The sequence below is a fragment of the Vipera ursinii genome (genome assembly GCF_947247035.1).
Source record: "Vipera ursinii genome assembly, chromosome: 2".
Lineage (NCBI taxonomy): Eukaryota > Metazoa > Chordata > Lepidosauria > Squamata > Viperidae > Vipera > Vipera ursinii.
Genome location: NC_139513.1, coordinates 279,840,813 through 280,417,528, shown reverse-complemented (window position 1 = coordinate 280,417,528; position 576,716 = coordinate 279,840,813). Strand labels below are relative to the sequence as shown.

At 40.0% G+C, this 576,716-nt stretch overlaps 2 protein-coding genes across 3 annotated transcripts; one reads left to right on the top strand and one right to left on the bottom strand.

Annotated features, from left to right (window-relative positions):
• Window positions 1-106,381: 106,381 nt before the first annotated feature.
• TXNL1 (thioredoxin like 1) lies at window positions 106,382-138,508 on the bottom strand. The gene is made up of 8 exons (XM_083354808.1): window positions 138,217-138,508; window positions 127,175-127,271; window positions 125,307-125,480; window positions 121,880-122,002; window positions 121,586-121,655; window positions 120,727-120,899; window positions 119,650-119,754; window positions 106,382-106,641 (listed from the first exon to the last, which is right to left on the bottom strand). Exons 1-8 carry the CDS (start codon window positions 138,312-138,314, stop codon window positions 106,612-106,614), a joined length of 870 nt encoding a protein of 289 aa, XP_083210934.1. The 5' UTR covers window positions 138,315-138,508; the 3' UTR covers window positions 106,382-106,611.
• A 1,975-nt stretch (window positions 138,509-140,483) lies between these two features.
• On the top strand, window positions 140,484-379,351 carry WDR7 (WD repeat domain 7). 2 transcript variants are annotated; one of them, XM_083354766.1, is made up of 28 exons: window positions 140,484-140,623; window positions 154,385-154,556; window positions 155,930-156,036; window positions 156,764-156,842; window positions 158,316-158,490; window positions 160,616-160,692; window positions 161,347-161,466; window positions 162,414-162,559; window positions 163,868-163,982; window positions 165,209-165,350; window positions 167,469-167,711; window positions 169,271-169,491; window positions 172,518-172,713; window positions 174,825-175,039; window positions 183,003-183,772; window positions 185,577-185,665; window positions 191,553-191,642; window positions 196,938-197,056; window positions 199,673-199,796; window positions 219,638-219,751; window positions 278,948-279,169; window positions 307,220-307,406; window positions 320,539-320,656; window positions 323,012-323,161; window positions 325,627-325,709; window positions 337,151-337,250; window positions 369,145-369,249; window positions 375,394-379,351. In XM_083354766.1, exons 2-28 carry the CDS (start codon window positions 154,398-154,400, stop codon window positions 375,595-375,597), a joined length of 4,470 nt encoding a protein of 1,489 aa, XP_083210892.1. In that variant the 5' UTR covers window positions 140,484-140,623; window positions 154,385-154,397; the 3' UTR covers window positions 375,598-379,351. The 2 variants fall into 2 exon arrangements, with proteins under 2 accessions (XP_083210892.1, XP_083210891.1); XM_083354765.1 differs by lacking the exon at window positions 191,553-191,642.
• Window positions 379,352-576,716: the final 197,365 nt, after the last annotated feature.

The window sequence follows — 576,716 nt, the reverse complement described above, 5'->3', positions numbered from 1 at the left end:
TAAGTCAGTATTTGAACTTAGATAGTCACGTGGATTTTTATGTGGATTATTATTGCTATATTATTACTATTACTATTCTTAACCAATGTTTTGCTAATAGTTTCATTATGCAAGATCCAATCTGGGTTGGTCACTGGGACCCAAGGAAGAGTAAACCTCTTGGTCTTGCTGACCGACCCAGATTGGATTTTGCAACATTATCCTGGGACATGTATATTTGCCTCCCTTCGTGAGTTTCATTATGGATTATTATATATTTTTTCCTAATTGTATATTCACCGCTTTGAAATGTCTCTCGATATGGGAGACAATACAGAACTGGTGATATTAATGCAATCCTTATAATCATGATGATGAAATAAGCTTTTATATTTTCTTGATAAGTCAGAAGCAGTCATGGCAATAAAATCAGAGATTTTACACAACGTTATTATGGTCCTAGGTTTGCCAACTTGGTGTCTTTCTGAGTGAGTCCGTAAGATTTTAGCATACACTCAAGCCTGACAAATATGAAAAGACACGGATCATGCCAGTCTATTTGTCAGCTTGCTGAGGTTGGCTGGGTACCATGCATAATGAAAATGCAAAGCCCCTATTATAAAGACCCAGTCTCCTTTCAGTGTAAAAAACTATATATGGTTTAGACATTCTCCTGCTTCAGGAGAAACTGCAGCAGGCATATGTTTCCAATCTGACACTTTTTCAAGACTGACTAAACATGCAACAGAGCTATGCACAGATTGAGGAAAAGAAATGTTGGCAATTGTTTGGGTTTTTGAGCAGTCTCACAAACATGTTTGTGGGCAGAAACTGGTTAAAGCAGAAACAGATTATAGACCTTTGGAAGTCATTGATGAGAAACTGTCTGTGCTCAGAGCTTGGAAATGATTGCAAAACGGCAAATGTTCTTGCTAACATCTAAAAATGACCTTTAATGGATATCATCATCAAGACAGAATAAAATTGAATTCAGTATGTTGGGGGGGGGAAAGAACTCATTCTTCTTTCCTTAGAGATTGGGAAAAATTTGTATAAAAAGTGGTGGGGAATTTTGAAAACTGATTTTACTATTTTTGATTTTTCCTAAACCAGTGTTTCTCTACCTTGGAAACTTTAAGCTGTTGGGGACTTCAACTCCCAGAATTCCCGAGTCAGCAGAGAAACACTGTCCTAAACTGATTAGAATGCTGTTGAATTTAGGTGGTAGGGGGGGGGAAAGGAGATACCTGGAAAGGAGAATACTTGAAACATGATTGCCTATTATTTTAAAGAAAAGAATATCTGTTCAAGAAAAGGCCTTAAAAATTAAATATTGAAATAACTGGTTCGATCGGCCACTTTGTAAATAGAAGAATTATCTTTTTCTCACTTTTTATTCTTTTTTATAGAAGGCACTGTAAAAGCCTACTTGATAAAGAAGGTAGAAAACTTTTTTTACAATATTCCTTCCTACTGATAGCCTTCACTTCTTATGATCCTTCATAAGGATCTCTCCTTTCTTGTTTGCCAGGGTGTCAAACTCTCAATGATACGTAACGTGTCGTGATGTATTATGACTTTTTTCCCCATTGCCGGCAATGGGGTGGGCATGGTTTTGTCATGATGCATCTGACCTGTGGGCTGGCAGTTTGACACTCCTGTTCTAACCTGTTCCTCAGGAGGCCCAGGCATCTACTGAGAAAGGAGAAATTCCACAGTTCACTTTAAAGGTAAAGGTAAAGGTTCCCCCGTACATGCGTGCTAGTCGTTTCCGACTCTAGGGGCCGGTGCTCATCTCCGTTTCAAAGCCGAAGAACCAGCGCTTGTCTGAGGACGTCTCCGTGGTCATGTGGCCGGCATGACTAGACGCCAAAGGCGCATGGAATGCTGTTACCTTCCCACTGTAGTGGTCCCTATTTTTCTACTTGCATTTTTACGTGCTTTCGAACTGCTAGGTTGGCAGAAGCTGGGACGAGTAACGGGCGCTCACTCTGTTACGCGGCACTTGGGATTTGACCCGCCAAGCTGCCAACCTTCTGATTGACAAGCTCAGCATCTTAACCCACTGAGCCACTGCATCCCTTTTTTTTTACAGTTCACTTTACCACCTGCCTTTTAAGCAGACCTTTACTTAGTGCTAAAGTGTATCCTATGAATTCAGGGCAAAATTCCGTAGTGGCCACACAAGCAGAACCTTAATCTATACCAAAGAATCCAAGGCTATAGATTTTCTCTCTTGAAAGCTGCCTTCCCTCAAGGATCTTCATGATTGTATAAATAGAGGGCTGAGCTAAAAGTGATAACAGGATAACAGAATTGGAAGGGACATTGAAGGCTTTCTAGTCCAACCCCTTGCTCAACCAGGAGACCATATACCAGGGGTGTCAAACTCACAACGTCACCTGACATGTCACAACATATCATGACTTTTTTCCCCCATTGCCGGCAATGGGTGGGCGTAGTTTTGCCATGACTCATCCGGCCTGTGAGCTGGCAGTATGACACCCCTGCCCCATAGGATTTCAAACAAATAGTGTCCAATCTCTTCTTAGAAGCCTCCATTGATGGAGTAGCCACAGCCTCTGGAGGCAAGCCATTCCATGGATTAATTGTTCTTATTGCCAGAAAATTTATCCTTAGTTCTTGCTTGGTTCTCTGCTTAATTACTTTCCATCCATTGTTTCTTGTTCTGCCTTCAGGTGTTTTGGAAACCAGATTGACCTTTAGATATTGTAATACTGCTATCATATTACCTCTAGTCCTCTTTTCATTAAACTAGACATACCCAATGTTTAGCTTAATGCTTATTTGTAGAAAGAAGTACATATATAACAAAACAGTTAATAGGACACATTTTGTTTTGCCCATCAACTTTTCTTTGTCTCATTGCAAATCAATCCATTTCCCATGTTTTCTACATTTTTTTAAAAGAAATGAGGAAGGGGAATACAATGAGGATGCTTCAGATCCTTTGGAGACTAGCTTGCCCCCCCCCCTTTGTTGCAGCCCCTTAAGGATCTATGACAGTGTTTCTTAACCTCAGCAACTTTAACATGTGTGGACTTCAACTGTTTGGGAGTTGAAGTACATTCATCTGAAAGTGGCTTAGGTTGAGAAATACGGTACTTGTCTATGATAGCCATCTTCTTCTCTTTCTCTCAAACAGAAGGCTATAGGAAACGTGATACAAGTTTTGATTGTTCTCATTCATAGGGAGAGTGAAACTGGTCCAAGAGCCACAAGAAGGTAAGAGCCAAATTCAAACTAATTACTACAGATCAGAGTTTCTCAACATCAGGTACTTGAAGATGGGTGGACTTCAACTCCCAGAATTCCCCAGAACTGGGGAATTATCATATATGGATGTGGGGTAACTATATTGTAAAATTAGCAATGGTACTTTTCCCACACATTTTCTCCAACTCTACTTACATGATGGAGAGTTTTCTTTCGTAGACACAACATCAATGGAAGGTTACTTATGTGCATCTTGTTTGGAAATCCAGTGAACAGAGTACATATGAGCAGAGAAGGTCTCTACTTAATGGCCCTTTTCCAAGTATCAGTGTCCTTATTGGCTTCTCCTTCTCAGCATCATAAATTTGGCAAACATAGAAATGGCAGCCCGTGTACAAAGGATATTTCTTCAGAAATGGGCACCTCAGAGCAAATAATAGTTTTCTGTGATGGGCTACAGTGAAGCTACAGTTTCCCATGAAGGAAGAAGTTGAAGTCCACCCATCTTCTGAGGTTGAGAAACCCTGCTATAGATGGTCTGCCTCTGGATTAAAGGCACATTATTCAATAACCCTGTTGAATGAAATCTTCATCAAGGACAATACCTGGAGGGAATGCTATCTGAAATGAAGGATGGAACACATTTCAGAAAAAATGGTGAGAGGCAGCACCGTCCAGAGCTGGACAGAAGACAGAAGAGAGTAAGAATAATTACTTCATATATTTTCCCAGTCTTTATTCATTGAGGTGAGAGTAAAAAGGGTATAGCTTAGCAAGATTCTGTCTATTGTGTGTAAACAAATAAAGAACTGATTTCTGGCTGAATTGTTGTACATTGTTTTTGGGATGAGCCCAACATTTCAGTCTCTTAAGTTTGCATAATGTGTTAAACTATAAATCCAGATGAAGAAGATGAAATAGCATTGACATAGCATGATAAATCTGAGAAATAAACAGTGTGTTATTAATTAGTTAGTTAATTACTTACTTACTTAGTTACTTACTTACTCTACATGGTAAGTTTTGTGCTGCTTGTTCGTTCAACTTGCTGAACTATAAACTATAAACCACCCAGTCATAATTTAATCTAAACTTTAACAAAAACAAAAACAGAGACATTTATGTTCTAACAATATTCCCAACACAGTGCCGCTTAGAAGAGGCAGATTGCAATGGAGCCTTGTAGAGAACCAACATCAGGACACAATGGGTTCAGACTTGTGTGCTCTACCCTGGGTAAGCAGAAAATACTCTGAAATCCTCTGGATTATACCACTCTTCTTCTTGAATTGGCTTTACCTGGTTCTGGAACCAATTCGCAAAGAAAAGTTTTCCTTCCATATCTCCATACAGTATGTCTATGGACAGTGGTGGGATTCAAATATGTGAACAGCTAGTTCTCTGTGTGGATGCCACTTCTGGAAGCCCATTCTGGGCCTGGGCAACAAAAAATTAACTGCCGGTACTGCTGAACTGGTGTGAACTGGCTGAATCCCACCACTGTCTATGGAGATTCTCAATCATCCAAGTCATGTTTGTCTCACTGGTGCTTTTTCAAAAAACAATTGGACTTTCTTGGTTTTTTTCCTGGAAAATGTTTCACTTTTCATCCAAGAAATTTGAAAAAGAGCTGAAGAAGCTTCTTGGATGAAATGTTTTCAAGAAAAAAAAGGTCTAGTTGCCTTTTGATAAAAGCAACTTTGGAACTTTCCTTCCATACTTCTTCCATTATATCTGAAACAGGATGGGCTGGTATTTCTGCTGCAGCATGCTCTTTATCTAAGCCTTACTACTAATGTAAGAACACAGATTGGCTAACTATTAAAGGCTGATTTAATAATAACAAATAATTGATTTATCTTCTTCATAAAGCATGAAACCTTGCAGCACCCACTCAGCATATACCCTGTAGCCTACATTTGTGTGTTTCCTCCACCAAGTGCTCCAGTGTTTGGGTTAACAGTATGTTAATATTCATTTAAAGCACAACATTTTAAGTGTGCAGGCAGAAAGAGCCAAATGTTTTTCTCCCCTCAAAACCCTTACCTCAATCATGACATAAGTATTTCAAGATGTTTGTTCAAGTATTACAAACCACATTGCGGGCTATCAATCTGTCAATGAAACAGCAGAAGCGCTGGTATTTCTGAGTGATTTTTGAAATCCTAAGCCTGGGAGAAAATTAACTAGGGCAATAGCATCATGTTTTCCAATCAGGAAGCTGCAGTTTTCCTGAAGCAATGAGAATGTTGTGGTAATTGTATGCCTCATTCCAGAGCAAAAGCATGAAATGCCAAGGAGTTAAGGATTTCTCTGCTCTTCTGTTAGGCACAGCATACTGAACCCAAAGGAAATATTTTCATCATAACATCAAGTGAAGTGAAAGAATTTTAAAATTCCCAGACTTTTACACAACGTTGTATGGGAAAGGATAGGGGTGAGTGGACTGAACAATTGGCCAGTGATGGAAAGTACCTCAGGTTAGTTACCATGGACCTGAGATGACCTTTATGAGTTGTTGTTTTTGGCCATATTCATACAAGTCATATAATTCATACAACACAGTGAGAGGTATCAACATTCCACATGCACACTGTACTAAAACATGTTGGTATTAATCTAAAGCAGGCTAATTTTGTGGCTTAGGTTGTTATATACACTCATCCTGTATGGATGTTTTTTTTAATACAAGTTTTATTAATTTTAATATTTACATATAAGTGTATTTGTGAAACAATATGGTGGTTGGGTAATTAAAATAAGAAATAACCATTTGTAAATAGTTCAGGTTACATCAACAGAGATATCCTCTCTAATTCACTTAGTGATTACATAATCAAAATAAGCAAGTTAGTATATTTCTGGTTATAACCAAGTCAATCAACAGAATTCAATATATATATATATATATATATATATATATATATATATATATATATATATATATATATATATATATGTGTGTGTGTGTGTGTGTGTGTGTGTGTGTGTGTGTGTGTGTGTGTGTGTGTGTGTGTATCTTTGGTTATTCGGGTTTTTCCCCGCGTAGAACTAAAGGTGTAGGCGCAACGTTTCGACGGAATCCCATCCGTCATCATCAGGCTGGTGGCTTTAGCTTCCTTCTTCTGGGAGAAGCATGTGGCTGTTTGTTCCCTTTTTTAAACTGCCAGAGGGGGTGTGTTCTGTGGGTGGAGGTGTGCTCTGATTGGGTGGGGGACCAAGTGTGTTCTGATTGGGTGGGAGTGTGTTTTGAATGGTGGGTGTGTTCTGATTGGGTGGGGGTGTGTTCTGAGTGGATGGGCTGGTCTCAGCTGCCAGCCCCAGACCTGAGCTGGTGAGTTGTGCTGCTTTTGTTCGGCTTCGTGTTTGTGGTGGTGCCATGTTTTTATAGTGGGTATCAGTTTGCTTATTGTGTGGTTTGGAGGGGTTTAAAGTGGCTGATGTTGCAGCTGTAGTTAGGTTTCTGTTTTGTGGTTGTGCCTCGTTATCATTGTGGGTTCGGATTTGCTTTTTGAATGGTTGTGTGGTGGTGATGTCATGTGATGTTATCATATATATATATATATATATATATGAAGCAGTAGGCGTGAGCTTAAATGGACTCCAGAAGATGATAGAGGAGAGGAAGGCCTGGAGAAATATATAAAGCTTAATTTTGGGTGACCCACAATTCCCTATTTCAATAAAGAATAATTCTTTTGTCTACAAAACTTATATTGTTCATTACAAAACATTCTTATGTTTTACCATTAAAGTATAATTTTCATCTTAGCAAATCACCAGTTATTAGAAATGTATTTTTTGCCTTATCCATTCAACAATTATTAAAATGCTATCTTTTATATATAAAATTCTAAATTCTATACTATAGGTCAAAAATAGCCACTGAATATTCTATAAGGCATCTTAAACATACATCAATTATTAAAATATTATCTTTTAATATGTCATTCCAAATTCTATGATATAGTTCGGAGTTATATTTCCTTTACAAATCTAAGAGCTAAATGTAAAATCAGTGATATATTTTTAGAAATTCCCCTTAATCCATAGAAAGATATTTTTATAGTCTATCTTTAGGAATCCCAAAAGATAAACAAGTTCAGTCTTTTAAATCTAACTCTTGCCTTCCTTTTATGCCGATCATGCTTCGCTCTTGGTATCTTTAAATTCTCAAATATATCTTCCTTTCTTCCTATACCCCTTATTTGAATCCAGAGAGTGTATCCAAATGTCAGTTTTGTAAGGAAAATGCCCCCTTTGTAACCATTGTATTTTTGCTTTGGTAGTTCAGTTTTTGGTGGTTGATATAATATAATTAGGGACGTGGTGGCTAGGACGCTGAGCTTGTCGATCAGAAGGTCGGCAGTTTGGCGGGTTGAATCCCAAGTGCCATGTAACAGAGTGAGCGCCTGTTACTCGTCCCAGCTTCCGCCAACCTAGCAGTTCGAAAGCATGTAAAAACGCAAGTAGAAAAAAATAGGGACCACTATGGTGGGAAGGTAACAGCATTCTGTGCACCTTTGGCATCTAGTCATGCCGGCCACATGACCACAGAGACATCCTCGGACAAGCACTGGCTCTTCGGCTTTGAAACGGAGATGAGCACTGGCCCCTAGAGTTGGAAACGACTAGCACACATGTGCAGGGGAACCTTTACCTTTACCTTTACTTTATAATATAATTGTCATTAAATCAGTCAAATCTTTTTGTTCTTCCAATTCTATCTGGGTTAGGTAGAAAGTAGTAGCTGGTATTGTATCTATCATTTGATTAATTGAATTCTCAATATAGTGTATTTGAAGGCCTTTAGTGTCTTCACTCTTGGTGTTGCTTTCTTCAGGTGCTGTTACTTTTTGGCTTGTAAGTTTTGTAGTTGCTATTAAAATTTGGACTTTAAGGTTTTCTGTAGGTTGCTTTTGTTGTTCTTTGAAATCTCCTGTTTTAGTGTTAGTTTCCACTTCTTCTATTTGGTTTTGGGTTATCTTTTCCTCATTTAAGTTCAGAGTTTGATTTGGTGGCTTTAAATTGTCAGATTTTTCTTTCAGCTTAGCTTTAAATTCCTCTGTCATTGCCAAGATCGTGTCCAGTATCAGTTTATAATCAAGTGGTGGGATGTATTCATCTATTTTGTTGTTGTTTACAGCTCTCTACATGGGGCTGCCCTTGAGATCCACTCGGAAGCTTCAACTGGTGCAAAGTGCAGCGGCACGGACACTCTTGGGAGCCTCCCGATACTCCCATATCACACCTCTCCTCCGTGCGCTGCACTGGCTTCCGGTTGCCTTCCGTGTGAAGTTCAAGGTGCTAACAATGACATACAGAGCCCTACATGGCATGGGTCCGGACTACCTACGGGAGCACCTTCTGCCAATGTCAGCACCCCACCGTCCTGTGCGCTCCCACAGAGAGGGCCTCCTCAGGGTGCCACTGCTCAAGGAATGTTGGCTGGTGGCCCCCAGGGGGAGGGCATTCTCAATGGGTGCGCCAGCCCTCTGGAACTGCTTGCCAACCGAAATCCGGATGGCCCCCGACCTCCGCACCTTCCAGCGCGACTTAAAAACTTACCTGTTCCAGCAGTCCGGCCTGGCCTGATAGCTTTAATTGGGGTCCCAGTTTGTTTTTACTATTGTTTTTCACTATTGTTCAATCTGTATACCTACCTTACTCTGTACACCGCCCCGAGTCCCTCGGGAGAAGGGCGGTTTATAAAAACAAATAAATGGAGGCTGTTTTAATAATAGTCAAAAATCTTCCACCTCCTGAAGAGTTGTATTCAGTGCCAGGTGTTCCCACACTTATCTTCAAGGACAGCTCTGTTATTCAGAGAGCTTTCACAACAGAAAAAGGAAATGTACTTGCTGTACCAGGTTTCGCCACAAGATGTCATCAATAACATAAAATGCAATGTAAGAGGGTTTTTTTTTCTTTTTCTTTTTCCAAATTAATATAAAACTTTTGTAGAATTAGTCCAAATGTTTTTTTTTAATTCACAGTTTAAAGAAAGAATAGGATGATGAGTCCCCAGGAACAAATAGAAGCTTTTTAGTAAGTACAACTGAAATTGCTTAAATTCTTTGCTGCACTAATTGGATTTCTTTTGTAACTTTGAGGCTTTAAGCTTTGTTCCCAAAGTAGGTATTCACTGTTTTCTCAAAAATAGGGAAGGAGATTTTCAGGAAAGTCCCACAGGAAGACGATTAAGGGAATAAGAAAAGTAAAAGCTCACCCAGGCCCTCCAGATTGCTTCATAGTGCTAGGTAGTATTTTTGGCTTTTGGCAGGGAGCGGCTTAGTGATCGGCCATCTTTATGGCCGGTCTCTTCTTCTTCGGGACAAAGGAGATGAACCTGGATTCCAGCAGAGGGCTGCCACCCTTCTGCGATTGCAGGGAAGTCCTCCTCTCAGTAATCGCCCCTCCAGGGCGATTTTTGACCCTTTTCAGGGTCCTCCAAACAAGAAAGAAACAGACGGCAGGAGACAGACTGTCCTTGAACGTCCGGAAGTGCCGTGCACGAGAACCGGAAGCCCTGTATGAATGTTTTATGGCTAGATGTATTGAACAACTCAACAACCACATTAACTGTCAACTGCTTTATCCTATCTATACATATGAATTTCTTAATAAAATACAAGCTTACCATTGCTTTCTCCTGCACAGTGTGAAATAATGCTTTTGCCATAATCATTGAAGTGATATTCTGCCTCCAGCATCTTCCTATAACACCAGTGACTGCTTTTTTTCTTAGCAACTGGGATGAACTTCATATGGAATAAAGATGTGAGTGAGGACAAGAACAACAAAGATAATAAGGAATCTGGAAGCTAAACCATATGATAAACAATTGAGGGAGTTGGGTATGTCTAGTGTAACAAAGAGAAGAACTAAAATCAAATGTACAGATTAGGTGAAACCTGACTCAATAGTAGTAACTGTGAGAAGGATCTTGGAGTCCTACTGGACAATTATTTAAATATGAGCCAGCAGTGTATGGCAGCAGCTAAAAAAAAGCCAAAGCAATTCCAGGTTGCATTAACTGAGGGACCATACTTAGAATACTGCATCCAGTTTTGGTCACCTATTATAAAAAAAAGATGTACAGACTCTGGAAAGAATACAGAACAGAGCAACAAAGTTAATTAGGGTTCTGGAGGCTAAAACATATGAGGAATGGTTGCAGGAATTGGTTATGTCTTTTTCTTGTTGTTGTTGTTGTTGTTCTTGTTGTTGTTGGTTGTGAAGTCGTGTCCGACCCATTGCGACCCCATAGACAACATTTCTCCAGGCCTTCCTGTCCTCTACCATCTTCTGGAGTCCCTTTAAGCTCACGCCTACTGCTTCAGTGACTCCATCCAGCCACCTCATTCTCTGTCGTCCCATTCTTCTCTTGCCCTCAATCTTTCCCAGCATTAGGCTCTTCTCCAGTGAGTCCTTCCTTCTTATTTGGTAGTTATGTCTACTCTAGTGAAAAGAAAGACTAGGGGTGACATGATACATTGTTCCAATATCTAAGGAGCTGCCACAAAAAAGAGAGGGTCAAACCTATTCTCCAAAGCACATGAAAGCAGGATAAGAAGCAATGGATGGAAACTAATCAAGGAGAGGAAACAACCCAGACCTAGGAAGAAATTTCCCGACAGAACAATCAATCAGTGGAACAACTTGCCTCCAGAAGTTGTAGGTGCTCCGTCACTGCAGGCTTCTAAAAAGAGACTGGACAGCCACTTGTCTGGAATGGTATTGGGTCTCCTGCTTGAGTAAGGGGTTGGACTAGAAGATCTCCAAGTTCCCTTATTCTATTATTCTGTTATTTTGTTATTACTTATAACAAAATTATTACTATTACTTATAAGCTACACAGAGATTGGGGGAGATGGGCAGCCTTGGTGGAGCAGTGGGCTAATGCCTCCTTAAGTAACACCAGCTGCCTGCAATTAGTGCAGGTTCGCATCCTACCAGGCTCAAGGTTGACTCAGCCTTCCATCCTTCTGAGGTAGGTAAAATGAGGACCCAGATTGTTGGGGGCAATAAGCTGACTTTGTAAAATTCCGCCTGGGGGGGGGGGAAAGCCCTAATAAGCAGGCATATACATAGAATGAAGGCTACTGCTAAGCTTGTAAGCCGCCCTGAGTCTTCGGAGAAGGGCGGGATATAAATGGAATTAAAATAAATAAAATAAATAAAACTTTAATAAATAAATAAATGATTGAAATTTTAAATTATTTCCCAGATTCTGACATTTCAAAGTGGGAAAAGGCCATCTGTCATCCTAGTGACAGATTTTTCCAGGTAAAATGACAGCTACAAAAATGATCTCTCCCCCAAACACATCTATACACTCCAGTATTTCTGGTGTGCAACTGGACGCACGTGATCATGTTTTAGCGTTCTTAATTCTAAATTCAGCTTGCTGGGGCATAGCCTATGAAGGCATATCTTAGTTGATCCAGATGGTACATAAGAAAAAAATTGATTGATTTGTTGAACAGTTGCACTAAAGTATTTTGTCCTTTTTTTTTCCCCAGACCAAAAGGAGAGTTCAAAAGACGTAGAGTTGTTTTATAAAAAATAGCAAGTTATTGTTAATCCTGTTGGGGCATTGTTGTTTTGTTGTTGTTGTTGTTTTAAAAAAGCTTCTATAGCTGCTTTTCTTCCTTAGCACATCAAGATTTGTCACATGGCTGATTTTGGCAAATCACTCAATTTTGTTCAAGCTTGGTCTCGGTGATGGTCTCCAGGAGGAGGGCTCTAAGTTTGGAATCATTGCACTACAGGAAATTGTTCAGGCCTGACCTTCCCCGGAATTCTTGAGGACATGTTTTGCCATTCCCAAGAGAACGCAGTCAGTCCGGCAAGATTCTTATAACGTAGTTGACTAACGATAAAACTCCTGATGAAACTCTTCATGTATGATTCTGCTTGCTTTCGCCTAGCACTTTGTGTCCAATCTTCGGAATCTGAATAAATTGAGCATTGCAATTGTCTTCCAATCGATCCAATTACTAAGAAGTGAATAATAGGAGTCAGGGAGGAATAGAAGTCACACGAACAAAGGCACTTCCCTTGAATATTTAAATATTTGCAAAGAGGAAGTGTCTAGAAAAAATGGAATACAGCAATTTTTTTAAAAAAAAAATCAAATCTGTAGAATAACATTTGCAGGTGAGATATTTGTGGACTATTTTTAGCTCTAGCCTCCATTCACCTTTAATATTTGAATGTGAGGAGATTCCACATTCAAACTGAATTAACTTTAGCTCTTTTTCAGCTGTTCTTGAACAGAGATTATAGCAGCTGGCATCTGTGGCAAGCTACTCAATAACAATTTTCCTGGGTGAGAATCTGAGCACCAGTTTTGCCACAAGGTGGCAATATTTGAGGTGGTGGGTTGTTGTTTTTTTCAAAACTGCTTGCATGCTAAACTGGTACACAGCATCAAAAGTCACCCTACCAGAAGTAATTACTGCAGTCTGCTTCTTGACTTGATATTGTCTAAGTATAAAAATGTTTTGGGGAAAAAATATTCCACTCAGTTATTCCATCTGATTACCTTTACCAACAGGAAAAAATGTACTGAACTTTATAACTGTATTCAGAAATTGAACTCTTCATTTTAAGTGAAAGGAAAGATAGTAGGCCAAATGGGGAATTTGTTAGAGAATGCCTCACTTACTGTGTTATGATTATTATGATAAACAATTATGATTGTCTTATTTGCTTAGAGAGGGTTTAGACCATTCTCTTCTTGTGAAGTGCTAGCCATCCAGACTTATGTATGCAAACTGGGTGATTATGTACATTTGTTAAATAAATTAAATAAAAATAAAACATTTGTGAAAACAAACCGAACAGCTAAATAATGGACAGAGTCTCAGTTGTGAGATGTATGTATGTAAGGTAAAGGTAAAGGTAAAGGTTCCCCCGCACATGCGTGCTAGTCGTTTCCAACTCTAGGGGCCAGTGCTCATCTCCGTTTCAAAGCTGAAGAGCCAACGCTTGTCTGAGGACGTCTCCATGGTCATGTGGCTGGCATGACTAGATGCCAAAGGTGCATGGAACGCTGTTACCTTCCCACCGGAGTGGTCCCTATTTTTCTACTTGCATTTTTACGTGCTTTCAAACTGCTAGGTTGGCAGAAGCTGGGACGAGTAACAGGCGCTCACTCTGTTATGCGGCACCCGGGATTCGACCCGCCAAACTGCCGACCATCTGATCTACAAGCTCAGTGTCCTAACCCACTGAGCCACTGCGTCCCTTATGTATGTATGTATGACTTGGTATAACAAACAAGCTATTATATACCAACTAAGCTAGGCAGGGAGGCATGAGAAGAAAAGTTGTTATTATCAAAAGAGGGGGAGGGAAGGGGATGATGGGAGAGGGGAGGGGAAGGGAAAGAGGTGGAAGAGGGGGAGGGGAAGGGACAGGGGAAGGGAAGGGAACAGGATGTGAGGGAAGGGAAGGGGAAGGGAAAGGAAGGAACCCATAGACATACCATGCTCTCACAGCATGACCGACATGATGGGTGTTCATAGTAACAAATATTTGTTCTCTAATAGAAAAGGCTAAAAGGAAATTGCCTAAGAATGTCAGTTTAAAGGAAGGCTAAGCCTGAAATATTGTTCTGTACCAGCCTACTACCGGCCCTGCAGAAAAGGCAGGGACAACCCCTTTACAAAACGGCAAGAGGCTGAAACTAAGCCTGCCAAATTTATTAACATAAAACAGAGCAAACAGAGCAAACACGAACCATGAAATAGGAGCTATTCAAACGGTTGCTTTCAGCAAACCAGCCCTCCCACACATTCCCCTTTTAAACAGTTCAGGGCGTGGCTTCTCTCTGCCTCCTTCCGAGGTGCCCCATTGCCTTCCTCTGTTTACTCCTGATTGACTGCCTCCTGCGTCGGGCGTCCTTGAACAGGGCCAGCTGTGGGTCATCTTCATCCATGCTGTCAGGCTCACACAGCTGGGTCTGCGTCGTAACCAGATGGGAGGGGCCTGGCTGAGGGCTCTGCGGAGCCTCAAGGCTATCCTCAGCAAGCTCTCCAACACTCCCCCTCCTCCTCTGAATCGTCCGACCCAACTGCCGAACCCACAGGCTGACCCTGAATCACAACAAATATCTTGTCACATATTTTCATCTTCAGTTGAATCAACGAGTCATTTCACAGAAGGCAAATGGATGGCTCTTTATAAATGTACAGTATGTATGTGTATGTATTCTCTCTGTCTGATGAACACTGAAGAAGGGACCTATGAATAGATAGAAAAGAAACTTTATCCTAGCGGAGAGAAAGAAACAGACTATGTTAGCCCACAAAGTCAATTACAAAATCCCCAGCCTGATAATATTATAGTATCCATCCAACATGAGGCTATTGCCTGACTATGGGTTTTGGAATCTACCTTAGTAGGTCTCAATAAAATTGTGTTCTTTTGTGTGCACATACTACAAAAAGAGAAAATGGCCCCTGGAGAAGAGATTGAAGCATTATGACAGATGGTTTTTTTTAGAAAAGCAATTATCAGGAGAAAAAAATTTTTGGAACATCTCCTTCCACAACAACAAAGAAGTAGATTTTTTTTTAAAAAAAGTTTGGCTTTCCTAGCTGTAGAAATAATTTTTACAGCATCTAATAAGAGATTTCAGTTTTTCATTTCTTCCTCTTAGGAGCCAAGACATCAATTTCAAGCATGGTTGTAGCATGTCTTGTCCTTTGTTCTTTTGAAATAGATGGATTAATCAGAGACAAAGCATACTGCTCTCCTCTTCATGGAGATAAAGTCATTTGTGAGAATAATGGGTGAAGCTGGAATCAACAGGACAAGAATAAGCTACACTGTGCTCTCTGCTTGAATTTAGAAATCAATCCTAAATGGGCATGTAAGGCAGAAATTAATGGGTACAGGCTGTGAGGAAGGTCACTTTTAAGGACCAGGACCTTTGCGGAAGGATGGGAGTAATTTTATCCCAGTTTCCACATAAAATAGGAGCCGTTCTAAAACTGCTTCAGGGTTGACATGATGATCAAGAACAATATTTATATTTAAGGCACGCAGATGAATCAGTCAATATCTAATTCCAGAATTTTCTTTTTTTCACTTCTATCTACTATGCTTCTCTTGTCAAAGTACAGTGAAGAATTCAGCCCATTTTACATCTGGGTTGGAAAAAAATCAAAACAACCTCTAGATGGCAGAGAGGAATTAAAATTGTCTCTTTATTGCCACTTAGTGGTCATTCAGAAAATTACAGCCCATATATAGCATCCTTAATTTAAAAAGACAAAAATAAGGGGTGAATTACTTAGCTGACATCAACATCAGCCATAACAGGACAAATGCAGGAATTCTTTAGTGCTAATATAGACTACCCAAACCTGTTCCTATCTGGACATTCCTTTTTCATTATTTGATTTCTTTCTAAACTACTCCAAGCTGGGTAAAAGTAGTTTTTGACTTACGAACCCATTACCCGTAATGACACACAAACCCATTAACCATTACAATAGGGACATTTAAGTGGACTTCAAGATTGCCACATGTATTGAAACATATTTGAAAATTTCTCAAAGTGTTCCTATTAATATGAAAATCAGCAAAATTAGTAATGGTATTTTGTTGAAATGACATGAAGATCATTCCATGACACTGTTTTTATAATACAAGTAGTCCATGAGTTACAGCCATTCATTCAGCCATTGTTCAAAGTTACAATAGTGCTGGAGGAAAATACTTATGATCAGTCCAAGAAATTTTGTAAGACTTTTTTTCAGCTTTGGGTAATGGAGGAAAAGGTTTGGAAAGCACTGATTTATTTATTGCTGTTATGTTAATGAACCCCACTTACAATGCCCCAACATTACCTTGGAATCATGTCCCATTGGAACCATTTGGAGAATCCAAATAATTTGTTTATTCATGTCAAAAGCAACATAATTAAAATAAGGCATACCAGGGACTTCCGGTTTTGCGCAGTAGTGACCTGTCATGGGCTTGTGGATTCTCCGCACCCCCGTGGCTAATTTCGCCCTGCCAGGGGACCTTAAATGGATCTAAGTCACCTCAGAGAGGTGATGAAGAAAGAAGGGTGCTCAAGAGATTCTGGAACAGTGGAGGCCATTCCGTTCAACTTGGGGAAAGCCTTCTAACCTGACAGGAGAAAGGCTGGCCATATTGCATCGACCAGCCAAGCTACTAGCAACTGAAGTCCCAAAGCACTAACCAGCACAACTGTGAACAGCATGCTTGAAACTGGGTAAGGAATTTGATCTTCTCTTTTCTGTTTTACAATTAATTTCCTGGAAAAGATCCCCAAGAAGCAAAATACCTCCAAAAGGGAAGGAGGGGGATTTCCGTCCCACCCTTATAGTAACGGAAAAGGTGAAATAATCTTTTTATGGAGGATCAAAATATATGGAAGTGAAATAAATATATAACCTAAAACTTAAAACTTAAATCTGGATAAATCTAAAATTGTTTGACTGGTTAGGACTCTCATTCTAAAGATAATTGTTCATTTTGGAAATTGAAAAACAAATAGTTGCTGATACCTAGTGGCAGATGGACTATGAAAGCTATGACTTTAATATAAGACTTGGCAAAATATGGGAAAAACTAATCTGTGTGTGTGACATTCAAAGCTTTAACAACAAAAAACATCTGTGACAAAAAAGACAATAATCTGGGCTGTAGAAAAAGAGAGAATTATAAATTTCAGGAAAAAAACTTTTTTAAACTATTTGGATTACAAATATCTATCTAACTGAGACTCTAAAGCTATTTGCAGAGAAAAGAAAGGAAGAGAAAAACTCAAATTCTTGGCTATCACGGATCAGAGACTTGTAGAAAGAACATATCAAGAAAACATAAATACCTCACAGGAGGAGATATATAGTATAATGCAACTAATTCAAACAACAATGACTTTAAACCACAAAGAAATCCAAAACAACTTTGTAAATATAAATCAATCTATTTCCAAAAAAAAACAAAAAAATTCCCAAAAAACAACAATAGAGAAGGAGAAGATAAAACAGATAAATGGATATAGAATTGAGAATAGAGACTTAAAGATGGAACTTAACAAAACAAGGAAACATGATTTAATCCTAGTGGAAAAAAATTCACAAGAATTGGGAAAAAAACAACTTATCCCTTAAGACTACAAAATAAATCTGAGGACAAGAAAACAGATTGGATAAAATGGACTGTAAAGAAGTCAGGAACATCAGAGAGAAAGGAAATGTACTAGAGAAACCTAGCCTGCATATAGCCCTTTTTCTGTTCCATGTTGTTTAGGAGGCAATTCCTTTAGAGACTCTGTGCTGGAATTGTTTGAGTTTGGCAAAATACAAATCCAGTAAATCAGTAGAAAGGTAGAAGTTTGTATCTGATTTAGCTTGATATCTTGTATGCAGTTAAACTGTGCTCAAAATATCAGTCAGAATGTTCCCCCCCCCCCAAAAGGGAAGGAAAAATATGATTTCTTGATGGGTAAGTGAGGACAAAATACTTATCCTAGAAAAAAAAAGATGAGTTTGTCTAAAAGCAGCCATGGTTATTATTTGGTTATATGATTATTTTGCGGTTTCTTCCTTGGTTCTCTTTGAGCTCTAGTTTTCTGTCTCCCGCGTATCGTTGTCTCTTTGCTTAATCTTATTTGTTATCATTTCTCATTTCCCAACAATCTTTTCTGACCAAAAGGATGTAGGAAATGTATTGTGCTGTTTTCATGCTAGCAATGTAGACATGTGGGAAACAACAACAACAAAAAAAAACAAACTAACAAAAATATCCCCTAATGCAAAGGATGCATGGACCAGCTTTCAACAGGATGTCTGTTCATACTCAAAGATGTTCTAATCTTTCTTATTCTTTCTTTTAGTTTCCACACTGAAAGCAATTTCTTGGCTAGGAGTCTCATGAGTCTTCATGTAGTGATGGTACAATTAAAAACAGAGTTGTGTGTTTCTAGACAATTACATTAATAAACTCAATATATTTTAATCATATAAATTAGTCACAAAAATAAATGCAAGGATTTCATAGATCCATGCATGCATGTGGAAATACACTAAATTATGATTTACTGTAATTTCTCCATAGATAATGAAGGATGAGAAAAAAAATATTCTAGAGACACAAGATGTTCAATTAAAGTTATTGCACTTGTCTCTCCTTCCTTCCTTCCTTCCTTCCTTCCTTCCTTCCTTCCTTCCTTCCTTCCTTCCTTCCTTCCTTCCTTCCTTCCTTCCTCCTTTCCCATTAACACTTGATGACCTATTTGAGGAATAGATTATCCATATTTTCTCCAGAAGTATGGAAAACATTGTTGCATTAGCTAAATGTGAATCTTGGTCTTTTAATCAATAACTTTAATATTGAAGCATTTTCAAGGTCATTTAGGCAGAAAATGAAGGAAATATCTTTTATCAACTTTGTCAAAACTGGCTGTTTTGGTCAACTGATTTCATACCTACCCATATAATCTTCTTCTGCTCAATCTTCAGTTTTGCAATATGTTAGAAAAGGTTTAAAAGGACATTTTATTTAAAATATAAAGCCCTACAATGAGCAGGTGTTATACAGTCACTTCCTTCAAGCTGGCATCCTTCCAGCTGAAACTGCCAACTTACTCAAGAGGACGGCAATGGTTGGGCTGACTGCTGACAACTCAAAGTATTGGAGGCCAACACATCTGGAGCTCACCTGATTGCAAAACAAAACAAAACAAAACCACCAAACTTGCATGGTTCTGTTCCTGGATCTTGTTCTTCATGAGATTATCTCCATGTCAGCATGATGAACTGCTGAACGGTGAATGACCTCTCTTCAGCTTAGGAGCAGAATATTTTTAATTCCAAAAAGCAATTGTGCTACCCGAGTTGAAAATTCAAGAAATGACATCAGATTTGGGAAACAGCATCCAAATTCAAATCAAATGCTTCTCTTAGCTCTTTTGGAAGTGTAAATCAGAAACTAGCCTCCTAATTTTTATATGATGTTTGAAAAGGCATTCTTCTAAGAAGATATATTATTAGCATGAGCATTTGGACAAATTTTCCCCCAAGGGGAAAAGAATTGTTTTACATTTTTCGGTCTCTAACATTAGTTCTCAAATTCTCGTTGAATCAGTGCAACATGAGATAAGCATCACATAATTCCCCCAGATGGTTCAAGGCCTGTGTAGATGTGTAGGAGGAATGGCTAGTTCAAAGGTAACACCCTTCAGTGAGTGAGATAACTGCTCAAGTATCATCATTCTTTCAAGAACCAGCTTCTGATCCTCCTGAAATTCTTTTGTTTCTTCAGAACACAGGTAGTCCTTGACTTATGACCACAACTGAGCCCAAAATTTCTGTTGTGCTAAGCAAGATAGTTGTTAAGTGAGTTTTGCCCCATTTTATGACCTTTCTTACCACAGTTGATAAGTGAATTGCTGCAGTTGTTTAGTTAGTAACATGGTTGTGAAGTAAATCTGGCTTCCACATTGACTTTGCTTGTCTAAAGGTCACAAAAGGTGATCATGGCTTGGGAATTGTGGGAGTTGAAGTCCACACATCTTCAAATTGCCAAGGATGAAAAACACTGATGTAGATGGTAAACCATAAAAGCAAGAACTACAGATTCAAAAAAAGCATCCTTTATTCCTAATCTGAAATAAAAGCAAATTTGAAAACTATAAAATTAAAATCCTAGCTGGACTCATCATGTGTCAGTTAAGGCAGAGTCTCTTTGCAACACATCCTTCCCATTCCCCATATGTCTGAGTGTGTGGCCTGTTTCCCCCTAAACTGTACTTTTCCACCACCACCACAACTTCTCACAACTTTCAAAAAAGCCATAACAAGGGAATTTCTCCTGTTAGGATTTTTGAATACTGATACTCTTACTTAAGGGAGAGTCTTGCCCTTGAGAAGTAGTTGGAGAATTTACCATGGAGAAATATGGGCAAACCAGCTCCAAACTTTCTCTGTCTACAAATGTGGTAGAGAATTTTGAAAAAAAAACTATTTTGCTCTCCTTTCTCATAATAATAATAATAATAATAATAATAATAATAATAATAAGAAGAAGAAGAAGAAGAAGAAGAAGAAGAAGAAGAAAAGAAGAAAAGAAGAAGAAGAAGAAGAAGAAGAAGAAGAAGAAGAAGAAGAAGAAGAAGAAGAAGAAGAAGAAGAAGAAGTTGTTGGAAGGGACCTTGGAAGTCATCTAGTCCAGGCAGGAAACCCTATACCATTTCAGGCAAATGGCTGTCCAGTCTCTTCTTAAAAACTTCCAGTGTTGGAGCATTCACCGCTTCTGGAGGCCGGTTGTTCCACTGGTTAGTTGTTCTAACTGTCAGGAAGTTTCTCCTTAGTTCTAGGTTGCTTCTCTCCTTGATTAGTTTCCATCCGTTGCTTCATGTCCTGCTTTCAGGTGCTTTGGAGAATAGCTTGACTCCCTCTTCTTTGTGGCAGCCCCTGAGATATTGGAACACTGCTATCATGTCCCCCCTCACCCTTCTCTTCGTTAAACTACACATACCCAATTCCAGCAACCGTTCCCTATATGTTTTAGCCTCCAGTCCCCCAATCATCTTTGTTGCTCTTCTCTGTACTCTTTTGAATCTCAAGTTCAGTTTCTTTCTGACTGCTTTGCTTAGGCCAGGGATAGGCAACCTCGGCTCTTTTATGACTCATGGACTTCAACTCCCAGAATTCCTGAGTCAGCTATGGGAGTTGAAGTCTATGAGTCATAAAAGAGTCGAGGTTGCCTACCCCTGGCTTAAGCTAACCAAATATTCAGATCAAAGTTTCTCAACCTTGACGACTTGAAGATGGGTGGACTTCAATTCCAAGAATTCCCCGGCCAGCATCATAGCTGAGGAATTCTGGGAGTTGAAGTATATCCATTTTAAAGTACCCAAGGTACTTTAAATATAAAATATTGTCTGAAAAAGTCAGAAACCCCACACATGCATACAAGTATGTATGAACACACATGGGCACACTGAGAAAGCTATTTACAATTTTTTGCAGAAGTATTTTGAAGCTGCACGACAGTTTTTTAACATGCTGTAAAATGGACCTGATCCTCTAATTTAAGAGAGCAGCAGTCACTGTAGTGGTTTGAATATCCTCAATAGAAAAGAGAAGAATAATTTAATTCTGCTAGGGGCCTCAAAATTGCCAAGATCACTCCAGAATTTTCATTTTTGTTAGGACCAGACTCACCTTGATGGCTGTCTTCTGAATGTTCTCTCTGATTTACAAACATCATCTATGCCACTGTAAAATGAAACACTTCACAGAAAATTAACACTGGATCTCGCCCGTCTCCATGAGTCAGGATATGTGAATTTAAGGAGATGGAGCATATTTAATGCAATTACACATCCACTTCTTCTGATGTACGACCCTGTGAAGCCTTACTAATCCCCCAACAGATACCTGCAGGGAGAAGTATCAGGAACAGCTGTTTTGACTACAAGAAATGAACCATATGAACTCATAGTTCTAGCTGGATGGCTTAAAGGAATTAGATTTTTGCCTACCAAATTCAAGATCTATAAGAAATGAGAGTTTCAAAAGACAATAGATTAGTTTAATATTATTATTATTATTATTATTATTATTATTATTATTATTATTATTATTATTGTTATTGTTATTGTTATTGTTGTTGTTGTTGTTGTTGTTGTTGTTGATAATAATAATAATAATAATAATAATAATAATAATAATTTTTAATTTTAATTTATTAATATTTCTATACCGCCCTTCTCCCGAAGGACTCAGGGCGGTGTACAGGACATAATAATAATAATAATAGTTATGTATCTGGCTTAAGGGAACACCGTGAGTGCTGGCATAACAGATACCACCAGGTGGCGCTGAACCGAAACTGTTGTGGCCGGGATCAGTTTTCAGCGGGAAACAGAGGTTCACCCTGATTGGTTGGATGTGTACCTGGCCAGGTATATAAAGGGCGCAGGTAACGCCTATTCCCCAGCACAGTCCCTTCACCTAATAAAGAGCTGCTATGCTGTACTCATCGTCTCAGCATCCTTCCTGCTCTCCAGAACCCACTACACAACAGCAACAACAACAACAACAATAATAATAGAAGAGTTGGAAGGCAACTTTGAGATCTTCTAGTCCAACCCCCTGCTCAGGCAGGAAACCCTATACCATTTCAGATAAATGGATGTCCAGTCTCTTCTTAAAAACTTCCACTGTAGGAGCATTCACCGCTTCTGGAGGCAGGTTGTTCCACTTTATATCGATCAGATTCTTTGAACATTAGAACCTTCAGCTTCCTGTTACTGCACCGAAGTTCTTCTAAACTTAATCTGGCCATCAATTAACTCCTAAATGATCTGGGATCATCTTCATTTTGACCCCATTTTAAATGTCAAAGAACAAAACAAAAACCCCCAAAGCCTCCACCTTTCGTTGATCAGTCAGAACATTGCACATTTTATAATGATCTGCTTGGAAGTTCATAAATGAGGGAGTTAATAAGAGGAACAGCTTCCTCTTCTCCACACCCTTTTGAAACCATCTGTTTCCCAATGGCTGAAAATGCTTGTAAGTAGTAGAATTATTTACATGCAGTTCCTGCAATTATAAGCACCTATAAGCTCTTTACTATCACATTACAGTGCTTTAATAACCTATATTTTATTTATGCTTCATTGCTAAGTTTATTATGCTTATTAAAGGATGTGATCTTAATTTTATGTTTTACAAAACAATTTAAATAATTAAGAGTTACTTTTGTGAGCATTTTTTTCTCTCCAACCAGCAACAAGATGGGTAAATTATAAAAAGCTATTTCCTTCATGTTGTAACAGGTGCAGGAAAGATTGACGGAGGTGGGGGGAGCATTGGAGTAAAAAATGCATTCCAGAGAATTCCCAAGGATCTGGAAATAAGGGAGGGGGAGGGAATACAATCACTCACTTGCATGCACACCTGCTATTGAAATAACTCCTATTCTGTGCATCCTGTTCTGTGAGAAATGAAATAATTAAATAATGCAGAGTCCTTACAAGGTCCATATTATACATTTATAAAGGAGACTGTCTATTGCTAGTTGGCAGAACTGAACTGATCTTTCTGGTCTTGGCACTTTCAGTCAAGTTGCAACTAAGTGAAAAGAATCGAGCATGGTCAAACTCAGGGTTCTTTCCTGCATCATTAAGAGCATCCAGGACATAGATGAGGGGTGTCCAATCTGTCAAACCTGCCTCAGTTTGAGCATCTAAGTAAGTAAGAATGATCCTTGACACCATCAAGTTGTATCAGTCCAGCCAATGATTTTCCATGGTACTAAATCAGTCAGGTTTAATGTACAATGTAAAATTCAGAGAAGAGCAACTAGGATGATCAAAGGCCTGGAGCCTAAAACATATAAAGAACGGCTGCAGGACTTGGGTTTGGCTAGTTTAAAGAAAAGAAGAAATAGGGGAGACACGATAGCAGTGTTCCAGTATCTGAGGGGCTGCCACAAGGCAGAGGGGGCCAGGTTGTTCACCAGAGCACCAGAGGGAAGGAAAAGAAACAATGGTTTGAGGAGAAACTTCCTGACAGTGAGGACAATCAACCAGTGCAACAGCTTACCCCCAGAAATTGTGGCCACCCCATCACTGGAGATCTTTAAGAAGAGACTGGGCAATCACCTGTCTGAGATGGTGTAGGTTCTCCTGCTTAAGCTGGGGGGCTGGACTAGAAGACCTCCAAGGTCCCTTCCAGCTCTATTCTATTCTAAACAATGTGAGATTTTGAAATATTTTATTTAATTATTTACAGTATTTCTCTACTGCCACATTCTTCAAGGACTCCTGGAAGTTTTGCACAATGAATAATAGAAAAGAGTTGTTTAAAACCCCATTCATATGACCCTGAGTTACATGCCTTCTTCCTGCCCTTAATTGGCTTTGAAGATGCATATGGTTGAAACGGGCTTCCAGTCCTTGCTGTATTTCAGTGGGTATTTCAGCTCTTTAAGACTATACAGTTCTAATGCTCGGTATGTTCTTCTTCACTAGAGCTGGCATCGTATTTAATTTTTTATCATTGTTTTTGTAAAAAAAATGTATCCTACTTTTCCAACTTTTTTTTAAAAAAAGGTCTCAAGGTCATATGGTCCATCCCTGATTATCTCTTTGGCTTTTATACAACACCTAGAGTGCACAATGTAGAAAAGAAGATTGAATGATAATTATAATGGTTATCATTTGAAGTGCTTTTCCACACACCTGAATAAAAACGCTCTATAGCACACCTTGGACTAGCAGAAAATTTAAAAAGGTAAAGATTTCCCCTGCCTAATCATGTCCGACTTTAGGGGCAGTGCTCATCTCTGTTTCTTGCCGAGGGAACCAGCATTATCTGAAGACACTTCTGTGGTCATGTGGCCAGCATGACTATATGCCAAAGGTGCATGGTACTCTGTTACCTTCCCACCAAAGTGGTACCTATTTATCTACTTGCATTGCATGCTTTTGAACAGCTAGGTTGCCAATGCTTAATTTACCACAGTAATGTCCTCACATTTGCATTGTTTATGCTCAGGTTCTCAGACATAATATAATAAAAAACATCAACAATTATATGGCCATGACAGACCTTTGTTGGTAGAAGCAATGGAGAACTTGCATTGCATCCAATGATTACAGAAGTAACCAACCAGCTCATACCTGGTAGAATCTTACTGTCTGTCCTTATTTAAATTAACCTTCAATGTAGCACAAGAGTGTCACTCATTCAAAACAGTGTCAATCAATGTTTATAAGGAGATAATATATAACAAAATAATAGGGAGAATATCAGTTGGGCATTACAGAAATAGATCACTATTATTATTATTACCATATGGCATTTTTACATTTGCCAGGAGCCCACAATGCTATTGCAGAGTAGTAGTTTGGCTATCAAGGTACCAGCTTTGTTGTAGGAAACACTTGCACATTTCCCAAGGTGTGCCATAAGTGGGGTGAGTTAGTTTCACACAGAAAGAAAGAAAGATGAGCAGCTCTTCCTGCTGTGTCATCCAAAGCCCTCTTCCTCCCCAGACCCACCTTGCAAATGGGCATCGCAGCCAGGAGGCTTCAGAGCCAGCAGGAATGTGACTGCCTGCATGGAGCAGACTCCTTGTCTCCTCACCAAAGTGGTACCTATTTATCTACTCACACATAACATGCTTTCAAACTGTTAGGTGAACAGAAGCTGAGGCAAATGTCAGGAGCTCAATGCAACATGCAGTTCTAGGACTCAAACTGCTAGCACAGAGACCATGTACAACAGGGGTGTCAAGCTGGTGGCCCACAGGCCGGATGCATCACGTGCAGGCCATGCCCACCTTGGCTCCGCAAAGGCAAAAAATATCGCAATACGTCATGACACATCATGTGGCAGGATCGAGTTTGACACCTGTGATCTACAGCATCAATAAGCCACTGATCCACCACATCTCTCTACACAAACAGATGCTATTGTGAGAGCTATAAGTCTGGTGTCTCCCGCAACCCAAAACAAACTAGTCACACAGAACAGGTCCAGGTGACACAATGTTGTTACAGAACCCTGAAATAACCTGTAGGAACTAGACAAATTCCAATCCCCACCTGTATCAGCAACCTCACCATTGATGAAGCATGCTATATCTTGTCACATCAAAAATTACCTGGAATGAAGGAAAAGGATACTTTAAAACCAGAACAGCTAAAAATAAGAGCCTTGGTGGAGCAGTGGGCTAATGCCTCCTTAAGTAACACCAGCTGCCTGCAATTAGTGCAGGTTCGCATCCCACCAGGCTCAAGGTTGACTCAGCCTTCCATCCTTCCGAGGTAGGTAAAATGAGGACCCAGACTGTTGGGGGCAATAAGCTGACTTTGTAATAATGCCGCTTGGGGTGTGTGTGAAAGCCCTAATAAGCAGGCATATACATAGAATTAAGGCTACTGCTAAGCTTGTAAGCCGCCCTGAGTCTTCGGAGAAGGGCGGGATATAAATGGAATTAAAATAAAAAATAAAAAATAAAAATAAAAAATAACATCAAGCTGGTTCAGGTATGGGCTGAGATTAGACGCATCACAAGAAAATGGCAAAAAGTGTGGCTACTGGGGCAAGTGAGGAAATCTTCTTTTCAGGTTGCCCCAGAATTGCCCATCACAAAGTACAAAAGGGTATGTGAAATTCAAAGTCACGCAGCTATGCCAAGCTGCTTTGTAAACGGAAGGATGTCTTTCTTCCTTTTTTCCCCCCCTCCACATACCAATCACTCCAACTAGGGGCTGGAAAAGAAAAAAAATAAAAACTCACAATTGTAACTTTAACACTTTGGTGGCTTGCTGGGTTCTTTTATCAAGCCATGCGGCTTCTTCTGTGGATGGATTTCTGAGATTTGGTTCACCTGCTGAGATGCAGCCATAATGAGGAAGGGGTTTTAACCATTGTCTGCCTCTCCTCTAGCCTAGTTTAATCCACACACATCATTCATTCACCACAAAATATTTAATCGCAACCATCACTACCCTTTTAAAGAGACTAAATATCACACTATGCATACCGGGAGAGAGGAAACATTCAGTGCCACCCATCAAGCGTTTTAATCCTTTGCAGTCTCAAGAGTCAGATGTTTTCAGCATGGGCAGAAAAGCATTAGCCTTCCTAAAATAAAACATATTGACAACAACAAAAGCCAGTTGAATTCTCTTCATTCATTTTCTAGAGCAGGACATTTTCCTTGAGTTCTCAGACATTTGATGAAGCTGAGACCACCCATGTTAATTTGATTCAAATGTTATAAACTAATAGAGTCCTGGTGCTCCTCACGGTTCATGACCTCCGTTCTTTCCAGGATGTTGTACATTTTAAAAACAAAAACAAAAACAACATAAAATAAATCAGCTGTCAACACTTAAAAGAAATGGGGTGAAATGTATAACAACCAAACCACATCAAGAACACTCAAATATTCAAGGATTTTCCTCCTCCACCGCCACACAATGAAGTCCAGATTTCATTTCATCCAGCAATATCTCTCACAGACAAGGTTTTGCCAGTAAAAGGTAGGGTGAGCCTCTCTGTATTGTGGGAATGCACTTAAGGGAAACAAGAGTCTCTTTTCACCATCTCCAATCTGAAGGTCCCAATGGAAGAGAATATTGGTAGCTCAGGGTTGAACTGTGGAGTCCTTGCTGCTCTCTGAGCTTGATATTTTTCTTGCAGATGTTTCATTACCCAACTAGATAATATCATAATGTTACCAAGTTGAGCAATGAAACATCTGCAAGAAAAAAATACCAAGCTCAGAGATCATCAAAGACCCCACAATCTGAAGGCTTCTTGATGGGTGAAGATCACAACTCCCAGACAAATCAAAGAAGGAGGGGCTTCTCAGCTACAAATGATAGGCCAGAAGAGATTTTCTTCCTACCACAATGTGGAAGGATCCCTTGCTACATCTGTCCACTAACATCTTGACATGGCTAAGTGTTAGGAGAGTCATTAGCCAAAATGATTTTTGGAGGAAAACATCTTGCTGGCAGATTTCTCACATAGCAACAGTGGCACTCCAATTACCACTGAGGAGAATCCATTTGATTTGAAAACGTAACACATTTTAACACTTGACTAATGGGCAGGACCCCAGAAACGTCACTGTAGAATATAGACAGGACCTTGATAAAGAGGCAGGTGAAGCCAGAGCAGAGCCTGAATTTGATTTGATTTTCCTTTGATGCCATTAATGTGATTCCCAAATAGTTTATTTCTTATTAAAACTGGTAGTGTTGTAGTAGCTTTTGAAGGAAGCGAAATCTAAAGCTTGCAATGATGGAAGTGGTGGTGGTGTCAATGCAGTGGTGGGATTCAAATATGTGAACAAATGGTTCTCTGTGTAGATGCTGCTTCCAGAAGTCCATTTTGGGCCTGGGCAACAAAAAAAAAATAGCTACCGGTTCTGCTGAAGTGGTGCAAACTGGCTGAATCCCACCATTGTGTCAAAGTGATGAAAACAGCATCATGGCATTACAATGCGGCCCCTCTGCTCCTTTCCTCTGTGGATCACAAAATTCCTGGCTCAGGAATTCTGGGAGTTGAAGTCCACAAGTCATAAAAGAGCCAAGGTTGCCCACCCCTGCCCTAAAGGATTAGGGCCATTCTGGCAAAAATAGTAAAAGTGCTTAAGTGGCCATTGCATGAAGCCTCATGAACAGTAGTTAACTCATCTACATAGGCATGATAGGACATTTTGTGGCTAAGCACACCATGAGCATCCCTTGTCCTGGAACCATCTGTGTTGCTTATGGAACAGAGATAACAGCCTGATGGGGATGGCAGGAGACATAAACTCGATTGCTAAAACAAGGCTGATGGTGAAAGAGCAAGCGATTCAACACCAGTGTTGTTGCAAATACAGAACTGAGGCACCATCTACCAAATGGTGCAAATATGTGCATTTAAAGGCTGGTGACTCTGATGCAGACTTGGGACCTACTCCAGAATTCCTTTATAATTTATTACCATACCACATTGCTCATGTGATAGAAGAAGTTCAGCTTTTAAATGCATGGAGATATATAAATATATTTGTAGCTTTAGTTTTAATTGCATTTCAATGAAATGAAATGAAATTGTTATTCTCACCTGCCCATTTTCCCCAGAGGTCCTGAGAAATACATATGAGGGAGGGCTGAAGAGTTCAGAGAACCCATGGCCTGAATGGGGCCACCTTTGAGCAGATACTGTTTTGAGTTAGTGTCATCTAAAACAGTTGGATTCCTTCCTTCCTGCATCCATTTCATGGCACTGTTTGGATTTAAAATTTCTCAGCTGATATTACTTCTCACCTTACTAATCTGAACATCATAGAAATACAATATATTCATCATTTCCCAGTTTCTTGGCACAGTTTGAGAAAAATCCACATTCAGGGTTTGAATCTTGAAAAAAATGTGCAAAGTTTGATAATGTCCTGAAATTCTGTTCATTGATGCCTAAAACCCTGACCTTTTTGAAGAGCATTAATGGAATAGGCATTTGCATTTTCCCCTATTCTAAAGCACCGTAGAAATGCTATAGAATTACAATTCTACCTTTGTTTCTCTCACGATGGTTAATACTTAAGTAAAATTCCAAGATTCTGAATTCTAACACTTTCAGACAATGGAAAGAGAACTAAGGTTGTGCAGATACTGACGTTTTCATGGGTTTAAAAGGCATTAAAGGGTTATACTAAAATCTAGTTTAAATGTTTGGTTCCAATATGGTGCCACCAATCAGTTCTAGACTGTATTTTTTTAGGGAAAACTGGGAAAAAAATGATTGGCTATTTAATGTATTCTGAGGTTAAAGGTAAATGTAAAGGTTCCCCCGCACATGCATGCTAGTCGTTTCCGACTCTAGGGGCTGGTGCTCATTTCTGTTTCAAAGCCGAAGAGCCAGCGCTTGTCCAAGGACGTCTCCGTGGTCATGTGGCCGGCATGACTAGACGCCAAAGGCGCACGGAACGCTGTTACCTTCCCACCGGAGTGGTCCCTATTTTTCTACTTGCATTTTTACGTGCTTTCGAACTGCTAGGTTGGCAGAAGCTTGGACGAGTAACAGGCGCTCACTCTGTTATGCGGCACTCGGGATTCGACCCGCCAAGCTGCCGACCTTCTGATCGACAAGCTCAGCGTCCTAACCAACTGAGCCACCGTGTCCCTATTCTGAGGTTAGAGAGCTCTTATATTTTTATAGTTGTGAGTCACAGGTTGCCTTGTTTGACAGCCATCCACCCATGCCAGACAGCCTGCTGCACAGTTCAAATACTGAGTTGCTACTTTCTGAAGGGGTTCTTTAAGTAGATATGCAAGAAGTACCAAAATATGCAACTATTGCTTTTATAGCTTCATATTAAAGGAATGAAATCATAGTATCAAAAGTATGGATGCCCAAATTGTTCAATTTCATTCCATATCTCCCACTTATGGATTTTAAAAACCCTTCAAGTTCTTCTCCTTCCTTTTATGATGATTCCTGACTTGATTTGGAGACTTGACACAATTTCTCATAGACTATTCTTCTCAGAAGCCAATGCTTATTAACACATTAAAGATGTTAATTGACTCATCTATACGAAAATGTCAGTGACACATCTCCAAACTCTTCTGTTAATTACCTACAGATAATTTTCACATATGCACTTCCCATATTTCAGCTTGATCCAAACTTGCCTCACCACCGTTCCTATTCTTCCTCCTTAACAAATATTGAATATGTATAATCGCTCTGAGCATATGTTTTATGTATCAATAAGACAATGTTATTTTTTTCCTATTCAAATACAGTCAGGAGGGTTCAGTGGTCTGCTAAATACTTATTGAAGGTAACATGGGTGCATACAGACAGATTCAAAGAGGTAAGAGGTCAAACCCCTTTGCCTAGATCAAGTGATGGTGAACCTTTTGGGTCAGTGTGTCAAAAAATCAGAAAATGCCTACCTTGATTCTGCTGGTGTGTCTCTCTCTCACACACATACGTACATCGAACAAAAGAGAAAAATTCATAACAAAGAGTATTAAATTATTTAAATTGTTTACTTAATAAATAAATAAATAAATAAATAAATAAATATAATAAAAAATACAATCACATTTAAGCAGCATGGTGCCCTAGAGATAAAGACTCTCGCCTCCCACTCAGAAGGTTAAGAGTTCAATCCTAGGCAGCAACCGATGTTTCTCTCTCAGGGTGCAAAGAAAAAAATATCTTCTGCGAACTCCGTGTGGCATCAGGAAGGTTATCCAGCCAGTAAAGACTCAACTCCATTCATTCAGTCGCTAAGACTCTACACCAAATAAATGGATTATAAAGTTATAAAAAAAACGTAATTGTAAATATTTTTGAATGCGTATCTGAGGCAGCTCTGGATCACATGATGCCTGGAAACTTCAGAAAATGCATGGCCTTGCAGACTCCAAAATGGGGAGGGGGGCAAAGCATTCCATTCTTGAGTACTTTTCAGAGACTCCAGAGATTGTGCAAGAGTAGGTCCCTCTTCATGCAACTTCCAGAGGCCCTCTAGAAGTCATGTGAGAGTCCTGGAGCCTCCAGAAATCATGGACAATGGTCACAAAATTTATGGAGCTTCCAGAGGCCCCACAAGAGCCAAGCCCTTCTAAGGTGACTTCCAGGAGGTGTGGAGGCCTGGTCTCACTCCAAAAACAACATGGCATATCACTTGTGACATGCCCGTCAGGGGTTCACTATCACCGGCCTAGATGACGGAATCTGTTGGTTTTACTTTCTCTAATACTCAATTAGATGAAAACCTATTTTTCGCATTTTATTCAGGAAGGTATCAAAAGTAGGAATGTGCAAATTGGTTCAATTTCACTCTGTGCCCTCTATTTATGGCAAACAGGTACAGCGAATTTCAATCCATTCCTAACCATTGATTCATCTGATTTCAGTTGGGAATATAGGAACATTTTTAACACAGCATTGCTATCTCATAATTCTCCTTCACTTTCTCTGCTCAGGAAGAAAGGTTTAATGTGCTAAGCCTTGAGTGAGACTTTTGCTCTGTTCCTTTTTGATCTGGACTGGCACCACCATAAAACAATCCAGGCTGACAAATTACTTTAAAAGATACAGGAGAGAAGAAGAGGAAAAACCTCAGCAGCTGCCCTAGAGATATTTAAGCTAAAAACTAAAGTAGGAATCTAAAAGAAGAGATCAACTTTCCAATAAAGCATTGAATAGGGGCCACAAAGCTGCCATAAAATGGATCCATGATCAGATCTTCTTTGTATGAAAACTGAGGAGAGAAGGTCTCAGTTCTCCAATTACCGAGGATCCTGTTCAGAAACTCTTCAGCTTAAATGTCCTTTTAAGAAAGGTAGGACAGAATCGTGGTTTGTCTAAAACTGGGTAGAAAGAGAGAGTAGAATTTACACCGTTAATTTTCTCCTTGCACACATATGTCCAAACACACATACTTCCCCTCAAAATTCACTAAGTTGTAGCTGGGTTTGGTGGAGGTTGAATTATTTTTTATGAATGAGAAAGAATTCTATATTGCTACAGAAATGCATGAGGCCAAAGACGAAAACCTCCTAGAATGCATATGGGCCAATATAAAAGAAAAAAAAATGACATAGGTGCTATAGGTCACCCAACCAAGCAGAAAAAAATAGATGTACCTTTTGCTAACCATATGTAGGAAACACACTATAATAGCAATGGGAGCCCTCAATTACCCTGATATCAACTGGAAGACTAATTCTGCACCATGTGAGAAATCGAATAGATTCCTGACCAATCTAGCGGACAACTTTGTTGACCAAAAGGTAGAGGAAGGAACTAGAGGGACAACCATACTGGACTTAATTCTCAGAAACAAAGAAGTGGTAGAGGGAGTTGAAACTGCAGGAAACTTGGGCAAGAGTGATCATGTCATACTAGTATTCAATATTATGCAAACACAAGCAATAGAACACAATGATATCAGAGTCTTAGATTTTAAAAGAGCTGATTTCAACAAACTCCGAGAGAACTTGAAAAAGATTCCTTGGATGAAAATGCTAAAGGGAAAAACAACTCAAGAAGTTTGGGAAACTCTAAAAAAAATATGATCATAAAAGCCCAATACAGCACAATATCACTGAGAAAGAAAATCAAGAAGTCTAACAAGAAACCAGCATGGCTGCCCAAAAATCTCTCTGATAAACCCAAAGACAAAAATGACAAGTACAAAAAATGGAAAGAGGGACACATAACTAAGGCAGAATTTCAGCAGATAGCCAGAATCTGCAAAGAAGAAGTCAGGAAAGCAAAGGCTCAAAATGAACAAAGACTTTCAACAAAAATCAAAGATAATAATAATAAAAAAAAAGTTTCTTTCAATATATAAATAAAAAGAAAAAAATCAAGGAAACAGTCGGTCCACTAAAGAGAGAAGATGGCAAGGAAGTAATAGGCACCAGAGAGAAAGCAGAGCTGTTTAACTCATTCTTTGCATCGTTCTTTATGCAAAAAGAAATTATAGCCGAACCTACCCAAAACATAACTCAAAAAGACAGACTAGAAATAAAAGTTAAAATAAACCAAAAAAATGATAAGAGAACACCTGTTTGATCTTGACGAACATAAATCACCGGGACCTGACGGACTACACCCAGAGTTCTGAAGGACCTGACAAATGTCATCTCAAAACCACTGCACCGCATCTATCAAAAATCCTGGACAAACAGGGAACTTACCATAGGATTGGGAAAGAGCTGATGTGGTTCCCATCTTCAAAAAAGGAAGGGAAAAAAAAACAGACCCGGGAAACTACAGACCAACCAGCCTAACATCAATATCTGGGAAGATACTGGAAAAGATAATCAAAAAACAGATCTGCAAACATCTAGAAACAAAGTTATAACTAGAAGTCAGCATGGGTGTCAGGTTTGTTAAAAATAGATCATGCCTAACAAATCTTATTTCATTCTTTGACTCTGATTCTGTGCAGCATCAAAGGTGCACATGCAGGCAACTAATGAAAAGTCAGAGGAGGTGAAGCAGTGTGCCTGCCCTCATCCGAGAAACACCACTTTACTTCATGGAGCTGTTTTGATGATTCAGCTGAATCTCCTTCATAGCTCGCTTAAAAACACTCTGTGGCTTTGCACAGATCTAGAAATCAGTTTTAAAAATGCTAAATTCTTCATCCAGCACTTTCTTATGGAAGGTAGGATTTCCACGAGAAAAATAACACTGGAAGTGGTATGTCCCTGCTTCCACCACCACTGTAGCTATGGCCTAAACTTACTCAGTTTCATACCTGCTTTTAATCACAGAAGATTATTTGAATATTTCTCTGGTAGTTGTACCACATATAGGGAAGGTTGTAGTCATCTGGTCTACATAGATTCTTAATCATCCAGGTCATGGTTTTCCCAAAGATGCTTTTCCAAAAGGCAACTGGACTTCCTTGGTTTCTTTTTTCCTTTGAAAATGTTTTACTTCTCATCCAAGAAACTTCATATGGACTTCCTCTAACTGATTGGTGGGGAATTGAAGAATTTATATTCTTTGCTAATGACTAGATGACTGCAAAGAATATAAACCCTTCCCACCAATCAGTTAGAAGGAGTCCATATGGATTTTGCTCCACTAGTTTAGTTTAGTTTAGTTTAGTTTTATTTAATTTGTATACCGCCCTTCTCCCTAGGGACTCAGGGCGGTTCACAGGGCATATATAAATAACAATACAAAAGTTAAAAAAGATTAAATCAATGCCCAGTTAAAAACAATAATACAATTCTAAACAATTTAAAACCCATAATCCCCCGTCAGGCCAGACCAGCTAATTCAAATAAGTGGGTCTTCAGGCCACGACGGAAAGTTCGGAGGTCTGATGCCATCCGGAGCTCCACCGGCAGTTGGTTCCATAATGCCGGAGCTCCCACAGAGAAGGCTCTCCCCCTGGGGGCCGCCAGTTGGCATTCCCTGTCTGGAGGCACCCTGAGGAGGCCCTCTCTATGGGAACGCACAGGGCGGAGGGGAGTTGACGCCGGCAGCAGGTGGTCCCCGAGGTAACCCGGACCCATGCCATGTAAGGACTTAAAGATCATAACCAAGACCTTGACCAAGACCAAATTGCTGCTGACTAGAGGGGCCAGAGCTTATCTCTGTTTCAAGGCCATTGAGCCAGCACTGTCTGAAGTTATATGACTAGCATGACATCACAGAGTGCTGTTACCTTCCCATCAAAGTGGTATCTATTTATCTACTCGCATTTGCATGCTTCCAAACTGCTAGGTTGCCAGGATCTGGGGTGAGGACAAGAGCTCACCCCATTGTGTGGCACTTGGGTCTCCAACCTGGGCTGCCGGCTTTCCAGCCAACATGTCCAGTGTCTTAACGTCTGAGCTGCTGCACTGCCTGAACTGAAGAAGCCTCCTGTATAAGAGGCCAAATGTTCTTGAAGGAAAAAAGAAAAGAAAGGAAGTCCCGTTGCCTTTTGGAAAAGCAACTTTGGGATAGTCATCCGCATGTCAACTCTTACACTGATCTGAGTTTGATAGACTGTGTTGTGTTAGTTGCTTAAAGCATTAATTATCAACAAAGTGGAAAAGGGCATTTCAATTTAAGAGCTATCGTCCCCTTTTAGTGGTTCTTCCTGGATGAACATCTCATTTGCCACTTTTGGCAAAAATTTCCTTAACCTCTCCTGAGGCAGAACTTATGACAAGCAGATCCAATGACACTTAAGAGCTAAATGAAAAGATGAAGCTTGAGGAACCTCTTCCAGAGCAACTAGCATCTGCTCTGTGTTTTCAGAAGCAGCCTTTTGAAGGATGTTGCTGAGATATCTGGTTTAGATTGCAAAACGTAATGAAAAGTGAATCATGAATTGATGTCTGGTGTGAAGGCTGGATTCCAGGGAGGGAGAACATTCATGACCACAAATGTTTCCATTTCAGTCCATTCTTAATACCTTGGATAGGCCACCCTCTTCTTTCAAACCCCATTTAGGTTTCCAATCAAGTGCTATTGCTACCAAAGAAATATAAAGAATGGATGAAACCTCAACCCCATATGGGCTAAACCAGGTCTGTTGCATATTTGTCAATATGAAGGAGGGAGAAACTCTGAAAGTTTAAGAGCATCCATTGTAGCTGTTTCTTGAAGCATATGCCAATAAATCCTACTGACTAGTGACTTAAGGCAAAATGGACTTTAGCAGTAAAAATTTACGTTTTCCCTCCTGTCATTTTCTCTAACAGCAATGAATCTAATAGAAAATGTGACAATGATTTAAATTTTCATTGGCAGAGGAAAATTGCAATTAATATGGTGACACTTTAACTATTATTCAGGTCTTTCTATATTAGGATGCACAACATTTTCTGAACTGAGGACAGCAAGGAGTGGGGCAAGGGAAAAATGTGGTCAATCCAGAACATGGGCCAGTGCAACATTAAAACGTTTCTTCTCATAAATCTCACATGTTCTACACCCATGGTGGTGAACCTATGGCACGCGTGCCACAGGTGGCATGCAGAGCCCTCTCTGTGGGCACGTGTGCCATCACCCCAGTCCTAGGCCTTTAAATGGGTTTTATAAAGCCTTTTTGCTTTAGGCCTCCACTGCCGTGTGCAAAAAAAAAAAAAAAGGTTCAATCAATCAATTTCAACTTCTCACAGGGGAAAAAAAAAGGATCTCGCAAGGTTGGAATTGATTGATTGAACTTTTTAGTCCCACCCAGTCTGCCGTTACCACGGCAGCCACACCCACCCAATTGGACACACCCATCCAATTGGCCACATGTACCCAATGGGCCACGCCCACCCAGCACCCGACAATACATAAGTGGGTTTTGGGTTGCAGTTTGGGCACTCGGTCTCTAAAAGGTTCACAATCACTGTTCTATACCACCTCCTGATCTATTAAGACAGAAAGCATCAGCTAAAGAGGGGGGTTAAAAATGTACAACAATAATTTATGATTTTCCTTTTTCATAAGAAGCAGAGGAGAGACCACTTTGAACTTTCCTTGACCGCTCACATTTCCCGGTCTGAAAAAAGTCTAATGGACAGATGTCTCCTGATGTCTTGCCTTGGATGTTCACAGAAGTATAGAGAAGCCAAGGAGGCAGCTGACCGCTGGAGAGATTACTATACAGCTAGCTCTCGACTTACAGCCATTTGTTTAGTGACCATTCAGAGTTACAACAGCACTGGAAAAAGTGACTTATGACCCTTTTTCACACTTATGACTGTTGCAGTGTCCCCATGGTCAAAATTTGTATGCTTGGTACTGGCTCATATTTATGACGGTTGCTGTGCCCCGGGATCATGTGATCACCTTTTGCATCCTTCTGCACAAGCAGTGGCCATGGCGAAGCCAGATTCATTTAGCAACTGTGTTATTAACTGAACAACTGCAGTGATTCACTTAACAACTGCGGCAAGAAAGGTCATAAAATGGGGCAAAACCCACAGAACTGTCTCACTTAGCAATAGAAATTTGGGACTCAATTGTGGTTATATATTGAGGACTACCTGTATAATGAAAGACAGAACATTCAACAGACCCCCAAATCCACTTGGAAAGGACAAACCACCACACTTGGGTCTATGACAATTTGCCATGGCCAACTCACTACAGCCAAGTTGCCATGGCCAACTCACTGCACCCTATTCTCTGTGGCATAATGCGCCACAGCCAAATCACCATAGGACAGCTCACTGCAGGACAAGAGTTACACTAATATCCAAGAAATGGTGGAATAGAATCATTAAAGAAAGGATCCAAAAGGAGGGACAGGATGAAATGTGAATGGCAAAAATTAAAAGAATTTTTTATTTATTTTAAATAATTAAGTAGAATTGTTAAATTGTCCCACAGCGAGTTTTCTCCTGGCGAGCTGGCCATGGCAGTGTGTTGGCCATTGGAGTTGGCCACAGCAAGTTGGCTGTGGCAAGTTGTCCCATTCCACCACACTTGTTGTTGTTGTTAGCTGCGAAGTCGTGTCCGACCCATCGCGACCCTATGGACAACATTCCTCCAGGCCTTCCTGTCCTCTACCATCTTCTGGAGTCCATTTAAGCTCACGCCTACTGCTTCAGTGACTCCATCCAGCCACCTCATTCTCTGTCGTCCCCTTCTTCTATTGCCCTCGATCTTCCCCAGCATTAGGCTCTTCTCCAGGGAGTCCTTCCTTCTCATTAGGTGGCCAAAGTACTTGAGTTTTAGCTTCAGGATCTGGCCTTCTAAAGAGCAGTCAGGATTGATCTCCTCTAGGACTGACCGGTTTGATCGCCTTGCAGTCCAAGGGACTCGCAGGAGTCTTCTCCAGCACCACAGTTCAAAGGCTTCAATTCTTTGGCGCTCAGCCTTTCTTATGGTCCAACTTTCACTACCATACATTGCAACTGGAAAGACCATAGCCTTGACTATACACACTTTTGTTGACAGGGTGATGTCTCTGCTTTTTAGTGTGCTGTCTAGATTTGCCATGGCTTTCCTCCCCAGGAGCAAGCGTCTTTTAATTTCTTGGCTACAGTCCCCATCTGCAGTGATCTTGGAGCCCAGGAAAATAAAATCTGTCACTACCTCCATTTCTTCCCCATCTATTTGCCAGGAATTGAGAGGGCCAGATGCCATGATCTTGGTTTTCTTAATGTTAAGTTTCAACCCAAGTTTTGCACTCTCCTTCTTCACCTGCAACAAGAGGCTCTTTAGTTCTTCTTCACTTTCTGCCATTAGAGTGGTATCATCTGCGTATCTTAGGTTGTTGATATTTCTTCCGGCAATCTTAATTCCAACTTTTGATTCATCTAGCCCTGCCTTTCTCATGATGTGCTCTGCATATAAGTTAAATAGGCAGGGCGACAGTATACAGCCTTGCCGGACTCCTTTCCCAATTTTGAACCAATCAGTGGTTCCGTGTCCAGTTCTCACTGTTGCTTCTTGACCCGCATATAGGTTTCTCAAGAGCCCAATAAGATGGTCTGGTACTCCCATCTCTTTAAGAACTTGCCACAGTTTGTTATGATCCACACAATCAAAGGCTTTAGCATAGTCAATGAAGCAGAAGTAGATGTTTTTCTGGAACTCCCTAGCTTTCTCCATGATCCAGCGTATGTTGGCAATTTGATCTCTAGTTCCTCTGCCTCTTCGAAATCCTGCCTGCACTTCTGGTAGTTCTCGATCCACATACTGCTGAAGTCTAGCTTGTAGGATTTTAAGCATGACTTTACTAGCATGAGAAATGAGTGCAATGGTGCGATAGTTTGAACATTCTTTGGCACTGCCTTTCTTAGGAATTGGAATTGGAATTGGAATTGCCACCACACTTAGCACATGACAATTGCATTATTTTCTTTCCACCAAGCTTCAAACCCAAATTCTCTCCTGCTAAATTCGAGGGAAACTGATCTGAATTAAACAATAAACCCTCAGCAGAATTTTTCGACTTGGCCCCACCCTGAGAATTGCAGATTCAGGATTTGGTAGCTTGGAGGTGTAACCACAAGTAAAGATTTCCAATCTCCATCTTCTCGGGTTTATGAGAGTACTGTCCAAAAATGTGATTCTCGGGTGTTCTATTTTTCGCATCAACTGATGGCTTGCATATATAATCTTGCAGAGCTGATTCAGCAGAAAGATCAAAGGTTGGGGTTTTTTGTGTATGTTTATAACGGCAGAGGGAAAGTATGAGACAATTTGTGTGGGTTAGAATTAAACGGCAAAAAAAAGAGGAAACAACAGCTCTTCCAGCCTTATTCTCAGTCCCATTCTGTTATGCATATGCAGACAAACATCTCCATTAGGAGTAACATGCATGTTAATGATTACAGAGAAAGCTTTAGAAAGTGGGGGTTTTTTTTCTTATCTGAAATGCAAATTCTTTTTTGGCAGTAAGAAAGTAAAATAATTTAATAGATTTGCAAATGAGAAAAACTGTAGAAATGCAACACGATAATTTCACTGCTAGCATTGAAGTAAGCATAAAATAATAGCATAGAAAATTCCAAGAGGTTTTTTTTTACATCTGTTAGTCTTAGAAAACCTTCAGCCCAGAGATTTACATTCATTTTTTTTTCTTTTATTCATAATATAGAGTGTAAATGATCTTCACAAAGTGAGCCAATTTCATAACCTGGCAACCAATATCAACTGTTATAAACTATTTCTATGTGGCTAATGTTTTGGGGCATCTGGTGTAGAATATGAAAATGATATTTTAAGGATCTTCGTTTGTTTTCTTTCATTTTATCCACAGCAAGTTTCCAAGCTTTCTTGGATTCCACAGTAAGTATATAGTCTTACTGAAAGTAGAGCAAAAATTGAATGAGTCCTTATTTTGTAGCTCCCAGTGATGAATTTTGCTTAGCGGTTTCTAGAAAGGTAGCCATTTTTAATTCTTTGCACCAAAAATACAGGAATTTCTGGCATCTTAAATACCAATCCACACGTTATTGCACATAGTTTCCTGTGGCATAATAATAACTTAGAAATGTAGTTCTTGTAGTATAGATCAATACTAGCTGATGCAACTCAGGATACTGGGCAAACTAATAAGAGGAACTGTGGCATTGATAGTCTGGAATTTGAGGACAAAGCATCAGGAGTTATATAGTTGTTGTTTTTTTATTTTTTTATTTTTTTATATTTTATTTTTTTTATTCTTTACACACATATGTTAATTTTCTAAACAACAACTGAGTTCATGATTCATTAATACATATACAAATTTCACTCTCTGGTTCTTTTTCCCAACCATTTATAAAATAAATGCCAGCTTTCATAATATTCTGTTTCTTCTTTGTCTTTTAGTCTCATAGTTAATCTGTCCATCTCTGCGGACTCCAATATCTTCTTTATTAGCTCTTCTTCTGATGGTCCTTGTTCATGTTTCCAGCACTGTGCATAGCTTATTCTTGCTGCGGTTATGATATGCAGAACCAAGTATGTATATAGTTTTTGAAGCACAGAGCTAACTCCTCAGGAAAACAGAATCTGAAGGCCTATCTACATTGATCATGTAAGCTGGTCTTGTCCTACGCTTATGCTAAGTTGACTCTAGATTGGCTTAAGAAAATCTGGTTTTGTCACAGAGATGTTGGCGTCAGCTGCCAACAAGCTACCATACCCCCACCCACCCACTCATTGGACAAATCCCTGATGCTGGGCCCTCCCACTTTACTGTTCCAGGAAAATGATTGGCAATCATTTCCTTGCTTTGCTTTGAATCTTACTAGTCATGTCTCCTTCATGTGCTTGGTGCAATCATTACAGCCCCAGGCTAGAAGCCAGGAGATGGTGAGTTCTAGTCCTGTCTTAGGCATAAAAGCTGGCTGACCAATCCACCTCACAGGGTTATTGTTTTTATTGTATAAAAATAATAAAGGTGGGATAAAAATAAATAAAATAATAAAAATAAATATTTGGAATAGAATAGAATAGAATAGAATAGAATAGAATAGAATAGAATAGAATAGAATAGGATAGGATAGGATAGGATAGGATAGGATAGGATAGGATAGGATAGGATAGGATAGGATAGGATAGGATAGGATAGGATAGGATAGGATAGGATAAGATAGGATAGGATAGGATAGGATAGGATAGGATAGGATAGGATAGGATAGGATAGGATAGGATAGGACAGAATAGAGCAAGCTCTTCCACTGGTTAATTGTCTTCACTGTTAGAAAGTTTCTCCTTAATTCCAGGAACCCAAGGTTGATAATCCTTGGTAAGGCAACTCTAGGAATTTGGGCTTCCTTCCCTTTAATATTTTCTCCACCCTGATTAAGTACACACCAAAAGAAGAAACTACTCATCCCAACCCTGAATATCTAATAGGGTTTTTTTTTAATCATGGCAGAAAGCTATGCAGAGTCTCACCAAATAGATTTGTGGGTGCGCTTCTCTCTTTAATATTTTTTTGTGCTCTCCTCTGGCATCATCTGCCAGTAATCTCCTTTCCTCCTACTTCACACTTTCAGTGAGCCTTCTGGTCCCGCAGCAGATGCAATGTGAATCTTCTCCTTCTATGTATTCTGCATATGTTTCATTAAAAGTGTTTGTTTCTTTAATCAGCTTGAAGCTCTTACTGGGAGGAGGAGGAGGAGAAGGAGGAATGGGAGGGAGGGGGGGTTGTTGTTGTTTTGTTTAGGTTTTTTTTATATATTATTCTACTTTGCTTCACACTCCTGATTCGAAGAGCAGCGTTTCAGTACATGGAGTCACTCAGAGATTCTCAACTGTTTCCCGGCAGATTCACGGACTTCTCCTTTCGGTGATGTCTACCATTTGCACTGGCACCCAAAGATAGAAAAAACAGCCTTTTGATTTGTTCCCCGGTGGAACTGAACATGAAAGAACATGGTGGGAGGTGCCAAGTTGGGAGAAGAAGAGGAAAAAAAATCCCAGAAAGCGGAATGTATTTTCACGATGGGTTGCTTAGCAATGGGTGGTAGGTGAAGGCTGACATTTTGCAACAAAAGGGACACCATCCTTTCCACATTTGCACTGGCAAGTGAAATCAGGGCTTCTGACAAAAGAGAATCTAAATTGGCAACAGAAAGAGCAGAGAATGGTAACAGTTGGTTCCCGGCTATATTCTTCCTTTGGCCTCTAAGGCAGAAGGAGGTAGGGCAGTTTCATAAAATTCCTCAGTTTTATTTGTTTAAAGTCCTGCAAACTACCGCCTGGGAGAATTCTGTATAAATACATGTAAGGTAAAGGTAAAGGTTTTCCTATAAGTTGTATGTGACTCTAGGGCACAGTGCTAATCTCTGTTCTTTGGCCGAGGGAGTCAATGTTGTCCGAAGACAGTTTTTGTGGTCATGTGGCCAGCATGGCTATACACCAAAGGAACATGGAACTCTATTATCTTCTCACCAAAGTGGTACCTATTTATAGCAATAGCAACAGCACATAGACTTATATACCACTTCAGAATGCTTTACAGCCTTCTCTAAGCAGTTTACAGAGTCGGCGTATTGCCCCCAACTATCTTGGAAGGATGGAAGGATGACTCAACCTTGAGCCAGTCAGAATCAAACTCCTGGCAGTCAGCAGAATTAGCCTGCAATGCTGCATTCTAACCACTGCATCACCACAGCTCTATCGACTATCATTTGCATGCTTTCAAACTATGTTTATGTTTTATGTTTTATTTAATTTATATACCGCCCTTCTCCCTGGGGACTCAGGGCGGTTCACAGGGCATATAAATAAAAATACAATACTATACAAAAGTTAAAAGAAAGATTAAATCGGTGCCCAATTAAAAAACAATAATACAATCTAAAATGACAATTAAAACCCAACTCCCCCCTCAGGCCAGACCGGCCAATTCAAACAAATGGGTCTTCAGACCACGACGGAAAGTTCGGAGGTCCGATGCCGTCCGGAGCTCCACCGGCAGTTGGTTCCACAAAGCCGGGGCACCCACAGAGAAGGCTCTCCCCCTGGGGGCCGCCAGTCGGCATTCCCTGACCGGAGGCACCCTGAGGAGGCCCTCTCTGTGGGAACGCACAGGGCGGAGGGGAGTTGAAGCCGGCAGCAGGTGGTCCCCGAGGTACCCCGGACCCATGCCATGTAGGGACTTAAAGATCATAACTAAGACCTTGAACCTCACCCGGAAGACAACTGGTAACCAATGCAGCTCGCGGAGCAAAGGTGTAACATGGGAGTACCGGGAAACTCCCAAGACAACTCTCGCGGCCGCATTCTGTACCAGTTGGAGCCTCCGAGTGGTCTTCAAGGGAAGCCCCATGTAGAGAGCATTACAATAGTCTAGGCGAGAGGTCACGAGCGCATGAGTGACCGTGCACAGGGCATCCCGGTCCAGATAGGGCCGCAACTGGCGCACCAGGCGAACCTGGGCAAAAGCCCCCCTAGTCACGGCCACTACATGATCTTCTAGGGTAAGCCGTGAATCTAGGAGGACTCCCAAGTTGCGAGCCCTATCCACGGGGGGTAAGAGCTCACCCCCCATAGAAAGAGATGGAACATTTTGAATGTCCCGGGATGCCGGAATGCACAGCCACTCAGTCTTGTCAGGGTTGAGCTGAAGTCTGTTCCTCCCCATCCAGACCCGAACCGCCTCCTACGTGGGCAGGAGCTCTGGCAAGGAACAGGAGCTCACCCCATTGCACGGAGCTCAGGTCTCAAACCCAGGCTGTCAGCTCTTGAGCTGACAAGCAGTGTCTTTAACTGCTGAGCCATTGCACCCCTAAAAGTATAAGAGTAATAACCAAATCCCTGGGAAAATTAGATACTGTTATGTATATAGGGAATGTTTCCACAGTAATGAGCCACTGACACCACCAGGTGGCATGGTACCCTGTCCGGATTGGCAAGGTAGTCCTCGGCGGCAAAACCAGATAAGGGGATTGGTCCCAGGTATACCTGGCTAGGTATATAAGAGGGGCTAATAGCCCTTTGTCTCCAGTCTGTGCTAACATCAATAAAGAACTGATATGCTGAACCCTGTTGTCCGGAGTCATCCATGCGGTCCAGAACCCACAACACAATAGATACAGAATTGTAGGTGCTGTTAGCAACAGTCTATCCCCTCTACAGTGAAGACTCAATTTGAATTAACAATCTGTGCAACCTTCTACAGAAAGCTGGAGACATCCTCAAGTTAACCTCAGCTTCTAGAAACTTCATGGACACATAATGTTTTTGTTTCTTCTTCTAAGTGTAGAAAAATGGTCTGCTACTGTCTATTTCCAGAATGTTTTTTTGACTCTCCAGGTTAGCTTTCCACCCAAATATTCCCTTGGGGGGGGAAGTGTTTCTATTCTGCCACCTGGTCTCCTAGAGATATGCATTTGGGACTTTCCACCCTATAGTGGCTACTTGTGCAGCATTAAAGAAGAGAAAATATTTTGCTAAAAATAGAACAAAAGCTGACACAAGTTTTCATAATAATATGCACATGCTAACGTAGGCTCATAGTGCCATATTTTTAAACTAGCATAATCTCTTAAATAGAATTACAATATCACACTGTAGTCTAATGGAGTGACCTCTGTGCTTATTTTGACTGTTGTCCAAATCATAATTACAGCTGGGATGGCTGAAAAACAGCTAGACCTTGACTTCGAACCACAATCGAGCCTAAAATCTCCATTTCTAAGCAAGACAGTTGCACATAAGGGAGCTGCAAATTCCATGACTGTGACTTCCAGATCTAATAAACTTCATGCATATCAGACCATTATTAGACTTAATATCAGGAAGGTTTTGACTAGGAGTACTACACAGCTTCCATATTTCCTAATGAGATAGCTCTTCAGAGTTCCAGGCAACCACATGGTCCTTCTATCACAACAATGGAACATGGAATCATTCACTGAATATGAATGCAAGGTGATCCAGATTTAATCAAGGGAAATATTTCCTTGCACAACTCTTAATGAAGCAATGAATTTGTTGCCATCAGATGTAATCATCAGCCCCAGTGTAGATGGCTTTAAAAGGGGAGGAGAAGGCCATTAAGGGCTGCTTGTCCTGATGGCTATGTTGCTTCTTGAAACAAAGCCAGCATATCTTAAGTACCAGTGGCTTGGGAGGAACAGCTGGAAGAGGATTGTCCAACCTTCGGAGTGAGTTGAATACATCTAGTGTCTCCGTGCAAGTGTTGAACTAGACCAGCCTTTGGTTTAATTCAGCAGGGCTGTTCTCTTCTGATCTTGTCCAGCCATTTGTCCTTGCCCTCTTGAACTTTTCTTCATTGTTTTGGGTTTCATTATTTAGTTCTTTCTTATTTTTTTCTTACAATAGCTGCTTTTTCCCCCAAAAAAGCTTATTTAAATGTTGTTCTTGGGGCTCTTATTCTAGTGCTGATCAACACAGAAAACAGAGAAAAGAAGAAAAAAAAATGCAGTGACTTTGTAAATAATCCTCTCCAGAACGCCTCTAAAAAGGTGACTGGAGTGATTGGTGCAGTATTCATATAGTTGCCATTCATAAAACACCTCTGTTTCTATTCCATCTCTCCACATGACCTAACAATATTTTGTGAAACAATACACGTGAACAGATGGTTGGTTAATCCACTTTTAAAGCATATGTGTGCTTCAGCTTATGCATTCAACACACTCAGGTTTTTTCTTGTCATTTCAAAAAAGGGAACAAGAGATACATTTGTTCTCTCTGATGCTGCTTTTGAGTTGGGAAGGGAATGAAGGGCTGGTTATTTGCTTTTAATTGCTTTTTAAATAGAGGAACAACCAATCTCAGAAGGCACCCCACTCCAGCATCCTGGCAATCCTCTCTCTGCCCAAATGGCTAGAATGGTTCCCAATTAAATGCACAGCTCAGACCAAACTTTCTTATGCTGGAGCCCTCCAGATTGTTGATGCTAACAATTCATCAGACACCAAGGCCTATTGCTTTGGGGAAGTTTCAACTCAAGTAACACCAAATTTGGAAAAGTGGTCTTGAGTAGTAATCCCAACTTTCCTGCTCTGTGATGTGAATGAAAAATTCAAACTAATTTTTAATTTATGAATGAGTGATATGCAAGCACTTGTTCTAATCAAAACAGTTAATTTTCTAGCAGCTTTCATATATAACTAACCTATAGGAGATGAACCTGAGGGAGAGGTCAAGCGTGTCATCAGTTTAGAATCCCTTCACACCCAGAAGAAATCTAAGTTCAGCTTAACTTGAATTATCTACCACCAATTTGCTTTGACTGCTAGTAGTTTAGATTCTTGTAGGAATCTTGACACAACTTTCTATTCACTTCAAAGCCTACACTTAATTAAGTTTTGGTAAGAAGCTGTATTTTCTAAGGGAGAGGAGAATACAAAGATGATCTTTCATCTAGCGAAGGTTCTGCTTCTTCCTTTCTAGTTATTTTCTAGGGTGGTGCAAGGCTTCAAAGGAATGTTTTGCTTTCACAAAGGTTTGAAGTCCTTTCAAATTACTGGATGAAACAACATTGTTGGTAAATTGAAACACAGCAGTCAAGTTGCTTTTCCTTAGTTTCCTTTGGAGCCTGTCTCAGTTTCTTCCTGTAGAAATTAAACTATGGGAGAAGACTCAGAGGTACCTATTCAGTGACTGCTGCAGGAGAAAGCTGAGAAGACTTTTCCTCCCCCAATACTAGTCAAAGGTTCTCCAAGCAGGCAATCCTGCTTTGGTGAATACTCTAAACGTCATGCTGTTCACCTTCTAACTATACTCTGAAAGACATTGCCTGAGTTACTTTCACTATGTGCTGAGGGAGTTCCATATTCCAGCTTTGGAATTTTATGTCCTGAAATTGTCTAAACATGGATGTACTTTATCCAGCATTGGGGAGAAGTCTGGAAGGACCCTTCTCAAGCAGAATTTGCTTAAGAGGTTGAGATCACTTAGATTGTATCATTGAGGTGAATTAGATGATCTTAACTTTGGCAAAGTTCTTCAACCATCCTCGTGGCCAAAACTGCATGATGATGATGATGATGATGATGATGATTATGATGATGATGATGGTGATGATGATGATGATGATATCCATTCATGTATGTCCAACTCCTGGTGATTCTATGGGCCAGGTCTCCTCCATATCTTCCAATCTTGCACTATTTCTTTGAGTTGTTCTATGCTCTGGCTGGTTTCAGAACTGCTTGGTCAAACTGAATTTATGTTGCTTGGAAAAGAGTTGTTTTCCATCCCAATATCAATAATGAGGAGAAAAATAATGGAGGTTTGAAAGATTAAGCAGCCACTGGCCTCTCCCATAGTACTCTCAGTTCTAGACTTAAGGTGTCAGCCTTGTTTTCAGAATGTGGAAGAAATTATACCTGCCCTGGATCTTAGCCCTTGACATATCCATGGATATATACTTAAGGTACCTTATTATGCAGCAATGGTGATGTATTCATTTCACCAAAACAACACGAGGGACATGCAGCTGTCCAGTGCTGTGTATCTCATTCATTTAGGATCAGACCTATCTTTATGGGAAAGAAAGTGTACTTTCTATTTGAGCTATATGGCTTGAGCATCAACTCTCAGTCATAATTTCCGACTACAGGCATCTCTGAATAGAAACAGAAAATCGACTAACACGTGGAGAGCATCTAAAGATAAATGTGTCCTATATCTGTGTTTTGTCTTTCCTGATAAGAAGATCATTCTCTTTAAGGATTTGTCACAGGACAAAGACTATTATGATTTATTATCTGAAAACATGACCATTTGAATGGCTGCCCCAACAGAGGCTAAAATGGCTCATCAGAAGGGAAATCAAAATGCAGGTAGTCCTCGGCTTACATCCATTTGTTTAGTGATCATTCGAAATTACAACCATCCTAAGTATTTAGTACAGTACTAAATACTTGTGACAGTTTTTCACACTTATGGCCATTGCACCATCCCCATAATCACATGATAGAAATTTGGACACTTAGCACCTGGGTCATATTTATGACTGTTTCAATGTCCTGGGGTCATGTGATCACTTTCTTGCAATCTTCTGACAAGCAAAATCAATGGGAAAGCCAGATTCAGTTAACAACCGTGTTACTAACTTATCATCTGTAGTGATTCACTTGACAACTGTAAGTAAGAAAGTTTGTAAAATGAGGCAAAACTCCCTTATCAACTGTCTTGCTTAGCAATGGAGATGTTAGGCTCAATTGTGGTTTTAGGACTAGCTATATTTCAGCCATCCCAGCTGTAATTATGATTTGGACAACAGTCAAAATAAGCACAGAGGTCGCTCCATTAGTCTACAGTGTGACATTGTAATTCTATTAAAGAGATTATGCTAGTTTTAAAATATGGCACGATGAGCCTACATTAGCATGTGCATAATATTATGCAAACTTGTGTCTGCTTTTGTTCTGTTTTTAGCAAAATATTGTCTCTTCTTTAATGCTGCACAAGTAGCCACTCTATGCAGCCATGCATGACAGATCCTCAGGTCTCCAGCACTCATTAGTCATGTCTTCTATAGAGACCCTAGGAGTTCATTAAATACAGTTTGGGAGAAAGATCATGGGAGCAATGTATTCCTTCTTGCAGTAAATGGGAGCAAATTCAACTTCCAAACAGGCTTATCCCTTTGAATTTGGTAGTTTATAGCAGTATGAATGTCCATCTCAGCACCATGTTGCTCTCTGTCTTTGAAATCCATTCTTGCAATGCCAGAACTTGGGTACCACTTGGATGAGTTGGAAATTGATCAGACCAACCTGAGTCCTAAGGCATTGAAAAGTTATTGAAAGATTGCTCTGTCCTGGATAGTTCATCATGATGGCATCCCATCAAGAGAAAACAGATGCTCTGCAAGAATCATGCTGTCCTGGAAGTTGCTAAACAATTTGCATTTGATGGATGCAGTGCCACTCTGAAAGGGCTCATCAACTCAAGGCATGGGGTAAACCAGAAGAGTGGTGGTCTCCTGTCTATCCATTCCCTCCATTGTTAACTTCAAATAGACTCACATGGTTGTGTTTTAATTGATCTATAGTGGCGTGAGAGTTTGCCTCCACTTTTCAGCAGATCCAGCTGGATCATATCTTACTCAGTATATTGCATAATCAAGAGTTAATACTAGTGTGCGGTATCTAATTTCAAAGCCCTGCTACCATTATTTTTGCCAATGTTCTAAACCCATTTATTGTACAATCCTACACCCAGGATACAGGAGTGGATCCCATCATGTTCAGTGAAATGTATGCTCAGATAAGTGTGTGCCATTAATCCACAAGCATCATTCTTTAGCATTAAATAATCCTTGATGCACTTGAGCTGCTCATTAAGGAAAACATGACTTCCTTGCACATTAAAGTAGAGTTTTCTCCATAAATTTTGCAAGACAGATTTATAAAAAGAGGCCAAGCCCAGTATTTAATATTAGTGCAAAACAGCATTGTTCACATTATTCTTGGGAATGCTTAAGTTTTCATGGGGGAAGGAGGTTAACTCGGTTTCTGTAGATAGAAGATTACAAACTGCCAATCTATTTTTAAAATTATCTTGCTATAAATACCTTTGAAGTGTTTGTTATACCTATAAAGTATCTATTAAAATTAAAATAAAAGAGCAATTTATAATAGAAGTCTAACACAAAGGTAGCAGTGGAATAGTTTCCATTGAAGGTTCCTTCTTGGACAACCATTATTTGGGGATCATACACTTTTTAATTCCCTCCATTAAGAGACCTTTAAGACCATATGGTGTTCACAAACACTATCAACTCTAAGAACCCAGATTTTTTTTAAAAAAAAAACCTACCAAAACAGTTTGTTGAGTTCATATAGGCTATGCACATATGTTATGGATTAATACTGTTAACTGTTGTTTGTGAAACATCCAGAGTTATGTTGCATAAAATGGAACTTTTTATATATAAAACTTTTAAAGACATAAAGTGAATGGAATGGCCCACTTTGTACGACATGCTAAACAGAGGATAGGTTTGACACACTAGCCCTATTCTCATGACACAATAGAATCATGGGGAAAGAGGTAAAAGTGTGTTATGTGAACTTCAAAACCCATATAATAGATCCAGACAATCCAGATTATGGGACCAGATAAACTCTTATGGTCAATTAATTCTCTATGTTTGGAATGAATGAATGTCTACTGGTTAACTGTTCCTCCCAAGATCTTTAAAAGGGATGCGGTGGCTCAGTGGGTTAGGACGCTGAGCTTGTCGATCAGATGGTCGGCAGTTTGGCGGGTCGAATCCCGAGTGATGCGTAACAGAGTGAGTGCCTGTTACTTGTCCCAGCTTCTGCCAACCTAGCAGTTCAAAAGCACATAAAAATGCAAGTAGAAAAATAGGGACCACTACAGTGGGAAGGTAACAGCATTCCATGCGCCTTTGGTGTCTAGTCATGCCGGCCACATGACCACCGAAACGTCCTCGGACAAGCGCTGGCTCTTCAGCTTTGAAAAGGAGATGAGCACCGGCCCCTAGAGTTGGAAATGACTAGCATGCATGTGAGGGGGAACCTTTACCTTTACCAAAATCTTTGACTGAGATGAAGACCTGCAGGCATTTCAGTCTTTGTAAACACACTCAAGCCTACACACATGTATCTCTGCATGTGTGTATACAAAAAGAGAAGTAACACATGTCGCTGTGGTTCACCTATGGTCAATAGACCTGTGGGGAACTGAACTTGTGCTTCTAGCACATAAAGGAGAGGATCACCACACTGACTGCAGAATAGCAATCTATCGATCAAGGCCCTATTGGATCCCAATTTGGAGGAGGATGGAGGGTGTCTTCATCAGGAACAATTGTTTTGCTTTGGCACACACTTCCCTGGCCCTGGAAAAACTCTGCTTTGGATTGTGTTTCTGCCCTATGGACTGTGGACCTTGTCTTGTGGACCTTGAACCTTGTTTTGGGAGTATGGACCTTCTCCTTGCCTTGGAATTGGCTTTAGTGACTATTGGTTTTAGTTTGTGGGACTATGTTGTACTGACTGGATGGCTGCCTTTGGAAAGGTTTGGGGTGGAGCTTTACTAGCCTTTGTAGAGCCATTTGTCATGGAATAGCAAAGCAATAAAGGACTTTATTTAAGCCTGCATCTGCCTAGGTGATCTGGGTCATAACACTATCAGAACACATGCTGAGAATCCCACTGATGAAGGAATGGGATAAAAGCAGTTGTGGGGTTCAGCCAGTTTGCACCACTTTGGCAGAACCAGGAGCTAATTTTTTTGTTGCCTAGACCCAGAACGGACTTCTGGAAGTGGCATTCACACAGAGAACCGGTTGTTCACATATTTGAATCCCACCACTGGACAAAAGAAATCAGTCTTCTGCTCTAGATGTAGGAAAACATCCATCATAGTGTTATTTAATTGTTACTGATTTTTTTTTTACTTTAGATGGGAATTATCCCCTACTTATTCCCCAGGTTGGGGAAAGATACATTTGCACATAATACTGAGTGTGGTTAACTAATACGGACTTGGCATTTTGAGCATACCACATGTGTCTTTATGATTCAGTGCATCGTGTGAAAGTGAGTTTGATTCTGTTATTGTAGTTTGTGTTTGGTATGAATTCACCTATTCAGTTTTCTACAGGAAAAAAAAAGATTTGAACACACAACAAGAACAATGTTGTAGGAGAGACTTTAATGTACTGGTAGATCTCTGGTGAATTGCACCAGTTCCCTAGGGTTTTCTGATTCCCATCTGTTTAACAATAGCAACCGAAGAATGATTTTTAATGACAGCTTAAATGAAGAAGGCATGTGGGAAAAGCAGGAGTGATTTGGCAAATGCAAAGAGGGGGGGTTCATTTTCCATGCTGGAAACAAATTATTGGGGTGAACATGTGCTTTGAACTACTCTATTCCTTTAATTCTAAGTGTATGTCTCCCCACTTCTTTCTTTCTTCCTTCCTTTCTTTCTTTCACATCTGGTTCTGGCTGATCGATTTTGTTCTCAGTAAAGAATGAAAGTGGATTCTGCAAACTAACTGACCAAAAACAGCTAAGAAGCCTAAAAAAGGACTGAAGCACAACACCCTTTGCAACCCACAAATCGTTCATCTTCTTTTTTTACTGTTAGTTACTAATGTAATGTTATTTGTGTATTATTCCCTCTCCAAACAATAGGAAGATAATTAATTAGATCTTCAGCCAAAGGACTGTTCTAGATTTCCCTCTGAGATGGGGACGTGCCAAAAAATACACAGGGGTTCTCAGAAGTTGGATCTCTCTTGCATCATGCAATCAGCACAGATCTTTGCTTCCATCCTCAGACAGCAGCTTGCAGGATGGCAGGAGGTGGGGAATGTTTAATTTTTTCATCACTAATCTGCTGCTAAACTGATAAAATAAGATAAATACAAGTTAGAAGAAGAGTGGGCTTGGGCATAAACTGCAAAAGGCTTTACAGCAGAAAGTTTTGCAGTTACTGGTTCAAATTAAGACCGAAGTTGATTGTTTCTCTTTAGTGAAGGGAAATAAAAGATAAGGCAAGATGATAAGATAAGGTAAGGTAAGGTAAGGTAAGGTAAGGTAAGGTAAGGTAAGGTAAGGTAAGGTAAGGTAAGATAAGATAAGATAAGATAAGATAAGATAAGATAAGATAAGATAAGATAAGATAAGATAAGATAAGATAAGATAAGATAAGATAAGATAAGATAAGATAAGATAAGATAGCCTATATTGTCATTGTTTTTTACTATGGGCACATTGGCACACATTAAAAATTAAATTTTGTTGCTTGCTCTCAAAAGTGTACACATACATAACACACATTTAAACATGCTATATAAAACATATGTATAAACTTCACCCTTACATATAAATAACATACAAATATTAGTTACTGTCCATCTTGAATATATTACAGAAAGAGGAAGCTTTATTGTTCACAAGGTTAACAATGTATGGAATGAAACTATGACTGAATCTGGATGTTCTTCTTCGGATACCACAAAGCCTCCTTCCAGAAGGTAACAAGGAAAACAGGTTGTGAAGAGGATGTGTAGTGTCCCAGACAATCTTGCGGACCCTGCTCAAGCAACGCTAATACGCTATGTCCTGGATGGAAGGGAGGGAACTGCCAATGATTTTTTCTGCCATCCTCACCACTCTCTGCACTGCTTTCCTGTCTGAAGCAGTGATGCTTCCAAACCAGACTGTAATGCAATATGACAGGATGATTTTGATTATCCCTCTGTAAAAAGTGGTGAGGACAGGGAAAGGAAGATGTCCTTTTTTCATGCGATGCAGAAAATGCAGGCACAGCTGCGCCCGCTTCTCCAATGTCTCACTATTGAGTGAACAAGCCAGCCTACTTGTTAACTGCACAACCAGGAAATTGATGCTGGTAACCATCACCACAGGAGAATCATTAATACACAGAGAAGTGTGGCTATGCCTGCCTTTTCTGAAATCGACAATGATCTCTCTGGTTTTTTTAATGTTTAAAAACCTGTTTTTCTTACATCAGTTCACCAAACCCTCAACCTCCTTGTGATAAGCACCCTCATCTTGAATAAGGCCTACTATTGTTGTATCATCTGCATATTTCACAATATGTTTGGTAGCAAACCTAGCACAACAGTCATAGGTCAACAGGGTGACCAGTAGTGGACTTAGGACACAGCCCTGAGGAGAACCTGTGCTCAAGACAGTGGTGTTGTAACTATTTGTTCCAACTTGCACACACTGGGGCTTGTCAGTAAGAAAACCAAGAAACCATTTGCACAAAGGAGTGTTTGAGCCTAAAAAGCCCAGTTTGTCTACTAGATGCTGGGGAATGATTGTATTAAATACCAAACTGAAGTTGACAAACAGCATTCCCACATGAGTATTTTTTTTCCTCTAAGTGCTCCAAGCTCAGATGGAGAACATAAAAAAATAGCATCCTCTGTAAGCAGTAAGCAAACTGAAGCGGGTCAAATTCTGGCTGGAGGCTGGATACAATAATGTCCTTTATCAGCCTCTCAAAGCATTTCATAATGATGGATGTCAGTGCAGCCAGACGGTAATCATTGAGACCTGTAATTGTGGACTTTTTTTGTCACTGGCAAAATAATGGCCATCTTAAAACATGATGGGGTTAAATCTCAGGGTCTTTGGGTTTAATTTTTTTACAGAGTGGCTTTGTGGGAAAGGTGACATGAATATCTAGGGTATTGCTGATCTTAATTCAAGAAAGAAATGAAAACCTTGTTGTTGTCAAGTACTGTTGACCAAAAGAATGAAAATCAACTGAAGACCACATAATCCACTGAAGACTACATTAATTGGTTTTCAGTCAATGGCCAAGTGGAGAGCACTAGTAGCCACCTTCCTTAAGTCTCTCTTCTGTTCCTCATTCATACTCTTTGTCTAACATCCATACAACATGCTTCACTAGATCTGATAAGGACTAAACTAGTATACAAACCCCATAAACTAACCATGGAGGAGCTCTCGTGGTGCAGTGGTTAGAATGCGAAATTGCTGGCTAACTCTGCCCATAGCCTAGAGTTTGAATCCTGACAGGGGCTCAAGGTTGCCTCAGCTTTCCATCCTTTTAAGATTGGAAAATGAAGACCCAGATTGTTGGGGTCAATATGCTGACTCTGTAAACTGCTTAGAGGGGGCTATAAAGCACTACGAAGCAGTATATAAGTCTAAGTGCTATTGCTATTGCTATAGTCCCTTTACTTGGATAGTTAGTAAACCTTTAGAAGAGTTTGGAATAAATTATTATTTTTTTCATATTTGCACATTTATATCATCCATCCCCCCCCTTTCATTTAATTATAATAGGTATTGGGTTCCTTTTGTGTCTTCCTCAAGATAAACCACATAAATATTAGCCCATAAAGCAATTTTGCCAAGAAAAGACCTTTCCAATAACTGAACATTCCACATCTTCTATTAAATAAGCTATTTGTTACCATTTGCAGCTGTCTTCTCCTGATTTTTTCAAAGATTCCTTTGCTATTTACCTTTTCTTATGATGTCTTTAATGAAAAATGAGGTGGGTTTTTTCTCTCTCTCTCTCTCTCTCCCTCTCTCTTACTACCTTGGCAAATATTTTCCCCGGCAGGTATGCTGTCGAACATGTTGCATTGACAGCATGACACAGATTCTAAAAAGCACAGAGAGACTAATTACAGGTAGAAAATTACACCGAAAGACCAATTTTCTCATGATGAAAATGACAGCCTAGAATTCTGCCTCCTAGCCAAACTGGGCACATTGGTGGTAAAACATTTTGGTCTCACATTATATGATGAGCCATAAGATTTCTGATGGAGGCCCAGAGTTAGAGCAAGCTTGAGATACAAGGAGAATTGACAGCTAAGTAAGTCATATTAACAACACAACCCCATTCTACAGTTTGCGTTCCAGTAAAATGCAAGGAAGATTTTCTGGGAAAACAAGATTAGAGCTGAGAAAAGTCTTATCGTTTTCCATTTTCTCAACTTTATCCTACAGTTTGCACTCCAAAAGGATAAAAGCAAAATTCTAATGCTGGGGAAACAGGGTAAAGTTACGACTATAGATGGACAAATGCATTGCTTTTTATTTTTTCCATTACTTGCTTTAATGAATTCACTTATTTTTTTTACTTCTCTCAATTTCTTCTTTTTTATTGATAGGCATGGCTTGTCCCAATTTTTATGCTAGTTTGGAAGCAAAATCACATTTTTCTAATGTGCTATTTTTCCTCCTTTTGCAACCACAAATAATGGATGTATTGTTTTCATAAATAGAAGCCTTTTTTGCAGACTTTGCCCAAATACGAGTTGTTTTCCTTGATTGGCATATTCAAAGATGTGCAAATTTCAAACAGAGATTCAGATCATGTATTGTTCTGAATGTACAAAATCAAATAAGTTCTTATTCAAATGCAAACTAAATAAATTTCATCCCAAACTGGGAAAAGAACAAAAATCTCTTCCCTTCCCTTCCCTTCCCTTTTTTCCATACAGCTCCATAGCATATAAGACCGTCCAACCTGGCTTGAGATTGAACCACTGAGAATTGTCCAAACAAAAAAAAAATCAGGCCAATTTACATTTCCCCCCCTTTAAATATATCTCTGATGGGAAGGAAAGAAAGAAATTGTACTTTCGGTTATTTTGAATGCTGTTTGCATTTTCTCCTAGCCTTGCTCATATTTTCATTCAAAATTGCTTCCCTGTGTGAACAGGAACTTTGGTGCCAATAAACAGTCGTTAAAATTCCAAGCCACACTGATAGGTAATTTTGATCACAACCAAAATTATAATATTATAATTAAAATGCACGTGTGCACACAAACTCACAACAACATGTAATTCTGCCAGCACCCAAAGAAATCCTCCCCCAGAACATTCTAAAGCAGGGGTGTCAAACTCAATTTCATTGAGGGCCGCATCAGCATTGCGGTTGCCCTCAAGGGGCCAGGTGGGTGTGGCCTGAGTGGGCGTGGCCTACTGGGTGGGCGTGGCTAAAGTGCATATGGCCTACTGGGTGGGCGTGGCCAGCTCTACATCGTTCGCATCAAGGGTGCCTATGGGGGCCTGGGCAGGAGTGGGACAGATCTGAGGGTCTCTGGCAGGAGTAGGGTCTCTGGGCCAGGGCCATGGCAGTGGGGGCCATTCCTTCACTGTTTCCAGGATGGCTTCATGGGCCGCATGAAACCACTTCACAGGCCGGATCTGGCCCCCAGGCCTTGTGTTTGACATGTCTGTTCTAAAGTAATTCCTCACTGGAACTCTGGATCTAATCTCAACCCAACAGACCTCAGAGAATCTTTAATACACAGGGGTTTGAATTAGAGGAGAAACCCCCTATCTAAGTATACAACCTTGAGATTTCAAGAAGGACGGTGAAAGAACAAAGAAAAGCCTTAAGTCAACAGAGAATTAGCACGTAAGTGGGCTTTCAGTCTTTTCTTAAGAGTTGGCATCGCTAAGTACTCATCCCTTACTTTGGCATTCAAGAACAAAGGTAGCAACATTAAGAAGACTCATTCAAATCCTTTACAGAATTTTAGTGTGGCATTTCTCAACCTTGGCAACTTTAATGTGGATTTCAACTCCCAGAATTCCCCAACCAGCATGGTAATGGGCTGGGGAATTCTGGGAGATGAAGTCCACACATCTTGAAGTTGCCAAGGTTGAGAAGCACTCATCTAGTGGCTAGTTCACATCTTCATAGAGATCTGATCTTCACCCTACTTATTGGAAGGGGCTGCTGTTTGTTATGTAGTTCAACTGGCTGGCAAGAAATGGTTGCCCCACACAAGGTCTTTCACCATCATGATTTTCCATCTTTTAAGAGATGAGAAAAATGTATTCTATATATATATATATATATTGATGCCTCATCCTTTATATATATATATATGTATCAATGTCTCATGAACATACAAAAGTGTGTGGCTTCAAACTCATATCCACAACTGCCAGGCTGATTTTTGACAGTCATATGATGTTTCTGGGTAACCACAACATTGCAGATGAGATCAGACAAAAGCTGTTAGATGTAGCTGTCAGCTTTTCTATATAGTCTTTTAATTAAAACATTGCTGAACAAGGTTGTTTCAGAATTGAAATGGACTTAATTTCTTCATTACATAAGTTGATCCAGGAAGTGCTTTTGGGAAGATAATGTCTTTCTGAAGATCCTCCATTGTGTTATGATTATGTGAGCATTCTCATCTCAAAGTAAATATAACAGAAGATCCTTCCTCTAACAGATTCCCATGGATTTTTATAGAAGCTGTTGGACTTTGTTAGTAGCAAGCATTCAAGTCATCATGAGCAGAATACCAAAATGTATTTCCAGTGAGATCTATGACAGAATTTCATTAAATCCCCAACCCAATATTTGACATGAAATAAGAAAAACATTTCCCTTCTCACAAATTTCTAAACAGAGAACTGTACAGATGCTTACTTAACAAGTTTGTCCCATTGGCTGATTAACTAATTCCCCTGATTTTTTCCAATATTTATTTAATATATGCATTTGCAAAATATCCACCATTTGCAGAAACCCAGTAATCTTTCTCAGTCCCATTCTATATTCTCTAGTTCCTCCTTCAGCAAATCTTGAAGTCTTGCCTAGTTTAAGACAAAGTGATCATAGTTTCAATCCTGGCCAGCACATTCATTTCCTATTCCTCTTCTTCCCTTGTGATTTTCCATTGCAGGCCTCATTAGCCTGGAATTCCTCCAAAATGTTTTTGGAAGCTGCTACCATCTCCTCTAATCACTCTCTCCACTTATTCCAACTCACTCTGGTGCAGTGTAGAATCCAGGGCTCTGGGTTGGGACAGAGAAATCTGGATATTATTCCCCATTCAGCTATCAAGCAGTACCTGAAAGGATTTGAACAAATTATTGTTTACCAAAGTTATTGTGAGCCAGAAGCCCTGCTCAATGCCCTTCGACAATCTGTGAATGATTGTCAAGTCCATCTTGTTTATTAAATATTCACCTGCCTGATTGAGGTCTGTATTCAGTGGAGAGGAAAGTCATGGTGAGGAAAGTCTTCTAGTGTAGGAGATCTACATATACACCATAGAACAGAAATGTCAAACACAAGGCCCAGGGGCCGGATCCGGCCCGTGAAGTGGTTTCATGCGGCCCGCGAAGCCATCCTGGAACCAGTGAGGGAACGGCCCCCACTGCCTTGGCCCTGGCCCAGAGACCCTCCTTCTGCCAGAGACCCTCAGATCTGTCCCACTCCTGCCCAGGCCCCCATAGGCACCCTTAATGCAAACGATGTAGAGCTGGCCACGCCCACCCAGTAGGCCATATGCACTCTAGCCATGCCCACCCAGTAGGCCACACCCACCCAGGCCACACCCGCCCACCCCCCTGAGGGCAACCGCAATGCTGATGCGGCCCTCAATGAAATTGAGTTTGACACCCCTGCCATAGAAAGAATCCACAATTCTGGATGACTTCCAGGTTTGCACCATAGCGTACAGCTGAGGTATTGCAGAGCCCCACACCCCACAGCTGGTTTCGCCCCCATGGATCACAGAATGATGGTGGTTTTTCCCCCCTTGTATTAGTCGGAGGTCTCCAACTTTATGGCCTGGTTGCAATAGTGGAAGATGCTGAAGTCCTCTCATGAAATAGTTGGCCAAATTCATTCATAACATGGCTACCAACATGGTGGACATGGGCAATCCCAAAACTTTCACTTACTGGAAGCAAGCTGGAGAGGATGCCTCCCATTTCCAACTTAGGCCTCCATGAGAATTTTATTTGTTCCCCATTTAAAGAAAAGTAAGGATCTCACTGCATCAAACTCAGGTCCTGACGATTACATGAATATGCAATGGTTTCTTAGCAATTTTGATACACATATTATATGCTGTTTTTGTGAATTTTATGCATTCATGCTCTATTCTGTTATACCATACAAAATAAATAAATAAACAATACAGGTAGTCCTTGACTTACAACCATTCATTAGTGATCAGTCAACATTACCTAGAACAGAGAAGATAGAAACATGGCTAACAGCAAAGCACATCCACCAACCATAAAAGAGGCATCTTCAAACAACAAACTCATGGAACTGGTGACAGATACTATTGTGGTATCCAATACATGTTCCATGCATGTGCTTATGCCCAAAGAGCACCCAAATTATACATGCATTAAATGTAAACTATGTGAAATGCTAGAGGAAAAGATCTAGATAACCATTATTATCATTTTTTCCTGTGGGCACAACGGCACAAAGTAAGGGATCTAGAAGCAAGTCTAGCCAAACTCCAACCTACGCAAGAAAGCTACGTATACCCAAACCGAACCAAACAATGTACAAATAACTCCTAGAGCAGACATGTCAAACACAAGGCCTGGGGGCCAGATCCGGCCCGTGAAGTGGTTTCATGTGGCCCGCGAAGCCATCCTGGAAACAGTGAGGGAACGGCCCCCACTGCCTTGGCCCTGGCCCAGAGACCCTCCTCCCGCCAGAGACCCTCAGATGTGTCCCACTGCTGCCCAGGCCTCCATAGGCACCCTTGATGCGAACAATGTAGAGCTGGCCACGCCCACCCAGTAGGCCACGCCCACCCAGCCCCCTGAGGGCAACCACAATGCTGATGCGGCCCTCAATGAAATTGAGTTTGACACCCCTGTCCTAGAGGATTTGACCCTACTGATAAACCATTGGAGGAAGACAAATGGAGGCATATAACACATAGAAGGAAACACAACAATCCAAGGAAGCAGCAGCATACATCTAACAAACCCCTACCACCCAATCTAACTCAACCAGAAGCAGCATCATTAAAACTGAGCAATCGATTTCTCCCCCTAGATGGAATTACACAGACCCACAACTTATTAGTACCACTTTATAAAACCCTAGTGAGACTACACCTGGAATATTGCAACCTGTTTTGGTCACCATACCACAAAAAAGGTGTTGAGACCTTGGAAAAAGTTCAAAGAAGAGCAACTAAGATGATCAAAGGCCTTGAGACTAAAACATATGAAGAACGGCTGCAGGACTTGGGTTTGGCTAGTCTAAAGAAAAGAAGAAACAGGGGTCACATGATAGCAGTATTCCAGTATTTGGTGAAGAGATTTCTTCCAGATACACACAGTGTTAGACTTCCGGAGAAAAAAGGCGGAACCTGCCCCACTTTACATCGGGGAGGACTGTGTAGAGAGAGTTTACTCCTTTAAATTTCTGGGAGTCTACCTCTGTGAAGATCTGACCTGGAAAGTTAACACAACCCAGGTGGCTAGAAAGGCCCAACAGAGGCTTCACTTTCTTAGGGTCTTGCGGAAGAACAGGGTAGAACAACAGCTAATGACCCTCTTTTACCTGTCTACTATAGAGAGCGTCCTCTCGCATGGTATTGTGGTTTGGGATGCTGGTCTGACAGCCGCGGATAGGAAAGTATTACAGAGGGTAATGAGCACAGCACAAGACATTGTGGGCTGTTCCCTGACACCACTGGATGACATTGCCAGGGCTCGTTGCCTTCGAAGAGTGAGGAAGATTCTCAGGGATGACTCACACCCTGGATGGTATCTCTTTACTCTCCTACCATCCGGTAGGAGATATAGGAATATAGCCAGCCGTACCAACAGGCTGAAAAATAGCTTTTATCCGTGGGCTGTTAGGCTTTTAAATGGGACATAATCTTATGCAGAATTGACTTGGGAGGCCGGTGTGTGGTGTAGTTGGTTCACATGGTGTGGTGGGATGGAGGGTTTGTTGTCACTGTGTGTTGGGGGGAGAGAGCACGGGGGGGGGAGGCTCAGCTAATCTCAATGTACACATGTTGTACTTTGACAATAAAGGTTTATTATTATTATTAAATTCTAGGTAGTATTCTGCTTTGCAAACGCAGGGAGAAAAGTAGCTATCATTGCAATCACTCGTGGAACATGCCAAAACATGAATACTGCCAAATGTAATATGTGGCTTAAAAACTCAAGTTATTAGTTGAGGCAACTCTCATATGGTTTTAAAGCAATAGTGGAATGCTTTCTTCTCTCTTCCTTCCTGTTCAGTTTTTTTCCCCTTTCTTTCTTTTTTAAGTATGCAATTTTATGCTTAAAGAAATGGCTTGAAAATGACAGCCCTGTTTCCTTTCATTCTGGAGGATGCTTGACAACTTGAGCCCTTCCACCCTCTTGGATTTGGAGTTATTGGCTTTTGCCACACATAAAACCTCAAGCCAAGGGAACTGTAAGAGAGGGGAGAAGCAATAACATCTGAAGAATAGCCAAATGCAGTTGAAAAACTCTGACTGAATTTTGACCAGATTTATGTGGCATGATTTCACCTTAGCTGATGCAAACAATAAAGAATCTTTGGCGCGCACGCACACACGCACATACACACACACACACACACACACACACACACACACACAGTGTGTGTGTGTGTGTATGCAGGGTAGTGGCCTAATAATGAAGACTCTCACCTCCCACTTGTGAGGTTGAGAGTTCAATCCTACCTAACAACAGATGTTTCTCTATCAGAGGCACCAAGGGAGAATATCTGCTGCGAACTCCACATAGGTGCATATTACACATAGGTGTGTTATATATATATATATATATATATATATATATATATATATATATATATATATATATATATATATATATATATATATATATATTTCAAATGTTAACTATTTAGATTACCTTGCTAGGCCCCAAACATGGGGCAAATCTTTATTTCCTGTTTTCAGCCTATCTTGAAGGCTATCGAACAGGCAGTAGTCACACCGGACAATTCATATATTTGTGTAAATTACTAACAAAGAATTAAAGGGAAACTGAGATGCATTTCTGACTCCTTAGTCGTATAGCTGGCTGAGGACGACTAAGGAGTCAGAAATGCATCTCAGTTTCCCTTTAATTCTTTGTTAGTAATTTACACACACACACACACACACACACATATATATGTTTTCTGAGGTATATATGTGTGTGTGTGTGTGTGTGTGTGTGTGTGTGTGTGTGTGTGTATTGCTCAAAAAAATAAAGCTAACAGAAAATAAGACATCTTACTATTAAATACAGTACATTGTGTTGTTTATGTGTTCCCTTTATTTTTTTCAGCAGTATATGTTTATATATATATATATTAGTGGGAGAAAAAAATAACATGCATTAACATTAACATTCTGTCTATTGCCTTTTGGGGAAAGGGCAGTGATGTTACTCGAAAAGGTAAGGGTTTATTGAGTACAATATTGTCTTAAATTTCGTTAGTGGTTGCATTTTACAAGTAAAGATTAAGTCTTTACTGATTTAAATTAAGTCTTTACTGTCTTCAACTGATTGAATAATTGATGATGAACTGCCTTAAGAAAATACTACATTTTGAGAAGAAACCTTACCAATTTTTCAAATTAATGAAAAAAAAAGATTTGCAAAGTAGCCAGATAATCAGAGCCAAACCTTCTTACAATTAAGCCTGGCTCCATCTCTCATATTTCATCTGTGTTTTTGGCAATAGCAGCTATTTTGCATACAGGCTATTGAACAGTTGTATTTTCTGTTGCCCTGTTACTAATTAGGTAGAGATATATTTCTGTCCCATCTTCCTCCAAGAAGCTGCAAAAGGCTTACTTACGTTGGGCTTTTCTGTCCTCCCAATGACCCTGTGAAGTGGATTAGGCCAAGAAATACCAAACCTCCCAAATTCACTTGTTAAACATCATGCCTCGGTGGAGATTTGAAGCAAAATGGGCTCTCTCAATCTTCTAACTTAGCATTTCTTAACCTTGGCAACTTTAAGAGGTGTGGACTTCAGCTCCCAGAATTCCCCAGCAGGCATGACTGGCTGGCTGAGGAATTCTGGGAGTTGAAGCCCACACCTCTTAAAGTGGCCATGACTGAGAAATACTACTCTGACCCCTACACAACATTGTCTGTCAAGAAGCCTCAATGCATATAAAAAGATGTATTCTAGTCTCCTAACCCTTTCTGGCTTCTAGGAACCCCACATGCAAATAATTGGCTTCCAAAGGGGAAGTGAAGCAGGAAAAGGGGTGAACAAAGGAGGAAAAGAAAGAAATAGAGAAAGATTTGAAAGAGGATAGAAATTTGGGAAATGGGAGAAGAGAAAAGATTGAGGAAGAGTTATTTCAGAGCAAGGAAAGTCAACAATACTTAACTTTAGGGTTGCAATCAGTCACAGCTTAGTCTCAAGGATGCTTTTTTTTCCTCTTCAAAAAGCAACTGGACTGTTTTTTCCCCTTGGAGAAGAAGAAGAAAACATTTCACTTCTCATCCAAGCAGCTTCATCAGGTCTGAATGGTAGGGCAATGGAAGGATAGGTACTGACAGTTGAGACTGGATGGTGGGGAGATGGAAGGATGGGTTCTCATTGATTTGTAAGCTCCAAGCTCTCGATTTACTTTTGTCCAGAAAAATTAGCACTTTGTGTATATGAACAGAAATGGAAGATAAACATTAGCTGGTTCTGAATTTCTGTGGATTGAAGACTTTGCAACCAACACTGAAGAATCATTCCAGCAAGCATAATTGAAATTAGCCTGCATGGATATTCATATGACTCATCTTAACTAATAATTAAATTTTAGAGGAAAGCAGTTCCTGGGTGATGATGGTATATAAATGTTATTTGTTCTCATAATACACCTATTTTAGGCAGGAATTAAATGTTTCTATGATTTGGAGTACTGACCAAGATAATTATCCTGTGCTAGTCCTGGTCAAAAGCACTAGCATTATTTTATCTATGATGTTCTTCATTTAAATAATCTCTAAAATTGTTGCAGGCTATGTGGCTTTCCTTTGGTCTCTGACAAGATTCCTTTCATTTAATTTTAATGATAGTAAAAAAAAAAAGCAAAAGGCTTATTTGGGTTATACATGCAAGATTTTGCACACTATCGCAAGGAATTTTGATCTTCAGATCAGTGCAGAATTTGTAACACACACATGAAAGCGTAAAAACAGCCACAGGATTCCAGGATATGAAGTAGCTAGACTTTTTTTTAAAAAAAGAAAAAAGGTAAATAAATTAATATTCTGAAGAAGTTTCATTTAGCAAAGAAAAGTCATCTTTCTTGCAAATAGCAGAGTGATAATCTCCTTGTTTTGTTGTCTGGAGTGTAGAGAGGAGAAACAGTGGGCTTGGTGAGTAAAATACATGTTACAAAGGTTAGAAAAAGCCACTAAGCAATTTTTATTGTCTGTTTTTCATCAAGATACTGAAAGTTGAAAATTTCACCCAGTGTTAATAATACAGTATTAGTTACACATGACTACCTTATTGGAACTAAATCAACATGACTTCTGCTCATTCAGTCCTAAATTTCTCCAGTGGGCAGCTATTTAAGTATACAAAAGCTCTCCTAATTCATAATATAGGTCAGTACTTAGCTACGGGAATTTCAGCCACAGTCCAAGTCTTGTTCTGCACATTTGATAAAATTACCATAGGAATATTGTTGCAAATAATTAGATTAAAAACAACAAAAACCACGCCCTTCTCCGTGAAAGATATTAACGTTTAAAATGATGCAGTTCTAACATTTTAGTATTTTAGCAGTAAAATGTAGAGGCTAATTTCGTTGGACCAAATCCAGCATAATTCACTTTTAAGACAGAATGATTAAGACTGAAACTATAGGCAAACTGTTTTGGAGATCAGCCATATACAGTATGCATAGGTCCTCAACATATGGCCACAGTTGGGATCAGGATTTCCATTGTTAAGCATGGCAGTTGTTAACTGAGTTACACTCAATTTTATGTCCTTATTTTCCATACTTGTTAAGCAAATCATCTAGTCATTAAGCAGCAAATCTGGCTCTGCCCGCCCCGCCCCCATTGTCTTTCTTGTGGGAAGCCAGCTGGGAAGGTCGCAGATGAAGATCACATGACCCCAGGATGCTGCAGCCATTGTAAATACATGCCGGTTGCCAAGCACTTGAATTTGATCAGATGACCATGGGGAATGCTGTGACAGCTGAAAGTGGGGGATGAGTCCTAAGTCTCTTTTTTCAGTGCTGCTTTAACTTTGAACAGTCACTGAATGAATTGTTGTATGTGAAAGACTACTTCTGTAGGTGGTCCTTGACTTACAACCACAGCTGAGTCCCAAATTTTGGTTGCTAAGCATGACAGTTGCATTTTGCCCCAGTTTGCAACCTTCCTTGCCACAGTGAATCACGGCAGTTGTTAAGTGAGTAACACGGCTGTTAAGTGAATCCAGCTTCCCTGTTAACACTCCAGAAGACAGGCTTAAGATACAGAAGGATCTGGACAGACTCGAACACTGGGCGCTATCTAACAGAATGAAATTCAATGGTGAAAAAAGTAAGGTTCTACATTTAGGCAGGAAAAACCAAATGCATAGGTATAGTATAGGGGGTACCTTGCTCAATAGTAGTAACTGTGAGAGGCATCTTGGAGTTCTACTGGACAATCACTTAAATATGAGCCAGCAGTGTGCTGCTGCTGCCAAAAAAGCCAACACAGTGCTAGGCTGCATTAACAGAGGGATAGAATCAAGATCATGTGAAGTGTTAATACCACTTTACAATGCTTTGGTAAGGCCACACCTGGAATACTGCATCCAGTTTTGGTCACCACGATGTGAAAAAGATGTTGAAACTCTAGAAAGAGTACAGAGAAGAGCAACAAAGATGATTAGAGGACTGGAGGCTAAAACATATAAGGAACAGTTGCTGGAATTGGATATGTCTAGTTTAATGAAGAGAAGGATGAGGGGTGATATGATAGCAGTGTTCCAATATCTCAGGGCTGCCACAAAGAAGAGGGAGTCAAGCTATTCTCCAAAGCACCTGAAAGCAGGACAAGAAGCAACGGATGAAAACTAATCAAGGAGAGAAGCAACCTAGAACTAAGGAGAAACTTCCTGACAGTTAGAACAATTAGTAAGTGGAACAACCTGCCTCCAGAAGCTGTGAATGGAAGTTTTTAAGAAGAGACTGGACAACCATTTGTCTGAAATGGTATAGGGTTTCCTGCCTGAGCAGGGCTAGAAGACCTCAAAGGTCCCTTTCAACTTTACTATTATGATGATGATGATGATGATAATAATAATAATAATAATAATAATAATAATAATAATAATAATAATGATGATGATGATGATGATGATGATGAAGAAGAAGAAGAAGAAGAAGAAGAAGAAGAAGAAGAAGAAGAAGAAGAAGAAGAAGAAGAAGAAGAAGAAGAAGAAGAAGAAGAAGAAGTTGGAAGGGACCTTGGAGGTCATCTATTCCAACCCCCTACTCAGGCAGGAAACCCTGTACCATTTCAGGCAAATGGCTGATTATGAGGACTACCTGTACACATAAGCAGTGTTTGTAGATACAAAATGCAGTAATATTCTCTCCCCATTTCCTCAACAATAGGAACTCAGCCTTTGGTACTGGATATATTATGTCGCAACCAGCAATACTACAGTACACAAAGACAGACTTGCTTTTCACAACAGTAATGGGGAATTTAATTATCCTTTCTACTGAAATCAGTGGGACCTGGCATTGCCAGTGTGCCACTAATATGCCATTATGGTATCCCCTTTTAAGAAGTTGCAACCAAAAAGACTGGGCATAGTGGAATTTGGGGAAGAAACTATAAGAAAACCTGAAGACAAGTGTTCAAAGTCCAAAGACTTTTTTTCTACCTGCTGAGAATGTCCTCATCTTCTTTTCTGCCTAAACCTGCCTTCCAGATGGACCAACTGAATGCCTCTGGTCTTGGTGAGCAACCTGTTTCAAGCTTCAACCAATTCCTAAACCTCTATCGAGTCAGTTCAAATATGTTTTGCATTTGTTTTTTATAATGGTTTCATCTTGATTTATGATGCATACTATTTTGAAGTTCCCTAGGGGGCCAAGAAGAAACCTCATGAATTGAAGGATCTGATCCAAATTCCTGCTGTGCTTTCCCAACCTCCTCCCAGTATGTACTTGTGTAATGCTGAGGATGTGACACTTTTCTGAATAAATGAATATTTTTTGCTCTGCGCTCTTTATTCCTCTTCCACACAAATCTCATTTTGAGATTACTCATCTAAAGGAACTCTCCCCTCAAGCCTACAGTTCAATAGACCAAATTATTTTTATACATGTAGTCCTCAACTTACAAACATTCATTTAGTGACCATTCAAAGTTACAAGAGCACTGGAAAAAGTGACTTATGAACATTTTTCACACAACCATCACAGCATCCTCATGGCCACAGGACCAAAATTCAGATTTTTGACAACTGGTTCATACTTATAATGGTTCCAGAGTCCTGGGATCATATGAGCACCTTTTGCAACCTTCTGACAAGCAAAGTCAATGGGGAAGCCAGTTTCACTTAACAACCATGTTACTAACTTAACAACTGCAGTGATTCACTTAACAACTGTGGCAAGAAAGGTCAAAAACTGGGGCAAAACTCACGTAGCAACTGACTCGCTTAGCGGCAGAAATTTTGGGCTCATCTGTGGTGGTAAGTAGAGGACCACCTGTAACAAAGAGACGTGTTCACTGGTTGGGTAAGAGGTTACAGAATTTACAGGCCAGGTTGGATAGGCAAGAGAGTAAGTCTTATCCTCATTATCTCAATGCACATAGAAATGTGAAGCAAACAGTATGGAGCACATTATCAAAACCAGGAGATATGAAATAGTTTGTGTTCTGGGATGTGTTTGTTTTTGTTCTTTTCCATTTCTCAACTTTATAATTGCTGGGTGTCAAATGCCTGGCTATTAGAAACAGACTTCAGGGTTGTGACCCAAGGATGATGCCAGATGTATTTACTTAAAGGATATGCAAAATTAGACATTTGAAGTCAGAAGTGAAGAGGGGGGTGTTGATGTATTTGATAGCCCTAATCATGACTTTGGTTGGAAGACAGAACAAAGCTATTGACCTTAAACAAATCATCACAATTTCCATTATTTCTATAAACATCAAAGTAAAAAAACAACACCTGTGATTCAAATGTTAACTTCTGGTTAATTCAAATGGAGATATCAATGTGGTCTCTTTTCTGAGGTGGTTTTTTTTTTTAAAAAAAAATCTGTATTAATTTTATATTCCAAACATATTCAGTATACCAAAGTAACTATCTATGGGCCCTTTCAGCAAAAACTACTTTTTTTCTTAGAGAATTATTATGTTGAGCAGATGAAAAAGGTGTCTGAGGAATTCTGGGAGATTAAGCCCACTCAGGTTCAAGTTGCCAAGGCTGAGAAACATTGCTTTAGCGATTAAGCGCAGCTCTTGTTGTAAGCACTGGCATCTATCTACTGAGGGTCAAAAAAGGTCAGGATGTTGTTCATCTCTTTTTTTATGTGCATCGCATGGAAGCTATCTCAACTTGGCCACATGTATTAATTCATTAGTATGTAATTAATTTACAACCACCCCTTTTATTTTTTTAAATAAAAGGCTGGGGCTGTGCCACCCATAATTCATAGCAGAGAAAGGGATTTCAATTTACAGTAAAAAAAAAAGTATTGGCTTAAGATCGACAGTTTGGTGGGTCGAATCCCGAGTGCTGCGTAACAGAGTGAGTGCCTGTTACTTGTCCCAGCTTCTGAACAACCTAGCAGTTTGAAAGCACATAAAAATGCAAGTAGAAAAATAGGGACCACTAAGGTGGGAAGGTAACAGCGTTCCGTGCGCCTTTGGCATCTAGTCATGCCGGCCACATGACCACGGAGATGTCCTCGGACAAGCACTGGCTCCTTGGCTTTGAAATGAAGATGAGCACCAGCCCCTAGAGTCGGAAACGACTAGCACGCATGTGCGGGGCAACCTTTACCTTTATAGGAAAAGGTATGGCAGAAACTGGGGCAGAGTTAAAAGAGGGATCAGGCTAGAATCCCTATGTAGCCACAAGTGAACTAAGTTCAACCTTGCTTGAGTTCTGTCAACTCTTATCTAACTCCAAGCAGGTGCTAACCATTAGTTCAGATGATTCCTGTTTATAGACTTTTTAGCAATAAAACAGTTTAACTGGATCTTCCCAAGTGGGCCTGGTCTTTCATGACTGGCAATACTATCCTATCTCAAAGGCATCTCAAAGCAATTTAAAGGTAAAATATAACAAATGCAAAACTTAGTACAGTAATAGGAACATTATACTAGTCAAAATAGAAACATTTTATACCTATATAATAACATGGCTAGATTTTAGTGCTAATACGAAATGGTTTAATAATCATAATCATAATAGTAAAGTTGAAAGCGACCTTGGAGGTCATCTAGTCCAGCCCCCCCCCCCCGCTCAGGCAGGAAACCCTATACCATTTCAGGCTTGCTTTAAGTTTAGAAGGCTGTACAAATAAGGCTGTATTTTGCAAACCATGGTTTATGACTTGGCCTGATGTATGAATTTCAGCATTATAAATTATTCAATAAATCATAGGTAAAGCAAACCATGCATGAGAGACGGCCACATAGAAGCCTCAAATGTCTCTTTCTCTTAAGTAGTCTTCAGAATGATTTAAAATAAGAATTGCTTTACCAAGTTCAACTTATTGTATTTGTATTTATGATTTTTTTTAATTGAAGGAGCCTGGTGGCGCAGTGTTAGAATACAGTATTGCAGGGTAATTCTGCCCACAGTCTGTAGTGTGATCCTGGTGGAGCTCAAGGGTGATTCAGCCTTCCACCCTTCCAAGATGACTAAAATGAGGACCCAGATTGTTGGAGGCAATATGCTAGCATTGTAAAACACCCAGAGAGTGCTGTAGAGCACCATGGAGTGATATATAACTTTAAGTGCTATTGGTTTATCGTGAAGTTGTAGCATTGCTCTTATAAAATCTGGTAATGGATGAAGCAATGAAAAAACATATATAGAGAGAAGAGCAACAAAACAACATATGACATTTTACTGTACAGTAAGCCTAGTTTGTTTCTAATATAAAACAACAATATATAAATCATTTGCTTTTAACCAATGCTGTTAGTTAAGAAATTTTGGTTGCCACTAACATTGTCACAAATCCCCCAGGCTTCCTTCTAACATCTTACAGCAATAATATTCTTAATAATGCAGTTTTCATAATTTTAATTCTACTTTACCTAACAAAACCATTCTGGAGCCTTTTCTAAATCTGATTCTGATTATACAGCATTTAAATCTTATGTGCCTCCTAAAGAGCTCATTTCTCACAGCAATACAGGATGCAACACCCTGCTTCTTCTCCAAAGCTGAAATGAAAGCTACCCACCCAGAAGCCCGGCTTCCCGTTTATAATTATTCATTAAAATGCATTTCTTCCATCTGCCTGAAATTATTTATTTTTCCAAACATTCCTTTTTAAACAAAGAGCTCCACTCCACAACCCTGACATTACTAATTACTAATTTCCTTCTGAAACTGCAACACACACACACAGACAGACAGACACACACAAATGCATACAACCCGCATCCCGCTGAAATAGTTCTTCTTTCCAAGTTTCAAATGTGGAAGAATTTGTTTTCTGTACTAATTGGTAGTTGTGGGTAGGAGCTCCAGTTATGTGTATCTCCAGCCCTTGGAATAGCTCTGAAAGATGAGAAAAACCTTCTTGAAACCAGTTTAGACTTCTTAGCTGAAAGATTCCTCTTTGAAGAGTAGGATAAACCAGGAGTGTCCATACTTGGACTTCAACTCCCAGAATTCCCCAGCCAGCATGGAGTTGGCTAGGAGTTCCCCAGCCAACTCCCACACAACTCTAGGAGTTGGTCCACAAGTCTTAAAATTGCCACTGTTGGACACCCCCTGTATAGACAAGCTATGAACCTCAATGCCACAATTTTTGCAGCTTTGCAGTCTTTTCTTAAGCTGCTAAAAATCAGGGGTGTGATTTTCCTTCCATTTGTGAAGCTGCTCAGAGTTACCCTGTCGTCAGATAGGCAACCAATGCATTTTATAAATCATTCAATAAATAAATAAATAAAAATATAATATAATTTGGGGCAGGAAACACTTAAAAGTTGTAGTGTAAGGGCAGAAAGAGGCCTAACATAAATTGTATAGACCTCTTTTAGATACCAAAGTATCTAAAATGATTTTAGATACCTTTTAGATATGTAGCCATTGATATAATCATAGTAGTCCTTCAGCTTCACCCAAATACTATCAAAATGTTGTTCAAAATGTTGTCCATTATCAGGACTTGAGATGGTTGTGCTTTGTCATTATAATAAAAAAAAACCAGAGAGAAGGAATGGGAAACAAAAATGGTAGGGTGGGAAAAAAAACTTGTCGTCTGAACTTTATGCAAGGTTTGTTCAAGTGTAATTTGCTTTAAAGGAACTGTTACTGAAAACCAGAAAATTGGTCTGCATTTCCCCCCCCCCCACAGGTTTATTTTGATGTTCACAATAATTCTTAACCTTTTTCCTGCTGCTAAAAGACCTGCTTCCTAGCTTTTGTGAGCTGGAAAGTACCATCCCTCACCCTTGTAGGGTTCACCCATTAGATATGCTGCTTTTACATCTCTGTGTGTCACCTTGGAGACGTGAGCATCAGCAACAGGCATTCTGCTAAGGAAGGCTGGGTTACACCAACATGAACATATTCCAGCAGGAAGCAAACTGTAAAACCTCTTAAGGATCAACACGTCAACACCCAAGGGCTAGGTGTCTGCTGACTCAACACATCAGCATTAAGATTTGCAGTTTCCTACTGCTTGTTGCTTTTGTGTCAGTTTGTCACAATCTGTGTGATCAGAGAATGTCACTGATCCATGTGCTAAGGCATTTGCATGTAGTTCATAGGATTCAGGAATGTGCTGCAATGAGCGTGAACCTTCACTGCCCCACTTTCTTGTAAAGCATTCAATAATATGTCAGCATTTGCCTTTCTCCTGGATGGGTCATAAGGAATTAATGACACTTCCAGAAGAAGTGTCTTTTGATAACAGAAGAACAGAAGAACAGAATTGGAAGGGACTTTGGAGGTCCAATCAGGAAATTCTATACCTTTTAGACCACGGGTGTCAAACTCACCACGTCATGTAACATGTCGTGACGTATCGCGACTCCTTTTGCATTGCCGGCAATGGGGTGGGCGCGGCTTCGGTATGATGAAACCGGCCCACAGGCTGGCAGTTTAACACTCCGGTTTTAGACAAATGGATGTCCAATCTCTTCTTTAAGCACCCACAACCTCTGGAGGCAAATCTTTCCACTGATTAATTGTTCTCATTGTCAGGAAATTTCTCCTTAGTTCTAGGTTGCTTCTCTCCTTGATTAGTTTCCATCCGTTGCTTCTTGTCCTGCCTTCAGGTGCTTTGGAGAATAGATTGATTTTTCTTCTTTGTTGCAGCACTTTAGATATGAATCCTCTGATGATGAATCCACTTTGGAAAAGATGGCATATGGATATGGTTGCAGATATATTCTCTGCAAAGATAGCAGAGAAAAATATGGAGGTGGTTTGGGTTTTTATTGCTTCATTTAAACTTAGTGTTCTGGTTTAATGCAGATGCTGCAGACCGAGTATTCCATCTAATATCATTAACAATTAATAAAAAATTATTATTACATGATATATTATTATACATTACCTATATAATAATTACTCAGCTTTTATGTTATAATAATTGTATATTACAGAATATAGTATATATCATATAATCGTATATTAGTATATAATAATAATGGAAGGACCATCTCAGCTAAAAATTTCCCTTTTGAATTTTTTAAAAAATCGTTTTATGTCAATGTTTCCCAACTTTGGCAACTTCAACTTCATGTATGGACTTCAGTTCCCAGAATTCTCCAACCACCATGCTTGCTGGGGAATTGAAGTCTACATATCTATGAGATGCCAAGGCTGAGAAACTCTGCTTGTTTTTTTATCATGTCAGGAAGATACATGTGTGACTTCAGACTCATTTATTTTAATAAATATCCCGGTGCCTGGGATATCAGACTATATAATGATACATTTCTAGCCAACATGGTCTAGTTTAGGAAAAGAGTTTCTCACTTTAGGTTCAGCTATTCAAGATATCATACAGACAATATACAGGTAATCCTTGACCTGCAGCCATAAGTGAGGAGTCCAACATTTCTGCTGTTAAGTGAAACATTTGTTAAGTGAGTTTTGCCCCATTTTATGACTTTCCTTGCCACAGCTCTTAAGTGTATCACTGAAATTGTTAAATTAGTAACATGTTTCTTAAGTGAATCTGGCTTCCCCATTGACTTTGCTTGTCGGAAGGTCACAGAAGGCGAGCATGTGACCCTGGGACACTGCAACCGTCATAAATATGAAACACTTGCCAAGCATCCAAGTTTTGATCACATGACCACAGGGATGCTGCAATGGTCATAAGTGTGAAAAACGGTCATCAGTCACTTTTTTTCAATCCCATTGTAACTTCAATTGGTCACTAAATGAACCGTTGTAAATAGAGGACTTACCTGTAATGACATCTGTATTCAGAGCTGACATGAAATCATAAAGCCCATTCAGAGTTAGGTTAAAGCTTCTGGGCCTCACTTGGAATGGGGTGATCACACGATCACCTTTTTGGCTTGTATATACAGGAGTTTGCAGCATCCCACAGTCACATGACCACAACTTTCAGGGTTTTTGCTATTTGTCAATGCTGCTAACATGGGATGTTTTTGCATTGACAACAGATGGAGATGCAACCGTTTTCGTCTTTTGCTTTTGCTTAGAGTTAGAGCTAGATGATGCTGGGGGTAGGAATGTGCATGAGAGTTTAGCTAGACATAATATTACTGAACCCAGTGTGAGAACCAAGGTTATTGGAATAAGAGATGATAAAGAATTGGTGGGCTGGAGAGCTGGAGGAGGTTCCCACATTTCAAAGTAATTGGGGTATGTGATTTATGACTATTAATTGGGGGAGGGAATTGTGCTTTGATACTATGTGCTCAGGGGAGGGGAACTCAGTTTTTGGCTTCAGTTATGTTAGTGCCAATGCTATGCTACTCAAATATTATTTAAGGTAAACAATGCCTTGAAGTTCTTTGAAGAGTTTCATCTGTCGGAACCATGACACTATTATATTATTCTGTTTGTTGCTGGTCTCTGGCATTTGTTTCTGGCTTATGGCAAAAATGGCCATTGGGAAAAACAGTCATTGAATGACTGCTGGGTCCTCTTAATGACCACCACATAAAAGGTCCTAAAATTGGGCAGAAATGACTTATGACTAAAATCCTGGTCTCAATCATAACTAGAGGACTATCTATAAAAGAATAGATTTGGATGAGAGAAGAAAGATCATGGAATAATACTTATAGGACTTTTGTAGCTGATTCCCTTTGGAATCAGCTGCCTGTGGAACTCCGGATGGCCCCCGACCTCCGCTTGTTTCGCCAGGACCTAAAAACTTGGCTATTCGAGCTTGCCGGCCTGGACTGAGGGTTTTGGGTTAAGGTTTTAATTTTTAATTATTTTGGGGCTATTTAATTTTATTTTATTTTAACCTGTATATATTGTACTGTTTTAATTTGCCCTGTAAACTGCCCTGAGTCCCTCGGGAAAAGGGCGGTATATAAATCGAAATAAATAAATAAATTTGACATAATTTATCTTGGCCCGGGAACACATACCTAGGCACAATACCTTACTTTCCCAAAGAAGATAGGAACATCAGGACACTAAAATGATTCCCTCCCATGAAAAAAGTGTCTGATGGAGGACAAGAAATTTCATTTGTTGGAAAAAAACAACCAATCAAAATGGATTTGCACAGTTTCTCAGTACAGAAGACACAGGATCTGGCAACTTTCCTTTGCCTTAATGAGTTTGAACCTCAACCTGAAGATAAAAATTTACCAGTTTACAAACAAGTAAGGTGTCATAAGCTATTAATCAAAATAGGAAGCAAAGCTTAGAAACCAGTTATAGATATTCTCTCTAGACCAGACAGGTAGGGCTAGAAGATATATTTAAACACAGATAGTCCTCAGCTTATGACTGCAATTGAGCCCAGCATTTCTGTTGCTAAGCAAGATAGTCATTAAGTGAATCAGTGCAGTTGTTAAGTGAAGCATGCAGTTGTTAAAGGAATCTGGCTTCCCTCATTGACTTTGCTTGTCGGAAGCCATCTGGGAAAGTCATAGTCATATTACCCCAGGATGCTGCAACTGTCATAAATATATGCTAGTTGCCAAGGGCCCAAATTTTGATCGCTTGACCAGGATGGTGCTGCAATGATCATAACTGTGAAAAATGTTGTATCACTTTTTTCAGTGCCATTGAGCAGTCACTAAATGAAGGGTTGTAAATCAAGGACTATCTGCCTTGTCTTTGTGGGATCTATCTTGTAAGCTACCCAGAGTCACTGTGTGAGAAGGTTTTCTTTTGCCCTTCATGACTGAGGTCCATCCAGTTGTCAAGCTTCCGACAGATGAACTCTTCAAAGAACTCTGAGGCATTGTTTACCTTAAAAGTCTTTATTAGAGCAATATAACATCAGCAATACTTTGTTAAAGCCAAAATCTGGATTCCCCTCCCCTGAGCACAACAATATTAAAGCATAGTTCCCTCCTTTTGTTGCCATCATAAATCACATTCTCCAATTAGTTTGAAAGGTAAGTTTTCCCTCCTTAGCTTAACCTACCAGTTATTATCGCCTCTTATTACATACAGCCTTGAAAATGCTCTGCTGCTATGTTATGTCTAACTAATCCTCTATGCATATTCTTCCTTCCCACTCCCATCTTCATCTAACTTTAACTCTAAAAGTGATACACAAGCAGAAATATAAAATAGCTGCTTCTTCATCTTTTGTCAAACCAAGAACATCCGATGTTAACAGCGTTGATACCAGTTGTCTTGATACTTTTCTCAGTGCCACCACCCAGTAGCAAGGAGAGAAGCAACCTAGAACTAAGGAGAAATTTCCTGATAGTTAGAACAATCAATCAGTGGAACAACTTGCCTCCGGAATGCTCCAGCACTAGAAGTTTTTGGGAAGAATTGGACAGCCATTTGTCTGAAATAGTATAGGTTTCCTTCTTGAGTAGGGGGTTGTACTAGAAGACCCCCCAATATCCCTTCCAACTCTGTTAATCTGTTATTCTGAGCTGCATGGTGCTGAGGTAGTAGTGCACAATGCATGTTTTCCTTGTTCTATATGAGCCATAGCCATCTAAAAAGCAGCTGTGAGTTGAAAGGTACACATAAATTCTCTGATGTGCTAAAATCACAGCAAGGGGCTGTTTGGTTATTCTGAACATGCTCTCTGCCAGTTATCTCTTTCACAGCTGGACAAGCAATCCTACATGCAGATGTATGAGGCTCTGTCACGTGGAGGCCAATGTAGTGAGAAGGGTGATTAGCCAATTGCCCCTATGAAGGGAAAGGTCAAGGCAGCTTAATCCCCATATGTGTTTTTAATGCATCAGGAGCATTGTCCAAACCCTTGAGTATCTTTCTCCAACCAGGATATTCTTGAGAGCTGTTGGCTTCTATTCCAGCAACTGCCTTTTACTGGCTGCATATGTAGAAAATAGTTGATTCATCTGAAAGGCATCCAGGCTGCCATGGGATAAAGTGAATGTTCAAATCCACTTTTCAAACTCTTGGCATGCCCAACTTACTACACTTTTTATTCAGTCATATTTTCTTTCAGCAGAAATGTTCTGCTTTAAAAAGAAAAAGAAACTATCCTCTTAGGCAATACTTTCCAGGCAGAGGAACATCTCATATGCCATATGTGTGCTAGAGAGCCCCTTGTCCATTACAGAGCATTTTGGGGATATCATGTGTAAGATATACATTATTTCATAAGTCACGATCTGCACGAACCAATGGCAAAGAGGGTCAAGTGCATAGCTGTGCATACATTATCCCTTTATGTATATTGCATACACATGCATTGACCAATAATCCTAATTAGAGTACTCAAGAGTTCTGTCCCATGTCTACATGCATCAGCATAATGTTGCAGTAGTAATAACAATAGCATTTGGTTTAGGTTATATAAACTACGTGTGCGTGTGTGTGTGCGTGTGCGTGTGTGTGTGTGTGTATATATATATATATATATATATATATATATATATATATATATATATATATATATATATATATATATATATATGTTTTCTGAGGTTTTCGCGGGTGTTTATCTGTGGATCTTCGGTCATTTGGGTTTCCTCCCGCGTAGAACTAAAGGCGTAGGTGCGACGTTTCGACGGAATCCCATCCGTCATCATCAGGCTGGTGGCTTCTGCTTCCTTCTTCTGGGAGAATATATATATATATATATAGTAAAGGTAAAGGTTCCCCCGCACATGTGTGCTAGTCGTTTCCAACTCTAGGGGCCGGTGCTCATCTCCGTTTCAAAGCCGAAGAGCCAGCGCTTGTCCGAGGACGTTTCCGTGGTCATGTGGCTGGCATGACTAGATGCCAAAGGCGCACGGAACGCTGTTACCTTCTATTTTTCTACTTGCATTTTTACATGCTTTCGAACTGCTAGGTTGGCAGAAGCTGGGACAAGTAACAGGCGCTCACTCTGTTATGCGGCACTCGGGATTTGACCTGCCAAACTGCCGACCTTCTGATCGACAAGCTCAGCGTCCTAACCCACTGAACCACCGCGTCCCATATATATATATATATATATATATATATATATATATATATATATATATATATATATATATATATATATATATATATATAATTCCCAGAGAAAAATCATCCAGATGTCCTAAGCTCTATGGTCTGCCCAAGATACACAAAGAAGGAACCCCACTCAGACCCATAGTCAGCTCCATAGGCTCACCTCTACAAAATCTAGCCAAATTTCTTGCCAAACAACTACAGCCTTACGCAAATTCCATCACCTCACACGTACAAAACTCATTCCAATTCATAGAGATCATAAGTAAACTAAACTTACAGCCCTGTGACCTACTTGTGAGCTTCGATGTCGTATCCCTCTTCACCCAAGTGCCAATCAAAGAAGCCTTGACAGCTATCCTAAATAAATACAACCCCCCAAAACACATCCTAGATCTGACCAACCACTGCCTATCTAACACATACTTCATCTACAATGGACAAAGATACAAACAAATGGAAGGAGCACCCATGGGATCACCCCTTTCAACTGTCATCGCAAACCTCTACATGGAACACTTTGAAACCCTCGCTCTAGAAAAATCCAACCACAAACCCAAACTCTGGCTCAGATACGTAGATGACACCTTCGTAATCTGGCCACACGGCAAAGAAAAACTGGATGACTTCCTCACACACCTCAATAGCCTACACCCCAAAATACAATTCACCATGGAAACAGAAGCTAACAATCAACTTCCCTTCCTTGATGTCTTAGTCTACAAGAAATCCAACGGCTCCCTAGGACACACTATCTACCATAAAAAAACACACACAAACCACTACCTGAACGCACTCTCACACCATCACCCAGCACAGATCAACTCCGTAGCCAAGACACTCATCTTCAGAACAAAACACCTAGCTGATGAACAACACCTAAAAACCGAACTACACACTTTCACTAATGTACTAACAGCCAATGGATTCCAAAGAAACACGATTACCAACTTAATCCGAAGAGAGACACCCACAAAAACCCAAGACAGAGAACAAGAAAATGGCAAAGCCCTCCTCCCATACTTAAAAGGGACCACAGACAGAATCAGCAAGATCCTCCAAAAACACAACATCAAAACAGCATTCTACACAGACAGAAAAATATCCACCATCCTATGAAACCCCAAAGACATAATTGGGTTAGAAAACCAAGGAGTATACGAAATCCCATGCACCACCTGCCCCACCACATACATTGGACAGACCAACAGAAGAATAAGTGCACGCATTGAAGAGCACAAAAACTCACTCAGAAAGGGAGAACAAACTTCATCCCTGGTCCAACACTTTGAAGCCACGGGACATGAAATTGATTTTAAAAAAACCAAAACTATCGCCAAAATTGAACATTTTAACAACAGAATAATCAGAGAAGCCATTGAGATAGAAAAACGCCCCCACAGCATGAACAAACGAGCTGATACCTCTCGCCTACCAGCCATTTGGAAACCCGCCTTGATTGACAGACGAGTCCCAACCAAGAATGATACCAGACCCAAATTCATGATAACATCACATGACATCACCACCACACAACCATTCAAAAAGCAAATCCGAACCCACAATGATAACGAGGCACAACCACAAAACAAAAACCTAACTACAGCTGCAACATCAGCCACTTTAAACCCCTCCAAACCACACAATAAGCAAACTGAAACCCACTATAAAAACATGGCACCACCACAAACACGAAGCCGAACAAAAGCAGCACAACTCACCAGCTCAGGTCTTGAGCTGGCAGCTGAGACCAGCCCATCCACTCAGAACACACCCCCACCCAATCAGAACACACCCACCATTCAAAACACACTCCCACCCAATCAGAATACACTTGGTCCCCCACCCAATCAGAGCACACCTCCACCCACAGAACACACCCCCTCTGGCAGTTTAAAAAAGAGGAACAAACAGCCACATGCTGAAGCAGAAGCCACCAGCCTGATGATGACAGATGGGATTCCGTCGAAACATTGCGCCTACACCTTTAGTTCTACGCGGGAAAAAACCCGAATAACCAAAGATCCACATACGAACACCCGCGAAAACCTCAGAAAACATATATATATATATATATATATATATATATATATATATATATATATATATATATATATATATATATATATATATATATATATGTAGATCTAGAGTCTCGGGTTTCTTCCCGCGTTCCTTTCATCTTCAGAAAGTTGTGGCGACGTTTCGACGAAATCCCATCCGTCATCATCAGGCCGGAGTGTTCCTCCTGCTGCTTCCAGGAGCAATGCGTGGTCTGGCTGTTCCTTTCCTTCCAACTGCCGGTGGGGCTGTGTTCTGACTGGGTGGAGGGGTGGTTGCTTTCTGATTGGGTGGGGGTGTCCTCCGACTGGGTGGAGGCGTAGTTGTCTTCTGATAAAAATCAGTAAAGTACTACGCAAACATAACATCAAAACCGCATTTAACACTGACAGAAAGATATCAACCATCCTGAGAAATCCCAAAGACAAAATAGAACTGGAAAACCAGGGCATATACCAAATCCCATGCGCCTCCTGTCCAGCAACATACATCGGACAGACTAACAGAAGAATAGAGGTACGTGTAGAAGAACATAAGAACTCAGTACAGAAGAAAGATCACACATCTTCACTAGTACAACACATAAACACTACGGGACACAATATCAATTTTGAAGGTACAAAAACAATCGCCAAAATAGAACATCTCAATAGCAGAATAATCAGAGAAGCCATTGAAATAGAAAAACACCCAGACAGTATGAACAAGCGAGACGACACCTCCCGCCTACATGCCATTTGGAAACCAGCATTGATAGAGAAACGAATTTCAGCAAACAAGGATTTAAAAAACCAACAAACAACCCCAAATGCCACCAGCCCCAGCAAGACTCATCCACACCCAGAACAAAAACTCTCCCACACAGAAGACAGAACAAGTCAAGCAAAAGTGCCATCACCCAAGCAGAAGAACGCACACACGAACCTGACTGACCCATACCAGAGATACATAGCAGGTCCTCGAACTCGGAGCCGGGCCAAGGCTCTGGAGGCTACTACACAGCCCACTCCTCAGGACACCAAATCACAACACTCAGGATATTACAACACAACAAACCCCCCCCCCCATTCAGAACACACCCCACCCAATCAGAAGACAGCCACGCCTCCAACCAATCAGAAGACAACCACGCATCCACCCAATCAGAAGACAGCCACGCCTCCACTCAATCAGAAGACAACCACGCCTCCACCCAGTCGGAAGACACCCCCACCCAATCAGAAAGCAGCCACGCCTCCACCCAGTCAGAACACAGCCCCACCGGCAGTTGGAAGGAAAGGAACAGCCAGACCACGCATTGCTCCTGGAAGCAGCAGGAGGAACACTCCGGCCTGATGATGACGGATGGGATTTCGTCGAAACGTCGCCACAACTTTCTGAAGATGAAAGGAACGCGGGAAGAAACCCGAGACTCTAGATCTACACATACAGACACCCGCGAGAATCTACGAAAACATATATATATATATATATATATATATATATATATATATATATATATATATATATATATATATGTGTGTGTGTGTGTGTGTGTGTGTGTGTGTGTGTGTGTGTGTGTGTGTGTATTTTATATATATGTAATGCATATATGGGAAAAGATGAACACCTAATGCTGTCCTCCCCCTCCTCCTCCTCCCCACCTCCTCCTCCTCCTCCTCCTCCTCCTCCTCCTCCTCCTCCTCCTCCTCCTCCTCCTCCTCCTCCTCCTCCTCCTTCTTCTTCTTCTTCTTCTTCTTCTTCTTCTTCTTCTTCTTCTTCTTCTTCTTCTTCTCTTCATTAAGGGAGATACATTCAGTATACAGACCAAACATTTATGTGTCATTTGTAAGCAAAACATGCTCTTTCACCAAGTTAGGATCCATCCCCTCTTATGGGCAGCAGATCTGACATTATCAGTCTTCTTTGTATGGAAACTAATAATCTTCTGACAAACTCTAGCATTCCTTTGGATACAGTTTGAAAACTAATGCCAGGCTTTCCAGCTGGAGTCTTCCAGATGTTTTGGACCAATGTCATAATATCTATCTGGCACGTCTTTTCTACCTCGATTCAAAATGAGCATCATTCTAAAACAAAAAGTCTTTGTTTCATTTTTAAGAATGCAGAAAGTCCATTGCTATTTTTAAATGCCACAAGGGATATATAAGAGCATCTCAATTTTGCCTCTGAGATTTTTTTCCCCCTGACTTGGAGCCATGAAGTTCTGCATGGGACATTCCTATGAAAAGAACTTGTAACACTAGAACTAAAAGTTCTCTGGGACACACATATGATTAATGGGATAATCATACCAATAACAAAAGCAGGAGGCAGCAATTGCCATTTCTCTGTCTCTAAGGTCCACTTTTACTCACAGTCAGTACAAACAGCTGTAGAACCTTTCAACACAAATTCCTCTGTTCCCTTGATGTAGGACAATCTCCAGAATGCTAAAAATTCCTATTGTTTCATTCCTCTGTGATTTTTGTTTTATAAGATATCATTTCCTAGCATCAAGTCATTTCCTCTGTATCCTTCTTTTCCTCCTTGGGGCTCAGAGTAGCTTGCTTCTATAGTAGCTAAAAGATAGTTAAGTATCATCTTGCTTGCATGGAAGTTTCTGCAAAACATACCTTCTTTTAAAGGGTCATAGAGAGGACCTTGGAAAAGAGAGGGAGTGACTAGTGTACTACGAGGTATCAACACCACATGAATTTTGCCTGCAAATAGAGGAAAGCATGAGAAAGAAGCTTTAGGTTGCCCCATCTTGATCATATTTGGTGTAAGAGGGAAGGAATACTCTGTCAAAATACTGTTATTATAGCCTATTTCAAGAAGGTAGAAATATGGTGGGTTGTTGTTTTTTGTGGAGATTATTTCCTGATCTGGTCTACCTTGAAAGTCTGGCCTACAATGCTTTTGACATTCCTGCCTCAGCATTGTCCAGATTTCATGATACTGTACAGCAATACTGTGAAGATATTTAAAATTTAGTAGCTAGAGCAGTGAAGAATTGACAATGAGAAAGAATGCTGTTATAGCTGATTGATAGAAGAGAGCTGGCCACTGCATGAGGGAATCTGATTGGTTGCTCAGTGAAAAGGGGGAGTTTCCTTGTTTCCCGCCTTTTTCCTCAATGTGCTGTGGGTGCTCTGTGGTTTACCTCATGATGTTCCTGCTGTGTTGATTTTCCTGATGATGCTTCTGTTTGCCTATCTTATTTACTATAAATACATTTATTTATATAAGAATGCACATTCGTGTCTCTGGTTCCAGTTGGACACCAGCTGCACAATTCCCTGACAAATACTGACCCTCAAGCAGGACACATTACAAGCAATAACTACATGGCAATGACTTCAAATGTTCATGTGGCCTAGTTATGAGTTCCAGGAATGGGGTATTTTCTTTGGTGCCCCCCATCTTTGAAATATCCTGTTACAAGATGTGCATAGAATACCATCATTATTAAACCATTAAGTGAAATATAAAGACTTTTGTTTTTAATTTGCCAACTGGTAGCTTTAATGCCCCATTAGCTATGAGAGTTGGACCATAAGGAAAACTGAGTGCCAAAGAATTGATGCTTTCAAATTGTGCTCTTGGAGAAGACTTTTGAGAGTCCCTTGTGCTGCAAGGAGATCAAATAGCAATAGCGATACCACTTAGACTTATATACTGCTTGACAGTGTTTTACAGCACTCTCTGAGTGGTTTATAATGTCAACATATTGCTCCCAACAATCTGGGTCCTCATTTTACTGACCTCAAAAGGATGAAAGGCTGAGTCAACCTTGAACTGGTCAGGATCAAACTGTTGATAGTGAGCAGAGTTAGCCTGCAATACTGCATTCTAACCACTGTGTCACCAAGGCTCAAATCAATTAATCATTCCTAAAGGAGGTCAACCCTGAGTATTGTTTGGAAGGACAGTTGCTGAAGCTGAAGCTCAAATACTTTGGCCATCAAATCAGAAGAAAAGACCCTAATATTGGGGAAGATGGAAAGCAAAAGTAAAAGGGGTTGGCAAAGGATGAGATAGTTAGATAGCGTCATCAATGCAATGATCCTGAATATGAGCAAACATTGGGAGACAATGGAGGATAGGGGGCCTGGTGTGCTATGGTCCATGGGATCACAAAGAGTTGGACACAGTTTAGTGACTGAACAACAACATTAATGTGTTGTTTTACACTGCCGTTATTTAAGATGTTAAATTTTATCTTTTGTAAAAGGTAAAAGGTAAAGGTTCCCCCGCACATGCGTGCTAGTCATTTCCGACTCTAGGGGCCGGTGCTCATCTCCATTTCAAAGCCGAAAAGCCAGCAATTGTCCAAGGACGTCTCCGTGGTCATGTGGCCGGCATGACTAGATGCCAAAGGCGCACGGAACGCTGTTACCTTCCCACTGTAGTGGTCCCTATTTTTCTACTTGCATTTTTACGTGCTTTCGAACTGCTAGGTTGGCAGAAGCTGGGACAAGTAACAGGTGCTCACTCTGCTACGCAGCACTCAGGATTCGACCCGCCAAACTGCCAACCTTTTGATCGACAAGCTCAGCATCCTAACCCACTGAGCACCACGTCCCTCTTATCTTTTGTAGCATATACATATTACATTTTTAAACTCTAAATTTACTTAGAGTCACTGTTGTATTATATATGTAGTATAAATGCAGTTTATAGTAACAGTAAACATTGTGTTTATAGTAAAATAATACTTGAGGTTTGGTAGTTCTGACTTCATCAGTGCATAGAATGAGAAAAACCAGATATAAAACTGAATTCAGAAGAGGAAGAAGCACCAGGGATTATATTCCTAACATTTGATGAAAAATGGAAAAGGCAAGGAAATTCCAAAAAAGTATATTTTTGCTTTATTAATTATATCAAGGGATTTGATGGTACAGAACAGTGTTTCTCGACTTCAAGATATGTGGAATTCTGAGAAATCCCTAGCCAGCATCATAAAATCACTGAGGTTGAGAAATGCTGGTATAGAGCACAACATACACACACACACCTGGACAACTCTTTAAAAAAAATTATAAAGACATGAGGCAAAGATTGTCTGCTTGCTTACTTTATATGTGCATGTATAATGAGAAAATTTGGACTGGAAAATGGAATTAAAATTGCTGAGACACAAATAGTTTCAAGTATGTGGATGATACCTCTTTCGTGGCAAGAAATGAAGAAGGATATCCAGTGGAAGGTCAAAAATAATGCAGATATTTTTCTGCTGCTCAATACAGGTAATGCACCTGGAAGTTGGAGACAAAATTGTAGCACTAATAGACTTTTATCTTCCTAGCCTCAAAAAGTCATAGAAATGGTGATTATATTAATGAAACAAAGGGATGTCGGTTATCCGGGAGAAAGACCGATAGGCTCATTCACACACACTTCTTGCTTTGGCCCCCATCGAAGGCTCTTAGTATTTGTTGAGTATCTATCCTCATAATGAAGCCTCTATCTCAGGACCATATCAAGGTGACCAGGTAGAAAACTAGTTTAAACCAATGGAAAATAGATCAAACTTTCATGTATGCAAGCATTACAGGAGCCGCATTATAGGAGCCGTGATGATGCCATGGTTACAATGTAGTACTGCAGACAAACTCTGCCCACAATCTGAAGTTTATACCTGATGCAGATCAAATTTGACTCATCCTTCCATTCTTTCAAGTTGGCAAAATGAGGACCTAGATAGTTGGAGACAATATGCTGACACTGTGAATTGCCCAGAAAGTACTGTAAAGCATTATGGGATTTTTAAAGAAGAGTTTGGACAACCATTTGTCTGAAATGGTACAGGGTTTCCTGGCTGATCAGGGTGTTGGACTAGAAGATCTGCAAAGTCCCTTCCTAATGTGTTATCCTCTTCTAATATATAAATCTAAGTGCTACTGCTATTGCTATTTTGTATCTCATGGAGAAAGAACTCCAACTGGTCCTTTGCAGGACTTCCATGCTATCTCGCAGGGGTTCTTGTGCCTCCATGGTCTTTCTTCTTTGGCTGCAGAAGAGACCAGAACCTCAATGAAAACCAAGCAGTTCTCAACTTTGAAGAGGTTGCTATTTTCCCCATGATGATTTATCCACCAGAACCTCCCCTGTCATCCCTACCACATTTCCTTCTTTCTTATCTCCCATCCAAGCATGGATTCTTTGTTTCTCCTTCTGTACTTCCATGCTTGCTGGAGAGCACCCCTTACCATATCCAAGAGCATAGTTCACCACCACTCTTGGGAATATCCAGACATGACCTGGGAGTAGAAGTGACTTGAAGAGGACGTTGGGGAAAAGAGATGAGCAGGGAAGGGACTCTGGCAAATGAGATGGGCAGGGAAGGGACAGCAAAGACAAGCAGAAAAAGGAAGTTGGAAGCTCTGATGAGAAGAGCGAAGAGAGAGGCAAGTATAGGTAGTCCTCGACTTATGACCACAACTGACCCCCAAATTTCCATTGTAAAGCGAGGCAATTGTTAAGTGAGTTTTGCCCCATTTTACAGCCTTTCTTGCCACAGTTGTTAAGTGAATCGCGGCAGTTATGTTAGTAATATGGTTGTTAAGTGAATCTGGCTTCCCCATTGATTCTGTGTATCAGAAGGTCACAAAAGATGGCCACATGGCCCCAGGATGCTGCAACCATCATAAATATGAACCAGTTGCCAAGCATCCAAATTCTGATCACATGACCCTGGGGATGCTGCAATGGAAGTGTGAAAAATGGTCATAAGTCACTTTTTTGTTGTAACTTTGAATGGTCAACAAATGGTTGTAAGTGGAGGACTACTGTAGCTTAGAAGAAGATCTTCTTCTTTCTTTCCCTTCCCCTTCCGGAAGGGGCTCCTCTCTCTCCCACTACCCCTCTTTCCGCTTTGTTTGGAGACATGCTAGGAAAACAACCATTTTCCAAGCGATATATTTTCTTCCTACTCTAAATACATGAAGAAAGGTGGAAGACAAATGTTAAAGCACAGGGACATTACACTGGCAACAAAGCTGAATTTTTCCCAATTATAACATGTGGCTGTGAAAGCTGGATCATCAAAATAGCTGAACAAAGAAAAATCAAGGTCTTTGCATTGTGATGCTGAAGAAAATTGTTGACCACAAGAGAAAGAATGAATAATTCAATGCTAGATGAAGGAAAACCAGGCCATTTTCTGGAAATACTACTAATAAAATGTAAACTTATTGGACACATAATACAAAGGCAAGAGACACTGCAAAGACTCTGATGCTTCATCATAAAAGAGACCAACAGAAGACAAAACGGCTAGATACTACCACTAATGACGCAACCATAAGCTTACAAAAAATCAAAGAAGCAGTAACTGACAGTTAGTCCTGATGAATTAACATCAGTCATGAACAGTTGGAGATAATTTAAAAAATACGTATTACTGTTGGGTTGGTAACTGCAACTATCTCAGCATAGTGTGCAAATAAAGGTGCATGCTCATTCAACAGGGCTTTAAAAAATGGTGAAAATGCAGCAACTGTATTGAACTCTTGTTCCAGGACTGTTCATTTCTTGCCATCACTTTTTTATATAACTTTTTCATATCAAATTTCACAAAGATCTTGTTATGGATGTAGAGTTACAGCATTGAACCACTGACACCACCAGGTGGCGACGTACTCTATCCAGATTGGCTGGATAGTCCATGGCGGGAAATCCAGAGATGCAGATTGGTCCCAGGTTCACCTGGCTAGGTATATATGAGGGACCAACAGAGGCCTTTGTCTCAGTCCGGTGTGTCCATTCAATAAAGAGTGATCTGAGGCTGTAACCAGTTGTCCGAGTCATCCATGCGGTCCACACGGTCCAGTATAACAGATCTTTTCCCTATTTTGAAGAATAGAATAGAATAGAATAGAATAGAATAGAATAGAATAGAATAGAATAGAATAGAATAGAATAACAGAGTTGGAAGGGACCTTGGAGGTCTTCTAGTCCAACCCCCGGCTTAGGCAGGAGACCTCTTATACCATTTCAGACAAATAGTTGTCCAGTCTCTTCTTAAAAACCTCCAGTGTTGGAGCATTCACAGCTTCTGGAGGCAGGTTGTTCCACTGGTTAATTGTTCTAAAGTCAGGAAATCCCTCCTTAGTTCTAGGTGGCTTCTCTCCTTGGTTAGTTTCCATCCATTGCTTCTTGTCCTGCCTTCAGGTGCTTTGGAGAATAGCTTGATGCCCTCTTCTTTGTGGCAACCCCTGAGATAATTATTATTATTATTATTATTATTATTATTATTATTATTATTATTATTATTATTATTATTATTTATTATTATTATTATTATTATTATTATTATTATTATTATTATTATTATTATTATTATTATTATTATTTTATTTATATACCGCCCTTCTCCCGAAGGACTCAGGGCGGTGAACAGGGCAAATATATAAAAATACAAAAGTTAAAAAAGAATTAAATACAATGCCCAAACTAAAACAGTAAATACATATATTAAAAAACAACAATAAAATCCCAAACCCATCCCCCCATCAGGCCAGGCCGGCTTGTTCGAATAAGTGCGTCTTCAGATCGCGTCGGAAGGAGCGAAGGTCGGGCGCCATCCGGAGCTCGACCGGCAACCGATTCCATAAATCCGGGGCACCCACAGAGAAGGACCTCCCCCTGGGGGCCACCAGACGACATTCTCTGACCGGTGGCACCCTGAGGAGGCCCTCTCTGTGGGAACGCACAGGGCGGAGGGAAATTGATGCCGGCAGCAGGTGATCCCTGAGGTACTGAGATATTGGAACACAGCTATCATGTCCCGCCTCGTCCTTCTCTTCATTAAACTAGCCATACCCAATTCCAGCAACCATTCTTTATATGTTTTAGCCTCCAGTCCCCTGATAATTTTTGTTGCTCTTTTCTGCACTCTTTCTAGAGTCAAGATTTTTCTCAGTTGTTCTATAGCCTTTCTTGAATTGGAACCAAATTCACAAATAACCAGTGATCTGTGGAGCTGCTTTTGAGAATCTTCAATCTGGAAAGATATCTAGAATAAACAAATGGATTTGAACTTTTATGATTAATCACTCACTAAGATTTGTTTGTTATTTCATTACTAAAATGCAGCCCTATCTTTGCATCATTGTAGCTGTGAAGATTTCCCCATAATCTGTCTTAAAAATTGTAGCTATGGCAGAGTTCTGGAGGGTTCTGACAGAACTAGAAATCTCATTTGTTTAAGGGAGGCAATGAAATAAAGATAAATTCCTTCAAGTTGAGTTTAATACCTTTTGACTTCATACATTATGTGTTTTCCTTGGTAGCAATGTGGGTTTCCAGCTATCTTCTTCAGCTAAGCTATACGTCAGATGTGAACCTGTTTAGCTTTGCAAGGTTAGCTAATTTTGACAGTGTTGCTCCAAAGAAGAAGGACAGATAAATGATTAAACAATGCAGGATTTCATGAAAATTGTTCATCCAAGCACTAATTATATCTGATTCTGCTCAGTTTTTCAACAGAGTTAAGTGCTGCCTTTGGTAAAAATGTGAAGATTTACTCCAGCTGGTTTTATTTGCTGATGACTTCATGAACACAGCCATGAAGTTTTATTGGCAACAGGTCAAAAGGGATTTTCCATTGCTATCTTCTGAGATATTTGTCTACCTAGTTTAGCCTACATCCCTCAAATTTCCAGATGGTGTCCCTTCATATTCAGATTTGTTTGAGATAGATTTTCAAGATCAGCCACAGCCTATTGGTGCTATTAAGATAAACTTGAGAAGGATAGAAAGAAAGATGATATATATATGACAGACAGACAGATAGAGCAGTTTATAGCAGACACTTCAAACTGTGGTTCTTTAGCTGTTGTAGTAAGGTAGCACCCAACAGATTGCATTAACTGGCCCCCATGAAAAATGAAGTCTTATAACTTCTTTCTTTATATAAGTTTTATTTTTATTTTTAAAATTACAATCTTTAGAACTTAATAAACAACATGTTGTCTGGGTTTACATATTTAACATTAACTTCTTCAATATAAGTCTATTCAGTACTGCACAATCCAGTATTTTTTCCTTGATCCTCCTTTCTTCCCATTTTTTTTTCATTTTCCCCTCATTAAAAGGTTAAAGGTAAAGGTTCCCCCGCACATGTGTGCTAGTCGTTTCCGACTCTAGGGGCCGGTGCTCATCTCCGTTTCAAAGCCGAAGAGCCAGCGTTTGTCCGAGGACGTCTCCGTGGTCATGTGGCCGGCATGACTAGATGCCAAAGGCGCACGGAACACTGTTACCTTCCCACCGTAGTGGTCCCTATTTTTCTACTTGCATTTTTATGTGCTTTCGAACTGCTAGGTTGGCAGAAGCTGGGACGAGTAACAGACGCTCACTCTGTTACGCGGCACTCGGGATTTGACCCGCCAAACTGCCAACCTTCTGATTGACACGTTCAGCATCCTAACCCACTGAGCCACCGCGTCCCTCTTCCCCTCATTAGACAATTACAATTCTTGGTACTATTGATGTATACAAAATTAGATATAGACATCTTCATCATATTTTACTAATATTATACAAATAACAATAATATCAATTCATAAATCAATATCCTGTTTTTGTGCTCTTATTAAAGTTTGATTTCCCATCGATATTTAAACTATCTTTGTCATTTATGATTTTCTCAATATTATTTATATAGCTAAAAAATTTATTCATACCAATCCTCCTCTTATTTTCAAATTTCCTATATCAAAAGAAGAACAAAAAATGCTATTTTAATTCTAAATCATATCTTCCATTATAAAAATCTAGTTATATCTAAGGGTCATCCATTCTTTTAATCATATTCAAATAAGTATATTAAAAGATAGAGCCTCCTCTGATAGATCAAATCCTGGTTTTTAAATCTAACTCTCGCTTTCTTTCTTTGCCAAATACCTTTCCTGGCCAAGGCAATTAAATCGCCCCCAAATTTTCTATTTTTCCGCACTGAGTCCTTCGGGAGAAGGGCGGTATAGAAATTTAATAATAATTATTATTATTATTATTATTATTATTATTATTATTATTATTATTATTATTATTATTGTGAAAGCTGCCTGGCATAAGGAAGACAATTTAGGTAGAGTATTTTGGGGGGTGTGGGAGGTAACTCCGCCCATCCACATTCCCTAAACATTTTCCCTGCCTGCTCTATATTCCATTTTCTAGAATCTTCTTCCTTGTCATCAGGTGTATTTTGGAGAAAGGAGTAAGGGGTCTTTTGTATTTTCACTGTTATTGGTAGGTCTTGCAGTATTTTATTTGTATATGGCAGTCCATATTTCCCTTATCCTATCTCGTCCATCATTAGGTCCATTTCTTCTGCTTCATCCTCTGGTTTCTGGTTTATTTTTCATACTTTGTACTTGTTATCTGGGAACTTTCCAGTTGTAGCTTCAATTTGGAGATTTGGTCATTTATATCATCTAGGTTATTTTTAGTCTCATTATGATTTATTTTTATGTCCTCTTTGTGTGCAACAATTGTTTGATGAATTATCTGTAGCATGGAGAATATTTCCTTCTGAAAATTATTTGTTTTTTCTTGAGGCATCATTCCTAAAAATGCTGTAGTGTCACCAAACTCAGTAAGAGTGGAACAAAGTTTCCTCTAGTTTCTAGTCTTTCTTTGTAGCCTTTATAATCCAGTCCTAATGGCAGTATTTTATGGTAATCCTTTGTCTCAAGTATCCTGAAAATTATCAGTCAGGCAAGGTTGTAATCCACAATATTCCAAGTGTTCAAAATGTTCAACCTGCAGCCAGATGTATTCAAAAGTCATTTTTTTCTTTCTCTCCCACTAGCTCTTAAGATTAAAAGTCCAAGCTGAAGAAGGTCAGGATGATTAATATGCCAAAATCTTTTCTTTTATTGCCAGCTGTTCTCCCTTCAGTCACCAAGCAGCCAAGCGGCTAGTTATAATGCTATACTCAAATCCACCATTAGATGTCATTCAAAGTCCATTTTCCATTCTTAAAACAAAGGGTTGATTTCTTATATTTCTTATATTTTACCTCAATGACTTTTTTCCAAAAAGAAAATCTTAACAGTTATCTCAATTCTCAAATTTATCAAAACTGTAGCTTTGTATAACTTTTACTTCAGTATTGTGTATTTCTGTCCCACATAAAAAAATTAAAATGCTGCTTCTGTTCATATCCAGAAGTTTTTAGCTTCTTTGGAGCCTTTCCCAGGAAATTCAATTGTAAAATAGTAAAGAAAGGATCAATATTCTCACCAAGTTCCAAACATGCTGTTTACGACATGCTAATTGAAGTTTTTTTTCTTCTGTTGTCAGCAGTTAATGGCTGGCCGCAGAGGTGTGGCCGGTCTTTCCCCTGCCAGTTTAGAGGGCTTTCCTTGGATCAAAAGGAAAGACCACCATCTCTATGTGATAAACAAGGCACCTCTCCTTCTTCATCACCTCTTCGGGGTGACTTTTGGCCCTTTTCAGGGCCCTTAGCAGGGCAAAGTCGGGCGCAGAAGACAGAGCCCTGCTGTCCTGCATCTGTCTTACTGCGATGCAAAACCAGAAGTCACAAGTATTATAACTTCTAATGAACCATAACTTCCTCACTCTAAATCTATTAAATCTTTATGTCCCCAGGCTTCTAGAAAGGATTACTTGACTGTAATGCAAATTTCTTTAAATTTTACTTCTTAATTTCATAATACATCATGTGCCACATGTTCATTTATTCAAGAAATTGGCTACTTCTGTCCTGAATGTAACATCCTGCCACCATGCACCCTAGGGGTAGTTTGTATGATATCATTAGGCCAACCTAAACTTCTAATGACAGCAGTGATAAATGTTCTCCATCATGACCTGTCTCCAGAAATAACTCATATATCATCCATTGACAGTTCTGCAATCTTTTTGATCCGGGCTGACTTCAGGCTAAGGCTGAGTGAGCATTGGCCTAATATGCCAAAATATGTAGTCCCTCATTCCAAATCATTCCAAAAATGGGGGGGGGAGCACCATGAGTCAAGGTAGTTTAGGGGTGCTATATAGCCTTGAAAAGGGATGCAGTGGCTCAGTGGGTTAGGACGCTGAGCTTGTCTATCAGAAGTTCGGCAGTTTGGAGGGTTGAATCCCGAGTGCCGCGTAACAGAGTGAGCGCCTGTTACTTGTCCCAGCTTCTGCCAACCTAGCAGTTTGAAAGCACATAAAAATGCAAGTAGAAAAATAGGGACCACTACGGTGGGAAGGTAACAGTGTTCCATGCACCTTTGGCATCTAGTCATGCCGGCCACATGACCACGGAGACATCCTCGGACAAACGCTGGCTCTTCAGCTTTGAAACGGAGATGAGCACCGGCCCCTAGAGTCGGAAACGACTAGCACGCATGTGCGGGGAAACCTTTACCTTTACCTTTATATAGCCTTGAATTGTCTTTGAACCTATCCACTTTATCACTGTCTCTCATTTCTTCCCTTAATCTGGGAAGCAAGGTAGTTGACAATTCTTCCGCATAATATTCCTTAGGTTTCACATGGTTAGGTTTTCAATATTTAGATTCCCAGTGTATATGGTTTATATTTTAATGCCCAGCTCCATCCAGTTACCCTGACTTATCCGGAATTAAGGGATTGCAGGGTCTTAAAAAGGGAGGTTTTTTATGATTTATATTGTAATTTACATTATTTAGCTCCAATTATGCTACCAATATTTATCTTGCCTGTATTTAATTCAGACATTCTGCAAAATTCTGTTCTATGAATTTGGGGAATTGTATGCCACTCAAAGTTAGTTTGAGTAGACTGGCTTACAAGTCCTGAAAATAAAGAAATAAAGCTTGCTAGGCATGATCATTTTTCATTCACTCTTATCACATACCCAAAATACATGAGTTTCTGCTTGCTGATCATCACCATGAGCGACTAGCCAGTCTGTATTTGGCATAGGATTGATTGATTGGCTCTTCTTGTAATCTACAATGCTCTAAGTAACCACCTCCAGATCCATTATTCAAAATTTCATCTTTCCCTCGTCTTTCTCAAAGTCCATCAGTCACCTCCACCGTTGCTTTAATTATGCTGACTTTTATTATCATAGAATTATCTTTATCCTTCATGATCTTGTCTAAGTCATTGATTTATTTTCCCCAGCACACACTATCCATCTTTATTTATTTTTGAACTAAAAAACAAAATAAAAAAGAGCATCCACTTATGTACTATCTTCTATTCCTGGATAACTCAATAAAAATATTGATCCTCTGTGTAGTATCTGTGACAAAGTTAAATTCAATGCAGGGGAAATTATTAGGAAAGGGAAAATATAAGAATCAATGTCCTAAAATCTTTTTTTTTACAAATCCATGAGTCATCCATTTTTTGAATACTGCGTACAATTTTGAACATTATAGAGCTAAATAAGCAGAAAAAGAATGGCCATGAAAATTATCTCAGTTTGGTCCTAGCTACAACATTTGTGGCTTTTTGGTTTGTTTGTTCAGGAATAAAAGTCAGCCACAATCATCATATAAAACTATGCTCAGTGTGAATAAAGAGATTGAAAGAGATTTTTTTTCCGCCTCAGTGCCTTGCAACAGCAGATCTAGGTTCAACCACTCAAACTGAACAGAAGGAGAACAGAGTTCTTCACATTATCTATTTAAACCACATAATTTGCTACTATTACTCGTTGCACTAATGGCCACCAATTTACATATTTTGAAGAGGAAGAAGTTCAAACAATTGAGGACACTGCCTAAGGCTATCCATGGCTACTATTCCACATTAGAATTATAGAGTTTCTAGAGTGGCTCAGTGAGTTAGGACGCTGAGCTTGTCGATCAGATGGTCGGCAGTTTGGCAGGTCGAATCCCGAGTGCCGTGTAACAGAGTGAGTGCCTGTTACTAGTCCCAGCTTTTGCCAACCTAGCAGTTTGAAAGCACGTAAAAAATGCAAGTAGAAAAATAGGGACCACTACGGTGGGAAGGTAACAGTGTTCCGTGCGCCTTTGGCGTCTAGTCATGCCGGCCACATGACCACGGAGACGTCCTCGGACAAGTGTTGGCTCTTCGGCTTTGAAATGGAGATGAGCACCGGCCCCTAGAGTTGGAAATGACTAGCACGCATGTGCGGGGGAACCTTTACCTTTACCTTAGAGGTCATTAGACTACAGTGTCCAAATTGCAATGTAGGAGTCCAAATTAAAGCATCCAGGTTTGGACATTCAGAGAAGGAGAATTCATCATCTCCCTCAACAACTAGTTTTATTGTTGAGCTGCTCTTTCTTTCTTTCTTTCTTTCTTTCTTTCTTTCTTTCTTTCTTTCTTTCTTTCTTATTCTTTCTTTCTTTCTTTTTTTCCTTCCTTCCTTCCTTCCTTTTATTTTTGCAAATAACTCAAGATGATGATCATATCCATACACTTTCCTTCTCCTAGTCACCTCAACAACAACCCTGTGAGGTGACTAGGGCTGAGAGAGAGGAACTGGCCAAAGTCATACTTTCATGCTTAAGGCAGGACTAGAAATCACAGTCTCCTTATTTCTAGCCTGGTGCCTTAACCACCGGGCCAAACTGGCTCCTAACATTTAAACAGAATCTAAAAGTAACTTCTTCTTCAGGTCAAGTTCAGTCCTAGTGATTTAATGGATATGTTTATGTCCAATGAAAGTAACTTGCTATTGCCTTCTACCAGGATACTTTATTTTAAATTGGTACCTTAGCCCAGGGATCCCAAAATTTGGCTACTTGTGGATTTCAGCTCCCAAAATTCCTCAGCCAGCCACGTAAGGTGGAGAATTCTGGAAGCTGAAGTCCACAAGTCTTACAGTTGCCGAGATGGGAGAGGCCTGGTCTAGCAGCTAGCCTATAACCTACAGATTTTTTTTAATGGTCTCCCATCTGAATACCAACCAGATTGACTTAGTTTTTTGAGAGCAGCCAATGTCAGTAAGTTTTTTGCATTGTGCTGGAATGACTAAGAGGTCCTGGCATTCTTCTCTGGGTTATTGTTCCTGGTTTCTTAAAATATGCTCTTTAGAAATGGACACAATAATATCTCCATGTGTGTCCTACAGGATCAGAGTAGATGTTATCATTTTTTCCTATTCTGAAAAATACAGGCAGCCAGGAAAATTTCAGATGGCTGGGAAACATGAGACAGAAAAACAGTCTCGGTTGAAATTCTATCCACCAGCTCCATAATAACGTCTAAAATGCAAACAAGAGAAATTTTAAAGACATTCTCATGTTTTCTAATAATAAAGTTAAAAAAGCTATTTTGTGGGAGAAGAGAGAGACAGAGACAGAGAGATAGAAAGAGAGAGGAAATGGAGGAAGATTTCAGAAAAGGATTATTTTAACTTTGATTATAGATAAACAGTACTCTTATACCCCAGATTCTGATTCTGATCTTTGGAACTGAATGATGAACTAAGCTTTCTTTCTTTTTCTTTTTCTCTTCTTTCTTTCTTTCTTTCTTTCTTTCTTTCTTTCTTTCTTTTTTTCTTTTCTTCCTTCCTTCCTTCCTTCCTTCCTTCCTTCCTTCCTTCTTCTTTCTTTCTTTCTTTCTTTCTTTCTTTCTTTCTTTCTTTCTTTCTTTCTTTCTTTCGTTAACCCAATTTCTTACCACTTTTCCTATCTTCTTTTGTTCTCCTGCAAGGATGTTATTTTAAAAAAAATCAGGCTTGTTCAAAAGGAAATTCTTTGGACAGTCAATCAATTGGGGGGATGACAAATTGGGCAGAGGGACAGAAGTGGAAAGAAACATACATTTTTTTACATACAAATTTTCTTCTGGTTCAAAAGATTTGGCCAACAGAAATGTGGACAGGACTGAGCATACAAACTCATTCCTTCTAATATATATATATATATATATATATATATAATATATATATATATATATATATATATATATATATATATATATATATATATATATATATATATATATATATATATATATATATATATTACACCCTGTCATTTATATTGTTGCACTGGTTTGTTGCTTAAAGAAGGCTACTGTTTTCACTGTGCATAAAATTAGATGATTTATAAACTAGGTGGCAGAATCTGTTCTTCCTTTCTGTAGCCATTTGGAGTAATAAAGTTATAACCTGAGTTACACTTTGGGACTCGGACAGCTGCTTCTATGAAAGAAAGAAAAAACTCTTCAAAAGCTTCTGGATAGCATGGGGTTTAATTTTGGGACTCAAATTTCAGGAGAAAAAAAAGATACCACGATATCAAGAATAGAGGTATTGGAAGTTCATTTTTTCTGCTTCAAACCCAATGGCAACTCCCTGTTAAAGATACTATAGTCTCCAAATTCTTATTCCAATATAGAATTGGAATGTTCAATTATTTTATTTATTTTATTTTATTTTATTTTATTTTATTTTAGCTCTGGTAGTCAGGAAATGAACAACAAAAAAAGGTAATGCATGAAAGAGAGCAACTTCCCAAATGCTCTGTGCACTTAGTGACATCTAGTGGTGAAATAAAGAATCAATGATATTAAATAAATGAATAGAAATATAAAGATTAGGGTTAGGTTAGAGATAAACCTCTCAGATTTGGTTTAGTATTTAAAATGTAAAATTTGTCAGTTCATTCTGCTTTATTTTTGTTTTATCAAATTAATAAAGGATCAAAGCTGGAAAAATGAAATAAATTGGTTCATGATTTAATTATTGATCCTTCACTTTCAGAGGGTTTAGGGCAGACATGTCAAACACAAGGCCCGGGGGCCGGATCCGGCCCGCAAAGTGGTTTCATGCGGCCCATGAAGCCATCCTGGAAACAGTGAGGGAACGGCCCCCACTACCTTGGCCCTGACCCAGAGACCCTCCTGCTGCCAGAGACCCTCAGATCTGTCCCACTCCTGCCCAGGTCCCCATAGGCACCCTTGATGCGAATGATGTAGAGCTGGCCACGCCCACCCAGTAGGCCACACCCACCCGGCCCCTTGAGGGCAACCGCAATGCTGATGTGGCCCTCAATGAAATTGAGTTTGACACCCCTGGTTTAGGGTTTTTTAAAATGCAAACTTTATAAAAAAAATTCTACACATAAACTAAACACGAAAAACACAATACAGAAATATATACAGAAACATAAGCCCAAACGTATAATGTAAAACATCTAACCTTTTAAAAAAAAAGCTGAACAGAGGTTTTGAAGACAAAAAAAAATAACATTTTCCTTAATCAGAGTGGATTAAAGTGCTGTTTCTTTCTTATGGCCTGTTCATCTGTGTGTCTATTTTAACATCAGCAATAGTCTTGGGTCCTCTTAAACAAGGAGATTAGCAGATTGTGATCTGAGTGTTGGTAGACTGAATTCCAGCTCTTTGAAATAGCAAAGAAATTCTTTTTAGTAGGCAGCAAGATACTCAAGGGTACAGAAAGCCTAGGATTTTCAGTTTTGCATTGATTAGAAATTATGTAACAGCTTGCTTCTTAATTTAAAGGATGAGTATTCAGCCTTTCGTTATTAAAAATGGTATTGCAAGATGTTCCTAGAAATTCAGCAATGCAGAGTATGATTCTCTGGATACATTATACAAAGACCTGGCTCTCTTGGGAAGTCTATAATGCTGGGAAAGGTGGAAGGAAAGAGAACAATACAATGACCAGCATCATGGTGAAGGGACTCTGTTACAATGGTGATGGACACACTGTTGGAAGATGGTGATCTCTGAGAATCAACACTGGCTTGATGGCACATAATCAATCAATCAAGGTATGAGTTACAATAAGACTGTGGGTATTCCCCCCCCAAGTTCATCAGGTAAAAATGTTAATAATCCCAGCATGGTAAACCTAGACTCATTTCACCTGACCAAAAGTTGATCTAGTCTAGCATTCTATTTCCTAAAATGAGTCAGCTGGTTGCAGGAAATCCTTCAGCTGGACATGCTGGATCTTTACCTGCTGTTTGTCTGCAGCAATATTTGGACAGATTGTCTCAAAGCAACTGGCCTTTCTTGGTCTGTTTCTTTGAAAACATTTCACTTCTCATCCAAGAAGCTTCTTCGGTTCTGAAGAAACCAAGAAATTCCAGTTACCTTTTGGGAAAAAGCACCTTTGGTGCAATCATGACCTGGATGACTGAGAATCTCCACAGATATTTGGATAGTCAATGTACAACACAAGATGGGTGATATCGTCCCCTAATCACCATCTAGTCAATATCACATTTCATGGAGAAGAGATAACTTGGATAACTAATTTTTTTAAGGCTACCTTGAAATTCCAGCTGTTTGTGTAGAGCAGTATGGAGCTAATCCTGAACAAGGAAATGATTCAGTAAACAGCTACGCGGTGGCTTAGTAGGGACATGGTGGCTCAGTGGGTTAGGACGCTGAGCTTGTCGATCAGAAGATCGGCAGTTTGGCGTGTTGAATCCCGAGTGCCGTGTAGCAGAGTGAGCGCCTGTTACTAGTCCCAGCTTCTGCCAACCTAGCAGTACGAAAGCACGTAAAAATGCAAGTAGAAAAATAGGGACCACTACAGTGGGAAGGTAACAGCATTCCGTGCGCCTTTGGCGTCTAGTCATGCCGGCCACATGACCACGGAGACGTCCTTAGACAAGCGCTAGCTCTTCGGCTTTGAAACAGAGACAAGCACCGGCCCCTAGAGTCGGAAATGACTAGCACGCATGTGCGGGGGAATCTTTACCTTTACCTTACCAGTATATAGCCCTGTGAAATGAAAGGGAGGGTGAAAGGAACTCAAGATAACTTCACCTTGATTCACTTTGGTTTAAGAAAGGGAAAAAAGAAACTTTGTCAAGTTTTCAAGATTCTGTTATTACAACTTACAATAGAGTTCCTTACAGTGTGTATTTCCTAAGGTTGGGGAACAATAGAGGAAGTGATTTATCATTCTAGCCTTAATCCTTTCCATGTTGGTGAGCTTCTTAAAAATATGTGGATGGTGTGGCAGATGTGCGACACCAAAGGCTAGATGAGAAGAGTCATTGGCTTAATCAAACAAAATCTTTAAGACTGAACATTTTACAGTCTTGCCTGTGACAAAGTAGAAAAATGCATCCCTGTTATTTAAAGAGGGATACGATTCTTTGATACAGGACAGAGGAAGACAGAGTTTATGAACCCAGACAACTTTCATTAGCAACTCAATTCACATTTCATGTTGAAGCATGTCCTCAAGATTTACTATTGATAGAGGATCAGGAAAGGTCTTGCAGATCGCATTTGTGTAAAAAAAAACCCTGATAATTCTTAGAAGACTGAACAAAGTTTAACTGAAGATTTCATAGTCTATTTCATTCCCTTTATATCAAATAACAAATACTACTGAGAATTCATCGGGATCACCTCCTGATTCCTTAATATATCACTGGAGATATAGACTTATCCCAAATTATAAGAAATATATAGATATTAGATTCTGAGTGGCAAAAAATAGGGTTGTTGCTTATACAAGACCATACTGTCTGAATCAGTTCCCTGGGTATTGGTACAGATAGTCCTCAACTTACGACCACAATTGAGCCCAAAATTTCTGTTATTAAATGATACATTTGTTAAGTGAGTTTTGCCCCATTTTACAGTTTTCCTTGCCACAGATGTTAAGTGACTCACTTAACAATTGTTAAGCTAGTAATATGGTTGTAAAGCGAATCTGGATTTCTCATTGACTTTCCTTGTCAGGAGGTCGGAAAAAGTAACTCCATGACCTTGGGACACAGCACCAGTCTTAAGTATGAACCAGTTGCCAAGCATCTGACTTTTGATCACATGATCATGGGAATGCTGCAAAGGTCATAACTATGAAAAACAGTCTCAAGTCACTTTTTTCCAATGCCATTGTAACTTTGAACAGTCTCTAAATGAATTGTTTTAAGGCAAGGACTACCTGTAGTTTTCAGACCCCTGATATCTGTGTATGACTCCATATAATGGCCAGTGATAGGGTTGTCCAGTGGGTATGGCCAATGCTGCCCATAAAATGGGCAGTGCTTCAATGGCCCATTGTCTAATCATGTCTATAATTCTATATGTTCTGCAATATGTCAGAGAAAAGGGAGGTTAAAGGCTACACAAAACCATCAGTTTTAGAGTTCTGAAGAAATCTGAATTTAAAAAGCAAAATATGGTTCAGACAGCAGGGCCACAATATATGTGAGAAACACTGACGTCACCTACAGTAGATCTTTTCCTGGGGTTGTGCAGCTGCTCTCTGCAACTGGCACACAATCGCAAGCATTGACATGTAGACAGGGAAATCCCAAACTATCAACAACATTGAAATACTCATGGCAGGTAAGGATGAAAGATCCTATGGTGGCTTAGTTGTTCTAAACAGAATACTTTATTTGGTCAAGTGTGATGAGACACGCAAGGAATTTGTCTCTGCTTTATGGCACCAAGGCTTCTTTTCAGTGGTGGGATTCAGCCGGTTCGCAACACTTCGGCAGAACCGGTAGCTAATTTTTTGTGGCTCAGGCCCACAATGGACTTCCAAAAGCGGCATCCACACAGAGAACTGGTTGTTCACATATTTGAATCCTACCACTGGTTCATTTACAGACCTCTGCTGAGTTGCATCAGAGGGAGTTGCCAAGGACCTAGAGAAGATCTTCTGAGGATCTAAAAGAGATCCACCATGAATCAGCAGAATGGGTGAAAACATTTAAAACATTTATAACATTTATAACTAGTCCAAATGGGCTGGATACCCAGGAAAACAGGACATAGGCCTATGTTTCTCATCAATAGGTAGAAATAGGTTTTGGGGGTTTTTTTAAGAGCAGTTTTGGGGATTGAAAGAGCCACAATAGTGTCCAGTGTCGATGTGGACCATAGTGGAGGCATCAGGACCAGCTTTGCAATTTTATTTTGCCATTTTATTTGAGCGCTTGGACTTAAAAGACTTTTTATCAGCATTGAGTTTGAGTAGACCATTTCTTCGAGGTTAGTATTAAATTATCTCCCAAGAAATAGTGGGACCCAAAGTCTCCTCACTAGAAGTAGCAATAAAGTGAGTGAAGCATGAACTCTTGGTTATCCCTAGAAACCAAATTGCACAAGTGGAGTGTGAAGGCTTAGCAAGGCTTGATTTGAACACAGTGAAAAACAGGTCATTTGCAGAATTACCTGGGAAAAGATACCTAAATTTGCTATCTAATACTCTTAATACTAGTTCCTTTTCCCATCAAACAAAGCCTAGGGAGGAAAGGATTTGATTGGCATAAATGTTGATATGGATATAAATAATGGACTTTTGCATTAAGCAGGGACTTGGATCTGATATCCTTAAAATCCCTTTCCAATTCTAGAATTCTATCAGGGCTACACCCAAATATTCATTTCTTTTTTTGAAAACAATAACAACAACCCATGCCTGGCTTGAGTCCTAAACAGAAGCATTCTATGTTGCAATGTTTTTGACACATCATTTGTTGAAATGAACTGGAACTAATTAAAAATAGTTGTCCTCTTCCATCCATTTTTCAAGAAGGCTGATGCTGAAAACCATTCGGGTGGATTATGTCCAACCCTTTATGTACCACAATTGTTTAGTATTACTGCCTAAATCTGCCAAAGTGGGACAAAAATGCCTGCAGTATTTTACAAGAGGAGGGGGGAAAAAAACAAAGACAAAACAATACTAATTGAGCTAGGATTTAAATTCCAGGATTTATTATACTTAGAAACAGAACAAATTTAAGCCAGGAAACTAATTATTCCAATTAAAATCTCTTTTGTAAAAAAATGTTCAGTGATATAAAAGGCAACCTCATTTAGACATGGTGCTGGTTAACAGACAATTTATAAAAATTCTTTCTAGGGCATTATGCCAAGAAGATTTACAGAAGAGGCTTAAAAGACTAATGCTTAGGAAAGTCATCCTTTAGAAAGATACCTATCTATACTGTATAAAGAAACAAGACAAAGAAACGATTAATCCACCAAACCCTTAATGATAAAACAGGAGCAGAGTCAGAAGGACCATGGTGTTTATTTAGCTCAAATTGTCAGTGGTTCTTCAGCATCTCATTAGACAAGCGTCTGTGAAATGAGGGCAGTTCAACTACCTTAGCAACAGTCTGTTCTAAGGTTAAGGAAACAACTACTGATGTTTACTAAAGTCATGTGTATTCATTCATTCATTCATTGTCTCTTGATCTCCTCCAAATGAAATAAAACCTAGATCCTTTGAATTGTTCTTCACAGAAGCTTGCTATTCAGACCCTTCTCACATCCTAGTTCAGTTGACATATTGTCCTCATCAGAACTCCCATATGGCTTGACATACGTAACATGACTGTCCATAGCTGGATAATAGTCCTCTCTTCATTCCGATTTAGGTTGAATGAAGCAAAATGAAGATAACGTGCAGCAGTAAGCCTCTGGATCATACAATAATTTAGTTTAAGAGCCGTGGTGGCACAGTGGTTGGAATGCAGTACTGCAGGCTAATTCTGCTGACTTGTCAGCAGTTCGATTCTGACTGGCTCAAGGGATGACTCAGCCTTCCATCCTTTCGTGGTTGGTACTATGAGGAACCAGATTGTTGAGGGCAATAGGCTGACTCTGTAAACTGCATAAAGAGGGCTGTAAAGCACTGTGAAGCGGTATAAGGTCTAAGGGCTATTGCTATTACTTCTGCTTCAGGGATGCATAACTGGGTTGGGGTCCTGAACGTTGGGCAATATTATGAAGTAGACAGGGCTAGAAGAAAAGGTATTAATTTCAACATTTAAAATGGCATTAAGACACATAACATAAGATGTTGAAACTCTAGAAAGAGTACAGAGAAGAACAACCAAGATGATTAGGGGACTGGAGGATAAAGCATATAAGGAACGGTTGTTGGAAATGGGTATATCTAGTTTAATGAAGAGAAGGGCGAGGGGTGACGTGATAGGAGTGTTCCAATATCTCTGGGGCTGCCACAAAGAAGAGGGAGTCAAGCTGTTCTCCAAAGCACCTGAAGGCAGGACAAGAAGCAACGGATGGAAACTATCCAGAGAGAAGCAACCTAGAACTAAGGAGAAATTTTCTGACAGTTATAACAATTAATCAGTGGAACCTGTCTCTAGAAGCTTTGCATGTTCCAACATGAAAGTTTTAAGAAGAGACTGGCCAGCCATTTGTCTGAAATGGTAGGGTTTCCTGCCTGAGCAAGAAAGGTCCCTTCCAACTTTATTATATTATTAATTAGCCGTTTAAACATCTGAGGAAAGGGAATCAAACCCTTCCTACAATTCGATCTTCCTGTCATTGACCAGGGCAAAGATATTTTTTTTAATAAAATGAGGACAATAGGTGAGAAGAAGCAATGTGCTTAACACAAAGATTAAAATGTAGCAGGAAGCAGCCAGTCTATTCAGGTGAACGTTCCTAAAATGAAGCCAGAGATTCTGCTAATTATTATTTTTTTTAAAAAAGGCCCTTTCCTCCCAAAGATTGCCACCTCCATCTACAATGTTAGTAAGTGGAAGTCGTGAACTCAGCAAGGTGACTGACCAGTTTGCTTTTGGCAACCCAGCTAATTTAGGGGAATCCAGCTAATTGCATTTGCCTACTAGTTTAAACTCCAAACACAACCTACCTTGATTCCAATGGCTTGATTGACACATATACCTGGAACACAAATTCAGCTCTTGTATGTCTTGACTCTCCTCTGATTTCAAAGATTACTATACCAGATGTGACAAATCTTAAGTGATACTTCTGCATCTGTGTTAAGTAATAGTATGCACAAGCACTGTACAAGTACATGCACGAGTATCTGGGATAGTGACAAACCTACTGCTTGACCATTTATTTGCTCAGGACTTTGAAGAAGACTAATGGCCCTTTCTTCCTTTGTCCCTTCTGAGGTTTGTTTTCTTTGCCATCATTGTTTTGCAGTCTTCTGCTATGTGTGCACGTTTTTTTTTTAAATTATCAATTGTGAACCCTCCACAATCATTGGAAGTTGGACAGCATAGAAATTTAATAAATTATTAATACAGGTAGTCCTCGGCTTACAACCATTCATTTAGTGACCAAAGTTACAACGGCCACTGAAAAAAATGACTCAAGAGTTTTTCACACTTAGGAGCGTTACAGCATTCCCCGCGATCAAAATTCTGACACTTGGCAACTGGCATGTATTTATGACTGTTGCATTGTCCCGGGGTCATGTGATCACCTTTTGCAACCTTCTGACAAGCAAAGTCAATGGGGGAGCCAGATTCATTTAACAACTGTGTTAACTAACTTAACAACTGCAGTGATTCACTTAAAACTGTGGCAAGAATGGTTGTAAATTGGGATAAAACTGACTTTACAACTGCCCTGCTTAGCAATGGAGATTTGGAGCTCAGTTGTGGTGGTTAAGTAGAGGACTACCCGTACTCAAAAGGTTGCTAGAAGCTCAAGAAATAATATAAATGTACACATGGCTTAGTTAGAAACAAGCTGGTCAGAAAGTAGTGCCAGAAAACACATTTACATTAGCGAGAGTGATTTCATTCTTTCCACTATCACTCAGGTAATAGTCCCATTCTTTTGGAAAACTCACATTTTCTTGGTCTTTCAATGGGTGTGCTTTGTTCAATATGACCTCTTAAATAAAATGTGTCTAAAATGGGGAAGAGTCAGCAACTAACATCCCTTAATTCAAATCTACCCCAAAATAATGTTATCTGGCTCACTAATTACTTTCTCCAGATGGGGAAAAAAACAAAAGAAAACAAAAACAGATGCAAATGAGAAAATTTGTCAGCAAGCTTTTTCAGCAAACCAATTTAGAAACTGAGAGACAAGAGCCTTCCAGATAAATTAGCTCTCCAGTCAATCCAGTTCAACATTTCTGAAAGTGTCAATTTAGACAAGGCTTTGTTTGACTAGCAAGTTAAGCTGCTGGCCTTCAGGACTAAGCTGTGATTTCAGAAGAATCACCATTTATCACTTTTACTGGAAAAATCTGATCTCTTAAAACCAGAGACTGTGAAGATATATTTATACTGGCATTAATAAAATACAATTCTATTATCAAACATTCACACATACACAACGTATATGAATCAGGAGGTATGATTCCAGTTTTCATCACTGAAGGGACACAGCAATTCTTCCACTCTGCAATTCTGACAAAATTAATGATTTTTATTTACATTTTTTTTGTTCCAAGATTACAACAGAAAACACGTTTAGTGAAATCTCCTATTAACAAAATGCACTGATTTTATTTGTAATGGTAGTAAAATGAAACAGACTGATAGTCTCTGGTTATGGCTGAGTGACTTTCATGAGCTGAAGCTAATGTGAAATCCCACGCTGACTGTGACAAGGTCTTCCAGCATTTTGGTTGCATCTTAGTGGCTTTCTCCTTTCTTTCCTACCACCTATGAAAGAGAAAGAGAAAGTTACCACTTGGAGAAAAGGCAGATAAAATAGATCCTCCTCTCATTCTAAAGAAACTACCTAGAAGTAACTGCAATGTCTTTCCCAACAGGCATTTTAACAAGAAATGGGAGCAGAAGTGGCAGAGGATTAAATGGAAGATCTTTTTAATTTTCAGCCAAGAAAGCATGGCCCAGTTCAAATGATAACAGGGATGCCAATCAGATCAAAACACTGACCTCCAGAGCTCAGTCTCGAGTGCTTATAGTTCAATGTGCATCACCTATTTTATTATTACGAAATAGCACAGAAACCCAGCATTACTATTTTTCTCCAATGGCTCCACAACCTTTCACCTTATGGTTAAATTGTACAGTAGGGATCTGCAACTTCTACAATAAGTTCATGAGGAAGAGGCATCTAAACCTCTGATAGATCAGTGTGCATTCACCAAAACGTTTCGGGTGACACGCCAGCATTTACTTACTATTCTCGAAAGCACTGCTCATTCCTGATTTGTGGAGGCTGTGTTAAAATGGGGTGTGCTCTCACATGGCCCCCAGAGTCTCCAAAAATTGTGTGAGAACTGGGTATTTTTTTTCAATTTTCAGAGGGGTTCTTAGTGCTCTCTGAGCTTGGTTGTTTTCTTAGAGACGTTTCATCACCCAAACTAGGTAACATCATCAGTGGCACCAACATTACCTAAACTAGGGCGTATCAGCAGCATCGATGATGTCACCCAATTCAGATCATGAAACGTCTGCAAGAAAACAAACCAAGCACTCCTCAGATCAACCCTGAATTATAAATATTCTCCTTTATCAGTTTTCAGAAGCTGCTCAGATCACAAAAGAGCATTCCCTGAAGCTGTTTGAAGAATGGAGGCCTTGTGCAATCGGGAGCTGCATCAGGAAGGCCAGAGGCCTTCAACAGAAAGAGAACACCGCCCGCCTGAAGTGTATGGCAAATGCTGGGGAGTGCTGGGCCGTGGGGCCAATCGCCCCATTCCCCAAGACTTGCAGTCCAGTGTAAGCTCACCATTTTGAGTAGCAGCAATGATTCTAGACCAGGGGTAGGCAACCTCGGCTCTTTTATGACTCGTGGACTTCAACTCCCAGAATTCCTGAGCCAGCATGGCTCAGCTTGGAAACCTCTCCCTTTCCCCTCAGCATGGCTGGCTCAGGAATTCTGGGAGTTGAAGTCCACGAGTCATAAGAGACAAGGTCGCCTACCACAATTGAACTGAAAATCTGCATGGCTAAACAAGGCAGTCAAGTGAGTTTTGCCCCATTTTACGACTTTTCCAGTGTTATTAAGTGAACCATTGAGGTGAATAATGTGGTTGTTAAGTGAGTTTAGCTTCCCCATTGACTTGGCCTATCAGAAGCTGGCTGGGAAGGTGATCATGTGATCCCAGGACAGTGAAACTGCCATAAGTACATGCCAGTTGCCAAGTGCCTGAATTCTGATCCTGCGACCACAGGGATGCTACAATGTGTGAAAAACAGTAATAAGTCGCCTTTTTCAATCTTGTGGTAACTTTGAACAGGCTCTAAATGACAACCACACTAAATGGGGGTGGGGAAGGGAGAGAAAACTGCATCACTTTTATCCGAGATGCATGTGACACACTAGAAGAGTCAAGTTTGGCATTTCCCACATTTTTGAGACACCGAGCTAAAAGGTTCACTATCACTGATCTACACCAAACCTAGTCACTTGATTCCTTCAACACAAGGCACACTTGGAATTTACCAGGCTGGTGGGTAAAGTCAAAGGCAAAACGAGTAGAATAGAAGCAAACATCACTTGCTGTTATTCTCGGCCCAGAAACTCTTATACACTTTCATGGATGTGGGATGTAGAGGTGGGGAAGGTAACTGAATCCCATGCAGGCTACTCTTGTTCTGCCCTTCGTGCTTATGTGGTCACTGGAAATTGTCTTAGCAGATCACTCTGAGGAACTATACTGGTCTTCTCCTGGTCTACTAATTCTGTCTACCTTCCATCATGTTCAGTGGGAGAAGAGAAATTGATAGGGTGCCCCAAACATTAATATCATAATCTCCCTACACAAAACACTGAACATTTAATGAGCCAGTTTCAATCACCATAACTTTGTGTAACATAATACTGAAATCTCAAAATAAAAACTGGTGACTGCTGAAGTGATATATCTACTAACTGGAACCAGCTTAAATAAAAATAACCAATCATAATCAATCAATCAATCAATCATCATTCTCTATATAAGCCATTTAAAAAAAGAAAAGGCTAATCTTTAGAATAGATATAATGGCATGCAGACATTGGCACTCAAAAATATTCAGACTAACAGAGAATTAAAATGTCATGTAACAGTACAGAAGGAAAACAAAAACAAGTTAAGATTTAATTAAGCATGTTATATAAAAAGCCAAATTAAACTGGACAGAAATGTGAAACAAACATTTATTCCTTGGCTTTGATTAAAGCATGGTACTCTGGTTTAGATTAAACAGATACAATCACAAATTAGACAATTATGATGTTAGCAGAGGTGCATCAATCACCCCTCCCCCGCATAAAAATAATCTATACCATTCAGAAGGGGAAATGCTCAAGTGGCCCATGTGTATTATCTGAAAAATTAAACATTTCAGGATTGATGTTTATCAATGCAATTAGATCTATCTGAAGAATTCTTAACCACAATAACTCATACCTATAATGCCAAAGAAAAAAAAAATAACTGCATTATTTTTTTATTCCTAATGCCTCATTATTTGGGCACATTTCTGTTTATGAATTGTGCAAATCCCATATAACATGTATGAATTAATCATTCAATAATTTCCCACTTTTTTTAAAGCGCTAGGTGGGAAATTGGCTAATCTGATCATTTTTAGGAATTAAAATTTGCTTTCAACCCGTGGCCCAAGTTGCAGTTTTTTTTGGCAGACTCCATTCAGTGATGGTGCATTGTCATTAAGCACCACAGAGCAGGCTGGATTTCTAAATGAATAATGAAAATTGACATAAGTGGAGACATTCAAATGATAATCATTATGCTGGGGAAGAAAGAAAGGTTTCTTATTTAGGCAGCAATTGCTCAAGCAATTTTTTAAAAATTTTTTAATTATCTTGTTGGAATCCATCTACCATGACTGAAAGCCCTTCCAAATTTCCAGGCATTTTAGGACTACAATTCTCAGAATATCCAGATAAGACCATCAGTGGTTTCATAGGTATGGTCCCAAACATATCTGAAAACTGAAAACATCTGACTGCTGGATGGCAACTTCCTATTCAACTACCCTCTGAGAGAACCACCAGGCTATATTGTAAGTTAAAACATCATATGAAATATTTTCCCACAGAAAGTAACAACAGAGATAAAAGTAAATTGATTGTCAGAGAAAATTACGGTCGGGGTTACAGGGTCTCAATCCAGACAATGTCTTGAAGGGCCCATAACTCAAAGTCACAGCCTGAGACACTCTCAAGTTCAGTGTCCCGCTCTCCAAAATAGCTCAGAGAATTGGCCAGTCAGATCTAACAAAACTGGACATTCTAGCTCAAATTAAGGCAGCTTCATATATGTTCTGGACCAGCAAAAAAAATGCTGTTCTATGTTTAACCTTGAGAAAGTTGAAAAAACCTTGCCCTACGAGGATCTGAAAGAACTTGGAAATCCTGTTAGGAAAGGCTTAGCTAGAGAACATTGGTGCACCCTTCAACTTCCATTATTCTCTGTGAGGACTGGCTCAGAAAATGCCAATATGGTGCAATCAAGTGAAATGTTGAAGCATTTAAGAGAAGAGGAAGGCATTTCAAAACCAAAACAGTGCGTTAAGAGAAGAATTTAAAAACCGCATGGTCAAAACAAAGATAAGTCCAGGAGAAAAGAATGAGGAAGGAAAGCCGTCCCAGAAGATGGTGAGCAGGAAGTGATGATACCAAAAGCAGTGGAACTGTGCAAATGAGGAGGCAGAGGGAGCAGACAAAAAGGAAAGAAAGCTCATTTAAGGACAAAAAATCTTCTGCATTTTTATTTCTTTGGGCCAGGGAAATGCTGAAAAATAATAAAATAGAGTGTTAACAATGAAGCAGAGAAAATAAGTAGCCAATGAACAGGGGGAAATGGGAGTGCCATGCCAAAGAGAGCTACCTGAATTTCACATGCATTAGCTCCCCAAACACCTTTCACCCCAAAGAGAGAGGCAGGAGTTTTACAATCCTTCCTCGTATGGACATTATTTCAATAATTATTTTTCATTAATAAATTTCGATTAGATTTTAATTTAATACGTTTAATTCAGAATTCAAAAAGTTAAGCAATGTATTAAGATGCATTTAATTATTATTTTTTATTGTCATAATTAAGAATCATTAATTTTAAAAGCCAAAGCTAAGGAGAAAACAATAAAAAGGGAGGCAAGGCAGGTCATTTATGAGACAAACTCTTTGCCCTCCCCAAATTTAAACTTGCACACAATGAGTAAAAAAAAACATGCAGTGAACAATAATTCCTAAACTGCATTTAATACTCTGGATGCAAGAGACGAGGAGCGAGTTAAATCTCAAGATATTATTGATATCTGATCTGTCTGCCAAGTGTTTCCAGAGCCACTCTCTCTTTTCTGTTATATTCACGAAAAGCACTATGGATGGTAGTAACAGATCAGCCAATGCCCAAGTTAGAGAGAATGGAAGAAATCTTCCTTGGCTATGGACCCATTCACGCTACAAGTCTTTAAAATGAGGCACAATTTACTGGAGATATTTTGGATTAAGTTTTCATCAAGTTTTTTACCCCCCGTGGATAGGGCTCGCAACTTGGGAGTCCTCCTAGATTCACGGCTTACCCTAGAAGACCATATAGTAGCCGTGACTAGGGGGGCTTTCGGCCAGGTTCACCTGGTGTACCAGTTGCGGCCCTATCTGGACCGGGATACCCTGTGTACGGTCACTCATGCGCTCGTGACCTCTCGCCTGGACTACTGCAATGCTCTTTACATGGGGCTCCCCTTGAAGACCACTCGGAGGCTCCAACTGGTACAGAATGCGGCCGCGAGAGTTGTCTTGGGAGTTTCCCGGTACTCCCATGTTACACCTTTGCTCCGCAAGCTGTATTGGTTACCAGTTGTCTTCCGGGTGAGATTCAAGGTTTTGGTTATGGTCTAAGTCCTTACATGGCATGGGTCCGGAGTACCTCGGGGACCACCTGCTGCCGGCGTCAACTTCCCTCCGCCCTGTGCGTTCCCACAGAGAGGGCCTCCTCAGGGTGCCTCCGGTCAGAGAATGTCGGCTGGTGGCCCCCAGGGGGAGGGCCTTCTCTGTGGGCGCTCCGGCTTTATGGAACCAACTGCCGATTGAGCTCCGGATGGCACCGGACCTTCACTCCTTCCGGCGCGGTCTGAAGACCCATTTATTTGAACAAGCTGGCCTGGCCTGATGGGGGACGTTAGGGTTTCTAATGGGTTTTTTATACTGTTATTATTTTTATCTGGACAATTGTTTAATTATCTTTTAATTTTTGTATTTTCTATTTATATATGCCCTGTCCACCGCCCTGAGTCCTTCGGGAAAAGGGCGGTATACAAATTTAATAAAATAATAAATAATAATAATAAATAACTAGTAACCCAGCAAGGAGTAAGAGGAATCTTCGTATATTTGGATTCACAGGAAAATATGACTTGTGATACACAGACATTTTTTTTTCCTTTCAGCTTTGCAAGTCACATATTCCAGTAAGAAAAGAGGTATTTAAAAGTAGATCCAGAAACCGCAGAATTAATGCAATCACCTCAAAAAGCCACAGTTGTATTTTCCACGCAGAATTTTGTTATACGGTAGCTTGAGGTTTGGCTAGCATTTCAAATTATGAAAGCAGCTAGAAGCATAATAGGTATTACAGGTGGTAGCAATGTACAACTTTGCTGATCAGGGAATCAACTACGGTACTGTATTTCAAAATACTCCAGAATGTTCTATTTCCCTCTGGACCTTGCTAAACTCATCTCTGAAGTATGCAGTTCTGGAGGTGTAGTTTGAGATGTTATACGCATAATATGCTGGACAAAACAAACCTGTTTCAGGGTTAGAATACCTTCAGAACATTTCAGAAGATTTATTTCTAGAATCTCCCCCCCCCCCCCCCGAATTGTTCCTGAATAGTACATACAATCCAGAGGTATTTTGCCCTGGTCCAAAGAGCAATGGAAGATTCTCAAGTCCCCCCTTAGTGGGATTTTGCTCATTCTAAGAGTTTAGCAGGTGAAGTTCTTCTGTCAAGTTAATAGACCTGAAAAGGGGTAGATATAGAATTTGCTAAGAGGGACTGAAAGGGTAAAAGGAAAATGAAAGTTGGACACTTTTTCTCCTCATCTAAAAACATGAGAATCTCATTCCTACAGCCCAGAATTAATGATTCAGTGATAGGGTGTTTTCTAAGGACTCTCATACTGAGATTTATAGAAAACTGTGGAACTAACAGACCAAAATAAATGAATGGCAGGTTGCCACACAGCCAAGGTATCTTGAACTGCAACTATGAGTGCAATCCTCATCTTGCATTCATGTTAGCTCTACTTGATAATTCTGTTATCTTAGAATTAGAGAAGGACAAGGCTAAGCTGGGGATCCAGTTTAGCCCTAGGAATTTCTCAATTGCTCTTTGTTTCCAAGCATCTTTCCTGCTGTTTAGTATGTACCACAAATTAAGAGGCATTTTTAATTATACCCTCCATCACATCATTAAAAGGGCTTTGGTAGAATTCTCAGCTACTTCTTTTTCAAAGCATTAGCCCTAAAGCTTCAGCTCCAGAGCTGCCTCGGCTAAGGATAGGCCTACAGGCTATGTAATAATCACTCTTGGTAGCAGCATCAACTGCTGTTGCTGCTATTCACCAAGAGAAGCAATTATAAGCAAGGAACTTTCAACGAAGGAAGCATCCTATCACTTCCAGCCTCTCTATCTTTCTAATGTGGATCAAAGAGAGCTAGCTACCTGTTGTTGTTTTTTAAAAAAAGGACTAAAAGGTATTGACTGGAGAAAGAAACATTGAAAGGGAAAAATCAGTCACAACAATTCTGACATTTGTAGATAAACATGTACGATCAAACTTAACCTTTGGAATAAGAAACAATGTGTACGTAAGCCTCAAACATTTCAGAATAAAGTCATCACACACCATGCATGTTTGTAAGGTTTAACTGTACTCTTTAAGTCAGAATTCCCAAAAGAATGATCGACTACTCCTGTTTTCTGCTTTCACTTCAGAAAGCTTATTGTTTAAGGCACTTTAATTACATACCGTATATACTTGAGTATAAGCCAACTCGAATATAAGCCGAGACCCCTAATTTTACCCCCCCAAAATGGGAAAAGTTGGTGACTCGAGTATAAGCCGAGGCTGGGAAATGCAGCAGCTCACCTTATGCTCCTCTCCAGAGATCTTCCCTCAGCAGCGGCCGGCAAAGTAGCTCGCACGCGAAACAAGCCCGGCAGAGGAGCCGGAGCGGCGAGCAGAGGCGCCCGGCCCAGATCCTGCAAGGCCCGGCCGAGACACGCCCCCAGCAGCGGAGCTGCTCCGGCTCCTCTGCCGGGCTTGTTTTGCATGTGAGCTACTTTGCCTGACGCTGAGAAGACCCGCTTGGGCACTCGGGTTGGTGTCAGTCTCCGCAGGCCCTTCTCGTTTCCAGGAACGTCAAGCGCGCTTGGCTCCCCACCCCCACGGCAGGGCAGGGCAGGGCAGAGACTTGCTCGCCCTTCTGACGGCCCTGAAGAGAAACGAAGGGCTTGCAAACTCCCCGCGAGAAGCTGGGCGAAGCGCGCGGCTGGGCGAGTGTGTGCCTGCGCACGTATTTACGAAAGAAACGCTCCGAGAGTTCTTCTTTCTCCGCCCCCTTGGGGGGAACTCTAGCGACTGCTGTAGCCGCGCTTCTCTTCTCGGCTCCAAAAATAGGGATTTCTACTCTCTCTCTCTCTCCCCTCCCCACCCCGCATTCTCCTGCCTCTTCGATTGCGACAATAAAAGGGCGAAGGGTGCGCTGGTTTCTTCCTCCTTCCTCCCCCCCTCCCCTCCCCTCCCCGATTGTCAGGTGAGGCAGCTGGAGGTCTGGCCGGGAGATTGTAGCCGTTTTGAAACGCCGCGGCTTGAAACGCCCGATCAGCTGATTTTCGGGTGGAAGAGCCGCGGCTTGAATCTGTTTGCATCTGCCTGAATTAGACCAAAACGGCCTGAATTTGACCAGAGTTGCTTTGTAATGGCTGGAGGAACTGCAGAGGAGGTCTTGCTGGGAGATTGTGGCCGTTTTGAAACGCCGCGGCTTGAAACGCCCGATCAGCTGATTTTCGGGGCGGAAAGAGCCACGGCTTGAATCTGCTTGTATTTGTTTGAACTTAACCAGAAACGGCTCGTAATGGCTGGAGGAACTGCGGAGGGAGTGAATGCTCCAGCCTGGAATATTTGGAAAGGCTGGGGGAACCGGATGAACTGCAGCTTAAGCGACTGTTGCCGGAGGAGCCATGGCTTGAAACGCCCCAGTTTTGGGGCAGCGTTTGCTTGTTCCAGGTAGAAAAAACGCTGTCGACCCCGGCATCTTTTGCGGGGAGGGGTGAGGTGGGGTGGGGTGGGGTGGAGGAAGCAGTTTGCGAAGCAGCCGAAATGGGGGTGTCAAGCCCTACGGGGACCAGGGGAGCACTTCCAACAATGCCCGCGCAGCACCGAAGGCCCATTGGCGCCCGCACCCCCCAACTGTTCGGCGGGCGAACGCCAGACCCGCTGCCGCACTTACAGCTGATCGGCGGCCGGAGGAGATTGCGAGCGGCTGCGGAGGTTCCGCGGCCGCATCAACAGCTGATCGGCGGCCGGAGGAGATTGTGGACGGGCGCAGAGGGTCCGCGTCAGCACAGACAGCTGATCGGCGGCTGAAGGAGACTGCGAGCGGCTGCAGAGGTTCCGCGGCCGCATCAACAGCTGATCGGCAGCCGGAGGAGATTGTGGACGGGCGCAGAGGGTCCGCGTCAGCACAGACAGCTGATTGGCGGCTGAAGGAGACTGCGAGCGGCTGCGGAGGTTCCGCGCCGGCACAAACAGCTAAGGGGCAGCCGGGGACGTCTACCGGTGGTCACGCAGCGCGATCAACTGAGCGGCAGCTAGAAACAGCCGCCGACGGTCACACGGGCCTCACGGGACTTTTCGGGTCCGATGGCGGCTTGGAGAGTGTGGGTGGCTGCTTCGCAGACCTTGCGGTTATGCAAGGTCTGCGAAGCAGCCACCCACACTCTCCAAGCCGCCATCGGACCAGAAAAGTCCCGTGAGGCCCGTGCGACCGTCGGCGGCTGTTTCTAGCTGCCGCTCAGTTGATCGCGCTGCGTGACCACCGGTAGATGTCCCCGGCTGCCCCTTAGCTGTTTGTGCCGGCGCGGAACCTCCGCAGCCGCTCGCAGTCTCCTTCAGCCGCCGATCAGCTGTCTGTGCTGAAGCAGACCCTCTGCGCCCGTCCACAATCTCCTCCGGCCGCCGATCAGCTGTTGATGTGGCCGCGGAACCTCCGCAGCCGCTCGCAATCTCCTCCGGCCGCCGATCAGCTGTAAGTGCGGCAGCGGGTCTGGCGTTCGCCCGCCGAACAGTTGGGGGGTGCGGGTGCCAATGGGCCTTCGGTGCTGCGTGGGCATTGTTGGAAGTGCTCCCCTGGTCCCCGTAGGGCTTGACACCCCCATTTCGGCTGCTTCGCAAACTGCTTCCTCCACCCCACCCCACCCCACCTCACCCCTCCCCGCAAAAGATGCCGGGGTCGACAGCGTTTTTTCTACCCGGAACAAGCAAACATGCAGGCAACCCTGCACTATTCAGCTCAGTGAAGTCACGCTTGAAACGGCTTGAAATGCCCGATCAGCTGATTTTCGGGGCGGAAAGCATGCGGTGTTGTTGTGTTTTTTTTTCCTCCACCCGAAAGTGAACGGCAGCTTTCCGTACTAGTGTATTTGTACTGCTGCGAGTGACAACTGACAAAGCTTGCCGGTGTGATCTTGATTTTGGAACTGATGAAGTCTGTTAACTAATTGATTGGCACTCCGGTCGCTCATCGCCGTGAAACTAGACCTTGTCTTTGGGGTTTTTTTTTTTTACTTTGGGCTGATCAAATGGAATAAATGGAATAAATAAAAACACTGGCATGTCAAGACACCAGCACAAAGACCAAGGTACAAGCAGCTCTCCTTCAGTCATTATTGAAACATTTGATCAGCCCAACTTCTTCTTCTTCTTATTATTATTATTAAATCTGTTTTTTAACCAAGCGTGACTTCACTGAGCTGAATAGTGCAGGGTTGTCTGCGTGTTTGCTTGTTCCGGGTAGAAAAAACGCTGTCGACCCGGCATCTTTTGCGGGGAGGGGTGAGGTGGGGTGGGGTGGGGTGGAGGAAGCAGTTTGCGAAGCAGCCGAAATGGGGGTATATAGAGGATGGGAGGTTCCCACCGAGAGAGCCAGCAGAGTTGTTGTCGAAGCACGTCACACGCCTTTCCAACCACCAGAGAAGGGAGGAATAAGAAAGAAACACACACACACACACACACACACACACACACACCAGGAAATCGAGGGAGCTTGCGTAAGATCTGAAGGAGACACGATCGTGGGAAAGGCACCGAGCGTGCCATGGAAAAAAAAGAAAGGGTGGACTTGGGCTCGGCTGGTTTCGCAACAGGAAATGGGAAATCCCCGCAAAAGATGCCGGGGTTGACAGCTTTTTTTCTACCCGGAACAAGCAAACGCTGCCCCAAAACTGGGGCGTTTCAAGCCATGGCTCCTCCGGCAACAGTCGCTTAAGCTGCAGTTCATCCGGTTCCCCCAGCCTTTCCAAATATTCCAGGCTGGAGCATTCACTCCCTCCGCAGTTCCTCCAGCCATTACAAGCCGTTTCTGGTTAAGTTCAAACAAATACAAGCAGATTCAAGCCGTGGCTCTTTCCGCCCCGAAAATCAGCTGATCGGGCGTTTCAAGCCGCGGCGTTTCAAAACGGCCACAATCTCCCGGCCAGACCTCCAGCTGCCTCACCTGACAATCGGGGAGGGGAGGGGAGGGGGGGAGGAAGAAACCAGCGCACCCTTCGCCCTTTTATTGTCGCAATCGAAGAGGCAGGAGAATGCGGGGTGGGGAGGGGAGAGAGAGAGAGAGAGAGAGAGTAGAAATCCTTATTTTCGGAGCCGAGAAGAGAAGCGCGGCTACAGCAGTCGCTAGAGTTCCCCCCAAGGGGGCGGAGAAAGAAGAGCATTCACTCCCTCTGCAGTTCCTCCAGCCATTACGAGCCGTTTCTGGTTAAGTTCAAACAAATACAAGCAGATTCAAGCCGTGGCTCTTTCCGCCCCGAAAATCAGCTGATCGGGCGTTTCAAGCCGCGGCGTTTCAAAACGGCTACAATCTCCCGGCCAGACCTCCAGCTGCCTCACCTGACAATCGGGGAGGGGAGGGGAGGGGGGGAGGAAGGAGGAAGAAACCAGCGCACCCTTCGCCCTTTTATTGTCGCAATCGAAGAGGCAGGAGAATGCGGGGTGGGGAGGGGAGAGAGAGAGAGAGAGAGAGTAGAAATCCCTATTTTTGGAGCCGAGAAGAGAAGCGCGGCTACAGCAGTCGCTAGAGTTCCCCCCAAGGGGGCGGAGAAAGAAGAACTCTCGGAGCGTTTCTTTCGTAAATACGTGCGCAGGCACACACTCGCCCAGCCGCGCGCTTCGCCCAGCTTCTCGCGGGGAGTTTGCAAGCCCTTCGTTTCTCTTCAGGGCCGTCAGAAGGGCGAGCAAGTCTCTGCCCTGCCCTGCCCTGCCGTGGGGGTGGGGAGCCAAGTGCGCTTGACGTTCCTGGAAACGAGAAGGGCCTGCGGAGACTGACACCAACCCGAGTGCCCAAGCGGGTCTTCTCAGCGTCAGGCAAAGTAGCTCACATGCAAAACAAGCCCGGCAGAGGAGCCGGAGCAGCTCCGCTGCTGGGCGCGTGTCTCGGCCGGGCCTTGCAGGATCTGGGCCGGGCGCCTCTGCTCGCCGCTCCGGCTCCTCTGCCAGGCTTGTTTCCCATGTGATTCCGGGCCAGGTGCTGCTGAGGGCGAGCAGAGGCGCCCGGGCGACCCCAGCAGCGTCAGGCAAAGTAGCTCGGCCGCGCGCAAGTCCTCGGTAAGTTCTTTTTTTTTTTTGTTGACTGGAGTATAAGCCGAAGTGGATTTTTTCAGCCCAAAAAGTGGGCTGAAAAATTCGGCTTATACTCAAGTATATACGGTAGTCAACAAACACCCATTTACATTATTGTGTTAATCCAGAATTATTATTTATTTATTTTTTAAAAAGCAGGCTCTCTGCTAGATGATGATATTGCTGATTCCTTCTAGGGCCATGCGGTTAGGTGCGTTCTGCTGGTTAATATGCTTATATTATGAGTTGGATTGAGTTTAGGGACTTGGATATTTAGTTTTCTTAATTATTGTTTTGTGATTTTAACCTATTTGGTCCAATGTCACTTTTGGAAAATGGAAGGCCTTAACAAATTGTTTACATAAAACAAACGGTGGTTTCACTTTACAACTAAGAATCCAGTATCAAAGCCAGTTTTACTGTTCCAAAGAGGTCAGATTCATTTTATAGAAGTATTTTTTTTGTAATCGGATAAAAAAAAATCAAGAAACTATGCACTGAAGGCTGTGAGAGTGATTATGCAGAAGTAAAGAATCAGTGAGAATAAAGAATATGTTATTTTTTCAATGGGTTTCCTGGTTCCTTACATGCTTTCCTCACATTCATTTTGGCCTTTTAGGGGTAAATAACCAATCATGGAAATCTTTGGCTTAAGCAGTCATTATAAGCTTTGTAGAGCAACCATGCATTCTCTGGCTCTTTAAGAATAAAGACACCAAAGAAACAAATTCAACTTTTCTTTTTTGAAAACACTGCCAGTTATTTTTGAATATATGTATAAGATTCACACAATAGTCAAGAAATAATTGTTTTGTGTTTGGAAGCCAAATTTGAACTTACCCGCTTGAAATCGTTCATGTTTGTTGCTTGAACTGGTGTTCCAATAAACGTGAAATACGCAATTCTTGTTGTTTCTTCATCACCTTGATTAGACTGGACAAATAACTAAAAGGGAAGAGATGAGTCCTGAGTTACATATGTTACACCTCTCCTCCGTGCGCTGCACTGGCTTCCGGTTGCCTTCCGAGTGAAATTCAAGGTGCTAACAATGACATACAAAGCCCTACATGGCATGGGTCCGGACTACCTACGGGAGCACCTTCTGCCAATGTCAACACCCCACCGTCCTGTGCGCTCCCATAGAGAAGGCCTCCTCAGGGTGCCACCGCTCAAGGAATGTCGGCTGGTGGCCCCCAGGGGGAGGGCATTCTCGGTGGGTGCGCCAGCCCTCTGGAACTGCTTGCCAACTGAAATCCGGATGGCCCCCGACCTCCGCACCTTCCGGCGCGACTTAAAAACTTACCTGTTCCAGCAGTCCGGCCTGGCCTGATAGCTCTAATTGGGGTCCCAGTTTGTTTTGACTATTGTTTTTCAGTATTGTTTCAATCTGTATACCTACCTTACTCTGTACACCGCCCTGAGTCCCTCGGGAGAAGGGCGGTTTATAAAAACAAACAAACAAATAAATAAATAAATATGTAAAAGCGACATCCATCCATGAAAGATAGGTAAAATGAGGACCCAGATTGTTGGGGGCAATTAAGCTGACTTTGTAATAATGCCGCTTGGGGTGTGTGTGTGAAAGCCCTAATAAGCAGGCATATACATAGAATGAAGGCTACTGCTAAGCTTGTAAACCGCCCTGAGTCTTCGGAGAAGGGCGGGATATAAATGGAATAAAAATAAAAATAAATAAATAAATAAATAAAGAGCCAAGCTCAAAGGAAATGAGTTAAAACCACGGAATACTAAAATAACTCAATTTTAAGCCTGCAGAACATAATCGGTGGGACTCAAGCTTGCCGGCAGCTAATTTTGAATGTGAATTCTAGGATGCCAGTGCAGGCTTCAAACTACAGGATTGTTCAACTTGGCACAACTGTGTTACTGGGAAGGAAGTCAAGTCTTTGTACTCACAGTTACACTGTTAACATTCTGAAATTTTACATAGCGAAGTTGAATTATGCTGTCTTCTTTAATATCATCTGGTGTTAGTTCCAAAGCCTGAGTGGGTTCGCTTCTTTCTGCCTCTTCAAAATCCATTGATCGAGGAAGATTGATAAATATTTTTATATATTTTGGACCCTGACCTATAATAAAAACATAATCCTTTTCAGAAACCTAGATTAATTCAAATTATCTTGACAGAAAAACGTAACACCTCATGAGATCTCCTACACTGAACATGACGAGGTGGTTTTGAGCATTGTACGTGAGCCAGAGCTTATGTGAGTATTAAAATGGTTTCTAAGTTCAGACACTTTTGTGTTTGAAATAGGATATTTTGGGAAATTTTATTCCGAAAGGATTTTTTTTAAAAAAAATCAAACATCTTGTATAACTCTACTGACAAACCATTAAGCTCAACCTAAATGTGAAAGGTAAATACCACTATCAAGGTAAAATCTGGTTTCATTTACATGATTGCTCTTATGGTTTAATTATTTAATGAGAACTGCACATTATGTTGTGTACTCAAAGGCAAAGTGACACTAAAAATGATATGGTGCCATTACAAGACAAATTTATCTATGTGACTTTGGAACACAATTGCTTTAAGCAGGGCTGAATAGTTTGTTTTGCCAAGTTCTACCTGCATTGATTATATTTTCAATTAATTTGTTCTAACTCTTATCCTGCAATGTGGAGATCTAGACAGAACCAAAACAGAGAACAGAAAAACCTGTAGCTTATCTTTGTATTACTAAAATCAACATAGAATTAAAAACAGTACCAGTGGAACTTCTTCTTGAGGAATAACTTTTTTTTTACTTACCATTATCAGGCCCTTGACATTTCATAGAATAAAGCTTGACCGGTTGATTAAAAGCTACTGTTATAAGCAACTGTGGAGGAAAGGGGAAAAAAAGATTGATAACAGAAAGCCAAAATGTATGGTAGACAACACACTGCTGCACAAATTTTGAGTTACTTGTTCCCTTAGGTCTATTTCCAAATCAGAACCAAGAATAGGTGATCTGAATAAGCACACAAATGAAAACACTTGCTCTATTGAAAAATAAATGATTATTGTCCAGACATCCTAATTATTTTTTGAAAGTTGTAATACCTGCTCATCACAGTCTGATTCCAAGAAGGTAGAGTCTTTACGTAAACAATTATCAAATCCATGTTCATCACTTTCATTAAGACACTCACATCCAGCTTTATTAACAAATGGCATCAAGTCCATCTGGAAGGAAAGGATAGTAGCTTTCATTACTTGGCTGTTCTGCATAAGGTACTACCTAGAGCAGTGTTTCTCAACTTTAGCCCCTTGAAGATGTGTGGACTTCAACTTCCAGAATTCCCCAGCTATCATATGCTGGCTAGGGAATTCTGGGAGTTGAAGTCCACACATCTTCAAGGGGCCATGGCTGAAAAACACAGACCTAGATGTTCTTAAAACAATAATTGGTTAATAAAGTTGTAAATAAATTTGATTCCCCCCCCCAAATGCAATAAATAAGAGTCAACAGGGAGAAAAACCCTATTTATTTAGCTGAACACACAAACTTCCTGCTATTCTGGAGCTGTCCATTTGTGGCAGGCAATTTTAAAATCTTGTAACAGGTGGAAGTAGTTGCCTGTTGTCAAATCAAAACTGCTAAACAGCACATGTGGTAAACTATTAGCATGAGTTATTTACATTCACACTAGATGCAAGGAAGACGGTGGTAACAGGCAACATTTGCAAATTGAACTGGTGCAAATTCAAGTGGCCTATATTCATGGGAGTTATTTACATAAGAAAGATTCATTTGGAAAGGTAATCTGGGATATATTTACATTACAGAATTTGTCTCCATTTAGCTGTGAATTTCAAGTACTTAACATCTCAAAAGAGATGCAGGGTTCTGTTTTGGTTTTTTTTTGGTTTTGCATTTAATGTAATTCTAGGTTTCTTTGCAAATACCAACCTTCAGCAACATGCAATGGATTGCATTTGCTAATGCAGAAAAACAAACCCACAAGGCACTGCAGTTGCAAAGAGCCCACCTACTGACCTCCTGCCCAGTCAGCAAATCTATTAGTATTTGGGGCAAGAGGCAAAAAATGAAGCCCTTTTAAGGGGAATATAATATCAAACACTGCTTAGAAATTGTAATGAAACTGACAGCTCTAGTTGAGTGTTTTGTCACATTAAGGTTCTCATTTACACACATGTGTCATTCTTGCTGTCAAACAAGATCGTGATTTGCAACATTCAGGAGCCCAGAGGTAAGACTTGAATAAGGAAAACATGATAAGCATTTGCTGGGAGTGATTACCTCTCAGCCCTGGAGCAAATTCTAAAGATGGAATTTGACAAAAACAATATAAAAATCCTGTATAAATTCTCCCATTTCTGGATTCGTGGGATTGATGAGTAAGAATTACAATAGAGTAAGGATTTCTTCAACTTCGGTACAGATGATAGATACCCCTCTTCCCTGATCAGGATTATATCTGCACTAACATTTCTGCCAAGCTATGACGGCTCTTTCCTTTTACAGAAAAAACCCACAAAAGATTTGCATCTTTTAAAAATCAGAATGAGATGTTCCATTTAACTGCTATATGGCTCATAACAATAAGGCCTAATATGGTTTCCTTGGTCTGGGTTTGGTATAGGAACAAATGATAATTGATGCATGTATAATTATTGATGAGGTCTTTAGGCCGCTGAATATGTAAATTCACTATTATTGAATAATAGATTGTTAAGGTGGATTGATCTCGATCCTGTAGACTACTTGAGACATGTGGCAGAATTCAAATCAGCTCTCTTCCAGACAAGCCACACACCATGTCACCTGTACAGGTAGTCCTTGACCTGCAAACACAATTGAGTCCAATATTTTGTTGCTTAAGCAAGACAGTTGTTAAATGAGCTTTGTCTCATTTTATGACCTCTCTTGCCACAGTTGTGAAGTGAATCACTGCAGTTAAGTTAGTAATATGGTGGTTAAGAGAATCTAGCTTCTCTACTGACTTTGCTTGTCAGAAGGTTGCAAAAGGTGATCACGGGACCCTGGGACCACCGTAAGTACATGTCAGTTGCATGTACTGAATTTTAATCATGTGACCGTGGGGAATGCTGCAACGATTATAGGTGCGAAAAACTGTCATAAGTCACTTTTTTCAAGTTCCATTGGAACTTTGAACAGTCACTAAAAGAATGGCTGTAAGTCGAGGACTACGTGTACCAAAAATTGTTCTCCTCTTCTACTTTGTGAGGATAGCCAACCTTCTCCAGGGAATTTCCTTTCAGGAGATTTATACGGTAGTCATATTCCTTCCATTCCTTTATGAATAAGTGTTTAGCTAAGCCACCATCTGTTCAGTTTATAGTAATATATCCTGAATGGTCGGAAAGCTATTATAAAAATAAAGCATGCACTTCAGCATCCTTAAGCATTGCTCACTTGAGCATGGTTATGTTGGCAGTTGAATGAGGGAAAAACTTGTCCAACAATTGGCATTCGGAGGGAAAGAATGACACAGCTTTCAAATATTCCTTGTGTGTTTTAGAAAAAATGCAAAATAGATCAATTGAAGAATCCCAATGAGGATTCTAGCTCATGCTTTGCTTCTATATTATCCTATATAATAGCTTTGCTTCTATATTATTTTTAAAAAATTTGTTCAACAGTTTTCATGTCCAGGTGACTAATAATCATTTCCACTACTGTATTCTTCTGCCTGCTTCTCATTGTTGAGATGAGCAGCATATAAATTTGATAAATAAGTAACAATCCCATTCACTCTGAGTCAGTGTAAGCTTTAAGCACTTTTAACTTCATCCAGTGTCATCTGTAACTATTACAAACCATAACGATGGCAAAAGATATTGAGTTGGGCACTTCAAGGAGAACCACATTATCAGAGGACATACAGTCCACTGGAAATAAATTCCTCTCTGGACTTCCAACAGAATTATAAGGAGTATGCTAACTGCTTTCAGGATGCCAAGATACATCAAGGAGACAGTGCCCCAAATTTAACAAAAAAAATTTAATAAAAAATAAACAAATTGCCTCCTCCCCCTCAAAAAAAGAACAACTTAACCCTGTAAATATTTAAGGGTTAATGCTACCAAACAGATTTTTGGGTGAATTAGTCTTTCGCAAGAATTTCTATAGATCCAATTCTCAATAAAATGGGGTTATTATCCCATCAATCTTGCAGGCCATAAAAGCAAAAGCTGTATATTCAGAGAAAATCATTGAAAGAAATACCAGCAAAGAATGGTATATAGATCAGGCCATACATACATACATACATAACTTTCTGCATTTCTGATTGCAGTTGATGATGTTGTATTGGAGACTGTTTTGAAAATGTTCTAATTTTTCTGAAATTGCTTTTAGCAATGGAGAGAAAAATCCCAGGAACCTTTGAAGTTGGAAAAACAGCACCTGTTTGTATAACAAACATCGCACCACAGGCCAAACGTTGTTATGTAGAGTACCATATCAGTCGATTAAAATAAGGTTCAAATAAGATGCACATACGTATCCCTTTGGAATATCGGCATCCTCGTTGATTCCAGGATCGTTTTCTAGATGCTGTTTGATTTTCTCTTCCAATCCCACAGCATCTGCACCTTGATACTGATCAATTCGCACTTTGTTCCGGAAGAAAAGAAATGTCGGAGTTGCTGATATATTGTTAGTGGCAGCTGTCCCCTAACATTGAGAAAACCAGTAATTAGCACAGCACAGAAACATTTTAAAAGGCAGCTGGAGGCTAGGAGGGGGGGGGGAGCTTGGCCCAGCTGCAGCTGGTGTACCAATTGTGACCCTACCTGCAGCAGGAGGCCCTCGCCACAGTCATTTGCACACTTATTACTCTCTTGGATCAGTGCAGTGTGCTCTACGAGGACCGACTTTGAAGAGCACTTGGAAACGGTAATTGGTACAAAATAAACTGGCTGGCACATTAGCAATTCAAAGTGCATTTATTATTATTTTTTTCTAAGTTATCAAGATGGCAACAAAATCTAATACTCTTCTTTCCTCCTATTTTCCCCACAAAACAAGCTCTGAGAGAGAGAGACTGACCCAAGGTCACCCAGCCAACTTTCATGCCTATGTCGGGACTAGAACTCACGAGTCTCCCAGTTTCTAGCCTGGTGCTTAAGCACTAGACCAGGGGTAGGCAACCTCGGTTCTTTTATGACTCATGGACTTCAACTCCCAGAATTCTTGAGTCAGCTATGCTGACTCAAGAATTCTGGGAGTTGAAGTCCATGAGTCATAAAAGAGCCGAGGTTGCCTACCCCGGCACTAGACCAAAGTGACTTCTTATAGCACTTATCCCACAATTGCTGCACTGGTTACCAATTAGTTTCCATGTTTCCAGACACAGTTCGGAGTGCTGACTGTAACCTATAAAGCCCAATATGGTCTGACACTGAGGAACTTAGCAATAGCCCTTAAGACTTATATACCACTCATACTGCTTTACAACCCTCTCTGAGCAGTTTACAAATGTCAGCATATTGCCCCTATCAATTAGCAACCTCGGAAGGATGGAAGGCTGCGTCAACCTTGAGCCAGTCAGAGTCGAACATCTCGCCATGGGCAGAGTTAAGCCCGCAATATTGCATTCTAATTGCTATGCCACCAGGGTCTTAACAGGAACTTAAAAAGGATCACCTTCTCCACATAGACAGACTTGCCAAACTTGCCCTGTGCACCCCAGGAAGGTGGGTGGTTTAGGATCACTAGCAATATTTTGTGGTTCAGTTCCCACATTACAAAATTGTTTCATTTTGGAATATAATATAATCCCATTATTTGGACACAGTACTCTACTACAGAGGTTAAAAGACTAAATACATTCATTTCTGACTGCAAACTGTTGTGTTCTTAAATGTGATTAACTGTGATTACTCTTAACTAGGTTTTGTCAAGTTGGCCTGTTTAAATAAAACTAAGAGATTCCACACAACAGTTAACGGAATAGCTTGCAAGCTTATGGTGGCAGCAAGGATGAGTTAGACCAGGCATGTCAAACTGCCGGCCTGTGGGCCGGACACGTCATCCCAAAACCGCACCCACCCCATTGCCGGCAATGGGGAAAAAGTTGCGATATGTTGCGTAACGTTGCAAGTTTGATGTGCCTGAGTTAGACAATTTATTGTAGAAATTTTACCCAACAATACATGGACCGTTGGATAGTTAATATATTTTTAAAGAGTTTTATCAATAATAAGCCATGACTGACTTCCTGATATATATAAATCTATAGTCTTTCATTATGGTAATTATGCTTATTGAAGTCAGTGGATTTCTAAATGAAATTTATTTATTGTTTCTAAATCTGTGACAGTTGTTCATTCATAATCAGCCAAATACACATACATAGCACTACATACCTGGCACTGATGTACATCAACTTCCAAAAATGTTGCTTGGGGATATTTATTGCTCAGAGCATTGAAAACAGGAGCTACCCTCAAACAAGGACCACAGCTGCCAAGGGAAAAGAAAAAAGAAAAGAAAACACACAACTGAACAACACTATTTGTCATTTAAGTAGCTACAGTCACCCTAGAGATTCAGTTGAAAATACAAACTATAACAAAGAATAAATGGAAGAGGAAGACTGATACGGGAAAAAGCATTTCTTCACTGCCATGTCCTTCACAACATATATAAAGCTGAAAAAAAATCTAGAGGCATCACCAAGCTCAGTTGAAGGAAAATAGAATATACAAACTGTTTTCTCCCTTCTCTGACTACTATTTTATTACAGCTGAGGCTAAGGCAGGGGTGGGCAACTATGGTCCCTTTACGATCTGTGGACTTCAACTCTCGGAATTCCTTAGCCGGCCAACGCAATCCTGTGCTAAACACTTCATTTTTCCTAGATTCCCAAAAAGCAGTTTGCACCATAAAAAAAAAATACTCTGGGAACTAATAGGGAGGAGTCATCTTCATTCACTTTCTCCCACACAAACTATCTATACATAACTGTCTTTTATTCCTCTGGAATGACCTCCTCTTCACCTGAGAATCCAGGCTACACTCCACCACAATATTACTTGCCATCATTTTATAGTTGTGCTCCTGTGTCAAATGCCCCTAACCACTTTAAACACTTACAATCTTTATTTGCTAAGATTCAGCCTATGACTCTGAATTAAGTTTTGTTACACGGTCATCCCACAAATAATCACTCTCCATTTTCAGAAATATATCTCAGGCACTGTTTAAAGGACACTTCAACAAAGTACTACTGTAACAAATTGCAATAAAGGTAGTGCTTGACTTACAGCCATTCATTCTGTGACCATTCAGTTATAAAAGCACTGAAAAAAGTGACTTATGACCGTTTTTCACACTTACAACTGTTGCAGCATCCCCATGGTCACATGGTCAAAATTTGGGCGCTTGGCAACTGGCATGGATAGTTGCACTGTTCTGGGGTCATGTAATCACCGTTTGTAACCTCCCCAGCCGGCTTCCGATAAGCAAAGTTCAACGTGGGAAGCCGGCTGGGAAGCTTACAACACTTAACAACTGCATGATTCACTTAAACAACTGCAGTGATTTAACACTTAACAACTGTGACAAAAAAGGTCGCAAAATGGGGCAAAAGTCACTTGACAGCTGCTTTGCATAGCAACAGAAATTTTGGGTACAATTGTGGTAGTAAGTAGAGGACCACCTGTACATTTATAGCTATTTACTTACTTTTTTAAATCAGAATACAACTGGCAGTGAAAAATAAGATGGCAAATTTCAGTGAAGAACTGGTCATTTAAAAAGGAAGCGATGCTAAGTTGTATGCCTAGCTCAATAACAACATAGGTATTTGAACAAGTTCACTAAAGGAAAAAAAAATGAAGCTAGATTTTAAACTAAGAGAATCTGTACAATGCATATAGGCACTGAAACACAAAAACAAAGATTAGTTTTAAATACGGTTCTATTCTAGAACAGTTTCTAATTCCAAATAATGCAGAACAGCAAGTTTGACAAGTCTAGAGTTGACTCTTCAACAGACCACAAGATAAGTCAACCCTTCAGATGCACCAAATTATCTTCTCCTACTGCAATTGCTCAATTGTGTCTTGTCTGTAACACAATGGTTCAAAGACTATAAAAAATACCTAAATCAGGGGTCTTCAAACTTGGCCCTTTTATGACTTGTGGACTTCAACTCCCAAAATTCCTCAGCCAGCATGCCTGGCTGGGGAATTCTGGGAGTTGAAGTCCACAAGTAATAAAAAAGCCAGGTTTGAAGACCCCTGACCTAAATGAACAAAGAATACAGATAGTCCTCGATTTACAACTATTTGTTTAGTGACCAAACTTACAATGGCACTGAAAAAAGTGACTTATGTCTGGTCTTCATACTTATGACCGTCGCAGCATCTCTACTTAAGAGTGGTGGTCACTTTCCTCAATAAATAAACAAGTACAGTATAGTGTTTTTGGCTCACTTGTTTGATTCTCTTTATCTAGTTTTAGGATCTGTGTGGAGAACAGATCACGTTTTAGGGGATATTTACGCAAAAATATTGAAAACTCAAAAAGCTTTCACAAAATTTTAAGCACTGTTGTACCCCTAGTTGTACCTCTTAATTTTCTTTAACCTCATGGTTCAGTCTGCATAACCCTACAGGAATTTGTTTTTCTCAATAATTTATGAACTATGTTTTATCATTTGACACAAAAAAACTGGACCCATCACTTGGCTTTACTTTTCACATCCCAAGATTATTTCATACTGTGAACCTTTCCGCTAGTCAGTCTCTTGACACCCAGTATTCATATTTTCTTTCCTACATAGTTTGAAATGGGCATTCACCCGTTTCCTTTATTTATTGAATACAAAGTATCTGCCAAATATCTAATTCAGGGGTGTCAAACTCAATTTCATTGAGGGCCGCATCAGCATTGCGGTTGCCCTCAGGGGGCCGGGTGGGTATGGCCTGGGTGGGCGTGGCCTACTGGGTGGGCGTGGCTAGAGTGCGTGTGGCCTACTGGGTGGGCGTCACCAACTCTACATCGTTTGCATCAAGGGTGCCTATGGGGGCCTGGGCAGGAGTGGGACAGATCTGAGGGTCTCTGGCAGAAGGAGGGTCTCTGGGCCAGGGCCAAGGCAGTGGGGGCCGTTCCCTCACTGTTTCCAGGATGGCTTCGCAGGCCACATGAAATCACTTTGTGGGCTGGATCTGGCCCCCGGGCCTTGTGTTTGACATGTCTGATCTAATTAATTGTTCACTTTTCTAACTTCTTTGGCCCCTGGCCTTTTCTTTTTATTCATTACTCACCTTTGCTTAGCTTTTGTAAGGTTCTTTATGTCTTAGCTTCTCTATGACCCACAACATGTTTCTATGTAGGTATCCTCAAGTCTTTCTTCCCCTTACAGAAGCTGAATAGCAATTCAGTTCCTTGAGTAACTGCACATTCTAAGAGACTATTATGAAATTGAACACACAGGTGGTCCCTTATGATAGGGAGGTGAATACAGTTCAGAGTTATCACAGTGTTAGAAAGGATACTTTATGGCCCATAGTGCACTTCTGGCTGTCATAAAATGCTGTGCCCCCCTTCCTGACACATGACCCCATTTCAGACAACCGGCTCATTTTTACCACATGTGGTAGGATCCTGCAGCCCTGGGACCGTGATTTGCAACATTTAATAAATAAATCATTATTTTTCTGGAGGGAGAGGGAACCACCCATTTGGGAAAATGGCTTCACACTTACAACTGAGTAATTTGCTTAGGGACAGTGTGATTCACACTTACAACCACATGTTTTGCTTAATATCTGCTGTAAAAACGATCATAAAATTGGGTCTGGTCATGTATGTGCCTCGATTTATAACCAAAAACCCAGTCCCAATTTCGGTTGTAAATCAAGAACCATCTGTATATCACAACATCAAAAACATTACAGAAAGATAGACCTATCTGAACCTGTGACCATTAGTCACAAGTTATGACTGAGACCAGAAAAACAAACAAGCTTAGAAGATAGGCAAGATTTTTAAAAATCTTATGAAAAATTAAGGAGACTGCAAGGAATTATAGCTCACCTGTATACAAATCATGTTTTATATCATTGTTCTAAGCTCCACACCATCAAACGAAGGAATACAAGAATTCTGCTTGATTAGACTGAAGGAACAGGCAGGTGCCTTCCAGATGTTTTGGATAACTTCTCTAAAATCCAACCACACAGCCCATGTTTTAAAATTCTGGGCATTTCATCAAAAACACTCGTCAGAAACCAAATTATCAACCCCCTATTATTCTGTATCCAACAGCAGTCAATTGTATTTTAACTTGTGCTGTCCATATCTTGCCTTTCATCCAGGAAATTTAAAGGATCGACTGAGATTCTTAGGCAGGCCACAAAAAATGCAATAATGTTAATAGCCCCTACTTGCTGCTTATTTTCAGCAACTGGTTTTCAAAGAACCCACCATCTAAACAAAAATTTACTGAGATGCTATGGCCAAAATCCACCAGCACAACTTCCTCCAACACGAATGTATCTGAATCTCTTCCAAAATGCTTTCAGCCAGCAATCAACACTATACTTTTAAAAAACGACAGCAGAGATTGTTATTAATCAGTTATGCCTGAAGTACAAGATCTCTTAAGTTCAACTGAACTGCAGCCAAAATATTCATTGATGGTTCACCAAGTTTGTGAGAAAACCCTGGCAGTGCCCAATAACCTCAGAAAAAAGGCATGGCAAGATGTGTTCACTGATATCATTTAGGCCAATGATTGTAAATTGTAAAGTCGCTGATGATTCCCATTTTCTTTTATATTTTATATTCTTTTATATTTTATTTCATTTATTTCATTTCATTTATTTGATTTCTATACCGCCCTTCTCCCTAGGGACTCAGGGCGGTTCACAGGGCATATATAAATAGCTATACAAAAATTAAAAGAGAATTAAACCATGCCCAATTAAAATACAACAATAATAGAATAATAAAAACCAATTAAAAACCCATATTCCCCATCAGGCCAGACCAGCTAACTCAAACAAGTGGGTCTTCAACCCGCGACGGAAGGATCGGAGGTCCGATGCCATCCGGAGCTCAACCGGCAGTTGGTTCCATAATGCCAGAGCACCCACAGAGAAGGCCCTCCCCCTGGGGGCCACCAGTCGACATTCCCTGACCGGAGGCACCCTGAGGAGGCCCTCTCTGTGGGCACGCACAGGGCGGAGGGGAGTTGACGCCGGCAGCAGGTGGTCCTCGAGGTATCCCGGACCCATGCCATGTAAGGACTTAAAGATCATAACCAAGACCTTGAACCTCACCCGGAAGACAACTGGTAACCAATGCAGCTCACGGAGCAAAGGTGTAACATGGGAGTACCGTGAAACTCCCAAGACAACTCACGCGGCCGCATTCTGTACCAGTTGGAGCCTCCGAGTGGTCTTCAAGGGAAGCCCCATGTAGAGAGCATTACAATAGTCTAGGCGAGAGGTCACGAGCGCATGAGTGACCGTACACAGGGCATCCCGGCCCAGATAGGGCCGCAACTGGCGCACCAGGCGAACCTGGGCGAAAGCCCCCCTAGTCACGGCCACTATATGGTCTTCCAGGGTAAGTCGTGAATCTAGGAGGACTCCCAAGTTGCGAGCCCAAGGTACATATTAAGTTGTATATCCACTTCTCAGTGCCCATAAACTGCAGACTGAAATATGAAATCCTCTGGAAGTCTTCCACTCCGGGACGTTATTAAAACAAAATGGCAGCTGGTTATGAACAGTCATGTTGTTAAGAATAATATCTATATTCCAAGTAGAATAATGTAATCTTACTAATTGTGCTGTCTTTATGCTTCACTTTCCCATCAGAAAAACCAGTTAGGGAGAAGATTTATATTTCTAGTCACCAGAAGACGGATTTGATACTTAAATGCTCTTCCTGCAAGGTAGATCAATATAGAGCACTCTTTGTGATCCAGCATGGCTGAAATCTGAGGAAGAGAATTTACCCATTTAAAATATTATATAATGGTAGCTGGCTCTCTGCTGGAGCTATCCTATAAATCTGTGAATAATGTGGGAATGTCCAACAGAGCTATAAAGAAGGAAGGAGGCAATATTTTGCTAGTTGTGAATACCACAACCTCCCACTCCATTAATTGTGAAGCAGGAAACTGAATTCCCCATATTTCCTGTTTGTAGGAGACAAGATGTTCTTTGTCCAAGGTACATTTAAGTAAATCCTCTGAGCTTCACATTTGAGTCAAGTACATTCCTTGGAGTGGGTTGGGAATGGAAAGAAGTTAGGGAGAAATATTGTATCTGTTTGATGGAATTAGGAAAATGAATTTGTGTACGAGATAGCAAACTGGCTTTGAAATTCCTTGATCTAGTGCAGGGCTAGGCAACCTTGGCTCTTTCATGACATGTGGACTTCAACTGCCAGAAGCTGGCTCAGGAATTCTGGGAGTTGAAGTCCACAAGTCATAAAAGAGCCAAGGTTGCCTACCCCTAATCTAGTGGAATATACATAGCCCGAGACTGTCCTATTTCCCTATCCCCACAAGTAAAGATTAAGACTGTCAAAGACAAACTTCTAGGAGAGAATGTTTATGGTAAACTGACTGATGGTTTAATGATCCATCCTAAGCATTTAAATGAGATTTAGCTATAATGTAGTCTGAGCGTGCTTTTAGCATCAGTCAGTGTCCTCTATTCCAGTGGGTTGATTGGAAGTAATGATTGTGTTCCAACCTCTGGCTTGGTTTGGAAGTGGACTCCTCATTCAGTTTGTACAACATCCTTAACTGGTTCCATGTGTCAAGATTGCTGAAACTAGCCATCCAATGCAAAGATTAAATTGCCTTATTTGGCACTATTCTGTGCCTGTGGGTCTTCTGATCTGATTCTGAAATAGAAGAGGAAGCCCCTGTAGTAGCCTACACTGAAGAAAAGCACATGGAACTAAGCTCAGTGCTGCAATCATGCTTGACAGTTTTATAAGTTAGCCTTCCATATATTAGGATCTCTTTCCTATCTTATGAATTTATTTCTGAGGCAGGAACTACTTCATTTCTTCTGTGCTAATGGTGACCCCAGATATAAGACCTATATGATGATTGGGTAGATTCAAAAAAGAAGAAAAAGAAAGTTGGAGGTTTGTAAGTGCCAGTAGATATGACCATTTCTCTTGGGTTCTTAAATAAGCCTCAAGGATTGTTGTTAGCTCACTGGGTACTGATGCAGGACAAAAAGATAAGCTTTCAATTGAAACTGATTACTACTATATATAAAACAGAGGCCTGGATCCTGATTGGGATATGAGGAGGCCAATTGACTACGTACAGTCATCCAGCAGAATGAATTCAATTAATTAATATTTTCTTCTTAAAAGCTTTGCTATCTATTGGAACTATTCTGAGATCCAAGGTTCAAAATAGTTTTCTTTAAAAAAAAGATTTTATTAGTTTTTTCCTTACATAGCGTGCAGTCTGGCTTCAGAAGAGCTAATACATAGTCATAGTCAAAAATCAAATGCACAGGTATAGTATAGGTGGTACCTTGCTCAATAGTAGTAACTGTGAGAGGGATCTCGGAGTCCTAATAGACAATCACTTCAATATGAGCCAGCAGTGTGCTGCAGCTGCCAAAAAAGCCAACACAGTGCTAGGCTGCATTAACAGAGGGATAGAATCAAGATCAAGTGAACTACTAATACCACTTTACAATGCTTTGGTAAGGCCACACCTGGAATACTGCATCTAGTTTTGGTCACCACGAGTGTAAAAAAGATGTCGAGACTCTAGAAAGGGTACAGAGAAGAGCAACAAAGATGATTAGGGGGCTGGAGGCTAAAACATATAGGGACCAGTTGCTGGAATTGGGTATGTGTAGTTTAACGAAGAGAAGAGTGAGGGGTGACATGATAGCAATGTTCCAATATCTCAGGGGCTGCCACAAACAAGAGGGAGCCAAGCTATTCTCCAAAGCACCTGAAAGCAGGACAAGAAGCAACGGATGGAAACTAGTCAAGGAGAAAAGCAACCTACAACTAAGGAGAAACTACCTGACAGCTAGAACAATTAGCCAGTGGAACAACCTGCCTCAAGAAGTGGTAAATGCTCCAACACTGGAAGTTTTTAAGAAGAGACTGGACAGCCATTTGTCTGAAATGGTATAGGGTTTCCTGCCTGAGCAGGGGGTTGGACTAGATGATCTCCAAGGTCCCTTCCAACATTATTATTATTAATAACATCAAAAACAGAAAATATGGCATATATAGAACAATTAGCCAGTGGAACAATCTGCCTCCAGAAGCTGTGAATGCTCCAACACTGGAGGTTTTTAAGAAGAGACTGGACAGCCATTTGCCTGAAATGGTATAAGGTTTCCTGCCTGAGCAGGGGGTTGGACTAGATGACCTCCAAGGTCCCTTCCAACTACTACTACTACTTCTTCTTCTTCTTCTTCTTCTTCTTCTTGTTCTTCTTCTTATTATTATTATTATTTCCTAATCTTTGGTTCTTTCTTCTAGCCATTTGTAGAATGACTCCCAGCTTTGGTAGCATTCTGTTTCTTCTTTATCTTTCAGTCTCATAGTTAATCTGTCCATCTCTGCACATTCCAATATTTTTAAAATTACTTCTTCCTCTGGTGGTATTTCTTCATTTTTCCAGTATTGCGCGAAGGTTATTCTTGCTGCTGTTGTAATGTGTAGAACCAAATATAAACTTTGTTTATTAATCTTTTTCTGGTATTATACCTAATAGAAAAAGTTCTGGATTAAATACTACATGTTTTCCCAACATTTTTTCTAACCAAGCATGTATTTTTCCCCCCAATAAGCCTTATCAAAATAGTTCTATTATCTTTATTTAGGCACCACAAATAAGAACCACAATTGAGAAATCCTCTTTAAGTCTATGCATTCTACATTGCTCATGTCCTACAAATGCTTTATTTACCTTTCATTCTAAGATGAACTTGAGGAGATGGCATAAATCTGCCTCTTTTCTGAGTTCTACCTTCCTGCAGCGCCAACTCATCAGCAACCATCTGCTCTGGCAGGTGTATTTTCCACTATGGCAAAATGTCTACTGCTGCAGGTCTATCTGATAAATAAAGGTGTCATATTGAGGGAAATTTACTTTGGTTCTTGCCTCCTCTGCCTGGTTACTGGGTGGGTGTTTCAGATATTGAACTTGGGAGCCCCAGTGTATGCTTCCTACTTCTACTTCCTGTTTGGAAGAAGATAGGGGTTTTGATTTTATTAAAAGAGGAATCAGTGCTTTCCTTATGCCTTCTTTTTCTACATCCTGAGTGCTATAGTTAAAAACTTTTAGTCCAGTCTGATTATCTCCCTGAACAGCTTCTTAAAAAAATTTGTTCAGAAGATGATGGCTGAACAATATTTTCCATGCATTCCCAGCCTGTGGGCAGATCATAGGAACAGAGAACCTTCTCCATTGCAAAACTGAAAATAAAAATGAAGTTGCAGTGTTTTTTCACTCCTTTGGTTCCTCCAAAGCAGGGGTCTTCAAACTAGGCCCTTTTATGATTTGTGGACATCAACTCCCAGGCAAGCTGGCTGAGGAATTCTGGGAGTTGAAGTCCACAAGTCATAAAAGGGCCTAGTTTGAAGACCCCTGCTCCAAAGGAACCTGCTTTTTTTCTACTCCTTTGGTTCCTGCCTTCAAATAAGCAGACAATGAAAGTCAATCAGAGCCCCTGGATGGGCTTTTGGCAGTGAAATGGCAAATTCTCTACAAAGAGGTATGGACTCCTCTTGCCATATTATTATTTAGCTCTGGGGAAAAGCATAATGGAATTCCTATCCCCTGTACAGAAATCGGGACCAGTCAAAAACGACCCAGGCCTGGGCCACTATGTCAGCTCATACCACTCTAGCACTTTCCTTGCAAATGTTTTTTTTCCCCTAACACAGCTCCACATTCAGTTTTTCGTTCCTCTACCGTCATTCTCTTGGTGGGGAAAAAAGAGATTATTTTTCCTGAGGCTTTTAAAAGTTAGATGCTGTCAGAGTACTCTTTCTGACCTCTGTCCTAGAATCTCCTGATATCCTTTATATCTCCTGCCAACTTGCCTATTTGCTTTGGTAGTGACCAATTCATAACTGGCTTCAGTTGTCTGGCTAGCTGACCTGGCTTTATCTTCTTGTGTTCGTAACTCCCCAAGATTTTGGAGAAATGTTCTTTGCATCTTCTAAAAAGCCACCCAAGCTGATGTCACCTGAAGCCTAGTATGCTGAGAAGGGAAGATTTCTGGACAGTCTTCAGCACTGCCGTACTGTGGATAGGCTCAAAGCCCCCACGCCCTGTTGCGCCACATATGAAAGTCCAATTTGTATTCTTTCCTCATCTCCTTGACTGTTTTCCTGCCCTGGCCATCTGAGGTACTGCCTCCTGCAAAGATATTGATCAGTGGGTATACGGCTGAAAGGACACACCTTCCCACAGAATCGGAGCACAGTAGACAAAAGCCGTTTCTTCCTCCAGAAAGCAGAACAGAAAAGGAGGAAATGTCCCCTCCTGGATAGGAAGAAAGCTTAAGCCAGTATTTCTCAACCTGTGGCTGCCTGGATAATACTGGGAGTTGAAGTCACGTATCCTCAAGTTGCCAAGTTGGAGAAACACTGGCTTAAGTCTTTACTTTCCAAGGAGAAAGTTGCAGGGGGTCCACCTTACTCGTTTTCATTTTACATCCTTTCAAACTTTTGCACCTCTGGTATTACTGAGCCAATCCTAGCCCCAGACTGGCTATTACTACTGCTCCAGTCTGGGTTGGGTTTAAGAAGAGACTGGATTTAATCGATTTAAGAAGAGACTGGACAGCCACTTGTCTGAAATGGAATGGGTCTCCTGCTTGAAGGGGGGGGTGGTGGTGGTGGTGGTTGGGGGTTTGGACTAGAAGACCTTTCAGCTCTATTTTGATCTTATTTTAACTGGGGTTTTATTTATACAGGGACAAATATAATTTCTTTTTAAACTTGTTTTAACTTTTGTATTTTGGTTTTTAATTCCCCTGTAAACCGCCCTGAGTCCTTCGGGAAAGGGCGGTATATAAATGTAATAAAATAAATAAATAAATAAATAAATAAATAAATAAATAAATAAATAAATAAATAATTCTGATTCAATTTGACTTTAATATATCCACGCTAGATATACAGTTTTGAGCAAATGGTCCAAAAAATCGGCCTCCAGCTACTCAGCGAAGGTTCCTCGCTCCCCAGACAGGAAAGGGGACGCCACAAACCATAAGACACCGCCTCAACACCCTCCACCCCGAAAAAGCCGCCTCCCTTCTCCAGCGACGCTTGCCAGGCCGCTCGTGTGAACCCTTTGACGCGGGTCTGTTCCCAACAGGGAGGAAAACCCTCGCGGAGACCCGACATGGGCGGCGAAGGGGGCTCCTTCACTCACCCTCTCATGGTGAACTTGGTCACCGCCAGCCGGCAGCCGGCGGCGCTCAGTTCGCTCTGGAAGTCGGCGTCGTTAGCGATCACCTTCACCCCGACCATCCCGGCAGCGACTCACGGGCGGCGGGGGCTGCTAAACGGCAGGACGGCGCCGGCTGCGGTAGACGCGGCAATTCGTCGCCCGGTATCTGCACAGTCACCGCGGGAAGGAGGAAGACGCACGCCCAGCATGCACCACAGCATCTTTTGCGCAGGCGCGGGGAGCTCAGCCCTTTCCCGCTCCTTCCTTAACTTTAACCCGCGCGAGTCGTTCAGGGATAGAGCGGTGAAGTGGGTGAGGGGGAAAGGTTGGGCAGAGCCAACTTCCGGTAAGCGTGGAGGGGAAGAAAAAAAAAAAAGAAACCACGGAGGCGATTGAGCGCAGAGAGGCGCCGGTCTAAGCGTGGGTTACCTCTCTATGGTGAGCCGCTGTAAGAAGTGGGGAAGATTGAGAGCGGAAGGCCTCGATTTTAGGCGGAAGTCAACTTGACCGAGGGCTGGAGCCTTTTAGGTTCTGGAAAGGAGCAAGTTTGCCTGCCATCTTGGTTGTGGGCATGAGATGTCTGGATAGAAATACAGGTCCTTTGGTGAGATTCTGGAGCAGTGTTTCTCAACCGTGGCAGTTTTAAAATGTGTGGACTTCAATTCCCAGAATTCCCCAGCCAGCCAGCTGGTCCAAACTTTTTAAAATTGGCTGAAGTTGAGAAACACTCTTCTGGAGATACGGAAGCTTTAGAAATTGTCTCTGTCTGTCATTATGTATATACGGCGCTTTTCTGCTGTAACTTTTTGAATTACCGTATTTTTTTATATAGAGTGGCTTAAACCTTTGTGGTATGCTATTTTGAAAATGTGCTTTTACTAGGATTCTTTTAAAACTGGGTACATTCGCCAGAGAAAATTGAATAGCATCAGCAAAGGTATTTTACTGGAAGCTTTACTATAGGCTGTTTTAGGTAATTCGTTACTTAATACCTTGATTATCTCTTAGGCCAGATCAAAATTCAAAATATAAAATACAGAACCATTAAAGAAATACTGTAATAATTATGCCATTCGTTACTTGAATTTTAGCTTCAGTGAAACAGTGGTAATTTAATTCAACGTGTATGATTGTCCGCCTTGAAACATGACTTTGAGCTGATGGCAACAGTTAAAACAATTACAGCATAATCAGTGCAGCCAAGGTAAAACAAAACACCCCCCCCCTATCTTTGTCTCCATCTTTTTTGCACCATAAGCCCCCATTTATATCCCAAAGGTGCTTTTTTTTCCGGAGTCCAAGTGGACTTCCTTGTTTTTCTCTGGATGACTGAGAATCTCCATAGACATTCCCCCTTTTACAGAAGCTGACAATGTCAGAAAGCATTAAGTTGCTGGCGCCCACTATGTTCTAAGAAGAGGGAGTCAAGCTATTCTCCAAAGCGCCTGAAGGCAGGACAAGAAGCAACGGATGGAAACTAGTCAAGGAGAGAAACAACCTAGAACTAAGGAGAAACTTCCTGACGGAACAACTAACCAGTGGAACAACCTGCCTCCAGAAGTGGTGAATGCTCCCAACACTGGAAGTTTTTAAGAAGAGACTGGACAGCCATTTGCCTGATATGGTATAGGGTTTCCTGCCTGAGCTGGGGGTTGGACTAGATGACCTCCAAGGTCCCTTCCAACAACAACCACAACTACTACTACTTCTTCTTCTTCTTCTTCTTCTTCTTCTTCTTCTTCTTCTTCTTCTTCTTCTTCTTCTTCTTCTTCTTCTTCTTCTTCTTATTATTATTATTATTATTATTATTATTATTATTATTATTATTATTATTATTATTATTATCCTCCTCCTCCTCCCAGGACACTCCCTTACATGCCTGCATCTCCTGCCCCATTAACATTTCGCTCTAGCACTGATGATGCTACCAAGTCTGGGTAATGAAACGTCTGTAAGAAAACAAGCAAGCTCAGAGAGCACCAAAGGACCCCCCCCCCAAGTCAAGCCTGAGCTACAAAACATTCTCCTTTATTAATGCATTTCGCTTTGCTTTCTTCTTCAACCCGCGCTCTCCTTCCCCGCCCAGCGTCGATGCCATACGTCATTCGGAAACCCGACCCCCGTTCCGCCCCGCCTCTCCGTCTCCATGGCTACAGCCTCTGGCGGCCGAGGCGGCTGCCGCCGAGCACCGCGCGGGGTCTTTTGCGACACTTGCGGCAGCCGTCGCGGCCGCTGCCAGTCCGTCAGCTGATTTCCAGCGGCTGCGTTGAGCCCCGGCTTCGAGGGGCGAGCAGGAAGCGGAGCCGGCGAGGGCGGTCGCGGGAGGCTTGAAGGCGCCCTTCTCCCAGCGGGAGGAGGAACAGGAGGCTGCTCCACGCGGCCGAAGCAGGTACTAGTCCGTCGGGGCAGCACGACCCCTGTTTTAAGGTGGCCGTTCGGGTAGAAGTTGACCGTCTGCAGCCTCTGCCTTATGGTTCCCTCCCAACCATCTTTTCGTTTCCAGAGCTGACGGCAGGATCCCGTGGCTTCCTCCGCCGCCCCTCTTCTCCTTCACCTTCTTATCTGACTCTTTCCCCCATTTCCGAAGTGTGGTTGTGTGTCTCTGCGCGGTGTGTGTGCCTGGCAAACCCTTTACAACCAGGAGGGATTTGTAAGCACCCACTTCAAACCCCCCCAACCCCCACCCCGCATCTCCTCCTGTCTCCTCTCTCAGATGTGGTTTTGTGCGTGATGCTTTCTTTCTTTTTTTTAAGGGTTATTTTCAGGGTGAGTTGATGGGAGTTGCTTTATCTGGGAAGTAAGATGACATTTGTAGAGAAATTCACTCATTTAGCTTCCCCGGGTGGGAAGCCCTTTTTTCTCTCTCTCTGTGTGGATCTCTTCAAGCAGGTTTCCTACCACCACCACCCCGCCTTTGATCGATCGATGGATCGATTATGTGCCATCAAGTCATTTTTACCTCCTAGCGACGACGGCATAAGATACGTTTGCTCCATGAGGATTTGTCCCTAATCTGGTCTTCCAGCATTGCACCCGTTACTGCTGAAATTCGGTTCATTCATTCCGCTTCTTCGCTTTCCTTTCACCTTTCCCAGCATTAGATCCTTTTCCTTATCTTTGCATAATGTCTCTGAAATGAAATCATGTGAGCTTGCTCATTTGTGCCATGAGTGAGAACTCTGGGTTGTTTTTGATCACACATGCTTACCATAAATCTCACCCAGTGGGCTCTCCTCCTCTCCTCTCTCCTCCCCTTCCCCTCCCCTTCTTTTCTCTTCTCTTCTCTTCTCTTCTCTTCTCTTCTCTTCTCTTCTCTTCTCTTCTCTTCTCTTCCAGAGATGGGGACATCGCTACTACCCCATTTGTACCAGGTGTCCCTCTCCCCGCTCTGATATTTTTCACCCCATTTGAATGTCACCCTTTTGAGTAGCCAAATCAACTCATTTCTGCCTGTGTCAGATGCAACCTTGTTTTCCTGGCAAGAGATCCCCGCTTTGCCCACTTATCATTAACTCATACTTATTCTGGCAGGTTTTCCTCAGCCCCAAAATGAGAATCAGTTTTTCCATTGTGTTTTAGTAAGATGATCTATTTTTGCATCCATGAAACTGAAATGTACACATGGATCAGTGCACATCTTATAGTTCTCTTAAAACTCTTCACCCAAATCCAGAGATGAGCTTGGGGAACCATGAGAATTCTAGGAGAACATAAAATTCTTTCTTTCTTTCTTTTTAAATAGTTACTGCTTTGTATTGATTATTTCATATGGAAGGAAGTGGTCTGGTGATCCCTGAGGTGCATTTTTATGTTAGCGCACATATGAATACGTATTTAGCATCATGTTGTTGTAGTAAAACCACTGCTTTGAGGATGGTCAGAGATTGTAGTTTTGCTGATTTCAATGGCAGATTCCTTATTGGAACCCATATAATAAAAGACATTCTCTTCTTCCATTTGATGTGAGAGAAAGGATCTCTTTTCTGCGCATACTCTATTTAGATGGCTAATATTCCTTATGCTATACTTGATTTTCCGTAGGATACAGTACCGGGTTACACTGATAAATAGTAACACTAATTCTCTTCTCCCTTCCAGATTTTATTTCCTGCATAACATTAGAGAGGCACAAAATTTGTTATGTGTAATTTATATATGAACCGAGCATTCTGTCCCAAAGCTGCTTTTTCAAGACACCTGGACTTTTCTTTGTATTTTTTCCCTTGAAGGCATTTTGCTTCTCATCCAAGAAGCTACTTCAATTCTGAATGGTGAGGGCAGTAGGGGGGGGGCAGTTGGGGAAATGGAAGGATTTAAATGTCTTTAAGGAAAAAACAAAGAAAAGTCCAACTGCCTTTTGAAAAAGCACCTTTGGGACAACCATGACCTGGATGACTGAAAATCTTCATAGACATCTAGAACAGTGGTTCTGAACCCGTGGTCCCCAGACCCCTGGGGGGGGGAGAGGGCTGCAATGTCATCACAGGGGATCCACAAAGGCCTAAAGAAATGTTATGATTTAAATCTTGAGATAGGTCTTGGGGGTCTGTGGTTATGGTTATTTTATTTTATTTATTTTATTTTAATTCCATTTATATCCCGCCCTTCTCCGAAGACTCAGGGCGGCTTACAAGCTTAGCAGTAGCCTTCATTCTATGTATATGCCTGCTTATTAGGGCTTTCACACACACCCCAAGCGGCATTATTACAAAGTCAGCTTAATTGCCCCCAACAATCTGGGTCCTCATTTTACCTACCTGGGAAGGATGGAAGGCTGAGTCAACCTTGAGCCTGTTGGGACTCGGACCTGCACTAATTGCAGGCAGCTGGTGTTACTTAAGGAGGCATTAGCCCACTGCTCCACCAAGGTTATGGTCACGAAAGGTATTTGAAGGGGGTTATGTGGTGAAGAAAAGGTTGAGAACCACTGATCTAGCGCATTCTGTTTCCTTCCATATCATGCTGTTGGGATATTGGGGGTTGGGGGGTTGGTTGGGCTTATTTTGTCTGGATCATTATACCTGGAACTGATTGGACCGCTTGTAGTTTGGAGGCTCAACCTGTGAAAACTGTTAGACATTAATTAGCATGTTCCAAAGGGAAGTTAGGTTGATTTAGGAATGGCATTAGAAAACTACTAGAGTTTATGGTTTGTTTTCACTAAGATCATTGGTGGTTAAGAAAACCATAATAGTGTGAACCATTATCATAAATCATGTTTTACAAACACTAACAAATCATACAATGTTATCAATTGAAACCGAATAAATCCAATTGTGCGCTAGTTTGCTCTGCTTGCTGATTGCTTCTTTTCTTTCCTCATCCTTCTTTCAGATTATCTCTTTAGTACATGTTCTTTTCCAATGGCTACTCTTTTGGGAAATAAGAACTGTGGAGATTCCTAGTCATCCAGGTCATGGTTGTCCCAAAGATGCTCTTTCAAAAGGCAACTGGACTTTTATTTTATTTTTATTTTAATTCCATTTATATCCCGCCCTTCTCCGAAGACTCAGGGCGGCTTACAAGCTTAGCAGTAGCCTTCATTCTATGTATATGCCTGCTTATTAGGGCTTTCACACACACACCCAAGCGGCATTATTACAAAGTCAGCTTAATTGCCCCCAACAATCTGGGTCCTCATTTTACCTACCTCGGAAGGATGGAAGGCTGAGTCAACCTTGAGCCTGGTGGGATGCGAACCTGCACTAATTGCAGGCAGCTGGTGTTACTTAAGGAGGCATTAGCCCACTGCTTCACCAAGGCTTTTGCAAAACAAAAGTCCAGTTTTTCAAAACGAACTCCAGTTGCCTTTTAAAATAATTGCTTACTATTGAAATCATGATTGGTAAATCAAAGTGCTGAGCCTTTTTGGTGTAGCAACTGTGTTTTGTGAAAATCTTCAGCTTTTGCGATCATGGCTTAAATGAATTTCATTTCTATTTATGATTACTATATTGGTTTATTGCCAAATAACCATACACAGAATTGCTATGTTGAAGCAGAATTAAATTGGCTTTTTTTTCTACCATGCTGATTAATATCCAATGTGAAGTTAATGTAATTACTTAGGGAGATTTTTTTATGGGTATTGCTCTAGAATATAAATATGGCTCAGCAGTACATACTTCAAATAAGTGTACATGTAAATGAGTGGATTTATTTTAAGTATCATTGACTTAAGGAACATAACCTTAACTGAACAATTGAGAGGTATTTTGTAGGGGAATTCTATTTTCCATCATCGGATAATTTTCCAAATACAAGATTTGATTTGGGTACAATACTTTTCACATTTGTAGAATGTTGAAGTGTCTTTAATATTTCTGTTGATTATGGAGGGTTGTGTTCACCCAGTGTGCTTAAACTTTGGTTGTTTAAACAAAATTATTGAATAGATAAGGCTTGGCATTAACATTTGATGCTTTTAAACCATCATTTACATATCCTAGTCTATATTAGGCTAACCATAAACAAGTAAGCTACATTTTGGTTCATCGAGTTGTTGAAACCAGTGTGATGAAAGTATATGAATTGCTGTATTTATACCTATCTTTCTTTTTTGGGGAATTTAAAATGATTGTGGGCCTCTCCTAATTTAATCCTCCCCGTGAGGCAGACTGAATTGAGAGAAAGTGACTACAGGTAGTTCTTGATTTATCCCCACAATTAAACCCAAATTTTCTGTTGCTAAGCAAGACAGTTGTTACGTGAGTTTGGGCCTATTTTATGACCTTTCTTGCCACTGTGATTAAGTGAATCATTGGAGTTGTTAAGTGAATCAGGCATCCCCATTGACTTTGCTTGTCAGAAGGTTACAAAAAATGATCACGGCACCACTGCCACTGCCATAAATATGGGCCAGTTGCCAAGCGTCTGAATTTTGACCATGTGACCACGGGGAGGCTGCAATGGGCATAAGTGTGAAAAATGGCCATAAATCAATTGAGATTAGACCTTTCCCAAATGCCTTAGCTGCTATATTACAAAGAAGCTTAAGCACTGGCTTTGTCTTCGATGAGATGCCTCTCTTTACTTGTGTACATAAAGAGATTTTAACCTACTTTTCTGGTTTGGATCCTATCTGGGCAAAGCACAGCAACATTTACAGCTAACAGAATAATTTGTGCAGGCTTTTCTGGTATTCATGTGTACGGAATAATATGTGCACAGTTTCCATTGAAAAAAGTTAATTCAAAGTGGGAAAATTTTCCTTGGATATATCCATGAAGTCCTTAGTAGTCAACTTCAGAACTGTTCTTGTTACCTCAGAGCAATGCTCAATTTTCATGATGTATTTTAGGCCATGGTTTGTTAAAGAAGTAGCATTTGGCTAGGTTCCCACAGCATGTTAAGCCATGAGTCAGGGCTTACAGGCTTCAGGAAATGAATTCATATAGTAAACCCAAATAAAAAATGTTCATTATAGCAATAGCAATAGCATTTAAACTTATATACCAGCCCATTGTGCTTTACAGCAATCTCTGGGTGGTTTACAACATAAACATTATTTGCATATTGCCCCCAACAATCTGGATCCTGATTTTACCAACCTTGAAAGAATGGAAGGCTAAGTCAAACTTAAGCCCCATCAGGATCGGACTCCAGGCTGTGGGCAGAATTTGCCTGCAGTACTTCACTTTAGCTACTGCACTACCAAGTCTCCATTATTAATTAATTACACTTCTATACCACTTGCAGTATCTCACTTAAATGACTGGGGGGGTTACAATAAAATTATGGATTTGCAATTATGGATTTACCATAAAATTATGGTTTAATATGGTATGAATCCAGGTTAAGTGTTCTTGAATATAATTAATTTTCTTACAAATATAGTTTTTTTATTTGTGGCTCAGTGGGTTAGGACGCTGAGCTTGTTGATCAGATGGTCGGCAGTTTGGTGGGTCGAATCCCGAGTGCCGCGTAACTATTACTCTTTCCAGCTTCTGCCAACCTAGCAGTTCGAAACCATGTAAAAATGCAAGTAGAAAAATAGGGACCACTACGGTGGGAAGGTAACAGCGTTCTGTGCGCCTTTGGCATCTAGTCATGCCGGCCACATGACCACGGAGACCTCCTCGGACAAGCGCTGGCTCTTCGGCTTTGAAACGGAGATGAGCACCAGCCCCTAGAGTTGGAAACGACTAGCATGCATGTGCAGGGGAACCTTTACCTTTACCTTACCACTTGCAGTATCTCACCTAAATGACTGGGGGGGTTACAATAAAATTATGGATTTGCAATTATGGATTTACCATAAAATTATGGTTTAATATGGTATGAATCCAGGTTAAGTGTTCTTGAATATAATTAATTTTCTTAAAAATATAGTTTTTTTTATTTGTGTACATTGTAAGCCTATAGACCCTTCTCTATCTGGGATGAAGCCTCACTGAATTTAATAATACTTCTGAGTAGTAAGATTGCTGCACAATTTTGTTTTTTGCATTGACGGAGAGAGATGAACGGGACAGATGAAATGCAACAGTATCTCCAGAAATTAATCTATCCCCAGGATTGTTATATTTGCTTTTATTTATCTGGATGTACCGTATTTTGTCTCTATTGCAGATGCATGCAAATGTATATAAACCTTGTGTATACAAAGGACAGTTGGCGAGTTTCCTTGACAGGGAAGACTTAAAAAGAACTGGTTAAAAGTAGTAATACAAATGTTTATGTTCTGTATTTATATTTGGCACTACCAGTTCATTTTCATCTTCACAACTGAAGCCTTCCAGTAAGCAAGTGGGCCAGAAGCAGGCAGAGAATTTTGGGCAAGTCTTAGCTGTGTCTACCTGTCTTTTTTTCCCCTCATGTCAATTTCCCTATAGTTGATTATTGATTCTGAGATAAGAAGTAAGCCTATCTCTCTTTTTTCTTGTTTAAACCAATTTACTTCTTTAGTGTTCAGAAACACAGAGAGAGAAACAAAGACACTAAAGCGAATAGAAAGCAACGAAGTATATTATATATATTTAATGTGGTATTGAACTTTGATCACACAGAATAAAATTGATCATATTTCCATTACATTAATAGGAAGCCAGTTCCCAAAAACACCTAGAAATCCAGTCTTTGGTTGTACACATTATCCAACATTAAAAAAAAAAAACATCCATGACATTGTACCTTATGTTTAGGTACAACTCTGTAATTCTCACCATATTAAATATTTTTATTTTTAGGATATAATTTAAATGTGGATACATACTTTAAAACTGCATTGAATTTTGTAACAGATTAAGAAACCTACCATTATTAAAAGAGAATAGGGCAGTTGTGAAGATTTCCTATGATTAAATATTTTCTCTGTGGAGTCCTGGAAGAATAGTTGTGCTCCAGGCTTTGAATTAGCTTTTTTTTCAAAGGAATGAAAGACCAAACAGTGTGTATGGTCAATGCAGATGTTTGTAAAATCTAGTGCTTTCATCAGAGTGATAAAACAAGTATCACAATATTATGACTGAAACTCTCCCTGGAGTGAAATTGTGATAGATGGACAAAAATCTCTGTATGGGACACGGAAGGGAAAAACTACAAGCACAATGAAAAAGTCGATATGTGGCTTTCTGATACCATGGCACAGACATGGTTGCATTTTTAGTAATGGGATTACTAAATTCTGTTGTATTTCTTGCATGGACTGCTGCAGTGTTTATTTGGAAAATACTGTGGCAGAAGTATCATTTCAGCTTTTATATATGTTGTAAATGTTCACTTTACAAAAATTCCAGTTCTGAAAGTATTTGTTTTTAAATTGAGCTATTAATACTTTTTGCTGGCAAGAGACTGCTGAAATTTAAAACAATCTTATTATTATAAGAGGAAGGTTAACTTCTCAGAACTGCGGAATGGCAATTGATTTTAATTCATTTCAGTGAAAACACCTCTTGGTACTAAAATTTGGTCATATGCATCCACAGCGTCTAAAGTATTCAAATTATTGCCAGTTTTGAAATGAGTTTAGGATATTAAACTCAAGGAGTTTAATATACATTTGCACCAAGGAGCCTTGGTGGAGCAGTGGGCTAATGCCTCCTTAAGTAACACCAGCTGCCTGCAATTAGTGCAGGTTCGCATCCCACCAGGCTCAAGTTCATATATAAAACTTTGTCCATCTTCAGTCCATATTATCACTTTGTCTGCTGACACAAAATCACCTCCTGTCCATGTCTGTCCATTTTCACTTGGGACTGAGCATAACAAGGAATAATCTCCGGCATCAAATACCTAAAGAAAAGTAATTACATAACAAATTGATTGTAAATTAATAAATATAAACACAAATAGCCTTTCTTACAGTTTAATTTAATTTAATTTAATTTAATAATATTTATATACCGCCCTTCTCCCTGAGGACTCAGGGCGGTTCACAGGGCAGAATAAAATACTAAATACAAACGTTAAAACAAGATTAAATAATTGCCCATATTAAAACAGTTGGAATCAAGTTCAAAACGCCAAGTTAAAATTAAAACATAAGAATAAAAACCCCACCAATCCCCATCAGGCTAGGCCGGCTTGAACAAACAGAAACGTCTTGAGATCGCGACGAAAGGAGCGAAGATCGGGCGCCATCCGGAGCTCTACCGGTAGCTGGTTCCACAGCTCCGGAGCGCCCACAGAGAAGGATCTCCCCCTGGGGACCACCAATCGACATTCTCTGATCGGTGGCACCCTGAGGAGGCCCTCTCTGTGGGAACGCACAGGGCGCAGGGAGCTTGATGCCGGCAGCAGATGTTCCCCAAGGTACTCCGGCCCCATGCCATGAAGGGCTTTAAACACTGTTACCAGTACCTTGAATCTCACCCGGAAGACAACTGGCAACCAATGCAGCTCACGGAGCAGCGGTGTAACGTGGGAGTATCGGGAGACTCCCAACACAACTCTCGCGGCTGCATTCTGTACCAGTTGGAGCTTCCGGGTGGTCCTCAAGGGCAGCCCCATGTAGAGAGCGTTGCAGTAGTCTAGACGAGAGGACACGAGCGCATGAGTGACCGTGCACAAATCATCCCGGCTAAGATAGGGCCGCAACTGGCGCACCAGGCGAACCTGGGCGAAGGCCCCCCTAGTCACAGCTCCTATATGGTCTTCCAGGGTGAGCCGTGAATCTAGGAGGACTCCCAAGTTGCGAGCCCTATCTACGGGAGGTAATAATTCACCCCCCATAGCCAAAGGTGGAATATCCGAATAAACCCGGGATGAAGGTATGCAAAGCCACTCAGTCTTGTCGGGGTTGAGTTGGAGTCTGTTCCTCCCCATCCAGACCCGAACCGCCTCCAGGCACCGGGACATCAAGTTGAGGGCATCACTGGGGTGGTTTGGGGTTGAAAGGAAAAGTTGGGTATCATCAGCGTACTGATGATACCCAACTCCAAAGCCACGAATGATCTCACCCAGCGGTTTCATGTAGATGTTGAACAGGAGAGGCGAGAGGACCGACCCCTGAGGAACTCCACAAATGAGAGACCTCGCGGTCGACCTCTGTCCTCCTGCCAACACCGACTGCGAACGTCCCCGGAGATAGGAGGAGAACCACTGTAAAACTGTGCCTCCCACTCCCAATCCCCTGAGACGCCGCAGCTATTAGTGCTTTATTTATAAAAAACAATAATTGCATTTGTTTATTAAACCCTTTCAATAAAAAAACACCCCAAAAGACACTCAGTGGAATTTACAATTTAGGATACCTACAAGACAAAGATATAAACAATCAATAAAAAATTTCAATTCAGCAGATCAAAAACCTGCAGAAAAAAATGTATCACTCTTATGTATGAGAGGCCACATAAGGAGGCAAGATACAAAAAGACTGCAAACAGTATATATTCAGTATCAGAAGTAATTCTCTAAAAAAGGAAATTAAAGAAAGAAGTTTGAAAGCAAAAGCACTGTGATTATTCTAGTAAATATTATTTTAAGGTCTGGATAAATAGTTATAGTTTTCCATGAAAGTCGCAATCAAGCAACTACGATGTGAGCTGATGCACGCTAAGGCAATGAGCTCTGCAGAAAAATCACTGAAGACTAATCGGTTTAGAATCTGACTCTCTGGAGATTATTTATTTATTGCATGCCTTGGTGGAGCAGTGGGCTAATGCCTCCTTAAGTAACACCAGCTGCCTGCAATTATTGCAGGTTCAAGTCCCACCAGGCTCAAGGTTGACTCAGCCTTCCATCCTTCCGAGGTAGGTAAAATGAGGACCCAGATTGTTGGGGGCAATTAAGCTGACTTTGTAATAATGCCGCTTTGGGGGGGGGCGAAAGCCCTAATAAGCAGGCATATACATAGAATGAAGGCTATTGCTAAGCACATTGGTTTGTGCTTAAATTGTAAGCCGCCCTGAGTCTTCGGAGAAGGGCGGGATATAAATGGGATTAAAATAAAATAAATAAATAAAAAATTAAATTCTAGAGTATTTTTAAAATCAACAAAGCATCACTAAGATGGATATTAATTAGTTGCAAGAATTTTGGAATAAGAAGGTGGAATATCTTATATTAAGAAATCTGTAGTTAAGAGATTTTAAAATGTTAAATACGTTATAGTGTTAAAATCTATTAATTCATTAAATTCATTAAATTTTTCTTTTGTATATATTGGTCACCTCAGGTCCAATTAACAAGACTTGATTGTCAACCTTATTTGTTTGTTTGTTTGTTTGTTTATACATGCAGTTTAACAGAATAACAGAGTTGGAAGGGATCTTGAAGGTCTTCTAGTCCAGCCTCCTGCTCAAGCAGAACCCTACACCATTCCAGACGTATGGCTGTTCTATCTCTTCTTAAAAACCTCCAGTGATGGAGCATTAACTCTGGAGGACATACACTTTTTTAAAAAAAAATATTTAAACAAGCTAGCATCTGAAGTCACAGTAATTCCAATTTATAAGAAAACAACATTAACTGGAAGAGTTTGCTTAGCCTTCTGGCTCAAATGCCTAAGGGAATAGGCAGGCGTTTAATGGCTTACAAAAGGCTAACCGGATCTGCAGATCTCTGTGTTACATAAACCAGGAAGAACCACGTTACCTAAAAAGTGATGTCTTGATTACTTTTGATTCAGTATCTTACTGTTGAGAATAAAAATGAATAAAAGTTGATTTGTTGAGTTAGAATTATGCACCACGCACCCGCTTACCTCAGGACCGCCGCAGCCATGCCTCCCACGCCCTGACACATCAAGCCAGTGCCGCTGCTCATGATGGGATGCCGCATGATGCATCGTGCTGGTGCCACTGTATGCGGCACCGGCACTCACGGCACCAGAACAATGCAACACATGGCCTCCTGCTCCGAGCAGCCACCAGCAACCAGAAGAAGTGGGCCAGCATCCACACAGGCTCCTGCTGGATGGAGCTGCCAGTGAGGCAGGTGTCGGGGCGTGGGAGACCTGGCTGCGGGGTGGTAAGCAGTTGCGGGGTGCATAGGGCAGCCCCACCCCTGCCCTAGCTTGATTTTTATATGTGTGCCTCGCCCCATCTCGTGGGACAGAGTGGACGGGGTCTTAACTAGGGCTTATTTTTTGGGTAGGGCTTATATTAGGCACACATGTAAAAATCAAGCTAGGGCTTATTTTCTGGATAGGTATTATTTCCAGGGAAACACGGTATGATCATTAGAATAGCAATAACACTTAGACAGATACAGGTGAAACTCGAAAGATTAGAATATCGTGCAAAAGTTCATTTATTTCAGTCATGCAACTTAAAAGGGGAAACTAATATATGAGATAGACTCATTACATGCAAAGCAAGATAGTTCAAGCCGTGATTTGTCATAATTGTGATGATTATGGCGTACAGCTCATGAAAACCCCAAATCCACAATCTCAGAAAATTAGAATATTACATGCAATCAATAAAACAAGGAGTGTACATAGAACAATATCGGACCTCTGAAAAGTATAAGCATGCATATATACTCAGTACTTGGTCTGGGCCTCTTTTGTAGCAATTACTGCCTCAATGCGGCGTGGCATGGAAGCTATCAGCCTGTGGCACTGCTGAGGTGTTATGGAAGACCAGGATGCTTCAATAGCGGCCTTCAGCTCTTCTGCATTGTTCGGTCTCATGTCTCTCATCTTTCTCTTGGCAATGCCCCATAGATTCTCTATGGGGTTCAGGTCAGGCGAGTTTGCTGGCCAATCAGGCACAGTAATCCTACGGTCATTGAACCAGGTTTTGGTGCTTTTGGCAGTGTGGGCAGGTGCCAAGTCCTGCTGGAAAATAAAGTCAGCATCCCCATAAAGCTCGTCTGCGGAAGGAAGCATGAAGTGCTCCAAAATCTCCTGATAGACAGCTGTGTTGACCCTGGACTTAATGAAGCACAGTGGACCAACACCAGCAGATGACATGGCTCCCCAAATCAACACAGACTGTGGAAACTTCACACTGGACTTCAAGCATCTTGCAGTGTGTGCCTTTCCATTCTTCCTCCAGACTCTGGGTCCTTGGTTTCCAAATGAGATGCAAAAGTTGCTCTCATCAGAAAAGAGGACTTTGGACCACTGAGCAAGAGACCAGGTCTGTTTTTCTTTAGCCCAGGTAAGACGCTTCTGACATTGTTTGTTGTTCAGGAGCGGCTTGACAAGAGGAATACGACATTTGAAGCCCATGTCCAGGATCCGTCTGTGTGTGGTGGCTCTTAATGCACTGACTCCAGCCTCAGTCCACTCCTTGTGAAAGTCCCCAACACTTTTGAATGGCCTTTTCCTGACAATCCTCTCCAGGCTGCGGTCATCCCTGCTGCTTGTGCACCTTTTTCTTCCACACTTTTCCCTTCCACATAACTTTCTATTAATGTGCTTTGATACAGCACTTGGGGAACATCCAACTTCTTTTGCAATTACCTTTTGAGGCTTTCCCTCCTTATGGAGGGTGTCAGTGATGGTTTTCTGCACAACTGTCAGGTCAGCAGTCTTCCCCATGATTGTGATTCCTATTGAACCAGACTGAGAGACCATTTAAAGGCTCAGGAACCTTTTGCAGGTGTTATGGCTTAATTAGCTGATTAGACTTTGAGCCTAGAATATTGCACCTTTTCACAATATTCTAATTTTCTGAGATTGTGGATTTGGGGTTTTCATGAGCTGTATGCCATAACCATCACAATTATGACAAATCACGGCTTGAACTATCTTGCTTTGCATGTAATGAGTCTATCTCATATATTAGTTTCCCCTTTTAAGTTGTATTACTGAAATAAATGAACTTTTGCACGATATTCTAATTTTTCGAGTTTCACCTGTATACTGCTCCATAGTGCTTCACAGCACTCTCTGAGCAGTTTACAATGTCAGCAATAATCTGTGTTCTCATTTTATCAGTCTCGGGAAGATGGAAGGCTGAGTCAACCGTGAACCCCATCAGAATCGAACTCCAGGTTGTGGGCAGAGTTTGCCTGTAATACTTCATTCTAACCACTGTGTCACCAAGGCTTTTAGAATGATGAAGAGGCAACCTATAAGAATGAAAGTTTGGAATAGCTATATCATTTGGAAAACAGAAATATCCTAACCTATTAAATTACTATTTTTACATATTTCCTCTATTGTTATTGTTTCTCTATAATCAGTAATTTGTTCTCTGAAAATCATTAATGAAACAAAACTACATTTGCTTGTACATATATAACTATTCATGTATCGAAGAATCATTTCCTCCTATCTCCATCCATCCATCCATCCATCTTTATATAATATTTAATCTATTGGTAAATTAACCAATTTTCTTGATTTGTATAGTACTTTCCTTCATAAGCTAGTCAAATGAGTTCTTATAACAAACTAAGCCACAATGTTGCTTATTGGGGTAAAAACTGAATTTTATCATGTACATAAGCAGCAGATAATTTTATAAATGATCAGATTCAAATTATTATGGGAAAAATTGTTCTGTTAATAGTCTGCTGTTCTTCTGTTGCTAACCTTATTTCATTTGGATGAATTAAAACACCTTTAAAGCTGTGTTATCTGTAGCTATGAAGCATGGGATGGCGTTGAGCCACTTTATACAACTACTTAGATTTACTTGTTGTATGTAGCCTGCTTCACAAGATCTTATTTCTAAAATCCTACTAAAGAAAATGACTTCATGGTGTTTTTATTAAACTTTTGCAGTTGAAACTATGTTAATTGCATTTTCAGGCGTGAAACCACAATGGCAGGTAACAGTTTGGTCCTGCCAGTCGTGCTGTGGGGACGCAAAGCTCCTACTCACTGTGTATCCGCTACACTATTAATGGATGATGTTTCAATGATTGTCACAGGATGTCATGATGGTCAGATATGTCTGTGGGACCTCTCTTCAGATTTAGAAGTAAGTTTAAATCATGGAATTAGAAAATGATACATAAGTTGTATTTGAAATGTGGTTTTAGAAATGTAGTTTAAGTATATTTCTATACAGTTCTGTTTGAACTGGGTACATGTTTTATAATTTCCTGAAAATCCATTGTTACAGTATCTATGCTTTTCCCAGGAAAAGCCTTGCTTCCAAAGCTGATTCATCAGAACAGTTATTATATGTTATTGGTATTCATAGGCTTGCTTTTGTGGGAGTGCGGACTTTTTTTAAAAAATAAATAAATCATTAAACCATGGAAAATCACTGAACTCTGTTGAAAAGTGACTCTGCGGAGCTTCCTTTCTCCCCTGATCCTTTGGAGGTGAACATAATTTAATTTAATTTAATTTAAAAAGAATAACTAATTCAAATACTGATTTTGGAATGTATTGTTTCTGTTTCTTTAATGCTGCTTCTAAAACAGCATTACTGCTTTATTTATTTCTAAGGCATACAGAGTGCTTGTAATTTGGACGGAGCCTTTGAGCAATTTTGACATCCAAACAAATAACCTAGAATCTAAAATTGTTATTGAGTACTTTTATATCCCTTTTTTGTTTGATTTACCGTATATGGTCAGATATTACACTCGGTTGCATTTGCAGCATATTCATGCAGAAAGTAACGGGGTAAATATTCTCTGTTTTCCACTTGTAACATTAGATAAGAAAGAAGAGGGAGGCTAGTGCCTAATTGGATGCTGTTTTGAAATGCAAAACACAGTGTCAAATACAGCTCCAAGGGACTATCCTGAGCATCGTTCATATATTAGATCAAAGACTTCAGTTTTCATGAATTGTAAATAAATCAACCCATGGAACTGTCTTGCAAAAAAGTATTCGTTACCTTTAAACTATTTTTTGAAAGAGCAAGATGAATAATTTGTGTGATGTATGCCTTTTATTCAGAATAATTAAAACTATGTCAAAGCTGTAAGCTCAAACTATATCTGCAGTAAGTTTTTCACCTCCCATGGTGTTGCTATTAGGCTAGGAGACCTTGAGAATTGGATCCCTTCCTATACAATTTGGGAAAGGGTTAAAAACACTGTTAAGGGTAGATCATAACTTTGGAATAACTATTGCCAAATTGACAGTCTTCCTGCTTGAATGACTTGAGCGACCTACTTTTCAAAATTATCATGAAGAATAATATGCTCTCAACTTTTTATACTTTGTTTTCCCAAATTACTGGAGATAGAGGTATTCCCTCATTAATTGGAGAAATAAATGTATGAAAACTTTACAAACGTGTGTTATTCTCATGCCTTTAACTATGCTTTTTATTTTGTAGTAATATTTGAAATTACTTAGAGACATTTCTACTTTTCTTCTCTCTGATTCTAGATAAATCCTAGAGCTCTGTTGTTTGGTCATACAGCATCAATCACTTGTTTATCCAAAGCCAGTTCTTCAAGTGAAAAACAGTATATAGTGAGTGCATCTGAAAGTGGGTAAGGATTTGCTTTTGAACCAAATTTTCTGCCAATGACTGAATTATTTTATTTATTTTTTATTTATTTTATTAAACTTATATACCGCCCTTCTCCCGTAGGACTCAGGGCGGTTCACAAGGCTTTTTAAAACAATGCAACAAGTTACAAAAATTAAAAACAATTAAAATAATTACACTAACCTTGAAATAACCCAATTACAATTAAAAATACAATTAAAACCCCAGTTAATACTCTCAGTCTAGGCCAGAAAGCTCCAAGAGCCAGGTCTTCAGGCCCCGGCAGAATGAGCGAAGGTCAGGGGCAGTCCTAAGCTCTGCAGGCAGCTGGTTCCAAAGGGCCGGCGCACCCACAGAGAAGGCCCTCCCCCTGGGTATTATCCGCCGGCAATCTTTTACCGGCGGTACCCTGAGGAGACCCTCCCTGTGGGAGCGCACAGGACGAAGGGAGCTTGATGCCGGCAGCAGGTGTTCCCTCAAATATCCCGGACCCAAGCCATTTAGGGCTTTATAGGTCTCTTTAATTTAGGTCTCTTATAACACTATATTAAATATTATCTTAAAATCTGCTTGGGCAGGTTTTTTTGCCTTCAAAGGAAGGCAGTCCAAGTATAATTTTTTGCATCGTCCTTCTATATCTCTCCTTCCTAAAATGATCATTCAATAAACAATTGTGGGGTTGAAAATGATTGCTTAACAGCTACATTGCCCTCTTTTTCTTCTTGTAGAGAAATGTGCCTTTGGGATGTGAATGATGGAAGGTGCATTGAATTTACAAAATTAGCCTGCACACATACTGGCATACAGGTAAATACGTTAAGTATGGTTTAAACTACAGGTAGTCCTTGACTTACAACAGTTCTTTTAGTGATCGTTCGAAGTTACAAAGGCACTGAAAAAAGTGATTTTTGACCATTTTTATCGTTACGACCTTTGCAGCATGCTCATAATCATGCGATCAAAATTCAGATGCTTGGCAATTGGTTCATATTTATGATCTTTGCTGTGTTCCAAGGTTCAGTGATCGCCTTTTATGACCTTGTTACAAGCAAAGTCAATAAAACCAGATTCACTTAACAACCGGGTTACTAACTTATCAGCTGCAGTAATTCACTTAACAACTGTGGCAAGAAAGGTCACAAAATGGGGCAGAACCCACTTAACAAATGTCTCACTTAACAACAGAAAGTTTGGGCTCCATTCTGTTGTAAGTTGAGGACTACCTGTAGTTATGTACAAATGTAAATGAATACCTAGGCTTCAGTGTAACTGCTTTTAAACTTTGCTTTAATCTGATATGGTTTTCAAGTACTCAAGTACGCGATACAAGTATATCAGTAATAAGTATTTTTATGTGATGAAATATTTGAAAACTGAAACTGTTAGTAATCTTTGGGAGAATTGGCAAAACAACCACAAAGAAATAAATACAATTATGGCTGTATTCTGAGACAGTTAAAGGAACCTGTTTTTGCTGTCTTTTAGGAGCCAGATGGAATGCAGAAATAGTGAAAGTCAGGTAATTTGTTGTAGGGTAAATTTGATTTAAATAAATTTGATTTAAATAATGATTTATATCACTAGTCAGGAAAATTCATTTTAATTATTTACTAAGTCAGAAAGATTCCATTAATCATTAGTTTCTTCTCAAAATACTTGATACAACCTTATTATATACTCAGAAAAAGAAGTAGTTTTTGGTTTTAGGTGGTAGATATTCACCTTTATTATAAAGCAACATTTTTACGTTAATTTTCATTAAATTCATTAACAGGATTGATGGTTTGATCTTTTTATTTAGTATCCAAGTCGGTATGTGCTTGTGAATGATTAGTATATGAAATAACTCCTGTTGAATTTATCAGGACTGTTTACCATGACTATTGTTCTAATCAATTGTATGAGCTTGGCAAAAGAGATAACTGCTTTTACTTGTTCACAAAAAGTAGACCTACATTCTGTTGAATACCTCTTTGAAAACTTACTGTAGTCTTTTGTATTTTCAATTATTAATACTTTCTGAGCTAGGTTGATTTTTAACAAAACCTTTAAAGAAAAACTTGCAGATCTAATGTAAATTCTAAAAATGGTGTCAATTAATTCACTTTCTAAAAATTATTTGTTTTTACTCTCCTGGATTGATTGCTAGGATGCTGTATTAACAACAATGGCTAAGCAGTTGTGAGCATGCATGATACTTATAAAGAAAATCTGGTTATCTGGCATTTGGGGTGCCACAGATGAGACTGGCTCTGATGTCTTTCTTCCATTCTCTTTTAGTTCTATCAATTCACAGCTGGGACTCAGCGTGAAGGGAGATTGTTGTGTCATGGCCATTATCCAGAAATTCTTGTTGTGGATGCTACCAGCCTTGAAGTTCTTTATTCCTTGGTGTCAAAGATTTCTAAGGACTGGATCAGTTCTATGAGCATTATTCGATCTCACAGAACACAAGGTGAGCCAATAACCATAGCTCAGGCTTTTATTTTTTTCAGGAATTATCTTGGCAACCATAAATAATAACAATAACTTGTATGCCATCTGACTTCAAACAACTCTGGCTCACAACAATCCAAGATATTACAATGAAATCAATAAAAGATAAAATGTGGCAAGGACCACAGACCAAATGGAATAAAGTGAGGGCCTCACAGTCCCTTGTCAAGGTCCTGGATGAAGCAATAATAAGCAGACAATAAATCATTAAAAAAAGCAAGGGATGAATCAGTTCAGTCACATCTGAATTTGGCTCTGCATAATTCTTGCTGATGCCGCAACTATTCCTCAGTCCTAAGATTAATCAATGTGTTTTGGGTGTGGTTCACGTAGCGCTACTATTTTTCTCTTACTAAACTTTCAAGTGAGATTTTTCCACTGCATTCCAGTTTTCCTCAGAATGTTTGTTTGATAATATCTCATCTAGAAAGAAAAGTACAATTGTTTCTCCATGAAGTAAAACTTGACTACGATTTATCTTTAGTGCCCAGTTAGAAAAAAATTCTTTTTCTGAGCCTTATCTATGGGAGGTTAATTTGGAATTTGAGCCCCGCCTTACTTGATGGATCTGCAAAATCAGGGCTCTTCAAAGTTAGCAACTTTAAGACTTGTGGACTTTAACTCCCAGAATTCCCCAGCCAGCATAGCTGTTGAATTGAAGTTGAAGTCCACAAGTCTTAAAGTTGCTAAATGTGCAAAATGATACATTTTATCCAGTTTTTAATTAACGTCATATATTTATATTTAGTGCCTGTTTGGTGTAGCGCACAGGTCTGCAACCCGCAGCTCCAGAGCCACATGCGGCTCTTTCAGCCGTCTCCTGCGGCTCCCAGTCCTCTGCCATGTGCAGTCCAAAAAAAAAAAAAGTGGGACTAAAAAAGTTCAACCAATCAATTCAAATATGCAGGGTAGGTGCATATCTCGCCTTGGCTCCACTCTTCAGTCAAACCCTGTTCTGCACATGCGCGCATGTACGCGCATGCGCACACATTTTTTGCGGCTCCCAGTTTTACCTTTTGTGAGGGAACTGGTTCCGAGTGGCTCTTTCACTGTTTCAGGTTGCTGACCCCTGGTGTAGCGGTTAAGATATCAATCTAGAACATGCGAGCTTGCCAAGAAAACTGCAAGGACTTGTCCAGGTAGTCTCTGAGAGACAGACATGATTGAATGGAAGGAAAAGAAATGTATATATTTATTCAAGAACATTAGGAAAGCATGAAGTTTAGAAGAAGGTTACAGTTATTTCATGTCATAGCTATTTTAACTCAGGTAGCGGAACTGTGTTGACATTCATTTTCTGTCACCATGTGCTGGGTACATGATGAGATGGATGTAATTTGCAGATTTCACTTTAGATCCAATTAAAACAACAACAACCAGGTATGGCAAGAAGAAAATTATATTTTAGAACTATTAGTATTCATAAAATACTCATTTTTCACTTAAACTTTATTTAAAAGTCAGGTTTCAACTGTTCCATGGCTCAGTGGTTAAGATGCTTGCCTTGCCAGCTGGAAAGCCAGCAGCCCAGGTTCAACACCTGAACGCCCCATGATGGGGCGAGCTCCCGTCCTTGCCTCAGCTCCTGCCAGGCTAGCAGTTCGAAAACATGCAACTGTGAGAAGATTAATAAGTACCACTTTTGTGGGAAAATAACAGCACTCTGTGATGTCATGTGACCGCACATGATGTTATAGACAGCATTGGTTCGGACAGCGCTGGTTCAATGGCCTTGAAATGGAGATGTGCACTGAAGAAGCTTCATGGGTGAGCAGTGAAACTTCTTCAAGGAAACACAAAGTCCAGTTGCTTTTTGGGACAACCATGACCTAAATAACTGAGAATCTCCATTAGAGATTGAACAGAATATTTTGCTCCTGCCTGTTTCCCACTTACTATTATCATATGTATTCCCTTGACCTTCTCAAGTCAAGAACGTGACGTGTAACAAATACGTTTCTTAGGTTTTATCCTCAGCATCCTTTTTTTCATTGTGTTAGTCAGATAAACACTACTGAATTTGTGTAATCATTCTGATTCTGTGTGTCTTGTGGGATAATGAGTATTTTGCTGGTCTTCTCTAGAGGACACTGTTGTAGCAGTATCTGTGGCTGGCATTCTTAAAGTATGGATTGTAACTTCTGAAGTGAGTCACATGCAGGTAAGGAAAAACATAATAAATATAGTTTTTAATGATGAACTTCTTTTCCGGTGTGTGGCTTTTTTTTTTTTTTTTTTGCAGTTGATTGACTTTTTTTCACCGCTTGTGTTATCTTTGAAAGGCGGGTATGCTTTTAGCAGGTGTTCTGTTTCTCATCAGATATGCTCTCCCTGATGCCCAACGGTTATTTATAATTTGTTAAGCAGAAGGTTTGTTTCTTTTTCTTAAGCTTTATGCAGACAGAGAAGACTTGATATTGTAAACTGTGGATTAAATGTGGATTGACTTTTCAGTTTTAGTTCTTCCGTTCTTGTCTTCTGTATTTTATCTGTTTCAAGAAAGAGGAATTCATTCTTATCACGTTCCTAGGTCTCAAATAGTTTCTTCCCAACAAGCCTTGAATTCTAAATAATGACAGTATACCATCGCGGTAGTTTGGAACGATACACCAAAATTCAAAAATAAGGAAGGAATATACACTGACAAATATATTTATATATTTCAAATCTTTCAAGCTAGGATTCGAGGTTACAAAAGGAACAAAGAGAGTTGGAAAAGAGTCATTTAGAAAGGAGAAGTAGAGAAATAAAAGTTCCTTGTAGATTATGGCATAAAAGACTTTACATTTCTCCTTACTTTTGAATCTCTTTCAAGGACACGGAGCCAATCTTTGAAGAGGAATCTAAACCAATTTACTGTCAGAACTGCCAGAGCATTTCCTTCTGTGCATTTACCCAAAGATCAGTTTTGGTAGTTTGTTCTAAATACTGGAGGGTAAGGATAACCAGTTAAGTGAAAGCTGGCTTTTCTTTGTTGTTCAGTCTCCTGTACTCAAATTGTGCATTTTTATTTTATTTTAATTCCATTTATATCCTGCCCTTCTCCGAAGACTCAGGGCGGCTTACAAGCTTAGCAGTAGCCTTCATTCTATGTATATGCCTGCTTATTAGGGCTTTCACACACACCCCCAAGCGGCATTATTACAAAGTCAACTTATTGCCCCCAACAATCTGGGTCCTCATTTTACCTACCTCGGAAGGATGGAAGGCTGAGTCAACCTTGAGCCTGGTGGGACTCGAACCTGCACTAATTGCAGGTAGCTGGTGTTACTTAAGGAGGCATTAGCCCACTGCTCCACCAAGGCATGCAATAAATAAATAAATAATCTCCAGAGAGTCAGATTCTAAACCGATTAGTCTTCAGTGATTTTTCTGCAGAGCTCATTGCCTTAGGGTGCATCAGCTCACATCGTAGTTGCTTGATTGCGACTTTCATGGAAAAGTATAACTATTTATCCAGACCTTAAAATAATATTTACTAGAATAATCACAGTGCTTTCGCTTTCAAACTTTTTTCTTTAATTTTCTTTTTTAGAGAATTACTTCTGATACTGAATATATACTGTTTGCAGTCTTTTTGTATCTTGCCTCCTTATGTGGCCTCTCATACATAAGAGTGATACATTTTTTTTCCTGCAGGTTTTTGATCTGCTGAATTGAAATTTTTTTATTGATTGTTTATATTTTTGTCTTGTAGGTATCCTAAATTGTAAATTCCACTGAGTGTCTTTTGGGGTGTTTTTTTATTGAAAGGGTTTAATAAACAAATGCAATTATTGTTTTTTATAAATAAAGCACTAATAGCAGAAACTGTAAGAAAGGCTATTTGTGTTTATATTTATTAATTTACAATCAATTTGTTATGTAATTACTTTTCTTTAGGTATTTGATGCCGGAGATTATTCCTTGTTATGCTCAGTCCCAAGTGAAAATGGACAGACATGGACAGGAGGTGATTTTGTGTCAGCAGACAAAGTGATAATATGGACTGAAGATGGACAAAGTTTTATATATGAACTGCCAGCCAGGTATGTGATATTAACAGGGAATAAATAAATAAATAAATAAATAAATAAATAAATAAATAAATAAATAAATGCATAGATAAATGCATAAATGCATGCATGCATGCATGAATAAATAAATATCACTCGAGTTTTGTGGGTTCACATAGAATGAAGGATAGTGATACTAATAAATTAGTTTATCAGACCATACTTTTTTTTTTACTGATCTGTTATTAGAACAGAGAGCAAGTTTCATAGTATGGTTAAGGCATCAGGCTAGAAGTCATGATTTAGCAAACCAGCTGGGTAATCTTATTTCACTCAGCCCTAGAAAGGAGGCAATGGCAAACCACTCCTGAAAACCTTGTCAAGAAAACTGCAAAGACTATGCCAGGCTGTCTCTGAGAATAGCAATAGCACTTTAGACTTACATACTGCTTCATGGTGCTTTATAGCCCTCTCTAAGCAGTTTATAAAGTCAGCATACTGTCCTCATCAATCTGAGTCCTCATTTTACTGACCTCGGAAAGATGGAAGGCTGAGTCAACCTTGAGTCAGTGAGAATCGAACTTCTGGCAGTGGGCAGAATTAGCCTGCAGTATTGCATTCTAACCAGTGTCACCAGGGCTCCTTGGATGTATTTGATTGAAAGAACAAAAAAATAATAATATATCCCAGTACTTTGAACTTGGCCATCATAGGAAACTGGGATTAGCTCTATTTCTTTTTATGTGCAGGATAGAATTTCTTTTTATGTGCAAGAAAAGAAGAGAGAGGGACTGTGACAGAGATAAATAAATTATGTTTGAACTGGCTTTATTATGCAGTTTGTGAAGCTGAATGAAGGATAAAGTTCATATTGTCAATATGTAGGTGATTGGCTTTTTAAATTTCTACCTCTTTGCTAATTTTGTCAACTTAATTAGGCAAACCAGCTTCTGAACCATGCTTAAGTTTGGATAATAGCTTTTACTTTATGTAGAAAATTGCTGTTAGATAGTATTGTACAGATAGATCTCACATTTTAGAACTATTTTTCTCCTGCTGCCTTTCATGTGAATTTCCACATTATTTTCACATGTATATTTAAAATATTAAATATAACCCCACCCCTTTTTTTAACTCAGTGTTTCTCAGCCTTGCACTTTAAAATGTGTTGACTTTAATTCCCAGAATTCCCCATCTAGGAATTCTTAAATTTGCTGAAATTAAGAAATACTGCTCTAAACTATCTAGTTCACTGTTGTCACGTGAAGGCTGAAGCTGCAATTTAAGATACATTTCTTAATTGTTATATCAACTATGCGATATAAACTTTTTGGTCCCCAGTTGCTTACCAGCTAGCAAATCATTTCGCAGTGATGTTGGAAAAGTTATTGAAAACCTCAGCCCACCTCAACTCTACTGTGCTCTAGACCAAGGAGAGCAGAAAGCGGACAAACAGGTAAGATTTGACCTGCTTTAGGATTTAGAAACTTTATTAGTTTAGAAGCTAAAAACTGAAGTACTTTTGAGATTATGGATATGTTACTTATATTTGAATACCAAATTTATTTTTTCACCTAATATAGAGTGCTTTCTACAAGAGGTATATATCCAACAGTTTTACAGATGTCCTTTGGTATCCCATTTCTATTTTCCAGATGTTTTTAATAGTCATTTTAATATACTGTATATTGCATTTTAACATACTGTATCTTACATTGGGATACTTATATTTTTCCAAATTTTTTTATTTTCATGGTTTTTCAGGTGCAGTTTATTAACATGTTCTTTTGAGCTCTGTTACAGGGTATTGCTGTTTTTATAGCTTTTTATTTGTCCCCAAGGTTGCAGATCTGGAGTAGACTGAAAATCGAATAAACAATGTTTATGTTTGCTTTGTATTTCTTTAATATGCCTTTTCTGCACACTATCTTGAAATTATATTGTATATTGTATTGATGGTTTAAAAGAGTCAATAATTGATGGTATTGAATAACATCTGTCTCACACCTTGCATACAATATACAATTGTATATTGTCTACATTGTTAGATATTACTTTCATAAGACTATGTTTCCTGACATTGTTGATGTAGCTAATAGTATTGAAAATGAGATCTCACATGGACATCACAGCATGACATAGGCATGTTAGAATTGGGATCCCGATGAGCAAGATTTTGCTCTAGCTGTTAACCTGTCTAAAAACATATAGGGAACGGTTGCTGGAATTGGGTATGTGTAGTTTAACGAAGAGAAGGGTGAGGGGTGACATGATAGCAGTGTTCCAATATCTCAGGGGCTACCACAAAGAAGAGGGAGTCAAGCTATTCTCCAAAGCACCTGAAGGCAGGACAAGAAGCAACGGATGGAAACTAGTCAAGGAGAGAAGCAACCTAGAACTAAGGAGAAACTTCCTGACAGAACAATTAACCAGTGGAACAACCTGCCTCCAGAGGTGGTGAATGCTCCAACACTGGAGGTTTTTAAGAAGAGACTGGCCAGCCATTTGCCTGAAATGGTATAGGGTTTCCTGCCTGAGCAGGGGGTTGGACTAGATGACCTCCAAGGTCCCTTCCAACTTTATATTATTATTATTATTATTATTATTATTATTATTATTATTATTATTATTATTATTATTATTATTATTATTAAATATTTCAATGCCTTGTTTACTTTACAGTTATTAATCTGCCCTCCTGTCACCCAGTTCTTCTATGGCCGTAGGGAGTGTTTCCATAAACTACTAATCCAGGGGGACTCTTCTGGGAGGCTCACCATTTGGAGTATTCCAGATTCACTTGACAAGCCAAATATGACTGAAGGTAATTGTTGTCACACAGCAAGTAGCAACACCTAGTACTGTAACCTTGAAGAAGGGTCAGTCTTGGTTTCTATTTAGGCAAGGAATCAGCATATGGGGAATTCTTGGTGCTTTCTGAGCTTGGTGGTTTGCTTGCAGATGTTTCCTTATTCATCTAGGTCAGGGGTCTCCCAACCTCTGGGTTGCGGCCCACGAGTAGCCCATGAGCTGTTTGTAACCGGGCTGCGAAAAACGGCAGGCGAGCGCTCGCGCATGTACATCCCCACCTGTGCAAGCAGCAGGCAAACGTGTGCACACACGTTCCATTTGAGTTGAGTGGTGGGCACGTGTGCATGACACTGACGCAAATGGAGCTGCATGGGCACACGCTTGCTGGCCGCTTGCATGGAACTATCCCTTCTCCCCCTCCCCCCCACTGGTCCACAAAGCCGGAAAAGTTGGTGAATTCTGTACTAAGTAACCCTCATACTGATGCTATAACTTAGTTGGGTAATGAAAATATCTGCAAGCAAACCACCAATTTCAGAGGGCACCAAGAACTCCACAATTCAACCCAAAATTACAAATATTCTCTTCTATTAAGATCAGAAAATACCCAACTGTAAAGCTAGAGACTGTTAAGATGAACAATATAAGTTTTGTAGACAAGAGAACTATTTTTTACTGAAATAGGGAATTGTAGGTTACCCAAAAAGTAAGCTCTCTTCTGTATATTATAGGCGACTTTAGAGTATTTTATTGCAATTAGGTAAAACTTAAAAACAGGATTTTGATATGTATTAGTCTAATTATATTGAAAACTTTGTTAATTGATTAGGCCATAACTAGAAATGTACTAACTGGATCACTCTGACTATGTGAAAACTAAGGGAATCAGAGGAAATCTTTATTGATGCAACCTGAACTATTTACAAATAACTTGTTATTTGTTACTTTTGACTAGCCAACCACCATATTGCTTCACAAATACATGTATATGTAAATACTAAAAAACCAATAAAACCTGAATAATAATAAAAAAGATGAAACTATATCCCTAGAGATAAGCCACTTCTCTGTTGCTGCCATCAAGAGTCAGGCTCCACTTGAGGGAAGCATCATCTACATTGATTAGAGGAGTTAGCAGATATTGGTGCGCCAGTTGCGACCCTATCTGGACCGAGATGCCCTATGCACAGTCACTCATGCGCTCGTGACCTCCCGTTTAGACTACTGCAACGCTCTCTACATGGGGCTGCCCTTGAGGACCACTCGGAGGCTTCAACTGGTGCAGAATGCGGCTGCGCGAGTTGTGATGGGGGCTTCCCGATACTCCCATGTAACACCTCTACTCCACAAGCTGCATTGGCTTCCGGTTGCCCTTCGGGTGAGATTCAAGGTGCTGGTGATGACCTATAAAGCCCTTAATGGCTTGGGTCTGGGTTATCTGAGGGAACACCTGCTGCCGGCATCAAGCTCCCTTCGTCCCGTGCGCTCCCAGAGGGAGGGCCTTCTCAGGATACCGCCGGTTAAGGAATGCCGGCGGGTTATTCCTAGGGGAAGAGCGTTCTCTGTGGGCGTGCCTACCCTCTGGAATGATTTACCTGTGGAACTTAGGACCGCCCCCGATCTGCGTTCATTTCGCCGGGACCTGAAAACCTGGTTTTTCGATCTATCAGGCCTGGACTGAAGGGGTTTTAGGTTTTTAAATATTGTTTTAATTGGGCTTAATTAATTTAATGTATTTTAATTCTATATTATTTTTTATATTGTATTTTATGCTGCCCTGTAAACCTCCCTGAGTCCTTCGGGAATAGGGCGGTATAGAAATTTAATTAAATAAATAAAATAAATTAAATAGATATTATTTATTTTATCCTTCCTAGTCTTTTGCCCCATCCATCAGAATTCTTCACCATTGTTTATTACCCTATTCCTAGTAACTAGAGCCAGTTTTTTTCTCACTAGTAAATCCCCTCCTTACTGCTTCGTTTATGATTCACAAAAGCAAATTCAAAACCGCTATGCAAGGCCATGGACAAGCTTAATTTTTGATTTAGTGAAAATTATCTGTGGCATTGCTTTTTTTTGAGCCCTTCATTTATTTCATATTTCAAATGTATTTTGTTTTGAAAATCAGGATTGCCACTTACTACTACTACTTCTCTACAAGAAGCATTTGACAAACTTCACCCAGCTGGTATTATAGACCAGTTGAGTTTCATCCCAAATAGTGACGAGCCTTTGAAGGTGACAGCAAGTGTCTACATCCCAGCACATGGGCGACTGGTTTGTGGTCGTGAAGATGGAAGTATTGTAATTGTTCCAGCCACTCAGACTGCTATAGTTCAGCTTTTGCAAGATGAACATATGTGCAGAAGAGGTATGTGAAATAATAAGGGCTCAGGGATGACTTCTTAACTTGTGGGAATTAAATTGGTTATGTGTACAGGTAGTCCTTGACTTATGATCACAATTGATCCCAAAATTTCTCTTGGTAAGCGAGACATTTGTTAAGTGAATTTTGCCTCATTTTATGACCTTTCTTGCCATAGTTAAGTGAATCACTGCAGTTGTTAAGTTAGTGACATGATTGTTAATTGAATCTGGCTTCCCCATTGACTTTGCTTGTCAGATGGTTGCAAAGGGTGATCACATGAGCCCGGGACATTGCAACCGTCATAAATATGAGTCAATTGCCAACCGTTTGAATTTTGATCACTGACCTCAGGGTTTGACAACGGTCATAAGTGTGAAATACGGTTATAACTCACTTTTTTCCAGTGCCGTTGTAACTTTGAACTGTCATTAAATAAACTGTTGTAAATCAAGGACTATCTGTATTCATATTCAACTGATATAGAGCCTTGGTGGAGCAGTGGGCTAATGCCTCCTTAAGTAACACCAGCTGCCTGCAATTAGTGCAGGTTCGCATCCCACCAGGCTCAAGGTTGACTCAGCCTTCCATCGTTCCGAGGTAGGTAAAATGAGGACCCAGATTGTTGGGGGCAATTAAGCTGACTTTGTAATAATGCCGCTTAGGGGGTGTGTGAAAGCCCTAATAAGCAGGCATATACATAGAATGAAGGCTACTGCTAAGCTTGTAAGCCGCCCTGAGTCTTCGGAGAAGGGCGGGATATAAATGGAATTAAAATAAAAAAATAAAATAAAATATAGAAAAGGTTGTTCCATTTTTGCATGGAATAATTCTTCCTTGCATTCATTATAATTGTTAAATTATTTTTTAAATTCACGAATTATGCTGAAGGTACTTTGAGTTTATTTCTGAATGATGTGGCTATATTTCAAAGAACTGAAAGCAGTTCAAAAAAATAAATCTTATTTATCATCATTTAGCTCATGTTTTTTTGAGGGGCTCATCTTCCAGTGTCATATCTTTTTGCCTTTTGGTACTGTCCATGGGGTTTTCATGGCAAAGATACTGGAGTGGGTTGCCATTTCCTTCTCCAGTGGATCACGTTTTGTCAGAACTCTCTGCTATGACCTTTCCATCTTGGGTGGCCCTGCACGGCATAGCTCATAGCTTCATTGAATTACGCAAGCCCCTTCATCACGACAAGGTAGAAATCCATGAAGGGCTGATGCTATGTTACTCGAATAAAGATTCTTTAAGTAAAACAATGCTTCCAAGTTCTTTGAACAGTTTCATCTGTCGGAACTATGACACTAAATTAACAAGTAGCAAATGAAATGGTAACCTCGTCAAAAAATTAGATTGAAAATGAACTAATGTAGAAATGGAATACTGAAACTTTATCACTAATATTTTTTTCCTACTGTACAGTGTAATTTGCATATCTTTATTACACAAACATATATGTGCTCCTGTTTCAATTTCTTCTTATCTTTAAATTACCAAGATTTCCTGCAGACCCACACAATATGTGGCATTTTGTGTTTTCTTCTGCTTTAATGTTTTAGGTTGGCCACCTCATAGAACTCTGCGGGGACATCGAAACAAAGTCACCTGTTTGCTGTATCCTCACCAGGTCTCCTCTCGTTATGATCAGAGATACTTGGTCTCGGGTGGTGTAGATTTTTCTGTCATTATATGGGACATCTTTTCTGGAGAAATGAAACACATCTTCTGTGTGCATGGTGGAGAAATCACTCAACTTTTGGTTCCTCCAGAAAATTGCAGTGTAAGTTAATGAACGTCTCCTTGGCACATACCTCTCTTATGACTAATATAAAGAATAATTTGTTTTCAGGTTGAAATTGTTTTCATGAAAATCTTTTTTATTATTATTGGTCTACCTTATGTTTATAAACTTTTATTTTATTTTCAAAAAATTGAATATCACTTTGCAAGTTACTGTGAACGGTAGTGTGCAACAGAGTTGGCCGAAAGATGGGTAGCTATATAGATGTTTCAAATAAATAAAACAGAAAACAGTAAAGCAGAATATGCAAAGTAACATTTAAATACAAATAATTTAGTGCACATACACTCACACATAAATACTGAAATGACAGAATAATTTGTCCAATTGTGAGGTTATTGCAAACTTGTTCCCTGCTTAATGCAATGTTTAAACTGTGAACAGAAGTGATATATATGATATATGTAGATGTTACAGTAGTAACAAGGGGACTAATGGGAATAGATGTGCACAAAATAATAAATAAAAGTATTTGAAATCGTGGCTTAGAAAATTTAACACAGAACTGTATATTAGGAACATGGCTTATAAAAATATATAGTCCTTAGTGTGGGGGTTCCCAATCTTGGCAACTTTAAGTTGTGTAGACTTCAACTCCTTTAGAGGATTCATGCTTAGAATTTCCTCGAAGTTATGGAGAGCAGAGGCCCCCAACCTTTTAGGCACCAGGGACCGGTTCTGTAGGGAGAGGTTTTTCCACAGACCGGAGGGGGCGTGTTTTCATGTGCTGCCTGCATCCCATGGATGGGGCTTCGCTTGTTTGCGCGGCCCGGGTTCTGGCATGCCATGGCCTGGTGGTGGTCCACAGACCAGGGATTGGGGACCTCTGATGTAGAGGGCAAATAAGGGGAAAAGGAGAGGAAATCCCACAATTAATAAATAGCATAAGTAAGATGTGGATTGGCTGCCCAGACCCAATCATTTTTATGCTCTAGATTTTAAGACTACAATAAGCCAACTTATTTAGCTTGAATTAAAGTCTCATTTAGCTTTCAGCTCACTATACAAAGAGTTATTTTATTTTGTTTAAATACCTTAAATGAATGCTAAACCAAGGGTCCCCAACCCCCGGTCCGTGGACCAGTACTGGGCCACGGCATGCCAGCAACCGTGCCGCACAAACAAGCAAAGTTCCATCCGTGAGATGCAAGCAGCACATAAAGCCACACACACTCCTGTCCACGGAAAAACCTCTCTCCACAGAACCAGTCCCTGGTGCCCAAAAAGGTTGGGGACCTGTGTGTTAAATCATATACATAATAATATCTTGTTGTAGCTTTCCCAGTCGGTTACCCTCTCGATGTAGTGGATGGTGACTTCTGTAATTCTCAGTTGCTGACTTTGATAGCTAGGAATTAATGGGAGCTGTTATGTAATCTTTTAGAAATCATACATCCAATCCATTCCAATTCTTTTAAGAAACACATTTCTGTAATTGGAAAGCTTGCATATTCAAGCTTTTCTTCCTACCTGAGGAATATGATTAGTTCTGAACATTTTACTTGTGCTGCTTTTGGGTCTTGGTTAACGGAGAACTGTATCAAGGCAGCTTTGCAAAAGTTGACTCCCATATATTCCTTTTCTAAACTTATTTTCCCTAAAACCATGTTCTATTGTTACTGTGACCGTTTATAATATGTATCCTTAGAAGGCCAAGTCCCAATGGCACATATGTGACAATTAAGAAAATCCCCATATTTTGTAGTAAATCACTGACGAATGCTTGTCTGGCTTGCATATCAATGTAACTATTGTTTAATATTGTAAGTAATAATAGTATTGGCTATTCTTTCTTACAATATTAAACAATAGTTACGTTGATATGCAAGCCAGACAAGCTTAAAAAGAGAAGGAAATAAATGTCTTTCCTTGATTTGTGCACTGAGAACATCTGTCTTGTTGACCGATCTTTTGAATTCAAAAGTCTTACCTAAGACATTGATATCATGGTCAGTCTTTCAACACTGCCGAGCTGACAGCGTGTGTGCATTCAGCCTCTGCTTGCATGCATACATTGTACCTCTGCTCTAGAGAGATGGAATTCTAAGGAAGGATCTGGGGACTTTCTAAATCGTAAGCAAATTCGTAAGCTATAGCTTATAATAAAGAAGGTTGGAAGTTACGTCCGCTGCATTTTAGTTTTTGCTGGAAGAAACTCAATCTGAAACCCTCAGAAAAGATTGTCTTGGGCTTGACAGACCAACGATCTTTTTTTTCCTCAGTATTCTGGGATCTAGGAAGTAGGCCACAGCCATATCTAGGGTTGTATTTGAGCTGCTGCGGTCCAAGTTGCCTAAAACTTTTGTTTTAGCAGCTTAAATAGTGCAAAAAACACATCTGTTGTAGGGGATAAATGTTATACTTAAAGTGAGGTGATTTAGGGCAGGGGTAGGCAACCTCGGCTCTTTTATGACTCATGGACTTCAACTCCCAGAATTCCTGAGTCAGCATAGCTGACTCAGGAATTCTGGGAGTTGAAGTCCATGAGTCATAAAAGAGCCGAGGTTGCCTACCCCTGATTTAGGGTTAAGTGTTCATACTGTGGTAATTTGTGATTTATGGGTTTTAAGATTAGAAAGGGTAATTGATGGAAAGTATGATACTGTATGACCTTAGAGAGAAAATGTAGAATATAAATGTGTCTATAACTGTTCTCAAGAATACAAGAAGCTGTTTCTTTAAAATTGCCTCTCCTCTCCTTCCTCCCCTCCCCTCTGTTTTCCATTTTCCATATTTCCTTTTTACTTTATTATTACTTCTCTTTATTCTTCTTTAATTCAAAGTTATTACTGTTTTTATTTCTGTTGAGAAACTACTTCAATAAAAATTGTGTTTTAAAAATGTTCATAGTGTGGTAGGTAGAATTCAAGCTGTTAACTTCCTTGTTTGCTTGCCAGACAATTTGCCATAATTTACCCCATAAGGAACAAAAATTCATTTCAAGGACATAAAAGATTTACCGCTAAGAAAAATACGACTGAAGATAACTATTTTCTCATTTTCAGTCAAGAGTGCAGCACTGCGTCTGTTCTGTTGCCAGTGACCACTCAGTGGGACTTCTAAGTTTACGTGAAAAAAAGTGCATCATGTTAGCCTCCCGGCACCTCTTTCCTATTCAAAACATAAAATGGAGACCTTCAGATGACTACCTCGTTGTTGGTTGTACAGATGGGTCTGTGTATGTATGGCAAATGGATACTGGTAAGTTACCTATGTGCAAAGGACTTGACAAGGGATTGGTTCCGAATGGGCTGTGGGGAGAATGATTCAGTACTACAGTTCAATCTTATATTTAAAAAGCAGTATCATTTCTATATAGGGACGCAGTGGCTCAGTGGGTTAGGACACTGAGCTTGTCGATCAGAAGGTCGGCAGTTTGGCGGGTCGAATCCCGAGTGCCGCGTAACAGAGTGAGCGCCTGTTACTAGTCCCAGCTTCTGCCAACCTAGCAGTTCGAAAGCACGTAAAAATGCAAGTAGAAAAATAGGGACCACTACGGTGGAAGGTAACAGCGTTCCGTGCGCCTTTGGCGTCTAGTCATGCCGGCCACATGACCACGGAGACGTCCTCGGACAAGTGCTGGCTCTTCAGCTTTGAAACGGAGATGAGCACCAGCCCCTAGAGTCGGAAACAACTAGCACGCATGTCCGGGGGAACCTTTACCTTTTACCTTTATCATTTCTATGTGATTTTTTTTTCAAAAAAGTCTCTGTTCAGAAATACCCCTGCAAACCCACCTGTGCCTTTCTAATAAAAGATAAGAGGAAGAATTCAGAAGTAATTTTTTCTTCATTTGTCTTAAAGCACATATTTCTTGGTTCGCTTTGCTAAATCTGACAAGGCAAAGACATTTCTTCCAAAACTTTAATAATGTTTTTCTTTTAAACAATGCAGATAGGCCTCACTTAATGTCCATTTGTTCACTGACCATTCAGAGGTATGAGCTTGCTGAAAAAATGGAGTTGCAACCGGTCTTATGACTGTGGCACATGAATTTCAAGCCAATTATGCTCCCCACCTCCAGCTGACCTTCATAATTTTCTAAATTAAGCTCACCCTTCTGGCCTTGTCTGAGGAGATGCTACAGTTCTGGGGCTTTTTACCCCACTGTGGCTCTAGGATTGTTTCCGGCTTCACATCCCACTCCTACTCAACAGTAGCCATCCCCAGGTCCCCCACTCCTCACTGGTCACCAATGCACTCTTGCGCACTCTCACCCAGCCCATAGTGTTTGTGCCACAACTTGCCAGCCACCTGTGTACTTTCAGCACATTCTTCCCTCTGCATTCCTGCTGTGCCTTACTGGCCAGCCACACATACACTCAGGTATCCTCACCAACTTAATGATCCACAATTGTGACTTAACAGCAGAAATTTTGGTCCCAGTTATGATCATTAACCAAGGACTGCCTGTATTCACTGAAGAATTACAGAAGCCTGTTGAGTGGTTAAGGTGCCAGGTTAGAAACCAAGAGACCATGAAATCTCCTTACAGAACTTATAGAAGCATGCCTTTTCTGTCACAGTGGCTATCTTCTGGAACACCCATGTCCTCCTAAATCAGATTGGTTGAGAATCAACCAATCACTGAGAGGTTTTTGTTGATTGTTTACACTCAACAACCACTATAGATTTTTTCTTGCTTGTTAATTTTTTTAATTGTTTTTAGTTTGGTGGCTGCCTACCACAGTTGCTTTTGCAAGATGGGTTGCCTTACAAATAGAATTAATGAAATGTTAGAATTCACCAAGAAAATAAATTCCAGTCTTCCATCTATAGACCCAATTCCTTTGAATGCTTTTGTTGAATGGAGTTCTTTAAAGCAAATTGTTTCTGGACATAAGGAAGTTGTTTTGCTCACATTGTAAAGTATGTGCCAACACTGCAGTGATTTGGGCTGAAGCCATTTCCCCTTCATTTTCGGTTGCCACAGTAATGGGAGGGGGGATGAGTGAGTGTAAGGTTAGGCTAAACATTAAATTATCCTGTGGGAACCAAGGTCATTACTGCCTGGGTTTTGGCGGGCTAAGCTTTCCATTAGAAAGCCCACCAAAGTAGTTTATTGGGGAATGTGATTAATGACATAGTGCTGGGGTGGGAAGTTCAACTTTGTAACCTTTGGGAGGGAACTCCAGTCTTGGTTTCACTTTTGACCGTGCTGATACTTTGTAGCCAATAAATATGTTCTTTAAGGAAACCTCTTGCCTTGGAGTTCTGTTTTTACTGGTCTCATATGTCGGAGCCATGACAGTATGCAGTGTAGTCTGTTTAGGGCTAAACTGTTTTTTATCCTTTTTAATATTTTTCTTCAGGTGCACTTGACCGATGTGTAATGGGAATAACAGCTGTTGAGATCCTGAATGCTTGTGATGAAGCTGTACCGACTGCAGTTGATTCTCTCAGCCATCCAGCTGTCAACCTAAAGCAGGCCATGACCAGACGTAGCCTCGCTGCGCTAAAAAACGTGGCCCATCAGAAACTTCAGACACTTGCTACAAATCTGTTAGCATCCGATTCCTCTGATAAAGTAAGGTCTTAAATTATTCTTTTAAGTATTTGCTGGTTGCATCTCAATACAGTGTAGAAATGCCTCTTCTCTGTGCTAGGGAGAGGACACTGGGTGAAGGTTGCAAAGTGAGGAGGTGAAAAATAAACCCTTCTTTTCCCCTTTAGTCCAACACAGACAATTTTCCATTTCTAGAGCTTTGCTCTTTGACCTAGAATTCCAGAGGTTATATATATAGTTTTTTACAATCAGGTTCCATTTTCTGTATTCTGAAATCATTATAAACCCCTTTATAGACTATAATTACCAAACACAATCAAGCAGATTTAAACATACACTCTGTGTATTTCCACACTCATACATTTGTGTTCCTGTGTACCCTCAAGTCACAAAATACATGTAGTTTTCTTGGCAACATTTTCTGAAGTAGCTTGCCATTGCTTTCTTCCTAGGGCTAGGGAGACTATCTGGCCCAACATATGCCTAAGGCAGGAATAGAACTCAGACTAATCTCTGTAGCACCATACCAAACTGGCGTTCAAAACACCAACTTTAAAGAAATAAACTTTGCACCATGCTTAGCTAACTTAAACTTGTTTTTCTAGATTAAAAAAAATGCAATCAGTGTAGCCCCCTGCTTTTCTTGCTCCTTTTCTTTGGAGTTTCATTTCTACATATTTCAAAGGCCAAAACTTTTCTCATTTCACTAGAGAGGTCTTACGTCTTGTGGCTTATAGGAGCAAAATCATATCACATTCAGGAAGGCCTTCTGAAATTTAGAAATGAATTACCACTGCATGAAGGCAGGCTGGTTGAACAGTAGCCTCCTTGGGAAGAAATAGATCCATTTAACAGTTTCACATTTTGGCTATAGATTACAGGCTATAGATTGTCAGGAAGAAACTGCAACTCTGTTTGTCTTAAACAAATCTGTGTGTAAACATATTTGGACAAAATTGAACTTTGCAGAGCTTTATATCTAGCTTTTAATATTTTGCTAAAATCAGAACAATGTGGGAAATTGAGAAATATAGCCGATGAAATTTAAAATTCTGAGTTAATGTATTGTGTTGCCACTAACATTTCCTCTTCAAAATGGAAGTTACTAGTTTTAGAAAAGGTACACAAGAAGTTTGATAAAGAATCTAAAATAAATCCACACGCCCCTTTTTCTGTTACTTACATTTTACTGTCTATTGTCCCTTCACACTCCATAGGTCAGAATTTACCTGCTGTCTGATGAATTTAGATTAGTAAATTGTTTTATGAACTCAATCCTGTCAAGGTTTCCAATTTAAAAAATAAGTTAACGAGTGCAAGAAAATATAAATAGACTTTGAGATATAAATGCACTTCAGAGAAAAACACCCTTTATTTATTTTTCTAGTCTTTCAGTTGTCCGGACAATAGAACTACATAGCAGTATGCATTATTTCTTTTATATTTCACTTGTTTCAAACGTCTGGCTTTCAAGTGTCCAGCTTCTGGCTGTCCCAGCCTGCCTAAAGAACCTGGCTATAAATCAGATGGTTTTAAGGGAGTGGAAAGAATCATAAATAAGGCTTGGCCTCTGGCAGAACAAGGCACTGTCAGTACCATGGAGAGCTCACTGTGAAAGATGACAGGTGAAAACAAGCATAAGCAATACCCTGCTGGATTGGGCCGTTGGCCATCTAGTCCAATGCTTTACAGTGGCCAATCAACTGCACAAGGAAGCCAACTTGTCTCCCAGAAGACGGCTTTTGGAGGCAGTCACACTGCCATGAAGACTTAAGAGTCATTGATCCCCAGTGACCTCCAATGAATTGGTCCAGTCCTTTTTTTTGAAGCCAGCCAAGCTAGTATCCCTCACTACATGTCTTAATAGCAAATTCCAAAGTTTAAAGACACATTGTATATATATAAAAAATCTTACATAATCTCCTAGTTTTGTCCTTCCTTCAGCCTTTTCTGAAGTTTCAGTCTGCTGTGTCATTGAGGGCCTCCATGTCTATGCTGGCTTATTCTCAGAATTGGGGCTGTTGGATGAGGAAGAAGGGCAACATCCTCAGATTGAACAGCAGAAGAAAGAGGACATTTGTTGAAATTTAGTCTGGAGTTCATCATATTCAGAGTTTTCTCCAGGAACTTTGTAAGCGCTTGATTCTGAAAACATAACACCATTTTGCTCCTTTTCAAATATTTAATTGCTTTGCCTGCAGGGGCTAAGACTATGTTGCAGCAGTGGGTATTAAGCATTACTCAAACTTAAGAGCATCATTAAATTACTAGCATCTTAAATAATTGACTCGGTTCAGCAGTTGGTTTGACCTAAGCTGCTTATCACAACATTGAATTAAAATGTAATTATTCCATTGCAGTTGATTCTTCCTTTCTTTGGATGCAGTAAAGGGTATCTTTTGTGTTCCAGTAGAAATCTTTAAGCAGTCTCAATATCACTGAGAATACCTTTTCCTTTCAGATATCCCATTTTGGTATTGTTACACTTCTGTATAAGCAGTAGGCTACTTTCAGCAGATTTTTTTTCCACATGAGAGCTTCTGTTAATTCAATTAATTTGTTCAATTTGGACAGTCTGGTTCTAAATTACACTGAGTGGCCCACAGTGTAACAAACAACAACAACAACCCCACAACAACAAGATGGTGATTCCAACCAACATTAAAATTCATGAAGGCTTTTTACAAACGCCCTAACCCAGGGCTTGTAAGAACAGCCAAATCTTCAAGGCCCTCCAGAGCACCCCGGGCTTGGGTCCGGGGTATCTGAGGGAACACCTGCTGCCGGCATCAAGTTCCCTTCGTCCAGTGCGCTCCCACAGGGAGGGTCTTCTCAGGGTCCCACCGGTAAGAGATTGCCGGCGGGTAACACCCAGGGATAGGGCCTTCTCAGTGGGGGTGCCTGCCCTTTGGAACCAGCTGCCAGTGGAGCTGAGGACTGCCCCCGACCTCCGTTCATTCTGCCGGGGCCTGAAGACCTGGCTCTTCGAGCTCTCTGGCCCAGGCTGAGGATTAATTTATTTTAATTGGGGTTTTATTTGTACAGGGATAAATTTAATCTTTTTTTAAACCTGGTTTTAACTTTTGTATTTTTGGTTTTTAATTCCCTGTAAACCGCCCTGAGTCCTCCGGGAAAGGGCGGTATATAAATGTAATAAAATAAATAAATAAATAAATTATCAGGGTGGAAACTACCCAGACTGCAGTGGGGAACTTCGTTTCAGAAGACAGGCACTAAGAAGTTGAACCTTCTGAATCCCAAAATATGACTCTGTTTAATTGAAGGGTCCTCAAGCATACCAGCCTTGTCAGTTCATATTAATAGTCATTATGATTCCTCAAATAACCATGACATGGTATGGCCTGGCCTATGCCATATAGGCCTTTATAGGTCATAAGTAGCACCTTGAATCACACCTTGTGGAACAGAGCTATCACATAGATTAACAAGTACACACTCATCATTGTCCATACTGCTGCATTCTGGACCAGCTGAAACTTCTGAGAGGCATTCAAGGTCAGCCCTATATAGACAGCACGACAGTAGTTGAACTCTGATGCAAACTAGAGTATGAATAACAATCTGAGAGGTCTCACAATTCAGAAAAGGACACACACACACACACACACACACACACACACACACACCTCCCCCGGAACATCAGATGAAGCTGTGCAAAAGCATTCTTGGACATGGATACCACTTGTTCATCAAGCAGGAGCTGCCAGAAAGAAATCCCCCAGATTGTACACCTCCTTGAGGGGGGAAGTCCAACCCATCCTAAATCCAAGTTGGAAACTCCCCCAAACTAGGGAGCCCTAACAGCCATAGCCACTGGGTCTTAGTAGGATTAGTAGGATTAAACCGAAGGTGCTTTTTCGAAAAGCAACCTGGACTCTTTTTTTTTCCTGGAGGAAGACGTTTCGCTTTTCATCCAAGAAGCTCCATCGGAACCGATGAAGCTTCTTGGTGGAGAAGCGAAATGTCTTCCTCAAGAAAGAAAAAAAAAAACCAGTCCCAGTTGCCTTTTGTAAAAGCACCTTTGAGACCACTATGGCCTGGATGACTGAGAATGTAGCAGACTCTTCATTAAAACAAAACTGAGCTGAAATTCAGCATGTGATCAATGGTTCTGCTGTCGTGCTGAATTTAGAACAGAATGCATCCTCAGCTTTCTGTGTCTGCTTCATTAAAAAGTTGTGATTCTTAAGGTTGTGAAAAAGGCTCTCAGCGTTTATGAGCAAAGCTTGAGAACGTCACATACGTAGGCTTTCTCAAGGAGACGTGTCACTGTATTTAATAGCCTCAGAATTCTGTTTTGAGCAATTCTCACTGGATAACAAGGATTCACTATATAGATTACCATACCATAGATATTTGAAGACACAGTTATCAAGGAATCTGCAGTTCCTCATTCTATAAATTTCATTGAACAAGTACTTCAGATTTGTATAGCATAATATGATGGTGTTTTGCTCATTACTTTGATAGAAGGCTTTAGGAACCGAGATCATCAGATATCCAGTATAATTAATTAGAAGTTCTGTGTTCTCCAGAACAAAGAGTTACTTTGCTTTTTAACAGCAGGACAGCAGAGGGCATTAGAGATCTACTTTTTGTTAGATTCATATTTAGAGATTTTAGACATTTTATATAGGTTTTTTTATTTGCAAACCCCTCCACACACCTGGTTATATAGATTTTAGCCAGGTTTAAAATCAATGAAATCCACATGTGTAAAGCTGGGAAACAGTATTGCTAGTAAGCTGTAACATTACTATTTTTCTATTACACATCCTCGGATCTTTTCTCCCACAAGCTTAAAGCTAAAAAACTGAAATGTCAGAATAAAGCCAATCAACTTCTTATACCTTTTTAATAATGTAAAATTCTAAAAGGAAGCCGAATTCATGTGGGGTGCAATATTTAATATTATAGATGCTTAAGAAATTACTTGTGTAAATCACCATTGGGGATGTCAAATCCCATATACTATAAATGGCTTTCGTTTTTTAATTTTCTTTCTTTTCTTTTCTTTTTTTTCTTTTTATGCATTATAACTCAGCTATTTCAATTTTCCATAATAGTTTCATTGGTGAAGCTGCTTTCATAGGGAATTGGAGGCGGGGTGGTGGAGGCATCCTCAGTTCTGCTCTGGAGTGATTCCAAATATTCTGTAACAGACTGAGAAAATCCAGACATATTAGGAAGGTGTGTATCCCACCAGGGAAGTGGATCCCTGCTATCTATGTTTGAAAATTTGAGTTCTAGGTGGCTTACTATTAAAACAACCAAAGGTAAAGTTTCCCCCGCACATGTGTGCTAGTCGTTTCCGACTCTAGAGGCTGGTGCTCATCTCTGTTTCAAAGCCGAAGAGCCAGCGCTTGTCCGAGGACGTCTCCGTGGTCATGTGGCCGGCATGACTAGACGCCAAAGGTACATGGAACGCTGTTACCTTCCCACCGTAGTGGTCCCTATTTTTCTACTTACATTTTTACGTGCTTTCGAACTGCTAAGTTGGCAGAAGCTGGGACGAGTAACAGGCGCTCACTCTGTTACGCGGCACTCGGAATTCGACCCACCAAACTGCCGACCTTCTGATCGACAAGCTCAGCGTCCTAACCCACTGAGTCATCACGTCCCTATAAAAATATAACAAATATTAGCACTAAAATTGATTTTTTTTATCTCAGTGCCTGGAGGCTATGGTAAGCTAGATAAGAATGAACAGGCTTCAACTCAACCTTAGGCAGATGGATTGGCTTTGAGCATTGGATCCTGGATCTGATGATTTTTCCACTCTTCATGCTGGATGGGGTTTCACTATTCCATACAGGATGGGTGCACAATTTTGAAGGTTCTCCTTGATGCATAGCTCCTGAAAGAAGAATAGGGGGATGCTATGACTGGAGGTTGTACATTATGTCCCTTCCTGGATCACAAAACATTACACATAGTTGTTCATGATTCAGTCGCATCCCACGTGGATTACTGCAATACTCTCTATACGATACTTGCCTCTGAAGAACATCTGGACTTTCAGTTAGTCCACAATGCAGTGGAATGGGCGAGCATGGATGTGTAGTATTATGCCCCTGTTACTGGCTCTCAGTGCGATTCAAAGTTCTGGTTAATATTTATAAAGTTTTTTTTATTTTATTTTTATTTTTATTACATTTATATCCCGCCCTTCTCCGAAGACTCAGGGCGGCTTACAAGCTTAGCAGTAGCCTTCATTCTATGTATATGCCTGCTTGTTAGGGCTTTCACACACACCCCAAGCGGCATTATTACAAAGTCAGCTTAATTGCCCCCAACAATCTGGGTCCTCATTTTACCTACCTCGGAAGGATGGAAGGCTGAGTCAACCTTGAGCCTGGTGGGATGCGAACCTGCACTAATTGCAGGCAGCTGGTGTTACTTAAGGAGGCATTAGCCCACTGCTCCACCAAGGCTCATTTTAGTTTCATTTCTCATTTCAGTTCTGGATAGAATGGGCCCAGATTTTCAAGGAACAGCCTTATTCCCATTGTTTTCACTCTCCTGATTAGTTTGGTTATGAGGGGCGTCTTCCGAGTCCCGTCAATCAGGATTGTCATCTGGCACAATCCAGAGAGTATGCCTTTTCTGTGAACACCTGACCACCTAGCTTTGGCTGGCTGTTATTCTCAACATGTTCATCTTTTGGAAAGCCTTGAAGACCTGATTATTTCCCCAGACATGGGGCCAGGAGAACAATGGAGCCGGTAAAAGGTGTTTTCAAGAACCACTTTTTCTTACTTTTCCTGATTGTAGGTGCTAACTTTCAAAGGATACCTAGAAAGTACAAAGTTATTATACATTATAGTTATCAATACTGTCTTCTATTCTTACAGAATGTAAGATACCCAACCCCAGCCCAATACATAGATAACTATTTGGGGAAAGGAAATCTGATCTTTCAGATCTCCCAGTGATTCAAGTCATGGTTGTCCCAAAGGTGATTTTTTTTTTCAAAAGGCAGTTGAACTTTCTTTGTTGTTTTTTTTTGTTTGAAGTTTCGCTTCTCATCCAAGAAGCTTCTTCGGTTCTGACTGAATGGCAGAGAATGGAAGGATTTATATTTATATTCCAATATAAATCCTTCCATTCTCCACCATTCAGTCAGAACCGAAGAAGCTTCTTGGATGAGAAGCAAAGTGTCTTCAAGCAAAACAAAACAAAGCAAAAACCAAGTCCAGCTGTCTTTTGAACAAGTACCTTTGAGACATCTGATCTTTCAGTTAGGTTTATTATTATTATTTTTCATCAGTTCTAACTCCTGATAACTCCCTGCCCTTTTCTTTGCAAGATTGTAGAAGTGGTTTGTCCTTGCTTCTTTTTTAGGGCTGAGAAAGAGTGACTGGTCCAAAGTCACCCAACTGGCTTTGCACCTAAGGCAGGACTAGATCACACCCCCAACAACATTGGTAGGGCAAGCTATTGTATATAAACAGGCAGCAAACCCCACACTCACTAGCGCTGATGATGTTATCTAGCCTGTAATGAGATATCTGCAAGCAAACAACCAGATGTTCTTGCTTTGACACTTAGCACAAAAAAATAGATAAAGATCTGTAGGATGCTTATTTTCAGTGGAATATTTATTATTACTTTAAAAGCTAACATAACTAGCATTCTAGTTGTTATATATTTTTTAAAAAGCATGAAGAAAGTAATGTCCAAGACTTGTTTTAAAAATACACACACACACACACACACACACATACACACACTGTTTCAAAACATTCTCAGTATTGACCGCTTAATGATACCTATGTTTAAAATAGGTTCATACTATTAATTTTGTGTTTTTCAAACATTACAACTGTATTGGGTTATTTATTTATTTAGCGTATGGCAAATGTATTGGGTATTCCCGTCCAAGATATTTACACTGTGTAATGTACAAACCCATAGACAGAAAAGCATACCAGAGATAATTGTATTCTGTGTTTTGTTAAAGGGAAACTTGCCAAAATATTCGCACAACTCTCTGATGGTTCAAGCCCTGAAGACTAACTTAACAGACCCAGATGTCCACATTCTCTTCTTTGATGTGGAAGCTCTGATTATTCAGTTACTAACTGAGGAAGCCTCCAGGCCTAACACAGCCCTTATTTCCCCTGAGAATTTACAGAAATCATCTGGCAGCTCTGACAAAGGAAGTCCCTTCCTGGCTGGCAAACGAGCCGCAGTTTTGCTTCAGCAGGTCAAAGACACTGTCAAAGAAACCATCAAAGAAAACATAAAAGAACGTCTTTTTGATGAAGATGAGGAGGATGAGGAATCCAGACAAAGAAGAGAGGACGGTGACCCCGAATATCGGTCTAGCAAATCAAAGCCGTTAACTCTCTTAGAATATAACCTAACCATGGACACAGCCAAGCTGTTTATGTCATGCCTTCACGCTTGGGGCTTGAACAATGTTCTAGATGAACTTTGCAGTGAGCGTCTGGGGATGTTGCGGCCTCACCGTTCTGTCTCTTTTGGCTTGCTTTCAAGAGGCGGCCACATGTCTTTGATGCTCCCAGGGTATCATGAGCCTGTAGACAAGGTACCCTCTAGTGATACGGACATAGAACTTCTCACAGAGCGACACATCAGGGGTACGTACGGCATTTCACGTGCAGTAACAACTCAGCACCTCCTCTCCATTATCTCCCTGGCAAACACCTTGATGAGCATGACCAATGCAACTTTTATTGGAGAGCATATGAAAAAGGGGCCAGCCAGGTACCTTTAACAACTTCATTTACTAGCTTTGCATCTCTTGTTTTCTCTCCCTTCCCCCAGAATTCCATGCGACATTGCAACCTTGATTTAGCAGTCCATAATGGCAAGGGACAAAATTCCCATCTTCTGCATGAATGAGTGAAAAATAATGCCAATATTGCCATAGAATTTCTTTGTATAATCATGCCGCGATGGCATCATTTGTGTCATGATGTTGCTGAGGGTGTCTTACTGAATTTTTATTTATTTATTTTTATTTATTTTAATTCCATTTATATCCCGCCCTTCTCCGAAGACTCAGGGCGGCTTACAAGCTTAGCAGTAGCCTTCATTCTATGTATATGCCTGCTTATTAGGGCTTTTGCCCCCCCCCCCCCCAAAGCGGCATTATTACAAAGTCAGCTTATTGCCCCCAACAATCTGGGCTACATTGTAGATATTTGTATTTGCTGGAGATCATGATCCCATAGTCATATTTGTTTAATTTGTTAAATCATTTGTTGAATTGAAACAAAGATATGAATGCAGAACTAGCAATTAAGGTTTGGATTTAAGAGATCCCAGATTTGGGCCGGAAGGGATAGCAATTTACATTTGGGGGGTGGGGGGTATTTATTGCAAAAAAAAAAACTTTACCCAAAATAATGGTAAATTCAGAGGTCTAAGACTTGTTCAGGTAGGTCTTATTTATTTAATGTCTTATTTGTTAATTCGTTTCCTATCTTACTCTATATTTTATATTATGCTATTGTCTTACCTTGTATGCCCTATCTTGTACTATATTCCATCTTTGATCTCATTCACACAATTGCATCCTGCCCTTCTTCCCAGCCAACCCTGTAGAAAGCCACTTGTCTGTACAATCGGCTTGCTGCTCTCAGGTGTTCTTTGTAGTCCTTTGTCTTGCTCTCAAAGCAGCTGCTTTCCAGCACTCTGGGGTTCTGCATTCTGCTTCCACTTCTTGGCCCTGCCTGGCAAAATTCCTTGTCCGGCAGAGTCCTCAGCAGGCCCCTTCTGCCAGTGTGGGTGGGTTGAGGTAGTCCTATCGGGCTGAGCTGGTTCCTCAGATAGCCTGAAGGACTTGAAAAGTTATAACACCCTTGATAATACCTTGAATTGAACCCAGGAGTAAAGGGGCAGCTTCTTAGGGGTTCCAAGAACTGCCCACGTTGCTGCATTCTGCACCAGCTGAACCTTCTGGATACTCTTCAAGGGTAGCCCGATGTAGAGCACCTTGCAGTAGTCCAGGCATGAGATGACCAGGAATGACTGAGCATAGGGACTCCCAATCCAGGAAGGGGAGCAGTTGGCACACGGCACGTAGTTATGCTCTCCTAGCTACAATTACCAGCTGCTCGTTGAGCAGGAGTCATGAGTTCAGGAGAACCCCTAGATTGTACACCAGGTTTGTCTGGGCTAGTGCAACCCCATTGAGAATTAAAGATGTTAAAGTCACACAACTGGAAGTCCCATGCACCCAAAGGCCACTCTAATGTTAAACAGCCATTAACAAGAGCCTTCATAAGAAACACGGCAAGATTCTTCATCTGCCTGAGTCACAGGGAAGGGCAGAAAAAATTCTGGAAGAGAGTTAATATTTTCCAAAACAAATAACAATTTGGAGAAAACAAATGGGATAGAAGATAAAGAAAAAAAAGTGGGGGGGGGGAGAGAGTACTGCAGATCAGTGTATGTAAGGTGGAAGTTTCTAAGAGGTCTTTTTAAGATACCTGACTCAAATATGAAAGTATATGCAGTCTCCTTTATGTGCTTACTTATAAACCCACAACTATTTTATTTGTAGGCCGCCTAGACCAGGGACTCCTGACCTCGGGAGAGTGAAGACTTCTACTCCAATTGCTAGTCCAACAGCACAAGGATTGATTAAACAAGGTAATGACCATCAGGCTTTTGATAATTTGTAAACAACTCAGCTGTAGTTAGATCTTGTTTGCAAATTTTCAGCTCTGAAATATAAGCATTTTATTGAACTTGGATTAGAGTTTAGACCGCTTTTACAAAACCTGAAATGGAAAACACGTTGCTTTTCGCAATGGGACTGAGTTGAAATATTTGATAATTGTGAGAAATTGCTAATATCCATGAAAGTGAAGTCTTCTTTCTGTATACAATATTTGAACCCATAAATATTTTTTTTAAAAAAACTGACCATGCTCACTTTCAGGAATTTTACTTCCTATCCAACTTTAGGTTGCATTCATCCATCATTCTCTTTCAATGCCTAATAGGAAGTATGAATTTGGAAATATTTTCTGTTGCATTTTAGAAGTAGATTCAGCTTGTTTTGGGGTGAAGCTGGCAGGTGACAGCTTAGTTTATCACATTGCAATTCAGTTGATATTTGACACATCTGGTGGGAAAATAGCAACTGCCTTGGTCTGATTTTTGCTACAGATTTGTTCCATTTTTTAGGTTTACTGAAGTAATTACAGTTCCTTTTAATCCAGTAGTAACCTTAAGGGAGAAAATATTAGGTTCAAAATGTTCTCTTCCCTTTGACTTTTTTATTATTGATGCTGTAGATGAACTTTCTCTTGTGTTTAGCACCTGTAAAGTTGTCCTACCCTCATTTTTTTAAAGCAGTTTTTAAAAAGTGGAGGATTTTACAGCGTTTGCAAAAAATAAAGCTTAAATATTTATTTGCATGCATGTAAATGATTCATAATAACTTTAGTAAACATTACAAATGGAATCCTCAGCAAAATTAAATCCATTACAAAAATCCAAAAAAGCAGTGCTAAACAATACATACACCTAACGGGTAAGAACATAATAATACAATATCTTTAATTATTGAAAGTTCTAAACCAGTTAAAGGTCAAGTTAATAATAAAGGAAACCTTTAGGACAGTTTAAAGTTTCATCAAATCACATTTCTACAAACAGAAACATCAGCGAAAAGGTCTTGTTGATTTGGGGCCACCTACTCAACTGCTCTGATAGATGAACAGAAAAATAGCTCTTTTCTGATATTGTAGTGTTATATAATGCCAACTAAATGTCATGAATTGTTAAGATTTTAGTCTATGGCACATCATGCAAGCAGGACCCAGATTGTTGGGGGCAATTAAGCTGACTTTGTAATAATGCCGCTTGGGTGTGTGTGAAAGCCCTAATAAGCAGGCATATACATAGAATGAAGGCTACTGCTAAGCTTGTAAGCCGCCCTGATTCTTCGGAGAAGGGCGGGATATAAATGGAATTAAAAAAAAAGTATGCCCCCATCTCCAATCTTTTATAATTCCTCCCCTCCCCCTTTCTGAAATCTCATGGAATCTTGCAGCCTCATGCCCCCTGATATGTTAAGTGTTTTGTGATTTTGATATTCTTGGCAAGATCTTGCATCATTTAACCATCTTGCAAGATTTCATCTATTGCTCAGTGGTTTTTGTTTATTGTTTAGCAGTGGCTTGGGCTATCATAGATGTCTTCATAACCATCGCCATGTTGCTAGCTCCTGTTCAGTCTTCACTCAGCAGATCTAAAACTGGAGTTTTTTTGACCTTACAACTTTCAGATTCATTGCTCTCATTTTCCCCAACAAGAAGAATAGGATAGGATAGGATAGGATAGGATAGGATAGGATAGGATAGGATAGGATAGGATAGAATAGAATAGAATAGAATAGAATAGAATAGAATAGAATAGAATAGAATAGAATAGAATAGAATAGAATAGAATAGATTATTCTTTATTGGCCAAGTGTGATCGGACACACAAGGGATTTGTCTCTGGAAGCTCTCAATACAAATACAAATAAAGGACAAGTGAATGGGTTTGTTCATCATCCCTATACAATATAGAATCTGTATCCCCCATTACCAGGACTTTTTTTTTTCCTAACCAAAGTTAACCCCCTTCAGCTGGCAGGTGTCCATTTCTCCAAAAAAAGAGAAATTGGTTATTTAATGATTTTGCAAGTGATGTTAGTGCTAATCCCGCTTGCAGAGAATATAGAAAAATGCTGTCCCATTACTTTGCTGCTGTTTTGTTTACATGTCTTTTCATTTCTTCATTGTTGTTGCTGCAAGCTGCCTAGAGTAGCCCCATGGCGAGACAGGCGGCAAATAAATTTAACAAACAAACAAATAGAAAAACCAGCAACTTTACTTGTATTGTTAAATTTGTAATCCAACTGCCTTCTACTCAGAGGCCATTGTGTTTTCATGCCAGGGAAGTTGATAAATTACACCTGTAACTAGTTAATAAAAAGTTTATCATTCTTGGTGTATCTGTATAATAGCGTGTGCTCTAGACAGAGGGACCTCTGCTGGCTCTTTTTACTTTTCTTTTTTTCATTATGCTTCCTCAAATTTGAAATGCTAAACAGTACAAGGGAAGCAAACTAGGGATCTGTGATTTTCTGTGTCCTTTTTTTTTCCTTCCAGAAATATATTAAGCCTTCTGAAATAGTTTTATCCTACAGTCAGTTTAAAAGCTGACTCAATTGAAAGCTTTGTTTTACTTATTTTGCTTTCAGTGGATGGAATAATTCAGTGTAAAGTAAATATTTTGATAACTGTATGGTGATGTGATACAAGTAACAAACCCATAATTTTGGTGGCATGTTTTGTAAAATTGCCCATAATGGGGTATATTTTAAATCCAGCGATTAGAGTGGTTTTGTACATATATATCTAAAAAAAATCTCATCTCTAGCATCACTTATTGGGAATTCATAAGTTACACTGTTAAGCTTCTAGTTAATTGCTTGTTCTCCAATATAATAATAATAATAATAATAATAATAATAATAATAATAATAATAATAATAATAATAATAATAATAATGGTGACCCCCAGGGGGAGAGCATTCTCGGTGGGCGCACCAGTCCTTTGGAACAGCTTACCGGCTGAACTACGGATGGCCCCTGACCTTCGCTCCTTCCGGCGTGATCTAAAAACTTATCTATTCGAACAAGCCGGCCTGGTCTGATGGGTTTGGGGTTTTAACATTATTTTTAACTAACTTACTATATTGGGCACAATCATTTAACTTTAAATCTTGTATCCTGTATTCTTATTTTTATTGCCCTGTACACCGCCCTGAGTCCTTCGGGAGAAGGGCGGTATATAAATAATAATAATAATAATAATAATAATAATAATAATAATAATAATAATAATAATAATAATAGTAATAATAATAATAATAATAATAATAATAATAATAATAATAATAATAATCAAGGACATTAACACTATTTTTGGCAAAAAAAAATAATAGTAAGAAAATAGCACTGCCATATATTTCTCTCAGTTTGTATCTTTAAAAAAAAAAGTGTCCCAGATGACACGTTCAACTTAAATATGGTCCTTTGTTACTAAACTTCTATTAATTCCTGAATCGTACAGAGATGAATTGCTTTTCTGCATAACTATATTATATTTATTTTAATTTTTGTATATTATGTGTTGTATATAGTGTTTTAATTGCCCTGTACACTGCCCCGAGTCCTTCGGGAGAGGGGCGGTATATAAATCCAAATAATAAATAAATAAATAAATAAATAAATAAATAAATGTTTCTTAATCATCTCTCTATTACTCGGTACTGCCTTTGTGATATATATACTATTTTGCTGGCTTTGTTACTTGTAGCACATTTAAGGCACGGTGAACAGAGCCTGCATGTAATCGATTCAAGCGGTGATTATTTTCAAGTTGTCGGAGAGTCCAATGCTGCTGCCCTGCTATACAAAGCCAGCTGTTGTTGTTTTCAGCTGCATTGATTGGTATAAACAGTGACAGCCAGAGAGGTTGGTTTCTTCCCCCACCCGGATCACAAAAAAAGCAAACCTAAATATTCCACAGTAAACTTTCAATCTGGAATTCATGTGCATATTTGGGGAAGATCTTTGCATTTATCAGTCAGAATCCTCTTACCAACCCTGGTGAACTCTCCCACCCCCACCCCCCCACCCCGGCTTCTTTACCTGAAGTGCATTTAGCTGGTTTGCGCATGCCACCCTGATGCATTTGTGTGAAAATCATACAAGCAGCAATTTTGATGCAGATGTCTTAGAGTAACAAAAGTAGTTCACTGCATGGAAACCAAACATACAATACAGGAAACAATACATAATCTGTTCTGGAGCCTGAGCCTATTGTCATTCTGCAATGGAATAAAGGAGAGGGATTAATTTGAAGATGCTTGTGCATGGCATATGGTAATTCTCTGCAAGAAGGAAGTGTCAGCCAGCGACCTCTAAATCTTAGCATTGACCTCTGGTTGTAGAATGGTGTGTGCCATAAGGTCTGCCTGCCCTTTTATATGATAATTTGATTCATGAAGCATTAGTGAAGCTATAAAGTTTATGGCTGCCTTCGGACTGCCTTCTTGTTTTTTTTTTTTAAAAAAAAATAAGAACCCCCCCTCCACAATTCGCAAAATGTCCATCATTTAAATTAAAGAAGTTTTAATTTGGCAAAAGCTATTTTTTAATCATCAGGTTTTAAAGAGGTGAATTACCTGGTCCTGAAGAGATTAGTTTTCAAAATGTTTAGTTTGTCTTGCTCTCCAACCAATTCTGAAAAGCCACCATTCAAAAAAAACTGTGCTGGTTTTGAAGTGGTCATAATATGAATAAACTACTAATATCTGGTTTGTTAAAATAATAACAGTTCTGTGTAAAGGACCTACAGTAGTCAAACTGAGATGTATTTTCTGTCAGTATGCATGGGTTCACACATTGCACTTAGCCAGACTGTGCCTTGGAGGGCTGAGTGTGTTGTGTGAACTTACCAGTGTGAATTGTCAATTAAAACAGAGGCTACATGTTTGGGGGATAATTAAGGAAGCACCAGAAATGATGGTTTTGCAGAGTTTGAGAAAACATAGCATACATATCAACAGAAACAGGTCTTTTTTTTCTTTTTGAGGTCAAAGGGTCTTTACTCTCTTCATTTGCCTGTCTTTAGTAGTTTTTATTATAATAATTAATAACCTTTATTGTCAAAGTACAACATGTGTACATTGAGATTAGCTGAGCCTCTCCCCGTGCTCCCTCCCCCCAACACACAGTGACAACAAACCCTCCATCCTACCACACCATGTGAACCAGCTACACCACACACCGGCCTCCCAAGTCAATTCTGCAAAAGTTCACAGAAATTATATCCCATTCAAAAGCCTAACAGCCCACGGATAAAAGCTGGTTTTCAGCCTGTTGGTACGGCTGGCTATACTCCTATATCTCCTACCTGTTCTAGGATTTGTTCTACATCTATTGATTTTTTTTAACGCAAACCCTTTGAATAGTTGGAAAACAGACAACTGTTGTCCATTTTGGACGAAAGGGTTCTCTGCAATCTATTTCCCCTCCCCGCTCCCCCCCCAAAAAAAAACCCCAAACCAGATTGGAAGTCTCAAAATGCCTTGGGACGTCCTTGTGCCCATCCTAATGGATGGCTGAAGTTAACCCATACAATTGTTTACTCAATAAGTCATTGTTAAACAAACCACAGCTTAGATGAGTCTATGGGCAAATGCCCTTGCAACCTCTGAATTCAGATCTGGCAGACTTGTGTCTGTGAATCACATACTGGGGCACTCAAGTAACCAGCTAATTTATAAGTGACTTATTTTTTCTCTCTCTCTCTCTCCTGGATGCATTCCTCCAAAGGGTTCTTTTATAGTGTTTCAGTTAATGTAGAGATTTGGTTTTACTCTGTTCTTCAATAATACTAACCAGTTTTGTTTTCATTTCTGGAAATGTCTCTCTTCATTTTCCTCTTTATTTCTTCTTTCCTGCTCAAGTTGCTCCTGCCGTTTCTGGTAGTACTGAAGCTGATCACTCTGGCTCTGGCCCTGCTCCTCCTTTACATTCCTGTTTCTTAGTAAATGAAGGTATTCTGACCACTGTTCTTTCTACTTTGCCTTTTTTTTCTTTTTCTTTTTCTTCTTTTGTCTGACTTGCTCTCTGGTTGTGTTGTATGCCTCTCTTAACAGATGCTTTCTCCAAGCAATTTAAATTCACTTAGCAACTTTTATTTAAAACTAATACATTCATTTACTTAGCAATCTTTATACTTCATTTAGTTTGTTAAAACTAATTCATTTCCCCCCCCCTGCCTTTGCAGGCCGATCATGTCTTTTTAAAATGCAGCATTGGGTATTATTAGATTATGAGATTGCAGAGATATTAAAAGTTTCACTGGAAGGGAATATTGTAGATCAGGGTTGAACTGTGGGTTTTTGGTGCTTTCTGAGCTAGGTTGTTACCTTGCAGATGTTTCATTATCAAACTAGGTAACTGAGGCACTGATGACATTGCCTAGTTGGGTAATGAAACACATCTGCATGAAAACAACCACGTTCAGAGACCATAATATTTTAAAGAAAATTTCTAGGTTTGATTGATGATATGGCATAGTAAAAAAAACCTTTGCATTCTGCAAGTCTGTTTCAGAGTTACACTTAACCAATATATACTGATTAAATAAGAATTTAAAGTGTGATGTTTCAACAGATAAAAACTTCACTTTGTCAGGATTAGTGGAATAAAATTGATTCGAAAAGAAGGTGTACTGGTTTTAAATGATTTGTAAAACACACACTGTATGTGTGTATGTGTTGGCATGTAGATTGCTTCCAATTGTGTCTGTCTCCCAGTGGAATGGATTTTAAGGAATACCTACCTCCCAGAACAGATTTGGAAGACTGAAATGGAGATAAAGAAACAGGATGCTGCATGTCACCCTATAACAGCGTGTCTCAACCTTATCAATCTTAAGATGTGTAGACCAACTCCCAGAATTCATACTGCCTGGGGAATTCTGGTTGTTGAAGTCCATACATCTTAAGATTGATAAGGCTGAGACATGCTGTTATAGGGAGACATGCAGCATCCTGTGTCTTTATCTCAATCTGGTGTATTGACTGATTTTCAGTTATTTATGTAAATTATTCTTATTCAGAATACAATCATTTTACCAAATAATAAAGATGGGTTTTACAATTTAGGGCCATATTATATTTATCACTTTCTTGTCACGCCAAGAATGATTTAGTTAAGCTACTGTTAGATTCAAGCTTTCCTCTAATCAGAGCAGTCCAGTCGCCCTCTGGAATAATTACAGAACCTGTCATGAAGTAGAGTTGAATGGACACCCTTATAGTTTGGGGGTAACATCTCTCAGTTTTACTAGGATAGAGTTTACTCAAATGTCTAAGCCAGGGTTTTCAAATTTAAATAATTACAAGTATTGCATGAGCAGTAGTTCATTTCACTTAATAATTAAATGTCAATCTATAATCTGTAGCCCTACAAATGTTGCACAGTTGCAACTCAACAGCCCAAGTCTGGTCAAGTGATACACCATCAGAAGAGCAGATGGTCTGCTATAGACAGAAGTTTTTCAAACAGAAGCTTCAGTTTTTCAGAACAAGCATAGAATTGCTCGCTCTCTCTTCCCACCCCCACCCCCTGTCCTTTCACAGCTAAGATTGACACAGCTCATTGCTTGTCTATGCTTAGCTCTGATGGCCCCCAAAGAAACACTTCCTACGTTCTTCCTCAAAGGGACCTTATTTCCCTCTTCCACAGAAAATCTCCAAGTCACATCAGGATCCCTTTAACAATGACATGGGTCAAGGCTGAGAAAAGATTGTTTGACTTCCTTCCTTCCTTCCTTCCTTCCTTCCTTCCTTCCTTCCTTCCTTCCTTCCTTCCTTCTTTCCTTCCTTCCTTCCTTCCTTCCTTCCTTCCTTCCTCCCTCCCTCCCTCCCCCCCCCTTTTCAGTCTTTTTTTTTCATTTCTCTCTTTTCACTTTTTTCCACTCTTTCACGGATGCCCCCTTCCCTCAAATCCAAGTTGTCAAGATGTAAAGAGGGGAAAATAACCCCCTTTGCTTCTCCTCCTGACTCCTCTCAGAGGAGTAGTAGAGGTTAACCAAACATAATGCAAGCGCCTCATGACTCAGGTTCATAGGTAGACAGCAGCAGCAACCAGGTCCCTGGGACAATGCCACAACATGGCTTTATCTTGCACCTCCCCTTGTGGTGAAAACTGCTCTGTTCCTTCTGCATCCTTCTTCTTCAGCTCCTGAAAGCAGAAGGATGGCAGCAGTGACTGTTTCCTTCCTTCTGTGGAGATCCTCAGTCATTCAGGTCATGCTTGTCCCAAACTGAAGAAGGTTCTTAGACGAGAAGCAAAACATTTTCAAGGAAAAATCCAAGAAAATCCAGTTGCCTTTTAGGAAAGGAACTTTGGGACTCTCTTTCCTTCCTTTGCCATCCAGACCTTCTCCAAAAGGGTCACCCAGTCAGAGCTCCAGCCACTGAAGCTGGACCATACAACTCACCCTTCAGATATCTTCTAACTTTGGCCTTCCCTGCTGATTTCTCTTACTTACTGAGATGGGGAAATTAGATCTGGCTTTGTGTTTATACTTCTGGTCAACCTGATCCTATCTTTTCTTGGAATGAAAAGATGCTGGAGTTTCAGTTTTTTAAAACTATGAATAAAAATAGTACAACATCTAGACTCCCGTATATTGGCACAGCAGTAAATTTATTGTGAAATCAATTCCTGTTTCAAAAAATAATGGATTGTTGGATATGATAACCAGCACTGAACTTACACTTTTAATGGTTTATTTAAACATTGAATGTAGCAGTATATGTCTTTGTCTTATAGATTTAATAGCTAGTGTACAGTTATACTTAGGGTATGCTGTGTATTGTTTAATTTCTATTACATAATTGCCTATAATCCTGCTCATAAATTTCCACTAAATAGATTTATATTATAGTCTATTTTATTTATTTGTTATTATGGTGCATCACACAGTGTAGAGTGGATTTGGCATTTTTATCCAGCTATTATTTTATACCTCCTTTTTTATCTACAAAAGTTAAGGCAGGTACTCCTGCCTTCTGTTTTCACCACAACAGCAACCCTTTTCAAGATACTGAAAAGACTGATTTCTTATCTTTTATCATAATTTCAGACTAGCAGTCCTGAATGTATAAAGGAATTTTAGAGAGGGAAGAAAAAGTGACTTAGACAATATCTGGAAGTATCTTTTAGCCATATTGTTGAGAGCTAAAAGTATGAGTACATAAAGTGATCTAGCACATTCCTGATCTACAAAGATTCTTCATTGCTCTTATCTTTGTGGGTTCATAGAACTAAGGATTTAAAATCATGAGAAAGCTACCTTTCTCTGAGATGTAGAATGTATCAGGAAGAGAATTTAGAGGGCATGTATCTATAAAACTCAATCTTCACCTTTAATGGAACCTCTTTCTGCCCCTAACATTAATCCCCAACACCCTCTACAAAAATATTTCATTTCCTGATAACTGCGCAGGTAATCTGTGCAGGTGCAGGTGCAGGATAGAATTGCAGTCATTGTGTTTGTGTATTGCCTTGCTAATCAAGTTCCATCTGAAGATGGAAAAGTAGTTCATTGATTGAAACCCTGATTTTTTTAAGGGGGAAAGGAGACCTCTTGTTTTAGCATTAGTCTTATGCTAGTCAGTTGAGACAAATTGATATTTTCAACAGTGGCAATTCTTCACTGTGAGTAAATATTGTTAGGTCCACCTCATAGACAGATTTGGGATAGTTTGTCACTGTTTTTCTTTTTCCTATTTTCTTATCGATTCACTTTATGATCACTTGGATCCTGTAGGTACTGGAGAACTATCAGTGGAAGAAAATAGTTTTGAATGTTCACCCCATGTCCCCATTTATAATTGTTGCCATATAATTCATTCTTGTTTTTAAGCAGCAAACCCACTTCATAGATTTAGATATCCTGTCCTAATACTCTATACCAGGGGTGCCCAACTTTGACAACTTTAAGACCTCTGGACTCCAACTCCCAGAATTCCTCAGCCACCCATGCTAGGTGAGACATTTTGAGAGTTGATGTCCAAAAGTCTAAAAGTTGCCAAGGTTGGTCACCCCTACCCTATTGTATCAACAGTTGTTTTCATTTGTGTGAGGAGACGAGAAAGTGAGCTGCATCCATTTATAAGTTCTCAAAATTAATCAGAAATTACTGGAGAATTACATTTTATAATATATATTTTTTCTATGCCAACCCTTCTTCAAAATCCCCACTAAACAAAAAGATTTTTAAACCCACTCACTCACTCACTCATTTATTTATTTATTTATTAAATATAGCCTCCCATCTTAGCAAATTTCTCTCTCTCTCTCTCTCTCTCTCTCTCTCTCTCTCTCTCTGTGTGTGTGTGTGCGTGCGTCTGTGTCTGTGTGTTTGTGTTTGTGTGTGGAGAGAGAGAGAGAGCATGTGAGAGGGAGAGAATGTAATGGTTACAGTTTTCATTTTTTTACATTTCTATTCATGGTGTCTTTGAGCTGCAAAAGCTTTTCTCAGATGGAAGTGCATCTTTGGATCTAGGTTCAATCTTTTTATAGCAGTGGCATCTGAGGTTAGATTTTGACAGGGCTACAGATCCCGATCTCCGGTAGGAATGGGGTAAGGAGAATGGAAAAAAAAATAAAAAAGTATGCTGCTGATTTCTTCATGCACCACTTTATCTCAACAATAAGATAGTGGCTTAAAAACAAAATGCAAATGTACAATTTTGGAAAGATTATTAGAATAATCTATTTATTGAGTGAAATTGGAAGTTGCTCTTTCTGAAAGGTTTTTAATCTAAACTTCAGTAGAAGTAAGTAGCAGTAATTCGTGCCAGGTAAGCAAAGATAAGCACTATTAATATTTATATATATGTATCATTGTAGGTGTATATGTGTATGTATATATAGATATAGATATATATTTTCTTTTGAGAGCAGGCAACAGAATTTTATTTTTAATGTGGGCCAACATGCTCACAGTAAAACTGACAATAAAGTTTGTCTTATCTATCTTATCTATACCCCAATAAAAGTGAGCAACAGTGCATTATATATGTACTTCAATTAACTGATTCCCTTAATGATTAGAAAGATTACTATTTATTCATTTGCGGTGATACGTTGCTTTTAGCTTTCTCATTTAGTGCAACTTCAGCCTTATTTATTCTGAAAAGTATTTCTTGTATTCGGACTACCCATTGCAGGTTCTTGATAGACCAATGTTGTTATGGTTGCTAGTAAATATAGTGGTTTTCCACTACCTCTGCGATTGTGATTGTTGTGTTTTGCCTGTGTCTTAACAGGATGGAGCCAGCTTGCTGCTATGCATTGTGTTATGCTCCCTGACCTGTTGGGCCTGGATCAATTTAGACCGCCTCTCCTTGAAATGTTGGCTCGTAGATGGCAAGATCGATGCTTGGAGGTACAGTTTTTTTATTGAAGATGGCAGTTAGGGAAAAATGAATCTCTTGGCCAGCACAGGGAATACTATTTTTACACTGGATATATTGTTCCAAGAAAAGTGTACTATAATTCTGGTTTAAAGATTGGATTTATATATATAGGTATATGCAATTCAATTTGCGGGTCAGTTTTGTAAAATGGAGAGTTAACATCCTTGTGTGACAACAGTATATTCTGGTTAAATGGGAAGATAGATTTCAGGGAACAGGAAGGCACAGTGGATTTTTTTTCTCTCCAGCCACTGGATGTCACCGTTGTTCCATCAAAACATGTGAAAGTTTTACTCAATACCTAAAGGTCCTGTTTCCATAAACTACACATAGCTTCCAATATTCGAATTAAGCCACAGCTAGTTTACTGTTCATGCATCAGCAGTTCAGTAAAGCTGCAAATTTATTTTTAATACTTTTTGATACTACACTTAATTTTAAAAGTAAGATGGAAGGAGGAGAAGCATCTGCAGAGAACAGAACACTTTATATCGCTATGCAGGAAATTGGTCTGATTGTACATGCACGGAATGTTGCCTTTAAGGGTCATTGATGCTCTCTGAGTTTGGTTGTTTTCTTTTAGATGTTTCATTATCCAAAGTAGGTAGCATCATCAGTGCACTGATGACATTGCCTAGTTTGGTAATGAAACGTCTGCAAGAAAACAACTGAGCTCCGAGAACACCAAGTATCCCTCATTTCAATCCTGGGCTAAAAATATTCTTCTCTATGTTGCTTTTAATTCAGATTTTTTTTCCCCCTCTGCGAAATATTTTTAAACATTTAAGCACCTAATGGTGACAAAGAGAAATCATTGGGGGAAAAAATTAGATTCGCGTTTGTAAGAAGGATTTGGCTGTTTTCAAATGCTAGACTTAGCTTTAAAAGACATTCTATTTTAGGCCAGTTTCTAGGCTGAAAGTGCTGAGTAACTTCCCTAGCTGGCAAATGGAGTTGGCGTCCCCTATTTTTGATCAATGACTATCTGGCCTTGACATTACATCTGTGCTGTTATGGCAAAAAAGAAGAAAGGGAAAAAATGTTGATTGTGCAGCTTTAAAAGAAATATATGAGGAGCCAATCTGTGACATTTACAGTAGGGGGTTGAGTTGGCTTCTCAGCTTAATTGAAAAAACTATTGCTGACGTTGTATAGTGATGGTGAAATCCAGGTCTGTGTGGAGTAGGAAATTTGTCTCTCTGTCTCCACTTATCGGAGAAATTGGCTTGGGAGAATCTTAGGAAATCCTTCGTCAAAAGCCGATCTCAATGTAAATGTGTAGTCCTGATTATTTCCCCCCCCCAAAAAAAAAAACCCTTTTGGTTATTCTTGCTATCATGTCCCATAGGTTAAAATGGCAGCATAATATAGAGAAGTATTTTTACTATTAAAAAAAGTGTTGGTCTTCTGTGTCAATGTGGTTCTTCCCTCAACATCTCAACCATATCAGGGGAGTAGCAAAATGTCCTATTCCTCCAGTGTTCAAATTTATGACGAATCTTTTTCTTTTAGGTATCTTATCAAATACAGCATAGCTTTGCTCTCAGGTTAGTTGCTAGTTAATTGTTAGTTAGAACCGTGGTGGCGCAGTGGTTAGAATGCAGTATTGCAAGCTAACTCTGCCGACTGCCAGCAGTTCGATCCTGACCAGCTCAAGGTTGATTCAGGCTTCCATCCTTCTGAGGTCGATAAAATGAGGACCCAGATTGTTGAAGGCAATAGCCTGACTGTAAATTGCTTAGACAGGGCTGTAAAGCACTATGAAGCTGTGTATAAGTCTAAGTTCTATTGCTATTGGAGAATAGAATAGAATAGAATAGAATAGAATAGAATAGAATAGAATAGAATAGAATAGAATAGAATAGAATAGAATAGAATAGAATAGAATAGAATAGAATAGAATAGAGCTGGAAGGGACCCTGGAGGTCTTCTAGTCCAGCCCCCCACTCAGGCAAGAGAACCTATACCAGGGATCGGCAACCTCGGCTCTTTTATGACTCGTGGACTTCAACTCCCAGAATTCCTGAGCCAGCTATGCTGGCTCAGGAATTCTGGGAGTTGAAGTCCACGAGTCATAAAAGAGCCGAGGTTGCCGACCCCTGACCTATACCATCTTAGACAAGTGACTGTCCAGTCTCTTCTTAAAAACCACCAGTGATGGAGCACCCACGATTTCTGGTGGCAAGCTGTTCCACTGGTTAATTGCCCTCACTGTTAGGAACTTTCTCCTTAATTCCAGGTTGCTTCTCTCTTTGGTCAGTTTCTAACCATTGTTTCTTGTCCTGCCCTCTGATGCTTTGGGGGATAATTTGACCCCCCTCCTCCTTTGTGGCAGCTTTGTAGAGCTGTGTCTACAAAAACAAAACAAAAGTCAGAACTCTGGTAACACCCTTTTCACCCCACCAACGTCCTTAAAAGGCATGAACAGCTCATACTTTGTACATCTGGAAAAGTGCTGCTAGACTCCCTCTGGTTAGTTACCATTAATGTGTTTTTTTTTTAATTGCCTCCCTGTGTCGCATCTTTTTTCTACAATTATTTCAGTACTGTAATTGAACCAATGCCTATTCTGTTTGGATTTTCAGGTAAGAGAAGCTGCACAAGCCTTACTGTTAGCAGAGCTGAGGAGAATTGAGCAGGCTGGCAGGAAGGAAGCCATCGATACCTGGGCTCCTTATTTACCCCAGTACATGGACAGTGTTATATCACGTGAGCATTTTCTGCACTTGTTTGTTAGTTGCTGTGGGACGTAAAGTAATAGCAAAACAGAAGGGCCATTTCTGAATATATGCGGTTTAATTGAACTTCAGAATTAATAGGTCACGATAATGCAAAAAGGTGAGGAAAGGTCAGGAATGTTTTAAATGGAATGATTCCAAAATACCTTTTAAAGGCAGTTCTGGAAATATTTATTTGGGAAATAGCATTTGTGTGTGTGTGTGTGTGTGGTCAAAACAATATTTTAAAATACAGATACTTCTTATGATCCAACATCCTCTAAAAAAGACACTGAAAATTTCTTTAAATGTATACATTTTAAAAAACTATTGTGTCTCTTGGATTATGCAAAATTCAGCAATATTTCAAGAAAGCAATAATACCAATTTAAACTTAGTATACTAAAAGAGATCCATAAAACTCTATATATGAAAACTTCAGTTCAGGAAACCACAGACACAATGAACAAAAATGTATTTTGGATTTTGCTCCCAAATAACAGAAAAGGCTATTTCTCTCCTTTTTGGAAACCATCCACATAACTGACATATCAATTCCTGTTATCTGCATAATTACATAATTGTACAAAAGAAGTAAGCTGATGCAACGCATGTTAAATATCATTTGTATTAATTGTGTATATTTAGATTTCATGGATTTTCACATTCAACAATATTCCCATTCAATGACCAATGAAACCAAAGTTTTACATAGCATATTTCAGAATCTCTTTTAAGAATATTCTAACAGCTTTCAAAACTGCCCATTCTCGTTTCCATATTAAGTCTTCAATGAGTGTACTGAAACTATTCAGATAAGTATAATGTTCTGTACTTTTTAATATGTATCTAACAGGCATTTTATTTATTGGCCTTTATTCAAGAATACAGTGTATGCAAATACAACTTGTGTTTTGTGACATGTGCTTTCCTGAAGTGCCGAGACTGCTTTTCTAACAAACCTTTGTACTCTTGGCTTCCTTTGCAAGAATGTGCTTTGCTCTTGGAGCTTCCTATCTCAATTATCCTTTTAGACATGGAGTGTTCTTTGTATAGATAAGATCATCTTTTCCTTCGCTCTCTGTCAGTTTAGAGGTGGAAAAGATTGCAAATTGAGATCAGATTGACTAGCACCCCAATGGCAATTCCATGGCTACGTCTCTCATTTATTTTGAATTAAGTTAACTTTATGAATTAACCTTGAGTGTGAAACCTTCATCTACCTCAAAACTTAAAACTCATAAAGTAATACTTCTATGAGGCCGTTTCAGTTAATTTATCTTGTCCCTTTTTTTTGCTTGGTTGGAATTTGTTTAATTTCCTTTTGTCCAGACTGCTTTATGTGTTAAATTTGAATTGATTTTTCTTTGAAAGATGTCTCATGATCTTGTTAAGTCTAAATGACTTATATAATGTAGATTTATATAGCATCATTCTGAGCTGTTCTCAAAATACCCTCAGTATTCCTTGGTATTCGGTTTAATGCAAAGGCTGGCTGCATCAGCTACCATGATAACCCGTCCATGATAGGAAAGAGTCACCTTGAGCTTCAGGCATATGTTTTTACCTTCTCTGATGCAGTTAGAAGATGGAGAGTAAAAGTTGTAATTTCCATTTGATTTTACAATTTATATTATGTCTGGAAAATGGTAGCTGATCTTAACTATGCTGTAAAAAGAAACCAGCTTCTGAACCCATAAACAGTTTAAGACTAGCCCTACATTATTAGCCGCAAGATATCATTAATAAAACTGGAAGAAAACACTCTATACCAAATTAACCATTGTTTCATGAAGCAGAAGACAGCCATTTTAATAGTTAGGCTAGATAATCCTTTCACATGTCAAGATTGTCTTTTTGAAATGGACATTTTTGATGAAACGAACATGTTTTGGAGATGCTCTATTTACAAGATCATCTACTTGAAAATAGACAGTTTTTATCCCCCCATTCTTCCTAATTAATAACAACGTTGTGGGGATAGGATGTAATTTGGTAAATTCTTAAACTGCATTGTTTTGCTTTCAAGCCATATTGAGTTGAAAAATCCAGATGAAGGCAGAATGCAACAGTCGTGAGCATTTGTGGTAAAGCATGGAGGGCTGCAATATGACAGTTTTGCGGAAAGAACTGTGTCACGTTTCTGACGTATGGGCTTTTCAAGTGACTCTGAGGCATTGTTTAAATTAAAAGTCCTTTATTAGCCTAATACACCGGCAAATGCTTGCTCGAAGGAAGCTGGAATCTGAAATCTCCGCCCCTTGCACAATATATTAAAACACAATTCTCCACCTTTCTAATTTTGTCATTAATCATATTCCCCAATTAATTTAAAGAATCAGTTTCCCTTCCGTTAGAAAACCCGCCAAGCTCTTATCTTCTTTAGTTAGAGATGGCCTTGAAGGTGCAATCCTACTCATCCCCCCTCCCAACCTTAAACTCAATCTCTTAAAGCAATACACAAGTTTAACATATGAAATGGCTACTTCTTCATCTCTTGTCAAGCAATAACATTCGCTGTTAGCAGCACTGACAAACTGTGTAAATTCATACTGCTGTCTTTATGTTACTTATTTTATTATAGGCATTTTAAAACTGCTTTAATTGTGTTAGCAGCCTAAAGAGTGTATTTATAGGACCAGCATAAAGTATATAAATACAGAGAGAGAGAGAGAGACACACACACACACACAGAGGAGGGGGGAAGAGAGAGAGAGAGGTACGAGCCTTCACATGGTTTGACCCCAAACTAATCATGGAATGAATATATGTATATTTATATTCCAGTGCTTCCTAAGTGGTTGGTTGCTAGGATATGTTCATGTATTCATGTGCTGTGTTTGTAAAGCTCTTAATTTCCATTAGCATTATAAAAAGCTCAGTTCTTCGGCAAATCAGAAGAAGATGAATGGCACAAATCAATACCATACCATTCAGAACAACTAATATCACCCATTTATTACTATAATGCTCACTAATATCATTAGCCCTAAGGTGCCATCAACAATTTCAGTGCTGATTAATCCAGATGCATGCTCTTCAAAACCAGTTTACTTAAACTCTTCTAGGAATATCCCTTGTCAGTAAGAAGTTTCAGTTTTCCAAAGTATTTTTATAGCTGGTTTAGAACTCAAGCTTACAGATTTAATAAATATTGTGCAGAATTTTAATTGCAATTTATAAATAGCGTCCTTCCAGTTCTGTCATTTGAACTATATAAAATAACCATCTAGTGTTTGAATGATAGAAATGAGGATACCATTAAACAGGGATTCACATTACAATATGTATATTAAATCTTCCTTCATAGAACACCTGCAATTTAGACTACAGATCAGAGGGATTATTCTGACCCCAAAAGAAGTGTTTCAGAAATGGGCCAACCATGAAATGGATGAATTCCAGATGTCCAGGAATATTTTCTGAATGCTTTTTTGGGACATCAGATAACTGCCAGAACTCAGATTTGCCCATTTTGAGGTCGGAATGTTCAGTACCTCTCTGTATGTGAAACCCACTTCTCCTCTCCACCTCATGCATGTATATAAAGAGCAGTGTTTCTCCATCTTGGCAACTTTAAGCCAGAATTTTCAAGAATTTTGAGCCAACCCCCAATTAGCATGTTGGGAGTTGGCGTCTACATGGTTTAAAGTTGCCAAGGTTGAGAAACACTGATAGAGAATAAGAAATTGTCTTAGGGTAGATCCTGATAGAAGGAACCTGTAACATGCCTTTTCTGTTGGCTCTGAATAGATGGACACTTGGAACAGGTGATCTTGTAGATATATATCGTCACTAAGTCCTGCACAAATGTTATTTTAGTAGTTATGAGGTGGTGGTACCTGTTTACCTTTTATAGTGTGGATTGTATCACAAATATTCTAATGTTCTAGTGACAGTGTGGACTGTCACTGTCTTAAGTTTTTAATTTTGGAACTTTCCATAAAATGGGCCATGGAAACCTCACAAAATGGTTGTGGCTTGGCTTACTATTCATTCATAGAGCTGTGGATGTGGCAAGCACCCAAGAAATGAACTTGTCCATTATCTAAGTATAAAATTCCATATAAAATCATTAAAAACTAAACAAATATCTCGGTTGCAGCATACAGCCTATTGATGCATAGATCATGGACATTTGAATGCAGGAACAGAGATTGTATTTGAGTTTTTTTATTGATGCCATTTTGAATATTTATCTGTTTCCTTCCTCCCTCCCTCCCTCTCCTATTTATTTCACATTTATTGTGGTAATTATATAGTCTCCTCATCAAACTTCTCTAATGTGTCTTTCTTTGACACATTAATTTCCTAAAAACACTATTATATATGATGATTATTCTTTTAATTACTTCCTTAATTAGATCAAAACTGTCTTTTTTTAAACCATAAATGTATGAAAAAGAATTATGCATCAACTGTTATTGATGTAATACACTGGTAAAGATGCATGACATCACACACTATAATTTCTGTGTTTCATGCCACTGTTTCAGAGCAGTTTGTCATCTTTTCATTCCTGAACAAGCACTTTATGATTCTTTCTAGAAAGCCTTGATTTTGATTGATTTGCAGAGGTTTCCCCCCCCCTACATCATCCTGCCTGCTAAACAGCCTCCTGTAATAGCTGTGGCACACCAGAGCATGTGTATTGAAGCATGTTACAATATGTTGCAAAAGGGCTATAAAGGGACTCAGTTGGGTTCTCAACTGAACTCTCAACATATGACAACGAGACTGGAAAGACGTCCCGTTTTGTCCATGGTATAGCCATGAGCAACTTGTCTTCTGTCAGCCATCTCTGCTGTGCCATTATAGGAATGTAGTCTCTCAAGAGTCACTCATGGAACACTTTTGAATTTATGTTCTAATGCTGTAGAAAGGATGTAACTACTAATATATAAAGAGAGAGGGAGCAAGATGTAAACCCAGAAAGTTCAGGATGCCTTCAGAGGAAATTGCAACTGGCCTTGCTGAGAAAGTCTTTAGCATTATGTAAATTTGAAACCAAATAACAGTGATGTGCATGTATGGTAATTATTTTATATAGAACAAGAAAGTGAATCTTATGCCTGTTCAGATGTTTGTTTCATTGAACGTCTAGCTGGCACAAACAGCATGGCAAATGAATAATAATAATAATAATAATAATAATAATAATAATAATAATATAATAATAATAATAATAATAATAATAATAATAATAATAATAATAATAATAATAAATAATAATGATGATGAAGAAGAAGAAGAAGAAGAAGAAGAAGAAGAAGAAGAAGAAGAAGAAGAAGAAGAAGAAGAAGAAGAAGAAGAAGAAGAAGATGGAAGGGACCTTGGAGGTCATCTAGTCCAACCCACTGCTCAGGCAAGAAACCCTATACCATTTCATACAAATTGGCTGGCCAGTCTCTTCTTAAAAACTTCCAGTGTTGGAGCATTCACCACTTCTGGAGGCAGGTTGTTCCACTGGTTAATTGTTCTAACTGTCAGGAAGTTTCTCCTTAGTTCTAGGTTGCTTCTCTCCTTGATTAGTTTCCACCCATTGCTTCTTGTCCTGCTTTCAGGTACTTTGGAGAATAGCTTGACTCCCTCTTCTTTGTGGCAGCCCCTGAGATCTTGGAACACTGCTATCATGTCACCCCTCACCCTTCTCTTCGTTAAATTACACATACCCAATTCCAGCAACCGTTCCCTATATGTTTTAGCCTCCAGTCCCCCAATCATCTTTGTTGCTCTTCTCTGTACTCTTTCTAGAGTCTCGACATCTTTTTTACATCGTGGTGACCAAAACTGGATGCAGTATTCCAGGTGTGGCCTTACCAAGGCATTGTAAAGTGGTATTAGTACTTCACTTGATCTTGATTCTATCCCTCTGTTAATGCAGCCTAGCACTGTGTTGGCTTTTTTGGCAGCGGCACCACACTGCTGGCTCATATTGAAGTGATTGTCCACTAGGACTCCGAGATCCCTCTCACAGTTACTACTATTGAGCAAGGTACCTCCTATACTTTACCTGTGCATTTTGATTTTTCCTGCCTAAATGTAGAACCTTAGTTTTTTCACCATTGAATTTCATTTTGTTAGATAGCGCCTAGTGTTTGAGTCTGTCCAGATCCTCCTGTATCTTAAGCCTATCTTCTGGAGTAATGGCTATTCCTGCCAGCTTGGTGTCATCTGCAAATTTGATGAGTTCCCCATCTATCCACTCATCCAAATCGTTGATGAAGATGTTGAAGAGCACTGGGCCCAGAACAGAGCCCTAGGGCACCCCACTACACACTTCCTTCAATATAGATGCATTCCATTGAGGATCACATGCTGAGTACGGCTTGTCAGCCAGCTACGAATCCATCTGGTGGTGATGCTATCTAACCCATATTTTTTCTATCTTATCAAGTAGTAGGTTGTGATCTACTTTATCAAATGCCTTTGTTGTTGTTGTGTTGTTGTTGTTAGTTGTGAAGTCGTGTCTGACCCATCACGACCCCATGAAAAACGTTCCTCCAGGCCTTCCTGTCCCCTACTATCTTCTGGAGTCCATTTAGGCTCATGCCTACTGCTTCAGTGACTCCATCCAGCCACCTCATTCTCTATCGTCCCCTTCTTCTCTTGCCCTCAACCTTTCCCAGCATCAAATGCCTTACTGAAGTCCAAGTAAATTATATCTACAGCATTCCTCTAGTCCACTAATTTTGTCACTTGGTCAAAGAATGCAATAAGATTTTTCTGGCATGATCTGTTTTTGACAAACCCATGTTGGCTTTTAGTGATGACTTTGTTTGCATCAAGGTGTTCGCTGATTTGTTGTTTGATTATCTTTTCCAGACTCTTCCCAGGTATTGAGGTCAGGCTGATAGGTCTGTAGTTTCCTGGATCTATTTTTTTCCCTTTTTTTGAAGATGGGAACTACATGAGCTCTCTTCCAGTCTTCTGGTAGTTCCCCAGTGCTCCAGGATCAAATGATGAAAGAAGTTAGCTGTTTCAAATATACCTGGTGGTAGTCTACAGTCACCTTAACTTCACTGGTTGATACCTATTCATGATCTCAGCCCCTGCCTCTCTATATTTATCATCAATTAGATAATCAGTCCAGAGTCCCCTTGCCACCTGCAATTCTGTTCTCCTATATTCACTGCCAGTCAGTTCCTTTGATATCATACATAATTTTGAATTAGGTTTTTGATGCAAACTGTAGGCTGAGAAGACTTAATAATGGAGAGGATGGGTAATTACCCAAATACAATTATAATCATTCATCTTATTCTCCAAAGAATTTGAACTCCCATGCTCTAAAGATAAAAAGTAGGGAAAAATTAATTGAGTGGTCTTCATATTTTCCAATTTTTGATTAAATGGTCTACGGTCACAAAATATTTTTGAGATGCTGAGTTAAGAAATAAGTCAGCATTCGAAAGAGCTGCCCAGGATTTATAGTGACAACATTTGTTTATAAGTTTGATTTTTTCCATTTGAAAAGTTTATTCTTTATTTTTGGCTGCTCCTTTCACTGTTGTGATTCAGCAGTACCTCTAAAACTTTTCTTTCTTTATTAGATTTGTATGTTTCCTTTATTCTGTAAAGCTCAAGGTGTCATGCATAGTGTTCCCTCCTCCTATTTGCCCACAAGAGCAGCATTATGAGATACGTTCTTCTAAGTGAAAATAATTGATGCAAAGTCATCCACTTGGCTTCCATATCTAAGGGAAGACTAGAAGTCAGATTGCTAGTCTAAAGGTAAAGGTAAAGGTTCCCCCGCACATGCGTGCTAGTCGTTTCCAACTCTAGGGGCCGGTGCTCATCTCCGTTTCAAAACCGAAGAGCCAGCGCTTCTCCGACGACGTCTCCCTGGTCATGTGGCCGGCATGACTAGATGCCAGAGGCGCCACGGAACGCTGTTACCTTCCCACCGTAGTGATCCCTATTTTTCTACTTGCATTTTTTACGTGCTTTCGAACTGCTAGGTTGGCAGAAGCTGGGACGAGTAACAGGCGCTCACTCTGTTACGCAGGACTCGGGATTCGACCCGCCAAACTGCCGACCATCTGATCGACAAGCTCAGTGTCCTAACCCACTGAGCCACTGTGTCCCACTATTGCTAGTCTATACTGTACCAATCGCACCTCCCTAAGTCGGAAGAACCTTGTAGTCATCTCCCTATCTTTTTGCTTAATTTCTTTTTAAATGATTCAGTAGTTCTGGGAAGGCAAATCTCCCAGATTAACTCTTCATTTAATCATATTTTCATTTTTTTTTGTTAAGTATTTGTGTGGTGCTAACATCTATTTTTAAACTTTCCTTTCCAATCACTTGAATAGTTTTTTTCCTTTCTATTTGGGAATATTCACGCTCTATTAGACCTCTGCAATACATTGCTAAGCAGATGGTTAAAGCTGTATTTGTAATCAAATTAATTCCTGAACGTTGAAGTTAAAACTCTGTGTAATTGTAGACGTCCCTTTTAACTTTTTATATAGCCTGCTGTGATGAAGCATTGAGAGGATTATGACCTGAATGAAAGATGAATAGTAGAACCAGATGGGCTGTCCTGGAAATACACATTCAAGATACACATTTCCCCGTGTTCTTATAATAAGCAAAAGATAAAGGAAAAGATACACATCAAATGGTTTTGCAGACTTCTGCTATTGTTATTATTATTGTTATTATTAAGCTTTTGTTGGCTATTTTGATTGAAAACCAAAGTGATTATCATACATAGACCTGAGCCTTACAACAATTGTTATGTGCATTGTAGTTGCAACCCAAAATTTTCATTCTTCAATATTTTATTTATTTTTTAAAAAAACATTTATATAGCCTCCTATCTTATACCAAACTCTGATGTGTTATGGAGTTTAGTGCACAAAATATATTATGTTTGAAGTGGCTGAAAATCAACAGCTATTTGCCTTGAATTTTTACTTGGCCTACATGACATTAGTTCAACAGCCTTTGGGGGACTGGTTTTTTATCAGAAAATTAACTGAATCTATCAGAACATTTGAAAAGTATCAGAAACTATGTAAATGTCATATCTCGGGAACAATATCCTGTGCATCTTCTGATGTACTTTTAATATTTTTGAGAGTTATTGTGGTTTTGTTTTTATTTTATTTTATTTTCTCAATCTATGGAAATGTATGGAAGACAACATTTACTGTTTCTACTATTATATAATTTGCCAAATACAGGTTGCATTGAGTTTCTACATAATTCTTTTCTTTCTTTCTTTTAACACAACTGATGTGGCTTGAAGAATGGACATTTCATCTTTATTGGTAGGGTTCTACCACCCCACCCCACCCCATTATTTTCCTTGGCTGTTGCCTTTGTGCTGTGTGTCAATGATCTCCTATAAAATTCTTTTGATTTCTTTTTTTCAGAAGAGCTGCTCTACTCTTGCCTCATTAATATTCACATTGATTGTGTAAAGTCATTTCTGTAAAATTACCTTGAACTTCAGGGAACTGAACCACATCTTTACTTTTTTGTATTAAAAAAAAGAATTAAAAAGAGCAAATAAATACACTTGTAACCTTTGGGTACGATTAGCTATGTAGCCACATGAACCAATATGAGATGCCTCCAGGCTAACCAAATTAAATTTAAATTATAAGTATATTTCCTAAGTGTGATTGTTGTGCTTTCTGCCTTTGTATGTTCACTTGTGGCAATGTCATATGCTGCCATAGTGCATTTTTCTAAAGATTAAAAATCAAATGTATTAAAAAAGAAAAGTCACACTTAAATACGAAAACTGAAAAGAAATGAACACTGTTATCACTAGATCATGGGTCAGCAATATTTTCCAGCTTTGACATTGGAAAAACAAAAACAAAAACCAGCCAAGAAATAAGATTGCTTAAAATCCTTTGTCACACTAGAAAAAAAATCTGTCAAGATTTTGATATTTCTTATAAGGCACAGACCTTTTGTTTAGAACAAAACAAAGCAAGACAAAACAAAACAAAACATGAATTTCCCTGCATCCTCATCCACCTTTGTTGGTCCAGTGAACATATCAATGCCATTTTACACTAGATACGACACAATTTTTTAAAAAAAAATAATTTTCATAAATAATTTAAATGCAAGATATTAATTGACAATCAAAATCATTGTGAAAGCAGTAATGGTGGGGTCAGTCCTCATGAAACTCATTGCTGTTCCTGAATATATACATCTTCGTGGTATATCGTGTTAAGGTCCCCTGTATACTAAAATGAAAGTGTTCGCCAGGATAGATCATTCAAATGCCTAATAATTTTATAGCTTTCATCCGTGAAGTTCTGTGAAGCTTTTAGTTTCTTGATTCTTGATTTTTAAATTTCCCACCTTCAAGATTTCCATCTAACATAATCTTGTTTTGTCTGAGAGATGAAAGCTCTATTGTTTCAGTTGTTTTTGATAGTTGTTCATATTTTTTACAAAAGAAAAATCACTACTATTGAGAGAAATAGAGCCTTCTTGGCAGTCTGGATTCTAGATCGGGTTAGGCCACAGGTCTGCAACCCGCGGCTTGGGAGTCACATGCAACTCTTTCAGCCATCTCCTACGGCTCCCAGTCCTCTGCCATGTGCAGTCCAAAAAAAAAAAAAGTGGGACTAAAAAAGGTCAACCAATCAATTCAAATATGCAGGGTAGGTGCATATCTTGCCTTGGCTCCACTCTTCAGTCAAACCCTGTTCTGCGCATGCGCGCATGTACACACATTTTTTTGCGGCTCCCAGTTTTTCCTTTTGTGAGGGAACCGGTTCCGAGTGGCTCTTTCACTGTTTCAGGTTGCTGACCCCTGGGTTAGGCATACTGTAAAGGGTTAATATTAGGTAGGGGTTCCTTAGCTTTCTGCCCGTTTCATTATCCCCCTGGCCTTAATGTTGCAGCCACATTTGTGACAACATCCTCTATAGTGTACATTGATAGGCCTAATATTTGCTTCCTTAAAATTGCATGCTTAATCTACGATATATTTATTTTTTCCTGGAACTTTTTACTATTGCTCAGTTTGCAAATAAACAGAAAAATATCAAATTGTTGGCAGCCTCAGAAACACGGGATTTTCTCTCACTGGGCAATTAACCTAGCAAAGACTCTGCCTTCTGCCTGATTTGGTCATTTCTGAAAGTTGAGCGAAATATTTCAGTGAGCCTTAATTCAAATTCAAGTATTGATTCATTAGATTTACCTTAGTCAGGGATTGGGAACAGTATTCTAAAATATGCCCTGGTTTCATAACATCTGGCATTGTGAACTTGTCCACAATTTCGCCAGGCAGATTTTAACTCATCATAGCCTTTCCCATCTTACATATCCTTTAGACACAAACATGTCAGCTCTTGAAATTTCCCACATAGCAAGGGTATTGCTGAGAATTCATATTTTCATGCTTCCCTAGAAGACCCAAGATTGGGAAGCTTGGCCTAGCAGGTTATGCAAATTTAGCCATAATACAGATAGTCCTCAACTTACGACCACAACTGATCCTAAAATTTCTGTTGCTAAGCAAGACAATTGTTAAGTAAGCTTCGTACCATTTTATAACCTTTCTTGCCACAGTTGTTAAGTGAATCACTGCAGTTGTTAAGTTAGTAACATGGTTGTTAAGTGAATCTGCTTCCCCATTGACTTTGTCAGGTCACATGACCTTGGGACACTGCAACCATCATAAATATGAGCCAGCATCCAAATTTTGATCATGTAAACGTGGAGTTCCTGCAATGATCATTTGTGTGAAAAACTGTGATAGGTCACTTTTTCCAGTGCCGTTGTAACTTCAAATGATCATTAAACAAATGTTTGTAAGTCAAGAACTATCTATAATGAATTTGTGTGCAGGCCCAGAAAGACAGGCTTAATTGAACAATCAGTGGCTTTGTGAATGCAAACAATGTGTTCTAAACTCAATTTGAATATCAAGTCTATTTATTGGGACCCCCTAAACCCCAGCATTAGTGTCATCAACCTTTTCGTTGGTGAATATACGTATATAAGTACTTGATTATAGTTGTTATATTGTTATGATTTCTCTCCTTATTTCTTTGGGAAGAAATTCCATTAGCATTGCAAAAAGATCTTCTAATGTTAATGTTTATAATGTTTACATACAAGCATTTATATGTTTTTGTATGACCAATTTTTACAATTACCACGCAATCATATTTTGATTAAATCAAGCATTGAATTTGGCTAAGCTTTTAGATGCACATGAATCTGAAAAAAATGCTCTTACGCAAATAGACAATTCAGATTCATCTGTGTAAGCTTAATGCTTCAGACAGCAATACTATATCATGATGATTTTTTTTTTCCTGTGCATTTATTGTTCCAATTTTTCCCTTCCATTCAACTGCACAATATTCACTGTTACTACTTCTTCTCTCTTTTTGGGGCCATAGTAACATCTTTTCTTAAAATGTGAAAAACGATGGGTTTTGGTTTTTTGTTTTTGTTTTTAGACAGCAACATTGGAATGTATTTGAAATCTTTGAGCACTCGATTTGTCCAGCAGGTAATAGAAACTCCGGTATATTTATATGTCTGATGTTGCTGCAGATAGAAAAAAAAATGGCTACTGTGCCTTTAATGGAAAGCAAAAGGTTATCTTTCTGTGGCCTTTGTGTATATGTGCTGATGTGAATGTAGGCAGCCAGACAGGCAATGTGTGCAGAGAGACTGGGGAACCGACTGTGGATCGATAGAAATAGTGTGAAGTGAATTAATGTGAAGCAGGCAGTCTGTCTGTCATAAGGATTGCATGGAGTGTGGGGCAGCAGTGGTCAGCCAGTGCAGAAATCTGTTTCCAATAAATATAAACCTTCTGTCTGAAAATAAACCACGGAAAGTCTTGCATCTTTCAATATTAGCCCATTCTTATTTATTCAGATATATGTGCCAACTGCTTCTACCATAACCCACAAACACAGGCACACCCCTCTTGTAGAATTCATCGATACAAATGTATTTTTCTTTCAACAGCATTTGGAAGATTTAAATTATTATCTGTTTATTCCAATTATGCTTCATTTTTGGATGGAAGCTCCAGTCCTGTGCACAGTTAGATGCACAGAAAAAAAAATGACTTTTAAGTACTGTGTACATGATGGTTTTCAGTATTTCAGTTACTGATTCTTCATCTTTGAAATTGTCTCTCTGTAAAAGACAGGGAATTCAACTTCCTACCTTTAAAATCCTTAAGTGCTTTTAGTTGAATTTTTGCATCTGTACGTGAAGATTCAACTGGATAAAGTGCGTGTGACAAGGCCTGAGTTTCAGAGATTTAGATTTAGATTTAGATTTACGGGAGCACCTGCTGCCGGCATCAACTTCCCTTCGTCCAGTGCGCTCCCACAGAGAGGGCCTCCTTAGGGTGCTGTCGGTCAAAGAGTGTCGACTGGCGGCCCCCAGGGGGAGGGCGTTCTCTGTGGGCGCGCCAGACCTTTGGAACCGTCTGCCGGTTGAGCTCCGGATGGCTCCCGACCTTCGCTCCTTCCGACGGGACCTAAAAACACATTTATTTGAACAAGCCGGCCTGGTCTGATGGGTTTAGGGGTATTTTATAGTTTTGTATTAATTTTATTGGATAGGGCTGTAGCATTTAATATTTTTAATTTTTGTACATTGTATTTTATTGCATTGCCCTGTACACCGCCCTGAGTCCTTCGGGAGAAGGGCGGTATATAAATTAAATAAAATAAATAAATAAATAAAATAAATTTAGACTTAATGCAGAAATGTAAATTATGAAAAAAAGTAATTATTAGCACTAAGATCTCTGGCTTCAGATGAGTGATATAACCACTGCTAAGTGACATCACAGAGAAAAGTCAGAAAATCTTTCTGTTTCTATATCAGGCAGGGCCAGCCTTCACCCAGATGTTTTTAAACTATGTTACTTGCTGAGTCCTACAGAAGAGGTTAGTCCTCTTGTAAGGTTTCTGAATAATTTCACAGTTAAGAAACTTGGTTGGCTTTAAAAGATATATGGTATATATAGATATTATGGTTTTACAAGCTCCCCAGAGTCACCGTGGAATGATGGGCAGCAAACAAATTTAATAAATAAATTTATGCTCATCTCTGCTAGAAAAAAATTAGTTACCTATGTCTCGATTTATTGCCCTCTGCTTATTGAGAATTCTACTCCATTGGAATGGAAAAACAACTTTCAGGCTCTCCTACAGAAATAGGCCCTAAGTTCTTAGCAGAAGACATAGGATACTGTAATTATTAGCATTGAGAAAGAGAGGGTGGGAGGGAGGAGAGAGAGAGAGAGAGAGAGAGAGAGAGAGAGAGAGAGAGAGAGAGAGAGGGAGAGAACGAGCCTGTGTGTGTATGTTCTGGTACGTATTGGCTCACTACTCTGAGGAACTAAAAAAAATGGCAGATTATACCCACAAACTTGTAAAATCTGCTTCCTGTCAGGGACAAGAATCAGGGATGTCACAGAACAACTTCGAAAGCTTGTCAAACTTTTGACAATTATCCTTTTGTTATAATTTATGGGGGGGGTCAGATGATATGAAAAAGAGCAGCTTTGAACTTTGATAATCTATGGGGGGAAAGAGGATGAGATGAGAGAGGGAGAGGAAAAGGAAGGAAGGAAGGAAGGAAGGAAGGAAGGAAGGAAGGAAGGAAGGAAGGAAGGAAGGAAGGAAGGAAGGAAGGAAGGAATCCATAAAGGCCTGAGGAAATTTGTAGAAAAAGAAAAAAGAGTACTTCTGGTACTTAGTGGCTCACTACTATGAACTAAAAAATATGTACAGATTTTACCCATAAACTTGTAAAATCAGCTTCCTGTCAAGTACAAGCATTAGGGATGTGACAGAGCAACTCTGAAAGCTTGTCAAGTCTTCTGACAATTATCCTTTTCGTATAATCTATGTGGGGACAGATGATACCACAAAAAGCAGCTCTGAACTTTGAAAATCTAGGAAGGGAAGAAGCTTAAGAACCCATGGGCTTAAGATATTCTACTTATCCATCCTTCCAGTCCATGTAAGAGAACTAGAAAGTGAAAGAGTATTGCAGATAGAAAGATTTGCTTTCTGGGATTGTGGTCTAAACTTTTTAGATGATGGATTGCTGGCATGAAACGGCAAATCTAGTAGATTTGTTGGGCTGCACATCAGGCTTTACTCTTAAATCTCAGCACTCCAGACCGTTATCCTTTATTTAAAAATTAGATTTCTTAGCAAAAAGTTCTCAGATATAGTGTGGATTATGGATTATTCTCTATTGCAACCAGATAAGAAGTCTATATACACACAGATGTGCCACTGCATACATGGAAACCAAGTCTGTAGAAGTCTATATTTATTTATTATTTATTTATTATTTGGATTTATATACCGCCCCTCTCCTGAAGGACTCGGGGCGGTGTACAAGGCAATTAAAACACTATATATAACACATAAGGGACGCGGTGGCTCAGTGGGTTAGGATGCTGAGCTTGTCGATCAGAAGGTCGGCAGTTTGGCAGGTCGAATCCCGAGTGCCGCGTAACAGAGTGAGCGCCTGTTACTTGTCCCAGCTTCTGCCAACCTAGCAGTTCGAAAGCACATAAAAATGCAAGTAGAAAAATAGGGACCACTACGGTGGAAAGGTAACAGCATTCCGTGCGCCTTTGGCGTCTAGTCATGCCGGCCACATGACCACGGAGACGTCCTCGGACAAACACTGGCTCTTCGGCTTTGAAACGGAGATGAGCACCGGCCCCTAGAGTCGGAAATGACTAGCACACATGTGCGGGGGAACCTTTACCTTTACCTTTATATAACACATAATATACAAAATTAAAATAAATTAAACCAAGTAGCCCTAAACAATAAAACACGTTCTAAATACTCCAAAGTTTAAATGCTAGGCCTTTTTCTTATGCTTTTCAAAGTCAATAAATATATAGCCATTCTCTTGAAAGCTTCAGAAAACACCTGATTGATGTTGACATGTTAGTTCTTTCTAGCCCACGGGTGTCAAACTCGCCAAGTCACATGACATGTCGTGACATATTGCAACTTTTTTGGCATTCCCAAACGGGGAGGGCGCAGCCTCCGTTTGATGCAACCGGCCTGTGGGGCGGCGGTTTGACACCCCTGTTCTAGCCCGAGAACTGCCAGCTGTGTCATCAGCTTCCTTTCTTACAGATTAGTTAGCTTTTTGTGACAATGATGTAATTAACATTTGTCCAATTAATATTATTCTCCCTGATGCTCTAGAACTGAGTGGCTCAGTTTCTCTGGATGTTGAGATGTACAGAGGTGCATTATTTATTGCACATTTGGCTCGAGCATCTAGAAAAGTTGAACACTGTCATATGCAATGTGGGTTTTTTTAATCACTCAGAACCAGTGGTGGGATTCAGCCGGTTCGCATCACTTCGGCAGAACCGGTAGCTAATTTTTTGTTGCCCAGGCCCAGAACGGACTTCCAGAAGCGACATCCACACAGAGAACCAGATGTTCACATATTAGAATCCCACCACTGCTCAGAACCAAATATCAGGGCATTGTCTGAATACTTCCTTTTGTTGGCAACAGCCAGATGACTTCATAGGATTCTTGAAGTTGACCTGTGTTGTTTTGATAAAAAAATAAAATTCAGTTGCAGATTTTTAGGAGATTTTTAAAACAGCTATAATGTTTTAGTATTTAAGCCATATACTCAAATGATTACAGAAAATTCTTAGTACGTTTCTGTTATTTTTTTGAATGGAAAAAGTATTATTTTCATATATTGCTAAATCAATTAGCTTTGAGGTGAGATGGGTATGCTTTTGTTTATATTTTTTGGTATTGTGTTTTTTGTGGTTTATTTATAGTGAGGGGTGTCAGTTTGGAGTTGGGCGGAGCCTAAATTGAAATAAATAAATAAATAAGTAAATATTATGATCAGACCATTGACAAAAAGATATTGCTACTTTTAAACAGCAAAACTATGGTTGCATCAGTCCTTCTGCATTGTTGTTAACCTGCAAATAGGTAAATATTTTGTAATAGTCCATGTAAAATCCCTTAACTGGGCAAAATGATTCTTATGCAAAATGGTTAACTTTGCTTAACCAGGTATCTAAAAAGGCACTGAAGACTAGGGAGGTAAGGCTGGGTAATGCATGCTTTTGTTCATTGACTTTATTTCAAAAAAGGACCTGTATTTTACAGTCTGTCTTCATCTGATTTATTTCTGTTTTTCACATATCTCTCTTCTTTTTACCTTTCACCTCCTCCCTTCGGTCTCCAATGCTGTGTCTGGGTTTATTTATTTTTTATTATTTATGATTTTTTTCCCCTCATGGAGGTTCAGAAGAAATCTTGACAGATTTGCTTTATGAATAATAAATAATATGCCCTGGCTTTTCAGTGTTAAATATAAACTAATGTAAGCACTGCATTCTGTGGAAGTTGATAATGCTTTCTAAGTAACGTTATTGCATATTCTGCTATCCATTTGGTAGCTCTGATTAGTATAGATCAGTGGTTGCTTCTGGATAAGCCACTATTTTTCTGCCCAACTTACTGTCAGGGAAAAATGGTAGAAGCAATGGTCTGCACGTTGCCTTGAGCTCCTAGAAGAAAAGCAGGATATAAATCTGTTTTATAATAATAATAAATTGCATTGGGGAGGTTTAGGAGGAATTCATCCATATGATGGCATCTTAATTGGTTCCTGCATGCCTTTTTCATAGCCTAGAGTGAGATTTTGAGTTTATGCAATCAGTAAAGGTCAGATGAAAGTGAAGTACTTGGATTCCCTACTAGAATCTTTTGCAGTGGCGTAGCATGCGTTGTCAGCACCCGGGGCAAGGCAAGTAATTTGCGCCCCCTAACCACACGCCTGGCACCCCCCCTCCACAGTGGGCGGCAACCCGGCAGCTCGGATCGGATTCGCACAGCCAGCACTGCAGTGAGAGAGAGTGAGTGAGCCAGGCAGGGGCAGAGAGCTGCGAGTGCAAGCGCGCCCCCCCAGATGTTGCGCTCGGTGCGGCCGGCCCCCCCTGCACCCTCCACGCTATGCCACTGATCTTTTGACCAACATAGGAAAGGATTATAACGGAGTATTGTTGTTGTTGTTAGCATATGACTTTGTTACGTTAGCCAAGAGACCACAATCCTATTACAGAGTAGTAGTTTGGTTTCCAAGGTACCAGCTCTGTTGTAGGAAGCCCTAGCGTGTTTCCCGAGGCGCGCCACAGGATGGTGAACTGGCTTCGCACCAGAAAGACTAGCGGCTCTTCCTGCAGCGTCATCCCCTCCCTCTTCAGGGCCACCTTGCAAATGGGCGCCACAGCTGGGAAGGTTTAGAGCCAGCAGGAGAATCTGACTGCCTGCATGGAGCACCAGCTCGTCTCCCCACCGAAGTGGTACTATTTATCCACTCACATAAAACATGCTTTTGAACTGCTAGGTGGGCAGAAGCTGAGGCAACTGACGGGAGCTCACCCTGCCATGAGTCCTAGGACTGGAACCGCTGGAGCAGAAACCAGCTCCAGCATCATTAAGTCACTGAGCCACCGCAACTCTTTATAACGGGGTGATGGTAGGGCATTCATGTGGAATGCAAAAGATGTCAGGTTTAATTTCTGCCAGCACTTGGTAGACTGAGACAGACCCAAGTCTAAAACATCAGAGAACCATGATGGTGCAGTGTAGTCAGTGGCAAATTGGGTGAATTGGTTTTTGACATCACTTTTCATCTCTCTGGCTTTCGTCTTTGAGCATTTTGGGTTGTTGTATTGTTTAGTGATATAGATGTCTGACTTCTCCCAGGCGGATACTATAAGCTAGAAGGCTTATAGGCAGGAATTCAAGGACACGAATTTTGGCAAGACCATTTGATAGAAAAGCCATTAACACAAAGAAAACCAGAAACCACATGCACTGTGAGAGTAAGGCTATATAAATAGCAGACTCAAAGCTCAAACCTTGTCCCTCTCTCTCTTGGCCATGCCTTTTTAAGTAGGAGATGTGGTTGGCACCTATGCTTTGTTATTGAAATGGATCACTCAAGACCTTTGGTTTTGACCTTGCCAGTTCTAGCTCTCACAGTGGCTATATGACAATCTGCCTTGGTGCTAAATCTAGAAGATATGCAATATCTTTATATAGCCTCTTTTTTCTTTAAAATGAACGCTTAAAAAAAGGAACCTAACCCCTTATATACTACTAAATCCCTAATGGAGTAAAATATAAACAGGAAGTGTAGTTATGCTATTTTGAAGTGCATTATTGTACTTACTATACAGTGTCCTAAGTATACAGGGCAGTTTGCATGTCCTTGCCCTAATTGAAGACCTCTGCCCTTAGAAGCGTACCATATGCCTTTTTCCTCAGAGAGGGAGGGAACAGATGGATAGAAGGAAAAGTTAGGAACAACAAACAGATGGGAAGCAAAGTTGCCAACAGGACAAGTATATTTTTTATGTCTTTATGGATTTTCACTGGGTAATTGTTAATTACTAAGTTTCCTGTTCTTAAATGTGAACCTCATTTTAAGGTAGAACTTTATCCACTCAGATTGTGAGAATAGTGCTTCCTATGCAGGAAGAACCATTTATGTTTGCCATTAGTTCTATATTACTCCTGAATTTACTGTATTAATTAGATCTTGACATGGTTCAGAAGCCCAAGAAATCTTGAAATCATTTTGAAAAGTTGGGTGAACTTGGGTCAAGAGCTAAAAAAAAACTGACAAAGAAATACCAGTTCGCAAATTTCGAATCTCATCTTAATCTGTCAGATTATTTAATGTGATAAATGCATATTGTAAAGTTTATATACTTTTTCTCTAATTCAAAGAAAATTACAGATGGGTTTAATGTTTTGTGTCTTGATGTTTCAGCTGGAGTGACTGCAGAAACTATTCAGACCGTTAATGTTACTCCTGAACAATCAGGAACTGAAGTTAAAATTCAAGAAGAAGAACATGATCTGGTTGACGAGGACATCTCAGCAGGTAAGTGTTATAGTCTGTATAATCCCACTGAAACTTTGCTCTTGAAGTGGTATTTCCCCAACCTTGCCGGGTTGGCAGCCCGATGCAGGGGTAGGGGAAGACAGGATGGTTTTATGCAAGGTGCAGGCATGCACATGTGCTCGCATGCACAGCTTCTCTTGTGTGAGCGGCAGGCTTGTGTGAGTGGGGCTGTGAGTACCACCACCCACCACTTGCATGAGTTGAGCTGTGTATATGCGTAAGCGCTCGAACATCAGCCTACTGCTTACACGGCCCAGTTGCAAATAGGCCACGGTCCAGTAGTGGGCTGTGGCCCACAGGTTGGAGTCCCTTGTGGTATTTTATAAGATGTAGTCAACATCCCCCCATTTTGAACAGTGTTTTACAATAATGCATTTATATCTGAAATTTCATTGTGAAGTTATTTCAGGAATTAATATATCTAGTTATATTTCGCTTTAAAAACATATCACTACAAGGATTCAGTTGTGTTTTGTTAATGTTATTGCTTAGACTCTGCTTCCTTTTTGCTCAAATATGGCATGAGCAGTCTTGTAGATTTCCAAAAATTCTTACAATATGCAAATTTTATTTATTTATTAATTACATTTAATTGCCACCCATTTTATTTTGAGCAACTCTGGGCAGCTTACAGCATAAAAATATTAAAATCATCAAGTATAAACATTCATCAAATAAGACAACTTACTGAATTTATTTAAATAATAAACATTAATTATGGATGTTTGTTCAGTTTATTTTTACAGTGTTTTATTTCCATAAAACATCATAGCTCAAGTAGTTGCTTTTGTGTACATCATCTTGGAAAAATGGAGTACTGGGGAGAGGCTGTACCATATCAAAGATACTTTTGCCCAGTTTTATTAATAATGTTAATACATTTATTATGTTATAATTTATTATAATTTTTATTATGGTATAATTTTTATTGCTTGGTTTTTGTGGTCAGTTTTAACTGTCTGCTGCCCATAGTCATATACAGGAGATGGGGATATATAAACATAAATATGAAAGATAGATTAATGAATAAATTAATTAAGGGCAGTTTGGTATAGGTCAAGGATTACAGTATCTGTGTTGGGCAAATGGAGAATATTCATGTTGATAACAGATTTCAAACAATAATTCTTTCTTGCAAATAGTTACTGAAATTAATTAATTGGGCTGCTGTGAGCAATGCACATGGTGTTTAACAGAATTGGAAGGGTCCTGGAGGTCTTCTAGTCCAGCCCCTGTTCAAGCAGGAAACCCTATACCATTTCAGACATATGGTTGTCTAATGTCACCTTAAAAAACTCCAGTGTGGGAGCACCCATAAGTTGGTCCACTGATTAATGTTCTAACTATCTGGAAATTCTCCTTACTTCTAGATTGGTTCTCTCCTTGATTAGTTTCCAACCATTGCTTCTTGTTCTGCCTTCAGATTCTTTGGAGAATAGATTGACCCCCTCTTCTCCTGTTTTGTGGGGTAAAATAAGTACTTATTGCACAATGGAAAAGTTAACAAAGGGAAGGGCAAAGTATCCGTAAACAAATCAGGTTTTATTCAGTTAAGGCTTCACTTTGGTTAGGGATGCACTCTGAAGGAATAAAACAGCAACTTAATGACTTTTTCCCTTTTTTATTCAAAGGGAGAGATTCTGCATAATTACATTTATAAAGGAATATGTCTAATGTCTCATTTCTTTCATTAATTGATTTTCCTCTCGTTTAAGCTATAAGTAGCAAGTGTACTGAAATAAAAGGTTATTTAGTTTCTTCACAATTTACATAACTCCAAGATTTCTTTAAAAACTAATAAAACAATAGGCTAGAGATTGTATATGCTCTCTCTTGGATCTTGTTACTTGATTTAGCCATATATAGATTTTTGTGCAAATTTTAAAAGGCAACGGTATTTCTTTTGACCAGATGTCTATATAAATTACAGAATAAAAATCATGTAGGCATATACTATAAATCTTATTTTGGTGGCAATGGAAAAGAAATAAAATTTAGTTCATAGTTAGAGTATTTGTGCCAGAAAACATGGGGCAGTAAATCCATTGGTGTTTTGATGATTTTCCACATTTTGTGATCTCTGAGTAATGGTTCCTATTCATTCAAAGCGATGGTGCTATATAATTAACGTGCAAGTTTATGCTTTGGGCTTGACAGCTTTCCATATTTTACATGTCTATTGAGAACAGCCTGATTTGGATGAGGTCAGATATAAATTCATGAAACCAAATCATTAATTAATAAGTCTGTGGTAATTTCTGATCTATGATATTATTTTTAGAATATGGCCACTGTGCTGGAGATTCTTACTTTTTTACTGATAGTTGCCTTGTTCTTTTTAAAAAAAGAAGTGTCAGATGTTCAGTGTTGGTTAGATATGTACTAATGTTTCTCTCAGGATCAGGCTATTAGTAGCAAAAGACTAGTTCAAATAAAATTGCATTGAATAAATATAATTCTATTGAAATGTGGTGTTTTCATTCCACTTTCTCTATATTTATATATCTATATTTTAAATGCTAATTACTATTGATTCACTTCCCAATGTGAATGTGTCAAAGTTTTCACCATATCAATCAATTTATTTATGATTAAAATAAAAGCAAGTAAGTTCTACTTCCAGTCCTTGAAAATTATTTTGTCCATAGAAAGAGACTAGCATTCAAGTTATATGGACAATTGTATGTGATGCATGATACATAAATTGATAGTCTCCAATTACATAGCCTGTTAAAATACTTTTTTTTAAAAAAATGTTTTCAATGTGAAAAATGAAGTGCAGCATTATCAGTAATTAAAATGAATTAACTAATTGGTTATCCAGTTGTTCTAATAGCTGTCATATACTCTACCTTAGTTAAGGCACAAAGAAAATATATCACCTAGAATGAACCTACATGAAATAAGACAAAGAAATATTATGATTCTAGTAAGTAGCTGTGCATCTCTTATTCTACCATTTATATCCTTTAAATTTGTTTTCTAATAAAATATTTTAATGCATATAGGAGAGTTATGCATTTGAATTACATGTCTCATGAAATGGAAAAGCACTGTTTGCAGCTTTTGTGTCTGAAAGATTCGTTGCAGCTTTCTTTGGTCAGCACAGCTGACCACATAATAAAAGAAAAGGTCAAAAGTCACTGACATTGTCAAAATCTGAGATTATAATACTATATCACTACTTCTTGTTGACAGATTTAATGACCTCAACTTAAAGAAGCAGTATGGTCACAGATTAAAATATTCTGTGCTCTAGAATATGGGAGGACAGACCTCAGTTTTGTAGAATCTGTGTGGTATGTTTTGCTAAGTCAGCCAGCCAGAGGCAGATATGAAAATAGAAAATAAGCATAAAATTCAAAACTTCTGACTATCAGAACCTGGAGTCATCATCTGTTAATACTCCTGTCCTCTGTGTTGGAACTGGGCAGTATATAAAATTTATACATAAAGCATATAAGCTTGTAAATAAATAAATCATAGTTAAATAATTGCAGATATAATCTTGACAAACAGATCTACCTTTATTTCTACCCATTTGAGTATGGAGTGTAGTTTATCTCTTTTTTTTGGTTTTATTATATTTGCATAATTATTTTTGTAACTTCCATTGTCATAGTTTCACTGAAATATCTTTGAGTTTTTGCCTAACTTATTTCGAGATGATATAAAATCTTAGTGAAGCTGTCCTTCATGAAGTTGCATTCATTTATGTTTGTTGTACCCGCCCATTCTATCAGAGTCTGGGCAGCTTACAATATTGGCAGATGGTACAGTTTAAAAAAACGGGACACGGTGGCTCAGTGGATTAGGACGCTAGCTTGTCGATCAGATGGTCGGCAGTTTGGCGGGTCGAATCCCCAGTGCCGCGTAACAGAGTGAGCGCCTGTTACTCATCCCAGCTTCTGCCAACCTAGCAGTTCGAAAGCACGTAAAAATGCAAGTAGAAAAATAGGGACCACTACGGTGGGAAGGTAACAGCGTTCCGTGCGCCTTTGGCGTCTAGTCATGCCGGCCACATGACCACGGAGACGTCCTCAGACAAGCGCTGGCTCTTCGGCTTTGAAACGGAGATGAGCACCGGCCCCTAGAGTAGGAAACGACTGGCACGCATATGCGGGGGAACCTTTACCTTTACAGTTTAAAAATATAAAGCAACACTGGCAGCTATAAGAGAATACTACCAGAAAGGACCCACAACCACAGTAACCTTTAATCCAGGTCTCAAGGACTTTCCAAATGCCTAGGAGAGAAGGCACCATCTGTATTTCTGGAAGGATGCTCTCCCAGAAGATCGAACTGCATAAAAGAAGCTGGTCTCACATTTCTAACTCTGAACGCAACTGTTCTGCTGGTTAACAACCTCAATAAAGTTATTTGAATTTTGAACCCAACTTTATTCTGCTGGATTCTTTGCATCTGTAAAATGAAAGAAATGCCTGTTTTATTTTTATATAAATAAAAAATACCTTGATTTTGCAAATAAGGGGCATAATTACTTCCATTCATTTACTAAAGTTTCATTATTTCCTGTGTGCAAGCAGCAGAAAAAGCAGAGCATTGTTTAGATGTGCTATGGATTATATTTACCTCACACTAAGGTTTGGCTAGTTTTCAACAATTCCAATCAGCAGTATAAAATGTACATTATGGTATTCTTGAAATAGTTTGTAGTTCTGTCAATGAGCAGAAATCTAATTTGAACATCTGTCTTTGCCATGCTTTGTATTCTGATCTTTTAGTGTCACTCAGATCACATGGAGAGCGATATAAATGCATCTTAAAATCCCTGCTCACTGAACTCCATTGTTCCTTTAAAAAAAATAATCTACTTCAGTTAACACCATCGTAATACTTCCTCCATCCAGATTTACCCTATACTTTCAATAATGTCTTTTATATATTTGGAAAAATACATTATCACTATAAGTTCAGAAATGTAAATAGAATAGAAATGAATTATTTTTGAATACATCTAAAGGTGAAAAAAATAACCATTTCCAGTGTTCAAGAATATACCGTAGTTGAAAGAGGATTTAGTGCAAGACTGTGTATTGATCTAGGCTTCTTGATAGTTTCTGAAATTTCTTGCTAATAAAGCATCTGTATATCCCTTCTGGCTGGCAGAGTTGAGGTAATTTTGTACCATATTGAAGAGTGAACCAAGCCTAGAATGCAAAAGTAGAAGCCATCGTGAAAATACATCTCTCTCCTTCATACTTAGCGTAAGAAATAAAGTATTCTTCCTGTCTCCGTTACAGAAAGTTCAGGAAAACTTCTTACTTTCTGCAGTCTTAATTCCTGTGATGGCAGATTGGAGGTAAATAGGATCTTGTTATTGTTTAAAATGTTTTTGGGGTAGCAACAAACCAGAGAATGCATATAAATCAACTGGGTGGAGTAACATTTTATTCATAAAATTGGCTTACTTATGAAATAAGACTTATTGTGTAAAGGAAGCTTGTACTACGAAATTCCTTCTATTTGCCTAAAGTGCTATTCTGTTACTTTAAATATTCTACAGCAGACGTTGCAAACCCCCAAGCCACGGCCCACTACTGGGCCGTGAGCCGTTTGGAACTGGGCCATGGAAGCCAGCCACTCGCGCAGAACCATCTCCTCCCCCCCGCCGATCCGCAAAGCTACAGGACTTTTCTTAACTAGTGTGTTTCTTTCACTGTTTATGACTGCCTTTTTTCTTGCTTTTGCTTCCTCTCTTTATTAATGTGCTTATTTCCAGCTGTTTCCTCTGGTTTTGCATATTAATTTTCAATTAGTTAAGTGGACTTTGGGGCTGTTTACTTAACTCCATCTTTCTTGGACAGTTTTATATAGACAAATACTTGTAGATGTTTTTTCTTCTGTTGTTCTCAGCTCTGCTCTTCTGTCTTGGACCTTCAGCCACCAGACTGCTGAACAGCTGCAGATCTCTTTCTTGAGGTCTTTGAGTCTTTCTTTCTTGCTTTGAACCTTTCTGTCACCTAGATGCACCATAGCTTTTTCCTCTCAATGAGCAGCACTTTCATAGTCTCTGACAAACTTCAGCTTTCACTTCTCCAACAAGAAGCTAAAAAAAAGCTCTAATAGCCTCATCTCTCTTTTTTAACCTTCTCAGCTCCACCTCTCACTTTCTAGAAAGATAAGGTGCATACATGTAATTTAGAGTCTTAAGTGACAGGGAGGAGCTCCCATGATTGATGACCTTGAAGCTTCTGGCCACAGATCTACTGAAAAGTCAATGTCCTCAAGGTTCTAATTTATGATAAAAGACCTATCAGAATTGTGCCACTCATTAGATACTTCATGGTGACCATTCATATCATCGGTGTCATATCTCCCATTTTAATTGTTATCATTTGGTCAACTTGTGCTCTTATAAAGACCTAAAATGAACATATTTTTTTAAAAAGAGATTCAGTTGTAGTAGGGTGTTTCCTAATCAGTATTTTGAAACCAATCATAAAACAAATTTGGTAAATTTTGAAGGCTAGAAATAAAAAGATAAAAAGATCTCATAATTTGTAAATAATTGTGCCTCATAACTGATTTTGACCTGGCAGACCATAATACTTTGTAAAGAATTCCACATAACATTTGTGTTTAGTTAATATATGAAAAAAATGCCAGCCTATTTTATAAAACAAATGTTTTTCATAATAATAATAATAATAATAATAATAATAATAATAACAACAACAACAACAACAACAACAGTTGGAAGGGACCTTGGAGGTCATCTACTCCAACCCCCTGCTCAGGCAGGAAACCCTATACCATTTCAGACAAATGGCTGTCCAGTCTCTTCTTAAAAACTTCCAGTGTTGGAGCATTCACAGCTTCTGGAGGCAGGTTGTTCCACTGGTTAGTTCTAACTGTCAGGAAGTTTCTCCTTAGTTCTAGGTTGCTTCTCTCCTTGATTACTTTCCATCCGTTGCTTTTTGTCCTGCCTTCAGGCGTTTTGGAGAATAGCTTGACTCCCTCTTCTTTGTGGTAACCCATGAGATATTGGAACACTGATATAAATGCATCATGAGCTACTGATTTTATTTTATCCATTTTTAAGGCTGGTCAGTTCAGCTGTAGGTGGCTTACAGACAAAAAAGAAAAGCAAAATATATAAATATGAATAAAAAGATCCTTGATAACCAGAAGAACAATAGACAAACATAGCTAAAGAGGACTCCATAGCCCCTGAGAGATTTATCAGGTTTTCAACATTTCATAAATATCCAAAAGTGGGACCACCTGAATTTCTGGGAGGGGCAGGTGATTCCACTCTTCCTAGGCTCCCCAAATGAGATTTATCAAAGGGACCCAGAGATCTTCATGGGCAGAAACAGTTGGGGGGAGATAGATCATCAAATAAGTGGGGTGTGGGGATGTATTTTAAAATCCTTTTACAATTCCATTAGTCTTAATAAGGTTAGGAGTACTGTCAAAACTTGCTACCACTTTGAACAATTCCAGAGCAGGCTTGTGACGGCAAAGCAAGTAGAAAAGCCCAAAGCAAATTTTGAATGATAGCTAAACCTTGGATCTCTCCATCTATCAAAACCGTCTCCCAGTCAAAGCAGTTTTATTTATCACGTATTTATTATTTATTGTTGAGTTTTGGTTCATGGGGCGGTTGCAGAAATTCATTTATCATTTTAAGAGCTTGTGGTATCACAGGAGAAGTCTTGCCGTAGACGATAAAACAGATATATACCACAAATTGTCTCTCCCTTCTACATATCAAATTTAATCAAACTTCTAGATGTTCAATTTCACATGAACATAAAACAGCAGTACTGTTTTAGACCCTGTCAAACTTCTCTTAGGTCCACAAAGTTGAAGGAGGTATTCGAGTCCTCCCCCCCCTCCGTAACTGCCTAAAGATCCTGTGCATTTCAAGAAAGGGTTTTTTGGCAGTGCTCCCCAACCCCAACCTCTTTGGCTTTGCAAACCAGCAGGGGGAGGAGGTAATGGTTCTATGTGAGCAGCAGGTGCATGTGCTTGTGTGAACAGCGAACACTCGCACATGCGTGAGAGTGTCCACTGCTCGCACAAATGGAGCTGTGTGCACAGGCTCGCCTGCCATTTGTGCAACCCAGTTCCGTATGGGCTGTGGCCCAGTACCGGGCTGTGGCCCAAGGGTTGGGGACCCCTGTTTTATGGCAAAGGGAACCCAACCTGACCATATCTTTTGGCCAGAACATATACTGCTAACCCACTTTTCTGTCTTCTTCTCTTTACAACCTTTCTTTCTTTCTTTGTATCTGTTGTGTCTGGGGCAAGGACTGTCTTTTAATCACCCTGCAGCATTTTAGGCCCAATTTAAGTGTAGCATAGAAGAGATGATCATGTCAGCGAAAAGTAGCCAGTTTCCTACAACATAGCAGTATAAGCATGCTGCTAACGGTCCATTAATAATGTAATACGTGCATTCACCCCAGAAAGGTTTGGATGAGCATTTAGTCAGGACTGACCTAAGTATTGGTCTCCTAATCCCATTTATGTGCAATTGCTTGGTTTCTGAAATCAGCTGAGATTCGTAATAGGACTAGTCAATATTCCACTTTGCTTTAGGGAACAAAAGATAGACAGTTTTATATAAAGTCTCGAAACACTTATTTAGCCAGATAAAGAAGCAAGACCATTTAAAATGTTTCATCAAAGCAAGATGCTTCTTCTCTAAATAGATATTTAGGTTTATGGTTATAATATTAGGAGGTGTAATCCACTGGTATGCTTTTGTTAGTAGAAGCAGTTTCTACTGCTGAGATGGGAGAGGATTATTTCCTCACTCCTCATCTTATCCATCCCCCTAAAACAATATGTGTGTACCTGCGCACGCACACCACACACACACACACAAACCACAACATCTCTTTGAAAATCCCTTAATTTTCTATAGCAGATTTTGAGGCTGCAGGGAGGCCTGCCAAAGAGAACAACCCTTTTGAGTTAGCAAGAGCTCATTAGCACTGCATTCATTACATTCCACCCTGTGAATTCTGAACATATGAACAGGGACTTTCTTTATGAAAAAGCAGCCCATGTATTGATTGAACTAAGGCTGCACAAGAATGTCACACGTTTAAAAAATGGACATTTGGCTCCCATAAGTAATGTCATGTTAATGTGGTAAACAAAAGGGTGTTAACTTTGATTTTGTACTGTTGTTGTTAGTTGCGAAGTCATGTCCGACCTATCGCAACCCCATCGGCAACATTTCTCCAAGTCTTCCTGTCCTCTATCATCTTCTGGAGTCCATTTAAGCTCACGCCTACTGCTTCAGTGACTCCATCCAGCCACCTCATTCTCTGTCATCCCCTTCTTTTCTTGACCTCAACCTTTCCCAGCATGAGGCTCTTCTCCAGCGAGTCCTTCCTTCTCATTAGGTGGCCAAAGGATTTGAGTTTTAGCTTCAGGATCTGGCCTTCTAAAGAGCAGTCAGGGTTGATCTCCTCTAGGACTGACCAGTTTGATCGCCTTGCAGTCCAAGGGACTTGCAGGAGTCTTCTCCAGCACCATAGTTCAAAGGCCTCAATTCTTTGGCGCTCAGCCTTTCTTATGGTCCAGCTTTCTTTGTACTGTTGACTAATAGTAAAAAAAATAAAACACACTGCCTTCCCTGACGTACTCCATATTCCTTAAGCAGCTTAATCCACGCTGTTTCTAAGGTATGTTGTGAGCCTGTCTTAAGTTATTCTCCAAATTCATTCATGGTCAGCAGCTGTATCCGTTCAGTGGAAGCAAATACTGTGTTTCCTTTTATCTTGCTTTTCTGCTTAAGGCCTAAGGAATAATATATTTGCCCATTCTTTATCAGACTCTTACCAAAAGAAAGCAAAATTTTCACAGTGGTCTGTAATCAGATTTATTGAAAGGAAAAGGGGATTAGAAAAGCTGTGGCAACTGGATATACTTACTTCCGTGTCCTACTTAATTTTGTTATGTGGATATTGCTTAACCTTTTGCTTACCATCAGTAGATAATGATGGTTCTACCCTTGTAATGTTTTGTAACTTTTTTCTTTTTCTTGGACTCAAGAAGCCTATCTGTTTTGTTATCATTAAAGTATTCATGATAAATGGATTTGTTCTGTAGAATGAATAGTTTTATTCACTCTATTTTGTTTTAAAATGTATATTTTACATTTATATTATGACCTTGGTAGATCCAGAGAGTTCTTGAAGCGTGGCAATTTTCCTGACAATTTGATAGGCATTTCCCTTTTGCACATGGTAGATTTCTGGAATATGGAGGTGACCGAGTTGCTGGTTAAGTTTGCATTTTTCCAGGTACTAAGCAGTTTACAGATAATCCTCGAATTACGGATGTAATAAGAGCCTACCAATTATATTCGTAACCCAAGGATTTGTTAATTGGATCACATTAAATGAACATGATCCCTCCCCGCTCTACCCAATGCATTCATGAATTGACTGCACAGGTTGTTAAATGATAGAGTCTTTTTGAAATGCTCCTTTCCACATCTCTTACGTTTGAAGCATATTGCTTTTTTCTCACCAAATTTGAGCCTATCCTTCCCTGCTTTCTTTCCATAGCATTTTACATATGCTTTCTCAAGTGACCTCACTTTTAAATTCAGATTGACTGTGTTAAGTCTTAGAAACCAAGGTGGCTTAGTGGGAGCTATGCCTTGTGCATCTGTATGCTATGCAATATGATAGAAATCAGATTTTCAACTAAAAATGTTCACTCCCTATTCAGAATTTCTGATGTTACCTCTCCTAGCTGTCAGCCACGCCTCATCATGTTGACTATTGTGACATCAAGACACAAATCAGCTTTGCTAGCTTTTCATTGTGAGAAAGGGAAGGAGTTAGTTGCAGAGCTGTTTACAACATTATTTCTCTCGCAAATTAAATTGTTAAGCGTTTTGTGTTCAGCCTATGTTTGCTAATATTCTAAAACATTATTCGGCTTTCCAAATTATTTTGGCCTGGGAAAAGGTGAACTCCGTGCTCTGAAAAGCAGTTGATTAGCACATATATTAGCATCCAGTTACACATCCTTGAAAATCCCCTGTGCTCTAATACCTTGCCTTCTTTAAAATTGTGCTTAGAAGGCTCTTGCCATAATTTCTATGGCTTTTTGTAAGATGTTATCTGTCTCTTGAAACTTAAACTACTCCACGTAAATCACTCTGCTCCATTCGTGTAAAATGGTCCAAGTTGGCTTCTTTATGGTCCTCCAGGGTCAGAGTTCACCACTGCTGTCAGAAACCACAGGCTTTTTCTTTCATCAGCATTATCGTTGTGTCTGACAGCTTCCATTGCTGAATAAAAGGCAGTTTGCAAAGAAAGAAAACCGAATGACATTGTCTTCAATATATTTGCCACTTTTGGTGGTCTTTGTTTTTTTATTGGAAGATTTCATACTTCCTTCGACACATTTGTAAAATTTAAGTGTTTTGGAAAGCTTATCTTTCTTTGGCTATTCAGTAACAACAAGTGATTTGACGTTCAGAAGGCTATAATATTCTGGATATTTCAGGATAATCCCCATCCTCTAATCTGTTTGTACTGAATTCATACCTCAAACTAGATGGGTAGATTTGTAACACCTTGCAAAATACTAATAATAATAACTTTCAGATTAAAGTTGAATTAATACTTGAAAGCTTCATGTATTTGGCCAAGTGTGATTAGACACACAAGCAATTTATTTCTGGCGCACAAGCACTGTGAGAATTAGGTGTTCAGCAGAGTGATGGCATGAGGGAAAAACTGTCCCTGTGCCTATGGGAGAAAAAAACATTGTTATACCAAGCATGAATGGAGCCCCCTAAAGAACTTCCTTGATATCTGGAAATATTGAATTTATCTGACTTGAATATCCTAATTTTACAAAAATCCATCCCGCTTGGAACTGCTCATATTCTTAGATCCTTCCTTCTTACGTTCTTGATTACAACTTGAATTATTAAGTTTCCACTAGTCATAAACTGAATCTAACTGTAGATTAATAGTTAAAGGTAAAGGTTCCCCCGCACATGCGTGCTAGTCGTTTCTGACTCTAGGGGCCGGTGCTCATCTCCGTTTCAAAGCCGAAGAGCCAGCGCTTGTCCAAGGACGTCTCCGTGGTCATGTGGCCGGCATGACTAGATGCCAAAGGCGCACGGAGCGCTGTTACCTTCCCACTGTAGTGGTCCCTATTTTTCTACTTTCATTTTTACGATACTTTTGAACTGCTAGGTTGGCAGAAGCTGGGACGAGTAACAGGCGCTCACTCTGTTACGCGGCACTCGGGATTTGACCCGCCAAACTGCCGACCTTCTGATCGACAAGCTCAGCGTCCTAACCCACTGAGCCACCGCGTCCCTATAACTGTAGATTACACACACCATAATTCTGTATCTTAGAAAATAAAATGTTGCTGAAGTGTTAGGCACGTTTTTATTTTTTAAGCAAAGAAAAATTATATTTCCATCATTATCAGTATTAATTTTAACTTCTGTGGTATTGTTTTCTAGAAAATCTTATTTTTTCATTTAGAAATGAATGTTCCCACATTGTGTTTCACCCAATAAAAAGTACTGTGGGAAAGGTTAATTTTCTTCAGCCTCAAAGGAACATCTCTGGAATTTATTTATTTTTGTTATAGATTTTTTTATAAAGACAGTTGCTACAAAAGTTGATTGGGAGGTTGATAGAAAATTGTGAATGTACCACTGTTGATGCTAATGAATGTTTAGTGTTTTATGTGTAATATATAAAAAAGGAATAAATAACAGAAAGCAATAGAATACTAGTGACGTTGGAGGTCTTCTAGTCCAAACCTCCTGCCAAGTAGGAGATCCTATACCATTTCAGACAAATGGTTGTCCGATGTCTTCTTAAAAACCTCCAGTGTTGGAGCACCCACAACCTCTGAAGGCAAACCATTTCACTAATTGTTCTCATTGTCAGAATCAGATGAAATGTATAATATTTCTTTAACTGCAGCAAAGGGATTTCCATCTTCTATAGCCTCTGTGTGTGTGTGTGTGTGTGTGTGTGTGTGTGTGTATCTATATGTCTCTATCTGTCTCTATCTCTGTGTTTGTAGAGAGAGAGACAAAGTAACAGAGAGAGAGAGAGAATACCCATTTATTATTATTATTATTATTATTATTATTATTATTATTATTATTATTATTATTATTATTATTATTATTTATTAAATTTTTATACCGCCCTTCTCCCGAAGGACTCAGGGCGGTGTACAGGGCAATAAATATCAAAATGTAAATACAAAAGTTAAAAAAGAGTTAAAAGGAATTAAATAATTATGCCCAATATAATACAATAATAAAAGTGTGTTAAAACTAAATCCAACCCCAAACCCATCAGACCAGGCCAGATTGTTCAAATAAATAAGTTTTTAAATCGCGCCGTAAGGAGCGAAGGTCGGGGGCCATCCGGAGCTCAACCGGCAAGCGGTTCCACAGGTCTGGCGCACCCACAGAGAACGCCCTCCCCCTGGGGGCCACCAATCGACATTCTCTGACCGGTGGCACCCTGAGGAGGCCCTCTGTGGGAGCGCACTGGACGGAGGGAGGTTGATGCCGGCAGCAGGTGCTGCCGTAGGTAATCCGGACCCATGCCATGTAGGGCTTTGTAGGTCATAACTTTATTGAACTTTATAGAACTTTATAACTTTATAGAACTTTATTGGCCTTCCTGAAATAAAGAAATAGAAATTCTAGGGGATTTATAGTTTTCATTCATAAAGCAGCATTTAGCACTGAGAGAGCAACAGCCATTCCCAACAGCTTGGCCCATGGCCCATTTTCATGCTGAATGTGTTTCTGTTGAGTTTACGTGAGCCCGTTAAAATATGACATGTAAACTAGATTGCATGATCATAAAAAAAGGGTGAAGGTTTCCCTGTCCAGTCATGTCAGATTCTAAGGGCGGTGCTTATTTCTGTTTCTTAGCCAAGGGAGCCAGCATTGTCCAGAGACATTTTCCATGTTCCTGTGGCCAGCATGGCTATATGCCAAAGGCACATGGAACACTATTGCCTTCCCACTGAAGTGGTACCTATTAATCTATTTGCATTTACATGCTTTTGAACTGCTAGGTGGATAGGAGCTGGAGCAAGGAATGAGAGCTTACCCAGGCTGTCAGCTTTCCAGCTGACATGCTCAGCGTCTTTAACCGCCGAGCCATTGAGCCCCCATCCTGCCTGGTCATACAGGATAATAAAAGCAGATCTGTGTCATTTGTCGGGATTCAAATCTACAGTAACCGGTCAAGTTGTTTTGATGAGGTTGTTGAAAATTTGCTGGGCTGTTCCTCTAGTATCTGGATGTTGTGCAGCTATGTACATACAGCTTTTATTTTAGCTTGTATTCATGGTAAACGTAGGTTGTAGGTTGTTTAATCATGTGAATGTGAGGATTCAAGCACCAGATGTGTGAGCAAGACGTGAAGACATAACCATGGGACAAAGCAGACCCTTTGTGAAGCAATAACCTTCAGAATGAACTTTCAGATTTGGCCTCTAGTGTGCTGGGTGATATTACCTCATTGATGGAAATAAATTACATTAGACTGTGGCACACTATTATATATATTCTATATATTACATAGATTGCCCTTATAATTGATCACAAGCCCATATGAAAAATGTTGTAATTCACAACAGTAATGACAGCGATGTCTCATATTTCAGAGGTTTTACATCACACCTGTGAATTATAGCTATCCACGTGCAAACTCTGGTAAAAAGGAAGAAAAAGGATTTTTTTAAAAAAAAAAATCAGGCTCCTGGCTGGCTCTCCCTTTTTCTGATAATTCTTTTTGTTTGAGCAAAGCACATGAGCTGTTTTTGAGTACACTTTATGGAGGCTTCTTTTGAAGTTTATCCTTGGCTAATTCTATACTTTGAAGGAAGTTGACCAATAATTGGTGAAAAATGTAAGCAGTAGTGACACTTTTGGTCACTAGTACATTTTTATAGCAAAAATGCTCGTCACTTATAGTTACCCTTAATTCTGATTTTTGGTGCCAAGATTAAACTTACACTTCCCCTTTTTACTGTTCTGCCTTTCTCCCTCTACTTCATTATTTTTGGTGTTGTTCTGCCAACTATGTACTTAGTGTTTAACAAAGATAAGATTTAATAGGTGTCACTGTTTAATTGAGTCTATCAGTACTTTGGCAGCTCCATTTTATCATTATTGCTTTTAAAGTTGAATTTTGCAAACTCATTGTGGTTGCACAACTGACCACTCCCAGGCCACATAAGACTCCAGGAAATATTTTTGTCTATGCCAGGGGTAGGCAGTCTTGGCTCAGGAATTCTGGGAGGTGAAGTCCACGAGTCATAAAAGAGCCAAGGTTGCCTACCCCTGGTCTATGCCATTCTGGGAGAGTAATAAAGCTGTGCTCCCTTTCTTGGATCTTGCAGTGATCCTCAGATGGAACATGACTTCTGAAAGACATCTTAGAAAAGAGTAGTATCAATTCTAGATAGTTTCAGTCATTTTCACATAGGTTAGAACAGGGGTAGGCGACCTCGGCTCTTTTATGACTCATGGACTTCAGCTCCCAGAATTCCTGAGTCAGCTATGCTGACTCAGGAATTCTGGGAGTTGAAGTCCATGAGTCATAAAAGAGCCGAGGTTTCCTACCCCTGGGTTAGAAAAATGCATATTTTTAATTTTCTTATTTGTTTGCTGCCCATCTCACTTTGAAGCAACTCTGGATACACTGGAGAAGAAAAACCAAAGATCTACTTGTCCAGTCGAATTGTGTCTTACAGCTTTTAATCAATTGAAGCAAAGACAGCTGTGGATTTAACCCTTTCCTGAAAGCAGTAACTGATGTGGCAATTATCACCTTTTGCGTATTGATCCATTTGATTTCCCCCTCTTTAATTATTTTAATTATAATGATGTCTTTCATATCAATTGGGCAGCCATATAAAACTATCACTTGAAAACAGTGACTCTAGAAGACACTCAAAATTACAACAATAGAGGCTTAGTTGGGTGTATACTTCAAGTCATGAAAGATGCCACAGAATCCCAAAGAGATTGAAGGCCAGATGTTTTCCTTCAGAAAATGAAATTAAAAGTCCTTTCCCCCCCACCCAAAAAAAGAGCAGCCAATAATGATTAGGGAGGTTGAACATCTCTCCTATAAATAATAATAATAATAATTACACGGCATTTGGGAATTGAGCTTAGAAGAACGGAGAGCTACGCTAGAGATTGTAAAAAATTATACATCATATGGAAAAGGTTTTCTCTTTAAGAGTTCAAAATCATTCATAAAATCTAGCACTGTGAAATTCAGCATAAAAGCAAGTATTGCTATACTCAGTGAATAACTACATTATGCAACTTACAACCATCAGGCAAGATGATGACCATCAGTTTTAATGGCTTTAAAAGGACACTAGGTATTGATAGCAATCAGTTAGTGTTCCTTTGCTTCCCAATGCATTCACTGTCTGTGGAACCACAGGCATCAGACTCTCTGCTGGTAATATCAGTGGAAGAAAGTTTTCTAGGATTATAGAAAGAGTCATTGCAGAAGTTCAGTTTCACGTATCTTGGATATGTGGCTGCTTAGTTGCTACTGGGATACATCTCATAAATGGAGATCACTACCTCTCTGGATAAGTAGTTCCATTTTCAATCTGTTTTTTTATTAATAGCAAGTACTTTTTTTAAACATTAAAATCTACTTTCCTGGAACCTTAATGACTTAAAGAATGCCGTATAAGAAATGGTCACAATTTTTTGTCTATTGTTCTGAAGTACAAAAGAATAATCTTGACCATTTCTTGTATTACATCCTTTACAATAGTTAGCAGAATGGAATGGTTCTTCCGATATTATTTGGAAACTACTTATGTAACAGAAGGGCCCAGTGGCTTAGTGGTTAAAGACGCTGAGCTGGAAAGCTGACAGCCTGGGTTCGAGGCCCAAGCACCATGCAATGGGATGAGCTCACGTTGAAAGCATGCAAATATGAGTAGATTTATAGGTACCACTTCGGTGTGAACATAACAACATTCTATGCACCTTTGGTGTATAACCATGCTGGCCACATGACCACAGAAAATGCCTTCAGACAATGCTGGTTCCCTCGGCCAAGAAACAGAGGTGGACACCGTGCCCTAGAGTTGTACGTGACTGGACAGGGAAACCGTTATCTTTAGTTATGTAGGCTAACGTTTTTGACTTTATTTTTCAGCCACCTTGTATTGTTGACTCATATTTGGTTTGAAATTAACTAAGTTCTTTTTCACAAGAAGTATTGCCATTCTGTACTTGGCCATTTGATTTTCTTAAATCAGAAACTTGGCATTTATTTTTGTCAAATTTCATTCTATTGTTTTCATCTAGTTCCTCCAAACTATTTTTATTTCTGTCTGCCTTTCAAATAACTTACTTTTCCTTCTACTTCTAAATACAGGTCAATACAGTAATTCTATGACCACATTCATTCTGTTCATTATAAGTTGGCAGTATCTAAAAGCATTTGCTATTGATCAAGAAGTTTGATATGCACATTATTCAATAATCAAAACTCACACGTAGCCACAGTTACTGAAGTCTTTGGTCCATTTATTTAATTACTTTAATTGAGATTCTGACTATTTTGGCTCTTGAAATCCATCAGCCCACATTTCCCAATAAACGAATTCAATTTATTATTCAATTCGATTTATTTATTCTGCCCCTGAAGTCTTTGAAAATGTAGATATTAATAGGAAAATAAAATAAATTCATTTAGATACCTTATATTTCAAATTTGATTTTTTCCCCTGCCTGTAGAACTTAAATCATCAATGCAAAGATGGTGATTTTCATATAGATTGGTATTATATTGACATTCCTATCTAAACATAAGCAATTTAAAAATACAACTACTAATTTTTAAAACTGCAATGTTTTTCTGCTAGATCTTGTTCATTTTAGATTTTAAATGTCTGACTGGTTGAGTTTCAAGTGCTAGCTATTTACTGTTGTATCCTTTATTGAACTTTCAAAGATTAAATGCTCATGATAATGCTCATAAAGACATTTTTATGCCTTGTACAACTTTTTATTTCCCTATTTTTTTAATAGGCCAAATTACATTTATAATATACAGACAAATAGAAGCCAAATCCTGAAACTTAAACATTTTTGATGTAACAGGTAGGGATGTTTTTAATTGTCTAGTTTACAGTTCTTCATTGATTTCAGGGGAGGCGTATGACTCTGAAATGTTAATCTGATGTTTTAATGTGGCTTTGCCATGTCTTCTAATTGGATTAATTCAGAACCTGAATAAGGACAGGCTCTAAGCAATTAGAACTGTAGATGTAAGAGCTTTGTTGTAAAAGGCAGGCATTTAACAACTTCAATTTAGTTCATTTATTTTTGTTTAATGGTAAGAAGCTTTACTTACAATGCAAATTACCCAAAGTACTAAGCATGCCATGAATGTTTTTCACAAGCTGTTGCTAAAGCATGTTGATTAGGTAGCCTGGCTTGTACTTTTATTGTCAGCTTTTGTTTATTTCAGTTTCAAGAGTTAAATAAAAATAGACTCCTACCATCGAAGTCCTACAATTTTTCCCAGCTCTTTGGATTGCTATAATAATACTACCAATATGGCACTTCTCTCTCTCTCTCTCTCTCTCTCTCTCTCTCTCTCTCTCTCTCTCTCTCTCTCTCTCTCTCTCTCTCTCTCTCTCTCTCTCTCTCTCTCTCTCTCTCACACACACACACACACACACACACACACACTTTTGTCTTCTTTAGTCCTACACATTTGACACCTTCGGGTGTGACATTGCATTTATACTAAAATTGTACATATTTTGTGACTCTGTTTATTCTACCTATTGTTTAGTCTTATCAGTTATGTGCTTCTGTATAGTATTTTCTAAAAACAGCAGTAATGGTAATAAGTACTTCTTTATTGATCCCAAGTAGCCATTGTTGAAAGATCTTACACAAAAAAGGAATACAGGTCATTGTGCTAATAGATGGTGTTTTTGTGTTTGATGCCGTCATGACTCACACTCTCTACTCTGTTTGGTTGTTGCCATGTGTAGGTAATATGCATGAGAATATGGTTGGCTTGTGTCCTAGTGATGGGGAGTGACAAGACAGAGCGACAGACTCTGTGGTTGTGCGTAGCTGTGAAGGGGAGGGTAAGCTATCACATTGCTAAATCAGTCCTTCTTCCCCTGAATCTCATTTGGCTTCTTGCTTTGCGTCTGGGAGATTACTACACGTGGCTGGTGCTGTATGAGTTGGAAGCTGCATAGTAGAAAAACAGGAGTAGCTTTTAAATGATGGTTGCTATCTTGGTGTTCCCTTTTCCTTTCATGCCCTACACAATCGTATTAAATTTACATCACACCATTTCAAACAGGGAATGTCGACAGAATGAAAGCCATTTTTAAATGCATTCCATTCAAAAAAGAAAACTTAACTTGCACAGTTTGGCGTAAGTGGGGGAAAAGCTCTTTTTCCAAAAAAAAATAAATAAATCTTCAGATAGTCCTCAGCCACAGTTGAGCCCAAAATTTCCATGGCTAAGCAAGGGACTTATTAAGTGAGTTTTGCCCCATTTTATGACCATTTCTGCCACATTTGCTAAGCAAATCCCTGTGGTTCTTTAAGTGAATCATGTGGCCGTTAAGAGAGTCTGACTTCTCCCATTGACTTTGCTTGTTGGAAGCCAGACAGGAAAGTTATAAATGGTGACCCCGGGAGAGTGCAACTGTCCTAAATCCATGCCCGTTGCCAAGCACCTGAATTTTGATCACACGGCCATGGGGATGCTGCAGGGGTTGCAAGCGTGAAAGACCGTCGTAAGTCACTTTTCCCAGTGCCCTTGTAACTTTGAACGGTCACTAAATGAATGTCAGTAAGTGTACAGGGAAGTGAACTGAAAGATTTAAGGGGAAAATATGTTACTGCCTGTTACCTATCGAATATTCAGGCCATATAGTGAGCCCTATGACTCACCTTGCAGAGACCTGACAATCAAATTCTGCTCATCTATAATATAATATAATAATATATATAAAGTTGGAAGGGACCTTGGAGGTCATCTAGTCCAACCCCCTGCTCAGGCAGGAAACCCTATACCATTTCAGACAAATGGCTGTCCAGTCTCTTCTTAAAAACCTCCAGTGTTGGAGCATTCACAGCTTCTGGAGGCAGGTTGTTCCACTGGTTAGTTGTTCTAACTGTCAGGAAGTTTCTCTTTAGTTCTAGGTTGCTTCTCTCCTTGACTAGTTTCCATCCGTTGCTTCTTGTCCTGCTTTCAGGTGCTTTGGAGAATAGCTTGACTCCCTCTTCTTTGTGGTAGCCCCTACGTCTACGTCTTCTGTTGTAATTCCCCCCCCCGCCCGCCCGCCAAGCGTCCCCTTTTCCATGGAGTTTGCAGCAGAGGAGATTTCTCCTCTTAATGTCCTGCAGAAATGGCTTGCCTGGTTTTTTGTTTTTTGTTTTTCCTTTTGTGATATACATAGCATTGAAATATCAAACGAACATGTAACCGTAAGCCGTCCGCAGTTACCCTCTTTGGTAAGCTGTGGGTGGTCGATACATTTTACAAATAGGGAAATAAATAAATTGCAAAGTTATTGGTTTGATTGGCTCCAAAGCTTGACAGGTTTACCCAACTCACACACACACACACACACACACCCAGCCCCCTTTCTTTTATCCCTCTAGTTGGCTTCTTTTCAAGTGAAACGTGGCAGGTGCAGCCCCATCGTACCTCCCTCTCGTAAGGCAACTACCTAAAATTTGTTGAGGGCTAGAAGTTTGCAACAAATGAAACCATCTGTCATCCGCTGCAAACAAGCCAACAGCCCCACTGTTCAGAACAATGATAGGAACCAAAGAAGCTCCCGCTAGACAAAGTTCCTGCTGGGCTCCATTTAAATAGGTTAGACCAAACCTGAGCACCATCCACGGATCCTGTCAACATGGATTTTGGAAGGGCTCTTCCAGAAGCTCGTCCTGAACAGTTCAAAGAAGCTTTTAATTTGTTATTAATCACTCCTCTCCCCTCCCCCCCAAAAATCTACCATAACCTGCCCAGGGTATTATGTCAAATACTTGATGTAGTGATTTTTTTTTTTTAGCCAGAACAAATGTTGCCTCTTTTCAGATGCTAAATAAGGAAATCCTTATAGTTTCCAATATGTCGCATTCATCTGCATTTTATTTCAAAAGGTTATTATTTTTGTAGCCTAAATCAATAAGTATTTCTAAAAGTGATGTAAATAGTGGTTGGGTAAAAATAGAATTAAGATGTTTTATGCTAATTGGGGGTTCTTTTACAGTTAAAAAAAGTAATCTGTTCAATAATTGGATTGATACCTCTAAACATTATTTTGTAGATAGTTTTATATAAAACATCTTGAACATCTGCCATTTGAGAAGACGCAGAGTAATTCCATGCTGACACCTCTGAACCTGAAAATGGATATCTCCATGGGTATTTATTTAGAATATGAATGCATACTTTCAGAGGCTTGCATGTTTTTGTAATATTCTTAATTGTAGTTAAATAAGATGGTTCTTGACAATGTGTTTTCCAACTTAATTGTTTGAAAAAAGTTGCCATTAATAACTATCTGGTAATTGAAAATGATAAGTTTTATATTATTACTTCTGAAGTTAGGCAAACTATTAAGAGGAAATTATGTTAAGTGATGTGTACTTTTTATGCAAAGACAAATACAGTTGCTTTTCATAGTATACTAGTTATGATATGAAACATACCAAATGACTTTGAACCAATTAGTTCAATCTGTATATAAGGTGGTTGTGGGAATAATTGAAGGATGGGACATAGATAGATTAGATCAGGGGTGTCAAACTCAATTTCATTGAGGGCCGCATCAGCATTGCAGTTGCCCTCAGGGGGCCGGGTGAGTATGGCCAGGGTGGGCATGGCCTACTGGGTGGGCGTGGCTAGAGTGCGTATGGCCTACTGGGCGGGCATGGCCAGCTCTACATCGTTCGCATCAAGGGTGCCAATGGGGGCCTGGGCAGGAGTGGGACAGATCTGAGGGTCTCTGGCAGGAGGAGGGTCTCTGGGCCAGGGCCAAGGCAGTGGGGGCTGTTCCCTCACTGTTTCCAGGATGGCTTCACGGGCGACATGAAACCACTTCACGGGCCGCATCCAGCCCCCGGGCCTTGTGTTTGACATGTCTGGATTAGATAGATAGATGATAGACAGGCAGACTGACTGACTGACTGCTAAAGGGAAGGTAGGATATAAGTCTAGTCAAAAAACTATATATGTTTAGTCATGTCAGAAGCATCAAAATTAAAATACAAATAAACTATATACAGGTAGTCTTTGAAAGACGACAGTTCACTTAGCGACAGTTTAAAGTTATGATACCGTGCCCAAAACTACTTACGACACAGTCACCACGGCAGTCATTAACTCTTATGACTGACCGCCTGCCTATTCCCCCCCCCCATCCCATCATCGATCACTCACTTACCTTTCAAAGATCTGCAGAGTCAGGGCCATGTGGCAGAAAAGTGGCTGTCTTCTTATTTATTTATTTATTTATTTGTTTGTTTGTTTGTTTGTTTGTTTGTTTTTATAAACCACCCTTCTCCCGAGGGACTCGGGGCGGTGTACAGAGTAAGATAGGCAACAAAATGAAACAGTATTGAAAAACAATAATCAAAACAAAACAAACTGGGACCCCAATTAGAGCTATCAGAGCTATCAGGCCAAGCCGGACTGCTGGAATAGGTAAGTCTTTAAGTCCTTCTCTCCTCTTTGCAAAAAGATTTTGGTGTGCAGAATGGAGGCACATGCTGTTGTGATTCAGGGTCAGCCTGTGGGTTCGGCAGTTGGGTCGGACGATTCAGAGGAGGAGGAGGGGGGTGTTGGAGAGCTTGCTGAGAATAATATTGAGGCTCCACAGGGCCCTCAGCCAGGCCCCTCCCATCTGGTCACAATGCAGACCCAGCTGTGTGAGCCTGACAGCGTGGATGAAGATGACCCACAGCTGGCCCTGTTCAAGGACGCCCGACGCAGGAGGCAGTCAATCAGGAGTAAACAGAGGAAGGCAATGGGGCACCTCGGAAGGAGGCAGAGAGAAGCCACGCCTTGAACTGTTTAAAAGGGGAATGTGTGGGAGGACTGGTTTGCTGAAGGCAACCGTTTGAATAGCTCCTGTTTCATGGTTCGTGTCTTGTTTTGCTCTGTTTTACGTTAATAAATTTGGCAGGCTTAGTTCCAGCCTCTTGCCGTTTGTAAAGGGGTTGTCCCTGCCTTTTCTGCAGGGCCAGTAGTAGGCTGGTACAGAACACATGCCAAAGTCCTTGAGGAAAGGGGATCATGTTCCTGGAGGCTTCCGTCTTCTGCAAAAAGCATGCACCTTGAGGAAAGGAGACGGAGGACTGAAGGAGCGTGAGATCGCAATATTGGATGCAATATTCCAAGTGGGGTCATACCAAGTCATTTTTTAAATGGTGTTAACACTCCACGTGATCTTGAATCTATCCCCCCAGAAATGTAGCCTAGGACTGCGTTGGCTTTTTTGTCAGCTGAGCACACTACTGGCTCATATTTAAGTGACTATCCACCAGGACTCCAAGTTCCCTCTCACAGTTACTACTATTGAGCCAGGCACCATCTGTTCTATTCATGTACATTTGGTTTTTCTTGCCTAAATGTAGACCTTACTTTTGTCACCAATTTCATTTTGTTACATAGGGCCCACTGTTCAGATTTGTCAAGATCCGAGAGAGAGATCAACTTTCCATTTTTTTTCAATGCATCCTATTGTCCCATACATTTCTGCTAAAGTCAACCCAGTTTCTATTTTTGGAGTTTTGTTCAATTTGCATAATTTGGAGAGTTCCCTTGATCTTAAATAGCTTGCTGATATATCTGGTGAGATGGAGAGGGGAAGATACAATTAAGCCTTGCCTCTTGCCTGATGTTGTTGGTGCCTTTGTTTAATTGGAGAAGCAGAATTACAAAAATGTTGTCAAGCCTCCAATTGTGGTGACCCGCAATCAGTGTTTTTGTGGCCTCTTAAAAACAACCTATTGAGGCAGGAGTTCTAAAGCTGTGGGCCAGCTGCTGCTAAAGGGATCTTGCCAGCCCCATCACTGTGACTGATAATTCCTTTGTGCTGGAGAAGGGCATCTGCTGTGGAAGATCATGGATTTAAAATAAAGATCCCCAAGGTATCTTGGTACCAGTCTAACTATGTTTATACATTAGAAAGCTCTGATAAGTCAGGACAAAATGGATTTTATTCACTGGAAAAGCTCCTTGATCACCACTGGAGTTTGAAATAGCTTCAGTTGTTAACTTTCAGTCCTTTGTTTTTAATAATGCTTGTTTACATTCATATCAGAATTCCTTACCCCTCAAAGTAGTTTCAACCCAGTACTAAATGTAGATTTTGGCTAAAGAAGTATATCCAGTGACTCCCTTGCAGAAAGTAAGTGCATATTATTTTTCAAATTCCCTCATAACATGAGGGTTAGAAACTTATTTCAGTATTCTCAGTATTTGTACCCATGACATTGTGTGAAATTCAAGATCAATAGTAGTTCAATACAATATAATAGCCAGAATCTTTAGTTGCTATGTGATATTCATTCTTCAAGGTTCAGATTTCTTAATCTCCTTTTTTTCTCCCGAGGAATGAACCATTAACACATTTTTGAGTTTTAAAGAACACCAGCAAATGGCATCTTGTGATGAAATACCAAGGGAAGCTGGCAGTGTTGCCTGCCTCTTAAGAGAGGATTTTACCCTGCACAGTCTGTAACTTGTTAGTGTCTATAGACTTGTTATAGATTTGTTGTTCTCCCTTTGATTAATCAGGATGCTGTAGACTGAAGGAATAGGAGAGTGGGAGCTTTTCATAGGAAAGCGGCTGCATAGTTTTAAGCCACCACCAAAATCTAATGGATATTAGAGGTTATCTTGTTAATCTCTGATAATAATAATAATAATAATAATAATAATAATAATAATAATAATAATAATAATAATAATAATAACACAACAACAACAACCCGTGGCTGGGCCTGGACAGCCCCATGGCTGGGCCTGGACAGGTATCAGGTATGGTCCCTATGGTTACTGTATGGGATTACCAGTCTTCTGATTGGTAGCGGCTTAGCCACTGTGAACCAACCCAGGCACCTCCCATCACTAATGATGAGAAGAAATAAAAAAAAATTCCATACCGGATCAGTCGTCTCCCGGGTCAACAAGGACCGTGTCAGATGCTATGGCTCCTGGACATCTGCCGAAAAATGGGCCACAGGGCTCAGTTGCTACTGCTGGGGAACCAGAGCGTACAACTGTAAAGCGACTGGAACAAAAGCGCAAAACGTGGACAACCGAAGAAAATCGAGAAATCATCCAATGCTACTACCAGGCAGAACCAACAGCCAGGGGATTTCAAAAAAGAATGATGCAACTGTGAAAGGAAAAGCATCCGGAAAGTCATGTAACCGAACAACGATTAATGGATTAAAGACGTTTCATCATCTGTAATAAAGTTTTTACAGATGTGGAAATTTAACATCTAGCAACATTGGCTAAAAAGAAAACAACAAGCAATGATGATGATGAACAGGCTGAAGAAATTGTTCCAATACCTGAACAAACTGACCCACAAACTGACCAACCAGTGGAAGAAGCCACCACACAGGATGAAGATTCCCCAGTGCAACAACTCGAAAGTGTAGAGCTAAGTAATCTAGCAAAAATGCTGAAAGAAAAGATTGAAAACCACATCAAAGAAAACACAGAAAGAAAAAGACTGCCTGCCATCCGTGAAGTGCACAGCAAACGAGTGAAAGATCTACTAAATGCTGTGAACAACATTTTAACTTCCATCCCATCCAGCACACTGTATGAAACAAACCAACTAATGTACAGTACAGCCACCGTTATAACTGCAGAATTGGGTTATAAAATGCCAAAAAAAAAAAACCACTGGAACACCAAAGTGGAAAGTTTGACTTGAAAATAAAACAAAAAAAACTATGAGGAGATGGCAGCAAATTGAAATACTTGAAAGAAGGAAAACTAAAGAACGAAAAGCTGAAAAATAGTTTATACAAAAAATATAACCTGGAGGAAAAAACAATAAGAGAAATCATGGAAAACCTAAAACAGCGTGTAATAGCAACAGCAAAGAAAATTGAAAGATATGAAGGACGACTAAAACAATATTGTGAAAACGTCCAGTTCAGAAGAAACCAGCACCTCTTCTATCGGTCACTTGATGAAAATAAAGTCCAAACTACTGTTCTACCATGTAAAGAAAAAACCTTAAACTTTTGGAAAGAACTGTGGGAAAACCCAGTGGAACATAATAAAACTGCCTCCTGGATCAAAGATATCCAAAAACAAGCAACACAAAACAAAATGGAGAATATTGTAATAACCACTGATATGGTTGCAAAACAAGTAAAGAAGGTCAAGAACTGGAGTGCATCTGGCCTGGACGAGCTGCATGGATACGGGTTGAAACACCTCACCAGCCTCCATCACTGCATGGCCACTCAGTTTGATGAAATGCTTCAAAATGCCACAAGTGAAGAATGGTTAACAGCTGGTCGAACATACTTGATAATGAAAGACCCTGAAAAGAGCACAGAACCAAGCAACTACAGCCCAATGACTTGTCTGCCAACAACGTTCAAACTTTTTACAAGAATACTGGCAAATTCAGTATTCAATCATCTGATGGAAAACAATTTGTATCCAGCAGAACAAAAAGGAAATTATAAAAAATCAGAGGAACAAAAGATCAGCTGCTCATTGACAAAATGGTACTTAAAAATGCAAAACGACGAAAAACAAATTTAAATATGGCGTGGATTGATTACAAGAAAACATTTGACTCATTACCCCACAGTTGGATTAATGTGTGTTTGGAAAACTTTGGAATCAGCAAAAACATCTGTACAGTTTTGAAAGCAAATATGCAAAAATGGAAAACAGTTCTAACAGCAAATGGGGAGAACATTGGTGAAATCAACATCAGATGAGTAATCTTCCAAGGGGACTCACTTTCACCACTACTGTTCAACATCGCATTAATTCCATTGACAATATTATTACGAAACACAAAACTGGGATACCACATCTCAAGCCAGCATGGCAAGATAAACCATCTACTATGCATGGATGACTTAAAACTGTATGCAAAAAGCCACACTGAACTTGAATCAATACTCAATGCAGTTCAACTGTTTAGCAGCGACATCAGAATGGACTTTGGACTTGGAAAACGTGCTATATTATCCATGCAACAAGGAAAAATGAGAAAAATAGAAGCAATAGAACTGGGAAACGGGAGTATTTGAAAGCACTAGCAAAGGATGATGGTTACAAATACCTAGGCATATTGAAAGCAGATAACATCTTGAATGGAAAAGTCAGAATCAACACAAAAGGAATACATCAGAAGAGTCCGCAAAATACTAAAATCAAAGCTGAATGGTGGAAATATAATTAAAGCCGTTAATACATGGGCAGTCCCAGTGATACACTACCCAGCTGGAATTATCAACTGGACATTGGCCGAATTGGAACACCTAGACTGGAAAACGCGTAAACTTTTGAACATGCACCATGCTCTACATCCACGAAGTGACATCGACAGATTGTACCTGCCAAGAAAAATAGGGGGCAGAGGGCTACTACAAATCCACCAAACTGTAGAAGAAGAAAAACAAAGTTTGAATGACTATGTGAATCAAAGTACAGAAAAACTGCTGCAGGCTGTGAAAACAGAGAGCATTATCAAAATAACAGAAACAAAGGCAGAATATAAGGAAAAACGGCTGGATGATAGATTAAATAGATGGAAAACCAAAGCTTTGCATGGACAACATTTGAAAAACATTGAAGGAAAATGTGATAACAACTTGACATGGGCATGGCTTAAGATGGGAACCATCAAGAAAGAAACAGAAGGCTTAATACTGGCTGCTCAAGAACAAGCACTACAAACTAATGCCATGAAAGCAAAGATACAAAAATCTACTGACAATCCAAATTGCTGACTTTGCAACAACAAAGCTGAAACTGTTTCACATTTAATATGTGAGTGCAGCAAAATTGCGCAAACTTATTACAAAACTAGACATGACCGAGTTGCTAAACTAATCCACTGGGCATTGTGTAAAAAACCCGACTTGCCTGTGTCTGAAAAGTCGTGGGAACATAGGGTGGAAAAAGTTGTTGAGAATGAGAGGGTGAAGATCTTGTGGAACTTCCGAATACAGACAGATCGCCATTTGGAACACAACATGCCAGATATCACAGTTGTAGAGAACCGAAGTGTACAGTTGATTGATATCACTGTACCAGGAGATGCCAGAGTCGAAGAAAAAGAACTGGAAAAAATTACGAAATACTGCGACCTGGCCATCGAAACTGTGTGATTATGAATGAAACGTAACAGTGATACCCATTGTCATTAGGGCACTGGGAACTATGTCCAAAAACTTTGCAAAACACAGCAAGAAATTGCAGCTTCCTGCAATAACTCCAGCAAAGCTACAAAAACTGCGCTACTCGGAACATCTTATATTTTAAGGAGGTACCTTGTTGATACCTAGGATGCTGGCAGCAACCCGTGTCAACCATTAGTGCCAGTCAATTTGAGTGTTCAGTTGACTGAGTTTCATGCTTTATGAATAAAAGCTTTAATCATCATCATCATCATCATCATCATCATCATCATCCTGGCCTCTAGACCCCATGGTAAATGAACTTGGCACAGCTTGATTTGTTCTTCCCTCTGCACTTGTGATTTTTTTTAAAAAAAATGCAGATAAAATCATGCAAGAGAAATTGCTTTTAATATTATGGGCATTTTTGATGCCCAATAATGCTTTCTCACATGTGAACACTTGTTCTTTTATTTAGATTTTAATGTGAAAATGTGATTATGTAAGATTGAAGAACAATCAAAGAGTATGAGGAAAATGTGGTTCATTATTATTATTATTATTATTATTATTATTATTATTATTATTGTTATTATTACTACTACTACTACTACTACTACTCATAATGATTATGATTTTACCTGTGTCATGAAGTTAATTATGCACTTCTGCCCATAAGGTATATTTTGAATAAATCTGGTGACTGTCAAGCAGCAAATACCTGGAGTTTATAATTTATATTATTATTATCTGTTCATAACAATGTGAAGTCATAGCTGCCAGTTCTTTGGCTGGTGTTGGGTTCATACACATTGAGTTCTTCCCAATAATCTAGGGTGGCAAAATTTATTGGCATAGTATCTGCAGATCCAAGCAGTGTGGTCTTTTTCAATTTTCAGATAGAAAATTTGTCAGTGTGCCCATTATGCAACTTTGATTTACAGATCTTGATTCTTTGTAACCTTTTCCAATTCTTTGTCTTCTCTTCTATAATACTGTACTATCCCCTGATATTGCCACATTAATTGTCCACACTTTCTTTTTTTTCAACCATAGTTAAATATGGTATATTATGGGCAAACCCTTTATCAGTTTGTATTTTGAAAGCCCACAATGTTTTACATGTTTATTTTCAACTGTTTTTTCAACTGTATTTTTTCATTATGGAATATAATAATTTTTACAGATGTTCCAATGAACCCTTCTGGCAACTGGGTAATGTCATTGTTTTTAATCAGTTTGTGCAATCTTTTTGCATGACTTGAGTTTATGATCTACTGTTGCTTCTGCTTCTTTGCACAACCTGCACTTTGAATCATTTGATGATTTTTTTCAATTTTGGCCTTGATTGTGTTAGTTTGAATAGCTTGCTCTTGAGAAGGCAAAATCAACCCTTCAGTTTCTTTTTTTTTAATGTTCTAGTTATAAGCCATTGCCAGATTTTATCTTTTTCCATTTTCCACTCGATCTTCTGTAGAAATTGACCGTGTAATGTTTTTCCTTGCCAGCATTCTCTTCATGTTTTTATTATATTATTTCAATATCCAGGTTTTATTTTCTGTATATTCAGTAACTTTTAATTTTTAACTTGTATCATTGCTTGTTCTTGGCTATCTTTTACATAATCAGAAAATGTATGTTTTTCTTCTTCAATAATTTGTTTGACTTATAGTAAACCTTTGCCTCCATGTCTGTTGGGCAGATATAATCTATCAATATCTCTATGGAGATGTTATGCATACTTTTTTGTTCCATACAGTTCAGTTCAGCATGTGTTCAGTGAATAATTCCAGCAGTCTATTGCATCTCAGGTATGGTCAATTGTTTCAGTTGTTTCCACCATTCAATTTTTCTTTAGAAGTTTTTTTTTTTATGTTGTTCAACTGTAAAATGCCCAGATATTTGTAGCCTTCATCCTGATAGTTTGGTCATTTAGCATTTCAGTTTCATTATCTTTTATGATATTATTCCAATTTATTGCTACATTTATGTAGCCCAAATTCTATTGCTAAATCTGGGTTCAAAATTCTTAGAGCATTTGTCAATGTCTACATTTCAATTTCTGATTTTCCATAATGCTTCAGATTATCCATATAAAGCAAGTGTGAAACTTCAGTAGCCTATCTTGAGGTTTTGATAGTCAAGATGTGTTTGCTTCAAAATCACCGAAATGACAAATAATAAGGGTCATATTGGAGTCACCCTGGAAGATACTCACCTAATATTGATAAGGCTGTATTTTTCCATTTCCAACCTCAAATTTTGTTTTCCACTACTTCAATATTTTTTCTATAAATATTCTAATGCTTTTACCGATACCAGTTGTTTACAAACTTTTGATGATCCAACTGTGTGGTAATGAATCAAATGCCTTTTTATAATCAGTCCAGACTGTATGTAATTTTTTCTTCTTCTACAATTCTCCAGAATTATTTGATCAATCAGAAGTTGATCTTTTGTACTTCTGCTTTTGCTTTTATTTTCTTTCTGTTGTACTGGAAGGATGTTTCCTTCTAAATAATATTGAATGTTTTCTGCTATCATATCTATGATAAATTTAAACATTTTGGGCAAGCATGTCATTAGCCTATAGTTTCCTGGTGTTGTCCCTTTTGCTGGATCTTTATAAATCTAGGTTTTTCCATTTATAAACCAGCTATTGATATCTCCTTTATGCAATTGGTGGAGCAGTGGGCTAATGCCTCCTTAAGTAACACCAGCTTCCTGCAATTATTGCAGGTTCGAGTCCCACCAGGCTCAAGGTTGACTCAGCCTTCCATCCTTCCGAGGTAGGTAAAATGAGGACCCAGATTGTTGGGGGCAATTAAGCTGACTTTGTAATAATGCCGCTTGGGGGGTGTGTGAAAGCCCTAATAAGCAGGCATATACATGGAATGAAGGCTACTGCTAAGCTTGTAAGCCGCCCTGAGTCTTCGGAGAAGGGCGGGATATAAATGCAATAAAAATAAATAAATAAATAAATAAATACTCCATTAAGTTGTTTAGCTGCAATTGGTTATACGTTAGTCAGGTATTTGAGCCAAAAGCTTGAAAGATTGTTTCCAGAAGCCCAGTTTTTAGACAGTTCTTAAATATTTCACTGCTTTTTGGCTCTTCCCTTTGATTTTTTATTAATTTCGTCTTCAGATTCCATCCAGCATATTTATTATAGTATTTTTGAGTTTTCAGTTGGATTATTTCCTTTTTTTGGTGGTTATCTATTTTTAGAATTTATATTGCTGTGTATACTTTGGTAGAATCACCTCTGGTTTGATTGAAACAGCTGATTTTGCTTAAATTGGATGGTTCATGCCTCATAGTGTTCAATTTTCCCAGCTATTGCTGTTATTTGTTGCTTTATGATTTCCAGAGCTTCCTCATTTTTCTGGTGCTAAGCCAATATTTTTTTATTAGGCTTGTCTTGATCCTTACCTTTTTCAGTTTTTGCTCTTTCGTGTTCTTCAAATTACTTACATCTGATCTTAATTTCTTTATCTTCGTCTCCAGTCTGATCTTCCACATCAGAATTGAGTATGATTTTGCTTTATAATTTTGATAGCAGGTACTTCTATAATCACCACTGCTATACTATAGAAAAGTGATTGGTCTATTTGATTGATGCTATTTTAGTCCTTGCCAGTTCTGTATTAACATCTTTCACTGTAGGTCTATTATATAAATCCTTGCGTTGTGATAGAGAGATGGATGGATAGATAGATAGATAGATAGATAGATAGATAGATAGATAGATAGATAGATAGATAGATAGATGTTAAATTATGGAAAATAAAATAGTCCCAATTGGTTAAGATTTAAAACTTGGACAACGCATTTGTTCCATTTTTGGTCGTATATTATATGCACTGTTTTTAAAAATGTTTCTGCATTGCCCTATCATTGCTAGAGTTGGTTAGCATTGACTAAAATAAATTAAATATCTTAGAATCAGTTAAAAGGCACAGGAATCTTATCTCTTTTTTCCACCTGGAATTTCATGAATTACAGCTTTTGAACAACTGTTGTCTTAACATTTATGTAAAAAATCTGCTTTTTAAAATTTATTGGCCAGAGTAATTATGCTCCATCTCTCTGCTCTTCTGCAATTTCTTTTTTTTTAAGTTAGTGGAGGAAATTGTGTTCCAATGTAAATTAAAAAATTGAATGCTGTTTTGATTTTGATTTTGTTCCTTGAACTAGAAAATGAAAAATTATGTTTAATAGATTCATAATATATTTGCTTAAACCAAGGTCTCCTTCAGTCAAAAGACAATATTAATTGCACCAACTTTTAAATGACTATGAATAATCTGAGCAAATACAGAAAGTTTATCTTATGCTTATAACCATAATTAAAGTATTAATAGGCTTCTTATTTTGGATGCACATATTTCAGATGAGCATATTTATTCAAAGCATAACCGTTCTTCAAATGTTAATGATGTAGAAATACTTTCAATATGACAGCTGCAAAATTTGCATATAAACGACTGTGTTATCCCTTTAAAGCCATGTGATAAAAGCTTGCTTCATTCAGCTCATTCTTGTACCTGTTTTGGTTGTACTTTGATAAATAAATAGATAATCTAAGATTCAACAGGCCAATTGCAGCATGTAATAGCTATTCAGAAGCAATTAAACTGCCTTTTTTCATGCCGGCATGTAAGTGTGCCCTTTTACAACCTTCAACTTGATTCACGGTGATACAGAATTAACTTAAAAGTCTTGTTTACTGACAGCTTAAAGCTTAATTCACTGAAAGCCAAATAGAGTATGTTCTGTATTCAACACTAGGGCTATTGATAAAGCCATGTGTAAATTGCACATGTTGAAAGACAGCCTTTGGGCCCCCTGTTTTTGAATTAACCCACAACAGTTGCATTGCTGCACAGTCAGAATTGTGTTGTCTAGTCTTTTTTTCTCACAGGATTTTTATCACACTGGATTTCCTCCTTCAAAAGAAACATTGGCGTTAAATGGAGTCTGTCGGTTATTGTATCGTCTTCTGCAAATCTGATACTAATTTATAACTTTCTGATTGGTAGTTCATGGCCCTACCTTAGGTTTGTAGGCAAAACACTTTTTCTATCTGTTTCTCTTTTTTTCCACGTTGACATGTTCTGCATTATGTTTACTCTTGCCACAACGTGAAAGAAATAAGAATAAAACTGATTGTTTGGATCAGTTGTGAAGAGACAGACTACACCCAGGGCTGTCCAAGTGGTAAGCAGCCCTCTGTCCATCGCACTCCAAGACAGATCTTGTAGGAAAGGCAGAGGAGACAGAGATCCTTTTAGTTGTTGACTGACAGTTTAGGACAAGTATTTTGCACACAGCTGAAAGAGAAGAGAGATTGATAATCACTTAGAACATGGACCTGAGATGAAAACCTTGTTTAGAGGTTGCATTCTCTAGATCTACAGCTAGTCCTCGACTTACAACAGTTCATTTAGTGACTGTTCAAAGTTACAACAGTACTGACAAAAGTGACTTATGGCCATTTTTCACACACCTGACCATTGCAGCATCCTCATGGTCACGTGATCAAAAGTCAGATGCTTGGCAGCTGGTTAGTATTTGTGACAGTTGCAAGTGTCCTGGGGTCATGTGATTCCCCTTTTGCGACCTTCTGACAAGCAAAGTCACTGGAGAAGCCAGAACAACCATGTTACTAACTTAACAAATGTAATTATTCACTTAACAGCTATGGCATGAAAAGTCGTAAAATGGAGCAAACTCACTTAACAGATGTTTCACTTAGCAACATAAATTTTGGGCTCAATTGTGGTCGTAGCTCCAGGACCACCTGTATTTCTCCTTCTCTGGTCCTCTTTAGGCTTTACTTATTTATTTATAAGGGATGCGGTGGCTCAGTGGGTTAGGATGCTGAGCTTGTCGATCAGAAGGTCGGCAGTTTGGCGGGTCGAATCCCGAGTGCCGCGTAGCAGAGTGAGCGCCTGTTACTCGTCCCAGCTTCTGCCAACCTAGCAGTTCGAAAGCACGTAAAAATGCAAGTAGAAAAATAGGGACCACTACGGTGGGAAGGTAACAGCGTTCCGTGCGCCTTTGGCGTGTAGTCATGCCGGCCACATGACCACGGAGACATCCTCGGACAAGCGCTGGCTCTTCGGCTTTGAAATGGAGATGAGCACCGGCCCCTAGAGTCGGAAACGACTAGCACGCATGTGCGGGGGAACCTTTACCTTTACCTTTATTTATTTATATTTTTACCAAAAGGGAAAAAAATAAACTAGGAGGATTGCTGAGGAAAAAAATGCAGAGCAAAGTAGACATAGATTGTAGAAGTGAATGCTTCAGGGTTATATATAGAACCGAAAAGACTTAAAGTGAGGCTCCTAATATTTTAGTAGCAAGTTCATAAGAACACTGCATACTAAAAATAAAAGCAGTTCCTTGAGTGGTTTTATATAAAAGATTTAAGTACAGTGTAAGGAATTAAGGATTCGTTCATATATATTCTTAGACTATAGGAAGCACAGTTGAGTCCTATTGGTGTTTTGTGCTGTCATGGCAACCAGTTGTATTCAAATCAACATTGACACGTGGTTGTGCTTGTATCACTCACACACGCACATGCTGTTTCTTACTAGAATAGAAAATCAGCCTTTCACATCACCCTCGACAGGGGCCTACCTCTTTAGAGCCTAGGATGCAGTGACCATGTGATATAAATTGTCCAAAATTATTGAAATGATTTTGATCACGTGAATTAGAAGGTTGACTTCTGAAGCCGAGCTTCTCTTGATTCAAGGTTATGAATAATATAAAGCAGGGGTGAAGCTCCCACTTCTGGATCCCAATTACGCGTATGTGGAAGCTGAAAACAAAAAAGACAGTAAGCTGGTGGCTTTTCCTTTGTTCCCATCGTGGTATATGTTTCTAACTGGAAATATTGATTGGTCTTTTAGGGCTCTCTTTGTGTGAGGTTTCATGCGACTACAGTGGGACGCCACATCTAATATTAAGAGAGGACCGGGGCAATCTGTTTCTACAGCAAAGCAGCTTATTGATGGAAAATCTCTTGCCAGAATTTGATTTCAGTGCTATATTGTTTGCAAGGTTTAGTCCATTTCTTAGTTATGGAGTCAGCTGGGCAGGTCTTCATGTGTGCTCTTGGTATCCAGAGAGTATAGTATCTGATATATTGTTATACTGGATGTTGCCTGTAATAGCAAGAGCACTTAGACTTATATACCACTTCACAGTGCTTGACAGCCCTCTCTAAGCCGTTTACAGAGTCAACAATCTGAGCCTTCATTTTACTGAGATCAGAAGGATGGAAGGCTGAATCCACCTTGAGCCAGTCAGGATCCAACTCTAGGCTGTGGGCAGAGTTAGCCTGCGATATTGCATTCTACCACTGTGCCGCCATGGCCCCTGTACTCTCCTCCTTCCAAGTAGTGATAGTTTGCATTCAGTTAATACTTTCCATAGTGGTCTTGTATGCTCTACAAGGATTCTCCTGTTCTTTGTTAATTCCTTTTATACCCTGCATAATAATGGTCATTCCTTTTTCATTCATAAAGAGGTCATTCCTCTTTCATTGCCCAGATCTCAGGCCGTGGTCATTCTCCTTTCGTAGCACGGCTATGCCATTCTTTCACATCTGTAGCAGCTCCATATGACTCTTTCACATCTGCATCACTACCATGCCTCTGTTCCCATAATAATAAATCGTTCAGAAGATCTATCGTGGTTTGGTTTATATTGTTTAATTGTTAATGTTTCTGGCTGAAAGGACTAATATAACTGCATGTATCTCAATACACATTTAGGTAGGGTATGGCAATAATAAGTAACCTGGATTTTGATTGTTCTTGTGATTGGACAGCCACCTGTCTGAAATGGTATAGGGCAGGGGTAGGCAACCTCGGCTCTTTTATGATTCATGGACTTCAACTCCCAGAATTCCTGAGCCAGCACAGCTGGCTCAGGAATTCTGGGAGTTGAAGTCCATGAGTCATAAAAGAACCGAGGTTGCCTACCCCTGGTATAGGGTTTCCTGCTTGAGCGGGGGGTTGGACTAGAAGGCCTCCATTGTCCGTTCCAGCTCTAATTCTGATTGATATTCAGATCAAAAGAGTAAGTAGAAATCTAAAAGCATCATTAATGTAGTTGTTTATGATAAACAAAAATAACAGAATAAGTGAAGGCTACAAAAGTAATAGAGATTCTGAAACTGGGGCACTAGAAGCAGATTTTGGGGAAATGAACATGGAAGAAAAGGAAAGAAATAAAAGAAATAAGAGTGAAAGTAGAAGAATTGCAGCAAAGGAAAGTATGAGTCCTGTATTCTTTATCTTTCTTTATCTTTATTATATTTATATTTATATACTGTATTGGAGGTGGGGGACCCTGGAAAATTGATGAATTTCTTTAACAGAATAAAGAAAGGTGAACTTGAGGAAAGCTGCTTAGAATGAAGTGGAAAAATCATGTTGCAGACTAGCAAAATGTTTGAAGTTATGCTAATACAAAGTATGTAAAAAATAAACGTTTGTGAAATGTTGAAGTAAATAATGCTATGGAAGATAAATGCACATAAAAGAATGATTGTTGGAAAAAATGATGAGAGAAAAATGGTGTGCAATGTTTACAGAGAGCAGATAGTTGTGACGAATGCAATCAAACAGATGAAGGAGTAGTTATGATTAAAAGAAAAAATATATAGCGCAATGTTGATAGAAATAAAAATACTCTGTGGGAACTGGGTAAATGGTCCTAAATAAGAAACTTCCAGCAAAGTGAATAGAATTAAAAATAAAGCCAGCAACATCACTAGGGATGAAACTGAAATAAAGGTGCTAGAAGCAGTATTTTAGAGATATGTATATGTGTTGGAATAATTGTGATACGTCAGTGACTCTTAGCAACCACATAGATGGACTTTCTCCTCGGTGACCTGTCCCCAGCCTGACCCTTCAGATCTTCCAATTGCTGCTGTAATGAAGTGTAACTACCCGGCTCCTGACTATCCTCTTCTTCTGCCCTTCCCAGCATTATTACGGTGATTAACCGAAGACTAAAGGGACGCGGTGGCTCAGTGGGTTAGGACGCTGAGCTTGTCGATCAGAAGGTCGGCAGTTTGACGGGTCAAATCCCGAGTGCCGCATAGCACAGTGAGCGCCTGTTACTCGTCCCAGCTTCTGCCAACCTAGCAGTTCGAAAGCACGTAAAAATGCAAGTAGAAAAATAGGGACCACTACGGTGGGAAGGTAACAGCGTTCCGTGCGCCTTTGGCGTCTAGTCATGCCGGCCACATGACCACGGAGACGTCCTCGGACAAGCGCTGGCTCTTCGGCTTTGAAACGGAGATGAGCACCGGCCCCTAGAGTCGGAAACAACTAGCATGCATGTGCGGGGGAACCTTTACCTTAACCAAAGACTATTTGTAATTGTTTGTAAACCACCCAGAGTCGTTTGTATGAGATGTGCAGCTTATATAACTTTGAACAATACATAAATAAATATATAAAATTGGGAATAGTAAAATATGAACCTTTCTTTTTCTTTCTTTCCTTTCTTTTTATTGATTTTTATCTCACCTTTATTACTTTATAAGTATCTCAAGGCAGCAAACACACCTAATCCTCCTGCCTCCTCCTCCTCTTTTCCCCACAGCAACGACCCTGTGAGTTTGGCTGGGCTAAGAGAGAAAGACTGGCCCAAAGTCACCCAGATGGCTTTTGTGCCTAAGGCCGGATTAGAACTCACAAACTCTTTTCTAGGCCAGCATGCTAACCGCTACACCAAACTGGCTCTCCTAATAAATTATTAGTTGATTTAGAGAAAGCATATAATGTGAATACTATTATATATTGTACGGCATTATTACTGTAACATTTGAAAGATTGCATGATGCAAAGAGGGGTATGGGTCTGAAAATTAATGTATCAAATACCAAGATGGTTGTGTTTGACAGTAAAAATGAAATAGATGTTTGCAAGTTATACATATATGAAAAAAAGCATGAACTGATGAACTTATAGAACATTGACTAAACTTTGGACAACAGAGAACTTTATTTGTTGTTGTTGTTGTTAGCTGCGAAGTCGTGTCCCACCCATCGCGACCCTATGGACAACGTTCCTCCAGGCCTTCCTGTCCTCTACCATCTTCTGGAGTCCATTTAAGCTCACGCCTACTGCTTCAGTGACTCCATTCAGCCACCTCATTCTCTGTCATCCCCTTCTTCTATTGCCCTCAATCTTTCCCAGCATTAGGCTTTTCTCCAGTGAGTCCTTCCTTCTCATTAGGTGGCCAAAGTATTTGAGTTTTAGCTTCAGGATCTGGCCTTCTAAAGAGCAGTCAGGGTTGATCTCCTCTAGGACTGACCGGTTTGATCGCCTTGCAGTCCAAGGGACTCGCAGGAGTCTTCTCCAGCACCATAGTTCAAAGGCCTCAATTCTTTGGCGCTCAGCCTTTCTTATAGTCCAACTTTCACTGCCATACATTGCAATTGGGAAGACCATAGCCTTGACTATACGCACTTTTGTTGACAGGGTGATGTCTCTGCTTTTTAGTGTGCTGTCTAGATTTGCCATGGCTTTCCTCCCAAGGAGCAAGCATCTTTTAATTTCTTGGCTACAGTCCCCATCTGCAGTGATCTTGGAGCCCAGGAAATTAAAATCTGTCACTACCTCCATTTCTTCCCCATATATTTGCCAGGAATTGAGAGGGCCGGATGCCATGATCTTGGTTTTCTTAATGTTAAGTTTCAACCCAAGTTTTGCACTCTCCTTCTTCACCTGCAACAAGAGACTCTTTAGTTCTTATTCACTTTCTGCCATTAGAGTGGTATCATCTGCATATCTTAGGTTGTTGATGTTTCTTCCGGCAATCTTAATTCCAACTTTTGATTCATCTAGCCCTGCCTTTCTCATGATGTGCTCTGCATATAAGTTAAATAGGCAAGGCGACAGTATACAGCCTTGCCGGACTCCTTTCCCAATTTTGAACCAATCAGTGGTTCCGTGTCCAGTTCTCATTGTTGCTTCTTGGTCCACATATAGGTTACTCAAGAGACAAATAAGATGGTCTGGTACGCCCATCTCTTTAAGTTCTTGACACAGTTTGTTATGATCCACACAATCATATGCTTTAGCATAGTCAATGAAGCAGAATTAGAACTCCCTAGCTTTCTCCATGATCCAGCGTATGTTGGCAATTTGATCTCTAGTTCCTCTGCCTCTTCGGAATCCTGCCTGTACTTCTGGTAGTTCTCGATCCACATACTGCTGGAGTCTAGCTTGTAGGATTTTAAGCATAACCTTACTTGCATGAGAAATGAGTGCAATGGTGCGATAGTTTGAACATTCTTTGGCACTGCCTTTTTTTGGAATTGGAATGTAAACTGATCTTTTCCAATCTTGTGGCCACTGTTGAGTTTTCCAAATTTGCTGGCAAATTGAGTGTAGCACTTTTACTGCATCGTCTTTTAAGATTTTGAATAGCTCAGCTGGAATACTGTCACCTCCACTAGCTTTGTTGTTGCTCAGTTTTTCTAAGGCCCACTTCACTTCACATTCTAGGATGTCTGGCTCGAGGTCAGTGACCACCTCACTGTGATTATCAGGGACATTAAACTCATTCTTGTATAGTTCTTCTGTGTAATTTTGCCATCTCTTCTTAATCTCTTCTGCCTCTGTTAGGTCCCCGCCATTTTGGTCCTTTATCATGCCCATTTTTGCATGAAACGTTCCTTTCATCTCTCCAATTTTCTTGAAAAGATCTCTGGTCCTCCCCATTCTATTGTTTTCTTCTATTTCTTTGCACTGTTCATTTAAGAAGGCATTCTTATCTCTTCTAGCTATTCTCTGGAATTATGCATTCAATTGGGCGTATCTTTCTTTTTCTCCCTTGCCTTTCGCTTCCCTCCTTTCCTCAGTAAAGCTTCCTCAGACAGCCATTTTGCTTTCTTGCATTTCTTTTTCTTTGGGATGGTTTTAGTTGCTACCTCTTGTACAGTGTTGCAAACCTCTGTCCATAGTTCTTCAGGCACTCTGTCTATCAGATCTAATTCCTTAAATCTATTTGTCACCTCTACTGTATATTCAACTGGGATATGATTTAATTCATCCCTGAGTGGCCTAGCGCTTTGCCCTACTTTCTTCAGTTTAAGCCTAAACTTTGCAAGGAGAAGCTCATGGTCTGAGCCACAGTCAGCTCCTGGTCTTGTTTTTACTGACTGTATAGAGCTTCTCCATCTTTGGCTGCAGAGCATATAGTCAATCTGATTTCTGTGTTGACCGTCTGGTGATGTCCATGTGTAGAGCCGTCTCTTGGGTTGTTGGAAAAGAGTGTTTGCTATGACCATCGTATTCTCTTGACAAAATTCTATCAGCCTGTGCCCTGCTTCATTTTGTACTCCAAGGCCAAACTTGCCTATTATTCCTGTTATCTTTTGGCTTTCTACTTTAGCATTCCAATCCCCCATGATGATAAGGACATCATTTTTTGGTGTTAGTTCTATAAGGTGCTGTAGGGCTTCATAGAACCAGTCAATTTCATCCTCTTCAGCACCGGTGGTTGGGGCATAGACTTGGACTACAGTGATATTGAATGGTTTGCCTTGGATTCGAACTGAGATCATTCTGTCATTTTGAGGATTGTATCCCAGTATTGCTTTTCCTTCTCTTTTATTGACTATGAAGGCTACTCCATTTCTTCTGAGGGATTCTTGCCCACAGTAGTATACCTGATGGTCATCTGAATTAAATTCACCCATTCCTATCCATTTTAATTCGCTGATACCTAAGATGTCGATGTTCAGTCTTGTCATCTCTTGTTTGACCACGTCCAGCTTTCCTTGATTCATGGATCTTACATTCCAGGTTCCTATGGAGAAAAAGTCTTTACAGAATCGGACTTTCCTTTCACCACCAGACACATCCACAGCTGAGCGTCCTTTCGGCTTTGGCCCAGTCGCTTCATTCTTTCTGGTGCTACTAGTACTAGCCCTCTGCTCTTCCCCAGTAGCATATTGGATGCCTTCCGACCTGAGGGGCTCATCTTCCAGCGTCATATCGTTTTGCCTTTTAGTACTGTCCATAGGGTTTTCATGGCAAAGATACTGGAGTGGTTTGCCATTTCCTTCTCCAGTGGATCACGTTTTGTCAAAACTCTGCTATGACCTTTCTGTCTTGGGTGGCCCTGCACGGCATAGCTCATAGCTTCATTGAATTACGCAAGCCCCTTCACCACGACAAGGTAGTAATCCATGAAGGGGGAGAACTTTATATGTTAGCATTAATAGAAAAAGAATAGGGACATATGTGTATTGATATCAATAATGTTTAAATAAATATGGTCGTGTCTAAGAGCATGCTTCTGCTTTGTTAAGTGGTAGTATCAGTTGAGTGTTAGAATAAACATAAAAGTAAAATGAATGTGATGAGAATGAAATACTCATAAATGTGACATAATCCAAGAAGAAATAGATTCAAGAATGAATGCATGCTGAATGAATATGACAAACTAAGCACTTTGAGTTAATTGGTCACATAAAGAACAGAAATGAAAACTGAGCTACAAATCCAAAAATATGAATAGGAGGGAAGGGTTTGAGAGGAGGCGCAAGGTAAAGGAAGTTGTGGTTGGACAGAATTAATCAAAAAGAAAGATGAAAATTTTGAAGAACAAAAAACAGGGTGTTGAAATGATGAAAGCAAGGATGGGTTTCAAGAATAGGGCTTGGAACTCTGTAGAGAATGGTGATTGTATTGAGTTATCTATAGCTTTTTTTCTTATTTCATATCTTTATTTTTTTATTTTTTTCATTACTATTTTCATAATGTTGCCTACCCTGAAAAGTGTGGTGGGTATGTACGTATAGGTTAATGTAAGATTGCAATTTTTCATAATTAAAGATCATCCTCAATTCATCTTACATATTAATGGTTTCTTTTTCTGGATGACATTGAAAACTTAACTTTAGCAACTGTTTTTTGGTAATTTTTACAAGTATGCAAATTTTATACTATAGTTATTCAGCTGAATTTTATATAGATGGTTATTCTATGTTCTATTAGAGAAATGTGATATCTCAGGTCTAAAGTAAAATCTCTCTTGTATAGAATGAGTGACATAAAAACATAAATAATTAAACTTGATGATTGCTTCTTAGCTGTTTAAAGATGTGGAATAAATAAAAAGAACAGATTAGATCCAGATTTCTTTCTCTGTTGAAGAAAATTCCTTTGACAAAGAATTTATTCTGTTCAAAGAAAAGATCCAGCCTTCTCTGTGCAATGCATCACTGCAGTGACTTAAAAACCTTACACTTTCAGTGAGCTACAAATCAAATGCTATCTGTTATTTTGACTTGTAAAACAGTTTTTAGGATTATTTTGTCAATGGCGTTTATTTGTCACTAAGGAATGTTTAATTTATTATTTCCTTTTCCTTAACATCTCCCTTTATTTTATTTTTTTATGCAGTCTAACAAAAAAGTGCTGTCTCTCCACAGCAAAGCTAGACTTTTATTTTGGGAGTGTGGTTTTAAGATACTTTTTAAAATATTTATTTAATGAAATGTAGCAATATCACCTCACTACTGAAGCCTAAGAATTATGCAAAATGATCAATTTGGTGTGCTGTCTGCACTGTAACATAGTTAGAATTTACCTTAATAGTCATGGCTAAGGAAAAAATATAATAAAAAGGCTTTGAACAGAAATTGATCAGGAAATGATATTGTTGAATTTTTCCAGAAGAAATAATACAATTGCATATCAACATTTTTTATTACCACAATATTAATTACATGGATATATAGTTCTAACTCTGAGAGCAATAGCTTTTCAGGATTAAAATTAAGGAGAATTCCTGTCTGGGGTTTTTTTTAAAAAAATTCTTATTACAGAAATTATATTGAAATACTCCTATATTCAATTCATTGGTTTGGATTGGTATTTTGTAATAATAAGTCCTCAAATTGTATGTGTGTGTGTTGTAATACATGATTTATTCCTGACATATATATATATATATGTATGTATGTGTGTGTGTGTGTACACATACACACCTATCCATATACATGTGTGTATATGTATGTATGTGTATGTTTGTACAAGCAAAATGCTAATTAAATTTAATTTTTATATGATCCTTGATGTTTTGTGTTATTTAAGATAGCTTCATTTGTTAAAAATTAACATTTTCTTTATGGACACTCTTTTCCCACTGTCTGTGAGACACTCCATTTTTATTTTTTGATATTGCTCAATCTCTTATTGATTTCTTGGCAAATCATGGCTATCTAATTTTACCTGCCTTCTCATTGATTTTCAATAAGAATCTGGTCTGTTCATAAAGAATCAGGATAAGTTGCAACTCGGTTTCAAAATGATTGCAATTTAAAATAGTTTGTTACTCTTATACTTTTCAATAAAATAGTAATCATGCTTCAGAATGTAAAAATCAGAATACTGGCTTTATTGAGGTTTTACCACTGTGTAGTGCAGTTTGATACTCTAGGATGAATTGCTTTTATTGATCTCTTTTCCCTTTTTGTAATTTAGCCTATCTTTAAGAGCTGGTGTCATTTGAAAATAATATTTTCATATGTAGAGGATGGTGCATTTTCAAAATTTAGATTTCTCTATTTTGCTAGATTAACTATAGCCCATATACAGCAGAACAATAAATGAAAAGGCAGGTTTGAGGATATGAATTACTGCATATGCAGGTTCATAGTAAAAAATACAGTTCAGTTTTTATTATAAAGCTACTCATTTGGCTCGTATCCTGTCTCTTGTGTTGTTAATTAAGTGATAGATTCTTTTGTGGCATAACTGTGGTGCTGATGTCATTATGTTTCTTTAAATGTAATACAAATATTAATAATGTACAGCTTTATCCTTAATTCAATTTCATACACATCCTTAACAACGACAGGTTTTCTTGTTTCTGCTACGCAGGAAGTATTTCACTATATAGTATTGTAGAAGAAGAAACCTAAAATGGTTGACGTTAACCATTTCCTTAAAATACAATGAGAACGCTGAGAAATAGTTCATATAAAATGGATCCCATGCAATCTTGTGTGGAAAGGATTGATAGAATTGCATTTTTTCTTTAATCTGAATTACATTTTGTTTTTCATACTGTTTCACTGTCTCTCAGTGTTTGCTGGTTTACAATTTATTCCTATTCCTATTTTTAAAGAAGATATCAGATCATAAAATACTATGTTTCAATTACTATTATTTATATTGATATAAATACTATTGATCAGTTTTCATTAATCGTCATTGTGCATTTTGGTGAGAGGCTGTTTCCTAACAAGCTGGTTGCACTTATACATCCAAAACTATTGTAATTAGCTCACACATGAAAATCAAGTAAAATTATGTTTCCTCTGATCAGTAAATAATTTATAGAATTCAGCCTATGGAAGTGATAATATTATTCAGTGTGACTATGCAACATGAATAGAAAGCCCAAGGCCTGCATCAATATAGTATTATTCATATATATGCATACAGACACACAGACAAACACACTTTTATAATAATGTCTCAATATAGTATATTGACATTAGTGATAGGAAATGCCTGGATTATTTTTGTGAAATTTTTAGAGGTTTAAAAGTGTGCTCCAGTATCTAGAAAGATATTGCATAGGTGACTCTCTTTAAAATATTATGGATATTTTTTATTTAATTGTAGTACCCATTTGTTTTCTGAAAGTTTTAACAAAAACTGGAATTAGCAAAGGATCAAAGCTCCTCCAGCTACATAAGATTGGAACCAAACAGCAATCCATAAATGTATGGGCAAACAATATTTAAAAAAAAAACAAAATAATTTGCAGTATTATATCTTTACAAGGCTGCTGGTAAAGGATACTTCAATTTAAAAAGCTTGCCACCCCTTTTAACCCTTCCCTGTAAGGCAGGGGTCCCCAAACCCCGGTCCGTGGACCAGTACCAGGCCGCAGCATGCCAGCAACTGGTCCACACAAACAAGCAAAGCCCCATCCATAGGATGCAGGCAGCACACAAAACCACGCACCCTCCAGTCCACGGAAAAATATCTCTCCACAGAACTGGTCCCTGGTGCCCTAAAGGTTGGGGACCTCTGCTGTAAGTGAAGCAGATTAAAAAAAAATACTCTGAAGAGCAATAAGGTGAAGAACATTGTGTGCAATGCATTGTGTGCAGTACATTTTCAAAGTGAAGTGTATTCACACACCTACAAGCTAATGAATACTTTGTAGTCTATACTAATACTTTAGTGGATGCTGGACAAGTTGAGATGTTAAGCTTTTTAGGAAGAATGAATGATGGCTAATGATTATTTAATGACAGATCTCTGGACTGAAAGGCACTTAGCACTCAAAATATACTGCAAAGTCTATTTCTCAGGGCTTCAGACAGGTTTATTTGGTCTCACCTTGAAGAGAACGCTGCTGTATTGATTTAATCGGTGAGGATTTAAATATGCTATTGGCTTAGACTAGGACCAACTTTGCAGCAGAAAAAGCAGTGCCTTTAAAACATATGGTTACTGCAAAACATTGTGGCTCCAGCCATTTGGAGAAAAAGAAAATAAAAATGTACTTGTTTTAAAGCATCGTCCTTATTTTACGGTTCACCAAAAGTGAATGAAAGGAAAATTAAAATTATTGTTACATTAGAAAAACTTTCTAATCCCTATTGGTATATATAGTTGGATAGTGGGTTGAATCCTTAGTTCAATTCGCCAGAGGTAGGTCCCTCTGAACAGCAGCAGTCCAGCCAATCCCTACAGCCTCCAGTTCCCATTTAGTTTTGTCAGAAGAAACGAGGGAATGGTTTAGTGTGGGTCTTCAAACTTGGCCCTTTTATGACTTGTGGACTTCCACAAGTCATAAAAGGGCCAAGTTTGAATACACCTGGTTTATGGTTAAAGTACCAGGCTAGAAATCAGGAGAGTAGTTCTAGTCCTGCCTTAGGCACGACAGCAGACTGGCTGATTTGGGGCCAGTGATCCTCTCTGAGCCTAACTCTCTTCACAAGGTTGTTGTCATGGAGAAAATAGCAGGAGAAAGTAATACTATGTTCACCACCTTGAGTTACTTATAAAATTAATAAAGCCAGGAATAAAAAAAAATCTAAATCAAACAACCAGTCCATCAATCAAAAAAATCAAAATTATCTCTCCTGCTACTCCATCAATAGAACTACGAAGAACTGAAAATTATATTTCCTTCCAGACAGAGTTTCCTAATTGGAGCGTAGCACTGTGAACCAAAGCAGTGCATGGAACGTGAACATATTAAACCAACGTGAGATGTTAAAATAAAATCAGTTTCATCCAAACATTCTGGAAAGAGTGATCCTTTGTATAAGAACCAACATCTTGTTCTATTGATGTTGTTTTTTTCTTTAATTTTATTGACTGGGTGATGCAAAATAGAGGAAAGCAGACCCAAATGCGCACAAAATAATGTTATTTCACACATTCCGGTATACATGTTACATTTTTGTAACTACGGGTGGTGGCCTTTATCAAGTATACACGGTGAATGATGAAGCGTGGTTTTATCTCGAAAAGTAGCATAACAGGAATCTTAGCACTTCACAGATGACAAGACAGTAAACTTCCAGTACTTCAGGTCAGTGGATAGTGTTACATCTGTATGAATAATTAAAAGGCAAATAGCAATGCCTTTATGTAGACTTAATGCACCGAATCTCTGATAAGCTAATATCTAGGATTGGTACTTCCCAGTTCATCAGTGTTAAAAGTGGAGATAGAATGTGCTTTTTTTCTGAAAAATCAAAACCTTATATTTTTGTGAGGAATAGGAAGAAGACAGATCAAACAGCCTTCAAACTATACAGCATGGAAAAATATCAATATCTCCTTTAATCATTTCATTTAGAAATACTTATTTCTTGATTGTAAGTATATATACAGATGAAGTTGTACATGTAATCATCATAATCTGATCCAAAATAACAGTTTACGTTTTCATAAAGCTACCATAATTTTGTGTAGCAAGCTTCTATATGATTCCTTTATCACTCATTATCGTAAGAATGACAACGAATGATTGAGTCCCAGAGGTGCTTTTTCAAAAGGACTTTCTTTGTTTTTGCTTGAAGAGGTTTCGCTTCTCATCCAAAAAGCTTCTTCAGTTCTGACTGAGTGATAGAGAATGAAGGATTTATATTCATTGCAGTCATTTTGTCATTAGCGCTGTTTCTGAGAGTCTTCAAGTGGCCTCAACGACTCGGAAAGAGTGCTAATGACCAGAAGACTGCAAGGAATGTAAATCCTTCTATTCTTCTCCATCATTCACTCAGAACTGATGAAGCTTCTTGGATAAGAAGCAAAACATCTTCAAGCAAAAACAAAGAAAGTCTAGTTGCCTTTTGAAAAAGCACTTCTGGGACAAACGTGACCTGAATAACTCCATAGACATGTAAATGATTGAGATTTGTCTATATATTATGATTGAGATTTGTCTATATATTGTCTTCCATTCATTCTTTCTGAGTTCTAGCCAATCTTTTCTGCAGCATTGACAGTGACCTCTAGATATTTTATCTGGTAATATCACCAAAAACTTCAATATTTAAGTCTATATTTTTCAGGTAATGAATAATCTTCTGCTTAGTTCCAAAGTGTCCTTAGAAAGTGGAGATATAGCTGGATACAGATACAGAGGATATGCACAGAGGATATAGAAATGGATTGCAGGCAATATTTTAAAACATTATAAAATACCCTTTATAGGAAAGAATGCTTTGTCTGTTTCGATGTCAGTGTTTCCTTCTATGTTTATTGATGAAATCTTTCAAAGTCTGGCTATCTTTCCTCATTTTTGCAGTCTACTTCGTTTTTCCCTTTCATTGATATGCTCAATGAATGACATGGGAGACTCTTTTTATAGGCTTAGAGACCCAAGGTAAGGTTATGACTGCAATAAAGTATCTATCAAATGTGAATTGAATTCACTTTATATCTATTTACCGTTAAAATCCTATCTTGGCATTATAACATAGTAAAACACATACATGAAATCAGGATAGGAAGCTTCATTTTTGCCTGTGTTTTGTTTTTGGTGGGAAGAAGAAGAATGAAACCATAATACTTACCATTCTTTTGTAGCTGTCCTTCGGGAGAGATGGTCACGCAGATAACCTGACCCTGTGCTATATAGGACTTTAAAAATAACAACCAGCACTTTAATTGCACCTGGAAGGAAACTGAGAGTCAATGCAGCTCACAGAGCAGAGATGTTATAGGGGTACCCATAATTGCACATACTGCCACATCCTGCACCAGATCTAGTTTCTGGGTGGTCTTCAAGGGCAGCCCCATGTAGAGTTCATTGCAGTAATCCAAATAAGAGGTACCAAGTGACATAAGTGACCATAAGCAAGGCCTCCCAGTCCAGGAAAAGACACAGTTGGTGCACCAGACAAATCTGTGCAGAGACAGGCCTAGCCATGACTGTTACCTGATCCTCGAACAAGAGCCGTGAGCCTAGCACTCCCAAATTATGGACAAACCCAATCCCCATTCGGAGTCAGAGATGAAATTACATCTGGATCCAGGGGGACAAAAACCTAAAACCAGTCTGTCTTGCCTGGGTTGAGGCAAAGCTAATTCCTCCCCATCCAGACCCTAACAGCTTCCTAGTACACAGCTGGCCTAGCCACAGCATCACCTGTCTAGGTAGGGATAAAGACATATAATTGGGTATCATCAGCATATTGATGATACTGCACTCCACACGGACAAACTAGCCCCCTCAACAATTTCATTTAAATATTAAAAAGAAGAGGCAAAAGGGGGCCCAGGTGCCTAGGGCTTGACTTCTCCCTTCCCACTAACACCAACTAAAATCTGCTGTGGAGGAAGAAAGAGAACCATCTTAACACAATGCCTTCCAATCCCAAACCTTGAAGCCAGTCTAGGATACCATGGTCAATGGTATCAAAAGACATTGAGAGGTCTAGTAGGACCAAAATGGCAGTCCCACCCCCATCTCGCCCTTCAGAGCTCATCAACGAGGGCAACCAGAGCCCTGTCTCAGACTGCACCCGGGCCGAAAAGGGTCCAGATAATATGCTTCATCTCGGGCCCTTTCAGGCTATGTGCCAACCACCTTCCAACAGCCTTCCCCCAAAAGGGAAGATTGGAGACTGGATGAAAGTTGTCTAATATACTTGCGTGCAAGAATGGCCTCTTAAGAAGGGGGAGGAGGTGCACCCCTGCCTATTTCAGGGCAGGTGGAATCACCCCTCTTGCAGAGAGGTATTGATCACTGCTTGGGCATGCCACCTCCTGAAGGCTCAAGCAGTCAGGAGGGGCATGGGTCCAAAATCAGGTGGCTGACTTCACAGCCCCTGTTGACTTTCTCAAGAGTGACTATCTCAAACTCCTCCCAGATAACAAGGCTGAGATGTGTCCTGCCACCTCCAGAGGTATTGCCACAACAAAAGCTGTTATGAGAAGCCTTCAGGACTGAAGCTGAATAGTTAGTCACTTAATTAGGAAGCGTTGTGATCTGAAACAAAAAATCTTACCCACTTAGACTCACCAAATGTATTTCTGTAATAACTGGTCTGGCATGTATAACTTTGTGTTTTTAATATCTAATAAAAATGATATCACCTCATTATATATCTAATAGCTGGTGTGAAATATCTGGAGCAGTTCCTCTGCATTGATTTTGTTCCAGTTAAGCCTGTAGAACGTAATATGCCTTTCAATCATTTTATTGTGAGCTAGGATAAAATTACTTCTACACTGCAACTGTGCAAAGCGAATTAACATATTTAAATTTATTTAGCAAAATGCTTTAAGCTGTTAAATCTCTCCTTACCTTTTGATCGCACCTCCCTACTGCTGTTCACATGAAATGTTCATTATTTTATAGCCTTTTAAACAGCTTAAACTGTTTCCAGACTTGTTTATTTTCCATTTTATTTTAAAACAGTTTATGAACAAAGGATACACATCTAATTTTGTAGCCCATTCTTCTAAGAAATTATCCTTATCCTTTTCTTTCAGGAGTAGGCATGTTTTGAAAACATGGAACCAAAACATACAATTGTTTTTTTTTTTAAAAAAAAAGGCCAAAAAATATATGAAGAAATCTGTCACTTCCATTTACTTTGCACATAGAAAATGTAGTTTCTCTACAGCTTAAATGCAAGAACCTTCCCACTTCCTGGCGTAGCCTCTATTTTTCACATACTGCTATTTGAGGTTATTAATTTTCTCACTGTGATGGGGTGATCAACCGTCTTGTCAAGAAAATGGATCTCTGTGTCACCCTTTAGCATGATTAAATGGAGACACATCACGGTGAGGAAATACCAAATTTTCATGAGACAAATGAAACTTATAGTGAGGACAACTTTTATAGACATTATTTCATTTTTAAATGTTCCATTTGGCTATTGGTTTATTTCTTGGTAAGGATTGCCATTAATAGCATGTTCACACATGAATCTTTCTTAACAATGTGAACCAAATTCTGTTTATAGATATCATGATACTAATTAGTATTTTTGAAGTTTAGACTTAATTCTGTTATTTCTTCATGCTGGTCTTTATAGGGCTAAATATTTCGCACTTTAAAGAGAATAATGTAAGATTGAAATTATTTCAGGGTTACTAGAATGGGGGAAATATGCAAAAAGATGTTATAATATCCTTCCTATATAGAGGAGATACATTATCTTTGTGGTTGTTTCCAAGTCTGTGTTTCTCTCCCCCCCCCAACTCTCTCTCCCACCCCTCCTCTCTCTCTCTTACTCTCCCGCCTTTATTATTTTTTTTTATAAACAAGTCAAGGCAGCGAACATATTTAATGCTGCTTCTTTATTTTAATTTTCCCACAACAACCCTATGAGGTGGGTTGAGCTGAGAGACAGTGACCGGCTCAAAGTCACCCAGCTGGATTTCTATGCTGAGGCGGGACTTGAATTTACAGGCTTCCGGTTTCTAACCAAGTGCCTTAATCACTAGGTAGTCACAAAGTCTGTATCTCCACAAGCTGAAAGCCTATAGGACTGTGGTTATCCCTTCTCTCCTATAGAGATAAGTCCTGGTCCTTTGTACCAATGATTCCTCAAAAAGCTGGGGAGATTTCTCGTGTACACTCTCCATTCCCTCCTTGGCATTTGTTAGCAAGCAGTGTCTCCACCCTGGAGATTTTGGATCATACAAAGTCCACCAGCATTGAGACCCTGATTATCAAGAACCCAGAGGTGGGTGGGATATGTCATCAGAATATCTGTACCTCACCAGCTGCTGTGTGATGGTCTGGAGACTGGCAAGAGACCTCAAGGTTGTCCACGCAAACATTGTGAAAGAAATCCTATGCCACTGGGATATCCAACCAAAGGAACTAGAAGCTGTGGCTGCTGACAGAATCTGCTGCTGATGACCTCTTTGCTATCATACCTACATTAGCTTTGAAGACAGGCACTGCCAGAAACTCATAGAAAACCATGAGCAGTGTCAGAGAATAGCATTCACAATTATTACAACAATGGATTTCCAATGTACCCATGTGTTTGATTTTGCACTTCCTGCTGGGGATTGAAGAGCCACCTTTGTGTCCACCAATAAACTGCACAACAGTGTGTCTTCTTCAAATGTGAAAGACTGACTATAAGATAGCTTGAAGGGCCATGAAGGGTTAATGTTACAAACATTAAGTTGGGATTTCATTTCCCTTACCAGAAAACAAGACATTACAATCTGGATGTGATTGCTTGAATAGGGGTGTGCTATCCATTCTATTGTTCAGCATCTTCTCTGAGCTGGTTGAGACGATCTCCTGTTTATAATGGAGAATCCCAAGATTCTGATTTTTGGCAACTACAGTATCTATGACAATTCTGGAGCTTTCTCTGTGTTTCAGATGCTAACTACACCATTTTTTGTAATTATTGAGACCAAACTTCTGGGCCAGATGCATGTCCACCTCATTGCCGGCAATGGGAAAAAGTCGCAATACATCGCAACATGTCACGTGATGTTGCAAGTTTGACACCCCTGGTCTATGGAGATTCTCAGTCATCCAGGTCATGGTTGTCCCAAAGGCACTTTTTCAGGAGGCAACTAGACTTTCTTGTTTTTCTTTGAAGATGTTTCGCTTCTCATCCAAGAAGCTTCTTTAGTTCTGACTGAATGATGGAGAGGAATAGAAGGATTTATATATCCAGTAATCTGGTCATTAGCACTCTGAGAATCATTGAGGCCACTCGGGTGTTTATCTGTGCCTGTGAGGTCAACTGAATCGGAGTGCAAATGAGTATGGAATCTTCTTGGAACAGAGAAGTCCACATTCTGGACGGAGGACCACTAGTTTGAAAGAGGGGTCAAAGAGAACATCTACATTAAAATTGAACACCCCTCTCTCAACAGAGGGGGGGTATACGACACCCTCTATCTCCTGTTTACCACACAGTCCTTTGAGCAGTTCCAAGAAGGTTTTTTAAAACCATTTTTAGTTAAAGAGAGCTTGACCTCGGTAACCTTTTGATTGGATTACTGTAATTCATGCTGTATGGGGCTGCCCTTGAAGATCATGTGGAGAAAACAACTAGTGCAGAACAGTATGGCCAGAGTGGCATATGGGCTGTTAGGACAGAAATGATTACTCTAGACTTAACATTCTAGATTTCAGGAAAGTATTTGTTCTCAGTCTTTGAACTGTCCATCTGTCATTCTAATAAAGAGATTGATCATTATGATTCCATGTGGGCAAGGTGTAATTTGTCATTTAAAAACTTTAGAATAGAATAGAACTGGAAGAGACCATGGAGGTCTTCTAGTCCAGCCCCCTGATCAGGCAGGAGAACCTATACCATCTCAGACAAGTGACTGTCTAGTCCAGGGGTAGGTAACCTCGGCTCTTTTATGACTCATGGACTTCAACTCCCAGAATTCCTGAGTCAGCATAGCTGACTCAGGAATTCTGGGAGTTGAAGTCCATGAGTCATAAAAGAGCCGAGGTTGCCTACCCCTGGTCTAGTCTCTTCTTAATTTTTAACTGGGTTTTAATTGGAGTTTAACGGGTTTTATTTTATTCAAGGACTAAATTTAATTATTTTAATTGTTCTTAACTTTTTTAATTTGTATTGTTATTTTAAATACCTTGTGAACCGCCCTGAGTCCTACGGGAGAAGGGCGGTATATAAGTCCAATAAACATAAACAAACATAAACAAGTGAGGGAGTGCCCATGATTTCTGGAGGCAAGCTGTTCCACTGGTTAATTGTCCTCACTGTTAGGAAGTTTCTCCTTAATTCCAGGTTGCTTCTCTCTTTGATCAGTTTCCAACCATTGTTTCTTGTCCTACCCTCTGGTGCTTTGGTGAATAACATGACCCCCTCTTCTTTGTGGCAACCTCTCAAATACTGGAATACTGCTATCATGTTTTCCCTATTTTTTCTTTTCTTTAGACTAGCCAAAGCCAAGTTCCGCAGCTGTTCTTCATATGTTTTAGCCTTTGATCATCTTAGTTGCTCTTCTCTGAATTGTTTCCAAAGTCTCAATATCGTTTTTGTAGTATGGTGACCAAAATTGGTTGCTGTATTCCAGATGTGGTCTTACTAGGGTTTTATAAAGAGGTACTAATACTTCACGTGATCTTGATTCTATGCCTCTGTTTATACAGCTCAGGATTATATTAGCTTTTTTGGCGGCGGCGGCTGTGCACACTGCTGGCTCATAGTCAAGTGATCATCCACTAGGATTCCAAGGTCCCTCTCACAGTTACTGTTTTTGAGCCAGGTCTCACCTAATCTGTACTTATACCTTTGATTTTTCCTGCCTAGCTGTAAAACTTTGCTTTTCTCCACATTAAAGTTCATTTTGTTGAGTAGGGCCCATTGTTCAAGTTTGTCAAGATCCTTTTGTCTTCTTGGGAGTTGGCTGTTCCTGCCAGTTTAGCGTCATCTGCAAATTTGATGAGTTCCCCTTCTATTCCTTCATCTAAGTCATTTATGAAGATAACTTAACCAGTTTTACATTTCTTTTGTCATTTATATCTATATTCTGTTTTCATAACAGTTTCTTTTTCTCTCTCTCTACTTTCGTTATTTGGAAGAAGAAATTGTTTTCTGTGTGCTGTGTGTTTTTTAAAAAATTTCCCTTTTATTTTAAAAATAAAAACAATATAGTTTGTGGGTTGGAAGGGGTGCAACATTACCACCGCTCTTTTACTCTGTTGGTGCTCAGGATACACCCGGCCCACTTTAAAGTGCTGGTACTGCTTCTTACAGAGTCCTACATAGCTTTAAACCTGGATTTCTGTCCCAGTAACAACCACATGGCAGTCAGAGAGCTGCTGGAGAAGGCATTTTGATGGCCCTGGCTGTACAAATTTATATATCCATCAATAACAGATTTTTTTAAAAAATTAATTTCCAATTTCTGTGAGAAAGCCCCACTCCTCTTGGACTTTTGGAAAATTCTAAAGACCCTGGCATTGCCCAAAACGTGAGTAGCTCACTAGCTGACTTTAAGTGTTTCCAGAATCATTGGGATGTTTATATTTTAGTAATAATTTAATGCGTAAATATTATTTTAAATTTTGAAACGGTCCTGAAAATTTGAAGGTGGAAGGACATGATATAAATCTAAATAAATAAACTACGAAGTGCTTTGTAAAAAGGGCGGTTCATGTATTGGGCTTGATTAGTGCTAATCTGAAAAGTAAATAAATCATTAAAACAAACTGCAAGCCTTCGACAGCAACGTGATCATTTTTTTGTAAGCGCATCGCCGTCTTTACATTCGTCTGTTTTGCAGTTTTTAATTGTTAATACGTTTGAACACCACCCGGAGTCCCATTTGGCGGGATGGGCGGCAAGGTAAATCTAATTTAAAAAAAAAGAAAAAAAAAGATTGTAAGCTTTGTATGTTGGAAAAAGATCCATAGTTGATTTTTAAAAAAATAAAAAAAAAATAGTCCCTTCTTTCTTAGGGTGTTGAAAATAGGATTGGCAAGCTGATTTGGGCGTCTGATATCTGGACACAATGGAATATCTGGGCAATATTGTCTCCTAAGGGTTAACTGGAGGTGGCTTGAGTCAAACAAAAGGAAGATAAGAAGAGTTTTGCTTTCTGGTTTTGAAGGGGGTGGGAGTTTGCCAAGAGTCCCCCGTTGTTTAATTTCCTCCTGGAAGCAGCCCAAGTGTGGGGCTCTCCCCCCCCCAACCTTTTTTTTCTTTTTTTTTTCTTTTCTTTCCACAGTGACCATTGCAGAGGCTGAGCTGCTGGGGTCAAAGCCTCCTCTATTGATCAGTATCCCTGCAGTCTGCAGCTCCAGCATCTGCTTCATTGGCTTCTTTCAGTGCCTGCTTCGGTACATTAGAATAGAAATCCATAACCAGAGCTGTGCTCATCCGAGCAGGGGAAGAAACTAAATTAAATGGTATAAAACAATCTTGGATCAGGAGTTTGCGCCAATTCATCTTGATCGGAGGTGTCACACCGGGGCTCTCTTGTCTTGAGCACCTGGGCTAGGAGGCAGCCATAGTGAAAATAGATGGAGCTGTGATCATTCATTTGTCAGCTAAGGAGCTTGGCAGCAGTTAGCAATTCCCTTCTGCAGAGGTCAGCTGACAGAACAATCAGGGCAACTGCAGAGTGGAGCTTTCCTTTGAACTATTGTTATGGAGCGTGCTTCTTGGGGTGGGGTGGGGTGGGGGGCTTGAGGGAGAGGAGAGGGGAAACGGGCTTTTTTTTTCCAGAGAGGAAAATTAATGTAGGCAAAGCCCCCACCCCCTTCTCCCTTTTGCAGTATAGCTTACATTCTGCTGCTGAAATCATATATACAAATGGTTGGCGATTAAAATGGTTATGTAACACTTAGTGTAGATTCCCGTCTTCTTCATTCCCCTCTGGTAAAAGGTAACTATTGATTTTTCTTCGCGCTTTCCTCCTTAAAGATCACCCTCCCTTCCGTTTCTTAGAGCAGCGTTTCCCAACCTTAGGAACTTGAAGATGCGTGGACTTCAACTCCCAGAATTCCCCAGCCAGCTATGCTGGCTGGGGAATTCTGGGAGTTGAAGTCCACGCATCTTCAAGTTCCTAAGGTTGGGAAACGCTGTCTTAGAGTATAATGCGATCACACACTACCAGAGCTAGAACTAGGAACCGGGGTTTTTTGGGGGGGTTTCCCCCCTAAACCAACATTTTAATGCTAGTCTTTTCAAAGGAAACAGAAAGGGAGGGAGGGATTGCCATAGCTTGATAATAACACAGCAGATGCTTTTCCTGTTAATTCACAATTTTTTAATCTTCCGCTGCTGGCAATTCTTTCAGGGAAGCCAGTGCCTTTTTTTTTTTTTTTTGGACTTCCCTCACATTTACCATCACAATGCAGTAGGAAGAAGTGAGGGTTTTGGTGTGTGTGTTTTTTCTTCATATAAAGCTGTTGAAAATATACTGAAAGTGTACTCTTGGCAAATGGATGAAAATATAAATTTCTCTTCAGTACAGTTTCCAAAGGGGACGCGGTGGCTCAGTGGGTTAGGACGCTGAACTTGTCGATCGGAAGGTCGGCAGTTTGGCGGGTCGAATCCCGAGTGCCGCGTAGCAGAGTGAGCGCCTGTTACTCGTCCCAGCTTCTGCCCACCTAGCAGTTCGAAAGCACGTAAAAATGCAAGTAGAAAAATAGGGACCACTACGGTGGGAAGGTAACAGCGTTCCGTGCGCCTTTGGCGTCTAGTCATGCCGGCCACATGACCACGGAGACGTCCTCGGACAAGCGCTGGCTCTTCGGCTATGAAACGGAGATGAGCACCGGCCCCTAGAGTCGGAAACGACTAGCACGCATGTGCGGGGGAACCTTTACCTTTACCTTTTTATAGTTTCCAAGTTAATTTTGAAACCAGGGTCTTTGTAGCAAACTCAATATACCACGTCCAGCGCACGTCCACTGAAGCAAAGAACTGACACAGTTACTCGGCTACAAGAAACATGCGCTATTTTAGACCTGGGGCAGGTGCAGCTTTCGAACCCCTCTTATACATCCCCCTCTGACCATAAATTCTGAAAATTAAAAGGACAATTTCTTTCCAATTTCAGGTAGAGAGAAATCACAAATATTGGAAATTAGACTTAGCACCATTTATTTATTTTTTAAAGCAAAAGCAAAAGGGGTACAGAATCATTTGTGGGGTCATTAGCTATCCAATGCAGCCTTCGTTTTTTCCAAGATACTGAGTATGGTTCTTAGCCAGCAAGAGACTGTCCATTGTCTAAATTTTATATTCCTTTGCTGGCTTAATTTCTGAAGCAATCCTTTCCTCTCTTCTCCCTTCCCCTCCCCTTCCCTCTACACCTGCCTTGGTAATTACTTTGGGCAACTGGAAAGTAATTTATGCTTAAGTTGTAATATCATCCACATATAGTAGCTATGTATATTTTAAGGCAACACAGAATTGCTGTGATTGTATGATCCTGTGGCTTTACTCTGCCTTTGACTATGAAATGTAACATTTTTATGGAACGTAATTTCCCCTCCCAATTGCTGAGGTTGGCTCCCATCCTATTGCTTTTCTGAAAGCCTTAAAAAAATGTCAGTGGGACAATGAATGGAAATGGAGCCAAACAAGTGGCTGTTTTGATTACATTGTCGCTGCCATGGGAGATGGGGTAGGGTTTTTTGATGGTTTCATTATATGGTCGATCTTTTAAATTTTGTAAATGTTGCGAGCCACGTAGTCACAACACAGAGTGGATTGGGTGGCTAAATAAATTTGTTTAATAAATAAAATAGCAATAGCACTTAGACTTATATTCCTTATATAGGCTTCACAGTGCTTTACAGCCCTCTCTTAAGTGATTTACAGAGTCACGTATTGCCCCCAACAATCAGGGTCTTCATTTTCCCGACTTTGGAAGGATGGAAGGCTGAGTCAACCTTGAGCCAGTGAGAATCGAACTTCTGGCAGTTGGCAGAATTAGCCTGCAATAGTGCATTCTGATCAATGCACCACAACAGCTCAGTGGTGTAAAGGCAAAATAATCTCTCAGTATAACAGAATGACAGAGTTGGAAGGAACCTTGGAGGCTTCTAGTCTTCTAGTCCAACCCTCAGCTCAAGCAGGAGATCCTATATAATTTTCAGAATTACTGAAAAACCATTTCTGCAGTTGTGGGATTCAAATATGTGAACAATCAGCTCTCTGTGTGGATGCCACTTCCGGAAGTCCATTCTGGGCCTGGGCAACAAAAAATTAGCTACTGGTTGTGCCGAAGTGGTACGAACCTGTTGAACCCCACCATTGCATTTCAGGTAGTCCTCAACTTATAACCATTCATTTAATAAGTTACAATGGCGCTGAAAAAAAAAGACTTATGACTGTTTTTCACACTTACAACTGTGTCCCCACAGTCACATGATCAGAATTTGGACACTTGGCAACTGGCATGTATTTATGACGGTTGCAGTGTCCCACGGTCATGTGATCACCTTCTGTGGCCTTCTGACGAGCAAAATCAACGGGGAAGCCAGATTCACTTAACAACCGTGTTACTAACTTAGCTTACAAACTGCAGGGATTCGCTTAACAACTGTGGCAAGAAAGATCATAAAAGGGAAGAAAACTCACTGAACCATCCTGCTTAGCAATCAAAATGTCGGGCTCAATTGTGGTTATAAGGCGAGGACTACTTATAATTTCTAATGAAGCAGATTAGCTGTTTAATCATCATTGTCCTTATGCATTTGTATTACAGGTACTCTGTCTGGACTTCCACAAATTAAAAAAATATCTATGTCATATGAAGAGAGACGAAAACAAGCTACCGCCATTGTTCTACTAGGAGTAATTGGAGCAGAGTTTGGAGCAGAAATAGAACCTCCAAAGTTGCTAACTAGACCACGCAGTTCTAGTCAAATTCCAGAAGGTTTCGGCTCAACAAGTGGCGGATCCAACTATTCTTTGGCGAGGCATACCTGTAAGTTATTTTCTTCTTTTCCTCCACTTTAACACAGCTGTTGTATTGAAAGTTCCATTAATCCCATATATTTATAATGTGCATAATATGGCCCAGTTCAGCTAGAGAGGAAAGCAAATGTCAGAGCTGCTTCAACTTGGGCTTCTAAGTAAAAAACGATCCTTGCCTCCATTGGTTGAGAAAGGGATAGTTTACTAAAAGTCGAGTGAAATACAGTAATGCAAAGCCAGGGCTAAACGTTTGCACGTAATTTTTCCCCAGTTAACTCTCTCTCCTCCCTTAGTCCCTTGTCATTGTTGGTCTCTCAGTTTTAAAAAGAGATATTTTGGAAACAGTCACTCTACGGATCGGCATTCTGCTCCCAGGGAAACGACCTTGCAAACTTTCTCCCAAGCCTCCTCCCTTCCTTGCAGCCTCCCCCCAGGGTTCATGGCAGACTGACAGTGAGATTGCAGTCCTGACAACAATATAATACAATAGTGCAGTGCACTACACTACACTACAACTACATTATACTATTTCTCTTTTCACCCCAGTGGGTGGTCTATGTCTTCCTCAATTTGGGTCATCTGTCAGAGGCTTGGAAATTTCAGGGTTCTGCACAGTATCTTAGCTACCACTGCACTGTTCTGGACAGAGAGCTAGGATATTGTTCATGGGATCTGTTCAAGCCTCTCCCAGATTAATTGGTCACATCCCGGTGGTATATAAAGTAGTCCCAGTGTGTGTGTGTGTGTGAGTGAGTGTGTGTGTGCTCATATACATATGACCAAAGTGGTCCCAATGCTGGTATATATTGTGTGTATCCCCTGTAGGAAAACAAACAAGTCTTCCATCTTCACTCTTTAATTCATGCTGTGGAGGAGGAAATGGAAAATAAAAGTTAGATTTCCAAGTCATAAAATCTCCAGTGCTTTCATGCTAATGGATCCTACTTTCTTTAAACTATTGTAGGTGAAACTGAGTCAGGATTCTGGCTTTATCCTCAGCAATCATAATTTAAGCAAGCCACCATTTCCTGAGATTCAGTGGTACAAGAAACTACAGTATAACAGTTAAAAAAATATGCTTATAATTATGTCCCAAATGAACTGAAGAAGCTTCTTGGATGAGAAGCGAAATGTCTTCAAGGAAAAACAAAGTCAGTTGCATTTTGAAAAAACACCTTTGGGACAACCATGACTGATAATCTCCATAGACATTTCTCTTACAGTTATGGTTAACTCTGTTCTGAAATATTTGCATTGTCCTATGGGAGGTATCTAGTATCTAGAATCTAGTCAGCTTGGCTATTCTTGGAGAAACTGAGCAAGTTTGGACCTGCTTGATACTTGATTTGCAGGCCATCAAGAATGTCAGCATTGTAGACCAAACTGACAAATTAAAAAAAAACATCCCAGAAGAAATAGTGGCAAACTACTTCTGAAGTAACCAGAAATTGTAGTCATCAGAAATTGACATGAGATTCTTTTACCTTTTAAAATATTCAGTATGAATAAAATATTCAGATTCAAATTTATGAGATCGGTACAGCTTAATCGGACTGTTAAATGTCACAGATTATCTTTGCTACTTTAAGATAAATATTACTCCTACATTGATGTTTAAGGAACTTTTCAGGTTTTATGGCTGGAAAAGAAATTTTAGGTTGAAGAGAGAAAAATATACAGAACAAATTTCAAACTTGCCCATTGCATATATTAAAGTTGATTAGCAAAAACATGTTATATTTTAAGAACAGCTTTTGAAGTATCATCATGAGGGTATACTGCAAAAAGTATGTTCAAACAAAAGGGAACAAATACCTTTTTGTAAGGGCAGAGAGCTTCATTACTCTCTTCCTAATGTCTTGTTTATTGTTTGGGGGAAAGTAATTACTAAGATTCTGGACATGTTGCATTAAAGTTTGATATCTACCGTATTTTTCGGACCATAAGACGCACCTGACCATAAGACGCACCCAGTTTTTAGAGCAGGCAAACAAGAAAAAAAAATTCTGAACCAAATAGTACCGGTATACTAAAACAGGGCTTTTCAACCTTTTCATCCATTGTACCACTTTTAGTACAAGGCAATGTCCGAGTACCACCAGTCGCCCAGCAAGGTGTCAAAAACTTGACCCCCCACCAAAAAAGGAAAAAAATGATAAAGTACAGGTAATCCTTGACTTACAATGATTCACTTAGTGACTGTTCAAAGTTACGACGGCACTGAAAAAAGTGACATGACCATTTTTCACACTAATGACTGTTGCAGCATCCCCAGGGTCATGTGATTTACATTCGGATGATTGGCAATCGATTCATATTTATGATGGTCACATTGTTACAGGGTCATGTGATCGCCTTTTGCAACCTTCTGAGAAGCAAAGTTAGTGGGGAGCAAGGCAGATTGCAGGAGAGTGAAATCGGCGTTTCTCAGCACGTGCCGATTCGCGCTCCACTTGCAGAGATTGGGGCTGGCCATACGGATCACCTTCGGACCATAAGACGCACCCTCGTTTCCCCCCCACTTTTGGGGGGGAAAAGTGCGTCTTATGGTCCGAAACATACGGTATATATTATCCAAAGTGATGTTTGGAACCATGAAGAAGATATGAGAGAAAAAAACTAAGAAACACTTTCTAAAATTAAAACATACAGGTTTTCATGCCTGAATAATAAATCTCAAAGTAATCCTCATAAACATCTGTGACTTAAAACCATTGAAGCACTATTTTCTTGGAATCATTCTCCAGAGAATATTCAATAACATCAGTTCCCAATCATGGCCTTCATTTGGACCATAACAACAATAGACAAACATGTCCACCCCATCTCCAGTTTATACCAACAGGTCTCACATTAGATAAAAGTGCAATTGAAGGCTCACCATATTGCCAGATCTCACACAATTGGGCTCTTATAATTCTCTGAAATAGATTTGAGGCAGGAATTTCAAAAATTTACAAGACTTGGTGATCATCTGAGATTTTTGGTCATTTAAAAATAATTATTGAATCACAATGGCTGTGCTTCTTTATAACACTATATTAAATGAAAAAGGTGAGAGACTTAATTCCGTCATTTTGATCCAACGTACACTTTTGCTTTTCAAAATTCTGTTCATAAGGGCAAATCTATAATCAGAGTTATACCACTAAATTTGTTGAATTTATTTATTTATTTATTTTATTTATTTAGTTAGATTTATATACCGCCCTTTCCCTGAGGACTCAGGGCGGTTTACAGGGAGTTAAAAAAATCCAACATACAAAAATTAAAAACCGAATTAAAAAATATTAAATTAACCCTGTAGACTTAAAAACTCCAATTAAAATTTCTCCTCAGACTGGGCCCGAAAGCTCAAAGAGCCAGGTCTTCAGGCCCCGGCGGAATGATCGGAGGTCAGGGGCAGTTCTCAGCTCCACCGGCAGCTGGTTCCAGAGGGCCGGCGCTCCCACTGAGAAGGCCCTATCTCTGGGTGTCACCCGCCGGCAATCTCTCACCGGCGGAACCCTGAGCAGACCCTCCCTGTGGGAGCGCACTGGGCGAAGGGCGTTTGATGCCGGCAGCAGGTGTTCCCTCAAATAACCCGGACCCAGGCCATGTAGGGCTTTATAGGTGATAACCAGCACCTTGAATTTCACCCGGAGGGCAACTGGAAGCCAATGCAGCTCGCGGAGTAGAGGTGTTACATGGGAGTATCGGGAAACCCCCATTACAACTCGCGTGGCCGCATTCTGCACCAGTTGAAGCCTCCGAGTGGTCTTCAAGGGCAGCCCCATGTAGAGAGCGTTACAGTAGTCCAAACGGGAGGTCACAAGCACATGAGTAACTGTGCGTAGGGCGTCCCGGTCCAGATAGGGACGCAACTGGCGCACCAGGCGAACCTGTGCAAAAGCCCCCCTGGTCACGGCTCCTATATGGTCTTCAAAATTGAGCCGTGAATCCAGGAGGACGTCCAAGTTGCGAGCCCTATCAACGGGGGGTAACACCTCACCCCCCATCATTAAGGATGGAATAACTTGGTTAACCCGAGACGCCGATATGCACAGCCACTCAGTCTTGGCGGGATTGAGACGAAGCACTTTTTATTATTACTATCATATTTTTACCATTAATATTCATATTAGATTATGCTCATTGCCATGGACAGGTTTCTTGCATATTTGACTGCTCAATCTTATTGCTAAGGGTTGCTAAGAATTGGGCAGCAAATAGATGTTTGGAAATAAATTTAACACTTACAGATGATTAAAACCCTGATCAGAAATTTAGACTTAATTAAACAAGGTAAATAGTCATTGTTTTACCATTTTTATTCCACATTTGTCATATTTGATAGTTCATGTCCTATAACAATTGACATCCTGTTTCCTTGACTAGATGGATAGATATGGGGGATTTTTTTTCCTCATGAACCTCTGATATGCACTGTATATCTGGATTGTTCTGGATTCTGGAAGTCCAGATTTTTATGAACCAGTAATATATTGTTCAGTGACCAAACAAAATATTTAACTATTAAACACAGATTTGTTCACTTTTTTGAAGTCAGTTCTCAGAGTTGTTTGCAAACAAATAGAAGTGTATGTTGTATTAATTGAGGATATCTTAATCACTTCAACTGGAATGGTTAGTAATTAAACAATGGAACAGCTCTTCCCCTCCTATCTCATTGCAAGTGTATACAATTTAAGGTAATGAAATCTTATGTATAGCTGCTGCTTTCTTTGTCTAGAAAAAAATGTATTTATTTTTTCATTCAGCCCCTGAAGCCAGTGGGCTTCATTAACGAATTACTGGTAACTCAGTTGGTGACTTGATATATGATAGAAACAACTGGTGTGTTTTTTAAAATAATTTCTATGTGCTTGCTTGCTCACAACGCTTTTGTTTTTGCAAATGCCCAGCAGTGGCAATCCACCAGAACTAAATTAATGACCAAATGAAGTAGAGGACTCTGCAGCTGTTCAGGTGCTACATCATCATTATTTAACAGACACTGTTGGGTAGTTGAAATATTCTTCCATGTCACATCAGAAAGTAGACTAGGCTACAAATTCCCTTTACAGGATGTAGAAACTTCTCTGTGAATTTAGAACCACAGAATTAAACCAGTAGTATATGGTCTAATGTGGAAAGCATCCGCAGAGTTACAAGGAAAAAATGTAGCCCACATGATCAGTGCTTCCCATTTGGATTGGGAGAAGCTGTCTCTGACTCAGTTCTACCAAGACTAAAGGTGTTTGACCCACCCAGACCTGTGGATATTCTGTGGGTATTCCCTATTCAGGGTAGTATCATCAGCATATAGAAGATTATTGGTGCTTTTTCCTCCAGTTTTAAAACCAAATTCACGTACTCCCAATCTAGCCTTCCTCAGTGCAGTCAGTACTTCACTGGTCAAATTCTGTACCAATGCTCTTAGAAGCAAAAATCTTGTCCCAGTATGCATCTTTCTCCTGGTATTCGATGTGCAAGGTAGTACTTGATAGCATTGGCTGCCTTGTGACTCACTATTCCTTCTGGCCAAAATAAACGGTCACATGGTAAATCATATGGTTTGCTCGGCACTCGTTTTTAGTACTCATCACACCTCCCAGAACAAATTAATAACAAGTATCGAGGACCACTATATATATTCATTACACGGGTTGAATAAGTATGGAGAGACTATACAATCCCTTGTCACTTGCAAAACTTGTGCTGGTCATTTTCACTTATCCAAACATTAGCTTCCTATCTGATATATAGATTTCACATAAGGGCAATGAGATGTTTTGTGCTTCCCATTTTCCTAATGAGATTCCACAGCCTGACATGGATCAGCACATCTGAAGTCCCTTCTATAATTGATCAAGCACATATTAACTTCTTTTTGGTAGCCTTTGGCTTTCTCAATTGTCCATTGTGTATCAACAATAATGTGTCTTGCTCCTCAGTCATTTCTAAAATCAGCTTGAACATTTGGCCTCTCCCTTGTCATGTAGAGTTCTGATCAGCATTGACGATCCTAAGAATTATTTTGCCAGCACATAAAATTAGGATATTATGCAATGGTTTACATACTCTGATAAGTCTCTTTTCTTTTGTGTTGATAAGTAGGCTGATCTCTTCCAAACTGTTGGTCACAGTGTCATTTTCCACAATTGCTAGCATAGTTTGGTTAGAGCCTTTGCTGTTTCAATGTTTCATATCTTGCTGGCTTTTTCAGTGTACATTACATCAATTCTTAAAAGAATCTTACTTGATAATGATTGGAGTGATGCTTAAACGTCATCTTCTAATATTGGAGGTTCTTGTAAATAAGAATATTTTCTAGGGTATCTTGAATGTTGTACATCATCTTCCTGTACTGCTGCAGTGTGATATACTGTATAGCAGAGGCCTCCAACCTTTGGGGCACCAGGGACCGGTTCTGTGGAGAAAGATTTTTCCATGGACCAGAGAGGGCATGGTTTTGTGTGCTGCCTGCATCCTGCAGATGGGGCTTTGCTTGTTTGCGTGGCCCGGTTGCTGGCATGCCATGGACCGGTGCTGGTCCATGGACCGGGGGTTGGGGACCCCTGCTGTATAGTACATGCCTATTTACTTTAGCTGGGCAGTTCTTCACACCTTAGGGCAGGGATCAGCAACCTGAAACAGTGAAAGAGCCACTCGGAACCGGTTCCCTCACAAAAGGAAAAACTGGGAGCCGCAAAAAATGTGTGCACATGTGCGTACATGCGCGCATGCGCAGAACAGGGTTTGACTGAAGAGTGGAGCCAAGGCGAGATATGCACCTACCCTGCATATTTGAATTGATTTGTTGAACTTTTTTAGGAGATGGCTGAAAGAGCCGCATGCGGCTCTGGAGCCGCGGGATGCAGACCTGTGCCTTAGAGTGAATTTGCTGGGATTATATACTCTTGGCACATATTCCCTGCATCCATAACTCATACCTCCCAGACACATCCTTCTGGCCCCAGCACGTGGGAGGTTGGGAGTCTGCTTTGCTGATTATTTCTGTCTTGACTGATATGCAATAAGCACAAAGTTCCACACAGCATAGGAACTTGGGTAGGCCATTAAGTGGTTCATAAGCCCATTTGGTGTCTGTTTGTTTGGGTTTTTAAAATTTCATTAATGGTCCCCTATATTCTTCAATATCTCCATTTCTAGTGGTTAAGGCATCAGGCTAAAAATCTGGAGACTGTGAATTCTAGCCCCATTTTAGGCATGAAAAGTTGGCTGAGTGACTTTGAGCCAGTCACTGTCTCTCAGCCCAACCCACCTCGCAGGGTTGTTGTTGTGGGGAAAACAGGAAGCGGGAGGAGGTATAGCTTAGATATACTTGGTGCCTAAGTTACTTATAAAAATAATAAGGCAAGAAAAAGTAATTTTTTTAAAAAAATATTCTTATTTTCTAGCAAGTCACCTAGAGCTGCTTTGGTAATTGAAGAAATCCACACACACCCCAAAAAAACCCAAATAAAGGAAGGGAGACTTATTCTTGAGTATAAATTGAGTACAAATTGCAATATTTCTCCTAAGAACTCCTCCATTGCAACAGCTTCCATGACAGATGGCCTTCCAGCTTCAGTTTAAACCATGAAAGAGAGTCTGCCACCTCCCAAAGTAGTTGGTTCCATTGTTGAATGATGTAATCTACCACCTTGCAATTTAAATCCATTATTTCTTGTTTGGCCTTCTGGAACAATATTGAATACGTCTGCTTCATCTTCCACATCACAGGCCATCAAGATACTCAAAGAAAGCTTACATATCTTTCTACAAATGTCTCCAGATTAAACATATCCAATTGTTCCTTATACTTTTTTTTTCCTTACCGGGATCCTTGTCATTTTGGTTGTGTGCCACAGGACATAATTCCAGTTGGTCAGTGCTTTTCCTATAATGTGATGTTCAGAATTAGTCTCAGCCTTCTTGGTGTGATTTGACCAATACAGAATAGACCAAACAATGACTTCCCTTAATTTGACATTACTGTTTACTTTTATTGATGCACCCTAAGACTGCATTTTCTTTTTCTTTCTTTCTTTTTTTTTTTGGCAGCTACTTGCAAAAAAAAAGGTAGACTTTTTTTATTAAGTTCTTCTGAGGATTTTTCTGCATGTTCACATAATCAGACTGCTTTTCTACAGTTCTGGGATAATGAAACTATAGCCTAGATGAGTAGACAGTCTGCTGTTGGTGTCATACTGAGCTTCCTGAACAGTAAATTCAATAGGAATTCCAAGAGATAATCCTACTGTTGACTTTTGAGAGATTGACTATAAAAGATATAAGTTCTGGGAAAGATTGCTTCTTCAGGACAGAGTAGCATTTTCAGTTAAAAATCCCTCTATTGTCACATCCTATTTCATTTAATTCAGTTCTCATCTTTGAAATGGGTAAAATATATTTTGTTGTGGGGTAGAATATGCCCAGTACTATGCCAACCAACAGGATTTCAGTCTTTACAGAATCTCAAGTACACCAAACATAAGCATTATTTGCTTTATTCAACTTAATTGTGCTAATACTGGTTTGTTTAGTGTAAACTGTTACCCATTCCTGTTTTAAACCATTGCTTATATCTTACGGGTGAAGACCATTAATGAAATAAACCATGATTAAATAAACCATGGCTAAGCAAATCAGGTTTTGATTAAACAAACTATATTAATCAGCATGTGTGATTCCAGTCATTTCATCAGCTATGTTAGACTCAGCTCCAATGTGCCCAACCAGCTGACCAATAGGTATGATGGTTATGAACTTATAGAAAGGTAAGGTAAGCGTACCACAGAGCAGGAGTTTTAGGAATGTTCCTTTAAACTTTTTAAACATTTAAAACTTTAAACTCCTCTAAACATTGTCTAAAGGTGAAGTAATTTATAATAATAAAATAGTAGTATCAAGATATGAAGATAGAATTTGAATATTTATGACCTAAACCAGCCACAGTGGTCCCATGGCACACTGGATGCCATACCGAAAATATTTTGGGTAGCACTTAGAAAATCTGCACACATTGACAACATTTCCATCAGTCAATTGATAAAAGCCACAACTGCTTGGATCCTCATATGTATTTTGTCAATATATTGTGACATCTTAGGTTCTTGGGAAGAACTCAGTGCATATGTGGCCTACACCAGCTAAAGAACTGGCAGCTTGTGACTTCACATTGTTGTGACCGCATAACAACAGCAATCAGCATTAGGTATGGGTTTCTGGTTTAGTATCAGGGAAGTTAGCCATGATGCAATACTTAAGAGTATAAATATGAACTATACTTTTTCCTTCTGTTGACCTTAATAACAGAATTATTGAATTGGATTGTGTTCATTCCTTTTTGCCCATAACATGCACGCACAAGTTTTATCTTAATTTGACTCCATAAAATAATAAAATAATTTAATAAATTATTCATCCTATGGTAAAATATTTTTAGGCTGCATTCCTCTTTTGATTTTTTCAATGATCATGTTAAATGATACTTTAAATTTAGAGGTCAAGAGCTTTTTTAATACTATAAATGAATCAGGTGCCTGTTTGAGAAACACAGCACATTGATTCTCTCGCCCTCTAGATAATAAACAAATTTGGACCCAAAAATTATTTACTGTTTCCATAGCACTGTAATATAGCATCATAGTAGAACTAAGAATCCACTTAAAAGCTGGTGGAGCTAAATTCTCTCTATAAATTGAAACAAGTCTGAGCTAAAGCTCATTTACTGTCTTGGAACAGAATTGATCGTGCTTTCACATTTGATTCACCCACTGCAGATTTTGAGAGGAAGAAAAATGGCATTGTTCGGTCAGTTTAACTAGGCTGGAGTTAGAGAGAAAAGATTGGCTGATTTAATCCTTTTCTGTCTTTGAAGCCAATTTTATTAGAATTTGGGCTCATTTGACTGTCTTTTAGGGTACAGCATTAAAATGTATCCATTTTGGCTTTCCCATGAAAAAGTGTCAGCAGAAAATAATGCTGTTGCTTTGTACACCTTTGTATGCTTGGTTAAAACTAAAGGTCTACCAGCATAATGTCCAAAGAAGCCAGGTGTAGCTTAGACTACAAAATATGACATACAATGGTCGATTGCTCCCTTCTTACATGTTTCTGAGCCCTTCCATTGATGAAATAGCTCCTCACTCAGTCCAGGTCAGCAAAATTACATTGTAGCATTTTATTACTAGCCTTAATTTCCCCTTTTGATTTATTTTTCATCTGTTGAGATCAATTGCGATAAAAAAGTACACAGACATTATTTCATTAAATGCTCAGGATAAGAGGTTCTCATTGATGTTATTCCCATTTTTAATCTAACTGTGCCTACGGATTTCAAACAGTGTTTGTGGATACATTATTTCACCTTTTGATCTGTCTTTGGACAATGGTATAAAATAAAGGATTGTTCCAGTTGTTGTTCTTTTTTGTAATTCCAATTATGTTGCAAAAATTGGCAGAAATGGTATTTTAAAATTCCTCATCTGCCAGACTATGCTGATTGCCAATCAGCCAAGTACAACAATATAGCTCATTTGACAGCTTGTTCCAAAGCCTCTGGGCCATTGCTGAAAAATTGCTGTTTTTCTATGCCAATGTCTTGATCTCCATTAATGATGATAACTGAGCAGTGACTTACATAACAATTCGAGTCAGTAGAAAGAGGAACCATATTATGAATTTGATGTCCCATTTCTGTTTTAGTTTCCAGTCATCAAGTACATTTCCTATGTACCTTGCTCATAATTAACAAGCCATTCATTTAATAGGTGCTGAGATCTAAAGTATGTATAGGTAATCCTCAACTTGACCCCAAAATTTATGTTGCTAAGCAAGATAGTTACCGTATTTTCCGGTGTATAAGACGACTTTTTAACCCATGAAAATCATCTCAAAAGTTGGGGGGTCGTCTTATATGCCCAGTCGTCTTATACGCCGGAAAATAGTACATAAATCAATCGAGCGCCCCCGTTCTTGCAAAGCAACTTCAAGCCTCCTTAGTCCAGTCCCCCCTCCAACGTGACTCTCCCTTCCCACCCCCAAGAGCCTCTCAGCCCCTTCCCCTCCCCCTTGCAAACGCCAGACCCCGGGAGCTCTTGCGTCTATTCCAAAGGGTGGGTGGAAGGAAAAGCCCCTTTCGGCTCCGGCTTGGCTGCAAGTCAGCGAGCCCGGGAAGGCACGCCCTCCCCTCTCACTGTGGAGGAAGCAGGGCAGGCTGCTCCGGCTGCTCCGGGGAGTGCGCGCGTGTGCAGGACTGCCCTGCTGGCTCCCGCCCGACGCCGGACGGCTCCGCCGATGCTGCGTCAAGAGGGAAGAGCGTGAGGCGCCTGCCATGGCTCCCCAAGGACTCCTTAGGAGCCGGGGAGCGCGCGCGTGCGCAGGACTGCCCTGCCGGCTCCCGCCAGATGCCAGCCTGCCCTGCTTCCTCCACAGTGAGAGGGGAGGGCGTGCCTTCCCGGGCTCGCTGATTTTCCGGCGTATAAGATGAAAAATCTTGAAAATCATCTCAAACGTTGGGGGGTCGTCTTATACGCCCAGTCGTCTTATACGCCAGAAAATACGGTAAGTAGTTTTGCCTCATTTTATGACTTTTCTTACCACAGTTGTTAAGTGAATCAGTGCAGTTGTTAACATAGTTGTTAATTGAATCTAGCTTCCCCATTGACTTTGCTTGTCAGGTCGCAAAAGATGACCACTGGACACTGCAACAGTCATAAATACATGCCAGTTGCCAAGCATCCAAATTTTGCTCATGTGAACATGGGGATGCTGCAGCAGTTGTCTCAGTAGAAAGTCTCTTTTTTCAATGCCACTGTAACTTTGAACAGTCACTATATGAACTGTTGTAAGTTGACGACTAATTATATTAGCTGTGGCTTTACAGTTACATTATAAAGTTACATTATATAGTCAAATCAAATGTAAAAAGAAATATAAAAATCCAAGTACCCAGAAGCAAGAATGAGAATCGGTAAATGTTGATTTATTTCAGGTTTCTTAAAAGCAAGATGTTCAGCTAACAATCAGTGTCTAGACAACCATTCCTTACCTCTAGCAGTCATTAAGCAAATACCGGGGAAATTATCTTATTTTGGTGTCAGTCAATGCAATCACTTAACAGCATAGTGATTCCTGGGCTGCTTTTTGCATTATTGAATCTTTAGAATGATGGAGTGATTAGGATTTAGACAATTGTGATTACATGTCTTTCAGGGAATACGGAGAGAAATTCTAGAAATGTAGTTGATGGGTCTATTGAGAACAATCAATGTACTGTGATATGCTGTATTTAATGAAAATACTACTTTGAGGATAATGATGCTGTTGTGTTGGGCACCTGAGTCTTCTGATGAAATGTGCCAAATGTTTCAAATTTAAACAATGGGATGTTGCACACTTTGTGTTCTGGCATATCCTGTTCAAATTGCCATTCTACAGTAATTGATTTGACCTTAACATGGTCAAAACTCAATATTTTACCAGTCTGTTATTTTTAATTGATATGCTTGCCATTCCATCACGGGTGGAGTCAAGGCTACTAGTAAAAATGAAGATATTATATTAAGATGTTCAATATTATCTTTAAAATACATGAAGTCCTGAAGCTGACATTAATTAACTTAGGTGATCTAGCTAAACAGGAATGGCTTAACTCCATTTCTAGGGAAGGAGGAGGCTGGCTGGCTGGCTTTCCCTTATTCCTGATGTTCTAAACCTGAGCTGCTCATTTATACGGGTAGTCCTCAACTTATTACTACAACTGAGCCCAACATTTCTGTGGCTAAGTGAAACATTTGTTAAGTGAATCTTGCCCCATTTCTTGCCACAGTTGTCTAGTGAATCACTGCAGTGGTTAAGTTAGTAACATGGTTGTTATGTCAATCTGGCTTCCCCATTGACTTTGTTTGTCAGAAGGTTGGGAAAGGTGATCACGTGACCCCAGGAGACTGCAACCGTTATATATATGAGTCTGTTGACAAGTGGCTGAATTTTGATCAGGTGACCACAGGGATGCTGCCATGGTCATAAGTGTGAAAAATGGATCATAAGTGACTTTTTTCAGCACTGTTGTAACTTTCAGTGGTCACTAAATGGATGGTTGTAAGTTAAGGACTATTTGTAAAGTCTTAAAAATCCACTCTGTTTTCTTAAAACTATGACTGCTTATGTGCCCAGTTAACTTGCAGTTCAGCATCCAAGGGCAATGATATTAGCAGAATTTTCTAATTATAACATTTTTCTAAGTTGTAAGGTTAAATTTAAATTAAATTTTGAAAAGTATACTCCTCACATACTTTTTGTTTTCTTGTTTATTCTCCACTGAGTGTTTTAACTTTTGTTTATTGTCTCTTGAAAATTTTTCAACTGGCACAAAAGTAGGTTTGCAGTATAGATGAGGAAGCCACCTTTAAAATCTTTGTACTTATTATGGCAGTGGCATAAAAACTGACAGGTAAATTAGAATAAGATCTTAAACCTCTTTAATAAAACAATTAAAGTAGTGAAATGTGCCTTACCATTTTAGTAATATCATTGACAAAGACATTAAGGGCTCTAGGTGACATCTTGAAATCTATTGGAGTTCGAACAAGATATAGATATTAAAATTGTCTGACCTTCTCTGCAGTATTGCTGTAAAAGTCATATATTTTTACGTAAAATGCAAAGGGCTTGCTAAAAAAATTAGCCAGGTTAAAATGACGCATTATGAAGTTACAGTGTTGTAATCAAAATTGGCAACTTCATGTACATTCCCTAATTCTAACTATCTAATGTACACAAAACTGAAATATTCTGCATGAAAGAAACTTTATACAGATATTCGCCACTATTGCCAACTTTATACCTTTAATGTTTTATTTCTGTTGTGCCATGTTAATTTTTCTTTATTTTATTTATTTATTTATTTAATTAGTTTTCTATACCGCCACATTCCCGAAGGACTCAGGACGGTTTACAGGGCAATATTTAAAAGACAATATAAAATTAAGATTAAAAAATAGAATTAAAAAGAATTAAATTAATTAATAGCCCAACAATAAAACAATGTTAAAAACTTGAAACTAAACCCCCCCTCAGTCCAGGCCAGATAGATCGAAAAGCCAGGTTTTCAGGTCCCGGCGAAACGAGCGCAGGTTGGGGGCAGTCCGGAGTTCCACAGGTAAATCATTCCAAAGGGCAGGTGCGCCCACAGAGAATGCCCTCCCTCTGGGGATCACCCGTCAGCATTCCCTGACCGGCGGCACCCTAAGGAGGCCCTCCCTATGGGAGCGCACAGGACGATGGGAAGTTGATGCTGGCAGCAGGTGCTCCTTAAGGTAATCCGGGCCCATGCCATTTAGGGCTTTATAGGTCATCACCAGCACCTTGAATCTCACCCAGAGGGCAACTGGAAGCCAATGCAGCTCATGGAGAAGAGGTGTTACACGGGAGTATCGGGAGACTCCCATCACAACTCGCGCGGCCGCATTCTGCACCAGCTGAAGCCTCCAAGTGGTCCTCAAGGGCAGCCCCATGTAGAGAGTATTGCAGTAGTCTAACCGGGAGGTCACGAGCGCATGAGTGACTGCGTAGGGCATCTCGGTCCAGATAGGGCCGCAACTGGCGCACCAGGCAAACCTGGTTAAAAGCCCCCCTGGTCACGGCTCCTATATGATCTTCCAAACTGAGCCGTGAATCCAGGAGAACGCCCAGGTTGCGAGCCCTATCAACGGGGGGTAACACCTCACCCCCCATAGTTAACGATGGACAAAACTGGTTCTCCCGAGATGCCGGTATGCACAGCCACTCAGTCTTGGCGGGATTGAGTCAAAGCCTGTTTCTCCCCATCCAAACCCGGACCGCCTCCACGCAACGGGACATCACGTCAAGGGCATCACTGGGTTGGTTCGGGGTGGAAAGAAAAAGCTGGGTATCATCAGCATACTGATGATACCCCACCCCAAAACCACGAATGAGCTCACCCAGTGGCCTCATATAGATGCTGAACAAGAGGGGATAGAGAACCGACCCCTGAGAAACTCCACAAACAAGAGGCCTTGGGGCGGATCTCTGCCCTCCCGTCAACACCGACTGCGAGCGGCCCAGGAGGTAGGAGGAGAACCACTGTAAAACAGTGCCCCCCACTCCCAACCCCCTGAGACGCCGCAGTAGGATACCATGGTCGATGGTATCAAAAGCCGCTGAGAGATCTACAAGGGACTAGGACAGAGGAACAACTCCTGTCCCGAGCCCGCCAGAGATCATTCACCAGCGTGACAACACGGTCGAGCGCCTCGGTGGCAGCCCTCTTCCAGGCCTCCACCAAGGCATTGGCCAAGCTGTGAGGGAGGGAGGGAGGTGTAGACCCAAGCACCGTCTAGAACCGATCCGGATCCATTAGGCACCTGGGTCAGAACCACCTGGTCGGTTCCACACCCCAGCAGCGAGGGGTGGCAAAGCAGAAGACCAACCGCAGGAGGTGATGATCGGACCATGACAGGGGGACAATAGTTGGCGAGCCCCCTCCCAGATCATCAAACCACTGTCCAGATGGAAAAACTAGGTCAAGAGTGTGACCCCCCCTCATGAGTAGGACCCTGAATTATTTGGGTCAGGTCCATGGCCGTCATGGAGGCCATGAACTCCCAAGCTAACTGACAATCCCCCCAGGGAAGGAAGGTTAAAGTCGCCCAAAACTATAAGTTTGGGAAACTCAACCACCAACCCTGAAAGGGTGTCGAGAAGCCCAGGCAGGGCCGTTGCTACACTGCTGGGTGCCAGGTATGTCAGCAACAAGCCCAACTGAGCCCCAGGGCCACACCTCGGGAGGAGAGACTCACTCCCGCCCATCTGTACAACAGTGGTTTCCCGTGAACATAAGGTCTCCTGTATAACCCCGCCCCTACCCTGAGCCCGCGGCCGGTGAAGCACACAGAAACCTGGAGGGCAAAGCTCAGTCAGAGGGACACCTCCCTCTGAGCCCAACCAGGTTTCGGTAATGCATGCCAGATCCGCACGTTCCTCCTCAATCAAGTCACAGACAAGGGGAGCTTTGTTCACAACGGATCTGGCATTAAAATATACCAGCCTGAGCTCAGGGGCCTGATCCCCCTCACCCCCGGATAAGCGGGTACCAACCGGAGGGTCGGAGCGCGCCACCGCTTGAAGACAGCAGGGGCGTGATCCCAGATGTTTATATGGCCCTCCGTGTAACCATCTGCTGCCATTCCCAATCATCGTGGGGATTTGAAACCCCACCCCACTACTGGGAAAACCGGAAGTCCCCAACCCCAACCCCGTCTCGCCAGGAACCATCTCAGGCCTGGACTGACAACCGGTTGATAAAATACACCCCCTATCCCTCCCAACCCTACCATTCCCCCCACTCCCTAAACACTTAAAACAACCGGCTAAAAAACACACCAGGGGCCTCTTAATACGTTTCCACCAATGGCCCCAGTCAATGCCCAACCACCTCTTGGGGTCCCAACAATTGGGCCCGTACTTTTGCTGCTTTTATATACTCTTTCAGTAAGAGTTTTGACGTTGTTTGTACCCACCCACCCTTGTCATTTACTGCCATTCCTTTCTCTTTTCCAGATCTGTTAACATCCATAGCCTATTGCAATTTATGATATAAACTTGTTAATAGACCCTGGGTAAATACGAAGGCACCGGGCCCTCTGCATCCTTGCTAATGCAGTCCCTGGCTACGGTACCAAGGCTGATCTATATTGGTGGATTGTACTGGAATAGAGGCTGCTTTTTTAGCACTAGATAATGGACTGAAAGGTTAAGAGCAAAGGATCGCAATGGAGCTTTTCTAGGGCTAATTACCTCTTCACTGCGCTGACTCTAATGTGACATGTTTATTGCCTTAACTAACAACTCATTAGCTTAGTTGATGTTTTTGTCAATATTAATTCGTTCATTTAAGCCAAGTCAAAGCTTAAACAAAGATGTCCAGGCTGAGAAGTGGGCAGCAGAGTGACTTTTGTTTAGCTCACCTTTTCTCCCCTCCCCCCAACTCAGTTTAAACAAGATAAATGTTGACAAGGAGAAATATTCAGTGCCCCAGTATGTAGTTGGTGTTCATTCATACGTTTTAAAACCAAAGTGCTTTACTTAAATAGTAGTAGTTTTCTAAGAGGAGTATTTCATAAATTAAGGCACGTGCTTAGAATGGAATTCAAAGACCCAGTTTCTTGTTCTTTGAAAAATAGCCAAGTTTCCCATAGGTTAAATTTGGGCAGATTTTCTGATTGGCCAACTCCCTCTCAGTAACTAAATATGGCAGGCAGTTTGTTCAGTAAACAAAAAATAAGAAGCTGAGCTTTGAGAACTGCCTATAAGAGAAGGGGGGGCGGGAAACATAAAAATCAATACTTTGTCTCAACCACAGCAATAAGTAGCTAAATGAATGATATTTTAAAAAGCATACTGTATAATAGAATCACAGTAATGATCAATTACATTTATCTAGGAAAGTTACTTGTTTTGCCCAACATTCACATTTTACTAATGGATGATTGCTGCAGTTCATTATTTCAATGGGCTTCATTTGAAAATGAAAGTAATCCATTACAAGATTCATTATCACAATTTGAGTATCCATAATTTGGGGATGGAAATGAATATGACAGAGGCCTTGTCTTATGTAGAGCTTGCCCCTCTGTTTAAAAGAGGAGAGGAGAAAGGAAGAGACGTGAAAGAGTGGAGCAAATTAATTTTGCATTTAACAAGTGAGAGCTGATGAAGTAATGCAGTAAGGATTGGAAGATTCCCAGGCACTCCTCCTAACTGAATGTAGCTTTTAATGATGGTGAAGTAAATGAAAATGTGGGCTTTGGCTTGTTAATTGTTGAAAGCCAAACATAAGAAAAGTCCTTTTACACGTCCCATTTCTTCACACAGATATAGAGCAAAAACAATTGGCATCCACGAAACCTCAGTGGAAATAATTAAGTTTGGATGACCATGAAGTCTGTTAGAGAATGGAAGCACAATGTAGATGTCTCCAGGAAAACTGGACAAGGCAGAAACAGTTAGAAATTAAAGGTCACCTTTGAGCTTCTAGAGAGCCCCATTTGTAAAACCTAGGATAGGTATACTAAGACAAGAAGGTAGAGAATAAAGTATTGATTTTAATCATAACTAAATGCTTACAAATCACCTCCAGTTTTAACTGCTAGGTAGCACAATCTGCAAAGGCTGATCTAAATAGAAAATCCTTATGATGCTTTATAAGACCTAACAATTCTAAAGTTTTTGGTAAACATCACGTATCCCCTAACATTCTGCAAATTTCTACTTGCTCTTTCCTGCATATCAGCATTCTGAGTTCAGTTGGAAAAGAACAAACCAATCAACACACTACCATTTATGAGTCTTGTCTTCAGTACTTTCTATGATACAACCATTACTAGTAAAATATTTTTGTTCTAAGGGAATGTAACCAATTCCAACTTCAGCTCAGCACCCTTACAATCTTACCGTTGGCTGACTCAGACAGCAATTCTTAGATGCAGAAAATAAGTTAATTCTTTAAGTCATTGTATTTTTTTCTCATAGATGAGAGCAGTGGTGATGATGGTGATTATGAAGATTTTATATATTATCTATTATTATGCCCCTAGTCTTGGGTAGGCCAGTAAAATGACTTGGGCTGGGCTTTTCCTATCCTCAGTATGATATGATATTCTCTTAAGAGCAAATTTTGCTACTGCAACATGGTTGTTATTACGGTATTTAGTTTTCTTTTGTATAATGGTCCCTAAGAACATTACGAAGAGAGGAATCAGGATTTGAGCACATGTGCGTTTCAGTTTGGATCATCTCATCATTCAGTTTTCCCAATCTTTATTTCAAGTTTCTCTGGGGGGAAAAACAGCAACAACAACAACCTCTTGTCTTTCTCATGGTTGGGGAGAGAAACATTTAAAAAAACAAATCGTAAGAAGTTGGATCTCAGTAATTTTTGATAGTTGCTATTCACAAATAAGGAAGGAAGAGTAAAACATGGAAAAATTATTGTAGATAGGACCAAATCTCATTTGGTTCATTATTTGTTTATTACATAGACTTCGATGCCACTCCAGATTGCTGACATTGAACAATTTATAAAACCTTTATTTTAATTAGGGTTAGGAAAGGATGGTATAATCCAAGGATGTCAAACTGCCGGCCCGCGGACTGGATGTGTCATGCTGAAACCACACCCATCCCATTGCCAGCAATGGAGAAAAAATCCATCCAAGTTTATGATATAAACTTGTTAATAGACCCTGGATAAATACGAAGGCACCATCCTTGCTAATGCAGTCCCTGGCTACGGTACCAAGGCTGATGTATATTGGTGGATTGTACTGGAATAGACACATCACGTGACGTTGCAAGTTTTACATCCCTGATATAATCTAAACAAAGAAAAACTACTAATGGTGCCAACCATTTGTTTCTATGCAGGACATTATTTGGAACAATGGTTCCATTCCATTGTTCCATTCCCTCTTTTCTTTACTCTCCTAAAAAGCTAGGTCTCCACAATCTTCCAGAATACCCATAGGTATAAGGCTATCCTTGTCTCTGGGATTAAAACTATTTCCAAAGAGAAAGATGCTCCTGTAAGACAAGCATTGCTGAGAGTTTGGAAGAAGTATAGACATAAGCTAAGTTGTAAGATACCATTGTGGGCAATTCCAAAACACGCAATAGAAAATATACATGCTGGTTTCAAACACGATGAGACTACCTACAAGGAAATTTTAAGTTTGGAAAGGAATGTTTGGTGCTTGAAATCATATAGCTTCTTGCGAGAAGAGAAGGTTGTTCAAACATGGTTTCAATATACTCAGCTACGGGCCAGGTGGAAAGAAGACCAGAAAATTGGATTTGCAACGATTGATGAAAATCTGATAAAGCAAATTAGAAATCAGGGACCTGCACACATTAAACGGATATATCTTGCATTGATAGAGATTGATTCAGAAACAGAGCTTGTTAAGGACTGTATGATAAAATGGGCCCAAAATATCCAGGAAGTTATTACAATGGACATGTGGGAGAAGATCTGGGTGAGGAATGTGAAATTTACTCAAGCTCAAAATTTAAGAGAGAATTTTTATAAGATGTTTTATAGATGGCATTTAGATCCTAAAAAGCTTGCAAGTATGTACCCGAATTATCAGCCTAAGTGTTGGAGGTGCGGGGTTGAAGATGCAACATATTTTCACATATGGTGGACATGTAAAAAGGTTAAGGCCTTTTGGATTAAAATCTGGTGGAATATACAGAAGATCTTTAAAAGGAGGATAAAGTTTTGTCCGCAATTTTTTTTGTTGGGAATAATTGTTGATGCTACAGTGGTGGACTCTAAGTTGATGCTGAATTTAGTCACGGCAGCAAGACTTTTGATAGGACAATATTGGAAGAAAGAGGAGCTGCCGACCATAGAAGAATGGACTTTAAAGGTTTCCGACCTGGCAGAGATGGCGAAGATATCGGCTTATTTGAAAGATCACTCGCAAGAACGTTATATTATGGAATGGAGAAAGTGGATTGAGTTTATCCAGAATAAGTATAGGGTTAAGAAGTTTTATCTAGCATTCGAATAAGTCTTCTTTCGTGTTTTTTCTTTTCTTTTCCTATTTTTTTTATATATATTTAATAATGTTAAGTTTTGTTTGTTCTTATATAAGTTAGAGAGTGATGGATTTTAGAATTTATGGTTGTTAGTATATGGTTGCTTATGATTGCTTTTATATATATATACCTTGTATTTAGCTCTGGGAAGTCCGGGGGGGGAGGGGGGTGGGGGGGAGGTAGGGGAGGGAAGAGGGAGGGGGGAAGGGGGGAGGTAAGGGGGGAGGGAAGAGGTAGGGGGGAGGTAGGGAGGGGAGGGGGGAGGGGGATGGGGGTTTTTAATGGAAAATTGTATTGTAAAACTTTTCAATAAAAAAAAAAAAAAAGAGAAAGATGCTCCTGCAGTCGAAATTTGAAATTGGACTTTGGTCGTGGCTCAACTTGTACTGTCGGTAGACATTCATGTTGGAGAAAATTTTGGCAGAGGATTGTAATTACCTTTTATTTGGGGGGGGAGGTAGCACTATAAGGGGGAGGGAACAATCCTTTCAATTGCAGTGACTCATGAGGTTAGAAAGCTGGACTGACAATCGGAAGGCAAGAGCAATTGCAGGCCACCAAAGAAGCATTTGAACTATGCTGTGAAGAAGACTCGTGCCACCATTTCTGTTCTTAAAAGTGTTCTTGTACCCTACTTCTAAAATGAGGCCCCAAAATGTATGGTGCATGAGAATGTTCTCCTAAATATTAATTATAGATTACCTATCAGTGGTAGAATAGGCATGACTAAGCAATAAAAGGGCTTTTTAAAAATGCCTGTGTTCATAATTGCTGTGCTTTTTAGATTGCTGCTTCAAAATGGAAAATAGGATTATTTTCTTTTTGTCAAAGAACAAATGCATAATGTATTCTCAGCCTGCTGCTCCTTATGCTACAGGTAGTCCTTGACTTACAACCATTTATTTAATGACCATTATCACGACACTAAAAAAAGTGATTTATGATTGGTCCTTGCGCTTACGACTGTTGCGGCATCCCCCGTGGTCAAGTGTTCAAAATCTGGGCTCTTGGCAACCGGCATGTATTTACAATAGTTGCAGAATCCCAGGATCATGTGGTCACCATTTGTGAACTTCCAAGCCAGCTTCTAACAAGCAAAGTCAGTAGAGGAAACTGGATTTGTTTAATGACTGTGGATTCACTTAACAGCTGCAGTGATTCACTTAACAACCATAGCAAAAAAGCACCTTGCGAAGTCAGATGCAACTCACTTAATAACCACCTCACTTAGCAATAGAAATTATGGTTCCAGTTGTGGTTGTAATTCAAGGACTACCTGTATAACAATGTTCATCAACCTTAGCAACTTTAAGGGGAGTGAACTTCAACTGATGTCTGTGAAATCATTTTTATTATTCAACAGCAGCAGCCACCATCATCCCAGCAGGCTGCAGCAGAGCCAAGTGGGGAGTGCAGTGACACTCCATTTGTTTGGCTGGGGAAAAAAACCAGACTCTTGTTTTTCTGAGCTTTTTATTCCCTTGCAAGACTGTAATACTTTTTGTTCAAATAGAACAATATTAGAACTTTGCAGCCCACTTGCAAAGTGCAACCCACTTGTGCTAAAGTATGTTTTTTCTTCCTTCCTTCCCTATCTGAGTAATGTGTTGATTTTTTGTAAATCAGTTGGGGATCTTTTTCTACTGGAAAGTTCAAACTACGTTGAATAGTTATGATCAGGAGTTTTAATGTACATTTTCTACTTATACCTATTGATAGGTGGTAATGAGGTGGAATCAAATAATAGTTGATTTGAGATCTTGAAGTAAAAACTCTGTACTCTAGTTTTTATATAGTTGCTTAATTTTCTGAAGCATTTTGGATACAGGAAAATATCCATGGGATACATATGGTCCCTGCCATAATTGCTACAACTTTGTAGGGAAAAAGAATAGGAAGGCAAGGAGGTTTGATAGGGACCATTGTAAATACCTACATTTACATGACAGCCATTAATATCTAGGCAAGTCACATGCTATTAAATTTTGAATTTTTATTTATTTATCTATTTAAAAGGTTTGTTTGGCTATCTTAAAACTACAACTCTGGGCAATTCACAACAATGACATAAAATCAGACATAATAAAATAAGTGTGCCAACTAATCCAAAAGTTCTAATTTTGCCTTCCACAACTGAACTTTTTTTTGATAAATTAGCAGAGAAAAGAAATTGGGTTTAGAGATGGATAATGGATTGGTTGTGGCCTAGCTTATTTAATTATTTTACCAAAAAATTGCACAGCCATGTCTATAAGGGCAACTTTGTTTACATTACTTGCTCTAAAGATTTTCCAATTGTACAGGGACTTGCAGTGAAAAGATGGCCAACTGACTACATACCCAGGGAGGGATTCCTGAAGGAGCCCTGGGCTGTAGCTTTTTCAACTAGCAACAGAAAGAACTGGCATTCCCTTAGTTGATATGACTCTCCTGGGTTAGGGAAAGTCCTAGAATTATCCTTCAAGTTCCTCCGATACAGCAAAGGTCTGCAAGTAGCTTCTGGAGCTGTGCTTCGAAGTAGCCTGTATGCCAAAAGCTGAGGGGCGGGGCTGCAGTCAGTTCATTGTTGAAGAAGCAGCCATTTTGGAATTTATTTTTTTCAAATGGACAGTAAGTTGTGCCTTTCATTTCTTAACCATTTTTAATGACTATTAATCTTTATTAAGCTAAAAGAGGCTCTCTTTAGCCAGAGTCTGTTATTCCTGTTTGAAGATCTGCACCATTTTGGGGATTTCTTCAGTATTAAACAACCAGGAAGAAAGCTGCTAAGGCAATCTAAAATAAGAAAGTGTGGACTATCTTTTTTTAAAAAAAAAGTTGATGAAGAAATATAAGGGCAGAAAGCTATAATTTTAGTTTATTATTTTTAGTGATTTGTATCTTGGTCTGCTTTATTGTGGGTGGGTAAAACTTTCCTGTTTTCATGACTCCTGATTGGCCAGCAATTCTTAAGTTTTTACAAAAAAGCTACTCTTTGACTAAAGAGGGAGTTAAGAAGATGGGGGAGCAAATTATTAGGGATGTATTTGAAAAATCTTTAAATAAAATTCATCAGTTCATGGATCAGCTATACTCCAAGAATGTTAAAAAAAACTTCTCAAACTACATCCAGTTTTGGTCACCACGATGTAAAAAAGATGTTGAGACTCTAGAAAGGGTACAGAGAAGGGCAACAAAGATGATTGGGGGGCTGGAGGCTAAAACATATAGGGAACGGTTGCTGGAATTGGGTATGCGTAGTTTAACGAAGAGAAGGGTGAGGGGGGACATGATAGCAGTGATCCAATATCTCAGGGGCTGCCACAAAGAAGAGGGAGCCAAGCTATTCTCCAAAGCACCTGAAAGCAGGACAAGAAGCAATGGATGGAAACTAGTCAAGGAGAGAAGCAACCTAGAACTAAGGAGAAATTTCCTGACAGTTAAACCAATTAACCAGTGGAACAACCTGCCTCCAAAAGTGGTGAATGCTCCAACACGAAGTATTTAAGAGGAGACTGGCCAGCCATTTGTCTGAGAAAGCAGAATTCGTTTTTTGCATCTGTCTTTACACAAAGGGAAAAAACAGTCCAACCTACCCAAACCAGTGCCATAAAAAACAGAATAGAAACGCAAGTTAAGATAGGCAAGAAAATGGTAAGTGAGCACCTGTCCAGCCTAGACGAGTTCAAATCACCAGGACCAGATGGATTACACCCCAAGGTTCTCAAGGAACTGGCAGACGTGATCTCAGAACCACTGAACTATATTTTTCAAAGATCCTGGAGCACTGGGGAACTACCAGAGGACTGGAAGAGAGCTGATGTAGTTCCCATCTTCAAAAAAGGGGAAAAAATAGATCCAGGAAACTACAGACCTATCAGCCTGACCTCAATACCTGGGAAGATTCTGGAAAAGATAATCAAACAACAAATCAGCGAACACCTTGATGCAAACAAAGTCATCACTAAAAGTCAACATGGGTTTGTCAAAAACAGATCATGCCAGACAAATCTTATTACATTCTTTGACCAAGTGACAAAACTAGTGGACCAGAGGAATGCTGTAGATATAATTTACTTGGACTTCAGTAAGGCATTTGATAAAGTAGATCACAACCTACTACTTGATAAGATAGAAAAATGTGGGTTAGATAGCATTACCACCAGATGGATTCATAGCTGGCTGACAGGCCATACTCAGCGTGTGGTCCTCAATGGAACCGCATCTACGTGGAAGGAAGTGTGTAGTGGTGTGCCCCAGGGCTCTGTTCTGGGCCCAGTGCTCTTCAATATCTTCATTAACGATTTGGATGAGTGGATAGATGGGGAACTCATCAAATTTGCAGACGACACCAAGCTGGCAGGAATAGCCAATACTCCAGAAGATAGGCTTAAGATACAGAAGGATCTGGACAGACTCGAACACTGGGCACTAACAAAATGAAATTCAATGGCGAAAAAAGTAAGGTTCTACATTTAGGCAGGAAAAATCAAATGCACAGGTTTAGTATAGGTGGTACCTTTCTCAATAGTAGTAACTGTGAGAGGGATCTCGTAGTCTTAGTAGACAATCACTTCAATATGAGCTGGCAGTGTGCTGCAGCTGCCAAAAAAGCCAACACAGTGCTAGGCTGCATTAACAGAGGGATAGAATCAAGATCAAGTGAAGTACTAATACCACTTTACAATGCTTTGGTAAGGCCACACCTGGAATACTGCATCCAGTTTTGGTCACCAAGATGTAAAAAAGATGGCGAGACTCTAGAAAGGGTACAGAGAAGAGCAACAAAGATGATTAGGGGGCTGGAGGCTAAAACATATAGGGAACGGTTGCTGGAATTGGGTATGTGTAGTTTAATGAAGAGAAGGGTGAGGGGTGACATGATAGCAGTGTTCCAATACCACAGGAGCTGCCACAAAGAAGAGGGAGTCAAGCTATTCTCCAAAGCACCTGAAGGCAGGACAAGAAGCAACGGATGGAAACTAGTCAAGGAGAGAAACAACCTAGAACTAAGGAGAAACTTCCTGACAGTTAGACCAATTAACCAGTGGAACAACCTGCCTCCAGAAGTGGTGAATGTTCCAACACTGGAAGTTTTTAAGAGGAGACTGGCCAGCCATTTGTCTGAAATGGTATAGGGTTTCCTGCCTAAGCAGGGGGTTGGACTAGATGACCTCCAAGGTCCCTTCTAACTTATTATTATTATTATTATTATTATTATTATTATTATTATTATTATTATTATTATTATTATTATTATTATTATTATTATTATTATTATTATTATTTCAGAGATGCAAATATGTGTAGAAAGTTATCAAACCACTGAGGTAATTTCACAAGTACCTGACAATGCAGAGCAATCAATTGCAATTTTGGAATTTAAACTGATACCAACTCTTATCATGGTTTAAATATAAACCTCCCAACACAATTGAAAGAAGAGCTTCAAGAAAATCTGCAAATTTTAAAATGACAAGTTTAGGACTTTTTCCTTATGGACATTATTAAAAAGGTTGAGAAATCCTTGAGAAAAAGAGAAGCTTCTAACTATTAGACAGATATTCCGCAGAAGAAAAAGACTTTACTCCATGAAAACAAGCTGGAAGGAGTGACTTAAACTTAAAGAGTTAATTGGAATTAGGATGGATTTTTATTGGTTTGATAGTTGTAACTGAAAGTATTAATCTAAAGTTTGAAAAAAATCCTTTTTATATATAATGCTTAAGTAATTCCTAAAGATGGTAGAGGACAGGAAGGCCTGGAGGAACGTTGTCCATGGGGTTGCAATGGATTGGACACGACTTCACAACTAACAACAACAAATTTTGTAAAACATTATTGAAAGTATATTTGAGAGTATCTGTGTTAAGAGAAAGTTAAAGAAAAAGATGTATTAGTTTAAATAAAAGTTTAGAGTTTTAAAAAGGATACAAGAAAAAAAAATTCTATGAGGGTAACTTGGAGGGAGTGATCTAAATTTAATAGTGAACTTTATGCATATTAAGAGGAAGTTGAAAAAGATGAGTTAGAAAGTTTTGATTTTAGAAATGTTTTTAAAGAAAAGTTTAGTGTTTTAAAATGGATAAAAAATGTATTTTCCCTTTAAGGTTAATGAATCTGAAAGGATACAGTGAATTTTGTTAATATAAATAGTGATAGTTTATAAAGATTATTAAGTGCAAATAGAAATACATATTATTTCCACAGCAAGGAAGATAAAGCAAAAATGGCTAAGTTGATTGTTTTATTCAAAGAGAATATATTTAATTATGCATTTTTATTTGGATATCACTTCTGGATTTTGTCTTTGTGATGAAAAAAAATGAAACTGATTTAATCGGTTTTGCTGATTAAATATATTTAATGTTATAGAAATGGCTAGTTATATACTAATGTGTAAAAGTAAAAGGCTGGAATGTTGTTATCTTGTACTGTGCTAAAAACAGTCGGAAATCAACGCTTTTTTTTTCTTCCCTTGTACCTCATATTCTTTTCCCCTCTCTTTTTCCTTCCCTTAATTTCCTATTTTTATTTTATATAATGATAAAACAAAAGTCATTAAATGGGATTTTCCAATTGTATGGATTTTTTTAAAAAATCAGAAGTGGTCATTGGTATATGTTTTGAGTTATTTTCAGTAGGTAAGCAAAACCTTCTTGATTCCCAGCAATTTTCATACAGCAAGTAAAAGTTAGATTAAAAGAAATCTCACATTTAGACTTCTGCTTGCCATTTTATCTCAATCTTTCTGTCTCCCACTTCTTAAATGAAGACTGTTTAAGCTTCCCCCCCCCCGCCCGCCAATTTGAACGAGAGATACCTTGGACTCTAATCCTAAAATCATGGATTATGTGATTTTTAATTCTGCACATTCTAAGGGTGCTGGGTTGGAGAAAGGTAGAGCTGAATTTTATACAGGCATTAATAGGCTGTGAGTTAGAATCTCTTATCTCTCACAATTATGTTTGGAAGAGTTAGCGGTAAAAGGAAACCAGGCCACCAAAGAACATGTCGGCTGGACACCATCAAAGCTGAGGAACCTGCCAGAGGATAGACAGGATGGAAAATTGGAAAATTGGAAAATGTTGAGAGACCTGGCCCATTAGAATCACCAAGAGTAGGACATGACTGAATGGATAACACCATCATCATCATCTCCCTCAATGCAAATAACTGTACATATAGCTTATTGCAACATATGGCTCATGGAGTATAATAAGGACTTGCTTTCCATTATTTTTATACATAAACACACACACAGAGAGAGACACATATATACAGTACATAATACATACATATAAACATTCTTACTTGAGCTACATTTTTACTCTTGGCCCCAGTTAGCAAACTGGATAGAGGAACTCTACTAGGTAACACCATAAGCTTCCAGTCTACCCAAATCATAATATGCCACGTTAGATCTTGTTTTCCTAACTCTGGTTTTCTAACATGTCTTTTATGGCAGGCAAAGCTTTGACCTATCTTCTGCTGCAACCTCCCAGTCCCAAACTTCCTCCTCACAGTACCATTCGGAGAACTGCCATTGATCTCATAGGAAGAGGGTTTACAGTGTGGGAGCCTTATATGGACGTGTCTGCTGTGCTGATGGGCCTTTTGGAACTCTGTGCGGATGCCGAAAAGCAACTTTCAAAGTAAGTGTTGATCCCTTATTTGATTAAGGAGAAATATTTTATTTCTGATGGCCTTTTTGATAGAGACATTTGCATTAGATCTGCAGTGGCCCAGTTTTTGATTGGCTGTTATTTCCATGAGCACATTTCACCAGTGCTTCAAGACCCTCCACGGACTTCTCATTTGCTTCTGGGTACAGTTCAAAGTGTTCATTTCAACCTACAAAAACACACACGGCTTGGTGGTGCCAAGCTATTTTTTTTTAACTACCTCTGCAGCCAGACTTGACTCAATTCATTTGTCCTGTGACCATATTGCCGGGTGAAAGGGCTGAAGCCCCCCACTATTATTTTACTCTACTCAATTAAATTAAATAGGTACTGCTTAGATGGGAAGGTTACTGGCCACGTGTTGACATAGGCTCCCCTGGCTGAGAATCAGAGATGACCCTCGCCCCCTGGAGTCTGTCATGACTGGGCAGGGGAAACCTTTACACCTTTATCTGTGCTATGGAACCCCTTTCCAGTTCATATCTGTTTAGTCCCCACATTGTTGGCATTCTGGAAAGATCAAGCTTTTTTCTGGAGAGCCTGTGGTAGTTGAGAATAGGCTGTTCTATGGTAACTAGTTTTTATGTTCCATATTTTGCATTTTATATTTGTGAGTTTACAAATATATTTTTTTATCTTCTACCATAGATTTTATTGTGTTATTGCTTTTTATTGTAATCCATGAGAATCCCGCTGTTACAGGAGGAGAGGGGGAGAAGGAGGACTGAAAACACTCCTTATGGGTTGAATCATTTGTACCTGTCAGAAAACAGGATAAATGGATAGTCTACCCCTGACATAAATAATATCCAAAGGTAAAAAACACAAATCCACTGCATGCCAGCCACATCTAGAAATCTGATCTCTAGATCATAGTCACTAAACCCTGATGTCTAGCGCATTCAATATATAAATCCATTGCTGGTTGAACAAATTGTGACTTCAGTAAAGCACAAACATATATAAACTCTTAGGGTGTAATTGTAGGCAAGCCACGTCTACTTTAAAATCACAATCAAAAGGAAAACAATCTCGGTTTACTCATTTGAAATACTCTTCTCCAGTTGCATTCCAGCGTTATGCCTCTTATTCATTCCTTCCTTTCCACAGAAAATTTAGTCATGCTATCCTGAATTCCAGGAAATAGTTCAATCATAGTTTTATGGTTTAGACTTCAAAAGGAAGCCAGGATATCTTTTCTACTAGAGGGAGTATGAAATTGGGAAGAAAAGGCAGAAACAAAGAGAGAGCATGTGAATGTATTAATCTTAAACAAATAAATCATGGTTTATTAATTTAATTGTGCGTGTGAATTGAGACATGTAGGGAATAAACTTTTCATATCCCCCTGCACATTGCCTGACTCTTTTCTATTTTGCTTAAAATAGAATTTGCTTCCTTGGTTTTTGATGGCATGTCATTGTTATTTTGTTAAAACTTAGCAGTGGAGAAAATTCTCTCCCTCTCTTTGTTGTTTTATGTTTATATTTGTTTCATGGTCTACAATTGGATCTCACACTGTTAAAGAATGCTGCTCCACCTCATCCCGGTAGGCAGACTCATCCCCCTTGGAGATAAGCCCCATCATGGTTGTATCATCCGCAAATTTAACAATAACATTGCTGGGATGAGTGGGGGTGCAGTCATAGAGGGTGTAAAGTAGGGGGCTCAACACACAGCGCTGTGGGGAGCCCATATTAAGAATAAGGGCTGAAGAGATATAGTTGCCTAATCTAACCCTCTGAGAGCAGCCAGACAGGAAGTTCATAATCCAAAGGCAGATTGAATGTGAAAAGTCCAAGATTGACAAGTTTAAACACCAGTGTGTATGGAAGAATTGTGTTAAATGCAGAGCTAAAATCCACAAAGAGCATCCTTACATAGATCCCCCGCTGCTCCAGATGAGTCAGAGTAGTATGGAAAATGATGGCTATGGCTTCCTCTGTAGATGTTTTTGCTCTGTACGCAAACTGGTGAGTGTCGAGTGTGTTTGGGAGGCAGGACACATTGTGCCTGCAGACCAATTTTTCAAAACACTTCATGATAATAGACGTGAGTGCCACTGATCTATAATCACTGAGACTGTTAATAAAAGACTTCTTTGGTAGTGGAACAATGATGGAGGCCTTCAGACAGGATGGAATAGTGGACTGGGATAGAGACCGATTAAAAATCTTGGTAAAGACCCCAACCAACTGGTCTGCACAATCTTTAAGCACCCGGCCAGAACACACCTTTGGGCAAGGAGGAGAGTGGTGCGGACAGGCGGGGATAGCCAAAGGACCAGGCAACGCAAGTTTCCCCTGCCATCTCACTCCACCTGCCAGATACCTGGCTTCAGTGTCACTTCACTCTCCCCTGGCTCCAAAACGGGGAGCAGGTAGCACGAGGGAGGAGGTGGCGGCAGTTGCCACCAGCTGTTGCACAGGGGTGGCAGAGACCTTTTGTTCTCACTCCCCCCTGACTCCAAAACAGCAGAGGGGGACCGGGTAAGGGGACCGAGCCTCCCCTGCTCATCCTTCATAACATGGCAGCCCGGCTTGGGAGGGGAGTGAAAGGGAAGAGGCGGGCAGGCAGCCAGGTACATGGGACAGCTCTACCCCCCCATCTGCCTCACCTTGCGGCAGCGGCACTGGTGCGTCATGCGGTCTCCTGCCCCATTGCAGCCATTAGCAACCAGACAGTGGGGTGGAGTGAGCGCGCGGTTGCAAAATAAGACATCCCCCTAAAATAAGCCCTAATAGGTCTTTTGGTCAAAAAAAATTATAATAAGACCAGGTCTTATTTTGGGGGAAACACAGTATGTACAATTTGCAGGAAAGTTAAACACATTCCATTTTACATATTGAGAATAATGATCTATCATTACTCTCTACTTTATTACTGTGATAGCACATTGGATATAATCATAAAACATGATCAAAACTCTGTTTCCAAAATTATTAACTTGGCATAACATTCTTCTTGTATAGACTAAAGATAGATGCCATTATGAATTATAATTCTTTTTAAAAAGCTTATAGAAGGATTTTTTTTAATTCAGAAAAAGTATGATAAGAAGAAGAATCTATTTACAATAACAGTTGAAGAAATTCACGTGTTTTATGGTTTAAATTTTTCAACAATCTGGCATAATTGCATGTTTAGTTTAGTTTAGTTTAGTTTTTATTAAATTTTTATACCGCCCTTCTCCCTAGGGACTCAGGGCGGTGAACAGGGCAAATGATAAAAGTACAAAACTACAAAAGTTAAAATAGAATTAAATTAATGCCCAAGATAAAACAGTAAAATATACAAATATTTAAAAACCCAAATTAACTCCCCCTCAGGCCAGGCCAGCTTGTTCAAACAGGTGGGTCTTTAACCCGCGCCGGAAGGAGCGGAGATCCGGTGCCATCCGGAGCTCCACCGGCAGTTGATTCCATAAGGCCGGGGCGCCCACAGAGAAGGCCCTCCCCCTGGGGGCCACCAGCCGGCATTCTCTGACTGGAGGCACCCAGTATCGTTGTATCGTTGTGAGTGTGTTTTCTTACTATTGTAAAATCATACCTAGATAACTTCTTTTTTTTCATTCAACATCTGCTTAATGCAACCAAAAAATTAAATATGGATTATGTCTAATTCTAGAACTTAATCAGAGGATTTTAAAAACTAGTAAAAATTATCCTGGTCCATGTACATCAAGTATTTCAGTATCATTTTATGTAAGCATGAAGTGTCTGATAAATAGGCAAATCTAAAAAATGATAAATTTTTGAGAAGAAAAATCAATAAAACTATAAAATCAAAAGAAACAAAAAATAATTTTTCATAGACAAAGATATAAAAATATTGTGCAGTTATCACAACAATAAGATGAACCAAGCCATTCCACAGAGTTTTCAGGCTAATTGTGCAAAAATTATATTTTTGCTTATATATCTTCCTGCTTTCTAGAGAAAGGAAGAATTAATCATTGTCCTTCTCCTCACATCCTCACATCCTATGAAAAATCCTTTCCTTGGTGATGGATATAAAAGCCTTTTAAAATTATTGTTCTCTGAGTGCTTAATTCTAAATTATCTGAGTGCTTATTTCTTGACTAATAAATATAAAATTATTGGTCAATTTTTACTTTGCTAGATAAAAGACACAATAAAATATAATATTTAAATGTATTTTATATTTTAAAATTAATATCTCCCTCTAGGGAATTAGGGAAGACAAAGTGATATGCTGAGCTTTATTTCTTCTCATTCCTGCACAACTAAGGTTGCCACATCTTTAGATACTTGTATCTAATAAAACACAATTTTGAATGTTACCAAATTTATTCAATCTGTTCTAATATATCAGAAAATGTTTTAAAACCTCAAGTGGATTTTTTTATTGTGCTTTCTCCATTGTCTTCCAAAAATGGATTCAAGTCCTGATGTTCAGTGTTAAGCTTCTTTCTCTAAGAGTTTTCCAATTCAGCTAAAGTTTTTGTCAATGTAGACAACATATATAGCTTATCTCATTTGATTCTTTGTCCCTTTTCTGAATTATTCAACATATAGTACAATAATGTTGCTCATTAATATTAATAATATATAAACATTCTACCCTGATTCTTAGTGTATGCTCAGAATCACAAAACAGGAAATAATGCATTAAAAATGCAGTGTTAAAAATAAATTTAGAAGGGTCACAAAAGTAGAAATCATTAAGGTCATTATAAACATTTTGAGTGAGCCAATGTAAAATGTAAAACCTGAGCCTTGGTGGAGCAGTGGGCTGATGCCTCCTTAAGTAACACCAGCTGCCTGCAATTAGTGCAGGTTCGAGTCCCACCAGGCTCAAGGTTGACTCAGCCTTCCATCCTTCCGAGGTAGGTAAAATGAGGACCCAGATTGTTGGGGGCAATTAAGCTGACTTTGTAATAATGCCACTTGGGATGTGTGTGAAAGCCCTAATAAGCAGGCATATACATAGAATGAAGGCTACTGCTAAGCTTGTAAGCCGCCCTGAGTCTTCGGAGAAGGGCGGGATATAAATGGAATTAAAATAAAAAAATAAAAATTGAAGATTATTGCCTGGATCTTGTAGACTAGAGTGTTACCATTTGATATTACTTATTTAGGGGGGGAAAGAGAGTAGGACATCATCCCTAGGACAAGAATTATTATTATTTTTTATTTGTGCACCACTTGCTTAAAAATCATATTCTAAAGCTTGTGCAATAATGATGATGTCCCATCATGTAAAGTAACTTAAGTTTGTTATGATTTAAAAAGGATTTATTAATATGTCTTCAGTCATTTTTCATCTGACTCATTTGATATGCTTTTTTTCTTAGCAGATTTTTAAAGTTTGTAAAATAGTTCTTAAGTCTGTGTTAATTGAGGGCAAATCAAAGTTTTCCAATTGTTTTCCTCAAAGAGTTATAGCCTCAACATAAGTTTTTATATGAACTTATGTTTTTATATGAGGTTGAAGTTACATGAACTCAAATGAAAGTGCAGTTTTTAAATTTTGATTGGCAGAAATTTTGATTCCTAGATGGGATCCTTTTATTACATTACCCACTTTATATATAGGACATATGTGCCGTTCCCAAAACATTGAGAGCAGATTATTTTCTCCAATTCAGCAATGGTGTTGCTTTCTATTGCATTGTTGTTATTGTTGTTGTTGTTGTTGTTGAACATTCTAGCTACCTTTCTTAAACGAACTTGGTCATTGTCTGAAATCCTCAAAGGATGCTGATATCAGGCAAGGATAAATTGTAAGGCATCTATAAGTATTTAATTTTTGGTTTCAGTGAAATGGAAAATAAGTATATGTTATTACTACCAAGCTGGGTATTGCCAAAGTAAAATATTTTTGTCTCCTTAGGGAAGAGCTAAGCCTTGTGTGCATGTAGGTGTCTGTTTTGAACAGAGCTTCCATAAAAGACAAAATATAGTTTTTCAAGATGCTATTTTAGGCTGCCTGATATACCTCTAGCTGTCATAAAGATTAGTATTGCTCTCCGTATACAGAGCTGCTGAATAAATGAATGTATCAGCATGTAGCCTTGAGGAGACCAATGCAATTTTCATCATGATAAATTGCATAATAAGCGAGAAAGTGTTTGCTTATTAATCCATAACAAGATTTAGATTGAAAATGGCCTGTTACATCCGTGACAGGTACTGTACTGACTGCAAAGGGACTTAAGAGGGAAAGAAATGGAGCAACAATGTGTACAGGGGGTTAAGTGTCCATCTTACCCTCCTGATGCCCTGCTGGGCTGCCCCTTTTTTGTGCCTGATTTACCGTGCACACAATAACAGCGCACAGCTGCCTCACTTCTGTCTGTGATGTTAAGCATGGTTTATAAAGGAGCTTTTATGTCGAACGTGCGGTTCCGAGGCGGAATGGGGGAAAAAAATCACTTCACATTTATTGACAAAGGAAAACACATGCAGTGTTTATCTTTTTGTGTGTTTGGTATGTCCGTGTGTGTGTGTGTGTGTGTGTGTGTGCGCGCGCGCGCACATGTTGAATAAAATACATTGCTAAGCTGTAGTGTGTGGATCTTTGAATTTCTTCTTTGCACTTTGGCAGTTCTTTCTCCTTGCCATTTTGTCCATTTCCACCTCCACCCCACCTTGACTTCCTCCCCAAAAGATTAAATTATGGAAAATTTGTTAAGTTAACTGCACTGGGGAATTAAGAGTATTTAACTAGTATTAATTCAGCTTTGATTCTATGCTCAAAGAGATTATAGAAATCGTCCTGACCCATAATTTCCAGTTATAAATTGCAGCTTAATTTATTTTACTTGGATACAGTTTATCTAATGCACTGCTGTGTAATTAAACAAAAAAATATATTTATTAATTTAAATATTTGGTTTAACCTAAGGAATTTGCCAGTATTATTTCTGTGTTGCTCTTGTTTTCTTTTAAGAGAGCTTTGTGAATGCAGGAATTTTTCCATTTTCACCTTAAAATAACCAATTAAAGCCGGGAATGTGCAAGACTCTGATAATATGGAAATGTACCTGAATATGAGGGGGGAAAAACTGGAAGCCTAGATTTAGGAAATGTAGAATTCTAATAGTTATATGCTTCTGTGACTGCCTAACCAGAGAAAAGTCAGTCACTTGGAGTTAAATAAAGCTATAGTATTTTCAAATGGGAATGAAAGGACTGTGAGGAGAATGCATGATTTTTCTCATAGAAACTTAAGTGAGTTAATAGTAGAGCGCTAAAATATATGCAAATTTCAATACTGCGTGTCTGAATACTACCATGGAAACTTTACAAATTGTATGAGAATTATTTTAGAATTTTATCAATTCATAATGAGCTTTCCATTTGAGAATTATGTCCATAATCCAAGAACTAATATATATTTCCCTTCCTTCCTCTTTCTTCCTATCCTTCCTTCCCTCCTCCCTCCCTCCCTCCCTCTCCTCCTTTCTTTTGAGTGATTGACAATATTTTAAAGAAAATGGTAAGCAACATGGTAACTCTAGTGACTCATATGCTTGCAGTACTTTTGTTTACTAACCCTATCCAGCAACTGAAGAGGATGGATAAAATTTGGTGTGGTGGGAGAAGCTAATGAAAGAAAGTGCAATGGACCAGATTCATCCAAGGCCATGTAGAAAATCATGTAGAAAAACTCCCTCAGAACATCCTTATATAATAGTCAGTTGGGTAGTGATTCACAGTTGCTGTTAACTCATCCATTCTTAGCTTTCTTCCCTTCTAATCATGTTAGGTTTCATACACGTTCCCAGTGCTTTTTTTGTAAAAGAAAAAGGTGCCAGAACTCACACATGTCATACAACTCGCCTTGCCTACCCTACAAGGTTCTATCCAAAAAAAGGTGCCGGAACTCCGTTCTGAGCGTTCTATGAGAAAAAAAGCCCTGCATGTTCCCCAGTGCATATTCTTGCCTAAATGTACAAGGAAAGAACAGAAATGCACACACAGACGCAAACATAAATATGAGGTGTTGCTTTATTATAGAAGAGAGTATGTGTACCTTTGTAGGGCTGTGATTGGTAGAGAGCTGGGGGAAAAATCAAAAACCATTCTCTGCATGCTTGCCATGCCGTGTTATTCATTCCAACTTAATGGAATACTGGAAATTAAATGCTGCCAATTTTCCTGTTTTATCAGCAGGTTATTTCTCCAAAAAACAAAACCAGAAAGGCTCGTTTCAAGGGCCCAATTTATTCTTTATTTCCTTTTTTTTTAACAATAGCAAACAAACTGTTCTCTGTCATGTTTATCCACCATCTTTCTTGGTGTCTCCTTTTCACATTTTTATTTTTTTTATTTTTTTTATTTTTTTTAAAAAAATAGCAGTATAAGTGCTGCTGGCTATCTTTTTTCAAAGATGCAGCCTTTTGATGAAAGCTACTGGCTGTAACAATTTTGTAAGTATAATATGGTCAACTTCTTTAAAGCTGCCAAGAGTTTATCCACTGTTCTGGGGCAAAAGAGGGGATTTATACAAATAAAATTATTATTATTATTATTATTATTATTATTATTATTATTATTATTATTATTATTATTATTATTATTATTTCACACAGTAACAAGTAAAAAATCCTGAATGTACCATCCTGATAGACCAAGAGGGGATCATTTTAATCTACATATAGTAGGATCCTAAAATGAGGTTAATACAACATAACATTTTAGTTCATGTGCATTAGACATCTTAAGAAATGTTTATTAAGACTTAGTTTATTAGCTCCTTGATGATTAACTCAAGAATTGAAACATTACCTCACATAGTTTGATCTTGTCTTATTATTGTTGTATTTTGGGTTGATGGTATTATTAATATGACCCCAGATCAATTGCTGTGTATACAGAGCTATATATTCTTCTATATTCATACAAATACTACATCTCTAGTGTTTGTAACCAATCAAGTTATTAAATACTGGAGTGGGATTTTTTTTTTTGGGGGGGGGAAGGGGGTCAGGGGATTAGTTAAAAGAATTGCAATATAAAATTCAGAGGTAAAATGTACACCTGATTTTCCACAACAGATGGTTGATGTGAGGTTTTTGCCAACATTAGAACAGAAAAAAGTATAACCAAAGAAGTCATTCTGTTTATAATCTCATTTTCAAGTCTTTTATTGTGATGGTTTTTATGTGTTTGTTTTCTTACTTAGTTCAGCAAAACAAAATTATAAAAAATAAAGGTGAACATTCCTAAGAAATCCAAACCCTTTATCGATAAATATTGCATTTGGATAGTGTATTTGAGTTTACTATAGAATATTTTTAGGGAAATAACATTTATATAACTGAAAACTTTGGGGAAATAACATTTATATAACTGAAACAGATTCATAATATGAAACCTTAATTTACCAGATTATGACACAGCAGACTTTTGACTTGAACAGACCAAATACCTGTGGTGCTTCACGGTATTTGCATTATGGCATCATGATGATAACTGAGTATTTTTCAACACTCCATGTCACTTTTTTAATATCACTAGTATAAACAGAAATCACCACAGTGACATATTCTCTCTCGTACCATCAACAGTTGAGAGTAACTACTCCAATGAAACAGTGATGTTTGAGAGCCAGTTTGCTCTAGTGCAGGGGTGTCAAACTGGCGGCCCATGGGCCGGATGTGTCACACGCAGGCCACACCCACCCCAGCTCTTCAAAGGCAAAAAAACATCGCAATATGTCACAGTATGTCACGTGACACGATTGAGTTTGACACCCGTGCTCTAGCGGTTAAGGCACCAGGCTAGAAGCCAGGAGATGGTGAGTACTAGTTCCACCTCAGGACGGATGACTTTGGACCAGTCACTCTCTCCTAGCCCAACTTACCTCACAGGTTTGTTGTTGTGGGGAAAATAAGAGGAGTATTGTGTGTGTCTGTCGCCTTGAATTATTTATAAAAATAAGAGATGATGGGATAGATAGATAGATAGATAGATAGATAGATAGATAGATAGATAGATAGATAGATAGATAGATGGATGGATGGATGGATGGATGGATGGATGGATGGATGGATGGATGGATAGATAGATAGATAGATAGATAGATGATAGATAGATAGATAGATAGATAGATAGATAGATAGATAGATGATAGATAGATAGATAGATAGATAGATAGATAGATAGATAGATAGATAGATAGATAGATAGAGATAGATCCATAAATATAAGAAAACTGTCCTATCTCTGGTCAATTTATTTGCACCCCTAGCCCACAATCCTCTTTTCTGATTCTTCTGTTTTTTGGTTTGCTTTTGCTTTTTTGCTTTCCTTCTGCAGAGGAGGCTTTGTCAGCTGTTCTCTGATCCCTTTGACAGACCCAAGTTCTCTCTATGCGCAGCAGATGTTCTACTATTGTCCCCTTGCCCAAATCCATACATACAAGCTACAGTGACATTTATTACTTTACCATCAGCAGGTTCCCTGCATAGCAACTACCTTGCCTGTGTGGAAGGTGCTCTTTGTATTGACCATGTAGAGGAGTAAAATCCCTCTATAAAAATCCGACTGTAGGGACCAACTCAACCCTCCCTTGTTCATATTAGCTTTGCATCTGCTTTTAATTTGGCCCACAGTCTCAGGGCAGTGTGCCTGCTCCTTCATGCGAACTTCTTGCTCTGATAGACCAGCTGGCTCAGCTACAGGAGGGGGCTAATCTCTGGCCACATACTAACACTAGAGAGTGTCATTAATGAATTAATAAGGAGCCTGTTGCTTTCAGAAAAATCTATGCCTTCCCATCAGGAAGAAGGAGGAGGAAAGGAAAAGAACACATTCTGATTTTTTTAAAAAAGCTGTGAAAGTCATAAAACATGAGAAAGATACATTAAAGAGATTGTATTTTAAATTAATTGCTTCTTTCTGGTGTTTTTGCCCAACATCCACCCACCTCCGTCTCTGCCTCTAAAAATTTGCCCATATCTAGCATTATAGAGCTCATCTGTAATGATGAGAAAATATTCACATAGACTCAAATTCTGAAAAGAAATTTAAAGATGTTAACAAGATTTAAAAGTTATAGCATGTGTTTGATTGGGAAAACGGACTGATTCTTACGATGGGCGTTTGTCAGTTCTGCCTGTGGTCGTGAAGCGAATCACCACAAGTTGTTAAGGGTATTGTCACATGACTGCGATTTCCAACTTCCTGCCAGCTTCCCCATTGATTTTGCTTTGTGGAAGCGGCTGCAAAGGTTGCACATGTCAATTGCATGACGGAGGGTCACTGTGATCGTTTGTAAATGTACTGCACATTGGTTGCCAAGTGCAAGAATCATGACTGTGTGTCTGCAGGGATGTTGCAACAGCTGCAACTTTGAGGACTGGCAGTAAGTCTCCTTATTCAAGCCATGGTAATTTCAGACACTGAACAAATGATCAGTAAATGAGGACTACCTGTAGGTATTACTGATCAATAAGATATTGGAAATTTTGAAATATCCAAGTAAAAAAGACAGTTTTTTTTAAATTTTTGTATTCTGTATTTTTATATGTGCCCTGTTCACCGCCCTGAGTCCTTCGGGAGAAGGGCGGTATACAAATATAATAAATACTAAATACTAAAATACTAGTTCTATCTATTACTCTTATTTATAAAAACTCTAGCTTACCTTTCCTGTCTAGCAGAAAAAAATCAGGAGTCCAGGTAGTTCAGAAAAAAATATAGTTTTACTATATGCTAAAGCTCTCTACAATAATCTAAACTACTCAGGGTCAAAGAAAATTGGGGGTAGATAAGAGTCAGTGGAATTCAAGTGTGGGCTGGACTTAGATCTCTTGTGGGCGGGAAGGGACTTGAGACTGATGACGCATTTGACCCCTCCCTCGGGCTCAGACTGCTGATCTCCTATATTTTCCTTGTCTTAAGTATTTTCTTAGTTTGATATTTGTTTTTAAAAGTGAGACTCACATATGAGGTTCCTTCCACTAACAAATAATGTTCCCACGGTCAAAGTTCTCCCTCAATTATTATTTGCTGGAATATGCTAATTAGCGCTGGAAGTCCCTAAGAGGTGGCCCTAACTCACAATATATGTATATTGTGGCTGCTGTCTGGGGAGTCCTTCGCCCTCCTGCTCAGCTGATCAACTCTCAGGCCTCCTGTGTGAAGGGGAACAGACTATTCTTTGAAAAATCAAACAGTAAAAGAAAAAAGAGTACCTTGAACAAACTCACTGGAGACTGGGAGGAAGGGTTTACATCTACACTCTGGTACCCTCAGATCACAATGGAGGAAAAACTAGGAATTTTTTTTTTTAATGCTCTTTACACCTACCATGTTAGCTTTTGGCTTCCAGGCTAATGCACCCACTTGGAAAGACTTACATAAAGTTATCCACAGGGTCAAATGCAGTGCTAATGACTGCATAGCCAATAGAATAACGGTTCTGATATGTTGCTATTGAAGTATTTGAATTTGATCAGAGTTGCAAATTTTCCGTTTCCTGCTTCTTAGTATGTAAGAGTCATCTCATTGGACATGTGAGAAAGAAGCAGTTTTTCTGTCTTTTATTGCTCCCAGCAATGTACTATAAGTGATTTCGGATCTAAGGACTGTAGTTGCTACAAAGGCACACTTTTTTTTTTAAGAATAACTGCACTTGGAAAGAGGATGACCATTCTGAAATCTGTAGTTCCAATGTCAGCTATTCCAAAAATATGATTGTTTGACTAGTACAGCAATAACAGCAGGGTTATCTACATACTGTCTCTTAAACTTTAGCTCAGATATAAAATTTGTGGCTGTTGTTTTGACATGGCAGTATATATTTGTGTTGATCTTGGTTCTTGATATGTATTCAGGACTACAGCTAGATAATTTGTTAACAAGGCCTTTTTAACACTTTGGACAGATGCACATACTGTTTTCAATCTTCACGGTTAATTATTTGATTTTGTATTAGTTGCTAGAACACCCTGACTTCTAATCACTGCTCATTGTTGGAAGTCCATTATATTCTAACTGTTTGAGTGCTCCCGTTGACCTTGAACTGACATTATAAGCTGTGTCTAATCTTTTCAGTCTATATTTCTAATGCTTCTTTTCTTCCTCCCCCCCCCCACCCCTTCCTTCTTTGTCTGATCTCTGATTAGCATCAAAATGGGGCTGCCTCTGAGTCCAGCAGCGGACTCCGCCCGCTCTGCACGACATGCTCTCTCCCTCATTGCCACGGCCAGACCACCCGCTTTCATCACTACTATTGCCAAGGAGGTAAGCAGAAGACCTTTGCACATGTGCCTCACTGCAGGAGGAACAATGCCTTCATTGTTTAGCAACAAGAAACATTTGAGCATCTGTTTACTTTTTTTCTCCTTCATTTCAAAATGGCTTGATTCCATATATATATCTGAATTTGCACCTTTGCATACAGAGCACATGCAAGAGGTTTCATATTGTGATGTCTCACAATTGTATTGCCTCTGCGCAAAGCATAGGTAGTCCTCAAGTCACAATTGATCCCAAAATTTATGTTGCTAAGTGAAACGTTGATTAAGTGAGTTTACCTCATTTTACGACTTTTCTTGCCACGGTTGTTAAGTGAATCATTGCATTTGTTAAGTTAATAACGTGGTTGTTAAATGAAACTGGCTTCCCCATTGACTTTGCTTGTCAGAAGGTCCCAAAAAGTGATCACATGACCCCGGGACATTGCAGCCATCTTAAATATCAACCAGTTGCCAATCATCTGAATTTTTATCTTGATGATGGGAATTCTGCAATACTTGTAAGTGTGAAAAATGGTCATAAGTCACTTTTTCCCATGGCCTTGTAATTTGAATGGTCACTAAATGAACTGTTGCAAGTCGAGGACTACCTGTATGCAATTTTTTTTTTGAAGGAGAAAACCAATGCTTCAGTCAGGCTTTATATACACAAAACAAATATATGTACATATTTATTACGGTCTGTGGGGCTCAAGATTATTAGCACATTGCCAACGATAGATGAAAATGGAATACTACCATGTTTTACATAATATTTTTGTCACTTTTTAGTAAGACTAAGCAACAAATCTAGAGTTAAGTTATGCAACTAGGAAGCAAGATAGATTCCTATTACCTCTTATTACTGTTCCTAGGACTAAATAAATGGTCCGTAATAGAGAATTAAGTTAGTCTGCTTCCCAATACTCAAGACAACAATATAATATATATTAATATATTGTTCTAGCATCTCTGTTCTTCCCTACCCCTATACCAATCATTTTATTCATTTTTGTAATATATGAACCAGATAAATGTAGGTAATTACTCCATGTCAGTACAAATATAAAAAGGTGTTCATTAGAAGACTTGTATAGTCAAGGCCATGGTTTTCCCAGTTGCAATGTATGGTTGTGAAAGTTGGACCATAAGAAAGACTGAGCGCCAAAGAATTGAGGCCTTTGAACTCTGGTGCTGGAGAAGACTCCTGCGAGTCCCTTGGACTGCAAGGCGATCAAACTGGTCAGTCCTAGAGGAGATCAATCCTGACTGCTCTTTAAAAGCCCAGATCCTGAAGTTAAAACTCAAATACTTCGGCCACCTAATGAGAAGGAAGGACTCACTGGAGAAGAGCCTAATGCTGAGAAAGGTTGAGGGCAAGAGAAGAAAGGGACGACAGAGAATGAGGTGGATGGATGGAATCACTGAAGCAGTAGGCATGAGCTTAAATGGACTCCAGAAGATGGTAGAGGACAGGAAGGCCTGGAGGAACGTTGTCCATGGGGACGCAATGGGTTGGACACGACTTCGCAACTAACAACAACAACAGAAGACTTGAAGAGGACAAAGTATTTTATAATATATAGTGCTGGTATAATTTTGATATAATGATAGTATATATTTTACCTAATTCACTGCAGTGTCCCTAGAATGAGCCCATTTGCCCATTTGGATTTTGCAGAGTATAAATGATTAATCTTGTAAAAATCCTTTGAGGGTATGTAGTGGGAGATGTAATGGGAGTGGAACCTGGGAGTGGAATGAAGAGAAGGATCAGCCTAGAATCGTTATGTAGCTACAAAACTCTAAATCCAATTCCCCTTGAATGCTGTTGGCCCTTATCTAACTCTTAGCAGGCCCTGACCATCAGTTGAGAAGATTCTGTTCACAAGCTGTTTAGCAATAAAACAGTTAATTGAATCTTCATGTGTAGACCTGATTTTTCACACCTGATATTTGTACTGCAAATTAGATCTTCTTAATTCACAAGTTATGATGAATTAATTACCAGTACTTCTAAGCATATATATTCTAATTAAAACGTGGAACAACAATTTGCACCACACTAAATGAATATGTATTTGGGCTCATTTGCAACGGTAACTTATTAAGAAGTATAGTTGTAGCACTGAATAAAGTTACGAACTGAGCCATATATACATGCCAAAAGCAGAGTAATAAACAAAGCCCTAATACTTTATCAGTTCTGCTTTTGATTGTGAACCCATGAAATTTTAATAGGAAATATTTGCAATTACCCCTAAATATTTATTTATTGTTCTATTTTTATGCCGCCCATCTCCCCTATAAGGAGACTCTGGGCAACTTACAGATCAACTGTTAAATACCATTGTTTTTGTAGGTACACAGGCACACTGCTCTTCAAGCTAATACACAGTCTCAACAGAATATTCATACCACCACCTTGGCTCGAGCAAAGGGAGAAATTCTGAGGGTTATTGAAATCCTTATTGAAAAAATGCCAACAGATGTTGTGGATCTCCTTGTAGAGGTATGTCAATATTTTATTATGCTTCCATGTTAATAACAGTTGGTATTTATGTTTGAGTTTATCCTGTGTTGAAGAAGTTAAGAACCTTTGCATTGGCCTACCTGTTGGTACAACAGATCATTGTCATTGCAAAATCATTTCAAAGGTATTAAATGATTTAAGTACTTACAAAAGGTCAGCAAGTCTTGCCAGACTAATATCGTTTTTAAAACATTTGATTGAATGACATTCTTAATAGATTGTGGGAATGTTGCAGACAGAATATACCTTGATTTCACTAGAGCATTTGGCAAAGTGCCATACAACCTTTAGCAAATTAATTGAGGGGCCAAAGGAGATTTCTAATACATGGCTGTAAAACTATTCTCAAAGCTGGTATTCCCACAACATTCTTATCTGGGTCATGGGAAGGAAGCTAGTGTGTCCTATGAACATTCTAGCCCAAGTAACTGATCTAGTCAAACAATTTTGTAGGTGAGAGGGTTAACTCAACATTTCTTTGAGAAGATAAGATAGGATAATTTAAGATAATTTAAGATAAGGTAAGGTAAGGTAAGATAAGATAAGATAAGATAAGATAAGATAAGATAAGATAAGATAAGATAAGATAATCTTTATTGTCATTTTTTACTGTGGGCACAGTGGCGCACATCAACAATGAAATTTAGTTGCCCACTCTCAAAGTGAGACACATACATGACACGCCCCCAAAACATACTACATACAACATACGTATAGACCCACATCCCTATATATACATAACCAGGGCTTTTTTTGTCATAGAACACCCAGAACGGAGTTCCAGCACCTTTTTTAGATGGAACCTTGTAGGTTAGGCAAGACAGGTTGTATGACATTTGTGAGTTCCGGCACCTTTTTTTTTTTTTTACAAAAAAAGCACTGTACATAACAATAAAAGATTAGAGATTTGAAATACCAGAAAATTTGTGCAAAAACTGTAATTTTTACCTGGTGGCACAAAGTGTATTGGGTAGCTACTATATAATGATATTTCTACTGTAGTTATAATAGAAAACTAAAAACAATAGAGTGAAATTTAATAGCGATAACTGCAAAGTCTTCCATCATCTAGGAAAAAGAAGTCAAATACATACTAATAGGGAAGGGGATCCCTGGCTTGATAACAGTATGTAAGAAAAGAATATACAGTAGTTCATGCCTGGCTGAGGAACTCTGGGAGTTGAAGTCAACAAGTCACAAATGGGCCAAGTTGGAAGACCCCTGCAATAGTTGATCACAGACTGAATATGTGTGAACAGTGTGACATGGTCATTCACAAGGCACAATAGAAATAGTTTTCATATCATAGAAATAGTTTCCTTGTATACTGTATTGGTCACAACCCACCTTGAGTGCTGCATATGTTCTGGACATCATACTTTGAGAAAGATTCAGGCAAACTGGAAGAGATTCATAAAAGGACAAGGGTGAAATGAATCTTGGAAACAAAGTTTTATGAGAAGAGACTTGAGGGACCAGGGTATGTTTAGCTTCAGAAAAGTCAACTGGGTGGGGACACGCTGTTGCTGTTCAAGAACCTGAAGGCTTGTAAAGTTATAGGAAGTTAGATTCATGCTGAATAGTAGGAAAATCTTTCTAAAAGGAAGACCAGATCTAACAATGGATCAATTTACCAAAAAGGTTCTCCCCTTCACTGAAGCTCTCCAAAGAGAGGTTGGACAGCCATCTGTCAGGGATTTTTTTTTCATTTGGAATCTTGTACTAGACAGGGAATTGGATATTGTAATCTCAAATGGCACTTTCCCAATTACATTTTTAAGTGTTATATGAAGCATTATGCATGGTTAAAGTATTGCTTTGCATGAAGAATACCAATCAACTTATACCTGAAGTTCAGAGAGCTGCTAATAATCAGCACAGAGAATATTTCTGCTAGATGCAGACTTAGCATAATACAGTAGACATTGGTACTAATCACAAATATGTATTTTTTTTCTTTCTATGCATGCTATGTTTCATCCATAGAGGCTATTTGTATCTCAGTTTTAACATATTTGCATTCTTTTTGCATGTAATAGTCAAATCCCAAAATCCTGGCTGTTGCATATTTTAAGTTTTGTAATACAGAGGCTGCTTGAAAGTTCTTTGATGTATGAATTTTGCTGCATGTGATTGGAATAACGCATGGGATGTGGTCTGTTAAACCTCTTCTCTTTGTCTTCCACTGGAAAGTACTTTCCTTTGGGATTCAGAATCTGCCTTCTTTAACAATCCTGAAATAACAGAAATCTGAGCAGTTTATAAACGATATTGAATTATAACGTTACTACTGTTATTTAAGTAGCAGTATTCCTCCTGTATGTGGTAATGATATATGGAGTTTTCTTTCCTATGTTTTATTATGGCTCCTCAAAGTACAGTTGCAAAATACTGCTCTAAGGATTTAATTATTTTCAACCTTAATTTCTTGTTGTTATCCATAGGTAATGGATATCATCATGTATTGTCTTGAAGGCTCATTAGTCAAGAAGAAGGGACTGCAGGAGTGCTTTCCAGCTATCTGCAGGTAAGATCACAATAGGAACACGTGACTACCAAAATTAGTAGTAAACAGTTTTTACAACAGGTATCCATTTTTGTCCTACACGGAGGTTGCCATCTCTTGACATTCTGCTCCAGAAAATTTATCTAAAGGACATTAAACAGTGTAATCCATGGAGGGGGGATGTCAGTTTGTATATTCCTAGCTACCATATCCCTTCATATGTTCCCCATCATCAGCTCAGAACAGGATGAGGGTAAGAGCAGGAGTCTTTGTTTCTCAACATTTGGCTTCATCAGAGTTTGAAGCACACTACAAAGCAGCGCTCAGTGACAGTAGGAATGTGAAAATGGCAATAAATAAATGTGGATATTATTTTGTTTCCCCTGTTTCTATTTCAGCCAACTTCATCACTTGCAGAGAGGAAACATTTCAGCTCTATATTAATGTTCTAATAACTAAATATGTGTTAAACCAGGTAGCGTCAACTGACTAGATTACTAACAAAAAGAAAAAAAATCAAATCCTGATGAGAAACAACAGCTTTTTATATGATGGACTTGAGTTAAAGTAGCATCATATGAAAGTATAAAGGGGGGAGCCATCACAATACACATATATTGTTGCTGTAATGTGTAGTGTTGTAGTGACTTAAATAAGAGTTTCTGTAGTACCTAAAAGGTAAAGGTTCCCCCGCACATGTGTGCTAGTCATTTCCAACTCTAGGGGCCGGTGCTCATCTCCGTTTCAAAGCTGAAGAGCCAGCGCTTGTCTAAGGACGTCTCCGTGGTCAAGTGGCTGACATGACTAGACGCCAAAGGTGCACGGAACGCTGTTACCTTCCCACCGTAGTGGTCCCTATTTTTCTACTTGCATTTTTATGTGCTTTCAAACTGCTAGGTTGGCAGAACCTGGGACGAGTAACAGGCGCTCACTCTGTTACGCGGCACTCGGGATTTGACCCGCCAAACTGCCAACCTTCTGATCGACAAGCTCAGCGTCCTAACCCACTGAGCCACCGCGTCCCACCTAGTACCTAGTTGATCTCAAAAATACTTGTATAAGAATTGTCCCCCTGTTTACTTAAAAACAGGAACCAGAATACCCATCAGTTGGGCTTATTTCAGTACTGGATGTTGCAACAACAGAGATTGGATTGTGACCCTTTATATGGGTTTATATAAGTCAAACTATACATGTTGTCCATGAGGTCAAAGGTAAATGAGATAGAAAACGACTACAAAGACAATAGTGTATTGAGAAAACAAAGACTGTGTGTTTTAGAATAAATATTATTTCTAAGTGTCAGTGTCCCTGACATTGCTTCCCATAGCTTTTTTCATCTTCAGGTATCCCTTCTTATTATCAGCATTCCTTTACCTTCAAGGCATTGTTAGGGCTGAATCAGCAGTTTTACTTCAAGCTTGCCCCTTGGATGGCAGTGACCAGGTCTGAAGACTTATGGTTTTACGAAACCACATGAACCAAAAGGAATTTTCAATGACAAGCGAAGAGAGCCATCTCCAATTCAGCTGAAATGTTCTGGAAATGTTGTCTTAAGCCTTGTTCAATCTGTACTATCCCCAGATCTGGGAGGAGAACTCAGACAACAGTGTGTTCAGTGTTATGAGTTGTCAAGATAGGATTAATTGGAAAGGCTCAGGATGAGGAACTTTCCATATTGAGGATACAGATAGTCCTCGACTTACAATAGTTCATTTAGTGACTGTTCAATGTTACAACAGCACTGAAAAAAGTGACTGCTTTTTCACACTTGTGACAGTTGCAGCATCCCGATGGTCACGTGATCACAATTCAGACATTTGGCAACTGACTCATATTTATGATGGTTGCGGTGTCCCGGGATCACGTGATTACCTTTTGCGACCTTCTGACAAGCAAAATCAATTGAGAAGCCAGATTCATTTAACAACGTTGTTACTAATTTAACTGCAGTGATTCACTTAACAACTGTGGAAACGGGGCAAAAAACACTTAACAACTGCCTCACTTAGCAACAGGAATTTTGGCTTGAATTGTGGTCGTACGTTGAGGACTACCTGTATATCCAGAAGATATATCCAGACATATTGAAGTAAGTCCCAGGTTCCTTTCCCTCCATACAAAATGCTTTGTATGCTTTTTCCTAGCTCAGGTGGCATTTTCATAAAATTAAATAACTAATATGATGGCTTGATTGATTGATTGATTGATTGATATTATATTATATTCATCCACCTCACCTGGAGAGATACTGTTGGTTATAGCCCCATCAGTTACTGAAGTGAAAAATTAAAGTGTTGAGAACATTTCCAGGGAGCAGGAGAGGTCAAAAAAGGGTTCTGGCTTCATTCCAGCTAGTTGGCAAGTCCAACTGCTAAGACTGTAAAAAAATTACTGTGGCATTTTCCCATGGGGTAGAGATGGTCAGGATTTTATAGATAAGAGGAGTTCTCATCAGGAGATGGTTTGAGGTATTTTGGTGTCAGCGCAGAGAATATCATTCAGACAAATGGAATGGAGGATAACAAATTGTAAATATTTATTGGGGAGATATACCAAATAACTATACCATATACTAGTAATTATATACAACTCAAACTCTTGTGTCTGTTTGATGCTTTTTAACTTTCAGCTGGCTGAAATGGTATATCACAGAGCAACTATTTTTGAATCAACATACCTCAAATGGGCCGATTTACCGAATGCATCCAAAATCTGGTGGCTGTGACTCCTGTGAGATTGGAATTTGACAAAGTTGTGGCCACCACATCTTCCGATTACATTTTCCAGAAACCCATAGTTTATGTGGCATGAGGGAAAGTGGCAGTGACATATGCCCACCCTCTTTCTTGCTTTCTGGCCTTTGGCCCCAATTATCTGGTGGCAAGGTCTGATGGACAAGCAGCCATTGGCTGCTTTGGAGCCATGGACGAAATCTTGGCTCCAAAATTCTTAGAAGTGGTAGCCAACGAGGGAAGAATAAGGGAGCGACTTGGATGCCTGCTGGCAAGGTAGGACTGGCTGAGGAACACCAGTGGTCAATGGGTGAGCACTCTTCCTCCCTGGAGAATGGGGGTTCTTGGAGACAGGCTGGAGTGGGGAGTGGGGGGTGCCGTTTTCCTCGCAGTCTGGAGCTCCCATCGTTCTCCCTCCCCCCAGCAAAGTGACAGGCAGTTCTGTGGGTCAGCCAAGCAGGAGAAGGAGGTGGTTCTTGGGGCTCTCCTGAGAGTCATGAAGGGAAGGGGAGACAATGTGAACTTAGGTGTAGAAAGAAAAATGAGCCCACACATCGCAGGTTGGCTAGTATAATATAAAAATCCTACAAAACAAACAAAGGAAAAAGAGGAGGAAAAAGGTGCAAATGAACAATATACAAATACATAAGGGATTTAAAAATGTAATGGAAGGTTTTGTTTTCTAATATATCATTAGTTAATTAAGAGTAATTGAATATATCATTTCAAAGACTAAAAAAAATCAGTATTAAACATTAAAGCATGAATATCAGCAACCATGATCAAAAAGGTATTAATCACTGAGAGAAATTGGAAAGTTCTGTCCATATTACTAAAAGCCTATTCTGATTTGAAAATCCTATAAAATTGAAGCACAGACTCTAAACGTGAAGAAACTAAATTTTGAGCTGTGGGCAGTACAAATCCATATGTTAATTTGCAGTCTAGGAATGGTTTCTAAATTCAATTAAATTCTGTATCAGATTTACTTTTAAAATGCAAATTTATTCTAAGTATCTATGCGGATATCTCGATATCTGTATAGGTATTCTTCCAATGTGGAGATCAAAAAGCTTTTCTAGTAAAAGAGTGTATGTCCTCCTAGCAGTAGTTAGGATGTAGAAAGCTAATTCAGTATATCTTAGGGATTTGTTTTGTTTTATTGTTTGTGCCTTAGTACAAATCCATTGTTTGTGCCTTAGTACAAATCCATATGTTAATTTGCAGTCTAGGAATGGTTTCTAAATTCAATTAAATTCTGTATCAGATTTACTTTTAAAATGCGAAGTTATTCTAGGTATCTATGCGGATATCTCGATATCTGTATAGGCATTCTTCCAATGTGGAGATCAAAAAGCTTTTCTAGTAAAAGAGTGTATGTCCTCCTAGCAGTAGTTAGGATGTAGAAAGCTAATTCAGTATATCTTAGGGATTTGTTTTGTTTTATTGTTTGTGCCTTAGTGTTAATCTTGACTTCTGACGACTGCCTAATCTAGTCACTGCAATTTTGTTGGCAATGTTTTCATAACTTGTTTGCCTTCACCTTCCCCGAGGGCAGAGAGAAAGCAGCTGGTCCAGAGTTACCCAGTAGCCTTCATGCCTAAGGCAGGACCAGAACAAACAGTCTCCCAGTTTAAATTTAATACAAATATTACATGTTGAAACGATAATTCAACTTTCAACATTTGTTTTGTTCTGATGTGAATCATTTTCCAGAATGTTGCTTCACCACAAGCAAGTGTCAAGATTAACACAAAGGCACACAGGATATAAAAGAATGTGGGACTCAGAACCACAAGCTGCCACTACTTCTGTATCTAACTCCCCCTCCTGCCAAATATCCCAATATTACAGATAGTCCTCAACTTACAGCCAGTCAAAATTACAATGGCACTGAAAAAAGTGACTTATGACATTTTTTTTCCATTTAACAACCGTTGCACCATTCCCATGGTCATGTGATAAAAATTTGGATGCTTGGCAACTGGCTCATATTTATGATGGGATTGAGGTGTCCCGGGGTCATGTGATCCCCTTTTGCAACCTTCTGACAAGCAAAATCAATGGGGAAGCCAGATTGACTTAACAACTGTCTTACTAGTTTAATAACTGCAGTGATTCACTTAACAACAAAATGGGCAAAACTCCTTTAACTGTCTTGCTTAGCAATGGAAATTTTAGACTCAATTATAGTTGTAGGTCGAGGACTTTCTATACCGCATGCCGAGATTAGGCATCCCTAGTCAAATTACATTTCAGTGGATCACTGAACCAACAGAAGCTGGCATGACCATGACCTCTGTGTGGTGCAGAGTTAAACAACAGCGTTCTGTGAATCTGAATGCATACCTACTACTTCTATTTAGTTGTTCACAAATTCAGAAAAAGAGAACAAATAATAGGGCAGCTACAGATGTTATGTAAAGACATGAGATTTCAAGTCCCATAATCCCCACAGTCACCATGGCCAGCAAACCAGCAGCCTATAGTTTATGAGAACTGCATTTCAACACATTTGCAATTGGCCAGTTTACAAACATTCCTATGCATTTTGGCTTTCTTGAGCCATTTTGCATGTATCTGTGCGGTCTTATCCTCTGCTGTTTAATATTGCAGTCAATTGTAGGCGCTCATTAAAATGCCAGACGGAAATCCTACAAGCTGTAACAGTGAAATAATAGAAGCAATAATTGGGTTAGGCATAGGGTAATGTAGCTTTTGACATTTTGAAAATGTTAAAAGATAGTAGAAGCTCCTAGGGATTATATGAGCTTTAATTCAGCAAGATCATTTAGCAAAATCAAGACCCAGGGAAACATAAAGAGTCATACCAGAGACCAGAAGAACACAGAATCAGAACTAACTCAAAGTAGAACAGCCCCCAAAAACCTAAAGAAGGACCATCACCATACTCTTAGCAGACAAAGGCTGAACCACAGTCATCATGAACAGAACACAATACATGCAAAAGCCAAAGATTTAATGGAGGACAAAGAAACTTATATCCGAATAAACACCACCCCAATACTAAAAATATTCAGATGAATTTTCAAATGCACTGCAGCATCCCAGAACATGAGTAAAAAAAACAGATTGCCTATATAGTATCTTCCAAAAAATGAATATCCACATAACTTTATCAAAATGTGTCTGACCACTTGTCCCACTACAGCACAACCAACACAAAACTATGAAAAGGATGTCAGTAACACACACCAGAAACATCTCAGAAACAATGGACTATTACAGCTACATGGCATCACCGTAGCACACAAGCCAACTAAAGCCCTCCAAAACATTTTAAGTAAATCAAAAGACCATCAGCCCAAGAAGTAAAAAGAGGACTCATCTACAACATACATTCCAAGGACTATAACAGCCATTATGTAGGACAGCAGAAGACAAGCAGAGTGTATTCATGAATACCAAACTAGCAGTCAGAAGACATGATGAAAACTCCCTAATGTCACACTACATGGACTCGACCACAGTTTCAACAGGGAAACTGTGAGTATCCTAAACCTAAATCCTAAATCCCAAAACCCCAGGGAATTCCTGGAAGCTTGGCATTCAGACAAATCAGCCATTAATAGGCACTTAGAGGTAGATTACATTTACACATCATTCAAGGTAAAAACGGTAAAGGTTCCCCCGCACACGCGTGCTAGTTGTTTCCAACTCTAGGGGCCGGTGCTCATCTCCGTTTCAAAGCCGAAGAGCCAGCGCTTGTCTGAGGACGTCTCCATGGTCATGTGGTCGGCATGACTAGACGCCAAAGGCGCACGGAACGCTGTTACCTTCCCACCGTAGTGGTCCCTATTTTTCTACTTGCATTTTTACATGCTTTCAAACTGCTAGGTTGGCAGAAGCTGGGACGAGTAACAGGCGCTCACTCTGATACGCAGCACTCGGGATTTGACCCGCCAAACTGCCGACCTTCTGATCGACAAGCTCAGCATCCTAACCCACTGAGCCACCGAGACAGTAAAAAAACAAGAAGGAAACAAAAAGAATACATCCTCTCCAATAGCCCACACCCAGATAAGCAGAGTTTTTAACACCAGACAGTCAAGCAGAAAACAAAATATCCTAATCAAGGATCTATCTAGGAGAAAAACACAGTTCCACCAACACTGGCAGTACACTGAAAATGAGAGAAAGAAGAAATTCTCATGGTTCAGAAGACAAATTGCAAATACTGAGAATGTGTATGATGAGCAAAGAATTCAGAAAAGAATATAAATAAGAATGCTGATCTGATGATATTTGTAAACAAAGATGTGTAGACGTTGTTATTGGTGTGCCACCAATTACCGGTATAAGATTGGTGTGCCACTCATCCAGAGGCAACTTAGGAACCAGGATTTGTATAGATTTTCAGGTCTATGAAAAGGCCCAAAAGTAAAATTTAGTATGAAAAAAAAAATCATATTGTTGTTATATTGAAGATATGTATATTATTCAGGCCTAAGCAATTGCTAATAGTATTTTATCCCCTTTTTTGTCTCCCTTTTTTATTTTGTGAATAGTACATGGTGAGGATGTCATTTATGTTTCTTTAAAAAACAAAACAAAATGATTTTACAACCTCGATTCAGAATTTCAGAAATTTGAATAGAGCAGAATAGAGCAAAAGTTTTAATTATTAAGCTTACCACTTTAGTGCAGAGGAGTATTTTATGATTATGCTACAAAGTGAGCTAAATCAAACTCAGTGTATTTTAGGAGCAGTCTTCACATGTCTAAGATTTGGAGTTTTCCATAACCACCAGACTTCATTTCCTTTTTGAAAAGCTTGTATGATGAATGCATCTTAATTTCAAAATAGTTTGTAGATCTTTTTGGGAGCACAAATTGGACTGTCTGCAATATCACAAATGCATTAAGGTATTTCTAAGGTAATTTTTAACAGTTTCAGATACTTAAACTGATAAATTAAATGTTTTGTGATAATATTATAGATAGCAAGGTTGACTTAATTAAGAGTGCTATTTTGTAGCCCTTGGGCTAATTTCATGCAGCCTTGCCTTGCTTGAAGCCCCATGCAAGGACAACTTGACATTTGAGAAATATAGTAAGAGTGCCTAGACGTGTTCTAAAAATCTATTTATTAGATAGAGAGAAAATAGAGAACAAATGAGGATTACATTCACTTTTGGATCTGGCCATATCCTGCTTGCTTCAGTTGTACCCTTATAACAGAATCCCTCAACAGATTAATCCTGAAAACAAATTTGTTCACACTGGGTTGTGAGGGGACTAGGACATTTCAGCATCAAAATTTGAGTAAAATTTTTATTTATTTATTAATTATTTATTCATACATACATACAATCTGAAATCAATTCAAATAATCTTTATCATTCACTCATAATGTACAAAAGAGTCGATTGATAACTGATATTTTTAGCATTCTTCAGATGTTAGAGAATGTTTTAAGGGTACTATTAACTCATTAGAGTTAATGAGACTGAACATTTCTCAGTTGTTGTTTTTTTTGCAACAAGGATAAGGACCCAATAAATGCCAGTAGTTATTCCTGAGTAGGTGACAGCCATTTGTCTGAAATGGTATAAGGTTTCCTGCCTGAGCAGGGGGTTGGATTAGATGACTTCCAAGGTCCCTTCCAGCTATTATTATTATTATTATTATTATTATTATTATTATTATTATTATTATTGTTGTTGTTGTTGTTGTTGTTGTTGTTGTTGTTGTTATAAAACTTTTATTCATAAAACATGAAACTCAGTCAACTGAACACTCAAATTGACTGGCACTAATGGTTGACACGGGTTGCTGCCTGCATCCTAGGTATCTCCTTAAAATGTAAGATGTTCCGAGTAGCGCAGTTTTTTGTAGCTTTGCTGGAGTTATTGCAGGAAGCTGCAATTTCTTGATGTATTTTGCAAAGTTTTTGGACATAGTTCCCAGCACCCCGATGACAATGGGTATCACCGTTACATGTTTCCTCCATAATCATGCAGTTTCAATGGCCAGGTCGTGGTGGAATTATTATTATTATTATTATTATTATTATTATTATTATTATTATTATTATTATTATTATTACGGTATTATTATTTCCATCCAATATAACTCTAGGTAAAGGTAAAAGGTAAAGGTTCCCCCGCACATGCGTGCTAGTCGTTTCCAGCTCTAGGAGCCGGTGCTCATCTCCGTTTCAAAGCCGAAGAGCCAGCGCTTGTCCGAGGACGTCTCCGTGGTCATGTGGCCTGCATGACTAGACGCCAAAGGCACACGGAACGCTGTTACCTTCCCACCGTAGTGGTCCCTATTTTTCTACTTGCATTTTTACGTGCTTTCGAATACTACCATCTGCTAGTATAACTCTAGCAGATGGTAAAACAGATATATTCAAGTATCATATTGAAGATCTAGCGCTATCCAATAAAGAAAAATATTATCATCTTTATTTCATCCATGTATGGCCTCACCTAGTTCATTTGCTGCAGACACTTCTCCTATGTCCATTTTCCCAGGTTTCCATTTGGCCCAGTATTCTAATCCTTTATGGTTGACCTATTTGAAATCCCTCTCAGTTTTCAAATTAAAGAAGATCCTTTTCTTCTGTACAAGGGAAGGTCAAAAGCTTTCAACTGCCTCTTAAATTGTGCTACATGACAGTTTTCCTCCTGTAACTATATTAACAATAAAAATGTTTGTGCAGAAATTCACAGAAAAGGTACCATATTTAATGTCATTAATTTGAAAGCTGTCTCCATGTAACGGTACTGATACATTGATTAATGCACAATGCCTGCTTCGCCATAGCAGTAATTTTATTTAATGTAATTACCGGTTGGTTAGTTAGATTTATATCACCCTTTCCTCAAGGACCTGAAGGAGGCACATGTAGGATTTCTTTTTCTTTCCCCTGCCACAGTGGGGAGGATGGGCTGACAGAAGTTGCCAGGCCCAGAGTCACCCTGTGAATGTCCATGGTTAAAAGCAGATTAAAATCTAAGCCTCTATAGTCCTGATCCAAGATACAGGTAGTCCTCCATTTACAACAGTTCGTTTAATGACCGTTCAAAGTTACAACATCACTGAAAAAAGTGACTTATAACCATTTTTCACATTTACAACTGTTACAGCATTCCCTGTTTAGGCAATCAAAATTCGGATGCTTGGCAACTGACTCATATTTATGACGGTTGCAGGGTCCTGGGGTCATGTGATCACCTTTTTGCAACCTTCTGACAAGAAAAGTCAATGGGGAAACCAGAATCAGTTAACAACTGTGTTGCTAATTTAATAAGTGCAGTGATTCACTTAACAACTGTGGCAAGAAAGCTCATAAAACGGGGCAAAACTCACTTAAGAAATTTCTCATTTAGCAACAGAAATTTTGGGCTCATTTGTGGTTGTAAATTGAGGACTACCTGTATTTACCTCTGCACCACACTTGAGAATGCATATGGGCCTTAATGGGCTTGCAAAATTCTAGCACCAAAGTGCTACTTCATAGACTTGGTCACTGTGGGGCTGGCTGGGCTGTTGCCTCATGGTTTGTGCTGCAGGGATGAACTTATCAGCCTACAGTAGGTGAGAGAAGAGGGTATGGATGCTTCAGATCACCAAGCTAATATGTGTTGGAGAAGGGAAATGGAATACCAGCCCAAATATTCAATTAGTAATCGATATAAGTTATCAGTGGAATAGAGAGTGCTAGCTAAGCAGTATAAAACACTGAATGTCTATGGAGATTCTCAAGTCATCCAGATCATGACTGTCCCAAAGATGCTTTTTCAAAAGGCAAATGGACTTTGTTTTTCCCTGAAGACATTTTGCTTCTCATGCAAGAAGCTTCTTCAGTTTTGACTAAATGGTGGAGGATGGAAGGATTTATATTCCTTGCAGACATCTGGTCGTATATAACACTGTATGAATAAAAGATAAAAGGAAGGAGTAATCTGAATTTATATGAGAGGGCTGTGGCAGAAATTGGAGGTAGACAGATCAGGAGAGCTGCTATATTTTCCTTAAAGTGTGGAGTTATGTAGTGGGAAAAGGAAAGGGACAAGAAAGATTTTCCCTTGGAAAAATGGAGAAAAGAGACCAGGCTTTCTTGCTGAAGCTGCTGTCTACTGTGATGAAGAGTACAGTGCATAATAAAGTCAATAAAATAAATGGCATGTACATATATCATGCAAGGAAATAGCAATATCTACCTAGGCAACAAAAGGACGATTTAAATTAGAGAGCTTGGTGTGATTTTTAACTCTTCTTTTCTTACCAGTTTTAACTATTTTATATTTGTTTTACTGTTGGCCTTCCTGCATATGTGCCAAAAGAAGACTAAAAAAAATCTTACAAATAAATCAAGAAAATCATTTGTGAACCTGGGTGGAAATACACATGGTTAAAATCTAGAGCATGAGTCTCAAAATTATCAATGGTTGTTGGTCGTGCTGTATTTAATATAGGGAAGATCAGAGAAGCTGGTCTTATAATTTATTTGGGTTAAAGATGTTTGAGTTCCTATCAAGAAGCTGAGCAGATGCTTGGCAAAGGGTTCTGGGAAAGGAGAGGGAGAAGGCGCCATGGCTGTGTGATGCGCTGCAAAATAAGAGGTTGGTTTTAGAACTGCTTTTACCTACCCAAACCTGGTAAAACAAACAAAAAACAAACCCCAATCCCGCCATTTTAATCTTGCCTACAGTGCGATCAGATCTGACTTTTTCCTTGCTCTGATGTTCAATTCAGGTTCTACATGGTCAGCTATTATGAGCGGAGTCATCGAATAGCAGTTGGATCTCGCCATGGTTCAGTGGCCCTCTATGACATCCGGACTGGAAAATGTCAGGTAAATAAATCATAGTGATCCTGTCTCTGTAAACTGCAGAAGTATTGAGAGGGAAGAGAGTCGCTCTGCACCAGTTGACATGCTGAGTCACTGGAATGTTATGGATAATGCGAAGGGGAATCAATAGTTTAATGAAGGACTCAATGTATATACAGTTTCACTGTTTTTGTTTGCTGTAACTGAATGGTGAGCACAGATGGGTTAATAATAGCTGTCCAACACACAAACACACGCACACCCCACAAACTTCTCACATAGTGCCTCAGTTTTCCCTATATCAGTTTTTGTGTCGCATATCTGCTAATGGCTGTTTGGGAACCACTTACTGAGATTTTTCCATCCTTAATATTGAGAGTCACTAAAGAGATCTGTAATAGTCGTTACCGAAAGTGCAATTACGAAAACATTTACTAAAACCTCTGAGTAATCATATTTGAGAATGGGTTGTAGAGGTTGTTAATTGGGTCAAAACTCTTCAGGGCTTTCCACAAATGCAGGAACAGAAAAGGTACCTAATCTTATGAGACATGTGCTGACATTATCACATTGCTGGGAACCATGATTCAAGAAAGTCCTAGGGCTTATTTTTCCCACTGTTTTCTAGGCATTTTAATCCTCACATGTCTGTATCTATCTAAACCAAGTTTGGACTCTTGCACCTGCAATGGTTATTGCCTAATTATTAATTATATTTGGTGCATGGTAAATGACCTCAATTTCAGCTTTGTTTAAAACTACAGCTTTAATCTTCAGTACATTTTCTTTGTTTCGTTAATTTCTTAAATTAACTAATGAACTGAATGAATGCTGCATTTGTTTTAGAATATAGATCTCTGATCCTCCCAAAACAAAAACCTAATCTGGACAGCCTGGAGAAGTGTATTCACAGTTTAACTAATTATGTCTTTTGAATTTCTTCTTTTTAAAGAAATGCAATTGGGCTGGCAAATATTGAAATACAGTTTCATATTCAGATATAGCAAACATTAACATGTCAACTAATTTCATAAGTCTCCCTGATATTGATAGCTTCCTTTTTCCTAAATTAAACAATTAGTAGTCAATTACTTAAAGATTGTAGAGTTTCATTGGTGCAATTTAAATTCCTATTTCTCAAAATGTGCATAATATTACCTGGTGTTCAAAGAGAAACCTGATGTATTTTCATGGGAGTTTTCCATTCACATTTTGTACATCTTTTGTTTTCTGTGCTTTGTTCTCCTTACCAACAAAAAATGTTCTTAATTCTTCATTGGTTCTCGATTTTGATTCTACATTGGTTCTCCCTCTTTTTAATAATTTATTTGCTAAGATATCCACAGGGTAGACATATAAAATCTGCTTTGACCACTAGTGCTAGAAACTATGGCTCCACATTTCAAAATTTGTCTAAAGTTAAAAGTGAGTAAAAAGGTCAAAGATTTATTCTTACATACCTAATTAGGGGGGAAAGAGCTGAATCTAGCAAGAAAATCTTCCTTCTGGATTGCTTTGCCTTTTGTTTAATAGACATGCTTGGATGTCTGCTCTATCTCCTTTCAAGCAGTCTTCTGGTGTGCATCCTCTGGATTAACAGCAGCTACTGGTAGTTTAAAAATACCAACATTTTGTTTCACATGGCATCTGTTGTTAAATTAGTTCAACAGGATGTGTCTATACTATTTATGAGAACAATTCAGTTTCATGTAGTTGATGATTCTCCAGTGACAGGAATATGTTGCAAGGAAAAATACCTCTTTTTCAAGCAAACTTCACTGTGTAGACAGTTATTTCTAAGCACTGCTGAGTGCTTTGGGGGGTTTTTTTAGATATATTTTATCTATACATTACTAGACAGAATAAACATGGTATAGTAATTCTATAATCTTTTAATTACCACCAACAGAATATTGGTGCAGTACATTAAAGCCTGTAATAAAAGTAGCTTTTCATCTATTTAAAAACAACATGGTGAAATAATACAAAGTTCTACCAAGTTCTTACTTTGATGAATGAGTAAAGGGACAAGAAATAGCGCAGAATCTCAATGATAACTTAGAAAAAGTGGAAGTATGAGGGAAAAGCATCAACAGTGCAGTAGTCACTTATGGCAGATGCCCTCATTCAAAAAAGATGCCTCTAGTGAACCAACAGATGCAGAAAGTATTTGTAAATTTGTTGATTAGTGGAGATTTTGATATTGTGCTTGATTTAATGGAAGAATTCAGAGGAGAGGTTTTTATTTGATCTTAACACTAATAGAAACAATGTCCATAGCAGAATGTTCCTAATAATGCTTGATCCAAAATCTAGAATGTGTGATTGCTGTCATTCATGTGTTGAGCATGCATCTCTGCATGAAAGTTTGTCATACTGTATACTTATGCCTAAATGTGTATGCCTGAAGGTTGTGAGGGACATAATTCAGTTATGGGAGAAAACAGAGTGTAAGTGAATTCCAGCAAGATGGAAATGATTCAAAAGTGTTTTGGGTGGATGTTCCATCTGTAGCTCTTGATGTGCTAGCATTTCCCACAAAAGTGGTGGTGCCAATCTGGGAATTCTCCTAGAATGGTGGCTCCTGCTAGAACAGCAAATGCAATTCATGACCAGGAAAGAATTTGTCCAGAATAAGCAGGTTTGTCAGTGGCACCCATTGTTAAACCAGAAAACATTGTCATCTCTCAGTTTGACAATTGAGTTTGATGTCCCAAGGGTGGTTTTACAAAAGACTTTCTTGTCTTTTTTCTTGAAAACGTTTTGCTTATCATGACCTGGATGATTGAGAATCTCCCTAAAAACTGAGTATGATGTGTGTGAAGCTTCCTTGAAGGCAAGTCAGGCCCTATAGCCAGCCAAAAAATGTAATGGCTGGCTTGCTGACTGGTAGTAGCAAAATGCAGGGGGACTACACAGGGTCCAATTCAAGAGGCTGGTGATCACCTCTGAAATCTTTTGCTCCTTTCATTCGTGTTGCTTTCTTCTTGCAGATTCAATCTTTGTTCTAAGTACCCACTCTTAAATCTCAGGGACTGCAACCTAGAGGTTCAATCCACTTCTTTGGATGTGCTTGACCCTCAAGGTTAAGTCTTCTTTAAGAGAATGTTCAGAGTCATTTGTTGGCAGTTATTTATACATTTACAAAGTTATTATTTTTAATGCGCTTTTTTGCTCTTTATGGATGATTGTTACCTTTTTACTAATATGTTTTATGTCATATTTTGAAAACCACCAATCAATGGAAGAGGACACAGGATATGAATGTTTGCAAATCTATAAAAAAATATTAATTTCCACATGAACCAGGATCCAGGAGGTCATTTTAGTGATGCCACAAAAGGTTTGCCCTGAGCGCTCATGCTCCAGATTTCATGAATGACAGTGATAGAGCGACCAAAGGTGGAAGTAAGAAATTGCTGCTCACTGAATGAGAAACTGAAAGGATATTACAGTAATAATGAAGCAGGTGAAACAAATTACTACAATGGGTTTTAGTATCTGTAACAGACGATGGACCACACAAAGAAGGGAGGAGATATACCTGAAGAAATTTCAAGGATAAAAGGGAAGAAGGTGATACAGTATTTTTATTATGAATTAGAACCTATGGAAAGTATTATATATTTTGTTTAGTTTGCAATTACTTGGAAATCTACTGAAGGTTTTGAGTTTGCTGCTGGAATATGTGGACAATTACAATCACAAATGGATATATTCAGGCCTATACAGGCCAGCCTGATATACTGTAAATGAGGTGAAAAGGATCAGAATCATATTCTGCCAACTATCATTCATAAATACAATTTAACCTGGAGACATTTTCCTACCATTTATGAAAAACCACCCTAAAAAGGAGAAAGGAGGGGCAGATGTTTTATAGTAAATAGAAATGGCAGATTATAAAAGAAAAAGGAAAAAAAATCAAAATTTAGATGACTAAACTACACATTTCTGTAAATTGGTGGTTGCATTTGGATCTAGGGGAAGTTCATCTTGGGAGAATAAGATTGATTTGGCTACTAAAACAGTAGAGGTCCAATCACAGATAAATAACTTTTCAACAGAATACAAGGCAAAAGTGAGGGTCGAGTCCCAAAATATACATCCATCTGTTTTAACCTTTTTTCCCCCTTTTGCTATGGCCAAATGCCATTTGCACAGGTAGGCAAACTGTTGAGTCTTAAAAATGAGTAACTTATCTGAATGTGACTATAAATACTACCCTTAGTGTTTGTAGCAGTTAATTAGAAATAGAGGCTAGATGTTGTTTAATAAGTAAGAAGACACAGCACAAAGAGAAAAAAAATATCTCATATTTCAAACAACTCTTCCTTGTTTGAAAACCTTGAACAATAGATAGTCATGGAAGTCACCCATAATGATGGATTATCAAGGATTTATTAAATGTATTGTAAAGTAGTAGTAGTGGTCATTGTCGTAGTAAAAATAATTTTATTTATTTATATCACATTTTCTTTGCTCTACTGAACCTTTAATATTGCAAGCAAAATCAAAAACCAGTAACAATATAGCAAACATTAAAGATAATTTAGAATTTAGAAATGTACTACAGCCAAATATCATAAATTGTAAACTAATGCAATTTTAACAATGGAATAGTCACATTTCTGGAGAAAAATCTGAATACAGCCTTACTGGATTTTTTATAAAGAATTCCTCTCCTAAACTTCATCCAAGATGACCACTGGCCTAATAATTAAATGAAAAGTCCATATTCAAGGGCACTTCACTGAGTCTGAAATACTAGAGATCAATTGGGGAGAATGGTATTCTTGCTCCACTCTCTGATGAATTTCAAAGTAGGATCCTAATCAGACTGATTAGAGCAGGAATGGATGGATCCTGCTGTAGGTTTATTTGGAATTCTCTACTACAAAACATAGTATTGCATTTGGAAAGTTCTTTCCATTTCATTTCAAACACACTTTGTAACCTAAACTCCTTTACTTTTATACCATCGATGCTAGAAATATCAAAAAACTTACTCATTTTTTTCTCACTCATAACTAGGAAAATGGCGATTATCACAGACATTTAACTTTTTGACCTGTTCCTGTTAGAAAACGTGTAGTATCACTCCAAAAGGAATGCTTAATTTGCAGAACCTGACATTACAAATACTACACACTGCTTCTGATTTAGAATAGAGTCTTACAAAATGAGAATATGATGTTGCAGAAGCCTATATGGATCTTTTATGTCATATAAATATAAGGACTATACAATCAGGGACGTGTTCTCAAGTGGCCAAGATGCCAATAACAATTCTTTAAAGGAGGCCATAAGCACAATAGCCCCATCCTACTTCTATTGTCCAGCAACAAACATGTCAGGTCCTACAGTCTCTATCCCATCCTAGTTCTGCCTGGATACCCACTGATGCTGAAGAGACCAAGCCAGGTGAAAGATTTGTGTGTCAAATAAATTGAATGCACTGGACACATCATATGTGACACTTTAAAAAAAATTGTGCAGACGTGACCTCCTTCAGTGTCCCCATACTCCCAACCTGAGCTGACAATGAATCAATGCTACGTGTTGAAATGAATGGTGTGACACACTTGGGAAAGCTTTTCCTTAATGGCTTGCTCAGCACTTTGTTGTTAGTTGGCAGCACAGATCAGTTTGACCCAATTTGTAACTCTAGATGTGGAAGCGTGATTTATTTCTTTTAAAATGACCATTTATACTTCTTGGAATTGCCTTCCTGCATATTTTGATCTGCTCCAGCTGCTTAAGATCTTGCCATGTACACCATTATCAGTTTTAGTCTACAATAGCTCTTCCTGCTCTAATAGTGTGTGGAGGGGGAGGGGGGAGGTTGTTCATCCTTTCTTCCCTGTGGCCCTTGTTTGTGAATGAATTGGAGGACAGGCTTTCATCTTCCTCCATTCAAAATATGCATCTCTAAAATGTTTCATCAAGAAATGACTCAAGTTGCCAATTTAGTTGTAATTTTATCTTGCCTTAAAAAAAAACCTGATTTCTATAAAAGAGATTCCCCATTCTTCTCTTGGTTCAATTGTTCATCGGGTATAAACCAAAGTAATACTTAAAGAGAAAGTTATCAAGTAATGTTAAGCACCAATGAAAGTGTCACCTGAAAACTTATAAATTTAGTCAGTGCAACCCATTTCTTTTCTTCTGAAGAAAAATATCTGATAGAATCAGGTGGATGTTGAAACAAAATGGTCGAGATTCCTTTCTCTGAGTTCTGTTCTGTTGAAACCATCATATTTATTATTTTAAGTGTGTTATGAAATGAATATAGCATCCCAATTCAACTGGACTTTAATCCACAGAATCTTCTGTGAGGAAAGAGCTGGATTCTCACACCGAAGGCCATTGCAGAGGTCAACACCTACCAGTAGCATCCTCAGCCAGTTTCCAGGGACTGCTGCTGATTCCAGCCAATCATTTTTCAATTCTGCAATTTAAATCTAGTGTCCAACATAGTTTCTTACAAAACTCTAAGGGTAAATCAAAAACCAGAAAGTATTGGTTTCCTTTCACTTTAACTAGAAAAGTGAGATTCAAGAGTTGGTTGGTTTATTATGGCTGGGTAGAAATCCAATAAATTAGGCAGCAGTAGTTTATAGAAATACGAGTGACCATACATTATAACTTTTTCTCTCCTCTTCACAAATTGTTACTTCTCATAACAGAATCTTTTGTATTTATTTTAGGATATGAGAGTGTTTTGGGATGAGAGAATGAGAGGTCTAAGCTTAAATTAAATAGGATGAACATACCTATATATTTCTTCTTTCACTTCATAAGAATATAGCATCTCATAAAAATACAAGGAATAGAGTTTGTTGAAAATTATCGTACAAAGGCAAACCAAATATTTGCCTGAAAGAATTAAGGTTATTTTTACTTTGTCATAAAATTTAACCAGACATAATTTTAAAAAGCAGTCTGATGAGTAATGGGTGTTAATCACAGTTCTAGTTAACATTTAGAGTTCTTCATATATTCTTGTGGTGTGGTAAATATTAATTCCTATATTAATTTTTCATATATAGCCCTCTAAATCATATCAGGTGGTAAACTGACAATATGTTTTTAATTAGCCGTGTTGCCTTTCCTTCGTGATTTTCTCATGATATGCCAAATACAGTGTCCCAAAAAAGCAGCAGTATTTCAAGCATATGAAGAAGCAAGGTGTTAGCAAGCTTCTTTTGTTCAAATGAGAAAAGAAAAGAGATACTTTTGATCAAAAATTTATGAAACAGGCTAGCTTTTATATGCTTTAATTGAGTTCTACATTGAATGGGGCCCCATAGCAATGTAGACACTGCATTTGATGATTAATACTTTGATGGAACAAAGAATCAACTTGTCTCTGAAATGTAATACATTAACATTATTTCCAATACATTATTTTGCTGAAAGTTTTTTTTTAAAAAAATTAGCTTCAACTATTTAAAAACTTGACATTAATTAATACTATATATACAAAACATTGCCCCTGGCAGCAATAATATACATTTCAATATCATCCCAATAACTTAAATCATTTGTTTTGTAGCATACTGTACATACTTATCCACAGATGTAAAGCTGTTATGACCAACATAATTACAAAAACAATTGATTTTTGAATGCATTTTCAATCTTTAATTCCAAAGACTTAAATGATCCTGATTACTTGGCTGGAATCAAGGCAGAAAGATACAGCTGATGAAAGAGAAGCTGTTTATAATGCTGTCAAGAAGCAAACTGGTATAACACAATAAGTATTCAGAATACACACCATTTTGTGTCTTACAGCCATCACTCATTATTAAGGTCTGTTTAAGGTCTATACTTTAGGGCTTTTTTCCTCCTTTTTCTTCTAAAAACACAGTATATACAGTATAATGCTTTTAATAGCAACTTTTTTTTTGCTACTGCTTTGTGCTTGCTGTTAGAATTCATTTCATTTTTAGGGTTCTTTCTTATAGTGGTGGGTAGTGTATTGTGGGAAGTAGAACAAGGCAGTGTCCTTCCCATGGCTGTATTGATTTGCCCTTCAGCTGTTTGCATAGAGAACCTAAAGCCTTGTTGTTGATTATCCACACAATGTCTCTGTGAACATTATTGACCCATTGCTGCTTACTGCCTGTGGCTCTTGATTTTTCACACCGTCTCCATGACACTCATAATAAAACATACTATCTTATTGCTACTCAGCTCTGGAAGGCAACTGATGTTGCTTCAGTACAACTGCTGCATTTCTGAATAACATTTATTATATGTTGGACAGAGACCTGTATGTGTTAAAGGTTTTGTGCATTGTGAAGGCTTGAGCAAATTTCCGCAATTTAGAACAAAAAATATTATTTTTAAAGAGTTAGCAAATTGTGCAATTGAAAATGAGCAGGACAGTAAGAATAACTGAAGGATACAGCAATGCCCCACTGCAGTCATTTTTTTAAAAAAAAATCAGCTTCATTGAATGAATTGTTAGGCGGTTTGACTTTCATTAAATAGCCATCACAGCCTTCGTCATTGTTGCTGTTTAAAATTTGCTCTCCAATTTATGCACACATATATGCTTGCAGTGTTTACTCTCTATAGTGGAATTCATTCATAGAGGTTTTTTTAGAAATAGTTTAGGAACAAGAGATTTGGTATAGATATCTTTCTAAAATATGTAAGAAACTACAGAGATGTATTTGTATGCCACTGTAAAAAATTGTTTCACTCAGTTCCTTGCAATGGAATGGTGACATTACTCCCATCTCTTAGCTTAAAAAAGGAGGGGTTAAATGATATCAGTTAAATGATATCAGTTTAAATTAATCCCAAATTAATTGATGAGGGATTAAACATTTTGAGTTAATAGAATAAATATCAAAACTGTGTACTTCTTTAAACAAAATATTCTTACATGCACTTAAATTTGTTTTTTAATCTTGAAGTTTGTATCACAGCAGAGAAAAATAAATTATTAGTGATAATGTGGCCATGAGAAGCATATTTGTTAATGTTTCACATGAATAACATCTTATACATTAAAGAAGAACCCTGTTTCAGACAGTATTGGAGATACAGAAAACAGACAATTGTTGGGAGTAATTACAGTTTTGAGAAAAAAATAGTATTATGTTATGAACAATTAAATGTACTAGTTAATATTAGTCTGTTGATAATTGAAATTTTGGTTTGACATAGGTGAAGGTTGTAAAATGAAATTTTCTTTATAAGAGAGGAAGATAGAGTGCAGACACAAGAAGTTTTTTTTTTAATGTCTTAACCAAAATCATAGTTTGCAATGATTTAGTTCTTTATTTTTCAAGAATTCTTTAATATTACTTGTTCTGAGAATTATAGGTGACATATGTGTTTACCTATGATTTATTATCTCTGAATTTACAACCTGATTACAAAGTGCTGCATTCAGTGTTTTTTAAAGAAAAGTCATGTAGATGTAAAATACATATTTGAATTTGAATTTTATTGAATTTATATACCGCCCTTTCCCGAAGGACTCAGGGCGGTTTACAGGGTACTTAAAACATTGATACAAAAATTAAAAACGATTAAAAAGATTAAATTAAATCCCTGAAAAAATATAAAAACCCTGATATGTTAAACTTCCTTTCTAATATTTTAACTATTTTTTTAATTACGGAAAACTTGGATTGGAATATATATATAGAATGCCATATACATAGGTTCTAAAACCATTTCCAATAAGGTTGAAGAAAAACATCTTTATGACCAGATTTTGGCCCAATTCAAATAAGTTTCTTTGTTTATTAGGTTTCTATCCTGCCTTTATAACAACAAGCATTACAGCAAGCATATTTAACAAGGACTTTGTTGGGTGTTGTTGGTTTGTTGGTTTGTTTTTTTTAAAAAACATCCACCATGGCATCCTTTTGAATTGCCTGAAAGACTTTGGAAAATGAAGTAATTCAAAGTGGTTTCGTGTTTTTCTTAAAGGTAGAATGCAGATGGTGCCACTCGGAGATTGTTGTTTTAAGAAAACAGGAAGAAATGATATGCGGTCCCTCAGACTCTATTCTGTTTCCAGGACTTTTTGAGAGTGCTTTGATACATACAATAAAAGAGATTATACAGTAGGAAATAGGAAGCTAGGTGTTATCAGAATGCTGATGGTACCCAAATCTGATCTCTGTCAAAAACCTTAGGGAATGGTATTAGAGTGAATTCTGCCTACTTGTTAAAGGATTAGCTAAGAGATTATCTGAATTCAGGAAATGGTAAATCTCCAAATGATGGAGTGATTTGGATTCTCCCCAAAAGAGCATCACTATCTGGTTTCTTCAGTGGGGCATTTGCCAGGAACAATTTTAAGAGCGTTAGCCTTGGCAAAAAATTTGCAAAACTAAAAGATTTTGATAAGTAGGCTTACTGTGGCAAAATAAATAATAATAATAATATTCCATCACATAGTCCATCGACTGTGGTGTATCAAGTACAGTGCAAGCTCTGTTTATAGTGAAACCAATGTTCAAATTCTTGTGTGTCCTTCTCCCACTTAAGCAATGTAAGGAACTATAAGTTACTGTCCGGCCATCTCTTGTTTTGCTCACAGACTGATTTGGCATCAAGCTGATTTCTCGTGATAGTGTAAGAACCTGCTTTCCCAACCTTCTTGAGTTAGTTGGTTGCTTTCCCAACCATCTGATAATCTCCAGATGTGATTACTGTAATTATAATTGGTTTCCTATGTGTCTCATCCCAGAAGTTTCAATGGCAATAAACTGAGCATAAACTGAGCACATTGGTCTCTGGAAGATCTTAAAAGGACCATATTGTACATTCTGCCAAAAGTATACATACTTTGTCTGTTGGTTTCTGAATGAAACAGCACTTTTTAAAAAAATCTTTAAAGCCATAAAATGTGCAATCTTTGAGGGAATGCCTCTTTCTATATATGACTCTCCCTCTTAGTGACATCATTGTGAAAATTTGGCTTCATTTACTACCAGTCTGAGCATATCTGTAGTCTTTAAAAAAAAGCATCCTCGACTGGCTTTGTTTATTTGTTTAATTAATTAATATGCTGCCCATCTCACTGTCAAATAAATCCATTTGTTTTCCTTCCTTTTTCCTTTTTATTTATTTAATAGGTTTATGTGCTGCCCCATATGCTCTAGAAGCGACTCTGGGTGGTTAGTTATTTTAAATATCTCTGTAAAGAACTCTTTGCTACTCTTACTTATTTTCCCTATCTTTGGTTTTATCTTTTATGATAAACCACTGAGAAATCTCAATAATACTATAACTGTCTTTATTAACTGTCTACTTTTAGGCATATTGCTAAACCAATTCATAGTAGTAAAACATTAGTACATTGTCTTTAGGGGTTATTAATCCCACCCAAATTCCAGCAAGACTGAAATACATTGCAGTGTGCTTTATTATTATGTTGATAGAGCTCTCCTTAGTCATGCATTGTACAGAGAATGCTGTCTGGTCAAGTGACGCAGTTCTTGAACGTCCAGCTTCTCTTACATGCATAGTGGGCTGCTTCTTCTGAGTCATAGTTATCAGGTATTGTAAAGGTTAAACCTTATCATCTGCACACACACACACACACACACACAGAGAGAGAGAGAGAAAGGTTGAGGTTTCATCAAAAACTTCCATCCTCACAACCTGTCGGCCACAATTTGATTATTATTATTGATTATTTCACAGGCTTTCACTCACTCTCTGCCACCGTGGCCTGCCTTGATATACAGATAGGGCTGCAGTCCAGTTAAAATAAGACTCCATCTTGATAATGGACTGCGATGAGATATTGTTGTTTGATAAAGATAATTGATGTTTCGCTGTGAATTGGAATTGGAAAGCAGTTCCAAGTGTACCAGATCTGCGAGCGTATTCCATCTGCAAATAAGGAAAGAATTTACAGAACATTAACAAAAGGCCTAGATTTTGACAATGTTCTATGTGCTCAGAAGCATCCTTGCTTTAGGACTTTTGATGCTGAGGATGTATAGGAGGTGTGTCTATTTGTGCTCTTGAATTTTCTTCTTTTGCACTCCTTTTTGCTTAAATCTTGGATTAGGATAATTCATTTTTGCCCAAAAAGGCTGCCTTAATGTTTTCTTAAGTGCACATTAAATTTCCTTTCACAAAACCATTGACTGAACAAATGATTAAGTGTGGGAATTTCCACACCACTTATCAGCTGATGCATTCTTCTATAGAACATAATTACTGTTAAGTGATTTTATGCTTTTTGTTGGTCATGTCTATTTTCAGCTGCTGGATTTAAGTTGATTAAGGTGTCAGTAGTCTTGGGTGGTGTTCATCTGATATTTTTTTTTACTCTTGTTATCACCTTCATAAACCCTAATTAAGCAATAAGGCTTGACAGAGAGTAGGGTTATCATCAGATAATGGCACCCCAAGTGTGTTTCGGAGGCTGAGTGCCTTTAATCCTCCAGGGGTATGATTATCTCATGATAAACATACAGCATCACAGCTACTGATATTATTGCAACATGCTTGTGGACTTCAGGTTAAGACTGAACTGCAAAATTCCTGTATTACTTTTTTTTAAAAAATTCTTGATACGTTTTATTAGGTCAATGATTATAGGCTTTGGTGTCTTTTGTGCAAATAATTTTTGGATAAATAAGAAAAGCTGTGTTTTGAAACTTCTATTTTTTTAAAAAAATTTTTTTTTTATTTTTTTAAAATAAAAAGTAAAGTAAATTTACTTTTAAATTTATTTATGAATTTCAGAGTAACATTTTTGTTTGTTTGTGTCATCTTTCTGTAGTGAAGTTTTTTGCTAAACACTGGCATAAACTGTGCAGATCTCATTAATATTTTTCTCTTTATCTTTTTGTCTTTGACTTTCATTTTGTATACACACATGCACACAAACATACACACACGCACACATCCTTTTCATATTTCAGTATAAAAGAAAACCAAATCTAGTTTAAATAAAAAAATATCAATTCCTGTAATGAACTGACCGCATGGCTCTGAGCCTTTATTTTCTACTTACATTAGCAGTAAATGCTTCTTCTTGTGGTTGTTTTGTCAAGGAATCATATATTTTTTTAAAAAAAATTAGCTGGCTTGAGTGTTCATGTATATAATTTTTGTAAATAAATGTAATGAAAACTGGGGGATAAATGTAATTGAATATTTCCCCCCCCCCACCCCCAGCATTGGCATTAAACAGAATTCTGAACTCAAATCTCACTGAGTGCTAATAATCAAGTTTATAAAACATGTTAGCCTTCCTGGTAAGGCTGGTGGGATGGTCAAAGGTAGCCCTGCCCCCGTATCCGCATGAGCTGCATTTACTACCAAACCTATGAGTTGTCTCCAAATAAATGTGAATTCCTTGTAAAACATTGGGAATAAACCATCTCTCAAATCTTGGAAGTCCACTGCTACTCAGTAAGAAGTTAGCTATCTGTCTATTAAAATGACAGCTTCTCCAAGTATATCTTCTGCACCCAGTGGAGAATTTATAAGAAATTGGTATGACACTGATGAGTTAGTTGTTTTGTGTATGCTTTTCTCTGTTGGATTTTCACCTGTGTTTATGTTTTAAAATTATGACAAGCTTATTTTCTATTCTTTTAATGGATGACCTATGATATTTCTCTAGACGTGACATTTGAAAGTTACAAGGTTGTTTTCAAGGGGCTTTGGGTTCCCTTAAGGGAGCAAAAGTGAATGTAATTTTTTTATTTTGATTTTCACCTTCAGATGGTATATTTTTGCAAAGCTGTTGCAAAAGGAGTGAAATAGCCATCTGATCTATAATAATATGCGTGTCTGGAACATACATCCAACACTTTACATGTGTGCGTGTGTGTCTAAATATCTATATCTGCGTCTCCTGGCTTAAAGACATTGGATTTAAGATACAAGTCCAATAAACGGTTGATAAGAATACTTCTCCTACGCACACACTTTTTGCACCTATGCTTGGCTTGCTCTGTTGACTCCAAAGCTTCACTACATTAAAACGGGAGGAAAATGGATGGAGACACTGAAAAAGTGATGCTGAATGTAATCTAACTGTGCAGCCTGTCTGTTTTGCTATCCTGTTACATAACGGGGATGAGAATGAACTTCTCTATTATAATTTATGTTAATTGAAATGTTTTCCAGGTTGTTTGCATAAATTTTCCAGATTTCAACTTCACTTATCATTAACCATCCTTCACTAGCTTTGAGAACTTTGTTTAACATTTTTCTGATGCAAATACTTAGGCCTAATGCATCTACTTGAGAGTACAATTTTCTGGATTTCTTTAAATTCTATTTTATTTTATTTTTATTTTTGGCAGGGTGGGGTATCCTTAGCTATGCCAATAAAAAGCATCCAACTAAAACTGTATTGCTGAGACTACTGGCTACAATTGTAAATGTCTTTTTGAGAAGAATAAACTCGTCTGTCTTTAATGTGACAGTGATACTGCTCTTTTAATTTTAACAAAATATTTGAATACTCTGGATCTATGCAATAAATCTATAGGAATCTTCCCCTTGGTGGAGCCACTGTTATAGGCTGAATTTGAATTTTCTTATTGTATCACTCTAAGGATCAACACCCAGTTGACCTGAAATAACAAAGCAGACTCTGAACTTGTGGGAAAATGCTAGGAATAAAAAAAAATCATTCTGCTGCTAATCGTGTATTTTTGAGTGGCCTAGTCTGAAACACAGATGAATTGTTAGTTGATGTTTATTAAAAAGAAATAACATTCTAGGTTTTTTAAAAATTTGTTGGGTTATTTAGAAATGACGTTTAGAATGTAAATTCTGTCATATTCATTATAAAGCAACTTGTGAGAACATGGAAAATGGTTGAGGACCTTTAAGAAACAAAATGTTGCATTTTGTGGTTAAGAACTGCTTGTTCATTCTGTCAACTTTAAAAAAAAAGCAAACAGAGAACTTCATTACACTGATGCACATCTGAATCTTGGATATATGTTTTTGAATTATTTTTGAATATTTCTTGGAAAGTTTCCAAACTGGTTTTTCAAGATATGAGATTGCAGTGAGATTACATTTTAATCCCCGCATCAAAAGTTATATTTGAAATTGATCCAAAATGCTAATGAACACAATCCAAAGCAAAACCTATTTGAATCATGCTGAAAATGAAATCATTAAGGGCAACAATAGAATACATGCTTCTTTGCATGTAAATCCTTCAACATGTAAATCCTATATATTACCGTGATTTTGAGGAAGCTAATTCTCAAAATTCAGAACATTGATACAGAACAAATGAACAACCTTTCTTCCTAAATTGCTTCATTTAGCCTATAAGGAGAAAAAAGTTAGAAATGGCTGAATAGTATTCCCCTTCTCCAATTCCCTTTGTTCTTCCTGTCACCTTTGCTTTATCCACTTCATTTAAGGATTGTACTTTCCGTACTATCATATATGGATTGTAAAAAACAACTTGGGACATGTCACTGTACTGTGCTTAAACTGTGCAATCCAAAAACAGATTTCATGGTCTTGACTGGCCACATGTAGTAGTAGGGGCCAGCAGAACAAGCTGAGATTGGTGATGTGAGATCACATCAATTTGGGGATAATTAGAGACAGCTTGAATTTTTAAAGTATGGATAGAAACTTGGCTTTCCCATTGAAGCTTGCTAAGCTCGTTTCTTTCTGCTTTTCAAATAGAAGTCCCTTTGAATTTGAAGATCAAAAGCAGCTCACAAAAAGCAAGCTAATAATTACCCACATCTACTTTTCAGCATTATTTTAAAAATAGAATATTGTCAGGCAGCACATTGAAAAACCAGTAATTACATAACTTTTGCGAAAAATGCTCCAAAGTTTAATCTGTCACCGTCTCAAAATAAAATCTTCAAACAAAATGAGTTTTCAAGAGAACAAGAGAACACAGCAAGATACAAATATCATTCCAGGTTTAAAACTTAATGTCAGTATTTACTGTACTTCTTTTTCAGCAATACACTGGCATGTTGTCCCAGTGGACATCATTAGATTGTAGAGAGCACCTTTCTGTTAGACCCCATACACATCCTTGGCTTCTGCTTCCAACATGCTTGGCTGTTCTAGTGTGCAAAACAAATTGTACTCAGTTGTGTAAAAAGCTGGTAGCATTTCCTTATTAACAAAATTTGATATTTTTCAGGTTGTGCAGTAGAAACCATAGGAGATTCTTGAGTCATAAAAATAACTGAAGTGCAACCAAAGCTTATCCTGTCCATGCTAGTAAAAAATGACATATTTAGTCCTCTGCTTGCTATGTTTAAAATAAAATCAGGAGATAGGTTCTTTATATTGGCTTGGTTTAGAAGTAAACTTTGACCAGTGCTAGACCTTAGCTATTCAGTTAACTCGTTAAGCCTGGCATGGAACTTCTAATTTCTTATTCATGTGATTGCTGTTTCTAGCATGTGACTGTTGGAACTAAGCTACACAACCAGCATAGCAAGCTAGAAAGTGCCAGTTTCAATCTTATCAGTAGAATGGTAACTTTACTGAAGTTAGGCATGGGGAGTAAATTACCTTATTTATTTCCAAGAGCAGATCCTGGCATTAATATTTTCCAAGAAGTTTGATGATAACTGGGTGGCAATCCCTAACTAATGGCTTTATGGGAAGAAACAGCCATTAGGCCAGAAACTCTTGGGGTCAAATAGTATTTAAGGGTGTATTTGCATAATGTGGCAATGCAATGCTAATTCAATAATTTGGTGTATGAGAGACTGCACTATCATTGTTCTTTATCATAATATCGGCTATAGTAGCAGCCCTGTTCCTTATTCTCAATCCCAGAAAGTTGGCCTATATAATAATAGGAAAGTAAGAAGAATGCTTATTATTCACATGTAGGGATTGGAATATCTTACATAGAATCATGATTCTTACAATCCTTTGATGGACATGTCATTATGCATGTGCAAATGCAATGGTAAAAGAAGGGATAGTGCAATTTCATGGTTCTTCTGTTAGGTACATGTCTTGTTGGAATGAGCATTGGAGACATGCTGTTGAGTTCATTCAAAGAAAATAGGATCCCTTGGTGGAGCAGTGGGCTAATGCCTCCCTAAGTAACACCAGCTGCCTGCAATTAGTGCAGGTTCGCATCCCACCAGGCTCAAGGTTGACTCAGCCTTCCATCCTTCCGAGGTAGGTAAAATGAGGACCCAGATTGTTGGGGGCAATAAGCTGACTTTGTAATAATGCCGCTTGGGGGGGGGCGAAAGCCCTAATAAGCAGGCATATACATAGAATGAAGGCTATTGCTAAGCACATTGATTTGTGCTTAGAGTGTAAGCCGCCCTGAGTCTTCGGAGAAGGGCGGGATATAAATGGGATTAAAATAAAATAAAAATAAATAAATCCCAAAGATACCATTTTAGAGTCAGTTCTCTTCTCTTTGATTTGTGACTTATGGATCTAAACATGTACATTATTAGCTGGGGGAAATTTTTGGTTTGACCTGTTCACAAATAAACAGATAATATGCAGCTCTGTTACCCCATTTTATCTTATCCTGCATCATGGCTTGTTCTGGCATAAAGAACTGGATTTAAAAGTTCATGTAAACAGGCATGGTGGTGTAAACCAGAGGTCCCCAACCTTTTGAGCACCAGGGACCGGTTACGTGGAGAAAGGCTTTTCCATGGACCAGAGGGGGCACGGTTTTGTGTACTGCCTGCATCCTGCAGATGGGGCTTTGCTTGTTTGTGCGGACCAGTTGCTGGCATGCCGTGGCCCGGTACTGGTCCACGGACTGAGGGTTGGGGACCCCTGGTGTAAACAACTCCAAAAGTTCCATCTTAACTCAGCCAGCTGTATTGCTCTAGATTTTGTCTCTGGATATCCTTATCCCTAGGACAGGGGTCGGCAACCTAAAAAAGAAAAAGAGCCACTGGGAACCGGTTCCATCACAAATTAAAAAAAGAGGGAGCCGCGTGCGTGTGTCCATGCACGCGCATGCGCAAAAAGGTTTTTTGCGCATGCGCGGACGCACGCGGCTGCCATTTTTAAAAAAATGAGATGGAACCGGTTCCCGGTTGCCCGATGGCGACGGCCCGTCTGCAAAGCTGCCGCTTTCGGCAGCTTTGCAGACGGGCCGTGGCAGCTTCCGCAAAGAGCGGCGCCCCTGCCCATTCCGAGAGGTGCGCGCGCACCTCTCCGAACGACCGGAGGTGCGCGCGTACCTCCGCGCGAATGGGCAGCGGTGCCGCTCTTTCAGGAAGCCCGCCGCGGCCCGTCTGTGAAGCTGCCGAAAGCGGCAGCTTAGCAAACGGGCCGCGGCAGCTTCCGCAAAGAGCGGCGCCCCTGCCCATTCCGAGAGGTGCGCGCGCACCTCTCCGAACGACCGGAGTTGCGCGCGCACCTCCCCAAACCTTTGGGGAGGTGCGCGCGTACCTCCGTGCGAAGGGGCAGCAGCGCCGCTCTTTCAGGAAGCTGCCGAAAGCGAAGGGGCAGCGGCGCCGCTCTTTCAGGAAGCTGCCGAAAGCGAAGGGGCAGCGGCGCCGCTCTTTCAGGAAGCTGCCGAAAGCGAAGGGGCAGCAGCGCCGCTCTTTCAGGAAGCTGCCGAAAGCGAAGGGGCAGCGGCGCCGCTCTTTCAGGAAGCTGCCGAAAGCGGCAGCTTCCTGAAAGAGCGGCACCGCTGCCCGTTCGCGCGGAGGTACGCGCGCACCTCCCCAAAGGTTTGGGGAGGTGCGCGCGCACCTCCGGTCGTTCGGAGAGGTGCGCGCGCACCTCTCGGAATGGGCAGGGGCGCCGCTCTTTGCGGAAGCTGCCGCGGCCCGTCTGCTAAGCTGCCGCTTTCGGCAGCTTCACAGACGGGCCGAGGCGGGCTTCCTGAAAGAGCGGCACCGCTGCCCATTCGCGCGGAGGTACGCGCGCACCTCTCCAAAGGTTTGGGGAGGTGCGCGCGCACCTCCGCCCATTCGGGGAGGTGCGCGTGCACCTCTCCAAACGGGCGGTGCCACTCTCCATTTGGAGAGGTGCGCGCGCACCACTGCCCGTTGGAAGAGGTGCGCGCGCACCGGGCGGCTGGGAGCCGCAAGAGACAGCTCAAAGAGCCGCATGCGGCTCCGGAGCCGCAGGTTGCCGACCTGTGCCCTAGGAGCTTTTCTGGCCTAATTTGTTTAGATAGCCAAGTTTCACCTCTGAAATAATAAGCATTTGATTAAACCAGATGTTCCCTGGAAATGTTCTTCTCTGATTGCAAATGTGGTTAAATTCCACTGCCACCAAATAAGAGTATTGTATATTTAAATAAACCATTGATCATGTTGATCAGTACCCATACCGTATTTTTCGGACCATAAGATGCACTTCCCCCCCAAAAAAAAGTGTGGGGGGGGAAACGAGGGTGCGTCTTATGGTCCGAAGATGATCTGTTTGGCCAGCCCCAACCTCCGCAAGTGGAAAGCAAGGCAGATTGCCAGGAGCACGAATCGGCACGTGCTGAGAAATGCCGATCTCCCTCGCTCGGTTTCAGCCTGCTTTCTCTTGTAGCAAGGGAAGCTGAAACCGAGCGAGAGAGATTGCAGGAGCGCGAGATCGGCCAATTCGCGTTCCTGGCAATCTCCCTCGCTCCGTTTCAGCTTGCTTTCTGTAAGAGAAAGCCGGGCCACAGGGCCGTCTCCGGGGTACTGCTCTAACGCGGAGAGGGAAGGACAAAGAGGGAGGGAAGGAAGAAAGGAAGGAAGGAAAGAAGGAAGGGACAATGGGAGAGGGAGAGAGAGAGAGAAAGAGAGAGAGAGAAAGAGAGAGGGAGAGAGAGAAGGAGAAAGAAATAGGGAGGGAGAGAAAGAGGGAGAGAGAGAGAAGGAGAAAGAAAGGGAGAGAAATAGAGGGGGAGAGAGAAAGAGGGAAAGGGAAAGAGGGAGAGAAAGGGAGAGAGATAAAGAGGAAGAGAGAGACAAGGAGCAAGAAAGAGGGAAAGAGAAAAATAGGGAGAGAAAGAGGGAGAGAGAAAGAAAGAGGGAGGGGGAGAGAGGGAGAGAAAGAGAAGGAGAGAGAGAAATTAAATTAGTAACATGATTGTTAAGTGAATCTGGTTTCCCCACTAACTGCTTGTCAGAAGGTTGCAAAAGGCGATCACATGACCCTGGAACAATGTGACCATCATAAAGATGAATGGATTGCCAAGCATCCGAATGTAAATCACATGACCCTGGGGATGCTGCAACAGTCATAAGTGTGAAAAATGGTCATAAGTCACTTTTTCAGTGCCGTCGTAACTTTGAACAGTCACTAAGTGAATCGTAAGTCGAGAACTACGTGTACTTTATCATTTTTTTTCTTTTTGGGGGGGGTCAAGTTTTTGACACCTTGCTGTGCGACTGGTGGTACTCGGACATTGCCTTGTCCTAAAAGTGGTACAATGGATGAAAAGGTTGAAAAGCCCTGTTTTAGTACACCGGTACTATTTGGTTCAGAATATTTTTTTTCTTGTTTTCCTGCTCTAAAAACTGGGTGCGTCTTATGGTCAGGTGCGTCTTATGGTCCGAAAAATATGGTACTTTGGGACTGGGAAAACAGAACAGACACCAGAGTAAATGTATTTTAACTAAGTGCCTTTCAGGCAATTTTTCTAGCATATAAGCTCCATATTTAAGAACAGGAAAAAAAGGCAGTCATGCAAATTCTGCTCCCTCTATTACTATTTCCATAATCTTCTACGCACAGAGGCAATGAGATGCCAGAAAGGCATAGATATCATGCTTGGTCCTACTTCCTCCCCCCACCCTCCATCATTACTCCTCATTAAAGCATGCCTGAAGCAGGGCATGATAATTTACTTAAACTGGGTACAAGGAAAGCATTAGAGCTTAATGAATGTGTAGAACTGTTCAGTAAAAATTCTTGGGACTGAAAATATTTTTTTTAAAAAAGTTTCTCCACAGGTACCATCCAGACAAGTAATTTGCGAGGTAGGGTGGGTTTGAATTGAGAAACTATTGCTGGCTGCTTTCCTGACTGTGTCACGTTGCTCAATAAATGCAGTTTAGTTTGTTTTTTTTTTTAAAAAAAATGAAGCCTCTTGGATAGAATGCATTTTCCAAATCCTGGATTTTATGACTCTTGTCAATTAACAGCTTCCAGTTTAAATACATAAGTATGTTAGCCAAGTTGGTGCAGCACTTCTATTAAATGGGGAAAACCTTAATTCAAGCAAAAATGATTTAATGTGAAACACCTCTTTGCTTGGCCTATTCAGGTGATACGTTCTAATACCCCAGATTGGTGTGTGCCTTTAGAGCTTAGAAGAAACTTCAATTAAAATGCATCCTTCTCTCAAGATGAGTTAGAAACAAATAAGATTGATTTTTTTTAAAGGCAGGAATTTATTGGAATATCTCTTTGAAAACTTATTTGCTCCAAGAGATTAATTACAAATGGCTGGAATTGCTGTGTAAATAAAATGGCATTCTGCTTTATGGGAAAACACTTGACCAGACCTTATGGGTTAAGTGATGCTGAACATTTACGGCCACATATTCTTCCCTTCTGCAGTGACTGATGTCTTAGTGAAACATGACAATCTGCAAGGTCTGTCCCTTAACACAGAGATTATTGCAAGGAATTCCTTAAATAATATACCAAAGTGGGAAATACATATCCACACATCTCTTTTCAAAGGTGTTGTGCACTGACTCAGAAGATCTCTAAGGTGTGCTCATTTCTCTCACCTCTTAAGAAATCCTAACTTTATGCTTTGACATAATTTCTTAATATACACAATAATCACATAATTCAATGCGTATATCCACAGTTTTACCTTCAGCATAATGACTCAGGGCACCCTGCTTTAAGTTTTGCATATAGTCACTATGTATTTTCAAAATGCCAATTTTTAAATGTTCAGTTTTTAAATATTTGGAACTTGATGGCAGGATTTTATAAGGAAGTACAACTGTTAGATTTGTGCCAAAGTAAAATATTATTCTTCCCCCTCTTTTAAAAAAAATGTCCACATCCCCAGCTGCATGATTAACACTGATTGATTTAATACTGGGTTACAAGCCTGATATTCTCTGCTTCTGAATGTTGGTTTAAAAAAACCAGTTTAATCATGTAAACCTGGTCACTAACTGTTGAAAAAGCTTACATCCAACACTTTTAAAATACAGAATAGGCTGCATCATTTTCTGGGTCAAATGCATATTTTATATTTTTCTCTGAAGCTTTTCTTCTCATGTTTTTGGAAAGTGTGGATTCAGTGTTCAAGTTATTGTAGTTCTGGTTCTGATTTTAAAGTCTCTTCTAAAGGTGGCATCTGTTCTGAAACATCTTTAAACTTGGAAAACAAATCTACTTTAAGAAGTAAAATATAAAAATATATAATGGTAATAGTGCTGCTCTGTTTTAAAAGCATGTATAGCCAAAGGGCAGATATAGCCTTCTTTAATAGAATAATCTTGGGTACAGTTTCTTAAAACAATATAAATGATAATGTGGGATTTTAAGAGGTCTGTATAGTACCGATCTTTATGGGAAATTATAGAAGTTTCAAAGGAACAATTGTGAAAAAATATAAACTGTTTAGTACTACTTGGTAAAGGACATATTTTCATGGAGAAAATTTAGCTATGTGGTTTCTAAGAATTGATGGCAACTTGATGGCATATAATCAATTAAATTATTTTGGGTGGGCTTTATTATAAATATTATGCATTTTACAGAAACACCTCACATTTAAAGAACAGCAGGAATATTATTATATAATTGTCCATAATTATTCTCTAAAAATTATCCTGTTTATGTCTTAAATTATTAAATTATGTTCCAGACATTGATAATAAAAGTGTATAAAGCATATTTATTTATCAGATGTATGGCAGATTTAACTTTTTCTCTGTCTCACTTAAAATGCTATATTCGAATGATGGAGCTAAATGCAAATCTGTATTGATGTTCCTGAGTTCCATGACGTTTTTATAATGCTTTTTCAGATTAGTATTAATTATTAGAATGACAATTGTGTGAAATTCTCTAATTCAATAACAATATTTTCTTAAACACTTATAACATCTAGCTCATGAAGACTACTTGCTTGATTAGGTGAAAGTGATGTATTTTGACAGTTAATCTTGTAAGTATTTAATTGTTGGTTGTGTTTGTGCACAACATCTCTGAACTACATTTTACAGAATGCTTCTTTAAAAGTCAATTATATAGAAGTGCCTTTTAGTCAATTCCTAGCTTTGATCATACAAACACTGAAACATAAGCTATAGAAAACAGGGAAAAATAAATGAAGACTACCAATGTTCAGATTTTCTTAAAATTAAAATTTAATATTTCTGAAAATAAAAGATTGTCATGGAAACCACAGTAGTTTATGCTTCAAGTAAATAAATACTATTTTTTCTTTAAAATGTCTAGAATCAACTAGCATATTTTTATTCCTTTATCAATACCACAAAAAGTTGTTACCCTTAGTGTATTTTTTTAAAAAAATACTAGTTATGTATTTTTATTTCCCTAAATAAAGATCATTTAATGTTTCAGCTTGCTTTTAAAAGATGGATAAAGATTTTTACAAAGGTGCAACCAAAGTTTGTCACAAATCATACATTCATAGCATTTTTACAGATAGAGAGAGCATCTATCCTTTGTTGAACAGTATTTTATGCTCCCCAGTTTAATCTGTGAACCAGGCCTTAACTCCATCCACTTAGAGGTGAGCACTCCTAATTAGGAATAACTGTTCAAAATGTGTTATTGACTTTACTGCCATATTAATTTTTGGTGGTGTCATCATGAAATATCTGGAAAAAGAAAAGATGTCTGAGCCTCTTAAACTGCGAATGTAAATCAAATCTTTGTAAATGTCTGCTGTGCTTGAAAAATAGGCTGCATTGATTTTTTTTTAAAGAGATCAACGTAAATAACTTAATAAAATGTGATGGGCTTAGAGGATATAGGACATGTTTGGTCCTCTTCTATTTAGCATCACACAACATCCGAGCTGTATACAAACTGTACAATTTAGATAACGTTTTGTGACACACGCCGTAGCCACTTGGATGGCGGCAGCTGTTGTCTAATTTTTTTTTTCTGGATTAAATTTGGCCAACAAAGATGCTGCCTCATTTTCAGCTTGTCATTTGCCCAGGAAGTAAAAGCAAATTGTAATGAGGGAATCACAGCAGGAGAACCGCTGAACAAATGAGAGGCATATATTGACTGACGGCCAGCATGCCATTTCGGTGATAAATGTATTTTTATACACTGCTGTTCAAGGTCACTTTATGCTCTCTTTGTATGCTGGACATCAAATCATGCAGACTTACATTTTAATACAAAATAACTTCTGATAGCTAATCCAAAATAATAAGCCTTGGTAGTGATAAAATAATTAATAATTAATATTCATTTAAAAAGGATTTTTTTGTAATTCTAGACTTTCCCAGAAGTCTGAGAAACAGATACAAAATAAACGATAAAGTATAAGGGTGTGATCCCACCTACAGATTCCTGTTTTTTTTATAAATGTATAATACGGAAGTCGTAATATTAAGGACACATGGAAAGGAGGTTCAGCTGAAACCAGATATCAGTTTTTTGCTTCTGTAAATGCACTTAGAATTAGAGTGGTTTATTTCATTCAAAAGCTGTCACTCGGGGAGATAGATAGATAGATGGATATGTAGATATAGATAGATACAGGGCTTTTTTTCTCATAGAACGCTCAGAACGGAGTTCCGGCACCTTTTTTGGATGGAACCTTGTAGGGTAGGCAAGGCAGGTTGTATGACATGTGTGAGTTCCGGCACCTTTTTCTTTTACAAAAAAAGCACTGGATAGATGATAGATAGATAGATAGATAGATAGATAGATAGATAGATAGATAGATAGATAGATAGATAGATAGATAGACAGACAGACAGACAGACAGACTGATTGATTGATTTTTATTTAATTGAATGCAAATGATTTTCATTTATGAATGAAAAGAATTAATTTTTACATATTGGCAGTAGTAAATACAAAATATCTCTTCTTCGGTCACTCTCTCACAGGCACACAAACACACACAAACAGAGAGGGAGGGAGGGAGGAGAGAGAGAGAGAAACACAGTCTTCTGCCTCTTGTCTCATGCCTGGGCCTGAATCCTGAGTGGGAGGGGTCAGATAATCTTTTTCCTTTTTCGGGTGATGATGCAATGATTGTGCTTTATTTTGTAGGTTTTATTATTTTAAGTCAACCGTGGCTGTTTTAATGGTTTATTTTACTTTCTATAAACCAGGGCTTTTCAACCAGTGGTACGGGTACCACCTGTGGTACATTGGCACCTGGCAGGTGGTGGGCGACCATCCTAGAAAAGTGGTAACAGGGGAGGGCAATGAGCTGAACCGGTGGCAGCACCGCACAATCCTGAGTGAGAGATGGCTGGAGCTGCAGGGCTCAGCGGAACCGCCAGGATCAGCACTTCTTTGGGGCTGTCAGGGCTCAGTGGAAGCGCCAGGATCAGCGCCAGGCTCCAGCTGGAGCTCGGCGCTGATCCCGGTGCTTCTGCTAAGCCCAGAAGAAGCGCCAATCAGTTGGAATGTTGCAACATCCCAGGGTCTTGTGATTTACATTCGGATGCTTGGCAACTGATTCGTATTTATGACGGTCACAGTGTCCCAGGGTCATGTGAAGTGACCAAAACCTGCTACAACCACCCAGCAGATGGACGGGGGGAATAAAAACCAAACTCCCCCCTACCCCAACCCCACTGCCAATCCTCAACAGAAATGCTCACAACAATGAAAACCTCGGACAGGAGGAAGAGCGCTGCTGTGTGGGCAGGCAGGTATCTTGCTCGGCTGTGGCTTGGGGGGCACTTTTTTCAGTGCCATTGTAACTTTGAACAGTCACTAAGTGAACTGTTGTAAGTCGAAGACTACCTGTATTTCATCACTTTTTTACTTTTTTCATCAAGTTTTTGACACCTTGCTAGGCGACTGGTGGTACTCGGATGTTGCCATATCCTAAAAGTGGTACAATGGGTGAAAAAGTTGAAAAGCCCTGCTATAAACAACCTACAGTTGGGATTTACAGTGGACTATAAAAAATAATTAACAAATAAATATAAATAGTATATTCCAATTATTTTTATTGAGTCCTAGTAGTATTGCAATGACATTTCCTTAAAAATATTGACATATATTAATAATGTAACAATAACAAATTTGGAGTCTTGTTAAAATGTAGATTGTCAATAAGTTTTGACATGTAGATAACATCATGGTAATAAAATGGCTTTTTAAGAAAAAATACCTACCTACATTTTTTTGATGCCAAGCATCAAGTTTGCCATCTTCCTAAATTTTTCAATCTTATTTTATTAGTATTGTTATTCTCTGCTATCTATTTTCTTGGGTCTATTTGACCTTTTTTGAAGAATAAATGCTTTGAATGTTTAAAATACACTGTCGTGTTTTGTTTGGCTAATTTGTTACTTATATTTTGTGCGATATAAATGGAGCCCCCGGTTCTTGCTGCTGCAGATCAAAGGGACTTGTTTTCACTGCTGATTTTTATTTAATTTTATCATAGTTTGCTTTGCTTTGCTTAGATTTTCAGTGATAGGGCATTTAACATGCAAGCAGCCATTCAATACATTCTTCTGCTTAGCTTTTACCACAGAAGTATGGGGCCCATTTTCAACAAAATCCTCAAGAAAATAGAAATAACTTTTGTTGCAGATTTTAAAAAATCATATTTGTTTAATAAATGACTGAGAATGACCTCTTCGATATGCACACCAATTTACACCAAGGAACATAACAGAATAACAGAGTTGGAAGGGACTTTGAATGTCTTCTAGTCTAACCCCCTGCTCAAGCAGGAAACCCTATACCAGAGGTGTCGAACTCGCAACGTCACGTGACGTGTCACGACATATCGTGAATTTTTCCCCATTGCCGGCATTGGCTGGGCGCTGTTTTGGCGTGACGCATCTGGCCCCCATTTTGACACCCCTGCCCTATACCATTTTGGGCAAATGGTTGTCCAAGCTCATCATAAAAACCTCCAGTGATAAAGCAACCACAACTTCTGGAGGCAAGTTATGCCTCTGATTAAATTGTTCTAACGGTCAGTTACTTTTAGGTTGATTCTCTCCTTATTAGTTTCCATCTTTTTGCTTCTTGTCCTGCCTTCAGGTGCTTTGGAGAATAAGTTGACCCTCCTCTACTTTGTGGCAGCCCCTCAAATATTGGAACACTGCTATCGTCAACCTTAATCCTTCTTTTCATTAAACTAGACATACTTAATTCCTGGAACTTTTCCTCATATGTTTTCCCTCCAGTCCTCTAATCATCTTTGTTGCTCTTCTCTACACTCTTTCTAGAGCCTAAACAAGGAGTATTCATTCTCACCATTTAATTATCCAGGATTCTTTATTGGCAAACGTTGACTGTGTGTGAAGTGCCTGGTTAAAAGAAAAGAATTATGTGACAATAGTGAGCTTTTTTTGTAAGAAATGTCATGTTATTCTTGAATCCCATTTAAATTCAGTGTGTTGTAGGGATGCAATCATGAATACTTGACTTCAGCCAAAGCCAAAGAGGTCTGCAGATCTCTGAATATTGTTCTGGGTTCTTTGTGATTCTTTGATAAGAAATCCATTCTTGGAAAGATTTGCTGTTGTCCTAAACCTTATTTCAAGATTTTGTCTCTGAATTTGAGCTTTGGAAAGGGTGTTGTCCCCTTTTCCAGACTGATAGGCATAATGTTCCCAAAGAATCTGTGTGGTCAGAACTTCATAGTGATCAAGGAACCAGAGTTTTGTGAAATTTACAGTATGTAGGGCAGGACAGGGTTAAAATAGTCCACATAGTTCAGTGAAGTACTGTAATGAGACAACAGGCTTTAGTTATCACTTTAAATGAATTGATGATCTATGGGTCAATAACATTTTCATACTTCAAAAATCACATGTGGAGAACTTTGAAATGAGATAAATGAAACAAAGACTGAACTTTTCAATTGTTTATTCAGTGACCCTTTGTAGAACAATAAACTCCACTTGAAAGTGATAATATTCAGTGGCAAACATTCTAAAAACAGAATGTTTTCAAGGGTGAATGCAGAATTACAGCTTTTCTGCTGATGGCATCATTAAGCCCTTGAAATTACATAAGAACAAATGTCATGCATGAGGTGAACAAATGTCTCATCATCTTATTTGTGTCTTCTTTTGGAAAGCATTGTCAATCTTAATCTTAACGCACAGCACGATGTCATCTTAATCTGGCAGTTGGTAATAAGGGTATCTATTATTTGATGGACATTCGGTAAAACAGGAGCTTATGGACAATGACTACTGCCACAAAGTGGAAGTTTTCTAAACTATTGAAAGACCCGGGTCTCCACTGTGTGGCCATATGAGTGAATACTCATTCAATAACAAGTCAAGGCTTGTGTATTTGATGAAATACAATCTGACTGCTCCTCAGGCCTCAGTTGCAGAATCCCAAATGTTAATTGTCACAATATTTCTGCAACTGTGCAATATGCCTATTAAAGCTAGCATTCTGAAGTTATACTTCTGCCAATATTAGGCACCTTGGTTTGGCTGGACTCATAATTTCTTTATAGCAGTAGCCCCTCTTCTGCTGCTTAGATCTGCAAATTATGTCACAGGAACATAAAAGGACTACCGTCTCAATTTCCAAGTGAATGAAAAATGCTGCAAGTCCATAGTACTCCATGAGCTTTCCTGTGGTCACAGCAGCAAATATTCAGCTCTAATGTAAGACACATATTTGGCAGCAGAAAGAATACTGCCACCTCCACCCGAAAGATAAATTCTATAGTGTGTCATTTCTCCAGTGTTTCAAAAAGCATCTATCACTTATGCATAAACAAATCTAATTTAACAAGTTTTGCATCTTGACACTTATTTTGTAAATTTTGTTAAAGCAGGTGTGTTCCTTTCCTTTGTCTAAACATTTATTCAGCTGTAAAAAAAAATAAACCTTAATTCATTGATATCTTTGCCTGTTAAATCAGAATAGCTGCCAAACCAGACTGGTAAAATGGTGACTGTCAGAAACTAGCAGAAGTGCTAATACAACAATAGGGAGAAGAATGTTCTCTGTATAGTAAAGATCCAAGTGATGCCCTCCAGGTTTTGTCTAGTTCTGTGGGAGTCTGAATGGAGAAGAAAGGCTTAGGATCAATCTTAGCAAGACCAAGTGGCTGTGGAGTTTGGAGCTATCTTATCCTGAAGACTTGTCATTTCTAGTTCTAAATGAGCCCACACTGCCTCAGACAAAAACTGGAGCACAAGTCAACTCAAGAAGCATATGGCAGATGTGGCTAGGAAGGCTTTTGACCAAGTCCATCTTGTTTGTCAGTTTTGCCTATTCCTACATTGGGAATGTAGGAATGATCAGTCACACCTTGGTGAACTCTTATAAGTCAAAACTAGTCCAGAAATCCAGCTAATGCAGCTGCATGGGTAGTTATAGGAAACCATGGTAAATTCATATAAATCCTATTATTTTGCAAGTTGCACAGGTTAGCAACGGGCTTTTAGGTGCAAGGTGTCGTTGACACCTATAAAATCCTTCATGGCATAAGACCAAGATATTTGAGGGACTGTCTATCTACTGCAATGCTCTCTACATGGGGCTTCCCTTGAAGACCACTCGGAGGCTCCAACTGGTACAGAATGCGGCCACGAGAGTTGTCTTGGGAGTTTCCCGGTACTCCCATGTTACACCTTTGCTCCGCGAGCTGCATTGGCTACCAGTTGTCTTCCGGGTGAGGTTCAAGGTTTTGGTGATGGTTTTTAAGTCCTTACATGGCATGGGTCCGGAATACCTTGGGGACCACCTGCTGCCAGCGTCGACTCCCCTCCGCCCTGTGCGTTCCCACAGAGAGGGCCTCCTCAGGGTGCCTCCGGTCAGAGAATGTCGGCTGGGGGCCCCCAGGGGGAGGGCCTTCTCTGTGGGCGCCCCGGCTTTATGGAACCAACTGCCGGTGGAGCTCCGGATGGCACCGGATCTCCTCTCCTTCCGGCGCGGGTTAAAGACCCATTTATTCGAACAAGCTGGCCTGGCCTGATGGGGGAATGTCTGGGTTTTTATGGGTTTTTATATTTGACTGTTTTAATTGGGCAATTTATTTAATCTTTTTTTTAACTTTTGTATCTCTATTTATATGCCCTGTTCACCGCCCTGAGTCCTTCGGGAGAAGGGCGGTATAAAAATCCAATAAATGAAATGAAATGAAATGAAATTATTTCCACCTGCCCAACATGATCAAATTTTTATTTATTTTATTTTATTTTAATCCCATTTATATCCCGCCCTTCTCCAAAGACTCAGGGCGGCTTACAATTTAAGCACAAACCAATGTGCTTAGCAATAGCCTTCATTCTATGTATATGCCTGCTTATTAGGGCTTTCACACACACCCCAAGTGGCATTATTACAAAGTTAGCTTAATTGCCCCCAACAATCTGGGTCCTCATTTTACCTACCTCGGAAGGATGGAAGGCTGAGTCAACCTTGAGCCTGGTGGGATGCGAACCTGCACTAATTGCAGGCAGCTGGTGTTACTTAAGGAGGCATTAGCCCACTGCTCCACCAAGGCTCTTGGGTTGTCATGTTTCAGTTCCTTCTGTTAAAAAGTGCCATTTAATAGGACCCAGAACATGTGCCTTTTCTGTTCCTGGACCCGTCCCCAGGTTGGTCCTGGACCTTAGAAAGAACTTGATGTGTTGACTTTTCCATAAAGCTGGGTCAGCTTGTATCAAAAGATTAGTATGTGCTAGTATGTGTTACTTGAATTATTGATTCCAAGGTTACATATGTGGTTCTTTTTCTGATTGGTGTTTTTTTATTGTTTTCACTTGGTGACCACCCTGAATTGCTTGGTGAATGGGCAACCACATACAATGGATGAATAAATAAATTAATACCAAGGTGATTTTGTCTGCAGAATGTGAAACAATTGTGGGCCACCATATCCAGGTTTTTGCACAATATACCAAAGCAAAATAATCTGTACATCTACTTTGCTTGTCCCCGGTGTGGTATCGTTCATGAAACACAACTCGCTTCTGTTTTGTTTTGTTCTTTGCTTTTACAAAATGGTAATGTTAGGTATTCATTGTGGTTAGCCGACTGTTCTAGGACTACAACTAGCTCTTTGAATCACATTGTCTACTAAAAGCCCTGCACAGATATTCTCACCACAGCGGGTTGACCCATTTGACAGAAAGGTCAGTTTGCAGCATGCGTAAAAAGAATGTTCAGTGCATTAAAAGCAGACCCACTCATGCATATATGGCCTCCTGGTATTTCTGCTGAGTCTTCCCTGTGTCCTCCTGCAGTGCCTTATCATGAGGAAGTTGTGAAGCAACTTACATTGACCAAAGCATGAACTGAATAAGCATTTTCAATAATAACAACAGCAACGTTCCTTGCTTGGAATGTGGGTTTTGATCATTGAGAGGAAGATATGAACAGAACTGAAGCCCGCTATCTATGTTTGAGCTTGCTGATTTCCAGCTTGGATTATTTATATTTATTTGAACGGTAGAACTAACTGTTCACAATAAAATGCTATTCCAGCACTGTATTCAGCATTCATGGATGATGGGAAAAATCTCTGTGGACAGGGTTTTTTTTTCTTTCCCCCTGTCCTGAAATATTATAGGTTTTGCTGACGAAGAGGCTTCGTATTCAGAGGTCTAAGAATTTTATATCTGTCAGGTTGGATCAGAGTGAGATAGATAGACAATAAATTCTGAAGTTTATATTATATCATCTGTCTGTTCTGTAAAATAATCAACACAGCTTTCAATCATTTAAAGAGTAACCTGATATAGAAATTGTGTATTAAACTAAGACTACAATTACATAATGTTATATGATATCAAATGCTAATTCTCTATATTGCATTATTATTGTTATTTAGACAATTCATGGCCATAAAGGGGCAATAACAGCCGTGGCTTTTGCACCCGATGGTCGGTATCTTGCCACTTACTCCAACACTGATAGTCACATTTCCTTCTGGCAGGTAAGTCCCAGATATTTTATTTTCATTTGATTTGTTATAGAGGTAGTCCTCGACCTACGACCACAATTGAGCCCAAAATTTCTATTTTTCAGTGAGACATTTGTTAAGTGAGTTTTGCCTCATTTTATACCCTTTTTTCTCACAGTTAAGTGAGTGACTGCAGGTGTTAAATTAGTAACATAGTTGTTAAGTGAATCCGGCTTTCCCATTGATTTTGCTTGTCAGAAGATCGAAAAGGGTGATCTCATGACCCAGGACACCGCAACCGTCATAAATATGAGTCAGTTGCCAAGCGTTTGAATTTTGATCATGTGATCATGGGGATAATTGTGAAAAACAGTCATAAGTCACTTTTTCCTGTGCTGTTGTAACTTCAAACAGTCACTAAACAAACTATTGTAAATTGAGGACTACCTGTAGCAGATTAAATCCTCTCTTTTTCCCCCCACAACAATGCTATGAGGTAAATTGGGCTAAGAGACAATGACTGGTCAAAATTCATTCCATGAATTTCTATAGGAAAAGCTGAGCTCTAATATGGGTCTGTTCTGTCCCTCTCCTCTGAAACAGGGGTGTCAAACTCGCAACGTCATGTGATGTGTTGTGACATATCGTGATTTTTTTTCCATTGCCGGCAATGGGGTGGGCACGGTTTCGGCATGACACATCTGGCCCATGGGCTGGCAGTTTGACACCCCTGCTGTAAACTATAGGTAATTCTTGACCTACGACTGTAATTGAGCCAGGATTACAGTCATACATACTGCTGGTCGTTGAGCGGATCATCACATGACTAACCCGATTTTACATTTTTTGCGGTGGCCATTAAGCAAATTGTCATTAAGCGAACCCACTGTTTGCAACGGTCATTTTTTGCTGGAAACTGGAGATAACCACCAGCTAAATCATAGCTTTGAGCCGGGCACCATTTGCTTTTCAACTTCAAAGAACAAAATGTTTCAAATTATAGGTAGTCCTCAACTTACAAGCACAATACAATACAGATTTTTCATTGCCAAGCAAGGCAGTTGCTAAGCGAGCCATGCCCAATTTTACAGCCTTTTTTGGCCATAGTCATTAAGCCAGTCATATGGTCATTAAGAGAATCCAGTATTCCCCATTGGCTTTGCTTGTCGGAAGCCAGCTGGGAAGGTTGCAAATGGCAGTCACATGACCCCAGGACACTGGAACCATTGTAAATACATGCCAGCTGCCAAGCACCTAAATTTTAATCACACAACCATAGGGATGTTGTGACAGTCATAAGCATGAAGACTGGCTACATGAGACTTTTTTCATTGTAAATGCTGGTTGCTAAATGAATGGTTGTTAGTCAAGGAGTACTTTTAGTTCCGTATGAATTCTTTTAAAATACTTTATGAAGCATTTTTATTACATCGCAGAGGGCAGTTCTGCTTCAAGCTGTGCCAAGAGCATGGGTCTGTACAATTTAATTACAGATATGGAATAAATGTAGTGTTCAGTTGTTGTTGTTTTAATGCTAAAACCTGAGTCATGGAAGAATATACTCCCAAACAAAATGACTGGTGAAAGCTTTAAAGATGTAGCCCACCATATTTCAGGATGTTCCCCAATACAACATCTGCTTAAATCAGTGGAGATTACACAACATAAAGGTAAAGTTTTCCCTGTCAATCATATCTGGCAGGGGTAGGCAACCTTGGCTCTTTTATGACTTGTGGACTTCAACTCCCAGAATTCCTGAGCCAGCTATGCCAGCTATGCAGGCTCAGGAATTCTGGGAGTTGAAGTCCACGAGTCATAAAAGAGCCAAGGTTGCCTAACCCTGCTCTAGGGCATGGTGCTCATTTCCGTTTGCTGTCCAAGGGAGCCAGTGTTGTCTGAAGACAATTTGCATGGCCATGTGGTCAGCAAAGGTGCACAGAATTGCTATTAATTTCCCGCCAAAGTGGCCCCTATTTATCTACTTGCATTTGCATGCTTGCAAACTGCTAGGTGGATAGGAGCTGGAGCAAGTAACGGAAGCTCACCCCATCATATTTACGTTTGGGTCTCGAACCCAGGCTGTCAGCTTTCAAGCTCAGTGTCTTTAACCACTGAGCCATCATGCCCCCTGATTACACAACATACAATCCAGGAATTGAAGAGGAACACCTTTAAGTGAAATTGTGCCTTTTGTTTAGAAACCCTGCTTTTGCAGGCGGATGGCTGAATGAAGAGAAAAGCTGCACTGGCAGAATTACTGCTACCCTGGATTCAGTATCCCTGTATCTATCAGCCAGTACATAATTTTAATTTACTATTACTTTCTACATTAATTTGATGATAACTGTGTGTCATTAAGAGTATTGAATTTATCGTCTGTCATCATAAGAGTGTGTTATTTAGGAAGCAATGAATAAGAACTGTGAAAATGCTCTTCCATCACTTGCATGTATTTAGTTCGGTTACGTGGGAAGATCTAGAAAGCAATCAAGCTTATTGATTGAGATGTTTTACATGATCATCTAAGATTACCGGGGGGAGTGGCAGCAGCTTCAGTGCAGACCCATGCTATGGCATAAACAGTAAACTGCTGAGCTTAGTCCTGGCTGTGAATATTTTTTCCCCTTGATTTTTTTTTAACGGTAGCTTAAACAGAAGGAGTTAACAATAGCCAGCATGTTACATTTATTTAAAAATGTAGTCTTGTGTACTAGTGATTCCTCCTCTCCCTCCAGTGGGTCTGTTCAGCACTGCTATTAATGCAAGAAAATCAGTAACATTAGTCATCTTAAAAGGGTTATTACTCAAGATGATTTAAATTGTGAAAATGTCAGTGGGGTTTGCATGCTCCCTGCTAGAGATTTACATTCTCTGACACCATTTTGCTGTTCAGAAGGACCAGGAGAAAAAAAAAAGTAATGGCTTCTGTGTTGCACTGATCAGGATTCAGAACATGATATCGGCAGCAGCGCATCTTAAAAACATCCTAGAATAGGCCAAGGTTTCCATGTGTCAAAATCTCAGGCGCACAGCTGACTCTGCCATCCCCATCTGGTCTATGAAGGTTTCCACTCCTAATGGGTTTGGCTGATTAACAGAACCATTCAGGGCTGCCGCTTCATTTCTTTGCACAGGCACATCACCTACATAGCAAAGTGATCTAAATAGGCTAGTTATCAAGTGAATTGGAAGCTCTAGTTGGAATTTAAGGGCTTGTTTCCTGGATGTTTTGGTTAGAGAACTGACACAGAGAGGAGAAACTGCTGCCTCTTAATGCTTCCTCTCCACCGTTCCCATTGCATTTCAAAATAGTGTATTTATTTTGAAATAATGCATGTATTAAATGTCCAGTTCCATACAACCTGATTCACGAAGCAGCAAAAAGCAGAGAAGACTGCTTCAAGTAATTGCAGTTGCTTTGCAGCATTTAGAAAGTGGTCCAGGCGATGCTTAGATTGCAAAGCATCTCAGGGAAGGATTTGTGCAGCCCTACTAGAGGGTATCAATAATAATATCTAGTGTTTATATAATGTATTTGTATTACTGGAAGCACTTCAGATAGATCTCTTGCAGCAGGCTTGCCAGGAAGCCTGTGAAGTCAGCTCAGAATGTTTTAATTTGCAGAGGGACAGTTATCAAGAAAACACAGATGTTTACTCATAGCCATCTAGGACAAGTGGCATAAACTCACCCACATCTTATTGTAGGATGTCCCAGAAATGGGACCACCGAAATTTAATGGCAAAATGCCAGAATTCAGCAGTGCTATTTTTGTTTGCTAGTTCCTTGGTTCCTTTCTTCTAAACAAAAAAGAGGTAAAATGCCTCCAAGGTAGGCAGAAAACAAATAGTGCCAAGTCAGAAGAAAGTTACTTCCACTTCTGATCTAATGAGTTCTAAACTTAGCAAAGATTTTAAAAAGAGACTATTAAGCTACAAACACAGCCAGTATGGTGTAGTGGTTAAGGCATCAGGCTATAAACCAGGAGACTATGAATTCTAGTCCCACTTTAGGTACAAAGCCAGTTGGGTGATCTTAGGCCAGTCATTCTCTCTCAGCCCTACAAAACAGGCAAGGGAAAATCACTTCTGAAATCCTGGCAAGAAAACTTCAAGGACTAGTCCAGGCAAGTCACTAGAAGTCAAAAACTAACTGAAAGAGACACACACAAACACAAAAGGTGGGTGGGCAGTGATGTAAATTATCCCTTACAGACTCACCCTCATTCTTTCTCAATTTCATGCATGCACACGCAGAATTTATATGCTGCCCCAATCCTAGATTTTGAATGTATACTTCTCAACATTAAATAATATATATATATACTAGTAAAATTCTCATGTCTGTAACCTTTAAATAGGAAAAATGGTGTACTGTAGGGCAATTATTTTTCAGCCAAGGTAACTTAAATGGGTAATTTACAGGATGCATCCAAAATCTTAGACCCATAACTCCTGTGGAATTGAAATTTAGCAAATTTTATAAAAATGTTTTATGATATAAAAATTATCACAAAGCATTTCATGACATAGTACAAAATGTCATAAAAAATTTCCTGGGGTCAGCTGATGTTTGACTGTGCTATACAGTTCTGTATGGGCTACTTTCAAGGCAGATACATCTCTGAATATTTGTCTGAATTTTTAAGAAACTTTCAAGTACATTTGAAGCTCTGCCATTGTGGACTCTGGTAAGGAAATGTCTATGAAATGATGAGCCAAGGGGGTCACCTATTGTCTGGTATTCTCTAAAAACTCAAGATCTCTTTTATCCACGGATTCTCCTTCTGCCTGTCAGCTGTACTTTCTCATGGGCCTCTGTAAAGTCCAGTCTTCATTTTCCCACAACCAAAATAACCCTCTCAAAAAAAAAATTGTGGCAAAAGTTCTGCCTAGAAAGTGAAAAAAAATATTACCCTCACTCCCTATCATCCACTGATCAGCCCATATTTGGAGCAATGCCAGAAGGTTACATTAGTTGTTTGATTAGAAAGATGGGGTGAGATGTATTCACTTGTCAGTAATGGTTTGTCTACTCGCTGACCTTAAAGGAGGCAAAATGAAAAGCCAGAACCATGTGACCCAATTGAGAGCTCTCTCTTTCTCTCTCTCTTTCTCTAACACACACACACACACACACACACACAGAGAGAGAGAGAGAGAGAGAGAGAGAGAGAGAGAGAGAGAGAGGTGGATTTGGCTTTGTGATGGTGAACTTTGAGCAAAAAGTCTGAAACGGGCACCTTTCCCATTAAGACATCCATGAATGTCAGATCTTCTCTGATAAGAAATTAACACAAGCCTAAAGCTTTTGCCTTTGTTGATTTTGTGTGTGTGTGTGTGTGCGCGTGTGCGCGTGCATGCGTGCTATCACTTTTCAGGGTGAATGAGGTAAAAATTGAACTTCTAAATAGAGTGTGAAATGGCCTTAGAAATTATAGCTATCTTGGGCAGCTGTAATTAAATTGTCTTTATGGATTCCCCTCACAAAAAGCATGGCCCAGGTGAAGAGGGCAAATGATGTTGATATGGCAGCCTCATCAAGAATATTTGCGAAAAGGCTCCTGAGTTTCAGGCCTTAAGACAACATTTATTGGCTTAGATGAATTAACCCAAACTATAATTGCTTTTTAGCTAGCAGCATGAAGTTTTACTCAAGGACTTTCCTCAAATCTTTTGGGGAATTCCTTAGGAAATTCAGTGCTGTATCACAGGCAGTCCTCGACTTAATGACCAAAATTGGAAACAGAACTTCCATTGCTAAGTGTTGCCATTGTTCAGTGAGTCATGCCTGATTTTACAAGCTTTTTTTTTTCCATGGTTGATGTGAATCACCATGTTTGATAAGCAAATCTGACTTCCCACCCCCCACCCCCGTTGATTTTATCAGAAACCCCTTGGGAAGGACATTAATGGTAATCAGATGATCCTGCAAGCATTGTAAATACATACCGGTTGCCAAGTGCCTGAATTTTTATTACGTGACCACGGGAACGTTGTGATAGTCATACACGTGAGGACTGGTCATAAGCCATTTTTTTCTAGCCCTGTTGTAAGTTCAAACGGTCATTGAATGAATATTCTTAAGTCAAGGACTATCCGTATTTCTTCATAAAGCAAGTTTATGTATTTCAGTACTGACTGACTTGTTCTTTTCTCCCCCGTCTCTCAATGCCAGATGAACACCTCTCTGCTGGGAAGCATTGGGATGCTGAATTCTGCACCACAGCTCCGTTGTGTTAAAACCTACCAGGTTCCTCCTGTCCAACCTGCATCTCCAGGTTCACATAATGCCCTCAAACTGGTCAGGCTTATCTGGACTTCAAACCGCAATCTTATTCTTATGGCCCATGATGGCAAAGAACATCGATTTGTGGTGTAAAGTCAGGCTGTGTAAAAGTGGCTTCTTTCCCCCACCCCACCCCACCCCCAGTTCTAAATACAATGTGTTTTGAAATTTCTTATCAATTGATTCCCCCTCTTTATGATCTTAACATTGGAGGTATTAAATACCCAAATATTATGGACCAGGATTGGCCAGACAATATATCTTCTGCTTGCTTCTGCACCTCAGAGTACTACTTAAGCCTGTTGTTCCTTTAGAGCAGTGTTCCTCAATCTTGGCACCTTTAAGATGGGTGGACTTCAACCCCCAGAATTCTTTAGCCAGCTACCTGGGGAATTCTGGGAGTTGAGGTCCACACATCTTAAAGTTGCCAAGGTTGAGAAGCACTGCTTTAGAGAAATGCAGATCCATTCCGCAATTAGACCATCTTGCAAGATTTTTCTCTTCATCACTATGAGGAAAAAAAAACAGGAGCTTGAGAATGTAACTTGGGTCTGGCTAGATTGGTGAGAATCTTGATTCTACTGACTTTGAACATTAAAGCTAGTCTGAATGTCATCATTCTTAGAATGCTAAAATCCTCAGAGCCTAAATGGAAAAAAAATCATTTGAAGTGTTTTGAAATTTCATGTTTACCAAAGCTTATGTGTTTACACTAAAATTCTTCCAAGTTCTTGGAAGATCTTGCAGTAAGAATGTTCTGCTCATTTCTGAAATTCTGATAAGCTCGGGAAAGATCCACAAGTACCATACATACTCTTTTGGCATTTTTTACCTAGGAAAAAAAAGTGAGAGGGAGTCATATGGCACCTATACATCTAGAATCTGAGATGTCTACTAAAGTCACTGATTAATGGTATTAAAGACCCATTATATATTTCAGGTTTGGAGTTTTGTAAGAAAATGTATAGAAAAGAAGAAATAATTTTCTTTGTGTAATTTCTGATCAAGATGGAAACAATAGCATATTCCCATTAGTGAAAAGGTGATTTTCTGTTTGTTAAGTTGGGGAGAAAAAATATCCCCAGTGATTATTTTTTCTTCAATGAAAATTTACAAAAGAGATAATAGGGATGTTGATATTTTCTTTGCTGCTAATATATGTATCAATATCAATATCTATGTATCTACAAATGATCCCTTTCACAGTTTCCTCTTGCAAAAAAATGAAGACTCTTCATATTGACATCATCAAAGTCTATTGTGACATAAAGATGTCACTAATTATGATAACAGCAAACTCATATCATTTGGATTAATCAGAGGAAAGAGATTTAAGAGTTAGAATTATTTAATAAAACATATCTTTAGTCATTATTGCAAGAAATATTGAGAAAAGTTAACCTTCGGGTCCATTTCAAGTGTTATCCTTAATCAGAAAAAAAACCATAATGGGTTCATTAGCATTCACATGTCTCCTATATCTTACATATTTATTTTTTCCTGAAAAACTTTGTCTGTCTCCACCTCCCTTCCTTATAGAACTGAGGGGGGAAAATGTAGAAAATATTTTATTGAAATGCTGGTGTGTTAAACATACTGTATGTATAGTATACATGTACTTCTAGACTTGAATATGTGAATACAGAGAAAATGCTCTTTAGTGCATGCTGATAAATTTAGCAAAAATGGCACCTGTGGAAAATTTGATTGTGGAAATTTAAGGATGAAGGATCAAGAAGGACAACTGGATGCATTTATTGGAGCACAGGATCTATATCATCTCCCCAGAAATGAATGTTGTCCATCATCTTTGCCTTCCTGGATAGCACTGAAATATTCCTGGTGCTTTGCATACATTAAGATGATTATCAAACAATTTAGTGATTTGTTTAATACTGTATATGTAATATCAGCTATAATTATCTTGAGAATTTAAAAAACAGTAAGAATGTTTTATAGCATTTGTGGTATTGACCTATGGTTTGGTGGAGGTATGTTCAGTTGTAAATTTTCAGTTTTTGAGGGGAGGCAGTTAAAAAAACATATCATGTGCACACCTAATTATGAGGTCCCCGGGATGCACAAAAATGCACACCATTGTTGAATCCTATTATGATGACGGCATAAACAGTACAGTGAATGATATTCAGGGATACTCCCTGTTAGATAACTTTCCTTTTTATTATGTCTAGTTTCCGTTTTTATCCACACATTCTTTTTTGACATTGATTCCTGCGATCTATGGGGTCCCATTTATTTCTATGGAATGATGTGTGAGGAAAAAGCAGATTTATTATTGCAAGGTTGGCCAATATTTCCTGAAATAAACAAGGCTCTGCAGAGACCATTTCCGAGCAATAAGGCAAATTGGAGAGGCAGCCTTCCAAATTTACTAAGTTATTTGCATAATGCTACTTGTTGCATCTCAGCAGGGAACGTCCAATCTCCTGGGATGTTTGAATTTCTAGCTGCCATCAACCCAGAAGCAAAGGGTTATGGGAGTGGTAGCCAAAGCGTTTGCAATGCACTTGGGGCCTATTATCACTGTAGGCCTACTAAGGGCAGAGTCCTATATTATGGTAATCGGAGGGTTGCCAATAAAAAAAAAATGCACTCCAGTATTGAGAAGCTTTTGATTTCCCTTCAAAACACAGATTAAAGGTTACCTACAATATGATGCTATGAATTTCCTTACAACAGCCAGTGACCTAGGGAGAAAAGGTAAATATATAATATTATGCATCAGGATCTAGACAAAAAATGCTACCTATTGCAAGGCAAGCATGGGGAACCACAAAGTGATTCCCGTTTTTAAATACTGCAAGCTCTCTGCATTTATAACACGGAGGCCCAGTCTAGATATTCCAAACAGACTACACTGTGCTGAATAAAAGGAGACCAAATCTTTTCAGTTTTGCTTCACTATTTATTTCAGCAGGGCTTATAGGAGAGTTCTATGTTTGAATGGAGAATGTCCGGTTCCCAGTTTTATGATTGGCCCTGTAAGTGTTCCTTTCACTTTACCGTGTCTTGCTTTTTCAAAGAATTTCCAGCATTTTGAGATGTGATGGAAGAACATATCCACCTGCTTTTATCCACAAGACATTATTAGCTGTTGTGAAGGATCTAAACCTATTTTGAATATTACAAGAGGGATGACCTCTTAGAGCTGTGTCTTCTGCAGACGTGTGACCTGATGCATTATGCCTGTTCAAACAAAATAAGAGCATTTAAGACCAACAGAAAATCTGGCCAATACAAAGGAGTAATTTAACAGAATAATCAATATTTATGTACTGGTAACTTGAACAATCCACTTGGCCCGGCACAGGAGCCTCGCATGGCTCCTTCACTGAAACGAACGGTGTTCTGCTACAGTAGCACCGAGCAGATTTTTGCCAAGGCTTCTTAATTCCCCTAAGCTTCCCCTTATGCAAATCTGCATCGGAAAGGCTTACTCAGTCCTCACTGTAAATTTCATCATAGCTTAGATCTTTCAGCACTGCAGTAAAATTTGTATTGTCATTCCAGTGTAAGCTTTTAGTGTTTTATTGATTTGTTTAGTACTGTATTTGGATTTGTCCTTGTAAATGTAGCAACGTGCGTGGCTTCATTGGCAGTTTACAAGCAAAAGATGACATGATGAGACACCTGTATGAAAATGTTGTCGCTACTGAAGTCGCAGTCTATGGTAACTGATTAAAATGTCTGCCTCTAAGAAACTGCACGATTCCCCCTTATTATTGGCTGCCTAGGTAGAAAGGACCTAAATGGGTAATTTCTCTGAAATCACACTAAATTGTTCTAATTTTCACTGTCCTACTTAGCAACACTGTCTGTTTGCATTAGCCCCACTGTAAATAGGGCTATCTTCAACTCTCCATGAATGGACTTACACTTGATAGTAAATGAATGTAAATGGTTTTGTTTGCTTTATTTCAAAAATGGATGAACGTGCTGAAGAAATGAAAGAGATTAATCCTAGAAGCAAAACAGGTAATGACAACATCATATGCATAAACAAAGCAACTCTCTTTCCGATACATTCCATAGTGATGTATTGCTATCAAAGCCGGACATTGAAAAAGAGAGAGAGAAAAAAAAAAGAGGCAAAAGATGGACCTCTTCAAATTATGGATCTAGAGACGGTATTACCAAGGGTGGAGTATAAGACAAACCAATCACTCAATCAGTCCTGGGCCGCATGCAGACTGAGTGCTCCCTTGAGACAAAGATCAGCAAACAGAAACTCACATATTTTGGGCAAGTGATGCAAGCAGATGGTGAACTACATAAATTGATGGTGTTTGACACGATTAAAGGAAAGGGAAGACAGTGAATAAAGGGGATGGATGGATGGATGCAATCAGGTCACAGAAACATCCTTTGAGAAACTATAAGTTACTGCCAGAGACAGGTCAAAACGGTAATGACCTGTATTTACTAAATTTATAAAGCGAGTTTCACTTTAGCTTACAACAATGCTGGGCACTTGCCCATGAAATCATCAGAACCCCAATGGTACCTAGAATACATTAACATGAATAATAGTGCCACACATACTGTACATATTTAACATTGGCAAATGGCAGAGAATTTTGCAGTACTGCCATGATGAAAACTACATTTGTATAGATTGGAAGCATAGCAAAACATTCTGGCTTTCTAGGTTTGCTGAATGTTGCCATTAGCATTTTCCTGAAGTAATGCTAGCAATTGCAGCTTGGCAATTCCTGGCTAGTGCTAGATTCTCCTCCATTTCACTGGATGCTAGGGTGGAGAGGAGTCAAATGTATTTATTTACTGTACCACTCCCTGGAAACGTACGACAATGGACAATGAAGCAGAATAAAGGCACTGGCAATATTGTAATAACACAAAAATAATAATCTTTCAAAAGAGCAGTACAATGATTATAGATCCATCTGGGCTGCTAAGAGGGGGCTTTTCAATAGCAAGGGAGCTACTGGTGACAAATAGAAGTTTCTCACATTTCCCAAGATTTTATGTGGAGAACAACCTTAAAGCCTACACTTGAGATATGCACAATAAAAGGGGACAATAAAAAATAATCCTTTGAATTCTACTAGGAAGACATTGGTAACCAGTGTAGAGGCCTCGGGACCTCTGTTAGGTGGCAATAGTAAATATCATCCACCAATAAGCAGATTGCTCCGTTTGGGGCCAATTACAGATTCCTAGTAGTTTTTTTTTAAAAAAAAAACCTATTGTCATGGTTCCGATAGATCAGACATGTCAAACTCGCAACGTCATGTGACATTGCGCAAGGTATCAGCTTTTTTGCCATTGCCGGCAATGGGATAGGTGTGGTTTCCCAGTGACGCTTCCGGCCTGCGGGCCAGCAGTTTAATACCCCTGCAATAGATGAAACCCATCAAAAGACCTTCAAGGCAAAAATTCTTCCTTAAAGAACATTTTATTCAGGAAACAAAAGTATTGGCACTACATAGTTGAACCCCAAAACTAAATTTCCTTCCCCCGGATACAAAGTAACAAACTGCAATTCCCACTCCCAATAAGCTGTCATAAATCACATTCTTCAATTAGCCTAAATCGCAGGCTTTCTCCCCAGCTCCTCAGCCTGTCAAAACATTATCAGTTCGTCCTTGGATTCCCACAAAGCAGCATTATTATTATGGCTATCTCAGCTCGAGCATGTATCCCACCCACCCACCTAATTTCTAAATGCCAGAAAAAGCAAGTTAAAAGCAAAAAGAAAATGGCTGCAATTTTCATCAGTTTTCAGAGCGGGAACATCCAATGTTTACAGCATTGATACCTATACAGTACAGAATGTATTTCAGTACTAACTGAGAGGCGAGAAGACAGTTTATTGTTGACAGAGTTTCCTTTATTAGGAAGGGCCACAAATGAGACACCATGCCACACAATGTTGCTCCAAGGTGTGAGATGGGCGGCATATAAATGTGATGAATTACGTAAATAAATCTATTGGCAAAGGCTGACTTAACCCCGTAGTCATAGCTTCTGCTTTCTAGCCACAGTAGCCATGAATCTAGGAGCATCCCTTCTAGCTACAGCAGCCATGTTTTTTAGGTTGATCTTCATTTTCTTTATTTGTTGGATATGTATCTTGCCTTTTCTCCAGGAGCATCATTTCTCCATTTTTTAAAAAATAAAAAACCACTACAACAACCCTGTGAGGGACATCATCTAGTGAGTTTCCGTGACTGAGGGTAGACTTGAACCTTGACCTACTGGACTGTAAATGTAGGCCTTTGGGACATTGCATTATAGCAGATAAAGAATTGGACTTGGGAGGAAGTCTCTCTCTCTCTCTCTCTCTCTCTCTCTCTCTCTCTCTCTCTCTCTCTCTCTCTCTCTCTCTCTCTCTCTCTCTCTCTCTCTCTCTCTCTCTCTCTCTCTCATTGTGTGTGCATTTTCTGTGTGTAAGCAGATGTGCACTTCTCTTATCACTTACATTAAAAAACCTTCTAATGAAGAATTTAGCTAAGGACAGTTTTTCTTCACCCAGAATACTGGACATAAATCAGCAATGTTACTCAATTATTCTTCAAAAAGAAGCTAATTTCTTTGAATTTTTCCACCGGAGAAGGCAGAATGGTAAGGTAGGAAATGATCGTCAAAGAAGAGAGAGGAGAGGAGAGGAGAAGGCATCCCATCACCTCATTGTTTTCATCATTTTAATACATCAAGGACCTCTTTGAATCTTAAGGTGTTTCTGTGTTAAAATCACTGGTAGATGAAACATTATTTTCCCTATAGGTTGAATTGGCTCAGGATCCATTCTTGTGCTGATCACATAAACTGATCAAATGCAGAAAGGGCACGACATTAACAGGAAGGTAAAGCCAGGCAGTGCCGAATGAACTTTCACCTTTCACCTCTTCAGCTGACAGACAGGACTGAGTGTGGAAAAAATCAATACGGAGGAGCCAGGAGGGAAATATTTCCAACCTCTAACTAGAGAATGTATTTTGACAAGGCCAAGATAATCCAAGCTGCACAGGAGAAAGAAGGGGGAAAAAGACTCATTTTTAAAACTTGACACTTCAAGGTGTTTTTCTACAATGGTTTGGAGAAAGCATCGATAACGTATAAATAACAAAGGTCAAAAAGAAAAGCAGAGAATTTCAGAAATTGCATCCATTGTCTTTCTCCTGTTTACTTTGCCAAATAAGATTGTGCCCAGCAGTGATTAACATACACGCAAGTTGCAGATTCCCACTTTCAAGAATTAAGCAACCCCATGAATTCAAGGAGCTTTCTTCTCCTTTTTTTTTTTTTTGGTGGGGGTAGGGTTGGAGAAAAACCTGGAATGGCATATGGAAGGGATGCAAACATCCCATTCTCTACCCTGAAGCCCTTCCATTGTGTAGCACATTTGCCTTTATTATAGTCCAGGAGATTCATGCAAAAATTGCTTGTAAGGAGCTAAGCAGTCCCTTTGAAGAATTGTGTGTGTTGTGTATCTGTCTCTCTGTGTATACAGATGTGCATACACACTACGCACACAAATTCAAATGAAACCAGTCCTAACCTTCTTCACTCTTCCCTGTATGCTAAAAATTGTGCCATCTGCATGCTTGACTAAATGACAGTTAGCTACGTTTACTCATTATCCTAAACTGGGAATTCCTAAACATTTTGCTATCATATCTCCTTTTAGGGCAGACATGTCAAACACAAAGCCCGGGGCCAGGATGTGGCCCGCGAAGTAGTTTCATGTGGCCCGTGAAAGCCATCTTGGAAACAATGAGGGAACGGCCCCCACTGCCTTGGCCCTGGCCCAGAGACCCTCAGATCTGTCCCACTCCTGCCCAGGCCCCCATAGGCACCCTTGATGCGAACAATGTAGAGCTGGCCACGCCCACCCAGTAGGCCATACGCACTCTAGCCACGCCCACCCAGTAGGCCACGCCCACCCAGGCCATACCCACCCGGCCCCCTGAGGGCAACCACAATGCTGATGCGGCCCTCAATGAAATTGAGTTTGACACCCCTGTTTTAGGGTAATCTTAATTTCAACGCCTCCCCTAAAAATCCAAACACTGAAAACAATGCAATGAAACTCTGGAATAGCTGGATGTATTGTAATAATGTAACAAGAAGGTTGTTCACACTTTTCCAAGGGAGACACATCTTATGCAGGTAGTTCTCAGTTTACAGCAGTTCAATTAGTGACTGTTCAAAGTTACAACGGCATTGAAAAAAGTGACTTATGACTGTTTTTCACACTTGTGACCTTTGTAGTAGCCCCATGATCATGTGATCAAAATGCAGATGCTTGGCAACTGGTTCATCCTTAGGACCATTGCTGTAGCCCAAGGTCATGTGGTCACCTTTTGCAACCTTTTGACAAGCAAAATCAAGGGGGAAGCCAGATTCCCTTAATAACCATGTTACTAGCTTATCCAATGCAGCGATTCACACTTAATAACTGTGGCAAGAAAGGTCATAAAATGGGGCAAAACTCACTTAACAAACATTTTACTTGACAACAGAATTTTTTTTGCTCAATTGTGGCTGAGGACTACCTGAGAAACTAAGCCATGATTTGCACTACTGTAACCCTAACTTCCACATTAAACTAAAATTGGCTAGGTTTCTATGATGCGCTAAGCGGTAAACCATAGTTAATCAAAGTCTGGCTGGATTCGCACACCATTTGATGCTGAAATGAAACAATCCATGCAATGGATTGGTACACGATGGAGCCAGTCCATAGAGATTCTCTCTAGGTTCTGACACTCTTCTAGGGAAGTCATTACTTAATACACAGTCAACAATCCTTGGACGGGTGAGTCGCTTCTTACATTTCTTCAGTTTGTTCTAATTGCTTAGTTATGACTCAATTCATCCCAAGTTTGTTTGAGTAAGTAGACAGGTATCAACCCCAGTGCTTTGCTGCCCTGAGTAACACCCCAAGCGATGGAAGTGATGTGCTGGCTGTGTTTATTGCATCTCTTTCCCCTACCCTTATTGCTTCTTGCCAATCTGCTATTTAGTAGAACTACGGAGGATTATGGATCACTTTGCATTTTTGATACACATCAACTTTGGTCTGATGTAAGTGCAAAGAACAAAGGCATTTTCTGTGCCTTCTAGATATCACACACATATAACACCATTATCATTATGGAACATGGGCACTCCAAGCAGTGGAACATGCAGGATTGGCAATTGAGAAGACATAGAGACCAACTTTGGAGAGAATAAATATGATTGTGGAACAAAAGCTAAAATTTCCAGAAAAAAATCCATTTTTAAAAAAATTATATATCTTAGAACAGTGTTTCCCAACTTTGGTCTCTTAAGGATGTAAGGACCTCAACTCCCAGAATTCTCCAGCCATCCTGAAGTCCCGATGAAGGGGAAGTCCTTACATCCTTAAGAGATCATGGTTGGGAAACTAATCTAATATATGAAATTTGACAACAGGACAACATAAATGGATTTCCCATGCCTTTACTATGTCCAAAAGACTGATATTGCAGCATTGAAAAGATAAATGTGTGGCTTTTTATTCAGCGGATTGAAGATTTATTTATTTATTTATTTATTTGTTTGTTTGTTTGTTTGTTTGTTTATTTATTTATTTATTGAGTTTATATACCGCCCTATTCCCGTAGGACTCAGGGCGGTTTACAAGGCAATTAAAACATAAAATACAAATATTAAAATCAGTTAAAACAATTAATTAAATTTAAGCCCTAAAAACTAAAATCTAAAATCCAATTAAAAATTAAAAACCCCTCAGTCTGGGCCAGACAGCTCGAAGAGCCAGGTTTTCAGGTCCCGGGGAAATGAACGAAGGTCGGGGGCCATCCTAAGTTCCGTGGGGAGTTGGTTCCATAGGGCCGGCGCAGCCACAGAGAACGCCCTCCCCCTGGGAATAACCCGCCGGCATTCCTTAACCAGCGGTACCCTGAGAAGGCCCGCCTTGTGGGAGCGCACAGGACGATGGGAGGTTGATGCCGGCAGCAGGTGTTCCCTTAGATCAGGGGTGTCAAACTCAATTTCATTGAGGGCCACATCAGCACTGCGGTTGCCCTTAGAGGGCCGGGTGGGTATGACCTGGGTGGGAGTGGCCTACTGGGTGGGCATGGCTAGAGTGCGTATGGCCTACTGGGTGGGCGTGGCCAGCTCTACATCGTTCGCTTCAAGGGTGCCTCTGGGGGCCTGGGCAGGAGTGGGACAGATCTGAGGGTCTCTGGCAGAAGGAGGGTCTCTGGGCCAGGGCCAAGGCAGTGGGGGCCGTTCCCTCACTGTTTCCAGGATGGCTTCGCGGGCCACATGAAACCACTTCGCGGGCCGCATCCGGCCCCCAGGCCTTGTGTTTGACATGTCTGCCTTAGATAGTCCGGACCCGAGCCATTTAGGGCTTTATAGGTCATCACCAGCACCTTGAAGACCTCGTTAACACGTGCTACTTATGACTAAATTGCCTAAAGGCATAGACTTTGTACGGACAAATATAGTGAAATATGGAACTTGTTTATACAGAACACGGCAGATTAAAAAAAGATTGTCATAAAGGTATTAGAAATATATACATACTTGAATAATATTTCCATTAGATAAGTATACATGGTATTACAAGTGTTTGCTGTTATAATAACACATACTATTTTTTTCCTTGTCATAAAAATCACAGAAAGTGTGATTTTTTTCCCCACTTTTTTGTTAAAGCACTTTATGTGGGGGTTTTTTCCCATCCTCTTCTCTTTGACAATGTATAAAGTAAATAAATGAGAGAAATAGAAGGAAATAGGAAGGGAGAAAAGGACATGGCCCCAAAATCAGGAGGGAGGAGATGGGGGTTGCAGCCTCAAATCTCAGCTCTATATAGCATTCATCATTTCTACCAATGCTGGAGTGAGTCAATGTGTCACCAAGTTGCCATGTTCACTACAACAAGGAAGACAACTCTGGATGTGCCTCACTATGTGCTTAGAGCAGCATCTTTGCAACTGAATGTTCTTCTTCCAAGAGAACAAACTTCACACACAGATGGCAGCAATTGTTAAGTATGGTGAAGTTTTCCTAATGCTCCTGGAGGGGACTGGACAATTTAATTCCAGGTAAGGGGCGCAGTGGTTCAGTGGGTTAGGCCGCTGAGCTTGTCAATCAGAAGGTCGGCAGCTTGGTGGGTCGAATCCCGAGTGCCGCGTAACAGAGTGAGCGCCTGTTACTCGTCCCAGCTTCTGCCAACCTAGCAGTTCAAAAGCACGTAAAAATGCAAGTAGAAAAATAAGGACCACTACGGTGGGAAGGTAACAGCGTTCCATGCGCCTTTGGCGTCTAGTCATGCCGGCCACATGACCACGGAGACGTCCTCGGACAAGCGCTGGCTCTTCGGCTTTGAAACGGAGATGAGCACCAGCCCCTAGAGTCGGAAACGACTAGCACGCACGTGCAGGGGAACCTTTACCTTTTTAAGAGTCTGAAGTCCCATTGATGTTCTCCAAGAATGTACCCGTCCGTGAGTGGCAAAATTGCATTCAAAAATTATAGCTTGCAGTTTCAACACTGTGACCAAACCAGTCAGGAGAAAGGAAGGACCCCTAAATTTTGTTTCTTGATAAGTAATAAGGGGGGAGATAGGAAAACCCCAGGGAAATGAAATAGAAACAGATTGGTATTTCCAGCTTTTAAAACTAAAAATGCCTCTGAAACATAAAGCCAGGGGGGAAAAGTGACCAGACGAAAGCTCCGTAACATGTTCCCTGCAATTAAAATTTGATTATATACTCAACAATGTGGAGTCACAGCTACCAGTTCTTTAACTCATGGCATTATTATTAGATTACTGTATATATACATAGATAGACAAATATCACACACACATACACACAATCACACACACATACACACAAACTGCTTTGAGTTGACCTAGAGAGAGAGAGAGAGAGAGAGAGCTCATTTATATTCCCTAATTGGGAAAGTTGGTGTGCAGCTTTTGTGGCTAAGTTAAGTTTAACGGATGTAAATTGTAATAACTAATGCCATAAGTATCCAAAATCCTTTGCAAAATGCAAATATTGTGCATCAATATTTCCAAGCAAGCACTTTTCTCCCCGTGCAGTTTTACAATATTTCATTTATCACATTGACATTTTGTGCTCTGGCACTCTGAAAACCTTTTAAAATCCGTTGCAGTGAGAGCCAGACGTTTGGGACTCACCATTGGAAAAACAAAGATCGTTGAAACACGCGGCCCCCCTTTCTTTCTTTCTTTCTTTTTTCCCCCCTTTTTCTTTCATCCAAAATAGTGGTGGGCTTTTAATGTTTATTTTTGTTAAACCACCAGGGAAGACTGCTGAAACCCCGACAGTGGCAGACAAAGGGGGGGAGTGAAGAGGAGCCTCACAGAAGACGGCCTCTTCGAAACGGAAGTGCAGCTTTGCGTCCATCGGTGGCAAATTGCTTAATGGCCAGGAACCCCACTGGCTAATTACTTCAATATCATGGAGGATCCATCTGTTGTAAGCTTTACAAACTCCACTTTGGAGAAGATACCTGTAATGAGAGGAGCACTTGAGCTCTATAGGAAAAATAGTATTATAGGAAATCACAACTCTCTGCTCTTTTGTTGCAGAAGATTGGCTTCTGTTCCTAGGGATGCATTGGCAGAGTTTCTAAACATCAACATTGCGTCCTTCCCAGACTGACAGTGCAGATGCTTTTTTGTGACATTAACCTATGGCACGTAACCTTTCTTTCAAGTTGACGGCGGTATTTGGGTTCGGGAAAGAAAAGGAAAGGAAAGGAAAAGAAAGGAAAGGGGATCAGGAGGGGGAGAGAGACAAGGAGTGGGAGAGTGAGGGAGAGAAAGAAAGAAAGAAAGAAAGAAAGAAAGAAAGAAAGAAAGAAAGAAAGAAAGAAAGAAAGGAAGGAAGGAAGGAAGGAAGGAAGGAAGGAAGGAAGGAAGGAAGGAAGGAAGGAAGGAAGGAAGGAAGGAAGGAAGGAAATAGTACACCGAGTTATAGAATGCCACGTGTTATGGAGTAAAATATTATTTAAATTGCAGAGGATTTTTTTAATCTGAGTGGAAGCCTTGAACGTAATCTAAAATTGTTGTAGAATTTCTGTTCTTACCATTTATTTATTTTTTTAAAAAAATGTCCATAGTTTGGAAGCAGCAAGTGTTCCTTAAAATTCAATGAGAAATTCAATCAGAACAAATGGATTCTTGTTTTTATTCAAGTGATGGGAAAGAGTTTTCTAAAACAAAACACAAGCGTACACACCTCGATCGAAGAGAGGCATCCAGTGTGGCATAGTGGCCAGGGCATTCTCCATCACCAGACTCCCGATATTCCGATGGATACAAGCTCCCATCCAAACTTAATCAGGGCTACCCCTCATCTTAGCCTGACACTCCCACTGTGCAGGTGGAAAAGGGTTAAAAGCTCTGTTTTTATCTTTTTCAAGCAGCAAATGGGGAGAGAAAGATAGGGAGGGGACCCTTTTCCAGCATCTGAAATCGACCATTGTTCCCCCACTGCTGCCAGAACCTAAACCTTGATGTGGTGACCAGGATAAGCTGCATGAATGCATTATAGCCCAAGGCTTTTGACTCACTGAAAAACAGCAGGGATTGTGTGATCAGCTGCACCTTGTCATCTCCTCTAAGTGACTGAATTAAAGTCCTTGGATTTTCTGCCTGCTTTTTTGTCTATTATAGCTCTCAGCTTGCCCATCTACCCTCTGGCTGCAGTCTAGATTTTATTTCTAGGGCCATCGTTGATGTGACGATTCACTAGAGCTATGCATTCGGAAGGGTGCTTAGCCAAGGGAATGATCTACCTTGCTGGACCCATTGCTTGGAGCTTCAAAGCCCCATGTTGCTTTGAATAGGGAGGGACATCAAATGAACGTTGAGTTAGCACAAAGCATGACTTCACCCATAAAGCAGGTAGATGTTTTTGCCATAAAAGCAAATCTGATCAGGAGGAAACTGATTATCTGGACCCGTACCAATCGGGTTTCAGGCCCGGGCACAGCACGGAGACGGCATTGGTCACGCTGGTGAATGATCTCTGGCGGGCTTGGGACAGGGGTTGTTCCTCTGTCCTAGTCCCTTGTAGATCTCTCAGCAGCTTTTGATACCATCGACCATGGTATCCTACTGCGGCGTCTCAGGGGGTTGAGAGTGGGAGGCACGATTCTACGGTGGTTCTCCTCCTATCTCCTGGGCCACTCACAGTCGGTGTTGACGGGAGGGCAGAGATCCGCCCCAAGGCCTCTCGTTTGTGGAGTCCCTCAGGGGTCGGTTCTCTCTCCCCTCCTGTTCAACATCTATATGAAGCCGCTGGGTGAGATCATTCGGGGTTTCGGGGTGGGGTATAATCAGTATGCTGATGATACCCAACTTTTTTTCTCCACCCCGAACCAACCCAGCGATGCCCTCGCCGTGATGTCCCGTTGCCTGGAGGCGGTCCGGGTCTGGATGGGGAGAAACAGGCTTCGTCTCAATCCTGCCAAGACTGAGTGGCTGTGCATACCGGCATCTCGGGTTAACCAGACTATTCCATCTTTAACGATGAGGGGTGAGGTGTTACCCCCCATTGATAGGGCTTGCAACTTGGGCGTCCTCCTGGATTCACGGCTCAGTTTTGAAGATCACATAGGAGCCGTGACCAGGGGGGCTTTTGCCCAGGTTCGCCTGGTGCGCCAGTTGCGACCCTACCTGGACCGAGATGCCCTACGCACAGTCACTCATGCGCTCGTGACCTCCCGGTTAGACTACTGCAATGCTCTCTACATGGGGCTGCCCTTGAGGACCACTCGGAGGCTTCAGCTGGTGCAGAATGCGGCCGCGTGAGTTGTGATGGGGGCTTCCCGACACTCCCATGTAACACCTCTACTCCGCGAGCTGCATTGGCTTCCAGTTGCCCTCCAGGTGAAATTCAAGGTGCTGGTGATGACCTATAAAGCCCTAAATGGCTTGGATCCGGGATGTCTGAGGGAACACCTGCTGCCAGCGTCAAGTTCCCTTCGTCCAGTGCACTCCCACAGGGAGGGCCTTCTCAGGGTGCTGCCGGTAAAAGATTGCCAGCAGATAACACCCAGGGGGAGGGCCTTCTCTGTGGGCACACCTGCCCTTTGGAACCAGCTGCCAGTGAAGCTTAGGACTGCCCCCGACCTTCGTTCATTTTGCTGGGACCTGAAGACCTGGCTCTTTGAGCTTTCCGGCCCAGGCTGAGAGTTTTTAATTGGGGTTTTTTATATATTTTTTTCAGGGATTAAATTTAATCTTTTTAGTCGTTTAAAATTTTTGTATCAATGTTTTAAGTACCCTGTAAACCGCCCTGAGTCCTTCAGGAAAGGGTGGTATATAAATTCAAAAAAAGAAAAAAAAGAAAAATAGAGTTCCAACTGGGAGGAAATTCATAATTTCCTCTTTCAGATGGAAAAATAGGAATTCAGTATAGGTAATCCTCAAATTACAACCACAACTGAGGTCAGAATTTCTGTTGCTAAGCAAGGCAGTTGTTAAGTGAATCATGCCCAATTTTACTACCTTTTTGTTGTGGTTATCAAGTGAATCACTGCAGTTGTTAAGCAACTAGGGCTTTCCCCATTAACTTTGCTGGTCAGAGATGGCTAGGAAGGTTGCAAACAGTGATCACATTTATCCAGGATGCTGCAGCAATCATAACTAAATGAAATTTTGTTATCTAACAAAATGAAATTCAATGGTGAAAAATTAAGGTTCTACATTTAGGCAAGAAAAACCAAACACGCAGGTATAGTATAAGGGGTACCTTGTTCAATAGTAGCAACTGTGAGAGGCATCTCAAGGTCTTAGTGGACAATCCCTTAAATAGGAGCCAGCCTTGTTCTGCAACTGCAAAAAAAGCCAACACAGTGCTAGGCTGCATTAACAGAGGGATAGAATCAAGATCACGTGAAGTATTAATACTACTTTACAATGCCTTGGTAAGGTCACGCTTGGAATACTGCATCCAGTTTTGGTCACCATGATGTAAAAAAGATGTTGAGACTCTAGAAAGAGTCTACAAAGAAATGGGCCATGCAGATGGCCTGAGCAGGCTTCCACTGCCACAAATCGAACTAGACCCAGACCCAGCGGCCCGCGTATTGTCCATCCAGGACTTGCCAGAATTTCCACTCCACACAGGGGACATAGCTGCAGAAACAGCAGCTGATAAGACATTAAGTAGAGTACTTTCTTGGGTATACACAGGATGGCTGGATAAAAGCCCAGGCCCTGAATTCCAGAGTTATTTTACTAGAAGACACGAGCTATCAGCTCACAAGGGTTGTATCCTATGGGGGAACAGGGTCATACTCCCCACCTAACTTAGAGACATGGTCTTACAATCACTACATGAAGGTCATCTGGGTATTGTCCGTATGAAAGCTTTAGCTAGAAGCTACTTATGGTGGCCAGGGTTAGACAAGGCCATTGAAGCCCAGGTGCATGGATGTTACACATGCCAGCAGTCAAGGCCTGAAATGCCGCACGCTCCAATTCACAGGTGGGAGGAGACTCATTCCCTGGTCTAGAATTCACATAGACTTCGTTGGGCCCTTTCAGGGACAGTTCTTCTTTATAGTGGTCGACAGCCACTCTAAATGGCTTGAAGTAATTCCAGTTGCTAACATGACTACTGCTAGGACCATCCAGGTGCTTAGGAAACTCTTTGCCACACATGGGCTGCCAGACGTCATAGTATCTGACAATGAAGCCCAATTTACAGCGGCAGAATTTCAGGCATTCCTGAGAAAAAACCTCATCAGGCACGTAACGTCGGCCCCATTTCACCCTTCTTCTAACGGTCAAGCTGAATGGATGGTCCGGACCACAAAGGAGTCACTGAAGCGTATAGTGACTGGGGACTGGCATCACAGATTGGCAGATTTTTTACTTTGACAGCATTCCACGCCATGCACGGCTACAGGGAAAAGCCCAGCAGAGCTGTGCTGGGGGAGGTGACTGATCAGGAAGCTGGACAGGTTGCATCCAGATAGGGTGGCAGCAGAAGCTTCGCACCCAAAACCCCCAAGGGGATTGCAAGTGGGCAATGTGGTGTGGGCCAGGAACTATGGGCATGGAAATTTGTGGGTGCCTGGAAAAATTACTAAAACGTCAGGCCCCCTCTCTTACGAAGTGGGACTGGAAGGCGGGCGAGTTGTCCGGCACCACATAGATCAGCTTAGGAAGCGTTTTCCTGAACAGTCACAAAATGAGGACTTCATCATAAGTCCTTACTCAGGTCCACAAACTGGCAGCCAAGGCAGCCCAAGCATAGACTATGAAGGCTTACACAGCCCAAGCAACAAGGAGTTGGCCGTAGAGGAGGGGATCCCAGAAGTGCAACATGGGTCCCCTGATGGAGAAAGCCAACCTGATGGCTTCAGCCGCTGTGCTTACTCTGCTGAACAAACTGACTCTGGGGTGGGCCATCCTGGAAAGACCAGCCAGAGAGCACCAAGCCACTCAGAATCACTTGAACTAAGAGACACTGGTCTACCCAGCCCAGTGGGCAAGCTGGTAGGCCAGGATGTGCCTGGGTCCCCCAGGTGTTCCACAAGGCCACACAAACCTCCTGCTTATCTGAAAGATTTTGTTCTGTAATAATAAAGCTATAATGTTGTGTGTACCTTGTATTTAATGCTGACCTACAAGATTGTAATGGACAATGGAGCTATAATGTTGTAAGTACTTTATTGTGCTGCTAAGTGGAACCTATTCACACCAGTGTTAAGTCTTTGTAAAGTGTATTGTTGTAATTACTTTCTATTGTTGCTATAATGTTGTTTGTTTTAAGGGGGGAGGGGTGTAATGTATTGGTCTTGCTTGTGAACACCACATGGTAATGACTGGTAGGCTGCTGGAGCAGGGAGCTAGCTAACGGCTCCCAGCATCTCAGACAACCCATCTCCAGCACTGCTATTGGTTGCCCCTATGCGGCAATAGGTTGCTTCAAACCTATTGGCCGCCACCTAGAGGCCAAGGTATAAATTGCTACAGCTGCAGCCGTGTCCTCTAGTTCAGATCCTGCAAGAAATAAACCATGTTCTTTGCTGAACTCACTGGCCTCGTCTTCATTCCTGCGCAACGAACCCAGTACACAACAATTATTATTATTATTAATACATGCTGGTTGTAAGGTGACCGAATTTTGATCACATGCTGCAACAGTCAAAAGTGCAAGTAATTAACTTTTTCCAGTCCTGTTGCAGCTTAGAATAGTCACTAAATGGGTGGCTGTAAGTCGAGAACTTACCTGTATCTCTCACCAGCTACCTAGTGAACTATAATTTCTAGGATTATTTGGAAGAGGACAAATTTTAGTCTACTGCACTTGCAATGTATAACTGTTCAATATTCACAGTACCACAGTACAATCTTTTGTTTCACATGTAATTGCAGCTCAGCAGCTGCTTATTAGAACACACAAAACCATCTCAACTACACTTTATGGTTTCCAGTGTTATGCAGGCTCAGTCCATCGTGCTTTATTCGGTAAACCTTGGTTAAAAACATAAAAGCTCAGCAGGTTGCATGAATCTACTTCTTATCCAGGTGTTCGTGTAGAGGTTCATAGAAAGAGGACTACAAACCTATCTAGCAGTAAAGAGTGAATAAAAGTGCAAAACAGGGCAGAGTAAGTAAAACAATTCCAAAATAAAATAAAAATAAAAATAAAAAATAAAGTAAAGTAAAATAATAAAATAATAAACAAAACAAAACAAAACAAAATAAAACCACTATACGCTCATTCTCAGCAGCGTCTCAGCTTAAAGCTGCCTAGTGTTTTATCCTTTCTGTTTGAACACAGCTGGAGTTTACACTGCCACTGTATTAAAAATTTAAGCTAATCCTAGTTTGTAGACTAAATCTTTCAACTGCAACTAGCTTTGCCCCCCCCTTCCACATAGAACAATCCTAGTTATCAAACATTTTAAAATAAATACTGCATTGTGGCTGTCCTAAAAGTGGCATCTCATTTCTCTTCTCTGCATACGACAAATACACTTGGTTGTCTCTATAGGAAGCAGTTCAATTCAGAGACAAATCAGACGTTTGTGTTCTTGCCAATGGAAAGTTCACCAGTAAAAATGTCCATTTTTTTCCCTTGCAACTCTGAACTTCTAGAAAAGAGAAAAGGAAGATGAAAAGAATATGATAGGAGAACTACTTTGGCTGCACCCAGGACCTTCAAGGTTAAAGAATTAAACAGGGAGGCATTCAAGAAAGTCCTTTGAAGCTTCATCTTCATAGGATGCCTTCCTTGGTCCCTGAAGTTGGAGAATTAAAAATTAATCAGCTATGAAAAATTAAAAGGTGACAGTTTTCTCTGGAGTGGCTCAACCATTCCCACCCTCTGGTTGATTTTGTATGAATATGGAGTTAGGAACTGATAACCAATTACTCTGAGTGGAAATATAAGTTTGTATAAAAATGGAAATTTATTTTCCTTAATGTCAAATGAGAATCTGTATGGTAGGACAGAAACACTTCTCTGTTCTTTGAAAGGGGGCATATTTATAAATTTAAAGGGGTTGGGGAGATTAATTTGGATGCACAAGTTTAAATCTTTCCTCTGGTATGAATTTACAAGCAGCAACAAAACCCTCCCCTTTTTCCCTTGAGTAACAATAAGCACAGTAAGCAACCATCACGAATATCAGTCTGTGGAAACAAACCCTCAGAATGCATATTTGAAAAATGTTTTATTTTAGACCAAAATAAAGGCACTGGAAGAAATAAAAGACATTCAGATTCTGCAAGTCTGCAAGTGAGATATTATAAAAATCAAAAATAAAAGAAGAAATAAAATTCAAAATTAGCCCCAAATTGTTCAGCTGTGATTCTCTACAGCAGTGTCTTAACCTTGGCCAATTGAAGACATGTGGACTTCAACTCCCAGCATTGCCCCAGCCAGCACTACTCTAAAGATTGCAGCACCTTGCCAACCTTGGTTGACTTCCAAAAGACTACGTGAGCTTGTTCCTGGTGAGTATTGGGATAGATGGCCACCAGGAATACCAGAGCTGCAGACTACATGAGATGATGAAAAAGCAGCCCAGAAAAAAGCAGTCACGCTGCTTTCCATACTGTTGCCAAGAAATGTCCATGAAGGTTTGAAAGGAGACTTTATCTTCAGCCCCAAGAACTCTTCAAAATGAGTCTGAAGTTGGAAATTGTCAACTAAATATAGTCATTAGATGTTATCCACATTAGGTTACAACTAGCATTCAGCGGCAAAGAACATGACTGCTTCTCTTTCTCCTATACCTCCATCTGGAATACAAGCCCCTCCATCCCCCTTCTCTTCTGCCATTCCTTGTGCAGATCTCATAGGCTTCTAGCTTGGCAGAGACCTATGATAACAATAACTTTAAAAATCTTTTGATTCGAATAGTCTGGGAATCCTTTGGACCAGGGATGTCAAACTCAATTTCATTGAGGGCCGCATCAGCATTGCAGTTGCTCTCTGGCAGCCAGGTGGGTGTGGCCAGGGTGGGCGTGGCCTACTGAGTGGGCATGGCTAGAGTGCGTATGGCCTACTGGGTGGGCATGGCCAGCTCTACATTGTTCGCATCAAGGGTGCCTATGGGGGCCTGGGCAGGAGTGGGACAGATCTGAGGGTCTCTGGCAGAAGGAAGGTCTCTGGGCCAGGGCCAAGGCAGTGGGGGCCGTTCCCTCACTATTTCCAGGATGGCTTCGTGGGCCGCATGAAACCACTTCGCTGGCCGGATCTGGCCCCCGGGCCTTGTGTTTGACATGTCTGCTTTGGACAGTCTGATATTGACCTACTTTTCAAAGACTGCTACTGCGTTGTAGTTTATATGCATGGTGGGCTCTGAAATCACTCCTTAGGAAGTGTACTGATGATGTCACTTTGTTTGGAAATGAAATGTTTGCAAGAAAACCGCCAAGACCTTAGAGAGCACCAAAGACTTAATATATTCAACATTGATCTACAAATATTCTCTTCTATTGGTACATAACATATCTGCTCTCTCCCTTACCAGTTTTAAGCAGACTAAGACTGGTTCACATTTTGACAAATTTGCAGCATCATAAGGCAATTCTTTCTTTCTTTTACCTCAATGAATCTTATAGCAGTCTTGCAACTACATATGACAGGTCTGTTCCTTCTGCGGTCACAAGTTGAGACAATTGTAAAGGATTGGTCAGCTCCCTCTCTCAGGAGCAATAAACCAGCCTTCAACTCCTGGCCATCTCTATCTCTTCCCTGGCCTAGAAGATATTAAAGGACCAAAATAAAATATCCATATTGTTATATTCCATAAGTAACATGGCAATGCAATAATGTCAACTTGGGTGTTGTTGCATTAAAATCTTTGGGCTTCCAATTTTCTCTCCAAATCCAAGGATATCTACAGGCCTTTCAAATACTATATTCCTCATGGTCTCGTCCTCACTTAGTTACTATTTTAAAGGAACCCTGGAAGTATGTGTGGCAAAGAAGATATGAGTCTTTGGGGGAAATTGAGATGGGAATTCATGTGTAATTTTTCTTTGGCAGAACCAAAAAAATCAAGTCAGGGAAAAAATCTGAAGAAAGAAATGGCAACTGGGCTAGGTATGCCGTATTGAATTCCATGGGACTTACTTCCCAGCTAAATTCTGCACATATTTTAAATGTTGATGTCTGTTTTAATCTGCTCAGAAACTTAAAGCAGTTCAGTTTAGGGCTAAGGGGATGAACTCTCCAAAAATCCCTCCACATGGAATAGCAGATCAGTAAAACCTGAGTGATGGGATGACATTAAAACAATATATTGATAAAGTCACTGTCTGACCCCCTCCATGTTCTTGCTAATGCAGCAAGCAGTTATCTTTAGAAATGCTTATCTTCATAATTACACAAGAGCAAAACTAATTACTGCATGAAAATGCCCAGAAAATACAGCCAACCAATTCTGAAATGTGAGATCTGCAGCTATTAGAAAATAGAAATGGTTGTGTTGAACTTACTGGAAGACCTCAGGATATTAAATATCTATTACCAATTAAACAGCTAAAAATATTGTCTGGAAAAGAAAAAAGGAAAGGAGCAGCAGTGTAAGTGTGTAAATTCCAAATTGTACATTGATGTGCTGATATGTTTTGGATGCAGGAAGAACTGTAAGACTCATGTAACCCCACAGGAATTGATCACAATTGTTGTATCTCTGCATGATTAATTGGTCTTTCCAAAAAAAAGGTAACAACTCCATTGAAAAACTGCAATTCTACCTCATTACAATGCAGAATATGCAGTTCTATTTACATGTAAGTCTAATTGTGTTTAACTGGCATAACTTCATGATAACCAAGTCTTCCTAGATTAATAAACCCCAGGTGTGAGAGATAACATAAGACTTGCTGTTTTGAGGGATGATATTATCCAGTAGGGTATGTATTCTCATTGCTAGCCAAATGTGTTCATTTATTTTTATTTATTTATCAAATTTATGAGTCACTCATCTCACAAAGAATGACTCTGTGTGGTGTATAACAATTAGAATAAAACCACAAATATAAAAGCAATGAAGATATAAAAATCCACATCAAAAAGATAAATATTATAAAAACAAATATAATGGTACCTCGGTACTCAACGACTTCAAAATACATTGAATTTGGTACTCTATGCATTTTACATGAAAATATTGTCCTGGTATTCGTTGTTTGTTTGGTACTTTATGTGCTGCGATAGGAAGAGGGGGACAGCTGCAAAGAATGGGCAGAAAGACAGCCATGCTGGCAAGTAATTTTGCTCTGACTGATGAAGTAGCTTGGATGAGCAACAAAACATCTCAGATTAACAAAGTTTGGTCCAGTTACCATGATTCAAATTATTCGGCCTTTAGATACCTTTGGCCTGGAAGATTGAGTCTTCATTGACATATTGCAATGCATTTTGGGGAGAACCCCCTGAAATTGGTGTGGCAAGAGTTGGTACATTCCAACAAGTCTCTGACTCTCTGCCTAACTAATTTTGCTCTGACTGATGAAGTTGCTTGGATGAGCAACAAAACATCTCAGATTAACCAGGTTTGGTCCAGTTGCCATGATTCAAACTTTAGACACCATGCTGGGGAGGTTGCTGCAGAAGGAAGCAGGGGATGTACAAAGAGTAGACAGGAAGTCAGCCATACTGGGAAGGTCACTGATATAGCTGAAATAAAAGGTCACATGGTAAGTCATGCAGCTTGTTTGGTACTCATTGTTTTTAGTACTTGTCGTGCCTCCATAACCAATTAATGATGAATACCAAGGTACCACTCTATACACACCCTAGTCAAAGAGAGGATAAGAATGGCCACCTCAGCCATGGAACCATCGAAGGACGTCTATGGTTTCTTGGGAACCCCAAGAATATCTCTGAGGTCTTCCCAAAAAACATATCTTTGGGGTCTCTGTCACATGTCTTCCCAGGAGTCTGAGCCCTGAACTCTTCAACTGGATATCAGCAGTTGAAGCTTACTCTCTCTACAGGGTGGAAGCTATTGCACTTCACAAGTCCATACAGAGGTCAGGCAATTACTAGAATCTGTAATTCCTCAGAGGTCAAGCCCTGAAGATTGAAAGGGGTCATGGGTCAGATCAAAATGGCAAAGAGCAAGAGTTAAAAACATCCAGATTTGGCCATCTTTTAAAGGAAACTGTGTCCCTCAGGGAAGATGTAAAGATGACACTCATGAACAGACCAAATCCATGGTCAAAGTGTGATTGCAGGAGCTTGCAGCCTTTGAAGCTGGAAGAAGATTTTCCATTTCTAAGATTCTAAAAAGCTAAGTGTAGCTATGTATTAATTGCTATTTCTAGGCCTCTTAACTTAAAAAAAGGAAAAGAAAATGAGATGTGGGAGGCATCATGAATAATAGGAACTCAGCCCACGACCTCAGCTGTAAAAAAATAAACAGGAAATTTCAAGTGGGACCTATTCTAAGTATATGCTAGATACGATATGCTTCCAACTTGTGCAAGTGAAAAAACAAAATAAGATGCCACAGGAATTCTACTATACTACTCACATTCTCTCTCTTTCATAAAATGACCCAAAAATAAGAATACAGCTTTAAAGGAGACTAAATTATGTATTAACTAACAATGCAAATGAAACATGCTCTAAACAGGTCCGTGCATGAGAGTATAAGTGCATAGGTGGACAATTGTTTGATGGGAGGGAAGATTTTCTGTTTCCAGCTAGTGGATTTTTACGTAGGTGTTTCTATCTTAAGCCTATTTTTTAAAAAAATTTCCTACAATTTTGATCTGTTACTCTTTCAAAATGACAGCTAATTGTGCCTTTGCTTTTCACCACTAGAGATGGGAACAGGTTTTAAACAGATTGAAGGCTATCTGATGCTTCAAGCTTGTCAACTATAGGATGGGATTTCCCCATATTTAATTCAAAACTGCAAACTTTCTTCAAGTTGAATATTGGCAGCTGGCTAGCCCTGAATAAGATTTGGGAGAAAAAGCACATGAATATTTACCCAGGTCCACAAGGAAAAGTTGCTGAACTTTCTGTTTTCCCATGTGCCAATTTCTTTTTCTTGGAATCCCAATTTGGGAGAACATTACCTTTGAAAATTCCCTTCCAAAAAACCTTCCGTTCAATACTGAATAACTTTCTTATCTCTCCCTTCACCTCCAAATCACTATAATTCCAGTTCTTTTTCAAAGCTTTTCTGCATTTTCCCACCTCATTCTTCAGCTGCACGGCCAAGCCAAGGTCAGTGCAAATCACTTGCTGAACTTTATACGGCAAGCAGCTTTAAGTCTTTCTTTGCATTTGTGTTCAGCAAATGAACCTGCCTTAACAGGCTGAAGGAGTTCAGTCCCATTGGGGCCTGGTGGAGTCTCTGATATAATCTCCTTCTCCAAATCTACAGCATGAATCTTTAAGCACTGAATCCCAAATCAATGAAATTAATGATCTCATCCACTGCTAATTTATACCTGTCTTTAAATGAAGACATAACTTTTATTTTGTCCAACTTGCTTTGCTCGTGCCAGACTTTAATACAAAGGCTAAGAGGGATCAAAGAAGCCTGGAGGGAATTTTCTTCCGGCTTGTGCTGTGCATGCTGAAATATTACATCTCTAATTAAACAAGGGGCACTTTAAGATCATTTCAACATCCAGGGCCAAAGCCACAGTCTCTGTAATTACATGGGAAGGGAAGAGATCATTGATAAATCTCAGCAGAAGATAATGTGTGTGAGTCATTTGGCATATAGATTTCATCCAAGGATCAAAAGTTCCAGGGCACCCTGCGTCGTTTCAGACAGCACCTATATTTATGTTAACACCAATTTCATTATAATGTTGCCCCCTAGAAATTTATCTTTCATTTATGAACGATGGCTTTTTATAACAATTCAAAAACAGTGGAACTAGTGATTAACATGCTCAGCTTAGAGTCTAGGAAGCTGGTTGGTAGGGAATGGAAGGATTCGAAATCACACATGTATCTCAGTATCTCCAAAAAATATATCTCAGAGCGGAGAAGATGGGAATCCTTACTGAATAGCTGTGTGGAGCCAACAAAGAGGAGTAAAACCTGCAATTAGTGCAGGTTCGCATCCCACCAGGCTCAAGGTTGACTCAGCCTTCCATCCTTCCGAGGTAGGTAAAATGAGGACCCAGATTGTTGGGGGCAATTAAGCTGACTTTGTAATAATGCCGCTTGGGGTATGTGTGAAAGCCCTAATAAGCAGGCATATACATAGAATGAAGGCTACTGCTAAGCTTGTAAGCCGCCCTGAGTCTTCGGAGAAGGACGGGATATAAATGGAATTAAAATAAAAAAATAAAAAATAAAAAATAAAATAAAAATAAAACAACAAAGGGAACTCAGATGCTAATTTGATGAAGATAATCAGAAGCCAGATCAGAGAAAACATGAGCTCAGCCCTACATTTCTATTGGCAATCAAGAAAGAGCCATGGTGATGCAGTGGTTAGAATGCAGTATTGCAGGCTGACTCTGCTCACTGTCGGGAGCTCGAGCCTGACCAGCTCAAGGTTGACTCAGCCTTCTATCCTTCCGAGGTTGGTAAAATGAGGACCCAATATGCTGACTCTGTAAGCTGCTTAGAGAAGGCTGTAAAGCACTGTGAAGCCGTGTATAAGTCTAAGTGCTGTTGCCATTGCTATTGCTACCTGGGTTTTAACCTTGGAGCCTTGATGAAGCATGTAAGAAGACGCATTGACTGCTGTCTTAGTAAGAATGCCTTTTGAACTACTAAGGAGTAAGGAACTACTGTTTAATAAACTCACTGTAGTGTTTTCCTGTCTCTGTGTCTCTGGGTGTACAGGTAGTCCTCGACTTACAATAGTTCATTTAGTTACCGTTCGTACTTAAAAGGTAAAGGTAAAGGTTCCCCCGCACGTGCATGCTAGTCGTTTCTGACTCTAGGGGCCGGTGCTCATTTCCGTTTCAAAGCCGAAGAGCCAGCGCTTGTCCGAGGACGTCTCCGTGGTCATGTGGCCAGCATGACTAGATACCAAAGGCACACAGAACGCTGTCACCTTCCCACCGTAGTGGTCCCTATTTTTCTACTTGCATTTTTACGTGCTTTCGAACTGCTAGGTTGGCAGAAGCTGGGACGAGTAACAGGCACTCACTCTGCTACGCGGCACTCGGGATTCGACCCGTTCGTACTACGGCACTGGAAAAAAGTGACATGACCATTTCTCACACTTATGATCATTGCAGCATTCCCATAATCATGTGATTTACATTGGAATGCTTGACAACTGGCTCATAGTTATGATGTCACAGTGTCTCGGGGTCATGTGGTTCCCTGGTGAGGCAATCAAAATTCAGATGCTTGGCAACTGACTCATATTTATGACGGTTGCAGGGTCCTGGGGTCATGTGATCACCTTTTTGCAACCTTCTGACAAGCAAAGTCAATGGGAAAGGCAGATTCACTTAACAATGGTGTGACTAATTTAACAACTGCAGTGATTCACTTAGAAAATGTGGCAAGAAAAGTCATAACAAATTTCTCACTTAGCAGCATACATTTTGGGCTCAATTGTGATTGTAAGTTGAGAACTACCTGTATACAGTGCAAGATGCATAAAAGTTTAAAGGAAACCATTAAAATAATTCATCAACAAACAGAAGCTACCACTGTGGGAAGAAAATGTACGAGATACAGTATTGCTTAGCTTTCTTTTATTTTGCAATAAGTTCATAAGCTAAAGAAACCTGGAAAATAAATGAATAAATATCTGCAGGCGATAAAAATATGCAAGGCGATGGTCATGAACACATAAAACCCTGACCCTTTGTACATATATGACATATTGACACACATACAAAAGGAGTGGAGTTCTGATCATACAGATATGACTGCCATCTTGACCCCCATGGATTCCACTGGGTATAGTGAAATTACACCAAATTCAATAATTGCCTGATCCAGATAATTTTAGCAAGCCATGGTTCATCACAATTTGTTAGGGTCATTAAGCACACTAAGTCAAACCAAAACTCATATGCCATGGAATTTGGCCAAAAATAAAAAAAATCAAAATCAAAGGAGCCAAAAGTATTTACACCTATGTTACGTCCTATTTATTTCATTCAAAGCATGACCATATTTGAACCCAACCCAAGAGAGAAAAATACTATGCACAGAAATAAAATGCAGAACAGTGGAGAATAATAACAATAATAAGCCCCCCAATGGGAGACCACCTTGGCTTGTGGGACTTGTGTGAGGAAAATGAGAGCTAAGCCAGAGGTTCAACCATATCAGACAGGTCTCATCAGAAGAGCCAGACAAAGAATAAACAATATGCTGCGATGTAATTTTCAGAAACCCATACCAGATCAGTCAACACCTGGGTCAACAAGGATTCTAATAGATGGTCTCCAGATCTCCAGTCGAATCAGAAACGTTTCTACCAATCCATCAACTGAGAAACTACATTGAACCAATCAACACCTGACCTAGAAGAAACACTGCAATTGTGGACATAGCTATGGGACTAACCCTCAAAAATACAACAATAATGTAGCTTGGATAAGGAGATGGAGAAAGAAAAAGAAGAAGAAGAAGTTGAAATGAAAAAAAAACTTGTAATAACAAACAGAAATGGTGGAGAAAAAGGCAAGGAAAATCAAAGGCTAGTCAGTACCAGGTGAAGAAGAACTGCACGGTTTTTGATTGAAACATCTGACTGGTCTGCACCCATTCATTGCCAAGAAATTTAACAGCATACTACAAGGAGGTGTAATTGAAGACTAGTTAATACATGACAACATCTACCTGATGATGAAGGATCCAACAAATGGGCAGCACTAGACAATCTGCAAGCCAATTACCTGCTTGCAGACAACTTTCAAATTGTTAACAAGGTCTTTTCACCTGAGCAGAAAGGAAATCACCCAAACAGCAGAGGAGCAAAAGATCAGTCCTAATTGACAAGATGATTTTTGAAAACTACAAGAGAAGGAAGACCAACTTGAATGTAGCTTGGATTCAACTCCCTGACACATGATTGGATAATCATGGTACCTAGAAATAACAGGAGTCAGTGGAAGCATTAGAAAATTTGTGCAAAGATCAATGGCACAATGGAAGACACAGTTCCTGGTCAATGGTAATAGACTGGGAGAGGTTAATATCAAGAGAGGAATCTTTCAGGAAGATTCACTGTCACCCCTGCATTGATTCCTCTGTCAACAATACTAAACAAGTTAAGCCATGGCTATCGAGCATCAAAAGCACCTGCCAGACTATACCACCTCCTGTACATGGATGATCTGAAGCTGCATGGAGAAACACCATCTGAAATTGCAATGAAGTTTGGACTGAACAAATCTACCAGCTTCCTATCAACAGAGGAAAAATAGTGAATACTGAAGAAATCAAGATGCCCTATGGAAATAACACCAAGAGTCTGGATGAAGAAGATCAATACAGATACCTGGGCATCCTTCAACCTGACAAGATTAGGCATACTGAAGTCAAGAAGAAGGTTAGAAGTAAATACATCATGAGAGTGAATATGTTAAAGTCCAAACTCAGTGGAGGAAATACCATCAAGGCAATTAACACCTGTTCAACGCCAATCATTAGGGACACAGCTGGAATAGTGAACTGGAGTCAAGCAGCACTAAATGCCCTGGACATCCGGTGGCGGCGCAGCGCCGGAGACAGCCTTTTCGGGCTGCCCGCGGCTCAGCTGTGTAATTTTCACCCGAAACAGCGCCGATCAGCTGTTCGGGTGAATTTGAAGCCCCCTCCTCGGGAGAAGAGGAGGGGGTGAGGCCCCAGGTAGGGGTCGAGTTCTCCGGGGCCGCCTGAGCTTAAAGCTTGGGCGGCTGAAGGATCGAACTCCCCCGTAGCCTGGGTCGCTCCCAGCTGGTCAGCGTCTCTGCTCCGGATTTCTTGGAGCAGAGCCAGGCGTTTGCGACCACCCCTGCCTGAAGGAAAGACTATGGAATAAAAGGAGCAGGCAGAGCGGTACAAGAGGAAAAGGTGAAGAGGATTATTATATTTTACTCTTGAGCTTAATGGACTTTTTAAACTTAAAGTGAAAGTGCGTCACAAGTGAAAGTAAAAGATGGCGGCTAAACCTCCTTCAAAAACTCTTCGGAGTGCTGGAACTTCTCCGGTGCAACAGACATCGTTGCAAGCCTTGCTTCCTCCTGCTGCACTGACATCGAAGGATTTAGAAGATGCCCTTGAAAAGCATGCCCAGGTAATTTTAGTAACATTGAGTGATAAACTGGCAAAAATGGAGGAGAGAATAGAAGAGAGGATGGAAGAGAAATTTAGTGCGATGAGGGTAGACATTTTGTCTACAGTGGAAAGTGTGGCTGAATGTGTACAAGGTTTGGAAGAAAAAGTGGAAGATTTGACTCAAAAAAAATGCTGTACTAGAAGTTAAGGTATTGGAGAATGAAGACAAAGCGGACAGAGAGTTAAGCCTTGTTCAGTTTCACCAGATGCAGTATGCTATCAGAATTAGGGGCTTAAAAGAAAATATTAAAGAAGATTTAAAGCAGCTTATTTCTGAAGCCCTGGAAGCAGTATTGGATCAGCCAGCATCTGAAATAAAGGGATGTATGGACAAAGTTTTTCGTGTAAATTCATGGATTGCCAGACAGAGGAAGCTACCTAGAGATGTGGTGGTTTACTTTACAAAGAGAGAAATTAGAGATGAAGTTATTCAAGCTGCCTATGATACTAAAGTAGTGGTTGCTGACCAAGAAGTTTTGGTTTTAAAGGAAATTCCTCCAAAGATTTTAAGGAGAAGAAAGGATTTTGCATTTCTGGTGCAGGAACTTAAACAACGTGACATAAGGTTCAGATGGGAGATTCCAGTTGGGCTGGTGGTAATGCATGAAGGTAAAAGATACCGTCTGGTCACTGTGGCACAGGCGCGTGAATTCTACAATAATGTTTTCAAAGCAACCCCACTATCACTTCTGGAAGCTGCAAAGGGATCTGGAGAAGGAAAACCTCAAGAGGCTGAAGATGGACAGACAGAGGAGAATGGTGCAGGAGGGGATCAAACTATAACTTTGTTGACTGATGCTGGAGAGCAGAGGGTGACGTGTGCTGCTTTAAAAAGAGCAATAACAAATAAAAGAACAAGACCAGCAGAAGTTTATGGAATTTTCAAAGCGCACTTACAGCGAGGCAGTGGGAGGAGCGCGGCCCAAAGGAGGCAGGGCCATTGATGAGGTGCTCCAAAAGCTTCGGGGCGATAAGAATGGCGACTAAATTTTTGACTTGGAATGTTAATGGATTAAATTCGCCTCAGAAGAGAAAGAAAGTTTTTTTATATTTAAAACAATTTAAGACTGATGTTATATGCTTGCAAGAAACGCATATTAGGGCTATGGACCAAAAGTTTTTACTGAACTCAAGACTGGGTACGCAATTTGTTGCCTCTGCAATGAATAAGAAAAATGGAGTGGTTGTTTATATTAAAAGTGCTATAACAGCGGACTTAATTGAAGCAGATAAGCATGGAAGATACGTAATGATAGACTTGTTGCTAGAAGGTAAAAAAACGCTTTTAGTTGGACTGTATGCTCCTAATCAACAACAACAACAGGCTGACTTTTTTAGCTTACTTCATACAAAGCTTACTCAGTTGGATTACAAATCGTTTATTTTTATGGGGGATTGGAATGGCGTATTGGACGTACAGATGGATAAGGCTGGTTTTTTTAAGCGTATTCCGTGTCATGCCAGACTGCCTAAGTCTTTTTTTGAAATGAAGGATGATTTGGAATTGCGAGATATTTGGCGTGACACACACCTGCATGAAAAGGATTACACCTTTTTTTTCTGATAGACATCAATCTTTTTCTAGGATTGACTTTATTTTGCTGACTAATGATTTTTTTTCTAGGATTAAGAAGGTAAAGATTTGTGCAAGAGCTATTTCTGACCATAGCCCAGTATGGTTAGAGATTAATAAGGATAACAGAGATAGGCGCTCGTGGCGCGTAAATGAGAATTTGTTTAGAAACCAGGAAAATGTGGAAGAGTGTAAACAGCGAATGAAGGATTTTTTTGAAATTAATATGAATAAGGATACTTCTATGGATATGGTCTGGGATGCTAGCAAGGCCTATATGAGAGGAGTGTTGATATATATGAACAACAAATATAGACGTACTTTGGAAGCTAGAAGGAAAGAATTGGAGAATGAAATTAAGGAAAAAGAGAATGCTTTGATTTTGAATCCATTGGATGTGAAGACTAAGGAGGCTATTAAGCTATTAAGAGGACAATTTGATAAACTAATGGCTGACCAGGTGGCAACCAATTTGCGGTTTGCCAGGCATAATATTTTTTGCAATGCTAATAAGCCAGGTAGATGGCTAGCTTATAGACTAAGGAAAAAGCAGAGGGCTTCTAATATAGACAAAATTGAACATAAGGGAAAGGTAGTGTTTCAACAGGATCTTATTAAGGAAGCCTTTGTGGATTTTTATTCTAAATTATATGCTAAGGAGAAGATTAATGAAAAAGACATTGATGAATATTTGGAGAATGCTAGCATCCCGGTGCTTACACAAGTACAAAAAGAGGAGATTAATCAACTGATTACAGAAGAAGAAATACTTACAGTAATTAAGGAATTGAAGGTAGACAAAGCGCCAGGTACAGATGGTTTGACGGCGGCCTACTACAAAAATTTACAATTAGAGATGGTTAAACCGTTAAAGGAACTGTTCCAGACAATCCAGCGAGGGGGAAAGGTGCCTCCATCTTGGAGAACTGCCTTTATCTCTTTGATTCCGAAGGAAGACCAAGATGCTACTCAAGTAAAAAACTATAGACCGATATCACTATTAAATACAGACTATAAGATATTTGGAAAACCTACAAGAAATACTATTAGAACACTGCTGTCATGTCACCCCTAGTTCTTCTTTTCATTAAACTAGACCAGGGGTGTCAAACTTAATTTCATTGAGGGCCACATCAGCATTGTGGTTGCCCTCAGGGGGCCAGGTGGGTATGGCCAGGGTGGGCGTGGCCTACTGGGTGGGTGTGGGTGGAGTGCATATGGCCTACTGGGTGGGCATGGCCAGTTCTACATCACTGGCATCAAGGGTGCCTATGGGGGCCTGGGCAGGAGTGGGACAGATCTGGGGGTCTCTGGCAGGAGGAGGGTCTCTGGGCCAGGGCCAAGGCAGCGGGGGCCATTCCCTCACTGTTTCCAGGATGGCTTCGGGGGCCACATGAAACCACTTCGCGGGCCGGATCTGGCCCCTGGGCCTTGTGTTTGACATGTCTGAACTAGACATACCAAATTCCTGTAACCATTCTTTGTATGTTTTTATTCTCCAGCCCCCTAATCATCTTTGTTGCTCTTCTCTGCACTCTTTCTAGAGTCTCAACATCTTTTTTTTTAATACCGTGGTGACCAAAGCCTTCTTCCTCCTGTCTCCCAAGGTCATTTCCCACATAGCATTACAGTAATGAATATGATGGAGATGATCTATATTTGAATTCATTCTTTTTAATAATGGGGAAAGAGAATTTTTCAAAAACATCACACTATATTCCCTTGAGTTATTATCATTTTGAACATAATCTTTCTATTATTTGTCTGTAAAATTTTGAATTTTATGGCAGAGTAGCATTTGAAATGCCTTGAAATTGAAACCTGTATTTATTTATGCTGAATTTCATAAGTCAAACGAAATAAATGAAAAAGAAAGACTGAGTATATATCATCCTTATGGGAAGAGTTTAGTGTTGTTTTAGAATGCAAAGGTGCAGCTACAATATTCTAATTAAAAAAAGGCAAATCCTGAAGTCCAAATTCACCCTGCCCTTTCTGCTATCCTGATTTACGCAGACACATGGGAAACGCCACCTTCGACAAAATGGGGAGGTATAAATACCAATATAGATGCTGGAATGTGTCATTTGTGTGCGTGTGTGCGTGATTTTAGCAGTCAGCAGTAGAAAACGTCTCCAAGGGACAATGTGTTTTACTGGACAGGTAAAACTCACCGTTGATGCTCTTTTGAAAGGTTGGTCTATGACTTGCCCCTGTGTGTCATCACTTGTAAAATGTCAGCAAGTGAAAGACTCTTGAGCATATGTAGGAGTGAAAAAATCCTGTACAGATGCTAAAACAAGGTTGGCATTTTTCAGACCCCTTTCACTTTCTTGATATGGTGCTCTCTAGTGACTGGCTGAGAAAATATTCTGCATCTTTTTGTCCTAGTTCAGCTGGACCATTTCTCTTCAAAGGAAGAGAATTCAAAGAATTTGCACGGTGAGGTCTGGTGTTCTTCTATTTAGCTGGTTCTGAAATGGCCTGCTTTGACTCCAGGGAGTTCTCAACTTACGACCACAGCTGAGCCCCAAAATTTATGTTGTTAAGTGAGGCATTCGTTATGTGAGTTTTGCCCCATTTCATGACTTTTCACATTTGTTAATCACTGCAGTTCTTAAACTAGTCACACGGCTGTTAAGTGAATTTGGTTTTCCCATTGACTTTCCTTGTTAGACGGTCGCAAAAGGGGATCACGTGACTCTGGGACATGGCAACCGTCATAAATGTGAGTCAGTTGCTAAGCATCTGAATGAAAATCATATGACCTTGGGGCTCCTACAACAGTTGTAAGTGTGAAAAATGACCATAAGTCACTTTTTTCAGTGCCGTTGTAACATTGAATGGCCACTAAATGAACTGTTGTAAATCGAGGACTACCTGTATGTTGTTATTTTTATATTTTCCTTCCCGTAGGTCCCTTTTTACTCTCTAATTTCTCTTTTTTTTTTTTTTTTTTTATTGAAAAGTTTTACAATACAATTTTCCATTAAAGACCCCCATCCCCCTCCACCCTCCCCTCCCTACCTCCCCCCTACCTCTTCCCTCCCCCCTTACCTCCCCCCTTCCCCCCTCCCTCTTCCCTCCCCTCCCTCCCCCCCACCCCCCTCCCCCCCCCCGGACTTCCCAGAGCTAAATACAAGGTATATATATATAAAAGCAATCATAAGCAACCATATACTAACAACCATAAATTCTAAAAACCATCACTCTCTAACTTATATAAGAACAAACAAAACTTAACATTATTAAATATATATAAAAAAAAAATAGGAAAAGAAAAGAAAACACGAAAGAAGACTTATTCGAATGCTAGATAAAACTTCTTAACCCTATACTTATTCTGGATAAACTCAATCCACTTTCTCCATTCCATAATATAACGTTCTTGCGAGTGATCTTTCAAATAAGCCGATATCTTCGCCATCTCTGCCAGGTCGGAAACCTTTAAAGTCCATTCTTCTATAGTCGGCAGCTCCTCTTTCTTCCAATATTGTCCTATCAAAAGTCTTGCTGCCGTGACTAAATTCAGCATCAACTTGGAGTCCACCACTGTAGCATCAACAATTATTCCCAACAAAAAAAATTGCGGACAAAACTTTATCCTCCTTTTAAAGATCTTCTGTATATTCCACCAAATTTTAATCCAAAAGGCCTTAACCTTTTTACATGTCCACCATATGTGAAAATATGTTGCATCTTCAACCCCGCACCTCCAACACTTAGGCTGATAATTCGGATACATACTTGCAAGCTTTTTAGGATCTAAATGCCATCTATAAAACATCTTATAAAAATTCTCTCTTAAATTTTGAGCTTGAGTAAATTTCACATTCCTCACCCAGATCTTCTCCCACATGTCCATTGTAATAACTTCCTGGATATTTTGGGCCCATTTTATCATACAGTCCTTAACAAGCTCTGTTTCTGAATCAATCTCTATCAATGCAATATATATCCGTTTAATATGTGCAGGTCCCTGATTTCTAATTTGCTTTATCAGATTTTCATCAATCGTTGCAAATCCAATTTTCTGGTCTTCTTTCCACCTGGCCCGTAACTGAGTATATTGAAACCATGTTTGAACAACCTTCTCTTCTCGCAAGAAGCTATATGATTTCAAGCACCAAACATTCCTTTCCAAACTTAAAATTTCCTTGTAGGTAGTCTCATCGTGTTTGAAACCAGCATGTATATTTTCTATTGCGTGTTTTGGAATTGCCCACAATGGTATCTTACAACTTAGCTTATGTCTATACTTCTTCCAAACTCTCAGCAATGCCTGTCTTAAAATATGCGTCCTAAACACAGTACCTACCTTCTTATCATACAACAAATATGCATGCCAGCCAAACAACAAATCATGGCCCTCAAGATTTAATAACCTCGATTGCGTCAAATTAATCCAATCACTTATTCCTACTAATGCAGCAGCTTCATAATATAATTTAAAATTAGGCAATTTAAGGCCACCTCTCTCACGAATATCCTGCATAATCTTAAGTTTAACTCGTGGCTTTTTCCCTGCCCACACAAATTTATTGATACCACGCTGCCATTCCTCCAAATTAGAGTCTTTCTTAAGAATCGGTATCATTTGAAATAAAAATAAAAATTTGGGCAGGACATTCATTTTCACTGCTGCAATCCGTCCCAACAAAGTCAATTGTAATTTTTGCCAACTCTCCAATTCTTTTTGAATTTTCCCCCACAATTTTTCATAATTATTTTTATATAGCTTTGTATTCGAGGGCGACAAAATTACCCCCAAATATTTAACCCTTTTAACAATCTCAAATCCAGTTAATCCTTCCAAGAAGGCCTTCTGTGAAACTGTCATGTTTCTAGCCAAAATTTTAGTTTTCTGTATGTTTACTTTAAATCCAGAAACCTTCCCATATTGTGTTATTATCTCTATCAGGTCCACAACAGAGTTCTCTGGCTGGGTCACTGTAACAACCAGATCATCTGCAAATGCTCTCAATCTATAGTCCTGATCTCCTACTTGTATCCCCTTAATTTTTTCCGAATTCCGAATCTTGTTCAATAATATCTCTAAAGTTAATACAAATAACAAGGGCGATAACGGACATCCTTGCCTTGTACCCTTCTCAATATTACATACTGCCGTCAGACTATTGTTAACTATGATTCGGGCAGTTTGCTTTTGATATAATGCCCTAATCGGCTGTAAGAAATTTTCCCCAAAATCCATTTTATCTAACATTCTCAACAGAAATTGCCAATTCAATTGATCAAAAGCCTTTTCAGCATCTAAAAAGATTAGCGCTGCAGAGATCTGGTTGTGCCTTTCCAAATACTCTAACACATCAACTATATGTCTAACATTATTTTTCATTTGCCTACCACTAATAAACCCCGTTTGATCCCCATGAATCACCTGTTGCAGAACCCTCATCAGTCTATTAGCCAAAACCTTAGCAAATATCTTATAATCTGTATTTAAAAGCGAAATCGGTCTGTAATTTTTAACTTGAGTAGCATCCTGATCTTCCTTCGGAATCAATGAGATAAAAGCTGTTCTCCAAGACGGTGGCACCTTTCCCCCCCTCTGGATTGTCTGGAACAGTTCCTTTAACGGTTTTATCATCTCAAATTGTAAATTTTTATAAAAAGCCGCAGACAAGCCATCTGTACCGGGCGCCTTATCAACCTTCAAATCCTTAATTGCTGTAAGGATTTCTTCTTCTGTGATCAGTTGGTTAATCCCCTCTCTTTGTGCTTGCGTAAGGACCGGAATATTAGCATTCTCCAAATATTTATCAATGTCTTTTACCTCAATTTCCTCTTTGGTATATAATTTCGAATAAAAATCCACAAAAGCATCCTTAATAAGATTCTGTTGAAACACGACCCTTCCTTTATATTCAATCTTGTCTATATTAGAGGCCCTTTGTTTCTTCCTCAGTCTATAGGCTAACCATCTGCCTGGTTTATTAGCGTTGCAAAAAGTATTATGCCTAGCAAACCGCAGATTGGTTGCCACTTGGTCTGCCATTAATTTATCAAATTGTCCTCTTAACAGCCTAATAGCCTCTTTAATCTTCACGTCCCCTGGATTCAAAATCAAAGCCCTTTCTTTTTCCTTTATTTCATTCTCCAGTTCTTTCCTTCTGGTTTCCACTACACGTCTACGTCTATTATTCATATATATCAACACACCTCTCATATAGGCCTTACTAGCATCCCAAACCATATCCATAGAGGTACCCTTATTCATATTAATCTCAAAAAAATCCTTCATCCACTGTTTACATTCTTCCACATTTCTCTGATCTCTAAACAAGTTCTCATTTACGCGCCACGAGCGCCTGTCTCTTTTCTCCTTATCAATCTCCAACCAAACTGGACTGTGGTCTGAAATAGTTCTTGCACATATCTTCACTTTTTTAGTTCTCAAAAAGAAATCATTAGTCAACAAAATAAAATCAATCCTTGAGAAAGATTGGTGTCTGTCAGAGTAAAAAGTATAATCCTTCTCCTGCAGGTGCCTCTCCCGCCAGATATCTCGCAATTCGAGATCATCCTTCAATTCAAAAAAAGTTTTAGGCAGTCTGGCGTGGCTTGGAATACGCTTAAAAGCTCCAGCTTTATCCAAGTGTACATCCAGAACACCATTCCAATCTCCCATAATAATAAAAGATTTATAATCCAACTGGGTAAGCTTTGTATGAAGTAAGCTAAAAAAATCAGCTTGTTGTTGGTTAGGTGCATATAGTCCAACTAGAAGCATCTTTTTACCTTCTAAGAGCAGCTCAATCATAACATATCTTCCATGCTTATCTGCTTCAATTAAGTCTGCTGTTAAGGCACTTTTAACATAAACAACTACTCCATTTTTCTTATTCTCTGCAGAGGCAACAAAATGCGTACCCAGTCTCGAGTTCAGTAAATACTTTTGATCCAAAACTCTAATATGCGTTTCTTGCAAGCATATAACATCTATCTTAAATTGCTTTAAATATTGAAAAACTTTCTTCCTCTTCTGCGGTGAATTTAGTCCATTAACATTCCAAGTTAAAAATTTAGTTGCCATGCATATCATCCAGAAGCCCTTGGACCACAGCCTTGATAGGACTAACTTCTTTAGGCCGTGCCCCTCCCACAGCTTGACTGTATGTACGTTGCGAAGAAACTGAAGACTTTTGCTGATCTTGTTCTATTATTTTCTTTGCTCGTTTTAAAGCAGCACGCGTCACTCTTTGCTCTCTAGGATCATCCAAAGAAGTTGTAACTTGATCTCCTCCCACGCCACTTTCCTCTGTTTCCTCCTCTTGTTGTTCTTCTTCTCCAGATCCTTTTCCAGCTTCCAGGAGCGTTAATGGGGTTGCTTTTAGGACATTATTGTAGAAATCACGCGCTTGCTTCACAGTAATCAACCGGTACCTTTTACCTTCATGCATCACCATCAGCCCCTGAGGAATCTCCCATCTGAACCTTATATCTCTTTGCTTGAGCTCATGCACGAGGAATGTGTAATCCTTCCTTCCCCTTAAAATCCTTGGAGGAATTTCTTTTAAAACCAAAACTTCTTGTTCAGCAATCACCACTTTAACATCATAGGCAGCTTGTATAATTTGATCTCTGATCTCTCTTTTTGCAAAATAAACCACCACATCTCTAGGCAACTTCCTCTGTCTGGCAATCCATGAATTCACCCGAAACACTTTATCCATAGCTGCTCTTATTTCAGATGCTGGCAGGTTTAATACTTCTTCAAAAGCCTCAGAGATCAGCTGCTTCAAATCTTCTTTAGTATCCTCTTTTAAGCCTCTGATTCTGACAGCAAACTGCATCTGGTAAAATTGGGCTAAGCTTAAGTCCTTCTCCAGTTTGTCTCTTACATTTTCATTCTCTCTTACTTTAACTTCTAATATAGCATTCCTTTGAGCCAAATCATCCATCTTTTCATCTAATTCTTCCACACATTCCGCCACTTTATGCACTGAAGACAAAATGTCTACCTTCATCACGCTGAGCTTCTGTTCCATCCTCTCTTCCATTCTCTCCTCCAGTTTCTCCAATTTCTCCTCCATCTGCGCAAATTTGTCAGCCATTGATTGATTAATTGAGTCCAAAAGTTTATCCACAGCATCTCGAAACTCCTTCGCTGTCAGCGCTTCAGAAGGGTGCAACGCCTGTAAAGATGATTGTTGCACTGGCGAGGATCCACCACTCCGAAGAGTTTTAGGGGGAGGTTTCGCCGCCATCTTTTAATCCTCAAATATGACGCACTTTCACTTAGAGTTTAAAAAGTTCAAGTAGTTAGAGAGTATAATAAAATAAGCCTCTTCACCTTTATCTCTTGTATCGCTCTGCCTGCTCCTTTAAATCATAGTCCTTTCTTCAGGCAGGGATGGTTCGCAGACGCCTGGCTCTGCTCCAAAAAGTTCAGAGCGGACACGCCGGCCAGCTGGGAGCAACCCAGGCTTCGGGGGAGTTCAATCCTTCAGCCGCCCAAGCTCCGAGCTCAGGCGGCCTCGGAGAACTCAACCCCTACCTGGGGCCTCACCCCCTCCTCTTCTCCCGAGGAGGGGGCTTCAATTTCGCCCGAACAGCTGTTCGGCGCTGTTACGGGCGAAAAAACAAACAGCTGAGCCGCGGGCAGCCCGGGAAGGCTGTCTTCGGCGCCGCGACGCCACCGGAAGTCCCTTTACTCTCTAATTTCTCATACTTAAGTCTTAAGAAAAGCCTCATGAGGGAATACTTCCAATGAGGCTTCATAAGAGTGGGAAGGATAGACAGGGGTGCGGAACCTTGGCTCTTTTATGACTTGTGGACTTCAACTCCCAGAATTCCTGAGCCAGCTGGCTCAGGAATTCTGGGAGTTGAAGTCCACAAGTCATAAAAGAGCCAAGGTTCCCCACCCCTGGGGTAGACAATCAGGGAGCTGAAGATACCCAACACTTATTTATTTATATCCCACCTTTATTATTTTTATAAATAACTTGAGGTGACAATACTCCTTCCTCCTCCTATTTTCCCCACAACAACAACCTTGTGAGGTGAGTCAGGCTGAGAAAGAGTGACTGGCCCAAAGTCACCCAGCCGGCTTTCATGCCTAAGTGGGACTAGAACTCACAGTCTCCTGGTTTCTAGCTTGGCGCCTTCACCACTAGACCAAACTGTTAAACCAAAATATAATAAAAATAACTAAAATGTTAAAGCCTAAATGGCTGGGGGGAGGGTTTAGGAAAACATAACTGCTGTAGTCACATAACATACTACATCCAGCAAATAAGACCATATTATGGAGTAACACAATAGTCTAGTCTGCTAAAACAGCAGCTGGATTCCCACAATGTGCTCTATCCCAGGGCTTTTCAACCAGTGGTACGGGTACCACCTGTGGTACATTAGCACCTGGCAGGTGGTACGTGACCATCCTAGATAAGTGGTAGTGGGGGAAGGGAATGAGCTGAACCGGTGTCAGCACTGCACAAACCTGAGTGAGAGATGGCTGCAGCTGCAGGGCTGTCAGGGCACAGCAGAAGTGCCAGGATCAGCGCCTGACTCCAGCTGGAGCTCACCGCTGATCCTGGTGCTTCTGAACCCAGAAGAAGCGCCAATCATCTGGAATGTTGCAGCATCTCCAGGGTCTTGTGATTTACATTCAGATGCTTGGCAACTGATTCATATTTATGATGGTCACAGTGTCCCAGGGTCATGTGAAGTGACCAAAACCAGCTGCAACCACCCAGTAGAGGGGGGGGGGATAAAAACCAAACACCCACCCCACCCCTGCTGCCAATCCTTAACAGAAATGTTCACAACAATGAAAACCTTGGACAGGAGGTTTGGGGGGGCACATTTTTCAGTGCCACTGTAACTTCGAACAGTCACTAAGTGAACTATTGTAAGTTGAGGACATTTTTTTGGTCATCAACTTTTTGACACTTTACTAGGTGACTGGTGGTACTCAGATATTGCCATATCCTAAAAGTGGTACAATGGGTGAAAAAGTTGAAAAGCCCTGCTCTATCCCATTTCGGCTTAGACTAGCACGTGATGTCAAGTCAGCCCTTCACCACCTCCAAGATCAGAGCCTGTTCAAAAAAGCACTACAAAGAGAAATGTGGTAATAAGTTTCAAGCACCCTGAGAACAAGATTTTTTTTTAACAGAATAACAGAATAAGGGAGGGATCTTGGAGGTCTTCTGGTCCAACCCCTTGCTCAGGCAGGAAACTCTGTACCCTTTTAGACAAATGGTTGTCCATCTCTTGTTAAAAAATCCGTGTTGGAACATTCACATTTTCCACATGAAAGGAAGATTTTTTTTTAGAAATTGTAAGAATGAATTTAATATACAGGGAGTGCAGAATTATTAGGCAAGTTGTATTTTTGAGGATTAATTTTATTATTGAACAACAACCATGTTCTCAATGAACCCAAAAAACTCATTAATATCAAAGCTGAATATTTTTGGAAGTAGTTTTTAGTTTGTTTTTAGTTATAGCTATTTTAGGGGGATATCTGTGTGTGCAGGTGACTATTACTGTGCATAATTATTAGGCAACTTAACAAAAAACAAATATATACCCATTTCAATTATTTATTTTTACCAGTGAAACCAATATAACATCTCAACATTCACAAATATACATTTCTGACATTCAAAAACATAACAAAAACAAATCAGTGACCAATATAGCCACCTTTCTTTGCAAGGACACTCAAAAGCCTGCCATCCATGGATTCTGTCAGTGTTTTGATCTGTTCACCATCAACATTGCGTGCAGCAGCAACCACAGCCTCCCAGACACTGTTCAGAGAGGTGTACTGTTTTCCCTCCTTGTAAATCTCACATTTGATGATGGACCACAGGTTCTCAATGGGGTTCAGATCAGGTGAACAAGGAGGCCATGTCATTAGATTTCCTTCTTTTATACCCTTTCTTGCCAGCCACGCTGTGGAGTACTTGGACGCGTGTGATGGAGCATTGTCCTGCATGAAAATCATGTTTTTCTTGAAGGATGCAGACTTCTTCCTGTACCACTGCTTGAAGAAGGTGTCTTCCAGAAACTGGCAGTAGGACTGGGAGTTGAGCTTGACTCCATCCTCAACCCCAAAAGGCCCCACAAGCTCATCTTTGATGATACCAGCCCAAACCAGTACTCCACCTCCACCTTGCTGGCGTCTGAGTCGGACTGGAGCTCTCTGCCCTTTACCAATCCAGCCACGGGCCCATCCATCTGGCCCATCAAGACTCACTCTCATTTCATCAGTCCATAAAACCTTAGAAAAATCAGTCTTGAGATATTTCTTGGCCCAGTCTTGACGTTTCAGCTTGTGTGTCTTGTTCAGTGGTGGTCGTCTTTCAGCCTTTCTTACCTTGGCCATGTCTCTGAGTATTGCACACCTTGTGCTTTTGGGCACTCCAGTGATGTTGCAGCTCTGAAATATGGCCAAACTGGTGGCAAGTGGCATCTTGGCAGCTGCACGCTTGACTTTTCTCAGTTCATGGGCAGTTATTTTGCGCCTTGGTTTCTCCACACGCTTCTTGCGACCCTGTTCACTATTTTGAATGAAACGCTTGATTGTTCGATGATCACGCTTCAGAAGCTTTGCAATTTTTTTTATTTTTTTTTATTGAAAAGTTTTAAAATACAGTTTTCCTTTAAAAAGCCCCCCTTCCCCCTCCCCCCTCCCCCCTACCTCTCCCCCTCCCCCCTCACTCCTCCCCCCCTACCTCCCCCCCTCCCCCCCGACTTCCCAGAGCTAAATACAAGGTATATATATATAAAAAAAAGCAATCATAAACAACCATATACTAACAACTATAAATTCTAAAATCCATCACTCTCTAACTTATATAGGATAAAACAAACCTTAGCAATATTAAATATATATAAAAAACTAAAATAGAAAAAGAAAAAAGAAAACGAAAGAAGACTTATTCGAATGCTACATAAAACTTCTTAACCCTATACTTATTCTGGATAAACTCAATCCATTTTCTCCATTCCATAATGTAACGTTCTTGCGAATGATCTTTCAAATAGGCCGAAATCTTCGCCATCTCTGCAGGTCGGAAACCTTTAAAGTCCACTCTTCTATGGTCGGCAGTTCCTCTTTCTTCCAATATTGGCCTATCAAAAGTCTTGCTGCCGTAATTAAGTTCAACATCAACTTGGTGTCCACAACTGTAGCGTCGGCAATTATTCCCAACAAAAAAAGTTGCGGACAAAACTTTATCCTCTGTTTAAAAATCTTCTGCATATTCCACCAGACTTTTATCCAAAAAGCCTTAACCTTCTTACATGTCCACCATATGTGAAAATATGTTGCATCTTCATCACCGCACCTCCAACATTTAGGCTGATAATTCGGATACATACTTGCAAGCTTTTTAGGATCTAAATGCCATCTATAAAACATTTTGTAAAAGTTCTCTCTTAGATTTTGAGCTTGAGTAAATTTTACGTTCCTCACCCAAATCTTTTCCCACGTGTCCATTGTGATAACTTCCTGGATGTTTTGGGCCCATTTTATCATACAATCCTTAACAAGCTCTGTTTCTGAATCAATCTCTATCAATGCAAGATATATCCGTTTAATATGTGCTGGTCCCTGATTTCTAATTTGCTTTATCAAGTTTTCATCAATCATTGCAAATCCATTTTTCTGGTCTTCTTTCCACCTGGCCCGTAACTGAATATATTGAAACCAAGTTTGAACAACCTTCTCTTCTCGCAAGAGGCTATATGATTTCAAACACCAAACATTCCTTTCCAAGCTTAAAATTTCCTTGTATGTAGTCACATCATGTTTGAAACCAGCATGTATATTTTCTATTGCGTGTTTTGGAATTGCCCACAATGGTATCTTGCAGCTTAACTTATGTCTATACTTCTTCCAAACTCTCAGCAATGCCTGTCTTAAAATATGCATCCTAAACACAGTATCTACCTTCTTATCATACAACAAATATGCATGCCAGCCAAACAACAAATCATGGCCCTCAAGATTTAATAACCTCGGTTGCGTCAAATTAATCCAATCACTTATTCCTACTAATGCAGCAGCTTCATAATATAATTTAAAATTAGGCAATTTAAGGCCACCTCTCTCACGAGTATCCTGCATAATCTTAAGTTTAACTCGTGGCTTTTTCCCTGCCCACACAAATTTATTGATACCACGCTGCCATTCCTCCAAGTTAGAATCTTTCTTAAAAATCGGTATCATTTGAAATAAAAATAAAAATTTGGGCAGGACATTCATTTTCACTGCTGCAATCCGTCCCAACAAAGACAATTGCAATTTTTCCCAACTCTCCAATTCTTTTCGAATTTTCCCCCATAATTTTTCATAATTATTTTTATATATCTTTGTATTAGAGGGTGATAAAATCACCCCCAAATATTTAACCCTTTTAACAATCTCAAATCCAGTTAATCCTTCTAAAAGAACCTTCTGTGAAACTGTCATATTTCTAGCCAAAATTTTGGTTTTCTGTATATTTACTTTAAATCCAGAAACCTTCCCATATTGTGTTATTATCTCCATCAGGTCCACAACAGAGTTCTCTGGCTGGGTCACTGTAACGACCAGATCATCTGCAAATGCTCTCAATCTATAGTCCTGATCTCCAACTTGTATCCCCTTAATTTTTTCCGAATTCCGAATTTTAACCAATAATATCTCTAAAGTTAACACAAATAACAAGGGCGATAATGGACACCCTTGCCTTGTGCCCTTCTCAATATTACATGCTGCTGTCAGGCTATTATTAACTATAATTCGGGCAGTTTGTTTTTGATATAATGCCCTAATCGGTTGTAAAAAAATTCCCCCAAAATCCATTTTGTCTAAAACTTTCAACAAAAATTGCCAATTCAATTGATCAAAAGCCTTTTCAGCATCTAAAAAGATTAGCGCTGCAGAGATCTGGTTGTTCCTTTCCAAAAACTCTAACACATCAACTATATGTCTCACATTATTTTTCATTTGCCTACCACTAATAAACCCCGTTTGATCCCCATGAATCACCTGTTGCAGAACCCTCATCAGTCTATTAGCCAAAACCTTAGCAAATATCTTATAATCTGTATTTAAAAGCGATATCGGTCTATAATTTTTAACTTGAGTAGCATCCTGGTCTTCCTTCGGAATCAAAGAGATAAAAGCTGTTCTCCAAGACGGTGGCACCTTTCCCCCCCTCTGAATTGTCTGGAACAGTTCCTTTAACGGTTTTATCATCTCTAATTGTAAATTTTTATAATAGGCCGCAGTCAAGCCATCCGTGCCTGGTGCTTTATCCACCTTCAGTTCCTTAATTGCTGTAAAAATTTCTTCTTCTGTAATCAGTTGATTAATCCCCTCTTTTTGTACTTGCGTAAGAACCGGGATGCTAGCATTCTCCAAATATATATCAATATCTTTTGCACTAATTTCCTCTTTGGTATATAATTTCGAATAAAAATCCACAAAAGCATCCTTAATAAGATTCTGTTGAAACACAACCCTTCCTTTATACTCAATCTTATCTATATTAGAGGCCCTTTGTTTTTTCCTCAGTCTATAAGCTAACCATCTGCCTGGTTTATTAGCGTTGCAAAAAGTATTATGCCTAGCAAACCGCAGATTGGTCGCCACTTGATCAGCCATTAATTTATCAAATTGTCCTCTTAGCAGTCTAATAGCCTCCTTGATCTTCACATCCTCTGGGTTCAAAATCAAAACCTTTTCTTTTTCCTTTATTTCATTCTCCAGTTCTTTCCTTCTAGTTTCCACTGCACGTCTATGTCTATTATTCATATATATCAACATCCCTCTCATATAGGCCTTGCTAGCATCCCAAACCATATCCATAGAGGTACCCTTATTCATATTAATCTCAAAAAAATCCTTCATCCGCTGTTTGCATTCTTCCACATTTCTCTGATTTGCAATTTTAAGAGTGCTGCATCCCTCTGCAAGATATCTCACTATTTTTGACTTTTCTGAGCCTGTCAAGTCCTTCTTTTGACCCATTTTGCCAAAGGAAAGGAAGTTGCCTAATAATTATGCACACCTGATACAGGGTGTTGATGTCATTAGACCACACCCCTTCCCATTACAGAGATGCACATCACCTAATATGCTTAATTGGTAGTAGGCTTTCGAGCCTATACAGCTTGGAGTAAGACAACATGCATAAAGAGGATGATGTGGTCAAAATACTCATTTGCCTAATAATTCTGCACTCCCTGTAGATGTTCCTCATCCTGTGTGTGTTGGAAGCACCGTTTAAGGCACTTCTGGGTTGAAAGAGTAGCCAGTGACATCACCGTTACCTGGGGGATGCCTGTGAGGGCTCTTTTGTGTCTCTGTCAAGGAGCTGGAGCAAATAACAGGAGCTCACCCCGACATGCAGCAACACTCGGTTCTCGAACACAGGCTTGCTAACCTCCAACCCAGCATTCTAATCTCATGAGCCGCCATGCGGTCTTACACTGTCTTATGCCGAAATTCAGAGTAAGGTTTGTTCTTGCTGTCAGTTCAGTGAAACCAACTGATAAAGCCCTTTCAAGTTAATATCTCTTCAGATTCCAGAACAGGGAGTCACATATTTGAAAATAGCACACCCACACTCATGAAAAAATGGAGCAGGCATATACTTATCTATTTACACATACACACATACATGCCGTAGGAGTAGATGGAAAGCTACATTAACTGCCAGTGAACTACCAGATGGCTTTATTCAGTTCTGCTATTCAGCCACTGAACAGAGTTATCTTGGGGTGTGTTGTTTTTTGTTGTTGTTTGATAAACATCTTTTTTTTGCAAATCCAATGAGAGGAGTGAAATGTTGCAATGTGTAATCTGTAAGTCTTTTCTACTCTTCTGAAACAGAATAGAGCTGGAAGGGACCTTGGAGGTCTTCTAGTCCAGCCCCCCCGCTCAAGCCAGAAATTCTATATCATTTCAGACTGTCCAGAATGTCAGGCTGTTCAGTCTCTTCTAAAGGCAGGCTATTCCACTGGTTAATAATCCTCACTGTTAGGAAGTTTCTCCTTAATTCCAGGTTACTTCTCTCCTTGGTTAGTTTCCATCCATTATTTCTTGTCTTGCCTTCTGGTGCTTTGGAAAATAAGTTGACCCCTCAAATACTGGAATACTACTATCATATCACCCCTAGTCCTTCTTTTCTCTAGATTGGCCATACACAAATCCTGCAGCCGTTCTTCATATGTTTTACTCTCGAGGCCTTTAATCATCTCAGTTGCTCTTCTTTGCACTTTTTGCAAAGTCTCAATATCTTTTTTTGTAATGTGTATTGACTGTTCTATGCCAGAGTTACCCAAGCTACTATATTCCAGCCCTGTTGAAACTACAGGTAATCCTTAACTAACAACCACTCATTTTAGCGACCATTCAAATGGCATTGAGAAAAATGACTTAAGCACTTACCACCATCACAGCTTCCTCATGGTTGAGTGGTCAGAATCTGGATACTTGGCAACCAGCATGCATTTACAATGAGTGCAGCATCCTTGGGTCATGCGACCTCTATTTATGACCTTCCCAGCTGGCTTTTGACAAGCAAAATCAAGAGGGGAAGCTGGGTTCACTTAACGACCAAAAAATTCACTTCAGATGCAGTGATCCACTTAACATCAATGGCTGAAAACAGTCATAAAATCGGGCATAACTCGCTGAACAACCGTCTAGCTTAACAAAGGAAATTCTGGTTTTAACTGAAATCCTAAGTCAAGGACTACCTGTGTGCCTTCCAGGATTACCACCTGTGTTGTGATCCCAACATATATGGAGGATGCTGGACCAGAAATAAATGCTCTGCACCATCAATGATTCCATGAGGGATGTTGCACAGAACAGAAATTTATCCTTCCCTGGAACTGAAGAAGCTAACAAGCCATTGGGAGTAATGCTAACAATGGGAGGTCATTGTTTGCTGGAGCTACAGGTATTCCATGCACTGCTGAGAGCAATTCTTTAATGCTGGAGCATTGAAAGAATCCATTTAAACTTCACCTTGCTGAACTCAGCTGATTTTTTTTTTAAAAGGTAGACTGGAAATCTGAAGAACATCCTTGGCAATTACAAATTACATTAGTTTGTTTGTTTATAAATTTTAAAGGCTGCCCATCTTACCTCAAGGTAATTCTGGGTGACAATTTTAACATCCAAAACACTACGGCCCAATTACTTTTTAGAATTATCTTCATAAGGCTGTCAAAGAGACTGCGGTACATGCATGAAGACACCAACAATTCATATCCATTGGAAAGTGTCTTTAGACTTTTAAGATTGGGTTTATGCTATGAATAGTAGACCTGGTTTCAAGCAGCTTCTGTCTTTTGTGTGTAGAGAGCCAAGACATTAAGAGACCAATAGTAACCTTTTGTCCCTTAATGGGTTCTCTCTATGGCTTCAAATAACTCATCTGGGTGGAACTGAAGATATGTTCTCAAAATAGGAGTGCAATATCATAACATAGCATATGCCTTTGAGACTGACACCTATTGAACTTTCTATATTTATCTATATTAGATTATGGCCTATTTAGCCTATGAGGTGGCTCAGTGGGTTAGGACGCTGAGCTTGTCAATCAGAAGATCGGCAGTTTGGCGGGTCGAATCCCGAGTGCCGCGTAGCACAGTGAGCACCTGTTACTCCTCCCAGCTTCTGCCCACCTAGCAGTTCGAAAGCATGTAAAAATGCAAGTAGAAAAATAGGGACCACTACGGTGGGAAGGTAACAGCGTTCCGTGCGCCTTTGGCGTCTAGTCATGCCGGCCACATGACCACGGAGACGTCCTCAGAAAAGCGCTGGCTCTTCGGCTTTGAAACGGAGATGAGCACCGGCCCCTAGAGTCGGAAACGACTAGCACGCATGTGCGGGGGAACCTTTACCTTTTTAGTAGGCCTAATTGGCCTATTTAGATCCAAATAAAATATTCGAAGAATGGATTTTACCCATTGGAGCTCTGTGTATCCTCCTCTGCTTCAGTAAGTGTTGACCTATAGATAGTCCTTGATTTGTGACCAGAATTTTCATTGCTAAACAAGATAGTTATTAAGCAAACTTTGCCCCATTTTAAGACCTTTCTTGCCACAATTGTTAAGTGAATCTCTGCAATTGTTAAGTTAGTAGCACTGTTGTTCCCCATTCACTTTGCTTGTCAGAAGGTTGTAAAAGAGGATCACATGACCCCGGGACACTGAAACAGTCATAAATACAAGCCAGTTGCCAAGCCTCTGGGTTTTGATCATGTGACCATGGGGGGGGATGCTTGCAGCAATATGGAAAATGGTCATAAGTCACTTTTTTCAGTGCCATGTGAAAAAAGTGAAGTGAAGCGCCAGGTATGAAAAATGGTCATGTGTCACTTTTTCAGTGCCGTTGTAACTTTGAACAGTCAATAAATGAATTGTTGTACATTGACAGCTACCTGTACTAGAACAGAGTTGGCGAGTAGAGAGTTACAAGCAATATAAAATGCAAGAAAAAAAATCTCACTGTCACTCAGGTTTGAACTGTGGAGGCCTTGGTGCTCTCTGAACTTGCAGACATTTCATTACCCAGCTAAGTAACATCATCAGTGGGTTATGAAACAACTGCCACTAACACCCAAGCTCAAAAGGCACCAAGGACTCTCACTGAGGGAACATTCTTCTTGCTGTATGGAACCAGCATGATCTAGAGCAGAGGTCCCCAACCTATGGGCTATGGCCCATTACCGGGCTGTGGCCTCTTGGCCACCTGGCCACATGAATGGCTGACCAGTGTGTGTGTGTGTGTGTGTGTGTGTGTGTGCATGCTAATCCCCCCTTGCACAAGCGTTAGCTTTGCCATGAGCCTTATGCCGGCACTAGCCTTACTGCTAGCAGCCCCATTTGCAGAGTGTGCATGCTCAGGGCGCTGTTTGTGCGCACATGCATGCAACCGCATTTGCATGTGTGTGCATGCAGGCATAAAGGTGCCTGCCCCTCCCTTTCCCACTGGGCCACCAAGCCAGAAAGGTTGGGGACCCCTGATCTAGAGGCAGTGTCTAACTCAGGAAGGGTTCTTTGATTGGCTGATTTTTCATTATAGATAAAGCTATGAAGGTATCCAAGAGAGTGGGAAAATATTTATTTAGTAGATTTATATGGCCCTCCCATCTCAAGTGCCTGAGTCTGAGAAACTATGACAGGGGTCTTCAAACTTGGCAACTTTAAGACTTGTGGACTTCATCTCCCAGAATTCCTCAGCCAGCTGGCTGAGGAATTCTGGGAGTTGAAGTCCACAAGTCTTAAAGTTGCCATGTTTGAAGACCCCTGGACTATGATATTAAAAATGATTTTAAAAAGACATATACAAAAGACATAAAACACAGGAGCCTGGAAAAATGACAAAAACAACAATTAGTCATGTTGCACAACCAAGAAATAAGCTTCATCACACACCTGGGGTCCCAGGCTTCAACCCAAAGCCAAGTCTTCAAGGGCTTTACAGAAGGCCAACAGGGACAAAACCAGTCTGATTTCAGGAAAGATGACATTTCAAAGAGCAGTCGCAAAAGACCCCCCCCCTGTTCCCCCTCCCCTTTCTCTCTCCTCCGTCTCCCTTCTCTTCCCCCCCTTCCCCTCTCCTCTCTCCGCCCTCTTCCTCTCTCCCCCTCCCTCTCTGTCCACCTCCGCACAATAAATAAAATGAGCTTTTTAAGAAGGACAGAATGTGATCAGGAGGAGATAAGAATCTGTTTGGATTTTCATGTTGAACTATGGTGTTTTTCCCTGCATTTTCAGGAAGGACTTTTTGCAGACACGCTAGTATTTATTTACCTTCCATTTCACCTGTTATTTTAGGCAGCTTACAAAGTAATTAAAGCAGTAATCCTTCTGCAATCCTGTGCATGCTAATTAGGAACTCAGTGGAACTCATTTCCTGGCCAGTGTATATAGGATAAATAAATGGGAGTACTTTCTCCAGACATTTGAAGTGGGGGTAGAACAGTGGTTATCGTTAGGATGCTGACTGAACGGTGTGCATGTGAGCAGTTGTGATAAAATCCATAAGTACAAGTTTACCACCTTCTCAAACATGTTGCGATTCAGGGTCAGCCTGTGGGTTCGGCAGTTGGGTCGGACGACTCAGAGGAGGAGGAGGGGGGTGTTGAAGAGCTTGCTGAGGGGATTGGAGAGCTTGCTGATGAGAGCCCTCAGCCAGGCCCCTCCCACCTGGTCACGACAGAGACCCAGCTGTGTGAGCCTGACAGCGTGGATGAAGATGACCCACAGCTGGCCCTGTTCAAGGACGCCCGACGCAGGAGGCAGTCAGTCAGGAGTAAACAGAGGAAGGCAATGGGGCACCTTGGGAGGAGGCAGAGAGAGGCCACGCCCTGAACTGTATTTAAGGGGAATGTGTGGGAGGGCTGGTTTGCTGAAGGCAACCGCTTGGATAGTTCCTGTTTCTTAGCTCCTGTTTTTATGGTTGGTGTCTTGTCTTGCTCTGTTTTATGTGAATAAATTTGGCAGGCGTAATTGCAGCCTCTTGCCGTTTGTAAAGGGGTTGTCCCTGCTTTTTCTGCAGGGCCAGTAGCAGGCTGGTACAGAACAAAACATGTGACATATTCGCTATAACTGATCCCCACTTGTTTGGTGATCAAGTGGTGATGGCACTAAACAAATGATTGTAACTGGTTCTCATATTTATAGCCATTATAGCATCTCTGTAGTCACATGACTGCGGTCTGTGGCCTTCCCTTCTAGCTTCCCACAAGCAAAGTCAGTGAGGAAGCCAGCAGGAAATCACAAGTCAGGGTCTTGCGAGGTTCTGAAGAAGGGATCCTAATGACAGGACTGCCAGAACTGGCAATGTGGTCATGTGATTTCAGCCTACAACTGCATGACTTAATGATGGGGATTCCAGTTCTAATTAGTTCCATTAAGCGAGAATGAATGCATAATCATGAACTAGACAATAAATGCAATTCTAAATAAAGTGTTCCCAATTTAAGCAGAATGAGAAGCTAGAAAATAAACCTGCAATGTCATTTAAACTATAAACAACTAAAGCCGGGTTCACTTAACGACCAAAAATTCACTTCAGATGCAGTGTGGCTGTGCTAGCCGACTGTAGGGGGGGAATTGCTTTTCCCACCAGGCGTGCACTGCCTCTCCCCTAGTGACTTTCAGCTCCATCGGAGAAGCAGGATCCCACCTTCGTCGCCAGTGTTGTGTACTGGGTTCATTGCTCAATGACGAAGACGAGGTGAGTGAGTTCAGCAAAGATCATTGTTTATTGCTTGCAGGATGTGAACTGAGAAACAGGGCTGCGAATGCAGCAATTTATACCCTGGCCTCTAGGCAGCAGCCAATAGGTTTAAAGCAACCTATTGCTGCCCTAGCAGCAACCAATAGCAGCACTGGAGACGGGTTGTCTGAGGAGCTGGGAGCCGTTAGCCAGCTTCCCTGCTCAAGCAACCTTCCAGCAATTACCCATGTGGTGTTCCCTTAACATAACAAGCCCAATACATTACAATTATTGTTATGGTTTGTAACTCAGTTAGTCTCAGCCAGTTGTTTAGATTGGGTTTGGCATTTTTATCCACCTATCAAGTCCTTCCCAAGAATCTGGGAAAGGCAGATGTTGATGTCTGATGGTGTTAAGGGGATTGTTGCAGGATGTAGGCTGTTCCATGCAAAGCTGCCTTGATTTGATTGATGTTGATTTTTGTCAATGCCAGTAGTGTTCAAGTGGTGCTCCAGTTGTTTGGGATTCTTATTATTTGTTTAGAAGTGGAGCATAGCGTTAAAAAGAGTGCCAATCTACATCTGAACAGCAGAAGTCTTATTTTAGCAATGCATAGTTGCCTAAAATCTGGCCTGTTTTTGACAGGCCAGACTCTTCTTTAAAATTATCTTGAATTTATATATCTACTTCCTGCTGTTCTCCACCTCACCTTGCTTCTATGTTCAAATGCAAGTGAGAAGTGAGGCTATGAGTCAAATCTTCAGATAGTCTAAATTGGCTCTGTGCCAGAGGAGTCAATAGCTTTTGTGCTTTTTCCATTATTCACGACAGCACCATAGTGGTGAGTGAAATTGGATGTCTGAGATGTCCTTGGATCTTAAAAGCATGAGTAATGCCCATTTTGGAAATCTGCAGTGAAGATCCAAGGGTTGTTTCTGATCTCAGAGTACAGCTTATTGTTTGAATGTTACTGTCTGGCATGTGGCCATCTTCCTGTGAATATAGCAAATTAAAGGTTCATTGCACAGAGCTTGCTTTACTCAACTGCAGATCTTTATTTCTCATAAGCAGGTGTGATTTCTCAACCATTATCTTACATGGCTGATAGTAGCTAAGAGTCCAGCCTTTGGGAATACAGAAAGCACCATGGTTTTCCTTGCACCAGGAAGAAACTAGAAAAACAAAAACCCAAAAGCTACCATCATCTCAAATAGATAGTCCGAAGAATGAATATGAATGAACTTGGAAAAAGAATGATCCATTATGTAGGGTCATGATAGTGTTTGAATGCAATGTCCCCAGAATCAATGGCCTTGCAAATAGAGTCTTGTTTTTCTAGGTAGTAGTAGATGTACAGTCTGCATTGTATACATTTTGGCTATTCTTTGCATTGGGATGTTTTAGACGTTACACGTCTACCATCCAACAAACATTAAAATAAGTAAACGAATAAATAAAAATGAATAAATAAAATAAATAATTAGTATTAATACATCAAAGAAAACAAAAACAAATAAAAAGTCAAAGGGCAGACTGTTTTTTCTATACTCAATTCCCCAGGCCAGTATCTTCTTGTCTTCTGCATGCCCCCCACCCCTCTTTTTTTTTTACAGCAGGCTAGGTAACCCCTTTTCTTATTATTTACAACCTGGAAATTGCAGGCAGGTTGTAGTAGAGGCATCACCAAAGTGGGAGTGGCTGAAATGTTTAGTCCTTTTCAAGTGTTAAAGCTGGGGAAGGAGATTCCCCCCCATCCTCTCTCTGATTTAATAGCTTAAGCTGTAAAACAATAATGACGAGGTTGCCTGGAAGTGTCTCTTTGCTGCTAAACATCAACAGCACAATGAGGCATTCTGGAGGCCATAAAAACAGAGCTGGTGAGTTACATCTATCCAGGAGCTCAGCCCTTCATTAAAAACTTCTGGAGGGGGCTTGACAAGGAGGAAATATATCTGCAGAATAGACTGTAACTGGATTGAATGGGCCAAGAGTGTGCTCAATGAAAAGCAATTGTAGGGACTTACACACTTCATGGGTGCAGAATAATATTCAAGTTACACTGTCAAAGGGAATAAATCAGCGAAGGCTGCGGCAGCCAAGTTGTTTGACATGGAAATCTTTGTGTCCCTTAACCTCGCACTCATTCACCAGTAGGCACAGCTTGATCCATGGCAAAAGAAAGCTCAGCCAGGTCCCGAGATTATGGTCTGAGGATTTCCATGGCAGATGGCAGCGCTAACTGCTCAAAATTGCTCCTCAGTGCTTCACCACATACTCAAAAGATTTCTTTTGGAGTTCAACATGGCTTGGAAGACGTCATTAATGAAGGAGATGACCCCCACCACAAAAAAGGAACACGCTGGGGTTTTTCCAAAAGGAGGGACTGAAAAAACCCCCACAAATCTCTGTTGCTTTATCAAGTATCTCTTGGAGAAAGAAAACCTGGCTTTACTATTCCCTCTGTTATAAAACTCAGTGCAGCCAAAAGCTACATTGTAATAAGAGAGAATAAATTGCTGGGAGACTAACTATCATCCCCTTTGCTCACTTCACTCTGGGACTGTGGACAGAACAAGGGTTGTGGCAATGGGAAGTTACAGTTTAAGTTACAGTCCTGCTGTCCTGAGTGCAAATCTCAGTGAAATTATGCAAAAAAAAAAAAGACAATTTCGGGAGATTGGATTCCATGACATAGCTAATTTCACCCTCTTTTCTTTTCTTCTCCCCCCCTCCCCATCCCAAGTCCTTGGATCAAATTAAGAGCTATTTCCTAACGAACGCTTCTTAACAATGTCTTGGTGTTCATTAACGTCCTCTAAATGCAGAAGAAGCCATATGAACCAAGAAAGAGTCTTTCTGAATCAACAGAAAATAAAAATAAAAAAAACTGTAATTGTGATGTCTTGGCCTCTTTTCTTGAGAGTCCCTCTGTAAGCTCCATTGATCATTCATAGAATGTCAGGTGGCTTACAGATGGGAGTACAAGGCTATTGATTTTTACTAGCTTGCTAAAAATTGAAGGTGGGGGAGGAACTGCAAGAGCTTGGAACTCCAGCTTTGTTGTCAAAGAAGTAATTCTGCTTCTGAAACTTGGCCCGCAGGAAAGGCAACATCTTCACATTTGGAGAGTATGCCACGCAACCTTATTATTCACACAATCTGACTACAAATGTGAGGGATGGTGAGAGAGAGAAAGGCCAGCTGTCTAAAAAAACAAACAAAAAAGTGTGTCTCAATCTTAGCAACTTTAAGATGGGTGGACTTCAATTCTCAAAATCTCCTAGCTCAGGGCTTTTCAACCTTTTCACCCATTGTACCACTTTTAGGATATGGCAACCTCCGAATACCACCAGTCGCTTAGCAAGGTGTCAAAAACTTGATGACCAAAAAAAAAAAGGAAAAAAGTGATGAAGTACAGGTAGTCCTCGACTTAACAACAGTTCGCTTAGTGACTGCTCAAAGTTACAATGGCACTGAAAAAAGTGTCCCCCAAGCCACAGCCGAGCAAGACACCTGCCTGCCCACCCGGCGGTGCTCTTCCTCCTGTCCGAGGTTTTCATTGTTGTGAGCATTTCAGTTGAGGATTGGCAGTGGGGGTTGGGTGGGGGGGAGTTTGGTTTTTATTCCCCTCCCCATCTGCTGGGTGGTTGCAGCAGGTTTTGGTCACTTCGCATGACTCTGGGACACTGTGACCGTCATAAATATGAATCAGTTGCCAAGAATCTGAATGTAAAGCACAAGACCCTGGAGATGCTGCAACATTCCAGCTGATTGGCATTTCTTCTGGGCTCAGCAGACGCACCGGGATCAGCACCGAGCGAGCTCCAGCTGGAGCCTGGCACTGATCCTGGTGCTTCCACTGAGCCCTGACAGCCCTGCAGCCCCAGCCATCTCTCGCTCAGGCTTGTGCGGTGCTACCACTAGTTCAGCTTATTCCCCACTACCACTTTTCTAGGATGGTCGGGTACCACCTGCCAGGTGCCAATGTACCACAGGTGGCACCCGTACCACTGGTTGAAAAGCCCTGTCCTAGCTAGCAGGCTGGCTGAGGAATTCTGGGAGTTGAAGTCCACTCATCTTCAAGTTGCCAGGGTTGAGACACAGTGCTCTGAAAGCTCAGTAAATGCGATGAATTCAACCAACTCTAAATTGCAACAGTTCCACAACTGAGGATCTAAAACGTATGTAATCAAGGAGAGAGAGGCCTGATGAGTTCCCATCAAGTGCATTGAGTTGGAAAATGGGGAAAGTTTGGGGTCAGGCATATGTGATCCCAGGGGGATCCTTTCTTGATATGAAAAGCTAAAAGCCACCCCCTCCCCTTTCAAATCACCACTAGTGTGATTACTTATTACTATGTCACTTGTAGTGTGTGTGCCTGTATACCTCTTTTCCTTTATTAAAAATATCTGCCTGTTTATTTCAGAGAAGGTACACAGCAGTGTAGCCAGGGTGAATGGGAGATAAATTATTACTGCCATCACTGGGATGACCACAAAGAAGTTTTCATCCAATGGTTAAGCAGAGGCATAGCACAAGGACCAAGGTTAGGTGTAGTTAAGCAATGTGTAACACCCTCCTTGTTATTGGTGTTTGAGAATGAGCATGCCAACTGACAAAATGGAATTAATTCAGCACAGATCCCTGTTCCAACTGAAGCCAGTATGTACTCTGAAATCACTTCTTAACTGGATCAGTGCCATAAAGATGCTTTGGCAATAAGTTAGGCAATAGCAACTAATATATTTGAAGATGCATAAAATCAGGAAGGAGTATATTTTGGATCTAACCACATGAGTTTGCTTTGTTTGGATAGGGGAAATCCTTATTCCAGAGTCTACTTAACCTTTTGAATTTTATAACTTTTTCCCAACCAGACTTCATGAATGCCAGGAGGTCCATGACACTAATCAGTTTCCATGGCCCTTCTTGCCTTTATTTTAAGTTTCATTTCTCTAAATTATATTTATTTTGAAAAAGCGATGCTAAAATCCTATCATGAACCAACCATTTCCCATCTCCTTCAAACATATAGAGAATGGTTTCAGGAATTGGGTATCAGCAGCATAGAGAACATGAGCTTAAATGGACTCGTGAGCTTAAATGGACTCCAGAAGATGGTAGAGGACAGGAAGGCCTGGAGGAATGTTGTCCATAGGGTCGCGATGGGTCGGACACGACTTTGCAGCTAACAACAACAACAACAGCATAGAGAAAAGGACTAGGGGTGACATGATAGCAGCATTCCAGTATTTGAAGGGCTGCCACAAAGAAGAGGGAGTCAGCTTATTTTCCAAAGCACCCGAAGGCAAGACAAGAAACAATGGATGGAAAGTCATCAAGGAGAGAAGCAACCTATTAGTTCTGATCCTGCCTGAACCAATTCATCTTAACAGCTGCCCACACTTTAATTACAACATATTGGCTACTACAATCCACTTGATGTGGGCTACCTAGAACACTGCAAAAATTTCAGGAGGTGCAAAATACAGCATCCAACTGTTATTAGTGCAAGACACCCAGACTATATAATGTCTATCCTGAAATTTCTGCACTAGCTATTAACTGGCTACTGTGCATAATTTAAGGAGCGGCTATTGAATGTCTATGGAGACTCTCTATCATCCAGGATATGGTTGTCCCAAAGGTACTTTTCAAAAGGACTTCCTTGGTTGTTGTTGTTTTTTGTTTAGTTTTGTTTTGCTTGAAAATGTTTCGCTTCTCATCCAAGAGGTTCCATCTTTGGTTATGGGAGGAGAGGTGTTACCTCCCGTTGATAGGGCATGCAACTTAGGCGTCCTCCTGGATACATGACTCAGTTTTGAAGATCATATAGGAGTTGTGGCCAGGGGGGCATTTGCCCAGGTTCGCCTGGTGCACCAGTTGTGCCCCTATCTGCACTGAGATGCCCTACGTACGGTCACTCATGCACTCGTTACTTCCCGTATAGATTACTGCAATGCTCTCTACATGCGGCTGCCCTTGAAGACCACCCGGAGGCTCCAGCTGGTGCAGAATGCGGCCGCGCAGGTAGTGATGGGAGCATCCCGATACTCCCATATTAAACCCCTCCTGCGTGCACTGCATTGGTTACCGGTTGCCCTCCGGGTGAGATTTAAGGTGCTGGTACTTACCTTTAAAGCCCTACATGGCCTAGGCCTGGGATATTTGCAGGACTGTCTGCTGCCGGGAACAAATTCCCATCGCCCAGTGCTCTCACACAGGGAGGGCCTCCTCAGGGTGCTGTCGGCTAGACAATGTTGGCTGGCGACCCCCAGGGGGAGGGCCTTCTCTGTGGGAGTGCCAGCCCTGTGGAACCAACTTCCCCTTGAGCTCCGGATGGCCCCGGATCTCTGGTCCTTTCGCCGTGGCCTTAAAACATTCCTTTTCCATCAGGCTGACCTGGACTGACGACAGGGATTTTTAAAATGTTTTTAATTTTATTATTGGGGCTGCTAGTTTAATTCTTTTTTAACTTTTGTATTATTGTACTTTTTAATTGTTGTTAGCCACCCTGAGTCCTTCAGGAGATAGGGCGGCATATAAGTCCCAAAAATAAATAAATAAATAAATAAATAAGAAACTTCTTCAATTCTGCTATTGAACTTGAATGCCTTAAATGGCTTGTGGCTTGTATTTGCTAGACAATGTCTCTTTCAGTGAACCCCATTATTTCAAACAACCAGAGAGGCCCTCTCGTCTAAAAGATGTCCCTCTGCCAGAAGTTCAACTCTTCAGAGTCCAGGAAAAGTCCTTCTCTTGCATGACTAATGTATCATTGAGCAGGATCTCTAAGGAGTCTCCGTATCTTTGCTAAGTTTTAACTATGAATTATGCTGATTTCTGTTTTTGATTTTTTTAAAATTTTAATTGCCTTAATTATCTTCTCTGACACACATTGTCTTTTGTTGTTGTTGTTCTTGCAAGCCACCTTCAATGTTGGAGTAAAGAAGAAAGGCAGTGTATAAATTTAATACTAAATAGAAATTCCAAGAAAGCTTGGGGAAGAGTGACATAATCGATACCGAGCCAGACGGAGCAATGTGCTGATCTGTGAAAAGAAACTCTAAATGCTGCTGGCAATTAATTTGGTAGTCCAATTTCTTTCTCTTTCTCTTTCTCTTTCTTTCTTCTTTTTCCCTTCCGAGTATCTAGAGGGCCCTTAGAATTAAATGGAAATTTAGAAGGGATTTGGAAATGTGGCCATAATGATAATTCTACATTTCCATGGCCAACTGGCATGGCAAAGTTCTGAGGCTGCTGTTATTGCTGTGATCCAAGGGTGCTTTTCTCCCATCTGCACAATGGGAATAAAATTAACCTTTGCAAAAAAAAAAAGACTGTCAGGAGGATTACAGAGATAATGTGTGCAGAGACTTCATTTTTGGCCTATCAATCTACTCTCATCTACTTTGCAGATGCTCCGTGTTTATATAATGTGCCAAGGACGATGGTCAAAAGATCAGTCAGAGCAACACATCTTAGGCTGAAGTCCATTTAGAAGTAGACATTTAGGTATACATTCTCAAGTAATTCAGGCTTTGATTATCTTCTTTCTAGCCTGAGCAATATTAGATCTCCCAGGGAAGTGAAAACTCCACTCTGAGCTCAAATATCTCTTGATGAGTTATCACTCTCAGCAAGACCTTTGACCTCAGGTTGCATATCCCAGCCGTGACCTTCATCAAGAATACATAGAGGTGGAAAAGGTGAAACTGTGCTCTAGCCATCACTATAGCAACGATGGAGGAGGAGGAGGAGGAGGAGGAGGAGGAGGAGGAGGAGGAGGAGGAACTAAGTTTCCTCCAGTGGGAGACAATTCACAAGAGCCCTAAATCCCAAATACTGTGGAGAAACCACATTTCCCAACATTGCCTCTAAATTTCTATGTGTGTACTTATGGATAACCTGTCTATGTACGCACTCTATTGGGGCACAATATAAGCTTGCTAACCTATATTCTTACACTTTATATATCCCACCTTTCCACAGGAACTGATAGTGGCACAGGTGAAGGAATTGCAGCCTGAGTCGGTCCCAAGTGATAGATGTTTCAGTGGGGCTCAAATATATATCTAAAAGCAAAGCGTAAATTAATTCTCTTTCTTGGACCATTCTGCTACTTTCTATGACAAGGTCATTTTTCCTAGCCAGTTTACCGGCACTTTCATTTTGTCTCATTTGCTCTTCAAAAGAAAAATTAATGAAATAACCCGGTACTGTACATTTTGCCGAGATGCTTTGAGAGCAGCATTGAAAATCCGAAAGTGCCTGTCTCCCTCCCTCCCTCCCTCCCTCCCTTCCTTCCTTCCTTCCTTCCTTCCTTCCTTCCTTCCTTCCTTCCTTCCTTCCTTCCTTCCTTCCTTCCTTGTTTTATTTTAAATGAAAACTCAATGCAATTTTAATGTTGACAAGTTGAAGTTTAGTTAGCTGTCTCTTTGGGGAAATGATTTCTTTACAGATGCAAGCATAACTGAAGACAGAATTAATAATTACAGTTCAGCTATTTGAAGCCTCCAAGATACTTGTAGAAGCAAAAGAGAGGATTTTTTTTCATTTTATTGTCAGTTTTACCCTACTATCCTCCCTCCCTTCCTCTCTCCCTCCCTCCCTCCTTCCTTCCTTCCTCCCTCCCTCCCTCCTCCCTCCCTCCTTCCTTTCCTCCCTCCCTCCCTCCTTCCCTTCCTTCCTTCCTTCCTTCCTTCCTTCCTTCCTTCCTTCCTTCCTTCCTTCCTTCCCTTTTTTTATGGATGAGAACCCAATGTACTGTAATTTCAGTGTTGAGAAAATGAACTGAAATGAATTCAGGGACAAATAAAGCCACTTTGTTTTGCCTTTAAATGTGGGTTGCATCCATGCATACTTTATTTAAACACTATCGTCTATGACCACAGCATTTGACAGGCTACAAGACAATATATCAAGGATCTTATTACTAACAGATATGACATGAGAAACAACAGAGGGATGGGAAATTGTGGCAAATGTATTTTTGTTTCCATGGTAGAAGCTGAAGTCTTCTTGAGTTTCAGAAGGAACAAAGTCACAGTTCTATGGAGAAGATATATATGATAGATGTGGTCCATGGGCCCCTGATGTAGCATCTGGTGTGGCCTTTGGGGTCCAAAATATTGCCCACCCAACTCCTAGGGTGAGATAGGAGAACTGTGGAACTGTCTGCAAAAGGTCTCATGGATTAGGTGAGATTTAGAAGGAATCTGATCATCTTTATGTGTTTTTTAACATTGACTACATTACTGATAAATTGAGATGTTTCTATTACGACATCTCTAAACATTACCCCATTACCCAACTTTTCAGAGGGAAGGAAAACATCAGTCTAGTGCCTTTTGTTTTATACAATAGGACTGGGCAGCACTATAGAACTGATCTCCAAAAGATGCTCTGGAGCATGTAGAAATACAGATGTAGCATCTTCCTGGAACTGCAGCTCATTAAAGTAACTGTGTGATCCTAGGTAAAGATGCAGCTGCTGTAAGGATTTGCAGCCATGAGATACACTGCACCTTCTGAAGCACCTTTTGGAAGCCAAAAAGATTGAAGACAAAGAGCTTTAGAGCTTCTTTTTGAGTGCTCTTTCAACATCTGTTCAATTGCTCCAATATTTATTAGAAGAGCAGACAAGTAACCATGGTTTTGTAGAACAAGAAAATAGACTTCAAGTGAACATTGAAAAGTAAAATCAAATACTAAGAGGTCTTCAACAATTGAAAGATGGAAAAGTTTCATTGGAGATGTTTAATGAAGGCTGGAAGACCATCAAGCAGGGAAACTGTAGGAGTGGATTCCTGCATTGGATAGGATTGGATTAGTTGATTTTCCAGATTACTTCCTATGCTCACTATATGATTTTTACCTTAATTTGCAAAGATAAGTTGTTTTTACTTAAATAGTTACCAAAAGTATTTCTGTCTCGTCTTTCTTCAAACCTAATCTGGTAGCTGGAAAACATTAAAAATCAAAGTAAATATAATAATAAGGTAAAGATTTCCCTGTCAGCTGTGTCTGACTCTCTGATTCTTAGCTGAGGGAGCCAGCATAGTCCGAAGACATTTCTGTGGTCATGTGCCCAGCATGGCTATATGGCAAAGGTGCATGGAATGCTGTTACCTTCCCACTGAAGTGGTACCTATTTATCTATTTGCATTTTCATGCTTTTGAACTGCTAAGTGGGTAGGAGCTGGAGCAAGGAACAGGAGCTCACCCCATTGCGTGGAGCTCGAAGCTCAAACCTGGGCGGTCAACTCTCCAATTGACAAGCACAGCGTCTTTAACTGCTCAGCCATCGTGCCCCCAAAAACCTAGTAATAAAAGATCCCAAAATATAGCATCTTATTTGAGAACACCAAATCCTCAAATATTGATAAAAACAAATTAGTGATATTTTCTAGCAGAACTAAAGTAGGTTACATTCATAATCCTATCTGAAAGGAAGGGTTTTCACTGCATACCAGAAAGTCATCTGGGTATAATTCTGCCCCTTTAGAAGTTGTGTTTATTTATCATTAAATTTATTTATTAAATTACATTGATACTGTTGTAATTAGTGTTGGGAGCAGCCCCATCTCTTTTGGGAATGAATTCAGTGTCTTAAAGAAGCCACCAAGAAGGTCTTTTCCTCTTGATCTCCAACAATAATTTCCTTCCACACACTTCCAAAAATGCCCAACTACCATCTCAATTTCTTTATTTTCCATCAAAAGTCAAGCATATATTTTTTACTATCTTGTTTACCCTGCTTCTTTTTAAAAATAATAATATTATCACTCTTGATTTCTTTATAAATCTCATTTGTAATTGTTAGTTCTTTGTGTGAAGGTTTGAAATTTGACCCAAAGAACAACTGTAATGCTGACCCTCAACTCAGATATTCAGTTGTTGAAGATGGTCGGCCCTAAATTTAAATTTTTGTCAGCCATTTTACATTATGGAGTTGGGGTGGGGAGGTGGTAGAAATTGGTGGGCTTTCTTTTGTTTTTTTTTCTTTTTTTGTCTGTTGCATCAAATGTGGTTGTTCTAAAGATTTTGTGTGTCAGAAAAATGGGCTTCCTGCAATGCATTTCTGAAGAGATAATCACATCCTTCAAGGCTTACTCACACTTGACTGCATCCCTGGAGTGTGAATTATCTAACCGAAACGGGGGGGGGGGGGGAAACAGGCTTTCCATGTTGGGTTGTTCAAATCCAGCATTAAACTAAATCCTGCTTAACTGTTGCTGTACTGAATGTTATCCCTAACAATGCTCTATGATAAGAGATAGGAAGTTTCATCTACTTCTAGGATCCCATTATACAACTATGATTTTTTGGAAATCCCTACCAACATGTCTTCTTCTGACCTGGGAGAAGCTGGAAACTTTATCTAGACAGCACACTAAAAAGCAGAGACATCACCCTGTCAACAAAAGTGCATATAGTCAAGGCTATGGTCTTCCCAGTTGCAATGTATGGCAGTGAAAGCTGGACCATAAGAAAGGCTGAGCGCCAAAGAATTGAAGCCTTTGAACTATGGTGCTGGAGAAGACTCCTGCGAGTCCCTTGGACTGCAAGGCGATCAAACCGGTCAGTCCTAGAGGAGATCAACCCTGACTGCTCTTTAGAAGGCCAGATCCTGAAGTTGAAACTCAAATACTTTGGCCACCTGATGAGAAGGAAGGACTCACTGGAGAAGAGCCTAATGCTGGGAAAGGTTGGGGGCAATAGAAGAAGGGGACGACAGAGAATGAGGTGGCTGGATGGAGTCACTGAAGCAGTAGGCGTGAGCTTAAATGGACTCCAGAAGATGGTAGAGGACAGGAAGGCCTGGAGGAACATTGTCCATAGGGTCGCGATGGGTCAGACACGACTTCGCAACTAGTTGTTGTTAGCTGCGAAGTTGTGTCCGACCCATCGCGACCCTATGGACAACAATATCTTGTTTTCTGTGCTGTAGTTTGCAAAGGCACCAATTAAAAGACCAGAAGACAAGAAATTGGAAATTTTTCTACTTGTTGTCATGAAGACCAGCTGCTAGGAAAGTACTCCATATTGTGTTCATCGAGGGTAAGTCATCTGCAACCAGGAGGATCACATGTGGCCTCGGAATCCTCATGGAACTGCCCCTCAAATGGTAAACTGAAGATTGTCAAATATCAAAGGGAACCTTTCCAGTCAATTTCCAGAAATCAAGGGGCCAAAACCTTCATTAATACAATCTCATGGATCTTCTTTCATTCCTTGAAATTATTTAGGCATATGATCACTGAAATGGAACCAATGTGGTTTGGTGGGCCTAATTGTGTGGTTGAGTCCAATGGTTCAGGTTTCTATGAATGAAAGAAATAGAAGATAGAGACCTCTGTACTTTAGAGCTCTGATCTCCTAGAAAAGTGATCAGACTCTTGTCTGTTTAATCAGTAGCTTGTTGTGCACCATCTTTCATTAGTCATTGGAGTGCACTATATATGGAAAAGGGGTGCTCCCCCTTCCTGGGTGCGACCCGCCTTTCTAGCCGCTTACGATCTCGAGGAAGGGCCCATTTATTGGGACCCCGAGAGATGGCTGGGCACGGGTAGGGGCCTTCGACGGAAACCCAATAGGAGGCCCCTGATTAGTTTTCTTTCTAAATTTTTTAGGGGGCTAGGGAGGGTGGAGGGTATTCCTCCGTTCAGGCCAGTGCCAAGGTGGTTCGCGGGGGCCAGTTGCCTCCGGGGCTCCAGGGCTGGTCATGGGAATACCTATTCCCACGACGTTAGGGAATGGCAGCAGGTGCAGGAGCAGAGGGCCGTATCGTACTCAGGGAAGGCCTCTCCGCTGCTTAAAAGCGGTGGGGCACTCCGACCCTCTGACTCCGCCCCAGGGCTCTGGGAGTGAGGATGTGCAGCCTCCTGAGCTCTGGCTGGTGTACTTGAATGCCAGGTCTGTCGCTAATAAAGCTCCCCTCGTCCGTGACTTGGTCGAGGGTGAGCAGGCGGACCTGGCTTGCATCACGGAGACTTGGTTGGGCCCAGAGGGAGGGATTCCTCTGGTTGACCTTTGCCCACCAGGTTTCCGGGTGCTACACCGGCCTCGGGCTCAGGGTAGGGGTGGGGGTGTGGCTGTTGTTATGAGGGAGACCATGTGTCCGCGGGAGGCCACCGTTCCCCAGATAGTCGGGTGTGAGTCTCTCTTTTTGAGATGCGGCCCTGGTGCGCAGTTGGGCTTGCTGCTGGTGTACCTTTCGCCTAGTCACATAGCAGCAGCCCTGCCTGAGCTTCTCGATGTCCTCTCTGGGTTGGTGATTGAGTTCCCGAAACTTATAGTTTTGGGGGACTTCAATCTACCATCGCTGGGAGGATCATCTGAGTTGGCTCGGGAGTTCATGGCTTCCATGACGGCCATGGACCTGACGCAAGTAATTTCGGGACAGACTCATGAGGGAGGCCACACTCTTGACTTAGTTTTCTTATCTGGACGGTGGTTAGATGATCTTGGTGGGGGCTCCCCAATTGTTATGCCCTGTCATGGACCGATCATCATCTCCTGCGGCTGGTCTTCCATTTTGCCACCCCCCGCCGTGGGTGTGTGGAACCAATTAAATGGTACCGCCCCAGACGCTTAATGGATCCCCAGAGGTTCCAGGCGGCGCTGGGGTCCCCACCTGCCTCCCTTGCTCACAGCTCGGCAGACGCCTTAGTGGAAGCCTGGGAAAGGGCAGCCACTGAGGCTCTTGACCAAGTTGTACCCCTGCAGCCCCTGACCCGGTGCAGATCCCGTTGAGCTCCATGGTTCTCCGCGGAGCTCCGGGAGATGAAGCGTCGGAGACGGGGCCTAGAGAGCGGTTGGAGATCCAGCCGATCCGAATCCGACCGATTGCGACTAAGAACCTATACTAGGTCTTATCTCGCTGCGATAAGGGAGGCGAGGTCTAACCACTTCGCCACCCTTATTGCGTCCGCAGATAATCGCCCGGCCGCCCTGTTTAGGGTGACTCGCTCCCTCCTGAATCAGGAGGTGAGGGAGGAACCCTTGCAGGGTCGTGCCGAGGAGTTTAACCAGCATCTGTCGGACAAAATCGCTCGGATTCGGACCGGTCTGGACTCTGACTGGGCAGAGTCTGTCGAGCAGGACGTGGGCGGTCTTGTCGATATCACCTGGGAGGAGTTTGATTCTGTGACTCCGGAGGAAGTGGACAGGATCATGGGGAGGCTGAGCACCACCACGTGTTTATTGGACCCGTGCCCTTCCTGGCTGGTCTATGCAGCCCGGGAGAGGACACGCAGTTGGTTCCAGGCAGTTATATCAGCTTCTCTGAGCGAGGGTAGCTTCCCCTCCGTCTTGAAAGAGGCGGTGGTGAGGCCTCTCCTCAAGAAGCCTGCCTTGGACCCAGCTGTATTGAACAACTTTCGTCCTGTCTCCAACCTTCGCTTTCTTGCGAAGGTTGTTGAGAGTGTGGTGGCACATCAGCTCCCTCTGGTCCTGGATGAAGCGGATTATCTAGACCCGTACCAATCGGGTTTCAGGCCCGGGTACAGCACGGAGACGGCATTGGTCACGCTGGTGAATGATCTCTGGAGGGCTCGGGACAGGGGGCATTCCTCTGTTCTGGTCCTATTAGACCTCTCAGCGGCTTTCGATACCATCGACCATGGTATCTTGCTGCGGCGTCTCAGGGGATTGGGAGTGGGAGGCACGGTTTTGCAGTGGTTCTCCTCCTATCTCCAGGGACGTTCGCAGTCGGTGTTGGCAGGAGGGCAGAGGTCGACAGCGAGGTCTCTCATTTGTGGAGTTCCTCAGGGGTCGGTCCTCTTGCCTCTCCTGTTCAACATCTATATGAAACCGCTGGGTGAGATCATTCGTGGTTTTGGAGTTGGGTATCATCAGTATGCTGATGATACCCAGCTTTTCCTTTCGACCCCAAACCACCCCAGTGATGCCCTCAACGTGATGTCCCGTTGCCTGGAGGCGGTTCGGGTCTGGATGGGGAGGAACAGACTTCAACTCAACCCCGACAAGACCGAGTGGCTTTGCATACCTTCATCCCGGGTTTATTCGGACATTCCACCTCTCGCTATGGGGGGTGAACTATTACCCCCCGTAGATAGGGCTTGCAACTTGGGAGTCCTCCTAGATTCACGGCTCACCCTGGAAGATCATATAGGAGCTGTGACTAGGGGGGCTTTCGCCCAGGTTCGCCTGGTGCGCCAGTTGCGGCCCTATCTAAGCCGGGATGATCTATGCATGGTCACTCATGCGCTCGTGACCTCTCGACTAGACTACTGCAATGCTCTCTACATGGGGCTGCCCTTGAGGACCACCCGGAAGCTCCAACTGGTACAGAATGCAGCCGCGAGAGTTGTGTTGGGAGTCTCCCGATACTCCCACGTTACACCTCTGCTCCGTGAGATGCATTGGTTACCAGTTGCCTTCCAGGTGAGATTCAAGGTACTAGTAATGGTATTCAAAGCCCTACATGGCAGGGGTCAGGAGTACCTGAGGGAACACCTGCTGCCGGCATCGACTTCCCTCCACCCTGTGCGTTCCCACAGAGAGGGCCTCCTCAGGGTGCCACCGGTCAGAGAATATCGACTGGTGGCCCCCAGGGGGAGAGCCTTCTCTGTGGGCGCCCCGGAGCTATGGAATCAGCTACCGGTTGAGCTCCGGACGGCGCCCGACCTTCGCTCCTTTCGCCGCGAGCTAAAAACATACTTTTTTGAACAAGCTGGCCTGGCCTGAGGAGGGGATTGGGGGGGGGTTTGCTATTGTTATTTTATTAGGTTTTAAAGATGTATTTTAGTATGTGGGCATTTATTTAATCTTGTTTTAATTTTTGTAATTTGTATTTTTATTCTTGCCCTGTTCACCGCCCTGAGTCCTCCGGGAGAAGGGCGGTATAGAAATAGTATTAAATAAATAAATAAATAAATAAATAAATAAATAAATAAATAAATAAATAAATAAATAAATAAATAAATAAATAAATAAATAAATAAATAAAAGAACCTTTCTCATTTATAGAAAAAGAAAGAATCAGATTCATTATCTCAAGCCAACTGGAATCTAGATTTCTTCAATACTGCAAGGACACTTGAGATAAGGCCCTTATAAACTTCATGTGTTTGGCCCTGGAAGGGGAAAAAACACCCTCTCTTAACTCTCTCCACACTTCTCTTAATACACCATGTCTTAGATCTTCATTAGATCTCCTTCTATGGGAAGAATAAAATTCACAGGAACCATGTGGTATTCATGGAAAGCTGATGGCTTTTCCTGAAAATCCCATTGAAAAGTATATTTTTGGACCTGCTCTATAACTAACATTTATTTATTTATAGACTTCTAGTTTAGAGCCTCAGGAAAATTCTGAGAGTTGATGGCTTTAGTCTACAACTAGGACTTGAAACAGAAAGCACTTTTCAGCATAGGATTAATAACCAGGGTGGCTGGACTTGGATCTTTTTCAACTTGGCCTGAATCCATTGCACAACCCTTCCATTTCCAAGTTGTTTCCAGCAGCCTGAGATATTCAGTTATGAAAATGACCCTAGCTGGATATTTAGCATGTTCTTTCTCAGTCTGGGCACCCTTTAATGTGTGAACTATGGTTTTTAATCACCTTAAGTTGGTTTAGTGGATAAATAATATTGATTATTTAGTTTTATTTTAACACCACCCAAAGTTACATCTGTGTAGATGGACGGCTACATAAATTCATTTAACCATTCATTCATTCAATCAATCAATCAATCAATCAACTTACCTGAATTCTAAACAGATAAGAATTCCTGCCTAGAATTCCAAATTCCAGAAACCAATATCTGGAAGAGAACCAAATAAGAAAAAGTGGTTTAGCAAAACCATGGCGTGCTCTGAAAGGAGCCATGCCGTGCCCAAAACTTGCTTTTATCTATTTATTTAATAAATTTGTTTGCCACCTTTCTTAACACAGGGCAGCTCTTTTGATAACATTGCACCCTCAAAAATTGGTAGCCTGATTTTTTAAAAAATAAAAAAAGTAAAACATATGTCCTATAGATGCAACTTCCCAGAAAGTCATCCGTGCATCTATTTCCAAGAAATTTCTTTTCAGATGTTTAAGAAGCAGTGCTGAAATAAAATGTTCATGGTGCATAAATAAAAAGTTACTTCACCGATTAATAAAGTGATACTAGATCTAAACCAAATGCCAACGGTATATGTGACCCAAGTGTTTTTCCAGAGAGACACAAGGCCGAAGTATATAGAACCCATGCCTGTGTTTGTCAAATATAAATTTGCTAGTCAGGGGCTTGTTTCATGCCATCTCCTGTTCCCATTAATATGCTGGGGAAATTATAAATTAGAAAAATTAAAAGCTAAAATTCTGTGGGTGCAACATATCAAGGATCCTAAAGGAAATCAACCTTGACTCTTCTTTGGAAGGACCAATGCTGAAGCTGAATCTCAAATATTTTGGCCACCCAGTGAGAAGAGGACTCATTTGAAAAGACCATGATGTTGGGAAGATGGAAGGGAATAAGGAGAAGGGGTTGGCTTGAGATGGTTAGATAGTGTCATCAAAGCAGTGAATATGGGTTTGGGCAGATTCAGGGAGACAATAGAGGACAGAGAGATTGGCGTGCTATGGTCCTTGGGGTCATGAAGAGTCATACATGACTTAGCAAGTGAACAACAACAAATATATCAAGGCAAACATTTCTCTGTTTCTTGACTGTTCCCACCCTTCTGTTTCAAGCAGACAACTGTTAAAGCATGGCTGGCTAGGAAATTCTGGGAGTTGAAGTCCATATATCTTCAAGTTGCCAAGATTGAGAAATACTGATTTAAAGAAAGAGAAAAAGAGAGGTAACTAACCAATGTAAAACAATTTTTTCCTCCCAGTTAGTTGCTATGACAGCTAACACAAGAGAAAGACAAGGCAGAAGTGGGCAAACAGGAAGCCTTGACATGATTAATTTGTGAATGAAAAATGCGTGAACTTTCATCAGGGTACATTAGCAAGTCAACACAAATAATGTGTCACTTAACAGAAAATCAGTACAAGAAAAATAGATCAAATGTAAAGATTGCCCTCAAGTTGAACTGGACTTCACATTCTTGTTTTGTTGGCAACAATGAAAATACCGCCTTCTTCCTAGATTTTTCTTTTTTTTTTAGCTTCCCAGATTTCCTGATAATTTCCTATCTGAGTAAAAGGGGTCTAATCATGCTTTAAATCTCTATACCGCCCTGAGTCCTTCGGGAGAAGGGCGGTATACAAATAAAATTAATAAATAAATAAATAATAAATCTGGGTGCCAAGAAAACAAACCATTTAAAAATGAGAAAGATTAAAAACAGATGTAATGCAGCCTTTCCCAACCTGATGCTCATCAGTACAGATGTGAAAATATCCTTTAGAGACAGGATAAGGAGGAAGAGCCAGACTAAGCGATGGTCAGAAAAGAGGCAGATGAGCCCACAGCAGGAAAGGGGTGTGGCAAACATCTCAGACGGGATCCTTTCCTAGTTTCTTGGACCATAAATATGAGGAACAAGAGATGTAGCCTTAGACTTGCAAGATTCTGTTCCTATAACCTTACAATAAAAGTAGTGCTTAGTACTCATGGTTAGTGCTTCTTTTCTGGATTATCTTTAAGGGTTGACAATAAGCAACCAGTGTAGTGGTTAGAATGCTGAGTTGGCTCTATGAGATCCCCACAAAAAGAGAATAGAATAGAATAGAATAGAATAGAATAGAATAGAATAGAATAGAATAGAATAGAATAGAATAGAGTAGAGTAGAGTAGAGTAGAGTAGAGTAGAGTAGAGTAGAGTAGAGTAGAATAGAATAGAATAGAATAGAATAGAATAGAATAGAATAGAATAGAATAGAATAGAATAGAATAGAATAGAATAGAATAGAATAGTTGGAAGAGACTTTGTAGATCATCTAGTCCAGGGGTAGGCAACCTTGGCTCTTTTATGACTTGTAGACTTCAACTCCCAGAATTCCTGAGCCAGCATGGCTCAGCTTGGAAACCTCTCCCTTTCCCCTCAGCATGGCTGACTCAGGAATTCTGGGAGTTGAAGTCCACAAGTCATAAAAGAGCCAAGGTTGCCTACCCCTGATCTAATCCAACCCCCTGCCCAAACAGGAGACCCTACACCATTTCTGAAAGATGGCAGTCCAGTCTCTTCTTGAAAGCTTCCAGAGATGAAGCTCCCACAACTTCTGAAGGCAATCTGTTCCATTGGTTGATTGTTCTCACTCAGAAAATTTCTCCTTATTTCTAGGCTGAATCTCTCCTTGATCAGTTTCCATCTGTTATTCCTTGTCTGGCCTTCAGGTGCTTTGGAAAATAGATTGATCACCTCCTCTCTGTGACCCTCAAATATTGGAAGACTGCTATCATGTCTCCCCTGGTCCTTCTCTTCACTAGACTAGCCATGCCCAGTTCCTGTAACTGTTCTTCATATGTTTTAGCCTCCAGTCCCCTTATCACCTTTGTTGCTCTTCTCTGCACTTTTTCTAAAGTCTCAACCTCTTTGTTATAGTGTGGTGACTAAGAGCCTTGGTGGAGCAGTGGGCTAATGCCTCCTTAAGTAACACCAGCTGCCTGCAATTAGTGCAGGTTCGAGTCCCACCAGGCTCAAGGTTGACTCAGCCTTCCATCCTTCCGAGGTAGGTAAAATGAGGACCCAGATTGTTGGGGGCAATAAGCTGACTTTGTAATAATGCCGCTTTGGGGGGGGGGCAAAAGCCCTAATAAGCAGGCATATAGATAGAATGAAGGCTACTGTTAAGCACATTGATTGGTGCTTCTTAGATTGTAAGCCGCCCTGAGTCTTCGGAGAAGGGCGGGATATAAATGGGATTAAAATAAAATAAATAAATAAATAAATAAAACTGGTTGCAGGTTTAGGTGTGAAAAACTTATCTGAGGTGATCCATTTGCTACCAGGAACTGTACAATGTCATCTTGGATGGACTAACTTTTTTTTTGAATGACTTAAATACCCGAATCACATGGTTTGTTTTCATGCTTGTTTACATCCAGTCTAAAATATTGCTATGTATTCTGCCTTTGAAATAAGTCCAGAAGTTGTAATTGGCCCAAGCTATTGCAGCTACATTTCTAACCTGTGCCGGTCATAGGGATCATGTGCTAGTTGTCAATGGCTTTCTAGGAACCAATTAAGCTATTGTGTAAATCTATAAATGGCTTAGAGCCTAAAGATCAGAGGAACAGCTTCACTGCTTATGAAGATCTGCAGAAAGCCTTCTTCAGAACATGCCTTGCATTCAGAGAGACATTTATCTGGCATGCAGGAGATACAAATAATAACAAATCATCAAATAAGGATCTAAAACGTTACTGTTGTCATTCAGTTAAATTAACCTAAGACCAACAAAGTATTGGAAACTGAACATTGTTTTAGCTATTTTTGTGCTGAAAAAACAGAAGCTGTAGAACTCCATTTTTTAAAAAAAATCCCATTTATATCCCGCCCTTCTCCGAAGTCTCAGGGTGGCTTACAATCTAAGAAGCACAAATCAATGTGCTTAGCAATAGCCTTCATTCTATGTATATGCCTGCTTATTAGGGCTTTCCCCCCCCCAGGCGGAATTTTACAAAGTCAGCTTATTGCCCCCAACAATCTGGGTCCTCATTTTACCTACCTCGGAAGGATGGAAGGCTGAGTCAACCTTGAGCCTGGTGGGACTCGAACCTGCACTAATTGCAGGCAGCTGGTGTTACTTAAGGAGGCATTAGCCCACTGCTCCACCAAGGCTCTTTATTTTTATTTTATTTTTTTATTATGGGATTTGTATGCCCCCCTATCTCCCAAAGGTCTCAGGGTGGCTAACAATGATAAAAACACAAAATACAACCATTAAAAGGTATTAAATCAAATTATCCCATAAATAGTCCAATTAAAACACAATAAAACAAAATTAAGAAAACCTCCCTTCCATCAGTCCAGGTCGGCCTGTTGAAAAAGCCATGTGCCACCTTCTGTGATAAAACACCTTATCATAACACTTTTGAGCAGAAGAAGCAACTTTCTGTACCTACCTGAATACAGGTAGGCCTCAACTTTAGTGATCACTTACACAAGTTACAACGACAGTGAAAAAAGTGACTTATGACCATTTTTCATACATATGACCATCACAGCATCCTCATAGCCACATGATCAAAATTCAGAAGCTTGGCAACTGATTCATATTTATGATGGTTGCTGCACCCCGGGATCACGTGATCACCTTTTATGATCTTCTGACAAGCAAAGTGAATGGGGAAGCTAGATATAGTTAACAACCACGTTATGAACAATTGCAGTGATTCGCTTAACAACTGTGGCAAAAATGTTGTAAAATGGGGCAAAACTCACTTGACAAATGTTTCACTTAGCAACAGTAATTTTGGGCTCAACTGTGGTTGTAAGTCAGGGACTAGCTGTTTATGTATGGATGTCAAGTGGCAGACTAGGAAGGAAACAAATATTGGGAAAGATAATAAATGAAATGATGATGATATCTGATCAACGATCTTTCAAATGCATGTAGAAGTGGAACATCTATTTAAAACCATCTTTCTCATCTCAATTTTTAACTATCACAAATAAAATAGATAAAATAGACAAAACCCCAAACCTTGTAAGTAAAGTAAAGTAAGTAAACAATTGAAACTATTAAAACAAAACTACAAAAAATTAAAAAGAGCAAGCCAATGAACCAAGGTAACTATGAAAGAAATAAAATAAAAATAAAACAAGCTAGCATAAATATAAAGAAAAATAAAAAAAACCAAATAGAAAAATGAAAACAATAACATTTCTGTTTATCCACAAGACAAAAGAAGTAATTACAACATTATACAAATTATGAGAAACTCAGTTGTTTATCAAAAACATTCAGTCTTGCCAATGCAGATTGTCCAATTTTTCTAATCCATCAATACAGACTACTCAAATGTTCAGAGCAGACAGATTTAACAGAATAACAGCATTGGGACGGACCTTGGAGGCCTTCTAATCTAACTCCCTGTTTAAGCAGGAGACCCTATATGATTCCAGACAAATGGCTGTCCAGTCTCTTCTTAAAAACTTTCAGTAATGGAGTGCCCACAACTTCTGGAGCCAAGCCATTCCACTGATTAATTGTTAACCTATAAAGTCACATGTATAAGGGACGTGGTGGCTCAGTGGGTTAGGACGCTGAGCTTGTTGATCAGAAGGTCGGCAGTTTGGCGGGTCGAATCCCGAGTGTCGCGTAACAGAGTGAGTGCCTGTTACTCGTCCCAGCTTCTGCCAACCTAGCAGTTCGAAAGCACATAAAAATGCAAATAGAAAAATAGGGACCACTACGGTGGGAAGGTAACAGCATTCTGTGCGCCTTTGGCGTCTAGTCATGCCGGCCACATGACCACGGAGACGTCCCCGGACAAGAGCTGGCTCTTCGGCTTTGAAATGGAGATGAGCACCGGCCCCTAGAGTTGGAAATGACTAGCATTTCATGTGTGGGGGAACCTTTACCTTTACCTTTAAAGTCACATGTACAGTATACACACCCTTCCAGAAATACTTTAGTCTCTTTTTGCAACCATCCAGAAACTATATATCCAAGGACCTTCATGAATAAACAAATTTCAAATTTGAGGAATGTAGTTTAAAACCATATTAACTACTTTTAATCAAGACTCCTTCCCTGGAATCTGATTAATCCTAAACTAATATTCTAATATTTAATAGGTTTGGAAGTATATTAATATATATTCCATGGCCATCTTCCATTGGCCAAAAAACATGGCCAGTGAAGATGACCATGACATGCATGCTAATATATCTTCAAACCTATTAAAACTCTCAGGAAAACTGATAAGCAACCTTTTTAATTGTTGGGAAGTCCAATATATGTGGAAAATATGTTTTTGTCATAACATTTACTGTACCTATTTTTAAAATAGTTTTTTAAAAAAACCCTCAAACCTGTGTTTTTACAATATAGAATCCTTTCCCAGTCTAGTTTTCTCTCATATCCAGGTAAAGTAAATGTAAATGTTTCCCCTGTCCAATTGTGTCCAACTTTAGGGACCAGTGCTCATCTATGTTTAGTAGCCGAGGAAGCCAACATTATCCTAAGACATTTCTCTAGTCATGTGGCCAGTGTGACTATATGCTGAGGCACATGGAACACTGTTACCTTACCACCAAAATGGTACCTATTTATCTACTCACATTTGCATGCTTTCAAACTGCTAGGTTTGTAGAATTGTCAACATCTCAATAGGCTTATCAAATTTCAAATACACTTGCTAATCAAAATGAGGAATCTGGCCAGAGAACGTTAAGCAAAACGTTTAGCAGAGTTCAGGACCATGGACAGCTCCAAACACCTTTCAAAGAACTTCTGAATGGCTACGGACACCAGACAAGAGCAAAATCTGGTGTCTGGAGTCAAAAGGAAATTCAAAGCAGCCTGTTTTTCCATCTAGTGCTGTGCTGGAACTAACCATCTAGCATTGTTAAGGACTCTGGAGAGAATTGAATTGTGATGGAAGAGAGTTGGAATCCTATTGGACATTCTAGTGAGAGACACATAGACATCAGAAGTTAGGGACCTGGATGTGGTTTCTGACCAATTCTTGAAGCCCAGGCTGAACTGAAAACTTTCTAGGCAACACTGAGGTAGTCACAAGTTTCCAAAAACCATGTTGTTAATTTAACAACTGCAGTGTTTCACTTAATAACTATAGCAAAAAGGTCGTAAAATAGAGTAAAACTCACTTAATAACTGTCTTGTTTAGCAACAAACACTTTGGGCTCAATTGTGGTCATAAGTCAAGGACTATCTGTAGTTCAATTGGTGGGATTCTTCTAACCTGTCCCTTTCACCAGAATGAATCTTGTTGAAGAAAATGCCATGAAAATCTTGCTTGAAAAGGAATTACTTCTGGGTTTTAGGCAGCTGTCAAAGAAGCTAATAAAATCTCTCCATGGTGTCATATTTTTCCTCCAGATTGCATCAGTCTCATATGATTGGGGGTGTGGAGGGAGAGGAAGAATAACCTTATTTCTGCACAGATTCTTCTGTTGTATCTCAGCTTAGTTCTACAACTACATACAAAGTGTAGACCTTTTGTTTCTGTAGCCACAGATCAAGGAAGCTTCTGGTCAGAATGAAAAGCAAAGCATGATAATGACAATGAATGATAGATGACATGGCCACTAGCCTATTGCCACCTGCAAAACTCGCATCCTGATATTCCATTTATTTCTCAGAATAAAAACAGTCACTTTGGAAGGATAGATTTTTCTCAGCCATCAACCATTCTTCTTTGAAAGCTTTGGAGAAAAATGAAATATCCCTGCAATAGAAGCTCTTTAGATGGGTTTGAGTGGCCACAACAACAACAAAAGAAAGTCACAATTGGGTCTGAATTGCTGTATAGAAACAGACAGTCTTGACAGTGGCTCTTTAGGAGTTTACTGGCAATCTGAAGCGGTCAGTCAGTCAAGGGTCAATCGTGCCATTTTGAAAATTGCTCCAGGCTTCTTTTATGATGAAAGTGGTTTGTTGCTCTACCATCTCAGCCCTGCCTTCCTTCTGCCCTGCACTTGCTCCCGAGGTGAGTTTCTATCTCCCTCATCTGCCTCTACAATAATGCAGTAATTCTTACTGAAACCCTCCTCTGTATTCCATTCTCTTGGCTAAAGAGACTCCACAGAACTAGAAAAGCTTTCAACTTTGCCTGTCAGGCTTAACACACACACACACACACACACACACACACACACACACACACACACACACACACACACACAAACACACTTAGTAACCCGGTAGCAAGAGAGAGAGAGAGAGAGTAAATAGCTTCTCATCTCTCTAGAGGAATTGCCTTCAAAAGAGGCCTCTCATCCTTGTATTTCTTCAAGGTGAATGCTCTTTTATGTACAAAATGGCATACCCCACGCATTTGCTCTCCAGAAGTCATTCATTGTTTGGCCCCAGCCTCGCTGAGAATCAAGGTTGCGGCTTACAAGAAACTCATTCTCTCTGACACACATATACCATCTTTCTCACACATAAAGCAACTGCCACAAGATTTTAAAGGAAGGGCGAGGTGTGATGGGATTTGCCGTTGAACCTGTCTGAAGGTTGTTAGATTGCAGAAAGCTGGTTTAGGGGATGTCAGCAGGTCAAGGTTTCTTAACTCCCCTTTCTTCTGCCATTCAGGAGAGGGGCAGAGAGTATCCCTCTGTCATGTGGGGGAGAACCGCACCAGCTGTCCTCAAATGAAGTGGCGGCTCTAATTCTTTCCCCTAGATTTTCTTTGTCTTCAGTCTCCTGCAGCTTTCATCGAGTTATGGATCTTATTCTTCTACAATTGTTCTTTTGATCATAGGCATTAAATGGAGCCATAAGTTACTACTTACAGTAGCTAAGGATGGGCAGGTAGGGAAGCCATTTTCACTCACTCATTCTTCCTTTCCTTCCACCTCTGTTCTGTTTTATTCCTTCTCTGTAGTTAGGATCAAGGTGGATAAGAGAAGGGGGTTCCTCAGGACAACTGACCATCTAAGTTATTCCTAAATAGTTACTTACATAATTGTGGCTAATTATAGCAATGGCAAAAAAGTTAATTTTCTGTTGATTTCCTTAGTAGCAGACATTCACTTTCCCTTTTAGGCACCGACTCCGTTTCCTACATGCATGTAGCCATTTCTGTGTTCATTACCACAGAAACAGTACAGTGAAATTTGGTTTGAAATTTCTCACAGTCTTCTCCCTTTGCAAGTCATCTGCCCATTATCTCAATAACGGTTCAGAATATGCTTTCCTGGTGGAGGTTACAGCAGAGTCCATAAAAGATAACATAAAAGTGTTGGCACATCTCTGATGAAGTTATATATTGGCATCAGCAATGCCGGCTGGCGACCCCCAGGGGGAGAGCCTTTTCTGTGCATGCACCGACCCTCTGGAATGAACTGCCTCTGTAGCTGCGGACGGCCCCTGATGTTTGGTCCTTCCGCCGTGACCTGAAGACATGGATGTTCCAACAAGCAGGCCTGGACTGACTATGGTTTTAAATTTGGCTTTTATTGGGTTAAATTGTCATTTATTTATTACATCCATTGTTTAATTCTTTTTTAAATTTTGTACTTTATGTTTTTTAATTTTTATTGTTGTGAGCCGCCCTGAGTCCTTGGGGAGAAGGGCGGCATATAAATTTAATAAATCTAATCTAATCTAATCTAATCTAATCTGATATAAAAAAATAAGTCACAATATTGTGTCAGGTTGCAATTATCATCCTGCACATGAAGTAATTTAATTTAATAATAATTTTAATTTAATAATTTGATTTCTATACCGCCCTTCTCCCGAAGGACTCAGGGCGGTGAACAGGGCAATACACAATAAAAATATTATACAAAAATTAAAAAGCCATTAAATATTATGCCCTTAAAATTAATACATATTACAATTAAAGCTATTTATAAAAACCCAACCCCATCCCATCAGACCAGGCCAGCTTGTTCGAAAAAGAAAGTTTTGAGATCGCGCCGGAAGGAGCGAAGGTCGGGGGCCGTCCGGAGCTCAACCGGTAAGCTGTTCCAAAGGTCTGGCGCGCCCACAGAGAACGCTCTCCCCCTGGGGGTCACCAATCGGCATTCTTTGATCGGCGGCACCCTGAGGAGGCCCTCTCTGTGGGAGCGCACTGGACGGAGGGATTTGTCTTACTCATCCCACCCTATCCCCAGTAGTTGTCCATGGCCTTTTGGCTTCCTTGTCCAAATGCAAGAACACCACACTCTGCATCAACATGTTCTTCTCATTTGGATTATATATCCAAAGCAAATTCTCTTCCACTGAACTGAAGGAGAACCAGCCTTTATCCCTCAGTAATATTTCTAGGAGCAGCAAATGTCATTGTTGGCAGAAATAACAGGAATATCACATAGGAAGTAAGGCAACTTTAGAGACATTGGGGAATTGTAAGCAAAGCAACCACTTCAAAGCAATTCCCATCTGGCCTGTTGGAAGAGACAGCAGGAAATGGCTTGGCTCTTGGTTGAGTTATCAGTCTAGGAAAGTGGAGAAGTAACATATTTCTGGGAAGGTGAAATTCAGAACTGTTTTATGTGCCAAAGAGCATTTGCAGTTTAAGCCAGATTTCCTTTTTCAATTGGCAATCCATTGATGCACATTTGTTACATGGTGTTCAGCTATCATAGGAAGTATCTGGGGAACATGTCATGTTTCAAACAATCCCTTATAATGAGAAATGGACAGAGTCCTTTTGGCTGGTTGGCATCATTTCACATATATTCAATCAGACATTTATTCTGTCCAATTTCCCCATCAGTCTGCAAACAACAAGATCCACACATCTGCAGCAACTGCCTAAAACAGGCATGTACCATCTCTATATTACTAAAAATTTCATGAACAGAACAGAACAGAATACTTTATTGGCCAAGTGTAATTAGACAAGGAAGGCATTGTCTCTGGTGCATAAGATCTCAGTGTACATGCAAAACAACAAAATAATAATCATAATCATAATAATTATACCAATAAGAGAAGGTAGTGGAACAGATGAGAGGATAATAGTCATACAGCCATTTATACAGCCATTTATAACCATTAATTGGGTGAAATCATAAGGCAAAATGTTTTCAACTGTATTACCTCAAATGATTTAACTTGCAGAATGGATCCCAAATTGGGGGACCCATGACTCACATGGAATTGAAATTTGCCAATTTTTATAAAACATTTTATGACATATTACAAAGTATTATAAAACGGATGTCAAACTCACAACGTCACGTGATGTATCATGCCTTTTTTTTTCATTGCTGGCAATGGAGTGGGCACGGTTTCGCTATGATGCATCCGGCCCACGGGCCAGCAGTTTGACACCCCTTCCCTATACTATCTCAGATAGGTAATTGTCTAGTCTCTTCTTAAAAATCTACAGTGATAGAGTGCCCATAATTTCTGGGGGTAAGCTGTCCTACTGGTTGATTGTCCTGACTGTCAGGAAGTTTCTCCTTAATTCCAGGTTGCTTCTCTCTTTGATCAGTTTCCAACCATTGTTTCTCGTCCTTCCCTCTGGTGCGTTGGAGAATAACATAACCCCCTCTTCTTTGTGGCAGCCCCTCAAATAGTGAAATACTGCTATCATGTCTCTCCTATTTCTTATTTTCTTTAGACTAGCCAAACCCAAGTCCCGTAGCCGTTCTTCATATGTTTTAATCTCCAGGCCTTTGATCATCTTAGTTGCTCTTCTCTGAATTTTTTCCAAACTCTCAATATCTTTTTTGTGATATGGTGACCAGAATTAACTGCAGTATTCCAGGTGTGGTCTTACTAGGGCTTTATAAAGTGGTAATAATACTTCACGTGATCTTGATTCTATGCCTCTGTTTATACAACCCAGGATTGTATTAGCTTTTTTGGTTGCTGCTGCACACTGCTGGCTCATAGTCAAGTGATCATCCAGTAGGACAGGATAGGATAAAACACCTTGCTTCATACAGCCCTAATGTAATTTGGTTTGTGCTCAGTAAGATGTAAGAAACCAATAACTGTATGCTGCAAAACCATAATTTGTGACTTAACTGGCAATATAAACACAGCCAATTTTGATTTATTCATTAAATCAAGACTAGACAAGTGTAATAATAATAATAATAATAATAATAATAATAATAATAATAATAATAATAATAATAATAATAATAATAATAATAATTTATTTGTATACCGCCCTTCTCCCGAAGGACTCGGCGGTGAACAGGGCAAACATATAAAAGTACAAAAATAGAAAAGTTAAAAAAGAATTAAATGAAATGCCCAAGCTACAACAATAAGTAAATATATTAAAACAACAATAAAATCCCAACCCATCCCCCATCAGGCCAGGCCGGCTTGTTTGAACAAATAAGTCTTCAGATCGCGTCGGAAGGAGCGAAGGTCGGGCGCCATCCGGAGCTCAACTGGCAACTGATTCCATAAATCCCGGGCACCCACAGAGAAGGCCCTCCCCCTGGGGGCCACCAGCCGACATTCTCTGACCGGAGGCACCCTGAGGAGGCCCTCTCTGTGGGAACGCACAGGGTGGAGGGAAGTTGACGCCGGCAGCTGGTGATCCCTAAGGTACTCTGGACCCATGCCATGTAGGGCCTTGAAAACCATTACCAGAACCTTGAATCTCACTAGGAAGACAACTGGGAGCCAATGCAGCTCACGGAGCAGAGGTGTAACATGGGAGTATCGGGAGACTCCCAACACAACTCTCGCGGCTGCATTCTGTATCATGAACTATGCCCTAGTCAAATCTAGCAAGTTTGAAAGTGATACATGAGACAAAATAATCAATTAAGTACTGAATAGGTATATATAAATTGGATAACTAAATAAATTTGGCTGATCTGGAAAAGAATATTGGGAAGAAACTGATTAATGTGCACCTTCCTGGTTGAGTGGTTTTGTTCTAGGTAATATAGACACAATCTGACTACTTTAAATAAAAATAAAATAATGAGAAATCCATCCAGAAAACTACTATATTACTTCCATTTTAGCCACAGTGTAGAATGATATACAAGTTGCTACAAAGCACTGAACTAAGTATGAATATTTTAGAGTTAAAAAGTCCAGGATTTGAACTTCATGTTTTTATTGGCCTTGATATTGGCTTAATTCAAATGTCACCCAGCTGTACTAAGCCTATTCCTTAACCATATTTATTATCTTTGGATTCATGTGTCGTGCTAAACCATGAACCTTAGTTTATAAATCACCATGGCTAAGTTCAATTATCATACTAAACCCAAACCAAACACCTCAAATCATGGTGTATGAGCTCAACCAAAGATTCTGTCCATCATGGCTGAGTGTTGATCAGAATATTAAGCCAGCCAGGAATCTAGTCCCTGGCTATGAAGTTCAAAGATTCCAGGTTGTTGACTTACATTCTTGCTCATAAGTGTCTCTTGGTATGAGTTAAAGGAGATAGTACTTTATGGTTGAGCATCCTTATTAATAAAAATGCAGAATATAATGCATGTTGAGTCATTTGAAGGGATTAGCTTTCTGCTTAGAAACTTTTTGACCATTAATGACAATGGATATAGTGACAGTTACAGAGAAACTCTGTGCTTTTGTCTCCTTTCCTTCCATAGAAAGTTTTCCCTTTTCTTGTCTCTACATAGAAGGTTTGTTATTGGTTAAAAATATTCTCCTATTGGAGAATATTCATATTCTCGGGCCCATCTTCACTTCCAGTTCCTGCTTCTCTTCCCATACAATACAGAGCCTTCACTGACATGGATGGTTGTTTTAACAGCATCTCACTTGTACGATGACTTCATCCACGCTAGTCTAGAGATGCTGAATCTATCAAATATTTGCTGTTGTTATTTGTAACCTGGGTAAAGAAGCCAAAGAAATTCATTGCAGAAATTGAACAGAAGTATTCCCAGGTTACTCTAACAATAATCTCCTAGGTACCTGCTGAATAGATTTAATGTCAAAATTTCTACAGGATTTGCTATATCCTGAATGTTGCTGATTGTTTAAAATACACTATATTAACAAAATCAAAGCTGTTTAAACAGAAGATGGAAGTTAGTAACATTGCCTTCCTTCCTCCCTCCCTCCCTCTCTTCCTTCCCACCCTTTCCCTTCTTTCTTTCTTTCTTTCTTTCTTTCTTTCTTTCTTTCTTTCTTTCTTTCTTTCTTTCTTTCTTTTCTTTCTTTCTTTCTTTCTTTCTTTCTTTCTTTCTTTCTTTCTTTCTTTCTTTCTTTCTTTCTCTTTCTTTCTTTCTTTCTTTCTCTTTCTTTCTTTCTTTCTTTCTTTCTTTCTTTTTCTCTTCTTTTTCTCTTTCTCTTTCTTTTGTTCTTTCACTTTCTCTCTTTCTTTTCTTTTCTTTCTTTCTTTCTTTTTCTTTCTTTCTTTCTTTCTTTCTCTTTCTTTCTTTCTTTCTTTCTTTCTTTCTTTCTTTCTTTCTTTCTTTCTTTCTTTTCTCTTTCTCATAAATTCGCTTTTACTCGGAGAGGCACATTTCAAAACAGAAGAGATTCATTATCATGCATGTACATTTCATAGCATGGCATTTCCTTAAACGATTCCACTCCATTGACGGGAGGGTCTTTCATCTGCAGAAAGGAAAAGGGCGAAATACCTCCCTTCAGGCCATTTGCACATCTTTAAAACCTGCTTCAGGGGATTTTACCCATTATCCATTGCTTTTAAATAGTGACCCTTCAAGCTTCTCTTCTTTTCAGGTACAGAGCACCGTAAAAGAATATGAAGGCAAAGTGAAGCTCAGAGAATTCTCCTGTGTTGTGAACTCCTACCAAAGCAATGTCAACTATCAAGGAGGGAAAGCATGAGAGGCAGCTGTCCTGGAGAGAGCGAAAGCGGTGGAAGTGTGTAAAATAAAACAAAAGGAGACGTGTCAGATCAAGTAATTTAAGCCGACAACGTAAAACTACAGAAAAAAAAATAAAAGCAGAGCCAGAGTGAACCTAAAGGAGAAGGAAAAAAGCTAGGCAGGATTTTCCTGGAGAGTTTCAGCCCAAATGAGAGATTACGGATCCAGGAGTCTTGATGTCTTTTAGCATTCTGGCAGATCGGCTTTCTTTATAGCAAGACTAAAATGAAGGTTGAAGGGTTTTCAAAGAACAAAACATGTATTAATAATTCTCTTTTGCTTCTCTGCAAAACAAAGAGAGCACGGGAATTGTATTTTCTTATATGTTTTGCCTCATGTATCACTTGGCTATGTGGAAATGTTCAGTTTCATATGGCGAAAAATTTTTTTTTAGGGAACATGAGACAACCTATAATAAGGGGTACAATGGCTCAGTGGTTAAAGATACCGAGCTTGTCAGATGGAAAGCTGACAGCCCAGCTTTGAGTTCTGACCATCGTGTGACAGGGAGAGTTCCCATTACTTGCCCCAGTTCCTGCCCAACTAGCAGTATATGAAAGCATGCAAATGTGAGTAGATAAATAGGTACCACTTTGGTGGGAAGGCAACAATGTTCTGTGCTCCTTGGTGGATAATCATGCTGGCCACATGACCACAGAAAGTGTCTTTGGACAACGCTGGCTCCCTTGGCTAAGAAATGGAGATGAGCACCACCTCCTAGAGTTGGACAGGACTGGATAGGGGAAACCTTCACTTTTACCTTTGGATAACCTGTGACTCCTTGGGTCATCCTTTGAGAGAACCACATTGTTGATGGATTACAATTCTACCTTTTCTCCACAGGCAATGCTGGCTTGGCAAGTTGGGAGTTGATTTGCTATATAATCCCTGTTCCATTTTGATGGTGTCAGTTCATATTAGACTACATATACTATTGGGCCTTCCAATGTTTTTGCTGAAAGCAAGGGGGGCGGAAATGGTGTTTCCTTCCTATGTCTGGATATTCAACCTCCCCAAATGATAGAAATGTATGGGTGAAGAAACTCAAGGCAGACCCATGGGGATCCATAACTGCTGTTCTCTGTGCCTGCAGAGTTATTTGCCTCCCTCTGCCTAATAATAGGCCTGCTTTTAACTGCTCATATCAGAGGGAGGCCAAAGGCATTCTCACTTAAAAATCTCCCTTACCCTGCCAAAGATAATCTTTTAGGAAAACAAAATTGTACACCATTACATTTAATGTGTTGTCAACTGCATCAACCACAGTTTATAACTACTGCCTTTCTGTAGGGGTACAAATGTAGGATGCCCTGCTGTTGAACATGGAAAATCTTATGCTTACAAATGACCTTGAAAACATCCAAACTGCTCTCATCCAGGTGGATGAGATACAAGATTAAAGCCAACCTCTCACCTCAAAATGATCAGGCCACACAGGGCTCGGAAGATCAGTGGTTAAACTCAGTGCTTTGGGGAGGTGAGATGACATCCCACTGCCATTGTGTGTGTGTGGTTGTGTGTGTTTGTGTGTGTCTGTATGACAATACTGATGCTACAATAAATGATATTCTAAGGTGACAGCATTTCTCCCAACCTGGTGCCTCCTCTGTGGGAAGGAATCTCCCAGATATTCCCATCAGCATGAGGAACACAGCAAAAGGGTCAGATGTCAGATATTTTATATGTTCTTCATACGAAGCAGGCACACAACTACTTGAATTAATAATTAATTAACTATTAATTAATTAATTATTCCTGGAAGGACTGCTTACACATTGTTAAAGAAAAACACAGCACTTTTTTCTTAAAAAAACATTTAAAATATATACCCACAATTTTAGATATAGTAGATAAAATTTCCATAGAAAAGCAGAAATTCAGATGATAATATGGAGAAGGAGACTGGGAGTATATAGACGCAACCACTGAAGACATTATTCTTCTGTGTCAGGCAATGCAAAATCCGCTTAGCTGCAGTTTTGCACCTTGTCAAAGGTGCATCTTGCTTAAGCACCTAATGTTGTCAAGGAAATGCATTAACATTTACGGGCATGCTAGCAAAAGAGCCGTGTCTCTTCAGGCTTCTGAAGTGTCATTTGAAACTTCCAGAAGGCTTAGAAATAGATTTGCTGCAATTTAGATTTCTTTCTGAATTAACTCACTTACAGGTTTAGTTGGAATGGGATTAAAACTGAAATATGATCTCTGCCATACAGGGCAGAGAACAAATGTTGAGAAATATGGAAAGTAACCTAAGGAAGAAACCTACCATAGAAGACTATGCTTCTTGGGGTGACAATTTTCCTTTTTTTCCCCCCGGAGCCTTTTACATTCTGTTGTTAAGTACCTTTAAGTGTGTTATTAATTTATAACAGATGACACACACCCCAAGGAGGCAATAAAGGGAAATAAAAATATATATCATGAAAATAGGTAATGAAATGTCTAATTTGGGCAATGAAAGATTTGCAACAAATCAGCCAAGCTCCTTCCATTCCCCACCATCCAGTCAGAGCTGAAGAAGCTTCTTGGATGAGAAGCGAAATGTCTCCAAAGAAAACCAAGAAAGTCCAGTTGCCTCTTGAAAAAGCACCTTTGAGATAATTATGACCTGGATAGCTGAGAGTCTCCATAGACAACCAAGCTCAGAGAGCACTAAGGACCCCTCACTTCAACTCTGAGCTACAAATATTTCTTCTTTCTAAAATCTGTACCAAATGTTCTTTCCAATGGGTTCATCATGGTGATTTTCCACCAGACTCAATGAAAATGTAGCTGCCTTCCCTTATACGTGGGGATTTCAAGTATTTTCCCTGAGTCAAACTTAAAGCCAATACTGGACTGAGAAAGGTTAAGAGATGATCACCTGCTTGTCAGAATTAGCACTAATGTCCTTCTCAAGAGTGCTTGAAATTTGCAAATCATAGCAACCATCCTCAACCATAGGAAAGGAGGATAAAGAAAAATGCATGGGTCCTCCGCAGCCCTCTCTTAGAAAAACAGAGTGGGCTTCAGAGTGGAAATGGGTTTGTGTGTGAATGCAGGTGGGGTGAAAAAGACACAGTACTGGCTGTGGCCAGAGGATAAACTGTTTTATGGTGACACTTGTGTCTGAGTGTCAATTGACAAAAGGGTTCGCTGTGAACTGTATGGAGGGAGGAAAAGCATGATTCAAAGAAACTGCCAGCTGAAGGAACCACGGCTTGGTACAAATGGCCCTGCAGTCACCCGCTTTAATAGAATGCACAAAGTGTTGTCACATCCCAGACGAGACAGGCTGCAAGCCAGCCTGCCACATCCTAGGACAATTGAATTGATTTGTGCATTGCTTCCTTGTTTGTTTTAAAATGATTCACATCCAGGAGCTGTACTTTCGCTCACAATCACCGAGATTGCCAAACTCTGCTGGGAGTGCTAGACTTTGAAACTTTGGGCATTGCTATTGAGCAGCATATCTATATAGGATACAACTCTTCAAGGCCAGCTTTGGAGGTGAAGCCAAGTGGGAGGTGGAGGAGGGAGGAGGAACAGGATGCAATTTACTAATAAAAACAACCATAGCATCTAGACTTATATACCGCCCCCATAGTGCTTTACTCTCTAAGCGGTTTACAGAGTCATCATATTGCCCCCAACAATCTGAGTCTCCATTTTACCATCCTTGGGAAGATGGAAGGCTGAGTCAACCTTGAGCCCATCAGGCTGTGGGCAGAGTTTGCTTAATGATTTTTAAGATCTTTGGATATTGCCCTGTTCGATCTAAATATTTATATGTTACTTATATGTAAGGGTGTAGGTCTATACATATGTTGTATATAGCATGTTTGTGTATGCTTCCTCTCAAAGTGTATGTGTACACTTTGAGAGGAAGCAACTACATTTCATTTTTAATGTGTACCTTTGTGCCCACAGTAAAAAATGACAATAAAGGTTATCTATCTATCTACTAAAAAGGGACACGGTGGCTCAGTGGGTTAGGACGCTGAGCTTGTTGATCAGAAGGTCGGCAGTTTGGCGGGTCGAATCCCGAGTGGCGCGTAACAGAGTGAGCGCCTGTTACTCGTCCCAGCTTCTGCCAACCTAGCAGTTCAAAAGCACGTAAAAATGCAAGTAGAAAAATAGGGACCACTACAGTGGGAAGGTAACAGTGTTCCGTGCACCTTTGGCGTCTAGTCATGCCGGCCACATGACCACGGAGACGTCCTCGGACAAGCGCTGGCTCTTCGGCTTTGAAACGGAGATGAGCACCGGCCCCTAGAGTTGGAAACGACTAGCACGCATGTGCGGGGGAACCTTTACCTTTACCTTTACTATCTATCTACTGTATCTATCTATCTATCTATCTATCTATCTATCTATCTATCTATCTATCTATCTATCTATCTATCTATCTATCTATCTATCTCTTTCCAGAGAAATGGTGAATAGTTTCAGCTCAGCCTCATGGCTCTGTAAATAATAGTATAGATTGGGACTATGATTTTCTTAGCTGACCCTTGGTAACACACATGAATATTGAAAGAGGGCACAACAAACATTCTTGAAGGTTTGGCTGGCAAATTGCAAAGCAGAGGAACTTGTACTTATATTTTTATTATTTTTCTTTTCTTTTCTTTTTGCAGTGAGGATAATAATAATAACAGTGTGAAGGACACCATTCAAGATGGCCTGGAGAGCTATTCAGTATAGTCCTATTTACGGCCATTATAAAATGCCTGAGGATAGTTCAACGACCGATTTTCAAGAGTCTTTTTCTCCTGTTGGAAGGATCAGGAAAATCTATCAGCTGGAGAAATTAAGCTATTTTTCTTCAGAGGAAAGAGATGGAGCAGGGAAGCTTCATACATTAAAATGCTGGCTGCAGATTTGAGATGAATGAAAAATTGGTCTGCATATAAATGAATCTCAGAAATAAATTTTTAAAAGGTTGAAAACTAGCTTGTTGCAGATCTTGTTTACAAAGGGTGGAATTCCAGGCAACAAGAAGTTAGATTATAAATCCTTGATGGAAAAAATTCTTCTTCTTTTGATTATTATTTGTCTTTTTCCCCTCATCTTGTGTTTGAAAAAGGATAGTTTACTATAGCAGGGCTTGATAGATACCTTAAAATCACTTAAAATGTAATTTTGTGTCCAGAATGTGTATGTTGTGATTCAGGGTCAGCCTGTGGGTTCGGCAGTTGAGTCGGACGATTCAGAGGAGGAGGAGGGGGGGGTGTTGGAGAACTTGCTGAGGGGATTGGACAGCTTGATGAGAGCCCCCAGCAAGGCCCCTCCTACCTGGTCACGACGCAGACCCAGCTGTGTGAGCCTGACAGCGTGGATGAAGATGACCCACAGCTGGCCCTGTTCAAGGACGCCCGACGCAGGAGGCAGTCAATCAGGAGTAAACAGAGGAAGGCAATGGGGCACCTCGGAAGGAGGCAGAGAGAGGCCACGCCCTGAACTGTATTTAAGGGGAATGTGTGGGAGGGCTGGTTTGCTGAAGGCAACCGCTTGGAAAGTTCCTGTTTCATAGCTCCTGTTTCATGGTTGGTGTCTTGTCTTGCTCTGTTTTATGTGAATAAATTTGGCAGGCTTTATTCCAGCCTCTTGCCGTTTGTAAAGGGGTTGTCCCTGCTTTTGCTGCAGGGCCGGTAGCAGGCTGGTACAGAACAGTTTAAGGCACTGTATAAAAGGGCATATTGGAGAGCTAAATCCACTCTCACAAATTATAAACCTTGCAATTACCTTTGATCTACTGTATATCGGTAGTTTTCAAACATGGCAACTTTAAATATGTGGACTCCAACTCCCAGAATTGCCCAGTCAGCATGGGAAAATAGAAATAGCACTTTACAGCTCTCTCTCAGCGCTTTAGAGTCAGCCTTTTGCCCCCACCAATCTGGGTCCTCATTAAGGATGGAACGCTGAGTCAACCTTGAGCCAGTCAGAATCGAACTGCTGGCAGTTGGCACAGTTAGCCTGCAATACTGGCATTCTAACCACTGCGCCACCATGTCTCAGTTTGAAAGTTTGTTCTTTCACAGAATCATAGAGCCTTGGAGTTGGAAGGAACCAGGTGTTTATTTTTTTCCAGCCCAGTAGAATGTGGGAAAGAAATTATATAAAGGGGGTTGGATTCGGTCCATCTTTGTCCTAGGATACTTCTAGAAATTAAACAAAGTGGGATCTAAGTTCGATGTTTTTTTTTTGGGGGGGAAATAAAGATCAGGTTCAAAAATGGGCCAGATTCAGTTTGGGCTAAAAATAAAATAATAAAAAAAGATCTACCCCTTCCCCAACACATCTCTGTGGGAGAGCAGTTGGGCAGCAGTTGGCATAACTAATATTGTACGGGCCTTAGTGCTCTCTGAACTTCGTTGTTTTCTTGCAGACGTTTCATTAACCAACTAAGTGCTATCACTGATGATGTTACCTAGTAGAGTAAAAAAAAACACACAAATCTGCAAGAAAACAGCCAAGCTCAGAGAGCACCAAAGACTCAAAGTTGAACAATTGAATATTCACTTGCGGTATGAATATTCCCTTCAATAATAATAATAATAATAATAATAATAATAATAATAATAATAATAATAATAATAAGTTGGAAGGGACCTTGGAGGTCATCTAGTCCAACCCCCTGCTAAGGCAGGAAACCCTATACCATTTCAGACAAATGGCTGTCCAGTCTCTTCTTAAAAACTTCCAGTGTTGGAGCATTCACAGCTTCTGGAGGCAGGTTGTTCCACTGGTTAGTTGTTCTAACTGTCAGGAAGTTTCTCCTTAGTTCTAGGTTGCTTCTCTCCTTGACTAGTTTCCATCCGTTGCTTCTTGTCCTGCCTTCAGGCGCTTTGGAGAATAGCTTGACTCCCTCTTCTTTGTGGCAGCCCCTGAGATATTGGAACACTGCTATCATGTCACCCCTCACCCTTCTCTTCGTTAAACTACACATACCCAATTCCAGCAACCGTTCCCTATATTGATAGCTGATCTCCCATTCTATCTTCCCCACTTTTCCCTTCCGCCTCTTGATCACATGAGCCACAGCAAAGTATGTGCAGCCTATCCTAGGCTTCACAAACACACATGCACAGACAGTTGCACAGGTGGAAGAAGATAGAACACACACACACACACACACACACACACACACACACACACCTGTACAAACCTTACTTTGCTGCCCAGAAAAACTTACAGGCTACTTTCACAGCTACTGGTGGCAAAAGGTTGGAATTATTCTAGACGTCATCGTCTACATAACTTTTCTTACCTTGTTCTACTTTTCCTGAATGATTTCTCAAGCTTCTCTTTCATTTTTCCTATTGATGAAATAGTATGGAAAATTCTATCTAACAGGAAAAAAAATTTAGGCTTGTATAATTCTTTCCCCTTCTGCATTCTTTAATAAGCAGGCTTTTCATTGGAGATAAGATTGTTCTCATCTTCTTACTCTGAATTATCTTCTCAACGTTGTGACAAGCTTGGGACTATTTTATAAAATGGAGTATTTTCAAGTTAAGTGCTGGGCTTGAGTAATGTGTCTTAATTAGTTGCATTTAAGGAGAAAAAAAGAGTCAATCAATACTCTAAATAAATGGTTCAACTTGCTGTAATGGACTCCAGTTGCATTTTTTTGTTATAAAATTGTGTACTTTTGCCATCTTGCCTCTATAAATGGAAACCCATTTTCTTTTCTCCCAGTGCCTCCAGTTACATTTAATTGAGTGGGGTAAAAGCCCTTTTTTTGTAATCTAACAATGCCAACATCCTTCAGTAGATAACCACAAAAGCATCTTCTTCTATACCTCAGTCTTTGGCCTGGATCCACGATTTTGCTCTCTCGACAGATTTCAAGGTTTAGATTTCATGGTTTAGAACCGTGGTGGCGAACCTATGGCACGCATGCCGTTGCCCCAGTCCTAGGCCTTCAGCTGGGTTTTATAAAACCTTTTCGCTTTAGGCCTCCACTGCTGTGTGCAAAAAAAAAAGCTTCAATCAATCAATTTCAACTTCTCATGGGTAAAAAAAAAAGATCTCGCAAAGTTGGACTTGGTTGATTGAACTTTTTACTCCTACCAGCCTACTGTTACCATCACAGCCACGCCCACCCAATGTGCCACGCCCACCCGGCACCCGATGATACATAAGTGGGTTTTGGTTTGCAGTTTGGGCACTCGGTCTCTAAGAGGTTCGCCATCACTGGTTTAGAATGAGCTTTCTGAAGTGGAGGTAAACTTCAATTCGTTCAAAATGTGACAGCAGGCATGGTTTTGTGCAAGTTTAGTTTTGCACACTTGCCACTTCTCTTGCGGGAGCTGCATTGGTTGCTGATTTGCTTCCAGGTCCAATTCAAGGTGCTGGTTGTCACCTTTAAAACACTACATGGCCATGGGCCAATTTTTTTTAAAGGAACGTCTTTTCCCAGGTATATCTACCTGACACCCCTCTCCCCAGAGTGGGAAGTAAGGGAATGTTATGGGTCCCCTCTCCTAATGAAGTCCATTTAGTGGGACCAATAAGAAGGGTCTTCTCTGGAGTAGTTCCTTTCTCCCTGTGAAACATCATCTCTGTGGAAATAGGATTTGGCCCTCACTTTGATATTCTTCAGAAAGACCCTAAAGAGATGGTTTTGCGAGCAGACCTGGGGATCCCAGTGTCACATGGAGCCCATCAAACAGTTGATTTTAATGTTGCTGCTGGAAGGGGTGAGGGTTTATTGAGTTTTGTAATTGGAGTCACCATGAGTTAGGCAGCCATATACATTTTCTAAATAAATAAAATAAATTGACTGAAGATAGCGCCTCTGATCTGGTGTCTACACCCAGCCTTTTCTATCTGTCAAGAAGAAAACAACAATGTAGTAATGTATTTAGCTTTAAATGATCTAATAATGCTGCTCTGTGCCTTCCATTTCACTTTTATAGGGTAGCAGATCTCAGCTGATGGGAACGGATGTAACACTGTGGCTCCAAGTTATAAATCTGCAGCTTTATTATTAAATGTGGCTGTCCTATTGGTGTGCAGAAGTCTCTGCTGTACATTTTGCTTCTCGCATGGAAAATATATCTCAGAGCATTCAAGAGGCTGTTCAGCCATGCATGGCTGGAGGAAGTTCCGAAGTGCTGGCCGCAAGTGAGTACTGTAGAAGCAAGTAGGAGTTGGACAACAAGCACCGGCTTGTTTCAAATCTGACTTTGTTTATTTAAATGTATTGGTCAACCAACTCTAGTAGCTAACATTGACTAACATTGGCTAAGGCAGGGATAGGCAACCTTGGCTTTTTTTATGACTCGTGGACTTCAACTCCCAGAATTCTGGGAGTTGAAGTCCACGAGTCATAAAAGAGCCAAGGTTGCCTACCCCTGGGCTAAGGTATCCTTGAAGCTAACGTTCCAATTGTCCTGGAAACCAATGTTTGAAACAAATATATTTCATGTTCTTTACCCTTTCCTGTTCCAATACTGTCACTTTCGTTATACAGCATTCCCAATCTTCATTGGACTCTTGTTGTGTGTAGGGGAGGGAAGGGGTTTCCTCTCATTTGCTAAAAAAAAAAGAGAAAATAATATTGGAAAATAGCTTTTCCATAAACATTGGGTTTCCCCCATGCCTCTCCATATCTCGGTCATTTCTATAGGTGAAGCTGTTTGGAATACAGATGTGGTGGGATCTCCCGCTAGATTTGAGGGAGGTCTTAAGAGGGGGGCAAATTTCAAATGTTTGCACTGCAAAAAGCAGCACAGTCCTGTCCTTCCCCACAATCCCTGACTGTTTTTTAGGGGAATGCCAGTCAGTCTGGCAAGATTCTTGTCACCTAGGGGGCTGACAATAAAGTTTCTGCTTGAGACTATTCACAAGTGATTCTGGTTGCTGGCATCATATGGATTAGCACTCTTGAGTACTGCAAAGAGAGAGAAAGAGAGAGATAAACAGTCTTATGTATTGTAAATTTTCTGCTACAAATCTGATATTCTCAAATATTTCCTACCCGATCCCTTTCACTGTTTTTTCAACTGTGGGAAAACATCACCTTGTTATATCACTTATCTTATAAGTGCTTTCTCCTTAGCAAAACTGCTATGCATGGAGTTATGCTACATGATGTTATCAGCTTCTAAGATCTGTCAGCAAGATCTACAATGAATGATTTGGGTAAATTATATTTTCCATTAAGCTTCCTAGATCAGGTCTTGCCAGTAAATATCAGTTCCCTAACATCCTATGATTTAATTTAGCTGCTTGGTACACTGGCTGGTGAATCTGGAAGTTGAAGTCTACAGACTTAAAGTTGCTAAGGTTGAGAAACACTGATCTACATCAGGAGTCTTCAAACTTGGCAACTTTAAGACTTGTGGACTTCAACTCCCAGAATTCCTTAGCCAGCCCTTATCTAGATGGTCATCTTTCTTGCTAATTATAAGCAAATGCTATCCCAAAGGTGCTTTTTCATGAGGCAACTGGACTTTCTTGTGGTTTCCATGTGGTGTCTTTTCTAACCCGACCATGCCTGTCATTCGAGCTCAGAAGAAGACAAAGAACACATAACTGAAAATTCATGGAGGTCCATCATCCTGCAGCATGATTTGTTTCAACAGTGGGGCCCTGAATGCATGGCAAGATCTGGCTGCATAGGCAAACATCTCTTTTATCATGTCATCATGCGGACATGATAACTGTATTCCAGAATTTGAGGGGCTGCCATGAAGAAGAGGGGGTGAACTTATTCTCCAAAGCACCTGAAGGCAGGACAAGAAACAATGGATGGAAACTAATTGAGGAGAGAAGCAACCTGGAATTAAGGAGAAACTTCCTGACAGTTAGGACAATTAACCAGTGGAACAACCTGCCTCCAGAGGTGGTGAATGCTCCAACACTGGAGGTTTTTAAGAAGGGATTGGAAAGCCATTTGTCTGGAAAGGTATAGGGCAGACATGTCAAACACAAGGCCCGGGGGCCAGATCCGGCCCGCGAAGTGGTTTCATGTGGCCCACGAAGCCATCCTGGAAAGAGTGAGGGAACGGCACCCGCTGCCTTGGCCCTGGCCCAGAGACCCTCCTTCTGCCAGAGACCCTCAGATCTGTCCCACTCCTGCCCAGGCCCCCATAGGCACCCTTGATGCCAAAGATGTAGAGCTGGCCACGCCCACCTAGTAGGCCATACGCACTCTAGCCACGCCCACCCAGTAGGCCACGCCCACCTTGGCCACACCCACCCGGCCCCCTGAGGGTAACCGCAATGCTGATGCGGCCCTCAATGAAATTGAGTTTGACACCCCTGGTATAGGGTCTCCTGCTTGAGCTGTGGGCTGGACTAGAAGACCTCCAAGGTGCCTTCCAGCTCTATTCTGATTCTGATCCTTGTTTTTCTTTAAAGACGTTTCACTTCTCAGAACTGAAGATGCTTCTTGGATGAGAAGCAAAACATCTTCAAAAACAACAACAAGAAAGTCCAGTTGCCTCGTGAAAAGACACCTTTGGGATAACTATGACCTGAATGACTGAGAATCTCCATAGACACAAAGCGATGCTGAAAATCTGACTATCCTCTGTCAGCACAGGAGTGCAGGGCCCCGTTATACCCAAGCAGTTTAAATCCATTGCTTCTTTTTCTTCACCTTTCTTCATTTCGATATTTGTGCTTTCCTTCATGCCCTTGAGGCCAAACAGTTGGTTGCTGACCTCACTGACATCTCTGCCTTGAGAATATTTGGTTCTCAGCTTATTTCTCACATTTTCAAAGGGACGGAATATCCATCGCTATAAACACAGAGACACACATTTTCTGACCCACATGTTGCCTGCTAATCTGTTTTAAAGCAGATAATGCTGTGCAATCATCTTGGTTAGTATTCCCAGAGCAAAACCCATCACTCATACTTTCACCAAACATTATCTGAAGATCTTAGGCAAAAGGCGTGATTGAAGAGAACATGCTCTCAGAACTTACATCGTTGGATTTCTCTGTGCTCATAATGAGCCTTAAGAATATAACATGAGATTTTTTAATGCACTTCTGCAACACTTACTAGACCCCCAACTAATGCAACAATTTAGCAGCAAGGTACTATAATGTCCCCATTTACAGAATAACAGAGTTGGGAGGGACCTTGGAGGTCTTCTAGTCCTGCTTATTTGGAGAAATTCAACATGATTCTGGATTTGTGGGCTTGCACAACACTGCCTGCCACCAGTCAGTTCCATTTTAAAGTCCATCTCAAGGAAAAATATTTTTATTTATTTATTTTTATTTTTATTCCATTTATATCCCGCCCTTCTCCGAAGACTCAGGGCGGCTTACAAGATTAGCAGTAGCCTTCATTCTATGTATATGCCTGCTTATTAGGGCTTTCATACACCCCCCAAGCGGCATTATTACAAAGTCAGCTTAATTGCCCCCAACAATCTGGGTTCTCATTTTACCTACCTCGGAAGGATGGAAGGCTGAGTCAACCTTGAGCCTGGTGGGATGCGAACCTGCACTAATTGCAGGCAGCTGGTGTTACTTAAGGAGGCATTAGCCCACTACTCCACCAAGGCTCTTTAATAGTCTGAGTGTGGTGCTTTTCAAAGAGGTTTTGTAGCAAGCTGCTTATAAGACCAGTGGGTTAAAACACTAGCAATGACGGTTCCATGTTGAAATAAAACCTTTGTTTTTTTCTGAAGTTGTTGTTTGATTTATGGTGTCTTGGAAGATCTTGAACAAAGAATCCAAAGCAAACGGCAGGTCTGATTGGCCAATATCAATGCTCAGCTGTTAGATAACTTCATCATGGAAGCATAGGCCATAGTGAGCTTAATGCTGCAGGTAGTCCTCGACTTACAACAGTTTGTTTAGCGAACATTCAAAGTTACAACTGCACTGAGAAAAGTGACTTATGACCATTTTTCACACTTATGACCATTGCAGCATGGTCATGTGATCAAAATTCAGACCCTTGGTAACTGACTCATATTTATGACCGTCACAGTATTCCAGGGTCCTGTGAACCCCTTTTGCAACCTTCTGACAAGCAAAGTCAATGGGGAAGTCAGATTCACTTAACAGCCGTGTTACTCACTTAACAACTGCAGCGCTTCCCTTAAAAACTCTGGCAAGGAAGCTCAAGAAACGGGGCAAAACTCACTTAACAACTGCACGAGCAACTGAAATTTTGGGCTCAGGTATGGTCATAAGTGGAGGACTAGCTATATTTTGTAATGTGTGAGATCTTTGGACGGTGGGAAAACAGGCATCGGTTTTAAGAATGCCTTGCAAATGAAACGGGCAGTGGTGTGGCCGGGGTCTATCTGGATGATCCATGCATGTTGTTTATTCTGAAATGATGCCCTTCCCACACAAATATAGCTATAATTACTTCTCTGGGTACTATCTCTGCTTGCATTATTGAAAGCATCTCAAGGTGCTTTACATCACAGCCCTTAGAGACCATGACTCCCTTAGCCTTTGCAAAAGAGAGGTGCTAACACGAAAGAAGCAAAGTACTGGCTTGACACATTCCCAGGTTGCTTCCGTGTAGGCAATTTTGTCGGATGCTGCTCACGTGCAGAAGCCACACCAAGCTGATCTTCCCTTCCCCTGCAAAAATAAATATTTCAGCTGGATTGACCAAAAGAGTCCCAAGGTGATCTCCCCACCTCTGAAACCATTCTTCTTGGCTGGTATTGAGGTGATTGCATTCTGCGGCCTTTTCCAAAGTAGAGGTTTACAGGGCAAAGCGATCCCAGCAACATGAAATGGAACATTTGGTGTTGCCCAAATTTGCTATAATTCAGAGTTTGCTGCCAACGAAGTCCTCCTAGTCTGGCAACACATGAAGATTAATTAATAAAGCCCAGTTAGCCTGAAATCTTGGACTCAGGTGAGACAGAAACTTGAAAATTAACGATCGATTTCAGGCTTTGGGGAACAACTCCTACTTTGCCCAGCTGATTCAACCCGCTGATAAATCGTCATATTTTATGTTTCAGCACAATTGTTTGCCAGATTGGACCATCTCTCCTTGAGTTACTTTATCCTCCAGAACCTGGCAGAAGAAATTCCTAGATATTTTTAGCTTGATTGAAAGTCTTGCAGACCCCTTTCTCCCTCCCCCCCCCCGCCCCAGTGTTTGTTTATAAATGTTCAGGAATCCTGTGATCTCATAACTCAGTTAAAAATTCACATTGCAGCTAGACGGAGTTGCTGAACTTCACACAATTATAGCAGCCTCTTTTCAAGAATATTGATTGTACAGTGCTTGCATCCCTCTGGAAGCCTCCCTGAGAATCATTGGATTTTATATTCTTTAGAGGAGGCAGATGTGGGGAGGAGAGACCTCCATTGTGTTTTACCTGTTAGACATTCTTTAATTCCTACAACTATCTCCACCTGCCATTTTTAGTTTAGTTAAGTACATAAGAGACACAATGGACTGTCCCTTGATGTTCCCCTCAATAAAAGAACAAAATATGGGTTAGATGTAGAAGTGACCAAGGGAGAGAGGAAACAGGGGTAAAAGCAACATCCCAATGACCCAGAGGCCAGATATAATGGTATGATCTTATGGATGCTTTAGGTTATTGGATGCTATTGTTACATGGACCCACAGTAGGCTGAATGACCACACCCAAAGTGTGCTTGTTAATAGCTTGAAGAGAAGTATTAAGTGGAGGGCCACAGTGTTGGCTTGTTTGGCATGATTTTGAACAGGGGTGTCCAACCTTAGCAACTTTAAGACTTGAGGGCCTTCAACTTCCAGAATTCTCCAGCCAACAAGCCAGCAACTGGTCTGCGCAAACAAGCAAAGCTTTATCGATGGGATGCAGGCAGTATACAAAACCACTCACCCACCGGGCCGTGGAAAAACCTCTCTCCATGGAACTGGTCCCTGGTGCCCAAAAGGTTGGGGACCTCTGATATAGAGGGAGGGTTGGAAAAGTCTCTATCCTTCCCCTAATCATACAAAAACACTAGGGATACACTGGCAACCACCATTTGAATCCCTAAGTTTGTTTTTGCACCAATGAGATTTCCCATATATTTTACCTGGAATGATAGTGGGTTGGAAAATTCTCCACCCTCATAATCATACTGATAACTAAGAATTCATTGGTGACATCCATTTTCAAGTCCAAATACAAGGAGACCTAACCCTAATCCTAAGTGGCTTTGCCCCCAATGGGATTTTCCCAGGAAACAGGGCAGAGTCGAAAAGTCACCACTTTCCTAAGCTTAATGATGGGCTAGGAATTCATTGGCAATGTCCATTTTTCAGTCCGAATTCAAGGAGACCTAACCTGCCTCCCATTGGGATTTTCCCATGTATTTTATGTATTTTACCAGGAAAGATAGGTAGGGCAGACTCGCAAAGTCAGCAGCCTCCTAAGCTTAACAATAGGCAATTGTTAAGTGAGTTTTGCCCCCATTTTATGACCTTTCTTGCCACAGTGGTTAAGTCAATCACTGCACTTGTGCACTTAGTCATACGGGTGTTAAGGGAATCTGGCTTCCCCATTCATTTTGCTTGTGAGAGGTCTGCAAAATGGGATCACATGATCCTGGGACACTGCAACCGTCACGAATATGAGTCAGTTGCCAAGCTTCTGAATTTTGATTACATGACCAGAGTGATGCTGCAGTGGTCATAGGTGTGAAAAACGGCCATAAGTCACTTTTTCCAGTGCTGCTGTTATGAACTGTCACTAAATTTATTTTTTATTTATTTTATTTTATTTTAATTCCATTTATATCCTGCCCTTCTCCGAAGACTCAGGGCGGCTTACAAGCTTAGCAGTAGCCTTCATTATATGTATATGCCTGCTTATTAGGGCTTTCACACACACCCCAAGCGGCATTATTACAAAGTCAGCTTATTGCCCCAACAATCAAGGTCCTCATTTTACCTACCTCGGGAGGATGGAAGGCTGAGTCAACCTTGAGCCTAGTGGGATGCGAACCTGCACTAATTGCAGGCAGCTGGTGTTACTTAAGGAGGACTGCCTGTACGTAGTAGTATGTTAGTTTCACATGAATTGAGTGGGAGTTGCAAATGATTTAGAGAGGGTTGGGCCCTTCCTTTTGTCAGCTGCTCCAGCAGAAAAGTCCTCTGTATGAACACATACACACCTATGTACAAGCTATTTTGAAAGGCCCTGGAAGCAACTGTGCAAATCAAACTACTTTTTTTTGTGGGGATGAAGCACAGTCAACATTTGGCAAATTTTTAATCAATACTCTCCAATGTAGGCATCATCCTGCAATTTTTAAAACAAATATAAAAAGCATGCATTTATTTTTAGGCCCAGATTACCCTAACAGTATCTGTTTTGTTCTGGATCTTTTCTTACTAAATGCATTTTGGTGCTAAACCTTTTGAGCCAGACACTCTATTTCAACATTGGAAGAAATGTTTGGGCCAATATGTTCCCATCTTCACAGAAGGCTATAAAGAACAATCAAAGGCTATTTGGCTAAAGCAGGAACCAAACACAAGTTTTCAACTTCGCTTGATACTATCCCATTATCCTAAAACAGTGTTTTTCATACCCTGGCAACTTTTAAGATGTGTGGCCTTCAACCTCCAGAATTTTCGGAATTGAATCCCACACATCTTAAGGTTGCAAGTTTGAAAAACACTATTCCTAAAAGGTTGGGTGATTTTGAAGGCAGAAGCTTAAAAGGCACTCATACCTCAGTAAACAACCCTTTCTGTGTCTTTAAGATCAACGCACCTATGATCGATATGAATTAATAATGATATTTTGCCATGCAGAATAAGTTTGGGTCTCCAGTCTGTTTGTTTGGACTTTTTTTTCTTTACTAGAGCTGTTTTCATGCATCCCACTTTTGCATTTTCTTTTACCCTGCTCGGAGACTGTTAGGCTTTTTCTAACAAATAATCCCAAGGTATTCCTAGGGGGCAATAACTTGGAAGGTGAATTTTCACAACTGATGTTATGAAATAAGTGTAGCAGGGCCCTGCAGGCTGATCTTCATTTTGCTTTTGCAGTCATGATGCCTGGAGCTTTCTGCCTGTAAATGTAAAACTGTAGATTCCTTCCTTCCTTCCTTCCTTCCTTCCTTCCTTCCTTCCTTCCTTCCTTCCTTCCTTCCTTCCTTCCTTCCTTCCTCCCTCCCTCCCTCCCTCCCTCCCTCCCTCTTCCACTTCCTCTTCTTCCTCTTCTTTTTCTCACATACTTTCTTTGAGTACTTGCAGACTACCACACATATAGCATGTTTATATATATATATGTGTGTGTGTGTGTGTGTGTGTGTGTGTAAACCTAAGCTTCTTTTGCTAGAGGACTATAAGAAGGGATCCAGAGCAAAATGCAATGTACTCACCCAATCAATTGGTTTCCCACCCACAACATCTATTTTTATTTTGTTGGATTTTCTATCGGTTCAAAGCAATAATTTTAAATTATCTTCCTCAATTCCACTTGCAGCTTTTCGCAATTATGGAGATTTGGTTTGCAAGTTCATTTTCTATATGAACTCTTTTACGATATCATTGTTTTAAATATGCTTCAGGCAATCCTTTGCCACACCAATGTAAGCTTGGATTTTTTTAAATTTATTTTTTAAAAAAAGACATTTAGAAAAGGATATAGTAACCCCATCTTCCACAAACAGCGAAAGATAAGGTAATGGTAGAATCCGGTACTGTCAAAGCTCAATTCACATTGGCGGTATAGGAGAAGGCCAGGCTGAGCCTGAGGTGTCAAATGTCATAAGTCATGAGTACCTGCATGCCCACAAGAGATCCAAGTCCTGCCACCTGGAATGCCGTCTTATTCTCGGTCATTTCCCTTCACCATCAGTAGCTCAGATTTTTGTAGAGAGCTTAAGTTTGCAATAAATCTTTATACACATTTGAACTGCCTGAATCACCTCATTTCCCTGGCATTTAATAGGTGGATCTTACAAAAGTATCGGGTCTCCCGATACTCCCATGTTACACCTCTGCTCTGCGAGCTGCATTGGCTGCCAGTTGCCCTCCGGGTGAGATTCAAGGTGCTGGTAATGACCTATAAAGCCCTACATAGCATGGGTCCGGATTACCTATGGCAGCACCTGCTGCCAGCGTCAACCTCCCTCCGTCCAGTGCGCTCCCACAGAGAGGGCCTCCTCAGGGTGCCTCCGATCAGAGAATGTCGATTGGTGGCCCCCAGGGGGAGGGCGTTCTCTGTGGGCGCGCCAGACCTGTGGAACCGCTTGCCGGTTGAGCTCCGGATGGCCGCAGACCTTCGCTCCTTCCGACGCAATCTAAAAACCTATTTATTTGAACAAGCCGGCCTGGTCTGATGGGTTTGGGTTTGGGTTTTAACATAGCTTTTAATTACTGTATTATATTGGGCATAATTATTTAATCTTTTTTAACTTTTGTATTTATATTTCGATATTTATTGCCCTGTACACCACCCTGAGTCCTTCGGGAGAAGGGCGGTATAAAAATTTAATAAATAAAAATAAAATAAATAAATAAATAAAAAACCCCATAGAAATCCACAGGGGATTTCCATTATATCCACAGCCCCACTTGAGAAGATTCTCCTTTTCTTTTGGGAAGACAAGAGGTCTTGATTGTAGCCATGTGGCGGTTGGGAGTTCTTCTCTGCTGCAGAGAGATAAACAACTTGGTGTCTCTGCAAACTACAAAATCTTTTCAGTGAATATTCTTAGGAGAAATGGAAAAGTGCAGGTGATGGATGTGGTTCTATCCTGGCAAAATAAGGATCATCAGTTCCCAAAGATTTGGAAGCAATTAAAAGCAGCCCCAAAATGGACCTGAGAGAGAGAAGTTTCAAACAGGTCAAAAAACCGAATAAAACAGCTGTAATGCAAATCACTTAACAACCATTGCAACTTATAACAGTAATTTTGGGCTAAATTACAGTTGTGAGCGGATGACTATCCATAAATAAAATTGAGCCTAGCAGAAGTAAATCCTTCGGCTGGGATTGGTGTTCCAGCAACTCTGTCCTGAGGGATTTTGAGTCAGGTTCTTAATGGGTCACAAAGTGGTTCTGAAAATAGATTCCTTAGCAGCTAATGTCTTGGGATTCTGTACCATACAAGGCATATACAAAAAGAGGAGAAGGTCAAGAAGATGAGGCAGACCCAAAAGAAGAGGGAGAGACAACATCAAAGACACTCTACAACAGCATTAAATAAGAAGAGCAAGAATCAGAACTTTGAATCCCCCATGAAACCCAAATCGGAGGAGGAGGAGGAGGAGGAGGAGGAGGAGGAGGAGGAGGAGGAGGAGGAGGAGGAGGAGGAAGAGGAGGAGGAATGGATGAGTCTTCAGGCTCAGGATAAAATGGATGACTCCTTTGAAGGTGGGTATTTGAATTTTTTCAGGCCGGGTCCTTTCCATAATGTTGCTGTGAGGGGCAATGATTTGAGAGAAGCAAAATTTCCAAACAGCTCAATTGAAAATTGACCCTACACAACTCTTCACTATGTCTCCTTTGCATTTTCCAGCCAGCCAGTATTCACATCTTCTTATCTAACTTTCCCCAGAATGCAGTCATTCCAGAAAATTGATGTATTCAAACCATTAGTGCTAGAAAATTAGCATCACTTTGCTAACTGTGGATAGCCCATCAGTCACATACAGTTATCTTCTTTAACTTATGCACTTTCTTCCCATGTAATCCAGTTCAATTGTGTGTTTGTCTTGTTGTCTATCCAATTTACCTGTCTTCCTCCTCTCATGTAGCCCAGATAATGTGAATTAGTTAAGGCAGAAATCTGTGACTGTAGATGAAACAGTTTAATTCTACTTGGAAGAGTTACACATGTTTAACTGGCTCATGAAAAAATCTATGCTAGTTTCTTATTTAAATTTTTACGCATCCTATATACACAAGGTGAGCAATGACAAAAGATGTCCAAAAGAAATCCTTGTGGTCTGACCCAATTTATTTATATGATGATGCAGTAGACCTAAATGTCTATTTTTTGTTATTTTTAATAAAATATTTATTACACATTTTTGCATCCTGCCCATTTCCACAAAGAAGCTAATTTGGAATCTTTGTTTGAATGTGTGATGTACTACTTTCTTGGTGGATGCTTTAAGAAAAATGGACAAGAACCTGAGATTTGTACAAAAGCATGAACATTCTCACAGGCATTTGGGAGAAGGAGGGAGGATGTCAGAAAGTCAAAACAGTGCAACAACAGTCCTTCCCCTCTTTATGTTGAATTTTTTTTACCCTTCTTGGAGATGGCTCAGAATCTCCCAGTCATTTAACTGTTTCTATATAGAATTGAATCATTTGTTTTCTCTCCCCCCACCCCCTTTTTTCAGTTCTAGCAAGAGATTATGGAAGAGTCAATGCTGAATTTTGGGGAGAAAAGCTGAACACTCTCTGTAATTTCCAGAAAAGCATGAAGCAATAGCCCTGTGCTGAACTGAAAACCAATTTGGGGAAAGCGCTTTAGGCTTTCTTGAATGCAGAGCATTTTTCAGATCAGGAAGGGGAGGCAAACAGAGAGGATTCTGAGCAAGGGAAAATATTCAAAATAATAAAATAACCACTAGCAGCAGTGGTTATTTTATTATTTTGAATATTTTCCCTTGCTCAGAATCCTCTCTGTTTGCCTCCCCTTCCTGATCTGAAAAATGCTCTGCATTCAAGAAAGCCTAAAGCGCAAAGGAACGCAGAGATCAAACTGCCAACATACGCCGGATCATGGAGAAAGCTAGAGAGTTCCAGAAAAACATCTACTTCTTCTTCATTGACTATGCTAAAGCCTTTGATTGTGTGGATCATAACAAACTGTGGCAAGTCCTTAAAGAGATGGGCATACCAGACCATCTTATTTGTCTCTTGAGAAACCTATATGCAGGCCAAGAAGCAACAGTGAGAACTGGACACGGAACCACTGATTGGTTCAAAATTGGGAAAGGAGTCTGGCAAGGCTGTATACTGTCGCCTTGCCTATTTAACTTATATGCAGAGCACATCATGAGAAAGGCAGGGCTAGATGAATCAAAAGTTGGAATTAAGATTGCCGGAAGAAACAGCAACAACCTAAGATATGCAGGTGATACCACTCTAATGGCAGAAAGTGAAGAGGAACTAAAGAGCCTCTTGTTGCGAGTGAAGAAGGAGAGTGCAAAAGTGGGCTTGAAACTCAATATTAAGAAAACCAAGATCATGGCATCCAGCTCTCAATTCCTGGCAAATAGATGGGGAAGAAATGGAGGTAGTGACAGATTTTATTTTCCTGGGCTCCAAGATCACTGCAGATGGGGACTGCAGCCAAGAAATTGAAAGATGCTTGCTCCTCGGGAGGAAAGCCATGGCAAATCTAGACAGCACACTAAAAAGCAGAGACATCACCCTGTCAACAAAAGTGCGTATAGTCAGGGCTATGGTCTTCCCAGTTGCAATGTATGGCAGTGAAAGTTGGACCATAAAAAAGGCTGAGCGCCAAAGAATTGAAGCCTTTGAACTATGGTGCTGGAGAAGACTCCTGCAAGTCCCTTGGACTGCAAGGCAATCAAACCAGTCAGTCCTAGAGGAGATCAACCCTGACTGCTCTTTAGAAGGCCAGATCCTGAAGCTAAAACTCAAATACTTTGGCCACCTAATGAGAAGGAAGGACTCACTGGAGAAGAGCCTAATGCTGGGAAAGATTGAGGGTAATAGAAGAAGGGGACGACAGAGAATGAGATGGCTGGATGGAGTCACTGAAGCAGTAGGCGTGAGCTTAAATGGACTCCAGGAGATGGTAGAGGACAGGAAGGCCTGGAGGAACATTGTCCATAGGGTCGCGATGGGTTGGACACGACTTCGCAGCTAACAACAACAAGCCACTGCATAATGTGGGACATAAAAATTCTGGTTGGGCAAAAGCATCTCTGGTGGGAAGGGGTAGAAAAGTCGAGATGGTAGCTGTGATAGCTAATCAAAGCTTTAAAAGGGGGCAGGTCTTTGCAACATTGTAGCCATCATGTGTGGGGTTTTTAAAAAATAATCTATGCAGGTGCACTCCATAATATCCTGCAAAGGTCAGAGTCCTGCCTTCTCTACCCCCAGATGTCCCCTCCTTTTATATTTATATTAAGAATATTGTGTATATCGCATTATTTTACTTCCATAATAGAGAACTGTGTCATTCTTAAATCATTTTCTTGTTTTGTAAGACTAACAGAATGCTAAGTCTGCCAAATGGCCTGATAGGGGCACAGTATGCTGGGAGTGGCTGATGGAGTAGACAGAAAATATACCCACCCTTGTGTTGCCTGCTCTCTCAGTTTTTAGTCCTTATTTAATCTTTCTTAACTTTAATCATTTTGTATTCTCTCTGTGTCATTTTGTAAGCCACCTAGAGTTACGTTGACAGCGAGACGGGCAGCATAAATAAATATCTCATCACCAAACTGAAAGTGCGTGCCCATGGGATGGCAGAAATCCACCTTCTGAACATCTTCCGGACATCTGTGGGGTTAGATGCTTCCGTCAAAATGACAAAAGAAGCATTGCATCACTGCCATGCAAACTCTGTCATGTGTATGTGCAAGGTCACTGTGATGTATTGGGCCTTTTACTTGAACTGTTTTCACATGTCTTTGAATGCTGCTTGAGATTGCTTAATTAGGGTGTCTGTGTAACGGTCGCTGGCTACCCAGACATGCAGTCTCCAGGATAATCATTGGTTGGCTCTGGGGCGGGAATAGGTTCCTTTAAACTTATTGGCCGCCGCCTAGTGGCTAACCATATAAGTAGCTGCATGGAAGCCTCTGTTCTCAGTTCTGTTCCTGTTACTTCAATAAAGCAATGTTCCTGTTTGAACCCTCGCGTCTCGCCTCCTGCTTCCAAAGAACCCACTACACAACAGTCACATTGGCCATACTTGGCAGCTGTGTAACACCACTTTCCTCTTTTTCCTGCCCCTGCAGACATTCTACCAATTTCTAGACTGCTCTTGTGGTCACATTTCAGGACTGAGCTGAACGTATGGCTTCTTGAAGCAAAAATCCACCCGTTTATCTCATGTTTTACTTTAGCAGTGCCATTAATGCTGCGGGGTGGAGGTGGGGATGGTGACTTGCATTGACCTACTTGGACCCCAATGTATTAAGCCAGGGTTTGGTTAACCATGGCATGCTGAATATGCCCCACTTGGCTGAGCTCATGCTTCAATTCCAACCAGACAAACTGCATTATAGATTAGTACTTGGGGAATATTTTCAAACAAAGTACCAAGTTTGTGAACAACACCAACTCCTCCAGCTCCTAACTGCAAACCAGGCAGAATCTGGTTGCCCTGTTCTAAATTTATAAACGTTATGAAAAGAAAGAAGGTTTTATGAGAGACAGCCCAAAATCAGGTGGAACTCAGTTAGTCTGAAAAGCTGCTTTCTGATTTTTGGCTGTCATAGCCTAACTCAGCTCTAGATTATAAAATCTATAACAATAATAGAGTTGGAAGGGACCTTGGGGGTCTTCTAGTCCAACCCCCTGCTCAGGCAGGAAACCCTATACCCTTTCAGACAAATGGCTGTCCAATCTCTTCTTAAAAACTTCCAGTGTTGGAGCATTCACAACGTCTGGAGGCAGGTTGTTCCACTGGTTAGTTGTTCTAACTGTCAGGAAGTTTCTCCTTAGTTCTAGGTTGCTTCTCTCCTTGACTAGTTTCCATCCATTGCTTCTTCTCCTGCCTTCAGGCACTTTGGAGAACAGCTTGACTCCCTCTTCTTTGTGGCAGCCCCTGAGATCTTGGAACACTGCTATCATGTCACCCCTCGCCCTTCTCTTCGTTAAACTAGACATACCCAATTCCAGCAACCGTTCTTTATATGTTTTGGTCTCCAGTCCCTTAAATCTTGATGGGGATGCTCCAGAAAAGACCAATCTGTTGGACTTTGTAGGCAGATGTAACCAAATCTTCTTCCCACCCTCACCCCCCACCCCCACCCCGTCTTTTTCTTCCCAGCCTCTCAAATCTCCATCTCTCTTCTTCTCCACTTCACAACTTTGTTCTCTGTCAAAAGGCATTGGGTCAAGGAGAAGCTGTCACTCTTTTGTGACAGAGATTTAAATTTGACCTCCCCCTCCCCAACTACTCCAACTTCAAAAGGAATCAATATTCCCAGAGAGAAGCAGTGGGCATTTCTTTCCCTGCTTTGCTCACAGCGGTGCAGCCCTTTTTAGACAGATGTTATCTGACTCGGAGACTTCTGAATCCATGAGCAAAGCTGGGCTTGCTAAGGTTTCCCCCCTTCTTTGCAAAACGCGCTTGGCATATGATGTCGCTGCTACCTTCAGCACCCTTCTAGGAGCCAGCGTGGGTTTCAAAGAAAGGGACCCGCTTCAAGAATATATATCAAGTGAGCACCGGAGCTTTTTCTGGCCAAGGAGGGCAAAGGCGGTGGGGGGGGAGGGTAGGTGGGCCGCGGGAGCGAGACCAGGCAGCATTTACATCCAAGGATGCACTGGGCTGTGAAAAGGGTCATCAGCTGGCGCCTCCAACCCTCAGTTGGAATGAAAAAAATATGAAGCTGGCCTTGCATTGCTCGGGGGCAGAATCAGGCACAGCAAAAAGAGGCGTGTGGAAGATGAAAGAGAGAGAGAGAGAGAGAGAGAGGGAAACCTGAGTTGGACCCTTTTGCTTCTACCCCAATGAGAACGCCAACACTTTGCTCGGGGCATCGATGTGCTTTTCAAAACCAGCCCTTCCTAGGAGCCTGTTTGCACCCCAAGCTTCTTCCTCATAAATAGTGGATGAGGAATTTCGGAGGGGGGGGGGAAACGGGTGACTGCCTGGGGCTTGGGTTGATGACAGTTCTGCATCCGAAGCAATAACAGGAATAACCTTCGCCCAGGGGAGGCTGTGTGGCTGAGGTCTAGTAAACCTTGGCTGAAGTCCTGCTTCACGCTGGCTCAGTTACCAGGGGTGTGAAGTTTGACAGGGAGGGAGGAGCATTCTCAGTCTGTGGTGTGGTGTGATGTAGCCCTGAGGTTTGCTACTGCTGTGTCTTCCGGTTCAGTGTGAGCGCGTGATTTCCACTCTTGAAGACCAAATCCATTCCTGCATTTGGGGGTCACAAGGCTTGAGGTGCCCGTTTGCTGAGCATTCAGAAGTCAAAAGAAGGGATGGCTTCAAAAGGATTCTAGAGCTGCTAACTGCAGAAGTTGGAAAATTCTCTTTTCCGCACACACTCGGTTTTCCAGTGGGCTAAGAATAGGAACGAGCACTTCTGATAGCTCCCAGTAGAGGGAAGTGGTACATATCCAGCCTTCTGGGTGTTCCCAAAGTCATTTTGCAAAAGCAGTGAAATTGCCTTTCCTGCCATTTCATGTTTAATTCCCTCCATCAAATATTAAAGGCATTTATGTTTTTAATCTGGTTCCTACATATACAGGCATGTACACACGCACAGTTGCACACCTGGTCTTTTTCCTTCTTTCAGATACGCATAAATGGTTGCCTGTGTGTTTGAAAAGGAATCCTCGCCACCAGTCTATATGATAAACATGTCATCAATAAAACAGCAACTAAACTAACATCCATAAAAAAATAACTGTGAAAAGAAGAAAGACATCTTTCCATTTGGAAAAGAGGGCTGGTCCATCCATATTAACCAAGTGCCTGAGGAAAAAGCCAGGTTTTTAAAGAATGCTTGAAGGTGGGTGGGTCATACATATCTCAGGGGAGATGATAGGAGAGAGAGAGAGAGAGAGAGAGAGAGAGAGAGAGAGAGAGAGAGAGAGAGAGAGAGAGAGAGAGAGAGAGAGAGAGAGAGAGAGAGACTTAAGTTTCAAACTAATGCTGACACTGAAAAACATGTCACCCAAACTATCATGAACCTTTTGAATTGTTATTCAAATCCTCTTTCTTTCCCATTCATTATATTTTTTAAAAATATATATATTTAGTACTTTTTACAACAGTTGTACGACAAAAGATGAAATATCATTTGTCCAGTTTTATAATTTGCAGGAAACCATTGGTCTCACTGTAATATATTGATGCGGACTAGGGTGCAAAAACAATTATTAAGCTTCACAGATAATTGTTGGTCTTATTTACGATCGTTTATGAATGGTATGTTCAGTTATCAGCCTTCTCTTGTAAAGTCAGAATATCCATGGGCATTTTGTTGGTGTTGCTGACATTTATTCCAGAGGTTGGAGTGTTTTAGGACTGTGGGTCTCCAAGCTTTCTGGTTTGATGGACAGGAGGAGGCGGCAGCGGCAGGCAGGAGAGAAGGTATGATTTTGTGCACGCTGCTTTTCACAAATGAAGCTTCACACATGCATGAGCACATGTGAGCGCTCACCCACCACTTCCACAGCCAGGTTCCAAACTGGCTGCGGCCCAGCACTGGGCCACAGCCCAGGGGCTGAGGATCCGTTTTAGAGAATAAAGGAGAAAATGCACAACGGGACAACCTGTAGCCTGCGGCAGTGGTCAGTGGTTTGAAATTGGTTCAGAAAGGAAACTCAGCCTTTTTCTGGCAGGGTAGAACCAAGGATAGCCTTGCTGTGAGTCAAAATAAGTTGTCTGTCTTGGACTCTTGGGGCTATTAGCCAGGGAATACCTGCAGGTCATTGCATTACAATTCAATGGTATCTTCCTTGTGACTGAATTATGGGGTGCACATTGGTCTTTTCTCTAGCAAAAAACCAAAGAAAACTACACTGGTATAAAATACAGATCTTAAGTGGGAACAGCAAATACTGGTGTACAGTTTGCTGTATCCATTAGAAATCTCTATCTGGCCACAAGCAGGATGCCAGCCAATGTGTTGTCCTTACCTAAAGCACACAGTGCAAGTTAAAGACAAGAATTAGTGGACATTCCCAGTGATGTGCTAGCAAATGTTTAAGAACAGGCTGTGCTGATTCCAATGCTGCTGCACCACTAGATCCAGGACAGATGATGGGTACACCAAGAACAGTGGCTCAACTCTACTCTTAAACAGCTTTTAAGTTTCCAGAAAATCTAACAACTGCTTCATCACTGGTCCCCTCTCACAAACATCACCAACTCTCCATGAATCATCCAAAAGTGCTTTTTCCAAAAAGCAACTGGACGTTCTTGGTTTTTTTTTTTTTTGCTTTTTAAAACTTTCTGCTTCAGAAGAACTTCTTAGATGAGAAGTGAGACGTCTTCAAAGAAAAACAAGAAAGTCTAGTTGCCATTTGGAAAAAGCGCTTTTGGGACAACCATGACCTGAATGATTGAGAGTTTCCATAGACATTTCTCCACAAATCACTCCTTAACCAACACTAAACAGGTAAGCTTTAATAGATAGATAGACTAGCAGGTTTGTTGTCTGTTAAAACTCACTCTGGGTCAAGTTCCTTATAGCAGCTTACTACCAAGAAAGCCAGATTCACAAATGGTATACTGTAGACAGGCAAATTTATTGCAAGGAAGAAAAGGATTAGGTTACAAAATTTTAAAATTTGGTTATTTGCTGGGTATTTGGGGCCTCATTTATTGTAAGATTGTTAAGACAGGGCCATTCTATTGCATTTGACTCTCTTTTTGAGTCTTGGTTTAATGGGAAAAATGCAAATTACTTACTTCCATATCAAAAACATCTCTCTCCAATATTGTTTGGAAATGTCTGTTTCTGTTCCCGGGCTCACAGCTTGTTTTGTTGCAAGTGTTTCGTAGAGAAAGCCCATCTGTCAGCCAACTTCAGTTGACTGTTGGGTTCCCTTGGAATACAGCCAAGCAAAACGTGTATGACAAATCTGAGTTGATGAATGGACTCCTCTTGGATAAGGATTTAACAATACTTCAGAAGACTACTATATTCTTGTTCAAAAGCAGCCCACATAACAAATGACAAGTGAGGAGAGATCTGCACTGTGAAGCAGCAGAAAAGGGAGCCCCAATTCTTCCACTCGCCATGCAGTTTCACACATGCTATCACCACTGGTCAGGTTGACCTAAGTCTGGTCCAGGCATCTCCCCTGAGAATTGTAGATTGGAAAACAAAACACAGACTTTTGCCCACAGTAGAAGGCTCCTGGAAGACAGTACTGAGGGGCTGAAAATGAAATGGCCTGCCCAGATCGTTCTGAAGCAGTCGCCCCCAACCCACTCTAGAGGTGACTAGAGGTCACTGACCAAATGATTTATGAAGCACATTAATTCGAGTCAGAATTTTAAAGGTTGAAAGCATCCACAACAATCGCCTAATCCAACTCTCTGAAATATGCAGAAAACCATTTTAAATGACCATGAAAGGTGACTGTCCAGCTTCATCTTCAAAACTTCCAGAGATAGGTTCCCACAACTTCCATTGTTCTACTGGTGTGCAGATCTTATTGCCTGGATATTTTCTTAATATTTGTTTTAAAAAATCTAGGTAGCCACAACATGTACTTTTTTTTCGGGTCCTATTTTCTGTGACTGTAGAAAATGGGTCACAACCATCATTCCCATAACTTTCCTTTGTGTTCCTGAACATGTCCCGAAACTAGGACAATCTCCAATGGCTTATTCAAAGGGGGAAAAAAAAACTAGTTTAACACTAAAACATCTAAGGGTGATTTTAAGAGCTGGGGAACGTATGGATTCATGGCTAGAAAAAGCTGATGCTGTGGGTTTGTGCCATGGTGAGCTGTGTTGTGTGTTTTGCCCTGGCCCTTTAAACTAGCTTCCTAATTGGGACCTCCTGAGGCGGGGGCAGTATATCTGCAAATGCTAATTGCTGAGAGAATAAATACCTGTGGAAGGTTATTTGTTGATATGCCCTCCAGGTAATTTTCATGAAAGTCCTTGGGTGGCCATGGGATGTTCAGTTATTTATTAGATTTTTATCCCACCTTTATTATTTCATAAATAACTCAAGTCGGCAAACATACATAATATTTTTTTCCTCCTCCTATTTTCCCCACAACAATAACCCTGTGAGGTGAGTTGGGCTGAGAGACAGTGACTGACTGAAAGTCATCCAGCTGACTTTCATGGTCAAAGCGGGACTAGAATTCCCAGTCTCCTGGTTTCTAAACCAACACCTTAACTACTATACTTACGTGGTCACTAAATTTAATCCAGAGGGTCCTTCCAATACATCTTGATGTGTACTGGGAAGAGTACATTAACAAGAAAAAGAAGGGAAGATTCTGCTTAATATTTCAGCAGCTCATCCCTCCGCTGTGTTTCTGCAGAAGCCTCTATTCATAATGGCTCCGACCTACAAGATTAATCATTATAAGTACTTTCCCATTTGTAATGCTTTTAAGTCCTAAAAGTTGCTAGGCGTCCAAGGACAAAGGTGACCTGGAGGTTAAAAGATAAAGAATGGAGATGTGTTTACCATCCCACAGGGTTTTGGTGACAACGCAGAAGGGCTAATAGAAACGAGTCAGATAAGGCTAATAAAAGTATTAATGAAACCTAAGGGAATGCGGATATTTAATTTGTGCACCGGCACTTTTTTTAAAAAGGAAAACATGAGCCCATTTGATTTGATTTGTTGTCACACATGAGCAGAAGTGAAAGAAAGGAGTGGGGGGGGTTGGGAATAGTGGGGTGTCTCTAAACATGACTAAGCAACATTTAGGAAGCCACCATGTCCATGGAAATCGTAACCAAATGAAGAACTGAATTAAATACACCCCGGTTTCCTGTGAAAATTGCCTTCCCTCATAGAGAAGCCAAGGAATGCATTGTGAGGATTTTCCTACCTCTTCACAGTCTTTTGTAGCTTTGGATCAAAAATTGTTAAGCTCGTTCACTTAAAATCCCCTTCACTTAAAGGTAGGATTCTGCTTTTGTATGGTTTTCAAAAACAAAATTCTTGCTATTCCTCCAGTCACAACTGTATTTCCCTTAAAATGTGTCCTAGGAAAGTCTGTTCAAGAATATACAGTAGAACAGAGTAATAGGGTTGGATGGGACCTTGAAAGTCTTCTAGCCCAACCTCCTGCCCATGGCAGGAGAGTTTATACCCATTTCAGACATTTCAGTCTCTTTTTTAAAAAAATCACCAGTGATGAGCACCTACAACTTCTGGAGGCAAGCCATTCCAGTGGTTAATTGTTTTCACTGCCAGGAAATTTATCCTTGGTTCTAAGTTGGATCTCTCTCTCCTGGATATTGGAACGCTGCTATCATATCATGCCTAGTCCTTCTTTTCATTAAACTAGACATAAAATTTTGTTTTCTTATTATTGGAAAGTCCTATTTTGCCTGTCCATCTTAAACAAAAAAAAGACACTAGAGAAATAGTGTTAAGCAAACAAAAGCAACAAAATCTGGGGGGAAATATAAAAATAGCAGCCTTTCAGTACAGCACTGAGTCCTTGTAAACACACTTAGCATTTTATAAGCAAATGTCCCTGATGAATTCTCCATTAGTCTCTTCAGGGTATCCCTGGAAATTTAAAATAATGATTTTTCTCATCTCCATATGGGGACAAACCAAGCAACCTAGGGGTAAGGATTACAGAATTATTTTTTTTCTCAATTTACTGGGTTCATTCTCAGACTCCCACCATTTCTGACCACATGGTATCTCAGTGATGGTGAACCTTTTTCTGCTCCTTGTGTCAAAAATTCAGAAAATGCCTAACTTGATTTTTCTGCAATATCACACACACACACAGACACACACACACACACAGAGAGAGAGAGAGAGAGAGAGAGAGAGAGAGAGAGAGAGAGAGAGAGAGAGAGAGAGTTTGGATAGTGAGGCTGGCGGTATATAAATTAATTAAACAAACAAATAAATAAAAATTTACATCATTGTAAATATTTTCCAATTTGTCCTTGTGTCTGAGAAAAAAACACCTCAAGGCTTTCAAAGGATGGCTGGAGAATTCTGGGAATTGAAGTTCCCAAGTCTTAAAGTTGGCATATCATTAAAAATGATAAAAGCTTGTTGCTTGTGACACACATTCATAGTTTCTCCATCAGTATTCTATCGGATTAGGTGGCAATTTCAAGCTGTTTCTTGTTAAAACTTGTGCCAGAATTATTTCATTTTTAGGCTGCATACTCTTCCTTGGCATGTCCTTGTCTGAGGACAAATCTATTCTTCCTAAATTCCTCAACCATCCCAAGGACACCACAGAGTTTGATAGGGCACTAAATATTTCCTTGCAATTTTTTATTCTTGTTGTTGTTAGTTGCAAAGTCATGCCCGACCCATCGCGACCCCATGGACAAAACCTTCCTGACCTCTACCATCTTCTGGAGTCCATTTAGGCTCACGCCTCCTGCTTCAGTGACTCCATCCAGCCATCTCATTCTCTGTCGTCCCCTTCTTCTCTTGCCCTCAATCTTTCCCAGCATTAGGCTCTTCTCCAGTGACTCCTTCCTTCTCATTAGGTGTTTTTATTCTAAGCATATTCATTTCCTTCATGGTTGCACCAGAACTTCAGTGCCTGGCAATCTGATGTAATCGGAAAGTGTTTGAAAATCTCTGATGGCAAAGGCCCATTAAAGCATCTGGTTGGTTCCTGGAATTAGAAATAGTTAGATTAAGAAATGCAGTTCTGGAATTAGCAGAAATGTCTAATGATGCCAAGGTAAGGGACAAAATATCAGAGTAATGGCTCCCAGGGGGATCAAAGGAAAACAAGACAGAGGAAATGACTAAGCGTCTACATGCCATTAAAACAGGAGGATGGCATTGCTTGGATTAATTGTGAGCACTCTAATGTCAAGGCAAGCTTTTAAATGGGAGAGGATTGTGTCTTGCAGAAGGCCTAATGATGAGAAACAGATTTTTCTTTCAAGGGCAAAAGACCAGACTGCCAGGTGAGTAGAGAGTATACTGATTTACTGCTGATGGGGTGTTCTATTTGTTCTTATAAGAGAAGTTGATCATATTTTCCAGCCAAGTTTTGGTGTTCAACTTAGCACTGCCAGGCATGGTATCCTCTGCTAAACTGGAACCACAACACCCAGAATCCTCAGCCAATACACTTGTCCTTGACTTATGACCACAATTGAGCCCAAAATTTCTGATGCTAAGCAAGACAGTTGTAAAGTTCAGGGTGCTCCATCACTGGCGGTGTTTAAGAAGAGACCCGACAGTCACTTGTCTGAAATGGTATAGGGTCTCTTGCCTGAGCAGGGGGTTGGATTAGAGGACCTCCAAGGTCCCTTCCAGCTCTATGCTGATTGATTGATTGATTAAAGTGAATTTTGCCATTTTGCGACCTTTGTTGCCACAGTTGTTAGGTGAATCACTGCAGTTGTTAAGTTGGTGACACGGTTGTTAAGTGAATCTGGAGGTGATCCCATGGCCCTGAGGCACTGCAACCATCATAAATACAAGCCAAGTGTCCAAATTTTGATCACATGACCATGGGGATGTCATAAGTCACTTTTTCAGTGCCGTTGTAACTTCAAATGGTTACTAAATGAACAGTTGTAAGTCAAGGATTACCTGTATGCTTTCTGGACGGTTAGGAGTTCTGGGGATATAACTTCAGATAACTTGGACTGCATCAGATTGATAAAAACCAACTTTGCTATCCATCTTACTTGGTAGCTAATGTGTTTGGCTTCCAGCCATACATTACAGTAAGGGTAGAACTTAGGTGCTTAATGGATGCTCCCTTCGGTGCTAACTTTGTTTTCAGATTCTTCTAATTAAAATAAATAAAAAAGTGGGATAAGACAACGTCCTGGCAGGCCAGAGCTACACTCTCATACCAATGTACCTCATATTGTCCTTTCAGAGATACTTCCAGTCTAGATTTCAGGGAAGACAATAAGCACCTTCGTGGATATAGAAATATAATAAATGATAGATCTTGAAGAATCAAAAATCGGGATAAAGGTTGGAGGAAAAAACATCAACAATCTTTGATATGCTGATGATACAGTTCTCCTCTCAGAAACCAAAGAAGGCATGGAATGTCTGATCAAGAAAATCAAAGAAGAAAGTGAGAATTTTGGTCTCTTCCTGAACATCAAAATGACAAAGCGCCTGACCACTGCAAGGAATGGAAACATCAGAATAGAAATGGATGGTGCAGAGATAGAATGCATGGCAAAAAAAATCACTTTCCTAGGATTGCAGATCGCTCAAAATAGTGAATGCAGCCCAGAAATAAAACATTAGCTTGCACTGCATCACACAGCAATGATGAACCTGACCTGAATAAGGAAAAGCAAGGACATCAATCTAGCAATGAATCTAGGTTAGTCTGCTCGATTGTGTTACCTATAACTACCTATGCAATGGAGGAATTCAAATACTTGAACAAACTGTTCTCTTATTCAGTGCAGGCCTGGGCCGCCGAGGCCTACAACGGACTTCCAGAAGTAGCATCCACGCACTACCGGTGGTCAGTTCTAGACCTGGGAGGCCTCCTCTAGGCCTCGGATGCCTAGACTGGACTTCTGGAAGCCAGCCAGTTCTCTGAATGCAGCAAAATTTAGCTACTAGTTCTACCGAACCAGTGCGATCCGGCTGACTCCCACCACTGTATCTATAGTTGTGAAAGCTGGACCTTAAAAAAGCAAGACAGGAAGAAAATTTACACATTTGAGCTTTGGTGCTGAAGAAGGCTCGTGTGTATTTCTTAGATAGCAAAGGTGACCAACAAGCAAGTACTGGAGTGCATAACATGTCACTAGAAGCAGGGCTTTTTTTCTCATAGAATGCTCAGAACGGAGTTCCGGCACCTTTTTTGGATGGAACCTTGTAGGGTAGGCAAGGCAGGTTGTATGACATGTGTGAGTTCTAGCACCTTTTTCTTTTATAAAAAAAAGGACTGACTAGAAGGAAAAATCACAAAACTGTGTTGAAGGAAAAGTCTTCATCATGGTCCAGTCCAAGCCAGGAATAAACAACATGGCGACGGCTTTAGAAAGAAGGTTGAAGTTTATTGAAGAGGAGAGCCAGACAGAAAGATGGCTCTGCAAGAAAGAGAGAGACCACATGTGGGGAGTGGTTTTTATACCCCCTGGGGCTCTTGAGGTTGTTTCCTGTTCCTGTTTGAGGCTTTGTTTTTCCTGTGTCACATATTTTGACCTGAGTCTGAGTGTGCCCCTTTGGCATCTGTGGTTTAATCCTATTATGTCCTGTCTTAGAGTTTGGGTGGGGTATGTAATAATAATAATAATAATAATATAAAGTTGGAAGGGACCTTGGAGGTCATCTAGTCCAACCCCCTGCTCAGGCAGGAAACCCTATACCATTTCAGGCAAATGGCTGTCCAGTCTCTTCTTAAAAACCTCCAGTGTTGGAGCATTCACCGCTTCTGGAGGCAGGTTGTTCCACTGGTTAATTGTTCTAACTGTCAGGAAGTTTCTCCTTAGTTCTAGGTTGCTTCTCTCCTTGACTAGTTTCCATCCGTTGCTTCTTGTCCTGCTTTCAGGTGCTTTGGAGAATAGCTTGACTCCCTCTTCTTTGTGGCAGCCCCTGAAGATTTTAGGTGTCTTTGTCTTCAACCTTCCTGGATTATTTACATCTGCATTTCTACAGAGCTGGTTTCTGCTTGGGGGAGGGAGACTTGGGGATATTAAGAAAAAAACTGGGCATATTTTTCTGCCCTTTTAATATTTCCTTCTCTGGGGGGGGTGACTTTCCACAACTAAGTCTCACTTATTTTAGCCATGTCATGCAGGGGAATTCACTGGAGAAAGCAATTGTACTTGGAAGAGTGAGCGGTAAAAGGAAACCAGGCCACAAAAGAACACAGTGGCTGGACACCAGCCAAGCTGACACCAGCCAAAGCATAGAGCAACTCAAAGAAGTGGAAGATCAGGAGATGTGGAGAAACCTGGCCCATAGAATCGCAAAGACTCAAACACGACTGAGTGGATAACATCATCATTGTATAGTAACTAGGCATTAGTGACTGGATGTCACGCATTCTTGAGCATATATTTCACAGGAATCCTGGAGCTGCCAGAGTGAAATATATGAAATGATTCTCTGAAGCACTAAGCAGAGATATTACTTTCAACTGAGCTCCTTGGCAAGCAGTTGCATTTTAATTTTATTTATTTTTGCAGGTCAGATGGCTCAAAGGTCTTCAGAACCTTGAACGCTCATGCTGCCCATATTGTGGTGGCCATATTGATCTCCAGATTTTGATCCCATCTCACTGGTGTTTAAGAGGCAGATGGGAGCAGAGCCTTGTGGTGCAAACTTTGCCCCTTTTCAAAGTGGTCTTGACATCAGTGCACTTTCTTTTTTCTTCAAAGGTATTTTTCTAATGATGTTGTGCTTTTTAAATTCTTGTTCAGTGTCCAAAGTTGCTTCTATCCAACATAGATGAGTGCCCATTTAAGTTTGTATAATAAAATAAAGAAAATATGAAAGGAACGAGGTATACAAAACAGGGCTTCATCTCCCATTTTGCAAATTTTGATCTCTTTTCCATGAACCTTTCTTTTTTATTTTGTTTCCCTAGATTTGGCTTCCAGTTCATTTCCAGGTATATGCCGATTAATTCACCCATACTGATAAAGCCTTAAATCATCCTCTCAGTTCACTTCTATTCAGCTGTCATACTAAGACAAGTAATCTTGGTTTATTGAAAAAAGCCTAGTGATCTGAGTAACACTTATCCTGAATTCATAGTAATGTACAAGGCATGGGTGAGTTCACACCCATAGGTCCAAAATAAACAAACTACATTGTGGCTTAATGCAAGGATGAACAACAATGGCTCCTTTCGACCTCTGGATTTCAACTCCCAGAATTCCTAAGCCTGCTGGCTCAGGAATTCTGGGAGTTGAAGTCCATAGGTTATAAAGGGACAATAGTTTCCCACCCCTGGCTTGGTGGCTAATGTAAAAGCAATTAAGCTACAGATGAGAGGATCCCAGAAATATTAGCGTTAGAGCTAGATATAAATGTCCTTTCAAAAGTCTACCTAAGTATAGGCCAAGAAATAAAATAGAAGATATAAATTAATGCTCCCCAGAGGAAGATCATTGTAGGAGGAGAGCTATATTAGTCTATGAAGCAAAAAAAAAATAATAGGAGTCAAATTAGATTTTTATTATTTTATGTTGCTTTCCTTCCATGGTTCTGGGCAGTAAATGAAAGTCTTCTAAGGCATTGTGAGAGGACAGTTGGGGCTGTTCATCTACCAACAACCAAGCCAAAAAATGATTCATTTTTTGATGCCACAGCCTAGTAAAGAAATGTAAATCTGAGGTACTGACCCATGCCGACACATTTACCAGATAGTCATTAAGCAAAGATTTATTCATTAGCCTAAACATGATTGATTTATATGAGTTTTGTTTGAGCAGGTTAATTACAAATGATAACTTACGGTGTACATTTTGCAACAGGCAGTAAGTGGTTTTCTGTCCCCCACGCCCCCGCCTGGCTGGCTGCTCATGGCTTGGGGCATTGATAACGTCATCAGGGCGATAACATGTTGACATGTGTCTAGATCAACAGTAGGACTCTTTGGGATACCATACTTAAAGAGATTAAATGGTCACTGCCATTAATAATCTACTTAGTATGGTGCCAGCGGTTCTAGTATGTCAGGTGGAAGAGAGATTTCTCTTCCTGGGAAAGTCTAATATTTAAACTGATGTTTAAACTGCAAAGGGAGGAGGCAAAGGAAACCCAGAAGGCCAGAAAGTTTGGCCAGTGGCCTTCAGAAACTGATTAGATGTCTGAGGTTCCAAATATGTGGCCTCAGGAAGAAAACACAAAGAGAGTCAACAGTGTTTGTGCTTTAGAAATTATGAAGCTCCTTGCTAGTAAAAACCCACACACATAATCAACCACCCAACCAAACCCTGCAGTGAATTTCATTAGTTTCACACTTCTGCAAAAGCTCTTGAAGTCACTGTCAGCTTTTAACTCTCCATTGAGACCAAACTGTTATTTTCTCATTGTTTCACTTCAGGGAACTGAAATATAATAATTGTGTTCCTACTAATAACAAGAGTAACATAAAAAGAAAAGTTTCCTAAGAAAAATAGAGTTAGCATTGTGTAAATGCAGAATCTAGGAAACTAATGGCAACTTGTATGAGTTGGGGTGCAAAAGGCCGATGACCATAGATGGAAGCAAAGACAGTTTCTCAGTGTTACCATCTAATGTTCCTCTTGGATTTTTTTTTCCTCCAGACCAAATCAATTTATTGGTTACCGGTTGCCCTCCGGGTGAGATTTAAGGTGCTGGTACTTACCTTTAAAGCCCTACATGGCTTAGGACCGGGATACTTGCAGGATCATCTGCTGCCAGGAACGAATTCCCATCACCCAGTACGCTCACACAGAGAAGGCCTCCTCAGGGTACCGTCAGCTAAACAATGTCGGCTGGCGACCCCCAGGGGGAGGGCCTTCTCTGTGGGAGTGCCAGCTCTGTGGAACCAGCTCCACCATGAGCTTCAGATGGCCCAAGATCTCCGGTCCTTTCGCTGCGGCCTCAAAACACTCCTTTTCCACCTGGCTGACCTTCCACCTTTTAATTTTTATCTTAACTTCTGTATTTATTATATGTTACTGTTGTTAGCCGCCCTGAGTCCTTCGGGAGATAGGGCGGCATATAAGTCCCAATAATAAATAAATAAATAAATAAATAAATCAGACAGCCCTAACATAAGCATAATGAAAATATAAGACATAGTACACGTAACTGAAATCTTTGTGTACAACGTCTCATCTGCACATTCCAAAGTGGTGCATAATAATACAATGAAGTTATCTAATAAAATTATGTATTACAGAGAATTGTAATGGCTAAATGAAATCCCAAATATAAAAACCTGCCAATATTAGAGTTTGGTGATTCCATAAATGGGTAATCTTTCCACTGGTACCATCATACAGAAAAACCCATATTTGATGGCCATCAACAGCTAGTATAAAATGAGGGCGGCTCACCAAAGGAGGTGGTTGACAAGGTAAGAAGTTCTCATCGCTGTGCCATCTGCCCCTTAGTTTTGGTTTTCATGTAGTTTTAACACTTTAATCTGCCTAGTATTAAAAAAATAATAATATAATTATTTTTCTATTTGTTTTATAACCTGTAAGCTGTCCAGAGTTGCCTTATAAGATAGAGATGGGCAGCATAAAATTTTAATAAATAATAAAATAAATAGAGCAATCCCAACAGTTATCTTCCTGCCTGGGAAATCTGGAAGTTGTAAACCAAGAGTTTTGAAAAGCATTGGTGAAGCTGACCCACAACACTGTTGTTACTAGGCATAATTTCTTTAGCGGAAGCAGCCTTGGGCAGTTGATGAGTGGTCAACTCCGTTGATGCTGTTGTAGTGACCCTCTTTCTCAAGGCATTGATGGCTGAATTCATCCAGATGCATATGGGATTAACCTGCCTTCACTCTGTACAAACATTAAGCTATAAACTAACTAATGTCCCACTCATTCCGGCAGAGGAGGCATGGTCACATCAGCCTGATTATTCTGACTGGTGGGGTCCAGAAGGAGGCTGTTCTTTGCTGTTGCTCCTGCCCTCTAGAACATCTTGCCCCCCTCCCCCGATGTGAGGTTGGCCCCAACCCTCCTATCCTTTCATAAAGGCCTCAAGACCTGGCTCTGCCAATTGGCCCAGGGCCCTAATGAGGGAAACAGCACAGTGAAGGTGGTTGATTGTGTAACGACAGATCCCGCCTCCCTCCACTCTGCCCCCACCTTCCCCATGTGTCCTTAGATTTTAATGTTTATTCGTGTTATTCATGTTTTAATGTACATATATCTTTTGTACAGTATGACTGCCCAGAGTTATCCTGTGGGAAGATGGGCGGCTAATAAATTTTTATAAATTTTACAAATAAATAAAATAAAGGAGGTCTAAATTAAACTATAAAAACCTAACCAAAGTTCATATCAACTAATACAAAGCTTAGTTTACTGTATGAATGTATTTGCTAGGCTTTTAACTAAACCCAATTAAGAGAGTTAAGCTAGTCCATGAGTGCTGGCAGGCATCTCTGAAGGCCCCCACTATGATCAGGAGGAAGATTATGCCACACTCAAATCTTGTGAGTCTGTATAATAGCAGCTGTTTGATGCTCACTGGAGGAATATGACCATTAATGACTCCCTTCCAAAGAAAGTCCATCTCTCCTGCTGCTGTAATACATGGAACTAATTAGTGGTGAGAATCCACTCATGAATCAAAATTATCTACCAGTTTGCAAAGTTAGTTAAATATTAAAACTTTCTTGAAAAAGATTAGCCTGCAGCCAGACAATAAAAAAAAATTGGTAAAAAAAAAGGCAGAAGAGAAATCTGAAATACCAACAAGCAAATACTTCAGAATCAATTCAGAGTAACAATCTTGACAGTGAATTTAAAGGACCAACTCTCATCCATTTATCATCCAGCGGCTAAGATTATTGCCTTAAAACTCTTGGGTGTAAGCATCTAGAACTAAGTGGATTTCCAAGTAAACCAGAATAGGATTAGGCTCTAGAGTTCTATCTTATACTGCTTTTTTTTCTGAGGCCATTTATTTATTTAGTTATATTTATTTATGAGTGGCTGTGCATATCGGCATCTCGGGTTAACCAAGTTATTCCATCCTTAATGATGGGGGGTGAGGTGTTACCCCCCGTTGATAGGGCTCGCAACCTGGGCGTTCTCCTGGATTCACGGCTCAATTTTGAAGACCATATAGGAGCCGTGACCAGGGGGGCTTTTGCACAGGTTCGCCTGGTGCGCCAGTTGCGTCCCTATCTGGACCGAGACGCCCTACGCACAGTTACTCATGCGCTTGTGACCTCCCGCTTGGACTACTGTAACACTCTCTACATGGGGCTGCCCTTGAAGACCACACAGAGGCTTCAACTGGTGCAGAATGCGGCCGCGCGAGTTGTAATGGGAGTCTCCCGATACTCCCATGTAACACCTCTACTCCGCGAGCTGCATTGGCTTCCGGTTGCCCTCCGGGTGAAATTCAAGGTGCTGGTTATTACCTATAAAGCCCTACATGGCCTGGGTCCGGGTTACTTGAGGGAACACCTGCTGCCGGCATCAAATGCCCTTCGTCCAGTGCGCTCCCACAGGGAGGGTCTGCTCAGGGTTCCGCCGGTGAGAGATTGCCGGCGGGTGACACCCAGGGATAGGGCCTTCTCAGTGGGAGCGCCTGCCCTCTGGAACCAGCTGCCGGTGGAGCTGAGGACTGCCCCCGACCTCCGATCATTCCGCCGGGGCCTGAAGACCTGGCTCTTCGAGCTCTCGGGCCAAGGCTGAGGAGAAATTTTAATTGGGGTTTTAATTGTGTACAGGGTCAATTTAATATTTTTTAATTCGGTTTTAACTTTTGTATGTTGGATTTTTTAATTCCCTGTAAACCGCCCTGAGTCCTCAGGGAAAGGGCGGTATATAAATATAACTAAATAAATAAATAAATAAATTTAAGTGCTTATCCATAAATATAAGTCTTCAGCACTGAATACCTGAACCGGTCTTTATCAGTTGTATTTGACAGCTAGGTTCCTATGCAAAGTGCCCAAACGTGGGAGCATGGGATGAAACACCACCCTATTTATTCAACCAAAAGAGTCAAGGCTAAAAAGCTATACTCTTTTGGGAGTGAGGTCCTTTTGACACCAGAAGGCTTAGATCTGAATTCACACAGAAACTATTTCAAAACTGCTAAGCAGGCAAGATACATTAATATTTAAGTTAGAGGCCACCAGAAAGTTATAAATAAGTTAGAAGAGGAAAAGCAGGAACTGAAAAAAAAATGCAGATTTCTTTCTACTAAGAAATGTATAGGACTGGGACTATGAAGTCACTAGGAGTCCAGTTCAATTGCAAGCAATTTTTACTTACCCAAATTCAAATCAAACTGCAAGTAGTCCTCAATTTAACAACTGTTTGTTTAGTGACCATTTGAATTTATAACCACACTGAAAAAAGTATCTTACAACTGGTCCTTGCACTTACAACCTTGCAGCATCCTCACAGTAACATGAGCAAAATTCAAGCACTTGGCAACTGGCATGTACTTACGACAGTTCCAGCGTCCTGCCCTGGGATCATTTGATCGCATTTGCAATCTTCCCAACCGGCTTCTGACAAGCAAAGTCAATAGTGAAAGCTGGATTTCCTTAATGACTGCATTATTTAATTAACAACAGCTTGTTTAACAACCATAGCAAAAAAGGTTGTAAAATTGGGCCTGACTCACTTAACAACTGCCTTGCTTAGCAACAGAAATTCTGGTCCCAATTGTGAATGATAACCTTTATTGTCATTTTTTTCCCTGTGGGCAAAACAGCATACATTAAAAATGAAATTTAGTTCCTTGCTCTCAAAGTGTACACATACATAGCACACATTTAAACATACTATATACAACATATGTATAGACTTACACCCTTATATATAAGTAACATATAAATATTAATCATAGTCCATCTTGAATACATAATAGAAGGAGGAAGCTTGAGAGTTCACAAGGTTAATACTGTATGAAACAAAACACTGGATCTGGATGTTCTACTTCGGATACCACAAAGCCTCCTCCCAGAAGGTAACAAGGAAAACAGGTTATGAAGAGGGTGTGTAGTGTCCCAGACAATCTTACAGACCCTGCTCAAGCAACGCTTCTGTGCTATGTCCTGGATGGAAGAGAGGGAACTGCCAATGACCTTTTCAGCTATCCTCACCACTCTCTGCACCGCCTTCCTGTCTGAAGCAGTGATGCTTCCAAACCAGACTATTATGCTGTATGACAGGATGCTCTCGATTGTCCCTCTGTAGAAGGTGGTAAGGACAAGGGAAGGAAGATGTGCTTTTCTCATGTGACACAGAAAATGCAGGCACTGTAGTGCCTGCTTCACCAGTGTCTCACTGTTGAGCGACCAAGCCAGCCTACTTATCAATGGCACACCCAGGAATTTGATGCTGGTAACCATTTCCAGAGGTGATTCATTAATGCACAGAGTGTGGCTATGCCTGCCTTTTCTGAAATCGACAATGATCTCTTTGGTTTTTTCAGTATTTAAAACTAGGCTGTTTTCCTTACACCAGTTCAACAAGCACTCAACCTCCTTGTGGTAAGCACCCTCAATGTCATCATGAATAAGGCCCACTACTGTTGTATTATCTGCAAACTTCACAATATGGTTAGTGGCAAATATAGCACAACAGTCATGGGTCAACAGGGTGAACAGCAGCAGACTTAGGACACAGCCTTGGGGAGAACCTGTGCTCAAGAAAATGGTGTTAGAAATATTTGTTCCAACTCCCACATATTGGGGCCTATTAGTAAGAAAATCAAGAATCCAGTTATACAAAGGAGTGTTTAAGCCTAAAAGGCCCAGTTTGTCTACTAGATGCTGGGGCATGATTGTGTTAAATGCTGAACTGAAGACAACAAACAACAAATGCAAGTGAGTATTTCTTTGCTCTAAGTGCCTCAAGCTCAGATGGAGAACAGAAAAAATATCATCCTCCATAGAGCAATTTGGTTGGTAAGCAAACTGAAGTGGGTCAAATGCTGGTGGGAGGCTGGATAGGATAATGTCCTTTATTAGCTTCCCAAAGCATTTCATAATGGTGGATGTCAGGACTATCTCCACCCAGTTTTCCTCCAAACGAGCAAAAGAAATAAACCTGAACCCCCTATGAACTGCCTGCACAATTCAAAAATGGGTTTTCAGATGGAGGAGTGATGCTAATTGTCATTTTGTGACACCCAAGCAAAATAATCAATTCCTTCTGGGAAGTACTTTGGGTAAAAAAAATGGTCCACCCTCCTTAAACTGAGTCAACAAGAATGGATGGCACTGAGAACTTTTCTTATTGAAACCTTGTTTGGAAACAGTTTAGTACCCCAAAACAAAACAGCAAAAGCCACACACACCACAGAGACATAGCAGAGCTTTGCTAATTAGGGCTAAGATCCAACTGCTTGGAGAGTCACACGCTGCAGCTTTTCTTCCAGCTGACAGACAACTGTCAGGCAGACAAGAACGGCTAATTAGTAATTGATAAATGTAAGCCAGCAGTCTTCCCTGAGTAGAGTCCCACTTGATGATAGTAATTAATTGTTCATTGATTCCCATCAGCTGCTGGGAAGCCCGCTTGCCTACTTTATGCCTTTCGCGTTTGCAGATAGAGGATATGTGCGGATAGAGGCTGCTTAACACAAATGGCAAGGTTACTACAATCACCCAAAAACAGAAAGAGAAGGAAAATAAGAGGGTCCACACCAGCATTGATGGTAACAGTAGTCCTTGACTTACAACCATTATTTAGTGATTATTCAAAGTTATAACAGCACTGAAAAAAGTGCTGCTTCATACTTACAGCCGTTGCAGCATCCCCACGGTCACCTGATCAAAATCCAGCCATTTGGCAACTGGCATGTATTGATGACAACTGTACTGCCCCAGGATTATGTGATCACCATTTGTAACCTTCCCAGCAGGCAAAGCCAGTAGGAGAAGCCATATTTGTGTAATAATCCTATGATTCACTTAATTTCAGTGGTTTGCTTAACAACTGTGGCAAAAAGGTCACAAAATGAGGCCCAACAACTGCCTGGCTTAGCAATGAAACTTTGAGCTCACTTGTGGTCATTTGTCAAGGACTACCTGTAAATGGATTATAATCAAATGCAGGTGGGATCCTTCATCAGTGTCAAAGTAAGGTAGAGACCACTTTCTTGACAACTACTTTTTTATGAGCAGAACAACCTAATATATCTGGAAGGAAGACCTTTTGGTGTGCACATAAAAAAGAGGTGCACCTTTCATGGCAGCCACATCCTACGGACACCCCTGAGCAGACTTACAAATAAATGATTATTCCTAAAATATATTTTTTTCTTGCTGCTCTTGCATGTTGAACTGAAGCAGAATAAACTCGGTGTTGGGGGAGTAACTGCCTAGCTGTTGTGATTCAGGGTCAGTCTGTGGGTTCGGCAGTTGGGTCGGACGACTCAGAGGAGGAGGAGGAGGGGGGTGTTGAAGAGCTTGCTGAGGGGATTGGACAGCTTGATGAGAGCCCTCAGCCAGGCCCCTCTCATCTGGTCACGACGCAGACCCAGCTGTGTGAGCCTGACAGCATGGATGAAAATGACCCACAGCTGGCCCTGTTTAAGGACGCCCAACGCAGGAGGCAGTCAATCAGGAGTAAACAGAGGAAGGCAATGGGGGTCCTTGGAAGGAGGCAGAGAGAAGCCACGCCCTGAACTGTATTTAAGGGGGAATGCGTGGGAGGGCTGGTTTGCTGAAGGCAACCGCTTGAAAAGCTCCTGTTTCTTGGTTCGTGTCTTGTTCTATTTGTTTTTGTAGCAATAAATTTGGCAGGCGTAATTCCAGCCTCTTGCCTTCTTGTAAAAGGGTTTGTCCCTGCCTTTTCTGCAGGGCCGGTAGCAGGCTGGTACAGAACACTAGCACAACCATAAGCATTCACTTTCAAACAGAGCCAACAATCAATCTCTTTCCCTTGCAAAAAGTGAAATGGGTACACAGCAGGCATGGCTTATGGCACTCCAGCACATATTCTTTGAACACGCTTTAGGACATGGACCACAGAGCAAAAGAAATGGATTAAGTCTTGGAGTCTGTAATGGTATGTGGGAAAGATCTTGGAAGACCGAACAGAGACACCGCCAAGCGAATGGTCAGATAAGAGACAACATAGCCCACACATACAAAGTAGGTTGAGAAGAGTATTTGTAGCTCAGGGTTGAACTGTGGGGTCCTCAGTGTTCTCTAAACATGGCTGTTTTCTTGCAGACATTTTATTACCTAAGTAAGTAACATCATCAGTGCTAGTAAGAAGTGGGGCTTGCTCACATTTTATATTCTAGTGGCTTGCCCTGTCAGTGTTAGTGGGGGTGGTTTTAGAGTAGGCATGTCAAACTGCCAGCCTGCAGGCTGGATGCATCATGCTGAAATCGTGCCCACCCCATTGCTGGCAATGGGGGAAAAGTCCCGATAAGTTGCGCAACATCACGTGATGTCGCAAGTTTGACATGCCTGTTTTAGAGATTCTTTGATTGGGATATTTACTGTTAGCTTCTTAGAGAAACTGCCAAACAAGCTAACAGTAAAATCAATCAATCTGGAATACAAGTAGAATTGTGATGAAAATCACCAGAAGCAAAACACTAACAAGTGAATGTAGAACTTCTGATGGGTCATCTGGAGATATTTTTTTTTAATTCAGCTGGCCATGAATATTGGTCTTAGTAGAACGAGGATCAATTCCCATTATTTTTAAGCTAATGGAAACCACCAGAATCTCTATAGCAAATGGCTTCCCAATCCTTTCCTGTAGACAACCATTTGCCTGGTGTAACAGAGTGGAAGTTTAAGATTAAAGGTTTTATTTCATGACATTTTAGAGTATGAGCAGACTCGCATCACAAATATGATTGTAGATATGGGGACCTATGCTCAGAACCGGTGATTCCCAGACAAGAGTTGTATTGTGGCTCTTCAGGCCCAAGATCACATGACCTGGCCACCAGGCAGCTTCAGAGTTCTAACACAAAGCATGTGGAGCTGCCTGATAATGGTCTCTCTTCTCTTAAATACTTGTCATGTATTCTTGATTCAAGTATTTTCAAGCAGGCATTCACAGAGCAACTAGCTCCGCTCGCTACCCTATCTGGCTGCTGAAATGTCAGCTGAAATGGAAAAGAAAAGGATAATAAGAAAGAAAGTTGGCTGAAGCCACCAATATGGACCTCATTCTCCTGGTCTCTTCAGGATGTTCCAGTTCATTAAGCAAACTTGAAAGTGAAGGGCACAACCTTTGCTTCTGCTATTCTGCGGCAGTCCCTGGAGTACTTTCTATCAAAGGAAACCCTTTGAGAGAACAATGCATTGTCAGGGACCACGTGACAAACAATCTCCTTCCACTTTGGCAGTGCAGTTCTATTCATGTCCCAGGTTTCTCTTCAAATATTTGGAAGAGCAAATGAAATTATATTTGGGGATACAATTGTTTTAAAACACTGATAAACAAACACTAGCATATTTAATGAATAGCTGTATCATCTCTCTCTTTTTTCTCTCTCTCTCTTTGTCTCTGGCTCTCTCTCTCTCTTCTATCTATCTGTCTGTCTGTCTGTCTGTCTGTCTGTCTGTCTGTCTGTCTAGTTGTCTATCTATCTATCTATCTATCTATCTATCTATCTATCTATCTATCTATCTATCTATCTATCTATCTATCTCTATCTACTGATCAACCAAAAGCTGCTAATTCTATTACTCTGCTCTCTCTTTCTCTCCTCCTTTAAACTGAGCTTTACGATTTACCTTCACATAGTTATATTTTAAACTGCATGCCATCTTCAGAATTGTACAGTGGCAACACTGGCCATTGGTAATTAGTGAAAAGCATAAAAAAATTTCTTTGTTGTATTTTTAGATTTGCTACCTACTTTTTGACAATGTTCCTGAAATGGTCTACCTACCATATTAATTAAAGTGGCATTAGAAATGTGTAATTCTACTATTCAGACAAATGACAAAGTAGGGAGGAAAAGGAGAAGAGATCTGAGAAACAGCATTGAGAAATGTACAAGGGGATGCAGATCATCATGAAGATACAGTCAGGAAAGCAGTCCAGCAAATTAAGATGCTAACATCAGTTAGGGTGTTTGTCTACATCACTCACTTTCAAAGATTGGATAATAAAATAAGCTCGGGGGAAATTCTCAGGTTTTCGTTTTCCCCTCTATTTTTGTATTAAACAAACAAAACATTGAGGTAATGATAAGGGAAGGACAGAATTAACAATGAATATAAACTAAGCTGACATCTTCCTTAGTTCTGAGAATCATAACATCATAGGAGCATGGAAGGATGCACTAAAGTTCATGCCTAAACATTTTTATGGAATTACTCTTTTCTGCTTCAACTGCTTTTCAGGGCTGAATTATTTAGCTGGTAGTAATTATTGTAGCTAGACATGGTATTTCTTACTGCGTATTCTATTCAGTAGGTTTTGTTGCCATTAACAACCAAACATCATGATGAGTGAGATTTTTAAAGCATCTTTTCATAAAATAGGATACAACACAAACACACATATATGTCCATGTATCTGAGTCTCCCAAATACAACTGTATAATTTATTTAAAGAATATCCCATATAAGGTTTCTTCTAACTGCCTAGCTGTTGCAGGAAGTAAGACTGAGGAGGTAGATATATTTGAAAGGACTCATCCATCATGATTGTAGTTATTCAGAAATCTTCATTGTGAACAATACATTTACAAAGCTAAATCTTGTAAATGTGATTTGCCCTCTTGTCCATGCTGGTGTAGCATCCTTCCCCAGAAGATGTTTAGTTTCAGGCTTATCTGTAAAAGGATCAAATATCAAAGTGCTGGCCACAACCATATGATCAAACTCCTTCTCTTTTTTTACATCCACTACTAAGGATTTGATGGCATAGTCATAGACACCCACTTTTTGATACCCTGTTCTGACGCTTTTTATGGAGCAGCTCTAAATGGAATGCCATCTACAGATCAGAATGGGACAACTCGCTGCAGCTGACTCACCAGAGCAACTCACTTTGGAACAACTTGCCACAGAACAATGCAAGTAGAATTGCAGCTCACCCCAGGCTCAAGGACTGCTAACTTGAAGAAGATACAATCCTAAAGCAAAACAAGGCCCACTGCAATTCACTTGTTTGTCCTTCTCTTGAGTTATCCTGCATTGAATTGTTCCATGGAGAATTGTCCCATGGCAAGTTGGCCACAGCCAGACAGCCAGGGCAAGACGGCCAGAGCGAGGTGTCCTAGACCAGGGGTCTTCAAACTTGGCCCTTTTAGGATTTGTGGACTTCAACTCCCAGAATTCCTCAGCCAGCATGCCTGGCTGAGAAATTCTGGGAGCTGAAGTCCACAAGTCATAAAAGAGCCAAGTTTGAAGACCCCTGTCCTAGATCCTTCATAGATAATTCTTTTGTCAACGCTGCTAATATTGGATATTTTTGCGTTGACAACAGATGGAGATGCAACCATTTTCTTCTTTTGCTTTTGCTTTTAGAGTTAGAGTTAGATGATGCTGGGGGGAGGAATGTACATGAGCGTTTAGCTAGACATAATATTACTGAACCTCATGTGAGAACCAAGGTTATTGAAATAAGAGATGATAAAGAATTGGAGGGCTGGAGAGCTGGAGGGGGAGCCTGCATTTCAAACTAATTGGGGAATGTGATTTATGACTGTTAATTGGGGGAGGGAATTGTGCTTTGATATTATATGCTCAGGGGAGGGGAACTCAGTTTTTGGCTTCAGTTATGTTAGTGCCATAACCACAATGAGGTGGTCACTGACCTTGAGCCAGACATCCTAGAATGTGAAGTGAAATGGGCCTTAGGAAAGCTGAGCAACAACAAAGCTAGTGGAGGTGACAGTATTCCAGCTGAGCTATTCAAAATCTTAAAAGACAATGCAGTAAAAGTGCTACACTCAATTTGCCAGCAAATTTGGAAAACTCAACAGTGGCCACAGGATTGGAAAAGATCAGTTTACATTCCAATTCCAAAGAAAGGCAGTGCCAAAGAATGTTCAAACTATCGCACCATTGCACTCATTTCTCATGCTAGTAAAGTTATGCTTAAAATCCTACAAGCTAGACTCCAGCAGTATGTGGATCGAGAACTACCAGAAGTACAGGCAGGATTTCGAAGAGGCAGAGGAACTAGAGATCAAATTGCCAACATACGCTGGATCATGGAGAAAGCTAGGGAGATCCAGAAAAACATCTACTTCTGCTTCATTGACTATGCTAAAGCCTTTGATTGTGTGGATCACAACAAACTGTGGCAAGTTCTTAAAGAGATGGGAGTACCAGACCATCTTATTTGTCTCTTGAGAAACTTATATGCGGGTCAAGAAGCAACAGTGAGAACTGGACACGGAACTACTGATTGGTTCAAAATTGGGAAAGGAGTCCAGCAAGGCTGTATACTGTTGCTCTGCCTATCTGAATTGAATTGAATTGAATTTATTAAATTTATATGCCGCCCTTCTCCCTAAGGACTCAGGGGGGCTCACAACAATAAAAAGTTAAAAACATAAAATACAAAATTTAAAAAGTATTAAACCATAAATGTAATAAATACATAACAATTAACCCAATAAAACCAAATTTAAAACTATAGACAGTTCAGCCCAATTGTTGGAACATCCATGTCTTCAGGTCACAGTGAAAGGACCGAAGGTCAGGGGCCATCCGCAGCTCCAGAGGGAACTCATTCCAGAGGGTCGGCGCACCCACAGAGAAGGCTCTCCCCCCTGGGGGTTGCCAGCCGGCATTGCTTAGCTGATGGAACCCTGAGGAGGCCGACTCTGTGGGAGCGAACTGGGCGATGGCAATGCAGCTTACACAGGAGTGGTGTAACATGGTTGTGTGGTGGTGATTAAAGCCACGGGACACGAAATTGATTTTAAAAAAACCAGAATTATCACCAAAATTGAACATTTTAACAACAGAATAATCAGAGAAGCCATCAAGATAGAAAAACGCCCCCACAGCATGAACAAACAAGATGATACCTCTCGCCTACCAGCCATTTGGAAACCCTCCTTGATTGACAGACGAGTCCCAACCACCAAGAATGATACCAGACCCAAACTCATGATAACATCACATGACATCACCACCACACAACCATTCAAAAAGCAAATCCGAACCCACAATGATAACGACACACAACCACAAAACAGAAACCTAACTACAGCTGCAACATTAGCCATTTTAAACCCCTCCAAACCACACAAAAGCAAACTGACACCCACTATAAAAACATGGCACCACCACAAACGCAGAGCCAAAAAAAAGCAGCACAACTCACCAGTTCAGGTCTAAGGCTGGTAGCTAAGACCAGCCCATCCACTCAAAACACATCCCCACCCAATCAGAACACAGCCCCCATTCAAAACACACTCCCACCCAATCAGAACACAGCTAACCCCCCACCCAATCAGAGCACACCTCCACCCACAGAACACACCCCCTCTGGCAGTTTAAAAAAGAAGAAAAAACAGCCACTATCACACACTTCTCCCAGACGAACAAAGCTGAAGTCACCAGCCTGAGGATGACGGATGAGATTTCGTCGAAACGTTGCCCTGATACCTCCAATTCTACATGGGAAAAAACCTGAATGACCAAAGATCTACATCAGCTAGCCATACCCTTTGTGGGATTCAAACCTAAACAGCCTGCATACTAGGCAGCTGTATTAACCTCTAGGCCACCTCTAGCCTCCCATTTAACTCTTTGTCAGCAAAAAGAAATTCGAATACACAATGTATCGCAGTAGCGACTTGAGCCCTGCTTAACACTCCTAGGTTGGAGCTGCAAGGCAAAACAAATCATAATAACGGAACTGCAATATAGCAAGTTCAAAAACCTAAGGTGCATCGATCAAACTGGTCTGACCGGAAAAAACTACACACACACACACACATACAGACACACATACATACGCACACACACACGCACATACTCATACACACACACATACAATAATGTATATACTGAATTGGACTCAAAGGCAATTTTACTTCTCTTTCTCCCTTTCTGTACTTAATAGTTTTCATTGCCAGCATCTGTACTAGATTAATTTAATCAGCAATTATTGTGTACTTCACTAGTTTTACACAACAAAGAATCATGCGGTTTATAAAGTTGCTTCTTACGCACTTTGTCAGAGGGGCATGACAAAAGCTGAGAAACCGGAGGGAGTATGGATTTACTATGATTTGCTTGTCCGCTCCCACCTTTAAAGATGTTTAGTTTTTGGTACATTCCCAAACCTTTCAGCCATTGCCCCTGCCTCTAACCTCCTCGACTGCCAAGCAGAAAGAAAATGACATCAGGATTGCTGCAAGTACAGCAATCACAGAAAATGGTTTAAGACTTCTGTTTTTGTGACTCCTATAACAATGTGCTCAGGCTACAACCTGGCTTACATGGCAGCGCAACTCTTGTCTTTCAGCATTTCTTATATGTTGCCTAATTTAATTGTATGTGCAGACCTAAAAGCAAGGTATAATATTAATGTTGTGGGAGAGGATGCAGAATTTTAAGTCCCCCCCACTTACTCTTAGATTGGAATCCTCATTAACTCTAATTTAATTCTGCTTTCTGCTGGTATCTTGGAGATAAGAAGCCAGCTTGCAGGGTGGGGGGGGGAGGGGGAGAGAAGGAAAGCGGGGTAGGGTGGTGGTTGGGGTGAAAGGAGGTACTCATTTCCTATGACAAAGAAATGAAATCGGTAACTCTGACACTCTCCCCAAACACAGTTCCAGCTGATGTGGTAAAATACAATATTGCCTTAAGCAAATCTTGATGAAGAACTGAAATGACACCAAGATGTTGCTGTGGGTAGTATATCAATGCATCTGCCCCCTTCTCCAACCTTCTTTGGAAAAGTTACAGCAGAATTAAATGAACTGATGGGCCTGCATTCACTCTAGCTTCGGACTACGAATTCCCATTGACACAAAACAGCAGGCTCTGGAAGGGATCCAAAGGCTACTAGTCAATCTCTCAGTCCCCAAATACCAGGAGTGGCCACTGTCTATGGGACCATGCAGTACAGTAGCTAGAATGCTGCCTATAGATAAGGAAAGCTCACAGGTAGGTCCATCCTGAAGCAGAGCTGCAGTGGAAGTCTTCTCCTTTCATACTTAGAAAAACTGATTTCTATAATTTCCACAATAGGGTCAAAAAGAAAATATCCTCATCTTCAGAGATCTTTTGGTTGCCCCAACAGTGGTGATGTTATGTATGGGGATAATAAAATATAGCAGCAGCTCAGCGTGACCATCAGGTGGCGCTGTACCATATCTGGATTGGCTGGTTGCGCTCGGTGGGAAAACCTAAATAAGGGATTGGCTGTCAGTGCACCTGGCCAAGTATATAAGGGGATACAGGTAACCCCTTTGTTCGCTGTTTTACTGCTACCAATAAAGTGCTGCCATGCTGAATCCTTTGTTGTCCGACCATGCGGCCAAGAACCCACTACACAATAGGTGAGCTCTGCCCAGTTGGGCAAGCAAAGCAAAGGCTTTCATTGTGGCTCTTTGTTTCCTATCCTAGAGAGGATAGTCTCACCTCCTTACTGATAATTTCAGGGAACATATGACAAATCTCCTAATAGCAATAGCACATAGACTTATATACTGCTTCACGATGGTTTGCAGCCCTTTGTGGAGTCAGCATATTTGCCCCCAACAATCTGGATCCTCATTTTACAGACCTCAGAAGGATGAAAGGCTGAGTCAACCTTGAGTGGTCAGGATTGAACTCTTGGTTGTGGGCAGAGTTAGCCTGCAATACTTCATTCTAACCACTGCACCATCATGGTCCTTTCCTAAGGAAGTTCATAGCAGGTGGAAACCTTCAGATGAACTTGGCTGATCTCAGAAGCTAAAAGGGTTTGGGCATGGTTAGTATTTGTATGGGAGAACCACAGGGAAATACTAGACCTGTAAGCAAACTGAGAAGTTGTAAAAAAAATGATGCAAATCCATTCTGCAATGCTGCCAAGAAAAATTCATGAAAGCCATCAGGACGATTCAATCAATCAATCAATCAATAAGAATAGAGTTGGAAGGGACTTTGGAGGTCTTCTAGTCCAACCCCCTGCTCAGGCAGGAGACCCTATACCAGACATGTCAAACACAAGGCCCGGGGGCCAGATCCGGCCCGTGAAGTGGTTTCATGTGGCCCGCGAAGCCATCCTGGAAACAGTGAGGGAACGGCCCCCACTGCCTTGGCCCTGGCCCAGAGACCCCCCTTCTGCCAGAGACCCTCAGATCTGTCCCACTCCTACCCAGGCCCCCATTGGCACCCTTGATGCAAATGATGTAGAGCTGGCCACGCCCACCCAGTAGGCCATACGCACTCTAGCCACGCCCACCCAGTAGGCCACGCCCACCCTGGCTATACCCACCCGGCCCCTTGAGGGCAACCGCAATGCTGATGCGGCCCTCAATGAAATTGAGTTTGACACCCCTGCCCTATACCATTTCAGACAAGTGACTGTCCAATCTTTCCTTAAAAACCTCCAGTGATGGAGCGCCCACAACGTCTGGAGGCAAGCTGTTCCACTGGTTAATTGTCCTCACTGTTAAGAGGTTTCTCCTTAATTCCAGGTTGCTTCTCTCCTTGATTAATTTCCATCCGTTGTTTCTTGTCTTGCCTTCTGGTGCTTTGGAAAATAAGTTGACCTCCTCCTCCTTGTGGCAGCCACTCAAATATTGGAATACTGCTATCATGTCCCCCTAGTCCTTCTTTTCTCTAGACTGGCCATTCCCAAATCCTGCAACCGTTCTTCATATGTTTTAGTCTCCAGGCCTTTGATCATTTTAGTTGCTCTTCTCTGAACTTTTTCCAAAATCTAAACATCTTTTTGTAATGTGGTGATCAAAACTGAATGCAGTATTCAGGTGTGGCTTTACTAAGGCTTTATAAAAAGGTACTGATACTTCACGTGATTTTTATTCTATGCCTCTGTTTATACAACCGAGGATTGTATTAGCTTTTTTGGCTGCTGCTGCACATTGCTGGCTCATATTCAAGTGATCATCCAATAGGACAGGAGTCCCCAACCCCTGGTCCATGGACTAGTACCAGGCCACGGCATGCCAGCAGCTGGTCCACACAAACAAGCAAATCCTCATCTGCAAGATGCAAGCAGCAAACAAAACCACGCAGCCTCCTGTCCATGGAAAAACCTCTCTCCGTGGAACCGGTCCCTGGTGCCCTAAAGGTTGGGGACCTCTGCACTAGGACTCCAAGGTCCCTCTCACAGTTACTGTTTTTGAGCCAGGTTTCACCTAATCTGTACTTGTACCTTGTTTTTTTCCTGCCTAAGTGTAAAACCTTGCTTTTCAAGATTCAAGATTCACTTAAGAGGGATTTTTATCTTCATTAACTTTTTCCCAACAATGAATCATTCTTATGCTTCTTCACCTTGGAAAAACTGCCTTGCAGAAGCGTGATGCTCCATCATGTTGTAGTGAAGTACATTGCAAAAGAGTGGTGATTCACTACCGCCATGATAGAGGTGAGGCCCCCTTAAGACACACTGCTTTGATGAGAGTGTTTTCTGCACATACCTGGGGACTAGGTGTAAAGGGCAAGAAAGTAAAAACATCTCTAAACACAATCTCATTACAAGTGTATCAGACGAACCTCTAGTTCGTCATTGCAAACATTTTGGGGGGAAAAGGAGATTCAGAAAAGCTTCAAAGAGACCTTTGTTTAATGATCTCATAATTAAAGAACTGGAGAGTTATTTCTTCAAGTAACTCAGAATTTCTCAAATTGGTACAAGATTCTGTACCATAACTCCTAATTCTTGGCATTAAAACCTAGTTTTAAAAATCCATGAGAATCTTGTTTACTTGATTATGTTCTGCAATTAAGGAGCTTGACAGGGGCAAATAACAGCCAAACTGTAAACATACAATCATGTAATACATGTACATAACCATAATAATAATGTGAGAGTTGCATGATTATATTGTTGCGTATATGTCAACATTCTGGGGTCAACAGTTTGCTGCAGATGCTTTACTGGGTATTTTCGCTTTGCTTGAGCTGGTGATACAGAAAAGTGCCTTTATCCAGATAGCTAGTTTTCAGTGATGAAGAAATGGAATAGAAATGTGAAGAGTTCAAAACAGGATAGCCATTTTCTGTTATTCTGCTTATTAAACTTAATCTGCTTTTTTAAAAAATAAATCTTGTGAGTTATCCAGAGCAATAGGATAATTTTTTTAAAAATAAATAAACAATAGACCTTATAGGCATGGCCAAGGAAACTGCTTCAACAATTGGGGGTTCCAGAACCCCAAAGGGGTGCCTTCACTGTCAACAATGGCTAGGCTGCAGAACGCTTTTTCTCCCCTATGTATACATGTTACTCCTGCATATTTCTATGACTTTCCCTCAAAGAGGTTCACTCACAACCACAGAACAGTGGAATAGGGTTCACATGTGATATTTTTCGCTCTGGTGTAGCATGTTGTATGAACCCAGGCATTTGTGATTTCCTTAACAAGATGTAGTTGAACTAAACAGGGGCATTAGCAGGATATGGGAATAAAATAGCCCTTGACTTACAACCATAACTGGGCCAGAATTTCTGTTGCTAAGCAAGATGGCTCCTAAGTGAGTTGCAACTTATTTTATGACCTTCTTGCCATGTTTTTTGTGAATCATTGCGGTTGTTAAGTGAATCATATGGTCAGCAAGCAACTGGGTGGGAAGGTCACAAATGTTGATTACATAATCCCAGGATGCTGTAACTATCATAAATATAGGCCTGAATTTTGATCACATGACTGTGAGGAATGCTCTGATGGTCATAAGTGTGAGGACAAGGTATACGTCACCTTTTCACTGCCATTGTAACTTTGAACAGTTGCTAAATAATAGTTGTAAATAGAGATGTCATCCTTCTGACAGACGAAACTCTTCAAAGAACTTCAAGGCATTGTTTTGCTTAAAGAATACAGGTAGTCCTTGACATCCAACTGGCTGCTTAGTGACCATATAAAGTTGTGATCTATGTGGAAGCAGAAAATTAGGGCCTGGTGCCAAAGTTCTGACATTCGCCCTCCCTCACGGCCATTTTTAATGTCCTGCATGACTGAAATTTATGGTGGTTTTGGGAAAAAAATGGAAGTTAGTTCTGGTTAGTAAGTTTTGGTTTTTGGTAAAACCACACCATAGCAAACAATGAATTTGCTTAATGACCACTGCACTCATTTTACAGCCACCATGTTCTCTTAATAACCATAGCAAAAAAGGCCATCCAGGTCCATTACCATTACAGTGATCTGTCAGGTTTATCTGTACTGCAATGGAAGTATGGCCCCCTTCTCTGATTTGGTCCAGATAAAGATAGTTCTCCAATAATGTAGCCCAGGAAATCATATTGCATTTATTCCCTGATGGCTGAAAGCATTTCAGCATTTTTTTAAAAAGGGGTGGGGGGGAAAGAATCCTACGAGTTCGCAGTTGCAAGGGGAAATCTTTTTGTAATTTAAAATGGCCTCTCAGGGTTTCCTGCTTCTTCTTTTTTTGGCTCCATTATGTAGCCTTTATCTCTGATGGACTTTTCTTGTTCAGTGGATAAAATTTTTAGTGTGGTGGGATGTAGGTCACATTTGACAAAGAGTTGTGCTGTGACCTGAATGCACAAGCTGGAACTTTTTAAAGAAAGCCTAGTAATAACGTGCAAACTTGCAAAGCCTACTCATTGGTGTCCTTTGGCAAAAGGCAGAAAAAGTCAACACTGCAAGATTTTTTTAAGTGAGGAAGGAAGGAAGGAAGGAAGGAAGGAAGGAAGGAAGGAAGGAAGGAAGGAAGGAAGGAAAGAAGGAAGGAGGAAGGAAGGAAGGAAGGAAGGAAGGAAGGAAGGAAGGAAGGAAGGGTAAAACTGAAAATAAAAATGGACTCTTCCTTTCACCTTTGCATGGTGTCTTGGAAGCTTCAAATATATGAACTGAAAATGCAGTTATACATTCTGTTATACCAGACATGTCAAACACAAGGCCCAGGGGCCAGATCTGGCCCGCGAAGTGGTTTCATGTGGCCTGCGAAGCCATCCTGGAAACAGTGAGGGAATGGCCCCACTGCCTTGGCCCTGGCCCAGAGACCCTCCTTCTGCCAGAGACCCTCAGATCTGTCCCACTCCTGCCCAGGCCCCCATTGGCACCCTTGATGCGAACGATGTAGAGCTGGCCACGTCCACCCAGTAGGCCATACGCACTTTAGCCACGCCCACCCAGTAGGCCATGCCCACCCTGGCTATACCCACCCGGCCCCTTGAGGGCAACCGCAATGCTGATGCGGCCCTCAATGAAATTGAGTTTGACACCCCTGTGTTATACATTCTGTCTTCAGTTATGCTTGCATCTACAGAGAAATCCCTCCCCAAAGAAACAACGATCAGTATTTTGAATTGGGTTAAAATTGCAGCTGGATATTATTGCACTTCTGCAACTGAAGCATGATTTCATTGCTTCAGAGCCTCCTTTTGCAGAAAAAGAAAGCACCAAAGCCAAAAAACACCCCCCTCCCCAAAAAAACCTTTAAGCAAAATACAAAAACACACCTCCCCCACTAGAGACTGGAATTTATTGATTGCTCAGAGAAAAGTTACTATTATAACACAGGAATCTGGGAATCGGGTCGTAACATCTGTCTGTATATTACAAACTAACCCCACCGCTGTTTTCAAAAATGTGCATTTCTAAACAGAGGCGACTATTTCTGATGGCTGATTCCTGCCAGAGGGCAAGATATTCTCCCAGGAATTTTGTTCAGCCACATCACATCATCTTCCCCCCTCCCAGACAAAATCTTCCCCCAGCTCTCCAAATCTCTACCCTCTTGAAGAATAGCAGTCTGACTCTGAAGGACAGGGTGGGGTCTTCTTCCTCCCTTGTGAAGTTATAGACAATGGTAGATACCATCTCCTTTTCTTCAGCTAGAAATCCAGAGGGGGGGAGGTGAATGGGGCGGTTTCCTAAACTTCAGTTTTCCTGTGAGCTAAAGAGGTTCCCCATCTTTGGTCTTAAACATTTGTACAGCTTAATCATAAAGGTAAAGGTAAAGGTTCCCCCGCACACGCGTGCTAGTCGTTTCCGACTCTAGGGGCCGGTGCTCATCTCCGTTTCAAAGCCGAAGAGCCAGCGCTTGTCCGAGGACGTCTCTGTGGTCATGTGGCCGGCATGACTAGACGCCAAAGGCGCACAGAACGCTGTTACCTTCCCACTGGAGTGGTCCCTATTTTTCTACTTGCATTTTTACGTGCTTTCGAACTGCTAGGTTGGCAGAAGCTGGGACGAGTAACAGGCGCTCACTCTGTTACGCGGCACTCGGGATTCGACCCGCCAAACTGCCGACCTTCTGATCGACAAGCTCAGCGTCCTAACCCACTGAGCCACCGCGTCCCTTTTACAGTTTAATCATAGTGTGCTATAAAGTAAGGTAAAGCTTCCTTTGAATTGAGCTCATCCTCCTAGTGACTCAATGAAAACATTGGTGTATTTCTCTTGACAATGACACTGTAACTGTTGGCTTTTCTTTGTTCCAGAATTTGGGGGAGAGGATTCTTTTTAAAAAAAAAAAACACAACTTTCCAGTCTAGCCTTTAGCTCTGCCTGCCATGCAAATACTATCAGCCCTGGTTAGAATTTCAAGATCAATTCTAATAAATAAACAAGTATCCAAATATTAGGTTGTGTAGCCGCTAATTTTTTTTTCAAGCTTTGGCAAACTTAAAGGCCAAAAGGTGCTTTACAACCGTGGGAGATGCTGATGTAGTTCCTATCCGTCATTCCTTGTCCTGGGTGTGTGCAACTGCCCTTTGCAATTGTAGCATAATCCCATGAAAAACAGCCCTTGGTTTAAGGACACATGTTCCTGTGTCCTCCAAAGCTCTTTTAGCCATCAACTCTGAAGTGTTGTGCAGAGAAACATTGTCTATGCATTAACACATAAGACAGCCTGGTCAAATGTTTGCATTTTGACAGGTGCTTGAATTTGTCTGTGTTTGAGGTTTGCATGGTGACACATCTGGACTGGGAAGGATTGATGAAATGCAAAGATGGCAGAGTGTGAAAATGACTGGTGGAAAGGGGCATGTTCCATGTAATAAACCTATCTGTATTGAATAGCTGTAGGAGTTGGAGAGGCAGAGCCTGGGGGTAGGGTCAAGAGAGGAGTCAGCCTGGAATCCTTACATTCCCACAAACAGCCCACATCCTGCCCCTCTTGAATTCCATTAACTCTTAACACGTGGTCCTGATTCTTTGCACCTGACATCAGCTCTAGAAAGGTCTTACAATTGTGTCAGTGCACCAATACATTCATCCAATTGCTGGTACATTCATGGGGTGATCTGTTTATTTGTTAGCTTTAAATCCTCTGAAACTCAAGTGACATCCACCTACTTAGATATTTTATAGAATTGGACTCTCTTCAGAGTATAAGTTTATCTTATGAAGTTTATATTACCGTGGTTAGTTTTGAGAAACATCAGCGCAGCACGATGAGAAGGCACAGAGAACCAGGTAGAGCAAACAGCCATGATTTTTTACTTTTGCCTTACTTACAGGAAAGTCTAGTCCAGGGGTAGGCAACCTTGGCTCTTTTATGTCCGATGACGTCTCCATGGTCATGTGGCCGGCATGACTAGACGCCAAAGGCGCACGGAACGCTGTTACCTTCCCACCGTAGTGGTCCCTATTTTTCTACTTGCATTTTTACGTGCTTTCGAACTGCTAGGTTGGCAGAAGCTGGGACGAGTAACAGGCGCTCACTCTGCTATGCGGCACTTGGGATTCGACCCGCCAAACTGCTGACCTTCTGATTGAGAAGCTCAGCGTCCTAACCCACTGAGCCACTGTGTCCCTTTTAAAAACAATAAAAATGGGATACAAATAAATAAATAAATGGCATACTGTCCAGAAGCAGTGGGAAAGTCTCTAGGACTCAGAGCCTCATGTATGCTAAGCACAACTGAGAAGAAGTCCTTATGGTCTCAGCCAGCAAAAGCCTTCCACACTCTTTTGCTACTGCAGTAATGATGTTCTTTGACGGATTGTCCTCATCGCAGCTTTAGCTTCTCCTCTTCCTCTCTCCACCCTTGTACTATCGTAGAAGGAAAGTAGAAAAAAAGCAGCCAAGTCAGGGAGTCGATCTGCAACAAAACTCTCATATTTTAAAATGGCTTTTCTTGTCTGATTAGAGCTAGCTAATTTTCCATGAAAGCCGCTGTAGTATTAATGATTTATAGGCTCAGCCTATTACACTGTCTCAGCTTTACGTTCAGGAAGTAAAAGTCCTCATTTTGTACTGTGCACTGTAAAAATAGCCTGATTAATTAACCATCTGGGAAAATATTGGCTGGCATTTTTTTTAAAAAAGCTTTGATATGAAAATAGCACCTTATTATTATGTACCAAGTAGTGGCGATTCAAATAATTCACTATGGGTAGTCCTTGGCTTATGAGCATTCATTTAGTAAACATTGGAAATTCAGCACTGTAAAAGTGGCTTACAACCATTCCTCATACTTATGACCATTGCAGCATCCCCAGGGGCACCTGATCAAAATTCAGATGCTCTGCCACTGGCATGTATTTATGACGGCTGCAGTGTCCCAGGACCACATGATCACTCTGCAATTTTCCGAGCTAGCTACTGATAAGCAAAGTCTATGGCTAAGCCAGATCTGCTTAACCCCCATGATGATTTGTTTAATAATGGCACAAAAAAATCATAAAATTGGGCACAACTAACTTAATTTCTGGTCCCAACTGTATTTATAACTTGAGGACTAACCACCCAGCTTGTTTTAATGTTTGTGTTGAAGTCAGTGTTCTCAATTTCCCACACACGAACACACACACATACATACACACATGCAAACAAATATTTTCCACTGCCCGTAGAATTAGCATAAGGGTATCATAGTAGGAGAATAGATAGATATCAGGAATAAGGACTGATCAGAACTGAAGTCTAAAAGATGCTTGGGAATGTGCATGGGCGCCCATGCATGTGGCATCTCTCTGTAGCTCCTGAAAGCATATTTTCCTGGAACTGGCAGCCACGCAATGGACATGAGCTGCCTGCTTTAAGTTCCGGAAGATGAAGCATTCTCTGGGTGTAGATGAAGATTCCTAAGAGTGGGTATGTAACCCTGGCAAGGATTAGGTAAGGGCCCTTAATACAATCATTAAGAGTCTTTACCTTATCCTTGCAAAGATTAGATATCTACTGGTAGAAACTCTCATCTACACCCAAAAAAGGCTTCCTTCTTCTGTAAGATTCCATTTCAGAAAGGAATTTTATTTACAAGAATCATCTTGTAGGGTGTGCAAAACCCAGTGTCTAGCTAAGTACTATATCTCCTAGTGCAGTGGTGGTACACCATCTCCCCTACTTCATTGCATAGTTTACTAATCCATCTTTTATCTTTTTTGTTTTTTCAATCTGTAAGCCAACCATCTCCCGGGTTTTTCTGCATGTTCAAAAAAAAAATGTCTGATGCTTTTTATTCTTTGTGCCATTTCTTCCTTTTCTATAATATTCAGTTTATGCTTATTTAATTATAGTTGTCATTTTAGGTCCCTACATTGTGGGGGGGTTTTTTTGTAGTTCTGTTTCCAGTTTTTTGTGTTCTTCCTCTAAACTTTTTTGATATTGACTTTTCTTTTTATTTTCATTGGCCATAAATGCAATTGCGATTCCTCTCATGACTGCCTTGGCCGTATCCCATAGGTTTTGGATGTTAGTCTCCTCTTTCTTATTCATCTAGAAGAATATCCGCATTTGTCCTTCCATCTTATACTTAAATTATTTTTGGTTTAAGATTGCCTTTTTTAGGATCCACCGCCTTGTTGTTGTTTTCTGTCCTTTCCATTTAATTATAATGGGATTGTGGTCTGCCCATGTATTAATATCTGTTGGTACATCGTCTACATCTGAATTTAATTCTTTCTTATATTAGACACCCTAGAATATTATGAATCACACAATGAAAAACAAATGGCATTGATTTTTGTTGATGCCCAGAAAGCATTCGACTATGTCAAATGGAATTTTATGTTGACCCAACTTAAATATATGGAATTTGGGGAAAGATTCATAGACATGTTTAAAGCAATCTACTCTAAACAGGAAGCAAAAGTAATTATAAATGGAGAATTAACAAAAAGCTTTCCAATACAAAAAGGTACAAGACAAGGCTGTATTATTTGTACTCTCTCTAGAGATACTAACAAGAATAATTTGAAAAGATAAGTTGATTAAAGGATTAAAAACTAAGAGAGAGACTACAGGCCTACGCAGACGATTTAGTTTTTATTTTAGAAGAGCCTCTAGAATCCGGAATAAGACTAATAAAGGTTCTGGGAAATTACAGAGATGTAGGGGTTGAAGATCAACAAAGAGAAAACCAAAATGCTAGTTAAAAACATGTCCAAATTAGAAGAAATTGAGCTAGCAGAAAAAATTAACATTCAAATATCTAAAAGGGTAAGGTACTGTCAGCAAGATGGATTACACTCAAAAGAGAAAATTACAATAAATTAATAGATCAAATCACAGTAGACCTAGATAGATAGGAAAATTTGCAGCTCTCCTTCATGGGGAAAATAGTGACAATCACAATGAATATACTCCCTAAACTACTCTTTTTATTTCAATGTGTACCAATTAAATTAGGCAAAGATTTCTTTGAAAACCTAAATAGAATTACATCCAAATTTATCTGGCAAGGGAGAAAACCAAGAATCAAATTTAAACTATTACAAGATGCAAAGGAAAGAGGAGGGCTTGGCCTCCCGAATTGGGAAAAATATTATCAGGCGGCAGCATATGTGTGGATGAAGGACTGAATAAATCTAAAGAACAGAAGATTGTTACCATTGGAAGGCCATGACATGCAGATAGGGTGGCATGCAATACTGTGGGACAGCAAACACAAGGCACATCAGTACTTTCAGAAACACTACATTAGATGGGCACTAATAGAGGTGTGGACTAAAATTAAAAAATTCAACTATATAGAAATTCCCAACTGGATATCAACATCGGAGATATTTATGCACCCAAAATTCATGAACTTCGGAAGAGTAATTACATACAAAGATATTCTAGATAAGAAAGGAAAGCTGAAAACTATTAGATGATGGTATAGAGCTGGAATGATAGAGGAAAGATAAAAAGATAAAAAAGAACCCGGGATAAAATTAGAGCACACAGAATTAGATAAAATCCTATTAGGAACAGAAGACAAAACAATAAAAAAGATATATCAATATTTATTAGAACAAGATATGTTAGAAGAACAGGTTAAAGATACAATGCTAATCTGGAGCAAAAATTTTGGCTATACCATTGATCTAGACAATTGGCAATCACTATGGGACAGGAACAGGAGGCTAACGCTAGCCACCACCTATAAAGAAAATTTATACAAGATGTTTTATAGGTGGCACCTTCCCCCCACGTGGCTAGCAAAAATGGATAAAAAAAACCTCACTGACATGCTGGAAATGTAGAAAGTTACCCAGGACCTATTATCACATATGGTGGGAAGGTCTAAAACAAGGGTCTTCAAACTTGGCCCTTTTATGACTTGTGGACTTCAACTCCCAGAATTCCTCAGCCAGCCTGTCTGGCTGAGGAATTCTGGGAGTTGAAGTCCACAAGTCATAAAAGGGCCAAGTTTGAGGACCCCTGGTCTAAAAGCTCAAAAAAATTGGCACCTGATAAAAAATTGGCTTGAAGAGATAACATTACAAAAAATTGAACTAAAACCCGAAACCTTCCTCCTAGGGATCATTAACAATAAATTCAACAGAAGATCTTTATACTTAATTCTGCACACTTTGACTGCAGCAAGATTGGCTTACGCTCAAAAATGGAAAAGGAAAGAAACCCCTACTGAAGAAGAATTAATAAGCAAAATCCTATCCTGCGCTGAAATGGATAGGTTGACATTAGAGATCAAAACCAAAACCGAAACGGACTATTATGAAATTTGGAACAATGTGTACAAATGGCTCGAGTTAAGGAGGAACGCTGGGATGAATACCGACTGATTAGTTGATAGTTTAGAAACCCTTTACAGGATAGAATTGAAAGATATTTAATTACATTGTAGACAAATGAAAGAATGTTCACTAGAAAACTTACTGATGTTATATGCACATTTTGCTACAATGTAACTTTCCTCTTTTTATTTTTTCTTTTCTTTTTTTCTTTATATAAGGTAATACTAATAATAGCAATGTTGAAACCAGGGAAGCTTCTGTTTTTAATTGTATATTCAATAAAATTTTGGGGGGGGGGAGAATTTGCTGGCAAAATGGTCAATTTTTCTTCATATAACTTTTAGCACTGGGAGTGGTTAGCTAAAAATAAGAAGTATAGGTGCTGTATAACCTTTCCTGGACTAAGAGCTATGCCTGCCCTTTGAGTACAATGCTAAGGCTCTACTCCAAGAAGTAAGAAGAAGACAAGATTGTTTTTAACTGCGAGCAAAAAAGAGTCAAGAATCTGTTTGAAAAAAGAATCTATTTTGTTAAGAATCAAGAATCCATTTTAAAACTGCAAAACTATTTTTGACAGTAGAGCCCTTCCTTATATTTATATTCCTTACTTTTATTTATTTGCAAGACTTATAAGGCAGCCTATCTCATATAATTCTTCTAAGTGACTCACAGCAATCCATTAAATAAAAAAAGATAAAAAAGAAGTACCTTTCCCCAACAATATGGTTTTAATAAAACAAACCAAAAAAGTGGTTATCTCAAGGATCAAAAATCAGCCTTTTCTTGGACCTGCGACATTATTGTACAGAAGGAACACCGTTGTTGTTGTTGTGGGTCTTGTTCTCTTTGTGTGTGTGAACATGTGTTCAACCAAGGAAATCCTCTCCTGTCACCTGAAATGGGCTGGTATAATCTGGATGAAATTAGAGTTATGTGAATGTAGCAAGTTGTCTAGAGATCTCCAGCCTTGGAGATGTGGAATCTGCAAAATCCAAAATTAGATCTACCCAACTTGCAAGAAGGAGAAGTTAAGTGTAGATGAAGAGCTTCCCGTAAAGTGTGTGTTGTGTTGGAAAATGAGGGCTCCCTTTTTTCACAAATCCTTTCATGAAAGTGATTGCAGTGTCACGTTGGGCCCATAGGAAATTGCCATCAGCTTGTGGCTTTTGTCTTCTGAAAGGCAGAATTCAATGAAAGGAAAAGCCACAGTTGGATATCCCTCTCTGACATAGTTATGGTTGAGTTTCTTTCCCAGGCTTCCCATTTATGCTGCCTACTCACTGCAGAGCTGTTAACTCTCTCTGTGCCTGTCTGCCCCTCACCCAGAAGTCCAAGCTTAGCTATTTTTTTCCCCTGCCTGTTAATGAATTGAACTTCTATTTTTATCCTTGTTTGGGTCAGATGCCTAAGTATCTATCTCTTTGATAGCACCCGTGGGAGTCTTTTGTTCTAAAGAGGTGAAAAATTGTACCCACAAAAAGAGTTTCCTCATCCGATCAATTCTCTCTAACAACTTTATTGATTAGCTGCAGCAATGTTTTTCATTTATTAATTATGAAGAAGTCGTTCTGCGGAGTTTCCTTAAGTTAACTATTCTCAGAATCCTTAAGGCTTCTGCCTTGCCCGGAGTAACAAATGGCACCTTCCATTTTGAGACTAAAGCAAGCTGTGGCCCGTAATTTATAAGAGGGCTATTAAAAATGTATGATTTTAAATTTGAGTTCTGCATAGAAACCTTTTATATATATAAAAAAAGACAGCCCAATTGACTACTAGAAGAAATGTACAGTGTGTATCTCTTTCTGCTACCAATATTCTCAATTATTTACATATGGAAATAACATCCCATGATCTCAGAATGGATGAATCCATTACACCTGCCAGAGTATGCTATATTGCATTGATTAGTTTGCTAATTAGTTAATTGGTTAGTTAACTGCAAGCCATTCATCAACACTGGAAGCTGCCTATTGTCCCTGCCTAAGTCACTGTGTTGCCTCTTTTCAACCAACACCAGTGATTCTGCTCCAGATGTTTGAATTCCATGAAACAAGATCTTTTAATGTAACCTGGTCAAAATGGGAGTCAAACTGCACCGGAGGCTTTCTGATGCCCCTCTCTTGAGGGAGGGAGTACCCACCAATGGCCCCAAAGATGATTCTGCTAAATGAAGTGAGCCAGGGGACTACTGAGGTGGGAAACTCATCCCGGGGATGAAATACTCTCCTCAGAGAGGCTGATCTGGCCCCTGAGGGATGTGTGCATGAGCACATAGGGAAAACTGGTGCTCTATTACTGCAAGTGATTTCACTGTGATGCTACTTTAATTGATTTTTAAGTGGATACTCTCTTTTCCCTATTTTATTCTCTCATCTCTTTCCTTCATTTAATTTCACTTTTTCCCTCCCTTTCTCCCCTAACATCTATTTCTTTCTTTCTTTCTTTCTTTCTTTCTTTCTTTCTTTCTTTCTTTCTTTCTTTCTTTCTTTCTTTCTTTCTTTTTCTCTTTCCCTTCCTACCTTCCTTCCTCCTTCCTCTATTCTCTTCCTCCCTTCCTCCCTCCCTCCATTTTCTTTCTTTCTTTCCTTCCTTCCTTTGTTCCTTCCTCCCTCCCTCCCTCTATTCTCCTTCCTTCCTCCCTTCATTTCTTCGTCCCTCCCTCCCTGCCTGCCTCCATCCTTCCCTCCCACCAAAACCTGCTTGAGACCTTTGATATACAAGTTATATCAAATCTTATTTAAAAGTCAGTCATCCAGCACGTCAGAATAGTCCACAATAGATACTATATATGTAAGAAGTGGGGAGTTCTTTTCATCTAGTTTATTTAGTGGAATAAGGATCGGAACTATTAAAATCATTGCTTTCCACTGTACATGGTTAAGATGTGATGAGGAACATGACTCTCAAGAAATAGCAGTGACTTTGACCTTGGACAGTTTGCAAAAAATGTATGTTTGCATAATGTTTCTGTTTAGCCTGTGGATGATTGCTTTTCACCTCACCATCCTCACTCTTTGCAGATAACAATCTGGAGTGTATAGTGTCCGGTCTTCCTTTCTGAAAGGAAACAAATCTTACTTTCTTTACCTGCTTATTTGTTCTTTGAGACATCTGTCTGAGCATAGTTAGATACATAAGTCCGGCTAAGCTGAACATGGTCAGATCCTGCAAAGCCCCAACATGTAGGGAAGACTTTCAGAGTCTTATTTACATGGCTGAACGTTACTACGGTTGGAAAATTTGATTTACAGTTCCTGAAAACCTTTCTCCACATTTGATTTCTTTTTCTTCCTGCTAAAGTGCTAAAGAATTCCTGTTCAGTTTCTTTTTGGTGCTTTTGTGTAGGCTTTATTGCTGGAGGTGGTGAAGAGTATTGTACTTGCTGGAGTTCCGTTCTGTATCCATCACGTTGAAGCCTTCATTGTCCATCCCATGAGAATTTCACTGAAATTGCCTTCTATTCTTCTCCACTGGGAAAAAAATATCCCCAAAACAAATTCTCTTTCATCCAATTGAATGAAACTTGGTAGGAAAAAAAATACATTGTTCATTACCCTATATTAATAGTAGCAAGCTCTAGGAATAACATTTGACCACTCTGGAGGAACCAGAAATAGAAACAGAAACAGGGTGATAGCATCTGGACAGGGTTCCCTACCTGAGCAGGGGGTTGGACTAGATGACCTCCAAGGTCCTTTCCAACATTATTACTACTACTACTACTACATCATCATCATTATTATCATTATCATTATCATTATCATTCACACAGCCAGATATTCAGACTGGATTTGGCATTTTTGTCTACCTATCAGGTCCTTACCAAGGACCTAGGATAGGCAGATGTGGATGTTTGATGCTATTAGAGATATTGTCACAGGATGAAAGCAGTTCCTAGTAAGGCCGCCTTTTGCAATTGACTAATGGCAAATTTGTCAATGCCAATGGTGTTCAAGTGGTGCTCCAGTTGTTTTGGAATTGCACACAAGGTGCCTATTACTATTGGTACTACCCTTGCTTGCCCTTGCCACAGTCTTTCTATTTCTATTTGTAGGTCTTTGTATTTTGTTATCTTCTTCAGTTCTTTCTTGTCTATTCTGCTGTCTCCAGGCACTGCCACGTCCACTATCCAAACTTTTTTGTCTTTCTTATCGACAATTGTTAAGTCCGGGGTGTTGTGTTGCATGTGCTTGTCTGTTTGAATTCTGAAGTCTTTCTTGTAGGCCAGTTTGGTCTCTCCAGTAGTCAGTAAGCCTTCCTGATGTATTAATTTCAGTGCATCTTCATCATTGTCCTTCAGATATTCTTCCAAAGCTATTTTTTCTTCTTCAACCATCTGATGTACTTGCAGCATTCCACACCCACCTATTTGCCTTGGTAGATGTCACTGCGGGGATGAAGGGCATGATTCATTGTCATTATTTTTCTGGTCTTCCTATCCATTGCTTTTAGTTCTGCTTGAGTCCAGTCCACTATTCCACCTGTGTATCTAATGACTGGAGTTGCCCAGATGTTGATTGCCTTCATGGTATTTCCTCCATTGAGTTTGGATTTTAAGATCTTCTTCACTCTCTTGAAGTATTCACCTCTAATCTTTTTCTTGACTTCAGTGTGCTTGATGTTGTCAGCTTGAAGGATACTCAAGTATTTGTAGTAATCTTCCTCATCCAGACTCTCAATGTTATTTTCATGGGGCATCTTTATTCCTTCAGTTTTCACTATTTTTCCTTGTTTGAGAGTAAGTGTGGCACATTTGTCCAAGCCAAACTCCATTGCAATATCTTGGCTATATATGTGGACAGTATTGAGCAGCAATATTTCAGATGATGTTTTTCCATGCAGCTTCAGATCATCCATGTAAAGGAGGTGGGATAGTCTGGCAGATGTTTTTGATGTTTGCTAGCCATGTCCTGAGTTATTCAATATTGTTGACAGAGGAAACAGTGCAATAACAAATAGTAGTGGTGATAATGAATCTCCTTGAAATAGTCTTCTCTTGATATTAACCTCTCCCAGTCTCTCACCATTGACCTGCAACTGTGTCTTCCATTGTGCCATCGATCTTTGCACAAATTTCTGATGTTTCTATTTTTTAAATTTTTTTTATTGATTTTCTAATGTTACATTCACATATTTGAAAAGCAACGTGGTGACTGGGTAGTAGTAATTCAATTACATACAGATATCATTAGTACAGATTTCAAATTGGTACCGTAAACATTTCCTCTCTTTTTCCCTTCATATACTGTCTATTTGTAAATTTAAAGACAAGTTTTATCCTATCAATCACATAGAAAATAACTTTCTTACATATATCCATAGTTTTTAGTTTACACATATTCCAATTCTTTTAACATACAATCTTTTAGACAATCAATGACCTTATAGATTTTTCAATTTTACTTTTTAGTATACTTCCAATTCATCTATCACCATTCCTCACAAAATCTAATATTCAAAATACACATCCTGTTTACTTAACTTCTCACCCTCTATGTCAACAAATTAAGGATATAATATGATATCCTTCCTTTTTGCTAATTTTCAGTTTTTTAAAAGTAGTAATCAAAATTTCTTTTTATTTCAATATTTAATACTGCCTCTCTTCCTCTTTGTATCTGCTATCTCTTGCTTAAACTGATAATTTTCATTTTTAACATTCCATATAGACCTATTTATTACTTTCAACAATAGGTTTTTAGCTTATCTACATTATTCACCTTTACATGACCTTTATGCAGAAATCAATATTCAAATATTCAATATTCAAAAGAGCCTTGGTGGAGCAGTGGGCTAATGCCTCCTTAAGTAACACCAGCTGCCTGCAATTAGTGCAGGTTCGCATCCCACCAGGCTCAAGGTTGACTCAGCCTTCCATCCTTCCGAGGTAGGTAAAATGAGGACCCAGATTGTTGGGGGCAATTAAGCTGACTTTGTAATAATGCCGCTTGGGGTGTGTATGAAAGCCCTAATAAGCAGGCATATACATAGAATGAAGGCTACTGCTAATCTTGTAAGCCGCCCTGAGTCTTCGGAGAAGGGCGGGATATAAATGGAATTAAAAAAAATTAGCTATTCGTATTTATACTGCTAAATTTTAATGACCAAATTTTTTTCTTTATCTCAGTTCATAACAATGTCTTGTGTTCAGCATACACATCTTATCTATTTAAGTACATTCTGTTTCAAATTTCAATAAGATGGTCGAAACTCCATTCTTCTTGAGCCTTATTCTGGCTTTTTTCCTTTGTCAAATCATCTTCCATGTCCTTGTTTTTGGGTCATCGATCCAATCTCCTTGTAATATCATGTATATTAATTGATATTGGCAAAACCATCTGGTCACCATTTTTTTGAGAGGACTTGTAGGTCTAGTGCAGGGGTTGGCAACCTAAAAAAGGAAAAGAGCCACTGGGAACCGGTATCATCACAAATTTAAAAAAGTGGGAGCCGCGTGTGTGTGTCCATGCATGCGCATGTGCAAAAAAAGTTTTGCGCATGCGCAAAACGGTTTTTTGCACATGCGCGGACTCACGCGGTTGCCATTTTTTTAAAAAGTGAGATGGAACCGGTTCCCGGTTGCCCGACGGCGATGGCCCGTCTGCAAAGCTGTCGCTTTCAGCAGCTTTGCAGACGGGCCACGGCAGCTTCCTGAAAGAGCAGCGCCCCTGCCCATTCTGAGAGGTGCGCACGCACCTCTCCGAACGACCGGAGGTGCGCGCGCACCTCCCCAAACCTTTGGAGAGGTGCGTGCGTACCTCCGTGCGAACGGGCAGGGGCGCTGCTCTTTGAGGAAGCTGTAGCGGCCCGTCTCCGAAGCTGCCGCTTTCGGCAGCTTCGGAGACGGGCCGCTACAGCTTCCTCAAAGAGCGGCATCTCTGCCCGTTCGTGCGGAGGTACGCGCGCACCTCTCCAAAGGTTTGGGGAGGTGCGCGCGCACCTCCGGTCGTTTGGAGAGGTGCGCGCGCACCTCTCAGAATGGGCAGGGGCGCTGCTCTTTGAGGAAGCTGCCGCGGCCCGTCTGCAAAGCTGCCGAAAGCAGCAGCTTCGGAGACGGGCCGCGACAGCTTCCTCAAAGAGCTGGATTTTTCATTATTAGGTAGGTTTTCCCAGTTGTTAGCAACTTTTCAATTTCTCCTCCTTGTAGTATATTGTTGAATTGCTTGGCAATGAGTGGGTATATAACAGTTAGATGTTTCAACCAAAACCCATGCAGTTCATGTTCACCTGGTGCTGACCAGTTTTTGATCTTTTGATCTTTGATCTTCCTTGCTCTTTTTTTCTACCATTTTTGTTGATATTGATAGTTCTTTCATTTCAAGTTCTGTTTTATTTGCATCCACCTCTTTTAACCAAGCCACATCCTTGTTGTATTTCTTTGGATTATCCCATATCTGCTTCCAGAACTGCACTGTTTTTCCCTTGTCAGGTACTGACTGATTCATTGCAGTTTCTCCACTGATGGATTGGTAGAAATGTTTCTGATTGGATTGAAATTGTAGGTTCTGCCTATAATTTGCAATTCGAGCTTCATATCTGATTTTCCTGGCTATAGCTGTTATTTGCTGCTTTATTATTTCCAGTACTTTCTTGATCTTCCTTGTTTCTAAGTGGTATTTCTTGATTAGGTATTCTTTGGTCTTCTTGTTCTTCAGCTTCTTTTCTTTCATCTGTTCTAGCTTGCTTGCATGTTTTTGTTGTTGTTGTTATTATTATTATTATTATTATTATTATTATTATTATTATTATTATTATTATTATTACTTTACTATTACTATTACTATTACTATTATAATCTTTCTGAAAGACCTTGTGGGATTGGATTTATATATATAGGTGTGTTTAAGCTTTGCATGATAGGAGAACCCAGAATTATTTCTGACAATTTGCTTTTTTTCCCTCCTGCAAATTTCTCTGAAAGCAGGTCGTAGCATTCAGTCCCAGTAGCAGAGATGATCAATTGAAATAGATTCAGAGATTAAAAAAATACCCTTTGTATGGTTTTCGTGGGGTACCAAAGGCTGGCTATTCCATGAGAAAGAGGAAGTAATCTGCCTTGGACACCAAATGCTGAAAGCCAGGAGCAGTTGCATGGCTCTGGGGAACAGCTACTGTATGCACCTGTTAAACTAGCTTCCTAAATCAAACCTCCTGATCTATGGCAATATACTCCTAAATGGAAGAGCCTTGGTGGAGCAGTGGGCTAATGCCTCCTTAAGTAACACCAGCTGCCTGCAATTAGTGCAGGTTCACATCCCACCAGGCTCAAGGTTGACTCAGCCTTCCATCCTTCCAAGGTAGGTAAAATGAGGACCCAGATTGTTGGGGGCAATTAAGCTGACTTTGTAATAATGCTGCTTGGGGTGGGTGGGTGAAAGCCCTAATAAGCAGGCATATACATAGAATGAATGCTACTGCTAAGCTTGTAAGCCGCCCTGAGTCTTCGGAGAAGGGCGGGATATAAATGGAATTTTAAAAAAATACTAATTTAATTATTTGGGAGAGCAAATAGCAATGCAAGTTTGTTTGCACTTTATGTGCTTCATGGAAGCAAGTAAATAAACAAGCAAATCTGGTCACCCTGACACAGAAATAATGTTGAGACTCCAGAAATAGTGCAAAGAAGAGCAACAAAGGTTATTAAGGGACTGGAGGCTAAATCATATGATGAACAATTGCAGAAATGGGATAAATCTAGTCTAACAAAGATAAGAACTAAGGGTGACAATGATATCAGTCTTCCAATATTTGAGGAACTGTCACACAGAGAGGGGGAGGGGCAACCTATTCTCCAAAGCACCTGAGGGCAAAACAAGAAGTAACGGATGGAAGCTTATCAAAGAGAAATCTAGTCTAGAACTAAGAAACACAAGAAAGAAACACAAAAAAGTCCAGTTGCCTCCTGGGAAAAAGCACCTTTGGGTTCTGTATTCTATATTCTGTAAAATACAAATGTTCTTCACCGATTTCCCTTTCTCTGGGCCATTGCACAATGAATATGTGGCCTCTCCCTCGTCTTCCTTTAAAGTTGATGATGAAATGCAACTTATCTCAGTCTGATTATATGCTCCTCAAGTGTCTTTTATGATGTATAAAGCCAAATCATGTTAAGAGAGTAATGGCAGACCTTGTAGGATGCTCCTGGCTTCCAAATTGGAGAGAAAATTTAATTACTTGCCTGGTTTTGAGCACTGAGTTACACTAAAGTTAAAAAGACTTGAAGTTTTAGACTGTTGTTTTGTTTTCAGCCTGAACAGAAAGACAAGATTTAATTCATCCTTCCGCTCCTACATATAAGTGGGATGTTTCCCAAACAGACTGTTCAGTTTTTCCTTCATTTTGCTATTTCCTCAATGTTGCAAAAACAGTTATCTGACTGTGGCCTGAAGAGGTGGAAGGACAGAGTGCCAAGAACTGATTGAATTAAAATGGAAATCAAAGAGGCATCAAGAAAACATTAGGGGAAAAACATCTTGTTGCCTACATGAAAGCAGCCAGTATATTGATGAGTTTGATAGGATAGTTTAATGTTAAACCAGCATGCCATGGAGGAAGCAATATGAGATTCTGGGCTTAGAATGGGATTAATTTTCAAAGTATATTACAATTTCAGCTGTATATTACAAGTACACCTGTGCTACACAACTTTGAACTGAGTCACCAAGAAACTCCTCAGTTTATAATAGCCCTCGAAATATCTAATTTCATGCCCACAGCAGGTCCTCGGCTGCTTCTGTGTCAAAAAGTGCCATAGGAATCAAAATAAAAACATTCTGAATAAACTGGAGTCTGTAGCAACATTTTCAGACCCTGGTAGGGATTTGCTGCAGGGGCAAGCTCAAAGATATTTCTTATAAAATGGAAATGAAGAGTTAAGATGATCATGGACATGTGCTAGTAGATCCTACTGCAGAAAGAATGGCCAATCCCTTTGGATTAGTGAGCCAAAGAAAACCTTGGACTACATGGCTCAGACATTTCATTTGGGAAGAATGCCTGTGATTCTAAAAATAGGGATATAAGATGCTAAGGGTCTTGCAGAAAATAAGCTTTCCCTTTATTTAAATAATAATAATTAAATAATCTGCAAAACTGGGAACATAGAGCTTGGAGGACACATATGTATGGAGGGCTAGCAGTTAAGATGTTGACCAAAAGGTTGGCCATTCAAGATCAAGTACCACATGATGGGATGAGCTCCCATTACCTGCCCCAGCTCCTGCCAACCTAGTAGTTCAAAAGCATGCAAATGCGAGTAGATAAATAGGTACCATTTCAGTGGGAAGATAACAACAGCATTTGGTGACCCTCAGTGTACAATCATGCCAGCCAAATGACCACGGAAGCATCTTTGGACAATGCTGACTCCCTCAGCTAGGAAACGGAGATGAGGACCAACCTCTAGAGTTGGACATGATTGGACAGGGGAAACTTTACCTTTTCCCTAATGTTTTCTTGTTGCCTCTTTGTGTGTGAATGTAGGAAAAGGAAAAGGTTTATATGTGTGGGGCTTCTGTGTCTCTGCCTGAATTCCATTGGCGCCAAAGCTACCACACCTGCTTTGCATGATAACGGTGCTGGCTTTGAGCCTCACAGGTGTAGAAAAGACTCTTGCATGAAATCCTGGATTGTGGCTGTCAGTTTCTGTTCGTAGTGCTAAATCAGATGGACCAGTACATTGATAGAATGTCTTATGTTTGAACCAGGAACACTTGTCCTAGGGCCAGTTTGGAGAAGAATGTTTATTTACTTTATTGATAGCCACTTAAATCACTCTGGGTTTATATTGTATCCTTCCCCCCACATTTTTTGAATGAAAGCTGAAAAGCTGCCTAATTAGAAGGAGCCCTGGTGGCCCAATGGTTAAAGTGCAGTATTGCAGGCAAACTGCCCCAACTGGAGTTCTTGATGGGGCTTAAGGTTGACTCGGCCTTCTAGTCTTCCAAGGAGGACCCAGATTGTTGAGGGCTCTATGCAAATAATGCTAACATTGTCAACTGCCCAGAAAGTGCTAGAAAGTGCTACAGGGTGGTATATAACCTTAAACATTATTACTATTGTTAACTGGCAGCTGAGAGGACTGGTGGGACAATAATCATTAGCAGGAGTAGATAATTTGTGTCCGATAATTTGTTCCACAGATAATTTTAATGTAATGTTCATGAGCACAACATGATGTTCCTGCAAGTATTTATTTCCAAGAGATACTGGCAAATGTCCCATTTTTATTGAACAATCATGGAAACATACAAAATCTCAAAGGAAGGCATTAGATGAGAACTTTTCCCTTTGTGCTTTTTTTTAGCAGTGGGATTACTGCTAAAGAAAAGTCCTTCCCTTGAGAAATTAAGAAGTTCTCCTTCCTCTCAAAAAAAAAAAAAAGAATGAGGATAAATCATCTACCCAAATTCTCTGCCCATACATTTGATGGAGAATTTCAAAAAGCTATTAGTGTCCTACTTTGGCAAGAGTCTAGGACAAAATATATTTATTGGCAGCATGTTTGCAGCTTGATGTGGTAAATATTCCCATCATTCTAAGTGGCTACTGACTGAATTTATGTACAAACCATCAGTGACTGCTAATCATAATATCTGTGGGCAGTCTCCAGTTATAACAGCTGTATGTCACTACAAACTAAATACTGGCTACTGGGAGGTAAAAGCCAGAAAAACCTGTTCCCAAATCTCTGAATTTGCTGCTTTGTGAAACAGGATGCTGAACAAGATGGGCATTTGATATGATTCATCTGGATTTGACTTATTTAGACACTGAGTTATTTTGCTGGATAGCTTTTGGGCAGCAAGAACTCTTAAAAATCAGCAACAATTCCCATTTCAATCTTAAGATATTCCAGATTTGTGGATTTGGAGAGTGACATATATAAATATAAATTAAGAAGTTGGAAACGTGTTCTAATTATACTTATGCTACTAGAAAATGCTCTGTCAGTTAACATTAGAATATCAATAGCACTTAGACTTATATACTGTTTCATAGTGCTTTACAACACTCTCTAAGTCAGGGGTAGGCAACCTTGGCTCTTTTATGACTCATGGACTTCAGCTCCCAGAATTCCTGAGCCAGCCATGCTGAGGGGAAAGGCAGAGGTTTCCAAGCTGAGCCATGCTGGCTCAGGAATTCTGGGAGTTGAAGTCCACGAGTCATAAAACAGCCAAGGTTGCCTACCCCTGCTCTAAGTGGTTTACAATGTCAGCATATTGCTCCCAACAATCTGGGTCCTCATTTCACCAACCTCGGAAGGAGGGAAAGCTGAGACAACCTTGAGCGGGTCAGAATCGAACTGGCCTGCAATACTGCATTCTAACCACTGAGATGCCACGTAGAATTTGCTCATCTGGTTGTGATTCATATCTGGTTTACCACACAAGGCCAACATTATCTTTCTCAACCATCAAGCAGGATTCAGGAAATGTGGAAATATGGTTTAGTAATTGTATTATATGTATATAGTTCATTTAATGTGTTAACGCAATTGGTTCGCAACATAAGGAAAAACGTTTGACAGCCGAACATGAGGTAAAGTGTTTGACAGCCGAACACGAGGGAGTTTGACAGCTGTCAAAACTCCCGACTTACGCAGGCGCACTAGTTGACAGCTTTCAGCTGTCAAAGCAACACATGCCGCCAGCACAAGGAACCGAACTGTCAGGCATTCCGCGGAGCTGATTGGAGCAGAAGCAAAGCGGGAAAAAGACCGGCCGGCGATTGGACCAGACGACCGGCGCCAGACTATAAAAAGCCGAAAGGCTCCTGTTATTGTTCGCTCTGTCCTAATAAATCTGTTGAAGTTACCAGCTGTCTTCGAGTGGTCTGTTCCAGCCACTTCAGTAATTACTCTACTTCTTCCTATTGTGCCATGTTCTGAAGATGGTGCTGGAGGAATTGCTATATGTTTGGAAGAAAACTACTGTCCCATAATTTACATATTAACAAAGATACAGTTTTCAGGTGGCATTTAGCCTCTGTATATTTCCATCCATCTGTGGATAATGGGCAGCATGCTGGCTGAGGAATTCCGGGAATTGAAGTCCACCCATCTTAAAGTTGCCAAGTTCGAAAAACACCGCTGCAGAGAGGCAAGATTTGGTGTTCTCTGATGTGAAGTCTAACAGTGAATGACTAAATTTTGACAGCCCAAATGCAATAATCACTTTAATGAGGAAAACAAGCTGAAATCAAAACTGATTTTTCTTAATACAAAAAGAAAGAAAGAAAGAAAAAGAAAGAAAGAAAGAAAGAAAGAAAGAAAGAAAGAAAGAAAGAAAGAAAGAAAGATGATCTAATTCTGATCTATAACCTACCAACTCCCTGAACTCACAGTGACTCCTAGTATTGTAGCTCATTTAGTTATGGCTGGTAATCAGAACTGGTAATATCTTCCATTTCATCCTAGTCACCTTGTAAGGGTACCACTGTTGCAAACTTCTCAGATCTGCTTCTATGTTCTTCATACATCGAATGTTTCCGACCTCTTGAAGAAAGGATCCGGATAGCTTTCCCCCCCCCTCCTGATAGTTAACTATTGAGACAAAAGGGAGATCTGCAACATGAGATCCACATAGAAATGGTTTCAAGTTGCATTGCTTCATAGGTACATTTAATGAGTCCTAAATTTATATCCATAACGCTTCATGCAAAAGCAATTGCTATTATTTCTTTATATAAAGCTGATGGGCCGATATTCTCCCTTCGTGGGTGAGATTAAAATGACAGATTAATCAAGAAAGATGCCACCTTGAGGATGACATTTAAAAAGCAGGTTATATATTTATGAATACATTTCAGAGCACAGGAAAAGAAGATCAGGAGTGGGAAGGAACCTTTGCAAATCATCAAGATAAATATAGCGTTTGGCATTATGCAAACAAAACAGGATGCCTAATATTTGCAAGAGAGATAGTAACAGAAAAGCTGTCTGAGACCACCTGCTAAAAAATACAAGATAAAATGACTCATACATGGTACAGAATTGCAAATGAGAATTCAGCACGACTTTTGGATTAATTGTATTTTTAGTGGAGGAAGGTATCAGAGTAACTGGCATGAATTTTCCATCTTCAGAGTTTTCTGTTATGTCACAGATGAATCTTGAAGGAAAGAATTCAGATGGACTTTTCAGAAAGTTCGCATTTATTGAAAGGCCTTCAACTCCAAAGTTCCCACAGTGTCATCAAGTCAAATATTCATCAAAACCAATCCTCAACAAATCAGCTGATATCAGATAAATTTAGTTTTTCAAATCATCACAATAGCACTTAGACTTATATACCACTTCATAGTGCTTTACAGCACTCTCTAGCAGTATATAGAGCCAGTATATTGCCCCCAACAATCTGGGTCCTCATTTTACCAACCTCGGAAGGATGGAATGCTGAGCCAACCTTGAGACAGTTAGAATCAAACTCCTGGCAGTGGGCAGAGTTAGCCTGCAACACTACATTCTAACCACTGTGCCACCGTGGCTCCTTACATTATCAGACAATCCATTCCCTATCCTATTTCAAAACATATAAAAATGGCTTTGTATTAGCAGTGTTCAGCAATATGATTAACAGGGGTATTTACTGTGCACACTAATAATAATGAAAATTCTGGGTTTGCCCTATTTGTTAAGATACAAAAAATTCAATGAAGATTAGACATTCTTACCTTATTGTGTAAATATCTACTAGGATAGTATTTCCCAGCCTTGGCAACTTCAAATCCCAGAATGCTCAGAAAATCCATGGGTGGGTGCATAATTCTGGGAATTTAAATCCAAACATCTGGTAATTATCAAGTTGGAAAACACTATGCTAGGACTTTGACCTGATTAAGCATGTTCAATGAACATAATCATTGCCTTAACCATTGTCCCTTCAAGCTAATAATCTTTAGTTTGCATCAGGTCTTCAAAACATCGACTTTTCTCCAGCCCAATCTTGTTGCGTGAAATCCTTAAAAGAAGGATGATAGCAGTGGGAGACATACTGTATTCATGGCATTTTTAAAGGAAACAATGGAACAATTGTTCTAGTATAGAGAGAGTGCCTTATATTTAGCATTTCAATTCTCAGCAGGAACCAAAGTCAGGTTTCCTATTGCTGAGTTAATCTTTTTGATAGGTTCAATATTTGGTTTTTTTGTAGTAGATAGTTTGTAAGAGAATAGAAAGATATGCAACTGGGAAGTATAGGAAGATTGTAGTGGTGACATGGAAGGATTATGAGTTGGATCCGGATCTTTCACCATGTTACACATGTGCATAACCTCTGAAATAACTTTCTTTGATACTGTTCCAAAAGCATTGTTCCAGCTACCATATCTGATGACCACACAATAGGTGGTAAGAAGTAGGTGGTTTTCTTGTAGTCACCTAGATTTTTGCAGCCAAGATCCATTCTCTATTTTCACAAAATACTACTCTAGTTTGCAGTCAAGCAAACAGCTATCACAACAGATTATTCTTTGATATTTTTCAGAAAAGTCAGTGGTCGGAAACATTTCAGTTACAAACTGATAGAATGTGTTTTACAGAGCAAGGTGGCTCTGATCTAAAAAACAACATTAAAATGTTATCTCTTAAATCTTATCATTTTACCAATCAGCTTGTACTTCCTGGACTTCATAGAAACTCCATAGAAATCACACTATTTTAGTTATCCAGGGAATGGCAAAACATGTTCACAATTAATGCGCAGAATAGCATCAAGACACATTTTTCTGGCTCAGGAGTATCTTCTCTTAGAATAAATCCAGACCATGTGTGAATATATCTGCTGAAATATCTCCTTTTGGGTGGGGGTTGCAGCTCAGTGGATTTTTCAAACTATTCATTGACTTTCTGGAACACGATTGCAGTGATTATGAAAATTTTAAAAAAGAATGAATGGGGGAATACATGGAGAAAGGTTTCTAATTTGCTCATCCCCTGGTTTCAGTGCTAAATAGCAAGACCATCACTCAAAAGTAGCAAGCCGGGGAATTCTATAATGGGAGAAATATCTCTCAAAGCTTCAATATCTCCCAGTGACAGTGTAATGAATGGGGAGTTGCTTTGATTGATCAAAGAAATCCATTTGTTTCATTTCTTTCTTCTGTGCCACACCTAGGTTTGTGAGGTCCTCAGTGCAATTATTGGAGCTGGCCATTGTTGGACACAGCATGCTAAACTGTAGTGATCCTGAGAGACAAGAATCACACCGTTATGCTTTTCCAGGGCATCCTAGAATGCCACAACCCTATGCATATTTACTGTGTATCTTGCGCTTTATTCCAGAGTAATGCGGATTAGAAATTGTAGAACTAATCCCTTTTCCTGACACCAAGATTAATCTCCCTATCTGAAATAGACATACTTTGTAACATTTTAATTATCTTTTTTCTACCAAGGTTTTCCTCATTCTCTTGAGGGTAATCTGTCAAGAATAGCTATGGCCAAAGTTCCTATTTCTTCCTTTTTCTCTCTTTGGCCCACTCTTCATTTCCTCATACATTTTCCCCCTCTCTTTTATTATTTTTATATTTGCCTAACCAAATCAAATTGCTCTTGTTAGTGATCTGAACTGATTGTTTGCAGTGGACTTTTGAAATCTGATGAAGAGTCATACACAATCCTAAGGTCCCCTGTGGTCCAGCCATTTTAATCATTTTAATGTTCTTCTTATCAGATTTTTAGATCCAGAACAGATTTCAGCTCCCCAATTAGATCCACTTGTACTAATATGGAAATGCTATGAATCTAATACGGTATGTGACATTTTGAGATGTCTTAGATAGAAAGTAGATTGGTAAGAGTTTCAAAAGAAGGGTTGCTGCAGAAATTGGAATGTCTGCAAAAGAATTGGTTCAGAAGTATGTGGAAACTACTTTTTAATAAGAGAGGTAATTAAGATGTTGAACTAGCACCAAAAAGATCTAGGATCAAGTCCACCTTAGAGCACAGAAACTCACTGGATGACTTTCAGCCATTCTCAGTCAGAACAATGTAACTCCCAATGTTGCTGTTCTGGAGATAACATGGGAGCAATCATGTAAGATGCCTTGAATTCTTAGAGCAAAGGAGGCAGAATAGCCAAAAATACAATAAAGTAGAAAATTAGCAGGAAGAAAACTGCTAGCTCCATTGGTTTGGATGTAACATCTAGTTATTCTTTCCAAAAATTACTAGGAGATAGTTATCCAACCAGCCAGTCTAACAGAAGCTCCATCACACTATCACAATGCAAGAATATGGATCATGACATCACATGTCTGTCCAAATGGGGTGGAGGCTATGTTGTGATGGAGCGATGTGTTTTTTAATCATAGTAACAAAAACAGCAGGAATTTGCATATGCCCCTGCAGCTAGAGGAGGAAGAGGAGGAGGAGAAGAAAAAAGAAGGAAGAAAGGGAGGGAGGGAAGAAGAGAGGGAGGGAATCCAATATTTCCCTTTTCTATTTTGCAAAAAATGGATGAAATTCTGTTACACAATGTCACGGGCTCTTCTTCAATGAGAAACTCATAGGGACAACAATTCCCAGAAGTCCAAGCTAGCGTGGCTAAAGGGTGAACTATGGTGCTGGAGAAGACTCCTGCGAGTCCCTTGGACTGCAAGGCGATCAAACCGGTCAGTCCTAGAGGAGATCAACCCCAACTGCTCTTTAGAAGACCAGATCCTGAAGCTGAAACTCAAATACTTTGGCCACCTAATGAGAAGGAAGGACTCACTGGAGAAGAGCCTAATGCTGGGAAAGGTTGAGGGCAAGAGAAGAAGGGGACGACAGAGAATGAGGTGGCTGGATGGAGTCACTGAAGCAGTAGGCTTCAGTGACTCCAGAAGATGGTAGAGGACAGGAAGGCCTGGAGGAACATTGTCCATGGGGTCGAGATGGATCAGACAGGACTTCGCAGCTAACAACAACAACAAATGGCTAAAGGGAAGATATAGATTTCTGGGAATTGTAGTCGCCCTAGCATCTAGACTTCATACCCCTGTTTGCATATATCTTGGCACAGAGGTTAAGTGCTACAAGCCTGTCGAAACCTTTGGGACATGCATTCAGGGTTTGGGGCCAGCCAGAGCTGTCTGGCCTTCCTCGGCGCTATAAATATATGCTTAGACACATGTCCATATTGCAGGGAGAAATCCCACTCAGTCAATTAATATCCGTGTTACAGCTTCAATTAAATATCCATGTATGCAGAAGCCCTGTTGCTGAAATAGGCTGGGGGAATCCTATGTACGGGCTGCAATTTGTGTGCACATACAACCCCCAGCAGTTAGGGGTTCTCACACTGAAGCCTGATTCTGTGCACGTCTAGCCCTTAGCAGGATGAGGACAAAAGGGAATGAGGAAAATTGATTTTTTTTCAGAGGTAGAGAAAAATCTGCTGCAGGAAAGATCTCTCCCCCCACCTCTCCACTTTGCCCTGGCAAATATATTTCCTTCCCATATTATTAGGTTGAATTAAGCCTAATTTATTTTCCTCCCAAATTTCTGAAGCTCATTTGAAGCTCAAAATTTCAGCTGGGTAGAACCGAATCTCCATGTTGTTATTGTTGCAGTTGCTATTTCCTGCTGCTCTCGGCGATCAGTCTGTTCTCCAGTGTGACTGTACCGGCTGCAGCAATCTCAGGAAATCATTAGCAAGTCCCTTCTCTCTGCAATAACTTGTACTGGAGTCATCCATCTCCTCAAAAATTTATTACAGCATATTGAGGTTTTCTCTCGGACTGTTCGTAGCCAATTCCATTTGAAGGCAATCAAATCTCAGTGGAAGACCCCCACTCTCTATTGATGTTGCTTTGAAATGTTTTTTCCCCTTATTTCATTCTTTTCCCTTCATTTTTCATCCTTTGGGTGTGCGGCTGTGCTTTCTCAGGCTGCTGTTGTGAACTCTGCACAGTCCATGCTAGGATCCTGATCCTGATCATCAGTTCTCCATATACCATCTGAGATCAGTGGACACCAACTTTTAAAAGGCTATATAATTATAGTCTTAGGATAACCTCAGTTAGACACACTCCTGACACAGGACAAGCTTGCATTAATGATGTTACCAAAATTCAAATAATATATAGATTAGTCCTTATTAGACTTTCCTGTATTCAAACCCCAATGCATTCCCCTTAAGGGGAAGGTAAAAATGAAGCAGAAATTAAAACAGGAACATGTGGCTTCCCAGATGTTGCTAAAAATCTACACCAGAGTCCTAGCAATATGTAGCCAATCATATAGGATACAGGAAATTGTAATTCCTAACATCTGGAAGGCCACATATTCTGCATCTCTTTGTGTAGAAGGCACCAAAAAATTAGCTGCCATTGAATAATAATAATAATAATAATAATAATAATAATAATAATAATAATAATAATAATAATAATAATAATAATAATAATAAGAAGAAGAAGAAGAAGAAGAAGAAGAAGAAGAAGAAGAAGAAGAAGAAGAAGAAGAAGAAGAAGAAGTTGGAAGGGACCTTGGAGGTCATCTAGTCCAACCCCCTGCTCAGGCAGGAAACCCTATACCATTTTGGACAAATGGCTGGCCAGTCTCTTCTTAAAAACTTCCAGTGTTGGAGCATTCACCACTTCTGGAGGCAGGTTGTACCACTGGTTAGTTGTTCTAACTGTCAGGAAGTTTCTCCTTAGTTCTAGGTTGCTTCTCTCCTTGACTAGTTTCCATCCGTTGCTTCTTGTTCTGCCTTTGGGCGCTTTGGAGAATCGCTTGACTCCCTCTTCTTTGTGGCAGCCCCTGAGATATTGGAACACTGCTATCATGTCACCCCTCACCCTTCTCTTCATTAAACTACACATACCCAATTCCAGCAACCGTTCCCTATATGTTTTAGCCTCCAGTCCCCCAATCATCTTTGTTGCTCTTCTCTGTTGATACTAATCACTATGGAAGACTTTGATGAAATAGCAGAAACTGTGCAATTAGTGCAGGTTCGAGTCCCACCAGGCTCAAGGTTGACTCAGCCTTCCATCCTTCCGAGGTAGGTAAAATGAGGACCCAGATTGTTGGGGGCAATAAGCTGACTTTGTAAAAATGCCGCTTGGGGGGCGCGCGAAAGCCCTAATAAGCAGGCATATACATAGAATGAAGGCTATTGCTAAGCACGTTGAATTGTGCTTTAGATTGTAAGCCGCCCTGAGTCTTCGGAGAAGGGCGGGATATAAATGGAATTTTTTTTAAAAAAAAAGTCACCAAGAGTGCTCAATTGGATTGGATAAGGAAACTGAAGTGGAGGGTAACTTTCAAAAGGGTATAGGGCACCTCCATAGAAAATCAGACCATCAGTGGCTAATGAAGTGAGCAAGGGGTGTTCACAATGCCAAAATGCAATTTTGAAGATATGTATACTAAAATGAAAAGAATTAGTGAACTACTGTTCAAAGAAAATGTTAAAGAGTAGCAGGTAATGAAGAACTTAATTCCTATTTGGCTCATCCTTCCCTGGCCGAAACAAGATCAAGGAATTGCCTTTGATTTTGCTTCCTTTTCCAAAACAGGGCAAAGTACGACATATCTGAGGAACCCATCAGTTTTGCATCTTAAGAACCATGAAAAACCATCTTACCAGATAACCGTATCTCATTTTTAGATGAGATACCTTCCTTATAATAGATTTTTCCTTATAATAGATTTTGGGAATGCTGTATAAAATAGAAGTAAAATATTCTTAACAGAACATTAAAAATAGCCGAATCAATTTTAATAGAGACAAATGCAAAGTTCTTCACTTAGGAAACTGAAATCAGATTTACAGATACAGGGGGAGGATTCTTGGCTTGGTAACAAGATCTGTGAAAAGGATTGTGAACAAGTTGCTCATTGCAAACAGAAAATGAGTTAGTAGCACAATGTGGCTACAGAAGCTCCCTTTGTATAGAGAGGATCCCAGGAAATTATAATTCTACTTCATTCTGTAGTGGTTAGGTCACTAACTACAAATATTGTGTCTAATCTGAGCAGCGCACTCAAGAGAAAGGTTTGGAGATGATGGAGGAGGTTCAAAGCTGGGTAATAAGGAAGATCAGAGAACTAAAAATTAAATCCTATGAGAGTAGTTGAATGAAGACTGGAGAAGACTGGAAATATTATAAGGTAAAGGTAAAGGTTCCCCCGCACATGCGTGCTAGTCGTTTCCGACTCTAGGGGCCGGTGCTCATCTCCGTTTCAAAGCCGAAGAGCCAGCACTTGTCCGAGGATGTCTCCGTGGTCATGTGGCCGGCATGACTAGACGCCAAAGGCGCACAGAACGCTGTTACCTTCCCACCGTAGTGGTCCCTATTTTTCTACTTGCATTTTTACGTGCTTTCGAACTGCTAGGTTGGCAGAAGCTGGGACGAGTAACAGGCGCCAAACTGCCGACCTTCTGATCGACAAGCTCAGCGTCCTAACCCACTGAGCAGTCTTCTAATACCTGAAAGAAGGTAATCCAGAAGGTGAGACCAATCTCTCCTCATTCCAGACGGGATATGGAAACATGGATTTAAGTTCTGGGAAAACAGGTTCAGGTTGAATGTTAAAAAATCTTTCTAACAGTAAGAGTAGATTGAGAGAGGAACCAATTACCCAATGGGCTTTGTGTTCAAATGTAGGTTTTATCTATTTGGAATGCTTTAATTTGGATTCTTGTGTGGAATATGGCTCAGACTTCTTCAACCAAAGATTCTGTGCTTCTATATAATCCTACCACATAGTCCCACCCATCCCTGAGTACCATATCTAAACTTCTTCACTTGGAAAAGCTAGGAAATATGCATGACTTGTTTTCTCTTTTTTCAGTTCAGATGAGAAACATTGCAGTAACAGTCCTTTTCTCTCTAGAGAAATTCTTGGGTGATCTGGTGTGTTTAACCTAGCTATTCAAGGTATTGAAATGTTAGCTTTCAAATGGAGATGAAGATATGCCTTTGATCTGGAAAAGAAAATTGAAAAAAGCAGATTACATATTTTCTCTGTAATGCCTGCCATGAAATACTTCACACTTCTGTGGTGGTCTTGATGTTCTACAGGTGTTCCCAAACGGTCAAGATAAAGTTGTTGTGAGTTGCGAAGTCATGTCCGACCCATTGCGACCCCATGGACAACGTTCCTCCAGGCCTTCCTATCCTCTACCATCTTCTGGAGTCCATTTAGGCTGACGCCTACTGCTTCAGTGACTCCATCCAGCCACCTCATTCTCTGTCTCCTCTAGGACTGACCGGTTTGATCGCCTTGCAGTCCAAGGGACTCGCAGGAGTCTTCTCCAGCACCATAGTTCAAAGGGTTCAATTCTTTGGCGCTCTGCCTTTTTTATGGTCCAACTTTCACAGCTATACATTGCAACTGGGAAGACCATAGCCTTGACTATACACACTTTTGTTGACAGGGTGATGTCTCTGCTTTTTAGCGTGCTGTCTAGATTTGCCATGGCTTTCCTCCCCAGGAGCAAGCGTCTTTTAATTTCTTGGCTGCAGTCCCTGTCTGCAGTGATCTTGGAACCCAACAAAATAAAATCTGTCACTACCTCCAATTCTTTCCCATCTATTTGCCAGAAATTGAGAGGGCTGGATGCCATGATCTTGGTTTTCTTAATGTTTAGTTCCAGCCCAACTTTTGCATTCTCCTTCTTCACTCATAACAAGAGGCTGTTAAGTTCCTCTTCACTTAGAGTGGTATCACCTGCATATCTTAGGTTGCTGATATTTCTCCCGGCAATTTTAATTCCAAATTTTGATTCATTTAGCCCTGCCTTTCTCATGATGTACTCTGCATAAAAGTTAAACAGGCAGGGTGACAGTATACAGCCTTGCCAGACTCCTTTCCCAATTTTGAACCCATCAGTGGTTCCGTGTCCAGTTCTCACTGTTGCTTCTTGACCTGCATATAGGTTTCTCAAGAGACAAATAAAATGGTCTGGTACTCCCATCTCTTTAAGAACTTGCCACAGTTTGTTGTGATCCACACAATCAAATGCTTTAGCATAGTCAATGAAGCAGAAGTAGATGTTTTTCTGGAACTCCCTAGCTTTCTCCATGATTCAGCTTATGTTGGCATATGGTTATTAACTTGTGTTTTCCAGCTTAGATATTTACTGGGTGAATACACAAACTGTTTATATAATATTATAACTGCATTCAAAGGTGTAAATATCCAAATCCTTGGCTCCAGTTTTTCCTTGCTTCAAAGTATTACATCTGCTAAGCTTGCAAAGAGATCTTAGGGTTGTTTGATAACACGAGAATATGGCTACTGAGGATGCAATATTGATTTATCTGATTGATTGAGGTACCTCCCAATTCCCAAACAACTTTAAGCAGCTCAGAATATAACAAAACAAATAAAGAAACATTAAATAACTCAATACAACATGAATAAAGAAAATGAAAATCTGCTACTCAACAGAAAAAATCTGCAAAACCCATGCTACAAATGACTCCATCCACCTTACTACGAGACCTGGGAGAAGACCCAGGTCTTTAAGGCCTTTGAAGACACTATTAGCGGGAAGCCACACAGATCTCAGGAGAAACCTCACTCCAAAGGTCAGATGCCACAATAGAATCTGGAGCATGTGTCAGTTAGAGTGCATATTTTGAGAAAAGAATGGGACATAAAACTTAAGAGGAAGCAAGCAAACATAAGTAAGAGCCCATTTCAGTCATTAGAATTTCCAGTTGTGAAACTCACATCTGAGGGCTTGGAATGTTCTCACAAGACATTGGAGAACTGAGACTGGGCTAGATAAATTCTGCCTAGGTCAGAATAAGGCAGATCTGTATGACGCACTCACCATGATTTTAGCGTTGTTTTCATTTTCCTAAGGCAATGGAAAATTGACTTCTCTTCTCTGCCATGTCAAATGATATTCACTTTTTGTGGCTGAACAGGCATTGACCGTGCTTGGGAATGTACTTTTTTCTCTGTACCTTGGCCAGCTGTTCATTAAAGTCCCCAAACGCTATTCCAGGTCGCTTCTCAACCCAGGCTTTGCCCATGTTCTTTAGAAGCCTCCATTTTGCCTGGCAAAAATCTCCAAACTGGGAGAGAACATACAGCTAATCAAAGGCAAGTAGAGAGGTCTGGCGTATTTGCTCTAGACTTAATAGCTTTTCCTCACTGTGGCATTAATGTGCATTTCTCCATTCCTTGAGTCGGCCAAAAGGTCTGCTGGCATAATTTGCATCTCCCTGACAGCGAACCTGACAATTTTAATATGCCTCAGGAAGTTTGAGAAAGATCTAATGAGGATGATTTTAAGAGATTGCAACTCTTAAATTTTTTTTACTGCAGAACCACTGTAGGTCAGCAAGGCTCTGTTCTAGGTAAACTGTGACTCAATCTATTTCTAAACGCAGGTCTACTTCTCTTTCAAAAGACCACTAAATACATCATAAGAACAGATCTATAGCAATAGGCTTCCAGAAGAGCATGAAAGCCAGGCACATAAGGTCTGAACAACTCTTGGTGGACAGATCAGTCTTTCCTTTGTACAAAACTTCATTTATGTACAAAAGCTGAAGTTTCAAATATGAACAATGGGTGGGAGAGGATGACAATTAAACATGAAAACAGCATCATTAAAATCCCTCCCTTCCTTTCTGTGTTTATAATTATTATTCCTACACTTTGTAGCATCTCTTCCTTTTCTGAATCAGGTCTTCTTCTTGAGATAATCCCAACTTATTTGGGAGGGGGAGGGGAAAGTGTAGGAAATACTTTGCAGAATCAATCACATGTTCATTTGGTGAGGCCTTCATAAGGTCAAATCAGAGCAATCAGTCAAGACAGTTTGAGCAGCTCCTTCCCACCGGCCGGCCTGCCTGCCAGTCATTGCAGACTCAGTTCAGTCTTAGCAGAAAAATATTACCATTTTTATAAGCAAATACTTACCTGCGTTAAATAGGGAGCAAATTGGAATGGCCACAGTCTAGCAATTGGCAATCTGCATGTGTCTAGTTTTGGGAGAGGCACATATAGTATATTTGATTTGTGCAAATTAAATAGCAAATTATATCCATTGCAACACTGTCTTCCATGCAGTTAGAAATGTGAGATGTGAGATCATCTTCCACAAACAACTTCTTCACCCAAATCTATCTATCTATCTATCTATCTATCTATCTATCTATCTATCTATCTATCTATCTATCTATCTATCTATCTACCTACCTATCTATCTACCTACCTACCTACCTACCTACTTATCTATTTCCTACCTTTATTGTTTTTTACAAGCACCTCAAGGCAGCGAACACATTCCCATGTTCCTGTACACCCAGGTGTCTCCATCCATTTCAATGGAGGAATTACTCCAAATGTTAAAAACACTGCAAATGTCAAGCAGTCCCTTCCATCAGAGTGACTAGTCAAATCTAGAGCAGTAGATTTGGTGGAAAATAACTTATTGATTCCTCTGTCCATGTCACGTTACACAAGAATGTGATTAGGCTGAGTGCCCTATGGGCAGAAAGGCAAAATAAAAATCATAAAAATAAATAAAATAATTTGTGGTTGCCTAGCAAAACCTCTCTTGCTGCTCCTTGGGCTGCATAAAGGGTTTGTATAGAGAGAAAAGCATATTGCAGATATCTTTTGCAGAGCACTGCAGCACTATGGAATCCTAATGATCTAGGTTCAGAGATAGACGATTTCAGGTTTCCTTCAGATTAAACTAAAGTCAGGCATTTATTTCAAGGGAGTGGGAAAGAGCACAGGCATCTCTCAAGGCTACTGGCAAGTGGGATGGGGGAGTTCAGCCTGCCACATGGCCAATTGTATCTTATAAGAATGGATCCATGCGTTGCATAATAATTCTTGAGGACCCTCAGCTTTTCTCATCCTTATCTTATGTCTTCCAAATCTATCAGGATTATCTGCAGCTACATCTACCTTGTGGAACCAACCCACTCCAAAGGTGTGTAGGACCCTTACCCCCTTGCCTTCCCAAAGGCCATAAAGATCTAGCTTTTCCCCTGCGTGCTGGCTCAGAAATGGAGAAGAGGCAGCATTGGTAGCTCTGTGATGGGACTGCTAGGGACCCTGGTGGCCTGATTTTAATTTTTTGCACTCTTATTCATTCATTTATTAGCCATTCAGAGTTGCTTTATGTTATATGAGCACCCCTACAAACCTTTTTAAGAGACTCTGGAAAGAGTACAGAAAAGAGCAACAGAGGTGATTAGGGGGCTGGAGGCATACGAAGAACCGTTGTTGAACTGTTTGTCTAGTCTAGTGAAAAGAAGGACTAGGAGAGACATGATAGCAGTGTTCCAATATTTGAGGGGCTGCCACAAAGAAGGGGGGTGGTCAACCTATTCTCCAAAGCACATGAAGGCAGGACAAGAAGGAATGGATGGAAAGTAATCAAGGAGAGAAGCAAGCTAAAACTAAGAAGAAATTTCCTAACAGTTGTGAGTGCTCCATCATTGGAGGCTTTCAAAAAGAGACTAGACAGTCTCTTTCTGGAATGGTATAGGGTCTCCTACTTGTGCAGGGAGTTGGACTAGAAGACCTCCAAGGTCCCTTCCAACTCTGTTATTCTGTTAGATAAATGTATATTTGGAGAACATGTAGGAATGACATTATTTCATGTACTGGAAAGCAGTAAGGCCTGAAGTTGGATGAACGCAGTGGGATTTCGTATGAAAGCTTGCACTGTGAAAATAGGCATGGTCAAGCAGCTGGACCTTCTTTTAGGATCCTTCTTCCCTTTGTCCTTGCCCTTAAGTGTTCCATTGCTCAGTCTAATTTTCCCCTGTCTCTTCCTTAATATTTTGCTTTCTCCATTTTGTACTTGGAGTTCCGCCAAGCCTTCCGAGTACTCCTCTTCTGCATGTGTGACTGCTGTTTTTGTTACACAAGGATCCACACTTGAAGAATGAGTTTGCTATTCATAAAGAGTATCAATACATATTTGATCATTCCCACTTAGCTGCTCATTTTTGAGATGGCAAATGGAGCCATTTGGACCTGAATCTAGTTTAGCTCTTACACTTAAGTGTCTTGTTGAATCAAAGCCTGAAAAGGGAGGGGTGGAGGTGGCTAGAAGAAGAAAGAATATGCAGAGAAGAGCAACAAAGATGATAAGGGATCTGGAGGCTAAACCATACATTGAATGATTGAGGGAACTAGGTATAGCTAGTATAAGAGAAGGAGGGATGATATGATAGCAGTACTTGAGGAGCTATCGTAGAGGAAAGGGGGGGGGAGTCAACCTAGTCTCCAAACTACCTGAAGGCAGGACAAGAAATAATGGAAACTCATCAAGGAGAGATCCAACTTAGTACTAAGGAGGAATTTCCTAACAGTGAGAAACAATCAGTGAAATGGTTTGCCTCCAGAAATTGTGGGTGCTCCATCACTGGAGCTTTTCAAGAAGAGACTGAATAGTCATTTGTCCAGAATGGTATGGGCTCTCCTGCCTGAGCAGGGGGTTGGACTACAATACCTCCCAGGTCCCTTCCAACCCTATTCTATGTTTTATGATCTATGTTGTAATATACATCACCATATTTTTTTAAAAAAAATGTAGCAGTAGTGCACAGAAAACCCAAAAGGGAGGCTAGGGGGAAGGAAATGAAGGCCCTGGAGAAGGTCAGAACAAGGGTAATTAACAAAATGCACCAAAGCGAAATTACAGGAGAGAGGATTAGAAAAGTACGTGGTCGGTGTCAGTTCCCAGGGATATAAATCACAGGGTGTTGTAAAGGAGAGGGCAACAACATGCTAAGAAACCCAAGGATGAGAGGGAACAGGAGCAGGGTTATGTGCTTGAAATATGGAACGCTGACAGAAAAAGAGAGGAAAAAGGAGTCAGGGTGATTTATGTGTTGTCATACAGTGTTGGGGAAGTGGCAATTCCAGAGAAGGGTGTTCTTAGGGGAATATAAGTGGAATACTCCATTCTGGCCTGAACACATCGACAGCCCCAAAATAACAACAAATAACAGAGCCACAAGGCAATACCAACATTTTAAGGGGTGGTTGGAAATGCATAAAAAGAAGTCATTAATAGGGCAAAAGTGAGGATGGCTGTGGGCATACACAGTGTAATTGACATAGCAAGCCCAGATCAGTACTCCCCTTCTAGGCAAATTTCTTTAAGGAGTGTAAATCTATATGTCATTTTTTCTGTGCAATAGTTGTTTGTATGCAATAATTGGAACTTTCATGCTCTGGCCTTCTTACATATCAGCTAAGGATATCCTTAATTTTCATGTGTTTGTGGATGCCATATCTTAAAGCATGTACATGATTCATGTGCTGGAAATATGATTAAAAGTCACGCATAAAGCTACACACACAGAAACAACCCAATGTGCATGCACCCTTTCAAGTTACATGTTGCAGAACAACCATGTATTATCTCAGTTGTTCATTTCCACATCTCTACCCTAACAGATAGTGCTATTGATCACAGATGAAAACTTGATTTTAAAATTTTTATTGAGGGCACAGTGTCTTTCCATGTTTGCAGCAAGAGATATTTCCTTGCCCTCCTACACAAACACACTCAACGTGAATCCAATATTTTAACTCTGAAAATTCAGGACACGGGGAAGCAATGAAGCAATGATGATTTTGAAGTTCTTAATGTGCATGGTGCATTGACGTCTTTTACACAAAGATGCATGTGTGAATCAGTTCTAATATTTAACTTGGAAGTCACAATCGCTTATTGGCACTCTGGTTAGCACCAACTGGGGCATCATTGGGAATCCTTTTGGCTTATGCATTGATCCATCATGCAGTAAACCACAGTAACCCAGCCTGGGGAACAATAAAAAGAGCACTTTTTATTAAATCTTTTGTACCACAGACTACCAAACATTGATCTCCAGAGTTCCAGCATGGCTCTATTGTTTTCCAAAGAAGATAATAGATTCCTGTCTTATTGAGCTATTAGATCTGAGATGCAAAATTCTGGAAATCACAAGGTGGTTAGCTAGCTGCTAAAATAGTCTCTAACTCTTTAGCCACATGTGGTCATTCTGCCATTTGCTGCCCAGATCTTGTAGTTCTTTTTTCTGACCTGAGCAGGCACAATAAGGCCCACTAGGATCTACCATTGCTAAAGGCTCCATGATTGCCCAAGCCTGCTTTGCCCAGGGTTCATAATTGCAGGCTTCTGGAGGAGTTGAGAAGCCTCTGCAAATACTGTCCTCTGTTTTTCTGTATAATGGAATCTTTAACAAGCTACCACTGGGATTTAAACTAGAGAGAATGTAAAGAGAAGTTTTCCATATCCACCTGTTTCCAGAGTAGTGTAGGTATACTATCTCTGGGCTCCAAAAATCCAGACAACTGGTAGATGGCAGGAGAAATGTGCATAACTCTAGCTCTTTGTTGCTATGTAGTGGCTCTACAGTGAGTTACTCTATATGAAAGACTCTTTCAAGTGCCCAACCTGGTGTCAGCTTTCTGACCAAGTTGTGTTGGACAGCCCAATTCAATAGCTGACCATTCCTTTATAGGTGCAATTGCTTCACTCCCTGTCTTTGGAAACTCTGACTGTCCTGTGTCTTCCCAGTTCCAGCCCAGTTCAAATCAGACTCCTCAGATTTCCTGTATGTTTCTATGTAGGTGTATATTATTGATTCAAATGTATCTAGATTCAAGTGTATCTACAGAAACCGTCAAAAAGTCAAGACAGTGGCTGTGATCTTATGCCACTTGCCAATTTTTCTACAGCAGAGGAATCCACAAGTATGGACGAAAAGAGTGCAAGAGTGCAATAGAAGCTCCACGATGCACATAAAAGCCAGGTAGAGCTTCAGTCACACTGTCACTATTGCTGTTTGACCTCTTAGCCAATTCTTATGGATACTCTGCAGATTCTTTATCATATGAAATCCATCTCACTAAAAGCCAATGGCTGCCAAAGATAGGTAAGGGTAATGCCTCCTCCTCCTCCTCCTCCTCCTCCTCCTCCTCCTCCTCCCTATATATAGTATTAGAAGGATAAGAAATAACAAATCAATACTACTTTTTAACATTTCGGAAAAAGTAGGTGACACCAGATTTTATAAAAAAGACACATCTAAGAGAAAACTGATTTCAAAGCATGTGTGCTATGTACATACTACAAAATAGATAATAGATAGACAGACGGACAGAGATAGAGAGAGATTCTCTATTTCTCTATTTCTTTATCCCCCTGTATATATCTCTGTATAACACACACCTACATAGTGCATAGAAAGATATTTCTGCTTTGCTGAGATAGGTAGAATTGACTTGGGCAATTGTCAAGAGGATTGTTGGTCAGCCTGCAATTGTATTGTTTGAGGGTAATTGGCAGACTTTTAGGGAATAGGTCAAAATGGCAAGAAACGGGAAGGCTGTACAAGGCAGGGAGGTTTCTACAAACAAAGACTGTTTTAAGAGAGTCATTACATTCACTCTGGTGAGGTTTTAATAGACAACTGAAAACATGTTTTAAGGAAAGCTGTTTGTAAGTAAAGTCTGCCAAAAAAAAATAAACCAGACTAAAGGAGAAAATAAAGACCAGAATAGATGGGGAGGTTGTATGTGAATGATCAATACTTGAAGAAAGACAACAGAGCAATTTTTGTTCCTGATCCATGCAGTTTCTGCTCCAAGATGAGCGAAGCACAAAGATATTTTCACCTAAAGAAAATGTAGGTCATAATAGGAGAAAAGACTGCATTTTGTTAGAGCTAGTTATAAAATTAGTTTACTCCTCATTAAAAGTTTGCTGCTGCAAAGAGAATTCATTGCTCACGTTTCATTGCCAGGAGAAATTACAGAAATGTACTCACAGTCAATTTCTGACAAAGAAAAAAAAATCCCTTGAGTGTGGATGGCTGGGGATGGGGTGCCACCTTTTGTAAATGACAAAGGAAATGCAGGACCATTTTCTGGTTGAGGCAAAGAACAAGATGGTAGTATCTTCTGGTTAAAAAACCCAACAACAGCTGGACCACCAGTTGGTTCTTACTTTGATGTGGTGGATAGAAGTCCAGGGGGGAAATAGAACCATATTGGAGTGGAAGAAAATGTGTATGCAAGTGGCTACCAAGCTAGTCTCCTCCTTCAGTGGAATACCAACAGTGGGAGACCAAAGATTGGATTTTGCACTACAAAATGCTGGGAAGGCTTCTCCAAGACACTCTGTATTGGGGTAAATGTCCCCTTGGGATGGTTTCCCAGCACCACTAAGCTTGGTGGAATCCAAAGCTATTTCTGACTGCTTTAGATTTTTCAGTTAGGAGGTTTTCCAGTTAAAACTTGCCTCCAAAAGCTGTGGGTGCTCCAACACTGAGGTTTTTAAGAAGAGATTGGACAACCATTTGTCTGAAATGGTATAGGGTTGGACTAGAAGACCTCCAAGGTCACTTCCAACTCTGTTATAATGTTATTATATTCTGTTATTCTGAATGATGAAGTGGAAAAGTACTTCAACACTATTTCATCTAAATGGCTAGTGAGCAGGTGGACAAGCAACTGACCACAGGTGAAAACATGATGTTGTGCTACTAAGGGATAGTGAAGGAGGATTTATTCTCTCCTTGCATTTTCATAAGACTTATTTGGTGGAATAAAGAAGTCTGGAGTGTAGCATATAATAGCACAGGCCTGGGAAGTGGCAAATGCCTGGTTACATCAGGAAGTAGTTCCCATTTTTTGAAAAAAAGTGGCCATAAATCCTCTTACTATCCCTAGACCTGAAGGTATTTGAGAATTACTACTGCATCACAAATATCTGATTTTTTAGGCAATATAGTTGCCTAAAAGCTTGTAGCACTCATGCATGTTACCTAATTTGGGTAATGAAATGTCTGCAAGAAAACAACCAAGCTCAGAGAACACCAAGGACCCTTCATTTCAACCCTGAGCTACCAATATTCTCTTCTGTCAAAAGTTGAGTGTGGGGTTAGCTTCATACATTCCTGGAATATATTTCTTTTGGTTTTCAGTTAACGTTCAGGCCTAGCTTTGGCACCCATACTCACTCGACAGATGACCTTTTCTGAGGAAAAGACATGTAGGATGCAGTTCTATTACCCTCTTCAATCTCTTTGTGGTTTTTGATACATCCTCCTCAGATGACCATCTGTGACCAGAATAGGAGGTTGTATTCTTCCGTTGCTCTATTACTATCTCCAGGGTCAATCAGAGATGTTTCTGTTCAGACCCATGCCTTCTGGTTGTGGATCCATTTTATTATTTTTATTCAACTATAGTTGGATGAGATTACTAAGGGGTATAAAGCTGGATACCAACAATACATTGATGATATCTAGGTTTTTTTTTTCCCTTCCTGATATTAGTCCAAGAGACAGTACAGCTGTTGGGAGCAGTGTACCCATCACCAGTATAATTGAGTCCAACCACTGAGCTGCTGCTCATCCTCTTTTTCTCTTATCTTCCATCTTTCCCAGGACCATGAATTTCTCAGGGAAAAATTATGTGTTCAGAATGTGATGATTGGAGCCTGGTCATTTGTGCCTTGAGTTATGTTCCTTTTTTGTTTTCTAGATGATCCATGCAGCTGTTACCTTCTGGAGAAGATAGCCCTCTTCCAAAAGACCACATATGCAACCTAGGTACTCCTCAATTAATCTTTGCCACTCAAGGCCCAAGTAGCCTGTGGCCTGTTACTGTAGTTAGCTAGCTGTGAACATCTGGTGGCTATAATCCTGGCACTGACCGTGGCACTGAGGCTATCTAGAACCACATTAACATTATCCCTACATTACTGGTTGAATTTTAAGAGGATGGTAATAGTTTAGGACCTGCCCAAACATAAAACATTGCAGGAAGAGGTAAGTTATTTGAGTATATGGGAGAAGGGTTGACTATTGGGGCACTCTGTCTCTAGGAATGCCTTCTTCTGTAGACCAGGCTAGATAAATGTGAACTATTTTTGGGTGCAGTAGGTGAAGGCCTCCCTTTTTACTCTTGCTTTTAGCATTCATAAGCCCACCAACCTCATTCCTCCTTAAGTGCCTGCCTCTGTCTTCTGCTATTGCTATTCTTTGCTTTAAAGTAAGTTATTATTTCTGTTAACTTAGCCTTATAGCCTGAGCTTGCTTTTTATGGACTGTTGTCTGCCACGAGAGTTTCAAAATAGTGGCCTGGCCATAAATATTTTAAATAAAATAAATAAATAAAAACTAACAAAAGAAAAACAAATGCCTCCCAGCCTGTTTTTAATTTAGCTCCCACAATTACTCAGCATAGCCGGCCACTGTTTCATTTTTTTTTTATTCAGCTGGGGCCTTTTGAATAAGAAGGAAGGACTCACTGGAGAAGAGCCTAATGCTGGGAAAGATCGAGGGCAATAGAAGAAGGGGACGACAGAGAATGAGGTGGCTGGATGGAGTCACTGAAGCAGTAGGCATGAGCTTAAATGGACTCCAGAAGATGGTAGAGGACAGGAAGGCCTGGAGGAACGTTGTCCATAGGGTCGCGATGGGTCGGACACGACTTCGCAGCTAACAACAACAACAGTATCATCGTCCCAATCTCCCTCGGTTTTTGGCTGATGAGGCAGATACATGGAGTCCTCAGCAAGAGCATAAAGCAAAAAAGACAACCTAAACTGCTCTGCAGATGTCTTCTAAAGGTGTGATAAGACAATAGACAATAATGGAAATACTGCAGGGCTTTTCAAATCTATGAATTGTCGGCTTGAGGATGAATACTGTGTTTCCCCGAAAATAAGACCCAACCAGAAAATAAGTTCTACCATGATTTTTCAGGATGCTCATAATATAAGCCCCGCCCCCAAAATAAGCCCCAGTTAAGATCATCAGCCAGACCACGCATTTAGTACCGTATTTTCCCAAATATAAGCCCTAACCGGAAAATAAGCCCTAATGCGTCTTTTGGAATAAAAATTAATATAACACCCTGTCTTATTTCCAGAGAAACATAGCAAGTGCTGCGTTTTCCAAGTACAATGACTAAAAATATAGACAAGTCTGTTTTGCATAATTCAGAAATCTACAACGCAAGGAAAGAAATCTTGGAATTATTTGGTATGCTTTTGATCTGCCTTGTCCTTCAATTTTTCTACCCAGAGTGAATGCCTATTGCCATATTTCCATTCTACATCCCCCTTTCAGTTCTTTTTTTTTATTGAAAAGTTTTACAATACATTTTGAATACAAAAAACTCCCTCCTCCCCCTCCCCTCTCCCCAACCCTCCCCTATCCTCCCCTCCCCCCTCCCCGACTTCCCAGAGCTGAATACAGGATATAATAATACAAACATAAGCTAAAATATGCTAACAACAAAAATAAAACATTAAATTCTATAGCACTTTAACTCTCCGTAATCATAATATTAATGAAATAACAACTAACTAATTATACATCATAAAAATCCACTACTTATTCAAATGCTAAGTGAAACTTTTTAGTCCCATATTTATTCTGAATATATTCAATCCATCTTCTCCATTCCACAATATATCTCTGCTGCAATTGGTCTTTCAAATATGCTGAAATCTTTGCCATTTCCGCCAAGTTAGAGACTTTCAAAGTCCACTCTTCTATAGTCAGCAGTTCCTCCTTCTTCCAATATTGCGCTACTAAAAGTCTCGCTGCCGTACCCTTTCAGTTCTTTTGAAGCCAAGTGTTTGAAGAAAATGAAGAGATTAAAATTGCTGAAAGAACCTAGAAGAGGTATTAGGGTATCTTGTAAGTGAATCCATATTTATGGTACTTATAAGGCAAATTAGATTGCAAGTGAAGAACTCATTTTTATTGTGATTTGCTCTTAGGGTAGATGTGCCAACAAAAAAAATATAAGATTTCTTGTTTGATTAGCATATTATCTAAATTTAAATAATAATATTATCTAAATTTAAATCTAAATAAATCTAAATCTAAAGGAATTTCTACTCCTTACTTTCTCACTTTAAGAAAGCTTCATTTGTATAAGTAACTACTCTAGTGACTTAAGATCTATTTCTACCATTATTTTATTTGAAATACAAAACATTTCATTGATTCTATGCCATCAAGTCAATGTCATCTCTTAGTGACTTTGTAGATAGATCTTCCCCAGGATGATCTGTCCTCACCTGGGCCTTCAAGTTTTCCATCGGTCAATTGCTCCTGTAATTGAGTCCATCTACCTTGTTACTGGTCATTCCCTTTTCTTTCTTTTTATCTTCTCCAGCATCAGAGACATCTCCAGAAAGTTAGGCCTTCATATAACATCTTTAAAGTTGGATAATTTGAGTCCGGTTATTTGTGCTTTGAGTGAGAACTATGGGTTGATTTGTTCAACAATCCATTCATTTATTTCCTTCACTGTCCAGAGTATTCTCAGATGTTTTCACTCTTTCTTTCCTGCTTATTCAAAACCCAACTTTTACTTACATAGAAAAACCATAACCTGCACAATTTTGATATTTGTAAGTATAAATATGTCACAGTATTTGAATATATTTTCCAAGATCTTCCCTGCTACCTACCAAGTGCTAATCTATGGCATATTCCTTGTTGATTCCCTGATCCTAAAAATCTATCCATTTCTTATTATACATTCTATGATTCACTGCTGTTCCTTTTGTCATTAAGTTGGACACTTGCATGGTCATGTGGCCAGCATGACTATACATCGGGGCACATGGAATGCTGTTACCTTCCCACTGAAGTAGCACCTATTTAGCTACTTGTATTTGCATGTTTTCAAACTGCTAAGTTGGCAGGAGCTGGGGCGAGTAACGGGAGCTCACTCCATCATGTGGAGTTTGAATCTCAAACCTGACTGTCAACTTTCCAGCTGACAAGCTCAGCATCTTTAATCACTGAGCCATCGTGCAACGCCCCCCCCCACAAAAAAGCGCTTAATCCATGGTATTTATGACTGGTCCAAAATCAATCAAAGAAGGTGGCCAAGGATAAGCTGAAACCTATATCTTCCTAACTGTAGTCGTTGTGTACCGCACTACATTGGTGCTCTCCCATACTTTATTAAAAACAGCTTTGTGTGACTGGAGGATTTTCCCTTGCTCCTTTGTTCTGTTTTTTTAGGTGAGCCCTTCATTCACCATTCTGCTACCTGTAGGCATATGTACATATCACATGGTACCAAAGGAGTATAGGAATAAGTAAGTGCCACAAGGAGGCTTGGTGGAGCAGTGGGCTAATGCCTCCTCAAGTAACACCAGCTGCCTGCAATTAGTGCAGGTTCGCATCCCACCAGGCTAAAGGTTGACTCAGCCTTCCATCCTTCCGAGGTAGGTAAAATGAGGACCCAGATTGTTGGGGGCAATAAGCTGACTTTGTAATAATGCCGCTTGGGGTGTGTGTGAAAGCCCTAATAAGCAGGCATATACATAGAATGAAGGCTACTGCTAAGCACATTGGTTTGTGCTTAAATTGTAAGCTGCCCTGAGTCTTCGGAGAAGGGCAGGATATAAATGGGATTAAAATAAAAATAAATAAAAAATAATCATCTGCAAGAGGGCTTCAGGGCACAAGCCCATGGAGTCATAGCTGCAAGCTTCAGCAGTCCTCCTTATGCACATACGTAAAATGAGAGCATAAATGAGTATGCTGGAATGAAAAGCTATGAAAAGTTACTGAAAGAAAAAAATAATGTCTATGGTTCTACATCTGTGCATTTGTTTCACTTTGGAAAATGCTGCATGCTGCTCTTAGGAACGTCAGTCTTCTACATTCACATTTACTGGGCTTGAACAGTTACAGAGAGGTCAACCTACAGTCTGGTCGGCTATTAGCACTTACTGATTCAATGCCCATACCTGGCATTGGGGTCTAGGGGGGTCTATTAAGGTGGTTGTTCTAATGGTTGATTTTATCAGATGACAAAGGGAGGAAATGATTAGGCAACAACAACAGGATGAAGACCCATGATACAACCCAGAAGGGAAGGGAAGTCTTAAGACAAAGACCAGCTGAGTGGCTGGGTTAGGAATCTTTGCTTAACAGAAGAGTGGCAAGTATTCCAGCTGCTTATTGAATTTTTTTATCACCCTGGCAACCAGAAAGAAAGAAGCAGAAAAAGACTATTATTACAAATATGAAATTGTTCAGAAGCCTTGGAATAAAGGAGAAACACTGTTTCGTTGTTGATGATGTAACACAGCACAGGCAAGGACAAATGCAAACCAGGTGGATGTTTAATGTAGGCATGATACAATCTCCACCTCCATTTTCCCTTCAACTCGGGGAAAAAAGGAAACCACGGCTATTACATGTCACCTGCAAAATGTCTCTAGATGCAAAGTCTCATCAAAAATAGACTGGTGATCTTTTTGGACTGGCCTTTTTGCTACATAAAGCAAAAATATAGATGACCTTCCAATAGAATTCAGCTAAGAGGCAAACTGAATCTTACTCCAGTACTAGCAATAAGACAATGTTTTCTGCCATACTCAAAGTCAGACAACAGAATTACAGAGTTGGAAGAGACTTTGGAGATCTTCTAGTCCAACTCCCTGTTCAAGCAGAAAACCCTATACCTTTTCAGACAAATGGTTGTCCTGTCTCTTCTTTAAGCACCCACAACTTCTGAAGGCAAACAGTTCCAATGATTAATTGTTCTCCTCTGCCACTCTATGGATCAGCACCCTCCCTGCCCCTCTGTCTTGCACCACCTCCCTCAGATCCACCATAGTCATCCTGGTGTCATCCTTCATAGTGTCCAGCCAGCATGTACTATAAATTGTTCACACTGATAGGAAAGTTCTCCTTAGTTTTAGGTGGTTTCTCTCCTTGATTAGTTTTCATCCATAGCTTCTTGTTCTGCTTCCAGGTGCTTTGGAAAACAGGTTGACCCCCCTTTTCTTTGTGACAGCCCCTTAGAGATTGGAACACAGTTATCATGCCACTCCTAGTCCTTCTTTTCACTAAACTAGACATACCCAATTACTGCAACTGGTCTTCCTGTGCTTCAGCCCCCAGTCCCCTAATCATGTTTGTTGTGCTCTTCTCTGCCCTCTTTCTAGAGCCTCCACATCTTTTTTATATTGTGATGACCAAAAGACAAAAGACAAATGCAGCTTCATTTTCCTTAACCATCGGCATTAGTTTTGCAATGGTTTTCCTCTAGAAGTAACCCCCCCACCCACCCAAAGAAAATCAACTTCTAAAGTAATTTAGGTTGAAGTTGTTTCACATTCTAAATGTCATTTTCTTGACTGTTACTGCATCTGTGTTTTCCTTAAAACCTTCCATTCTAAAAATGAAGCTACCAAGAGAGCATGTTTCCATATCTGGCATGAGTCCAAGTTCAAGCTTTAGAGCTTGTGTATTGCATGAACCTTCAAACTGGAGTGGTTAGTTTACAATGTAGTGTTTTCAGCCAACATGGAAAAATGGAAAGTCTAATATTTATTTGTACAGTTAATTAGTCACCTATCTTAACAGTGCTTAATGAGTGGCTTAATATAACCCAATCTCTACAAAATAGAACAGAGCATTGAAATGAAATAATTTATGATATCTTCTAATTTAGAGCCTTATTTACAGTCTGGAAAAGAATTACTAAATTTTTAAGTATCTATACATTTATTTGTGTCCAAAAATATATTTTTCTAGTACATTTCTAGTACATTTCTTTTTTAAAAAATTATTATTTCTTACATTGTCTTTATTCTGATAGTAAATTTGGTCAGAGGAGGATGGAAGTTAACTATCTGGGTCAGGAAGGGCAATCTCATTCATTTTTTCTTGATGAAAAGAAGGAAGCCGTTTCTAATTATTTTACATATCCTATGGGTTGAAAGGTGCAATATAAATGATTTTACATCCTATGGATTGAAATATGAGTTATATATTAGTTTACATATGCTACAGATGGAAAGGTGAAATAGAAATAGGAAAATATAAACCAATATGTCTTACGAGGCAGCAGGAAAGCATAAAAGTGCTTAAAGAGATGGGGGAAGAAGTTTCTTTTTACACACAAATACCTAAAAATTACTGGTTTGGGGGCAGCTGCTAGGAAGAAATACATGAAACAAAAATTGATTTCTATTTAAATGGTATGTTTTCATCACCTTTTTGCCAAGGCTGAACATTCATCTTTGCCCACCTATGCTAATTGATTTCAAGTGTATTTCGACACAGTTGCGGTAGAATAATAAATCTAAGCCCAAAGAATCCTAAGGAGAAATATCAACTAATGTAGAATAGCTGCAGAACAATGACTAGGATGGGCCAGGGAGGGAGGAAAACATACAGATTATAAATGCAGGAGTCACTTGAGGTTTTGCACTAAGGAAAATGCTGCAGGACTGTTGCCAAACCAGATCAAAAATGTTTCCCTTTTTTCTGACGGTCCTTCTGTATCTAAGGAGATATTCTAATTACTCTTTTGAGTGACACCATATAAAATACCTTTCTTACAGGCATAAAGTCAGGCTGCGCAGAGAGGTGTTTTAATTTACAGAAATGATCCAACGGGCAATGTAATTAAAATGACATAGTTAATAGGGAACCTGCCATTAATCTAAGTAATGTCCTAGGAAACGGGAGAAAATCTGAACGGAAACACTCAATCTAAGGCAGAAAAAGAAAATGGAGCCCGGTATTTGCAGAGAGTTAACAGAAAGAAGTGATGGTGGAGTAAGACATATTTATTTATAGGAGGAGAAAATTAAATCCTATCATTCTAGTCACCTTGTTTTGTGCAAAAAAGTTCCCAGCAACTTAAAAACACAATACAAAACCATGCATTAAAAGAAAATGCAATCCAAACATAATAAAAAAGAGGCTCATAGATGAAATAATTGTTTACTATCTCCTAAATCACTGCCCAGATGCCAGCGTCTTCGTCAACTATTTATTTTATAGAAATAGAATATTTCCATAAAAAGTTATTTGAATGTTACAGAGATCATTTATTGAGAAATCTTGTATCTCGTCCTATTGGCCATATCCGAATTTTAGGATGAACTTAGAGAAGGGGAAAACTGAAGGAGGGGGATTCAACATGGCTAGCCCTTTGCAATCCAGATGTTTGAAAATGTTACTTGGGCGTACAACCTGTTTGTGTGTGTGTGTGTGTGTGTGTGTGTGTGTGTGTGTGTGTGCACGCACACACCAAAAGCTATATTACCCTCAGAACTCACTCCTGCTTAGTCTGAAAAAGCTGATAAGAAAATGCAGATTTTTCTATAGCTGTTACTATGTTTACAACATATATTAAAAGCAGAATATTTGGAGCTCAGGGCTGAAATGAAAGTTCCTTGGTGCTCTCTGAACATGGTTCTTTTCTTGCAGACATTTCATTATTCAAACAAGGTAACATTATCAATATCAGCATTGATGATGTTACCTAGTTTGGGTAATGAAATGTCTGCAAGAAAACAACCACTCTCAGAGAGCACCAAGGACCACTCAATATATATTTGTATACAATATATGCAAAGAGCAAATAAACCAAAATGAATGTGGAGCAAGAAATGAGAGTGGCTATTTCAGAACTAAAATCCAGATATCAGGGTTTTGCAAAACTAAACAAGCTCATCCTTACCATTAATGCTATAGCTTTAGGTATGATTGTTTTATTGTTTGTTTACCATGAAAAGGTTTGATTTTATAAAGCTTTTATCATTGTTTTATCTGATACTTAAATTAACACTTACAACATTTATCTGATTGCTTTGGAGTTTTTTTGGTTGTTGATTGGTGTGGTTTATCTGTTTCTTGCTAATCTTACTCCTCATGAAATTATTAATTCAGGTTGGGGTTACTCAGGGTTATTTGCCATTTTAGTGGATCTTGCTAGGGCAAAATTGAGAATGCCTGGCTTAGCAATTCTGGTGTCCCATGGAGGGTGCATTTTTGGGGAGCCATTGCCATAATAAACAACATGGTGCTGTTGAAACATGAGTGAAGTTTGTTTTCATTTTTGATTGGGAGCCACCCAGAGTTTGTTATAAGATGGGAGACTATATAAATGTTTTAAATAAACAAATAAAGTCTTATCTCATACATGGACTGAACCATTATCTAGGAAGAGGGGGAAGACTCCCAATTCTTTTGTTATATTAAATTTGGCACTTGCACTGCAGTTCTGGTGTACTTGATTTCTCCATCATTGGAGTCCTCAGATAGCCATTCAGGTAAATGATGGGTGCTCCATCACTGGAGGTTTTCAAGAAGAGATTGGACAACCATTTGTCTGAAAGAGTGCAGAGTTTCCTGCTTGAGCAGGGGTTGGACCAGAAGACCTTCCAACTCTGTTATTCTGTCAGCCTAATGTTGTTTTGTGAATCAGTTACTTAGCTGGTTAGTTTTGAAAAGTAAACCAACTGTGCTGTATTCAAAACCAATGTTTAAGCCAACACTAGACTGATATTTGAAGGGACCCGGTGGCTCAGTGGGTTAGGATGCTGAGCTTGTCGATCAGAAGGTTGGCAGTTTGGCGGGTCGAATCCCGAGTGCTGCATAACAGAGTGAGCGCCTGTTACTCGTCCCAGCTTCTGCCAACCTAGCAGTTCGAAAGCACGTAAAAATGCAAGTAGAAAAATAGGGACCACTACGGTGGGAAGGTAACAGCGTTCCGTGCACCTTTGGCATGTAGTCATGCCGGCCACATGACCACGGAGACATCCTCGGACAAGTGCTGGCTCTTCAGCTTTGAAACGGAGATGAGCACCGGCCCCTAGAGTCAGAAACAACTAGCACGCATGTGCAGGGGAATCTTTACCTTACCTTAGACTGATATTTAAGAAAGTTTATGCTGATCACAGAGACACCAGGGGAACCTCTAAGCCCGTAGTCTCACTAATAACGCAGCTTGATAATTCAACACCATAGAAGAACATTATAAAATAACCATTGATTAAGTACTTAAGAAATGTCTGTTTATCCCATTAAAACTCATCAGGGCAACAAAACTTCTCTTACTATTTAAGGGCTAATAGAAACAGTGTGTTGCAAAGATCCTTGTGGAAGGATGTTTTTTTTTTCCACACTAAGCTGAAGTCATTATGCTTTATCTAGGTACAACATTTGTGTTTCATGCTCTTTTGTCCTTAAGATAACTGTCAAGTGAACTTGGAAGAGAGGGTTGCCTTTAATATGATATACTGATAAAAATTTGCCGCAGGGAGAAAAGGACACCATCATTTCCAAACCACTTAAAGAACAGTGGCAAAGAAGGTCAAGCAAAATTCTGACTTTTAGACCACATTTGTAGCTTAATTTTGAAACACAAGCATGGCTTACTATCTTATTTACACGTGTTCATTTTGCTGCTCACTTTTCAAGAATAATAATATGCCCCAGCAAAAACACATCCACCTGGTACTTTGGATTAAAATAATTTTGCTCCCCACTTTGCTGGATTTCTTCAGCAGTCATTGCTTTTTTTTTTAAAGGCAGGTGATACTTCTACACAGATGGGATGGTCAGAAATAATTTTTTTTTAAAGGCAAAGTGCTATAGAATGTGGAACAGATGGCAGTTTCAGCAAATCTTTCTTTTATTGGGGTGTGTGTTCTACATCTCCCTGTGTTCTCTTTGGTTCCACTGGCATGCTTCACGCCAATTTCCAACATGCTGGGATGTAAAATAACTCACCTCTATGTAATCTGGTGTAACTCAAACCAAAGGGGAAGAAAAGGCCTCTGGGTCTCACGCAGACATCTTCTGTCTTCCAGCTTGCTGTCAGCCCCTGAGAAAAAAGCTGAATCAAATTTATTGCAAAAGATATTGGCTACAGTGTCCCTTTGTATTTCAGGGTGGGTGGGGAAACCAGGGGAAGAATAAATAAAATTTCCTTGAGGCGCATTGATTTTCACTGCAAGCCATCTGATAGTTAGAGATCTAGAGGGAAACAAATCCTGCAGGAAAAGTGCTTCATAACTATTTAACTCACTTCTAGGGAAGGATTCTTTATCTCTGGAAAGAAAGATAAGACATGCGCACAAAAGCACACAGAATCTACTATTAAGTTTTGATAATCTGTCTCAAGTTCACTGGGAAAACTGAACAAAGATATGATGGGGAGACAACCAACAGTTGCATGAAGAGAGACTGTATTAAACATTTATTATTTGCCCAGAATATCCTTATTAAGGGGATGCAAGCTGGCTACACTAATTGGGACCAACAACAGCTTTTCCTAGCTAGCACATCAAGTTGAAACTCTCTTTGTTCAGATTTGGGGTGGGGTGGGGGGAAGTAGAAATTTTCCTGGAAAGAAAACCCCATGAAACCTCTTTGCTTCAGTTGAAATAGGCTACATACAAGTTAATGCCAAACGGAGAACTTTCTCTTTCACACACACATACCCCAATCATCCAACAAATGCCAAGGCTCACAAGGGGTTCCATCCACACAGCGGTTAACTCAAGAATTTGTTACAAAGATAATCAGACTTCCCCCCTCTTCCTGCCAGGAGAGAAAAAAGATGTCTCTTCAGGGGCTATTGACCTGAATTCTAAGGTTTCTTCTGCTCAGCACTAATTGGCAATCCAAATATTAACCAACAAATCTAGTTGTTCCATTCTCCCAACCTAGTGTTTTGACATTCAAAAAATAGGCTAGAGCTAAAAGCTTCGTAGAGTAGGTTGGTAGCCATACTGGTGCCATTCCTGTGACTTTTTTTTTCTCTCAGAGAAAGGAAGGAAAATTATTACATATATCCATCTATGGCTTCCATTTAGGCACTCTAGGGCAGGGGTGTCAAACTCAATTTCATTGAGAGCCGCATCAGCATTGCGGTTGCCCGCAAGGGGCCGGGTGGGTGTGGCCAGGGTGGGCGTGGCCTACTGGGTGGGCATGGCTAGAGTTTGTATGGCCTACTGGGTGGGCATGGCCAGCTCTACATCGTTCGCATCAAGGGTGCCTATTGGGGCCTGGGCAGGAGTGGGACAGATCTGAGGGGCTCTGGCAGAAGGAGGGTCTCTGGGCCAGGGCCAAGGCAGTGGGGCCGTTCCCTCACTGTTTCCAGGATGGCTTCGTGGGCCACATGAAACCACTTCATGGGCCAAATCCGACCCCTGGGCCTTGTGTTTGACATGTCTGCTCTAGGAGGACATGTGGTTTTCATCTTTCTGTGATGATATCATTTCAACAAATCCTTCCATTTCTGCCAGGGGAATTTTTTTTTTATTGAAAAGTTTTAAAATACAGTTTTCCTTTAAAAAACCCCCCTTCCCCCTCCCTGCTCCCCCCCTACCTCCCCCCAACCGCCCGCCCTCCTCCCCTCCCTCCACCCCCCCTCCCCCCCGACTTCCCAGAGCTAAATACAAGGTATATATATATAAAAAGGCAATCATAAACAACCATATACTAACAACTATAAATTCTAAAATCCATCACTCTCTAGCTTATATAGGATAAGACACACCTTAACAATATTAAATATATATAAGAAACTAGAATAAAAAAAGAAAAAAAAACGAAAGAAGACTTATTCAAATGCTACATAAAACTTCTTAACCCTATACTTGTTCTGGATAAACTCAATCCATTTTCTCCATTCCATAATATAACGTTCTTGCGAATGATCTTTCAAATAGGCCGAAATCTTCGCCATCTCTGCCAGGTCGGATGCCAGGGGAAAATTGAAAGAAATACTAGCTAATGCCAAGCAATCATCTAGTTTCTCTGTTTGCCAGTCTTTGGGGAAGACTTTTTATACTTCTAGAAGCCATCCAGTACATTCCAAAAAAGTTTAAATTTCTATCTTCTTGTAACTCACAACTATCTTCTCTCCTGCCATTTGTCACAGGGATATGTAGTCACCATTATACCTTGATATTAGATACAGACTCCATAAAAGAGTTGATAACTGAACAGTTGTGAACGTGGTAGGACCGTTAAAAAGTTAACAGGTCTCCCCAAACCAAGGGACAAGTGAGAAGACAACTTGGTTGTCTCTAAGGGCTCTGTTCAGAGTTAGTTCACTACATCTCAGTGCTATTTAAGGTAGCACCAGGGCTTTTTTTCTCATAGAATGCTCAGAACGGAGTTCCGGCACCTTTTTTGGATGGAACCTTGTAGGGTAGGCAAGGCGGGTTATATGACATGTGTGAGTTCCGGCACCTTTTCCTTTTACAAAAAAAAGCACCGGTTAGCACTGTTGTAGTTTTTTAATTGTCAGTATACTGGTATATGAAGGGACGCGGTGGCTCAGTGGGTTAGGACGCTGAGCTTGTCAATCAGAAGGTCGGCAGTTTGGTGGGTCGAATCCCGAGTGCCGCGTAGCGGAGTGAGTGCCTGTTACTTGTCCCAGCTTCTGCCAACCTAGCAGTTCGAAAGCACGTAAAAATGCAAGTAGAAAAATAGGGACCACTCCGGTGGGAAGGTAACAGCGTTCCGTGCGCCTTTGGCGTCTAGTCATGCCGGCCACATGACCACGGAGACGTCCTCAGACAAACGCTGGCTCTTCGGCTTTGAAATGGAGATGCACTGGCCCCTAGAGTCGGAAACGACTAGCACGCCTTTATACTGGTATATAGAGGCAAAACTGTCAGAGATCAATTCTGGGGAAACAAATCAAAAGTATCTCAGCAGTCGAGTTTGGGCAGGTGAGACAATAGGAATAATAGAAACCCAAACCTTGTCAGTCAGCTGTTGAAGCTGGCTGTTTTTTTTCTTCAGAAGATAACATTGATTATCTGCCAGAATGCGGTTTTAATGGTCCGTACAGTAAAAATGGTGTCTGGTTGTCAATTTCATCCCACATAATACTGTAAGACCTTTCCAAGCATCTCAACTTTTTCTTCTTTTGGCTACCTGATGTTTCTGAACAACCATTTTGTGTGTGTGTGTCACAATTCACACATCCTTGTATCTTTTCCAGAAATTTCAGCTGGCTTTAAATACTCCTTCCTTCCCTCCTTCTCTCCCTCCGCATCCCTGTGCTTTCAAACTAGGCTAGTCTAAGCAGGGAATAGAGAGTCTTTCTCCAATCATCTCCTTTTGCACAGCTGTGCTTTCTGAATTGCATCTGTCATTCAGAAGATCAGGTTGGAGCAAGATGTTGTAGTTGTGCATTTTCCCCAGCTGCTTCCAAAGCTAGAAGTGTAGTATGCAAGCCACTGTTCATACATTTTTTTCCTTCTAGTCTTCATGCAGTTTTGTGAAAGACACTGCTTTATCCTTTTTTTTTTCTCCCAAGCATAAGAATATTGGAGAAATTCTATGGGTGATTTTACATTTAATTTAGTCCCAAAGTGATCAATTGTATAATCTTCCCTAGTGTCTGTGTTTCTGCTGAATCCCATTGGGAGAAACGTTGACCATTTTCAGTAGCAATATTACCATCACCTCCAAGGGGGAAAGCACAACACATGGCAATTTGTTGTCCTATCTCTGGGAAATTTAGAGCTATCTTCTATCCAATTTCCCTTCCCACAATTTTGATAGAGTGTTTTGAAAAGCCATTTGTACCTAATTCTGTGTAAACAATGTTATAAAGAGTCAAGCTATTTTTATCGTGATTCAAACTACTGGCCCAAAGGTCCCCATCATGATAAAATAGAATGATGCAACAGAATCCTGAAATGACAAAGTGGATTGGAGTATATCATTTTGGATTGTACAATCAGACATAACACTCTAGAATGTATATGGAATATAACACTACTCACAATCACTGCCTTTGGGGTAAATGGGTGCTTAGCTATTGCTCCTACCCATCAAAACAATTGTCTTGCAAATAAACTAGTCTCCAGAGGCAGGAAACCCTAGCCAGAGAACCCACAGGAAGGCTATTTTCAAAATTCCAGGATGTGCTTATTGGCCTAACCTGGGTCTACACAGATGTTGAAAATCTTCAATATCTTTCCTAGCCCTTCTACAGTATTTCTTTTTTAAGTAGGTAAGAGACAGCTGACTTATATGCATAATGGAGCAGAACAAAGTGATCGAGACAAATATTTGCCTGGCTGGAATGCAAATTGAGATATCCTAATTTTGCATGTTCCTCTCCAATTAAATCCTCTACAAAATAAAAATAGCGCAGCAGGTAGATGTTGGGATTTCTGTAGAGATGCTGCTGATGTCTGTACACCTGCCAAAGTAAAATCTTCTCTAAAGGTAATCCTTCCACCTCATTTTGCCAGCTGCATTTGCATTAGGCCTAAAATATGGCACCTTCCCAAGCATTTTAAGACTGAGGAGTTCACAACTGCCTCAAACTCAATGGGTAGATATTACTGGCATTTCTTTTCTTTTGTGTGTTTTATCCTGCAAGCTTAACAGCCACTAAATTCCACCGTAATCATATAAGCCTATCAAATCCTCCCCCGTGCATACGCCTCTGTCTTTATGTTCAGAAATAATGCCCAGTAACTGAGGAATGGGTGTGAACAGGCTTGCCTACGTGGGTGTTTTGCTGAAAAGAATAATATGCTATCAGTCTGAAGTGGTTCATGATTGCAAATGTCTTTTTCTGTAGCATGGGGCCATGTACCTTTGCAAGCCAAACTGTTTAGACCTCTGCAGTGGAAAAGGGGTGGTGATGTTGAGAATCTGATTTTAGTGAGTTTGATTGCATTGATACAACTGGAACACACCAAAACCAGTAAAATAATTCCCAGGGCACAAACTGGGGCTGTGCCAAAAATAGGAGTGTGTGCTTCCTAAGGGATCACTCAGAAAAGCTGGGCCATGGTGATTTCTAGTTAATAATACATGGTAAACTGGGAGGGGGGGAGGGGAGGGGAGAGTTGGGGAGGTTTGGGGAGAGGGGAGGGGGAGGGGAGGGGTTTTGTATTTAAAAATGTACTGTAAAACTTTTTAATAAAAAAAATAATACATGGTAAACTTTTATCTGCAAATTGTGAAGACTGAATGAAAACACCCAGGTTAGTACCTGCTTATGTAGAAACCCCAAAATGGACAGTTCTTATCCAGTGGTGGGATTCAAATATGCGAACAACCGGTTCTCTGTGTGGATGCCACGTCCGGAAGTCCATTCTGGGCCTGGGCAACAAAACATTAGCTACCGCTTCTGCCAAAGTGGTGTGAACTGGCTGAAACTCACCACTTAACTTATCCATATCATTTGCTGTTCACTGCATTTTGAAAATATATGAGGCTTCCTTTATCTCACAGGCTGTATCCCTGTAATAAGGCCTCTCTGAACGGAATGGGACACCTTACCACAGCCAACTCCCCACAGCTAACTTGCTGCGGGACAACATGCCTGGGACAATTTAACAATTCAATTTAATTACTCAAAAAATATTTTTATTTTATTTTAATTCCATTTATATCCCGCCCTTCTCCGAAGACTCAGGGCGGCTTACAAGCTTAGCAGTAGCCTTCATTCTATGTATATGCCTGCTTGTTAGGGCTTTCACACACATCCCAAGCGGCATTATTACAAAGTCAGCTTAATTGCCCCCAACAATCTGGGTCCTCATAAATAAACAAACAATAATTTTAATTTTTATCACTCACAATTCATTCTGTCCCTCCTTTTGCATCCTTTCTTTAATGATTCTATTCCACCATTTCTTTGATATTAGTGCAACTTTTGTCCCACAGCGGATTGTCCCGGAGTGAGTTGGCCATGGCAACTTGGCTGTGGCAAGTTGTAGCTCTTTGCTAGGGAAGACTGTTAATCCTGTGATACCGGGCCCTGGGGATGGATGCAGGGGCAGGATTCAAATATGTGAGCAACCGATTCTGTGTGTGGATGCCACTTCCGGAAGTCCATTCTGGGGCCGGGCAACAAAAAATTAGCTACCGCTTCTGCTGTAGTGGTACGAACCAGCTGAATCCCACCACTGGATGGATGGCTAAGGCCAGTTAACACTTCTGCAAACAATGGAAAATGGACTGGGGGTGTTTGTATGGTTAAAAACGTATTAACAAGATAGGCACATGCACATACCCTGCATTGCAAACAGGCATAAAAGCAAAGGAGCATTGATGAAGTGATTTTGGGTGGGGGGTAGTTAGCCTAAAGAAGATCTGATGGCTGCAACAGATCTAGAATGCACGCTGTTTCTTCTTGTAGCTAAACCTACATTTGATTCAGAGAGCAATGACATTGGTCGTCACAGTGATCTCATGTTTCAGGCAAACAGTTGTCTTTTTTAAATTATCTTGTTAAACTCATCAGAGGTAGTCCCCGACTTACGACATACATGAGCTGCAAATCTCTGTTGCTAATGAGACAGTTGTCAAGTGAGGCTTGCCCCACTTGTTAGTAACATGATTGTTAAGTGAATCAGGCTTAACCATTGCCAGAAGATTGCAAAGGGTGATCACATGGCCCCGGGAGACACTGTAACCATCATAAATATGAGCCAGTTGCCAAGCATCTAAATTTTGATCATGTGACCATGGGAATGCTGCAATTATTGTGTGAAAAATGGTCATAAGTCACTTTTTCAGTGCTGTTGTAATTTCAGTCACTAAACAAAAGGTTTAGTGTTTAGGTTTATCTGTATAGTGCAGGGTAGGCAACCTTGGCTCTTTTATGTCTCATGAGACTTCAACTCCCAGAATTCCCAAGCCAGCTGAGATGTATTAATGTTAAAGTGTTAAAGTTATAAGTTCAGGTTAACCATTGTGTGAGGTAAATAACCGTGACAGGAATACACGCGGCAGCTTTTGACAGCTGTCAAAAGCTGCCGCCGGCGAATGCGCAGGCGCGGCAACTGACAGCTCTCAGCTGTCAGCACAACCACCTACCACGCAAGCGCAGCCGCCATGAGGATTCCAAGCTGTCAAAGAACCGACGCAGCCGATTGGTTCAGCAGTTCAGGCGGGAGGAGGACGAACGGCTGATTGGTCTAGCCAGCCAACGGCTGGCTATAAAAGAGCAGAAGCGGAGCAGATGATTGTCCGGTACCTCAATAAACAGTTAACTGCAGCCAGCTGTCTATGAGTAGTCCTTGAGCTGAGCCACTTCACCAGCCATGCTGGCTCAGGAATTCTGGAAGTTGAAGTCTACAAGTCATAAAGGAGCCAAGGTTGCCTACCCCTGGTATAGGGTTATCCACCCAAGTCTTGAGTCTCAGAACATCTACAAATGTTGTACCTTAGCAAATTACTATAACAATGTTAGACTAACGACCAACACAATTATGTAATAAAAGGTTTAATCTACTTGTATGTAATTCAGATTATTGTGATATACTTTGATTTGGTGGGTAGCTTTTGAGGATCAGCCATCAACAGTCAAGGAGCAAGCAGTCAAGAAATAGGTTAGGAATACGAAATATGATAGGAAAAGTAATGACGTATTTGAACTTTAGTTTTAGATAAGATTCCTGAGAGTACTGTGGACAGCCAAGAAAACTGATGGAACTCAAACAAACCCAGGGTTTTCATTTGAGGAACACATGACCAGACTCAAATTATTCTATGTTGTACACTTTATACAAAGACCCAGCATTCTGGAGAAAATGCAGATATGCTGGAAAATATGGAAGGAAAAAGAAGAAAATAACAAACACAAGATGGGTAGACTATCATAGCAATGAACACACTGTTTTCGGCCTTTTGTTTTATTTTTTATTTTTTTTATTCCCATTTATATCCCGCCCTTCTCCGAAGACTCAGGGCGGCTTACAATTTAAAGCACAAACCAATGTGCTTAGCAATAGCCTTCATTCTATGTATATGCCTGCTTATTAGGGCTTTTGCCCCCCCCCCAGCAGCATTATTACAAAGTCAGCTTATTGCCCCCAACAATCTGGGTCCTCATTTTACCTACCTCGGAAGGATGGAAGGCTGAGTCAACCTTGAGCCTGGTGGGATGCGAACCTGCACTAATTGCAGGCAGCTGGTGTTACTTGAGGAGGCATTAGCCCACTGCTCCACCAAGGCTCTACTTTACCACTTTACCCATTTCTTAAAAATTATTTTAGCTGATGACCCTGTCTGAATAGTTAATTGTTCCAAACTGCTGCCATTTTGTAGGAAAATGTAATGACAAATGTTGTATGTGCATGTTTGTATGTGTATGTACAGTATGTATGTACAGAGTGAGAGACATATGCCAAATAATTTAAGATTAAAAATGTAAAACAACATTATAAAACTGCAAGAGATGGAGAGATCCAGGATGGGGATAATATACTGTCATGCAGTATTTTATATTTAAAATAGTTCTACAGCACAGAAGTGCTCTTTTAAGTAAAAAAAAATATATGAATAAGAGTATCTCATAGAGCTAGGGAAGAAGGTTTCCACATGATGTGTTGGGATTGCAGCCCATCATGTCACCTGGGACAATCTTTGCACCATGCTGGAGAAGGCTGTTCTTAAGCAATGCCTGAAGCAGTAAGCATCTGGGTTTCCTCCCATCCTTTTCAATATTGCAGTCTGAAATAGAAACTTGAAAGGTGCACCTATTTTCCATTTTTATTTTTCATATCTGAAAATAGGTCAGAAGCACTTCAAGGAAAGAAAAAAATGCCATCCTTTAAAAATGTGATTGCATTGAGCCTCCTACAAGTTCTGAAGGCATGATCATGAGTTGACGTAAAGTAGAAAATTGCTCGCTCCGTGCTTTGCCTGTACCTTGTGAGAAAGTATTTTTCAGAAACTATCTTGTGCATTTAGGGAAGTTAGACACAAGCCAGAGTCAACATTAAGAATATAAAGAAATCAGATAATTTTGTTGGATTAGGCTAAGCTCAAAAGGAGCATTCCTGAGATTTCTGGAAAAAATAATTCAGCTTGAAATCTTGAAAATTTGATACTGGTCAGCATCTACATTTCTAGCATATGTGAGAACTTCAGTAATGGCAACTTCCTTTCTACCTGGCTTTATATCAAAATAATTGTTAATTTGGCCACAGATCAAAGACTATCTGTTAAAGATGCATAGGGTTGCCTTGGCTATCTTCCCATGATTTGAAATCTATCCAAATACTAAGAATTGTAGATTTTTTTCAGGTACCCGTGGATGTTGGCTAGGAAAAATATATGCAACACCAATTAAATTAAATTAAATTAAATTAAAAACATTAAATTAAAAAAATCTACATCTGATTTGCAGCAATGAATTTTATTTCAATCCATTTTTGACCGAAGATTAGATTAGTTAAACTTTAAACAAAGAAGATGACATCCATGCAACACTGGCAATATTTTTGGAATTGTTCTGTTGATTATGTAATATCCCATCCTTGTCTCCTTTTTTTGTCATCCTTTTTATAGGTATGCTGGCCATTTTGTGACCCTTTAATGATGTCTTGATAAAAAAATCAATTTAGAATAACCTTCCTAACACTAACTTATCTAAAACCACCCTATGATGATGGTAATAGTATCATAAACTACCTTATGATGATGACACAGTAGTTGGGCATGAATGAAACATGTTCAAGCAAACAACCAAGCTCTGAGAACATCAAGAATTCCACAATTCAAACCTGGGCTATAGTTATCCTGTTCTATTAGAACATGTCTTAGCAAAAAAACAACAACTCATATGCTGAATCTGAAGGCAATGTAGCTTTTTCCAATACCTTGTTGTTCCAAATGGTCTTTGTAGTACTACATTTTTATACAGAGAAGTGCCTTTGACTAAAATAGCTTCTGTTGGAAATAACCAGACTGAGCCAGAGGGCAGGGTCAAAGGTGTCATCAATTTGGAATCTCTACACTCCCAAAAGAGTCATAAGCCCAGTTGCCATGAATTCTGCTTACTGTTATCTCCTCCTGCTTGAGTTCTCCTGCTTGAGCAGGGGGCTGGACTAGAAGACCTCCAAGGTCCTTCCAGCTCTATTCTATTCTATTCTATTCTATTCTATTCTATTCTATTCTATTCTATTCTATTCTATTCTATTCTATTCTATTCTATTCTATTCTATTCTATTCTATTCTATTCTCTCCAATTTGCCTTGACCATTAGTACTTCAGATTCTTATATATGGGTAGTATGAAATACATTCATAGTACTTTTGAACCCTATCCTGGCTTATGGGTTCTTGTGTCTGACAGCCTCTCCCCAAATCTCATACATACTTTAATAGCCCGGTATTTGAACCTTACAGAGAATCCTTGACTTCTGTCTGTAATTGAGCCCAAAATTATAATTTCAATCATGCTGATCCTTAAGCAAATCACCAAGTGACCACACCCATTTTAAGACCGTTTTTACAGTGCATATTAAGCAAACACAGTGGCCATAAAGTGAATCCATTGTCCTCAGAGGGTTTTTTTTTTACAAGAAACCAGAAGTAAAAACAAGTTCCTGGTAACAACAATAACAACAACAATAATAATGTTGTTATAAATCATGGCCACATGACTGTGGAATACTGCAAACAGCTGTAAATGGGGGCTGGTTGCCAAGTGCCCAAAATGCTGGTATCACATGAGGATGGAGGAGCAGCCCCGACAGCCTTGGGGAGATCCATCATAACATCAAATGGTCACTAAGTGACTGGTTGTAAGTCAAGGACTATCTCTTTCTGAAACAAATATTCCTCCACCTATATATGCCTTCTTTTAAAAAAAATAGAAATAAAAAGCATGAAGTTAAAATCTCCACATATTCAGTCAAAATGAAGCTTCTGCAGATTGAAACACTGGGGATATATACACAAGAGGAACCCCTCTTTTCCTTTTCTTGGATTCGTACTGGATTCGTTTGCTGAAGTCTTCCCCTCTCACGGTTTGAGGAAAGAGGGGGAAGAGAAATAAGGAAAGGGAAACATTTGAACAGGCAATTCTCCATTTCAGATGCTTATCCTCCAGAAAAGTATGTGTTGCTCATGATTCTATAAATCACAGAAGTGGCCTAAAATGTTCGAGCAACATTTGCAAAAAGTAAACATGGAGGTCTAGGATCCTTCCCAAGGGAGGGGGGTTAGGGGTGCACTGGGCTAGCTGGGAGCTGTAAAGCTTGGAGGCCAGAAG

Coding starts and splice junctions, on each gene's coding strand:
- WDR7 (XM_083354766.1), top strand. CDS start 154,398: ATGGCAGGTAACAGTTTGGTCCTGCCAGTCGTGCTGTGGGGACGCAAA. Junction 154,557..155,929: donor ACCTCTCTTCAGATTTAGAA/GTAAGTTTAAAT, acceptor CTCTGATTCTAG/ATAAATCCTAGAGCTCTGTT. Junction 185,666..191,552: donor ACAAGGATTGATTAAACAAG/GTAATGACCATC, acceptor TTCCTGCTCAAG/TTGCTCCTGCCGTTTCTGGT.
- TXNL1 (XM_083354808.1), bottom strand. CDS start 138,314: ATGGTCGGGGTGAAGGTGATCGCTAACGACGCCGACTTCCAGAGCGAA. Junction 127,272..138,216: donor ACCAAGTTCACCATGAGAGG/GTGAGTGAAGGA, acceptor TTCCCTTGGCAG/CTGTGGTCCTTGTTTGAGGG. Junction 125,481..127,174: donor TTGATGTACATCAGTGCCAG/GTATGTAGTGCT, acceptor TCTCAATGTTAG/GGGACAGCTGCCACTAACAA.